Source organism: Stegodyphus dumicola, chromosome 4, assembly GCF_044657685.1.
Source record: "Stegodyphus dumicola isolate Sdum_Otavi_A_Nest chromosome 4, ASM4465768v1".
NCBI classification, from domain to species: domain Eukaryota; kingdom Metazoa; phylum Arthropoda; class Arachnida; order Araneae; family Eresidae; genus Stegodyphus; species Stegodyphus dumicola.
Window position 1 is genome coordinate 97,520,153 of NC_140771.1, and position 576,716 is coordinate 98,096,868.

At 32.7% G+C, this 576,716-nt stretch overlaps 5 protein-coding genes across 11 annotated transcripts in view; 2 read left to right on the top strand and 3 right to left on the bottom strand.

Annotated features, from left to right (window-relative positions):
• Positions 1 to 1,169: 1,169 nt before the first annotated feature.
• Positions 1,170 to 240,138, bottom strand: LOC118188135 (uncharacterized). 3 transcript variants are annotated; one of them, XM_085815247.1, is made up of 11 exons: positions 239,758 to 240,138; positions 229,724 to 229,823; positions 225,097 to 225,990; positions 215,248 to 215,327; positions 204,105 to 204,211; positions 202,200 to 202,468; positions 194,408 to 194,562; positions 170,866 to 179,320; positions 75,517 to 75,720; positions 2,131 to 2,195; positions 1,170 to 1,417 (listed from the first exon to the last, which is right to left on the bottom strand). In XM_085815247.1, exons 2-8 carry the CDS (start codon positions 229,815 to 229,817, stop codon positions 179,162 to 179,164), a joined length of 1,758 nt encoding a protein of 585 aa, XP_085671373.1. In that variant the 5' UTR covers positions 229,818 to 229,823; positions 239,758 to 240,138; the 3' UTR covers positions 1,170 to 1,417; positions 2,131 to 2,195; positions 75,517 to 75,720; positions 170,866 to 179,161. The 3 variants fall into 3 exon arrangements, with proteins under 3 accessions (XP_085671373.1, XP_085671371.1, XP_085671374.1); XM_085815245.1 differs by having other exon boundaries at positions 2,131 to 2,242; XM_085815248.1 differs by lacking the exon at positions 75,517 to 75,720.
• LOC146997618 (uncharacterized) lies at positions 35,348 to 87,398 on the top strand. Its single transcript, XM_085814361.1, has 4 exons — positions 35,348 to 35,612; positions 36,115 to 37,299; positions 37,361 to 38,357; positions 87,292 to 87,398. The coding sequence occupies exons 1-4, from the start codon at positions 35,460 to 35,462 to the stop codon at positions 87,396 to 87,398; spliced, it is 2,442 nt and encodes an 813-aa protein (XP_085670487.1). The 5' UTR covers positions 35,348 to 35,459.
• Positions 240,139 to 274,171: 34,033 nt separating the features above from the next.
• LOC118188136 (uncharacterized) lies at positions 274,172 to 380,203 on the bottom strand. The gene is made up of 9 exons (XM_035358493.2): positions 380,048 to 380,203; positions 354,695 to 354,998; positions 317,839 to 319,452; positions 304,371 to 306,845; positions 302,169 to 302,248; positions 300,016 to 300,116; positions 285,960 to 286,228; positions 283,532 to 283,686; positions 274,172 to 274,863 (listed from the first exon to the last, which is right to left on the bottom strand). The coding sequence occupies exons 2-9, from the start codon at positions 354,807 to 354,809 to the stop codon at positions 274,702 to 274,704; spliced, it is 4,971 nt and encodes a 1,656-aa protein (XP_035214384.2). The 5' UTR covers positions 354,810 to 354,998; positions 380,048 to 380,203; the 3' UTR covers positions 274,172 to 274,701.
• A 55,594-nt stretch (positions 380,204 to 435,797) lies between these two features.
• On the bottom strand, positions 435,798 to 559,051 carry LOC118203987 (serine proteinase stubble-like). Of its 4 annotated transcripts, none has more exons than XM_085815253.1 (8): positions 558,914 to 559,051; positions 462,955 to 463,052; positions 458,453 to 458,914; positions 454,715 to 454,794; positions 454,445 to 454,551; positions 439,282 to 439,550; positions 437,482 to 437,636; positions 435,798 to 436,588 (listed from the first exon to the last, which is right to left on the bottom strand). In XM_085815253.1, the coding sequence occupies exons 2-8, from the start codon at positions 463,031 to 463,033 to the stop codon at positions 436,430 to 436,432; spliced, it is 1,311 nt and encodes a 436-aa protein (XP_085671379.1). In that variant the 5' UTR covers positions 463,034 to 463,052; positions 558,914 to 559,051; the 3' UTR covers positions 435,798 to 436,429. The 4 variants fall into 4 exon arrangements, with proteins under 4 accessions (XP_085671379.1, XP_085671376.1, XP_085671378.1 ...); XM_085815250.1 differs by lacking the exon at positions 558,914 to 559,051 and adding an exon at positions 491,776 to 492,009; XM_085815252.1 differs by lacking the exon at positions 558,914 to 559,051 and adding an exon at positions 489,629 to 489,799.
• Positions 556,158 to 576,716, top strand: part of LOC118204536 (calpain-C-like) — a 95,296-nt gene continuing 74,737 nt past the window's right edge. The window contains exon 1 of one of the 2 annotated variants that reach the window (XM_085815249.1): positions 556,158 to 556,396. The gene's annotated coding sequence lies outside the window, so the exon portion shown is untranslated. Of the gene's footprint in view, positions 556,397 to 561,235; positions 561,584 to 576,716 lie in introns of those variants that run through there. The other variant, XM_035376847.2, reaches the window with a different exon arrangement.

Consider the following 576,716-nt stretch of genomic DNA (forward strand, 5'->3'; position numbering starts at 1 on the left):
CGTTTTCAATAGGCAAGAGTTTCTAAATTACTTTGCTTTTCTCTCTTAATTATTTTGACATTTAATTAATATTTTAATTCCTAGTCATTTAGTTGCTAAATTTCTCAAAATTATACTGTTTAAATTTAGTTTTGAGTATTCATAACTTTTGGGTTTACTTTTGGTTTTGAATTTTACTTTACCCTTGCCTGTAGGGATGACGAAACGCGAATTCAGTAATTGAAGAGTTACTTTTGTAGGCAGCTTTCCCTGGATAAGTCTGTCTATTGCCTGCTCAACACTTATTGACTTATGTAAATTAATTTGGTCTTAAAAATGTATTGCAAACATTTTTGAGATAAATATTTTGGAATATTATATTTTTTCATGGCTGTAGATATGTGAACTTAATTTACGTATGCTCTTAGAATTTAAATGATATTGTAAATTAGTTCCCGGCAATAATTAACCTTTTATTTTTGCAATTAAAATTTCTTAATTAAATTTTAAATTTATATTAGCTTTTTACGAATAGAGAATATTTGTTAAATTCAAATTTATATATATATATATACTATATATAATATAGTATATATATATAGTATATATATATATATATATATATATACTATATATTTTATATATATATAAATTTGATATATATATATACATACTATATAATGCAAATTTAAATCCATAACATTTTCAACCGGGATCAATTAAATGCAAAAGACAATTATTTTCACAAGCAAAAGGCACAATGAATAAATTAAAACAGCATTAAGACCCAGAGCAAACAAATAAAGGCGTAGGTTAGGTATTCGGAGTTATAAAGGAGAAAACTAGCATGATTAAGTATGATTTTAGAAAGGGGAAGAATCTCAACTTATGATGCTAAAAGTGAATTTTAGGTTTGTCAGATACGCACATACATATATATATAATTCAAGTTTTAATATTTCAGATTATTACTCCTTGAAAAGTCGGTCTGGAGCATGAAAATATGAATAATCTAAAATGCACTACAAAATTATTATTACAAATAAATATATAGATAGTACTGCAGATTTAGATATCTCTCATTACGTATTTCGATTATTAGTAAAGTTTAGTGTCTGAATTTTTAACTTGCCTTATTTATTTTTGCTTTCACAGAAAACTTCTGCAATCAGTTGCCTTATATCAAACGATTTTGAATTTTTTTTTTTTTTTTTTTTTTTTTGCAATAAAAGACTTTTTGAAGTGCAGCAGACTGAAGATGCAACGACTGGTAGCAAATAATTTCTCAGCAACAGTCATTCAACCATAGTTGCATCAGCTGTGGTGGGAATCTAATGGAAAGCTGGCTCTTGACACCGCTGGCAATCGATTTCAAGTACACGAAAGTTTTATCTATACTGTGAAGTTTGGAAGAAGAAATGGTGCAAAAGTAGTAGTTCTGTAAAAGAAATGAAACTATTAATGACATTGAAATGCATTTTTAAATATCTAATTTTGTTTGAAAGAAAATGTTTTCCTCTTTTTTTGTTTCTTATTTCTGTTTATTTCTTCAAACAACATGTCTATATTTATTAGAAGATTTCGCATTTAATTAAATCTATGAAATTTGTGGTATTGCTCGTTATAAAGCAGTATTTACTCAAACAGAATAATTTATACATGTTAGATAATGTATTTATTTTCTTAGCTATTGGTTGTTCTGCTCTTTATTCAGTTTCTTCATTTATAGTGAAGAAGTTTGTGAATATATTCTTTGAACTCTCTAAACGTAAATTTATTTATTTTATACTAGCCACCTAAATTAAAGTGTCATTTATTAAAGTTTCCATTATACGTCGTAAATTAAGAGCAAATAACAAAATATGCCTGTTTTTATGAGCAATATTCGTAGAAATATGTGTAACTAATAGTTTCATATGATCAGTTCCATTTTCAGTAACGTGGTATATTTTACGCGATGTACTATTCCAAATATCATATAATCGCAGCTATGAGCCAACAAATAAATTTAATTTTGTAGGGTTTTTTTTTTTTTTTTTTTTTTTTTTTTTTGTTTTGTTGTTGTTCAAAATTGTGTACACTAATTCTGAAGTAAACGTGCATACAGAAGTTCCCGATAGCAGTGCATTACAAGTTTCAAGAAGTGCTTACCTCTTCCTTGAAGAAAGCTGTAAATGGTAGGCTGCCTTGGGCCACACTGATGACAAGATCAGGACCTAAAAATGATCTCGAATTTATTCTGCAGATCTGGACTTTTAATTTTCTAGAAGAGAGAAAGTGTATCATTTTTTTACATGTGCCACTTATCGTACCTCTCAACACAATGCCATAGCGTAATTAATTAAGGTTACTGGGAAGTACTACTTCTGTAGCAGATATCCAGTATAAATGCACACGTATTAGTGTACCACTCAGTTCAGTTCAAATCTGTGAGCTTGTTCAAACTCGTTGGAATTGAATATTTTACTCATTGTTCAATCCTTTTACATTGGTCTGCGAGCGATTATGGATATCTGCGATATTTTTCTATTGTTAAGGTTATGCTCACCTTACTTCTTTTTTTGTTCTTCAAAAATTTACAGCTGTTTATCTTGCCTATAAAATGGTTTTTGAAAATCATATCCAAATTATCATTTTCTGTTTTTCGGTATAATTTTACATAGGCTATCAATTCCATCTACATGACTATTCTCCCCAAAACAATTTAGAATTAATACAGTTTCTTTTTTAAAATAACTTACGTATACTGTTCTCGGACACATAATGAAAGTGTCATTAACAAAAGAAACACATAACATGGCATGTAATAAACTTTGAAGGCTCCCACCCTATTTAATTTTTATATACGATTTTTATATATACGATTTTATTATATAATGCAGTGTGATTATTTTTTAATATAATGGAATATCATAGTGCAATTCACATAACCGCTTATGACAATTTAATACATGAGTCAGTTTAAAGTGGATTTTCCCAGGTAACTGGATGTGTACTAGAAGAAGGCTGCGGGGTCTTCCAGTTTGTGTAAAATAAGAAAGTTGTAAAATGTAATAATAAAAGTAAAAAACATAATTTTAATCATGCTATTACAAATGGATAAAATATTACTTATAAATGTGAAAATTAGTACAGTGTAAAATTTTAAGATTTATGATTATAATTATTGGTTGTATAAAATTTTAATAATTTTGATAATGTGTGCAAAAATTTTGGAAATCCTTCCCTGAAGTAAAGTATCGAATTATGATGTGAATGATCGAGAAACAAGAACTTTTTACAGATTTTTCAAATTTTAATAGGACTTTAAAATTCTGCAAATATTTTACAACAATATAATGCTTAAAATTATTTTTGAACTCAAAACTTTACGTATTATAATTTTATTTTTCAAAAGCTAATATTATGCTTTGTATGTTTCAAAATTATATACCTCATATTTTGCTGCTCTAATATAATATAATGCTTTTTCTCTCAAAAAGGCTTCTCTGTAGCTCCGCCTTTTCTTTTTGAAAGAAGGGAATGTGTCAGATATAAAATATGAAAGCGAACTTCTAAATTTAATTCATTATAACCTATTATTTTTATTTAATTAGGGGGACTTCCTCCCTATGTCTAAAATAGCGCCATGAATCTAAACTGCATCATTCCAATTAATCATGCGATTTTACGTAACCCTTAATGCAGATGCCTCTTAACCAATTACCAAATTGTTAACCAAAACTTAAAACCAGAACTAGACTTTCCCCTTCTTCCTCTGAAATACTGCGACTCTCTCTCTCTCTCTTCTGGCTTATGATTTCATCCTGTTAAGACGTTTTGCTGCAAATATCTATGCGCTGCAATGAACGCTTATATCACAATAGTATCTAAATTATTCTGTAAATAGGTACGTTTGGAATGCCAAGTGAATTGTGGCCACAAAATGTGAATTTAAATAAACGTGTAATTTGATTCGGTTCGACTGTTTCTTCATCAAAATGGATGGACGCTCTTTAAGCATCAAATATCTACGCCATCAGTATTTCTGCCCATCTATATTTCAGTGTTTTTACATTCAATGTTTCAAAAATTGTGTTAATATTACATTTATTATAAAGAGTATGTAAAAAGATTAAATTAGCAACGTAACTTTTCCTTCTCTATTCTAAAAATAGTAACCTCTTTCTGCACTGCATCATTTCTAGATTAATCCATGTCGTATGATTTTTACATAATTGTGGGGATGTAAATGGAACTAAAACTCACACAGCCAATTGTAATTTTATAGCAATATTAACCATCCAATCAGAATGGACTGAGAACCGAAACTAACTCAGTCTGAATTAAGATTTCACTCTGAACATAGCGCACTTGCTTTCTGTGCTTTGGCATACTGGACTGTAGTCTGTCTACTCCTCTTACTGCAAATCTATCAAAAATGTTAACTCTTTGTGATAGGCACATTTAATGTGCCAACTTATTTGTGCCCGCAACATGTTTGCTGATATAAAAAATTAATATTTAATCTGCCTTCGCCTCCAATTTCCTATTCATTATGGATCGAAAACTTCTACGCCATCAAAATTTTCTGCTCGTCATTACTTCTAAGTTTCTTTATATCATATATATATATATATATATAGCATCAAGAATATATATAGCATCAAGAACATATATATATATATATATATATATATATATGTATAGCATCAAGAAGCTGAACATAGCTCTTCATAGCATCAAGAATACTGGAAAAATTATATCATTAATTCATTAAATCTAAGAAATTGTATGATTGGTAAAATAGGAAACTCCTTTAAGCTAAGTAAATATAATAAATAACAGAAGAATAAAATCTCAGGTATGTCTGCTTTTGTTCCTTTTGCAACTTAATTCCCTTGAAATATTGTTGCTTGAACATATTTTATTTCATTTCTTAATTTTTTAATCTGTTATATTTCAAATTGAGATTAAAATTGTGTTTAAAACGTAAATCAAATTTAATTAAATTTTAATTGGTTTTTATTTCATAACTAATAAGTTAGTCAATCAGACAACGTTTTAGTAATGGAATGATACCAAGCATTCAAAACTTTCATAAGGTAACTGAAAATGAGAGCGTGCATCACAATGTGAAAAACTGTTCAACAAATACTTTTCCCATTCAAGTACTAGAACATAAATATTTGCTTTTGTATGAAGTAATGAAAAAAATATCTTCACAACTTTTGCTGAAATCGAAACCCTAGGATGCATTCGTTATTGGTTGATACTGTTTGAGCAATCTCAAATTTACATATCTAAATTAAATTTTACTTGCTTTTCAGTATTGACGTGACTAAAAGAAAACTCACTAGTAAGCAATTACATAAGACGAAATTAAAACTGAAGATTAGAAATGAATTCTCGATATCGTGCGTTTTCTTTCCATTGAGGTTCCAATTTATTCTAAGCCGCTGTGGTAGATAATGAGATTTTTACAGAGTAGGCGTAGAAACTTCTCATTTCCATTATTAGTAGTAAATTAACTTTTTAGTCTGGTTAATAATGAAATTCTTCATGAGAAAATGTTTTTAAAGCGTCGATCTGGACGATCAAAGAATGTTAATTTAGCTTTTCAAATTTAACCTTTGTATAATATATATGAGATATATTAATAAACAAGTAAATAATTTCTAAAAGCTAATGATGCGTACAAGCAATTAATTTTAAAGTCACCTCTCTAGATATGAACGAGCATTGATGTGAAAGTTCAGCAAAGTATCGTAATGGCTTCAATAAAAAGATGAAAAAAATGAGAAAGCTGCATCATATTTATTTCGAGTGACATATGAGTCCATTCATTACGGAATTCTATTATTACAAAATTCTAAAACTTTTATTTCGGTCATGATAACAATTTATTTATCACGGAATATTTTAAGATATTTTATATTTAAAAAAAAATGCTTACGAAGAACACCTTACAAAAATTTAAATAATACAAATATAAAAGCGTAATGTGAATATAAAATTAATATCACTTTGATTCCCATTGACATGATGATTTATTTATCACAGGATACATCCTTATTTCTATAACTTTATATAGACTGCGAAGGGCAACGAAAAAAATGTTTAATGAGACTTTCCGTGATTACGTCAATGATGCACATTCCACAGAACGCGTAATACAAAGTAGTATTCCACAAGGGTCAATCCTAGGACCAATTCTCTACTTATTTTATGCAGCATATTTCCCCAAGACTGTTAATAACAGTTCCATCCTGGCTTGTTATGCAGACGATACTGCCCTGGCTGTAAAGTCTGCAAATATCAATTTTGTCATTAAAAAAACTTCAGGAATTCATTCCTACCATCGAAAGATAGTGTGAAAATTGGAAAGTTAAAATTAACGCCAACAATTTACAGCTGCTTTTAATCTGTAGAAAGAAAAGAAACGCTCCTTTTAAAAGTAACCTGCTTCTCTTCAACTAATTAGTTTCTGTAGTACAACAGGCCAAGTACCTAGAAATTACGAGTATAATTATTAATCATCTCACTTGGACCCATCATATTAATTATGTTCCATCTCAAGGTCTAAAACTGATGAAGTGCTCACTTCCTGTCATAGAAAAATACTCCAACCTAACCAAGAAAAGGCTTAAATACAATCCGTCTGATTATGACTTACCCTCACCTGCCTGGGCAGCTGCTACAAAATCTGATGTCAACAAGCTACAAGTTGTTCAAAGTAAATTTCTGGGCATGATAACTAACGTACACTACTTCGTAAGAAACAAGACCCTTCACGATGACCTGAAAACAGAACCGATTGAAACCTATCTGCTCAAGACCAATGACCAACTTTTCACGAACGCACAGAACTGTGATTTTATGAATTTGTTTCATCTCTTTCTCTATTAAGTCACGGTAGCTGATCGTCACCTTCGACAATTTGCGGCTTTTATCATCAACGGAAACCGACATTTACCCACTTAATGTTATAAAGTGATTATTTTCCAACTGTTAGTAAACATCGTGACTGGATTATTTTCAAGCAGGGCTTCTTACTGCAACTAAAAATTCACAGCCAGTAGGACGGCTCCACACCTCCCGCGTGACGAAGTAGTCACACCTCTCCTCAACTGCAATCCTGTCCAGGGGTCCACATACTCTCGGAGCCCTAGGGCACACTAAGACAAGACAACCGGCAAATATCGTGGTATATTATTCAAGCTAAGCTCGGTATATAGAAGAAACTGGAACTGGAAAAAAATATTACTGAAATTTATAATGTACAAAATGATGAATATCTTAAAATGTAAGAAAAAATTTTCTTTATAATATAAGAACAAAAAGTTATTCTTAAGCAGATGAACTATGTTTGATGTCTTTGATGATCAACTGATGTATCACCTTTGGTGACCCGGACGTGATTATCAAGATTTCATAATATCGTTTTCAAGCAAAAAGTTGAATTTTTGTTTGGCAATTTTCTAATCTATTAGAATCAAACTGTATCGCTTTTGAATCAACTGGTTTGTCATTAGAAGTTATATGATGTTCAACATTGGGTTTGTTTTAGAAACTAGTAAAGTAGATTTTGTTATTTTCGGAAATTGTGCCAAACTATTAGAAATTTATTATTTTTTTTCAAGGTTGTTTTGCTTACATTTGATTCATCGGTTGACGATGCAATTCCGCCAGTTAGCTGCTCGGCAGCATTAATTAATTTCTTCTTTTTAGTGTCAATAAATAATTACCGTTGAAGTAAATCTCCACCCAAAATGTGGGTTTGGCTATGACAAATTGCCACTAAAAGTCACTGCGAACGCCCAAATTAAGAGTTAAAATTTTCTGTCCGGAGCACTGGATTTCAGTACCATTTGCAGCATAAAGTTTAAAGTCGCCTCTTATTTTGTCACTACACGTGACTGGAATTAGAATTCTATCCGCCCAATATCAACCAAAAATTTTATACTCGTCTTTTTTGTCAATTAAAAAGAGTCTATAACTGAAATCCACGGCAGTTCTTTAAATCTTCAACAGCAGAACCGGCTGCTCATTCTGATTCTGCTGCGCAGCCGAAGATTTCCTGATTTTTCTTGCTTTATAGTGGCTTATATTTACCCGGAGAGCACTTTATCCGAAAGTAAAATGGTAATAGCACAATTTATCATTTGAGCTGTATCGCCTCCGACTTCTGCTTCTGGACAGTGATTTTTGTGAAGTAACAACCTCTAATACATATATGCTCTATTCTTTTAAAAAATATATTAAAAGTGCACTAGAAACATTAAAAAATATAAGGTCTCCAAATGCTTTCCAGGCACAGCAATAGACTAGCGACAGTAGTTATAATATACTTGGTATTTCGCCAGAGGTTCCCTTCTTATTAGATCTCACAAGTGGCAGTGTGGCTAAGATTACTGTAAGGTGGTAGTTCTACCTGGGTTCAATCAAGGCGAACGGAGTGACCGCAGGTTTCATGACTTTCATCATGTGTAACGTAAATACAAACCAATGTTTGTTAGAAAGTCCTTCATGGAGGCATATCTAACCTTCAAACTCTTGTGTTCTTTGTAATATTCGAATAACCTTATAGACTTCTCGTGCTTGTCAAGATCAACTATCAATTGTGGCGTCGTAACTTAACGTAGACATCAAATTTAAAATTAAAACGTAAGCTAGTAGTTACATTTAAATAAACTTTAGTTGGCTCAGAACATCATCCGGTGTAACGATTTAAATGGTGGCAACTATAATACAAAGCCAAAACAATTTTAATATTACCAGAGTTGGCAAAGCCAAGTAACATGACCTAGAAAGGCAGAAACACTCTCTGTCTTATTCCAAACCCCTTGAGTTAAATAATATCTAAATCATTTAATTTTCTGATGACAAGTAATTTATGAAGAAGGAATGTTTTTCTTTAGAAACAAGAACTAACAAGAATGTTTTTCTTAACTGTCCATTAAAGGAAGAATGGGAAGGCTCTACATGATTCAGCCATAGAAAGGAATAAGAAAAGGAACTAATGTCACATTACAATTAGAATAAATGTACCTTTGTATTTGCCTACCAGTAAAATCTACTGTCTATTTACTAGTTAAGACATTTTTCATTAAATAAGAATGTTTCATTAAAAGAGGAAGGACAAAATTTTACAGGAAGATGTTTTATTATATAAATAGTGAATAAGATTTCAAGTTATTTATGAAGAAACCACGAGGACGAAAAGAAGATGAAATTAATGAAAAAGGAAGTGTTACGCCATCCATTGCTTGCCGAAAGAGCGCGCTCCTGCTATTCGTACAAAGCTAAACGTAATTTATTTCTACTTTTAAATGAATGAAGTTTTCTGTGATTGTGTTTGAGAAATGTGGCAACACGCGATTATTTTTATTGCAATTGTGTTCTAAAGATATAAGTGAGTTGTGTTTCCAGTTTGTACGTTGGAGCAAGAGTAAAATATTTATGATATGAATTGTGTAAACTTTGATTTCCAGCCCATTCCACAAAGAGGTGAACATAACATTTTTGGTGTCAGGAAGTGGAGTAAAGTGAAAATTTGGTAGTAATAATGTGTATCATCAAATTTTGTGGGAAAAAATAATGTTGTGATATGGGAATATGTGTTGCGAGGGAATCGACAGTGAAGATGATGGTTCCCTTGTGTAGATTATGGTGAGTAGTCATTTCGCTTTATTGTAATAATGTTTAGTATCAAATTCTGTTTATTAGTGTTGTGTATTAAGGTAACTTGATAATTTGAGGTTGTGTATTGAGGTAACTTGATAACTTGATAATTTGAGTTAATAGTGTCCGTGTTGAGTTTGTTGTATTCGTTTTTGTGCTTATTGTGTTCTAGTTGTTAATTCAGTGTTGTTGTATTTTTCTTTGAATTAAGATGAGTCTGAAGTCGCTTAAGTCATTAAAAAAAGACGAGTTGACGCTCGTCGCGGAGGAATTAGGATTAGTAATTCCGAGCGGGGCGAAAATTGTTACTTTGAAAACTTTAATAGAAAGTTCAGAAGTTTGTACAAATGATGCTGAATTTGTGCAAAATGTTATTGATAATATTAAGAAAATACAAATTGAGAAACAAAAATCGGAAAACGAAATTAGATTAGAGTTAGAGAAAATAAAACTTTCTCAGTTAGAGGCGGAATTAGCTTTAGCTAACACTAGAAAAGACTTGCTACAAAATCCAAATGTTGAGACAGACAACTCAAATCGAAATATGGAAAATTTAATTAAAAGTGTAAAAACATGAACAATTTCTGTACCTACTAAAGCAGAATCCTTTAATCTCTTTTTTCAATCAATTGAAAGGGCTTTTAGAACAAAATAAGTACCTGAAGATTTAAAAGCGGAGATCATATTAAATATTTTGGGAGAGAAGGTCACTAATTTAATGGTATATGTGAAGGAAGAAGATATTAATAATTACGATAAACTAAAGTCCATGATTTTAAAGGAATTCAACCAACCCCTCAAGAGTGCCGAGTTTCTCCCACCCATCTCGCCGACAATTAGCCTTTCGAGAGGACTTGTAGTGTGTGTTGAGAAATCCCTTGGTACTCAGACATCAAATTCTTACAAAAGTCCATGCCTTTTCCGAGTTTGGATATCGGGCTCATCGGTAGGGCAATCAGTAGTCACTAACCACTGAAGAGATTTGGATATGAAGTATATATATACAGTGGCTCCTCTCAGTTCTCAACCCAACTTGGGTTACAAATGTTCAATGTAATGGTCTTATTCATGAAAATAGCCCTCAGACATTTCACTACACTCTTCACAACATCGAAGACGTTTTAGCTCTAGTTCTTGTCACATAATGACAAATTAGTTCTTTCAGTACGGCAAATAATGTCTCCCAATTTCTACGCACATGTGACTTCAAGTAGACCCATTACTAAAAGTTACAAATTGTACGGTCTAGAGAACATGATGGCAAATTCATGGGGAAAATAGCGACTGTGGATACGAACATCGTGAGGAGTTGTTCTATCCTGTATGAATGTTATTTTATAGAATGCTTCCCATTACTGCTCGTAAGGAATGATGCTATCTCTTAAAAGGCCTGGATACTATCAGGTTCTGATAACTATTGTTCAAAACGTTCCAATGTGAATTTCTTCAAAGAAGAATGGAGCAATCAATAATGAATGATTCAGCACACCTGTATCACAGTATCATCTTTAGCTTATGCAATAGTGTGTAGGTTGTCTTTTCCTTAGATGCGGCAAATGTGTGCTTTTACATTTCCATTAAGCGAAATGCGAGGCTCAAAAATTAAACAGGATGTTGGAAAATCTGTCTAAATTTTTTACTATCTGTTAAGAAACTGAGTTTGTAAATTCATGAATTTTCTCTGAATCATTTGGTTCCGGTTTCTTTAAATGTTGGATTTTCTAAGGATGCATATCAAAGAGGATCTACGCACATTTCCGTATAAAATGGTGATTCCCCTGTGACGTCAGTTCTCCTGCTACAACACAAACTGTCAGTGGAGATGTAACTATTGGCTATAAAATATTCGTCTAAAAAATAAACAGGAACCTATCTTCCTCTGTGCATTTCTGTGAAAATTGCATTGTGTTATTATAATTGAACTTTTATTGTTTCGCACACTTTTGAATCTTTTTAAACAAAAGAAAGAAAGCAAAAGAAACCTTAATCAGCTAAAAAGGAGGAAAGAGAAGGAGACATGGAAAGGAAAAAATAATTTTGATTATAATTCTGGCAGTCATCAGGGAAGAACTGAACAAAATCATAACCAGTTGCTTTTATAATTTTTCATCAGAAAGTATTTTAATTTAATTTTTAAACGAGCAGATTTTACATATAGATACAAGGCAATAAGATACTTATTTAAACATTCATTACTTTCCTAAGCAATGACATTCTTAAATAATAAACATTCATTATCTGAAATGGAAGTTTGACGAAGCTTTGAACCTTAAGGCAACATGGGGGAAGCAGGTAAAAAAATGGCACATTTAACCTGTTACCAATTTCTTTAACAGCATTATTTTTATGGTAGCACAAAAATCTGAGTCACAGTATAAAGGTTTTGATATAATAGTTATTTAATATAATATTATAGAATTTTAAAATGCTCTGCAAACTGTTGATTAGGTTTGTTTTAAAATTTTTACTTTACGTTCATCTAAAACTTATTAAGTAGGTGTATACTGGTGCATAATTTGTAAGTATTACACCACTTTCTGGTACTTTGTTACTAAAAGCTTGTCCAAATTCTTATTCTAAGAACTTAAAATTTTTATAAGGTAAACACTGTAGGTCTTTTGAATCTTTTCTTTTTTTCTTGGGTTTTATTGATACCATTTATCATTAATTTTAACGGAAACTTAATTTTGAAATCTTTAGTAACCCCATCTGTATTGCTGTGAAGTTATGAATTTTTGGCCATGTAATGTTGCAGTGATTTATCTCACCTGCCTGACAGTAACATCAGAACAAGCCTGCGAAATTCATAGTGGCAAGGAGTACAACGCCTGTCGTTGGCAAGAGCCTTGTGCACCCTATAGATGACATGTACACATTTTCTAAAAGGTAATGAAATATTTACATCGTCTTACAGTTCGAAGCAGAAACTCAAAATTAAAATGCAAGCTGTTAGCGTGGAAGAATATTTGGCAGACTAGAACAAATATTTTAAGATTACTTGAACCTCTAACATTTTTTCTGAAAATTTTCAACGGCTAAATATTTAACTATTTAATATCCCATCAGCAAACATTACTCGATATTTTATGATATTTGATTTTTTCCAAATTTAAGCGTCTAAAGAGAAAAATTTATAAATTCTAAAGAAATAATTATTGAAATATTAATGTAGGTTTAATTCAAATATGTTTGATATTATTCTAAATAATTTTTGTAGTATTAAAAATTTTAATGCTATTAAACAATGGAACAGATAGCAAGTCTTACTTACAGCGATAACGTTTAACAAAAATTTAAAAAAAAATTCTATATAACAATGTGTTTCTGTAATGGCTTCAGCTATTGCCTAAAGCTTTGCATTTTTATTGTTATATTAAACTTTCAAATATGCATATCACCTGCAGTAAAAATTACCAATATTCAGTTAGCGTAACCAGCTTAAGTATTCCTAGAAATGTTGCAAATGTTCAGTTTGAACCTTTAATATTTGGTATTAAAAACGAAATATGTTGAATGATAAAGAGAATGAATATTAGAAAGATAAATTGTAAGAAGAGATATAACTTGGATTGTTCAGAATTTTGCATTACTGACTGTAAAGCAAGACGTTAAAGAGGAATACGTATTATAACTCAGGGTATAAAATTACAAAACAATCAATTTCATTAAAATTTTCTTATTAAAAAACCTGTTTTTCTACATAAAACTTTCAGATTTTCCATGTTATTTGAGTGTTAATTTAAAAGTATATTCTTATACCTTCTTATAAGTATGCTTTTCTATTGTTCATAATGATTAAAATAATGCAGACATACCTGATTATTAACATATTCTTTACTCTACTTTACTACTTTTATTAAAACTTACATTAATCATATTTCGATTAACGTAAGAACTCCAAATCTGAAAAAAGTAGCAGAACACGCTCTAACTTAACAATTCAAAACCTCACTATAAATACACGTACATTTATTTGCATTCTGTGGGGAAAACGGAAAGAGGGAAGTGATAATACAGATTTAAAACGTAAAATTACTGTTTCTTCAAATAGAATACGAAAGATTATTCGGACATAGGAAACTATATTGCTATTAGGAAAAATGTTAAACTTTAAATTACTAAATATAGTATAAAATTTTATTCGTTTCTGTGCAAGTTTGAATATTATTTCTATTAATATACGGTCAAATTTTAAATATGATTAAGTTAGATGTGTCATCATGCTCTATGCGCTTTCAAATATGCATATAATTTTACTTTTCCAAATAATATAAAAACTAGATTGTACATATTGTTACGAATTTGGTATTTAAAAAGCTAATGTTAGTTCAATTATAAATTAAAATGGTTTTATTTCTCACGCAGTGTAGCGCGTGACGAATATTAAAAGAAAGCTAAGCCGGAAAATTGAAATTACAAGAGCGCGCGCATTAAATAAATAAAGATCTCTTTTTGATTTCGAGTAAGTACTGGAAAATTCTAGCGCGTGATTTTAAAATCTTATAAAAGGAGGAAAACATCTCAGTTTGTAGTTAGTAGTTGCTTAGTTTGTTGTTGTTTAGAAAACTGCTCTTGTTGATTGTAGCGAATTCGCGGATTAGCGTTCTTTAGCTGTTTTTAATTGCGTTCTATTGGACATTTGAGTAGTTAAAAGATAACTACTGTGAGATATTGTAATACTGCATGATAATTTGAGAAAATTTAAGCATTTTTGTTGTGATAATAATAAATTTTTTTTTGTTCATTTTTCATCGGACTTGTGCATTCATTTCATAACGAACCCGTACGCACGCAACAATTTTTGGTGTCAGAAGTGGGATTTGAATGCCAATAACAAGAGCGATGGAAGAGCAATTAAGGCAGTTAATATCAGCCTTTGCCTCATTTAAAGAAGAAATTAAAGAGGAAGTGAAATTGGGCCAGGAATCCGTTAAGGACGAAATGAAAGCCGTTCAAGCTGGTCAAGAAGAAATGAAAAGAGAAATTACTTGCATAATAGAAAATAAATTTGAAGCTATGGAAGGCAGAATTGACGCAGTTGAAAATAAAGTTGGACATATTGAAGAAAAAGTTTCTTCCGTAAAAGATCGTATTGAAGAAAGAGTTTCTTCGGTGAAAGAAGAAATAGAAGAAAGAGTTTCTTCTGTAAAAGAACATATAGAAGGGAGAGTTTCTGCTGTGGAGGAACGAATTGAAGGAAGAGTTTGTGCCGTCCAACACCAAATCGAACAACAAATTGATGAGAGAGTTTCTGCAGTTGCCAAAGAAATGGATACTTTAAAGAAATTCGTAGCGTCGGCAGGGAGCAGGAGTGATGATTTTAAATTCTTACCAATGCCTGCTCGTCCATCTCTGAAGCTATCCACATATGATGGGAAGACATCCTGGCAAGTGTATAAAACACAATTTTCTATCGTTTCGGATGCGAATGGATGGGATTCCCAAGCTAAGGCCTGTCATCTCGCCGCTTCTCTGAGAGCAGACGCAGCGGATATCCTTCAGACTCTTCCCGAAAACAAAAGGTTAGATTTCGAAGCTCTGTCCGGCGCCTTGGAGTTGCGCTTTGGGGAGAAGTGTTTAAAAGACTACAGCAGGCTCCAATTAAAATCTCGTCAACAGAAGCCTACCGAAACACTTTAGGAGCTCGCCGCGGATGTTGAAAGGCTGTCCCATGTCGCCTTTTCGGAATGTCCGACAGAAACAAGGGAAATCCTGTCCTTGCAATACTTTATCGACGGCATCCGAGATACTGAAATACAGAAAGCACTGCGAATGGCAGATGTAAAGGACATAAAAAGCGCTCTGTTGTACGCCATGAAGTTCGAGGCAGCCCAGCAAGCAACTCTTAGGGATCGCTACCCAGTCAGAGCTGTGCGAGTCCACGACCCAGGGGACCAATTGATGGCTCGTTTAGATGATTTAGCCAAACAAGTCGATGCTTTGATACGGAGTAGCAGTGAGAACAAAGTGGCTGTAAGATGTTGGAGATGTGGTTCTGAAGGTCACCTACGACGGCATTGCAGAACACCCCAGGGCACGGATAATGAAACGGATGAGTTGACAAGACCAGTGAATGCTTTAAGACGGAATAGTGGTGAAACGAAACCGACCCTAAAGTGCTGGAATTGCGGTGTTGAAGGCCACCTACGAAGGAACTGCAGAACTCCCCAGAGCACGGAAAATAAGGCATACGATTTAAACAGACAATTAAATGCCACGGGAAGGAAAAGGACTGACAAGAAACCAAAGTGCTGGAACTATGGAGCTGAAGGCCACGTACGAAAGAATTGCAGAACACCCCAGGGTACGAAAATTGAGAAAATTTCTGAGCAACGACGCAGGAAACAAATTAATGACCATATCAAGGAACGGAGGTTGCCAGATAATGAAAAACCCTGTTTTAAAGCGCTTAAGATCTCTATAGTGAGTGGCAACAATAACGGACTGTCCGTCAATGGGAATATCGATGGAGTTCCTTGCAATATGATCATTGACACAGGAGCTAATGTTACCATCATTAGGAAAGATTTAGCTGAACAGTTTAAAGATAAACTTATTTGGACGCCATCCTGTGTTACCCTTCAGACTGCGTCTGGTGAAAAGATCGACATAGCTGGGAAGTTAAACGTGAAAATCACATTTGGAAGTGCCGCCTACCATCACACGGCATATGTGGCGGATATTACAGATCCATGCATACTCGGATTGGACTTTTTAAGGAAATACAATTTTTCTTTAGACTTGAAAAACAACAAACTGCTTTCAGGATCTGAAGACATGACTATCCATCCTAAGAAGGGATCGTCACCTGGAAATGCCGACGCTTTGTCCGAAAGAACCAGCTCGAGAAACAGCCGAAATCATGCTAGGGTCGAAAAGAAACACCAGACTACCAGCTATTCTCCATCTCAGATGCTCTTCGGTCGAGACCTTCGTCTGCCTTGTGACCGCCTGTTTCATCGCCGTACGGATGCGCCTTCATCGCCTGAGGAACACATCCAAGATGTCAAGGCCCGTATTGAAGTGATGCACCGTTCCGCACGAAAGCGAGTGAACTTGGCGATGGAGAAAGTAAAGACCAGATACAACGCGAGAGCTACTGGACATAGATTCAACAAAAGAGACAAGGTGTGGTTGTGGAACCCGATTCGGCGAAAAGGAGTCATGCCTGAATTACAGTCACCTTCGGATGGTCCATATACAGTCCTGAAGAGACTGAATGACGTCATGATCCGTAAGTGTTCGAACTCTAAAGTCGTTCATTACGACATGTTAGCTCACTACAATGGCCATAGTACATAATGTAAATAATTGTAAATAGTATGAGACCATGGTCCATTTTGTTTTTAAATGTGTATTTGATTTGATTTGTATTTAGTATTTGATTTGTATTTAGTATTTGATAGCATTTGATTTGTTTAAGTTAGTTATTGCATTTATTGTTCACGTTGTTTGATATTGTGATGTAATGTTTATGCCTCAGTTGCATTTATGCCACAGTTGTAAGTTTAGCTTCCTGTCCAGGGATTGTACTGCCCGGGACGTGCAGTCCTTGGAAAGGGGGCAATGTTACGAATTTGGTATTTAAAAAGCTAATGTTAGTTCAATTATAAATTAAAATGGTTTTATTTCTCACGCAGTGTAGCGCGTGACGAATATTAAAAGAAAGCTAAGCCGGAAAATTGAAATTACAAGAGCGCGCGCATTAAATAAATAAAGATCTCTTTTTGATTTCGAGTAAGTACTGGAAAATTCTAGCGCGTGATTTTAAAATCTTATAAAAGGAGGAAAACATCTCAGTTTGTAGTTAGTAGTTGCTTAGTTTGTTGTTGTTTAGAAAACTGCTCTTGTTGATTGTAGCGAATTCGCGGATTAGCGTTCTTTAGCTGTTTTTAATTGCGTTCTATTGGACATTTGAGTAGTTAAAAGATAACTACTGTGAGATATTGTAATACTGCATGATAATTTGAGAAAATTTAAGCATTTTTGTTGTGATAATAATAAATTTTTTTTTGTTCATTTTTCATCGGACTTGTGCATCCATTTCATAACGAACCCGTACGCACGCAACAATATTTTCTGTTTTATATACATATGTATTTTTACAATATGATAAACTAGAAACAAGCGGATATGATAAGCATCATATTGCATTCCAAGCAAATATAACATGAGTTGTCACCTCAGCAGGTAATATTTTAATAAGGTATTTTTTTTTATCAGGTTCAGTGTTCCTCCTTACTTGCTTGGGGAACATTAAATGACCTGACTCGGAACAGGGAGCTTACTAAAGCTATGTTCAATAAATGTGGGAAGTAGACAAAATACACAGGAAGGGTATACGAAACCCTTTATTTTTCTCTCTTTACAATGATTTCCGGACTTCGGAATACAGAGACCAACCACTTGTGGTCTGAACGTAAGAATATAAAAATATTAACTAAATTCTAACTAAACTAACTTTGGATTAATAAATAAGTGTCTACTTGAAGATTGGCGTATATTAACAGAAAGGCCTTATGTAGTACAGAGAACTGTTAACACTACGATACGTTTAAAATTATCAAGAGGATTAAACCTCTGGCCTTGAAGGCAACCAGCAACCGAGTAAAACTGCTATGGCAAGCGGCCTGCTCCTAATCACTCCTTCCTCTCTCTTGCTTGGCAAAAAGCCACAACTTAAGTACTTGGCGTTCGCAAGACAAATTTGCATAAATAAGTTAAAGCTTTTAATTCTGGCCGGAAGTAGAAAATAAGAAGTGATAGTAAAGATTTAAAATAAAATAAACGTTAGTAAAACTTAAGATCCTTACAATTTTACTTTAGTCAATTACATTTTAGAAATAAGAATTGTAATTTTTTCGCTCTTCTTTAGAATAGCTGCAATTTGTGTCAAAATTACTTTAACAATACGAGAGAAATATAAGTTACCCTTCAAAACAAAATTCTGCAAATTTTTCATTGTTACAAATATCTTACAACTATTACTCTAGTTTAAATTGAGAGGTCAAGAAAACACGTAAGAGAATTTCCATTTATTTTATGATTAGTAATGATTTTATTCAAAATCAGTTTTAAAACTACAACAAAAATTGCGAAAAGGTCCTACATTTTATCTTTCTATACAATATAAATTTCCAACAATGTACTAGTCTTGATAAAACCAAATTTTATTTTCCCATTTTCTTTCCTACATTTCCTAAACGTTTCGAATCAAAGTACATCAGAATCAATACCTTTTTCCCTATACAGAGTTCCAAAAATAGACAAATATCCCTCACTGATAATATATTCAATTTTGGGGGATGTGGTAGCATTATCAAAAGCTCCTCCTACTGCTTTCAGGCTTGTCATCCTCATTGATGTTAATTACAAGTCATTTTATATTTCTGCATGTATACTGTCGCTTCTGCTTTCCATTTTCCCACAAAAATGCAAATTTAGTTAGCGTGTATTTAAAGGAAGGTTCCCAGAGCTTAATTTAGTGCTTGTTCTGCCTCTCGTAGCCACGTTATTACGTTGCTATAGATAGTTGCTTAGATAAAAGTTCTTGCCTTTGGACTTGCAATATAAGTGCCTACAGCTGAATTCCACAACGGTTAAATTTTGAGCCAACTTCGTGTTAAATTTACTATGTGGTCTTCAGCAGCTGGTTTATTTGAAATTAAACTTTACATTTCACTTATTGTTAACTCATTTCCAAACAAGTGGCTGGCTGAATTGTAAGCATAAGGTAAGCCTTCTGTTCTTATCTAGATTCAATAAAGGGTCTTTTATATCGTTCTCAAGTTCCAATTGTTACTTTAGACTTGAAGATAATTTTCTCAGCATCTACCAAGAGTTTCAACACGTTTGATAATTGCTAAAAACAATAAACTGTACAGCTGTTTATGTAAACCTATTGGTATTTTAAGTCGCAACTTCTGTATGTTGAACTCTCCGTGAGGTACATCTGTAAAAAAAAAGCTTGATGTGGACACCACATGACTTCCTTGTATCGTCGTATCGTCTACTAAACATTTTGTTAGAACAACAATGAACTGATACTAAGTATTTTTAGATTTTTACTGCAATAAATTGATGTCAAATATTGTTAGATATTTGTTATAAGACTAACTATATATAGACTAACTATTGTCGAAACATTAGGTATTTTGAAGCAGGAGACATGAAAGATGAAAAATGAACAAAGCCCTCTCCGGGAACCGAACCACGGACCGTTGACCGAATACGCGTTGAGCGTGCTAACTACTACACTACGAAGCCATTCTAAGAAGGCTGCATAAATACCTTATATTATATACATAAACTCTCATTATATATGTTGTTAGATTTCGTTATTTGTAAATAATTAATTTTATTTTAAATTTGATACTATCGAAACATGAATATTTTCGTCATTTAAAGCACTTGTGTAATTGGAAGTATATGACTACGATTAACAATTGCGAAAATAAAGGCCGGGTAAGGCCTTGCTAAAAAAAAAAAAAAAAAAAAAAAAAAAAAAAAAAAAAAAAAAGTTCACTCTGGGCGTAAGTACAGATGTCATGCAAAAGAATTTTCCAAGCGGATTCAGAATGGAATTTTCCTATGAAATATGATACCCACAATTTTTTTGCGATTGCAATACTTTGTTTACTTCGTACAATGAAGTAAAAAAAATACTGGTACTACTTACTATCAAGCATCAGTGGTTCCCTTTCAGTAAAGGAGGGATTAGAATGCCTGGATAATGACAGTATAATTCTTTTCTGAAAAAGGTGACCGGACAACAAATTTCTTTGTTTTCCCGTAAGTAACATAAATGCGAAACAATTTTCCTCAGTCCTACACAAACATACACATACAGATAAACAGCTCCATTTTTACCATAATCAAATATCCGACCTTCCCGCTTATTTTTCATCTTTAGACATAAGACGTGAAGCAAATAGCCGTTATAATAAAATAACGTATGAGAGATGGGTTTTTTAATATCTCGAGACATTTAATACTTGAGTTTAAGAAATTCAAAGTAAAAACGTTTCGAGCATAGTACATTTGTTTTAGTTATTAAACACAACACATATTTTATATTTTACATCCCCTCTTTTGCAAAATCTGCCATCGAAATATTTACTTTAGTATCCTGCTTACGTATAATACTTTTATCGAATTATTTTCCTAACATTGCTTAGCAAATTGTTAATACATAAAGCAATCCTAAACCAACGAACAATAATATAATTCACTAGTACCACATTTGTCCTGCCAGCTTCCCCTGACATTATTATCTCCGAACAAAATGCTACCTTTCCGTTATGTTCACCTTTATCTCTTTCAATCACCCACAGTAAAGAAAATAAATCACAAGCCTAAAAATTTTCTTCCGGTATAAATTTACTCCCAATAAAAAATAAAAAGGAGTTGAACAGTTTATATTTAAATATAAAAGCACTGAATCTAAATACCTCGACTGATATTCAGAGAAATATGCAGGAAATGTTTTATGCATATTTTTGGGAGAAATAGAGAGGCACATTTTTTTAGTTTCCTTACAGACAATTTTTTGTATTTTGTATAGAGAAACGTACAGTAAAATATCTGATAACATTGATATTTGCTGTACCAGATGATGAAAAATACGCATAAATCATTTAGATATAGAAAATAAGATCTTTAAACGAAACATCTAAATAAATAATAAGAAACAAGTTTAATGTATAGTGTTTCGAGACAAGTTGTTTCCTGTGTTGAATGTCAACATTACTGATACTTCTGTCTCTCACAAACAACTATATCTTTAGATAATATCAACCAAAAAGGTTTTGTGGGAAGTGTGTGCTTCTGATTCCAGTCTTTTTTTATAAAACAGTGTTTTTCAGGCTTGTAATCCTCATGGCTGACTTGAATCTATAGTTAAACTACCGAGCCTTACTTAGATTATTATTATATAAAGAGTAAAATAAGGAATGTAACTTTCTTGATTTATTATTAATATAAACATAATGGACTAACACGAACAAATAAGGTAACAAAATGTATAGCATTTATTTCTATATTTATGTAACTTCTTGTAATTTAACATACAATGACATTCATGTTTTTCCAGAACATATTTTTTAAGATAGAATTTTGGAATGGTATATTTTAATCTACTTTTAAGTATTCTAACAGTTATTTGATTTTTTTAATATTAAAAAGAAGCTAGCTGCTTCACACAAACAAGACTTTCAAAATACGTTGAGGAGAAAGCTACTTTACACAAATGACATTGAAAATATAACGCACATTGACACAAATAAATGCGCTATAGCGTCACTGCAGGAAACCTCGTCAAAAATGCCCTAATTTAGAATTGCGAATTAAAATAGTCAGGATATTCCTTATTTTAGTAAATAAAATCCCTATAGAATTCTTTCTCGATATAATGATTTCAGTTCTATTTGCCGTAGAGCTACATATGAGAAGTAATAGTAGTGAGAAATAGTAGTATTTAGTAATTCCAGATTACAAATAGAGTAATCGCCGCTTATAGTGATCACGATTAATGTTATCATTCGGCTATTGTTATCGATTTGCTAAAGTTCCATCCTCTTTTATGCGAAAACATAGAAAAAAATCGCTTATCCTAATCAACAATTCGGTAAATATTGTCAAACTATTATAGAATACATTATTTTAAACTAAAGTCGCGAAATATGTTTGAAATGCATTATGAAAATTGCCAGGTTACAGAGGAATGTTCCGAAGCAAGGGATTAAGTCTCCAGTTAACTTGATTTCGAATTTGGTCAACAATTTAAAATTAGACAAAAAGGCAACCTTAGTGTAGAGCATAATTTCAACATCTCTACCTGTTTTGAGGAGGTCGGTCACAGGTTCCTTTTCTTCAAGACCAAACAAAAATCTGCAGAAATTGTTTTCTTGACAACATCTATGCCAAAATAAGTTTGCTGTTTTGCCTAATTTGAAATTTTACATTGTCGAGTTCTATTCCAATGAGGGATGCTCTCCGAATATTCAGACTGAAGAGATAGCAACAGTCAAATAATTTCCGGAAATGTTATGAGCGGTACGTAATTAAACTATAGTATTAATGACATTATGAAAAGTTCTTAAACACGCTTTTATATTTCCCTATTTAAGATACTATAAAAATACTACTTAATTATATGTTTATTGCTATTTTTATATCGGGCAAGTTAAATGCTATTGCTGTTTTGAAACTATTTTTTCTCATCGTTTAATGCTATCTTTCAGTTAATGTTATCAAAATAGCGGTGGACAAATATGATCACATTATGCGACGCCTATTGTAATCCTCATTTGAATGGCTTTTGTTTTATATTATTAATAGCATTAGTAATTGTTGTCTAGAAACTTTAGTAATTTAGGCAATTATGATGTCGATATCTTCTGTATATCGAAAATTCGGAATATAAAATAGTTTTCGGATTCATTTTTTACTCAAATGTGACAAATCGTTTTACATCTCTAGATAGACTGGGCTTCATCCGTACAAATATTTATGCAGGAATCCAAAGAAATGTTATTAGAATTAAAGTGATCTTTTTTGTTGTTGCGACAACAAATGACAAAATGACAAAATAATATCTCTTCTGTGTTTTTCCTCCTTTGTATAAAAATCTGTTGAATGAAAAAATATACAGATTATTGTTATGACCTAACCAAATGAGCTGAGAAGCTTGTTTGCTTCTTCGAAGTGACAAAATGTTTGAAATGTTTCTCCAGTAAAATCATTACCAGCTGAGAAATCGCATTATCTGAAAGTGGAATTCTTAAAATTCCCTATTGGTGTTTTTCTCCAAGCATGTTTTAACAGATGGAAAACAGACAGGTAAAATAACACCGTCTGCATTCACATATTATTTTATTTTCTTAGCTGAAGTTCTTAGAATTGCAAAAATCCCTTCTTGTGTTTAATTTGCACATTTCTTCAGCATTTTTGTGATTTAATGTCATTAACTGCAAGCACGCTTTTGCAGTATTCTACAGCTTCTCAGATGAATGATGATGCTTTCATTTACAAATGTTTTGCCACATATTAATGCAAGCAGGACCTAATAGATTCCCTTTGTCACATAAAAAAACTGAATGAAAACCACTGCAGTTATATAGATAACTAACTATTTTAAAATTAATTCCTGATGTTGCTAGATAAAGCAGCAGATAAAACACTGTCTTTAAATTTTTGTTTGCAACTCTGCTGTTAAACTTTGTTTTTACCTATCAAATGATTCCGCAAGCAGAGCTGTTATTACAGGTATACGCAAATCATTGCCCTAAAGTATTAAGTAAACTCAGATGCAGATTAAAGCTGAATAATACTTTATTTAAGCACTTCTGATTGGTTTACGGGGAGATTGGACAAAGCGGCAAGAGGTTTTGGGATGTTCTCCACGTGTAACATGTGAACAAACTAGTTTCCCTTTAATAGTCCTCCATTTAAGTTAGATAGCTGCCGTATACTTATCATAATCCAAATAACTGTAATAACCCCTCCCCCAAGTAGATTACAACTGAAGGAAAATTTACAAAGGAACTAAAAACACAAAATATTAAATTCTAAGTCTAGTAAAAACAAAAATTCTAGTAGATAATCTGTCAGTTATGTATATAAACTAATGCTGAAATTCGCTAAAGCAGTACGCGGATTAAATGGCCAAAAATTCTGTTAACCTATGTGCATTTTAAAAACAAATTCGTTCGCTGATTCCAAATTTCCTTATTAGTCTCAATTTTGATGCAGAACATACAAGTGTTATGTCGCGAATTTCAATTATTAATATGTGTTTTAAGTTATTATTATTCTAATATTTTTATTTGTATTCATGTGTATTTTAATCTGGAAAAAAAGTATTCTTAAGCTCTTCAGGTGTTGTTTAACTTGTTGTTCTTGAATAGGAATAGTAACAAAGGCGAGAGACGGTTGCGAGGACACACATCTGGTTTATGGCCTTTCCACTAACAATGTCGTCGTTTTAGCTAATGCGTGTGCAACGGAAGTTGTTTTCCTGTCGCTTTGTTTAAAGTTTGCAGTTTCTTACTTTAAGACCGTGGGAGGTGTACTAGGTTAGATAACTGGATGCTCCTAAAACCTGGTTTCGCTTGTTAGTTGGGGGGTCTATTTTTTTTCTCACGTTGTGAGTACAGATGTTTTTCGGATTGCATTGTCAGATTTTCTGGTGTTTGATTCGTCATGGGTGTGTCATTTTCTCAATTTAGATAACATAAAATTCCGGGATTGGTAAGATTTAATTTTATGATTTAAGATTCTTCAATCCACTAGGAAATGAGCTAAAACATTTTTTTTTCAAAACACTTTCGGAAGCGTCCATTGATTCAGGAACCGCCTTAAATATGTCCATTAAGTGAGACACAATTTCCGAAAGAAACGATCTTTGGTGTCCAATCTTTTTTCTGTCAAAACACTTTCAGAAGCGTCCATTGATCTCAGGAACAAGGGAAGCATGATACCTCCTTCTGGAACAAATCTGTATCTCATGACAAATTTCTTCAATTCGAATATCTCAAACATGACTATTCAAGTTCTCCAAAATACACGATGAAGCGGCGAAACTAAATTTTGGGTAGAGCACTTTTGGCACAATCTTCTTAGTTGTAACCAATCTCTCCTGTCTATGACGAACAATTCTAACTGGAAAACCTCTAACATGACAATTCAAAGATCACAAAATACACGATGAAACGGTATAATCAAATTGTGCGTAGAGCACTTTCTCCGTGAGAACAAATTCTCATCAGCGGGAAAGCGGCGAGAAACCTCGCCTCAGACCGAGTCGCAAGCCCCCCGCAGGAGGTAAAGCCGCACCGAACTTTTTCTTTTACTGCCTTACATCTTCGCAACTCAAATGTCTCCAAATCCGACGCGATAGCCGGCGCCCGCGACAGCAAGACCCGCAAGGGGTCAAGCCCCCACTCCTCTTCTTACTCTTAGCTTGAAAGAATCAGGAAACAGAATGATCTCTAGCCCGGTGCAAGCACCCAGGAAATCTCGGTTTCTCCGCCTCTGTGAGTTCATAGGCTTTCAAAAAAATCATAAAATTAAATCTTACCAATCCCGGAATTGTATATTATCTAAATTGTGAAAATGACACACCCATGACGAATCAAACACCAGAAAATCTGACAATGCAATCCGAAAAACATCTGTACTCACAACGTGAGAAAAAAATAGACCCCCCCCAACTAACAAGCGAAACTAGCTTTTACGAGCATCCAGTTATCTAACCTAGTACACCTCCCACTGTCTTGAAGTAAGAAAACTGCAAACTTTAAACAAAGCGACAGGAAAACAACTTCCGTTTCACACGCATTAGCTAAAAGGGCGACATTGTTAGTGAAAAGGCCATAAACCAGATGTGTGTCCTCGCAACCGTCTCTCGCCTTTGTTACGATTCCTACTCAAGAACAACAAGTTAAACAACACCTTAAGAGCCTAAGAATACTTTTTTTTTCAAATTAAAATACACATGAATGCAAATAAAAATATTAGAATAATAATAACTTAAAACAGATTAATAATTGAAATTCGCGACATAACACAAGAGGGATGGGTCAGAATTTCCGCTCCTCTTTCCCTACCAGCAAAACTCTCGAAAAGACTTTCAACTCGACAACATTTTATTTTTCTCTAAGCTACAAAGACACGATACATTTACAGCTATTAATGGGAAGCCTAAAACGAGCCTGAACGCAAGTCCAAGGCTATAGTAGTCGACACCCCGGCTACCGGCGACTGATTTAAATATATACCGGTGCTCATTAACAAATCTTCGTCAGATCTCGTCACGAGTATGTTGTTATGAATACGGTTGCCTAAAAAGAATAATTATGCACATGGTTACCAAAGTTTAGCACATTCTGAAACTTTGGCGAGATTTAATAAGGTTGGTTGAGATTATCACGTAAATAATCTTTCCCAATACTGCTGATTAAAATTTGTTGGTCTTTCTGAGTGTATTAGTCATAAGAAGACAAGTAAATGCCTCGTAACTCTGATTGAGAATTTTCACCGAAATGTTATTCAAAATGAACTGTGAACGAAACACTCATTATGCTTTTACTGATAAGAATAATTACTGCTTAATATCAGATGCAAAGCATTGTGCTTAGCCTCAGAATAGTTAAAAAGTGAAAAATAAATGAAAGCTTTTTATATTACTCCCAAAGAGGAGTGTTTTAACGTTTTGTGTTTTAGCTTTATTTATTAAATACCATGTTTTTCGACCTTAAACCTTAAAATTCAGTTCAAAAGCAATGTCACAAAATATTTAAAAGGGCATACCTTTAGAATTTCCGATATACAGACTCGCGCGATGGAGATAATTTTGTTGTTGTTGTTGTTTTGTTTTTTTACAGTGTTGCCATTGCTCGCTTTGAAATCATTGAGTTTCTTAATAAAAACCTCATAAATGCTTTACAAAATAGGAAATAGTTACTAAAACAAATTCCAGTTTTGGGCTTTCAGATGCCTATATTTAAGTAGAGACGTACGTTATTCAAAATTTGACCGCTCTAGGTAACGTTGTTTTATCACAAGTGGAGAAATATACATACATTTATGCAGATCTCTTATTATTAAATTTCTTTAAATATAAAAAATGTCTCTAATATTTGATAGCAACAATTAAAAAAGTCATTCGATGATTATACTGAATCAACCCGAAATGCCGAAACGGAATTAATAGTCCTTTCGGGCAAATTACCCCTTTGGAGCTAAAAATGCATAAACGTTGTCTTTATCCCAAAACCTTCAGCTAACTTTTAGTGAAATGAAATTTATGTAATTACTGAACAAAGGAAGCTTGTTAAAAATGCAAATAAAAACTAAAATACTTTTTATTGCTTTAGTTTTCTAGTTTTATTGATTTAGTAACAAATTATTTGAATCTTTTTGCTTTCAGCAAATTAATTAATGTAAGAGGATTTTTTTATTTTTATTTATAACTTTTAGAAACAATTAAGAAAATATTAATTAAGAGAAATTAATTTTTAATACCACTATCAAGAGCATGAAATAATATAAGTTTAAAAATCTCAAGGAAGTTCATTTGAATAACAGCTAAAAATAAATTTTTCCACAAAGACCATATTCATTGTTAATTAAATATTTATGCTTGTTATTTTGTCCCTGGAAAACTGTTGTTTAAAATACTTAATTTTGTGAATATTTTTTGAAGAAAAATAAAGCTAAAAATTCCAACGCAGAAAAATTTAAAAGACTTTGAAATTAATTTTATAGAACTTAATTCAGAAGTTGTAGTATTTTTTTGAGTGAATAAAAGGGTATTTTTATCCTTCTTTGGATTTATATTTTACAACTGTAAGAAGACCAGCAAATAGTCGATAGACACTTGACTAAAGTTTTAGTAGCCGAAGACACGAAAATTCATTAAAACCTTATGAACATATTAGAACAACTGCGAAACCACATAACTTGATCAACCAAATCACATTTACTAAACGAATCATTTAGTACACTGCGGGGGGGATGGGACAGTTCTATATCTTCCGTTCTACTGGGCCGATTGACGAAATTCAAATTGCGTTTTTCATGTCTCGAAAGCGCGACTTAGGATATGTATTAGATTTATATATAGCAAAGTTTTAATATAGGTATTTTTACAAAAAATCGGACTTTTTCTGAAATAGTATACCATTTTTTTTTCCATATTTCGATTGTACGACTCAAATTAAGCCAAACTACCAAGTTTTGTTAAAAATCGTGCGAGTATTTTTTAAAAAATTAGCTCTTAAAATTTTAGCTCCTCAATGTTAATTGAGTTTGATATATATTTATTAATATCTCTTTTTTATTAAACATATTTAATTCTTCCTTTCACATTTCAAAATTCAGGTTCATCCCAAATAAAATTCTCCCACTTTTTAAGATTTTTTTTTTAATTTGTATTTTCAAATAATTTTTCGAAAACAATTCGAATTATAATCTAGAAAGTTTTTACCATCATCTTAAAGTTGACGTATTTCTAAGCATACCTGCTGTTAGATAGAAAAAATTTTGTTTTTTATTACTTTTAACTTTAAATCATGGTGCCGGACAAAAATTAACAAAAAACAAATCTCATAATTCAAATTCAAAACTATTTCATAATATATCAAAAGATGAATCAAATAAACAATCGTATATCATATCTATCAATCAATCGTATAGTGGTAGTACTATTTAACGTTTAAGGTTTGCGTTCTGAGTAACCTATGTAAAAGGAAATATCAATAACTCCAAATTCAATTAAACTCCATGTTTCTTAAAAGCCTCCCGGCTCAAACAAATAGAGAGACATGACAGACCACAGTAAAATTATACGCTACATAAATACACAAATGCAATTAAATTTTAAACACACATTTATTAAATTCTTGAATATATTATATAATTAAATAATGGGTAACTAATCAGTATCCTACAACATATTTTTACTCTGAAAAGTAACACATAATGTCACACGCATTTACAGCTTACAAAAATTAATATACCTTAAGATGGAAAATAACACATATCTCATTCCAAAATAAACATACTCATATTAATTTGTAAGTTTACTATTTTTGACGTTCAATAGCTCACTAATTAAGCCGGTAAAACAAATCTTTAAACCTTCCTTTACAGACTTTAAATTAATTAGTCATTATTCAAAATATTCTAATCATTTAGCAGTTTACATATATAAAAAAATAATTTCCGTTTAAGTAATTTGAAAAGATAGGGAGGTAGACAAATTTAAAAATCACTCACAGATGGAAGACAGTTTTTCTGGATTGAAGAATCTTTAGTGTCCAATCCACTTCGAAATGAGCTAAAACAATTTTTTTTTTTCAAAACACTTTCAGAAGCGTCCATTGATTCAGGAACCGCCTTAAATATGTCCATTAAGTGAGAGACAATTTCCGAAAGAAAAGATCTTTAGTGTCCAATCTTTTTTCTGTCAAAACACTTTCAGAAGCGTCCATTGATCTCAGGAACAAGGGAAGCATGATACCTCCTTCTGGAACAAATCTGTATCTCATGACAAATTTCTTCAACTGGAATGTCTCAAACATGACTATTCAAGTTCTCCAAAATACACGATGAAGCGGCGAAACTAAATTTTGGGTAGAGCACTTTTGGCACAAATTCTTAGTTCTAACCAATCTCTCCTGTCTATGACGAACAATTCTAACTGGAAAGCCTCTAACATGACAATTCAAAGATCACAAAATACACGATGAAACGGTAAAATCAAATTGTGCGTAGAGCACTTTCTCCGTGCGAAAGAATCAGGAAACAGAATGATCTCTAACCCGGTGCAAGCACCCAGGAAATCTCGGTTTCTCCGCCTCTGTGAGTTCATAGGCTTTCAAAAAAATCATAAAATTAAATCTTACCAATCCCGGAATTTTATGTTATCTAAATATAGAAAATGACACACCCATGACGAATCAAACACCAGAAGATCTGACAATGCAATCTGAAAAACATCTGTACTCACAACGTGAGAAAAAAAATAGACCCCCCCAACTAACAAGCGAAACTAGCTTTTACGAGCATCCAGTTATCTAACCTAGTACACCTCCCACTGTCTTGAAGTAAGAAAACTGCAAACTTTAAACAAAGCGACAGGAAAACAACTTCCGTTTCACACGCATTAGCTAAAACGGCGACATTGTTAGTGGAAAGGCCATAAACCAGATGTGTGTCCTCGCAACCGTCTCTCGCCTTTGTTACTATTCCTACTCAAGAACAACAAGTTAAACAACACCTTAAGAGCCTAGGAATACTTTTTTTCCAGATTAAAATACACATGAATACAAATAAAAGTATTAGAATAATAATAACTTAAAACAATATTAATAATTGAAATTCGCGACATAACAATTTTAAGTAAAACATTATTGTATAAAACCGTTTTTAGTTACATTAAATTTTTAAGCCAAATATTGGACAACTTTGGAAATATGATGGTGTGTGTGTTATCCTACAGTGCCAATCAGATACATGCAGCTCAAAGTCTGTCCGACTATTGTCAGTCAAAGTCCAACTTGTCTGACAAAACTCTGTTTGGTAATATCGCATGTATTTTGTCAGAGCTTTCAAATCTGGTATGTGATGGTGGGAACAGTTTTAAGTTAAGATTCTGCGTCCTGATAAATCATTCCGTGGTATTCAAAAACGCATTTGACCATTATTTTTAAGTTATGTCATCTTCAAAGTGAAAGAACTGTAGGATTTTCAGGTTGTATGCTTATATTTTCAGGATTAAAATGATGAAGGTAGCACTCATCAGCAGTAATGATGAACTTTTAAGTATTTTCAGTTACTGTATTCTGAATTTTCTGACATACATCTATTCGGATTTGCTTCTGTTCAAAAATTAACAATCTCTTCACCTAACTCGCGCAAAAGATCACGGAGAAAGGTACTTCCGCCTATCATGAAAAATGCGTAGCATCTTCGCCCCTTCGCCTAATTGTTACACGGTTGCAGTTTAGCCACTGATTATATAGACTTCTTGTTCGAGGAGTTCCAGGAAAGCTCGATTTATATGTTTTAGGGAACAAAGGAATGCTTCTAAGATCTCTTCCATATAAACAGCGACTTTCTTTTTCCTTCTTTTTTAATACTTAGTGGAAAAGTTCCGATAATTCGTTTCCATTTTGTTTGCTTATGTGCCATATATTAATTAAGAAAAAAGGAAAGAGTACAGTAATATCATACAAAACCAACACATCGCAGCGAATATGACTACCCTTTTTTCGAAAATGATTTTTTTCCATGCGCTGAAGAATCGAGGGAATCTGCTAAACGCAGGCACATATTACCTTCTTGTCTTGAACAAGGAGAGCTGCTAAATTTATCAAAATTTCTTTCATTGCGCTAAACGCATTTTTCGGACAACTTTGCTCTGAATGCAGTTTAAACTAGCTAAAACCTGTTGATTGTGATACACCTTCACCATTGATTTGTTGTAGTATTCCATATATTCTTGAAAATTGAGGATGTGAGAATTAAACTGGGAAACTCCCTACTCCGTCTCCCGGGGTGTTCTCTATTAAAAGTGGTATGAAGCTTCTTTTTAGCCAAAAGGTGTTATCCCGAATGGACTATGAGTCTCGAAACAGGATTTAGCGGCATATCATTTTAAATGTGTGAATAACTTTTAAACTGTAGAATAACTTTTCAAACACGAGATATTATTGCCCTGTTTTATTTTTACAGAAATTAAATAATAACGAATCTGTGTGAATGTAAGTATCTTTCTCGCTCTGTGATTAAATGATAGTAAATAGGGCTATCAAAGTTTTAATAACGTAATCCACCACTCGAACATGTGCACCTGGAAGGAGGACTTTTGAACTTCGGATTTTATATTTCTAATTTCGCAGCAGCACGCGAGACTGTATATCGGAAATTCTAAACCTATGCTGTTTTAAAATATTTTGCGATTTTGCTATTCAACTGAATGGGGCATAAGTGCGATGAACATGATATTTAATTAATAAATTTAACACACAAAACGTTAATAATAAAAAGACAAAAAATTCTTTTAATCCATCTTGAAGAACTAAGGTTTCTTACTGAGAAACCTGAACATTGATATGATAAACTCAGAAAAGTCTGAAAAAAATCGAATAATGTTTACAAACGCTTAATACTTCATCGGGAATTCTAAACACATGCTGCTTTGCAAATTTTTTGTAGTTTTGCTGTTAAATTGTACGTTGCATAAGTGCGAAGAAAACTATGTTTAATAATAATCTAAAAAGAGAAAAAGGAATGGGTTAGCAGCAGTGAAAGCAGCAGCAGACTTGTAGACTGTTCAGCGAGAGCGTTAATAAACCTTAACAAAACCTCTTGGGCGACAGTTAAAATCAGAACATTTTCAGATTTTATTTCTTTGTTTATTTATTTTGCGTGTGTAATTCGTTGCTCACAGGGATACATCTAAGGCAACTTCTGAGTAATTAGACTACTAAATAACCGATCGGTTTAGCCCATTCCTTACGAATGACAACCTAACGCTTTGAAGAGATATACCATATGCTTCAGTAGTGCCTTCAGCTTATGGACACAAAATTTTAAAGTCCATACATACTGTTTATCACGAACATACAGGCAAAAGGAAATTGAAAGTTGTGATTTATTCCAACCAAATGTTCTTACAGTCTTCCCCGCCAGATATATGATCCCGAGCTATTTGTTTCGGTACTATATATTTCGGCGTGTTTAAGAACAAGTACTTTATAATTTATGTATTTATTTTCTTTTTCTCCTCTTCCTTCTTCTTCTATTTCTTTTTATCCTTGTCTTTCTTCTTCGCCTTATCCTCCTAATTCTTTTCCTCCTCCATCTCTTTCTCTTCCTCCTCGTTCTCCATGCTTAAATTGCGTATAAATACTATTTCACTAATAAACTTTCAAGAAATACAGTGGCCTTGTGACCACCTCGCGTAGTCAATCAATTCTGAAAGTAAGCAATGTCTTTGAGAATACAAATATACTCTGTTACCTAGCACTGTTGGTCCTAAAATCATATTTTGCATTTTCTTTAGCCGAAATTATTTAAAAACATCTTCGGTAGGTAAATTAGATTTTTTTGGACGCGTTTAACTTTGATCAAAATCTTTCCGCTCTAGTTAGCGATTCCTATTCCAATCCGTCTTTGTCGCCGGAATTTAAAACATTATTTCACGATTGTTTTTATTTTTCATCTATAAATGGCTCAGTACCCTGACTTCCTTCCTCTCATGCTTAACGCTTGAGCACAGGCTTCTCTTTCGTCATTTGCACTCCTGTAACTGAGAAAGAAGATTCTATATTTAAACCTTGGAAACTAGTCCCGCAGATTTATGAATATTACTCAGTTTCTTGCTGCTGGAATTCCTCCAATGATACAAATACATATTAGAATTAAAGAATATTTTTAAAGCGATTGAATCTGTAATAAAATACCAGTATCCTCTGCGCTTATCGAATACTGTCGACTTCAATAAATCTTATGATTTACAAACTCTTACCGTAAACGTAAAGTAGCGTTAAAACAGAGAGATGATAGCAGTCAACGAAGCTGATTTGTCTTATTTTATTTCTGCAGAAGCTCATACTTAACTTGAATTATAAACTGCAGTGGACGCAATCTGCGCATCTGCTTTCGAACATATTTGTGCCTTGTCTGCAGCGATATAAAGGTAGAGTATATATGAAAAAAGTGAACAATACCATATTTGCAAGATAGCTAGCAAGAACAGGAATATGAAGTGACTAAATTGAAAGTATGGTGCAGAATGAATCAATTTCAATTCACATTACTTAACAATGAAATTTGGTTGTCTAATTTAAAATAATTATTAGCTGAAATGTCATAAGCATTTGCGTCTTAAGCGTTATCCCAGAATCATAGGGTATGGATTAATTTTCAAATGATGCAGTTTAGAGAGATTTATTATAAGAAACTACTATTTTTAATAAGAAAAGAGGAAATAATCAAGTGAAAATTGAGAGCTAAGAGACTGATGAAAATTAAAGTTATGATTTTATTTTATTCATATTTTACCTTACATATATATTTGTTTCTTTTTAGAATAAAAATATGTTCCCTCTTATATTTTAGTGCTTGAAAAATATAAAATTATTTCATTTTGATTATGATTTTATTATACAATTTAATAGAAACTTCAAGATTGATCTTCTTTTTTATTACTTATTTATTTGTTTTTAACAATGTCAATATGTTTTCATCTTAGACATACCTGAAGTGAAGATTTTCAGCTACACTAAATAAAAACAATATAAAATTTAAAACAATTACAATCTGAATATTTCAGAGTATAGTGTAACACATCACATGATATATCACCATTTAAAATTTCAGAAGAATTAAATTAAATCTTTAAAATGTAAAATTCTAACATAAAAAGAAAATTCCAGTCTGATCATCGTTTTCAGATTCCACTTTAACGGTTAAAATACTTTAATTTAAACAGTTATCATCAGTTTAGTAGTTTATAAATTAATCTGCAAAACATTTTGTTAAAACAAGGTGTTGAAAATAACAACGTCCACTGCATTAGTAGAAAATGAAAAAAATATTATGATGTTATGTTATTCTAAAAAAAAAAATTACATGAATACTTGGGCACCTTTTTAAGACGAAAACTGCTTAATTATTCAGGCATAGCTATTTATTTTTTGTCGGATTGCTTGCGCTTGTGACTTTCAAAAATATTTCCACTAGTAAAGTTTCAAACATTTCTGCTTTGCCAGAACAAGGAATTCGAAATTGAGAAAAGAATAAATTTTTCTTCGAGATATTAAAAAATAGTAATTGGTATGCTCTTCATTCTGAAATATTGAGAATTTTTACTTGAACGAATTTAAAAAAAAAAACAATTTTTATTCTAAAAATTTCCATTAACTCTTTCGCATCGAGAGAGGGCAAAATCTCAATTCCCCAAACATCAAAAACGCCCGTATCTAAGAATTTCTCCTAGAATGCTTTCCTTCCCATATGACAAGTTGAATACTACAGCGCTAACAATAGCCTTACTTAAGTAAAGCGAGAACTTCTTTCTTCGACGCTTTGTTGAAGTTGGCCCTTGGGTGTCACCACCGGAAAAACAAGGCCTCCCTTCTGCTGCGAGTGACGTCAGTCAGCCAGGGACTAGTAGGCATAACAAACCGTCACCGCTCCTTTCAGTAGTAACGTCAACGTGCAAGCATGCTTGTAGTTTTAGCGGGAAATTTCTATATTTCATAAAACATTTAATAATATTTCATTTGTTAATAATCTGTTGAAGGATGGTTTATACTTGTTGTGTTCCTAACTGCAGAGGAAACTATCCAAACACTGAAAAAGTACAGATGTTTTCTATACCCAAATCGGATTCGTTGCGCAGAAAATGGCTCCGTGCAATTCACCGGCAGAATTTCATCCCATCAAATCATTCTAAGGTACGTACAATCAATTTTTTAAACTTATGATTTATTTCGCGATCAAAAATTAGGCCTTATTGTTGCTTTTTTTATACTAATTAAACTTCTATATATGATATTGTTGTTATAAACTTAATCTGAATTCTATAAAATCTGAAATTAATTATCCTGATACATAAATCAACAAATAATACAGTTCGTCATTAATTCTAAAGCATTTAAATCTGTAATGAAATTTAGTGAGATATTATTTAAAGTACAATATTTAAGTTAATATTAGGTAAGCAAAAACTTTCTAGAATATCAGCTGAATTTCAGTATACATACACATCATTCCAGTACATAATGTGTAAAGTATGTCTTGAAGTACTAGGTAGATGAATTTTAGCTAGTATTTTTCAGGTTCCAAAATTTATTTCTGAATGGAAATCTGTATTTTCATTTTACATTTAAATTATTTGTAAGATTTTTCTTATGAATCTAGAATGATACTCAATACTGAATTTTTCATTCTTTTTAGGTTTGTGAGAAACATTTTGTCGAATCAGATATTGAAAGAACAGTCGAACATTTTGATGAGAAAAAAGGAACTTCAATAAAAATTAATTTAATTCGTCCAAGGCTTCGAAAGGATGCTGTACCTTCACAGCTGCCTGGCTGTCCAAAATATTTATCAGGTAAATCTTCAACATCAAGAGAAAGTGCCGATGATAGAAGAGTTCGAATTGATAGAAACAATATACAGAGTGCTCTTGCTGCAAGCATAACCAGTAAAGAAATTTACGACAGAAAAAAATGTTTTTACTCGTTTTCTGAATTTTTATCGTGCATAAAGTCTGAGAATGTTCCTGATGCTTGGACAGTTATTTTCAAAGACGGTAAAGTTGTTTTTCTTATTATTGATACTGAGTCTGTACCGATTATTGAAGCTTCAGTAGTAGTGGCAGAAAATTTAATGTGTCATGTTTTTATCGGTAAATCAGAATTAAAAATAATAGATAACGAAGTGTTTCCTAAAGTAATAAATAATATAAATAGCTTGTTTGAAGTTTTAGACTTTGTATTGAATATGTCTAAACCACAAAATGAAAATTTATTTTCCAATGTTATAAAAACAGCTATTACTCTATTGAAAACTGTTAAGACTGATGATAGTGATAAACAACAAACTGTTGAATTCATTACAGAACAACTGTCCAATCTTATTTGTAAAAAGGAACGCATACGTTATTCATCACATATGTATGTTTTCTTCGTTATTTTATATTCCATTTCTCCCCATGCATATAAATTTTTTAGAAGTTCATGCAATATCATTATGCCACATCCAAGAACAATTTACAGAATATTTTCTGGATTTAATACTAATCCCATTAAAGAGCAGTCTGATGAAAACTTCTTATCTTTCATAAAACAAAAAGCAGATGGCTTGAATTCAGAAGACCTTATAATTACATTAATGTTGGATGAAATACACATAAAACCATACATAGACTATAAGGGAGGAAATGTTGTTGGTATGGCATATAACAGTAATAGTGTTGCAAATACAGCATATGTATTCATGATACAAAGTTTATTATCATCATTTAAAGAAGTTGTACATATACTGCCCATTAAAAGAATCCAAGCTGAAGACCTTTTTTCACTTTTAAAGAAAACAAATATTGGTTTACATAGTTTAGGGTTTAAAGTTGTGTGTGTTGTCAGTGATAATAATGCTATAAACAGAAAAGCAATGTCTTTTTTTTTCTTCCCCACCCCAGTTAAGTATTGTTTATCAACACCCATGTAATAAAAGTGATCCTTTGTTTTTTATCATCGATTCTGTTCATATCTTTAAAAGCATAAGAAATAACTGGTTGAATCAAAAAAATTGTGAACAAGCATTTTATTATCCTGATTTTGAGAAATTACCATTATCCACTGCCTCATTTAAATCACTAAAACAGCTTTATGAAATTGAGTCAAATTCTTTAGTAAAATATGCATATGGATTATCCTTAAAATCCCTCAACCCATCAAACTTGGAGAGACAAAATGTCAAACTTGTTAACAGTATTTTTAACAATTATGTTATTGTTGCTCTTTCTACCATTGGCAAGGAGAATAATAATATTTTAAATTATGCTAGTACTGCAAGTTTCATAGAACTAATTTATAACTGTTGGAATATTGTCAATGTTAAAACACCTTTGAAAGGTCAGAGGCTAAATGATCCATTGCAAATGCCAATATTGCCTAATAATTCTTTGAATGAAAAGTTTTTAAAAAGATTTCTGTTATGGTTAGATGTTTGGAAAGCTAATGCTCCCACAACTGGGACCTTTACAAAAGAAACGCATTTAGCTGTTTCTCACACCACACATGGGTTATTAGAATTATCTAAGTATTGTTTTCATGAGTTAGGATTTAAATATTTTCTTGCAGGAAAGATACAGACAGATGCATTAGAAGAGCGATTTAGTAAATATCGCATGCTTGCTGGATCTCAATACCTAATATCAGTAAGACAAATTTTTGAAAGTGAATCAAAATTAAGAATGCAAAACTTTCAACCTTTATCTCTGAGACCAGTAGCACGTGGGAACATTTTAATCGACTGTATTGGAGAAGACTGTGTTACAGATGATAACTCAAATGTTTTAGACTTATGCTCAGAGTTCAATATTAATATTTCTGAAAATGATTTTCAAAATGTGTTACCAGTCTTAACATATATATCCGGTTATTGCTCATATATGGCTGCAAAAACACTCAGATGTAATTCCTGCTTTAAATTAATTGTCCTTGACAAAAATCTAAAATTAAGTGCAAATTATAATTTTATACGAAATTTAGACAGAAATGAATTACTCTTCCTCTTAACAGATGTTGTTACTGCAGTAACGTATAATTATGTCGTAATACAAAAATTATTAAGCGAAGAAAATGAAAAAAAGTTTTTGAAGCAAAATAATCAAAGAAATATTGTTGTTGAATTATCGTCTACTATTATTGATGAATGTGATTTTTTCTTAGTCGATGAAACTTGTGATAATGGCCATTCCAATGACACTTTATTAAATATAATTTTAAGAACATCTACAAATTGTTTTCTAAAAAATTATTGTACTAAAAAAAATGATCACATGCCTGTAACAAAAAAGCGAAAACTGCAAACTGTGAAACTTAATGCTAATTAAATTTTCCATAAAAAACCATTTTCTTTGTTAATGGCTTTTTTTAAATGAGTATATATTATTGCAAATATCAGTTATGAATTCATTCTATATTACATGTACATAAAGTGCATTTATTATTCATTGCTCTGAGAAGCTGCAGTGCATTAAATAAAATATTATTAAAATTTTGTGTATTTTTTTTAACTTATTTTAATAATTAATACATTTATTAGCTTTTTCTCCATTCAATTTCTGTTCAGCTGGTTTCAAAATAATCAATTTTTTTTACTGCTTTCAGTAGAATCAGTTTTATATGCTATGTTCTGTACACATGAATAATGCACAAAATTTTACTCGCCCTTTTAAATTATTTTATGAAAAGCCTAATAATTCCTGTAAATGTTTATCAATGCTAAAAACAACAAAATTCTTAATAGATTTGTTAACAAATCTTTTATGACCAGTGTTAAAACTTATAAATTTAATGTGGAAACAGTTTGATAATAATTAAAATGCAAGGGACATTTTAAATACCCAAAATTTTCAAAGATCATAAACGCAAGGAAATTGAACATAATTTCTCCTAGTTGCATAACTTGAAAACTGACTTATAAATGCTTTTATATTGTAGTATATCATTACACCATCACTAGCTTTTTCTAGGTTCTCTTGTTTTTGCTCAATTGGTTTCAACAGAATTAATTTTATATGCTGTGTCAAATTCTGTAGACAAATGAAAGTGCATAAATGTCACTTGCCATTACATTTCATATACTGCTAACCTAATTTAACTTACATTTCATATGCTAGACAATAACTTATAAATGCTTTGACACTATTAGATTCTAATTATTAGTTCTTTCTGAATTCAATATAATTAATTTTATATGGTATGCTATGTAAATAAACAACACAAGATACATCACCTTCTATTATTATTTCAAATATTGTTTATCTCATGTAGCTTAAACTTATATGGTAGAGAATAATTTAAGCGTCCTCATGCATTATAATATACCACTACTTCATTTATTAGCTTTTGCTGAATTAAGTTTTTTGTTTAATTGGTTTCAAAAGTAATAAATGCCGTACACAAACATTATTTTTCACGTTACTGCCTAAAAACTTGTTACTTTAGTTATTCTATATAGCAGTGTCAATAAAATATTAAGTGTAAATAATATACATCAAAGCTTATATTTATTAAATTTTATACAGCTTCTAATTTTCATTACATCATTTTGAATATGTTTTAATATTTAAGAAAAATGTTGTAATTAAATCAATAAAATATATTTTTGCTATTCTGTATAATATTTCATGTAAGAAAATGATTAAATTTTAGTCAGAAAAAATATAGCTAATTAAATATCTGAGTTTTCCATATCATCACCACCATAATGTAAAACTTACATTAGATGATCTATTGCTTGCAGATTTTTCTTGTTATGATTATGTCTAAGGACATGAATTTGTTTCATCTATATGCATATTTTGATTTAGATTTAACCATAGATTTTAAACATACAGCAAGCAAACTTCGTTACGGCGCTAATATAAACAAAGTTGAAAGCAGATGTTCTTGTCATTCAAGGGAAAAATAATGTACATATTGTCGTTCTTACAGTAAAAACAAAATGAATTTGTTGGCTAACATGGTGGGAAAATGTATGGAAACCATTATGTGTCAGTCTTTTAAATGCCCTTTGAAATATTCATGCATACAGCGAAAATTCACCTGAACTTAAATTTTTTGAAGAATTTTATTTACTTACATTATTTTTTATTTTGGGGAATGAAAAATGAAATTTCTAATTTTTGAAGAAAATTCGCGCTGCCTAGAAGCTGCGAGCCCGTTTATTCCTTTACCCGCTACTAATGACGTCACGATCGCAGTGACGAGGCCTTGTTTTTCCGGTGGTGACGCCTTGGGACGGGATTGCAACTTCGGGCATCAAAAGCTAAACATTGACAGTAAACAAAGGAAAGGAAGGAAGGAAGGAAACAAGAAAGCTACTTAAGTAGCTTCAAAAGAATGATTGACATGTGATTTAACAACACCTGAAAGCAATGAGTAATGCAGTAACGTGATGGGGGAAAGCACTTAGTAGGAAATTATTCAGGCGTTTCGGGCGTCCAGCCGATGTCTGAATGCTCGGGCGGTTGGGGCGACTTCGATGCGAAAGTGTTAATATTTGCTATCGTTATTGATGAATAATAAATGCCATAACACGGAACGAATATTGAGAGCAATATTATATTATTTTCTATTCCTGGTTAATCTAAATACGCATAAAATAATAAATATATACGTAAATAAATGAAATATTAAATAAAACCGAAAGTTAAAAGGGTAAACCTGCTAGAACAAAATAGCATAGTCTTAATATTTACTGAATGTGATGCGTTGAAACACCTGAATATGCTTTGACACACAACTAAATTATTTTTAGATTGAAAATAAATAATAGATATACTGTCGTTTATTGATGTCGTTTATATATATATATATATATATACTACTGATATACTGTCGTTTATTGATGTCTTTATATATACTGTCGTTTATATATATATATATATATATATACTACTGATATACTGTCGTTTATTGATGTCGTTTATTGATAATAGATATACTGTCGTTTATTAAAATTCAACAAATATTGAATTTTATTATGTAATTCTCGTATGCTTAAAATTTGATATTCTGTGAATACGAACTGCGGAGTGTATTTCATGCGCGCTGCACATAAGAAGCAAATTTTAGGAATATGATGAAATATTTACTGGAAATATAAATTCCAGTATCCTTTTTAAAATTTATATTTGAAGACACATGTAAATAGCTGAATTACTTCACATATGGCAGATAGTAAAAGTTTAAAATAATATAATATATAAAACTTTAATTAATTAATAAATTCTATAAAAGGTTGAATTAATTGCTGTAAAAGGATCTAGATAGATATAGCTTTTTTGAATCACAATTACAGTGGGACCTCGCGATTCGAGTTTAATTTGTTTCAGTATTGAGCTCGTATAGCGAATTTTTCTTTTCTAGAAACAAACTTCCCCATTCAATATAATGGAAATGCATTTAATCGTTCCGCATCCTCAATTATCTCATTACCATTTCATTTCTATTCGACGTGCCTGGTGTGTTTGGGAGGTCCAAGTACAGATTCTTAGCCTTAGTGCAAATAATAGCTTCCGATATCAAATTGTCTTTTATCTGCTTCTTGTTAATCCACACCTAGAACAGCTTCTCAACATCTTCTAGGAGTTTTGGAAGGTGCTTGGCAATAACGGTAACTCCTTTGGACACAAGTTTCTTAATTTCTTCCTGCTTTGAATAATGCAGTTCGTCGATGTCGAACGACTGTTAAGTCTTTTCCATTCCTTCATTTTTACACTACGCTTATGTTTATCTAGTATGATTTCTTTCGTAATTTGAACGGTTCTTCGGAATTCCTGCGGTTTCTTTGCAGCACTATCTGAGGCAACGATCTTCTTGGGAGGTATCGTAGAATAATTATTTTCACGTTAAATGTAAAGAAAAATTAACTCACAAGCGCACAGACACGTAGATCAAAGAACACTGAGTGATTTGTCGAGGGATTGGACTCCACTCGGGAAACGCGCCATGCATACCAACAGCTTGACTTGTTACTCATTACTCGAGTCAGTGCTCGTATTTAGAGAAGAAGTTTTCCTCGAATTGCTCGTATATAGATGTGTACGTATCTCGAGGTTCCACTGCACATTATAATGCACTCCAAATAAAGCAAGATAAATGCGAGAGGTATTTTAAGTAAGATCCGTTTTGCAATAGCAACAAAACAAGTAAAAGTTTTCAAAAAACATATGTATATTTTTAAATTTATACGCAATTTTCCATTTCTTCAAAAATTTCTCTGTTGTTAAACATTTACCAAAATAACAGTGAGTTTTTGTATACTTTCCTCATGGAACCTATGATTATATCGTGTATTTTTTCTTTTCACAGTCATGTTTCTTTTGCTTCGGTGTTTTAATATTCCTTCAACAATCTCACCTATTTTCGTAACTTACTGTCATTCACTATATAACACCACACCGCACTATATCTGGTGATGAATATCTGCCAATTCCATGTCCTTATTATAAAGAACCTGCTGACTGACAGTATTTCATATTCAACGAGAGGCACGATTTTCATAAAGATTTTAACCTCGTATTACAAAACGTAGGGACTGACGTTGTAAATGCATATGGCGTCGGTTTCTGCACAAGGAATGCCAAGAGTCTGTGGGTGCATTCTTTTTTCTCCACACATGCGAAATTTCGAATAGTATCCCCAGACGTACCTTACTTCAAAAATAATCTATTTACTTTTGATCTGAAAAGTGTATGATATGATATAGTTACGGTTTTTGTATTTAGTTTGCTATTTTAGTAGAATAGTAGTTAAATTTTTTCATTAACCCGTGCATTGCTGTGCGCGATGAGTTTTAAGAGAAAGCTACGCCGAAAAGTAAAATATACAAGAGCACGCGCATTTAACATTTAATAAATAGATATCTCGTAATTGTGCTGTTTTGCTATCCAGAAAAATCGAGAAAATAGATTTTACCAGAAGGTTCTCGTGCCTGATTAAAAAACTTATAAACGTCGCACAGAAACATCTCAGCTCAGTTGTTTAGATAACTGTTGTTGTTTACTTAGTGCTGCTATTGATTGTAGCAAAATCGAGGTGAGATCGGGTTAGCTTTCTCTGTGTTTTTGAATTGAATTCTATTTAAGGTTTTAGTAGTTTAAAATATAACTTCTGTGAGATATTGCGATATTGTTCGAATATCTCTGAGAAAATGTCAACATTTTGTTTTATTTCTTGAGATAAGAATAAATTTTATTAACTTTTTATCGACTTATCCATTACGAACCCGTACGCGCGCAACAATATCAAGATATTATTGTTTTCGAAAGTTTCTAAAACCAAGCTTAATCAAGGGAAAAATAAATCGAAATATACTTTATAAAATTATAGCATAAGAGGTACAGGCAGAAATCACGCTAGCATGTCTGTAGTACCATAGGAGTTGGAGGTATTGCTGCATCTAACTAACTATAAGCTTCCGCTCTAATTTGAAATTCAGAGAGCGAACACGAGAAGGCGGCAGTAGTAGCGTCTCCCGCTTCTCTTCCTCTACCATCACGTCTCAAGAGGGTTTCGGTTGGTTGTGTATTTTGAGTGTCTCCTTGCCCGCACAGACACTATACAAGTACATGCATCCACACATTCTCCACAATTTAAACCCGGGGACTTTGGTATGCAGTCAGTGACACTAAACACTACCCTGTAAGGGCGAAAACCCATTTTAATGTCTTCTTCGGAACTCTGTTCGCTTATAAAAAGAGCGTGACGAATATTATAGGAAAGCTAAGCCGGAAAATTAAAAAAAAAAAAAGAGCACGTGCATTTAACATTTAATAAATAAATATCTCTTTTTGATTTCGAGAAAATTCCAGAAAATTCTCGCGCGCGATTTAAAATCTTATGAAAAGGAGGAAAACAACTCAATTCAGTAGTTGTTAGTCGGTTAGTTTGTTGTTGTTTTAAGGGTTTGTTTAGAAAACTGCTCTTGTTCATTGTAGCGAATTCTCGAATTAGCTTTCTTTAGCTGTTTTGAATTAAGTTCTCTTGAACGTTTGAGTAGTTAAAAGATAACTCCTGTGAGTTATTGTAATACTGCACGAATATCTGAGGAAATTTAAGAATTATGTTGTTGTGATAATAATAAATTTTGTTCATTTTTCATCGGACTTTTGCATTCAATTCATACCGAACCCGTACGCACGCAAATATTCATTTTTACTTCTTTGTACGAAGTAAAAAGAAAGTATTGTTATCGCGCAAAGCTTAGGGTATCATATTTCAACGAAAATATCAATTTTGACCGCTGTCGAATGCAATTTAACGATGTTTTTGCCTGACATCTGTACGTGAGGTCAGAATAAAGGACTCTTTTTATCCCAAAATTATAAAACTGATTTGAAAGGGATTCTGAAGAGAATTTCGTGGCGTCCGTGCGTACATACTTATCTCGCATAATTAAGAAACAAGTAGCCTCAGAACGTTGAAATTTTGTTGAAATTAGGACTGCTGTAACATGCAGATGTGCAACTCCCGTTTTGGATGCAATTGGTCGCACTAGAAGTATGTATATTCACTCTGTTACTCGTCTCAGTGAGCTCAGTTTCTTTATTCTTATACGTTTGTAAATTGGGCATTTTTTGCTTTAAAAATGATTATGTTGTTCTCGTTAAGATTTTTATGCCTTTAGTTGACCTGCATGCAAGAATTGTGAAATTATCAACAATTTAAAAGTTTTTAAAGTGTAGCTAAGTTTTGATTATCATGGCAGCCATGTTTGTTTACATTTGAATCTTAGCAAAATAGTGGATTTGTTGCCAATCTAGAGAAACTAAGCTTTGCAACAACAAAGTAACGTCTTCTTTTATTATTGCTGATTAAATTATGTTTAATTCATTCTGTAATTATCATTTTAGTTATTAGCTTGTTTTTGCGTAAAAAATGTACTTTTAGTCGTAATTTTTTTTAATTTTTTAACTGTACTTGTTGTTTTATCTTTTTCTATATCTTTCCAATTTTAATAAAAATATTTTGAATTGCCACGAAGTGAGAAGTAAATTAATTAGTAGCCCATGCGCATTAGATAAATGGCGCTGAATCGTCTGCGAAAAACTGTTTGTTATTTGTTTAATTTCTTTTATACATCGTTTTAGATTTATTATAGTATTTGAATGGAGCTTGTGGTAAATCTTCAAATGATATAATTTTTGTGCATTATGAGTTATAAAATGAGATGTACTGTTGCGAAGTGAACCTAGCGCCGAAGTGTCGCTATGGTAAATACATAAACATAGTGAACTTTAAAAAGTGCATTTATAGTATTGTGGATTATGCGCTATCCACAAAGTACATTTAATTCAAAACTCGTTAACTGTTAATTCAATACGTTTCAATAAAATGCAGGAAAATTGCGTATAAATTAATACTCCGTACAAGGAAGCCATGAGGTGTACACATCAGATTTTTTAATATGGCATTACTAGTGAGTTAAATGGCACAGAGCTGATGTTTTGCCATGCAAAATTAAAGATGAGAAGTCAAGATCTGAAAAAATGAAATACATCTGAAGACCCATCTGTAAAATGGGTGGTTATTTTATTTATATTGGTAATCATTTAAGTAAAGAAAAATACTCCTTATTTTAAAAAGGCATTTATGAAATAATTTTTAATAGTCCAAATGGGCAATTAGCCCAGAAGAACCATTAATTTGTTTTGACATTTTGCGTCCATTCACCTATAGCGTTGTTTCACTTTTCAAATAGTATTGCCCGAAATATTATCGCCCTGTATTATATTTAAAGAAATTAAGTAATGAAGAATCTGCATAAATGTATGTATGTTTCTCGCACTGTGATAAAATAACGCTACCTAGAGCCATCAAATTTTGAATAACGTAATCCTCCTGCGAATATGGGCATCTGGAAGGCCAAGTTTTAAATATTGAATTTGTTTTATTATCTATTTCATAATTTGTAAATCTTTAACTAATTTTTCATTAACAAACTCAACGATTTCAAACCGAGCAATGGCAATACTGTACAGAAAGAAATTATCTCCAGCACGCGAGATAGTGTATCGGAAATTCTAAAGATATGCTCATTTTAAAATTATTTTGCGATATTGTTCTTGAACTGAATTTTATAATTTACGTGCGAATAACTTGATATTTAATAAAAAGAGGTAGCACACAAAATATTAAAAAAACGCTGTTTTGGACGTAATTTAAAATCTATAAACTTTCAGATTTTTGTTTATGTTTTTATTTATTACTCTGTTTTTAAGTTTTAAACTCCTGCAGGGTTTAAGTTAGAAGTAAAGCAGTAATTATAAAATCTGCAATGTTTATTTAGACAATAATATCATGAAATATGTTAAATTCAAGAGAAGGAGGTTTACAGTATATATTATATAAAATGGAATAAGAAAATTAATAGCCGCTAAATATTTTACGTATAAGCAACAGAACCCAAACATATGAAAAATTCGATGTAATTTGTTAACTATGAATTCTACATTTTCTATTTGAACACTGGTATCATACAATACCTTAATATCAATAAGATAATGGTTACTATATAATAACCTTTGCATTTTTTATAAGAATTCTCCTAAGATGGCCTTGGTCCGCAGTGTGCTATCATGATGATGATGATGGTAACACTCTTACACTACTAATGAATATAAATACGAGCAACGTAATTGATGTTTACACTCAATGAAACAATAAGAATATTGATTTTCATAGTCAAAAATAAAGTAAATTGAGTCTTTTTAAATGAGTTTAAGTAAACGTTTCTTTAAGATTTTAGAAATTCTTAAAACCTAAGAAATCTTTATCTGTAGTATTAACGCATTTTCACGCCTAACGCGTTACGTTTATGCCATAAACAATGTATGTTTAAGAAGCAACATTTTATGCATTTTAAGAAATGGAATATATTTCAATATATGTCGGTTGATAGAGCATCTTTTTATTTAAAGAAAGATAACAAAAAGTAAACTGTTATGCTTAAATTCCTACGTCACTGCTGCTGAGGGTTGAAAAGATAAAAATAACTAACAAAAGAAAAAGAAAATGTTTACTTTTCCTTTCTGCTACTTCGTCAAATTTTAGAGTATATTTTAACTAAGAAAAACACTGCTTAAGCATTCACTAAAGAAATTTCCATCGGCTTTTATTATTTTTTACAACTTGTACCACAAATATGAATACTCGAAGTTTTAACAAGTCTGCATATTGATTAATATAATCAAAATTAAATATGTCAGTGTGAATAAGAGACTAGATTAAGTATTATGTAAAATAAATTGATTATGTATAATATCAAATATAAAATAAATATATTTAAATTTTATATTGCATATTGTATGGAATGTTATTGCTATGAAGCAAATCATGATTGAGGCATATTTATCTGAGGCTGAGTTAAAAACAACTGGCTCGTCTGAACTGACATATGAGGAAACATTACATAGTCTATGATTTGAAAAAATAATCCGTATAATTACTTGCGTAAAAGAAAGGTTAGAGGAAGGTAACCTACGAAAACGAGCATTTAACATTACATCGTCATCACTACAGGCAGACTAACAGCAAGTATTGTTAGAAATAATTAAAAGAGATTATGCTTTAGTTTCTCAAATTATTGGAAATAGAATACTTTTAATTAATGCCATATCTCGTCATTAGTTCCATAACAAGAGCCAACAGAAAAAAAAACCTCTCAGCTAAGGAAAACCACGCACGGACCCAAAGCAAAAATGTCCACACAAATTAAATTTCGTATGATGAAGAATATTTGCTTTTTTTAACTGAGAAATAAATGGAAACTATTTTCTGTACCCACATGTATAAACGTAAAGGCTTTTCTCTTTATGACTTGTTCCACGTTGGCTTTTGTTCCATATAGGCATCAATGTGGGTAAACATGATTACTGTTTTTTGCATATGGGAATGCATGTGTGTGAACTTGCGTACACTTGTGCACACGAACTTCATGTTTAGAATTTTGGAATGGACTTTTATCTCAACTCTTTTGTGTTAAGTAAATGAAACCTTCGTATGTCCTCATTAATAAGTGATTAAAATTATTTGAGTTTTCGTAAACTAAGAAATTAAACCTACATAAAGTTGTTAGAAATTAAAGCATTTTCTTTTCCCCGTGGGATCTGGTGGTGCAGCGGTTAAACCTAACTGGCCACCTGAAAGTTCAGTTCCGACGAAGTTCCCGTTTCACTATCTGACGAAGGCATGTTTCGACTATTCATGATTCTTGCTTTGTTAACAACATAATCTGTGCAAAGAAGTAGTCATATTTCTCTGTTACTTTAGGCAGAAGTTTAATGGGTTGAACATATGACAGAAAGTAACTTTACCAAACTGTATTGCAGTGATATTTTTTTATTGTAAATAAATGTTTTTATACTTCACTTTTTTACTAAAATCGTGTGTAGGAAACCTGCTATTTTAAAACAAAACAGGTGATCCAGTTAAATTAAAGTTTTAAGTTTCATTTATTCTTGCAATTTACAACGATATTTGATCTGTCTTAAAACCAGATTTTTCTTCTTGCAATCAGTTTCAATTATTCCTAGAGGAAAAAAGAATCTTCTTTTATTTCTAATCTTCAGTACATCAAAACTTTTTAATCTCAGTCTTTGACTTCTGTTCCAATTTAAAAGTAATCTCAGTTATTTTTTCAAGTTTTAGGTTCTTTAATCAGCCTGTTAAGGCATATCAGGAGGGGAGGTATGATTCTAAGTTTCTTTTTCCGTGGTGATCTTGTTATTTCTAGTCAGGTCCACAAAACTGATGGCTACTGATTTTTCCCCCGACTATTCTGTCATTTCAGAAAATGAAGAGCGTTTTTCTTAACTAGTTCTAATTTTTCGAATGCAAAGTAAGAAATGCAGTAAACTTAAAGGTTTTGAATATATGCGTTAAAATAAAATCCCGAATAACGATTATTGGAGGAGAAGAAAACGCAAATTTGGAATCGTTTTCTTTTCTCAGTGTAATATTCACAGTTCTTCTATACTTGAAATCCTTTTTCAAAATAGGAACTCCTGGAGTATATACAGAACTCGTTGCCAGTGTGGCTTAATTTACGTTAATCAAACTAAAAGAGTCTTCGCGTTAAGGAACATGAGGCATATGCTACGGAAAACGAAACATATGTATATATATCCTCTGTTTCAAAACACGATTAGTGAGAAAATCCAATTTTTCATTTTTCAGCAGCTAAAATTATCAAACATACTTCCATTCGCGAACTAGATTTTCTGGAAGAGTTTCATATTCATAAACATTTTCAGTTCTAGATAACGATCCCAGTTCCAATCCATTTTTATCCTCCGTTTTAAGGAAATTATTTCTTAATTATTTTAATTCCTCATCAATAGATAGCGCCAGTAACTTGACTGCCTCCCTCTCATTGTTATCATCTGAGCACAGGCTTCAATTTCGTCATTTTCTCTTCTGTAGCTGAAGTAAAAAATTCTGTGTTTAAATTTTCGGAAGTAGTCTTGAAAATTTACGAATATTTTGCTGAGTCCTGTTGCTTTAACACCTCCAAAAATGTTCAGTGCATTTTTATGAAATTTCAATTTCTAACTGCAGTAAATGAACATGTAATTAGCGCTATTTAGGTTATCATTTAAAAACTATTAACAGCAATATGTCATTACTATTTATATCCCTCAATTGCAAATTATGCCCTTTGAATAAAAGTACATAAAACAAGCAGAATCAAAGATTGGCTGATGGCAGCATTCGTGAAGTATATCAAGCTACCCTAGTAGAACTTATACACATGTAGATATATATATATATATATAGTATATTATTTATCTGCTCATGCGCTTCATAACATATGTAATCTCATTCAAATACATCAAATTTCATGAAATACGGTTTTAGGGTAAGATTTTTATTTAAATAATTAAATTATAAAGAAATTCTGGACGAAAGCAATTACCCTTTTGGTTTAATAGCTACACAGTGCCTTGTTAATACATTTACTGGGCTACGAATGTTACTGGACTGCATCACCGCAACTATTCAAAAACTGTCCGGATTAGTAAATCAGTCCTGTCATTGAAATTTTCGAACATCCGTTAAGGATTGTTAGCCCATAGGGGCGGTAACCCAGAAGGGCTATTAGTCTCGACAAGGCATTTTGTGGCCTTTCACTATAAACGGCGAATCACTTTTTAAATTGTTGCCAATAAATATTATCGTCTGGAATTACAGTTAAAGAAATTAAATAATGGTGAATTTGCATAAATGTATGTATGTTTCTCGCATTGTGATAAAGTGACGATACCTAGAGCCATCAAATTTTGAATAACGTAATTCTCCATACCAACATTGGCACCTGGAAGCCCAAATTTTGTTTTATTATCTATTTCAGATTCTGTAAAACTTGAATTTTTGAACTCAACGATTTCAAAGCGAGCAATGACAACACTCTACGGAGAAAAGGAAAAAAAATGTCTTCAAAGCGCGAGACTTTTTATCGGAAATTCTAAAGACAGGCTGTTTTTAAATAATTTTAGCCGAAAGAAATATCAGCGCAAATTCTCTCGAAACGTGCATGTGCATGTAAATGAAAAAAAAAACGCCCCCTTGGGCGTAATGTAAAATCTGAAATCTTTCAGTTCTTTTAGTAGTCTTAGATTAGGTTGTTTTGCTTGCAAATTTAAAACAAATGTATGTCTTAAAACATAAATAAAACTTACCTCCTTAATACATATGCTTTATTATTAGAGAATACGCTAACGTAAAGTGTAAAATTTGTAGAAAAGCAAAATTATATTCGAGTAGATTTTAGATAATACTCTATCAGCCTCGAGGGCAATTTGGCATATGCTCTTTTTTCCAGAGAGAAATGATTTGTGTACATATCTATAGATTTTACATAGCCAACTTTAAGACTGGATTTATACCCAAGTTTACAATTCATGCCTTTCTTAAAAAAGAAAATTATTTAAGGCGTTAATTTTGCAATGCAATTGAATAGCATTATGAACTTGATTTAAACAATATGTGAACAATTATTATTTGAGCATTAAAAATATTTTTCTCACTTGACACAAATAAGAATTCTTCTTGCAAATGAAAGATTTTTAAAGACGTTCGAAAGCTTTGTCTTCGCAAATTATATTATCTAAATTATGATTATAATCAAAATAAAATAATGATTACTGAGATTCTAACCTGAGAAACTTCCTTTGGAGTAACTGACAGAAAGAAAATTACAATGAAAGGAAAAAAATATCAATTGCTGTTTATTATCAAATGTTAGTAAGTCCCGATTCTCTTATGAATCGAATAAGCAAACACGTGAAATTCGCTGCTATTTGAAATATATGGGAATGAGAATAGCAGAATTAAAATGTAGAGAATAAATCCAACTTTTAAATTGTATGTACATTTTGAGATTAGGTCAAACAAACATTAAACGAAGTTAAATAATAAATTATATTAAATAAAGATTAAATAAAGGTGATTGAATTAAAATATAACTCAAACATTCTGAAACATTGAGCAACAAATTTAACAAAACAACTCAATGAAATTAGTTAAAATTTCACTGTGCACAGTGTTTCTGGTAAAAACATTTTCAAATATTATTAAACTTTCATGTACATAGAATACTTGTGTACAGTAATTTAAATATTAATTTCAAAGAAGGAAGCTTGCCTATTTTTAACTAAAACCTAATACTAAATTCGACACAGTCAGTGTTAATCAACGAACACTCGGTTTTTTCGGCGGATAGAGAAAAATTCTTCCATGCTTTCACTTTGTGGGATGAAAAGTGAGGAGAATCTCTTTAACCTTGTTTAGCTGACTACATCCACGGGACTCACATTCGACTTTTCTAACCGTAAAATGATCCGCAAGCACAAACTTGGGTTGATTTAATCGATTATGGCAAAGCACATTAGGGCTATCTGCCTAAGGGGCTGCCATCGTGGAGGACGTTCTAAGGGAAACTCACTTGTACACACGTTACACATGGGTAAACAGCAAAAACGCCCATGTAGCCAACCAGTTCGCCTGGAGGTTATTGCGAAAATTAGCTCATTCGCTACATGGCTTTTATTCTGTGGTCAATCAAATAATACCAAATACTTCTCTATAAATAAAATACTGCGCCCATGCGAATAAAACTTAAAATAAATCTTGTTTTTCTAATGGAAAATGATACCCTGAGAGCATATTGTCATGAAATGAAAAGTATATTATCAAGGCTCTTTTCTACACGTTACAAATATTCAGTGTGAGAGTCGTTGGAAACACGACACAAGCGGTTACGTGATTTGTAAGGATATGATGTGGCATGTTTTGTCATAGCCTGGACACCATTTTGATCCCTGCCATGTCGTAAACAGCGTTACATCGAGCACTTCTAACGTAATGAGGTAAGGAACTTTGTAACTAACTTTTAGCTTTATATCAATCGTGCACCATTATTTATGAGTGCATTATTATTTAACATGCACTATTATTATCACACAGTATTATTTAATACCACTCACTATATTGCATTAAGCAGTAAAATTCTTAACTGAAACTAGTTTAAATTCTCGTTTAACTGCTATTTATGTTAGTAAATGGAACTTAGTTTATTCCCGTGGATCATTTTAATTAAAATATTTAAAATAAGTACTAAACTGAACTTGTCTATAGTTAGATTCTTATAGTAGTCTTCAAAGTGCATGTGCATATCTCTGTCTGCGAACAAAAATATAACTGCTCATAGATGCATACATATATTGCTTACATGTATAATTCTCCAACAGTGGTCATGAAATATACATCAAGACTAAAAGATATTAAATAAACAAACCACGAAGAGTCATAAACGTAAAATCTATTACAGGGAAATGTGTTGCCATAGTTTAGTTTATTGTAAGTACTTCTGCTTTGAAACACATTTTGAAACCAACACAACTTGCTATAGGTTACATTCATCGGCCATATGAAAGTCAGTGGTCATTATAAGAAAGCGCGATTTAAAATGCGTCAGTATTTGATACGCTTCTGTGCCTGACGATGGGGATTCAAAACGAGGGTCAAGAACGCTTCTGATATGTGCTCGTTGAAATTTAAGTACGCAAAACCCATCGAAAGCAATGAACATTTAGAAACTGTTATTTCTAAAGCTTTTACAGGCTGCATCTTCTTCTCATTGATATCACATATGGATATTCAGAATATAAAATCGAATATACTTTGAGACAGATTTCAGTCTCCAGAAAATGACATAAATTATAACGGCGTTTCTCAAAACACTTTACTGTTCAAGCTTACCCTTGCCTATTTTAAACATGTAAGTTAGCTTCAATACCATTAAGGTACAGGCCTTGAAAGGAGGATAACATTTCTCTGAAAGAAGTTGGTTAGTGTGTTTTCATTCCTTTCGAGATATATTTTTATATTTATACTTTAAAGAATCCCATCCGCATATCGTAGAGCCTTAAAACTTAGTTCGGCACAAACCAGTATATATATTCCAAGCCGTATTTTAAAATAGAAATGATCTTGTAGTCTTTCCTTACTTCTCTTCAACCAAACTACACAAGTAGCACGTGGCATTACCATATACCATAATCCACACTAATGCATAAGCAGTCGTTATGCATGACGCATCTTCGGACAAGTTTAACGATTAAATATATTACGTATGCCTGTTTCTGATCATGCATACAATGTTCGGTCTTTTATAAAGAGCATGTCTATCCTGTTTTCGGGTTCCATTTTCCTGCGATGTGATAACATCCAGGTTTGGTTAGTAAACAAAATATACACTGAGAATAATATTCTTAAAATATCAAGCTTACAAACCTCGAATACAAATAGCTCTTTTCAAACATTTCTATAGTTTTATACCCGCATTTATACAGCTGCGTCACTTGATTATTTGATTTATTCCAAATCGTACACATGTTTGCATACTAGCTGTACTGAATTTTTCTGAAACTTTATTGTTTTGGAGCTTTCTTCTTTGCAAAATAAATGATGCACCATATGTGCATTATTTGTTACGAATAAAATAAAAATAAAAATTTCACATTTAGTATGTTACGAAAGTTTTCAAACTATTTTTCCTTATTCGAAAGAATGCAGAATGCGTTCTCTGAAAATTACTCAAATCTTCAATTTCAGTGCAACGTTTATTCTTTCTTGCCAGAGAAAATTGAAAATGTCGTAATATCTTGGAACATTTTTAACTATTTAACAAATTAAAAATTTCCCTCACCATGATTTGTTCAGAACTATAAACTTACGAACTGTGATCTCACAACTATAATCTGTTTAAACTTACCATAGAAAATTAATCATTTCTCAGCTTCCAATCTTTGCATCGCGCAAGTAAACACTGCTTATTTTTTACCACATTTCGGATTTTTTGAGATTCAGTGTTGACTGCAGAAAGAAAATGATATGTTTAAATCTTTTCTATTTCTAATCAAGTAAAAAGTTAGCACTTTATTTCATTTGAAACTTAGAAGTAATTAGGATTAGGGTAATGATTTTATCGTGGAGGAAATGGCAAAATTCTGGAGGCATTTGAAAGGGTAATGAAGAAACATTTGTGAAACATTTCTAGCCTAGATGTAATAAAAATATGGTGGTGAGCGCAATAAGCCAGATAAACGTGCAGGATGAAATGTGAGATCTGAAAGAAATATAAAATTAAAGTAACTTACCCCCAAAGGATGACACTTCAAATAATGTGAATTAAGCAATATTATTTATATCTTGACATCATAAAATTATGAATTAATACCAGCATAAATTAAGTAAATATCACCAGACAGAAGCTTAATAACCGTGGTCGAATAGCGGCTGAAAGAAATAGTCCTACCATTCTGAATCCTAACCTTTCGTACAAGAAACGCGTAATATTCCAATCAAAGTGAATCTCAGTACATCGTCATTAAACAATGTTTCATGACAAAAAAAAAACCAAATTTTATAACGGAGGAAATTTAGTTGACTGGTTATTCCAATATATTTTTGAAGAAACACAAGGCGAATATTCGTATCATCAGGAAAGTGTAACATGTGGACATGAAGTCCTTTCGAGGATATTTCAAGTCGTAGAACATCATTAATTTACTGCAGAAGTCAGCATCTAGATAAATTTAGTTGAATCTTCAGTACCAATTTCTATTTTCTACGCGAAATGCATTCTCTTCAAACTATATGAAGATGGCCGTCAGAAAGGAACGAAAAAGAACAAAAATTGCAGACCCGTGTCATCCGCGGTGAGAACGGCTCGAAGAACGTTCTACTCCTTCGGAGTCCAGCAGCAGAAGGAAGAAAAACCGGTTGTAGTCGTCCATCTCGCTCTGTCACTGAGCGGTCGCAGTGAACAGACTTGATGTTGAATAAATGTGGAGGCTTGCCTGCACACTAGATCAAATTCTAGTAAGCATGTAATAGTGGTGTTTGATCAAAATAACTCTATAAATGCCTATACAAATATCGTTTAGACATTAATTTCCAAAACCAATGGTTAATATTTTGATATTTATAATTGGTTTGGTTTATCTAATATTGACAAACCATAGAAGGACTCTTTGCCCAAGAGGAGGGATACTTTCGTGGGAGACTTTCTAAGGAAAACTAGATTGTATATACAAGGAGAAAACCACACAAATACATGCAACCAGCCTGTTCACCGGGACTGATACCGCAGCCGAACCATCTTTGTTCACATACTTTTTCGCTCGACTACTAGTGGGTGTGACATTTATGATTTCAGTTTTACTCACAGTTACTTTTATATTAATTTATTTCCTGCGTGTCTTGATTCGGCATGTTATACTATTTTGGTTACGCAAATTTTAATCTAAGTGGTGTAGCATCCAACAAGAATATTATGTTAACCGAGGGCTTAGTGAAATTCGCTTCGGCACACTGCGCCGTCTTGCTGAAGCAACTCGTTTGTATAATAGACATTTCGAACCATAAAACGGTTTCGTAAATGTCAGTAAATCTTAGAATGATAGGTAACTTTCATCCGACCCAAAAATATTGTAGATCTAAATAGGATGTTGCTGTAATCGCAATATAAATTTAGCTGATCAGCAAGTGACAGTTTTTCAGAGTCTATGTTTGTCTGCTCCTTCTAGCTTACTACAAATTTATCTAAAATGAAAACATTTTGCAATAGACACATTTAATGTGCCAACTTGTTTGTGGCCACAACATGTTTACTGAAATAAAGTTGAATTAACTATAGCTTGACTGCCAAATTTCTTATTCATTATGGATTGGCGTTTCACCATTCTACATCAAAATTCTAGCTGTTCATTAAGGATTTAACGGTCTGCATTATACTACAGAATCTATTACATATATATATATATATATATATATGCCAGCACTAAATAGGTAGTTTTAATTAATTTCGGAGCATACTGCGCGACTTAATGAAGGTATTTTAATGTAAAATTTCTCAGCTTTAGTTTATATACATATGTAATAAGGAAAATAAGTATATGTAAATTGTTAAGAACTCTTTTTATTTCTTTTAAATCGCTCAGAAACTTAAGCATGTGCATTTACAATTTAAATGATAAAAATTTTATATATACCGTCGAAAGATCAGATTATCAGGACAAGCTAGGATACGGATGTGCCAGGTTGCTTATCTTTCATATAACATTAAAAGCCAAGTGGGTTTGTTTCAAATGGCCGAATACTTGCAATTTAATACATTCAACTGCAATGACCAATAATCTTCTTAAGTGGCTGAGAACATTGACTAAGTTACACTACAGAAGGTCACCGATTTTTATGCCCGCGAGAATGGAGGAAGTTTTATCGGCCAAAGGTTTGAGGTCTGTAAGTAAACAAAGTCTGTGCATAAAATACTGACGATCTGAACATCCTCTCGAATGGTTTAATGGAAGATGCTTGGGAGATCGTTGAATCCTATATTTCTCCGTCTATTTATATTAGGATTCTATTTATAATAAGAATCCTTTATTTCTTATACATCTCAGTACCAGCGTTACAAACTTGTAGAACATATAGGCCATGCCCAGAAGACTCAGATTCTCATAATCAGATGGTAGATAACGTTAGACCTAGCATTCTTGCACGGAAGTTTCATTCCCCACACGAATGCAGAGGCAGTAGTATGGGTGATTATACAAACGTGGACATTTAAAAACATTGGTGTATGACATCGTCACTGACAACCCGAGAGACTGGTTGCACCCAAAATGGTAACCCCCAAAGAAATCTGGTACGTGCTCGGAATCTTTTTAGAGTATTTGGAATTCCATGCTTCTGAGATCTGAGTTACATCTTACAAGAAACAGTTTGACCACCTTATTTATTACTCTTTTTTACTTTATTATTAAAACGCGTATTTACTAACGTAGAGTTCTCTCTTTTCTGGTATTTTCTGTGTACACTACAGCAAGCACGGGTCATTTCCGACCTTACGCCGCTATGGAATTCTAAATCCTCATGATGCTTCTGCTACAAGTTTATGACCCTGGAAGCCTGATACTGAGATACCATTTATGACTATTTTCAAGGCTTTTTCACTTTTATTTAAATTAATATTATTTTGTATAATATAAGAATCACATAATTTTTAAAGTTAAATAAAAGAAACGGGTATCTACCTTTGCAGTAAGTACTAAATCATGAAAGCTTAATTATGTAAAAATCCATACTCAGCAAAATTGAATTCAATATAATTATGCATAATATCCACAAATTTTTCGAGAAATAAAGAAAAAACTTTCTCTTTTTTTTAGAACTACAAAGTCCTATTGTTCGTTGGGTGGAAACAAATGTCACTAGGAATAGATGTCTAGTTTGCAAAAATAAGGTTTATTTTGTATTCCGATCTGAACTTTAAAATAAATCTGCTTTTCTCTATTGATCGCCTTTCGGCTAGAATACAAATGAGCATTTACATGCTACTAAGTTTTTCTTATCTTGAAAACAAAGAAGGGTCTCAAAATACTCTAGTCAACGAATTCCAGGGCATCTGCAGTTCATTATTAACTTTTGCTAACAAGGCATCAATTCGTGTTTTCTTTTTTAAAGGCCGAATTCTCTGAAGAGAATGTTCAACAAAGAAATTTTAATTATTATAAAAATTTCGTACTACTATAATGCCTAAAACGAGTTTCAGCATGATCGCTGCATTTGCTGTTTATACGCATTGCGAATGTTTCAAATATATTAAATTTATTGCTTGTGGGACTAGCTACATGAATATTTGCGCGTTTCCCTATGTGTAACTTGAAGCTGGAATAGTTTCTGTCAGAAAGCTTTCCATGAAGGCAGATTTTTATAATGTTCTTTGCCGCTTTTAACTTTGTACTTCCTTGTACGAAGTAAAGTAAGTATTGTAGTTACGAAAAATTCCGGGTATCATATTTATACGAAAATATCCATTTGACCGCTATCGAATGCAAATTAACGATTTTGTGTGACATCTGTACTTAAGGACAGAATAAAGGACTTTTTCCTCAAACGAATTACAAAAATGATTTAAAATGGATTTAGAAGAGATGTTTTCGTAGCGTCTGTACGTGGGTACGTATATATGTATGTATGTATCTCTCATAGCTCAAAAACGAGTACCCTCAGAACGTTGAAATTTTGTATGTGAGAATGCTATAACATGTAGATGTGCACCTCTCGTTTTGGTTGCAATCGGCCGCACCAGATATATATATATACATCCACTCTGTCACTCGGCTCAGTGAGCTCAGTTTTTTTTTTGTTTTTTTTTTAATTCTTATATGTTGGTAAATTGTGCAATTTTAGCTTTAAACCTGGTTGAACTATGATGTTCCTGTCCTTCCGATTAAAGGTTTTTATGCCGTTAGTTAACTTGCATGCAACACTTGTAGAATTATCAACAATTTAAAATTTGTTTTAGTGCGGTTAAGCCTAATTTTTTTACCATAGCAACCATATTTATTTACATCTGAAACTTAGCAGAATACTGGATTTGCTGCCAATCTAGAGAAAATAAAATTCGCAACATCAAAGATAACGTCTTCTTTTATTACTGCGAATTAAATCATGCTTAATTAATTCTGGAATTATCATTTAAGTTATTAAATTATGCCATATATTGATAGCGTCCACAAAATATATATATATAGCTATATATATATATATATATATATATATATATAGCTATATATATATATAGATAGATAGATAGATAGATATAGCGTCCACAAAAAATTAGTCGGTCTCTACGCCTTCAGTGTCTTTTTGCGGAAAGGGATCCAAAGTGTTTTTCGGTGCATAAACTTTCAGTTTTGTGCACCGAAGATCTGCCTTCTTGCCGCGCTGGCCGAATTGCTTGTTTTTGTGTAGAAACTCTAATTTTAATTCTAAAAATTGTTCTTTAATTTATTTTTAACTGTGTTTATGTTTTATAGTTTTCAATTTTTAATTAAGATATTTTTTCCCTGCCGAGTAGTGAGGACTGAATTAGTTGAATGATATATCTTTAATGAAATTTGAGGAATGAATGGCAGGAAAAAATGAGTATAATTTAATATTCTGTTCAAGGACGTCATGTGGTGTGCACATCAGATTTATTTTTAGCCATGGCCGCCCTTCTCTTGTCCCGAAAAGCCTCACTTTACCAATTATATATAACAAAGTGTCTAGGACGAATGCTGATCATTTGCAGTTAAGTGGTAAATTTTAAAGAAAGGAAAACACGGTTTGCTAGAAACAGAAGGGTCTGTGGGTTCGGAGTTGTGCAAAAATGTAGGGGGCCGTTTAAACATCTAACTTCTGTGCATTAAGTTTTATAGACAGTAAAATACAGAAGAAGTGAATTTGTACTATGAAAATTAATTATTAAATGCTATCACTCAAATAAATTTTTTAAAGGCACAGGGGTAGAAAGACGCATATTCGTTACATTGATTAATATGATCGTAAATATTACTTTTTGTACATCGAATGTCACATTATATGAATACAACGTATCTGAATATCTGAGAAATAGTCTTAGAATGGTTCTTTAACTAGAATGGTTCTTTTATGTCCAAGGACCTTTTTTGAAATTACAAATATATTTCGGGTGCTGCTATGTTAATTTTCCAATACCATGTAAACATTTAATTATTTTTAATTCGGATCTTATGAATACATGTGTGTTATATGTATGCGTGTGTATATATGTACGCATGTACTTAGGATGAGAATTGTTGTTGAGAATAGATGCCGACAGTCCATGAGAATCTGGTAGTAAGTAAATTCTAATATTTATTTGAAGAAAAAATATTTAAGTATACTATTTTAATATATTTCCAAGTTCTATTGCATACATAAAAAATACTTATTCTCGTAATTACAGATACATATATGTTATTCCCTTCGTAATTTTCCATATATATATTTATATTTATAATTAATAAATCTTTTAAAAGGAGCTTCAAAGAGCCATAAAATTATATTTTAAAACTATTGTTTAGAAATGCGTTTATCATCTCTTTTATATTTACGAAAGACATTTCCCTCTTTACTCAGATTGACTGTGTTCAAGTCGATAAGACCAATGAATGGAATGATCAACTTGGTAATTTATTCCCAGTTTCAAACCGGGTGAATGGGCAGGCTGTGTAAGCTGCATTAATCTATGAAAATTTTAACAAAGGGCTCGTGCATTATCTTATGAAAACAAAGTATCAAAATCTAATTAAAAGTTTCACTTCTTAGAAAAGCAGAAAATATAAATATTTGGTAAGAAACAAGAAAATATCTTTAAAAAATAAAGTAAATTTTAATTTTAATTTACAAAAGTATCAGCATTGCAAAATATTGCAGAAATTAGATAGAATAGCGAATAAATTTATTGGTGTAAGCTCGCTAAATGTAAAATAGATCGTACAGTTAGAAAGCTCTCATTGTCACAGAAATATTGTTCATCGATGTTCAAACTAACATACGAAGTTCAGTGAGTAACATGTATTTTTCTTTGAATAAGTAAATTAAAAAAAAGAAAAAGGGGGAAAGGCTTTGAAATTATATTCAAATTTAACAAATGGATTGCACCAGCTCTCCTACAGCCTAGCACTATGTGTAAGCAGTTTCGTGGTTTTCCTTAAGTGTAATGTAAATATAAGCTTATTTTCCCTAGAAAATTTTCGATGAAAGCATGCCTTTGTCAGCCGCCAGCCTTAATATGCTTTTTGATATTCAATTAAATAACCACATAAATTCCCCTTTTTCTTGAGATGATTAAATAGAAAAACTAGGATACTTTTTACAAAAATTAATGCTGTTTAACTGGAAACGGATTTAATTATTTGCTTGTAACAGTGTTTCCCAAGCTCTTCAGTCTCCTAACTTACATGCATATATTTCTAAAAGGGAAAGAAATTTCTTAACGAAAATAATGTAATAATAAAATTTTAGTAAAGATATAATCAATAAACTCATCCGAGAACGATAATTTAATTCGCAGTAGGTAATATTTTATTAATAATCTAAAAAGTGCGTACTAATAATATTATTAAACTCTTTAGTAATATATAAAAAGAAAAGAGCACTTCAAAACTTTTCGAGTCCTATATAATATGTAATTTGTTTCTGGTACCATGTACATCCATATACATATATTGTTAACTATTGACTTCCACTAAATAACAGGAACTCTGTAACGCCATTCATCTTATTTTCCTGATATATTGATACTGAACGAGACCTAAAAACTTCTTTGTTTTATAATATATCTTCCCTTATTACCTCTAATAGACCCGTTTACTTTCCCCTTCGCAATTAACGTCATTCTCACCTTTTTGACCGCATTTGGGCCGACACCTCTAGGACGCACATGCTTAAAGCAGAGTCTTTGCAGAATACATATATAATACATCTCATCTGTCGAAAGTAGATTAGGAACCTAAATAAAATATTAGTACATTTCTAACAGGTAATGGTATAAAGCGGATTACCAAATACAACAGAAATAAACAAATAAATGCATTAATAAATAAAATAAATAAATATATAGATAAGTAAACAAAAAAGGTTATTATTGTATCTGACGTTGGGGAATGTCTCTAGCCGTGTCAAATAAGAAATCGCAAATGACGGTACGAAATTATTCTAGCAAATTCATTCTAAAGATTTACTCTTCAAAATATTTTGCGAAAAGCAACGGTTCTAACTACTTTGCTGAGAGAAACGTAAATGATGGGAACACAATTAGCGCACGGAGACTTTTTATCGATGAAAATGCATCATAACAGCAATGCATTGAAGCCAAGACATGTCTCAAGTCGAGAAATCTAAACTGGAACATATCACTTGTTGAGGTAGACGTTTTTATTGCTGCATTATGTGGTTGCGACACTTTGGTTGCCAAGGGTTTTCTGTTTTGAATTTATTATCAAACCCTGCGGCTTAAAATTCTTTAGTGGAACAATGCTTAGCGCAGATCCTTAGAAATCATCAAAAATCTGCATTTTTAATTGAAGTCAGCTAGGTCGCAAAGATTTCAAACTGATCAATTTGTTCTTGTTTCAGAGTGTGTTCCAAAGCATATTAATATATTATAGTTGATAAACTATGCTTCCTAGAAAGAAGACATGCCACTTTATTCAGTATATGTAGAAGAAAGTGTAAATTGAGCACAAAATATTGGCTTTTAGCTGATGTAAAAACAAAATGCTTTTTTAAAGCTATCCAAGTCTGGAAAAAGATGAAAATAGAATCGCTTTTGGAGCCATGTCGTTTATCGGTTGATGGAGCCTTTTTATAACACCAGTAGAAAGCTGCTAGGGGATAATTTTCTTACTTCTTTGAATTATTGAAAAATTAGTTATGCAATCAATCATGTCAAACATTTTCTGCAGCTCATAAAATTACTATTAATGATGTATGTGTTAAAGAGGAATTTTTGCTACACAACTCTACAAAATAAAAAAAAATAAATTAAAAGTATTTTTTATCAACTTTAACACTGTAACCAAAATTAATTTAATAAAAAAAATTACAGCATATTTTACTTAAAACAATTATTTAAGAATGTATGAAGATTCTCAACACTCTGACTGAGTCAATTGTCTTGCAGTGGATTCCTGCCTGTTGTGGCATCGAGGGAAATCGAAGGAGCCGATTTGTCGGCAAAGAAAGCAATTATTATACAAACCACTAATAACCATATTACTTTTAAATCTGAAAACACCAAATTAAATCAAAATTTAAGAGGTTTGCTTCTACCTACCAAATGAAGCTAAAGGACAGGCCTGGGAGTGTCTAACTAGGTCAAAGTCAGCTACTCCAGATTTTCTTCTCCATGCAGCAGTGACATTATTTTGTCTTTTGACTGGGCACGATTTTCTGAATGCCTCTTTTTAAAATTCGACTTAGAGTCTTTTATCTGTACTATTTGTAACTGTAGACTGTTCATAGACAAGACCACACTGACGAATGCACTGCGCTATAATGTTTTAATTCTATTGTTCTTAAGTACTGGGAAGCATGATCAAGGCTAATGGCTTAGTGGCCAAATGTCTGGCATTTGTATGAATGAAATAAATAAATTAAAACAAGCTTTCAAAATGCAAGATTTTTTTCCCTTAAACTAAGTTTGGTTTCGAAATGATCGTAAATCGTAGAGGTAAACAGAAAATTTCTTTAATTCTTCTGTTAAAATATAACCAACTGGCAATTTTTCTGAAAATTTGCATCATTATTGTAGATAATAAAAGACGTATCCAATGCTATATGTTACATGTGCTGCCCAAACGGGGTAGTGCATAATGACTTATTATGCTCTACCCATTACGCAATTAAGAAGGGCCCGTGTTTGAATCTTGGAGAAAGCATGGATGTTTCTAAATGTATAGTGTTTTACGGCATGGGGGGTCACACGAAATGTATGGGGGGGCTGAAAGTCCTCTCGTGTGGATTGGTGATAGGGAAAGAGGGGCGGTTTCCATCAAAATTGGGGTGTAACAGGGCAAAATTATACTGTCACCTATAGAGTGCCCAAAGCTCTTGCTAACGACAGGCCTAATCTTGTACTCCTTGCCGCAATAAAATTCGTGGACTTGTTCTGATTTCGGACAAGCAAGTTTAGCACAAAAACAAGTTTGATAATCCTGTTTGGAATTCCTAATTTTCGACGCTACTGTCTAGGACCTGTACTTAGGCAGTCTCAATCACGGAAGAATAAAATCAGTCCTCACAGAACTAGAACGCCTGGTTATTCGCGGAATGGTTCAGGTTCGGCATGGACCATATGGTGCTACCTTGTCTGTCCTACGTTTGTGGGGGAGCTATATGGTTAATATTTATGGTTCTCCAGAGGGAAACATTTCCGTTGGTGGAGTCGACGATTCTGACGGGCTTTAAAGATTGCTTGAGGTGGTCAGCGGGCGCCTGGTGCCTTAATACTGTATTGTTCATATCCTTCCTCACTGTAGCCCCCGGACGCCTGGATGTAATGTCGACTTCAGACTTCATTTGACAACCGGTTTGGTGGCTCGGTTTATCTGACTTGTGACTTTCTTCGCACTTCATTTTGCTGCCCGGGGTTGGGGCCCCCTCTTGAGAGCCTATTCTTCGCTATCCCATGGACAGGGATGTGGACTGCATAGTTAATGAGTGTACTTGTTAGCTTCGCTTTGCTACAGCTCGTCGGCTCGACCGATCGGTTAGCGGCTATTGGTACAACTTCGGCGAGGAGTGATAAATCGTGTAAATGGATTATAGATTTTTTTAGTACGTTTTTGGAATCACGCACTGTAGAGCCTACTGAAAAGACTAGCGAAATCTCGCTAGTACGCGGAAGAACAGATAACTGCAGAAGAATGTTTAAATAACGTTTTTACTTGAACTAAGCACCAACTATTCACGTACAAAGCTACTTCGAACACGCGCCATAAATCCGAAACTAACTCTCCTACTACAACTCTAAATATGTAGCTTAAATTCTGGTTCCGAATTCACTTAGATTTGCATACACGTCGTTAACATTTACATTCTGGCAGGAAATTGAAATCGGAAGGGAAAGGAAACTTTTAAACTTTTAAACTAAAAATAATTCGCTAGAATAAAAGAAATCTGTACAGGATAATCTGGGTCACATGCTTCTCTGCTAGTTGACTATATGATTAGCTTTTATTAAACCGCAAAATATTATTAGACTGGGCACGCTATCTATGTAAGGGATACTTTAAACGCGAAATTTAGTCTCCAGTTAGAAAATTTTTTAGGAGGTTAATTTTAATAAAAGAAACGCTCATTGCGTTTTCATGGATGTTGATACATAAGTTTATTCTTCGGAAATAAAAATTGTTTCATTAATGCGCATTTATTTGAAATTTATCAATGCATACATGGGACTCAGACGGAAAAATTAGATTGATTGATTATGTGTGTATGTAATTATGGCAAAGCCTTGTGGGCTATCTGCCTGAGGGGACGGATGCCTTCGGGGAGGACTTTCTAAGGGAAACTGGCTCGTATTCACGTTACAAATGGGGAAACCACGAAAACGCCCATGCAGCCAGCCCGTTCGCGGGATTCGAACCTCGGACCGAACTACCAGTATTCATCGACTTTACCGCTCGGCCGCTGGTGGGCTCCTTAAAAATTATAAATTACAACAACGCAGTTAGAAAGCTAAGGGAAAATCCTTGCTCGCATATATGAGACTTTTGGTTTGTAGAACATTATTTTCATTCAGCAAAAGCAACTATACATTTATTCTGTATGAGCGTGCTTTCCGAGTGAGTGCTTAAGAAGCTTTGATTTAGAAAAAGCAAGGCCCTTCTGTGCTCCCTAGTCTTGGTATATTTACTGTCATTTTAGTCAACAAATAATTTCTAGACCGCTTGGAACCTGGAGACTCTCACATTTCCACCATATGCAATCGCATAAACCTTTCGCTATACTTTCCCGAGTTGTAATTTTCAGCAAAATATTCACCTTTACATAGGTATCTACAGAAAATACACTTACATGAAATGCCCTCGTAGATATCTCCTTAGAAATTTAAGTCAGATGAACATGAATACTTGAAAGTATATTGAGATAAATATAAGATCATTGAACGAGATAACACAGTCTAAAGATGTACATACTTTAAGTATAAAATGCACAGGTAGGATAACATTATGTTTAACTCGAGAGGAATAATCTAGTTCATCAAAATCGTTCACAGAACAATATTCAAAACAGGTCAAAGAATAGAACACTAAAATATAATTAAGTGACTGACGACTGCTCACAAGTTCCTGTTGCTAGGAAGGCTCAAGAGGGATAATAAGATTACATGAGTAAATGAGTGCTTAGGAACCTATAAGTTCTACTATATTGCAACTATCTTAGTTTCTTATTAAACGGGAGGAGAGAGTTCGCAAAAGTGTTTCTTAAAAAACAAAAATTTGGCCCAATGGCTTCCTGCCCTCCGTACATTCTTGGGAAGACGGACTGTCTCAATTCATTAAGCAGATGATGAAGAATTTTACTCACCAGTTTGTCTAAATAAATATCTGTCGATGTATCCGCTTGAAGGGATGACGATTAGTAGCCATGTTTAGATCTCAGCCCACACAGCAAACAATCTTGGAGAATGTAAGCATTTTTGGAAGTTTTGAAAACAAATGTTGCTTGGGCATATTAAATGGGTTTCTGAGAATACCTCGAATTTGGTAGAAAATAAAAGTGCAAATTGAAATAAAATACAAAATAAATAAATATTAAAAAATCTGAAAGGTGTCAGATTTTAATTTACGTCCAAAATGACATTTTTTTAACATTTTGTGTGTTATCTTTATTTATTAAATATCATATTCTTAGCACTTAACCTTAAAATTCAGTTCAAGAGCAATATCGCAAAATAATTTTAAAATGAGTATATTTTATTTTTTATATTTATATATATATAATTTTAAAATGAGTATATTTTATTTTTTATATTTATATATATATAATTTTAAAATGAGTATAAATTAGAATTTCCGATACACAGTCTCACGCGCTGGAGATAAAAATGTTTTTTCTGTGCAACGTTGCCATTGCTCGCTTTGAAATCGTTGAGTTTGTTAATCAAAAATTCGTTAATGTTTTACAAAATATGAAATCGATAATAAAACAAATTTCAAATTTGGGCTTCCAGATGCCCATATTCGCAGGAGGTATATCTTATTCAAAATTGGATGGCTCTAGGTACCGTATATAATTTCTTTAAATATAATACAAGGCGATAATATTTGGTGGAACCAATTTGAAAAGTGAAGCAACGCTTGTAGTGAATCAACGCAAAATGCCGAAACGAAGTTAATAATCCTTCTGGGCAAAATGCCCCTTTGGATTAATAAACATGAAAATTAAATAAAATACAAAATAAATTACCATAGAGCGATGTGGTCAGCGATTTCATAAAGTTGGCTTATTCACCCGCCGTTCTAAACGTTGCATACCATTTACACCAGCCCATTTACAGCACTTTAGAGAACACAAAGACTGGGCATTTTATCAATGGAGTCACGTCTTCTTTACCGATGCGAGTCGTTTAAGTCGGACAAATTATTCTCGCTGACATTTGGTATGGAAAGAGAGAGGTACACGCTTTCATCCCACTAATATTAGGTAAAAAGACCGTTGGAGTAATCCTGGCTTTCTTGTATGAGAAAGCATTATGATGAACGGATATATGAAGCTCCTCATTTTCGCCAGATATTCACTTACAGATATTGTTATTTTGGTAAAGTTACTCTCCCCGCACGTGCGTCTTTTCCGAAGTGCCATTGTTTCCTACTTTGTTTTTATGTATGACAGCTATTTTAGCCTGAAGCTATGCAACTTTACTGGACGGGGAACCAACTAAACTTCCTTGGTCTCATATTAAGCGAACAACTTTGACAAGTCTGCTACAAAACTGGCAAAGTAGATGGACAGAGGCAGAGGCAGGACGAAGAACATTTCGCTTACTGCCAAAAGTTAACATGGAAATAAAGACCCACTATGCTAGCCTAACACAGGTATGACAGGTTATGGACCATTCCCAGTATACCTGAACAGATTTAGACTTAGGGATACTCCTTTCTGTGAATGCGGAGAGGAAGGCGACACTGACCATTATTATTTCCATTGTGTACATACAAGAACCTGGCACTTGAAGAAACCAGCGGACTGTGCCTGGGCAATGTGGACGTCTAGCACACTCAAAAACAGAATAGCCCTTGATAAAATAGAGACAATCTCAAGACACTGCCTAAGCAGAAACAACCGTGAATAATATTATGTTTCAAATGTTCAGAACTTAAAGCATATAACTAGAATAACGCTTAGAGCCTGCAGTTATCAATATGTAAAAACTGTTATTATTATGTAATATTCAACCTTGTTACTTTGGAGTCTTCCCCGCCGTAATGGTATATAATTTCGTTTGGTTCACGTCCGTGGTCGGAAGCCATCATAGCGGTGCTCTCACTCACTCACTCACTCACTGGACAGCGAATCATCTGCCCAAGCGTCCAGTGACCGGGAACTGGAGATTTCACATGGGGTCCAGAGTGAAAAAAAAAAAATAAATCTAATTTTCACACACACATAAAATTAAATAATTAAGCAAATAATAAATACTAAATCAAATAATATTAAATTAAAAATTTAAACAAAACAATAATAAAATCGGAAAGGTTTCATCTTTTGAAATACGCCCAAACAGCTGTTTTTCTTTTCTTTTTCTTTTTTTTATTTACAGACACATATGCGTTTCGAGAGCATTTGGGCTAACGCCACTTTGGGCTAAAATTATTTCAAATTAGTATATCTTTAGATTTTATAATCGACAGTCTCGCGCGCTGGATATAAAAATGCTTTCTTCCCTTCAGTGTAGCCACTGCTTGCTTTGAAAATTTTGAGTTTTTTATCCAAAATTCGTTAAAGGTTTACAGAGCATAAAATGGGCAATAAAACTAATTCCAAATTCGGGCTCCCATGTGATCATGGTCGAGAGTATGTTATTCAGAATTTGATGACTCTACCTTAGTTTTTCACAATGCGAAAAAAATACATACGTTCATGCAGATTCTTCATTATTTAGTTTTTTTTTAATATAATACAGAGCGATAATATTTGGTTGCAGCAATCTGAAAAGTGATACATCGCTTTTAAGTAATTCAACACTAAATGCCGTTTCGAGACTAATAGCCTTCCTGGGCTAACGCCCCCTTTGGGCTAAAAATCAAATGATCAAAGGTCATCCGAAAGGGATCTTTTAAATTTTATTATAACTTAGCAGTATAAAATACTAGTAGAGATGGTTCAGATGGAGAAGAGAAATATTTTATAGGATAATAGATGAATATTCATCTCGACTAAGATAAGAACGTTATAAGTCTTCTGTGTATATAAAAAAATTTAAAAACTACAGTTTCATTCTATAAAAATATTGATTTTTTTAAATTAGATATATATTATGAATTCAGTTCATTTAAACCACTCCATTTAAAACGTAAAAAATAACATGCTTACGAACTGCAACAATTGCTTTTAAACAGCATACGTTTTAATTAATAAGAGTCAGATTAAATTTGAAAAAAAAAAAATACATTTCAGATTCTGCCGACGAGAAACAGATTCGCAAAGTGACGCTCTTAGAGCGAATCAAAGCAGTTTTAAGTGTTTCGTTACTAACTCTCTTCTGTTTATTTCATTCATATAAATCTATATAAGTATATTCATATAATTTCATTTATATAAATAAACTTTCTCCTCAAAATGTATTTCAAAATTCAAGTTACAAATTTATTCAGAAATAGAATATTCACTAACAGAAATGCACTAGTAAGACATTTCTTTGTTCTACGTTATAAAGTCCCTTGTAGTTTTATTTACACTTTTTTTTTGTTGTTGTTGTTGTTTTGTTTTGTTTTTCAGCGCATTTTCGTAGACCTGTCCGGCAGCTCCAAACAAGGTGCTGAAAAATTTCTTTCGGGTTTTATTTCTGATACGCTAGTGCATTCTCATTTCTACCTATCCACACTCTAAAACTAAAGTTTTGTTTTGTTTTGTTTTTGTAATCTTGCACATGATATAGGAAAAAACTTCATGATTGTCTTTTCTTTTTGCTATATTTTTGCAGAAAGAGGAAAAGGCTACCTGCAAAACTAGTTATTTTTGAGTTTGCTTGCATTTCGGCGCTTTACTATGCGCCTTTTTTTTTTTTTTTTATTAGTCCGCTTGCTTGGGTTTCTGATAGGAATTTGCTCTTTCCTTTGCAGTAATCTGAATTCTTCTCCTAGATTTTATTTGTCCAAATTTCTGTAATGTTTTCCTTTCTTTCTCTGCTTCTTTTTCATATACACATCTCATATACACTTTATATATAAAGTGCAAATAATATGTATATATGAAGAGTGCGAGAAATTTATTTATATGTAATGAAGTAGAATTAGATGCAATGATGTAGAAGCATTTATAAAGTAGATTTAGAAGTATTGCGTTTGTCCATGTTGATCCGTATTGGAAAAGAAACGGGTAGCCAAAGTATTTTTATTTCGGTAAACATTTTGCGACCACAAGCAAATTGGCACAATACTCGTGCCTTTTCAAAAATATTTACATTTTGAAAAGCTTTGCAGTAAGAAAATGTACCAGTAAGTATTAAGCAGTAAAAAATGAAATGTACCAGTAAGCGTAAAGCAGTAAAAAATGAAGCAGCATGCAGCTGTCTATCAAGTCTGAGGTGCATAAAGGAAGTGTGTTGAGTTTAGGGTGAAAGCTTGATTCAGAATGAGTTAGTTTCGATTTTCAATGCCTCTGGATTGGATAATTAATAATGCTTTAAAATTATTATTGGCTGTTTCAGCTTTATTTACTGTGGTGATTCACGGTTTGAAAATGGATTCTGAATCAGTCGAGATTCGTGCACTAACCTAGTGCTTCGCATTACGAGTAGAAAGTAAAACACATCAATGTTACAAAAATATAGTTTTATTTACATAGCGAAAGCGCGCAGCAACATTCTTAATGAAAGCTCATTCTCCTAATAACATACTTTTTCCTACACTCAGGTTGCGCATGCACATCGACAATTACCAAAGGAGCTTGGCAGATACTGTCATCTATTGGATAAATTATTTGCTACATTTACTTCACCACCATTATATAAGAGACATATGACATGGAGTAATCTTGAAATGACGGAGTGAAAAAAATTTTAAAGCATAATTTATGAAAATGTGAATTTTTAAAATTAAATGTAATTTTTACAGTAGTGTTATTTTTTTCAGTATTTCAGTTCAAACGTTTTTCTGCTTTAGAGCCACATGATCATTATTCTTCAGGGAAGGTTTTTGTTCTCATAAAGCTTCACAAATAAAATCTTTTACATAGCCATTACTTATTTTAATTAACTGTAAAACATATAAAAATATACTGGATATATATACTATACTAAATATGGTAGGAGTAAATACGGTAGAAATAATAACCATAATTGCAGAAATTATGGTTAGAATAATTATGGTTATAATCCTGCAGAAATTATAGTTATAACACTGTTAGTGAAATATAATACTATTATTATATTTCACTTTCAGTTCCTTATTTTACTAAATTGTAAAGTTCCGCAGTACTTCTAAATAACCATTTCCATCAATAGGGTATAAGTCTATTGATGGAATAGCCATGTGAGATATTCATATGGGATAACTGGAGCGTTTTTCTGCACCAGTGGCTAAAAGAGGCTATGGAAATTACTTGAAAAGGCCTTCGTTCGTTGCATAAGGTAGCTGGCTAATTCATTGACTTTGTGAACTGAACTAATTTATTCTATAATAAAACATATAAAATAATAACAATATATACAAAAATTACACTCAGTCATAAAATAAGAGTCTTCAACGTTATCTCATAGGAGGAGGGCAAAAGGAACATTCTACGGAGGCAATGATAAGCTTCTTTTTCTGAACCTGTACTCTCTCAACATATTCTACACTTAACATACGATTATCCATAAAATTTAATATTCATTTACCATAATTTCAAATTTATTTCTTTATTAATTTCACTTTTTATTTCATTACACATTACTAATTTTATTAAATTTATTTCTAAATTATTGATATTTTTATATTCATTATAACAATATTCACTGCCAAATTATTAAATATTTTCTATATTCTACACAAGAACACTATTTCACATCCATTTTCCGTACTACTATTCAAAATTATTTCATTTAATTTTTATATTCACTTCATTCTCATAATAATTATAAAAGTCTTAATAATATTTCAAATATTCTTATAATAGCTCAAAAATAAAATGAATATTCAAATTACATTTTAATAATCATTCCCAAAAAAATGTTAAAATCCTTTTTTAATTAATTCAAAAATAGTTACTTACATTTGTATTTCTGATACGATAAAATATTTAATCTTTCATTTTCACGAAATAGTGTTATGCTTTTATTCTAATGTCAGAAGAAACTGTATTACGTGTTTAAAATCTCAAAATAATATTAATTAATTCATAAATTTTTAGTTAACAGTTATGAAAATTTTAAACATATTCTGTTAACAAAGAACATAAAAAAAAATGCACCAACATTATCAATAAACGCGAAATCATTAAGTGAAAATATCACAAATTTTTCCGTTTTCCTTCTTTGTACACTATGTGTTGTTTTTTCTGAAAATAATAAAATCAAGTTGAAGAATTAACTAAAGCATTTCATACAAAATTTAAAATTCATTGCACCAGCATCAAATTTATTCCACTGAAAAATGTAATTTAATATACTTGATAGAACTAAAATAATTATGTATAAACATCTATAAGGTTGTATATTAAAACGCAGGAATTAGTAACGCCCTGAAAAGCATTCTCCGCAGTTCAACGGTTGCGAAGAAAATGACATTAAAACTGATGACCTCTGTGAACTTTCGATACCAAAAGAGAAGTGTACAAATTATTCCACATATGGCAATTGAAAACACTTCTTCTAAATACAGTCTGGTGACAGGAATGCTGAATTATTTTGTACATGATTTAAAATACTCCTATTGATTTGAAGCTCTTGTTAACTGAAAAATGCTAATAATGTATATTCTGTAGTTTCGTCGCTACCGCGTTCCCTCGAACTCACTCTGATTGATTTCTGGTTTTGGGTTTACATGAAATATAAGGTACGCGCATGAAATCCACGAAATTTGTTAGAAAGTAAAGATGCCATAAAACATAAAGTGTTGAAGATTCCTCCTGCAGTGTTGCATACTTTGTTGTTGGCAACAATCTCTCGCATGCATATAAGCATTCTGTACCGCGCCACGCACATAGGGAAAAATCCTTCCTCCTGACTGGATATGGCTTCCGATGACATCATTTCCTTTAAGCTTAGGAACGCATTAACTTTGCTGAAGCTCAAGCTCTATACTATTTGTTTACATTTTGATAACAGTACCGAAAAGAATATTACGTGCGTTGTCTTTCTGTTGCTATGAGATTGCATTTCTTGCAACACTGTAGTGTGGGGAATTTCATATAAAGAAAGGTAGTGATTTTTTTTTCCTAGAGAGAAAAAGTATAATTTATCTTGTACTAACTCTGTAAATGTGTACAAAAATTTTTAATAAATGTATTCTTAATTTAAAACGGTTCATATTAAAGATGTTGGGATATTAAGATTATTAATCCATTATTTCATGCTCGTTATATATCTACTCTCTACTGATGCAATCTGCGAAAACATGAGACAAGTCATTTTTCGGAAAAAGCAAAAACGTCATTGCGAGCTAACATAGTATACAGTAAATTCACGATATGTATAATCAAAATAGTTTGGAAAAGTAAAATTTATTTTTGAAGTTTGACTAATATAGATTTGGAACAAAAAAATAGAGATACGTATTTTAAATTGAACAATATTACTTTATGAATATTGCCAATTTTTAATGCGTTACATCTTTTTGTACCTTTGCATAAAAATAGTGTTTGGCAGAGAAGGAAGTTTCTTTTCTTATACACGTGTATTAAATTTAGCGACAGTACTGAATGCACTTTTTTCTTTCATTTAAGGCAACAGAATATTAGAATAACTTGGACATTAAGATGGAAATAGCATAATACTATTTGCAAAGGAAATATTTTCTGCAATGTGAAAGAAACAAAGTGCAACAAAATTGCAATACCTTTACAGTTAAATCGAGATCGTTGTGTTTTGGTTTTTGTACTAAATTCATGAACTCAGCTATTTATATCATCTAAGCGCTAAGATTGCTACTGATATTAACAGCATGTTAGAAAGCTTTTATAATTTTATTATTCCATGAAACAGGAAGGTATCTGCAGAACGCTGCAGCTAAGCGTTTTCGTTTCAAAGAAAACAAACACTATTTTTCATGCTTCGGTGTCACTCATGCGCGTCATTCAGCGGAAACAAACGCGTAATAATCCCGCCTAAACGTCATTACGCGAAAGAAAAAGTAATGTCATCTGAAAGTATGTCTAGTCACAAGTACGGATTTTCCCAATGCGCGTGGCGCGGTTCAAAATGCTTATATGCCGCCCGCATGCAATGAGTTATCATCTGCGAGGGAGGCCACGTTCAAAACTTATAATTCCAGATACATTTTTTTTTCCCTTTCGTCTCTTGTGTTGTGATAGGTCCTTTGTAATGTTCTTGTTTGCAAATATTTTATGCGGGCAATTTTCGTCGTACGTATATCGTTCTCGCGCCATTTACGGTTTTCCATACGCTGATCAATTTACACAAGACAGGACTAAGTGTGGGAAGCACCAACACATCGCCATTGGCAGAACTGGTGTCGCTCCTTCACACTAACCGTCTTGAGAAGAACACCTCCACAGGGGCGTACTTACGCCACGCATCGGTGTTAATTGAAACGAATCAATTTACACAGGGTGGTGCCATTCGAAAATTTCTATTTATTTTTCTGTAACTGTAAATGGGAGAATTCTGTTGTTTAAAATTATCAAAATTTTAAGCGCATACTTTCAAATAACAATTTCTGAAATTCCATTTCGATTGTTTCAGTGGAAAGGTCGTTATGGGTACATACATCGGGGATCTTTTATCACCACTCTGTATAAAAACTCAACTTACTTAACTGATGCTCACCAGCGGCCGAGTAGTAAAATTGCTGAACACTGGTAGTTTACTCCGAGATTCGAATTCCACTAACGAGCTGGCTGCATGGGCGTTTTCGTAATTTTCCCCATGTGTAACGTGTATAGTAGCCAGTTTCCATTGGAAATTCCTCCACAAAGGCATCGCTTCCCGTAGCCAGATAGCCCTCGATTGCTTTGCCTAATCAAATAAACCAAACCAATCCTTAATTGATTCTTGTAGCCAAGTTTACCCTTAAAATTTTAGGTAAAAATGATCAGATATAAGGAATGTTGAAAACAGAGTAAATAAATGTTTAAAGAACTGATTACGATTAAAATGATGCCCTGGACAAATGAAAAATAACTTATGTTCTGATTTTAATAAATGAAATACCGCAAATTAAGTGTAAACTGAGACATAAATGATTAAAATTTTGAGTTAAAATGGCGTTTTTACATATATTTTTGCAGAATACCTACGTTTTGCTCTGCGTTGATTACTTCACATTTTCTCATATTTCATGTTTTTCGGCGTAATTTTAAATGGTGTATTTAAATCGAAACCAAGCTATTCGGTATCATTATTCACTTGGTGACATTTTGCTGTCACTTGGAAATTTTTATAGCGTAATTTGAGATTGTTTCGTAAAATTATGTTTTATTTTACAACTTTAGTTCACAAATTTTATTCTATATTCTTTGATCTTACTAATCAAATTTCTCATCTTGTTAAGACATGTATTTTCAATGTATTCGGATATAAACGGGCAGAATTTCTGCAAACCTCTAACAATATCCGAACGCAGAGTTAACAGTGATGACTTTAAGCGACACGTACTGTAAAGGTAATTCCACAGTAAACCTTAATCTGATTAATATAAGTTTTTCACAAAGGTCCTTAAACTGTAAACATTTCTTTAACCAACTCAAAAAAAAGTCTTAAAAAAATTTATTGCTGACTTCTGGATCTACTAGCATGTCTTCCTTGAATTTTTGCAATATTTCTTTCATTTTATTGTCCTTGTTCTTTTTCCTCCCTTTTTTTCCAATTTTCTTCCAATTTCTTTGCTTTTCATCACTTTGCATTCTCTTAACAATGATTTTATAAAATTCCATTTTAAATTATAAAAGCTTTTAAACAGTCCCTTTTTTCCTCTGAATTGCAAATGTAATAAAGTGATTTCAAATTTCATTCCAGAAAAACGTAAACATTTGACTTCAGTTTCCAGAAATATTTTAAAACATAAATTAGCTTTGCTTTCGACTGTCATATGGGAAACAAACCAAAAGTTTCCGAAAATTGAATTTTTGTATTCTATTCAGTTCAACGTTGAAGCTCTAGGACTGGCCATGATGAAATAAATGTCCTGGTTCAATTCCCACTGGTCTTATGACTGGCATAAAAGTATTCTTGCTTATAAATCTTAAAACGACTTTAAATCTTGTGATTTCGGTGAATCTGCAAATCTCTCCACTCTTAAATTATTTTTATTCATAGTTAGTGTGTTCAACTTTAGCTTAGGTGAAGTGCAAACGGAAGTACCCAAATACAATTTTAATTTTTCCCACTCTCATTTCGAAACTAGGCAATCTTAGTATTATTGGTCATATTATAAACGCTCTTAATTAGAAAATGTTTCTGGAAAGTAGAAAATTTTGGTAACATTTGATCAGTCGTTTAAATGCGAAATTTGGCACGCAAAGCTCTGTGTGAAAAATGCAGACTTTTTTAAAGAATTTTAACGCTCCTGATTTGTTTAAATGTACTTAGATATACAGATGATATTATAGCAATCGGGAACTGCAAAGAAACTATGAAACAGCAATTTTAACCCAATAAAAATAATGAACAAAAGACGACTTTTTAATTGTGAAACTATTAAACTGATCGAGTGGCATTCCAACTCTTCCAGAAATTTATAGCAGATTCAATTACAAATAAACAATAATGTTAGCAACATCTGTATATATAATTAAGCAATTCTAAATGATTTCAATTTATTGATTTATTCTTTCATAAATAATAAATTTCCTCAAAACTTTATCGTAAACAGTTAGCAAAATTGCCCTTACCAATTTAATTAACGTTAGATATAAATTATAGCTTACTCTTAAACCTTAACTGGAGATGTAAAGAATAATTTTATATCAATGTATTGAATATTTTTATTTAAAATTTATTACAATTTTATTGTTAATTTCTGAAATGCTATTTCAAAATTTCTTCTAATTCTATTGCTAGTTATTGGTCTAATTTCGTCCCAAATTTGGGATCGCACTGTACTGTGAATTCTATATGATAAAATTAAGTATACTTATTCCCATTTCTGTTGTTCCCCTTAAAATTAGAAGCATAATGCTTCGTAACCAGAAAATCCTACAATATCGGTACCTTTCTACCTTTCACGCCGCTAATATTATGAAATTATGCACGAAGCAGCTTCTTTATTTACTTTAATTACATGTATTTTGCAGTTTCTTTTGATTTAATAATGCCTTTATTTTAATAACTTAATTCAATGAAAACTTAAAATTAAAAAATTAAAACATTAAAAAATCGGGATATGCAGGTTTTTCCGAAATATTGCAAACCTAAGCTAGATAAAATTGATAAAATTTAGGTTTCCAATTTTCGACAATTTGATTTGCATCATTTAATTAATTTAATTTTCTTTGCCACTTGTATTAATTAATTATTTTATCAATTAAAATGTATCTTTCCTTCGAACTTCGTCCTCGCGAGCAGCCATTTTGTTTTCCATCTTTAGTTCTAGCAAAACAGCATTCCTAGTCGGGACTGATTCATTGCAATGAACAATTAAATTATTTCTTTTAATTATTTTGCTAATGTGATAATTATTTTTGGATTACTAAATTATTTTTTGAAAATTTCAGAAACATTGTTATCCTATTCCACTTCTCGAAGCATAAATCTAATGAGATGTTAAGAAAGGATAGAAAACTTCATTTATTTTTTCATGTTTTACTTTGATTCAATTTATTCCTCCCCTTCTTTGTTTTATTCTAATGTAGAGCCATTAGGTTATTTTGAAAGCAGTAGTGATGAAAAATGAGCAACGTCCTCGCCGGGAATCGAATCACGGACCTCTGGAATACGCGCCCAGAGTGCACACCACTACACTATGAAGGCATGCCATGAAGGCGGAAGAAATACCTTATATACTCCCCCTTTTAAAGGGCAACTGCGGCTTTTAGGGTCCCCAATTGCCAAATCTTGGGTGTGGAGAATCATCATCCACCACTCTTTTGACTCGGGTGCCACTGTAGAGTCATTAGGTTATTTTTAAAGCAAGAGTGATGAAAAATAAGCAACGCCCTCGCTGGAAATCGAACCACGGACCTCTGGAACACGCTCCCAACGTGCAGACCACTAGACTACGAAGGCACGCTAAGAAGACGTAAGAAATAGCTTGTACCAGAAGTTCCGGTGGTACGCAAAGAAGCTAAGTATATTTAACTCTTAAATTCAAAAATTAAAACTTCAACATCCCGAGTGAATTTTTTTTCTCTATCAATCGTAAATTTATGCGATCTGAGCTTTGTTCAAGAGTGGTGGTGGTAGTAGTACTTTGTAGTGGAGGTACGAAAGGTTTTCAATATTTGTTTAAATGGTACGCGTTAGTCAAAATGTTGAGAACTATACTATAATATTAAACGTTTATACTATAATATTAAATTCCCTCTCTTATCAGTATTTATACATCAGGATTTTTATATCGTTCTTCATTTTCACTCTTTAATTTGTCACGTAGACAGCATTTAACGATACGCGTTATTAATTGTGTATATCTGAATTTCATAAACTATATAAGCTTTAGGCTGTACATTTAGACACCCGATTGGTAAACTCTGATTGTGAGTCATGCGTTGGACTCCTCTATGCGATACCAGACACACAGGTACACAATATTTGCTATTAAAGAATTTGCTAAAAGTTATCCATCTCTTATTTTCTGTTTTACTTTTGTATACTTCATTTCTTCATTTTCGTCATATGTTTTACATTATGATAGTTATTAGTGTCTGCCTGCACTGGTATGTAGCCTTCAACACTAAAACCTGAAAACCTGAATTAATTTAACTTACTGATACTTTTATGCACCATTTTGATCTAAATTAAAGTTTATTTTTATGTTTCTGCTCATAGCTCATGCCATTTCCTTCAACTCCTACGTTTATTTCAATTTTCAGTTTAATTATTTTAATGCATATATTATACAGATATTTATCATTTAATTTCTTTTACATTTCATCCAGACATAATTTTGAAATATCGCTCTGATGATAATTCTTTTGGCTGCTCCTTGATAAAGACCAAAGAATTTTCAATTATAATGTGTAAATTGTGTTTTAGGTTATATTAATTTATTTTAATTCAGTTTTATTTTACAATTTTTTATGTATTATTTTATGTTTTTCTGTTGGTTAATACACCACTATAGAATTCTACAATTGTGTGTAATATATATGTTTCTTGATTTTATAAATACATATATTGTATAACAGAAAAAGCGACGCACTGAGAATAAGTTATCCTAATGGGACAAAATTCCGTATGCGCATAGCTTAAGATAGGATATGCAAATGATTCACATTTGTCTACCAACGGCTGACTAGCTGGAGCTCTAGCGCAATAAAACGGAACATACGGGTGATGTATAAAAAAACAGAAGGTATTCCAATTCTAAAGCATTACTTCCATGCGAATGTGGTTTTTATAACCCACGTAGACTACACTCAGAACGGTTTGCGAACAGTATGAGTAAATGTTATCATTCGAGAAAGGGCGTGCTATTAGACTAAAGGAAGCAGGATGGTCACATCGCAGGATTGCTAGATATTTGGGTTAGAACAATGGGCCATTGAAAGTATTAGCAGGAAAGGGTGAATCACTGCGGTACAGGAGCTTCAAGAAGGTGGTTATCGACTGAGAACGACGACAGAATGTGAGGACAGAGTGATCGATCGATAGGCGATCACAGCCTGTGATGCCTGTTTGTTAAGGTTTCGACCTGTAACTAGGACACCAAGGAATACAATCACGAATGATAGGAGACTCACCGATCGGAGGCTGAGATCACACGACTGCCTGTCACCACTGAACTTCGCCAACACGTTTGCAGTGGTGCCGATAACTTTCGGCACCACTGCGAACGTGTGCAAAACTTTTTTGATTACGATTTTTTTTGTGTTAAATGTATTAATTAAATATCGTGTTCTTCACACTTAACACTGCATAAAATTAAATTCAACAGCGATATCATAAAATATTCAAAAATAGCGTATCTTTAGAATTTCCGATAAACATTATCGGCCGCTTGAGATAAAAGTGTTTCATACCGTACAGTGTTGTCACTGCTGGCGTTAAATATTTGACTTTGAATACCAAAGTTGAGTTTTTTAATCAAAATTTATTACAGTTTTATAAAATATGAAATATAAAAAACGAAATTCAAAATTTGGGCTTCCAGTTACAAATATTCCGGTGGAGGACTACGTTATTCAAAACTTGATGAGTCTCGGTACCGTCGTTTTTTCACAGTGTGAGGAATATTCATACCTACATGCAGATTCTTCATTATTTATTTAATTTCTTTAAAAATAATAAAGAGCAATAATATTCGGTTGCAACAATTTGAAAAGTAGTACGCTGGCATTAATTAGAGCAAAATTCCTTTTCGAGACAAACAGTCTGTTTGAGTTAAAAAGAAGAAAAAAAAAAAGAAAAGAAAAGAAAACATGCACTTCACAATGGGGGCCAACCTGCATCCCACAATTTTGATGATGGCTCATTACATTTTTAACAAAAGCATCCAAGCAAGAGACGTCCTTCAGCCAGCAAGCACAGGCAGAGAAAGAGAGGTTAATAGGATTGCAACAATATTTATAATAAACTTTTTTTTTAATCTAATTGGCTAAAACTTATAGGCAATGCAGAAGTTTTCAAGATGGCATAATGCGTAATACGGTTTCAGATATGACGATGTTTAGAGAAAGTTATTACTAGAGAAAAAATACTCAAATTAGAAATGAGCAATTAAGAGGTATTTTAAATTATAATTTTGATTTGCATTTTTTTATCTTACACACACACACATATATATATATACATATACATATATATCAATTGTTCTTAAACGTTTTTGCTCCATTGAAATGTTGATAAATATCAAAACGTGAATAAAAGTAGTTTTTTTTTTGTATTCATAAAATAAAATAAAATTTTTAATAGATAAATAAAAGGCTGACCACATTTTTCCCTAAAACTATAAAATTCTCCTTAGACGAAATTTCCCTCCTGGTTGAGAACCCCTGATATATACATGTAAAGTGTGTAACATAATTGGTGACACAACTTTGATGGGTGATGGAACATAGCAATAGCAAAAATGTTTTAATGCATCTGTGCTATGGAATAAGAAATGTGAAGAAAGGCAGGAGACAGAAGACCATCAACAGAGCAGCTACACCATCATTTCGACTCTCAGTTTTTGTGCTCTATTGATGGAAATTATCTACCATGAAAACACGGATAGGCAGTAAGTATGAAGTTATCATCTGTAATACATTCACCACAACGGCAAAGAAGATTAATTTGGACTTTGGAAAAGCCATGCGCATCTGCAGCAGCGGTGCTAATTCTGATGGCAAGTCTCTGTTGTGATCAAGTCCTATCTTGTGAATGATCATCGTTGTAATGCATGTATCGTAATTGAGTTGCTGCTCGTTCATTTGAATAATTCTTGAAAGTATCAAACTCTATTTCTCCTATTATCCGCTTTTAAAACGCTTTAGATGTTCTTCATTCTCGCTGTGTTTCTGCATTCATAATTCCCATTCAACCACGAGCTGTATTGCAAACATTTTAACTTTTCCGTTGATCTCTCAATTAGAATTCTAATTATTGAATCTGTTGCACTCTGTATATATTTCAGAATTATGTTGCATGTTGGAAAACATGTACTTTAGCTGCTGTAAAAGAAAACATGATTTTGTTCACAAAAATTCCTTACAAATTAAAAAATATGTGTTGACTTAAACCAACTTAGTTAGATAAACATGAAAAAAACCCATGAGTTCAATGAATGTGATGAATCCTACAATCATATGCAGTTATGAAATCATTAATAATCTTGTGCAGAAAGTTAATAAGTCTGATTATTTGTTATTCTTGAATGTTTCCTAAAAAGGATTTATTAAATATCAAATTCTTTTGAAGATAAATCTGTCATAGTTTTGTTAATACCTTCTAACGCGTCAATGTGATAGCATACATCTGATGTGGGATGCATCTGTAGACCATAGTAAGAAGGACAGATCGTCAACTAACGAATAGAGCAAAATGTTAAAATCCCAAATGGTTTATGTTTAAATTAAATTCGCATATTGGTTTAAGAAATTAATTTTATAACTTAAATATAAAAGTCATTCACATAAAAACTTCAAAAGATTTTATTTGCATAAGATAATTAATAGAGTTTTATTAATAAATCAATAGCAATCTCTTTCTGATTTCAACTGCAACATATTTTTAAGCATATAATCAATGAAACATCAAAGGCCAATGCGAAAATGCTCTTACAATAGTTCAATTTACTTGTAAAAATGCTCAATTAATCAATCAATACATAAAATCGTAAATGCAGTTAACGCAGAAAAAAAACTTTTAGAACACACGTTGCTATTATTATCTATTTATATAAATTAAAATAATTACATAGGGTGATTACACATTTTCAGAATCATTTTGTTTCTGTTTAATTAATGTACAAAATGTCAAGAATACTTTTTCAATCTTTGATCAGATAGCAATTTTTCTAGATTATAAGTCATACTGATATATTATCATACCGATTTCTACGACAGAAGGGGTTTTCTTAAAATTTCCAGGCGTATAGACTTTCATTTCGCTTCCACTACTTCGCGAAGTAAATCAATCGTGGTGGATTTGCTCTCAGAAAGAGCTCTCTTCAAGAAACCAAAGGCACAATAGTTGATAGATGAAATGTCAGAGGACTTTGCAGGAATACGTTGAAAAAGTGTATATACATTACCTGAATCATTCTTCATTTTACCAAGGAGCGTTTAATTTTTTCCAGGTACTTTTCAAACTCTGACTTGTTGTTTTGTCTTGATAAAGTTTCACTCTTTGAAACTCATTGGAAAAAAGTTACTTGCAAATATCGGACTGAGAACTTTGTCTTGATAGTACGTTGAGTTTGTTAATACTCTTCTTATTTTTAATTTCAAATTGTAAGAGAATCACGGGAACATCTTAAACCCCTTATTTAAACGTTCTTTTGCATTGATGGATTCAGGTATGTACATTTTTTCCTTTTAATTTTCGATTGTAACTCTTTTTAGTGACAGTCATTTAGGTAAATCAGTGTTTCATCAAGGGTCACAATAAACTGTGGTTATAAATTTTTATTCCAAAATATTAAAACTGTTTCTTTATTAATTCTTTACTGAAGTTGTTCTAAAAATATGTAATTACCTTCTGTATTACGACAAAGTAATCTAGGGTTACCTGAATTTATCGAATGCTTTTTTTAATGATTACTCATCAAAAATTAACTTGCATTTAAGCACAATAATTAATGCATAATTGTTTTGTTTACGCCTCTTTATCATGTAAAATCAAATTGTTTCGCCCTTTAAGTACTTTTATGATAAAGATTAGCATCTTGTATTGAAGTATATTTTTTATGCTCTTGCCAAGTACAAAGCTTTCTGTAAAAAATTCCGGGATTTCTAATTTGTTGAAAAAGAATTTTCTTCAATTTTTTCCCATCAGCTTTGACCTCACAAATAAATGTCAGTTGTTATCCTAAAGCGAAATATTCTAACGCGAATTCCATTTCCAAATTCCGATGAACTTCCTTTATCTATATACTTCCATCGAATGGAAACACATAGAAAACATATCTCAATAAAGTCACATTCAAAGATATCTAAGGAGGCTTTCATTACTGTAGAGAGGACAAACTGTGGATGGCAGCGTAACGTTCAGATTCCATTCTTACAAGAATGAGATGTTGAAAGCAGACAAAAATTGCATCGTTACCACTTGCAACATTACAGGCGTTACCTCAGGTTGATTAGTATGGGTATCATTTAGACAATAAATGCTGCGTGATATGAGCACATATCCCACATTAGCTACTACATCATATTTCATTTCCTAACATACTACTATATATACTGTTATCAAATGAAGTACAATGCTAATAAGATATTATCCTCAACTTTCACAACACTCATCAGAGACAAGTACTCAGTCAGAGCTTATACCAAGCATGTGGGAATAACCGGGCAGTCATTTGTGATGGATCCAACTTTCTGCTATCGACTCTGCAAAGAACAGGTCTCTTAGCTTCTTTTAGAACCTGAATTACCAGAGCAAATGAAGATGTGCTGCTTTCACATACTGCATGTAACTCATGCAGGGTATGTACAGGGTGATCAGCGTATAAGCCCTGATTTCAAAATTAAATATATCTGCAACAAAAATCGGTAGAATTATGCGGTAAACTATACATTTATTAGCAAAACTGTAAAAATGGTGTACAAAAGTTTAAAAATTTAATTACAAAAATCGTTAACAGATGGCGCTTTGCACTGAAAACTCTTTCTCTGAAAGGAGTAAAAAAAAAATAATTAAAAAAATAAAGTGAAGCAGCCTTTGCAATCAAAATACAATTTTTTCAAAATGTTCATTGTTCGAACAATAAGGTGGCGTAAACAAACAATGAAATTTGACATCACCTCTCGCAATGTCTCGATGGAAATGGAATCACATGCAGAAAGAAGTCACAAGGACTCACGGGAGAATATGGAGGCCAAGCTATTCCTGTGTCAGTAAATTGAGGATAATATAATGCAATTACTTTATTCCCAAAGTATTCATGAAGAAAGTGAAAAACTTTATTTGTTCGATGTGGTCGAGCCCCATCTTGCATTAACCAGTCGATACCTGGTCGATCCTCCAACGCTATTTGAGTGCTCACAAATTGTTTCAAAATTATAACGTAACTTTCAGTAGTTATCGTTTCTCGTACGAAAAAAGGTCCATAATGCTTCTGGCGCATACCGCAGCCCATGCCATAACTTTAGGCGAATGCAGTGCTTTTTCTTCACACAAATGAGGATTTTCGGTACCCCCAAAATCTCCAGTTTTGTTTATTAATGATTCCCTTCAAATGAAAATGTGCCTCATCTGTGAACCAAATGCAGCTCACATCAAATCTGTCGTTGTCGGTTTGTTAGAATCTGATTCGCAAAGTCAACCCTTTGTTGCACAGCTTTCATGGGTTATGGCCTGATGACTTTGGATTTTGTATGGAAACTACCGTAGGCTATCGTTAAATATTTTTTGTGTGCTCGTGTACTTCAAACCTGTTTCTGATGCAATCCGTCGGATGCTTTTCCTAGGATTTTGCTGAACAAATCCAGAAACTTTGGCTGCATCTTCAGGAGTGACTATAGTTTGCTTAGGCCCAACATTTCCCTTTCGATCATCAGCCACGCTGCCAATCCATTCGAATTTCGCGAAGAGCATGCGAATGGTTTTCGCATCGGGTCCAACTGGAACATTGAATCGGTTTTGAAAACTGCGGCGTGTTGCCGTAGGACTGTGTTCTAATCGGTGAATATCCAGAACCAAAATGCACGTTGTTCAATGGAATGCATTATTTTACTTTCTATGCTAACCTCTTTACTAGCCAACAGTTGTACTGATCACTTTCGATTTCGAAGCGCATTTTAAAGGCTATTGATATGTTATTGCGATTAGAGCGCCATCTGTTAACGATTTTCATAACTAAATTTTATAACTTTTGTACACCATTTTTACAGTTTTGCTAATAAACGTACAGTTTACCGCATAATTCTATCGATCTTTGTTGTAGAGATATTTAATTTTGAAATCAGGGTTTATTCACTGATCACCCTGTATTTTATCCAAATATTTGATAACATCTGTTCAGACCGAAATTTTATTCATCCGGCTGTTCAAAAGATATAGTACGGCAGAGTACTGTAGTCCCTGTCATCCGAATCCCCAACACTTCTCGATTCTGTAAAAATATACGTCAATATGCAGTATAACACTGACTATATTGCTCGTGACTCCTTCATTTTGAACTAGTTTTACTCTAATGTTACGTCTACACACATTTATTTTTGTCATTCATTTCATCATATCGTGTTTTTCATGAAAGGTTTCGCATGATGCAATGCGAATGATGCAATGAAAGGTTTCGTATGATGCAATCTTTCATATTTTGTACCTCCAGAACTATATCTTTTTCGCTTTATGTCCATAGAAAAGATTTTGCTTTTTTAATAAATCTTACACTGTTCTAATACATAAATATACATTGCTCAGATTTTTTAAATTCCAACAACTTTTGAAATTTCATTTTTTTATTAATAAAATCAATGATATTCTCTTGCACTGCAAAAATAAAAGCTTTCTATAAGGTAAATATATATATATATATTAAAAATTATGTAAAGAGAGCAGAATTAAACCTATTTATCTTACTATAATCTTATAATTATTTCTAATGGCTTATATAAATGATGTCTTTATATAAAGCTCTTTCCCAAATGCATTTTAATTCATTTTTACTTACTAATAGCAACATATTTATTAGTTTTAAATATAATTTGATTCAATATTAAGAATTTACATATTAAAATATTATATTTCTATTATTACTAAAAACGTAATATTTTGTTTCAGATGGTGAAAATGATGATAACAGTGGTTACAGTGTTCAGCCTCTGTTGGTTGCCCTTGAATATCTTGATAGTTGTTGGAGATCAAAACGAACAGATCTGGCAGTATAAAAATATAGTTTACGTCTGGTTCGTCTGCCACTGGCTAGCGATGAGTCACGCATCTTATAATCCCATCATTTATTGTTGGATGAATTCAAAATTCCGCGACGGTTTCTTCCAAGTCTGTCGACAGATGTCCTGTGCTAAGGTTCGAAGCAGGTATATGGAGGAGAATGCATTGCATCGTTGTAACACGTATTCCACGTATACTAGTGTCAGAAACCTGAGTATGCATAGTTGTTCACCCAGGTCTCTCCACAGGAACGGGAATCTGAAAATGACCCCAAACGCTTCTCCATCGACAAAGCTCACGGTACAACATGTGTGTCGTTATGACAGCTGTATTACTGATGATGATCTCGTTAGTGACTCCCCTGTTTAAGCGCTACCCAAAAGTATAAAGTGAATGTTTAACTTGAGATCTATATGATTACAATCATCGTTTATATTGGGGAGTATTACGAGAAATCTCAAGCAAATGCCCAGTCATGTTTTTGTTTCTATATTTGAATTTATTAATTATTAAATTGTGTGCATTCATAAATCAAGAAAGTTCGCGCTGACATTGAAAGGAAATAAATTATACTAAAACTTAAACAAAGCCTTCTGTAATTAAGAAAGAAGCTCTCTGCTCCCTGCCCCCCAAAAAAAAAATCTAAAATTTCAGCTTTTCCTTCTTTTGAAAAGTCTTCCTCGGTGGTATCAAGAAAATGCTTTAACTGTCTTGCTACCTACTTTCAACTTCGAAATTCCATTTTCCTTAATGGTTGCCTATTGCCTAGGAAAGACGATAGCCTAAAAGCGCAGTGTCTTGGATGAGATGGAGAGGAAGTTCTCGGCTGAATTCTTTTAACTATTCCTATATTGCACTTGAGGCATATGCTCTGACATTATCTTCGTAGAAAGACTCCGTTTCTGCAAAACATTGTACGCTGCTTTTGAAACAGTATAACTGATATCTGCTGCATATCTTCTGCGCAGGCTTCAGAATCAATAGCCATTTCGCAGAAATCTAGAGACAAAAATCCGAGTGGTGATCAAATAAAAGAAAGCAATATGTTTATTCGGTGGACCCTGGGTTTTATCATCAAGATCCTTTACTTTCTTTACAACAACTAATGTCAAGAACACTAATGCAATATATACTTTAGAAAATATTTGATTCAATAGTTTGATAAGGATAAGTATAATGCAAGCAACCTCAGCTGGATTCTAAAATTTTGAACAACAAACACATTTGCTGAGCTCACGTACCTTTCCAAGTCAGTATATATGCATAAGGATGTTTTTATATCTCATATTAAATTAAACAAGTTTGCAGGTTTTTCAAAACTGTAATTAGGCTTAACTCGATGTGGTCTTCAAGCTGATCTTGTGTAGGCTCGATGGTTCATGTTGTTGCTTATGCTCACTTATCTTTGACGTAATCAGCCCAAGACGACAAAATTCCGTTGGCAACACCCTTGAGCATCATTTAGGTGAAAGTGCGATTTAGCTCAGTTCAGCCCTCACTTCTGATGGAAGGCAGCCCGGAAGACAGGTCCGAGAGTCTCCCACCTCTTTTACCTTCCACCAAACCACATGAGAGGACTTTCGACTCGCGGCATATTTAGAGTGCCGCCATGCCGCACCGACACTATACATTTACAAACATCCATGCCTTCTCCGGAATTCGAACACGAGCTCCTCGGCACGGCAGTCAACGACGCTAACGTCTATACCGGTTGGGTTGCTCGGTAGTTCATTGGAGCATTGAGTATCTTTTGTGAGTCTGGTCTACAAATGTTAGTCTAATTCATTTTAGGAGGCAAAATTTACTCATTGTATCATTTCCAAATGCAGAGAAAATTTTCTGTGCAACATATGAGGTCCTGGTGCCTAGTTTATATTCATAAGATAAACAATAATAATTCATATTGTTTCATTCATATTGAGGTCGCGGTCTGGAATCTTTCAATAATAAAATTTCCTTAAATATTTTTTAGTGCAAATGCCTTTGTTAAATAAGCTTCTATTTAAGGATAAATAATCATAGGCTTAAGTGAGCCAAGTGTAGTTTGAAAATGACAAGAAGATTAGAAACAGCTGTATATTACTTGTGATTATTCTTTAACCCCTTGACCTACGAGTAAAATGATGTACTTAAGAATTGTAGAAACAAAGCGCTATACATTAGTACGTAAACGCGTACTTTAAAAGGAGTCTAAAACTCCTTTTCAAGTGATCACAATTTGGTGATGTTCTGGGACGAGTCAGAACATGTTTTAATATTAATAATAAGTGACGCATTCCAGATGCTACTGTATGTCAAAGATTTAGGAATAAGGAATGTTTTGATACTTTGAAATAACGCAAATATTATTTCATAGCATTTTATACATAACTCTGTCTCTAAATTAAAGATCTTCTTTTAATTACATCAAAACGAATAATATCCTGATACATTTGTTTGATTCTATGCTCTACAGACACTATCTCTTCAAGTACATATTGTTATAAATGCCTTGAATGATGTGTTATGGATGTACATTGTGAAGAAGTCATTAGTTCTAGTTTCCTAGCATCACAAAAATGTTGTGAAGTTCTCAGACATCATAGATCTGTAATAATATCTTGTGAATCTCTGTGAATGAAATTATCATTTTCTCTCTGTATTAGGTGTACCACTTTCTCACGTTTTGCTAATGTTTTCAAATTGTGAAATTTAAAAAGAAAGTAAACTTAACATGAAATATAATAGTGTCATTTTATATTCTTCCTATTAATGATACAGTTATATTCAAGAACGGAACGAACGCACAGCAAAATCAGCCATGTGTGGGAAGTTATGTTGGTACTTTTCTACCACGCGTTTTCATACGACATATCAGTGTTTCGATAATCCATGTTTGAATCCATTTCTTCAATCCTCCCTGGTATATTAATTCAATTATCATAACAAGAAATTTGACTTGTCGATAATATTTTCTCGGCTGTTTAAGAATGAGGACGGAATTACGTAACTAAAAATTTTAATAGCATTTTTATTGCTGCTCCTTAGTTAAAATTTTCTAAAATATAATTAAAATAGTAATTTATGCATATTTTAAAGCTGCAGTTTACATATTTATTTTTAGGTAATTTTGTTTGTAACCCATTTAGGAAGTATTCTAAACAACAAAAAACAAAACAAAACAAAAACCTCCAATTAATTATTAAAGCTCAGGTATTAAAGGCAGCACACGCATATAAAGATATTTATAATTTTAATAAACTACTCTATATGTAACTAAATATAAGTTAATAGGAAATGCAGTGTCGTCAAATATTTCATTAAATGTAAATTCTCATCTTTGGATTTCTTTAATGAATATATCTGTTTATATATATCTCATCTAATTCTTTTTACAGTCTATTGAAGAACAAATGTACAAAATAAACTTTGTAAATCTATGAAGTGATAAATTAGTAATATAAATATAAAATAAAAATATATTTGATGAATTATATATGTAAAGTAAACTGATCTTCTTTAAGAAAGGAGTTCTAAAGAGCTCTAAAATACAAAAACTTTTGTAATTATGAATGTTGTGCTTGTGTATTATGTCCTTGTTGTTATTGTATACATTTTATTCATTTGTGTAATATAATATGTGAATGTTTACTGTAAATAATCTTCTTATGAACTCTCAGGCAGTAATAGACAAATTGTACTGTATTTTAATGCATTTAAATGAGTTGACGTTTGGAATATTGATCGAGACGAATATGTAAAATATATTCTAAAATAATTGCAATGTATAAAACAAAATGTTTTTGCATTTTGCTTAGTAATAGATCTAGGTAAAAGTTAGATTTTGAGCAACTTTAAAAACTTAAATTTTCTTTCTTCAAATCTATCGAAAAAATTGTAATATGTCTATATAGTTTTATTTTAATCTGACCTTTAACGACATCACTTCAACAGCACTAAATTATATACATTTTACCCATTATGAACACCTTTGTAATATTAGAATGCCACAACTAAATGTGAAATATTTTGTAAAATTAGTAAAAAAGGGAAAGAAATCTTCAAACGCATTTATATTATAAAAATCTTAAAATCATACATCGGATTATCAGCTCTATTTCCCTGCGGTCGGTCGAAAAATCTCGAAATTCACCAAACCTAGTAATTTGAAACTTTGCAGTCAAGCAAAACTGAAAATTTACAGGTTGAAAATTATTTGTTGTTGAAATATTCAATTTTCAACTGATAAGTTTCCAAAAAATCGGTACTTACCTAATATAACGGTACCCGTTTTTTAAACGCCAAGTTGGCGCCAGGGTTATGACCATGTTTATGTTTCCTTTTTGCATACACTTTTCGGTTGCCATATTTCTGCGATTTGTTTTAATGTGACATCATAAGCATTTTTACTACCTTGTACGAAGTAAAAAGGAAGTATTGTAATCGCGAAAAGTTTCAAGCAGCATATTTCAAAGAAAATATCCATTTTGACCGCTATTGAATGCAATTTAACGATGTTTTTTCGCGATATCTGTACGTAAGGACAGGATAAAAGACTCGTTTCCTCCAAAAAAATTATAAAACTGCTTTAAAATGAGTTCTGAAGAGAATTTTTAGTGGCTTCTGTACGAACGTATGTACGTACGTATCTCGCATAAGTCAAAAACGAGTAGCCTCAGAACGTTGAAATTTTGTATATAGGACTGATATAACATGTAGATGTGTACTTCGTATTTTGGTTGCAATCGGCCGCACCAAACGCATATAAATATATATTTATATATATATCCACTCTGTTACCCAGTTCAGTGATCTCAGTTTCTTTACTCTTATATGTTTGTAAATTGTACATTTTTTGCTTTAAGAATGATTGAATTATGTTGTTTTTATCTTCTGGTTAAGGTTTTTATGCCTTTAGTAAATCTGTATGCAATATTTTTAGAATTATCAACAATTTTAATTTTTAATTGCCGCTAAGCCTTTTTTTATGGCGGCCATTTATCGTTTACATTTGAAACAGCAGACTATGGATTTGTTTCCAATCTAGAGAAACTTAGCTTCGCAACAACAAAGATAACGCCTGCATTTATTATTGCCAATTAAATCATGCTTAATCCTTTCTGGAATTTTTTTGAGGAAATAAGTGTTTAAGATTTACTTCGTAATTTTTAATATAGATATTTTGAGTTTTTATGTATTTTTGCCTTGTTGCGAAGTGAGAACTGAATTAATTGAATGAGAAATACTTAATCGTCTGTGAAAAAGTTTTTTTTTTTTTTTTTTTTTTTTTTTTTTTCTGTTGTTTTGTTTGCTTAATTTCTTTTATACATCATTCTAGCTTTATTATAGTATTTGAATAGAACATGTGGCAACGATTAGATAATTCTATTCTTTAAATGATATAAATTTTGTGCATTATTAGTTATAATATGAACGAAATATAATACTGTTAAGTGAATCTAGCGCCAGAGTGTCGCTATGGTAAACAAATACCAGAGTGAATTTTAAAGAATGCATTTATTCTATTGTGATTTCTATCGTTGTCGGCGAAGTAGATTTAATTCAATCCAATAAGTTTAAATGAAATGCAAGAAAAAATGCGTATAATTTAATATTCCGTACAAGAAAGTCATGTGGTGTACACATTAGATTTTTTCTTAAGGTCTTTCGCCATATGTACTTTGCAAAGTAAGACTTACGATGATGGCGAATTAATTTCTATTTCATAATTTACCCAAGCGCCAAAGTCTATGAACTTTTTGTGTATGATCAGCTGTTGTTGAATAAACGAAAACTGCTTCACAGTAAAATATTTTTACCTTTTCCCAGTTCCTCTGTTTTATATGCTCGCCAAGCATCTGAGTAAATCATCGATTCCTCTTGCACGTAGTCAATGGTTTCTGCCATGAATGTAATTGCCTCTTGGAAAAAAGATATAGCATCTTCCTCATTTCTGTGCAAGTCAAATATTTGAAACAAATTTTTCCTTCCCTTTTTTTTTTTTTTTTTTCCATTGAAAGAAAATAAAATACGTTAACATCTTGAATACCTACAGCTGTTCCTGTGTGAACAGAGTTTTGAGTGATCATGAATTATTAACATTCACATGAAAATTTAAATACAATAACACATATTTTATTCTGACCTCATCTCGTTACAAACCAACTAGAATTGATCGTAATTAGAACATAGGTAATTTGAGGATAGTTTGGACCCACTAGCAACCACCACGGCAGAGTGATAAATTTGTTGAAGATTATAACTCGAGATGGTCCCTATTCCACGTAAACTGGGGACAATGGAGGTTTTCGCGGCTCTCTCCCATGTATAATGTGAATACGAGTTTCCTTTAGACAATCTTTCACGAAAGCATCCTTCTCCTTAGAGACATATAGACCTCGTGTGCTTTAACATAATCCAGTGTTTCTTAAACTGTGCTAAAATTTTTGGCGACGCCCAACGGGGATCGCCAAAAATTTTAGCACTTTTGATATTTTTTTAACCCTTTGTTGCATCATGTCCGCTCTACTGGACAACAGTTTAAATTTGTTAATTCTTCTGTAAATGCCTTAACAGATTCCATTCCTGTGTTTGTTCATTCTACGAGTTCATTCTCGTATATTATTAGAACTTTTAACTGTCGATCATAGATGGCTGTATAGAATCACTAAGTAAAGCATTGCTATTTGGAAAATGGCTGCTACTTCTGTTTCTAAGTTAGTACACTTTCTCATAGTAAACATTATATAATACTGGTGACATTTTCTTATACTGCGATTTTTTATTCATAATTAGTAATTTTAGACATTTTATTTTAAATGTCAGTTTGAGAAAATTGTGGAGTGGGTAGATAAAGATCTACCGAAAAGAGTGAATTGAAACCCAAATGTACTGCTTATCAAGTCAAAACACCACTGGAAATGTTTGTTTTGCAGAGAATTTCTAGAACATTTGACATTTAAATCCAATAGGTACAGGTTACAAAATCGTAGCAAAATATATTCAATCACAATCGACGAAATGAAGGTATTTTGAGGAATCTGTATGTACATGTCAGTTGTAGATTTACCATTTAAAAGATGGCAATGACCGTAAATCAAATGCAATGACCGTAAATCGTCGAGAAGAGATTTGTATGCATGTACGTATATGCATGCTGTCCACTGTGAACAAACTGTAACAATTATTTAAGACGAAATTTGAATAAAATTAATTTTTTATTATTACGAAAGTTATTTTAAGTGGAAAAAATACAAACATTTTAGTTTAACTTCTCCAGATTATTTGTATGCAACAAAGGGTTAACTTATTATAATAATTTTACAATTACCAAATATTTTTACACACTGATTCTGAAAATAGATAAAAATAAGGCAATACAGGCAAAGAAAAAAATGAAAAATTTCGATGCATTCTTTTTATAATATAAACGTTCATTTTCCTTGCTTTGCAAGTGACGCTGTCATTTCGTCTGTTACTTATTTAAAATTTCCATATTGTTCTGTGTCTTAAAATTATAAATTAAATTTAATGATCTAAAACTGCAATAATATATAACAGTACAAGTGACAAAATTGACAGTTTTACTCACGCGTGTGTTGGATTTCCGCAATAATTATGGGTCCCACAAAAGTTTTGTAAATATTATGGAGTCCTGGGGGTCGCGAAAAAAATCTCAGTGATAAAAAAGGTTCGTGGCTGGAATAAATTCAAGAAACCCTGCCACGGTCAAATAAGCCAAACCGAGCCATCTGTATTCATAAGTGGCCAAACTGTGAAATCGCTGAAACTATCTGCTTTCTTAATCACTTGCTCATTAATAGGCTATATAATGCTGTATTTAAGGGTGAAAAAGAATGATTCGTATAATGTTCACTCTCGTTTTATAAATAAATATATTGAAGGTGCATCCTATGTTTTATTCAAATATCTTACGTCATTTAAAACACAAACAAGAAAGAACACCTTTTATTTGTGTATTTGCATTTCGAAGCTACTTTTGTATCAAATGCTTTTATTATATTTTAATCTTTCGTTTATTTTTATCAATTGTTATACACGACACTTTGTTAAAATAACTTATTTATAAGTTATTTTAACAAACTTAAAGAAATAAAATCTTTAACAAACTTAAAGAAATAAAAATCTCTCAAAAGAGATTTTTATTTCTTTAAGTTCGGGTTTCGGTAATACTTTTTTTAGTTGCGATGGATTTAATTCCAGTTACTTCTATTTTTTAAGGTTTCCGTTTTTATCTTCTTTAATGTTTTATCTTTACTCTCTCTACAAAATGAACCTATCAGATTAAAACTAAATGCGACTTTTCTAATCGGAAAAATCTATAAAGTTACAGCCTGTAACTCTTCATTTCCAAAACTGGTAGAGTCAACTCTACTTTTTCTTTGACAAAATGAACTCTATTTTTCCTACACTAAGTACCTTAAATCAGTTTCATATTTTTTGGCAATAACAATGTCTTAGTACTTATAGTTTCCTCCGAAACAGAATTTTAATTTTGCAGTTTTTATAAATGAGTATATTTAATATTGCAGATTAATTTTAAAAAGAATATTTAATGACGTGTCCCATGTGATGCTGCCAGTACCAAAATGGAAATTCTAGGAACTTGAAAATCAAATGCAGTTTTAATTGCAAATAAAGGATTGTTTCATGTGCAAATAAAATGCAACTACTTTGCTATATCAGCGTGCAATATCTGCAGTAAAGCTACTTCCTCAACTGGAAACCTAATGAGGATTTTGAGGCTTGGACCTTTGACTGCTTAAATATTGACGATCTAGACTAAAATAAAGAATGATAGCAATGGGAACATTTTACGTTGATTATAAAGATAGTGAAATTATATGGAGGAACTCTGTGGAAAAAAATTGTTTACATTCATATGCAATAAATTTTTAACTTGAATAACTCATTAGGTCTTAAATGTAAATTCTTTTCAAAAGTTAAAAACCCATAATAGTTTATAAAAAAACGAATTACACAAAGGAGAGCGGTTATGATTTCGAATATAGATAATCAATTGACGCGGAACGTAACACAGGCTAAATCTGCCTTCATTCGCTTCAGTATAATGTGTATATTGATACAGTAAAAGTATGCTTCAAGTTTAAGATAATGCACTGATTTTGAGGTGCTTAATGACCGGCTTATGGGTGAAAAACAGAAGAACGAAGAATCCTGAACCATTTGTGTTATTCGTTTATTGATAATTCTACTAAAAGGATAGTGTGAGTGACACTATCTGTTCTAGAAACGTGTTGTTTGTAAACTCCGTCAAAAGCCAAGTGCTTAATTTCAACCGCTTACAGATTTACATGAGATAATAAGTGACACAAAAACTGCCCCCGAACATAGTGATTTATGGGCTTTATGAAGAACGAGTTTTAATTTAAATTGACTTTATAAATTCTGGAGAGAATTTGCTTTCGTATTGGAAACAATCCACATTTAGGAGGTAATTTCAAAATTAATAATAATAGCCAAAACTTGTCTTCCCTTTACACATACTATAGCTGATGCCTAAGAAACATCAACTGATAAGCGAGCTAGGTTGAAGCCATGACTCCCCGTCAAAAATTATTTTACATTTACACAGCACAGCTGACTTAGTACTTTAAGACTATAATATAATTTATACTTTAAGAAAAGTATAAAGTTTGAAAATGAAATTTGGTTACAGAATATGGTTTAATTTGTTAAACATTTTCTTCCAAAATATATTCTGAACAAATTTAGCTTGTTTTGTTTTACTTTAAGCTAATATGTGCATTAATGCAAGAGAAATGAGATATTTACCCTATATACTTGCGTGTTTTTACCGTTTTATTTTTACTAGTTTTATCGTATGAAAGTAGACAGGGAAAAATTTTGCGAATACTTTAATTTCCGGAGGACGCATACACAGTACGTCAATAACAAATGAAAAGAATTCATGGATAAACTATCCGTAATTATGGCAATACTATTTATTTAAAAGAACCTATATTTCAATTAGAACGCATAGTAATCCTAATATTGCAATATTTGCTAAGATATCTTCACTTCTTTCCTCTACCTTGAATCTTGTCCACTCATTTATTGTTGTCACAGCTATTCCACATCCTTCAAGCCAGTCATTACTGTTGGAATTGTAACATCTGCTACAGCCTGCATATTGCATTATCACCGTTGCCATTGTCACCGTTCAGTTTGTCTTTCCTCGTGCAGTGATTTTTAGAGCCACCAAGAGCATTAGATATCCGTTTTTTGTCTTCCTTCCGGAGGGTTGACCTAGATAACTCTGCGAAGCTACTGACTAGGATATGTACCTAGGCAGTCTCGGCCACGAGGGTATACAAATTATCAACCTAGTGGTTCTAGGAAGTTCCGAAAAGGTCACTTATTGGCCGGTACGGGTCTGTTATATCCTAGACCAGATGGCTCTAGTAACCCGGGGTGGCGTCCCGGGATTTCCGGGACGGCGTCCAGGGATTTCCCGGGACGGCGTCCAGGGAACACTGGGTAATGTCCCTCTGCGACGGGCAGCCCGAGCGACTGGCTTGTAGCAAATCATAGTCAACGACCGGTGTCGCAAAAGCGATGCGTCCTTTTTATCCAAGGTTCTGAGGGCATAGGTTGAACCTCTGAGCCTGGGACTAAGGGATGAGGGAGTTCACGCGGAGTGAGAAATGCCCATATCCTATTTCCCATTTTTCTTACAACTTTTCGCTATAAATGCTTAATCAATCAGCTCATATGCACCTAAAATCAACGGGCAAATCAGCTAAAACGACAATCACTACGTGGACGAATTTATTTTAAAATTGACTCAAGCTCGCTTTCGAACACTTGAATGAGGGAAGAATTACGTGTATATTTTAAAACTTTTCAGAACCCTAAAACGCTAGGGAAGCTAGAAAATGCAGTATTTAGATTTAATATATGGATTTTGCTGAACTCTAAGTAAATGTCATATGGATTAAAGATATTTTTGAATTATTGTTTTCCTTCCAGCTGTTATTTCTGTTAAATATTTAGGCTTCGGACGGCTAACTGGCTAATTGCTTCGTGATTAAATAGAGAAGTGATGGTTGATAGGTGTATTTTTCTCAACGACTGACAGGAATTGCTGCTTGATACTTTTGTAGTTTTCTTGAGATGCGACAAAAAAAGAGAATTTACGTTTTCAGAAATCTCTCCATAAAAACGTAATACTCCTAACAGTTAACCCCCCCCTTTTTGCCCAAATCTTGGGCAGACGTTAATTGGCTATTCGAACACTAGAGAAGTATTTTCATGTATCACTATAGCACAAAGGAATTATGGAGATTCTTTCTCTTTCCAAATAGTTATTTATTTTTATTCTATGAAAATTACCGCCTAGCAGTTTCAGAACAAACATTGCTGATTGCAGTCTCCTTATCCTTGTCTTGGTTTAATATATAAAGACAGTAACGCGAGAAACGATACAGTCCTGGGTTCAGTTGAGTGAAAAATAACAAACATTGAGTAATAAAATATTTCATTTTAGTTCATCTCCTATGTGTGAAAATATATTTTCAATTGTTATACCTGCAGGAACAAAAATAAATACTTTCGCAAACAGAATCAGCTTAGAGATTGCATTTGGATTATAAAACAATAAATCTATAAAATGACTGTATAGAAAGTCAGAATTCTTTATTAAAATTTTCTAGAAATAGATTTTTATAATTATCCACTTACCTATTTTGCGTATGCGCCGTATGAACACTGCTTTCCGAACTTTACCGATTTGCCCGTACGCTACACGTGTAACCTATTTCTATGTTGCTTTTACTGTTTTGTCCGTACAGTTTTCTATTTTCAGTATCAACTTAGTCGTATAGATGGCAGTAGAAGTTCACTAAGTGGCAGTCTGTAAAGTCTATTTTGTTTTATTTCAATTGGTTAAAAACGGTGCGCTTGTTGCACGTCTTCTTTAGCGAATTTTTATCGTTCCGTGATTAGCTCTTCGCGTGTATTTTACTATTGATTTGACAGTGTAATTAAAACTGTTTTTATCAAAAAATAATGGCTGCTTAAGAATGTATGCAGCTAAACGTTTACGATTCAGATTTTGATTCGGAAACAGAATCTGAAATGTCTATAAATAGTCTGAAAGTAGTGAAATTTCTCTAAGATGACTTCTTCTAAATATCTGTTTACGGGAGGCTTATGTGTTGCCTACAAAAACTGGCAGTAAATATTCAATTTTTTTTCGATTGGATTATATCGTTCGATTCATTAAAAGGTTTGCAGTAGCAAAAGGTAAAGCATGTTGGACCATGTCTATCACATTGTTTAAGATTATCTTACTCTAAATCAGTTATTTGCCCCCCCCCCAAAAAAATGATTTTCAGTATCAACTTAGTCGTATAGATGGCAGTAGAAGTTCACTAAGTGGCAGACTGTAAAGTCTATTTTGTTTTATTTCAATTGGTTAAAAACGGTGCGCTTGTTGCACGTCTTCTTTAGCGAATGTTTATCGTTCCGTGATTAGCTCTTCGCGTGTATTTTACTATTGATTTGACAGTGTAATTAAAACTGTTTTTATCAAAAAATAATAGCTGCTTAAGAATGTATGCAGCTAAACGTTTACGATTCAGATTTTTATTCGGAAACAGAATCTGAAATGTCTATAAATAGTCTGAAAGTAGTGAAATTTCTCTAAGATGACTTCTTCTAAATATCTGTTTACGGGAGGCTTATGTGTTGCCTACAAAAACTGGCAGTAAATATTCAATTTTTTTCGATTGGATTATATCGTTCGATTCATTAAAAGGTTTGCAGTAGCAGAAGGTAAAGCATGTTGGACCATGTCTATCACATTGTTTAAGATTATCTTACTCTAAATCAGATATTTGCCCCCCCCAAAAAAAAAGAATAAGTAAATGTAATTGTGGTCATTGTAATCGAAGATAGTTGTAAAGCAATTTAATTTTTATTTATACAATAGCAAATTTAATTTCTCTGTTAGCCACTGATATAGGAAGAATGTAGAACTTCCAGGAAAAATATTAATTATTATATATAGTATTTTCTAAATTTATTTGCTGTAAAAATTGTTCTAAATGCTCAACAATATCAAAATGTTAATTCTAATAACATTTTCCTATTCAGAAATGTAAAATAAACAAAAACGATGCGATAAATAATATGACAATTTTTGTATCGAATTCGAAAACTGGTTATTATTTTCTAAAGCTGTTATTTGTTTCTAAATCTAATCATTAAATATTTTACTAGATATTATTCAAATCGGACGAAAAAAATTTTGATAAAAACGAATTTATTGTGATATTGTGAAAATGTATGAAAATTACTGGTCCACAACTTATATGTAATTTGGGAAATTTGGTTTGGCGTGTAGCATGAACTGGTAGCGACTGAATTATCTTTTATATTCTTTACATAATATTTGTTTTTCCATACAAACCTTTTAATAATTCATATATTATCTTTTTATTAACAGAAAAGATTTCAAAATTTTCTGTTTTACCGCTTGCTTGAAATTCATCTATTTTATTTGGTCAAATCTTGTTGAGCTTTGGAGCAATTTTTGTGTTAGAAATAATATTTATTCTTTACAATTTATCCTGAATATCTAATAAAATAAAGTGAGCATTTTTATTACAATTTTTAGTTTCTCTTCGTAATATTAATGAGAAGTTTTCTTTAGTTATTTGGAATTTTATTTAAAATTTATGTGCGATCTAATTTTATTCCTGGCTGATAAAATTTCCACCTGTAATCTTTCAGATGCGATTGATTTAACGTTTGAAACATTTTTTTTTCTTTTTTCACATGATATTTTCTTACTACTACAGATTTTTTTAAACGGCAAAAATAAGCGAAAATCGACACGACAGTGATCAGAAAAATGTTAAATTTATAGAAAAATACGTAAGAGATATTAAAGCTTTGAAATGTTTTACAGTTTCAGTAAAACTGTTTTTCAGTAAACACTAACCAACCAATGCTACCAATTCTTACAATTTTTGCTGAAGACAGACACCACAGTTGGGAACATGGTTACAAGTATATCACAAATTTTTTCCTCATTTTTCGAGCGTACTGTTAGCTGCTTCTAAATTTTCATTAGATTTCTATAATAACTCATAACCGATTTCATATTGTATTTGTAAAAAATCAAACTATGATTCGAGGAATAAATGTCTGTTAATAGGAACGTTTTGTCACAATAAGAATTTAAGATGTTAATATAATCTGGTTAAGTTTTCAAAATATTGGTTTCTTTGAAAGTAAGAGTGCTTAATTCTCACTTCTCTTGAGTTTAGATGTATAAAAAGAATTTGAAATAAACGTCCTCTTTCAAACTTGAATTTAATACAGAACATTTTTCTTTAGCTCTTTCTCATATGGCATTAAAAATGCAGAGTCATAAGGTTTGTCAAAGCAAAAATGAGCTATGTCCTCTTCGGACCTCGAACTCCGTACTTTCCAAGTGCTATCGAAGCGTGCTTACAGTTACAGTGGCACACGGTAAGGAAGAAGAAATCATCTTACAATCTCCCATTTAACTTTGCGACGGTTGCGAGATTAAGCAATTTTTTCTTCCCAATACGCGCCTCATCTCTTAGTAGTAAATCTGCAATGCTAGTTGTCTTCGTTAGCTCTTATTTCAGTGTGTAACTAGAATGCGAGCTGAGCTCGTTGTAGACCATCAAAATATTAAAGGGCGGCTGGGGAAGAAGGGACCCAATCGTCAAGGTAAATTATCGTCCACTACGTTTTAATTCGGGCACCATTCTAGAGTTATTAGGTATTTATCGGAGCAGAAAGCATGGAAAATAAGGAATAATCTGGCAAAGACTGGAACTCCAGACATTCTGATTGCCAGAAGATTTGCTTATCAATTACACTACGAAGGCATGAGATAAGGAGAGAGAAAATACCAAAAAAGATAATAATGTGTCAAATGGCAAATGAACTTTTTTATGGAAGACTGCACAATGTGAAATTTAAAGAATAGTTAAAAATGTAGTTATAATACGATAAATAAATCACCAATGACGGAGATATCAAAATTGCAATAATGTTTACATTAAAACACATATTTGATGAAGTGTCATATTTTCAGAGTTAAAAATTTATTATTATTATAAAAAAAATCTTTCTTTTAACGTCAAGGCTGAGATTAAAGTTTAATGCTACATATCACTACTTATTTTACTCAAATACGCGTATCAGGTTTGATTTCAGCGAATCTTCAGTTGAAATACTATTCTAGTTAAAATACTAGTACATATATTCATTAATAATTTTAAAGTTAACGTTTACAAAAAATGTTAAGTACTTTGTAAAGAGCTCTCGCGTTCCTTTTAGCGTGATTAGAATAAGTAGTAAAAATTGATTGAAAGTAAAAATAGTAGAAGTTTTAATAGCGTTTAACAATGGTGTCGAAATTAATGTGGTATACGTTTATTTATCAGTATTTCGATCTCGAAAATTAGGCCTAGTACTTCTCTTAAGTCGCCTCTTAAATGGGTATAATGTAAGGAATTAAAGCATTCCATAAAATGTGATCTTTTAACACACTTTTTTACGCGCTAATTGAAGTGATAACACATTCAATTGGCGCGTAACAAAGGTCTGTGGTTCAAAACTCGGCAAGCGCTCAGTTGATTCTTTACATTTCCTACTTTCAAATGTCATCAGTTTTCCCAACTTGTTAGAATAAATGTAATAGATTCCATTCAGTTACGTTATTATTAGTTAATCAACCTCGTTCAAAGGGCGTTTTTTAAAATAATTATTATATTTCGTAATTTAGGATGATTTTTTATTGGATTGTACTCACACCTTAATATAATCATTAGGGGGGGAGTGATAACAAAAATTCATTATTTTGTGAAATTTATACAAAGAACTATACATTTTACATCGAAATTAACAAAACACTGACACACACAATCACACAGCACTAACTGAAACACAACCAATCATCACTGACAAGAAAATAATGATAAAAACACATTTTTGACTTTATTTTATGTTTATTAAACATAAGAATACATTGAAGTAGAATAACTGGAAAATATTGATTCACTAGTAATGTATAGCTAAATATGCTAGTCAGCATGCAAAAATTTTAAAAATGCATACACTATTGAAGGAAAAATTACAAAATTTAATTTCTATAAGGCCTTTTTTTAAATCTTATTCTGCATCATGCATAATAATATACTTTTTTCATGAACAACTCCAGTTCTGTTTCAATTATTATGACTTTTCGTGTTCTGCAAAGAGTGAAAGCTGTTATTTTCTTCCCTTGAACTTTCCTGTTTTAATCATTAATTTTCATGCTTTCACGTTTTAATACATTGCTATGTTCAAAACCTTCACGGAATATACTTGCACGAAAAACGTCTTTGATATGTAAAAAATTGTTAATTAGCAATCTTCAAAGAAACATTCATCGGAACACTTTTTGTTTCAACACTTCTGCTGTTCGTGTAAATATTTAAAGAAAATATAATTAGAAGAAAACGCAAATTTCGATCTGGGTAGGTTTTTGAATAAAATTCAATCCATTTTAAGGGCTATCAGATATAGACACTATAGTATATATTTTTGTTCCTAAAAAACAGAGACCAATATTTGATCACCCTTCTAAATTGAAATTTTTTTAATATGTGTTAAGTTTTTTTTTTCGGGGGGGGGCTTAATTTTAAACTTCAGATTGGCGTGTTTTTATTCCAGTTATATTACTTCTATTGGCATTTATCATAGTCTGACAGTTACGTTCTTTTATGTGGAGTGTATTATTTGTAAATATGGATCCCTGCAGAACTATCTTGCTAGGAGGTCGCAATAAGAAGGAAAGAAATCTGAAAGATGAAGTGACTGTATGACAGAAATCAGTTTTTGATCAAAGAAATAAAAGCATCTTTGCTTAAAATAGCTTTTATTTATAGTCGAAATAAGACCTTGAGTCAAATGGTCAAAAGATGATTTAATTCCATTTGTCCTACAGCATGAATCGCACTGTCTCGCATGATGTCACTTCAGGCACTTCTTTTATTAACATTATGCTAATGCCTTTTAATTTAGGTAAATTAAGTGACAGCAAGTTTTATGTGAGAGACATTTTCGTGAATGTCTTAAACAAAGGATTATATTTTATGCATTGTTAATTTTTTCACTATGTAAAACTTTGCTTTACGTTAGATTGCATAGAATAATATGCTTGTGTAATTTTCTAATTTAAATGCTTCAAGAATTTGAGATCTGAGTGACGAGACGAATATATGTTAAAAATATATATTTGCAACTACCTTAATTAATACAATTCTCTGCAGTAATAATTATTTTGGTGTGTAATAATGTTTCTGCTATTTGAAGCAAATGTCTCAAATTCCTATTTGAAGTAACTATCGTTTTTAAAAGATCATCATTTACGTATATTTATTGTTAACAGCTTAATTTAATCAGTGAAATTTTATTTAAATATATCTTTCAAACAGCGTACTGAATGTAAATACGAATAACTAAGAATCAAGTGGAAATTACTATTGTTACTGCTATTATTGAAATAGTTTTAGATATCATTAATTATATCAATCTAAAGTAATTTCTAAAGAATTTTAAGTATATAACATCATTTAAAACAGGAAGGAATAGAAATTTTATTGACTCTTTGTAAGAATTGTATAAAACGTATGTGTTGTTAGCTAGTTTTTAACAAAATTAGGTTTTTCTCTTACATGAGTATCATTTGTGTGAAATGTAAACGTTACTTTGTGTAAAATATTTTTCTGATCTGGGGCCAGGATTTGTATGTCTGATTAAATGTACAATACGTTGAGCTTAAGCTATATTATGCGGATATATTTATCTCCGTAACCTCACATTCTTTAAAGTTTTACAGTGTTAATGCATTTTCTGTAATAATTTGTATTTCGTCTACATGTAAAGTTATGTACAGATGTAAGATGTTGTGAAAATAAATGCTTGCAAAAGAAAAAATGCAATGAAGTTATTTTTTCCAGAATAAATACATATTTAAGAGACTTTTTTTAATAAGACAGTTTACGAGATAACATTAAAAAACGTGTATTTTGTTTGAAAACCCGCGTATTTATGACCAAAAACCTTATGGCATTCATATGAATGATTATGGATTTACAAGTGTGATGCGCTCCGCTCCTGAAACATTCCAAACGATAAATTCTACTGTTGAAAATGAATAAAATAATCAATAAAAGTATTGAGAACCCTATAATGTTTAAAATGAAATCGTGCATAATATTCTCAGTAAAAATTATACTTCAGCTACATAGAATAAAATATATGATTTAAAAAATTTTAGAAGACCTACAAAAGAAGTTTTGCGCGATAAATTTTTAAATAAGGAAAAGGAGAGAAGTAATATTTTGTGAGATATACATGCATTGCAACAGTTTCTATACTATCAGTGGAAACACTGTTTGTTAGCCAAAGCATTACACATTTTAAGCTACAATACTTGCTTTTACAAGAGTACTACTTTTATACTGTATTTTGCAGTTTATATTTCACGGGCTACTACTTCTTATAAGATAGTATTTTCATGCTCTTCATATAGCTTATTCTTATTCTTATAGGTTAATATCAAATATAATTATCCGATAGAGAAACATATTTTGAAAAATACTGCATAATAAAGTTAAACATAAAATTGCAATGGAAAATAAAGGGAAAAATTGAAATCCCAAAGTTCTCTCTGTTCTATAGTTCGAACATGCTCTCCTAAGTCTCCTTTGTCAACGCATTACATTCTTCCCATCAAAAAACTTATATTTGCAGATACAGATACAGTGAAAATAATTCTGTAGTTATTGAGTCTTGGAATAAAAAACTGAATGGAGTACAGTTGGAAAATATCATTTAGTATTTCTAACAAAAGATACAAGAAATATATTCATATCCAGTTATGAAGCGCAAAAGGAAGACCTAGTTCCTGTATAATACCACAAAATTATTTTTGGAAAATTGTTATCCTTTTTAAAGGAATTTAATAGTCTTCTGCGGTTTCATGTTTTTGGCTTCTTTTTTTTTCTGAATGCACTACTAATAAACGAATTTGATCTTTTTTGTTGAACATTCTAATGCGCATGTTTTTGTAATAAGATTAAATTTTTCGTAAGGCCTAGATAAATTTCTTCACTCAAATACCTGTACTACACAAATATAAAATGTTTGTGCGTAACCAGCCTTAAAAATTTCAATTCAGGAATTGTTTCAATGGAAATCTTCTCATTAATCTTACAAATAATATATCTTTTAAAATTCAAAGATACGATTACAATGCCATCTTTTTCATATTTCTTGGGGGTAATTGCATTTCATTCCTGATTCCGTAAAGTTTTTCGAACTCTAAAAAGACGGAGTCTTTTAGTGTTCGAAAAATTTTTAGTCTTTAGTATTTTATGTCTTTTAGTGTACGTTTCCGTTTTCTAGAAACCAGATTGCGAAAGGGAAAATTACTATTTCATTTTATTTTATTTTATTTTTTTAGATTCACGAACAGTTGGGAAGGTTAGGTAGAAGACATTTAGACAGGTACAGGTAGAAGCTAAGCGATCAGGTCTGTGGAACCGAAAGTGATTAAAGTTTGCTTAATTAGTGAATGTTAAACTTCCGCTCCGGATGGAAGTCCGAGAAAGAACATTATACACGGGGCAATCCAAAGATCTCCCACCCCATTTTCTCTTACCACCAACCTGGAGGATTTCTGTCTGCTATGTATTTTGAGTGCCTTTTTGCCGCACTGACACTATGCGCTTACTTTCTGAGATTCCTGGCCCTTCAGTACGGCAGTCAATGATACTAACCGCTATCCTTCTTGGCGACTAACACTTCTACAGCATTTTCCTAAGACTGTGTTGAGAAATAATGTTCAATTATTAAAAAATAAAAAAAATAAGAATTCTGCTTGAGCAAAACTTCTATTTTGCGCTGAAAAAAAAATGGTTTTCAGAGCTCAGTTTAAATGCTACCGGAATTTTAAGTATTATGTTTCAAGAATTATCAAGTATTATGTTTCAAGAATTATCAAGTATTATGTTACTTGCAGTAGTATACGGGTGTCATCTATTGAAACAATTTGCCATTAATGTTTCCACAATTTTTGGAAGATTCCTGTGCACGACTTTTGAATTACCCAGCTTCAATTGAGTGATAAGTTCTCTCAAAATAGTAAAAAATTTTGAGAAATATGCTAGACATACTACGTACTACTGAAAGAAAATTTAAATCATAAATAATACTCTGATGACCCAATCCAGTCATACAAGATTTTTTTTCAATGGACTCGGCTAGATGACGGTGAGAGCACGTGATTTATTAGGAATGGTATTTAACTGCTGCTGGAGAAGGTAAGATAATCTTTTATGCAAATACTTTTGCGAGTGATGGGAAAAGCTGCTGATCTAAGTGAATTTTGTAGCGGGCAGATTGTAATGGCGCAAAGACTCGGAATGAGTTTCTACGAAACTGCACGCTTGGTAGGTTATTTACGATCTACCACTGTTAGTATTAATGCAAAGTGGGTAATTAACGGTGAAACTAGCAGAAGACGCGATAGTATCGGACATCCACGAATCATCATAGAAAAAGGATGTGAGAGACTGTCCTACTTGGTATTGTGGTGTTGTGTGTAACAATCTATCTTAACTAGATACTTACAAGTATCAAATCAAAGTTACATGCGCCCAATATTTGCTGGCCTGACAAACGATATTACGTACATCGCGTTGTAACCCTAAAATAGAGAATATTAAAATTGCTTCACTTACCCAAAACACATGTATGAGATGTTCGGAGACAATTTTCCCTTTTCAAGCTCACTTTATTTAATCATTTAAGCATTATCTGGACTAAACACATCATATTAATATCAAATCACACAAAATATAAAAGAAACTGCTCGGCCCTGGGAAAACTAGAAAAACAAATCTAAATCAGCAAACATCGTTCATTTTCCTTATTGGAAATATTACTACGTTTCGTACACACAGTCCGGACGTTATTTTACACATGATTCGTAGATTATTTCTTTAAATAACTCATCTTCTATTTCAGCGGGATGATATGTGCGCTACTCACAAGTTCCTGCAATACACACGGCCTGAGCGTATGCACCATGAGGAGATCATCCGATGTTCAATGGCAGCAATATTTCAAGCAAAAACATATAGTACAACGTGACTTATAGCTAAATTTCCAGCATAATCGTCCAGATGTTTCGTGCAAATTTTGAGGCACCTTCGCTCCTTCGTTCTCATCAAAAAAAGACGACAACATTTTCTGGAGTGCGAGCGATGCAAGGGCCGCAACCCCGCATACTCCTGCGAGCCGTAGTCAGGAAAGAGAGGGAAAAAATCTGTTTGGTGATTATTTATATGCACGTGTAGTTCTTCGATTCCAATTAATGTTACAATAGTGTCCCTGCTGATGAACTGCTTGGTGTAAGAAATTTCCATTCTCACAGGTATATAAAAAGTACAATACAATGCAGACAGTCCAATACAATGCAAGTCCAAGTGTTTTGGAACACACAGTTCAGCGGACGCTGTTGGATATGGGACTGCGTAGCAGATTTTCCACTCGTGTGCCACTGTTGACCAACGATCATTCTCAACTACGCCTACAATGGGCCCGGGAACAACGAAACTGGACCTTGGATAAGTTACCTGGTTGTATGAATCACGATTTCTCATTAATTAGGTTGTTGGTTGTATCAGAGTACGTCTTCCAGGACAACATTTGCTCCCCCCCCCTGTAAAGCAGGTCATACACAGGCTGGTGAGGGCGATATTATGCTTTGGAGGATATTCTGATAGGCGGCTCTGGCAACATTATTTATGGTAGATCAGACCATGAAAGCTGCGGACTATCTAAACATAACTGTGGATCAGTTGCACCCTTACATGGCGTCTGTGTTCCCATCTGAAAATGGAATCTTCCAGCAGGACAATGCCCCATGCCACAAGGGTCGAAATGTGTCGGAGTGGTTCAAGGAGCATAAGGATGAATACCAATTAATGTCCTGGCCACCCAACGCACCGGATCGTAACCCACTAGAGCACATCTGGATGTCATGGTGCGGCTGCTTAGAGCTCAAACACCACCATATCGAAATACCTGGGGTTTCCCTGTCCGTTGACTCAGATACTTCCTACAACCTGTCTGCAGTCATTTACCAACATTTTGTGGCATCAACCCAAGGTGATTTACACATGTTTTGTAGGCCAAAGGTCGTTGAGTAGGTGGTCATAATGTTTTTGCTCTTCAGTATATAATATATCCAATTTCTGATTATTTCTTGCGACCTTTCTGTAAAAATAACCAAAAACATATAAAATTTAAATTAAGAATTTTTCTTAGCTTTGATGTATGCGCAGAATAATTATTTTATTTCTATTTTGTGTTCGAGTCAATCTACCAATAACAAATGATAACCTAGCTATGTATGCAGAATATCGCAAAGCTTACATGTAACACAACATTAATAAATATAATATATATATAATAAAACATTTATAAGTAATAATATATATATATATATATATATATAGCAAAATATTAAAAAATACAATATATATCTATATAATGAAACATTAATGAACATAATAATATTAATATTATCTATAACAAAACATTAATAAACTTAAATATCACAAAACATTAGCTTCAACTGGCCTCCAAATACAACTGACTCTAATAAGCTGTTAATGATACATTAAATATAGACTACATTATGATCTTGGATGTAATAGTTTAAAAAACGGAATGTGAATGATAAAAAAAAATTATTAGGGGATTTAAGCATTAGCATCTGGCATCTTACTGCAAAATCCTCACTAGCTACAACTGGCCTTGTTCATAAATGTCTGAAAAAACATTTGAATGTTCGATATCATGAAAATGTACTACTGAAGCAGAACTTAAAGACTAGTCGATTGTTTGCAGAGAGTGCCACTGTTATTGGTCTAGATTTTAAAAGACTGGGAGAATGTCACAACATAGTTACCGGAATGATTAATGCAAATTTCTGTAATTCAACGACGATTATTGTTTCTCTAAAACACTGACTAGTAATCATTGAGGGTGTCTTGAACTACATTGGCAACCACTTCGTTCCTTCTGAAATTCTTCACTATCACACAAATCATCGGTTTGGAACCTGTTTTTGTGTCATCAGCAATATCAGGTTATGTTACCTGCATAATGATTTCTAGATCGCGCCCTAATAGATGGTAGCGCCACATTAGTTAACGGCACGTCTATTGGTCAAGGTGTTACTGCCATCTATCCTGTTACAGTATGCAAATATTGTACATAAGTGCACTGAATTTTTTAGCGAATTGTATTAATTAAAGAAGCGATATTGATCTTTTTTATTAAAACACAATAAGACATACACAATAGACTAATAAAAAACAATAAGTTGTTAAACCAATGTTCTCGACAATTATTTTTTACAATGATTAGACCTGGAGCTAGCAAACAATCAATCTCGACCCCAAAAAGAGACAATCTGTCGACAACATTGGGGCTTCTTTCGAAATGCAAGGTCAGCTATTGTGGAGCAAATATAGATAAAAACAGCAGTATATTCTACATATCTTTTGACACAACATCTGTACTAATCTGAAGCACGCAGATATCCTTACAAACGGCACATTTTCTACCTGGTTCTGGATGATCCCTATATTACTTCTAGATAAGTAAGTGCCATACATTGCTGTCTATAAAGTGAAAGCATTTATGTGCCTTCGATATAAAGATGAGTTTTAGATCCTAAGAAATATCGCATGATCTGCAGATTCTCAGAATGAAATTCTAGCACGGACAGTCTCAAAGTCATGCCATGCTGCTAAACGTATCTTATTTATCTTGTATGTATATTTCATTATTATTATTATACTGATATTATGTTCACAATTTAAATAGCTAATTCCCGTGCTATTTGCACTTTTTCACTTTCATTTCATTTAGAGGATCCCTGCAAGCTATGGCATTTTCTATATTAACTGGCGCAATTTAAATATATTACGGAATAGTAAGCTTACAGTAGTAACTTTAGTTCAGAAAATAAAGGTAGGTAAATTAAGCTAATATCTCAAAGCTACTAAATACTACACGTATTATCATAAAGAAAAACGTATGAATAAATTTTTTTGCATTTTTCAAAACATGGACAAGTTTAAATATTGTTTTTAAGGGTTTCAAAACATATCTTATAGTGTTTTTTTTTTTTTGACAATATAAGATATCGATACCGTGGGAAAAATTTAAATGTAAACTAAACTTTTCGTACTATGTATTTTTAACGTGCATTTATGGATTAAAATTCTAATTTAACTATACCAGATCCAGAACTGTTTGAGTAAAGTAACCTGTATAAAAGCCTATCGCCAGTTGAGTGTCCGAATAAAAATTTTTAAATTGGTTAAATTAATTCCTTAAAAACTCTCAAATATAAATTTGAAAGTATGAATGAAATAAATGCTTTAGTCAAGATTGGAAAAAATATAAGTGAGTGCTAAATAGTACCAAAGAAAATCCTTCATAAGAATATACAATATCATCTATTAGTACTGAAAATTTGCAGAAGCCTTCATTGAAGAGACTGGTGCTAAACATTTGTTGGAATATAGAAGCAACTATTCGTCGTAAAATAGCTTTTTGAAAAATTAAATTATCGCTAAACAATTCAAAGGTTTGCGGTACAAATTGTTATCAATAAATGGAATGGAAGTATGCTGGCTTGTTGGTTAGTTGGTACAACTGGTTGAGGGTCAGGTAAGTCAAGGCTTAGGTGTTTCAGACATTATACGTGAAGCACTGTGGTTGTCCAGACGGGCAATTCGTTTACACACATTTAGGAAGAACGTTTTAGTGTACTGACGCTGTTATAGGCGAAATGGAGCAACCTGCAAACGCGAAATTCTGTTTCGAACTTAGAAAAACGCCAATAGTGTGTCACGACATGCCTTGCCAGATTTTCGTACATTGTCGACATTCAACGCAATGATAAGTGTCAATCGCATTCCACAGGCTGCCTTCGCCCAAAGTATCTATAAGCGTTCTCAGAATTGCATAACTATAGAAAGAAATTATTTTGAAGAACAATGAGCTGTATTCCTACGTACATGTACCGCCTTCCCTGCAAAAAAATAATGAAATCAAACATTCACCATATTTACTGACCACAAGTTGTTAATAGCTTACTCACGCGTATTCGTCTTTGTTAGGAGGAAAACAAGTGGCATTTTCGCATAATACAAACGTGTCGGACTAGTGTTTATTCATGTTTTTAATAATTTAATTAGTTCTTATTAAATATTTTAAATTTAGATGAGTTAATTTATCTGATGTTTTAATTAGTGAATAAGCAATACCCTGCACAGATAATTATTCTCATAAATTGGATATCCAACCCCACAGCAACAAAATTTGATAGCTCCAAAAGGAACTCAAAAAAGATGGCGTAATAATAATTTTTACCTTGATCATTCATTTTGCTGCTGAGTTTCCTAACCGGAATTATTCATTATATTTTCTTCATCTGTGTCACGAATAGCGTTTGCCATGTATTTAAAAATATGTTATATATTTCTAAAATTTGTTCTTTAATGCTGAATCGAAAGAGAAAATTGGCTAAATAAGCTGCATTTGAAGTTAGTTTGAAAGATTTATGAAAATTTATATCCTTAATTCCGAAACATAAATAGCCAAAGCGAAGCAAACTGGGATTGAGATATCTCTAAATAAGATTGATTCTTAAAAAGTTTTATAGCAACAACTCACACGACTGAAGTCAACTGTTTATTTACAGAGAACCACACATGAAATGATTAACATAATATTAAATTTAAAAAAAATAATTTATTATTTTTAAACATAGAAAACAACAAATAAAGTTCACTCACATTTTTTATCTTCATCTGTATTTAATTTAAGCTATCACCTTACAAAACAAAACTAATTTTTGATATTCTCTTATTTATATTTTCGTAATATTTATTTTGAAAGTATCGATATTATTAGTCACATAAGAGGTATGTGCATCTAACTAATGCTATGTTAAGTAACAATGCGCTTATGCGTTACAATTTATTTTAAACTTTGAAAGCAAAATTAAAATATCATATTTTTTAACGTATTATGTAAATAAACTTATTGAATCATCCCCACTAAGCTAGCAAATAAATCTCTTTATTTTAAGAAGGTGAATATAAAAATATTTCAAGAGTTTCGTAACTCCTTTCACAAAAACATAAAGCAAAGAAAATCCTTGGAGATGCTACCGATGCAAAGTAATATAGCAACACACTTTGGGAAAGTATTGGTCCAAACTGTCGAGCGCGTCTTTATTCTCGACATATATTTCTCCTCCTTTCACAAGTGTCATTATGTTTCGTGTAGTGATTAGACTCTGGTCCACTGGTTTTCAGGTGAAGTCAAAAGGAAAGCCAAGACTGCAGCAACATTGTATGAGAAAAATGTGGAAGTATTCTTAGAAAGTTTGAGACTTCAGAACGTCCAAACAATTCATTAACATCTCAACAGATGGCCCGCACACATCGGCTGAACTATGTCTATTCTGTAGCCAAAGTGGCTTGCAAATGCAGTATTTTCAACAGAAAAGGATCGCATGGAACAATATTTCTAGAATTTTTTATAATTCCTTCTATTGCATGTGTAAATGTAACTTAAGTAACCTTTCACACTTTTATTAATTTGTATTAACCATTTTGCCGTGATGGTATAACCATGATACCGATAATATGATATTATGCATTAGTTTTTTTTTTTTTTTAATGTAGAGAAAAGAAATGGCTCCAATTAACAAATCATGTGTCTTCTAATTTGTTAACCATCATATTACTGGTACTACAATTACCCATTTTCCCAATTTCTAATAAATTCGCGAATTATGATTTTATTGCAAATTAGTTACTGAAATTATAATACAGAAAAGTGGTCTCCAAAGTGAGGAATGTATACCCTCTGTGTAAGCGCAATGTTGATTTAAGGTATTCGAAAGAAATAGACGGACGATCACTTGTGAGTTTTGTATGATCGTGTATCATATGAGTACGAACACATGGCATTCGTCGACGTGTTGGTTTCATTCGGATGAGCTAGGTCATTTCTTTAAGTGACCCCTCGCCAAAGCTATCCTCGTAGGGGGGACTGGACAGGAAGTAGTCCAACATCACTGTGTTGCTAATTCAGAAGTCAAACAACTCGGCGTGTTATTGTGTCTTAATCACTATGTTGCATTAGTGGTGTCGTAGATGCGGTCAAAAAGAAGAGAATGACGTTAATTAGGAAGGGTGTATTAAACTGGTGTATTAAAAGTCATAATGCAGATATATTATAAAATAAAGTTGTTTTTAGGTCTCGCTCAATATCATTAAATCGGAAATGAAAGCAGCTACAGAGAGAGCTTTTATCTGTTTTTTACTGTAACTATTGTTACTGTCACTAGTCTATCGTGTTCATATAACCAGCTATTTAAGTGTTTTGGATCTTTGCTGTCACTTCTTTCCATTTCCAAGCCAAAATGCAAATTAGTTCGCGAGTATTTAAAAAAGATTTTTTTAGATTGTGCGACCGAAGTGTGTTCTGCCTCTCTGGGCCACGTTACTGGGTTGCTGCTAGATTAGATAAGATTTGTAGTCTCCGGCCTTGCATTATAATTACCAGTATTTGAATATTTACGCGGGTTAGGTTAATGAGCCAACTTGGCGTTAAATTGAATTCTGTAGCCTTTTACTTCTAGCTTATTTTAAATTTAAAGTTAATATTAGGTAAGTTATCTCAGCGTAAGTGCTGGCTGATTTGTAAGCACTATTTGTTCCTTCTGTTACTTAATTTTAATAAAAGGGTCTTTTAACACCTTTTCATGTTTCTGATGTTATTTTAGGCTTAGCGATAATTCGCTGTTAGTCTATCCCAAGTTTGTTTACAATTTACGATTGTTAAAAAGATTAAACTTATAAGTTATCGAAATCTGTACATGAATGTGTATAGTATCAAAAAGAAGACAAATTATATAGGCCACGAAGCGCTTTGAAGTGCTGTTTTTCTTGTACGTACTATTAAATAGTTTAGTAATATTAGTATGCACATGATTATTAGTAACATTTATCTACTTATAATTGTGAATTAAATGATAATTATCAAATGATTTTATTGATTAGAGATATTTGCTTAATAACATTTCATTATTACATTACTTTCGTCAAGAATTTCCTTTTTATTTTTCCTGAGTGGTATATACATGCAGTTCACAAAGCTGAAAAGCTTTAGAAACACTGCCGAACACAAATAATACGATCCAATTCCCCTGAACAACACTAGTTCATACCCTGTAAGTTTACGAAAAGTATCCTAGATTTGAAATGTTTCGTACCACCTAATATGAAATTATTTAATTACTTATCTTGAGAATAAAGGTATTTTCTATGTTTATTTAATATAGCAAATTATATTGATTCCGACTGAAAAAGGCAAACTTTCGTGAAAACTTTTCTAGGGAAAATAGGCTCATATTTGCATTACACTTAAAGAAAACCACGAAAATAATCAAACACAATAGTAAGGTGCAGGAGAGCTCATTCAATCCGTTTATTAAATTTGCATTTTTTTTGGGGGGGGCTAGTTCATTTATTCAAAGAAAAATACATGTTACTCCCTGAATTTCGCACATTTAGTGTAAACAACTTTTAAACTCGATTAACAATATTTCTTTAATACGAAGGGCTTTCTGAATAAAACTATTTAGATTTAGCAACAGTAGTCTTAAGTGGAGAAAAGTTAAGAAAATTTAACCCTAAACCTTAATATAAAAACTTTTTTTTTTTTTTAATTTATCCCTCAGCTTAGATCTTCCTAGAAGATTAACTGACCCGAAAGAAAAAAATAATGTGTGGCAGATGGTGCCATAAATTTTTTGCCGTTTTCTGTAATTCGTGCAACATTTTGTACTGCTCATAGTTTTCTAAATTTAATTTTTTAAGATATTTTCTTGTTTATTCTCGAATATTTGTATCTTCTGTTTTTCTATGAAGTGAAACATTTAATTATATTCTGATATATTGTTTCCAAATTAAGATAAAGTTAAAAGTTTCTTAGCTCACTGCAGCTTATACAAGCAGCCAATTCACGCGGTTTGAAATTGGAAATGAATTACCAGACTAATTGTACCATTCATTGGCATTATCAATTTGAATACAGTGAGCCTGAGTAAAGAGGGAAATATATTTCACAAATATAAAAGAGATGATAAACGTATTTCTAAATAAGAATTTTAAAATATAATTTTAAGGCTGCTGCAACATCATTTTAAAAGATTGTTTAATTATAAATATAAATATAATGTTGAAAATTATGAAGGGAATAATATATATGTATGTATAAGTATATATGCATTCAATAGGGCTTTGAAAAACATTTAAATGCTATGCTTAATTATTTTTTCTTCAAATAAATATTAAAACTTCCTGACTATCATAGTTTCTCATCTAATATCGCAATCCATTCTCTTCAGCAAATGATAAAATTCTGAGTTCATATCTTTTTCAGGTTCTTTAATGCAGTTAATGAAATGTTGTGTGAATTGTAAAGAATATTTGATAAATTTAGGATTAGTTTTTCATCTACTAAACTATTAAGTATTTCAAAATACCAGAATTGTATTATAGATACTGTCAAATTCACAGTGAGGGAAGAGGATAAATATCACTATAATTTAAGTCTCTGAGTAATTAGCCAAGTCTCTGTGACTTCAGAGATGTCACACACAGAGTTCGCATAACGATTAGTTTACAGAGAGAGTTTTATTGCATTACGTCTGACTGTTCATGGTGAAAAATTGCATTCATTCAAAGAATTCAATTTTCTATATCTTCTTCTTCATTTGGTAAAGCTAAATAATCCAAAATCACCAACAGATGTGAAGCGCATTATATCTGAATCAACGACAGTTGTGTCTGAATTATGCCCGAAACTGATGACAAAGTCGGGAGAAGGCTAAACTAACCTTTTTATTTAAACAATATTTAGAAAACAAACGCCATCTCTTCTGCCATAATACAAGTCCTAACTCTTGGTGATGGAAATAAAGAAAACAGTCAGATTTAAACAAACGTTGAACAGAAGTCAAAGACTACACAATTCAATATTATTGGACTTGGCTAACTATTGGAGCGTCAAAAATCAAACTGTTGGCAGCGATGTAAGCAAATAACAATAGCCAAATAATTACAATTATCGGAGCTGGTACCAAACTACCAAGTAGCGTGTACGGAATGCCAGAAACACGCTCTTTCGTAAAATCCCTAAACCTAAGTATAATACTGGCTACTGATTTGAATTCTGATGAATGCGGAAAAGAGAAGTTATAGTAAAGATTGAAGTCATACAATATGGTTAAATTAAATAATGCCCTTACACGTTATTCATACTATACTCCTTATAAGATTGTTTCTGCTCTAAATGTTATTTTAATAACAGCTCCACTTTTAGTTAATTTATTTGAATTGTTAATTATCGACAAAATTTTTACTTTGATTTCTGATGTGTAAACACTTGTTTTAGGACTAATAGATTTGGACAGGAATTGATTATAAACGATTTATACACACTTGTTTTGGACGAATAGCTTGTCCTTTATTATTCCAGCTGCATGCGGTAAGCGTTGGTCTGTTGAAGACAAAAATTGTACTGTAATTAATTATTAATTGTTTCAAATTTATAAAATTCGTGTCATTATCAAGTCAAAAGCAGGCTGATTCTGGTTGACTTGATTTGTATTATATTTCTTTAATCAATCGTTTTAGTAAAGATTTTACTTTTTGTATTGTACCGGATTATGTTTGTTAAGAATTAGGGCAAGCTGCCTTTGACATTCCAGCATGTAGGTGGTAGGGGATATACTGATGAAGACAAAAATTGTATACTAGTTAACTGAAGTTTTAACCTTAGTAACGTTTTGTCATTATACGTTCAAAAACAGTCTAATTAATTTACCTTTCAATAGAAGATGTAAAAGCTTCTTTCCTTGCATTTAATTTTTAATTTTACAATTGTTGTTTACTGCTTGAATTTTGAACTTATTTAGTAATTATTTTCACTTAAAATTTATTAAATTTATTAAAATTTTCACTTAAAAGTTTATTGCTTTTGCAGAACAATTTATTTAATTATTTCCTTTATTCCAAGTTGAATATGAATCAAATTAAAATTTTCATTACAATTTATAAACATAATATATATATATATACTAGCGGAAGTACCCGATGCCAAATAAGTTAAATTGAGAGTTACGTATCTAACAGAGATCGATACCGCTGCAATCCTTTTCTAATAACAATACAAAAAATACGATCCATAGTCATACACTTTTCATTCTGATGCGATGTAGAACATACATATAAAATTTCGATACAAAAATGAACTAATTATCTCTCATTACATCACGAAAAATGGCACTCAGTTTTTTAAAATTTTCGTTTTTCTAATCAAATGGCCGCAAAAGCTCAAGTTCCTTCCAATATTTCATCTATATTTAATTTTAGTCGATTAAATGTGGCAAACCATCAATCATAATTGGTCAGAAACCGATAACAAGAAAAAAAGGACACGCAAACAGGCATTCTTCTTTATATATAGAGAGAGGCATTTTGTAAAACTTAGCAAATTTTTATTAACAAACTCTACGAGCGAGCAGTAGCAACACTTTTCGAATTTAAGCATTTTTATCTCTCACTAGCAGCTTCGCTGCCAGCCTTCGTCTGGCTTTTAAATGTACCGGAAAAATGGCTGAAGGGAACACCAAACGTTAAATTTAAAAACTGCGTAGAATTTTACTCTGCAGAACAACTTCATAAAAAAAAGTTATTACGTATAACAAAATTACAATGAAATAAGCAATATTATTCCTTAATACAAATATTAATTATCCTAATAAATAAATTAACCAACTTCCTTTTGCAAAATCTTAAGAACTCAAATGGTATAAAGGAGGTTAAGAACTTTGTTTTCTATAAACATCACTCAAAACTTTTCAATATCTTAAAGACAGTGAAATGAGCAATAAATAACATAGAAGGGTACTATTCGGTTTCGAGGGCCGTAAAAAAATTGCAGAGAAAATGTACGCGTAAAAGCGCCAAAACTAGCAAACGCGTCCATTTAACAGCGCGTCAAATCTAGAGTACGCACTGATTTCAGATTGCGTAAGTTTATATAGTTCCATATTTCTTAAGACGCCATTGAAATACTAGTTTAATTTTTAAATCCTTTTTTTTTATTTTAAATCCTTTTTGGATATCCTATGGATTTAACAATTTGGGAATTGCCCATGACGAAAAGTCGGCAATAGAATTTTGGGTAAAGTGCGGAATCACCCACTGCTTGACGCGTTTTTAAGAATTGCACATACTCGGTATCCACGTGCACATCAACCTACTTTCGCTTAAAAAAATCTTAGAATTGCACAAAAATGGCACTGCGCACACCCTTGACTTTATATATGTACATATCGACCTATTTTCACTTAAAAAGTAAAAGACAATTGACAAAAATCCAATTGTTTTTACCCTTGTAAAAAGCGGCAAACAAATAAGTATTCTGCACTTTACCGAGAATATTTTCAAAGAAAAGGCATCATTCATTATAGAAAATTATGTTTGAATAACCAACGAGATGAAATTATTCTTTAGCGATAATTAGGTAGCGAAATAGCGATGCAGGCATCCATTCAGTTATGTTTATCAATTTTTACATAAATTATAATAATGATATGAAATAGTTATTTACTCTTCTGCTTTTGTCGCGTTTGCTTACTAGAACTTTACTTCCACGAACGCCCTAAGAGCTCTCACCCCAGCAATGTTTCTAACAGAAATTCCAGAGACTGGAGTTCCTGAATTAGATCTTTTGGATTCTAAATCCATCAGTAAAAAATACCTTTACAGAGCCAAATTGAGAAAAGATTTACGAAAACGATTTCGATCAGAATATTTAGGGCAACTAAAACAAAGCTCAAAATTCATCCGCGAACCATCTTCTGTGAAAGTTGGTGATCTTGTAATTGTGTCCAACAACGAAAAAAGGATAAACTGGCCCTTAGCTAGAATCGTGGAAATTTTTCCATCCCACGACGGATACATTAGATTAGTGAAAGTGAAAACTGCACAAGGGGAGATTATAAGATCTACTAAGAACCTCATACCTCTTGAACTCAACTTTACACCTGAGTCAGATATGCAAGTGAGGTACAGAACTCGACGTATGACGAAATCTCAAATGACTTGAACTACAGGTCAGTTGAGGTCCATCCTCTGTTGATACTGGACCTCAAGGTGGGAGTGTCGCGTTTGCTTACTAGAACTTTACTTCCACGAACGCCCTCTGGCGAAAGAGACTAAAAGTAATCACTTGAACGGCTGACGCGTCTAACAGATGTATAACGATAGACCGTCTCCGTATAAATTATGCTTGTAATCATTATAACTTGTAAATATTTTGTAGATATCTTTCATATGAATTAAAATTTCTTAAAAAGTTTATAGCTGTGTTTCGCAGTGAATCGAAGTTCAGCATAGAGACGGATACCAACAAGAAGGAAAGAAGGCAGTTCAGGGCAGCCCTATTTAGAAGGTAAGTGAACTTTCACTTATCTATTTAATGATCAAAAAATTTTAATAGTACAAAGTTGATAAAATTTTTTTAACATGGCGCCCGAACAGGGACTGCCAGTAACTGCTGTTTTACTAACTATTGAAACTGTCTAAATTGATATCAGTTACATAGATGATACATAAGCATAAATAATTAGTGATTGCTGATAGTTGTTCAATTATTGAATATTAAACAATGACGGAATTCATCGATACATTGAAAAGGAAACGCGGCCACATAAGGGCTGCCGTTACAAAATTAATTGGCCGAATCGAAACTGAATTACCAAAAACAGAAGTGAATGCAGAGGAACTAGAAATTTCCTTAGAACTCTTAAATGAAAAATCGAACGAGTTAAAACAAATAGATGCCGATATAGAAAAATTAATAGACATAAATTATCTTGACCAGGAGTTAAACGGTGTTGACGAATATCGTGAAAGAATAACTACATTTAAATACAAAGCTAACAAAAAATTGAAAGAAATTAATATAGAACAAGAAAAATTGAGTGTGTTAAGAAGCACTAAAGCACTAGTTAAGTGAAAGTATTAAAGAAAACCTTAAAATCGAAAGTCATAATGTGAAGCTTCCTAAACTTACAATTCCGAAGTTTTATGGCGAGAGCTGCGAATGGCTTACATTTTGGAACACTTTTTCATCAGCCATACACCAAAATAAAACGCTTGACGCTATAAGCAAATTTAATTATTTGAAATCCTTTTTGGGAGGTACTGCTTATAACACCATTGACGGTTTCGATTTAACCGAAGAAAATTACGAAACTTCAGTTAAACTCCTCACAGAAAGATTTGGAAATAAAGATGTACTGATAAACGCCCATATAGATAAATTACTGAAAATAAGACCTCTAAAGGATTCTAATGACATTCAAAATTTCCGTAAGTTATTCAATTATATACAGAAACATATTCTATGTCTTGAATCATTAAATATGACCTCAGAAACATATGGAGCTTTATTAACACATATTTTGCTTAAAACATTGCCCCCAGATTTGGTTTTGAAATATAATAAAACGGTTCGGAAATCAAATTACGATTTGAACAAATTCACCTAGTGGAATTTCTTTCTGAACAGTTAGTTGCGCGGGAACGTACATTCCAGACGGTCCAGCCAAAGGCGGCGCCGCAAAAGCATAACAAACTGAGTGAAACCAGACCTATTGCGAAACACACAGCTTCGGAGTTGACGAACGCAAGTTTGCGGGGGGAACAAACACCATGTGTTTTCTGCGACTCTTCTGATCACGAGTCTATAACGTGTAAACAAGCATCTTTATGGTCTACTGAGAAAAAAAGGGAGAAATGCAAAGCGAAAGGAATCTGTTATCGCTGTTTACACCCACGGCATCTTAGTTTTGATTGCACTTCTAGAATAAGATGTGAATTATGTAAATAACGACATGCCACTATAATGTGTTTTAAAACCAAAAACGGAGAAATTAAGGAAGAACAAATTGAAAATAAGGCCTTAACGAATAATTCATCCTATGAAAGTGTAATCTTGCAAACTTTAATTGTCAATCTTTACGGAGATGGTAAAAGCAATTTTATACGAATAATTCTGGATACCGGAAGTAGCAGATCATATATCAGCACATTTCTTGCGGAGAAATTAAAACTAAAATCTTTAGGTCAGGAAAGTGTGACTCATGGGCTTTTTGGAGGGACAGAAAAAAGGGAAAATCACAACAAGTATCTGATTAAGTTAAGTAATCCAGAAACAGGATTCATATGCGAAATGAAAGTTTTGAGCCAAAAAACCATATGCTCACATATTCCAAAATTGGAGGATAGGGAATGCTTAAAGAAACTTAGACGTTACAAAATTTTTCCCAGTGATGTAACTAATGAGAATTCTTGTTTATTTGAAAAACACCCTAATGAAATACACATGCTTGTAGGAGCAGATTATGCCGGAAAACTCTTTACAGGGGAAGTAACACACGTAACGGAAAGTTTAGTAGCGATGAATACACACCTTGGTTGGACAATATTAGGGAGAACAAGGGTAAAGGGAAAGAATTTTAATGAAGTTCTTTTATCACTACACATTAGTGACAGAAAAATTTGTGACTTGTGGTCTCTTGATTCTATCGGAATAACTGAACCAGCTCTTTCGCAAACAAAACAAGAAATAGAAAAGGCTACAGAAAATTATTTTATCCGTACTTTAGAAAGAGATGACGCTGGAAGACATCAGGTGTCACTTCCATGGCTTCAAATTCATCCTGAGTTGCCAGATAATAGAATCCTTGCAGAAAAGCGTCTGAAGTCTTGCGTGAAAACCCTTCAGACAAAGAATTCCTTAGAAGCCTACGAAACTGTTTTAAAGGATTGGGTAGAAGAGGGAATAATTGAACCTATCGATATTTCGGAGGCAGAAAAGATCAAAGGACATTATCTGCCACATAAACCCGTGTTTCGGAAAAATTCGACCAGTGTTCGACGCATCTGCAAAGGAGAAAAATTCAGTATCTCTGAACGACTGCCTGGAAAAGGGTCCTAATTATCTTGAATTGATCCCCAAAATTTTGACAAAATTTCGAGAGGGGAAGTATGGAGTAATTTCGGATATAAAAAGAGCATTTCTTCAGATAGGTGTGAATCCAGCGGATCGAGATTTTCTCCGGTTCCTATGGTGGGAGAAAGGACAGCCTGAAAAACTGACTATATATCGGCACCGAAGGGTTGTATTCGGCGTAAACGCCAGCCCCTTTTTACTCGCTGCCACGATTAACTACCATTTGGAAAATGTACCAAAACATCATCAGGAAATAGCTTCAAAGCTAAAGAAAGCCATGTATGTGGATAACTGCGTAGCGAGCGTGGAATCAATTGAAGAATTAAACTCATTTATCAAAGGATCTAGAGAAATAATGGCTACTGCAAAATTTGACCTAAGAGATTGGAAACATAATAGACTTAAAAATGAAACTTCAATTCTAAACCTTTCTGATAAAGATTATGAAGATGTTGTGTCAGTATCGGGATTGAAATGGGACTTGTTTGACTATACTTTGTCTTGTCACGTAAAATATGAAGAAAACCCTGTATTGAGCAAAAGATCTGTTCTTTCCGAATTAAGTAAAATCTTTGACCCAATTGGGTTTACTAGTCCAGTTACTCTCATGCCTAAATTGATTCTGCAAGAGTGCTGGAAACAGAAAATTAACTGGGATTCTAATCTGCCAAATGATCTAGCAAGGAAATGTTTCACCTGGTCATCTCAGTTAAAATATTTGAAAGACAACAAAATTCCTAGATTGCTTCCCAAAATAGACGAAAGTACCACTCTGCATGTATTTTCGGACGCAAGCAAGGACGCGTATGCGACCTGCATTTTCCTTAGACACAGCGGTGAGAGTGGAGTCACTTGTCAATTGATACAATCTAAAGCAAGAGTTGCTCCCCTAAAAGCACTCACCATACCTCGACTAGAGATACTCGCTTGCACTATTGGAGCCAGACTCTCTCATACAATAAGAGAAGACTTGAAACTAAAAAAGGTTCCAGTTTTTTACTGGACGGATTCCATAAATGCTCTCTTTTGGATAAAACAGAAAGAAAATTGGTCCACTTTTGTAGCCAATCGAGTAAATGAGATTCGAAAATTGAGTAACCCAGATCACTGGCATCACATTCCAGGAAAGTTTAATCCTTTGGATTTGCCATCACGCGGTTGCTCTGCAAAAGAATTGAGGAAATCCGAATGGTGGAAAGGACCAGATTGGATTTATCGACCTCCAGAAGAGTGGCCTATTGCAGATGGAGAACATCCTGACTTCGATATAGTAAATGGAGAGAGAAAACGAACTGTGGTTTCAGCCAGCAATAACACGAATACAGATAAATTTAAATTTTTTGACAATATTTCAAAATTCGAAAAGATCATAAAGGTCGTATCTTGGATCTTTAAATTCGTTAAAAATGCTACAACACCACCATCTGAAAGAATTCATGGGAGAATTTCAGTCGAAGAACTAAAAGGAGCTGAAACAGTGGTTTTCCGACTCATCCAACGAGAATCTTTTGAAGGATTGAAAGATAAAAGAATACGTGCTCTAGAACCTATCATGGACTCCAATGGCCTTATAAAAGCGAAGACACGTATCTTTCAGAGAGACGATGATGCTGACTTTCGTTACCCAGTTTTACTTCCCTCAGAACATCCATTAGTCTTAAAACTGATCAAATCTGAACATGAAAGGCTAAGTCACGCTGGAGTACAATTCGTTATGTGCGCTTTGCGTGAAAAATATTGGATCATAAAGAATAGGAAGACAGTACGCAAAGTTATAAAAAACTGTGTACGATGTCGGTTCGACTCTGATTCATATAAGACACCTCAAGCGCTACTACTTGAAGACAGAATAAGAGATGCTTTAATTTTTGAGATTATTGGTGTTGATCTGACTGGTCCCTTAATTTTAAAAAGAGGCAAAAAAACATGGATCGTCATTTTTACTTGCGCAATATATAGAGCAGTTCACTTAGAGCTAGTCTCATCTCTATCAACTGAAAGTTTCCTGCACGCGTTCAGGCGATTCATCGCTCGAAGGGGTAGACCTGTTACTGTGTACTCCGACAATGGAACCAATTTTGTTGGATCAAATAATTTGTTTAAGACCATAAATTGGAATTCTATCTCAGAAAATGCAACAGTTAAGAAAATTTAATGGAAATTTATTCCCCCTTCCTCGCCATGGTGGGTAGGGTGGTGGGAAAGATTAATTGGAGTACTAAAGAGAATTCTTCGAAAGGTACTAGGAAAATCTTCTCTGAACTACGAAGAATTGTTGACAATCATTTGTGATTGCGAGAGCATTATGAACAACCGTCCTCTCACGTATTTGTCAGAAGACGTAAAGGATTTAAGAGCTCTCACCCCAGCAATGTTTCTAACAGAAATTCCAGAGACTGGAGTTCCTGAATTAGATCTTTTGGATTCTAAATCCATCAGTAAAAGATACCTTTACAGAGCCAAATTGAGAAAAGATTTACGAAAACGATTTCGATCAGAATATTTAGGGCAACTAAAACAAAGCTCAAAATTCATCCGCGAACCATCTTCTGTGAAAGTTGGTGATCTTGTAATTGTGTCCAACAACGAAAAAAGGATAAACTGGCCCTTAGCTAGAATCGTGGAAATTTTTCCATCCCACGACGGATACATTAGATTAGTGAAAGTGAAAACTGCACAAGGGGAGATTATAAGACCTACTAAGAACCTCATACCTCTTGAACTCAACTTTACACCTGAGTCAGATATGCAAGTGAGGTACAGAACTCGACGTATGACGAAATCTCAAATGACTTGAACTACAGGTCAGTTGAGGTCCATCCTCTGTTGATACTGGACCTCAAGGTGGGAGTGTCGCGTTTGCTTACTAGAACTTTACTTCCACGAACGCCCTCTGGCGAAAGAGACTAAAAGTAATCAGTTGAACTGCTGACGCGTCTAACAGATGTATAACGATAGACCGTCTCCGTAGAAATTATGCTTGTAATCATTATAACTTGTAAATATTTTGTAGATATCTTTCATACGAATTAAAATTTCTTAAAAAGTTTATAGCTGTGTTTCGCAGTGAATCGAAGTTCATCATAGAGACGGATACCGACAAGAAGGAAAGAAGGCAGTTCAGGGCAGCCCTATTTAGAAGGTAAGTGAACTTTCACTTATCTATTTAATGATCAAAAAATTTTAATAGTACAAAGTTGATAAAATTTTTTTAACAGCTTTCATTCAGACATGTTTAGTCTTTTTCATATAAATTATAATAATAAAAATGTGTTATAGGAAATTAACCTTTCATCTAAATTAAAACATCAATCTTAAATAGTTATTTACTATTATACTTCCTTTCTTGCCACAATTATTAGGGTTGCCGCAATTGTTTTTGGCAGCATTCGCGTCAACAATAGTTTGGCGATTTTTTACATCCCTCGAAACCGAATAGTACCCGTAAAAAAATACAAAAAACAAAAAATTCTGAAAAGCAAAGTATAATTAATGATATTTTATCTTTATTTCAAGAGAAAAAAATTACAATGAAATAAGCTATATCCCTTAATACAAATATTAATTATCCTAATAAAAAAATTAACCAACTTTTCGTTGAAGAAAAAAAAATCTGGCAAAACTTTTCAATATCTTACAAATAGTGAAATAAATAAAAGATAACATGAAAGAAACTCAAAAAACAAAAAATTCCGGGCAGAATTTTACTCTGCAAAACAACTTTATCCAAAAAAAAAAAAAAAAAAAAAAAAAAAAAAAAAAAAAAAAGCCAATCTCTTAAAAACAGTGACATAAGAAATACGATGAAAAATTGTTGCCAGACCCATATTTCTAAAAGAATGAAACTATTCAAAATGATGCGATTTCATCAAAAATCTATCAACAACATTAAGAAAGAAAAATCGTTGCCAAAATCACATTTTTAAAGATGTGATATGTGAGAAGTGTACTCGAAATCTTCATTTAAAAAAAATTTTTTAAATACAAAATATTATTATTTTTCCAAAATTCTTTCTGTAAAAGCAGTCGCAAGGATGAAAGTTTAACGTGTCCAAAAATCAAAGAAAAATAAACTGTACATTTTAAAAAATAAACTTTTTTAGAAAAAATCCCGTGAAAAAGGTGTTAAGCTCCCTCTGTTAAATAAATTCGTATTCAATCGATTTATTGAAACACGAAATTTATTTTAAGTTCGTAAAATAGCTAAGTGCCTACGTTTCATGGCGATGTGAAAATGGAGTGTGTAGAGTAAAACCTCGCTTTCTTATAGCCCATTATGTCTCAAAATGACGCGATTTCGTCACAAAACATAAAATAAAAAAATTCGAATTCGAATTTCGAAAAAATCGCTTCGAGGTGCATTGGCTCTTGTCTAGATGCACGTATGTACCAAATTTCGTAGCCGTGGGTCTATTAGCTTACGCGCAACTCGAACGAAAGTCTCACACACACACACAGACAGACTCTTCTTTTATTATATGTAGAGATGTCCGAAACTGTTGCCACTCGAAAAAATGAGGGCGAAAATTAGCATGTTCAGAGTTTTTAATTAATATGCGAAACATGCGGAAGTGAAAACGAATCAAACGAATTTACAAACAGTATGGAATGAAGAAGATTTTCACAAGATTCGCCTTGTTCTAAAGTATTGGGGTACATATGGAATAAATCAAATGATACATTTTTGATAGAAATTGAAGATTTGATAAAAGATGCCCAAAGGATACCCACTAAAAGAAAAATTTTGAGATTTGTAGGACGTTTCTTTGATCCACTGGGGTTTTTAAATCCATACACCATTCGAGCTAGGATTTTATTGCAAGATTTATGGGGACAAAAGATAGCATAGGACACTGAAGTACCAGAAACTCTCAGAAAGAATTGGCAAAGATGGTGTGATGAATTAAATTATATTTGTAGTTTGGAAATACCAAGACATCAGTTTGCAGGTGCTGCGAAAAGCGATATAAAGGATGGTTTACAGTTACACTGTTTCGCAGATGCGAATCAGAAGGCTATGGGGCTGTTCTGTATTTTCGTTATTCGAAAAATGGAGTCATTCATACAAGCTCCATTACATCAAAATCACGAGTAGCACCTTTGGAAAAATTATCACTTCCCAGATTGGAATGGATGGGTGCTTTGACAGGCTCCCGCTTGTCAAAATACATCCAAAAGAAACTCAAGGACATTGATTTAATTGTATATATGTGGACCGAGTCTAGTATAACGTTACATTGGATTCGAAGTGATGTGAAAAGGTGGAAGCCATTCGTTCAGAACAGAGTGAAGGAAATACAGAAGAATTCAGTTGTCTTGAACTGGAGATACACGCCTGCTAAAAATAATCCAGCTGATTTGCTAACTAGAGCTGAAAATGTCAAACATCTGAAGCAGAATAGCATATGGTGGGAAGGGCCTATGTGGTTAAAAGAAGAAATGTAACACTGGCCAAAACCGAATTTATGTTCCACAAAGAACATTGAAGATTCCAACAAGGAACTGAGAAAAACATCGAAGGAAATTTTTGTAAATTCATGCGTTACTGAACCTTCCGAAGATTTATTTAAAGCCCAAAATTACAGCAATTTACACCGAATTTACCGAATTACTGCGTGGTACTTAAGGTTCATCAACAATATCAAAAATACATAGAAAATATCAGGATGTTTGCAGGTTACCGAATTGGAAGTGGCAGAAACTTATTTGATCAAACGTGCTCAGAAGCACAGAATTTCACAAATGAAATACGGGCATTGAAAAACAAAGAGGAATTAAGTTCAGAATCAAAACTGAATTTGTAGACCATTTGTAGACCATCCATTTGTAGACCAAATCCATTTGTAGACCAAAGTGGTGTAATTCGTGTTGGTGAACGATTAGAAAATTCAAATTTGGATTACAAACAAGCACATCCAATCGTGTTGCCTGTCATTTGACTGATCTAATTATTCTTCACAGTCATCAGGTGGTAGGGCACGGAGAAATAGCAGATACTTTAATTCAAATAAGAGATAAGTTTTGGTTGCTGAAGACTCGTAGGAAAATTAAAAGTGTTACGTACTATTGCAATGCCTGCAAAATATTTCGAACGACATTACATTTAAACAGTTCATAGCGAGAAGAGGTTTGTGCCGAATAGTGTATACCGATAACGCCAAAACCTTTAAAAGAGCGAAAAAGAATTAGAGATATTGAACAAGCTGATGAAAAACAATAAAGTTCAAGATGAGTTCTCTAAGCAAGGAATCAAATGTAAATTTATAGTTGAGAAGGCGGCATGGTGGGGAGGCTTTTGGGAGCGTATGGTTCAGTTTCTGAAAGCTCTTCTGAAGAGAATCCTAGGCAAATCATCCTTGACATTCAGGGAATTAGAGACAGTCGTAACAGAAGTGGAAGCTATTTTGAACTCCAGACCTTTAACATTTACAGACTCTGATCTAGGAGAGCCAGAATCTTTGACAATTGGTCATTTCTTAATAGGAAGACGGTTACTATCATTGCCGTAAGGAAGCTCTAAATTGACTTCAACAAAGTAGAGTCTTACACGTCGATTTAGACATCCACAAATACTGGCAGAAAGAATCCGTAGAAAATGGAGACAGGATTATTTGTTGAATTTAAAATCTGCTCATCATTCCAAACTAGCGTAAACAAAAACCTGTTTGAAGAAAGGAAATATTGTATTAGTGCATGAAGGTAAAATTCCAAGGCTGATGTGGAAAATGGGCATCATAATGGAAATTTTTCCTGGAAGAGATGGCAAGGTGAGAGTCTGTGCTGTCCGCTTGTCCAATGGCCATATGATTAAAAGAACAGTGCAACTACTATATCCAGTGGAGCTGGAATGTAATAAGGAGAATTACAGCAATTGTCCTTCTGGGGTGGAGGATGTTGCAACTCAACTCTTCCAGAGATCTGATGGCTGAGTGACGTCATCGCGAACTATGAACTCTCGCTTTGTGATCGCACGAGAACTCGGAACGGAGAAGTCGCATGCTGCGTCGTGCCAAAATTAAAACCCTTTTCATTATGTAAATATTCTGTAACCCATTTGCGTCTTCATTAAATATGTTTTTGTAAAGAATGTATTTATTATTTATGGTTTATTCCCTTCAAGATTTTGCAGATAGAGATGCACAAAGGAGATCAATTCAACCAGTGGCTCCGGCAGAACCATTGGGACAAGGTAAGCAGTTTTGTTTTATCTTGGATTAATTAGTTAGAAGTGTAACTAACGATAGCGTTAAGAGAAATAAACAATAATAGATGCTATGGCATGTGAGATCATTGCAAATCGAAATTGTTTAGTTAATGTCAGCATTTTAAATAAATAGCTAATTTTAAATAAATAGCATTTTAAATAAATAGCAACTTTTTAGTTTCGGTTTAGGATAATTGATACGATATGTTATTAGTCCAAAGGGGCTTTGTCCCTGAAGGACTATTGTTTTCGTTTTGCGTTGAATCACTACAAATGTCCGTTTCACTTTTCAAACTGTTGCCACCAAATGTTAGAGTCCTGCATTATATTTGAAGATATTAAATAATAAAAAATCTTTATAAATGTATGTCTATTTCTCGCATTGTGATAAAACAACGGTACATAGAGCCATCGAATTTTGAATGACGTAATCCTTCTACGAATATGGGCATGTGGAAGACCAAGTTTGAAATTTGGAATTTATTTTATTATCGATTTCACATTTTGTAAAACTTTAACGAAATTTTGATTAACAAACTCAAGGATTTCAAAGCGAGCAATAGCAACACTCTACGGGGGGGGGGGGTAACCTTTTTATTTCCAGCGCGCGGTACTGTGTACCGGAAATTCTAAAGATAAGCTCATTTTAAAATTATTTTGCGACATTGATATTGAACTGAATTTTATGGTTTAAATGCAAAGAACATGATATTTAATAAATAAAGGTAACACACCAAACATTAAAAAAACGCCCCTTTCGACGTAATTTAAAATCTGAAACCTTAAAGATTTTTTTCCGCCACTTTAACTCTTTTATTGATACTGAGATAAAGTTTTTATATTACATTAAATTTAAATCATGACGTCATACGTATTAAACAGGACACAAAAATATATATTTAAGAATTCGATGTTGCTTTTCATTTTACTGAAAGGTTTTTTAGACACTTTCTATTCAGATGCACATAAAATATATCAGTTTTACTTTGGCTGCAACCCGCTCATCTGGCAGGCTTGCTCGCTAGTTTTAAAAATTAAATTTAGAGTTTTGTTCAAAAACAAGGAATTCGACCAGCGGCCAGGAAGACAGATTTTTTGGTGGCAAAAATTGAAAATTTACTTTTGGTGCCACTGAACAAAAAGGCACAGAAGTTAACGTGGAAACTTTATTAATTATTCACTTAGAGTTTCAAATGCAAACAAATGGTGGCCCCAGTAGTATTAACTGCACTTAAACAATTTTAAAATTAATAATAGTTCTATAACTCCAGATTACCAAAGGCATAAAAAACCTTAACCGGAACATAATGTTACGAAACATCCAGGCGCGGTGAGATAGCTTCTCCACAAAAGCAGTTTTAGGGTTGCCATAAAATAAGGCAGGGTTGCCACATTTGACGAGAAATCGCCCGTTTGGCGACAAAATTGGCGATATGCCATGGACGGATGGAGAATCTTCTGGAACGAATTCTTACCGGTTTAGCCCAGAATGCTCTCGAACACAAGCCGAAAGCTACATAAACCCTGCTGGTCCACAGTCAGTTAGTGTGTGCTTCGTCTAGCGAGCTGATAGTCAGTCATTGAGCAAGTGTCTCGAAGTCTAGTGCCGAGTTGGTGTCTCGTCCAGCGAGTCAGTCTGTGCGGAATCGATCGAGTTGACAGCCCGGCAGCGAGTGCCGAGTGGGTCGTCGAGTGCATCGAAAGAGTCTCTTCGTATATCGCGGTTAGTGCATCGTCGAGAGAGCGTGTTGAGCTCCGGGAACGACTGAACCGAGGAGTCGGGAGCTGTGCTCTGTGTGTCGTCGAGTGCATCGCGAGGTGTAGCGTTGAGAGTCTCGAGAGTACGTCGAGTTACTAGAACGACCAAACAGAGTCGGAAGCTGTACTCTGGTGCTTTGCAGTGAAGCTGTCTCCACCGTGATAGTCTGATAACCTGAAGGCTGTGTCGCTGATTGTTCCAGCGAGTGTACAGTAGGTCTTCGACGACTATAAAAAGTGTTTTGGAACTGTCTGATTAATACTGGTAAATAAAGTATGTTTCGATACTTCATCAAGTGTCGTCGTTATTCACTCCAAATCTACAAACCCCGTACGAACGGGAAGGAAGAAAATAACGCAACAACTGGTGTCAGAAAAAAACGTACATTTGGTGTCAGAAGTAGGATTTAGGAGTGAATGCCAGTGACCCGCCTGCAGAGGAAAGCCATGGCGGAAGAAACGAAGACTTTGATGGACCTTTTAGCCGAGTTGAAAGCCGGACAGGAAGAGATAAAGGCTGATATCAAAGCCTGATTGAAAGAGATGAAAGCCAGACTGGAAGAGAAGAAAGCCCGACGAGAAGAAATAAATGTCGGCCAAGAAAGGGTCCGAGAGCAACTCCAACAGGTAAAAGTTGAGCTCCCAGAAGAAACTGGAGCCATAAAAGACGGTGTGAAAATGAGAGAAGTGGTATCTGAAGAATCAAAGGATGAGCAATTGAAGGAAGTAGCTAATGAACTGTCTGAGAAAGATCAAGAAATAATGGATGAAACATCTAACGGGATTAAAGAAAAAGAACGAAAACATGAAGAAATAAAAGACGGGAAAGAAGATTTTGATTCTCAAGTGTCTGAAGTAAAAGAAAGTGAAAATGCAACTGTTAAGTTCGTCGAAACTGATAGTGAAGTTACGTTGTCGCAGGCAGCAAGTGTTGAAGCATCTGAAAGTGCATGTGATGCAGAGATGGGAGAAGCCTGTGTGCAGCTTAAGGAGTGCGCACCAGTCAATACTGGAAACTTCACTCACTTCGCAAACTATCATAGTGTAGGTTGTGCAGACAAGGACCTGATTCTAAACTTGGATATATGTGTTTCTGAAGAATTGGGCTCCGTTCATGACTCTGATGCAGAATTTGAAGCTGGTTCCCAGGAAACCGTGGAAAATGTGCATGTACCAGCTGCTGAAAATACCGATGTCAACTGTACACATGATCAGAACAAACTTCAAAGTTGTGTTTCAGATCTTTCTGTGTATGGAAAGTTTCAAAGAACTGAATCTTCAGACTGTGATATGCAAAACAGAAATACATCTGCGAACTGCAGTGGAAAAGTATTTGACCCGGGTATATCTTAATGAAAAGACTGAGACTGAAATTCATTCAAAAATTTAATTTGTGTAATTTGAAATTGTTATGTGTTTAATTTGTGTACATAACTTGTACATAGTGTAAATGTTGGTTTCTTTAGTTATGTTATTTGTTTGTTTTATTACGTTTTGTATGGAATTTGACTTCTGACCAAGGGTTGTACTGGCCGGGACGTGCAGTCCTTGGGACGGGGCAGTGTTATGAAATGTCCAGGCGCGGTGAGATAGCTTCCCCGCAAACAGTTTTAGGGTTGCAATAAAATGGCAAAATAAGACAAGGTTGCCACATTTGGCGGGAAATCACCCATTTGGTGACAAAATTGGTGACATACCATGGACGGATGGAGAACCTTCTGGAACGAATTCTTACCGGTTTGGCCCAGAATGTTCTCGAACACAAGCCGAAAGCTATATAAACCCTGCTGGTCCGCAGCCAGTTAGTGTGTGCCTCGACTAGCGAGCTGAAAGTCAGTCATTGAGCAAGTGTCTCGAAGTCTAGCGCCGAGTTCGTATAGAGTTAGTGTCTCGTCTAGCGAGTTTTTCCGTGCGAAATCGATCGAGTTGACAGCCCACCAGCGAGTGCCGAGTGGGTCGTCAAGTGCATCGAAACAGTCTCTCGTATATCGCAGTTAGTGCATCGTCGAGAGAGCGTGTTGAGCTCCGGGAACGACTGAACCGAAGAGTCGGGAGCTGTGCTCTGTGTGTCGTCGAGTGCATCGCGAGGTGTAGCGTGGAGTGTCTCGAGATTACGTGGAGTTCCTAGAATGACCAAGCAGATTCGGGAGCTGTACTCTGGTGCTTTGCAGTGAAGCTGTCTCCACCGTGATAGTCTGATAACCTGAAGGCTGTGTCGCTGATTGTTCCAGCGAGTGTACAGTAGGTCTTCGACGACTATAAAAAGTGTTTTGGAACTGTCTGATTAATACTGGTAAATAAAGTATGTTTCGATACTTCATCAAGTGTCGTCGTTATTCACTCCAAATCTACAAACCCCGTACGAACGGGAAGGAAGAAAATAACGCAACAACTGGTGTCAGAAGAAAAACGCAACAATAAGAAGAACATAATTCAGTCACATTTAAAGCAAAAAATGCAAAATTTACTAACATATGGAATAAAAAACTGATTAGTGGAGCCAGATGAGAGATTGGGTCTATATGAACACTGTGGGAAAAAAAAAATTGTTTTATATCTCTCGTTCTAATGGGCCGATTGATGAAATTCAGATTGCGTTTTTCATGTATCGAACGCGCGACTAAAGATATTGTTACGAATTTGGTATTTAAAAAGCTAATGTTAGTTCAATTATAAATTAAATGGTTTTATTTCTCGCGCAGTGCAGCGCGTGACGAATATTAAAAGAAAGCTAAGCCGGAAAAATTAAAAATACAAGAGCGCGTGCGTTAAATAAATAAATTATTATTTGATTTCGAGAAAGTACTGGAAAATTCTAGCGCGTGATTTTAAAATCTTATAAAAGGAGGAAAACATCTCAGTTTGTAGGAGTTGCTTAGTTTGTTGTTGTTTAGAAAACTACTGTTGTTGATGGTAGCGAATTCGCGGATTAGCGTTCTTTAGCTGTTTTGAATTACCTTCTGTTGGACATTTGAGTAGTTAAAAGATAACTACTGTGAGATATTGTAATTCTGCATGATAATTTGAGAAAATTTAAGCATTTTTGTTGTGATAATAATAAATTTTTGTTCATTTTTCATCGGACTTGTGCATTCATTTCGTAACGAACCCGTACGCACGCAACAATTTTTGGTGTCAGGAGTGGGGTTTGAATGCCAATAACAAGAGCGATGGAAGAACAATTCAGGCAAATGATGACTGCATTTGCTGCTTTCCAAGAAAAGATGGAAGGGGCCGTCAAATCCGTTAAGGAAGAAATGAAATTGGGCCAGGAATCCGTTAAGGAAGAAATGAAATTGGGCCAGGAATCCGTTAAGGACGAAATGAAAGCCGTTCAAGCTGGTCAAGAAAAGATTGAAGCATGTCAAGAAGAAATGAAAAGAGAAATTACCTGCATAATAGAAAATAAATTTGAAGCTATGGAAGGCAGAATTGACACAGTTGAAAATAAAGTTGGACAAATTGAAGAAAAAGTTTCTTTCGTAAAAGATCAAATTGAAGAAAGAGTTTCTTCGGTGAAAGAAGAAATAGAAAAAAAAGTTTCTTCTGTAAAAGAACATATAGAAGGGAGAGTTTCGGCTGTGGAGGAACGAATTGAAGGAAGAGTTTGTGCCGTCCAACACCAAGTCGAACAACAAATTGATGAGAGAGTTTCTGCAGTTGCCAAAGAAATGGAAACGTTAAAGAAATTCGTAGCGACGGCAGGGAGCAAGAATGATGATTTTAAATTCTTACCGATGCCTGCTCGTCCATTTCTGAAGCTATCCACATATGATGGGAAGACATCCTGGCAAGTGTACAAGACCCAGTTTTCTATCGTTGCGGATGCGAATGGATGGGATTCCCAAGCTAAGACCTGTCATCTCGCCGCTTCTTTAAGAGCCGACGCAGCGGATATCCTTCAGACTCTTCCCGAAAACAAAAGGTTAGATTTCGAAGCTCTGTCCGGCGCTTTGGAGCTCCGCTTTGGCGAGAAATGTTTAAAAGACTACAGCAGGCTTCAATTAAAATCCCGTCAACAGAAGCCCACCGAATCACTCCAGGAGCTCGCCACGGATGTTGAAAGGCTGTCCCACCTCGCCTTTTCGGAGTGCTCGACAGAAACAAGAGAAATCCTGTCGCTGCAATATTTCATCGACGGCATCCGGGATCCTGAAATACAGAAAGCTCTTCGAATGGCAGATGTAAAGGACATAAAAAGCGCTCTGTTGTACGCCATGAAGTTCGAGGCAGCCCAGCAAGCAACTCTTAGAGATCGCTACCCAGTCAGAGCTGTGCGAGTCCACGACCCAGGGGACCAATTGATGGCTCGTTTAGATGATTTATCCAGACAAGTCGATGCTTTGATACGGAGTAGCAGTGAGAACAAAGTGGCTGTAAGATGCTGGAGATGTGGTTCTGAAGGTCACCTACGACGGCATTGCAGAACACCCCAGGGCACGGATAATAAAACGGATGAGTTGACAAGACCAGTGAATGCTTTAAGACGGAATAGTGGTGAAACGAAACCGACCCTAAAGTGCTGGAATTGCGGTGTTGAAGGCCACCTACGAAGGAACTGCAGAACTCCCCAGAGCACGGAAAATAAAGCATACGATTTAAACAGACAATTAAATGCCACGGGAAGGAAAAGGACTGACAAGAAACCAAAGTGCTGGAACTGTGGAGCTGAAGGCCACGTACGAAAGAATTGCAGAACACCCCAGGGTACGAAAATTGAGACAATTTCTGAGCAACGACGCAGGAAACAAATTAATGACCATATCAAGGAACGGAGGTTGCCAGATAATGAGAAACCCTGTTTTAAAGCGCTTAAGATCTCTATAGTGAGTGGCAACAATAACGGACTGTCCATCAATGGGATTATCGATGGAGTTCCTTGCAATATGATCATTGACACAGGAGCTAATGTTACCATCATTAGGAAAGATTTAGCTGAACAGTTTAAAGATAAACTTATTTGGACGCCATCCTATGTTACCCTTCAGACTGCGTCTGGTGATAAGATCGACATAGCTGGGAAGTTAAACCTGAAAATCACGTTTGGAAGTGCCGCCTACCATCACACGGCATATGTGGCGGATATTACAGATCCATGCATACTGGGATTGGACTTTTTAAGGAAATACAATTTTTCCTTAAATTTCAAAAACAATAAGCTGCTTTCAGCATCTGATGGCATGACTATCCATCCTCAAAAGGGATCCTCGCCTGGAAATGTCGACGCCTTGTCCGAAAGATCGAGCTCGGGAAGCTGCCGAAATCATATCAGGGTCGAAAAGAAACGCAAGACTATCAGCTATTCTCCATCTCAGAAGTTCTTCGGTCAAGACCTTCGTCTGCCTTGTGACCGCCTGTTTAGTCTCCCTACGGATGCGCCTTCATCGCCTGAGGAACACATCCAAGATGCCCAGGCCCGGTTTGAGGGGATGCACCGTTCTGCACGAAAGCGAGTCAACTTGGCGACGGAGAAAACGAAGACCAGATGCGACACAAGAGCTACTAGACATAGATCCAACAAAGGAGACAAGGTGTGGTTGTGGAACCCGATTCAACGAAAAGGACTGTCACCTAAATTACAGTCACCTTCGGATGGTCCATATACAGTGCTGAACACGAATGACGTCGTGGTTCGGATCCGTGAGTCTTCGAACTCTTACGACAGGTTAGCTCATTACTATGGCCATAGTACATAATGTAAATAATTGTAAATAGTATCAGACCATGGTCCTTTTTGTTTTTAAATGTGTATTTGATTTGATTTGTATTTAGTATTTGATTTGTATTTAGTATTTGATAGCATTTGATTTGTTTAAGTTAGTTATTGCATTTATTGTTCATGTTGTTTGATATTGTGATGTAATGTTTATGCCTCAGTTGCATTTATGCCACAGTTGTAAGTTTAGCTTCCTGTCCAGGGATTGTACTGCCCGGAACGTGCAGTCCTTGGGAAGGGGGCAGTGTTACGAATTTGGTATTTAAAAAGCTAATGTTAGTTCAATTATAAATTAAATGGTTTTATTTCTCGCGCAGTGCAGCGCGTGACGAATATTAAAAGAAAGCTAAGCCGGAAAAATTAAAAATACAAGAGCGCGTGCGTTAAATAAATAAATTATTATTTGATTTCGAGAAAGTACTGGAAAATTCTAGCGCGTGATTTTAAAATCTTATAAAAGGAGGAAAACATCTCAGTTTGTAGGAGTTGCTTAGTTTGTTGTTGTTTAGAAAACTACTGTTGTTGATTGTAGCGAATTCGCGGATTAGCGTTCTTTAGCTGTTTTGAATTACGTTCTATTGGACATTTGAGTAGTTAAAAGATAACTACTGTGAGATATTGTAATTCTGCATGATAATTTGAGAAAATTTAAGCATTTTTGTTGTGATAATAATAAATTTTTGTTCATTTTTCATCGGACTTGTGCATTCATTTCGTAACGAACCCGTACGCACGCAACAATATATATATTTATATATAGCATTATTTTAACATAGGTATTTTGAAACAAAATCGGACTTTTTTCTGAAATAACATACCAAATTTTTACATACTTCGATTCTACGACTCAAATTATGCCTAAATATTAAATTTTGTAAAATTTGGTGGGAAATTTAAGGAGAAATTCAAAAATTTATGTTGGCACTTTTTTTTTGAATTTGCGCCAAGAATGGTTCACCTGGCGAACTTCTTAATATATAGCAATCTATTTTCCTTTCCCTTTTTAGATTGCGTAAGAGGGAAAAAAGTCACTTCGTTCCATCTTTCAATTAATATTCTTTATACTATATTTTTAATTATAAATTTTATTATTAAATCTAATTTTTATTCTTTTTCGAACTTCATTTTAATTGTTTAAGTTGCGAGGTTTCTTTCAAATAACTGTTTTAAAAATTTTGTCTTTACTCATTCGAACTGCTTAGTTTAAATAAAAGGTACATCCTCAATTTTTTTTTCAAATAGTCTTTTATACTATATTTTTTAGTTTTAGTTATTATTTTAGGTAATTTTTAAATTTTTAGACTTTTTTTTAATTGTTTGTGTTGCATTGTCTCTTCACATAGTTGTTTTAAAATTTTCTATTCATTCATTCGAACTGCGCATTTTAAATATATTTATTCATACAAATTTTCCAGTACTTGATTTTATTTATTTCAATTGCGTTTCTTTCGGAATAATACTTTGTGACCCAGACTACGATGCATTTGAAAACTGCATATATTAAAAGAGAAAATACAGTAAAAGACAATTAACACGCTTTCAATGTTCTGTTCAAAAAAGATATATAAATAAGAGAGATGTATATTCGACATTTTAACTTAGGATGACTTGCATACATCAATTTAAACAGTTTTATTATTGTGCCTATTGCTTTACCCAATTTTATCAAACTACATTTAATTTCTTAAAATGTTATTCATACTTTAATCAAATATTTTGTTATCAAAATCCTAAGAATCAAATATCATAAAATTAAAAATTTTTTAACTTAAAAAAATACTAAATTGTATGCAAAAATGAATTTTTCTTCTTAATGGCTTGTTCTTTTTCTTCAGGCATTTTACAAGTATATTAAAAAGCATTCAACTTTTCGAAACATCTTGATATTTCTGACAATCATTTTAAATAAAGTTTTCATCTTCCATTTCAAAAAGACCCCAAAACGGCCGAGCGGTAAAGTTGCTGAACACTGGCAGTTCGCTGCGGGGTTGGAATCCCGGCGAATGGGCTAATTGCATGGGCGGTTTTCGTGGTTTCTCTCATGTGTAACGTGTATACGAGCTGTTTCCCTTATAAAGTTTTTCACAAAGGCATCTTTCCTTTTAGGCTTTTCCGTAGCTTAATAATCCACTTCAATTCATTTCAGCAGTATTTCGTCAGTGCCTTTATCAGTCTTTAGAGGCTACGCATTTTGAAGGCATAAGATGAAAGGAAAGATTAGTTTCATCAAGAGGGAAAACGTCTTTAGATGATAGCCATATACTTCACTGGATAAATTCCTGAATCTTCAAATAACTCGGCTGAGAAATTATGGGAGGCTCCATTTATGATACGGGGCCCACCAGTGGCCGAGCGGTAAAGTCGCTGAACACTGGTAGTTCGGTCCGAGGTTCGAATCCCGCGAACGGGCTGGCTGCATGCGCGCTTTCGTGGTTTTCCCCATGTGTAACGTGTATACGAGCCAGTTTCCCTTAGAAAGTCCTCCACGAAAGCATCCCTCCCCTTAGGCAGATACACCTCGAGGCGTTCCCATAATTACACAAACCAAACCAAACCATTTATGTTAGGATATGATGTTCTATGACGAAATTTAAATTTATACAACCATATATATAGTCGAAAACCAGTCGCAATCTGCAATCTCTTTAATCTGCAATGATATCGTTTTTGTTATTTCGCTTAGTACAAACTCAAATGCTGCTCCTTGTTGGTGTACACACGTGTTTTCTCTTTGAACACAGAACGCCCTTGAAGTAGATTCAACTTTAAATTTTTGCTTTCCCCCCCTAATTTCTTATTTTCCTTCTACATTTGTTTTCAGTGCTGACACAAGAAAATTTAGATTTTTCGATTGTTACACTTCCGTAAATTTTGCATTCTTGTCAATTTTTTTTAAAATATCAATTGCATCAAATGCGTTTCAGATGAAGACGGCTCTTTATTTTCTAGACATTTTAACTATAAATAAAGTTTAAAGCAAAGTCCAAAGGATAAATATTTGAAGTAAAAAAATTTTGTGAAATAAGGAAGATATAAACCACTCTAGTAGCGCTTATCCTATAACACCGAGTGACCAGATTCTTACATATATCGGGTGGAAACAATCTAATTCATATTATTTAGATTTTTTAAGCTTAATAATTTCTATATTAAAGAACATGTTTTTTATATAATCTACAGCACGAGTGAAAATTACTACTTAAAACGTTCATTCTAAGAGTACTAATGCCAAAATTTATATTTATATATATATTTTAAAGCTGGGACATGACCCAAACTCTCAACTTTCTGTCTGCTTAAAAACATTGCGAAAATAAAAACAAACCAACTTTCTCAGTTTTAGACAATTCAGTTCAAATGAAGTTAAAGTAAAGTAGCAGGTGATAACGCAGCGAAGGTAAAAATTTACTCTTACAAATATTTAAAAAATAACGAAGAAAGAAAAAAAAGTTAAGTTAAAAATCTGAATATCATCTATATTTTTAAAAAATAGTTTTTCATATAGTATTAATAAATATTTATTACGCATCATTGAGCGAAAAAAATTCATTAAATTAATTCTCTTTAAAACTTTATTTGAAATGTAAGGTTAAAAATAGCTATGGCAATTCACTCTAACAAAAGTCCATAAACCAAATTTGGCGTTACTATCATTGAAAAAAAAAAGATGCCAAATTTCAAAACGCAAAAAAATGTAAATTCGTGTGTATCTAAGAAAAGTTTGAATAAAAAAGTCTAATTTTTTTCAGGTATGCTTAGAAATACACATACTTTGTGACTATGGTAAAACTTTTATACGATATAATTCAAATTTTTTTCGAAAAATTAAAAAAAATTATTTAAAAATACAAATTTTTAAAATAAATCATAAAAAATGGGTGAATTTTATTTGGAATGAACCTAAATTTCGAAATGGGAAAGGAAGAACCAAAAAAGTTTAATAAAAAATGAGATATTAATAAATATACACCAAATTCAATTAACATTAAGGAGCTAAAATTTTGAGAGATAATTTTTTAAAAATCTACTCGTGCGATTTTTACAAAACTTGGTAGTCTGGCATAATCTGAGTTATAGAATTGAAATATGGAAAAAAAATGGCATGTCATTTCAGAAAAAGTCCAATTTTGTGCCAAAATACCTATCTTATAATGATGCTATATATAAATCTAATATATGTCCTAAGTCGTGCTTTCGAGACATAAAAAACGCAGTTTGAATTTCATTAATCAGCCCAGTAGAATGAGAGATATAGAACTGCCCCATTTTTTTATGAAGTGTACATATATTCTATATACATGTTTGGTGCAGCCGATTGCAACCAAAATTAAAATGCACAACTAAGTGTTATAGCAGTTCCATATACAAAATTTCAAATTGTGAGTCAACTGTGTTTTAAGTTACATACATACATACGTGCATATGCACGTATGTATGTCGCATAACGTCACGAAAAAGATCTCTGAATCCACTTTAAATCCATTCTACAATCTGCTTTGGAAAACCGAGTCCCCTATTCTGTACGTACAGAATGTCAGTCAAAAGTATCGTTCAAATAGATTCAACAGCGGTCAAATGGATATTTTCTTTAACATACGACACCCAAAATAGTAAAAAGATATCTCTCGGGAAACTTTAAATGTATTTTGAATATTTGCGCCTTAATTAATCACATAAACAGCATATATTTAATAGAAATTTAATGTTTTCCAGGTTGTAATATTTGCTTATGGCCATCAGGTTTCATTACACATTTTATAAATTGAAACTATTCGTTTTATGATCGAAATATGTCTGTGATCCTTCCAAAGTGTATCAAAAGTTTACATCGGGCCCACCAACGGTCGAGCGGTAAAGTCGCTGAACACTGGTAGTTCGGTCCGAAGTTCCAATCCCACGAACGGGCTGGCTGCATGGGTGTTTTCATGGTTTTCCCATGTGTAACGTGTATACGAGCCAGTTTCCCTTAGAAAGTCCTCCACCAAGGCATCCCTCCCCTTAGACAGATAGCCCTAGTGTGCTTTGCCATAATTAAATACACCACCACACCACACCAAAAGTTTACATCATTACTTAGGAAGAATCAAATGTTTAAAGTGATTCTTTTATGCTTAAAATATAGTTATTTTCTATAAATGTTTTTTTTATACATTTTAATAAAACTGGAAAAATGTACATACTTCCGCAAAATTAAATTAATTCATTGGTAATTTACAAATATAAACAGCATACGTTTTGTTTCATTCTTTTAAAGCACGATTTATGTCCAATATACAATATACACTTCTATTTTAAAATTTTACTAGTCAAATATCTGCAGATGCCGTCAATATGTCTCGATTTCTATTCGTTGTGAGATAATGAATTCGTCAAAAGGACCAACATTTCCTCCTGTCTTCCCGAATCGATTTGTCTAACTTTTAGTGCTCTTTCATTTCCTCTCATTATCAGAAGACTCTTCTTAATTTCCTGTGACAAAGAATGATACTCATTTTGCTCCATTTGCTCATCCTATCGATTTAAAGAAACTCCTAAATGAATCAAGAAAGAAACAGTTCTCTTAATCTCTTAAGAAGGTATTACCAATAAAGAATATGTTAAGAATAATTCAGGTACTTTTGATTACTGGTCAGCTTTTGTAACTTTTGTTGAAAAATAACTATTCATTGGAGAAAAAATATGTATGTTAAAGCAAATAAAGAAATACGGTTAGTTTTTCTTTGCTTGAAAAATAGATAAAACTATTATTTCAGGGTAAATAAAAGTCTTCCATTATTCTTGAAGGTTATTTGTTACATATAAATATCGCTGGATTATTTTTAATAGAAGTAGATTTTTTTTTAAACTAGAAAATTGATATCGTATAAAATAATGTAACAGTACAACCGTTAAATTTTTACCGGTATAATTTTTGGGGAAACATGGCGGGCTAACAAATGGTTGATTCTAATGTAGAGAAGCAGTTTTAATGCACTAATGTTAATTTTTCTCAGCTGATTCCAATTTTTGTGATTCACAATGACATTCAAGTGTTGATAACAAATACAAATAAAAAATTAAATACGTGATTTATTTGACTGTTAACTCTTACTCTATATAACAAAGACATGTAATAAAATACTATTAATAACAGTAAATTAATTTGAAATAATGTCAAAATTGTGAAAACCTTTGAATCCATTTTAATAAATGAATAAATTATCATACTTCTAATACTAATATTTATATAAGCTCGCTCGAGTTTTATTAAATTTGCTTTATGATTATATTGATCAGATAAAATTATTGTTTATTAACATGTTGGATGTATAGTATATACATGCTGGTTTATTTTATGTATTAACGAAAAAAAATATTTTAAGTTTCTACTTCAGCTACATCTACAAACAATTCCGTAGTATTTCTATTCATGATATCTTAGAATGCGATGCCATAATATGGTTATATATATTGCAAAGAAAATAACAAATTCAAGGGAACAAATACAACTCAGATCAAGCAACATACGATGCTCTCAACTTCTCCTACAAATGTGCTATAGACCAAGTTCAAGATCAGAACATACTGCCAGTTAGTTCTCTTAATGTATTGCGTCTAATCAACACGACATTATGTTTGCTTAAGAGCCATATTATGTAAATGACGTAATCATTCTCTTCCTTTTTATTCGAGAATCTTTAGTGCTTTTCACGGTCAAAAGGTACCCAAAAGCAATTATAATTCATACAACTACAGTGATAAGGTTATATCCTCTTATTGTGACTCACTATATCAATAAATGCATTGCAAAAGAAATCCTTTATATCATCTGTTTGGGCAATGCAGATATATAACTGCACTTCAGAAGACTTAATAAAATGATCACAACATTTTGGAACTCTTCACATATGCAGATAATTTAATTCCCATACTCAGTTGCGGGGCAGCAATAGTACGCATTCTAGATGTGAAATGATAAAAGGTTTTAAAATTACAAACATTCAGTCTTGAATTAGAGTCAGATTGGAGGCCTTATGTTCGAACCACTCTGCGCAAAAGTTTTCCTGGCCTTATCCACATCACCTGTCATCTTATCAACGCGATTTCTAACAGTAAAAGCTTAGATTATAATTCTATTTTAGATCATAAATATATATCATTCAACAAAGAGCAACATATTATCTCCACAACTTACTTATATCTGAAACCATGAAGAGTGTGAATAATCAGTTCTGCAATTAGCTGAAACCAATAATCTCCAAAAAACTGAATAATCTTAATTCACGCAACAAGCAAATTCACTGAATGTCATTAAAAAAGATCTCACTATGATAAACCAATATACAACTGAAACACAAATAGAATTACAGATAAATCAATAGAAGTCACTTGTTAGAGAGCGAATTACATAAGGAAAAAAATAAACCAAAAGCCCTCTGACGTAAGACGAATTTAGCATGGGATAACAGCAGAGCGCAACTCTTGTTAAAACGTAAAGAGCAAGGAAAAAATACAAGAATACATCACAGAAACTAAAAGAGTATTTTGGCATCACAGAACAAAATTAACAGTTGGTTCACAATATGAATGATTGCAGGAAAAGTCTGAAAACTTAATACCTCATGCTTTCGTACCAAGAAAAGAACAAATGAGTGTATCATTAAAATGCAATAATATCTACCCTGTAAAAGATCTCATATATAATATTTGTCCAAAGCTCTCTCTCCAAGTTAATAACAAAATTCAGGCAGAGATTAAATGTAACATCCTTCCTTCTTCGATAAGGAATGATGTCACATTCGGTGTAATAGATATCTCAAGTATAACACATTTCTTTTTAGTAATAAAACTTCATTATCAGATGGTATATCTTGCAACGTACAAAATTTATTTAAGAAATTAACATTTTCACATTTATTTTAAAATTAAATAAATTTCTGACGCGTCATATATTAGCAAAATTCTTCAACGTTTTACAAACACTCAATTCCTGCGAATGAAATGGAGATTTAGGAGGTTTCCATTCCTTCCATCCACTCAGAAGCTGCCATTTAGAAAATGCTGGAGAAAGCAAGTGACTAAGACATTTAATCGAATACAATCAATTCGTGGAAATGCTACAGATGGGTCTTAAAATTTTCTTTAATCCCTGTGACTGCCAATTTTTCTTCACTTATCATGTCGCATACTACTGATGGGAATATATGTGAATAATTAAAGCTTTACAAAGCAACTATACAGCTAACACTAAATAAATATTTTGTATAGATGTAACAAACGAAATAAGGGACTTTATACGAAAAGATTTTTAATGTATTCTTGTTGTATTATCTGTCAGACCGCTCTATCCGAATCATTCGCCGTTCAGTAGTACGTATTGCTAAAGGTGACTGATGTTTTGCTAAGTGTTCATATCCTATACCTGTTCAGTTGTAGACACGCGATTGTATACGTGAAGGAAAAAGTCGGTATGCGATGTGCATCTAGGTTGTGGACATTATAGGATCATATAATTTACGTGCTCTTACCAGGTGTGTGCCGAAGAAAAGGTAAGATTTCAACTTCTATAGTTTCCTTGATATGCGGGTTGTTGTTGAGAGTACCCGCATTTCATAACATTTCAAATCGTTTACGAAAACCAGTGGGGTTCAACTTAATAGCATTTGTTCAGTATCATTCTTTAAATTGTATGCTTGAATATATAATGCATCGCATATAGTTGAAAGCACATTCGGCCATTATTTTATTCCTGCTTAAAGCATTACTGGCCCGAAAATTTGATCTGTTTTCAGACTTCTCTTATTATCTGTGCTTACGCGCCCGTTGTTGCAGGATTTATCGACAGTTTATTGATAAAGGAATTCTTCTCAAAGGAATGTTTGCATGCATTTCTTTCCGCAGCAGGTTATATCCAAAGAAGGAAGAAGTCAGTGCTATACAAATAGCAGTGCACTATTCTATGAAACATTCTAATAATCAGTATCTATATCGCTCATGGTGCCGTCACATTTCTATGTAATTTGAACTTTACTCTTTGGTTCACTGCCTCCACATTTGTGTTACTGTCATAGCTTTACTTCTCGTTATTGTCATAGTAATATAGTGGTGTGAAAATTACCTTACTAGTAGAAAAATAATTCATTTTTATTGAACGGCTTTCTCATTGAGAATGATACACAATTGCTCAGACGAAGCTCAGTCTATCGCAGTTTTACATTAAGCATAAGACTCATTATATTGTACTAATTTCTTTCTTGTCTTCAAAGTTTCATAATACTGAACAGATAGTCACCCTTATGACGAACTGCCTCTCCGAAAATAAAGGCCCACCAGCGGCCGAGCGGTAAAGACGCTGAACGCTGGTAGTTCGGTCCGAGGTTCGAATCCCGCGAACGGGCTGGCTGCATGGGCGTTTTCGTGGTTTTCCCCATGTGTAACGTGTATACGAGCCAGTTTCCCTTATAAAGTTCTCCACGAAGGCATCCCTCCCTTTAGGCAGATAGCCCTCGTGTGCTTTGCCATAATTAAATAATCCAAATCCAAATCCGAAAATAAAGCATGAGCATTAATAGCAATGAAATTATAGAAATAGCTCGAACAGGATTTCTTCCCAATTAGATCATGCCTCAATTCCTATTTGTATAACATCACATTCAGCTCATGATTATTTCATTAGTATTTCTAGACTTATATTGCAGCAAAAACCATAAAAAGTAAATAGAAAAATCCTGTACAGCAAAAATAATAAAAACAAAAGTAAGCATCTTAAGCACTGAAAAAGTAGTTATTGTCGTTAACTGACTTTAGTCCTTTGGCAAACAAGGCACAACAAAACATTGGTGCCGTTTTGACATAGTAAAAATATTGGTGCTGTGACCAGGAGTTTGTCCTGCACGAATGAAGATTGAGGATTTTATTTTTATTTTGTCCGGCACCGTAAGTTATTATTGTGTCAATTAAGGCCCAATAAAACAGTAAATTAAAAGCTTCCGAAGTTTTGTTGATTCGAGTAAGTCTCTATATACTTTGCAATATTTGTATTTCAGGTTAGAAAACAGAAATCACCTTACAAATACTGTAACTAAGTAATTTTATTTCCTTTGCTTATTTAGCTACAAAAACCATATCATCTCTGCTATTTATTCTATTTCAGACATAAAGCAAGATGCATCACAATTAATTAAAATACTACTTACAAAAAAGCAATATATACAGCCATCCTTTAAAATAAATGGAGAAGCGATTACATAAGAAGTAGGCCTTTCAATGTATCGCTGAACTTTAATTTAAAAGTGATAGCACTTAAAGACTTCATGGTGGAATACTCAAAAGAACATAATTCTTTCTATTCATAATTAAATATCTTGTAGGCTTTATCAAATCGAAGGAAAAGGTCTTCTATGGATTTTCCTAAGATATGCGAGCTGTTACCTTGTTGAAGAATTCTCCTCAAATTCTTGAAGTAAACGAATAATTGCTTTTTTATAGATAAGATTATTCATTTTCAATTTACTCGTATATAGGTACATCTGAAAATAGCTTATGCAATGTAGTAAAGAAATCTCATACTTTTATTATATTTTTGCTTTCCAAAAGGCCTCAATTTGACGCCCAGTCCTCTTAAATATTATGCAGATCTACAATAAAACAATGAAAAAGACTGTGTATTATCAAGTCGGCATACAACACATGCATATACGAGTATAAGGAAGGAAGGCACGAAAATGCACAGATTCTACCACTTGAGCAACTAACAGCATACCATGGCACAATATATCGCCATGAGACTAAAAATATTCAAACGTTTTATACGCATAACATTCAACTGAAAAATTTAATCTGATGATAAAAGATTACATAGCCAAAGTGTCAAGATATATAGTAATTTATAAGAAGGTCAGAAAATTACGACAAAGTGTTAATGCTAGTGCAGTGGTGTTTTGGAAATTGAAGTAACAGTTATAAAGTTTGAAATGAATTAAGTCTTTGAAAAAAAGCATATAAAATCGCACTTAGTTTTAACAGCCAAATAGCTACACAGGATTTATTTTCAAAGTCAATTGCTTGTGCTCAGCGGTGCAGAAATACTTGATCTTTTCTGGTTCTGACAGAAATTTTAAATCAACATCCATTTGGTAATTAATGCTGCCTCTCTGGTAAGCAACGTAAATGCCCGTTAAAATAATTTTCCTTTTTTCCAACAAGAACTTAATATTGTTTTAAGCAATTCAGAATTATTTCAAAGAAAATCAAAAACCTCTTATACACAAATATGAATTTGAAAAGAAGTAAATGCGATATTCATATGTTTACCCTTTAATACAATTAACTGTTTCTGTATACTGAGTTTTAGAAAACTCAAAGCATAAAAATGAGCTCTTCAGCTATAGGGTAGCCAGAAAATGGTACTTTCTGGGTGGCACGCTTATATAGGCTGCATTTTCACTTGAATTTTATAGGTATTAATCATATAAATCATTATAAAGCTACTTTATTATGATCAGGGATGTAAATTATGTGTTACTTTATTGCTATACTTTTTCTTGTATTTTGAAACGGTTGTTCGGCGGCTGCAGAATATCATTTGTGACTGCACTCCTGTTCATTTACAGCTTGTCGAGATAGTTAAGAAATATGATGAATGAGGAAAATAACAGCTAGATATGCCGACAAAGCAGTAATAGGTTTTAACAATCACCTGCGTTAAACTGCAAGTTTGTACTCATAGAGTTCTGAGCAGAGTTTCCGGTAAAATCGGAGAAGCAAAAAATAAAAATCGATGAGACCTCTTTACGAAGCGCAAAATCGAAACAGGTTGAATGCATTGAAAGTAGTGGCTTTTTGGTGGATTGAAGAACGTATGATTGTTGAAGATAGAAACACAGCTCCGAATTTCGCAAGAACAATTTTGCGGCATCTCAGCACTTTCATAATATTTGATAGTAGTTAATTTTTACAGTGGACAAGAAAATACCTAAAACGTACATCTAGTTATTAATAATGTAAATAATTCCCCTTTTAATGAATTAAAAAACCAAAGAAATAATGGAAAAAAACATTTATTTATTTAATTACTTCTAAAATTTGTGATTCTTGTTATTTTTTTTCACGTTCAAACTCTGTAGACAATAATTCAGCTTATAACTTCATCTGTCTGTCTTAGGCTTAGACTTATATCTCTTTTCTTCAAAGGAAACCTCAGTGTCCAGTAATCAAGAATTTAGACGTATCATCTAGATATAAGTGCGGGAGAGTAACATTAAATCAAATAATGAAGTTGTTCAGTCGTAAATATGATTGAAACAGCCGAAAAAGTGTATCCGAAGGCGAAAAGAGGAAAAAGGAAGTCAAATAAACATTATTCGAAAGAGAAATGGCTTTGTTAAGTAAAGAAAATATGCTCTTTACAATACATTACACAAATAAATCGTTATCAGGGAGGAAAACAATCAGAACTGGATTATTTTTATTTTTTAAATGTTTCACTATTATGTTATATACGAAAAAGGCAAGAAGCATATAATTAAATACGAAGTACATTATTAAATATTATACACACAAAAAATAGATTTTCTTGTATAATGCAACGTTAAATAAAATAATTCTTTTACCTTTTCAATTAATCTGGATACAGCTAACCATTCTGTTAGTCTGATATCAGAAAGTCATGGAGATTATCACATTACAGAATTATTCTGTTTTAAAACAGTCATTCGTGTACACTTTATATCTGTTAATCGAGAATTAAAAAATGAAGAAACTCATAAAGTATAATTTCTCCCACTTTTCCGCATCCCTTAGTGGTGCAGCTGGAACCATACACGACGCGCATTCGAGAGGTCCCGTGTTGAAGTCCCAGCGAGGACAATGCACATTTTTCCCGTCTTCTGTTTCAAAATAGGCTAATGACACTACAAGTGGCACCCAAACTAAAAGGTACTGGATAATAATTTTTCACCACTAGGATTTGGCGACTGAACCCCCTAATCATCAATCCCCAGTAGCCCATTAAAAGAGAGAGCATATAAGGTATTTTCTTCCTTTTTTCCGAATGCCTTCGGCGTGTAATTGGAAGTATACTCAATGTGCATTCGAGACATCCAGACAGCGAGTTCCAGCGAACACATTTTCCACATTTCCTGCTTCAAAATATCCTGATGACTCTGCAAACTATATACAAAGCTTTTTCAATATTAGTTGATGTATCTAATGAAAAGTAAATAGCATAATCATTCCCTTTGGAATTTGAAGTTACCTAAGAATAACTAAGATTTCCTATCCTCAGATGTATAAGTATATTAAAATTCGTCATTTTGGAATAATTTTAAATTTAGTTACTAAATACTTCAATGGCTAACTTTAATGAATATCGAGATGCAATGTCCTATTATCCGACGTGTGCTGTTACTTTTGTGCTAGTGAAATTTTGCAAAAATACTCCTACGGTTAACAGAAAGAAATTAAATTCAACTTCAGCTACTTGTGAGTAGGGGCACACCTTTCTCCATTTTTCAAACAATAATAATATATAGAAAGAACAGTCATTAAAGAAGCGGAAGAGAGAATAGCAGTTTCCTTTCAGAGAAAATTTTTTTTTCCTACGTCAAATTCTTGGAAGTTTAGTAGAAATGCATTAAAGAGCTTCGAAAGTCAGTAAAAATGTTATAAGATAAAAGCGAAAATTAATCACAGTAATAAAAACATGCAGTAACATTGCCTGGAATATATTTTTCGCAAATTGTGAGTTACATTGAATGGCCGCTTAAGGATATATTAAAATAAACTCTCACATTTAATATTACTCCATTCAACAGACAGTGTTTTTGTTTCATGAATATGCTAAGCAGCATATTTCAGTTTTTTACAAAGTGCCTATTTCCTTCATTTTCCTTTTTCTTCTTCTCTCCTTTTCTCTTTAATTTAAAAGTTTACGTGTACTGAATCAAAAATTACCATCTGATATTAAAATATTTCTTTAATGTTTAATTTTATTTCTAACTCTTATATCAAAAACATTTAAAGAATGCCATTAATTGCACTTTGTTTTCATAAAATATTATAATATATTGGCATTTTGACAATGCTTCTTATTTTATAAATACATGTAGAAAAATTTATTGAATAAATTAAAATAAAGGACGTAACCTAAGGTACTTCCTCTAAGGAACTACCTCTTTTCATTTTGTTTCCGTATTTTTCTAAATATTATACGGAAAGGAAACTTAATGAATTTTATAAGTAAATGTTTTTTCATTTGTCTTTATACATGATCTAATGCTTATCTAATATTTTAAAAATATCTTTAACAAATTTATGTAATTTACTCTTTTATTGCTAAGTATATTATTATATAGAAATTTTATATAAAATTTTAGACTTAATAATTTTTGAGAGACCTAGTTAAGCAAGAGCCGGCAGATAAGCGAGCGGCTCCCTTAACTGCCGATGTCTCGTAGCAACATTTCTTAGTGAGAGTTAATAATATTGCATAACTACTGCCAGGTGTCGTTGCGAGCCTTTTGCGATGGTCGCGTCCATGGTATAAAGCAGGGATAAGTGTATAAAGATTACGATGTTGGTTGCCGACAATTCATGGCGCCACTTCTGAATAACGCTGGGTAGTGCTGCTCACTGGCATATTCACAAAGCCTACAGACCGTTACTTCCACTGTTTGCTCTGATTGGTTGAAACAGAAAACGTAGAGTTATAGAATCTTGTGCTTGGCGACTTTTGCTTCATCGCCTTTACTATTTTCATATGAGCGTGATGTACCGAAAAGTGTGCGAAAGCTACCGAAGAAACCGCAGCTTAGAGGTAACAAGCACGGAAAAAGTTGTTGAACTTTTAGATCGCCGGTTCTATCCTCTCTAATGACTTTTACAAACTCTGCCCTGCACGAATTTATTTTTATACTAACTTTATTGAATGACTTTGTCGTTATTTGTCTTTTCGCCTTCGGGTGCGGTGTTAAAAATTTAACACCTTTATTTTCTCTATTTTTGTTAATGCTAATTTTTCTTATTTTTATTTACTGGTTTGTACTCTTTGTAAAAGTTACCAGTAGCAAGATTACGATCCAAGATCCCGAAAAGCGTTTTAATAGAAATGGCGCATAATTTCAGTTATACTTACTCATAATTTAGGTAAAAAGAATAGGTATATCCGACGCCCTTAAATATTTACAGAATGTTTTCATTTGGTTTATTTTTTAATATTCCTTTATTTGTATAAATTAATGAGCTATGGAAATACACAACAAGCTCTTTTTAACAGAAATTACGAAAAAGTGCATATGCCATTTCCATGTAAACACTTTTTCTTGCAAAACAATTATCGTACTTTTAATAGTTTAAATTCAAATACAAATAAACTACTAATAAGATAAGTAGGTTATTTAAAATATATATTTCACACAATTCTCCTTAACTTTCATTCAAAAAATTAAAAATATCGAATGAAATAAACGCTGTTTTTCCTCACTTTACTGAAAGCTCACAAGGTTTGTTTGGCGTTAATTACCCCATCTACAGAGCGATAACTCGCCATTTCAAATATAACCGCCAAGCAGATGTTTCATCCAATGAGAGAAGACCATAGGAGATATCCATAGGAGATATGGTCTGTAGGCTTTGTGAATATGCTGCTCACTGCTACCTTCGTGTGCTAGAAAGTGATGATTTCGGCAGGGGTAGAACATTGTAGGCAAAAGTAAAAAGGCATTTCTGCCTGAGCTGCTGAAATTTCTATACAAAGACCGATGACTTTTAATCATTGTTATATTGCTTTCTAAAGAGAAGAGCTTTTTAGAGATTACAAATTAGCGTGAACTATATTTTTAGACAGTATGCTTAAGTTCCACCTTGTAGAGGATAGACGTGAAAGGCGAACATCAATGTACTTCTTGAGAATGAATACACCTTGAGGTCATATTGTGAAGAGCTACTGAATAACCAAATTGTTACAGAAAAAGCATTCTTGCTTTCTATGTAATACTGGATGGTTTTCTTATTATTAAATTACGTTGACATGAATAATAGTGTTTGAAATATTGAATTGACAAGAATAATAGTGGAAAGTCTTATTATATACTGCTTTTAATTTTGCTTGAATGTTTGCGTTTTTATGTGATTTGCAACATCAAATGCCTGAGCTATCAATTTTTATCTAATTCTTTAAAATCTTGTGCATAATTGTTCCATAATACGTTTTCATATGTCATGTGCTGCATGATTCCAGAAATGACGAATTCTAAAGAACGTTTAAATATTACTTTATTCAACACTACGGTTTAAAGGTGACTATTTGAATGTGTTCTAAAACATCAGATAAGTCATCAGCCGCGACACTACAGAAGTTTCTTTAAAATTTTAGCTTATTTGCATTATTTATTTTTTAAATTTTTTGAAGCTGCTTTCTGTTAATAACTGTTGCAGTGCAACGTGAAATCTAGTGCTCTGAACATGTGATGTATCCCAGTCATTAGTAACTGCCATAAAATTCCTAGGAGGTAGCAATAATTCCGTGTAGCTTATCTATTATAAGGCCAGAAGCCTTCTCATTTGTGAAGTTAAAAGATATATTCTTATCTCCTTGTGGCATATTTATAACATGCTTCCAGTTATCTCACTTTGAGCAGGCTTAGAAACATCTCCGAAAACTTCCCCAGGTTTTAAGTGATTCTTCAAATCTGGATCTAACTTAGAGGCAAAATTTATTAATACTATGAATAGTCCTGGATGTAGTGAATTGTCATAAAAGAAAATAGCGTCTGTTATTATGGATAACATTTCACGATTATTTTTATTCCTCATGTCGACTGAAAGTCTGCATGCCTCACTTCAAGGTCAAGTTTCTTCTTAACATTTACATTTCCTAAAAGTAACAGTAAAATCAAATTTTCTTTGACATTTTACGTTTTCAATTTTTCTTTCATTTTGTCTACATTTCTAAAATCGTCGTTTGTTTATGTTATATGACCTTCAAACAGCTAACACGAGAATCAATAGGATACATTTTTACTTCACAGCCGCAAAGTCCACATTTCTGTAGGTATCATTCGAAATTAAAACTACGAATATACTAATTGTTGTCGCTTATTCCTGGTTGAGATATTTAAATGTTTGGTATTCAATGTCCTACTTTCTTTACTGCAAATTTCATGAAGAGAAAATAAAAAATCTTAATTTGTTGAAGCTAATTTAGAGTCACTTATTTTTTGAGATCCCAGCAGGCCGTGGTTAATTTATTGATTTTTTTTTCTAAAATATTATAACATTAAAAAGAACTATGAATTAACTAAGAATTAACTAAGAATAAATGGAAACAGGACAATTAGGTAATGCTACACTTTATCATATTCAAGAATATGGTACGTAGCTTATAGAACAACATACGCTGAGTGAAAAAGAAATATTATTGCACAACAGGGTCGGCATTTTATGAGTTGCAGTGACATCTCTACATCTTACCTAGTACAGTTTCTTAACTCGTATATGCGCATAACAGACGAAAATTCTATTATTGGAACTTCTAGTCTCAAAGTTTCGTTCATGAAATTTTTAATATTGTGTCACGAATTAGGGGCTGGGTATTGATATTAAGGTAAAGGGATGTGTGATGTATAAAGAAAGAACTGAAAGAGAAAAGAGATAGTTATGTGAGTATTAGTGATTATAATCGAGTGGAAATACGAAATTCTACAGTTCAACACACAACTCGTGAACCTGTTTCCTGAAGTGACAATATTCGCTGAGTAGCCAGCTCCACAACGTTGGCACATGGAAAAATAATTCTCCGTAGCGGTGTATCATTTTAGCATGCGAAAGAATATTTTTGAAATCTTAGGACAACAATAAGTCTCATCGAAAAACTGATTCTAGCTATGAAGTTAGAGAAGTTAGATAGAAGAGCTAAATATTCTAGCTCTTGCTATCGATGAAGTTTATCGATCTAGTCAGAATTACAATTACTTATATCAGTATGATTTTCTCAAATGTAACTAAATACGAGCTACTTTCCTTCGGAAAGGCTTCAACGAAGACATTCCTTCCATTAAGCAGACTGTCTTTGTACACTTAAGAAAGGAAATTGGGGAATAGAAAGATCTATATTCACCTTATGAGATCACCTTATGAGAAGACCGTATGACATTTGCCCAACTACATCGCATTTTGATACAGAACGCACCGAGATAGGCGGATCCTTGCACTCATCTTCCTTTATCAGGAATCCCATGAGGACACTTCTGTGCCAGTGAATTTTCAGTGGCAAATACATTTTCAATCAAGACTAGTAAACATATAGAATATTCTTTTCTAAAATCTTATACGTTTTTTCAAATTGAAACCAGAGTTTCTCTTTCGGCTAAGAAGTATTCTAGTAATGAGCTGTGGAAGCCAAAAACTATCAATTAATACCCTAGTATCTTGACTTACACAGCCTCGGTTAACATCTACCTCACTTACATTTCCAGCGTAAACTGCAAAGAAAGGAATTTTCCGGCAGTCTAGACATACAGATAAAGCATTTTTTGAATGCTTTAAGAAATAGAACTAACGCTTGACAATTTCTGGAATTTCTGACTCAAAAGTGTTCTTGAAGAATTCAGTAAAGTGATCCTAATCTTGCAAAGAGAAAAACCAGCTCTATAAAATTTTTAGAGTTATTCGAAAGATTAAGTGTGCTGTAAAATAACAGCAATGGAGAAGCACTTCTAATAATACATGCCAATGAAAATCTCGCAGATGTAATTAATTCTATAAAAGGAAAAAATATGAGAACAAGCATTGTTCTTGCTTGTGTCGTAGGAGTGAAACCTGTTATCAAGGATTATGAGCCTATTAATCAATAATTATGTTGCAAAATTAAATATTATATAATGTATCACATTTATTGCGGACCTTATTCGGAATCAATAATTATGTTGCAAAATTAAATATTATATAATGCATCACATTTATTGCGGACCTTATTCGGATCCCAATTGCTATTTCAATGGAAATCTGTATTGAGTTTATTATAACAGGAAATAATACAGAAATCGTTTGTGACATATTATTCAGCAAACAAAACAGTGAATCTATTGCTCTTCTGAACCTAATCCAAAATGCAAATTCACTAGATATTGACTAGATAACTTGCTCCAAAATTATTCTTATAGGAGACTGGGCTTGCACTTTATGTTTTCATATGGAGATAGCCTAAAGGAGAAACTGGCAATATCTTCATATATAATTCTGCAGCATGTTATTTTGTAGTAATTGATTATAAAAAGAAAATGAGTTCTATATTGGTTCAGATTTCCCTACGAGATTCCTTCTACTTTTCAAAAATTCTTCTTAATGAAACAAACCGTTTGATTTATAAATTGTGCTATCGAATAGAGACTTTGGAAATGTTAATACGTTTTTTCATAACTGGCAATTATCATAAATTTTAACTTTACTCATACTAAATTTTTCATTTAGTTAAAATTTAATTTCTTTGAAAGTTAATTGTTTAGTTGTAAGATAGATGTTGAACATTAGATCAATGGAAATACAAATCTCTACGTCTCGATCACCTATTAGCCAAGGAACGAGTTAAACTTATTTCGAAGTTGTTGCTGTATTTTAAGGTGAAGTAATTGTTGTGCGAACTTCACGGGTCAGCATATGTGATCTGAGAGAGTTCTACTTCTCTTATACTTACGCACTTAGTAAGTGAATGTTCTTAAAATAGGGCAGATTTGGAATTTCCTTCTCTATTTACAAAATTCTCCTTTATATTCATATATCGCGTTTTACCGAACACAAAGAATAACTTGATGTCCCTTCTCAGTTAGTATAGTGGAGCTGTAAAAGCAAGTAGCTATTGATATAGTAAATACACAAGAAACACTCACCTGTTATTCATATAATCGTTGTTTTGTTAACCCTCTAATGCTTTTTCTAAAAAAGCTTTTCTATAGCTAAGCCTTTTTCTTTTTGAAGGGAAGGATATGCAAAATATAAAAATCAAAATTACTAACTTTAACTTAGTTAGATCCTCTTTCAGAAATCTAAATACGTCATCTATGAAAACTAATCTGCATTATGTCATCTGATCCCGCTGAACTGTGGTAGGCTCTCATCCAGTCGCAGAGCTCAAAATTTAAATAAAGAAGTCTTCAGATACCACTGTTATTATTGCGCAGTCACATTTTTTCTACTCCACTCATTACCTAGGTCTCCATTGTCTGAGAATGTAAGCTTTCAAAATTTATGATTTGTGAGCCTGTTTAACAATAAAATAAAAAACTGTTTTAAATCAAGTCGAAACGTTTCACAGAAAACTAGTTGGTCTAAGTTAAATGCCAAAAGATGATAGTTAGTTAACGATAGTTACTCCTGTATATGAATCTTTTATGTGTCGGAGCACAGAAATCCTATGCAGCTTATTGGCCTTAGGAAAAGGAAATCTTTGTTGAGAAATTTCTAAGGCAAGTTGGCTTACATTCACTCTAGATACATAGAAAACCCTAAAATCGCCTATGCATCCCAGCTTGACTGCCAAGATTTGAACTCAATGAAACTATCGGTATTCAGTTGTCATATTCGTTTGGTAGCTGTCCAATTTTTTTCGTTGTAGGTGCTACTATAGTGATATTCTAAACACTTGTACGAGTGTTTCTGTGGAAAATTCCAGAACTTTGAAGTGTTTATGTTGATACAATAAATTTAATTATGTTATCATCGGATTTGAGTGCAATGACAATCATTTACGAACTATTATCAATCTATTACAAACCCTTACGCACTCAACAATATTATAATTAATTAATGTAGTATTAAAATTGTTTTGAACGTGTTTTACAAAACAAAAGCAGGTAAAGAAAAATTCTGCTTGCGTTTTATGAGTTTTTGCAATTTTTCTGGTCACATAAGGTTTTAAAAAATGTTTGTAATTTATATTTATGTTTAGCAATTGAATAAATAGCACTAGGTTTGATTTATATACATATGTGTGTATTGAAATTCAGTAATAAAATTTTAAAGATTTGAAATGATAAAATGTCTATTTAGACAGTTTGTATTCTTTAAACTGCAAATGCAAACTGAGAAACCTTTTGCACTTTTCCTAAACATATACAGGTATGGACTAAATTTTTTATTATTTTTACAGCTTATATACAATTATATACTTTATAGAAACAACGATGGGTTTTGCAAAATACTGAAAGGAAAAAATTATTTGAAATGAAAATGTGACTGAGATCATATTTGTTTTAAAGATTTTAGATAAAAATGTATTTTTTATCTCAGAAACTAGTTCATTAATTGCAAAATCATTCCTTGAAGTTATTAAAAACACTCTAATAAATACAATAAAAAAACTGGGGGGAAACATTGAAAATTGTAGAAGAAGAAAGACATTTTAATTGTAAAATTTTTCTTCAAAAATTTAAATTAAAAAAAATACTAGCAAAGACCTTTTTTCGGCTTAAAATTATTTTGTCTCTCAAAACTATTTAATAATATCCATAAAAAGTAGATGAAAATCCTTAATTTTTTTTTTTTTTTTTTTTTTAAATCATTCAAAAGGTACCGAGTCCCTTTTCGCGTTGAAGCCGATATGCACTTGTCTTAACTTAAGTTTTAATTTGAACGGAATACCTAGCATCAGATAACATTGTCTGTATTTGTCTATAATTTCAGTATCTTGTACACTTCTATCTAATTTTTAGGGGGATGCTATCACATTCCCAGACATCTATCAGCGCGATTGTTTCGCTGACAGTCCAGCGAGCAGTAACTAAAATTAAGTGAACCGCGCAGTAAAGTACGGGAAATCTCCCCATTTGCCCTGCTCCCGAGAGGTAAGGAACATTCAACCCAGTTCTATCTCCAATTCGGCAAGGCAGTTAACGCTTGTCCCATGTGAACGGGACACGTTGGAAGAACCGGTTTTCGCTACCGGTCGAATCTGCTCTTGTGAACGGGGCTTATTAGTTCCATAAAGTTAATTCCACTGGGAACATAGCTCTTCGGGGATTCTGACAGTTGTTCTGGAAGCATGAGGTCGGAAAATGGGATAAAGAAAAAAAGATCTTAATCTCTATCAGCTCGTACGAGCCTTGTAATATCGACACAATTGACACTCAAGCGGAAAGACTGAGAGGGAAAAATAATTTCAAAGCTTTTAGAGCGCGCCATATTTGGTGACATTGTACCTTTAGGTGAGATGATTGACAATTTATGTTCACAACGGAGCAATTCACAGATCTGACTCCAATTATACTTTTTAAGAAATTTAATCCATTTGTGTAAGACGTAATGGTTAAACTAATTTTAATATAACAACTTATTATTTAAATGGTTAATTTTTGCACCTTATAACATTTTTAATATTTAAATCGCAGAATTACATAGGGTTTATAATTTTCGTTTAATGAAACATATAACATTTCGTTTAATGAAATATACATATATCTTGTATAAAATGAGAACAAACTGTAATTTTCCGTTAACAAAATGGGTTGTGGAAGAGTGAATACATTCTGGTTACCGCGGAGCCACTTAGCGCAGCAAATTTGAAACAGGTGGAATTTTAAGTGTAGCGCATAAAAGCCCTTTTGCAAGAGTGATAGAGGATTCGTCTCACATGTCACTGACTCAAGTTTTGTCCATCAAGAACAACTCGGCCTCTCGCACAGCACTTTTGATTCAACTCATAGACGTCGCTGCGAGTAAACCTCCGCTAAAACACCGAATGTGTCGCACACCAGAAAGTTCTAAATCAAATTTGCTCCACGAACTTCTACAGTGGTGACTCGGACATGATGGGAACACTGATCTACTGCATCCGTCCACCTGGGAAAAACTGACGAACTGGGCACTCGGGCCACCCACGGTGCTTCGCTCCACAATTGTTCAATGAGCCAAACGAACGGAAATGAAGACAGATCTCCAATACAAGGATCAACCACATCAACGCAATGGTCTCAAAAGAAGGCAACAAGGCGTCCCTCCTCTTTAGCATACAGATACTAGAGAATACGAGGCGTCCGCAGAGTCTCTCAAAGTTTGCAAATTTTAAAGTCTCGGAATTATTCAATCTAGGGGATAGGAGCTCTTTTGCGCTAATGTTAGAAGATTCATCTTGCATGTTTACGGACTCAAATTCCATCGTCTAAGGCCAACTCGGCCTCTCGCACCGCACTTCTGATTCGACTCATAGGTATCGCAACGAGCAAAGCCTCCACTAAAACACCGAAATCGTCGCACACCAGCGAACCATGAATCAGCCTCGCTTTTCCGACATCCACAACATTATCAGTTCTAAAATACAGATCATTAGTCCTATAATATTTGGTTTAGGCTGTTTCGTGGTATTATTGACAAAAATATAAAATTAATTTAACATTGATTACCAGCAAAATAAAAAACATGCTTTCGTAAGTCAAATGAAATTGTAGACAATCATGTAACTGTGAAAAACTTTAAACAGTGCAATTAATATCAATTAATTAACAAATAACATTATTTTTTCTGAAGAAAATGTTTATGATGTCAATAACCTTTTAAGTTCAGTTTTATTAATTTTTAAAAATAACTATCAACCACATCCCTTGAAGACTTGCTGAACTATCATCTGTTACTCTATTTTAAAACTTTGCAGCTCACCCATCATCTGTTCTTTTCTTTTAAAACATTGTACCTCTTCTGAGAAATTAAAAAATAGCACCATTTTGAAGAGCTTTCTCGGGCAAAACAAATTAACATTTTAAACAAGAAAGCGTTAAAATTAAAGCTCCAAAAATCTTTAAAATTTTTACTTCATAGCCCATCTAATATCGTAATTATTTTGTGTAAGAACACCTGATATTTACTTCATTTAAAGCCTTACGTTATTCCAATGCTTAAGAACTCTGAATTCTAATTTTTTCTTTTATTAGATGATAGCAATACAATGTTGTTTTCCTTAGAATGTCCGCCTCGTGGGTATGTCTTTTATAATGCAGATGGCCTTCTTGTTCATTGCATAATCATAATTTATTTAAAATCCTCTATTCTGAGTAAAAGCTGAAATACTCAGAGTGACTTAATACAGAGCACAGATAGCATAATAGACAACACCTGGGGAAATATCAACTTTAAAATTTCTGTTGTAGCTCCTTTCAAAACAATATACATAACGCTGCATAAATTTAGTAAACATACAGAAGAGTCACGTATATACTATATATAAATATATATATATATATGTATTTTCTTACATTTATTGATTTACTAACTGGGTTCCTGATTTAAGACCAGAAACGTGATAAAAGTTCTAGGCTGACATGGAACTACGTCTCTCAAGTTTATTTTTATCTTTGATATTTTGCATAAGTAAGAATTAATGCTGGTATTTCAAAATACTCATCTATCAAATTTGCATGTCTTTGAAGACTATATATTTTCGAGTATCCTAAAATATAAGTCTTACTGTACATGTACTTAATATGCATGTACTTCTGAATAATTTAATGCTGAAAATTCTTTTCCACTATACCACAAGCATGCACGAAATTGAATAAAAATGAAAAGGCAGTTTGCTGAAGTAAAATTTTGCGATTTGTGCATCTTCGATCGCTATAAGCGTATTTTGAGACTCTTATATTTCAAGAGAGATGGAACTTTTGGTTTGGAAGAGTTACTATCTTACATTCTTTGAATAAAAGATATAAAATCCTTTCCGAGGTTGTGTTCTCTTCATGTGATAACATGTATCTAAGAATAAATCTGACATAGCATATACTATTAAGCCTCTTTATTTTCTCCTCTTTTTCGAAACTACAGATATAAAACAGCTATATATTGGCATAATAACCCGCAGTACTATAAAATCCAAAAATTATTCTTTACTATTGAAACATTTTGAATGTAGAGATATAAAGTAGGCAGTTTCAGATCTCTGCCTTTGATTTAGAAGCTAAAAAATAAATTGGTGTATGAATATATCCGAAAAATAATTTTTCATGCGTGGGTTTTTTTTTTCTTATATATATTCTTTTGGATCTTCTCCTTCCGAAATTCCTTACTTAAATTACAAAGTACCATTGAAAATATTAAGTATCTTATTACAATACTTCTCTGTCCTAAACATTTTTTTTTCTTAATTTTGTATTCCTGTTTATATGCTGAGACATATTAACTCAAACGTATGTATAAAATGTGTAGTATGAGTATAATATTAAGAATTTATTTCTAACACAACTTTCAATAAAGTGACCTAAAACACTTGTATGTTAATAATTAGCTATAATTAAATATCTTATGTATAGTAGATTAGATTATTTGAATACTGCAAGGCACACAAGGGCTGTCTACTTAAGGCAAGGGTTTCCTTAGTGGAAGACCTTTTGAACGCAATCGGGTTCGTATTTACTTTAACCGGATATCACAGCCACCAAAAATCCTCAGTAGGGCATTAAATAAACATTTCAAGGAATTTTAGTTTTCGGCATATCTGATTGATTGACATACAAGCAAACGCGTTTTTATGAAAAAATTTGTGATGGTCAAAGCTTCAAGTTGAACATTTCCATGTCAAATGTAAACGTCTCGAGTAGTTAGATTTTGAATCGGTTAAAAAGTTTGTAAGTTATTCAAGTTGGAGATAATTGAGATGGAATTCTGTTTTACTCTCGACGTACGTCTACGTTTACTTAAGTGTATCTACGTTTAAACTTAAAAAAGAAAGAATTCTTTTAAAACAAAAGTACAAATTCCTGATGTTTCTTAAGAAGGTGCTCTAATTCTGCAAATTAGTTAAAACAATTAATTCGCAATTCAGGAAAAATAAGCTTGTAGATTTAGTTTATGAAGTTCAAAACAATTTAGAAAGGAGAAAGAGTAAAATATAAAACTGATATAGGTAGAATTCTATTAAATGAATATTATGATAAATTTTTCGGAAATTACAAAACCAAACTTAAAAAAATAATGTTTCTGAAACATTTCTTTTCCCCATATTTCATCTGTTTTCCCTAATATATCATTACTAAATATTTCACTGACATTATTTCGAAAATTTTATTTTTAAAATGTTACCTAATTTTTTTTTGTTAATTTTTTTGTTATTGTATTTAACCTTAAATTTTAAATATAACGATAACAATAAATCAGTGTTTCTTAGTTTTACGCCAGTGCTTTTTCTTACAGACACCAGCAGCCTTCCTTGAATAACTAATGCAATGCATAAATTTTCACTACCAATAGGCATCTTCCGAACTACGAACACAATCACAGAAGACAAATTCATTTGGAAGAGTGCATGAGTGCCTTAGAAAGAGTTCACTATAATTTATTTACAAAGCAATCATTAGAAACAAAGCAAGTACAAAGAAAAATATAACACATACCGTATTTCTTCTCGTATTTCCCCCTCCCTTTTTTAACTAATTTTATCGTTCAAAAATCCAGAGGGAAAATTTAGCGAATAATTCAGTTTCCAAAATACGCGGTTACAGTAAAAGCATAACAAATGAAAAGTAGTTATGGATAAACTACTTGAACTATCACAATATTATTTCTTAAAAAACCTTTATTCCAATAGGAATACATAATATCAGAATTAAAATATCTGAAGGTAATTGGCGTCCGGGTCAATTACATTGTAAAGACCAAGATTCACCTCATATGAATGAATCTTGACAGCAGTTCCTGACAGAGGCATCGGAGGAACGAAGGAAAAGGGAATGAGCATGAAACTCAGAACTTAAAAGATCGAACACATCAGCAATATATAAGACTACAATAAACTAGAACGTAAATAATAGAAGTGAGGTGAAATCACATAATTCATAAGTTTGTTAGGTTTGAGAACACCTTTATGTGCTGGTAGCTTAACGAATAATCTGCCCAAAATACGGCTCAGATAATAAATGCAAGTGAAAATCAAATGGATGAAATGCTAATACAAAAACGCCAATAAAAATTGAATACACTAAAAATAATAATAATACTAATCAAGGAATACAAATTCCCAATAAATTAGCCATCGAAATTAAAAACTATATAAAACAGAAGTAGGGAAAATATTATGGAAATGTTTTTAAAATTTTCAGTACTAGGGGTTCAATTCTAATGGGAAAATACGAGGAAATACGGTAATTACTTAAATTGGAGGAGAAACATGTCAGTGTAAAACTTAAAATTACGCAAAAAAGCAACCTAAGTTTAGTAAGCTATATATTAGAATATTCAAATTCCGGCTAAAATAGCATTTAAAATCTATGCCAAGGAAAATATTTTTTTTTTTTTTAATGTGTGTACATTTACATAACAGTTTATCCTATCAAGATAAAAACATATTCACGAGACAGAGGTTAAAAAATTCCGAGCACAACTATATTAATATCAGTACCAGAGCTCTAGGAAAAATTAAAGATTTTTTTAATTAATCAAAGTACGATTAATATGTTTCTTTCTTTATAATAAGTTTATAAATAAATCTGAAAGCATGAAAAAGAACATCACTTCAGTTTAAAAATTTGAGGAATACGTTATCATATGGACATTGCCCCAGTTCGGCTTAGGTTAATGCGATTTTATTTTACTTTTCATAGTCGGTTTAATTCAGAGCTTCTTAGCTAATTTTTTCAGAGCAAGAGCTGAGAAAATTTTCATTTGTGATAAGAAACTTCATCCTTGGATTTAAAAAAAGTGCCATTTTTCTCGCTATTTCTTGCAAACGACAGTGAATTTTTCATAATCTACATTCCATCCTATTAAAAAAATTCGTAGATATTTATTTAAAGGTGCTTTGTGAAAAACGTAGTCTCCTTTCCCAGTGCGCAGTATTATACATTTGCTAAGCATACAGATGCCTCATATTTCTCATTAAAAATGAACAAACTTATTTTCGACATAATGAATTCATAATACTTCATCATTTGGAACTGTTGATATCTTTGCCAAATATTTTATATTTTTCCTCCCAAAATATTTCAGCAAAATAGTTAATTTTTATTTGCTACAAAACATTGAAGCTTTTAATATTCATAAACGTTTTTCATTTTAGTAAAGCATTCAAATTTCAGCATTTGTTGCTATCCTGTCCTTACAAACTTATGAATTTCTTCTCAAAGCATGTAGAGATATTTGCAAATTGGAATAAAATGAATTCATTAGTGAAAACAGTTGTTTACTAAGGTTTCTTTTTTCATTTTTGTGTAATAGAAGTGTAAATAATAGCTGAAATTAACGTAACAAATAAATAATTAAATTACATAGTACGTACAGTAAATATCCTATCTGATTTAATTTGTAAGTATTTGCAACAGATAAATTAAAATTATCATTACTAATTTTTAAAGATTCTATTTCCTGTATAATTTCGCCATAAGGCTACCTGCTTCTCTACGGCAGCCTAAAACTTTAATAACTGGTTCCTGAACCATAACAGAACTCTCTGAATTACTTCGTAAATCATTCGTTTTTCTCCGAAGAGGCTAATTCAAAGGACCAAAAGTTTGAAAGGTCATTGAGTGACGTCAGTGCTTTAAGAGGATGTGGACGTCAGCACTGTGTACTTTCAAATGCAACTGGGCAACAACTGTCACAGTTCTGTGCAAATCTCAGTTCTTGTCGGTAGTGAATTTGATCAACAATCGGTTACTTTGGCAGAAACCTTAATTTAACTTGAGATATTTCCCGGCAACAGTATCCTCCGGTAATACTCTCCGGGTTAAGTTCCTGGCAACAATATCCTCCGGTCCGGCTATTTCCTGGTAACAATATCCTCTGGTAATATCCTTCGATGATACCCTCCGGACTCTTTCATTCAAAATTACTTTATTTACATTCTACTTAAAACTTCCACGAAAGAGTTTATGCCTTTCAAAAATCTGAGGATACTATCATCTATTTATTTAACATACATGATAGCTAAAGATAAATTTCAATACCAGAAGTTTTATGGTCATAAGCTCTTCCTGTTATGGATTTAAATCATTCTACACTATCTTGAATAACACATCTTGACTAAAGCAAACTTTATAATTAACAGATGACCTTTGTTGTCAGTCATAAAAGCAGCGACTGAAATATCCACTCTAAAAAATCTCAACGAATTTACCTTAAAAGCTGACTCCCAAGCATCTGTTTCAAAGATTTCGCACATTTGTACTCAATCCTTCATTAAATTAATATACAAAAGGACGCCAACCCTTCCGCACATATTTCTACGCAAGAAATATGACAAACTTCGAAATCTGTTTATGTGGGGAACTTTCGATGATTACACTTTCTCATGACCCTAAACTGAGAATAATCACATAGAATCTCCACAAACTGATCTGCTGGCATTCCAAGGGTTTCTAAATTAAGAAAAAACATCAGTACTCGAAGTTTAAAAAAACATCAAACTCTCTTCCTACTGTCTAGATCTTTGTGAAGCTAAGCTCCTCATGTTGTATACATTGAATAAACTTTTACATCCTGTAAATATGTTCAAAAGGATTCAACTTATGAATTTTATAAACTGTAGTAACATATATTCCAATATACCATTTTAAGTATACCTTTTTAAATGGTATGATGGTTTCCTGTCACAATTATTTTCTGTATTCGTAACTTTTGCATTCTGAAAACCCTGGTCTCCCAGATTCTTACTCAGTGGTTTTTTGATGCTATTACCAATCGATGTGACCCTGTGGACACCATTTTAGTATTATTAGTACCATTCATTATAACATTGTGTTCCCGGTAATTATTATATTTATTTCATTATGTTATCTATTACTTATGTTTATCTGTTATTTTTGTTACATCAAAGCATGTATTCTCAATTTAATTTGTGAATTTCAAATTGCATTGTATTTTTAATAAATATTTAATGCAAGTGTACGATGGGACTGCACGATGTATATCATAATAGGTACTCTAGATCCTTTGGAAAGCTTCAGCAGCTGATTTCCTTAACCTTTTCCTTGTAAACCATTATAAAGTTTGTAGTTTCTTTAGGGTTAGTTAATATGGGAAGGCATTGGCAGTTGACCCATGGTACATCACTCATGTCCCCCACACTTGTACATATATCTGTAGTTCACTGCACTTTTATGTAAGAGTTACAGAGAAAACAATTTGAATATTTACTGTAGTCCTGTCATAAAGAGATACGTCAACGCATTCAGGAAATTAGAAATTAGATTATTAACTCCGAGTATTACGTAATCGTATGAAATATATGAAATTTGCATGAGAGCAGATAATCCGCCTTACAAACTGATTGATATTAAACATCATTGTAACCCAAAGTTATTAATATCTTAGCGAAAATCTTGTATTTGATGCTAACATATTCATAAACGAATCATGATGGCATTTAGCCTGTACTTCATAGATTGTAAAGTTGTAATAGCCATTAATACAAGATGTTCCAAAAATTGCAAGAATAAATTGTCCTTGACCACATTATCTAACACACATTATTAAAAAATTAATCAGATAAAACAAACATACAGAGAATTTTCGCTTTGACGATATATTTTATAAAAATAAACGAAACGTTAATTTTGTTCCTGCCTTCTACAGAGAACACGCCAACTATAAAGTTGGTGATGATTTTATTCGTGATATTTCTTAAGAAAAATCCTATTATTAAGCATGCAATATTAGTCCTGAAAATTCTCATAATTATACGATATATAATTATTTTCCAGATATGATTTTAAGAAGTATTTGAAAAATGTATTTTATCAGATACAAAATTTCATAATTCAACGCTTCTACAAAAGGAAATGTCCTTTAGCAGTAATTTTACATAACGCCTAAACGTTTTAATGAATAATAACGTAATAACGTATGTAATTTTTATCGTGTGAGACCATTTTTTTACCAATTTAACTTCCAAAGGCATGCATTTCCCTTTCTTCAAATCTCATGTAATAATTTAATTTTTTTTTTTTAACTGAATGGATGTTTGTTATCAAATGATTTATGAAAAAACTATCACAATCTGATGATGCTCAGTCGTGCAAACGCTTTTGAAACATCCTTCAATAATAACAGCAGTACTTTGAACTGTCATAGAAAGTGCTTGCTGTGTTTCATTTAAAAGATAATTTAGTAGTGCAGAAAACATTATTGAGCCTTACTGTTCCAGCTCTCACCTCTAAGGTCCCAAAGAAAATAAGCTTCGTTCACAATAGCTCTGCACTAAACCCTCCTTCTATTCCACTCTTATTTCCTGCTTTTCTCAAAGAAGAGGGAACAAGAAATGCAAAGATAAAGACAAATAGAAGATGCAAGATTCAGGAAGAAATTTCCTTCCTTCCGTTTTTTTTTTTTTTTTTTTTTTTCTGTAATCTCCGTAAACGAAAAAGTCTGCAAAAGTATCAGCAGCTCGGTTAAGCCCCATCTGTTTACTGGATTAAGCGGGCATACGTTCCCTTCAAGTATACAGCCAACAGTCAATTGATATATTCAACAAATAGAGCATACTTATATTCTGCATACAGGACAAAGAAAATGAAAGTAAAAGACTTTCATTTTCTTTCCTTTAACCAGCGTTTTTGGTATATATTTCATCCTTTTTATTGCGACTAATATGAGCGTGTATTGAACTCAGTGTTGGTGCTCGTCGCTATGTTAAGAAGTGTGCCATCGATATTTTAAACAACTTCCTAATAAGCTAACCATTAAAATCTTTTGCATACATTGTTGAAAATGACAATGCAAAGTGGTGAAGCTTTTTCCAAATTTCAATTTAGATATTTTTCAAGTTTAATGTTGAAACGATTTTTCCCACAAATCTGCCCTTATCGAACAAACTGAAATTCTCGGAAATTTACTGCTTGCAGAATCAGAAAGATCCAAACCAAAACTCTTTTCAATGCAATTTGCATAAAATTTTTAATATAATTTCTGATTGTTTTGACGAATTTCTAAAAATCACTCAATTTTTCTGAACATTATTCGACGTCCATGATATTAAAAACTCATCAATTCATTTACAGTTCGTAAAATAATTAAATCTTTTATTTCAAGCTCATAAAATAACTAATGGCAAGTCATTTAAAATTTTTAAAATCAAAAAATATTTTATTTCTCATAAAATAACACTCATAAAATCAACTCATTCCACTCATAAAATAACACTTCATTTAAAATTCATAAAATAATTAATGAACTAGAGGAGATAAAAATATCACATAGTTTAATGAGAGCAGGAGATTAAATATCTCCTATTTAATTAAAATCGCTTCATAAAATTCATGTACAATTTTATATCATGAATGAAAAAAACTTGGGCGCTTAAGTAATGGAACCTAATAATCAAATTGCATTGTCAAACACATTAGCCATTAGTTTTATGCATCCATATACAGGGAACAACTCAATTCACGAACAATTAGATTTACGAATAAATCACCTAAACAAAACGCCTCGAATCACAAACTACTTCTCGATTTACGTACACTCAATTTGGCAACAGAGGTAATTGGTGAAATAAAGATTTTTCAAAGGTGTTTTGAACTAGCATATTCCACATAATTAACTCTTAGGAATTTCAAGAAACATGATTTTAATATTTTCGATTGCTTACCTGTCATTAACAAAGGCCTGACAGCAAGTGACTTACAATGCCATGAATTTAGCCTTGAGTAAAATATGGCCAGATTGTGTTGTATGCAGAGACTTGGAGATAATTAACTCGATACTTTTTGGTTATTTTGACTCTTTTTGGTTATCCATGATACTAGGGTTCTAGGCAAAACTATAGCATAAGAAGTTATTTATAAAAGTTATTTATAAAAACATGGAGTAATTACTAGATGACTACTAAAGGGATTTCAACAAAAGAGAACTACAACAACTTCAGAAGCAGCAACAAAAGACGATTGTGGAAAAGGTTTTCAGAAGAAGAGGAAGAAAGAAAAATTGCTTTCATTCTCTAATCAGAAACACTAGGTCAAACAGGTAGGATAGAAAGTTCTCGCGTAACTATATCACTCTGATAAAGCGTTTTTTATCTCATAAGCACGAGAATTTTTGTATATGTCTCACTCTAGATACATTTTAAAAGTAGACAACAACAAATCACAGTGAATGAATTTTGAGTGAAGTGGAGGTCCAAAAGTCTCAAAAAGAGTCGAATGCAAATTAAAGACAAAAACAAAGAAAAAGGATAATGCCTCCTAAAGATTACCTGATTAGTGTAGGTGATAAGGCAACAAGAATCAGTGTGATATTCTAAATTGTTGCCTTAGTATCTCCAATAATCTTAATTCGGTGTACTGCATTAACTCAGATACTAGCGTGATTTTTTATGGAATGCGACAACTTATTCATATGATATAATTTTCCTCATCATTTTTAATTATAGCTATCTACTTTTCTTCCTCTGATTCAGAAAAAATAGTTTAATTTTTCATCCATTTTCTCTATTAATTCTTATATTTTTGTTGTTCATTGGGTTTGAACTTGCACAAAGTTCACTGTTGTAAAATTAAAATAAGCAATCACCTCTCATCCAGGGATGAATTAATATCTTTTGTTTTAATTTTTATAGGGAAAACTATTTCGGTTGACAAACAGCTTTCAGGAAGGAATTAAACTGATGAATCGGGGTTTCATTGTGCATATTAAGCCAGTTGTTAATGATGACATTTGACGCATTATGAATTTAATTCAATCGTATCAAATTGAACATCTTTTATTTTCAGTAAAACATTTTGAATGGAGATACAGTTATCTCGGTTCACAAAGGGCGCGTTTTCCTTCAAATGATTTTGCATTTGTGTTGCAATAAGTAAAAAAAGCAACTACGACAACTCAGCTACAGAAAGAACCAGAGGGAGAATGCAAGGTATCCAAGAAGAAAGTTGCGTTAGAATAATTTAGTTTTACGTCAACTTTGTCTTTACTAACTAGTTTTAAGTTTTGATTCCCAAGTCTGAAATTTATCGTTAGTGTGTTACATAAGAATAACGTTTCAGCCAATAAATTTTAAAATCGTCATGAGTCTTAAAATGATTCCGTAAAAACCATGAGAGGAATATTAATTCAGAGATGACGTAAGTTTGAGAGGTTTATTATAAGCTGTTATTATTTTTAACATGGAAATTTAGTATAACCACATTAAAATTTAAAGTTAAGGCGCTACTACAAATTTATATTAGAATTTTTATTTATATAATTTTCATCTGTTTTTTTATATATGTAATTTATTATTAGAAAAGATTTATATATATATATATATATATATATTCTCCAAGAAAACATAAATTTAATTAAAGGGATGAATTATTGCAATAAATTTGAGTTATTTAGATTTCTGTGAAGTAAAAATAGTTTAATGAACTGTATATAATAACCAAATTAAGTGATAGTGTTTCGTCTTTTTCTAAGTAAGTATCAAATTAGTTATTTGTTAGGGCTAAATCATAAGCTACGAACAAATCTCAATTAGTTTGCTTAAACCAAAGTACTTGCTATAAACAAAACCGAAAATAAAAATAAGCAAGATTTTCTTTCTTTTCTTTTCTTTACTTACAAAGAGTTGAATTGAGATCCTCAATTAAAAAAAATTCCCCGACACTCTCACAGTAGTGAAAATAATAAAAAAACTATTGAGACCTGCACAAATTAATGCAAAATAATTAAAATATGTACAAAAGAAGATATTTGAAAACAACAGAAATCTGTATAAATTAATAAATTCTTTTAGATTTAAACGCAAAATCAAAAGTAGGTATTTAAATACAAATCTAGGTACAAATCGATGTCAGAAAGGAAATTAAAATTAACGTACTTGTTTGCAAAATTTGAAATGAAATGGTTGTATCTGTAAATGTAGTCAGTGATGGAAGGTAATGCGGTTGTCGTATTTAGTGGGAGAAGGTGGTGTTTGGTGACTTGTACTCTATTTAAGACACTGAAGCTATAAAGTTGGTGAGATAAAATTATTGTTTAGTTAAAGTTATCGTTAGAGACTAGTTTCTTAATAAACAGTTTTTAACAAACAGAAGAAATTAATTTATTTGTGGTTAATAGTCTAAAAAGCATAAAGAAGAAGGTATCTTCACTGGTAAAGGGTTATTTAGCAGACTGAGAATTATGAAATAAGTCCATTCATTAGTAAGAGAATAAAATGCCAGAAAAAACGTGTAATTTACATTAGATATAAACAATAATTACAAAATTTTCAAATATTTAACTAACAGACATCCAATTTATTCCGCCTTTTGCTGGTTTAGGAATAAATTATCATAACCCTATTAATCAACAGATTTAAATTGAGTATTTAACGCCTGCCTTTCTAAGACAGAAATTAATAGATTTATCTGGTACCAAATCGTTCTTAAGAACTTATATAAGTAATCTCGTTTTGAATATCTAGTGTTATCGGTACAAATATTTTTGATTCGTTGTATTTGACTAATGACAGTGATTACTTTTCTGGAAATGTTTGAAGTTCAGTTAATTAATTTATTAGTTGCAAATTTGAAGTTTCTGGTTTTGTCATAGCGTTTAATTTGTGTGCAGTTAACTATTTGAAGATCTAAAAATTCGATACCGTTTTGTGAGGAATTAGTTTTATTAAGAACAAGGCTTTTGGAATTTTCTACTTTGTTAAAATTATTAAAAGTGATGAGATAATCAGTGTATCTGAAAGTACATTGCAGAACAAATTATATTATTTGGGTGTATTATTGAAAAGTTTTGATTGGAAAGTTTGATGTAATAAAAAAGCGGATAGGTGTATATGTATCACAGTTTGACTATAGAAAATACTATTAAGCTTCTGGGAATATCACAGTAACTTAGCAAGTTGTGGAAACATGCACAAAGTAATCACCGAATGAGATTAACAAAGGAGTTTTAATCAGGGGTGCAAGTGGCGCCTCCGCTTCCTTGCCATTCTGGGAGGAGTAAATCTATGCAAAGCCTGTGAAATCGACATTAAAACAGCAAAAATTAGACCTCAAAGAACACAAATATTACCATCTTAGGAAGCTGCCTACTCAAACTTAAGTACATTAGTGATTTTAACTGAAGTTAAAAATAATAAGTTATTCTTTCTTATTAGCGAACTGAAAACATCAGCGCTTGAAAATACAAACAAAAATTTCAACTACTTAGTAGCATCAAAACAGTAGCACTGAAACATCCCGAAAGGACATTTCGTCTTTTCTATACGGCGTCCAAATAAACAAAGTAAAGGGAAGTTTATTCCGCAACATCAACGTTGGCGGTTTTATGGCAACCGAACGTTCCATAGCACTCTGGCTTCCTTATTTCTTAAACTTTAAAAAACATTTTGTCAGCTTTTATGTCGCTGAGCGTTTATAAGCCTCCGCCCAAAGAACCGCATGTTACTTGACATTTTCTTACTCTGTGCAAGATTCTTGCGTTGTGTGGGTGTTAAAACCCATGCTATTTACGTGCTTCAATAAGCCAAATAGTGTTTGCTACACATGCGGAAAATTACATTTAAGTCTAAAAAACATGCCATTACTCCTGAAAAAAGAAAAGCCTCCTTCTTGTATTTTGGATACAAATTTGGAAGCTAAGAATAATAAAAGTAATCACTTATGCCGAAACCTCGAAAACGAGGGAAACTTATTACTTATGTATGTTAAAATGCACATAAATTTCGCTGTAATTTCTAAACAAGAATCCATATTCTGAAAGTGAAATTTATTAAGAAAAATAATATTTCATCTCTGTAACAAAAAAAAGTGAACATTTGTAGAACAGAATAATTAAATATGATGAAAACATATTGTACGTATAATAACTTTTCCCCTTCATATTTCATTATTCTAACTCGGCCTTTATTGATTATTTCACATATTTTAAAGATCATACTTCACAGTAATCGAATTAAATTGACTTGCATTTAATCGTATTTTCTGCGCAAGAGTATAATTAGCAGTTTTCTATTTTATTATTTTCTTCCACAAAAATACTTCAATATATTTCATTCAGTTTTCATCTTATTCAATGCCTAATTGTAATTTTATAATTATATACCATCATACTACAGTACTCTTAGGATAACTGTTAGTGTTTATTACTTGCGTCAATCTATATTTGTTGTAGACCCACCAACGGCAGAGGTGTAAAGTCGTTGAACACTGTTCGATGTAGTTTCCATTCCAGGTGAATGGGCCTACCGAATTGATTTCTCGCGGATTTACCCATGTATAACGTGGATGCAACCCAAATGTTTTTAAACCATCTTCCAAGAAGACGTTTCTCCACTTTAAGCCAAAACCAATTCATTCTTTCATTTACACTGCTTATTAGTGTGTCCCGTATTTACATCCCACCTGGTTCTGAACACGAATATTGCGAGATGAAAGACTAAAAAGGAAAAGGTAATTCAGTCAATGGTTAATTTTAATTTATTGCAACAAAACATAGGAAAGCTGAATCTGGATTGAAAGGTTTGTATTCTATAGGGAGACAATGAGTGTTTAAAGAAAGAGTTAACAAAAAATACTCTCGCCTTATTTTCTGCGTATTGGTTTAAAGTACTAATGTTTAATAATATTTTTCTGTTAGCTTATAATTCTAGAATGAATATCAAGTACAGGTTTAGAGAGGTCTTTAAAGAGGCACTGATGCATAATAGGTTAACAGAATGAAAAACATTTAAATTGTTAATCTTGAAAGAGTTTCCATTATGAAACTTTGTAAAAGCAATGAATATATTTCTAAATTACAACTTTACAAGTGGTTTTTAAGTGGTTAATTATTGGCAGGTAATTTGTGATAATTGCTAAATTAACTGAGATTAGTTGCGTAGATTAGAATATTTCTATAAAAATGAATATGCATCACATCAAATCTTTCTTAGTTCTTTAATCGAAATCAAAGCGTAGTATTTCACCTGTTTCATTCATTATCTTTGAAATGTGTTGTAGGCTTACTGTTGTTTGCAAATATTATTATGTGACAGCATTTTCAATAATACCATAAACAAATCTGGAAACATAATAAGTTCCCATTATGAAACGTTAAGTCAGAAAGCTTGGGTACTACGAAAATTTACCAGTAGTGAAAACCACTTTAAAAATTAAAACAATAAAAATATTTAAAAGTATTTTTGCTACTACTACGTTTTTGTAGCATCTAAGCTTTCTGATCAATGTTAGCTTAATGAGTAATGTACCAATGTTTAAAGTACTCAAGTTTTCTGAGTAATGCTACTTACATCCTTATAAGTAATATACAAGTTTCTTAAAAGCAAATTTAGCAAAATTTCCTACTAGCAAGTAAAATTTCTAAGATGCAAGATGTTAGGAAGAATTGAGGAACTAAACATTATTTTTATAATATTTAATTTCTGAAATCTAAATATTTCTAACGAAAAAACTTACTGAATTACGACTTTAAAGGATAATGGCTCAATGAATCTTCTGTAGCAAATAATGAGAGCCACAAGTGTAAACGTAATTTAGACATCCTTCCATGAAATCGTAGGGGCTCATCTATCTGAGTTAGCCCTCCAATGCTACAGAAGGAAAAGACAGTTTTATTTAACCTTAAGCGAACATTTGCTTAAAACATTTTTGTAAAACACCTAGCAAAGCATCGCAGCCTTATGAAAATGCAGTGAAAACAAGCAGTATCACATAAACTTTAGCAGAAGTATTTCCGTCTTTTTTGATGAAAAGAAAAAAAAACAAGAGCTAGCAGCGAAGATCTCTCCTTGAACAACTTTCGATGAATCGAGCATGGCCTTTACCAACGTCTAAGCAGCATTAAACTCAGACATTTCGAATGATCTTTCAGTAAGAGACACTGGATATCCGGAAATTGCATCACAAAAAGGGCGTCAAAAGTGCAGGAAAAAATTCTCTAAGCATACTAGGAGAATCGGAATGTCTCTGTAATCGCTCCAACCCCGAAGAAAGTACAAAACTAACGCCAAGTCGAAAAATAGCATAAGCATAAAATTCTGAATCTACTGAAAGTAAACAGAATCACAGATTTCAATGTAATGAACATTTAAATAACTAGTGAATGTTTTTGACTCTATTTAAACAAGTTTTAATATACAAAATTTTAACTAACATTATTTGTTCTGTTCAGAATACCTATTTCATATATTTAAAATGTTATTTACATAGAGTATTTTATAAATTTTTATAAAGTAATATCTGTTAGGTACTTATTTATTTATTTAATATTTCTGATAAAATATTCCCTACCTATATTTGTGCTCAATTCATAAGTTTCTTAACATACAGGTATTAGCAAATTTGTAACACGTACTTACGCTTCAGTACTTTTACTGCCATCTTTAGAACTCTAAAGTCTTGAACAGGATAAATCCATTACACAATAATAGTATCACTGATTGCCGCTTTTCTTACACAAACACCCCAGCAGAAAATCAAAATTGTCTGGAATGTCTAAATAGTAGGTAATTATCTTAGGGAGGATTTACTCTAAAGATAAAAAATTGCAAAGTAAAAAAAGAAAAATATTTGTAAAGCTGAGAAAGCAAATATGTAAGCAGTTAAATGACAATATGTAAAATAGCCGAAATTTTGCGCAAGAGACTGGTGAAGGTGAAATTAAACATGGAGAGGAAATAAGTGCTAAATCAAGATGTATATTGATTTAAAATCACTAAGCTATACGGTGCTGATGGTGAAATTAGAAAACATGGAGAGACTGCTAAGGGTTAATTTAGAAACCATGGAGACAAAAGTACGAAATCAACACATATATTAATTTAAAAGCACTAAACTATACGGTACGTAATGCGCATATAAACTAAGGACATAAATGATGTACTGATGTTAATATGCAGTATGAGAAAATGTATGGATTACTTACTAAAATTAAGAAACGCTTGGTATATTCTGGACGTAGACAAAAACTGAAAAGCACAAAGAAGAGAAAGTATTATTTGCCATTAGAAGCCATTAGAAGGCTTCTAGCCATTAGAAGGCTTAGAAGAGAAAACGTTAATGTAGTATTGGTTTCAATACAGAAAGTAATGACATAAATCAGAAGAATGTGCAAGAAAACTAACAATTTCCTTGAGTCACATTTACGTACAAGAAAAATTCAAGATAATGAGATGATGGCAGCAAAGAAATCGGACACTAAGGCAGAAAAAACTTCAGTATTTGAAAGCCGAAAGAAGGAACTTGATATGTATAGCAATAGAGATACATTTTTTCCCAAAATATATGAACTTATTATCTAGTGCAATGGTTTTCGACCTGATTTTGTCCCGTGCACAACTTTCATTAGTGCAAAAAAATCATTCTTCCACGCTCATTTATTTAGATTAAGATTATTTTTAAAGTGTTTTATAAATTAAACAACAAAAATTATAGAAAATGTTGACAAATACCAAACTTGAATAAAAATAGGTTTTTGTAACCAAAAATTAAATACTTAACAGCTGAATAAAAGACAGACAGCATTCCCCCACCCCACCAGAAACTATACAGTAAACATGGCAAAGTAAGTTTGCAGTTTACTCCTGGGAGGGAATTTCTCCCTGGTTGAAAACTCCTTAAGTAAAGATTTTCTAAAATAATAATAATTATAATAATTTGCTGAGAAGTATTTTCTACAAACAACTACATCAGATTTAATACATTTATTTCTCTTCCCACGAAATGAATAATTATTATATGAAACTGAGTGTGAAAGAATACTTTTTCCGTTCAATAGATAAAAAATATCTTGAAATAATATAACCAACAATTCAGAAGTTTCTTTTACATCTTCAACCAACATTTTTTTTTTCTTTTCCTTTACTCAAAACTCTATATGCACAGATTTTTTAGCATATCTGGTTGAATTTTCACATGAAGAAATGAAATTAAATTAGTAGATGCGTTCTTCTTCAGTTTTAGGATTTCTTATTTAACTATCTTATCAATCCAAGATCTGTAGGCAGATATTCTCATGTAGACGCCTGGAAGGTTGGGGTCTGCACATCGAATACCATGCGAAACGGTTCCAGCTAATACCCATTGACCATTTTCTCTCTCGACCATAAGTGGACCTCCAGAATCACCCTGAAAAATAATTTTAAATAAAATTTTAATTTATTTTGCCTGTTTTATGAATATTCTATCATATTTTTAAACTGTACATTAATATACAAAATATGTGCCATAGCTCTAACAAATATTAAAAGATGTGTTACTATTTATCGGAAATCTTCTTTCCCTATTTCAAATAGTTAAATCTGTATACATTAAAAATGTAACTTCGAAATATCGCATGTTACAAAAGCTTACAAACTGGAGCCTCTCAAACAGAATTTAATATTTAAAAATCATATTTAGATCGTAAATACAGAATAATTGCTAACATGCAAAGACTTTAACACACATCTTCTGAATTAACATTTGACAATATGTTTGATCATTGAAAGTAAAGATAAATAGAACAGAAATAGACAAATTAATTTTCATAGAACTGTCTAAGATCATCTAGAATTTCAAAAGCCGAAATAACCGTTAAGACTGTGCTTTCAAATGCTCTGTAGCCAAGCGCGTAACATCTCAAAGCACTAAATTAGCCTCATCCGATATCTTGCCTTTAATATCTGATACTCCCCCCCCTTGTGTTCGAGGGTAAATCTACACAGCTCCTTCTGGCGACTCATTGTCGCAGGGAATGATTCAGTGAGGGTTTGAACAGCGACTAGATAACTGTACGATTACCGTAGGTGTGGGCACTCATTAAAATACATGCCAGAGCTGCACGATATCCTACAGACGTGCACCTTTGGCGTTTATGGATGGCATTATATATATATATATATATATATATATATATATTAAATACTATAAGACTTATTACTGAGCAAATATAATTTGTAAACAAAAAGTGCCTCTTCGGATTGCTACCTTTATCAGATCGGCAGAAAGAGCAGAAATCCGTCACGTTGCTCATAGGGTAAAAGGCAGCTGCTTTAAGTTTTAATTCACATCACATATTTTCTCTCTCTCTCTCTGTATAATGTAGATATAAAGCAGCTTTCCTGAAAATATTTTTAAAGAAAGCCATAATCAATTATCCAAACGGAAATTGATCTAAATGACCTAAGAATATTTATGCTTACTGTTTTGTTGTTTTTGCTGGTTTATCTCGATAAGGCAAAGCATATTAAGGCTACTCTTTGAAGGCAGGGATGTCTTAAGGATTTCCTGAGGGAAAACGGCTTGTATCCACGTTACAAGTGGAGAAAACACGAAAACGCCCAAGCAGCCAGCTCACTCGCCTGAAATTAAACACAAGTCGAACTACCTGTGTTCAGCGACTTTTACGCTCAGATGGTGCTGGGCTACGGTCTTTAAAACTGTAAGAAATATCAGGAGTATCTGAGTTGAGCTTTGTCATATTAAGCCTTTTCCTCACTTTACCTGTGTTTTGCAATTTATTAATCGTTCATGACTTGAATTTTAACGCTTTAGCGGTTACTTGCTACACTAATCGAAAGTATGAAATTTAGACCTAGATTTATTTCTAATTCACTTACCAACTTTCTCGACCCGAAAGGAAAACTGAGCGCTAGACGAGATATCAGTATCTAGTGAGTTGAGACGCTCTGCCGCGGCTAATTTAAACTGAATCTTATATAACACAGATGGTTTTTTTTTAATGATTACTTCTTGCTTTTATTCTAAGCCTTTAGCTTAAAAGATGTCTTTTCTGCTTGTTATCAGAGCTTTAAAACCAAGTATTAAATACAGCAATAACGGGAGTTTTATTTTAAAAATTAGCCAGATGATTTTCTGTTGTTTTGTGTTTTACTCAGTTCGGGATATTAACAGTTCCCATTTAAGTTGCGTATCACATGATTTAACTTTATTTACGCAACTGTCAAGTCGTATGATATAATAATAAAAGTTATTACATTAGCATACGATTTAGTAATATATTAGCATAAGATTTAGTAATGCATTAGCATGATATTTACTAATAATATAGCATAATATTTACTATGCAATATAACGTAATATTTACTATTACTAATTATATAACATAATAATGGAATAATATTTAGTAAAACATAATTATTATAGCATATTTCTAATTATAAAAAATTCGATTTAATAATGCATTTTTCTCAATAACATTTTTAAAAGCTAATCAGTCACTGAGCTTGGATCTAAATTTCGGATTATAATTTCATGTACTCGAAAGATAACTGATATTCAAGAGCTGAGAGAAAAGCAGATTTTCTGAATGCAGAAGTAAAAAAAAATAATAATAAACCTTAAATGCAATGATGTGACATAAGAGTCGCAGAAATATACTTTCTTACAAAAATATGAATTTGCCTTCAAAATGTTTCGAATATCAATAACATTGCTACACTACTAAAAATGTTTTAATTATACATTTATAGTTAAAGCAAGCATTTCTTAAGGGTGTATTAGTTCTCAGAAGCAAGAAAGGTTATAAAGCAACGATACTATCACCGGAATTTGGAACCTGAAAAATGTGCAGTGCCTTGACCGGGATTCAAACCTGGACTTCTCGAATATACGCCAAGTGTACTTGTTACACCACAAAGGCGTGCTGGGGGGAGGGAGAAAATACCTTATATCGTTACAGAACCAAGTTACTTATAAAGCCTTTCTGAAGCAATAATAAATTTACAAATTTGTTACGAATTATAAAAAAAAATAATTTATCTGTTTCAGAACAATTATCGAAAAAAATTTATGCACTGAAACTATTCAGCCACATTATATGAATACTTCATTCATAGTCAACTAAAATAACTGTATTTAAAGTACCATAGAGCAGTTTTAGTTTTATTAAATTGTTTTTTCTCCCGCATCTCATTCGTACAAGATTCCGTCTTTTATTCTCTTATCTCTTCTAGATGGTCCTTGGAATTTACATCTGAATTCAATGTACTTTTCAAAATCAGAATTGCCCTACTTTGAATCTAACGCTCTAATTGCATCCCCGCAAAGGTGTTTTCTATTTACTAAAGAAAATGTTTCGCGAGGACTCGCAGACTAAAAGAAGTAAATAAACAAAGAAAAGAAAAGAAAGCAGAAAAAGATAATTGCTTTGGAAAAGATTCACTTTTATAAAGAAGAAAGATAATGCAAAATATTCTACAAATGCATAGAATACAACATTAAATTCCTTTTTTAAAAAGAATACACCTGGAATATTGATGAAGTGCAATTTTTATACCACATTAAACGATTAGTTCTAAAGTATTTCAGTAAATGGAATTTTTCATCATTTATTCAAAATCGACAATTCACTGTGTTTTGAAAACGTTTTAAAAAATCTGTTTTTAAACTTTTAGAATAAAATGTTGTTTATCTGTTCATAAATCCCTTAAATGTCATGTTGTACCATCATTTATCGTATATTTCCGCAGATAAGACGACGGATGAATCGTAAAAAAAGGCAACAAAATCCGGGACTGTCTTAAAATATTTTTAAAAATTAAATTGAAATTTATATAAATTAAAACCATTACAAAACAAATCACTCACCAATGCATTTAAAATCCTGACATTCGTCATCTAAGAGAAATAGCTCCTCAATTGTATCCTCACTTTCATTGTTGTGAATTCGTTATAGAAGTGCTATTCTGTACCTAGCAAATCGTTTTCCGCTTCGTCATCAGTATTCCATAACCAATCGTCCCCAGTATCATCCACAGGATTAGAAATACAACACATTTTGAAGGCTTCAGTCACTGTTTCCACTTTCGCTTTTCCCATGGTTTGATTACGAAATCACACAGCACATCAAGTGACGCAGCCCGCATAGCTCTCGCCTTTAGCGTACGATTTTCGGCGTTCAACACCCAGTTACTTCATTGCTCACGCATGTAATGTTTCAATGGTTTAGTCAAAGAGTCGTCTAAAGTTAAATCATTTGGTGTGTAGTAATATTAGTATTGTTTCATGCTAAGCGAATTTAATGTTCTCAGTTATGTGGTTACGAAACATGTGCCACACCAACAATCTGTGTGATTTCGTAGAGTACCTGGCCACCCCTACCACATCTTTTCCTTCCACAATTTTACACTGTTCTCGTTCAAGCAACCCTTTTCATTAAAATATATGAAAATTTCTCGCGAGAATTTTATTTTAGAAGTAATTTTTCTCTTAAATGTCACCATGGATTTTTAACTTTGTTCCTTCTGCCATGTATGTTAATACTTCTGTACATTTAGTGTTTTTATGGCCTATACTTATGACTTGAACAGTTTTATGCCTTTCGTTTCCACAACTCTATTGCTTACAAGTCGACGTTCATCTGCGTTTCATCTATATTTCCAATATTAGCGAATACAAAATGTATTTCTGCTTCATACCAATAACAAATTTGTATAAACTCGTGATTTTATGGTCAAGCTCCTGTGGTAATTTCTGCGGAATCTTTATTTCTGTCGTATTGCCAGATTTTTTTTTTCTGTTCGTGAAACAATTTCACCAATCTACTGTTGCTTTAAACTTTGTGCCTTGTTCTGGACTGGCCAGTGCCGTCTTCAATGCATAAACTCCAGCAGAACAATTCTGCCTTTGTTTTTAAAACCTATTCTACAACGCCATATTCTAAATCTGCTATTCCTCTCCTTATAGAAACCTTTTTCATTGGCAATTTTTAATAGCATCTTCATTCTTTCGTCAAGCTTTTACCATTTTCTCTGTTGGATTGAGAGCTCTTGCTGCAGCACAGTTCTTTAAGTCTTTAGCGTGTTATAGCATGACTTTTAACTTGAAGCTTGCTTCATATTTCTTCTCTTCATTGTAAAATATTTCTTCTCTTCATTGTCATTAACGTCATATTTGTAAAATGTGGCCGATTAGGGCCACATTTTACAAATATGACACTAATTAGTGCAAATTGTTTGAACACACGACACAACCTATAATGAAACTTGTTAGAGGTACCTTAGAGGTCATGACTGGGCAGGTACTTCAAAAGATAGTGTTCGTAGACGGAGAAAAAATTTTTGTTTAGAGTTACATTTGAGTTCGCGATTCGGTTCTTGTTCCTATAGCTAATGTTACCAGATACATGAAGGTAAAATTTGTTCCAGATGATGATCATTGATCTAAACTAAATTCATAAGCAGCTGATAGTTTGGAGGTCGTCTTATAGAAGAGATGCATTTTGAAACTATAATACTTTGATGAAAATTTATACCTCGTCTTATCTGTGGAAGTATGTGGTAGTAAGAAATTCTCAAGATGAAAAATTTATATATTGATACCCAATTTTGCAGATTTCGCTGTTTTAAAATAGTTCAATCCTTATGATGAAAAAATAATGACGACGACGTACTTTGAATTTTTTGGTATTTCTGCTCTTAGGCAATAAATATGTTAGTTTAGGATTTATAAATTATTAACATTTTAAAATATCGCGATTCATGTTAAAATGTTCTATTAAAATTTCAACAAAACCCAAATACTGAAGTACGTAATAGATGATGTTAGAAATAAAACATTTCTTCTCAGTTATAAACATTTTGCAGGTTTGAAAAGATTATTATCTCCAAAATGTGTTACAAATTGCAGCAGCTACATGTACTATAAATTATATCAATTATTATTAGAAATAAAATGTATTAAATACAGTTTACAATTTGAATTGCATTAAAAGTTATATCGATGAAATATTATAAATGTAACAAAAAGGAACAAAAGTTATATGGATCAAAAGTTATATCAATGCATTAAAAATTATACCAATTTAATTTTATAAATCATATCAATTAAATGTACCATTATAAACATAAATTTTTAAGACGCGGGTTACTCATTTAAAGCCATTCAGTTTTTTAAGCACTGGCAGCTAAAATTTGAGAAACAAATGATAAATTTCATGCCATATTGAATGGCAAAACTATCATATCCAATGCATCCGGCATTCGCCAGGTGACGATGGAGCAGAAAATATACCATATAAGATTGCAGTACTTGTCAGGTGACGTGGGTGATATACACTCTGGCAGCTTAGCGTAACGCATTCCAAAAGTCTCTTAAATTGAAAAGGTATCGCTACCGATATTTCTAACATTAAAATGTACTCGAATCTCATATGATTTAATTCAAAGTATTATTTTTGAACTCGAGTAAAATTTATTAATTATCCATTTTTTTTAATTTTAAAATTAATATTTAAATTTAAGATAACTGAAATTTACTCCACATTCTAGTTATCACCAAGTTGAAATGAAACTTGAAATATAATAAAAATGTTATTAGCCTATTTTATCACCAATAAAATTTTTACTTAAGATATGTCTTGCTGTTAATTGTTTTTTGCTTTAATTATTACGTTCCATTTGTCTGAATAGTTGCATAAAATGTTCAGTTTATTAACTTTATTAGTAGAGTTTTTACATCTTTAATTTCACAAGAAGGACATCTACGAAATTTTCGATAATGATTTGAAAGACGATAAGCCTTTTCGAAACTCAGCATGTATCCTTCGAAGCGATACGCAGATGATTGGAAAACAAGAAAAGTTTTAAGAAATGCTGAGAAGCTTGGAAAGACTACATTTGCCTTTCCAGCTTGGCTTGATACTTTTTAGTTATGAAAAGTTTGAACACCTGGATTGCTTTGAAAAGATATTGAATCTTTGTAAACATTTTTCAAAATATTGTGCAATATATTGACAAGTAGTATTTTGTTGATAAATGGCATCTTGAGGGCTTAAATGTATAGACATTGCAATCAATTACGGAATATTGTCATCGTATATGCCAGTCGTTAAACTATCTTGCAATACAACTTAAGGAGATTCGCTGTCAAATGAAATGGCTTCTAGACTATCAAATGTTATGCTATGCAACATTAAATAACAAACACGTAAAAGAAATTGATTAGCGTCTCTGACTGCCATGCTGCAGGGCCCTTTATTTGAATCCCTGAGAAAGTGTGGATGTTTGTAAATGTACAGTATCCGTGAGGCATGGAGGCACTCTAAATATGCAGCGAGCCCGAAGTTCTTTCGAGAGGTTGTTGGTAGGGGAAGAAAGGCGGGGGACCCTCTAAACTGTCCCCCGGCGCGCTCTCCATCAAAATTGGGGGTGAAACTGAGTTAAATCTTAATGCACCTATAAGCTGCTCAAGGGTGTTGCTAACTGCAGGCGTAAAATTGCGTTCCTTGCCGCGAGGAATTTCGTGGGCTTGAGCTGACTATAGGTCAGACAAGTGAGCATCAGTAACAAAAACAACAGAAATTGATTACTCCTCCACACACATACACATGCAGCGATTATTAACACTGAGAAAGAGGCTAAATATAGCATCGCTGAAGATGACACGAATTCAGTGATTCACGATTCAGAGTTCGGCACCAATTCAGACGTTTCTTTCTCTGTTGGGTTCAATGGCACCCTGCTTAACATACATCAAGACTTAATCCCAACTTCGTTTATTCATCTTGAAATATATGGCTCAATACCAAAGGATCCATGGAGGACAACAAATCACTTCAGATCATGTGGCACAACTGACTGAGAAATAGCTGATCGCTTGAACGCATCATCTCAAGCATCGTTGTATAATTAGATTCATTATGAACCACTCAGTTGATTTCGAATGCTTTCTGTAACCAATGCTGTTACTACCTCGGCGCCATACCCAAAGTGGTTAAAGCGACGACCAATGCATAATTGGTCTTCAATAACATCCAGATCTTCATTGCATTATACATAAATAAATCAAGTGTAAATAGTTAGTATTAATTTAGATTTGAAATTTTTAGTATTGTAGACAGTTTATGGATAATTTCGATTTAATGAGAAATTAATAAATTTAACCAACCCATTTTATTATAATTCTCTCTGCAATTAATTTAACTCTTATTTATTCTCACGTAATTATAGCATCTATCTATCTTCTTGCATCTATTAAACAATAGATGCAAAAAGGCCAGATTTCATAGTTTATGGAGTATACTTAGTTATGGGGAGATTATAATCTGATCCTTTATTAAATATGCTATATTTTAGGTAGCGTTGTTTGACGTTCATACTGAAATCAAGGAACTTAAGTCTTTGCAGTTATTATGAAGATTAGTATTTTTTTAATTTTAATTTCTTAATAAAATAAAAGCAAAAGCAAATAGGAAACAAGGACTCCAAGCTAAAACTCAAGCCACTGCATAGAAAATGCGTATATAATCTATTCGCATAGTACCAAAATTTTAATTTATTCCAGATATTGCATTTTGACTCATCTATGAATAAATAAATATTAGCTAACTCCAAGGAAGTCTTTCCAATTTTAATTTGTATTGGAAAAATCCCAAAGCATTCGATATAGTTTTTTATTAACATGACTAATATAGTACTTTTTATAATTATTAAATTTTGAAATTTCTTTAATATTTCAATTGTGATATATTTCAGTCATTATATTCATAATGTCGTTGATATCTATAGAGTTAAACAAGTCTTGAAATTAAAACAAAACTGAATACATTTCTCACTCTTTTACACTGCCATTGACATTTTTTATACTTAAAATGTATAAAACTTTGCTTTAAAAGAAACTATCATAAATGAAATGATTTTATAAGGCTTTTCAATAATAGTAACATATATGTTATACCCACAAGTTAATATTCTAAAAATCTCTACGATATTTGTAAAATTTTGGAATAACTATGAAAAGAATTAACTGTAATATTACCTGATTAATAATTTAATAGTTTATATAAAGCCCTTATTCTGTTTTCATTTCTTCAGAACAATATGCTTAATTTTTATTAGCAACGTTTCCTGCCTTATCAGAGTAAGTTAATTACAAAATGATCTTAAAGCCTAGCAATTTCATTTTTTGAACGCCTACTATTTATTTACTATGTATTTTGTATTTTTTATAATGGGAGAATGAATTATTTAATGGAGCATTTCCATTACCGCGATATAGTAATTGCTGTGCCAAACTTGATGTTTACGTAAATGTTTTTATTTACGAACTGGTTAAAATTATCTTGACAGCAAAAGCATTATGTTTTCAATTCTTTCAAGATTCATTTCATTTGTTTAATTAAAAATTTCATTTGTTTAATTAAAAATTTCATTTGCCTGTTATATTTGAAAGTCTCCTGAATTTTACATATGGGATTGGCCAATACGCTTTATTGTTATTTTGTTTTGAAGATTAGAAGTAAAATATTTTAGTCCCATAAGTTAAAACACAGTATATTAAGAGTTAAAAGCACTTCAGAGAACAGATTACCCCTAGGAAACTGCTTGAGTTTAATAATAAATACGTTGTTAAAATTTAGTTCAAAGATAAACAGAGAAGGTTCTTTAGATTCTTAAGGATGAAGAAAAATTCTCAAGACTGAAAATAATTAACAGTGCCTTCTGAAAATGAAAAAAAAAAATCCCAATTTATTTTTTGGTCTCTACTTAGTAGTTTTGGAACAAACATATATTTTTCACCAAGGCCAGGTCTCAGCTCATTACTCAGTTTAAAATTATTTACATTTTCTTCCAAAGGTATCATTAATTTGATTTCAAAAATATATTCATGTTTACATATCCAATACATTTTAGGAAGAAAAAAAAACACTTTTGGGTTTTAGAAACATGTCCTATTTACCTTAAGGAATCGAGAAAAATCAATATTGAAAGGCGGTAATATTTAATTTCCTATTAATTTTGATAATTTATTTGCGAAAAAGGTGGTTTTTTTCAGTTTTAAAGTTAACGTTCTTAGACGACACACGTTAAGGATTTCTTGATTTTAGCCTCTCTGAAATAAGAAAAGACTTCTCCTTCTGCTTGGCTAGTACATGTGTGTTTAGTCTTTGTATGTACATCTTTAGACAATTATGTCTTAAATAATGCAAGAAAATTTTATTTAGAATAAGAAAGAACTCCATCTTATTAAAGCAAAAGATCTTTCAAACATGTTAAAATATCTCACCAATGAGGTTTGCACTTTAATACGGTAAATGCATGTTTAACTGCAACGCTTCAAAAGACACCGTTAAGTTTCATAATAAAATGTCTCTGACAGGCAACAGTGCTGATTTTTGCGTTTCTTGCGTTCTCACATGTGTTATTTAACGCCAAAATCACTAGTTGGAAGACATGTTTCATTTCCGTGACCCGCGGATATGTTGAAAAAATTTATTATTAGAGGCTAAGCTTTCTAATCTGTATATATTTTCATATTTACACTCATGTTATGTGGAGATGATGGGTTTTCTGGCGCAAACCCTGAAAGATTATGTTGCGTCAAACACAAGTTAAACGTGTTTTGCCTCCAGTATTTCTCTAAGTATTTGACCCTGAACCCCTCCAATTCCCCAAAATGTCCTGAATAATGTTATTTTCTTTTTTATAACTAAAAAATGAACCTATCACTTTGTATCTTGACTAGTATTTTCCTCTAGTGTAGATTCAAAACGAAACCGGATCATTCAGGAGATGGCAAAAATTTTCCTGTGTAAGGAATTAGAAAGCCAGCCTTCTATGCAAAATTTTATGTGCATTAATTACACTTGAAGGGGGCAAAAGCAAACATATACAATCAAATAAAAAATTAATCATATTAGAACCACCTTCGTGTAAAGATTATTTGAAATTAATACCACAAAAGCTTGAAATAACCAATTTTTTATATATTTCGAAATGTCTGCTGACATGAGATCATGATGTGTGGGGTTAAACGGGTGATAAAAGGCACCTGACTGATGCTGCTCTCGAGTATAAATAGTGTATTAACTCTTTAGAGAAAAAAGCGCTAATACACTAATGCGAAGGGCATCTGTTGTGCCCTTCGCATTAGTTTATTAACTAATGCGTTAAATGCGAAGGGCATCTGTGGAACAAACATTTAACGTTGATGAATCACACTCCTTCTGAGCGTTTTATGCCTGAGCGTAATTACGTTCAACAAGAGTACAAGTTAACGACAGCATCCAGTCATTGTAACATCTCGTAACTCTGTATTTTAGCAGAAATACTTCTTAATTAAATTAAAGCGTAATGTTCATTCAGAGAATTTAGGGGCAAGAAAAATGTAAGTAAGCACATACTACTCGTTTCATATCGCCATTACAATTAAGCAGAATGGCATTTGTCCCATTTGAAAACTTAATTATTAAGATTAATATAAAATTAAGCATTATTTAAAAGAATAAGCTTTATTCTGAATTTCAAAGAAAACTGTAATGAACAATCTTCTGGTCATAATTTCCAAACCTGAACAAACAAATTTTCTCAAAAATATATATGACTCCACTCATTTAGAAATGCATAAGGGTAAAAAAATATTAACTTTTAAGATTCTGTAGACAAACCCAAAAAATATTAAAAGTGAAGATTTTGATCGCGAATAACGAAATCTCTGAAGAATTTTATTTCCAAATTTCGGACCAAATTTTAAAATTTCGCTAAATTTCCAAAGCACTGTTGCATCGCCTAAATAAAGTTAGATTCGAGCATTTTCAATTTCCTCATATCAAAAACATCCACTCGTGAAATACAGCACACATTCCGATGAAATGATAATTCGCCTTCATGCAATTCCCAATAATTCTTCAATAAAACGATTTTTATTGAAGGATTATTGGAAATTCCAGCCATTCTGATTGGTGTAGTGGTTAGCGATGCTAGCAGCTGTATCGCTGAACCCGCCTTCGAATTCCGGAGGAGGCACATATGTTTGAAAGTATATAGCGTCTGTGTGACACGATGGGGGGGGGGGCACGTAAAGTACTTGTGAACCGAAAGCCCTCTCAAATGTTTTAATGGCAGACGAAGAGGGGGTAGGAGATTTATGGATCATTCCCTTGTGTGATAACTGTAATGGCTGTTTTCCATCACACCTGGGGCGAAGACTAACATGATCGATGATGAAATTTTGTTGCATAGCCCACTTCTATCTGTACTTGCTCAAACTGCTTTTGAATCTGCTGTTGGATTTGTTTCAAAGGCTTGCAAATGCATTTATATCTGGGTAGCAAAAGGATTCCAAAATAATCCATACAAAAATTTGACGACAGCTTTTGATCTAGCTTTTGATCTTATTGTTTATAAAGGTATCAGCAGTATCTTGTAATTAAACAATTTTATTTAACGATGGACTTTCAAATCTGCATTAAGGATCGAAACGAGTGTTCTCATTATAGCTATGCGAAATAATGATCGAATTCATTTGAATCGACTTGTTATTTCAGTAGTAACCGAAAAGGATGAATGAAGTAGAAATACTTAGAAAGAAAGTAGATATCATTTAAATTTAGTAGATATAGTTAGAAAATGTAGGGTATTAAGCTCCATAATATATCGGAATTATCCCAAATCGCCATTTATAGGATGAGTTAAGAAATAAGTTAAGAAACATTTATATCAATATATTTTGCTGTAAGAAAAAGGAAATTCTGATGATCGGATAATAATAAATTAGCAATTAGCTCTAGTTTTAGCCACTTTTATTCTGTTATAAGCTGATATACCAATAGCTGTAAAATTACAGGAAAAGACGCATTTTACTATTTTTTTAAATATTATTCAAACACTGCAAGTTTCTGTTCAATATTTAATTACATTATAATTTTGCTAGGAAATCAGCCGCGTGTATATGCATTGTTTTTCATCCTTTCAGAGTGTGAAATTAAACATGATGACCCTCAGGTTCTAGAGAACAGAAATGATACTTTTTGTTACGATCAATTACTTAGCATGCTGCTGAATATTTCATAAGCATCTTCATTTGCATAGAAGGACATTTTCCGAAAGAAATATTGCTTTCAAGAGAAATTTTTGCGACCTTGTTCAAGAATTTAAAACTGAAAGCACAATACTTTATATCATGCTGTTGCAAATAGACGACCATCTCCAGCCGAGACTTATATTAAAATCATTGCAGTCCAAAAAACATGAAAAGGAAACGACAATATCTGCTCAAAGCTTACAATACAAAGTAGATCAACTGTGTGTCTTTCAACTTGTCTTTCAATTCTCTCAGTCGTACAATATACAGTTTCTGAGAGTGACCTCGAATAGTGATCGAATTCAACGGCCCTTGTGCAGTATGTAAATGCCTTCTACTGCATACAGGATGTGCGCTCCTTCTGTATTATTTCACAAATGTTTTTAAGAATACCATATTACCTCGCGAATATTTGCCGTACTTTTTAGGGACAGATTTTGAAAAATTTTAAAAATATTCGCGCAATTTTCTCCTTCCTCAGTGCGATTAGAGAGCAAGTTCCCCTTAATTTTAGAATGTATTCGTCCACGTACTGATTGTTTTCGGTCTTTCTAACAAACACGAGCCTTAACACACTACTTGCCAAGGTCATGCCAAACCTTTTTCTTCTAACTGTTGAACTATATGCCAGCCTAATACAAGAAGCAACCAATCATACCGAAGCAAATATGAACCGACATTTAGTTCGTGATCTCGCTGATCCAGGTGTGCCTTCACATTCTCTAATTAATTATGAATGATTTGAGGCTTAAGGAGTACAAGAGACATTAATAAGAACCGACAAGATTCAAGCTACAAAACCGTGAAAGAGAAGATACCCTATTAGATACTGTAATGTTAATATGACTATGTAATCTTAATGGAAAATAGGTTTACTTTAAGTAAATAATATTGTGAGGGTTACCTGCAGTTTATTTTATTGAATACTTTTCATTTCTTGGGTTCTTAGTTTGCAACTTTCGGAAATTAAATTATTCGCACTGTTTTTCCCTCTCGATTTTCCGATGCTGAAATTGGTTGTGCAAATGGCACAACCAATTCCAGCATCGTAAATTGCTGAAATAGGTTTTGCAAATGGCAAAATATATTTATTCTTAATATTTCTATTGAGAAATTGAAAAAAAATCATTGTAAAATATAGAGGTGGTTACTTAAGTTTTTCAGTTTTTATTTAGATGGTACGCGTTAGTGGAAAGGTTGAGAAGCGCTGTTCTAGAGGAATTTTCGTATCTACTTGAGAGAATAAATTTCTTCATTATCAGTATAAAGTCCAATGATCTTAGCAAGATTAGAATAGTCACAGTTCGCAAACGCTTGGTTCTGTCGCTCTAATCTGGGAATTCATCCATGCAAAAATCTTTCCGATAATATGTTTAATGGAAGATATCGAACCTGGTATATTTATGCGAACCTTTGTAAGAATTCGGGGAGAAAACCGAATAAATTTCAAAATGACTTACTATACAGGTGATTGACTAAAGCATGTACAAATTTCTGAGCAGGTTAAGTTACTCAAAGAATGAAGTGTGATCATTATTTAAAAAAAAAAAATATTAAAAAAAAAAACGCGGACGGAAGGGTAAATATGAGAGAAAACAAAGCACTTCCAGTTTTTTGGGTACCCCTACGAAAACAAGTATTTACATTTTTAAGAATTATAGTTAGTTATCCGCCGTAAAAATCTATGTTATGAATCATTAAAATTTATAAATAAGCAATACTGTGTATTTATATTTATTTTAATTAATAATTTAAATTTCAGTTTAGACTTTCCTATAAGCCTTCATTCCCCTAATTGTCAGTGCCAGAACAGTTAAATTTGGTAGCGCGCGTGAAAGAATGCAAATTCAACTTTGAGGAGGAAAGTTTAATACCGAGGTTTTAGAAGGGAAGTTAGGGAGTTGGGCTCTAGCTGCTGTCTCTGCCGTTGGTACGTTTGCTGATTGCTGGTTCAAGCGGCTTAAAATTGCATTTATCTGCTGCCCCTAGTTTTAGAAGGGGGTTGAAGTTCGAGATCTCGCTGAGCCCCGTAGGTTTGTTTAGAACTTGTTAAACATTTCAACTTTTGATTTTCAATTACCTACTTTTCAGTTACCACCGCCCAAGTAGAGGCGAAGTTTGTGAGCGTCGGGTTGAGACAGTTTAAATTTTAAAGAATTAATAAAGAGTTTGAACCCTTCTTCTGTGTAGTTTCCTGCTACTCCTATATCCATTTAGAAGTTAACCCACCTGGACACTACAAGTTATTTACAACATGGATGTCACAAATTGCTATTAGATATTACATCTTAAGCACAATTATTTTGGTACCAGTCATTAACAATTAAAAATTTCTTCTTCAATGCTTTCAAAAGGAAAGCATATAATACATGTGTAACTTTGTTTTATAACATAAATATATGTGGCACTCACTTCGCAAGAATCCTTTCCGCCTGCCTTGTATCCAGCACATAAAAATGAATCTTTGATGAGTTTCGTGTGCCCGGCTTCCCTGAACATATCTACGCACATGGCATTGCTCATAATAGGCACTTGAACTTCTTGTAGGAGATTTGGGATTGCTCCGCCTTTTAAAAATTAAAATATACTATTTTATAAACCAGATTAACGGCTTAAATAAATAATATTTCTGATTACAATTTATATGGAACGCATTTTATAAATTTCTACGAACATTAGCAAAGTGAATAAAAATGCAAAGCAATAAATAAAATTTTAGATAAAAAGCACTATCAAAATATGCATTTTACGTTTTAGAAGTCTGCATACCTAATATTTAAAATGATCTTCTTCGATATTAATAACCTGGTTAGACTTTGCACTGTAGGCACAGCGTAATTTCTTTTAAAACGATTTACAACCATGAATCACATGTATCAAATGCCTAAACAACTGGAAAAAACTTAGAAACAATTTTACAGAGCTTTATACAATTGCTTTGGTTATTTTACACTAATGTTCATTTAAAATTTTAATGTATATTTATCAATACCAGGTATACCACTCGCTCGAAACCTCAGGTGTCACGAAATTATTTCTATACTGTTCCGCAAAATATCACCGTAAGGTAATCGTTCGATCAGATTTATTTGATATTATTTGGTATTGTAATGTACAGCAAAAAATAAAATATGCGTCGCAAAGAAGGGAGTTTATTGTGTGAAATCGCAATCATCCTCTTTTTCCTCGACTGCGCTCGGCCGTCGCTAGTAACTTTAATTTAGAAAATATGATTGTTACGTTATTAACTACACCTACGCAACACAGCCTTCTAGAGCACTGAATATGTACTTACATGCTTGAGAATAGATTTGAGAATTACTGCATAACTATGTGTAATATTTATCAGAATTACTAGCAGTAGCACTGAATTAGTATTGTAACGTATAATAATTGTATAATTGGTAATGTAATTAGTATTGTAATGTATAATAATTGTATAATTGGTAATGTAATTAGTATTGTAATGTATAATAATTGTATAATTGGTAATGTAATTAGTATTGTAATGTATAATAATTGTATAATTGGTAATGTTTCTATTATTCATCGTAACATACACTGTAAAGTTTATGTGTGTACTGCATAATTAGTATTATAATGTATTGAAATTGCATAATTAGTACTCTAATGTATAATTGGTAATGTATGAATTGTATAAATCATTATCGTAATATATAGTGCATGCTGCAAAATTAGTTTTTAAATGTATTATAATTGAATCATTAGTATCGTAACGTATTGTAAAAATAGCATGTTAAAAAAGCCCCTGTATGGCCATGTACTTATATTTTTCTCAGATATCAACAAACACTGGGACCCGGGCAGTTGGACGGCAGCGAACCCCATTGGCGGCTCTGGATAATGGCGGACGTGGTGCTGTACTGATTAACCATTAAGGTAAAGGGACAGTGCCCACGTCCTCCGTCACTTATCACTTATCAACCAGTGTACGCGTACCACTGGTGTACGCAAGAGGAAAATACGTGGTACGCTAGAGAAAAATACTAGGTTGTAAGCAAAGAAAAAGTATTTTTAACTAGTAAATTCAAAAATCTTGTGAAGAAAAAGAAAAATTGATAGAAGTTTCTTGTGATCGAACTCGAAAATAATACACTTGTGTACGACACTGTGGACTAAACCGAAAAATAACTTAAAACGCATTTCAAGTAAAGTTATTAAATTTTTATTTCCTTTCTGCACAATCTATTTGTGTGAAGAAGGATTTTCTTCCATGTTATATTTAAAATTTAAATACAGAACAAAATTTAAAGTGGATCATAATTTGCGGCTAAAACTAAGTGAAATAAGACCAGACAAAGAAATTTGTCTCTCTTAAACAAGCGCAAATTTCGCACTAACTTTTAAAATTAAAGTAGTATAACTTAAATTTTGATAATAAAAATGGTAATCCATTTTTTATGTACGCATATTTAATACAAGTAGCCAATAGGTTGTGCAAATGGCAAAATATATTTACTCTTAATATTTCTATTGAGAAATCGAAAACAAAAAAATCATTGTAAAATATAGCGGTGGTTACTTAAGTTTTTCAGTTTTTATTTAGATGGTACGCGTTAGTGGAAAGGTTGAGAAGCGCTGTTCTAGAGGAATTTTCGTATCTACTTGAGAGAATAAATTCCTTCATTATCAGTATAAAGTCAAATAATCTTAGCAAGATTAGAATAGTCACAGTTCGCAAACGCTTGGTTCTGTCGCTCTAATCTGGGAATCAATCCATGCAAAATCTTTCCGATAATATGCTTAGGAAGAAATATCGAACCTGGTATATTTATGCGAACCTTTGTAAGAATTCGGGGAGAAAACCGAACAAATTTCAAAATGAATTACTAAACAGGTGATTGACTAGAGCATGTACAAATTTCTGGCCAGGTTAAGTTAGTCAAAGAATGAAGTGTGATCATTATCATTATAAGGGCACAATAACAATCCTCCTATTATAAGGGCGATCCGGCTGTATGATCAAAGATTCGGACTGCCTAGAAAAAAACAAATACAAGAAAAAACATAAAAAGTCCAAAATCTTAGTGCTGAATTCCAATTCTGTTTTGTTTCTATTTATAATCTTATCCATTACTGTCTCTGCAAAACTTTTCAAATTTGATTAGTTCCTTTTAACATTTTCCTTAAAAATTCCTTCTATATTTCTATCTTGCACTCCGGGTAACTGCACATTCATCGACGAAGTGCCTAGCGTCCCCAAACGTATCACATATTCAGTATTTATGATTATTCTGCAGATGGAACCGATTAAAATAAGCCGGGAAACGCCCATGATTAGTCAGTACCTGATTTATATCAACATTATTTATAATAGTCATTTTCTTGTTTAACTTCATATTTTTCATTAGCTCTTTTTCTTAGTAGACGACTCCCAGAAAAAATTATATTCTGTATAAATCCAGTTTTCCATTTCAGCAATGCTTTTTTTTTTTTTTTTTTTTTTTCTAATTTTTTTATTTTGTATGTCAAAACTATCGGTCCCATCATCAAGTGCCGCTATTTTAGCAAGGATGTTCCGCACTTTCATTTTCGACAATTCCACTGCCTTCAGTGTAATTTAACAATATGTTTTCTTTCAGACTTTTTAAACAACTCTTTTATTTCATTAATCAGTCAATTTTCATGATCTGGTTGGGCGAGTGCCTGAGGCGCAGACAGGGCTTCAGTATAAATATTTATAAAAATCGAACTGTTATTGTTTTATTAATCCAATTCAAAGCTTCTGTCAGTGCGTATAGTTCTGCTTGATAAACTGAATTCATTGGTTTAGGTTTTATTCTCACATTGTCTATCTCCACTCCATGAAAATAAATTACGACAGCGCTACCCACTCGCCATCAGTTCCAAAATCATCTGTAAAAGCGTCTACACTCAAGAGACAAAACATTATGACCACCTGTCAATAACGAGTTGGGCCACCTTTGGCGTGCAACACAGCTTCAACCCGCCTTGGCATGAATGCCACAAGTGCTTGATAGATGGCCGGAGACAGATTGTACCAGATATTGTAGCAACGGTCACGCAAATCCGAGATATTGCGAATTGGTGGTCTTTGACCTCTTAGCTGCCGTCCCATGACATCCCAAATGTGTTCTATCCGATTGAGATCCGGTGAGTTAGGCGGCCAGGACATTAACTGGAAATCAGCATCATGTGCCTGAAACCACTCCAACACAATTGTAGCCTTGTGACACGGGGCGTTGTCCTGTTGGAACATTCCATTTCCAGCTGGAAAATCAGAGGCCATGTAAGGGTGCAACTGGTCCGCAATGATGTTCAGATACCCTGTAGCATTCATGGTCTGCTGTACTGCAACGACGGGTCCCAGAGACGCCCAAGAGAACGTCCCCCAGAGCATAATACCGCCACCACCGGCCTGTGTATGACCTACTGTTCATTCAGGGAGCAACTTTTCGCTTGGAAGACGGCGTATCCTGACACGACCATCGGCGTGATGAATGACAAACCGTGATTCATCTGACCAGGCAACTCTCTCCCACTGATCTATGGACCAGCCGTGATGTTCCCGGGCCCAGTGCAGGCGCAGTTGGCGATGACGCTTGGTCAGCAAAGACACACGAGTGGGACGTTTGCTGTGTAGCCCCATATCCAACAGTGTCCGCTGAACAGTGTGCTCCGATACTTTTCTACTTGGCCCTACATTGTATTCGGCTATCAACTGAGCCACTGTCTGGCTCCGGTTTTGCTTCACCATGCGAGACAGTCTCCGACGACCTTTAGCGTGTGGACGTCCAACACCATGTCGTCTAATGCTGGTTCACTGTCATTCATCCACTTTTCATACGTACTAACAACTGTAGATCGCGAACAACCCACGAGTCGTGCAGTTTCGGAAATACTTGTTCCGAGCCTTCGAGCCATTACAATCTGCCCTCTATCAAAGTCGCTTAGATCCGCAGCCTTTGCCATCACACACAGAAGTAAGTGAAGAATGCTTGCTTAAACTCTCTAGCAGCAGTTAAATACCACTTCCACCTGATCACGTGTCTTCCACGTCATCCAGGCGCGTTCATCGCAAAATGTAGGGCTGGTCATAATGTTTTGGCTCTTGAGTATATTTCGCCATCAGAAGGGAAATCATGATCATAAAATAATCGAAATCGTGTCACTGGGTGAATAATATCCTCATTCTCTTGCTGAAAGGCCTTCCTCGTGAGTACTTTTTGTCCAATTTCCGCATCTATAATAATTTTATTAGCTAATAGAAACTTTTTGTAGTATAATTTGTATAAACTCGAGATTGGTGGAACACCCGCAAGGACGCAGGCAACTTCAGTCGAAACGGTTTTGAACGCTCTTGTAATGGCAAGCATCCAGCCTCTCTGCAGGGTGTCCAATTTCATTCTAATTCTAATTTCCTCCTCTGTTCGGCAGCCCCAAGCTCCGACTCCATATGATATTTTAGGAATGACCACATTTCTAAATATCTCTCTCAGGGTGGAACTCTTTCTATTCAAAGTATCGACATTAAAATTATACTTATAAGATTTTAAAATGTTTTCTATGATTCTATGTATATGCTTAAAATGTTCCGCAAAATTTAATTTGCTGTCGATAATAATTCCTAGATATTTCATTTGATAGGATTACCCTTTAAATTTCAATTGTGGGGGTCTGGTCTTTCTCCCACCCCGAGGGAAAAAGTCCACAAGTTATTTTCATCATTAAAATACATTTTCTTTCTGTCACTCCTTTCTTTCAAATCATTTTCCACTTTTTTAAATACTTGCTCCATTTTTTCAAGAGAGTCTCCCTCCACCATAATCAATAAATCATCGGCATAACAGATAATCTCACAATTCGAAATATTGATTTTCTGCAGTAAATCATTAAAAATGAGGCTCCCAGAACAGAGAAGAGCTGCAAGAGGCTTGGGGGCATCCTTTGTAAATGTCAAATACCAGGTTCAAATTATCAGATGGACCATCTTTCGCCTGTTAAAGTAACTTTTGTAAAGTGTGATCATATCGTAATACAGGGTCTGAAATGCAATCATAATGCGATACGAAAAGGGTGAAAAGGCTGCACAGGAAACCGTCGTTATAAAACTACCCGCAGAGGTAGTAAGATGGAAGGTCTCACAAAACCGGAGACAAGCAGATATGCATCTAGCACACCGAACTGTTGATTGCAGTAGGTGAACAGTTGCACGTATGGGTACCGATAGCGCTGCTTGATGAGATGTTTTCCCGGCTGCCAGATGTCTGCATTAAAGAGTATATAAAAAACAGTTCCTTGACAGACGTGTCATGAATCGGGGACGAATGGCATGGACCCCTAAAAACGAAGATATGGTGTTTCGTCATGACGAAGACATTCCACTTGCCAGTACACAAGCAATCACTATTCGCTTTGGTCAACCATCTGGAAGATCCTGAATTCTAACCAATTACACCCTATTATTAGCAGCACGTACAGTTACTGCAGTCTGATGATCAATTACAAAGATTGGTTTTGTTTGATGTTGTCAGAAAAACCCTATTTTTTTGCGATTCCTTATTAGTCACATATGAAGTTTCTTTACCGAGGAAGGTTGTTACAATGTAAAAAAAAATATTATTATATTTTTGTTTATGTTCAAATGTCGAAAAATGAAAAAAAGGAAATAATAACGGAAAAAATATACTCATTTCAGAAATTTTACCAACAATTTTGAAAGATTTTACTAAATAAGAATGAAAAATTATATCCACGAATGTATAATATTAAGCATATGACCCTAAGGTGCACTTTTAAGTTTCCGGGTCTTGGCCACCAAAATGCTTAATCACAACCGCCTACCAACATATCGCTAGAAGAAAGTCTAAAAAAAACTGTCTGGGGTGTTTTAATACATTTTTATCCTATTCATAACTTTAAAATATTTTTTGAGTTTATTCGACTGAAATGTTTAAATTTTCTTTCTTACGTGATAATTATATTTAGACGGCTGCTTTAAGCTTGTTAACTTTCGTGCAATCAATCCAGAGTATTTTCAGGATTTTGCCGCCCTGTAAACTCTTTAGAGCAACTTACGAACTGCCTAAACTTCGAAAGGGCAACTTCACGAATCTATGAATCTCGTTCATGAAAATCATGAACTGCATATGATATGTTGTGTCTGTGTCGAGAATGGTTTGTGGGTGTAAAACATGCCCTCCGCAGGTCACGGTTTTAATTCCTCTTTATTCTCTCTGACAATTACCGTAACTTTTTTTTTCAGGGGCAGATAAATTATTGCTCACCTCGAAGAGGTCACACGTCAAAAACGTTTGTGACCTTATTAGCAGTCTCATTAAGAACACGTCTTGTGTGAACATTTCGATAAATATTTTAATAACCACTTTCTTGAAATATTCTGTGCATAAAATTTAAGTTATTATCAGCAACATATCGTTCACTAACCTGTAATTCTTCAAATATTACCCCTAACTATTACTAACCCACCTGCGGCAGAGCAGTAAAGTCGCTTAATACTGACCTTGTAAGAATTGTAAGGATTGGAGGCTCCTTTCAGCCCACCTGGACACGAGTGTTCCCATAGCTCAGAAGAAGGGACCCCGTATCAATGCTGACCTGGTATATGTATAGGTGTTTTTGTGGGTTTCTTCATGTATAACGTGAATATGAGTTGGTTTCTCCTTAAAAGTCCTCCACGAAGGCATACCGCCCCTTAGGCAGATAGCCCTTATAAGTTTTGACATAATCAAAACTAACCAGGGCCGGATTTAGACTTGATGAGTCCCTAAGCTATTTCAGACTCTTTATAAATCTGTTATACTATATTTATACTATATTTTAAATTTTGGGGGGATCCTCAAGAAAGTGGGAGCCCTAAGCTATAGCTTGTATAATTTATACTTAAATTCTGCACTGAGCCTGTTATTCAAAATGTACTGAATGCAGCGATAATTAATTAGCATTGAAAGAGTAACTGATAAAGATGTATTTTCCGGAGAGCATTAATTATAAATGATTGGTGAATTCTCAGAGACAAAAATATAGTGCTATAATATCTTTTAGCTTCGTTAATTTCAGAAACGAATCTTTTGTGTTTATTGCAAATTTACATTAAAACCCAAGTGGCTCTAAGGTTAATGCAATGCGTCTTCAAATCATAATCAGATTCGTTTGTTTCCAATTTTAGTTACTCAATTGATCAACAGATAGCAGCACTTACCGTGAGCTGTTTTTCCCCAGCCAGTGACGTATGCCATTTTTCCCGTAAAGTCTTCATCCGCCGCTGGAAGGCAAATAGGTGCTATATGAGGACGAAATGTCACAGGAGGATCCAGTTCGAGTAATGCGATATCGTTATCGAAATTTTGAGGATTATAATGCCGATGAACAATCATCCTCTTTACTCGGCGCATTTCTGGTTTCAGTCTTTCATAATCTGTTAGCAAATCGTGTTCTCCAAGAATTACCATTAATGATGAAAGGAATCTCCTTCAAGGACAGAAGAAAACAAACTTTAGATTATTACGTACTTATATTTACATAAATTTAGGAAAACGTACAATGCATTGTAACTAATATATTCGGGAAAAAGTATACCGCATTATAATAAATTCGTAACAGTGTATTACTTCATCAAAAAAGTAAAGTAAATCATTATCATAATTAAAAAAATGAACCCTACCCCCCAACAGTAGATTTTTTTTTCCCCCGTCTTCATTTACCTGAATTTGAAATTATAGTCTCAAAACAAGAGGAAGGCTCCAATAAGTACTTGAAACTGCGATGAGATGTACCCCAAAATAAAACTGATGTTATCTTGGCTAAAGTGCACAATTGTCCACTTCTTTATTTGGCGTTCGTTTGGCGCTTTTTACAAGAGTAAGAAGCATTGGATTTTTGTCAATTTTCTTTGACTTTTTAAGTGAAAATAGGTCGATGTGTACATGGATAAAGTCAAGGGAGTGCGCAATGCCTTTTTTTGTCTAATTCTGGAATTTCTTTTAAGTGAACATAGGTCGATGTATACATGGATACCGAGTTAATGCAATTCTTAAAAACGCGCCAAGCAGTGGGCGATTCTGCACTTTCCCCGTTATCATTATAAAAAAAGTGCATTATTTTGCTTTGAAGTAAAAAATAGTATTAAAAAGATGAAAATGCTGATTCCTTTAACTATATATACACAACAGAGATACATATCTTGTTACGCAAGCAAGTATTAACGCAACGACCTTGGCGCTATTTGGCGATTTTTTACAGACGAAAAGGTAAAAGATATTTTCGGGTGCAAGCTAGTGGTTTTGGCAAAATTGTTAAAAAATTTTCCCGATTTATTTATTGAACACATAAAATGAACATCCTTTAGTAATTTAAAATAGAGATTTTAATTGTTAAATAAAAATTACATTAAACATTAAACATAAACATTAAAAAACAAAACATTTAATCGCTTCTTTGTCGTATTTTTATGACATTCTTCTCCTCAAACACACAGCAACCTTTCCGAAATGGCAGAGATTCGGTATCGAGCAAATCTCCGCCACACTGGCTATCTAACCAAACGTATCTCCTTGTTTCCTTTAGAGAGATTCTGCGACAAAATTCTGAATTCCTGCTGATATTTTACCGCAGTTTCTTCCACTGTTGGCAAATACCACAAGCGCATATTTTGAAATTAATTTTAAGTCAAAAAATATCACGATTTCTTTATAAAAACCGTTTGAACTTATAATACAACAAAAAATACGCATATTAAAATGTTGTTTTAACTGAAGGATTGTTATGAGTATAGTTGCCGGAAGAATTGTTGTGATAATGTTTGCTAGAGTTTGTCGAATTCTGGAAATTTAGCGAATTCTGCTAAGGTGGTTGCGGTAATACTTAAGTACCTGTATTTGATAAGTATGCAAAAAATGTTCCTTATCATCATGATTTTGGATTGCTGGTTTTTGTTTATCTTACAAAGATTCTATCCCACAGAAATGAGTCAGTCAAGAGATTATTGCATACCAGAAATTTACGCCTCATTTCGCATCCCAAAGATTCATTGTACTTTGCTGTGCAGGAAAGTAATACGTTACTATATCTGAACAATAAAAACAATTAAAATTATTCCATAGCTTACCCTGGTTGGCAATGTCCGGCAGTTATAGCATATTTCGATGAAATCAGAACACCACCGCATTTATTCTTCTGATATAAACCGAGCCAAGCTGCTTCCTTTACAAGGACCTTTAAAAATAAATCAGCAGTGGTATAAAATGCACATTAGCAGAAGTATATTATAAGTCTGATACTTGCAGAGAAAATAATTCTGTATAAATGAAAGATTTTATCCTAATATTTCGGAAGACAAAACAACAAAATAAGCTAAAACAGAAAAAAAAATTCCACTATTTGCAAATCAATACTAAATTGCAAAAACTCAAAACCAATACATGAGCTGTGACATTTTTCAGAGATAAGGAAATTTCAGTTTATGTTCCATGCCCACCAACGACCGAGCGGTAAAGTCGCTGAACACTAATAGTTCGGTCCGAGGTTCGACGGGCTGGCTGCATAGTCGTTTTCGTGGTTTTCAACATGTATAACGTGTATACGAGCCATTTTCCCTTAGAACGTTCTCCACGAAGGCAGATAGATAGTCCTCGACATTGACGTAATCACATAAACCAAACCAAATCAATTTCTCGAATGAATTAGATATTTAATGTTGGTTATGGGAAAGCATTGGAGGACTATTTGCGTAAGGGAAAGTTTGCTTTCATGCAAAAGGGTTTAATGAAACTGGCCGGTAAACGTTAAACATAGGGAGGAAAAACGAAAACTCCTATGCAGACTTCCCTTTGAGCGGGGTCAAACTACCTGCATTTAGCTGTTTTTACTACAGGACCACTGATATGTACCAGGCATTTCTCGAACCCCTACGGGCACTTAAAAATTTCAATTAAAAATTTAAATTTCTTAAAATTTGGCTTTGAAAATTACTTGAAATCTCTCAAATTAAAATTTTAAATTATGAACAAAACTACTTTTGAGGTTTATAAACCAATTTATGTTATTATATTTTTGTTTAACAAATCTTACTAAAAAATTTTCCTTTATATATAGGGACCTGAGTTTTCAATGCTGAGATTTTTTCCCCTATCGTGTGTTCTAGCATTCTAATAACCAGGCAAACTTTCAATTGATAGAGACCAGAAGCAATCAAAAATGAATATCCTAGGTAATTATGAACATAGTAGTTCATCCAAACAGTTTGCTTATTAACCAAAAAAGGGCTATTAATATCGAAAAATAGGATTTCTCGTTGGCTTCCTAAAAACGGCGTATTACTTTTCAAATTGTTGCTACCAAATATTATTATAACATTAAAATTATAAATAACCACAATAGCCCTGTATTATTTCAAAATAAATTAAATAAGTAACAATACGTATACTCCTAGCATTGTGAATAAACGATGGTACTTACAGGCATCCGATTTTGATTAATGTATTCTTCCACCCGAACATGTGCATCTGAAAGGCCGAATTTTGAATTTCCAATTTTATATTTCATATTTTGCAATTTTTTGTTAATAAACTGAACTATCAAAAAGTCAGCAGTCAGAACATTGTACAGAATAAATCATTTTTTATCTCCAGCGCAACTGTCTATCGTAAATTACATCTTACTATGAAAACTAATCATTGATATGATAAACTAAAAAGATTCAAAAAATTAGAAAAATATATGTCAACATTTAAAACTGCTTCGAAAATTCTATATGAATTATATACGAAAATGCTGCCTTTTGTAATTTTGGGGTTGAAATGTATATGACGTAAGTGCGGAATAAACGATGCTTAATGACAAAGTTAAAAAGACAAAAAGAAATAGCTTAACAGTGAGAGTAATAGCAGACCGGAAGACTGCGAGAGCGTAAAAAAAAAAAAAAAAAAAAAAAAAAAAACTTAACAAACCCTTTTGGGCGAACTTTAAATCTCAAACCTTTCAGATTTTTTTTCAATGTCCCTTCCAACTATTTCCTACTGACTTTAACTATTTACTACGTTAATTATCACTCACTTCAAGCACCTCATGTTATGTGGAAAGCGAAAATTTCTCTCTAAGTAACATTGCATTTACTTAATATATTTCTTTTAAAACTGTGACTAAACATTTCTCCACAAAGCAGCTGTACCAGAAGAATCCTTGTGTTTAACCCTCGTCAAGAATAAAAATGTACTCTTTCCATATTTTTGTTTATCTGCCAGATAGGACACAGACGAGATTGTTTCTTTCACCTACTGTTTACAAGATTGATTTTGTCGTTGTTGTTTTCTAATATTTTACATCTGCATTATTTGCACAATATTCAAGAACTATCTTTCTTTCCAGTTTAGGGTTAAATCTTAATTTTTGATATGTAACAACAAATTTTGAGTAGTTTTCTTTTTCTTCAATTTTTTCCGCTGAGATATTAGCTCAAACCTCAAGTTTTTCAGAAATGTTGTTGTTGCTAACGCTTAACCTATCTCCTTGCAAAAACGGTAAGGTTAGAGATTAGATAATTGTCTTTAGCATAGGTTAGAAGAATGTTGTTGCTTTTAGTGACCTCTCTTTATGTACCTCTACTTCAGTAAGAATTCAAATTATAAATGAAGCCCCAGTTTTGTTCTTTTTATCTCTTTCTTTTATGTCTTAAATGCGTTTGGGCACCAAAACCTTGAAACACATTATTAATGCTATCATTTTTTAGTTAGCCAGAATGTTCAAGTACGAGATTTAACATTTTTAGAAAAAGAATTTTAGAGCACTCTGCAAAAAGGATTTAGATTAAGTTAAGAATTTTAGATGACATTAAGGAACGAAGACTAGAAATGTTTTGTAATCCTAGATAACAAAGAAAAAGTGAGTTTGAAGTTTTCAAAATCTTTTTAAAGAGTTAAATAAAAGCATGGAAATATAGAAATTAGTAAAAACAAAATTATTTCTTCCCATCTTAAATTAATGAAACGAACATGAAGTGCAGACTGAAATACATGAAAAAAAATTAATTAGTTCGAAATATAACTTTGAGACTTAACTCGACAATGATAACTTTTCAAAATATGTTGTGATGCAGGTCGGACCTTTTTATTTAAAGCAGACTTTTTTTAATATATCAAAAATTAAATTAATTACATAATTAAAAGCATACTTCCTTAAATGCACAAATATCCAGCGTTTGGGCTTATTCAGTATTTTTTAATTTGAATTAAATTTGCAATGTGGTAACAGGTGTTTAATACGAAAATATACGTATTAATTGAAACAATACAGAAAAGAATGTCTCGGGGAAAACGTTAAGCAGTATTTCTCTAAACGCTGCCTTAAACCAAGGGGCAGTGGCTTGCCATGAGCACAAAAAGCATTCTACTCTCTTTTCACCCACGCTTTTCATGCCGAATGTAAATGAGATAGCAAGAGTTTACTCAGATTAAGTAGAATGAAAAGGTATTTATGCAAGAGTTTCGGGAAGTTAGTTTCCAGAGCATGTCTGCCTATACTAGGACACTTTGCGCTGTGATTATTCACGATTTGCGTTAGCGACGTTGATGTGTTCTTGTCTCGACGATTACTTTAGGCCAGAGGAATTCCTGCCCGTTCAAGTATCCTGTGAAGGTATCCTGTTAAACGTTAAAATATCCCTACACACCTTGAAATTTATATATGTTACGTATTTCTGTTAAGCCAGAAGTGTTGGCTCCTTATAACCGAAGTTTGGTCATTTGGTAATTTTATGATTAAATAAAGGTTCTTATACACCCTTCATCTGATCTCTGTTTAGTTTCACAAATCTAGAGAAGCTAATTCTTCAGACCTTAAAAGTTTATGTTCCTAAAGAGGCACAAACCTTTATAAAGACATGCAACTATTTAAAGTTGGCGTTTTTACCTAGTTTCAAATGGAGTTCTGTATATATATATATACTGGTAAGTTGTTCGCTCCTGAAGAAGAAGCACTATCTGCGTGTCTCATCACCCTATAAAATCGATAAATGTTTGTTCAAAATTTACACCAGGAATCTTTTGTTGTGTTGCGAGTTTTCAATTGTACTTATTTACTAATTGAACCAGTAAATATTTAGGTACTTTATTTAAATTGAAATTGTAAAGAGTGTAGTAGCTATATATTTTAAAGTTAAAATATTTAGCTCTATATATTTTTCAATGGTTCAATTTTTTCTCCTATCATAGGTAGGGAACGTTTCTTTTCCGAACATCTGGATGAAAACGACATCTTTGTGAACTCTACGATAACCGAGATGTCTTTCGCGCTGCTGGGGTTTTGTTTGCTGGGTGATAAAAGGAAAATTTAATTTGCGTCCTGGTTCTCTTTTCTTTGTGAATGCTGCAAGTGTTGAGTAAATGAGTTTCTTTTGGGCGGATGAGCGTCCGTAGATTTCATTTTAAGGGCAGAATAATTTTTATTTTAATAATTTTTATTTTTTCTCTCTCCTTTGAGGTTACTCAAATATAACCAGCTCAGGTCTTTGTACAACATCTCTATTTCTATTTACCGAAGGGACTGTTAATTCTATCAACGAATAAAAAGAGAAATTCTCGGGTTCGTCAAGTTTAATTTTATATGTAATTTTTCTGCCTATAGTTTTTCGTGGGTGGAGAAATCGAGTTTTCTTTGGATCCTGTAAGGGTGTTTAAAGGTGACAGTTTTCAGTTTTGAGAATGTGAAACGCATGTAAAGAGATCGTGGGAGGTTTGCCCGGCTGCAAGCTGCTTGCGTAAGCGGGCTTGGGTTGCGTTATCTTTGCTAATATAGAGCTTTTTTCTTCAGCTGATGATTAAAACTTTAAAGCGCACTTTACTCAGAACATTAAGAGATTTTTCATCTTCACTGGAATTTCTAGAAAATCTCTTCCTAACTAGAAAAATGAACATTCCCGAAGTGACTATTCTTGGAAAATAGACATTTTCCTTGCCGAGGCTCCTCTTAATTGAAGGCCCGCTTTACTACCAGCGTTCCGCTCGTGGGACAACGAAGTCATCCTTGTGTCGTCGCTCGTGCAGTTCTCGTCGTACCTGTGTTCACCTAAATCACCTGTGTGACACCGTGTTCATTTATGTTTCTCCATTACTTCAGAATTATTGATTTCTGGGCTTCTCCATTTATGTTTTCTGCACAAGATGTCATTTTTCTTGAACTCATGTTTGGGCTGCTTGGTGATAAGACTAATTCAGGAGCTCTATAACTTGATCTTCTGAAGTCGGCGATATGCAGCAGCTTCTTGTGATGATATATTCAGGAAGTCCATCTGCGAGTTATCTTCTATTTATATTCATACCATTGTAGATATTTATAAAGTGGGAGTCATTTAAATTCATCTTGCCTAACTGGTAGAAGTGCATTTCTAATCTGATAATAGTACAAATGATTTGGACCGTAAACAGACCAGCCTTAAGGCTTTTAAGAAACATGGAGACTTAACTTGGGGTATTGTTAATATTTTTTAAGTATTAGGGTTTCATAACTCTCCCTTTAAGTAAATGTGCTAGCCACATATTTATAATTATTTTGAATGAGCTTGTGCTTTGACTTATATAGGCTTTACCCTTCCCGAGTGTTTTAAAGTGTTCTGTGTTACATTTGAATAAAAAAATGTTTGTGGCTATCTCTAGAGTTGTACTGAAATTTATGTGTTTTCAGGAAAGATAGTGCATTTAGTTTTATTTTAGTGAGATAACAGCATTTTGATGAATTTGATAATGAAATGCATTTTCACATTTTTGTATTTCGTTTTGAAAAATAATCTTTTGATTTTTGTTACTCCAAAACTGCAGGGAGAATACTTCTTTGCAGTATTGACTAAAGGAGTTTGAGCGTTGAACTGATATAATTTATTTTACTATGTTGATAATTTAGGTCATTTAGTCAAACTTTGAAATCTTAGTTTTACAATCACCAGTCTCTAGAGATTCAGATATTTTATGAGTTTTTGCTTGTTTGACTTTTCTTTTTGTCCGACACCAAAGAAAGAAGTTAAGCAAATCAGTTTGACAGTAGTTTAAAATAATTAATACTAAAAATTTTCTACACGTAACGTTTTTCATGTAAAGATATTTATTTTATCATGTGGCAATGATTTTAGAAAAGCATTTTTAATCATTAAATATTTGGAAACGTTAGAACACTATGTAACAAAATATATAAAAGTATTATATGTTTTATAATATCTGGTATGTAACGTTTCATAATCAGCGAAAATATAGTATTGTTTATAAAAATAGCAAGTTGCTAACTATATGAAGATATAAATAAAATTTTCAAAGACTAATTATTAAATTAACTAACACATAATCAAAATTTTTACTAAACATTAACTGCCATAATATTATTCTTGATAAATATTTACAGATAGAACTAAGATTAAAATTTCTTAGATAAATCTAAAATAACCTAAAATTACACATATATCGGCTAAATTAGTTTCTGATAATCATTCAATTATTTACATTTCAGTATATTTGGCATCATAATATATCAGCCTTTGTAGTATTAAATGTCGGCATTTTCTTGTACTAAAAAAAGTAAGCTTTTCATTGCACAGAAAGGGAAAATACAGAAATTAAAATTTAACATTGAAAAGATTTTTGGTGAAAGAATGGAGCTAATTTCAAAAACTCAAAATACAATGAAACCTCTTTATCAGGTCACCCATATAATATATGAGTATGCTAACTAGGTCAAAATTTTCTGGTCAGGCAAATTCATATTTTAACAGCCTGCAACATATACTATATGTAAATTCACTTCTGAGGTACTCACTGTAGTTATCAGTTCATATTCAAAACAAATTACACATTTTTGTTCAAAAATTCTCAAAAGCAAAATTCCTACCCTCTTAAAAATCCTCTAAATCAGTCAGTATCACGTCGGCTGCGAAACTATCTCCGAGCAGCATGATTCAGTTATGAATAAGCTTGACGCAATAGCATACAACATCTGCGCTTTCGTTTGATGTTACTGTGATACTCAATAAGCCACTTTTTGTTTTTATAAGCACATAAACTAATTGTAACTGTTGTATTTTTTTTCTTTGAATTTTGAGATGCAGGAGTTCGAGGCATGCAGAATCACATTTGCGACTGCACTCCGAATCATTTACAGCTGGTCGAGAGAATTAAAATCCGTTGAATGGGTAAAAACTGACAAAAGATTAATAGATCAGAATAATCACCTGCGGAAACTTATTACTTACATTTACTGTCAACAGTCTGCGTACAAGCGACCTATCTTCCATCTTCATGCAACGATCATTAAGTACGTGAGTGGAGTCTTTCGGAATTAGTACAAATTTATTGGTTCCTCCAGAATCTTACATTCAAATGGTAAAAGCAACAGTGTCCTGATTGTTACATAAAATAATACATTCATAACTTAAAAATGACACAAATAGTGTGTGCCAAAAATCTGTGTACACTAGCAAAACCGTTTACCATAATTGATTACCATAACTAATAATTAACATTATGTAAGGTTTCCTATTCGTTTTATAACTTTTCGCATGCAAGATTGTCTCTTATAAGGTTATTTTGTTTCACTCTTCTACCATGACAGATCTGAGCACTTCTTTGGATGTTATTTCATGCTCTGCAGTTCTGCATTCGAGTAAATCCCGCAAATGCTCTATTTGGTTTAGATCTGGGGGCTGGGATTGCGCATGGAGTTGGTTTAGCACATGGTAGAACAGCCATAACCTTGTGCTTAAGGTCATTGTTCTGCTAAAAAAGATATGTACATTCACCCCGAACATTTCGGCAGTTGATCTTTAGTTTTCGTTCTCAGTATGTTTAGCTAATCAATTTTATTCATTGTTCAATCAATAAACTCCAAATTATCAAATTCAAACGCTTTCCATGCGTCCCAAAACTATAATGCGTTGTACAGGGTTTTCTCCAGACATATTTTCGTCCTTTGATGCCAAAAATACATATTTTACTTTCATCCAAAAATAGCATCTTTTTCAACAATCATGTATCTTGCTTGGCTGTTCTTTGACAAGACCATTCTCTTAGCTCTGCCTATTATAAAGATAAATAAGTTTATCTGTGAACCACGGCCATGAAAGTCATGCTTTTTCCATTCTCTTCGATTTGCGGTTAAACTCGCATTTCATGGAATCTCTCGGCACACTTCACATTACTCTTTTGAAGCTGACAGGTTCCCGAGGTGGCCAGACCTTGGTTTAGAAGTTAAAAGTCTAGTTGATTTGTAGTTCGTGATCACTTTTTGAAACGACGAACATCTCTTGTTAACATTTTCAGCAATTGTCCTAAGAGATTTCTCCCTTTTCCAAAGATCAACGATGATGTTTCTTTCAGAAATATTGATCTCTTTTTTTTTTTTTTTTTTTTTTTTTTTTTTTTTAACCTGCCATAGAATCACAAAAGCCTTCAAAATCTCAAATTTAATTTAAATCGTAGAAGAAGCTTACAATTACTTAAAAAGACATGTCTCGGTGTAATTATCTCGCAAAAAAACTTTTGTTTTTGGCGGAGGGTAATTCGACAATTATAAGGCTTATAAGACGGTAGTTCTTGTTTTAATTGATTTTTTAATATTTTTCGTCGTTTGATTTTCAGGTAAGCTTGAAGAAGCACTGAAAGCTGTGTTGATTTTCTCAAGTGAGATTTCAATAGTGATCTTAGCATAAGCACGAAAGATGAATGCCTGTATGCAGACTTTCGGTGGCAAGTGCATAGCTCTAAACAGAGCTTCGGTAAAATCGGTGGACCTAATAAAATATTTAAAAAAATCTATGAAAACATTTTTACGATGCTCAAACATAAAGCGTGTCAAATGCTTCGGCAGCACTGGCTATTTGGTTATTTGTGCAGAGAGACTGGCCAATGTTTTATGACAAGATCTGCAGATAGAGGTGTGATTCAGAATTCCGCAGTAATGACTGACGTAACTTTGATGGGATCTTCACCAATTTTTATGTTTTGATGATAGCCAACTTTCACAATCGACGAGTTAACAAGTAAGTATCGTATTTGTTAATCTAGAAGAAAAGTAAGCTACACATTACCCTAACGTAGTAGGATCTTATCTTTTCGAAGCTCCATTACAGCCCATATTGTGACGCCATCGTTTGGCCACTAAAGGCCATATTACAAGTTTGGAATCATAACTGTTCCTATTTTCCTGCTTTCTCTCATCAGTAAAAACGACCAGTTACCATGAATAATTATAAATGCAAAGAAATTGAACAGGGAACAGGGTTGAACAGGGAAAGAAGTTGTTCCTACTGTCAAGGTCTTAGAACCTTGGATTCATAATTTTTTTCTGAAATATATATATATATACCAATCTAGACATCTAAAAATACATAAAAGTAAAAATAATTAGTTGCTAATATTCTGTAGATAGGCATTAAAACAAGTGCAAAAAATAACGAAATTTGGCGACATAGCGCTGTTTGACGAATTTCAAAATTTTTAAAATGCAGGTTTCAAAATTTGGAACGTCTTCAAGCTAATCGATTCATGCGTGTGTGTGTGATTATGGCAAAGCCTCGAGGGCTATCTGCCTAAAGGGAGGGATGCCTTCGTGGAGGACTTTCTAAGGGAAACTGGCTCGTATACACGTTACACATGGGGAAAACCACGAAAACGCCCATGCAGCCAGCCCGTTCGCGGGATTCGAACCTCGGACCGAACTACCAGTGTTCAGCGACTTTACCGCTCGGCCGCTGGTGGGCCCCTAATCGATTCATGCAAATAAACTTTTTAAATAAAAGGTTTAACAGACATGAGGGGAAATTTAATCTTTGAATAATTAGGTCAGAATACAAACAATATAGAAATAATTTGACCCTGGAAACATCTGCCATATTTTAGCCGCTGAGCGCATTACAAACACTACTGCTTTACGTAATGATAAATATGCTGATTACGATTTGAATATACCAAAACAGATGAAGAGTAGTAAAAGAATGATCAAAGTAAAAATAAGTCTAATTTTCTCATCTTGCGACCACGGATCCCTTTCTGCCATATTAACACAATTTTCTTTAAAAGAGATTTTATGGCATTCTTGAATAATTTAAATTCTCGAGAAATACTATTCGGTGGGACTGACGGTCTAAAAAGGATTTCTTTTCTTTCTTAAGAGACCCCATTTAAATAACAATAGTGTAGTATTTCCAATGATATCTAGTTATAGTCATTAATGCGATTTAATTTATAATATATCTACTTCATAATTTTAGGAATATTGGCAACTTTTTTGCTGTTATTAAAAGTTAATTCTAACATGTGTAACTAATACAGAAACGTTTTGATTGTTATGACGCTTAACAATTTATTTATTTTCTTTAATTTTGTAATATTTTTAATGGAAAACTCTTTTTTGTAGCATTAAACTATAGCATTTTGTTTCCCGTTTAGAAGATATTTTCTCTTCAGTTTATTTATAGATCCTCAAAGTTGTCATTGTCTGATAAATCCTGTAGTAAAAATTTAAAAATAATCAATCGGTACAATTTTATTTAATAAGCATAAAAATCACTTTTAAAAGAACACAGACTTTCGGATTAAAAGAACAACTTCTATAAGAAAGTTATTGTTGGAACTATTCATAAATTAAGTTGGAACTACTATTACAATTTTTAGAGCTCCTACCATTTTATCCACAGTTAAACTATATATTCTTCTATGAAATCTACAATAATTAATTTTCTTTTTATCTGTATTTTTAATTTAATATGTACTTTTAAGTTTTTAATATGAATTACATTAAAATTTAAAATTCCTACTAAGCATTTTTCTATAGTTTTATCTCGATCGTATGAAGAACTAACTTTTAATAAAATTTTATAATACTTCTTTTATCTTCAATTTCCTAGAAGATAATCGAAAACAAAGTTAATGTTTAAATTTTAATTTATAGTCTTAGTAGCGGTGGCATATAGTTTTTATCTTAAACTTATGCCTTTTAATTTCTTTACTTTAGGATTTATATATATTACTTTTCTAACATGCATTTACCTACAATACTGTATAATATTTTGTATTGAAATGTTTAAAATCATCATATTATATAATACACACCAGGGCCGGATTTACGTACAAGCTATAGCTGAGGGCCCCCCACTTCTTGAGGGCCCCCAAAAATTAAAATATAGTATAAATAGTAATAAAATATATTATATCAGATAGCTTGCGGCCTTATCAAGTCTAAATCTGGCTCTGATACTCACATTCTAGTTTCTATCTTACCTGCCAAGGCCAACGTCCAAAGTAAGCGCTCTGGCCACCGACGATTCTTCCTCTAGGGCCAATTGTACGAACGCCACAGTCTAAAGAATAAGTAAAATAGCTAAATATAGAATATTAATTTAAATTAACATCAATGTTTTCTCCCTTAATAATGAAAAATTATTTAACTTCTGCCAACGAATGTGATGCAGAAAGTACACAGTTCTCTCAAAGCATTTAAATACACCACGATGTTCAATTATTTAAAGTAGTGTTAGCGTTATTTTGAAATATGTTGAATGTGTTTATTAATTTATAATATTACCTACTTTTGCAGAATTTCAAATAAAATGTTAGAAATGTTTAACGCAGAAGATAATTCGAATTTTTTTATATATTTCCAAGAAAATAAATACCAAAATATAAATTTTATGAACAAAAATATTAATTAAGAATACATCCGTAATAATACACTCACTGCTAAAAATATTATACAAAGAAATACATTGAAAACAAAACTCTATACTGCAAGAAAAAATTTGGATATAAATTATAAATACTCAAATTTATTTCCTTGACATGCAACATACTATTTATACATCAAACGAATCACAGTCAATAGTATGAAAAAGGAATAAGAATAATAACATTTACTAAAATATAAATACTAAAAATAAAGAGTTACATTCGAACTTTTTAATGGAAAGTCCGGTTTAACGGACGCTTTGTGATCCATGGACATTTGAATAACGGCATCAGTATACGATAACAGATAGTAGAAAATGTCAATAACGTTTCTAAGAAGCTTGATATTTATAGATTCATGAGAGAAGAAAATGATGAATAAAAGAAACGAATCGTTCGAAGAAAGATTTATTTCAAAGAAAAAGTAAGAAATGCAGGACTTCAATATACCTAAAAAATTTCAAAAGAAAAAACAGACTTTAGTTTGCATAAATCATGTTGCCACAATGAACAAAAAAAAAAAAGCTTATGTACACTGCTGGGGATTAAAATTTCTGTGCCTTGCTGAAAAGCAATGTTTAGAACAATATTTGTTTTCTAAACAAAGTACATTATAATGGAAGGATTAAATTATTCGAATTTCAGATAATTCTAAACTGCAAATTATGAAAAATGATTGATACTAACATCAGCGTTTGATAAAAATAGCAGCTCAATTATTTAAAATGTACGGTTGGTCATGGTTTGGATGTCTCACTGACTTGGATGCCAGTTACGGATACTTCAGTCCATACAGCTTCTGTTCTAAGCTAAAGTTCGTCTACTGTACCTGGTGATGGGTGTTATCGCGCCAGTCTTTCTGCAACCATTGATCAAATGTTCACAACTGGTGAGGATCAGTCGCCTGTGTAATTGGAGAGACACAGGACAGTGTAGCAATATGCGGTCTCTCACGTTCTCATTGAAAGGTGGTTCGATGAATGTCCTAAGATATGGCGCAAACCATGGGCATTAAAAACTTGCCAAATATGAGAAATGGAAATGAACGGTATATGTACTCAATAACATCCAGTCCCATCAATCCATGTCGATGTGAAGATGAAGAATTCAAGTGCTCAAAGTTCCCCTCAGTACCTTCACACACGAGTATTGTTATCATGATACTGTATACAAAAGTTGAATTCATCAAAAAAAGACGACTTACGCGACTTTTGCATCCATGTGTTGGTTGAACGCAACATTACAAGAGCTGTTTTCCTGGGATGTACTGTCAATGGGAACTGAAGCTATGGTCGATTGGCTTATGTTCTTGTAGCATTATAGATGTCATCGTACTATATATGCAGGTATTTGTTGCTACTCTACACACCCACTTTCTTGACAGATTTTTATGTGATATGTACGATCCCTAGAAACGATGCATACAAAATGCCTACCATCTCGTGATTTGTAAGCGAAGGCTGTTTAGATTTCCCAAGTCATTTTGTCTGGTCATCCTAGAACTTTCCATTGCAAATGCTATTACAGTAATTGGATCTTGTTCAACATGAGAGGTAGTTGCACGCTGAGATAATCCCCAGCCTCGGTAGACTACGATCGTTCCGCGATCTAACTGTTAGATTTCTTGATTGGTACGCATAATAAGAAAGCAATTAATAAACCCTATTTTATAATGAAACATCGGCATTTACCTGTAAATTGTGTTGGTCATCATTTTACCTAGAAATGCTAATCATTCGTAAACCCCATGATTTTCTACTTTTCATGCATATTTTAGATTTGTTGTGCTCTTTCTTAATGGTATAAAATGGTAAAAATTTCAATAACAAGTGTATTATGTACATGCAGACAAATCTGCGTTAAAAGTCACCCCCGTTCAGTGCCGGATTTCTGCGTAGGCCTACAATGCCCCGGCCTAGGGGCCCCGGTGGCGGGATCATTACATAACATCAAAAGCTTGGCTTGCATTATCAAAACGCTTTTTCGAAAATAATATTATAATAAATATTTTTACTACATTTCGCCAAAACAGGGCGCCCATCTTATAACTTACAGCCCTGCGCACAATAAAGCTAGAATTAGGACTCTTAGTTTTCCCTCTCTCTTGTAAGCTGTGTTCTTCGCCAAAATAGCTTCGAGATGGTGGGGGAGCGCACAATTGTCAAGTGCTTAAGGGACCAGGGTCTTAAGTACGGGCCTTCCCACGCTCAACGGATACTTCTCGTTAATGAGTAAAACAGGTGAAACGAATACAATTTAACCTACAATTTACTGTACACTCACATAATGGCCAGCAAAAAGGGTTGACAAACAACTGTTCTTACAGATAGAACCTAGGACAAAATAAGAAAAGGAAGAAATTGAACAGAGAATCTTTGATCAATTTATTTTCAAAAGAAATTATGTAATTCAAAGATATAAAAGTAGCAATTATAAGGCATTAATATAACCTAAGGTCTTACAAAATAGAAATGGTACACTAATACAAGAATGCATTTGCGGAAACACAAAATTGAATTCTCAGAATTTTCTTGAGTTCCATAAAAAGCAATGTACGTTAGGAAAATAGCTCTTAGTTCAGGGATCATATCATTTTGCATTATTTCATTGAAACAGTTTGTCTTAGAACATGTCACTAAATACAGAGTTTCATTCACAGTTTTGATTGACTGTTCATTCCGGCATCAAAAATCAAAATATCAAGATTGAAAGAAAAACAACCAAAGCAATTTTTACAAGTGTGTATGTATGTCAAAGCCTCGAGGGCTATCTGCCTAAGGGAAGGGATGTCTTCGTGGAGGACTTTCAAAGGGAAACTGGCTCGTATACACGTTACACATGTGGAAAACCACGAAAACGCCCATGCAGCCAGCCCGTTCGCGGGATTCGAACCTCGGACCGAACGCAATTTTTACAAAATGTTCAACTTTTTTTAATCGGAATGACTCAAGCTGGAAAATTTAAAAATAATTGAAAGAAGAAATAGGACAATTTTAGATAATAGGGGCAAGAAAAATGAAAAACCAAGAAGAGTGATATGACAAGTACACATTTATTAAATTGTTCCCGATTATCCTTTGCCTCTGCAATGGAAAATTTATTTCTGTATGTCGAAATCTACAAATCATTCTAAGATATTGACTTCAAAAACAGCGGAATGGCTAGTTCAAAACATTTCAAGATAAAAATAACATGTCATATAGATCAATATTCAGTGAAACTATATTTAACAGGCACTCGGTCGTTAAGAGAATAAGTTTAAAATATTTAAAGGTTATATGCTGTAAGCTTATTAATTATGTTGCTTATTAACTCCAAATGGATTCGGAAATGTGTATTCTAAATCCGTTTGCAATCTGAACTATATATATATATATTAACTATACAGGGTGATTCTAAATTGTTTTTACAAATTAAAAGGGTGATACTACTCATCCAGATGAGCAATAATTAGCGTAGAACATAGGGCCGCATTCAACTCCACGACTAAACGAGACTAAAAGTTAGTTTAGTGAAAAACTCACAGAGAGTGCACAAAACGGATAAAACCGAAGACTTGGCGTTCAAGTTTTAATTCGAGCTCAGACTTTGATGGCAAACACTGAAATGCACATCTTTGGTTCACAAGGTCTCAACCTCGCAAAAGATTGCAACAAGTTAATTATCTAATCAAGGGCTGAATATTATCAACTAAATTCAACTCAGGAGGTAGGTTTTATACTACCCAAGGTAGCAGTTTTTTCCTCTTCGCCATCTTCTATCTTCTCCTCCTGCACTTACTGTACTGCGCTCATTCTACTTGAAATGCCCTTCTATGGGATACGAAAATCTGACAACCGGAACACAGCATGAACTTTTCATTCTAATCTCGGCATACAGCGAAAGTTGTAGTTAACTGATAATATTCAGCCCTCGATTAGATAATTAACTTGTTGCAATCGCTTACAAGGCTGAGACTTTGAGAAATAGATGTGTGAGAAGATGTGCGTTTGAGTGACTGCCATCAAAGTCTGAGCTTGAATTAACACCCGAACGCCAAGTTTTCGGTTTTATCTGTTTTGTGCACTCACTGAGTTTTCCGCTAAACTGATTGCGAAACTTTTGGTCTCATTCATTCGTTCTCCTAACACTGTTGAAAATTCAGGTTGTAATTCTAATATTCCTCTTTTCTGCCTCTCAGAGTGGAATGCGACCCTGCGTTTTATGGTAATTATTGTTTATCTGGGTGAGTACTATCACCCCTCTTAATCTGTAAAAGCAATTTAGAATCACCCTATATATAAATATAGTTTTGTGTATTGTTCTGCTATGGAGATCGTATTCAGAAATGTATGAACGTGTCTGTGTATGTATGCGCATATATGTGTATATGTATACTTATATATAAGCATACATACATTTCTGAGTCCTATCCTGATAACAGAACAGTACCCAATTTTGCAAAAGAATATTATGTGTTTAAATAACTAAATAATGCCTTAACGACTTCAAACGAAGATTGACAAGATGTTATGCTGAAATATAAATGCGATCTTAGAAAGCCGAATCTGATATACTAGGTAAAAACACCAAATATTTTTTTAAGTATAGAGGTTATAGTAAACTTGGTTTACAGTGGCAAGTCAAGAAGCTGTACGTGCGTGGTATACCAAATTAAAGCAAAAGACTTTGACCGAATTTGACTCAAAAACATCAAAGTTTTAAGTTTAGGTTTATTTGATTACGACAAAGCACTCGATGGCTATCTGTTTCAGAGTGGGACTTTATAAAGGGAACTGTTCACTAAACTTTATAAAGGGAAGTTTTACTGTTCATTGACAGCACTGTATCATATGAGGATACAATTCACACGAAGCATGCACAAATATTTATTAAACTCTGCATCGAGTGTCGTTGCATTAGATCAAGAAAAAATTTGAGCTTCCGAGATTCTAACATTCAGCTTTATGTTATCAGAAACTTTTTGCATATGCAAAAAGCCAGGAATCAACAAAGCCCGTAATCTTTCTGACACCAATCTCTCTAAACGCCTAAACAAATGCAAGTTTTTAAAATATCTTCCTATTCAGGTATTTTATAGAGTTATGCTATGTGATCTTCATTTTTCTGAGTGGTTGACCTATACGGTACAATATCGTATGGAATATTTTTCGCCATCTTCCTAAAATACTATGGCTAGAAACCTGCCGTCAAACTAATTCTGTGGGAAAACGTTTCAAGAAAAGTTTGCCTATTTCATTCCAACTTCTTGAATAAGATACCGAATCAGTTGCTTATGTAATAGCTTAGAATTAGCTTAGACTAAACGTAAAAATCAGTTTAAGGAAAATCAGTGATAACGATAATAAATAATCAAATTAAGGAAACTTTTAATGGGGAAATTAAATTGGCTGAATGCATCGCAGTTGATGAATAGTCGTGGACAGAAAATGAATTAAAAAACAGCGGATTTCATAAAGAAAAAATAATATAAGAAAGAAGATGTTGAAGGAAGCTAAGAAAATAGGAGACAAGTAATATTCTACATTAACAATGATGGACTGAAGTATGTTAAGGTACTTAATAATTATTTATTGAATCACAAGGACTCTTTTTCGGTCCATTAGAATCAACAAATTGAAAATACATCACAAAATGAGAGTAGCAACAAAACCTTACGAGCAAAATCAAATTATTTTGAGAATATTTTATTAATTTATGCAGCAATCTCGATGTCTGCACAATCAATACCTCATTTGTCTCTCTGCAGTTCCTGTTAAAGTCAAAAAGTAATTTTAGCACTTTTATTTTATTTATTCATTTTTCAAATTTGTTCTCTGAAAGTTATTTAGTTATAAAATCATTACTTTTATTTAACTTTTCTTGTTGTATTTGGTTGTGCTAAAATCTACATGTGCGACAAATTCATTTCAGACATTGCATTCCTCTTTGGCAAGACAGTCCATAAAAACTGACAGTTGTCTCCGTCTTGTGAGAGCCCAGTGGCGAGGAGTTGCATAAAGAAACGTGCAGTTATGTAGCCCTTTTAATTCCTTTTTATTCTTGTCAACAAACCTTTTATATGTCAATGCAGATAAAATGACGTAGGATGCGCCAGTTCTTAAAAGTAACAAAAAAAGCCAATTAAAGTTTTAAAACATAGTTCAAGAAAGGTGCAACAGCAGGACGTAAATGAAAGAAAAATTGCTGCATGTCTAAGAGGGAAGTTTAAAAAAGTCTGGATTTTACTTCCTTTTAGTTTGTTGTTTTTGTGCTTTAATTTCAGCGCCTGTGTAATTATCGTTATGGTTTGGTTTGGTTTATTTAATTATGGCAAAGCACACTAGGGCTATCTGTCTAAGGGGAGGGATGCCTTCGTGGAGGACTTTCTAAGGGAAACTGGTTCGTATGCAAGTTACACATGGGAAAAACCATGAAAACGCGCATGCAGCCAGCCCATTCGTGGGATTCGAACCTCGGACCGAGCTATCAGTGTTCAGAGACTTTAGCGCTCGGCCGCTAGTGGGCCAATTATCGTTATGTAAAAAATCGTTTAACGTGGATTAAGTTAGAAATGGCCAGTTTAGAGAGATTTGTTATAAGCAGTTACAGTTAAGATGGAAAGAGGAAATAGTCAAATTAAAATGAAACGTTAAGGAATTATTATAAATTAATATTAGTTAACTAAATTACTTTACATACTTTTTATCTTACATATATATCCATACATAAATTTACAACAAACACAATATAAAGATGTACTTTTTGGTAGGTCGAGGAATAGATCAAGCACTCAAGATCATTGCAAAAGCTCACTATTGCAACTCACATTATAAGTATTGGGACGGAAAAATTAGCTACCTTAATAGGAAAGAATCAGTGAAACTGGTAAACGGTTAAGATGCATTTCGTTGGACGTAAACGTTGTTAAAGGTTTTCATATCAAGATATCCTCAAGAATTTCAAGATGCCAGATTTTATTAAATTAATGTAACAGATTTCAGTGATGGATATAAGCAGAATAAAATTCTATGCTGCTGCTGATGTGCAATTTATAAATCACGCCGTTTTCACACATCTAAAACTATCAGTGAGCAAAACAAAGATATAAAAGGATTTCATGATTTTATTAATTTTGATCAGATTTTGTTTTTGTTTTATGTGATTACGGCACAAGCCTCGAGGACTATCTGCCTAAGGGGAGGGATACCTTGGTGGAGGACTTTCTAAGAGAAATTGGCTCGTATACACGTTACACATGGGAAAAACCACGAAAATGCCCATGCAGCCAGCCCTTTCGCTTGATTCGGACCTCGGACCGAACTACCAGTGTTCAGCGACTTTAACGCTCGGCCGCTGGTGGGCCTAATTTTGATCAGAATTCATAATTATATATTTATGTTCAAATTACATATTGCATTTAAACGAAATATTCCATTCTTAAGCTTTCAGGAAATATTTTAAAGCTCTTTATGTAACTATAAATATTAAATCCAAATGTGTAAAAATTCTCTGAAAATTAAGACCCCGATATAGTTTCTTTTTTTCAGTTTTATTTGATTTCGCAAAACACATGAGAGCTATCTCCCTAAGTGGAGAGATGGCGTACCAGTGGCCGAGTGATAAAATCGCTAAACATTGGTACTTTCTACCTGGGTTCATTTTCAAGCAAACGGGCTGGCTGCATGTGTGTTTTCGTAGTTTTTTCCCGAGTGTAACGTATGTAAGAGCCAGGTTTCCTTAGAAAATCCTCCGCGAAGCCATCCGTCCCCTTAAGATAGAACTAGTGTGCTTTGCCATAATGCGCCAAATTCTAAGAGGAAAGCTGCTTTCGCGGAAGATTTTCTATAAAGAATCTGGGACATATTCACGTTAAATTTGGGAAGACCGTGTGAACGGCCTTGCAGCCAACCTCTTCCTTGAGATTAAAATCTGGATCGAGCTATTAACGAATTTGAGGAAAAAAAACATAAGTGAACAAACATAGTATAAAGAATTCCTTCGTTTAGCATTCAATTTCGAAAGAAATGATCCAATAAGAAATCATTCGATCTTAAGCTGAGTTTTATAATCAATATTAACTTCAGCTTTCTGCAGTATGGCATATTAAATTAGAATGGCTGTTTTTAATTAATATTAGTAAGTCTCAGAATATTTTCAATTTTTTTGTATCTTGAAGTATCTAACTCAAAATACCGTAAATAAAGTACTTCCGTTTTCATTAACTATTAAATTAAGCATGACCCTTCATAAAAACATTTAAATCTCAATTCCTAAAAATGATGTTTTAAGCTATAAAATTGTAATATAGAATAAGTTGTTCTTAAGAGCTATTTTATTTTTGTATACAGGTAAATAAGAGTATTTTTAACATTCACACATTTTGTAATAAAGACGCTTTTATGATTATTTCTGATAACACGTGAGCACCTGTATCTTTCTTTATTACAGTTCTACATACCTTAAAATTAAAAACTGAGGAAAATATTCAAATCCTTGTAGTTACGAGAAAACTTACAGAATCGTGCATAGAGCATTTGAGTAACCTGGAGGTAACAACAACCTTCTCAAGTTGTAGTTTGAAACAATGTATAACTATAAACAAGAATGGTGGAAATTGAGTATAGTTAGTGTAAGAGTTTCCTTTACTTTACAAAGAATGCAAATATTTTTTACATCAAACTTACTTTTTTTAACTATAAATTTGGCTGCTTTTATTGCATGTTGAAAATGCAGCGTATAGCTTAGTTTGTCAAATATGCATATGGAAATACACATAAACTACACGTGACTAGCCTTAAAAACCTACCATTAGAGCTTATTTAAACTGATATACTGCCAAAAGGCATCGTCTATGCATGAAAACATTATTTCAAAGTAATCTTTAAGAATATCACACATTTTACAGAGTATAATTTGCCTGACAACTCCTCATACTGACGTAACAGTAATCGAATTTTAGATAAGCATTCGTCATGGTGACTTAAGTCAATATTTATTTCTTAATTTAGACAACAAAAATATGAAACACTGATTAATTTCAATTGGTGTAGACATTTATAAGCATATGAAAAGTTTTACCGAAGATAATTTCTTAGATTCCTAACATTTTATTAAATAATAGCAACTTTAGTAAAGTATTGATGCATTAAAGATATACCAAATATCTATCATTGTATTCCCATGAAAGTTTAAACGTAAACATAAGAAAAAGCTTTAAGCTTACATTTAAAGCTTACTGTTACATTACACTTGCATTACCTAAGAACACTTACCAGAATGGAACAGACAATGGGTAATGTTTTCACTGTGGATCTATTTTACATGTGTGAAACTTTATGACTTCTAGATAATAGGCAATTTTTTTATTACGCACTATAATTTTTCTGTTTTATAATGACTAGTAGTATGTAAAATCATATTTACCTTTACGATAATCCAAAGGAGGGTTCCTGATAGGCTTTTGCGTAGTGCTTGTAGTTTGTCCAATAGTAGATAAATTTCCCTGTGAATATAATGATGCTACTGTTGTTATTCCAGGTGTTTCGGACGTTTTACTAACTGATGTAATTAGTGGTCTCAAGCTTGTAGGCCTAGCCGACGATGTAGTTGACCATTGGGGTATTGGTACAGATATAGTAGTCATTTCATCTTTAGTCGATGAAGGTGTAACATTAGAATCGCTTAAAATGGTAAATGATGTCGTTCCAGGATGGAGAACGATTTGATTTGCAACATTGCTTTGAGCACTTTGAATCAAAATTGGTGGGCGGAAAGGCGAAAGCGGTCTGTTCATTTGGAAAGGATCAACTGGAAATGCAACACCCATCGGCCAGGCTCCTTGCGAAGAAGGGAAATTCGTGCCGGGACGAAATGGAAATGGAGAAAGTATGATAGGTCGCTGAGGTACAGGACGCCTAGTAGGACCAATAGAAGTCCAAGTCACTAGCTGACCACTTAGAGTACTAGCTGAAGTGGACGTTGGGGGCTTCCTTGTGGTAATAAACGGTCGCCTTGTTGTAAATGCTGGACGACTAGCTGCAGTTGGCACTGTTGTCGTAGTCGTCGTTTTCTTTGTTGTTTCCAGTCTCTCATCATCTCTGATGTTGTTGGAATCATCAAAAATGAAAGGATTATTTTGGAAATCATCGTGTAGCAAGGGATCGTAGTCGTACTGGCAGCATGTACCAAATATGAAGCCATCAACGCAAGTACCCATGAGTGTACCATTGTGGTTGATGCAATCCCATTTGAAGGTACAAATTCCTTTTCTTCCATTTGGATCAGTGCAGGATTTTTTTGAAATTTTAAGAGCTTTACCTATAATGTAATATAGCCAAGCATAAGTAGGTATAAAGTGAGATTCATAAGAAAAATATTTGCTTACCTAGGACTTCGAACAAAGCACTTTAATATAAAATCTACGTTACTGATGATTATGCCCGATTATTAATGCATTAATACTGAGATCCATAAAATCATTTTACAACAATGTTAGAACCTATATACTTGCAATAAATTTCGCATTCTTCATGTGGGTTTTATTGCAAAGCGATTAAAAAAGATTAGCAAATCTTCTTTGAAATTTGTAAACCTGTCTTGCTGAATTTTATTGCTTCTTATAATACTCAATTAATTTATTGACATCCTCATCTGGTATTTACTATTGTTGAAATTTGGGGGAAAAGAAAAAAAAATTATGTTTTTTCTAGCCAAGAGAAAAGCTTAGTTTGAACACTTCAGTAACAAACGTACGTAAGCTAACAGACTTCAGCGGATCAGTCAAAAGTCATGCGCAGGACTGCTTGACTGTGACTTCTGTTTCCTTTGTCAACAGAAAATACATGAAAACGCACATGAAATTTTTATGGAAACTAGTATTTTTTATTGTTTATTCCAACGTAGTGGACTTGTACTATTGCATCATTCGTTCAAACTAAGGACATAATGAGTGAATGGAAGAACTGCTAAATACTGGTACACAGCTTCTTAAAATGACTTTATATCGTAATACTGAAATATATTTAAATACTCTATCGTATGCATTTTAATATGAAATAATAATCGTGATTCCATAATAATGTATAGTGCAAAATATATTATGATTTTTTTTAAATTAATAAGTAATAATTATTTGATATTCAGTTGTTATTCAGATCTGTATTATAATTTAATTTAATTTTCTTTCAAACAATATATAAAAAACATCCATTAATTGTAAGTATACAATTTTATTACAGCAAAGTTAATAGTTAATATGGGTATGTGCATCGGCATGAATAACTAATTAAATAAACAAAGTGCCAACAATGCTATTTACATTTGCGACGCAATGCTTTTGTGAAGGAATTTTGTGAAAGAAATTGACTCATATTTACTTACATAACTAACGTGAAAGATATGGAAAATATCCATGCAGTCGCCCTATTACAATAACTGAGATTCGACCACGAGATAAAAGTTCGTTATTTGGATTTGGTCAGACAGTAATTAGGAAACCAGCATTGTCTCTTCTTGGAAGGTTTTTCTAAGTGAAACTGCCTTATATCTAAAAAATCGATACATCCACAAATTAAAAATAGTCATTAGCAAAACTTGCTAAATACGTAATACGGGGAAAACTACCGGTAATTAGTAACCATATCTTCTTAGCAACTGCAAGTTCGAAGAAACTCGTTCTGACTATTTTTTGCTTACAATTTTTGAAATTAGGTTTCATTACTTGAATTGCAAAGCATACGAGGATTATCTGCCTAAAATGAGTGATATCTGTGGAAACTGGCTCGTATTTAACTTACACATGGGAAAAATCATGGAACCCAACCAATCAATCCGCTCATCTGGTATCAAATTATTTTCAAACTTTCCAGTGTTCGGCGGTTTTAATCCCTCTGCCATTTAAAATGCATTTGGAATAGCATTTAAATCCAATCCGAGAATGGCATTGACTTATAAATCAAGAATTCAGTACCGAAAATGCTTGTATGTACCGAAAATGCTTCAGTACCGAAAATGAAAGATTCTAAGAAGTAATTTGTGGTACCACTATCTTCGCGAACAATAAGAGATAACCAGAATCAGTGTCACCATTGTTGTTCTTGCAGTATGTAAACTGTTTAACATGTTAAACATGAGAATAAAGTTATAAAAATGAGGAAATATCAATGTAATTTGCTTTGATTTCCTAATTACTCAAATTATGACCCATTTCAAACATTGTAGTACTTTTCCTACTACTGCAAGATTGTTGAGTACTCCTCTAAAAACGGTTTTTCAAACATTTTATTCATATATCTTTAGATAATATCATAACTTTGATTTTGTCGTTTTCTAGATACAGCTTTAGCGTTGGAAACATGATAGCCAAGCCAAATTCCGTAAAATTCAGTGAAGGTATGATTTCACGACTGGCTTTGATGGCAAGAATTGAAGAATTATTGTAGTTAAATGAGCCCGCATATTATTTCGCTTGAGAAAAATTTCATAAGTGCTAAACAAGGCTAGAAGAATAAATTGAGTACATTAGATGAAATTCAAAATACATTTATGACATTCTGCACTGCTGTCAGACCTTTCTGCATGAACTCTTTTCTTACTACATTTTGGTTATCAAAATCTTCAATCAAATTGTTTTCATTCGTGTTTTTTTTAAAATATCAACCAAACTTATTTCGGCAGTCAACAGCCCCTGAAAAACTTTCGAACGACTTCCGGGGATTAATCTGCATTGAAACAAGATATTAATGTGATATAATGTTCCTTATATCTCCTTCACATTTTTTGCAAAGTGCGATTTGTTACTATTTTTCAATGATAACAACTGAAAGCACACTAAAACTTTTGGGTGCGTATTTCGATACTTGCTTTCTGGAAGTTTTAGGAACACTACTGCAAAACGCTGAGTAATAAATCTTTTATACATAGCCTTATATAAATCATCTTCAGAGAGACACTCAAAATCAATGAACATTAAATTGGAGCTGCAATTCATGACAGAATATCTAATGTTTGTTTGAACTAACTCAAAATAAAAAACTAATGTGTACCGAAATGGGTTCAAATAAAGATTATCGATTTTCAGTTTGAGTTTGAACCTTTACTGAGTTGGTAAAACACCAGTTACGAGTGATTACAACCGCTGAATACTGGAAGTACAATCTAGTTCCGATCCCAGGCGAACAATCTGTTTGAATGTCGTAGGTTTGATCTTGTTGGATGTTTCTCCATGCATAACGTGAATACAAGTGTTTTTCCTTAGAAAGTCCTCCATGAAAGCATACCTATTTTTAGGCAAATAGTCTTCGTGTGCTTTGCCATGTATAAGAAACTAACAACTGAATATAATTAATTTTGGTTTCAGTTTTCGACTGATAATGCCGGTTTAAATATTATGTAAGTATTATAACTAATTATATTTATTTCAGATACTTAATCTTAACATATGCCTGCGCATTTCGTAATATCATTATGAACTTTCCCTGTGGCTGAGTGGTTACGACCACTGAAATATTGGGCGTTGGACCTGAGTTCAGTCTCACGCTAGCGGTCTGGCTGTATGATTGGTTTTCCTCTATATGTAAACACGAATACGAGCCAGTTTTCCTCAGAAAGTCCTTAATGAAGGCGTCTCTTCCCTTAGTCAGGTAGCTCTTGTGCCATATTCAAATAATCTAGCTAGCATTATTATACAAGAATGTTCTCCATCATTGAAAAATATGAAGGTTTTACCGACGCCAATTTAAGTTTATTTCCTCTTCGGAAACCGTGTTAACAAATCTATTGACTTCCATGTAGCAGTTATAAAATAGGATTTTAGAAAGTCATAACATCTTTCCCGAGTTAAATGAAGATTTCGTGCGAAAGAAATATCAATGTTTGTATGTGAAGTCTTTTTTTTTCCATACGTTCTCAAAGAATAAGAAAAATGTTAAAAAGCTCTATATTAATAACTATGCGGTAACTGAAAAAAAATGAATAAGCATGTAGAACATTTATTTCAACAAAATAAAATGCAAATTGTAATTATTCAAAGAAAAAATATCGGAAAATTTACCTCTTCTTTCGGAATACCTGATAGTTGAATTTCGCTCTTCTGCAGAAACTATTAGGATTATGACTAGGTAGAAGTAACTGCACCATAGACCCATCTGATCCTAAGAAAGAATAAACTTTAGTTTATGATTAAATTCCTTTTTCGATCTACTGGTACAGTAAATTAGGCTGATTTCAAAATTGGATTACACCAAATATCTCGGTCAAGCATTTCGTGCAAATAGCGTTTCACTTTCAGATTTGATCGTGGAATGACAAGTAGTACCAATGGAATAGATTCTAAAACATTATTTTGCATTATGAGGTCAAATGTCACACGCAAGCATGTTCCCATAGGAGTAATAATTTGGGAATAACATAGATATAAATTTTACTAAGAATGTTTTGTCTCTATTAAATTGCTGAAAGAAAAACTATAAAAATATCTTTCACATAAATACAACACTTCCAATCACAGAACAAAGATATTTGAAGAATCAACGCTATTATGTTTGAAATAAATAACTGTAGTTGCTATGATGATTTACCGAGGCACGAAATTAAGAATATAAAAGCGTACTATAAACTGTACTTATTTTTTTCTAAGCAAACAGTAAAATCCATAACCATGCATACAAAAAAGCATTTAATCCTTCGTATTTCTGCAGCTAGAATATGTGTGAAAAGACATAAAAATACAGATTTCTTTATATAAGTGTTATTGCTACCATTTTAGTAGATATCACCAGATTTTTCAGAATTGGCCAAACTCTGGCAACTATGCTCATAACAACCCTTCAATCAAGGAATGACGCCTTTCTCGTGTGCTTCACTTTTTTTTTTTTTTTTTTTGTTTGTGTGTGTGTGTGTATTCCAACGAGTTTTATAAACAAATCGTGATATTTTATGCCTCAATGTTGAAATCTGCACTTGTGGAAGAAACTGAGCTAAAATTTCTTCAGGAACACTGAATTTTGTCGCAAAACATCTACCGGGAACAAACGAGGAGATGAGTTCGGTAGACAGCCGCTGCTTGCCGAGGTTTGAGCAATGATTTTAAGCGAAAACAGATCGCTGTGTACTCGAAAAGAATATCGGAAAAAATACAGAATAATTTCAAAAAGAAAGTAAGTGTTTTATTTCGGCTAAAGTGCAGAATCGCGCACTCATTTGTTTTGAGTTTTTTACAAGAGTAAGAAGAATTGGATTTTTGTCAATTTTCTTTGACTTTTTAAGTGAAAATAGGTCGATGTGTACATGGATAAAGTCAAGGGAGTGCACAATGCCATTTTTGTGCAATTGTGGGATATTTGTTTAAGTGAAAATAGGCCGATGTGTACATGGATACTGAGTATATGCAATTCTTAAAAACGCGCCAAGCAGTGGGCGATTCTGCACTTTCCCCTTTTCTTTAGTATATCAAGTAATGCTTATTAAACATTAAAATTGTTCTTTTAAATTACTAAAAGTATGTTGACTTTTCACATATTGCTAATTACAATAATTATTGACACTTCAGCAATCTTTTTGAAAGTGGCCAAAACAATCAGCTTGCACCAGGTACTATGTTTATCCAATGGCCGTCACTTGCCCTTTCAGCACTGGCCACTCCTAAGGTCAGAAGGCGGCCATTTTATTGTGGGAGACACTTAATAGGCTGCAACCGTTGCCTACCATAAAGAGAAGAACAGTTAAAAACCATCCCTTTTCCAGGATTCGAACCCGTGACCTTAGGTACTGCCGTAGGCTTCCTAACCGCTATAGCATCTGGACGACTCAATAAGTAACTTTTATATCTTTTCATACGTAAAAAAAAATGTCAAACTGCGCCAAGGCGGTTTCGTTGCTGAATAAGTACCCATTTTATTTTATACATTGCATTACATCAGTCTCTCTGTATTTAAATCTGCAGTGAGAGTATTCTGCAAAATACACTTAGTGTTTTGAAAATATCTGTATTTCTCTAAGTAAAAATTATTTAAGAGAAGTAATATTATATTTGAAAATTGTTAATGAAACAACATAATTTGGTATTACGTAAAATTGTAAAAAATGGTAAAACTGTCTACTATCAAATCATCAAAGTTGGCGGATATCCCGCCATAGTGGCTCCACTAGTTCCCGTAGATTTCTAAAGGTACAGCATATTTATTGTAGTAGTAGTGCCTCTTTAGTGCCCCTTTATTTAATAAACCATCAGTATTTCATCCGCTTTGTTTTTCGCGTTGTAAAAGTACTTTTCGTCGATTTCTACTAGTTTGTTAAGCTGTCTGATTTTACCCTAAGCTCTATTTAGAACGCTATTAGTGAACATTCTGCAAGTAATTGTGTTTCGTAGACCTTTTCCAGCTGACTATATCGTGTTCATTAATAGACGTAATCTGATTACTTTGAAAATAAGCCACTACTTGTTGTTCTGTAGAAGGCACTTTCCATATTTTAATCCAATTCTCTCAAAATGGAAAATCAAAATACTGTAGTAATAGTTGATTTACAGTGGGTACAAAAAGTATTTGCACACATACATTTTTCTTCACAATTCATAAGAAAATGAATTAAGAAATACAAAAATTGGCATTTAAAACATAGAATAAGCTTATTCATTTAAATTAATTACAAAAAATATAATAATATTAATAAAAAATATTTTTGCAACAATATTAAAATATCTTATGTCAAAAACGTATTTGCACACTCAACTCAACTTTAGCAAATTTGAGTTTTTATGCTATAATTTGACAGTCATCCCGCAGTAAATAACATACGTAAGGCGACTATAAAAGGAGGTGTTGTAGAAACGTTATCAGTTGATTGTCGATTTCAAATTCTAATGGCAACTACGAAAACTGAATTGCCGATTTCGTTGCGAGAAAAAATTCTTTCTCTGCGTGAAAATGGCCTAAGTTATCGAAAAATAGGTAAAAAAAAAGTACATGTTTGCTTCTCTACTGTTCGGTATGTTATAAAACGTCATAAAGAAAGAGGATCTACATCAAATAATTTGCGTTCTGGATACTAAAAGAAACTTTCACTGCGAATGAAGTGAAAACTCATAAGAGAAGCATCGAAAAATCCATTTATTAGTGCAATTACTTTAGCCAATGATGTCACTTCAACATCTGGAGTTCAAAATCTGTGTCCAAAGTTTTCGAAATGTCCTGCACGATGCACACATTTATGGGAGATCTCCAAAGAAAAAACCTCTCATAACTAAACGAAATAGATTGAAGAGACTTGAATTCGCTAAGGACTATATCAATAAGCCAGTTGATTTCTGGAAAAATGTCATATTCACCGACGAGAGTAAATTCAATATCTTTAAATCAGATGGCAGAAAATTAGTTTGGAGAAAACCTTGTACTGCTTTTCATACCAAAAATATGTTACCTACAGTTAAACATGGAGGAGGTTCTGTTATTATTTGGGGGTGTATGGCTAGCAAAGGAGTTGGTACTTTGTGTTTCATTGATGGGAATATGACAGCTCGAACCTATATTGATGTGTTGCGAGATAACTTGCCACAAAGTGCAATAAAATTGGGTATCAGTAATTCGTACTATTTTCAGCAAGACTATGATCCCAAGCACACTGCCGGTATAACACGTATGTGGTTGCTTTATAATGTACCCAGAAAACATGTCACTCCACCACAATCACCAGACTTAAATCCTTTGGAATATTTATGAAATTCTTTGGATTTAAAAATGAGAAAAAGGAAGATTTCAAGCAAATCTGCCCTTATTGAAGAGTGATAGAATACTGACCCTTCTGTTACAGAAAATTTAATTAAATCAATGCCAGCAAGATTACAAGCAGTAATAGAATCTAAAGGAATGCATACTAAATATTATTTATTTGAAATTTGCTTATATATTTTATTTCTTTTGTATTCATGCAGGTGTGCAAATACTTTTTTGATACGAGATATTTTAATTTTTGTTACAAAAAAGCATTGTTATTTATATTATTGTAATTTTTCAGTTTGTTTTGGATGATTAAACTTATTCTGATTTGGCAATAACAATTTATTTATTTCTTAATGCTTCTTTTTATGAATTGCAAACAAAAATGTAGGTGTGCAAATACTTTTTCTACCCACTCTATATATCTTTGTATATAAAAGCAAAAGGTGGCTTTCGAAGACCATCTGGCGTTACATCATATGAAGGCGTAGATATTATGAGTGTATTGTAACGTCACTCTTATTCATAACTAGTGCTAATTTGCGCTGTTTGGGAAGAGTTCCACGGTCGATGGGATAATATGTATGTCGGTATCCAAAATTTCAAAGAACGCATTTTTCGTAACATTTACAATTCGAAACCTCATAAACATTTTAGAAGCTTCTGGCATCTTGTAATGAACATGGAAAGCGGAACACAACACTAAGTATTATTTGAGTTTTGAAATTATACGCAAATAATATTACACATATAAAAATAAACATCTTTCTGCACCTACAGAATATTTAAAAATTAAATTCAAATTCTACTGGATAATAACATTAGATTTAGGTGTTATGGATTATGTTACGTGATTTCCGGATTAAAGTTTTATTCCTTTGCTACTAACTTCATGCTGTTAAAGAACGGATCACAACCGCTGAACCCTGTAGGTTCTTTCCCGGTATGGGTAACTGCAAAAGTCTTGTTTGCATGAGTGTTTCCGCGGATTCTCTATGCATATCGTAACTATAAAATATATTTTTTAGAAAGAACGAACTTTTTGTCGGGGGGGGGAGAGGAATTGTGCGATAAGAAATTGCTTTTTTTTGTGTGGAATATGCGAAAAACTAAAACATTCATCTTCTTCATCAGAAATAAAATTAACTGCGTACAAATAGAAAATTTGGTAGTGCGTGAGGCATTAAATATACTGCTATGGTACTATATTTATCTTTTATGTGATTCTTAACAAAAATATTTCAAAATTTACGCTGATGTACAGCTATTAGGAATATGTAGAAATACACTGTATGCAAATACGCTGTTCTTCGTAAAAAAGGTTCCAGCGCCCAAGCAGTAAATATCGTTAAGAACTAGTAGCTCGAGCCAGCGAACTTGCTGGACTGCATGAGATGTTTCATGACTTCTGTCATATGTAAAGAGAATCCTAGTCAGTTTCCCTTAAAATCCTATGAATACGAGTTAGTTTCCCTTAAAATGTTCTCCAAAATGTCACTCCTTACCTTGGGCAGATAGCCATCGTGCACTTTGCCATTTTGAATAACCTAAGCTCAGAAAATCCTCCACGAAGGCAACTCTCCCCTTCAACAGATAAGCATCCCTTGAGTGATTTGCTCCTTAAGCATTTCGCAACTGCTTTACCATAATCATGATCTTTCAATCCATTCCCTAGCTCAAAAAAGCAAATTTATTTATTTATTTATTTACCAGGAAATGTTTGAGAAAATTTTAGACGAAGTCAATATAAAGATATATTTAATTTTTGGTTTTGCAAGTCCTAGTGTAGTTTAATATGCCCAGAAATAAGAGGCTTTTGGCGTTCATTTGGGATGCCTTAGAATCATAGCTGATAAAAATAATAAATCTGGTGATCAGGTATAACGAATCAATTTATTCAGTTTGATGAATATATTCCATACTTTGCAAAATAATTATATTTATTAATAACACCGCTCATATGATAAAAATGTGAGAAATCGTGCTAATAATCGTACTTCACCAGAACTTACCAATATACCAGGATTTATGAAATTTACCTTTATGAATAATCGCTAATGAAATTTAAGAGTTATGCCTAATTCTCAGTAAAAGAGAGACGTTCTGGAAATTTTGTTCATATTTATTATATTTACTTGGAAATTATGCGAAAATCGTAAGTAAGAAATTTAGTGAAATTTATTAAAGTTGCCAAGATGCTTGGGGGTTGCGCGTAATAACTGAAGATTTATATATATCACCGGATTAATCACTTGTACCGTAACATACGTACAGTGATGGACATATGCGAAGATACAGTATTTTCTCAGCAAATAAGGGAAAATGTTGTAAAATACATTATTTCTATTAAAATATAAATTAGTTATATAATCTTTAGAATACTGTAAGCATTAGTACAAAATGCTAAATCAAAATTCGGATAAATAAAGTGACAAAATTATGGTAGAACGTTTTAGCCGATCAAAATGAAGAACAAAAAGGGAAAGCACAGTGTTGAGTTTCATGGAAATTAAGTTATATTTCGTTATTCTTTACGTAGTAGTCAGTTTAGTATAAGACAAGTAATAGTTTTATTTGTCTGAGGTTAGGTTATTCAATTACGGCAAAGCCTCGAGCACTATCTGCCTAGGTTAGGAATGCCTTCGTGGAGGACTTTCCAAGGGAAACTGGCTCGTATACACGTTACCATATTGTAAAGATCAACCCACGTTACACATGGGGAAAACCACGAAAACACCCATGCAGCCAGCCCGTTCGCGGGACTCGAACCTCGGACCGAACTACCAGTGTTCAGCGCCTTTACCGCTCGGCCGCTGGTGGGCTTCCTTATTTGTCTGAAGTAGCGCTGAAAGTTTCAAAAGTTTCACTGTTTCTGCTTAAGTTCGTCAAAATTTTGAAATGGTTAATAAGTGTGTGTAAATAACGATTGAAAGAGAAAATAATCATCCATTTATATAATCAAAATAAATTTTTGAAAGAAATTTGTGAAATAATACGAGTCAATACACAATAAGAACTATGATAAAATTTTCAAATCGTCTAGTACTGTGGTAAATACACTAAAGAAGCAGCCGTCCAAAACAGCTGGCTCGTAGAGAAGAGAGAAAAGTTATGAATGTTGTTAAAATGAAACCACAAATTTCTTCAATTGCTGTTGCAACAGCATTCAAGGTAGCCTTTTAATAAAATAGTTCACCTGAAAACTATCTGCAGAATTCTTCTTCAGGCTATTTACAAATCTTGATTTATCAGAAGAAAAACATTATACGAGCAAAACTAATCGAATAGGTTGAATTGTTCTATTTGTTTCTGCAAGCACATTAATTTAGTTATCTTCATAGTATTCTAAGGATTTTAAAATTAATGTATATTTTGATATTGATTTCTGAAAGTTCTTTCCCCATTGTTTAAGAAAATGCAGTCACTTATGTCCATCACCGTATACGTGAAAAGCAACCTCAGCTATCTTTTATATTAAGCCTCTAAATGTATTCTCACTGAAAATTTTAAGACATCTTATTTTGGAAAAGCTCAAAATAATAACACATGTCAATATTCTGAAAAATATTTTAAGCTATATTTTTTAAATGCGAAGATGTTTAAGTGGAAATTTAAAGTGAAAATTATTTTATGCTTGACAGAATGACGGTTATTTGATTGGATAAAAAATCATTTTCCAAAGCCTCAGAAGCCTCAAATGAAGGTAATTTAGTTAGCTTCTTGTGCGGAATAATTCACAGTACACTTGTACCTCAAATTTGTGCACATAAATTCCGTGGTTTAAACTCGGAAGAAGACCGACTTTTGAAAGAATTCAGGCATTAGAACTGCTTAAAATGCGACTCTCGTACTTAGTTAATACTCGATTAAAAGCAGTTTATTCTTAATCATTACCTTCATTTCTCAAATTTAACATTTACTAATTGTTTCCGTTTATCTTAAATCATGGTAAAATACAGCATTTCGAAGCATTTTGGAAATATATATGTCAGTTTTAATTATGCATTTATTTCGAAAAGCAGTCAATCTAATTTATGTACAGGCGGGTGTTGTTTTGTTATAAAGTGTACGGAAGTAGCTTTAAGAATAGATGGAAAAGAATTCTCTTTAGAAAATTTCTGGCAAATTTATTCCTGCAGAAAGTTTACTGCTACTTCCTCCATTTCAAACAAAATAACCCAAGTGTATACTACAAAATTGAATTTAAGATAAAAAATAGCACGATTTGGGTATAAAAATTACAAAAATCTTTGAATACAACAAACAGAACGTATACAAATATTGCAATATTTTTTGTTGAAACTGAAGAATTACCATGCTCAATGTGGCTGTAACTAGAGTTTACACAGTGCTCAAACTTTTGGCTGCTTCTACAATGTGTTTGCTCTAATACGTAAGTTACTTATTTTCGTGAAACTTCTGGGCCAAACGTATTTCAGCAAATACCAATAGCTGGCATGCAAGTGAAATTGTGGGCTAGTCAGTGGCCGAAAATATAAGACGCTGAACATTAGTTGTTTACCAGGTCTTTTATTCGCGATAAACAAATTTCGCTATGTATAACGAAAATACAAGAAACTTTTGTGAAAATCCATCAAACAAGCTTTCTTCCTTTCAGACAGGTAACCTTAGTGTTCTTTGTCATAATCAAATAAATAAAAAATAATTCTCAGGGCTTGAGAATTTTTTAAATGATCTTGGACGAGATGAGATTTCACCTGAAGATGATATACCATTCTATAAAACACTTAACTAAATTGCCAAACTTAATCAAAGAATTATTTATCTATATCTTACGGAATTTGTAGAACTTTCAGCAGCAGTTACAGAATTGTTTTATATAACTGGTAATATGTAAAAAAAATCATGCTTTCCGATGCAAAATGTTTCAGTTAAAAGCGTTTGCATATCTTTGAAAATTTTATTTGAGCAAGATTTTCGTTGCCATAAAAATGACAGAGCGCTTGCTAATCTTGTTTGTTGCCCATAAAATGGTGAAATTTAAAGAGCTCAAGAAGCCGTATACTAAAGTTTTTCTTTGCTGATCTTAGTAACTTGGTTACTTTCAATGAACATAAAACGTAATTACATAAAATTATAAATCATTTCTATGAATAATCAATTACCTTACCTTAAAATGTTATGAAATAATAATTTTATTTACGTGTTTTTAAAGCATGATCTTATTTATTATTTCTAAAATTTCCATCATACCCGTTAACGTTTACACAAAAAAAATTAAATAAGTTATATGCGCATTTTATGATATTATATAAAACGATGCTTAATTTCAGAGTTATTAATGCTAAATATTTCAAGACAATTTTCAGTTCGATGCTTATGTATGGTATAAATATTTCTACAAAAATTACACTTCATGAATGGTAGTCTTTCAGTCTCAAAATAAGATACCGTAAATTTGTAAAAATGCTATTCCTTTCTATACAGAAAATACCTCATACTTGAAACTATTTGTTTAATAAATGTACGATAGGATATATAGGAAACAAATTACGCTAACCAAAATAGTAAACTAAAATAGTTGTTAATGTCTCTTACCCAGGAACTAAGGTGGTATAATCAAGCAATGTATTCAACAATTCCGCGGATTCGAAATGATAAAAAAATTACTACGTAACATATTTCAAAATCTTGTTATGCTATTATATTCATAGAAAATTTGAAACTTTTAAGCATTTTGTAATCAGAATCTTACATTGATCTTATTTTATCAGTACACTGGAAAATGCTTAAGTGGCATTTCTGTTTTAGTATGAAATTATTTACAAAAATTTCATTTGGAGACTATTTATTTATAAATATTTCTATTTACTATTTATTTATAAATTTATTTGCATTTATCTTAAAAAATTTCATTTTGCATTCATTATTCAAAACATCGATTCTAACAACGTGAATGAGGTTTATTTGTTCAGGAGTGTCTCCGTTGAGATATAACGCGATATCTAAAAAAACCTGTGCATTTAAATATTTCCTTGGATATTACATTAAGTTTTAATATTTGAATACTCATCAAAATATTTATCTAATTGTTTATTTATCATAAAGCTGACCTATGTCTGATGATGTTTTCTTATGCTAAAAATATATTATTATTTCTCATTCTTCAAACTTCTAATATTTCGATGCTTTGTTTGGAAAATTTAGTAATCTTTTACATATATGGCAGTTCTAAAATAACTTCATAAATTTGAAGCCTCTTACAAACATATTTATTCTGGAACAAGGATATGATAAAACAACTGTTACCAAAACTAGCTTTCTCAAACCTTATAAATAGTGCCTGTTAGTTTCATTAAGAAGTAATACATATTATAAATCAGAAATTCATAATATGTATTGAAATTCGTACCTTGAGAAGTGTGAGTTTTATCCATATGTACCCAAGTCTTCCATCTATCCTCAAACCAAATTTTTCAAGTTGTTTTCGCAGATGTTACACATGATAGAAAAATTCCTTGCACCTTCCATTGTAAAAATAAAGATTACATCAAATGCCATGAAAGATCCGATGGAATTCCTGGAGACATTTAGGACATACCAGTTCCACGACTAGTTCTTACTTCTTGAAAAGCAAAACATTTAAAGGTGGTTCTTCAAAATTGGCTATTTCAATTTGACCCAAGTAGCCTCCGATGTGGAACACCTCTTTGACGTCACGCTTTCTGAAGATTTTGCTGGATCCTTGGGTGTGTCGCGGATGTAGATGCTCCGCTGGACAAAGGGTCGAAAACGTAAAAGCTGTTTGTAGCAGAATGTGTTCGTGACATCGTTTTGCTTTCTTTTGTAGTTTCAAGAGAAGCCTTGTTCCGTGAGGAAAATTTCATTCACTTTGCAACGTGACATTACTGATGATACTTCTGTCATGTTGGCATTTTATCCCCATTTGGTGTATCAAAACTTAAAAGTCATTTGTGAAGAAATCTCGTTATTTTGTTTATCAAATTCTATTTTACGATGCAGTGCAAGCTTACATAAATAGTTCAATACATTGAAGTGCTGAGAACGAAGCGTTAATGTTTATGAAATATTTCATGTATAATTATTTTTTGCATGAGTTTCTTTTACATAAAATGGCTATGGTAAAAATTAACAGAAAGTTTATACTGAAAACCTATACAAAAGTTTAAATATTCTAAAATATTTTTTGTATTTAATTATTATTCCAACTATTTTCAGTTCTCTGATTCCTTAAATGAAAACAGATAGATCACTTTACATGGGAGAACAAAGCTTTTGTTCCATGCCTTCTCTTGGTTATTAAACATTTACTATTTTCATAAAAGTTTATGTATGATTAGGATTGCCGCCGTTCAGTTGTATTTTGCGCCAATGTTTACATTTCGCGCGAAGTGTCGCCACATCAGCAGAAAAATACCTTAAAATCACAGCGCAGAATTTAAAAACCATGTTGCAGTATATAAAAAGTCAAAAACTGTTTAGTCGAAATAACGACACTGCAAATTTTTTATCCCAAAGTATAAAATATTATTTCATTTGCTCAAGCAGTCAATAATCAACCGCTTTAAAATTATTAAAATCGTATAAATATGTGATTAAAATCATAAGGCTGAATATAAAAATCTAGAAAATCAAAATGACGATTTTGCACAACCATTTTCGTAAAATAAATGAGCAATATTGTTTAACTTAGACAAATCACTTGAAGATTCAGGTTTGCTTAGTATTTGAATAATACTACGTTTACTAGAACCAATATCTTAAGTATTCCTGTCTCAAGCGAAAGTTAATTTACTGCTTATAAAACGCATTTTGTTATCCACTAGATAGGTTGATATGGTCACTTAAAAAGTCAATCAACAAGATAAGTCTCAGCAGATTTGGCAATCACCTAACGGTTTTTATTAAAATATTTAAATATGAGAACCTTCTACGAAAACAATTCATCTAATTTTTATTAATAATACTTGGGCTAATTTGATTGTGGAAGTTTTTCCACCTCTGAGTTTTTAAACACTTTCGATATGTTCGAACGTTCTTTATTCTATGTTCGTTCGAACTTCTTTCGATATGTTCGCCAGCGACCGAGCGGTAGTCTCTAAACGATGGTAGCTTTTGAAACGAGTTCAAAGTCCCGCAGACTGGTTGCATCCAAGAGCATTTTCCTGGTTTTCCACATGTGTAACGTAGGTACGAGCCAGTTTCCCTTAGAAAGTACTCAGCGAAGGCATCCCTCCTCTCCTTAGGCAGACACACTCGAGTTGCTTTGCTTTACTTGATTAACCTAATCAACTAAACTAAATCCTTCGAGATATTGATAGGTTTTTAATGAACAGATTTAATATACCGACAAAATAACAAATGAGGTTTGTGAGGGAATGTTCGTTGCAAGCCTTGTGAGCAAATAATTAATAAATACAAATTTAAAACCATGCCTTGAATATTTAAGATTTTTGTTTATTAAATAAAAGACAAAGTTTAAACTTGGCAGTAATTTATGATAAAAAACAGCAAATTTTCCATTATGATTGATTATGCATTGTTAATTTTAATAGCTTTTAGAAATAAACGATTTTATGTTCTAAAAATAAAACTTTAAAAGGATTAATTTTTAATTTAGTATGAAAATCGTAATTTGGTAGCTTAAAATTGATTGAACCGAACGGCTCAACATTGACTGAGTGGTTAAGACCGCTGAGTACTTGTAGTTCGACCTTGCGTGGGTTGAAACCCAGATGAAGAAGTGGCTGCATGTTTGTTTTGGGGGTTTACTCATGTTTAACGTCAATTACAGTAAGTTTCTTTATATAAAATTCTTTACAAAGGTATCCCTCCTTTTAGGTAGATAGCCCACGGGGCTTTGTCATATTCAAATAGCCTAACTGAATACGAACATTAGATTACTGTATTTTATTAATCTTGTAATTTTTATATTTTAAAATATTTTGTTAGCTTTTTGTAACTTAAGTTTTCTTTCGTTTACATGATTCATTTTTTAAACTGAAACCTGGCTCTATGGCCAATCTTTTACTAGATATTTAATCCTGCTATTTTTTAAGCTTAATTCTAATAATTATAATTTTAAGCTATAATTCTTTATAATGACCGTAATTAGATATGATTCTGTACCTTTTCCTCAATACCTTTTCCTCTTTCTTTGAGTTACCTCAGTCTGATGTCTTTTCTTACACTCCTTAATATTTGAGTGTCTCAGAGTTCAAGTAAAGACTTTTAATTTTATCCATTTTTTCATTACGTTGCTTAACTTTTGATCTTGGGTTCAACAGCAGAAGTTGTAGAGTTATGGAAACAATTCTTTCTGTTGTTTCAGTTGTTTTGCGTTCCAGAGAACGCAAAATTTCTGTACTGCCAAAATAGGAAGTATCCCATATGAACACCAAAGCAACAATAGACAATTAGATAATACTTATTTTAAAGTGAGTAAACTTCCGTAATAATGTAAAAAATTAAGCCTAATTGAATGAAAATGATGCTTCAACTTGTGCTATCCACGGCCGCCAGTGGTTTATATATACCTCAATGAAAATGATGTCACAATTTCATAGTACATAGTTTCGGAGACCGTTGACATAAACTGCAGCAAACTAAAATTTTATTATGTGCTATCAAGAAACTTTTATTATCTTCAATCAATCTAATTATGGTCATATTTTTATTACTAAATTAATCTGTAAAATACTATTAAAATATTGATGCTAGTATTAATTCCGAATCGTTGAAGTCATCTTTACTATGAAGTTTCTGGGAAATAGAAAATCTTGAAATGAAATTGCGTTTTGCGATGTTAAGAATTTCGTTCTCGAGATGAAGCACACTAGTTATATTGTATTTTTTTTTCATTATGGTATTAATAAATAAAAAGCTGTTTCTCTTAGGAGTATTTCATGACGTCATTCGTTCAACAAAACTGAAAAAATAAATATTGCATGCAATGTCATCGCGATAGAGCTGCTTTCAGATTTACTCTTTTATTTTCAAGTATTATTTTTATTAGTCCTTCGTCAGAATCTGTTTACTTCGTTGTTTAATAACTCAGTATGACAAATCTGTAACTGGAAATGTAAGCATTGATTAATAACTCAGAAATGACTGATTTACCCAGAATGAGTCAAAATATCATAAAATATTTTTTTTTACATTTTTAAAACTAATAAATATTTTTAATGTTAGTTCCTTACATATGTATGACAGTTATATTTTGTTAGCTTTATTCAAGTGATATGATAATGATTAAATATTTTTTTGTTTCATTTAACATTTTGTTCAACAGCAGCCTAGCGGATAAAGTCGCTGAATACAGGTTATTTGACCAAGATTTTTAAAATGTCAGCTAACGGGCTGGCCGTTTGAGTGTCTCCGTTGCTTTTCCTATGTGTGAAATAAAAGTGGCTAGTTTTTTGTAGAAAGTGTACAAGAAGTTGGATAGCTCCAGTATATTTTGCAGTAATTCATGTAATCTAATCCAGTCATTTAATGCTTCAACAATTAATAAAGTAGAATATTATACAAATTGAGTACATTATGTAAAATTAAATAATGATACTTTTATAAAAATTCTCAGCAGAAATGTTTAATGTACTTAAAATAATTTCTGCCGTAATATTAATCGGGTAATAAAACGATAATTTTATCGGTTTTTTATGAGCAAAATTTTAATTTTCCACATAATACATCATTATCATTATACTTTTAGTATTTATATTCTTAAGAGTAGACAGGCGGCTTCCTATTTAATTAATTATTTAAGAACTCACTTTTACATTTACTACTAAAAGCAACTGGATTATAAGTAATTACATTTTCTTGATGTTTCAATTTGAACCCTTTCCTAGAAGGAAATTATTAATGAAAATCTAAAGCAGAAAAAAGTCGCCAAAAGAGAGCAAGCACGAAAACTGGAGGTACATTTTTTTTCTTCTTTTCTTTTTCTTAAACAGCCAATGCTTTTTATAAAAATATTCTTTAGAAATAATTTTTAACGTTACACTCGAGGTGCTTATTAAAGAAATTATTCAGAAATATGGAATTTTTTGTCTGCTTCGTAAGGCGAGACGACCAAGCGCGAGAAGAAAGTCCATCTGAAGAATGTGTTCAAAAGCGTTCAGTCTCGTTCTTTAGATAAAGCCGAGTTCAATTAAACTGGCTTCTTTCTTCGAAATTAAGATATCATTCTCAGAAAAAGACCATTCAACGAATCTTTTTAAACATGAAATTTACTTACCCCGTATTGAAAAATGAAATTACTACGATATAATTTGTTTACTTATTTAAAACTCCATCTAAGCAGCTGCCATTTTTTTTTTTTTTAATCCATGTTTCACAAAATTTTCAAAATAAGTGTAGAACATATTTTCTCTCCATAACATATTAATATTGTAAGCGCAAATTGCTATCCTTACATTAATTATTATAATAATAAAAAAATATAAAATATTATCACTTCTCTTATCTCTTTCTTTACATTGGCAAAATTTCGGCATAATAAAACAAATAACGAAAAAACACAAAATAGAATGATTTATATATCAGTACTTGGACTGCTTATAGTAGCTACAATGAATGACAATTTTTGTGAGTTTGTCCTGAAATTTTGTCATTAACAAAGACTTGGGGCCCAGCAGCGGCCGATAATGCGGCTTGAACACTTAGTAGCTCAACCTGGCTTGGAACTTACACGAACAAGCTGAGTGCTCCGCTCTTTCTTTTTTTTTTTTTTTTTTTTTTTTTCTTACCATGTAACGTGAATAAATGTAATGAATTTTCTTTCGAAATTCGTACGGTAATTCATCTTTTCTTTAAGAATGTACCTTTCATATACTCTGCATAGTCAAAGGAATTTTAAAAAAATGCTTTGTGATTAAAATTTCCTACAATTAGTTATTGTAAGTAGTATTTCGTTTCAAAGCACATTTTAGTTAACGTCTCAAAACTTCAGAGTTGTATATTACACTGAGATTTCAAGGTTTCAGGTTCCGCTGGTCGCCGCGATTAACATACTAAATGCATTCGTTTTCCAGCTGTCTTGATGTGCTTGTCTGAGTGGGCGCCTGAAGTAGAGTGGTTACTTGGTCAATGAGTCCAGGAGGACAGCTAGGATGGATGGAGGGTGAGTAATTGGTGCACAAAAACAGTCTTATAACAGTCCCTAATCGCTATGAGACTCCAAGGTCGCCGTCAGTACTTTTGAAATATCTTTATCTGCTCCATTCGTATGCATTAAGTATCCCCAGAAGGTTTAAATTTTGTTGCGGCTTTATTTATTATCTTAAGAAACACAACGATGCGCAAAATGTGAAGTGTTCAGTTATACTTTTCTCAAGGGTGAGAGTATAAATATAAACGTAATTCTAAAAAATTAATTATTTTAAATATAAATTTAATTTCTTACCAGATAACCCTTAATGACAAATTTATTCACATTTCTTTAAAAGGAAGCTAGGTTTTACTCTCTGAACGATTATGGAAAATATTTTTGACAATACAAATCTTCAGTCTTCTTCAATCATATTCGTGATAATTTAGTTCAAAAGCCGAAGGTTCCTGGGAACAGACATCAGAGTTCTGAGAAACGACTTGGGGAATGTTGACCTCACCTAATTTTTTTTCATAAAATCCAATAATGTTTCCAGGCCTGAAAGAATATTCTTTAGATGTTAGAAATAAGGTGCTACAAAAATATGCTTCCTGAAATATTTTATCGTGGTCTAAATTAATGTAAATGATAGGTTAATGTATAAGTTGATTGACATTAAGCACATGAGGATTATTTTCTGTAGTCACGTATTAGCCCTTCGACCGTGGAAAATGGCGGAAATCCACCCAAAATTGCGCTAATCATTCCTGCGGAATTCTGAAGGAACTGACACCTGTTTATTTAACATATAATAAGTATTCGATTCCTTTGTTTTTCGCTTTTCGTAAAAATACTTTTTTCGATTTCTATTATTTTGTTAGGCCCTCTGATTTACGAGAAGCTCTAACAGAAGCAGATAGTGTACAAACTTGCCGCAGGTAATTTTTCCAGTGTGTTATTGTTTTGTCAACAATATTTAGCTGACCATATCTTAACCGTACATACTCTTTTTATGATAGAATCACATAACTTTGAAAATGATCCACTACTTGCTGTTTGGTAGAAGGCAGGTCCTAAGTTTTAATCATATTGATTTTAAATGCAACAAATGTACAATAATAATAGTTATTTTATATCCTTTTTCATAAACACAAAATGTGGCTTACCGAGAACCAGTTGGGGTTACATCAAACGAAAGAGCGGGATATTATGAGTTTGTTGTTATTTCATGCTTATCTATAACTGGCCTACATCAGGTTACTTGATAATAGTGGACGGGGTAATATGTAAGTATCTTATTTTCTTTAAAAATTCTAAAGAATGCTTCCGCAAACTGCTTCAGAAATATTTGGTAAGAGACAATAAATATTTACTTCAGAAATTTCAAACATTTTCAGCAACAGAAGTCAGATTCTAGTAAAGGTTTGAGTGGTAGTTTTTGAATAAATGCGCCTTTTAAGTAAGGGCTCTGTTTAGAAAGCCGTATTTTAAAATATACTATTTAATATGTTAATTATTTTGTATATTTTTGTATAATTTTATTTTTTAATCACCGAATAATTATTATTGCATTTCTTCGACCTTAAAATCCAGATAAATTGGTGGCATGAGTAAATAGATTAAAAGTCAAAGATGTTTTATGTTATCAATAGAAGTTTCTTTCTTACTGTTTTTCCCCTTTTGAAATGAGAACACTAAAATACATTTGAGTATTAGTATTTAGTAACTGAATTTTGCAAAAACTTGTGTAGGAAGTTGGCCTAAAAATTCCAAGCAAAAGCAATGTTTATTTTATAGCTTCTGAACATTAACGTAGTGTACGATATACAATGGGTAAAAAAAGTATTTGCACACCTACATTTTTGTTTGCAATTCATAAAAAGAAGCATTAAGAAATCAAAAAATTGGTATTGCCAAATCAGAATAAGTTTAATCATCCAAAACAAACAGAAAAATTACAATAATATAAATAACAATGCTTTTTTGTAACAAAATTAAAATATCTCGTATCAAAAAAGTATTTGCACACATGCATGAATACAAAAGAAATAAAATATATAAGCAAATTTCAAATAAATAATATTTAGTATGCATGCCTTTAGCATCTATTACTGCTTGTAATCTTGTTGGCATTGATTTAATAAAATTTTCTGTAACAGTAGGCTCAGTATTCGGTCACCCTTCAATAAGGGCTTGTTTAAGGGCAGATTTGCTTGAAATCTTCCTTTTTCTTATTTTTAAATCCAAAGAATTCCACAGATTTTCCAAAGGATTTAAGTCTGGTGATTGTGGTGGAGCGGTAAGTTTTCTGGGTACATTATAAAGCAACCACATACGTGTTATACCGGCAGTGTGCTTGGGATCATAGTCTTGCTGAAAATAGTACGAATTACTGATACCCAATTTTATTGCACTTTGTGGCAAGTTATCTCGCAACACATCAATATAGGTTCGAGCTGTCATATTCCCATCAATGAAACACAAAGTACCAACTCCTTTGCTAGCCATACACCCCCAAATAATAACAGAACCTCCTCCATGTTTAACTGTAGGTAACATATTTTTGGTATGAAAAGCAGTACAAGGTTTTCTCCAAACTAATTTTCTGCCATCTGATTTAAAGATATTGAATTTACTCTCGTCGGTGAATATGACATTTTTCCAGAAATCAACTGGCTTATTGATATAGTCCTTAGCGAATTCAAGTCTCTTCAATCTATTTCGTTTAGTTATGAGAGGTTTTTTCTTTGGAGATCTCCCATAAATGTGTGCATCGTGCAGGACATTTCGAATACTTTGGGCACAGATTTGAACTCCAGATGTTGAAGCGACATCATTGGCTAAAGTAATTGCACTAACAAATGGATTTTTTATGCTTCTCTTATGATTTTTCGCTTCATTCGCCGTGAAAGTTTCTTTGGGCGTCCACAGCGCAAGTTATTTGATGTAGATCCTCTTTCTTTATAACATACCAAATAGTAGAGAAGCAAACATTTACTTTTTTTACCTATTTCTTGATAACTTAGGCCATTTTCACGTAGAGAAAAAAATTTTTCTCGCAATGAAATCGGCAATCAACTGATAACGTTTCGACAACACCTCCTTTTATAGTCGTCTTACATATGTTATTTACTGCGGGATGACTGTCAAATAATAGCATAAAATGCAAATTTGCTAGAGTTGAGTTGAGTGTGCAAATACGTTTTTTGACATAAGCTATTTTAATATTGTCGAAAAAAAATTTTTTATTAATATTATTGTAGTTTTTGTAATTAATTTAAACGAATAAGCTTATTATATTTTTTAAATGCCAATTTTTGTATTTCTTAATGCATTTTCTTATAAATTGTGAACAAAAATGTATGTGTGCAAATACTTTTTGTACCCACTGTACGTATACGATTGTGATTTCTTTTATTGCACAGCCATGCCTTTCCTTCCTTGTATGAAGAAAAGGAAGTATTGTAAACACGAAAAATTCTGGAGTGTCGTATTTCAAAGAAAATACCAATTTTGACCGCTATCGAATACAATTTAACGATGTTTTTGCGTGACATCTGTACATAAGAACAGAATAAAGGCCTGTTTTCCCCAAACGAATTATAAAACTGATTTAAATTGGATTCAGAAGAGTCTTCTTTGACGTCTCTACATACGTACGTACGTATCTCGTACGTTCGTATGTAACTCAAAAACGAGTAGCCTCAAAGCATTGAAATGTTGTATACAGGACTACTGTAATATGCAGTTGTGAACCTCCCTGTTTGGTTGCAATTGGCCGCACCAAATATATATATGTATAAAGAAACATAATAATAGGCTAAAGATTTAAAACAAAATTTTTAACTCGCCATGCGCTATAGTTGCAGGATTATATATGTCCAATATGTTACTCGGATCCGTGAGCTCATTTTTTTTTATTCTTATGTATTGGTAAGTTGCGCATTTTTTGCTTTAAAATGATTGAATTATGTAGGTCTTATCTTCCGGTTAAGGTTTTTATGCGTTTAGTTAATATGCATGAGGTAGTAGTAGAATTATTAACGATTTGAAAGTTGTTTAAAGGCGACTAAGCCTAATTTTTGTTTACCATGGCAGCCTTATTTATTTACAGTTGAAACTTGGCAGTATAGTGAATTCAGTTTCTGCATCTTCAGTGTCTTTTTGCCGAATGGGACCAAAATTACTATCATATTTGTGCATTGAAAACTCTGCCTTGTTTCCTTCTGGCCGAATTGCTTGTTTTTGAGTAGGAACTCTTAATTTTAGTTGCAATTATTTTTTATTATTTTAACTATATTTGGTGTTTTATTTTTTTCCATATTTTCCAAATTTTAATGAAGATATTTTGAGGTTTTATGTACTTTTGCCTTTTCGCGAACTGATAACAGAATTAATTGAATGAGAAATATATCTCTAATGAAATTCGAGGAAATAAGTGCTTCGTATTACCAGCAAATAATGTCGCCAGTCTGTCTTGAACAAAGGCAGAATGTTTACGAGTAGCGCATGCGCATTAGGTATGAGGTTCTGAGTCGTCTGTGTATAATTTTTTTTTTTTTTTTTTTTTTTTGTTTAATATCTTTTATACATCATTTTACATTTATTATAGTTTTTGTATAGAGCATGTGACAACGATTAGATAATTCTTCGGATAACATAATTTTTGTGCACTCTGAGTTATAAACTGAATGAGATATAACGCTGTTAAGTGAACCTAGCGCCAGTGTGGCTATGGTAAATAAATCTAGGGAATTTTAAAGAGTATATTTATTCTGTTGTAGTTTATGCACTTTAATTCAATTCAATAAGTTTAAATGAAATGCAGGAAAAATTGCGTATAGTTCGATATTCCGTACAAGGAAGTCATGTGGTGTACACATCAGATTTTTTTGCAAGATCACCAAAAAATTTTCTACAAGTGTGTAGAAATCTGACAGCGAAATCTATGCTATTAAACTATCTAAACTATCTTTGCGTTTTAATGTATACAATTTTAGAACAAGTAATGCAAAAATCACTGCACATTAAGCGCTGAAGAAAATCCAAATTCAAACCTGCATGAATGCAAATGTGGGTCAGCTTATGAAATAAATACATCATCAGATAAAGAGAACTGTCAATCATTCTACTCATCTAATCTTGAAAGGATAGTGGTCATTAAGGCTGCAATACGTGTTACAAGGTGAGAAGTGACCCGTGACTGTTGTATTACTGCCTTTCTTTCCTTCGTATCCCTGATTAGAAATAAATCGGGCCATTTCCAGAATACTATAAAAGAACACGTGCACGAGAGATGGATAGGATACTTTGTTCACAGAAGAAAATACAGAATAATAATTAAAAACTAGCAACTCATGCGGAAGTCCTTCTGTAACTTCTGAAAGTGTTAATGGAATGTCCTCGCTCTGAGATATCGTTATTTTTATGCGCGAGAAACTTGAAAGAAATGAAGAAATCACTTATAACGCAAACATTAAAATAAACAGATTATATAATTTTGAGAACGTAATAGTCTCCAGAATAATAAACCTGAGAATATTCGTGTATAACTTAAGCATTGTTTTACAAACTGAAATTGAAGAAAAAAGGTAGTAAGATATATATTTTACTACCGCACTCGTATATTAATATACCCTGACTAATACTGACTGATATGTATTTGACTGGCATCAATTTTAAAACACTTTCTCAAAATACTGGGTAGTTTACTTTTTAAAGAAACTGATCGCTCTATAGTGTAGTAGAAAATTAATTGTAAAACAAGTTGTATAACTAAATTTTAGATAAAATGAGTAATATTGGGATGCCAAAAAATTTAATTTCAGTTTTTTTGGTGTGAAATACGACTCAAATTTCCTAATGAAACTCAACCAAGTGCAATTTCAGGTAATTGTTCTTACTGAAATTTTTATCATTTAAGAAGTTTTATAAATTTTTAAATAACTAGTAATATGGCGGTGAAAGGTCAGGTCTAGATGAGGGATGCGATATAATTTTTCAACCAAGCTCCTGTAATTTCGTACGTTTTGCTAAACATGTGTGTGACCTCGCATTGTCGTGGTGGAATACGATTCTTTTGCGATTTGCCGATTTAGGGGTTTTCTCTTTCATCGCTTCCATTTTTTTCATAAGTTGTTGGCAGTAAACATTTTAGTACGATTCCTTGGAAGCAGCTCAAAATATTCACCACCTCTATAATCCCACTAAATTGACAGCATGTGCTTTTTCTGATACAGTTTAGCTTTCGATATTATTTGCGCTAATTCATCATCTTTGACCATGCTCTTTTTCGATTAATGTTATTAACATTGTAGACTGTCAGGTTTTCATCACCAATAATAATTCGTTTCAAAAATGCTTTGGATTACGTTTGAAATGTGTATCGCAAATACTGATTGATTATGTTAAATGAATTTCTTTCTATTCATTCTGAACCCAAATATCGAGCTTCTTAACGAGTCCAAAATATCTTATGCAATTTTTACTCGTTGCATGTGATACTTTTAACCTTTTTTTGTAATCTATCGCGCAGTTATGTGAGGATTCAATTTAATTTTGTCATCATCAACTTCAGAAGGTCGGCCAGAATACTGGTCATCTTCAAGTGAAAATTATTCCAGAAGGAAAATTTTTAAATCAACTATGATCATGCGTTCTATTAGTCAATCAACATCATAAATTTCACGTATGTCTTTGTGAGCCTCAACCGCATTCTTGCCTTTATGAAAATAAAAGAGTAAAATATGCCGGAAATGTTTACTTTTGCATCCCATGTTAAAACTGATAGAAAAGCGTATAGTGGTAAACAAAAATACTCGAAATTATTTTCTATAGCAGCCTAAAAGTATCAGTTGCTAAATCTCAAAAGGAAAAAAATATACAAGATCCTAAAAGTATCAGTTGCTAAATCTGAAAAGGAAAAAATATATATATAAGATTGAAAGAAGAGTTAACGAAACAAACATAACACTCCCTAATTGTGCGAACCAAAATTACTTTTTTGCGAATCCAATGTTAATAAATCTTTAGATTTTCTAACCACCATGTATTAAATATTTCGATAAAACGAATTGCATCTACTTTCTCTTTTTATTAAGTAACATAGTTTCTATTGCAATATCAACTATAGATCTGAGATAATTTTAATTTGGTGAAAGAGATTTGGAAAAAAAATTGGATTTGAAATTGCGATAAATAAATGTAATCTCAACATTCCTTCTTTTGAGATGTTGATTATTTATGTATTTTTAAATGAATACACAGTATTTGCTAGTGAATAATTCTTCTTTGGCGAACTTTTACAATGAAATCCAATGAATTAGAATTATAACATTATACCAGTATCCTGTTATGCTGCCTAATTTCTGCGCATGTGAGTATGCTGCTTTATGATGTTTATAGTTGTAAATGTTGAATTCTTTAAGACTCATGTCACAGATCTCAGTTAGTTACTACTTAGTTAGAAGAATATTCCATTGAGTTCTTCCTGCTGAAATAACCATAAAGAAGCTCGCATATAAATTCCATTGAATACCTGAATGCAATTCAGAGACTCTAGAAATGTATGTGTAATTATGTCATCCACCACAGCGTCCTTACGAGAGAAAGGGAAATTCTAGAATATGAATGGCAGGCCATACGTCTGGAATACTTCCGTAGACCGACTGAATCCATGCTTCGTCGTATGACAGCGCTTATCAAGAACAAAAGATCAGAAACTAATTATTAATCAGATAGCCCAATTTCAATTTCACGTTAAAGAAGAAAGAATTTCCATGAACACTAGAAGAACCAAATGAGAATTTTGCACAGTTTTATATCTGTCAGTATGTGCGATTCACTGATATCATTTTCAAGATCAACTGCATTTCCCAAACTGATGTTTGAATTAAGATGCCCCAAACAATTTTTTAATTTCGTAATTAATAGTTGCAAAATATCAGTATTACACCTTTAAGTATTAAGCAGACAAAGTGTCTTGTGCTTGATTCCTCTTCTTACGAAATGATTTTTAAATGTTCCGACTTCTATTTTCCGCTTTTAACATTGTATATCATTTGCGTTATGGAAGTTTGTATGCAGCCTATTATTATATCTGACTTAGAAAACTTAGCGACTGAAAGCATCCGAAATTCTGTTGGTGAGTTGTTATTGCTTTTTGTGATGTTCTGTAATTTGAGGAATGAGCATTGTACCGAAATAATTTTATGGAATTTGTAAGAATATTCATTGGATGATGGTTCGATGGCTGACAAATGTGTAACTTTGGATCAAGTTTTGAAAAAAAATGAGAAACCCCGCTCCCCACAAAAGTATCAGATATCGAGAGTTTGTCATTTGAAGAACAATTAAGTTATCTTTACGGAAGATTTCCCTGTCCTGCTGATATAACATGAATGAAGATAACAGGAGCAAATTTTAAGAGTAGAACTCGCACTCCAAATTTGTTCAAGGAAAAATTTCGCTCATTACTGTATTCAGCACTGAGAGTTGAAGAAATAATTCTATTTAGCATTAACGAACACTGTGAAAATCCTTTCAGAAATACATTGAAATTCCAAGAAAACCCCAGATTCCGAACTTCAGCATTGATCTTGATAACTAGAAAAGTATTTTGTGCCTTCCAATTAGTTGTGATTTTTAGCTATAAAAATTCATCAGGGAAGCAGTTAGAGAACCAGGATTGAAGTTCAATCAGGAATGAGGTTTAGCTCTAAACGAAGAGCAGAAAAAAATTCGAAATCATTTATGAAAGATGTGAAATTTGATAACTCACAGCGCAGGCAAAGGAAAGAGACAGACAACGTTTGCATAATATTCGAAACAGAGTGAGTTTATAATAAATTTCCAAAAAGGATTCATTCCAAAATTTGATCTAAAAATAGATTAACACATGCATTTTTCAAGACCTTTTAATCACTGCCCAAACAGAATCATATAAAATTAAATGTAGAATAAGCTATGGACATTATTCTGAATCAAAATTTATAGCTGCATATACATTGAGGAGTCAAAACTTTATGACCAACCCCGCAATTTTCAACGAACTCATCTGGATGCCGTGAAGGGCACGTAATTAAGTGAAAATGGTATTTAATTGCTGCTGGAGAAAATAAGGTATCATTCTTGCACTTACTTTTTTGAGTGATGGCAAAGGCTTGCTGATGTAGCAAATTTATTACTAGCGAAGATTACTCAGAAGCAGATGTCCACACGTGTGTTTCTGTTGATCAAGCGTCATTTTCAACTACGCCTACATTGGTCCAGGAACATCGAGACTGGACCATGTATAACTGGAAAACAGTTTCTTTGTCAGAAGAAGCACGATTTTTTCATCACGTAGATGGTCGTGTCAGAGTAACCCGTTTTTCAGGCGAACAGTTGCTGCCGCTCTGTACAGCAGGTCATACGCTGATTCAAAATATTCTAAGATCTATAAATCGACATCAATCACTTTTTAAATGTAACTTTTAATATGTACACCATTTACAGATCATAGATCAAAACATGGTGGTTCAGTTGACAAATAAATCTATATGCTTTCATAATCGAAAATCGAAATCAAAATAGGAACCGAAGTGTTCCTAATCAAATAGTGTGCGAAGTATCAACATCCATCTATCGAACTGCCGATGGAGAGTCTATGGAAATTCAGAAGGCACGTCGCGTCTCGTTAACACGCAACGCTAGCGCCATCTATCAATTAATCAAAATAATTTCCACACACTCCCCACCTGAACTCTGTCAAGAGTTCACATCAATCTAACAAGAATCAAATTTATAGCAATAAGTATTTTAACATATAATTATAAAACAATTGATAAGTATATTAAATGAATAGAAAATATATTCAAACTATAATCACTAAATTCTAAAAAAGGTATGTTATCATCAAATATAATTTGACACTCGGTAAATTTAAACGATTCTTAATCTAATCATATGAAACTAAATTATCAAAATAAACAATTGCATAAAACATATTCAAACATATTCATATTATTAAACAATAAAAAAAATTTTTAAAGTTCTAAAGGGTATAATAATTGAACTGGTCGTTTTAATATTGTTCCATCAGCAGTTTTTAGTTCACAAGAACGAACTTTGTTGTTACGACCACGAAAAACGTTTATCACTCTACCATAATTCCACAAAAGTTTGCACTTATTGTTGCCTTCAATTAATACAAGATCATCAACTTTTAGATCATCGTAAACGTTAGGATTTTTTAATTGATGAGCAGTCCGAAGATCCATCAAATATTGTTTTTTCCATTTAGTCCACAATTGCCTAACCAATAAATCTTGATAAATCTTTCTTTTGGTCAGAGAGGACTTGGTAGAGCCATCTTTAACAATGGAATTAAAGTTGATAGGTAATGTAGAATCTTTGTTTCCAAAAATCAAAAAATTGACTGGCTTTAGTGGCAACGGTTCCTTGTGGTCATTGTACACATATGTCAAAGGACGAGAATTCAAAACAGCTTCCACTTGTGCTAAAACTGTTGACAATTCTTCAAACGTTAGTAAAGCTTTACCGAGAATTTTTCGTAAGCACTCTTTCACTGATTTTACTAATCTCTCGTAGAAGCCTCCCCACCAAGCCCCTCGTTCTATTATAAACTTCCAACTGGTTCTTTCATTAGACAGAAAATCTTGGAATTTCTCATTCGACAATAGTTCAGAGAAATGTTCGAGTTCTTTTTTTCCCTTTTTAAAAGTTTTCGCGTTGTCCGAATAAATTACTCGACAATTGCCTCTCCTAGATGTGAATCTTTTGAATGCCATCAAGAAAGAATCTGTAGACAGATTCGGTACAAGTTCCAGATGTATGGCTCTAGTGATAGCGCATGTAAATAATGTTACATAGGCTTTTTGACTTCCTTCGATGTTTTTTACGTAAATCGGTCCAGCAAAATCTATGCCAGATACGTAGAATGGTGGTGTCTCATTGATTCTGTCTTCTGGAAGTTGAGAAGTGGTCTGGTCAGCAGACTTCAATGAATATCTTTTACAAATAAGACACTTGTTTATTATTTTCTTGATAAATTGACGTCCTTTTGGGATCCAAAAGCGACTTCGAATTTCAGCTAAGGTCGTTGCTACTCCTCCATGCATCATTTTAACATGTGCACTTTCTACTATCAAATTTGTTAGCCAGGAGTCTCTTGAAAGAATTGCCGGATGTTTTTTATCATGTGACAAACTAGAATGTTCTAATCTTCCACCTGCTCTCAGTATCCCGTTCTGGTCTAAAAATGGGTTAAAAAGATATAAAGCTGATTTCTTTTCGACTTTATTCGCTTTCTTCAGAGACTCAACTTCTTCGGGATAAAAACGTTCTTGTTCAGATCGAATCCAATAATTTTCGGCATCTACTATTTCTTCAGTCGTTAATGGACCTGTCAAATGGTTTGTTTTCCTAATTTTACCAATGAATCGTTTCATCCAACCAGTTATTCTCAACAATTTTCTTAAATTACTATATTTTGAGATGTCTATTACCCTTTCTTCAACTGCCGTGCATACAAATTCATAAATATCATTAATATTTTTGCGGTATTCTAATTCTTCTTCAGTGACAGGTTTCTCTTCATTCTGTCGAGGCCACAACTCAGACGACATTCTAAGCCATTCTGGTCCTTGAAACCAGATAGGATTGTTTTTCAAATCTGGAAGTTTAGCTCCTCTCGAAGCCAAATCAGCGGGATTACATTTACCGGGACAATAATGCCAATTTTCTGGGGATGTCAAATTTTGTATTTCCTGAATACGATTTTTAACGAAAAGCTTAAATTTCTTTGCACAGTCTTTTATCCAGAAAAGTGTGATTTTCGAATCAGTCCAGAAAAAACAAGAAGGTTGTAACTTCAAAACTTTATTGATGCTAGTGCCTAATTTGGCTGACAAAAGAGCTCCCATTAGTTCCAACCTATGTAAGGTGAGCGGTTTTAAAGGCGCTACTCTAGTCTTTGAAGCAACAAAAACCGTAAATATTTGTTCATTGCTAGAAATTATACGTAGATACGCTACTGTACCATATGCCCTTTTGCTAGCGTCAGAAAAACAATGCAGTTCAATTCTTTCCACATCACTATTACCGATTGCAGAAAAATAATATCGTGGAATACCGATTTCGTCCAAATTGGAAACTTCTTTGCACCATGTTTTCCAAACAGAACATAAATTTTCTGGTAGTTCATCATCCCAATCTAAAGCAAGTGTCCAAATTTGCTGCAATATGATTTTGACTCTAAGTACAAACGGTGATAATAGACCTACATGATCAAAAATTCGTCCTATTGCTTGTAGGACGAAACGTTTAGTATTAACTTGTTTTGAGAGAAATGTTATCAAATTTTTTACATCAAAGTAAATTATGTCACCTTGGTTGTCCCAAGCGACTCCTAACACTTTCAATGGAGGATTTCCAGCTTCCGAAACATGACTAAATTCCTCGGATTCAATACCTTCTTTAATCCATAATTCGCGCAGTTCTTGAGAATTGGTGTGCCATTTATGTAGAATCATACTAGCATCTCTAAAAATGCTGACGCATTCTAAACTGGTATTGAAAGCAAGTTCAACGTTTTGGTGTCCTCCAATGATGTCATCTACATCAATGTGATCATTTAGAAATTCGAAAGTGGCAGGGTAGGTTTTCTCATATTGTTTCAAATGGTGTTTAATGGTTGCAGCCAGTAAAAATGGACTGCTGTTTACACCAAATAACACACGTGTGAACCGATAAGTTATAAAATTTTGTGGATCATCGAATGGGTTTTTAGTAAACAGAAAACGCGTTACATCTCTGTCCTTCTCATCTACTTCTATCTGAAGAAAAGCCTGCTTTATGTCACTTGTAAATGCTACAGGATGAAGCCTGAAGGCCAACAGAAGTTCAAGAATGTCAGGATACAAATTTGGACCAATATGCAAGCAGTCATTTAACGAGATTTCACCAGGTCCATGTGAAGACGCGTCGAATACGATACGTATTTTACTAGTAGTTCGATCACTACGAACGATTTCTCTGTGAGGCAAATAAAATGTGATTTGAGATTCACTATCAACAGTGTCTGGAACTGGTTCAATGATGTTTTGTTGTAAATAATCTTGTAGAACTGTTTGATACGAATAAAAGAGTTCAGGGTTATTCTGAAATCGCTTTACAAGTTTCTCAAATCGTTTCAGCGCAATCGCTTTATTGTCATGTAACTCATATTTTCTATCAGACTTCCATGGCAGCCTAACCTTGTAACGAGAATTTTTGTATAAAATTTCCGATTCGAATTTTTCCATTATGGTATTGTCTAATGGGTCAGATAATTCATTTTCAGGTTTTATACCTAAACTTTCAAGCTCCCAAAATTTCTTTATCTGATCAGATATTATATCTTCCTCAACTATGATATTAAAGGCTGTGGACCTGTGTGTTGTACCTTTAGTGTAACCTTGTTGTGTAATTTGAAGAAAAAGGCTAGAGGGCGCTGTTGCTCGCTTAGTAAGAGAATAAAGTTTGTTCATGTTGAAGGCGGCGGCCTAAGAATACGCTCTGTATATAGTAATTAAAATATTGTTAAAAATGAAAAAGTGTTAAAATTAGTAAACTCACTGAACCACCATTATCTGACTTGGAGATGCACATAATTATTAGATGGTGCATCGGCGTAAGGAATTAAGGCTTTGTGAAGATTTTAGGTGTTCGATCCAAGTGTTTCGACTTCAATGGATATTTCATATTCAAGTGACAATGGAATTCCAAATAAAGGTAGGGAAATCTTAAATTAATTATTTAGTGATTATTTGTAGTACATTAGTAAGTATTTATTATTGCTGTCGTGGGTGTATTTAAATTAAATAAAATGAAAGAGAAGTTAGATATATTGAAACGTAAACGTTCCACATTGAGATCGTCTGTTACTAGGTTAATTAAAGTGATTGAAGATAAATTAAAAATTGAAGGAGAGGAAAATTCGATTAAAGAATTACGAGAATTCTTTGAATTATTAACCGAAAAGAAAAATAATTTGAGAACGCTTGATGATGAAATACTAGAGTTAATTGATGTTAACTTAATTGAAGAAGATTGTAGTATAAGCGAAGAATACAATGACAAATGTATAATTGCTTGTAGTCAAATTAAGCAGTTTCTAGGTGCGGTTACCGCAGTACCGCCAGCGAGGAATCCCCTAAGTTCTGATTTAAACCAGTCTAGTGGTAATGGAATTTTGCATGTAAGTTCCAGTTCTAGTGGGAATAGTACGCTGAAATTACCAAAATTAATGATTGATAAATTTTGGGGAGACCCCAAACAATGGAATGAATTTTGGAATAGTTTCGAAAATTCGATACATAAAAACGAAACGCTTTCAAAAATACAAAAATTTGTATACTTAAAAACATTCTTAACGGGACAAGCTTCGAATGTTGTGTCAGGCTTTGAGTTAACAGAAAGTAATTATGATAGTTGTGTAGCATTACTAAAGGACAGATATGGTCGAAAAGACCTCATCATTAATTCATTCATGAATAAAATTCTCAATTTGGAAGCCGTTAAAAATTCTGCTAACGTAAAGGCTTTACGTAAATTATATGACGAATTAGAAGTTTCGATTCGTAATTTGGAAACTTTAGAAGTAACTTCTGGCTCATATAGACATTTATTAATTCCAATATTATTAAAATTAATTCCGGACGATTTAGTTTTGGAATTTAATCGGCAAAGAGGATCGAAAGATAAAGTTGAAGTTTCGGAATTAACACAATTTATTAAAACGGAAATAGAATGCAGGGAAGTTTCAAATCTAGTATTAAGCGAAAGGAAAAATCCTGTGCCTCCGCGAGTCTATCAATCAAAATATGAAACTAGAAAATATATAAAAAATACACCCACGGCTGCATTTCATACTGCAGTTAACCGAAAATGCATCTTTTGTGATAATTTGCACGAGTCATTTAAATGCGAAGTGAATGTTTCTGATAAATTAAAGAAACTAAGATCCGAAAACCGCTGCTTTTCTTGTTTTAAAAAATTCCATACATCAAAAAGGTGCAGAAATAAAACTAAATGTAATAAATGTGGCGGTATGTATCACAATGAATCGATTTGTACTAATAAATCCCTTGTAAACAAAAAGTTGGAACAAGGTTATTCCAAAAATGAAACTGAATCTCTGACTTTGAATTCTGAGGAAAGAAATAAAGTTCAAAACTTAAAATTGATTGCTTCTGTTCCTCAAGGTGATAATAATAATGACTGTAATGCCAGGGAAATATTATTACAAACTTGTACAGTTTATGCTTGTTCTAAGTATAAATCAAAATTAACTAGATTAATTCTTGATCAAGGCAGTCACAGATCCTTTATAACGAAAAAATTGGCCGACCATTTAAAACTTACTCCAATCCGTTATGAAAGACTTTCTGTTTATTCATTTGGTGCGACGAAGGCAATGAATCATTCCTATCCGGTCGTTGAAATCGAAATTCAGAATTGGAAACAAAATAATAAAATAAAAATTGAATGTTTGATCTCGGATATTATTTCCTCAGCGTCCATCAGTGTGCCTAGTAAACAAATTGCAGACTTCATGGAGCATATGGGGTTGCAGATCGCCGATTGCGCAAGAAAAAATAACATAGATGTTGAGATATTAATTGGAGGGGATGAATTCTGGAATGTAGTTTATTCTGAAAGAATTAAAATATCTGAAGGGTTGTACGTAGTCAGTTCTGTGTTTGGTTGGGTTGCCGCAGGAATCGAGAAAAATAAAACAAACAAAAATTGTTCTGAAAATTTAGCGGTAATGACAAACACTGTTGTGTTGAAAGATTTAAGAGGTTTGGGGGAATTAGAACATATGGGAATTAATGATTTTGACGATTATTCCGATATTGACTGCGAAATAGTAGACCAGTTTGAAAGAAATTTGCAGTTTAAAAACGGAAGATATGAGGCAAATTTAATCTGGAAATACAGTCCAAATAATTTAGGAAATAATTTTGAGGTAGCTAAGAAACGATTCGCAAACTTTCACAATAAACTGAGTAAAACTCCGGAGATTTTTCAGGAATATAAAAATATAATTGAGAACCAGATATTAGAAGGAATTGTGGAGGAATGTCCGAATAATGATACAAATTTGGGATATTTTATGCCTCACCGAGCAGTGATACGACCTAGTGAAACTACTAAGGTAAGAATTGTGTACGATGCTAGCTCAAGGACAGAGGACACGAATTCGTTAAATGACTGCCTTGAATCGGGACCTAATCTAAATCCAAATATACTAGACATTATGTTAAATTTTCGTAAGTTTAAGATAGCGTTTTGTGGAGACGTTGAAAAAGCCTTTTTGATGATAGGGATTGCTGAAGGTGATAGAAAATTTCTAAAATTTCTTTGGTTTAATGAAAATAATGACTCCTTTAAGATTATGCAAATGTGTCGCGTAGCTTTCGGTTTGACTATATCTTCTTTCATTTTGGCCGCCACTATAAAATATCACATTCGAAAATATAAAGATAAAATGCCGGACAGTTTCCAAATGTTAAATTCTTCTGTCTATGTCGATGACCTATATTTTGGAGCAGGAACGGTTGAAGATGCATATCGGTTATCTGTAGATGCGGTTAATATATTTAAGGATGCTGGGATGAATTTCAGAAAATTAAGAACTAATTCTAAAGCATTAAAGGATTTATGGGTCTTAAATGGGATTAAGGAATCAGATAACAAATTAACTAGTGAATCGAATTTCTTAGGCATGATTTGGAATTCCATTGAAGACGATATAAAGTTAAATTTAAAAAATTTAATTGACTTTTCTACTGGAAACGATTTTGCTACAAAAAGGAAACTTTTGCAAAGCATCGCCCAAATATACGATCCATTTGGATTTATTGCACCCTTTGTTATTCGGGCAAAAATTATTATGCAAGAAATCTGGTGTTCCGGTTCTGACTGGGATGAGGTCCTTCCTGCAGAGATTAAGGACAAATTCAACATTTGGCGGGAGGAACTTAATGATTTAACTGAAATATCGATACAGCGAAATTTCTTTGATAATGATCCAATGAATATAAGCCTTCACCTATTTTCGGACGCTAGTCCTAAAGCATATGGGGCCATCGCATATTTCAGATATTGTACGAGTGATTCTAAAATTAAAACTTCCTTTATCATGTCGAAATGCACAGTTGCACCTTTAAGAGCAATCACGCTTCCTCGTTTAGAGTTAATGGGAGCACTCGTGGCTGCTCGAATGTATAAATATTTGAAAAAATTGTTTGGTGATTTAATTGAGGATGTTTATTTTTGGAGTGATTCCGAAATCGCCATTACTTGGATTAAAGGTTCGCCAAATAATTGGAAACCATTTATCGCCAATCGTGTTACAGAAATACAGAGTATATGCAACAACAAATTGTGGAACCACTGCGAAGGAAAACAAAATCCTTCCGATTTACTGACTCGAGGAATTAGTGCTCAGTCACTAATTAAGAATGATTTGTGGTGGCATGGGCCACACTGGTTACGTTTTCCTATTGAAAACTTTCCAAAACAAAAGAAATTAAAACCAAATTCAGAATCGTTGGAGTTAAGAAAAAGTATTATTTTGACTGCACCTGTAATTAACAATGAATCCCCAATTTTGCATATAGAAAAATTCAGTTCTTTAGGAAAATTACTTCGAATTACTGCCTATGTATTTAGATTTATTGGGAGGCTTCGGAAAAGGTCTACAGGGAATGGACCTTTAAGTGCTTTTGAGATTAAAGCAGCTGAACATTATTGGGTAAAAATTACGCAACGAGAATCCTATCAAGCGGAAATAATTAAGTTATCAAATAAAAAATCAATTCTCGATTCTTCCATCTACTCCCTTAATCCAAGGCTTGATGAAGAGGGAATTCTTCGGTTGAAAGGTCGCATTCAATTTGCAGACTGTCACGAGAATTTAAAACATCCTATTCTATTACCCTCAAAATGCAAGTTTACCGAGTTGATCATCATGGACTCGCATGAAAGGGTATTCCATGCTGGAGTTAATTCAACACTAACTCAGATCAGAGACAAATATTGGATCATTAAGGGAAGACAGCGTGTTAAGACTATCATCAGCAAATGTGTGATATGCAAACGATATAGTGCACGTCCTGGGGTACAGGATATCGCTCCACTTCCTCCAGACAGAATCCAAGAGTCGCCTCCATTTGCTGTGACCGGGTTGGACTTCGCCGGTCCATTTTTTACGAAAGACAGGCAAGGTAAAGTTTACATGCTGTTGTTAACGTGTGCGGTCACTCGTGCCTTACATATAGAGATAGCAACTGATCTCAGCACTGAAAGTTTTTTGCTAGCTTTCCGAAGATTTTTAGCTCGCCGAGGACTGTGTACCACCGTGTATTCCGATAATGCCAAGACTTTTAAAAGAGCTGATAAAGAACTAAAACATATTTTTAAAACTTTGAGTGATTCATCTGTGAAAGAATTATTTTCTGCTAGAGGCATAAACTGGAAATTTATTATTGAGAGGGGTCCATGGTGGGGAGGGTTTTGGGAGCGTATGGTACGAACCATAAAATCCAGCTTGCGAAAAATTATTGGTCGATCATCCCTTACTGTGAAAGAGCTTGAAACAGTGCTCATTGAAATCGAGGCAATGATTAATTGTAGACCAATTACCTACGTGTTTACCGATCCCAATGAACCTTCTCCACTAACACCCTCTCATTTTCTGGTTGGTAGACGATTGCTATCTCTGCCTGCTAATAAAATAACATCGAATAATTTGATTGGGTCAAGAAATTCAATTATTAAACGATATAAATACCATCAAGATATTTTAAATCATTTTTGGAAGCGTTGGAGATCAGAGTATCTTTTTAATCTGAGATCTGCCAATATTTGTCCTCCACACTCTAACGCATCTCAGTTTAAAATCAACGATATTGTCTCGATTCATGACGACAAACATCCCAGAAATCTTTGGACAATAGGTAAAATTTTGGAATTAATGCCAGGCAGAGATGGTAAAATAAGATCTTGCATAATTAAAACACCTACTGGTACCTTAAAAAGGCCTATACAATTGTTATATAATATGGAACTTAACTAATGTTTGTATTTTGTATTTTTAAGTTTGATTCTCCTGACCTTGCTGATAGGTATCGTTTAATGTTTTGTAAAATTTTATGTGCTTATAATTATGTATGCATGTTTGTTATATTTAACCATTTCTCCAGGATTTATTGTCGAAATATTAATTGAATATTCTAGAATATATTATTGAAAGATGAACTCTCCACCGAGTTCAGGTGGGGAGTGTTGTGTAATTTGAAGAAAAAGGCTAGAGGGCGCTGTTGCTCGCTTAGTAAGAGAATAGTTTGTTCATGTTGAATGCGGCGGCCTAAGAATACGCTCTGTATATAGTAATTAAAATATTGTTAAAAATGAAAAAGTGTTAAAATTAGTAAACCCACTGAACCACCATTATCTGACTTGGAGATGCACAAAATTATTAGAAACCTAGCAGAGACCAACCGAATAACGTTTCAGCAGCTACTAAATGTTTGTCTAAACGCTTAAGTTTCCCAGTTATTACATCATAATAATGATCAGCTCCTATCAAAAGAGTAATTTTTTCTTTGCAATCCCAAGAATCTGCGAGTTGTAAACCTTCTAACTGTTTGCCTAAAATGTGTCTATCCAGATTAGGAGGTGGTAAATCAGAACTTGAAATTTGTTCAGTCACGAGAGCTTCAATTTCGATTTTCAAATTCGGTGTTTCCTTGTTCTGTAATTTTATCTTAACAACGTCAAATGTTTTTCTAATGGGTGTTTTATTTCCAAACGCAAATACCGAAAGAGTCTCTGTTCGAATAACAGGAAGCTTCAATTAATCCTCGATTTCTTTTCTTAGGAAGGAACGCATACTACCTGAATCCAGTAGAGCTCTAATTAAAACCGACTGCGTAGTTGTTCGAAGTGTTACGCAACAAGTTTGAAGTGAAATAGTTTTAATTTTGCTGCGTGAGAATGCTGAAAGAACATGCGAATCTTCTATACTTTTATTTTTTTCATTTCGTTCTTTCTCAGCGCGAAAGCATATTGAACGGTTATGTCGACCTTTGCACTTTGGAGCAGACGAGATTGCTTCGACACTGCTTTAGGCCAGGACTCTATTTATCCCTGGCTTTAGGCGGTGGTTTAATTTCAGGCAAAGGTAACATCGGGAATGTTTACGTAATAAATTTCTCTTCTCATCAACTGTCAGTGATTCACAGTCTTCAGTAACATGTTTGGATGTATTACAAAACAGACAGCAATTAGTAGTTTTGTTTTCTTTAACCGGCGCCAGCAGCTGCTGATTGGAATGGACGATACTCCCCTTCCCACCCTTCTCTTTATAAACACAGGAAGTGCTTTCTGATTTATGAGTGGAGAACAAAAGATGGCTTCTCTCGCGACTTTCCAATTCTAAACGAACAAAGTGCAATAATTCGTCAACATTAAAGAAGGATGACGAATCCGTTTTACGATTGAATTCTAAGGTTATATCAGACGGCAGAGTTTTCATCATGGCTGGAATCAACATATAACTGTATTTATCCGGTGTGACTTCTAATGATTTCAAGCTGCGTATTTGAGTTTCGATAGTGTCACAAAGTTTGCGAAGTTTTAGAGTGTCACTGGATTTGGTTACTGGGGTAAGATTCAGGAGTTTTTGCATGTGTGAGTTTATAATTATATCTTTTTCTGCCAAACCTGTTTTTAAGTATTTCGACAACTTCATCGTAATTTGGTTCCGAAATGCAAAAGCCTTCTATCGCGTTTGCGGCGTTGCCGCATAAGTACGATTTTAAATAATTAAATTTTTCGATCTTTGTTAAAGATTCATTATCGTGGATTGCTACCTTGAAAGAGTTCCAAAAACTTGTCCACTGGGTGTAATCTCCATAGAATTTAGCGATGGTTAATTTTGGCTTCGATTTTATTGCTTTCGATTTTAGAATTAGTTTCGTTAAGAGAGTTTTCATTATCCGAATTTGTTACTTTATTCAATTCTTTCAATTTTTTATTTGCTCTGAATTGCCATAACTGAATTTTCTCTTCGTATTCGATACAAGATAGAATTTCTGTTTCAAACTCTTCTGCCTCTGATTTCAAGTCACGCTCTATCTGAGCATCTAACTCACTCAGAGCTTTTAATTTCATGATTAATTGATCTAAATTTTCTTCTAATGTACTTGTATCAATTTTTTCTTTATTCAACTCCGATTCGATTTTTCTTTAGAATCTTGGACACGGTGGTCCTGATAACATTGCGTTTCGATTTTAATTTAACAACAGACTCTTCCGCCATAGTTACTCTACAAATTAGAAAGTTTAGCCTTACCTTTTTTGCCGACTTCGCACACTTGCAACGTGCTAAATCCAATTCTTGACGGCCTAATGCACCAGCTGATTCAAAATATTCTAAGATCTATAAATCGACATCAATCACTTTTTAAATGTAACTTTTAATATGTACAATATTTACAGATCATAGATCAAAACATGGTGGTTCAGTTGACAAATAAATCTATATGCTTTCATAATCGAAAATCGAAATCAAAATAGGAACCGATGTGTTCCTAATCAAATAGTGTACGAAGTATCAACATCCATCTATCGAACTGGGCCCACCAGCGGCCGAGCGGTAAAGTCGCTGAACACTGGTAGTTCGGTCTGAGGTTCGAATCCCGCGAACGGGCTGGCTGCATGGGTGTTTTCGTGGTTTTCCCCATGTGTAACGTGTATACGAGCCAGTTTCCCTTAGAAAGTCCTCCACGAAGGCATCCCTCCCCTTAGGCAGATAGCCCTAGTGTGCTTTGCCGTAATTAAATACACACCACCATACACACACCACCATCTATCGAACTGCCGGTGGAGAGTCTATGGAAATTCAGAAGGCACGTCGCGTCTCGTTAACACGCAACGTTAGCGCCATCTATCAATTAATCAAAATAATTTCCACATACACAGGCTGGTGGTAGCTGTATTTTGCTTTGAAGGCAGTTCTCTGAGCAGCTCTGGCACTCGTAGCGGTAAAACATACCGTGAAAGCTGCCGACTGTATGCACTTTCGGCAGGATAACGCTTAATGTCACAAGGCTCGAATTTCGTTGGAGTGGTTTCGATGAGCATAAAGAGGAATTCCAATTAATGTCTTGGCAACCTACCCCGCCAGATCTTAACCTGATAGAACACATTTAAGATGTCATGGAACGGTAGCTCAGACACCACGATGTCAAAATATCTCGACTTTACGTGACCACTGCTTAGATATTTGGCATAATCTGCCTCTAGTCATCTGCCAAGAACTTGTGGTACCCATGCCAAGGCGAGTTACTGCTGTTTTGCAGGCTGTATGTCGCGCAACGCGTTATTCAATAGGTGGTCGTAATATTTTGGCCCTTCGGTGTAAGTGCATATGTTGTAACAATTTTTAAATCTATTGAAATAATGTTGCTTTTGGTACCAAACAAAAGTGGAAGAAATATAACCTTTTTAACTATCGTATCAGAAAACTTACGAAAAATAAAGTATTTCACAAAAATATCACTGTTCTTTCATCTCAGATGTTATTATTTTTATGCTATTTTATTTTTCTTCATTGAAACTTAACGATAAAATGTACCAAATTATTACCGAGGGATTTATTTATTTCAATAGCAACTGGCAAGATAACATAATACTTAAAGGAAAACTTTCAGCAACAGAGAATGACTGCTTAATCTTTCTAGATGGATTAGGCGGTGTTTCTAGTATTAAGATTACTATACTATTTGCATGGTCCCCCAAAACAACATGTAAATTACAACTGAAAAAAATTTTCTCTGATAGCAATTGTATGAAACAATGTGAACAACATAAATTACAAGAAATTAATAAATACAAATGGAGCAGATGAAATACAACTATGCTTCTGAACCACCAGGGCACGAGTGGTAAATTTGCTAAATACTGGTAGCTTAACCTGGGTTCGAATTTTAGACGAGCTTCATTACTGCAAGGGCGTTGTCGTTTTCCCCATATATGACGAGAGAATTTCCCTAAGTAAGTCCTTCTTGAATACCACATTCCCTCTCAACAAATAGTCTTCGTGTGCTTCGCTGTAATCAAATAAAGCAAACCATGTTTAGCAAAAGTGTTATTTGTTCAAACTACTGTTGCGAGTCAAAATTCAAGTGATTCACCCTGCAGGTACATTTTGTTGTTGTTCCGACGTTTTCATATAAGCTTTATACATGTAACTCATGTTACCTTTATATTTAGTGAAGGCAAAACAATATATAAGCATTTTTTAATCTGCGCTGAATTTTCTCGTCTGTATTAAGAATCATAAACTTTCGAGTTTTTTATTAATATGGAACATTTCGGTTTCCTACGAAAATCTTATTATTTCTTATTTTTCTTCAGGTTAGTTAATTGTTTTCAAAAAAGCAGGCAAAGTCAATTTATCCAAGGCGAGATGCCTTCCTTCAAGGCTTTTCTAAACACAGGTGGGCATTATTTACATTAAATACTGAGAAGTCAAACTTCTGTGCACAAACTATGTGTTGCCATTCAAGAGCGAACTTCAATGAAATCTAAACTTGTAAGATAAACAGTATTTTAATTTATGTAATTCCACCCTATATGAATAATAATATTATTCTGATTCATTATCTTCAATATTATTAATATAAAATATCAAAATCTGCTGTGCAAAGAAATTCTTAAAAGTGTGTGTGAAGTTGTTTCGTTGACACTTACTATTTTCATTTTAAACTCTTCATAATATACTTCTGGATCATCTGCTTTCATATTTGATTTTCACTGTGTATCACCTTCCCAAATAAATTCATTTAATTTTGTTGAACACTTTTTAAGAATTTAGTATTTTTCTGCATATAAAGCTAATTTTGGACTCTAGTCTGGAAATCTTCTTAAGATGTTCTTTCTGAAGTTCATATCTGTTCTTAAATTCTATTCTAATAAAATAGGATTTGCTGCTCTGATAAAATAAAATTTACGTGATTTTGCCCAGCAAGAAATTATTCGTTTCAGTTAAGGTGAAAATACTTCAGTTTCAAATTAACATATTAATTTTAAAACTGACATTCTTTGAAATAACATTTATCAGCTGCTTTTGGGTTTAATAGATACATTTTTGGTCTATTGAAGCAGCCATATTTTCTAAGAAACAACCAGCCATTTTTTCATCAATACAAACCGTAAATAAGTACCATGGAAAGCCACATGTGGGCCGTGGTGTGGACCTTTAAAGGGTAAGTATGTTTGAATATTATGATTCATAGGGTAAGCGATTCATTTAAACCATTTTCGATTTTTAACAGTTTTCATTGGAATCGTTTTGAAGAAATATATAAACAGCGTTAATTTATCTGCGATATTTTTAACATTATATTTATCATTCAAAGCAGCGGTTTCCAAACTGTTGTATGCTTATTCCTGGGATTACGCGGAAAAATAATCAGTAATGGCGGAAAATAACAGAATGGTTATATAAATGCTAATAAAAAGTAAAATGTTTAGAAAGTTTAAATTTGTGAATAGGGAAAGGAGTTGTAAAATACTCTTCGAAATGTTATATAAAAGCTGTGTTATTAAATCCAGTCACTCCTTTTACCTCTTTATGCGCCACACTTAGTCATTTCGTGCCTTCGTGAGAAGCTCGTCATCTAGCAGTCAGAAGGTCCGGAGCTTGAACACTCTCGAGAGCATTGGAGATTTTTATCTTTCATAAAAAACTAAGAGCTCTTCAACTGCCTCCAAGAACCTTAGCTTTCAGAGGTGACCAATGTCATGTCATTATAAGAAAGTCCCAAACGCTAAGGTGCTTCAAACATGTAAAAATTCTGCTATTAGAATATAAAGCAAATAAAAAGCACAGTTGACTACGGACAGTTTTATAGAATGGCTCAAGAAAATAGATAAAATCTCAAAATTTTACTTTTTATGTATCCGTTTACCGTCCATCCTCAAACTACAGATTTCTTACAAGATGTCAAAGTTTTTTTTCGTCCTGGTAAATTGCGCTAGTGTTGTACAACCTTTATATCTGGGTGTTATTAAGAATTTTAAAATGTTTTGCCGGCAGAGGTCGGTTCAAATGTCTCTCAAAATATATAACTACAGGAATTAAACAACTCTTAAGGCTATGAGTATGATTTCATTGTCTAAAGTCAAGTAAGAGCACAAACAATTAAAAATTGCTTCTTTAAAGAAGGTTTATTTTTTTTAAGCTAGAGTCAAGTAAAGTGTTGACGATGAACATTGTGATGAAACTGTGATTATGTATGAAGAAAATTGTAAACTACTGGTATGAGACATTACAGTGGGAGAAATAGGTGAGCTGTGATATCAGTGTAATGATATCGGATCTAGACACAGTTGAAGAATTCAATTAAAAATTTTTCCCAGATGAATCCATTAGTAGCGGAGATGAAAAGAATATAAAGAAATAATCCTACTTTCTTTTCAAAATGTTTTCTGTATTGACATCCACAGAAGTTTCTTTGTGTGTAATAAACACAAGTGAAAAAACAGTTCAAGAAATTTATTCTATTCATAGTGCAATGCTTAAGATTCAGAATCAAAAGATGTGTCAGGTGACAATTTAAGAGAGAACTTAAGAGATTTTCTGTAAAAAACGTTTAAATTTCTTTTAATCCTCTAACCAGCAAAGCCGTATATATATATATATATATATGGCCTGGAAAATGTTTTGTGGTATCTATTAAAACTTATATATACGTGCATATTAAAATATGTCAAAGAAATTAAGCCAATATATTAAAAGAACACAAAAATACCAGGAGAATTTTTACATTAAAATAAAAAAAATATATAATGTTTTCTCATAGTAGTTTTTGGAAAATTTGTGCTTTTTCAGCGAAACCCCTGGTCGGTCGATGTTTTGGGGAAAATATGTTACTTATTCAAGATAGTAATTCAAATAGAGCTATGACTTTTTTCTTTTCAATTTTACATAACTACGTGCAGAAATTTTCATTCTTATGATTTTAAACTATTAAATTTGTATTAAAATCATTTTTTAAATATTAATTCTAAAAGTTGTTTAAAATATTAATATTAATAAAATGTTTATTTAAAAGTGTTAATTTTAAATTTGTTAACATTTTAAACAAATTGAAAGCACGACAGTAAAATTGCCTAATACCGGTAGTAGATTAGTAGTATCAAAATTGTTTTCATTTGTACATCGTTTGTAAAATTTTACTATCGATGTCTAATGATTCAGTTTTGTACTAAAGATGTACCTTATATGATTTTATTTATACTAATTTTTACATTTAGCTGTAATAGGTACTTATGTACATATTATTATGTTAGTGTTTGTCTTACCAAGAATCAATGTGCCATAAATATATATATATATATATATATATATATAAATGCATGTTCCGTAAGTTTTAAAAGTTGTATTCCTTTCTCCACAGTGCCGTAAGTTAAAAAAAATGTCAACTCATTTTATTTCTCAGCTTATTAGCTTCAGCATTCATTTAATATATTTATAGTTACTAGAGCATAGTATGGATATATGAGTCTGCAGTTTTGTCAGTATAACTTGCCATTTGTGTTTGCATAATGCATTCATAGCATGTACCATATACAGTTTTATTAATCTAATTTGTAACATGGCTGCTTCATGACTTGTAATGTATACACATTTGCACTAATTTCATATTTACATCTGTACCTGTATATACATTGTGCCCTTGTTATATTTGCATGCCCAACATATACTGTAAGAGTGAAAAGTGCCTAAAATAAATATTGAATTAGTAGAATTACGTAACATATTGCAAATTTTCAAAGCTCTTGGTAATATATTATCTACAGCGTTCTTTTTTACTTTCTTGTACGAAGTAAAAAGGAAGTATTATAATCGCGAAAAGTTTCAGGCAGCATATTTCAACGAAAATATCCATTTTGACCGCTATCGAATGCAATTTAACGATGTTTTTGCGTGATATCTGTACGTAAGGACAAAATAAAATACTCTTTTCCTTCAAAAAAATTATAAAACTGCTTTAAAATTAATTCTGAAGAGAATTTTTCGTGGCGTCTGTAAGAATGTATGGTGTACGTATCTTGTATAACTCAAAAACGAGTAGCCTCAGAACGCTGAAATTTTGTATATAGGACTGCTATAACATGTAGATGTGCACCTCGTATTTTGGTTGCAATCGGCCGCACCAAACGTATATAAATATATTTATATATATATCCACTCTGTTACCTGGCTCAGTAATCTCAGTTTCTTTACTCTTACATGTTTGTAAATTGTACATTTTTTGCTTTAAAAATGATTGAATTATGTTGTTTTTATCTTCCGGTTAAGGATTTTATGTCTTTAGTAAATCTATGTGCAATATTTTTAGAATTATCAGCAATTTTAAATTTGTTTAATTGCCGCTAAGCCTGTTTTTAATGGCGGCCATTGATGTTTACATTTGAAACAGGAGACTAGTGGATTTGTTGCCAATCTAGAGAAACTTAGCTTCGCAACAACAAAGATAACGCATTCATTTATTATTGCCAATTAAATCATGCTTAATTCTTTCTGGAATTTTTTCGAGGAAATAAGTGTTTGAGATTTACTTCGTAATTTTTAATATAGATATTTTGAGTTTTTAGGTATTTTTGCTTTCTCGCGAAGTGAGAACTGAATTATTTAAATGAGAAATACTCAATCGTCTGTGAAAAACTGTTTCTTTTTTGTTTTCTTTGCTTAATTTCTTTTATACATCATTCTAGCTTTATTATAGTATTTGAATAGAACATGTGGCAACGATTAGATAATTCTATTCTTTAAATGATATAAATTTTGTGCATTATGAGTTATAATATGAACGAAATATATAAGTTAACTGTTATATAATTATTGGATTATACAGCAGTTAACTTAGTTTCAGTTATATAATTATTATAAAGTTAACTGTTATATAATTATTAATACCGTTAAGTGAATCTAGCGCCAGAGTGTCGCTATATGGTTATATAATTATTAATATTGTTAAGTGAATCTAGCGCCAGAGTGTCACTTCGCCGACAGCGCATAAACCACAGTGGAATAAATGAATATTCCATTGTGGTTTATGCGCTGTCGGCGAAGTAGATTTAATTCAATCCAATAAAGCATAGTATGGATCTTTTCTTGCATTTCATTTAATTTAATATTCCAATACAAGGAAGTCATGTGGTGTACACATCAGATTTTTTAATTTACTCAATATAATTTAGTTCGCATTACAGCTGTTAGCACATTGTACTTTACGATGTCATAGTGCCTCCTTGCAAGTGGTAGCAACTTTCTAGTACCCCACATAAGCGGTTATCAGCATTTTTTCCTTAGTCTCAATAGCATTTTCCCTATGCTCCGTCCCTTGTTTCAATATTCCTCACTATACATAGTCAAATCCCGGAGGACGTAGCACCAAGTTATTTTTTATTTCCTAATTTGCTATCTGTTTTAATGCACCATCTGACCAGTGTTGGTATATATATATATAATTTCTCGTTATCTTGTTTACGACTGGTATTTCTGAATATAATGACTATAATTTAGAATGCATGCATGTATGTGTCAAAAGCATATACATTTTTAGGTAAAACATGTAAGACTACATTGAAAAACAACATAATTTATTACGAATATAAAAAAATTCAAAAATTGCAGCTTATATCACGTATCATCATACAAGCTTTCTAAACAAAAATAAAAATAAATATTCAAGCACGTTTAAGTACTTAAGAGCATCTGATGTTCATAAATAGGATGAAAATGGCGTTAGTAATAAATATGATGAGCATATATATGTCAAAACATTTTCTTTCTGAATGAAGAAATAAAAGGGCTGTATAGCATCTATGCAGATGCCATAAACCTCTTTCTCATGATTTGTAAGTTTAGAAAATGGAAAACATTCTGAGAACTGATAAAAAGAATTGGCAATTAGTAGAGTCCTTTAAAAAATTCACATCTTTCTTCGTGGAATTCAAAAGCTGTCAAACTCATCCTTTAAACTTCTTCGCATAAAAATTTACAAGTCTTAATATTATTTGAAACGTTTGGAACATGCTGAATTGCACCAAATATATCAAAATATGACTGTAAATGTATCAATATTGGCATGATGTGCATTAATTTCAAAACCTCTAAAATATAATTATTTGATTGATCCATTCTGAGAATTTGGTAATCCTCGTGTAAACACCCGGCTGATTGGGCAATGCACATCCAATGCCCCATGAAATGACACCAGCGAGCACCCATCTTCCGTCATCTTCTTGAATGACCATGGGACCTCCAGAATCCCCCTATGAATAAATAAAAGATGCTATATACATTGCATTCAGAGACATATTGTCAGTTAGTTTACATACGGCCATGTAAAACTCATGTAAAAATATGCATTATAAAACGTATCTTCTCAATAAATAATTTCCACTGGATGGGCTTTTTCCGTTAGGTATCGCCTTATAGGTCGGAAGCCCTCTCACTGGTGCAAAGTGCATATAGCGCAACTTTGATTGCATTAGTACAAATCATAATCAGAAAGTTAAATGCTACTTAAATCTGTACTACCATTTCAGGGCAAAAAATTATGAAAAACAGTTTAAATAATTAAGTGAAATTTTAATCTTGTTTGATTTAATTTTATGTAAAAGAAACGGCATCACGAGGGAAACTACTCAGATATTTTTTGATCGGAGTTAATATTCTGCGCAAAGGTACGAACTTAAAATGCTAACATGAAAACAGTGATAATTGCATGCATAATAATTCAGAACAATTTTCAAAATATTTTAAAAATCAAATTAGAATTAAAATATGCTAAAACTGAACTAAATTAAACAATAGCTGAAGAATATGAACGGCAGGTTTACTAGAAATTCAATTTAGAGCAAACACGTCTCGCATAATTTTTCTCTGAGAAAATTTTAAAGAATGATCGAGGAGCGAACAAACCTTAATAATTTAAAGTGTTTTGTCATTTTTTTTTAATCTGGCGTCATGTTTCGGAAAAACATTAGTAGTTTTTGCTTTGAAATGCGAAATTACAGAACACTCTCGGTTTAGTCAAGAATCAAATCGAAGTATCGTGGGATATTATAAAGTTTCATGAATTCATCTTATTTCGGACCGATGATTCTTAACATTTATTGTTCCATTCTGAGATAGAAAAATTACCTTTCCCTCTTTAGGGAAGAAATTTTCCAGAAGATTTGATCATTTGTAATAGAATTCCAAATTGTGAGTTAGGAATTTTTATTAATAGAAAATAACTTATCTTGGAAATTCTATCTTAGAGGAACTCGGCAACGTTGCAATTTATAAATCATGGAAATATCACAGCAAAAAGATTATTGTTCCTATTTTACACACGAAAATTTCGCCAGTTAGAATAAGAAGAAAATGTTTCTACTTCGACGATAAACTGTAAATAACAAACTGTGAACTGCAGAGGAAGATTGCGAACAATAGCGGGAAATAAGCTTCATAAGTCGCAATAAAATGACACAGTTTTGGTAGAATTTGGCGTAAGAATGACGGCAAATAGAAAAAAGGACTGAGATAATTTGCAGATTTGATATTAAATTTAATGTGTATGATAAAATATTAAATTAACTAAGAGAATTCATATATCCCATGAAAATGGCGAACGGAATAAATACCGTTCTAAGTTGATAAAACATTTAATTATTAGCCCGAAAGGGTGTTAGCTATTAGTCTTGAAACGTGATTTGGCGGCTTATCACTTTAAATGTCTGAATTACTTTTCAAATTGTCATCACAAAATATTACCGCCTTATATTACTTTTAAAGAAATAAAATAATGAAGAATCTGCAGGGATGTAAGTGTGTTTCTCGCATTGTGAAAAAACGACAGTATTAAGGGCCATAAAATTTTCAATAAAGATTGTCCTCCACCAAAATGTGCACTTGAATTTTGAACTTCGAATGTTATATTTCATATTTTGTAAAACTTTAATGGTTTTTTAAAACAAATTAACGATTTGAAAGCAAGAAGTAAGGTCCCAATCACATTATGTTTCGGCTACGCGGGACTTGACGTCGAAAGGGACAATTCTTAGAACCCGCACAATTCCAGGAAACACACGTAGCTAGGTTACCATTCTCACTTACTACAAAGACTTGAACGTCAAACAGTAATCGATTATCGCTAAAATCGGGATCACGTGATCCTTCAGAAGCAGAACTTAATTAATTGTCTCTACCCGGGACCCGAGACATTTTCGATGAGGTTTGAAAAAATCCCGCGTAGCCACGACATTGCTTCCGTAGCTAGACGGGACTTCGCTTCTGGCGGGGCTCTTTTTTCTACGAATCCCTCGGTTTAAATCAGTGCTAACAGAATCTCGTCTCATCTCAGAAAAGTCCCGTCTAGCCGGGGCTGTAGCCATGTGTGGATAACCTCTTAATGTGACTGGGACCTTAGAAAGGGATGTACTTTGACATAAATCACCCAAGAGTTTGGAAATTGATAAAAGTGTTGTTTCACGAACCTGGAAAGCCTTCCAGATGGCAGGTGCAGTTGTACGAAAGGTTTATAGTGATAGGCCAAGTAAACCAACAGTGACTGATGACCAATATATCACAGAGATCGAAACTAGATAGCAGGCAACATTGTTCAGTAGTTGCGCACGGCAACCGACCGACCAGTGTCCCTGTTTACTACAGCCAAACGACTTCACAAAGGCAATTTTTCGCCCATCATCGTAAACACTTCCTACGTGTTTATAGCAGCTCTCCGCCAGTATCCTTTACAAGTATGCAGAGAACACAGAGACTACACACTTCATCTATGGAGATCACGTTCTTTTTACTGATGAGAGTCCTTTCAATCTGGCAAACGATTATCGACGCCATTTGATATGAAGAGAGGTAAGGACACTCTTTCATCCCGCTAACAACAGGGAAAAGCGACTGAAGGGGTGATCGTAGCGGGCTTAACAATATGCAAACACACATCAAACTAATCTGGGTGAAAGGACATGATGGCATAGAGGGTAACGAGATGGCAGACCAGTTAGCAAACGAGGCGGCATTCAACAACGACGCGCAAGAGGTGACAACTCCAATCCCGACTTCGTATTTAAAGCGAAAGCTAAGAGAACTAAGCAAAGAACAGTGGCAACAGGAGTGGGATAACTGTGATACAGGAAGAAGGACACATGGATTCTACCCAATAGTAGACAACGAACGTCTCCAGGCCATTGCACCCTTGACATACTATATCACGGGGCACGGTCCATTTCCATCCTATTTTCAAAGACATGCAATTTCGATGACAGATATATGCGTCTGCGGGGCTACTGGCTCCCCCGACCACTACATATTTGAATGCAGCCTTACATCCAACTTACACCTACCACTCCCAGCCACAAATATAGAATCATATAAACGATTCATCATTAAGCACCCACCAGCGGTCAAAAAGATCTGCCAAATAATTAGGCAGGTCAACGACCTAGGGCAAGATATCTGCCAACCAAACTAGCGTCAATTAAGGCGTCTCATAAAGCAACCACAGTCAGCTTTCACTACCAAATCATCAACAGAATTCTGACAGTCTCTTATACTGACAATCAGCTGAATGCAACTCACAATATGTTTAAATTATGTGCTGCGCTTATAACATAACTGCATTGCAACATAACTGCAGACATAGCTGCTTACTGCGTACAGTACTCACTTACGGCGTATAGAGCAAACTACTGACTATGAACAGACTGTTACCTGCATTGTGTCTCTGTAGTAGTTACAACGACTGAAATATCTATAGAAGTATTTCCTGGAATAACCAGTGTTATTACAACAACTGCAAGTTATATATCAGTGTATAAGGTACTGTGCGCAGAGTAATTGGAACGCCCTGACAAATCGTGTACAGAACTTATCAACAGTGTACAGAGCTCAACACTGACTAATCACAGGTTACTACTTGCATGTCCATGCTAGTCCATGCTTAACTGAACAGTGTAAAACAAATGTGTATCCGACTTTGCATTGTGTAACCATTCTGTAAGCATTGTGTATATAACAAGCATCATGTATCTATTACAATACTAATATGCACTGTGTATTCTACAACATAGTGTTTCTCCTACAGTCATTGCCAGTACTGTATTACACAAACGCGTTATACAAACTATCTGCAATAAATATGCACCTCATTCTGCACTGAATTTGTCAAATTCTGCACAGTATCTGCTGTATATAAAGCATATAATTACTATGCAACTATCTACATTGCGTGTGCATTACCTGCAATAACTTACAACCTGTTGTGTATCTGACTTTGCACTGTGCATTTGTTCTGTGAGCAATGTGTATATAAAAAGTACTGTGTACCTACTTTAATCCAATAAACACTGTGCATCTAATATAATATAAAATAAGCTCAGCGCATTCTATAACATAGTGTCTCCACTACAGTTATTGCTTGCACATCATATCTGTATTACTCAAACTATCTGTAATATATCTGCACTGTATCTGACATATGCATAATGTATAATTCATCTATATCTATCAATATTGTATCTGCATTACCTGTATAATCTCAAAGCTTCGCATAGAAATATATAGCTTGGCAACATAGCATGCATGGTGCTGCGTACTATAATTGTGTGTATACAATAATATAGATTTTTTTTTTAATGTGTAAGTATAATTGTGTTTATATAATTGTGCACAATTGTGTTATATACCGTAGTATAGTGTTTTATTCTGCGTTTTAATACGTTAGTATAATTGTGTTTGCATAATTGTACACCATAACTGTGTTGTATATAGTAGTATAGGGTCTTATTTCGTTTGTACAATTGTGTGCAGTATAAATTCTAATATCTAATGCTTTACAAGCATAGTGTATCTGTTTTTACATTGTGTATCAATTCTGTAAGCATTATGTATATAAAAAGCGCTGCATATCTGTTCAAATTAAATAAGTATAGTGTACCTGATATAATGTATTGCATAATGTATTCTCCAGAGTAAAGTTTCATCTGTAATTACTATATCATCTAATAACAAAATTTAATATTCTACAGTGTGCCTGCATGCTTTATGTATGTTTATTTGCGCATTTTACATGTGATATGTGATCTAAATGTGTCTAAATGATCTAAATGTGTCTTTAGTGTAAGTGTATACTATATATTAGCTTAAATATGTTTCATTATAAGTATGTGTTTTACTTGTATAAGTGTGTGCAAACTAGTATCTAATTTCTATTTTTATATAATGTGCTTACATGTTTTATATGTGTTATATATGTGCTTTTATATGCGTTTTACAAGTGTTTTGTATGTATCTTTATATGTGCAATTGTATGTACTTGTATGTGTATGTATATGCTGTAATTAGTGTCTAACAGTGTCTAAAAACCAAGATGTAACAAATCATCCGCCTATCGATCAAAACTAATGTATTCCTAAGACGCCTCTGTATGGCCATGTACAATTACGTAAAATTCTTCAATAAACTCCCAAGGTGGCCTCATGAGGCTCCTGGGAGTTGCTGCCACTAGATAGGGGAGGGCGCGGGACATATGCCTGTTTACCTCTGTTAAACATCAGGCGTCCCCGTCCTCCGTCACCTGTCACCTGTATAGAGAGGCATTATGGCGAACAAAAGGACGGAGCTTCGCATTTTTGGCAGAGGTTCACTTACTGGACTCGTTAAGTGGAATGAAGTTATCCTCCATCACGTGCATCTTTTAAGGGGTCCCATTGGACCCAACTTTGTTTTTACTAGATAACAATGCACGTCCACACAGAGCTTATGCTGTCAAGAAGCTTCTAGAAAGTGAAGGTATTTAACAGAATGGATTGGCCAGAGGATCCCTTGATTTTAAAAGCCCATTGAACATATAAGGAATGCTTTAGGGAGATGCCTGGCGGCGCGATCTTACCCTTCGGACACCACCAGATACGTTTTTGAAAAATGGAGCGGTTATCCCCAAAACTTTTAGGAATCTGGTGTTAAGTATCGACAGACGGTGCAACACAACTCTTCCAACTAACTAGCTAGCGGATGTCATATCCCTACCAAGACTCTTTGGTTTATAGTTCTGTCTCTTGAGGAGACAGTTTTATGTACAGACACCCCTCTGTCAAAAGCCTTTTCCTGTTTATTCTGGTCTGTAGATGTCCTATTCATTTTTTTTGTTACTTTACTATCATTCTTTAAGTACTGTGCCTCTATAGTATAAATTTCCTGTTTCCCAGTTGATCTTTTGCCGATTTACGGCCATAGTTTTTGCATAGTGTATGTATCTGTTGTTCTTTTTCCGCTCTATGAGTGCAACTGTAATTGATGATTCTTTCCTAAAAATAAACTAGTCAAAAATAGTAAAGTATTTCCTATGCTCTCTGCACGAAGGAAAAAAACTATGAAACGCAAAAAAATATCATTCTTTAATTTTGTTTGAAACTGTATTTTTTATTCTCTTTCAAGGTAATTAAATGGATTTTTAACTGTATAATCTTTGCTGACTGGAATTAAGAGGAAGATAAAATGTCCTTACTCGCATTACAATAAATACGTATTTTGTCATCTAGAGTAAGAAAACATAATCTTCCGAACAATAAAAAAATCTGGATGACTTAGCCCTTTTTTTTTTTTTTTTTTTTTCCCTCAGATTTTTGAAACATCTGTATGAGTTGTGATACAAGTTATTTCTGTTTTTCTTTAACGAAAAAATATGTTTTGTTTTAGAGGATGACTTTCCCATTTGGTACACATGAAACTTTTTGGATGAAAGAAAGGGCATCAAGGTACAAAGTGAAAGGAGCATTTTGAAATTATAATCATAAAAAAGCACCTTTTCATAGTAATAAGGAAAACTTTGAAATTTCAGGTCCAAAAACATGTAGATCGGAGGGTCAAAATAGAAACAAGAAATTAAATTACTAGTCAAAATTTTTAAAAAAAATGATATATTCATTTAAATATTTTCATGTTAATTTTTACTTTTTTGTACGAAGTAAAGGAAGTATTGCAATCACGAAAAATTCCGGGTATCATATTTCAATGAAAATATCCATTTTGACGGCTATCAAATGCAATTTAAAGATGTTTTTGCGTGACATCTGTACGTAAGGACACAATAAAGGACTCTTTTTCCCCAAACGACTTATAAAACTGATTTAAAATGGATTGAGAAGGCAATTTTTTTTCGTGGCATCGGTACGTACGTATGTATGTATGTATGTATGTATTTCGCATAACTCAAAAACGAGTAGCCTCAGAACGTTGGAATTTTGTACATAGGACTGCTATAACATGTAGTTGTGCATCTCCCTTTTTGGTCGCAAACGTATATAAAGTATTGCACCAAAAGTATATATATCCATATCTCTCTCTCTCTATATATATATATATATCACTCTGTTAGTCGGCTCCGTGAGCTCAGTTTTTTTGGTACTTCCGTTTTGCCGGCCCAAATTTAGCCAAGTAGACTTTGTTGGCGACAGCTTGCAGTATACACAGAAAAAATGTTAACAAATGTTAGTTCTAAGAATTTTTTATTTTGAAGACGAACATTTTAATATGGTTTAAAATTTTGTAAAAAGCCAATAAATAAAGACAATTTGTAAAAAGACATTATGAATTTACTATACTTTCATGGTTCAACAGCCTGATTCGCCGTTTCGTATCACGTGACCGAAAGTTATCTCATCTCACGTAAACTACACTACAAAAATCTAATTCTCTCAGTAATTATCTACATTAATTTCAAGTTAAATCTTAATTTGAAATTCAAGTTTAAATGCAAGAATTATTTCAATTTGTACGAATAGCTTACTCAGAAATTATGTGAAATCGCAGTGTTTTACTTCGCTAGTACATTCTCATTAGAATTGATGAATTTAACCCTTGACTTTGCCTTTTCTATATTTTTTACTTCGGGTGAGCGGTGCGATTGCATCCTAATTGACGCAATTACCGCGAATGCTCTTAGGGCATAAAATTTAACTATCTTGTAAAAATTCTATGTAATTGTATGCCAGTATTGAAAGAAACAATCTGATAAGAAATGGCTGCGACTTGTTTTTAAAATGAAGCGTAAAAGGTTACCAGCGAATATATTCCGTTTGGCATCCGTTGTACCATTATTGGCGACTTTATCGTTTGCGCCGGCAAAACGGAAAAGTGCCTTTCTTTATTCTTATATGTGGGTAAATTGCTCATTTTTTGCTTTAAAAATGATTGAATTATTTTTTTTTAACTTTCGGTTAAGATTTTTATGCCTTTAGATACTCTGCATGCGATAGTTGTAGGAATCAAAGTTATGGATAGTTATGGAATCAAAAGAAAACTTTTAGTTTTGTGCACCGAAAAATTTGCCTTCTTGCCTGTTGGCCGTATTGCTTGTATTGTCCAGGAACTCTTAATTAAATTTTTTTTAAAATTATTTTAACTGTATTTGGTGTTTTATGTTTTTCTATATCTTTAAATTTTTAATGAAGCTATATTGAGTTTTTATTATTTTTGCCTTGCCGCGAAGGGAGAACTGAATTAATTGAATTAAAAATATATCTCTAATAAAATTCGAGGAAATAAATGCCAGTAACAACTTTATTCTTTTAAATCGGCTAATTCTCGAGCGCCTACCTTCAAATTACGATATTTGAAATTTCATTTTGAGTGGTTGAGTAAATAGGCCGCTATGGATTCAAACTATACTCGGGAAATTTTTATGACTTCCCTGTAGATTTTTTACTAAATCTTAGTGAATATCACAATTTTAAAACTACAAACAACAGGAAAGAAATGTTACTGATGAAAACATATTATATTAAAATTTAAACATCGTATTTAATACGAATAACAAAGAAGCTGAATTTACAGTCTGATAATATCATTGTTAATAAATGTAATTTTATTTGAGCTTAAAAAGATATCGCTGCACATATAACAAAAGCCGATTAGCAAGGTATTTTATTTGCTTACTTCACAAGAATCCTTTCCACCATCAGCATAGCCTGCACATATGAATATGTCGGGAATATCCTCTACAAAACCAGCATCCTGATACATACTTTCACATAGTTTGTTCGTAATAACTGGCAGTGAAACTTCTTGAATAACATCAGGAAGTGGACCCTCTAGAATAATAGGAAAAAATACACATGCTAAGAATTTAAATTATTGTTTAAAGAAAATTATTTCTGAATCTTAAAAGGAACGACATAATGTTTTTCATCTAGAAATATTTAAAAGCAAATATATTCTATATATTTTGTTTAAAAGATAAAAAAAATGTATTCAATAAGTAAAATTTTATTTTATTTACGGTTTTATTATTCTAGCTATCTCATCAAAATTCGTATATAAATTAGTTAAAATTATACAGCTAGGCAAAAATATATTACATGTTATAAATACCTATATTCCCATAAATGAAACAGAAATATATTGTGATCCATTTCCTCCTAGTCACTGCTTAACTTAGCGGCATGAAAAAAAGTAAGAATGCAGAATACCACTTTGGTCAGAAAATAAATCAATTTCTATTTTTTTTATTTTCCTTTAACATGTATCCTTTGAAAGGTATGTTACTATTCTAAGCACAATCAAATATTTAAAATCTACGTTGGGATATTTTATCACTTTAACATAGTTTAAGCTTAGAGAAATATATACACTGTGCCCAATAAAAATAGGACAATATATCTTCCGTTTTACTCAGCCGATTGACGAAATTCAATTTGCGTTTTTCATGTCTCAGAATCCCGACTCGGGATACATATTTGATTTATATATAGCGTTTGTTCTAGCAAATGTATTTTGACACAAAATCGGACTTTTCCTGAAATACGTGCTATTCGCAAAAATTTGGTGCGAAATTTAAGCAATAATTCAGAAATTTACCTTTACAAGTAAAAAAAGTGCGCCAAGGTAAATTTTTGAATTACTCCTTAAATTTCACACTAAAATTTTACAAAATTTGGTCTTTAGCAAAATTTGTGTCGCATAATCGAAATATGGATAAAAAAGAATTGGCATGTAAGACCAACCGGCTTCTTTGAGATCAACTACATGACCGCTCTCAAATTCTTACATCTGCGCATATCGCTCGCACACCTGTATGTGAGGCATAGTTACTGTCTACCAGAAATTCGTGAAGAATTTATGACCTGGAATCGTAATTTCTTCTCTTAAATATCCCGCCAGTTGCGTAGATCAGATGCGTTGTAGCGACAACGGTTCATTCATTGGCAGCCAAAGCCAAAGTGTAAAATTTTGCATTTTCCGTCGAAACCTGTATGCATATCAGTCTGCGTCCAATTTGCTTTATATCTTCTAGGTGCGTCGTGGCGCGTCGGTTTTTTTTTTTTTTTTTTTTTTTTTTTTTTTTTTTTTTTTAGTCCAAAGGGATTTGAATCCCGAAGGACTCTTAGTTTCGTTTTGGCATTTTACGTCGGACGGATAAATGTCGGTTCACTTTTCAAACTGTTGCCATAAAATGTTAGAGTCCTGCATTATATTTGAAGAAATTAAATAATGAAAATCTGCGTAAATGTATGTATATTTCTCACATTGTCATAAAATAACGGTACATAGAGTCATCGAATTTTGAATAACGTAATCCTCCAACGAATATGAGCATGTGGAAGACCAAATTTTAAATTTGAAATTTGTTTTATGATCGATTTCCTATTTTTTAAAACTTTGACGAATTTTTGATTAACAAACTCAAGGATTTCAAAGCGAGCAATGGCAACGTTGTGCAGAAAAAACATTTTTATCTCCAGCGCGTGAGTCTCTGTATCGGAAATTCTAAAGATATGCTCGTTTTAAAACTATTTTGCGATATTGCTGTTGCACTGGATCTTATGGTTTAAGTGCGAGGAACATGATATTTAATAAAGAAAGGTAACACACAAAATGTTAAAAAACGCCACTACTGAAATACACTATAATTAAAAATTTTGCACTTATTAATTTTTAAACATCAATAACAGTTAAAGAATAACTTTAAAACCTTATACTATTGGATTAAATAATAAAATTCTGAAAAGTATCTTATTGGCAGGTTTTACTACAGTATTTACAGTGAATGCAATTTTCCAGACATCCCTTTTCCTATAAAAACACACAACTGAAAAAACTAAAATATTAAATGTTTTAAAGACTTGTTTACATACTATGTGACTCTTAGATTTGCACTGGATTAAAATTAAATTAAAACACAACATATTCCTGCAACATGCACAAGTCTTGGAGAAGATATTAAAAAAACAGAGTTTTAAATATTATAAGGAAGAACTAGCAATAGTTTTAGATGTAACATGTTATATATTCTTTCTTTTCGTAACTCCTAATTAGCAATAAATCCATATTCTTAACAAATATCTATTAATTAAAATTTTCTTACCTTCGCGTAGCCTTCCCCATCCTGTAACAGTAGCGTACTTTCCTACGTAAGAATTGTTACCACTCGGTACACAAATAGGTAATATATTCTTTTGGAATGTTACTGGCTCGTAGAATCTCAGAAGAGCAAGATCATATTCAAAAGTCCTTCGGTCAAACTGCGGATGAGAAGCAACAATTTGTACTCTTCTTTCCACAAACGGTAAAGGTTCATTCTCATGGCTGATATCGTATTCTCCCAGTCGAAGTAAAATATCTGTCAATGGGACACTGAAACAGAAGAAAAGTTGTAAGAGGAAATAAAATGGGAGGATTACATTAAGAGCCAGCATGGATGGCTATGCTAATGAAAATCTTCTTGAGTTTATTCCGACGTACGGTAAAATGTAGCGATCTACTGAATACTTATGTTCATACGAGTAGAATACATAAAAATTATTTACTTGCTGACAGTATTTCATGCATCTCTATCACTGTTCCACGAAAATGTTACAGATAATACCTGAATCAAATATCGCGCTTTTAAAAATAAATAAATGTTACATAATTTTAGTATTAAGGTGAAAGTTACTTAAAATATTTAATCAAATAGCGTAAAATTTGGTTTACCGCAGTTTCTTCCATTGCTGGCGAATTCCACAAGATCATACTTTAAAAACTAAGTTTAAGGAAAAAAAAAATCACGATTTGTTTATAAGGCTGTTAGAACTTGTAATACAACAAAAAAGAATGCATACGAAAATGCTTGACTGAATGACAGCTATGAACATGGTCGCCGGAAGAATGGTAACGCGCATATTTGCCAGTTTGGCAATAATTTGAAAAATTTGGCTACTTTTATAAAGGTGGTTGAGTTAATACTACGTACCTAAAATTTACATAATATCAGTCGTACGTAATACAGAATTACAAATTTAGATTGAGTTTCATGTTAACCGGAATATCAGGCGATTTTTTTACCTCAAGAAGCCATAGTAAACTTACATGCTTAGATTAATATTTAAAACGTATAAGAGAATGCATTCTCTAAACTTCACAATGAAAGGAAATAAGCTTATTTAGTTTTATCTAGGAGCATGGATTTAAACTATTTAACTGCTTTCTAGCAGAATGCATTGGTATTTCTTGTTTATCTACGTTAAATCGTCTTTTATACGCGAGCACATTTTCCTCTAAAAATATATTCTAACATGCTTAGAGGGAAATTGTTTTATACGCTCAAAACATATTTTGCTATGTTTAAGAGGGTATCATGCAATGAAACGGAATTTGTTATTCACAGAAATTATTTATTTAATCAAAACATTGAAAACGTATTACGGAATAAAAATGAAAAGTACATATTTTTAGGTCTTCAGATTAACTTTTTATGCATATAAAATGAGCTATATATATTATATCAACTGCATTATACATATATAAATAATCCGTATAGATACATCAATTGTGTGATCAAACCAGAAAGGCTAAATCCTTAATTTGTTACGCTTATTGCTATTTTTCTCAGACTTATTCATTCGAAAGGCAGATTTCTAATAAATTATAACATACGACATAATTAATAACATACGACTTAAAAAACATACAAATGGTCCTATAGTCCATTATGCTGGGTTCTTTGGCACTGCCAATTAATGGAGTGTAGTATATGTATTACGCGGAAAACGCAATTTTCTAAATATTAATTAATATGAATAGTTCAAATTATAGAGCTTTTCTACATATGCATTTAGTAAATATAAATGTAACAAAAAGGTATGCTTTTTCTTAATTAATTTATCGTTTGAAATATATTGCATTGCCTGAAGCTTTCAAGTTCCAATATCTATTTTATTCGTGAACGAAGTTTTTTTCAAAAAATGAATATCATTTCAGAGATATTAACATTTATTACTTCTCTGGCGACTAAGAATAGTTTCTTTCCAGGAATATATATCAACGCTTCAGACGAGCTTACATGAATTAATATTAAATGAAAAATCTTCCTCATCATATTTAATTTCTTCTGCTACGAGTGCCAGACCATAGAATAGACAAAAAAGAAAAATGTCTAGGGCTCGTTCAAAACATCCATTTTGGAAAAAAATACCTTTTATCAAAATCTACAGATTTTTACAGGTATTTCGAGAAATAGCAAACAAAATTAATAATTTAGACTTCATTTCATTTATAGTTATTTGGAATGAACTTCTTTCCAGCAGTGGTTCCTAAACTTTTTAAGACCGCGACCCATTTTAGGTTCTCGGGCTATATTCCGACCCCAACTTCTCAGAAATCTGTATTTTATGATATGTTTTGCCCACTGTTATAAGTTTTTCAGCAGACATGAGAACACACACACACACACACACACAAAAGAAAAAAAAAAAAATTTGGTCATCCCTATTTTGTAGACCATTGCAAGCAAATGCAAGTAGTAGATGTTTACTAAATCCTGCTTTTTGCCAAGGTTACAGCAGAAACCGTTGCGGAGAAAATAACGCAAGGCGAAAACGTCGTGATGCAAAACATCGTGGGAGAAAACATCGCAAAGAGAAAAATCGCAGTTCTAAAACATCGTGATACAAAATATCGTCGTCCAAAATAAAGCGGTTCAAAAATTTCGCAGTTAAAAAACATCGTCGTCGAAAATATCGTGGTAAAAAATAAAGTATCTACAAATCATTGCATGACCATAACATCGCAGACATGCTCTTTTCAGGCCTTTTAATAATTGTAAATGGATATTTCCATAATGATTTGTGAGCGCAAGATGGAAAGAAGGATAATTTTTACTTTCATATTTTTTATTAACTAATAAATTTTTGCTGAAAAAGTAAGAAGGAAATTTAAGCATAGAAAATTAAGGCAACTTATAGCGCTTAATAGAATTTTAAACTGACATATTTAACTAACAAAGGTCATTAATAAATCATTTTTATAAAGTTTTTACTGGTAATTTTTCATTAAAAGTATAATCTAAATAAATTTATAAAAAGGAAGCTATGTAACTGCATGACCTTATGTATAAAAATTGCTAATTATGGGATTATTTTCTTCACTTTTGTCAATCTAATACTCTTATAATGAAAATTATTTCTTGTTCTGCTCCAGTTTATTCTTAAGTTTTCTTCTTACTTTTTCAGCAAAAATTTATTAGTTAATAAAAATATGAAAGTAAAAATCATCTTTCTTTCCATCTCGCTCACAAATCATTATGAGATATCCATTTACAATTAATAAAGCAGGTCTGCAATGTTATCGTCCTGCGATGATTTATCCATACTTTATTTTTTACCGCGATATTTTCGACGATGTTTTTAAACTGCGAAGTTTTTGAACCGCTTTATTTTCGACGTCGATATTTTGTACCACGACGTTTTAGAACTGCGATGTTTTCTCTTTGCGATGTTTTCTCCCAAAATGTTTTGTAGCACGACGTTTTCGCCTTGCGTTGTTTTCTCCGCGACGTTTTCGCCCGCGATGATTTTGCCGCGATGTTATCGGCGGACACCTTTTGCCAATCCCCTTTGCAGAAAATATTTTTGACAATTTATTTAAATACGATAACAAGTGAAGAAATTTATTTTCAGAAATAGAAACGGAGGCATTAAATGTGTCTAAAATAAAAGCTTATTCTATTTTAGAAAAAGATCTCTGAAAAAGGAAAGAATTTTTTATGATCTTCATCATGATGAAGATGTGGGTTCGGTTCATGTGGTCAGGATTAAGAAACCTGCATGTCTAGGACACATGCGCAAACATTTATATTTTATTTATGATAAAAATATTTTCAATTAAAACTTCGTTCCAAAAGTTACAAAGACACAGATGAGAGTTTCAAAATGTTTTATACCGACTTAGCTGAAAACGTATCAATTAGATCTGAACAAACCAAAATGCTAATAATAATGTCCAGTGTTGCCTCCTACGCGGCAATATAAGTTATGTACAGCGCATTGTTTCTGCGCAACTTCAAAGTTATGTACAGCGCATTGTTTCTGCTCAATTTTAGTTAGTTAAGATTCGAACTCCTAGCGTAGCATACATGTTTTTGATCCCATATGGTCGGGAATTTATCATTTTCGATTTAGATTTTTTAGTTATGATACAGTCTACGAAATAAAGTTGTTGTTGTAAAGTTATCTTTAGTATAGAGTCTAACCAGCGACCTCAAAACATTGGTCAACTTCGAGCCCGAGATAAATAGAATAGAAAATGGCTAATGAAAACATAACTACGTTGAACAGAAAACGTGGTGGAATTAGAACACAAATAACGAAATTAAAGTCGTCTGTCAGTGGAAAAAGTGATGATTTTGGTTTTGAACAAATAGAAGTATTGCAAGAAAAAGTTCACAAGTTAAATAAACAAATTGATGAACTTCGCTTGGATTATTACAAAGTGTGCAAAGATGAAGAAATATCAGACATCGAAGCTACTTTTGAAGAAATCGAGATGGATATTACCGATGTTCAGGTAAGCCTGAAATGTCTTTATACTTCATTATGTAATAAGAATGCAAATGATGAGTATGCAAATAATAGTTTACCAGAGACAAGAAGTAATTCATTGAATTATAAATTGCGTGAAATAACATTACCTAAATTTTCTGCCAATTTTGAAAACTGGAATTCATTTAAAAACCAATTTGTAGCTTTAATTTCATCTAATAGACAATTAACAGATTCTCAGAAATTGTTTTATTTACAATCTTGTTTAATTGGTGATGCAAAGCAGATACAAACAATAGATGATACATTTTCTTCCTTATTTAAGGCACTTGAAGAAAGATATGATAATAAGAGATTGGTTGTAAATTCTCATATCAATGAATTACTTTCTATTGAAAAAATAGTTCATGAAAATCCTAAAGATTTACGCTCATTAATTGATAAAGTTCAGAAACATTTAAGAGCATTAAAAGTTATGAAATTAAATATGGATAAATTAAGCGAAGCTTTGCTGATTAATATTATTCTCAATAAAATAGATAAAGAATCGTGTAAGCAATTTGAAATGTCATTAAATAGTAATGATTTATGTGAATGGGATTCTTTCATGACATCTCTTCAAAAGCGATGCCAGATGTTAGAAAATATGCAAAACAAAACATTCCTCCAAATAAAGTTCGATCGTTAGTGTCAAAAACTAATTATAATAATAAATTTATGTGTCCCGGTTTGCAAAGATAATCACGCAATTTTTAAATGTGAAACATTTCTAGCATTAAATTTAATGGAACGATACGAAATGGTTAAAAAGCTTTCTTTGTGCATTAATTGTTTACATTCAAATCACAAAGTAACTTCCTGTCAGTCTAGACACTTTTGCTCGGTTTGCAAATTAAAACGTAATTCACTTCTTCATCGGAATGACGGATCCATGTCGTCTGCAACAAGTGGGGGAAAGCAAAGTGAAACTACGCCCTCCCCAGAGAGCCGCAAAAATGAGGCTGTTTTGAATAGCAATAAATCAACAGAAAAAGCCTTATCGGCGTGTCTTTTTTTCGAAAAATAAAACTATTCTTTCAACTGCGATTGTTTGGGTTAGAAATATTTATGGCCAATTCGTTAAAGCAAGAACAGTCATTCACTCAGGCTCGATGTCAAATTTTGTTACAAATGAATTCTGTGAGCGTGCAAATTTAAAAAAGGAAAGAATAAATATTCCCGTTTCTAGTTTAAATGGGCAAATTTCAAACATTAAATCTTGTACTTTTGCTTCTATTTTTAATGGAAATAATTCGTTCTCTGCTTCATTAAATTTTTAGTTGTAAATAAAATCACAGATTTAGTACCTTCTACAAAATTAAATATTGAAAATATAAATATTCCTAATACATCAAGTTTGGCTGATCCAGAATTTGCAACTCCATCTAGTATAGATCTGCTTTTAGGAGCAGAAATATTTTATGACATTTTTATTAATGGCCAAGTTAAATCTTCTACGAAATCACTCGTTTTTAGAAATTCTGTGTTTGGTTATATAGCTACTGGTTCTTTGAAAACATCCCTTGAAAACTGTCAGAATTATTGTGGAATTGTCGGTAATGTTGATAATATTGATAGATTAGTAGAAAAAGTTTGGTTAGTGGAAAATATTGGTGAAGAAAAGCCAATTCTTAGCCAAGAAGAAGAATTCTGTGAACAACATTTCAAAGACACTTACAGACGAAATGAAGATGGCAGATTTATCGTAAAAATGCCTATGAAAGACGAGCAATTAGGAGATCCAAAGCATTTAGCCAACATAAGGCTCAATCAATTAGTTAAACGTCTTAGTAAAAACGCTACATTGCAACATTTATATCAAGATTTCATAACAGAATATGAAAATTTTGACCATATGGAAAGGGTCGATGATAATTCAAAACCGGAACTTGAATATTACCTCCCCCATTGTGTAGTGTATAGACCATAGAAGTCAAGTACAAAATTAAGAGTTGTGTTTAATGCTAGTGCCCCAAGCTCAAATGGATTAAGTTTGAATGATTTACTTTTAGCGGGAGCAGTCCAAGAAAATACTTTTGATATTCTTGTGAGATTTAGAAAACATCAAGTTGCAGTTATTGCGGATATACAAAAAATGTACCGGCAAATTTTTGTTGATAAATCCCAAAGAGACTTACTTCGAATCTTATGGAAGAGAGACCTTAGCGACTCACCTGTGACATATCGACTCAAAACGGTGACTTATGGTACTAAAAGTGCTCCATTTTTAGCCATTAGATGCATAAAGCAAGTTGCATATGACGAAATACATAAAAATATCCTGAAGCTGCCAAAGCTGTCTTGTCAGACTGTTATGTTGATGATGTCATCTCTGGTTCATCAAACTTAGCAAGGGAATTGAAATAGCAGCTTTTTCGTAGTTGGGGAATGACTTTGCACAAATGGAACTCTAATTCTCCTGAACTGTTGGATAGCCCTTCAACAAGCTCTGAGCTTTCATTCTCCTCCAAAAGTGATAATGTGGTTAAAGCTTTAGGTATTACATGGAATTCTCAGAAGGATGAATTCAACTTTAAAATCTCAATCAAGGAGAAATCATCATATACTAAAAGAGACATTTTATCGACAGTTGCCAGACTTCATGATCCATTAGGACTGATTGGTCCGGTAATCACCAAAGCCAAGATATTTTTACAGAAATTATGGGTTCAAAAACTGATTTGGGATAAACCACTTTTCGCAACTATTGCTCACGAATGGCAACATATAGTTTCAAATTTAAAGGCTGTTGAGAACATAAAAATTAATCTTTGCATCCTCTCCAATCATACAAGCAAGATTTCACTCATTGGATGTGCAGATGCTTCGGAAGCCGCTTATGGTGCAGTTGTCTATTTGATTTGTGTCGATGAAGATCACGGCTCGTCATCTCATCTACTAGCCAGCAAATCTCGTGTGGCTCCATTGAAAACTTTATCTATTCCAAGATTGGAACTTTGTGCATGTTTGTTATTGGCTCATCTGGAACTTTGTGCATGTTTGTTATTGGCTCATCTGATATCGAAAGTTAGCAACTCATTGAAGATGCATTTAGATGACATCATTCTGTGCACTGATTCAACGATAGCTCTGTCATGGTTGAAGACTTCTCCTCATCTTTTGAAGACCTTTGTTGCAAATAGAGTCTCCAAAATCCAAAGACTAGTAGAGCCGCGACATTGGAAGCACGTATCATCAGCAAATAATCCGGCAGATCTGATTTCTCGTGGTGCTTATCCTCATGAACTTGTGACATCTTCCTTGTGGTGGAATGGTCCTGAACAGAACGAACTTAGTGATGCTTCTTTATTTGAACTTGACAAGACTCTCATAGATTCTCCTGCTTATCAGGATGAACTTAAAAAACCTTTAGACGTTAATTTGAAATGCAATTTAAACTTGTTTTGGAATACCTCTTTTGAATAAACAAATAATTATGTTAAACTAATTAGAATTTTAAGTCTTATTTTCAGGTTTCTGTCCAATCTGAAAGGTCCAGTGAAGAAAACAGGCCCCATTAGTAGCACGGAATATCAAGATGCGGAAATGCACTTGATAAAAATGGTTCAGGTAATAGAATTTGCAGAGGAGATTAAATCACTTCAAGATGAGAGAGTAATCAAAAGTCAGGTAAAAACTTTAAATCCATTTTTAGATGGAAAAGATATATTACGTGTGGGCGGTCGCTTAACTCATGCCACAATTAATTATGATTCTAAACATCAAATTTTATTGCCAAAAATCATAAGCTTACCAAGCTAATATTTATTCATTATCATTTGAAAAATTTTCATGCTGGTCCTCAAGCATTGTTACATTTTGTTAGGGAAAGGTTTTAGCCCATTGGTGGCAAGGACTTAGCTAAAAAAACAGTTCACGACTGCTTAATTTGTTTTCGTCATAAACCTATCATTTCAGACCAATTAATGGCCGATTTACCTCCCGAACGTGTAAATCCAAATCTAACCTTTCATAACACAGGGATAGATTTTGCAGGCCCTTTTCTAATCTAATATAGAAATCAAAAGAAAGGTAGTTTACATAAAGTTTATATAGCAATATTTGTTTGCTTAGTTACAAAAGCGGTTCATTTAGAAATAGTATTTGACTTAACATTTGAAGCCTTTATTGCATGTTTAAAACGATTTTTCTCGCGTAGAGTTAAAAGCTCATGTCTGTTTAGTGACAATGCAACTAATTTTGTAGGAGCTCACAAAGAGTTAAAGAAACTTGCTTCTTTAGTTACTGTCCCTGATGAAGTTTTGGGTAAGTATTTGGCATCTGAAAATATCTCTTGGAAATTTATTCCTCCTCGTGCCCCCCCCCCCCATTTTGGTGGAATTTGGGAGGCGGGAATCAAATCTTTTAAATTTCATCTTAAAAGAACTATTTCAGATGCAAAACTAACATATGAAGAATTTTTAACCGTAATTGATCAAATTGAAGGAATACTAAATTCGAGACCTCTTTCTCCTTTATCGTCTGAACCTTCAGATTACGAACCCTTGACGCCAGGTCACTTTTTAATAGGTAGACCCATAAACTCAATTGTAGAACCTCAAATCTTAAACTTGTCAGAAAGTAGATTGTCAAGATGGCAAAAATTAACTAAAATGATACAGATTATATGGAAACGATGGATAACTGACTATCTTAATCACTTGCAACAACGAAAGAAATGGTATTTTTCAAAGGACAATATAAAGAAAAATACAATGTTTTTTATTAAAGATGATCAGTTACCTCCATTTAAATGGTTACTGGGAAGAATTGATCAGACAATTCCTGGTAAAGATGGTAAGATACAAGTAGCAGTCATTAACACAAAGTTTGGTCCAATTAAAAGGCCAATATCAAAAATTTCTTTATTGCCTATTGAGGATAACTTCAAGGATTAATTTCTATTGTTAATAAAATATACATTGTTCTTTATTATACTTACATTTTGGTAATTTTGATAAAAATGGTCAGTATTTTTTACTGTTTGAAATGTTGATATACTTACCATAATTATTGAAAAAATTTGCAAATGTTCAAACTTTATGGAATTTTCTGAATTGTTTATTTCATTCTGTAAATGATTTATTAACTTCAAGTCTTTTGTTAATGCTTAAAAAAGTGAATAGCTGGATTGTTAGCATTTGATATTGAATTGCATGCTTAGATTTAGTTTGCATATCATAGATATTGCAACGTGGGGCGGTATGTTGCTTCCTACGCGGCACTGCGCAATTTTAGTTAGTTAAGATTCGAACTCCTAGCGTAGCATACATGTTTTTGATCCCGTATGGTCGGGAATTTATCATTTTCGATTTAGATTTTTAGTTATGATACAGTCCACGAAATAAAGTTGTTGTTGTTGTTGTAAAGTTGTCTTTAGTATAGAGTCTAACCAGCGACCTCAAAACATCCAGTTTTTTAATATTAGTGTACGATGAAAAAAACTAATATTAAAAAACTGGACGAAGGATCTCTTGCAGTGTTATGTTAATTTGTAAAAGACAAAATTTAACGATGCCCCAAAAACCCCAAAAATTGTATCCACATTTCCAAATATAGAAATTTTACTGCGCATATATTTAACTTTGCCTGTAAGAAATGAATCTGATGAAAGTTAATTTTCATTACTAAAAACGTCTAAAATTTTTTTACGAAACTCATTAAGCAAGTCAAAATTAATATCTTTAGTTATATTGTACATCGAACAAAATGCTCTGAAAAATATCTATTATGAAAAAAACAACTCAAAGTTTTGCAAAACTCAAAACGAAAGAAAAAAAAAGGATTTTTTAAATTAATTTCCACCTTTTGGACACCAGTTTTGACATTGAACAGAATTAATTTTGTGTCTTAATTTATGAGATGCGTTTAAACATTCAAAATTTTAATTTTCGTGGAAGTATTTTTTGTCCGGTCTTTTTCTTGTAAGGGACCTGGCGAAATATATCTTAAGTACCAGACAGATTAAATTCGTCTTTGCTGCTATTTTTGCATTTTTCTGCTTGAAATTCCTCAGGTTAAGTTTATTTAACAATTCCCATGGCTAGTTTATTAGCCCATAGAATACGTACATTCAGCTAGGAGTTAACTGCTGATTAGAGGGACTTGCATGCTTTCTCCTTCTTTACTGTAATACTGTTTCGTAACCTTTAGCGCTCTCACGAAGCAATTACCGAGCACTTCTGAATATGGCAAATAACAGTTCTGTAGCGTCTTCATACGGTTCGCATGCTAGAAGCACGCGAACCAGATTATCAACTGTGACGAACCACTGGATGCTGAAATATAGAATTTCTGTACCTCAAAATAAAATTTCAAAGTTAATAAGAGCTTTGGAGCGATTTACAAGAGCTTTGTATTTAATTATAGTCTGTTGTAAGCAAAGTTCGCCTTCAGCAAATTATTGAATAGGTTAGCATTAGTATGCAGATGGGAATGTTTACAAAAAGAAAAAAGCCCAACTCTCTCTAAATCACGGAATTTACCCTGCGTCTTAACTTCCTTAAATTCAAGGTCTAACGATAAACAACAATTCAAGATCACGCGATAGTTTTAAGCGTGATAACCTGTTGCAAAATATTTCCTCTGGGAATTCCACGGAGGTAAATTTAGAAAAAACAAGATACATATAAAAATTCGGATCTGAACCGTTTAAGCGTAAACAGTGTAAATATAAAAATATTTTCACAGGTATTTCTCTCTCTTCAAAAATATTCAAAAGTAAAAAATTATTAGGATGGGAAAATGTAAAAAACATAATACTGTTAGCCGCTCCTCAGACTTTATAAATTCTTTATAAAAATTCAGATTTCTCTGTGTTTTTATAGCTCATTAATTAATCTTTTTTTTTTTTTTCAAGTTAGCGAGCAATATCTGTAGCAATTATTATTGAATATTTCATTGGGAATATTCTAGATTAACTCATACGCTGGAAATCTATCTCATTAATGTCAATAAACTTATCACAGATTGACAGCTATTGCTTTTAATAATAGTGCGAAACGATAGTGAAATAGCAAACCCTTGATATAAGCCTCATTATAAACATGCCGTTCTTTTATGTACTTAGGTCACTGTTCCAGAAAAACTCATAAAAATGCTGTCACCTTTGTACCGAGATACTATTGTGTAAGTTAGTTTAGGCATAAAGGTTGTAATAAGTTTGCCTCGGCATAAAGGTGTTCGCCTTTTCATGGAAATTGCTTTTTAAAAATTTGAAACTTATAAAGATGTGAGCACTATTACCGAGACACTTTCAGAAAGGTTTCCCTCTTTTCGAGCATATTATTTATTCATTAAAGCACCATTTGGTACTACTCGCAAAGGGAAAAATAAGTATCATCGAGAAGGGAAACTGCTTGTATCCACTTTACAAACGGGAAAATCTACGAAAAGGCCATGAAGCCAGCCCGTTCGCCGGGACTTCGCTGAAACGAACTACCAGTGTTCAGTGTCTTTTACCATTCGGCCGCTGGTAGGCCCTTTTCGAATATCAAAGTGTGTTTTCCAACGTAAACATTTTGCGATTGTAATAAAGGGGGTGGCATCTTTATGACGAGGCATCGTAATGAAGCTCTCTTCTGAAATTGCTTTAAAGCGGGGGGTTTATGCTTTACATAAAATGGTTTTATGCACGAAGTCCAACTGCTTTTGGATTCTTCTTTTACATAGATCGCAGCTTACTATCAGTGTAGATTGTAATGGATGCAACATTTCGTTAAAGAAAGCAATTACCTGCTCATAAATAAACCTAAGTTCGCTAGTTGTTAGATACAACTAGAAAGTTTCCTTAAAACAACGACAACAGCAGATGATGCAGTGTCGTGCTTGAGACAGGAATCGAATGTTCGGTAATGTCCTGCCTAGTTGAACCTCCCGCTTGCAAGACATCGAGAAAATGAAAAGTATTATAGGCTGTATAAATCTTTAGATACCAGCTCTAATGAACATCTAGAAAAAGTGTTCCACCTCCTCTGCTTTCTTTGAAACCTTCAATTGAAACTAAAAATGCTGAGAAGCATGATTTTTATTTTCAGCTGAGCTGAGATGACTTTAATACAGTGATTACCTGCTCATATATGAATGTTCAGTAGTGACTGCATATAAAATACTTCTGTGTTAATTATTCATGTAAAGTAAATCTTATTAATGCTTTCTAAAACATTTCTCTATAATAAAATATCTCTTCACCGTTTTGCCAGAAATATATCACGTAAAAGCAATACGAAATGTATGAAATCATTTTATCGCTTTCGTCAGTGCCAAAATAAACGCGTTTACTTTCATTTTTCAGACTTTGTAAGTTACATGTTTTTGTTTAACTTTTGTAGGACTAATAATTAGTTTAATATAAAATGACTGGTTTGAATATAAATGGAATCCTGGTTCAATATAAATGATCAGTTATATAGAATATATATGGAACTGATTATAAATCCAGAGATTTATCAAAGCTTTGAAGTTGTGTTATTTCTGCTGAAAGCACTCCTAGTAGCTACAGCTGAATTATTTATAATTTGAAAGTCAATTGTGAGCTAACTCCTTGAGTTACAAAAACCTTGCAAGTATAGGTGGTTAATATTTGTTCATTTTCAGTTGTACCTAAAGAAATAGTTTTAAATTTAAAAAAAATTAGATTTATATTTTTCTGTGGTACTACAGTTTAATTCAATTTTTTTTAGCTTGATAAGACGCTAATTCAAGATGTTGTCGGAACAAGATGAGTTAACCAAGTACGAATCAAATATCTAATTATGCTTATCCTAACATTAGTCACCAACGTTTTCAGATTAGTATTTTAGCAATAGCTGGCTCCAACGTGATTTCGGTCAAAAGCTATTCCTGCAAATCCGATGATTGAATCTGGTATGCTACTAAGTTACATGGGACTGACTAATAAACTCGTGGTTATTTCTGATTTAATGTTCGGGGTTACGTTCAGGCTCTCGAAAGTCATTTCTTACCACACCCAGTATCCAACTAGCGCACACGTTGAAATGGCACAAATGTATTGGTGAGAGATGGACGTAATTTGTCGGAAACACATAATTTTGATATTTAAGACATAGTTAGTTAGGATATTTACGCCACTTACAGATAGGGATTATCGGTAATTTGAATCCCGGTAAGAGAAAGTTAATTTTTCATCTTTACTATTTTGAAAATACTAATAATTTGTAAAATGAAATATTTGGCGAGACTTATATTTTACTGAAGCGAGAAAGTATAAATATTGCTTTGATGGAAATGGATATGTCTGTTTCAAAAAATATACATGTAATAATTTACTTTAAGAATTTGATTCTATAAGGACTTAACATAACATCTTGATGCTGACACTGCAATAATGCTATACTACATGTATATTTCATGAGAGGAAAAAGGTTAATCTTGTATACCAAACAAAATGTACAATACCTTCGGAAATTTACCAATGAAATGTGAAAATTTTAAATATACAGAAAATATATCAATACTCTCGTTTTCCTTCTAAAATAAATTTAATATGTCGCTGAAATGAATAATTTTGATACAGGATCTCATCATCTGATTCTGACTTTTTATATCTACTAAAGTATATCTTACTTTTCGACGCAGTGTGCAGCAGTTATTGCCCAGAATTCATTCAACAATGCAGCCCCACATTTATGAAGGAAAGTATTTTTCTTCCACTGCCTTAAAGAAACCTGAAATTTAAACAAGTATTTGTGATATTTGCAAATAGTATTGGAGTTTATGGAATGAAATTATAATAGAAGGAAAACATAAGCATAAAAACAAAAAAGGAATTCAAAATAATCATAAAATTTGAGCAGAAAATACAAATACAAAATTTAAATATTTCGTGTACAAATGTAACTCAACGTGTAATCACACAAATGTACGTCTAAAAAAATATTTCGCTTCCTGTTTAATGTTTATAAACTACATGCAAAAAACTCATATTTCAATAAAAATGAAACTAAATTATGCATATAAAAATATAACAAATCATAAATCTAATAAACGAGTGCAAGAAGTTTCTGGTGCAAATTTTAATGCTTACTAGTTTAATGATGTCATAATCCTTGTGCGGTAGATATATGGATATTCAAAAACAGTTACTGTTTCTAATAAATACTTAATGAATATCGAAAGCTATGGCTATCAATCTTTACATCTATACTTGTGTAAAAATGTTTTTGCTTTGATATTTATCTAAACGAGAACTTTTTTAAAAAAGGCATCGAACGACAGTATGTAAAAAACGTTCTGAAAGCTTTCAGATTTTATATTAGGCCCAAAAAGGCGTTTTTTAACGTTTTTGTGTTACCACTATTTATTAAATATCAAATTCTTCGCACTTAAATCGCATAAAATTCAATTCAACAGCATTATCACAAAATATTTAAAAACAGCATATCTTTAGAGTTTCTGATAGACAGCCTCGCTCGCTGGAGATAAAAATGTGTGTATTTTGTACAGTGTTGTCATTGCACGCGTTGAAATCATTGAGTTTGTTAATCAAACATTCGCTAACGTTTTATAAAATATGAAATAGGTAATAAAAAAAATTCAAAATTCGTGCTTAGAGGTGCCTATGTTCGGATGGAAGATTACTTAATTCAAAATTTGATGGCTCTAGGTACCGTCGTTTTTTCACAGTGCGAGAAACATACATACATTCATGCAGATTCTTCATTATTTAATTTCTTTAAACATAATACAGGGCGATAAAATTTGGTAGCAATAATTCAAAAAACTGATACGCCGTTTATAGAGAACCGACGCAAAATGCTGTTTCAAGACAATAGCCCTTCTGGGCTAAACCTCCTTTGGGATAATTATAATTATTTTACAATTTTTTATGCGTTAGTAAATCAAAAAAAAATTAAGTTAAGCAGATGCATGATTAACATTTCTGTTTCAGCAAGAAAATAAAAAAGCAATTTTGTTTTTACAGTTATAAACTGAGGAACACGAAGTTATTCTACTTTCATTAATCTATTTCAAAAATTACCTTTTTTGTGCTATTTATTCTTATCTAGGAATTGTCAGCTTATGTCAGTACGTCAAATGATGTCACTCATAAGAGTCAAAATTCTCAGTTTCAATTTCAAAGGCTCCAACAGTCTATGAATATTATATTTTTTTAACTACAATTGAAAAAAAAGTCTGAAATTGTTAAAATCACAGTTTAAATAATTCAACAAATAACAGATTCGATGGTATCAGAAGTAAAAAATTTCTTTTTTTTACTTCTACTGGAAACAATACTGTGCTTAACTAAGCTATTTCATACAATAATACTCAGTTTTGAATTAAGTGCTAATGTTTCTATCTATGTCTACGCAATTTATCAAAAGTAAGATTTAATATGTTGTAGAACCTTCGATTCTACCAATAAACACAAAGCACTTAAAAGGCGTCTAAGTATTTTAACTGAGATAAAAGCAACTAAAAACTTGCAATGAATGAATAGAATATGGTTGTAATAAGCTTCATATAAAATCGAAAATGTTTTCTAAAAGCTTCATAGAAAAATCAAAACTGTTTGTAAAAAGCATCTGAAGTTTATAGCTGTATGCTTCATTTGCCTTAAAAATTACAAAATGTCTTTTCAAAACTCAGCTTTATAAAATTAAAAGTTCGAAACTTTTATATTTTGTACATACAAAATTCTATAACTTTTCATGTTGCCTACATTCAGCTTCCGTTCAGTAAATACGTTGTTGCTTCAGAAAAACTGGAATACTTACCACCCACGGCCACTCTCCAAAATAAGAATTTCCACCTCCCACAATTCGGCCCACGGGTCCAGGCATAGGTCGTCCACATACTATGTGATAAAAAAGAAATTAACTATGAATAAAAATAAATATACAACTTGCCACAACCAGGTCAGTAAAATACTGTTGAAAAGATTTGGCTGGGAAAACAATTTTGTTGAACAATTGTAAATCTAAATATAAAGATATAAAAAAGTAAGAGTTAGTAAACTAATTTTTACTCTCTATATTTGAATGACATTTTAAAAATTACACATAACATTCCCCAAGAAAACAAAAATAAGAATTGTTTTTAAATTCTTTTTAAATGTCTCTGCTAAAAATTAATTTCTTGAAAGCATAAAAATTACACCAGCTGTGCTAACAGATAATAAGACGTCATAAATATAAGATGCTTAGGGGAATATACTTAGCAGTTAAGAAACCAATAATAAGTATTAAATTTATGTGTATGGGTATTTAATGTAGAAGACAATAAACATGTTTAAACTCGAATTTAAGATTACTGTTTTTCCCTTTACTAAAAATTTTTAAACATAAGAATATATTTTTAATTTTATATACGTAAATTATCTTAAGTAATCCTTATCTTGGTAACAAGATAGTTGGTTTGTCCCATCTAAAACGTGTATTCTTGCTAGTTTTAATTAGAAACCCCCTTTCCTCCAGAAAGGCATTTATTTCCTCAAGTATTGTGCTTTGCCATATATAACATAATAAATCTAAATCGAAGTTAATGCTGAAGTCTGCAGAGTTTCCATCTTCTTTCGTAAAACTCTCCATTTACAACCCACTTTAATTTTTTTATTTTTCCTAGCGTTTTAGCCATCTTCTGTATTGTATATAAAAGGGCTATGTAAAATGAAACGATACTTTCGTATTGCCGTCGAACGTGAAAGCTGGTTACCATCGAACTATGAAAGGTGACGGAAATTCCGCCAAACATTCACGCCGAATTCTGAACCGCACTTCTACGTGCAACTCTTAAAATAAAACACTGCCAATCTCCTCAAAATCCACCAAATAGCACTGATGTTGAAGCATTCCACCCCCTTCGTTTTTGCTTTTTGTAAGTAGGCTTTCGCTGACTACTATTATTTAGTTCGTTACACCGATTATACCGAAAGCTATGTTTAAAATACTATAAGTACAAACATCCCGTAGGTGATTGATCCAATATATTATAGTTTCGCCATTCATAACGGGTTCTTTTCACCCCCCTTTCAACAAATGTTAGCTATTTCAACCAGCTGTAAACAAACCGGAGTACGGTCAGAGATATGATCCTACAGCCCTCGAACTAATTATTTTAAATGCAAGGGAAAATGCTGGAACAAAAGTTAAATTATAATCTTGTTCATGAAAACGAGAGCTGGCCTATTGAGAATAAATCGGGGTTACATCAAACGAAAACACAGATGGTATAAGGATGTTGTTACGTTACACTTATCCATAATTGGCAGTAAATTGCTCTGCATGACGACATTTTCACAGTTGACGAGATAATACATAAGTACCAAGAAGAACATAAATGATTCATGCAACCTAAAATTGCATAAACAATGTACGTGTTTATGACTATAAGCAATATAACTTTACCATAAATATAAGATTAATTCTGCTTTTGAACCTATTTACATGGAAACGCAGATATTCAAATTTCCATTTTTCTTTGACATGGATATCATATTTGTTCTTTCTTCATTTGGTAAAAGATGAAACCTGCTTATAAATGCAATTAGAATATAAATAAGCGTCTTCTCTCCTTCCCTTATAAAGGTGAAACACTTTGCGCTACTTTTCACTTTATAAGCAAAATAAAACACGCCGCTTTAAAAATAGTTCAAAGGTATATTTTATTTTATGTTTTAATTTTTTTAAATTAAAACAGGTAATGAAGATGGATTATACATAAAAAAGAGTGATGCCTCATTAGAAACAGTATTTTGTATTGTGTAATAATATATATAGGAAAAATATTACGGAATGGCAAATTTAACGCACATGCATGTTGAGTTACTAAACCGTAATTTTAACTAACATCATGCAGATAATTCTGTGTAAAATGATTTTTATGTGCTTACTCTTGACAATTCTAAATTGTTTATTCAGAAAAATCAAACTGTTGAAAACACGTCATATTTCTTCTTAGTATTACAGAGAATCTCTTACCTTCTCTAAAATCAGCAGAAGAAAGATCTATTTCTGTTGTAGTTGGTACTGCAGTAGTAGGTAACCCTGATGTAGTCGACTCGGGCGTTGTTTCTTCTTGTGTAAATGTATCTGCATTTGTACTTGTGACTACTGTCGTAGTAACAGGCTGCGTAAACGTTTTTGTTACTGTTGTGTCTTTGAAAACTTCTGCTGCATCATTTTTTGTTGAAATTTCTGATGGCGCAGTGGTTTCAAAGTGTTCATCAGAGGATAATGTTGTTTCCGCATTTACCGTATTATAATTTGTTACGACTGGTAAGTTAGTGCTCCAGCTATCAGCAGTGGGTGTATCACTGAATTTTTGAGTTTCGCCTTCAGTGCTTTTCGTGTAATCAATTTCGTTTTCCGAAGCTTCAGTTTCTAATGCATCGAAAGCAGTAGGTGTAATATCATCCATGGTAAAATTCTGGTGTACGTCCACTTTTGTAATATCACTTATTTGTTCGAAACCTACCTTGTTATCAGTCTCAGTAGGAATGGAATACGTTTGTGATGCATGTTGCATTGTTACAGCTTTGTCTGGGAAAGTTGAAGAATAATCTTCCTTTGTAACTGATGAATACAGCTCATTGTCATCAAGTGTAGATTCGAAATCTTTTTCTGGTTCAGTGGTCATGGGCCTTCTAGTCGTGTGTGCCATATGTATTGTTGGAAATGGATATATTATAGTTTGACGCTTAGTGAAAGTTGACAGTCTAGAAGTATCCTCAGTAGTTGCTTCAGTTTGCTCTGGTTCTTTGTAAATTTCCTCAGTCTCATCTGGCAATGTTTGAAATTTGTTCAAGAACGTTGTAAGTAAATTTATTGTTGAAAATGACTGTGGGCTTGTTCTTGTCTCTGCATATTCTTCGAAGTCATTAACTGTACTTTTTCCTTCAGCATTAGTTTGAAATAAAGGCATATCAGGTTTAAAAAATTCGTTTTGAATAGTTGAAATTGGTGGCCTGTGATTATCAATTGTTACTACTGTGGTTTTTGTTTCTGTACCCAACTTGTTAAGATCTAAAATATGTGCATCATCATCTAGTTCATCATCTAGAGTGATAGTAGTAGTTTTAAGGTGAACGTTACTTTCATTTGCTACAGTAGAAAAATAGGATTCATTAATTTCATCATCTATGGAATTATTTTTATTTTCGAAGTTCCATTCATATGGAATTGTTGGAAAATACGGTTTATGAGAATATTTTGTTGTGGGTTTTGAGGTTGTAGTATTGTAAATTAATTTCCCTTCATTAGGAACGGTTGGAAAAATTGTTTTTAGATTATTACTGTCCACGTTCTCTGTGGTTTCAAAACTAGAATCATGCATAACTGTATATTTGTCTTGCACATCTTTTTGATCAAATATATCAGAATGCTGTTGAACCAATGCATCAAATGTACCTAGTGGCGGTATCGTAGTATGGTGTTCATTCGTTGTCATTTGATGATAGAGTTCTGAATCGTTTTTAGTGGTCACCTTTTCTTCTGGTTTAAATTCGTTTTCATCAAATATGTCTTCGTAATAATCATAGATGTCATATATGTCATCATCAGAGAAAATTTCTGGAAGTTGAGGAGATTTTGATGATACTTTCTGGCTTGCAGTTATTGCACCCTGTGAAACATTTGATTCTGTATTAAAATTTGATAAATAAGTATTAGAGTCTGAAGATGGTGCAGCCGGTTTGTGATTGTCTATGAAGCCTAATTCGTAACTTTCTGCCGTGGTTACAGCATGAACTTGTTCATCATTTTGTGCTGAATTTGTGAGCTTCATCGTAACTGCATTATCTTCTAATGTGTATCCGTCTTTAACTGTGAATACTGCGTTAGAAAAAGGATCTGTATTTGTGGTAAATTTCAACACCCAGTCCAGTTTACTTGCATCTTCATCACTGGTAAATGCAGTCTCACTTTGATTATTTCTTACGGTCTGGTTGTTCATAATCGTTCCCAAATCTTCACTGTAAGTTGTACTAAATGTTTGCTTTTCAGTACTTGTTAAAGTTACAAGATGTCCACTTTCTGGTAATTCTGGCGTAGTTATGTCAGCTGATGCTATCACTTTATTTGATTGTGTTGTTTCCATCGTACTATCTTCTTGAACATTCTCCGTTGTTTTCATTGATTCCCATTGCTCAACAGTCATGGGCTGAGTAGTGTCTTCTAAATGATCACCTTCAGTTATTGTTGCCTCATCCGTTTGCACACTTGGGATAATTTCATTCCCATATGCATCGTATAATATTTGGACTGGTCGGTATACTACGGAGGTTTTGTCGAATAAGTCAGTTTTAGTGTTAGTCATAGTAAACCTTTGTTCAGTCGTGTCTTCTCCCAGTGTTGTTATAGCAATATTGGGATTAAGGGTCGTAGAGTTTAACTCGTCACTTGAGTCACTGGCCGATAAAATATCCTCCGTAGTTGGGTTTTGAGCAGCAGCAGTTTCTGTTAATGCAGGGAAAGAAATAAAAATGGTAGAATTAGTGCATAAGTTTTTATCCGGTTTGCCATTCGAGCCCTCATGGAGTAGACACTGTATAAACGCGTATCTCAACATTGACGCTAATGGTTACTAGAATAAATCAGGAAGCTATTCTTCCATGCAAACAAAACTTACTTAGGGAAAAATAGCAATATGAGATGCTATTAGCAGGAAATGTGTTTTGGTGTAATGAGAAATTTCTTTTAAATAACGTATTTATTAGGCAAAAAGGGAAATAGTTACGGTGTAAATATTATCGATTATTTATATCAAAATGTTTTAACAACATTTTATTTATACCATATTATTTATACCCTTCTGTACACATAATGTTTATTTATACCAAATCGATTATTTATTCCAAAATAATAATCATTTACTTAAAATCATAATTATTTAAATTTTACCTTAAAGGTTAAATTTATGAGAGATTCTAGAAAATTCTAGTAAAGTTTTACGAATAAAGAGCTGTACTAAAATCATAAATTTTAATGAGAAAAACAAATTTGTGGAGAATAAGCTTGTAATGAATACAGCTTAAATCCAAGGATATGATTTACTTTTTATACTAAAATTAATTTTAAATGGGATTACCTTCAAAAAGAAATTAGTATCGAACATAATGCGAAATTACTGCAACATTACTGTATTACTGTATATAGATTAAATTATAGACAAAAATTTGAGTTTCATCTTAAATATTTAAGCCATATCATATATTATTGAAAACTTATAACAATTTACGTAACGCGAGAAATGCTAAAAATACCTATGCAACCAATATATTAAAGCAGAAAAATTAAAGTTTCTTTCATAAATGTTATTACATTGTTACTCAGTTTTTTTTTAAATTGTATAAATTGGTTAGTGAGCTGCAAAGCTGCGATCATATCATTCTTTTCAAAATGACAGTTTCATACTTCATCTAGGGCTCGAATGCAAGCATTAATGCAATAATTTAGAAAGCAATAAGCAAAAGCAAGCACATAAAAGCAAATGTGGTTAAGAATTTTGCTACAGCACACATTAAAATTCACTTATTAAATGAAAGGCTGAGAAAAACATGACTGAATCTCAGAGGTTTACTATAACTTCAAATAATTTAACAGATGCAAAATATGTAAACGTAATTGGAAAATGTAGCATTTATTTGGTGATAATTTAAAAAATTTCACCTATTTCGTCATACAGTGCCAAACAAAAGTTTGATTTTACTACCAATTAGTGGAACTTCCGTACTTTGATACTTGAATTTACCCCCCTCTTGAAATACTTTAAATGATGTTTTCTAACACACCTAATTTTTAAACTGAGAAGTGCAAAATAACAATTATAATATTAAAAAAATCTGAAAATAAATGACAAAAGTATTTTAAAACTGACTATACAGTAGCCTTCAGAAATAATTATCGTCACACCATTTAAAATATTGACTGCCTAATACAAACATATCTACTCTGCAAGTTTCTTTTAACGACTTACTTTCGAACAATTTTTCCTTTTAGTTAACTTGAAGGAAATTAATATTCCACAAATAAACTGTATTCTTTATTCACATTGAAAGCAATATATTAATAATTAATTCCAATCTGAAAATTTGGAATTACATTCATGTCCCTTTGTTTAAAGTTTCACAAACAATTGTTAAAAAAATAAAGTGCTAGATTTAAAAGAAATTGAAATCTGATCTTTGTGTGAAGATTTCAGTTTAACACTTGAAACAATTATAAGTGAAGCAGATACAATACGCCTACTAATTTAAGAATTACTCCACAAGAAGTAAAAATGTACAGAATATAAACGTTACACTTCAAATGAGCTGTTCAATCTCGCAAAGCCGAATGGTAGAAAACACTTGCTGGAGTAATATTTCACGAGAAAATATTCCGCGTATAGACTTGTGCAGTTATTTAATAAAGAAAGTATTCAATTGTCAAACATGTCTTGTAGCATTTATTTTACTGTATTGCATGGACATGAATACAGTAAAATAAATGCTACAAGACATGTTTTCAGAAAGTACTTTTCTCAAGCGCCAATATTTTTTATTTTATCAGCCTAACGAATCCTCTAACATAAACAATACGTACACTGCGTAATCAAGAGCAATATCGCAAAATAATTTTAAAATGAGCATATCTTTAGAATTTCCGATACACAGTCTCACGCACTGGAGATAAAAATGTTTTTTTTTCTGTTGCCATTGCCCGCTTTGAAATCCTTGAGTTTGTTAATAAAAAATTCGTTAAAGTTTTACAAAGTATGAAATCGATGATAAAACAAATTCCACATTTCAAATTTGGGCTTCCAGATGCCCATATTCGCAGGAGAATTACGTTATTCCAAATTTGATGGCTCTAGGTACCGTTATTTTATCACAATGCGAGAAACATACTATTACATTTTATGGCAACCCTAAAATTCTTTGTGGGTAAGCCATCTTACCACGCCTGTATATTTCGTAACAATACATTTATGCAGATTCTTCATTATTTAATTTCTTTAAATACACTGACTACCAATAAGTATTTGGACACCAGTGATAGAAAAGAAAAACTAACTACAGTAAGACCCCGCTTAACGCTGTTTCGTTTAGCGCTGTTTCAGTTTAGCGCTCTTTTATTTCAACCCGGGGATTCCATGAAATCGCTCGCAGCATACGGGAATTCCCCGAAATATTATGCAGCGATAGGTTTCAAATACATATCCGAAAGAGTGTACTTGTATTTCTTGTTTGGTGCGGTATTGTACAGACATATTTTGAAGGGGTAAATGTGGAAGATGTCGAAGAAATAATTCAAGAAGCAGCGGCTAGTCTTTCTAATGATGAGCTCAAGGAATTAACTGAACAAGAAGAAAGAAAAATGTTGACAGCAGTGATTCAGAAGAAGAGCAAAAAGAACTTTCGATGGCGTTTGTAAAAAAGAGTTTGTCCCCCATAACTGAAATAATGGATCAATTCATTGAAAATGATCCGAATTTTGACAGGAGCTCAAAAGTAAGGCGTGGTGTTAGAGATGCTCTATCCGTTTATGAAGAACTTTTAAGAGAACAAAGCAAAAGAAGAAGGCAAACAACATTAAATGCTTTTGTCACAAAAAGGCAGAACACTGAAAACGCGGAAGGCTAACTAAATATGACTGACTGAGAATTTTATTTGTTTTTTTTTTAAGAATATTCGTTTTGTTATTTATACTTTGTTTTTATTTTTGCAAGAAATAATAATGTGGTATTAATTTGGGCTTTAAGAAATAAATGTTTGGTTTTATTTTTATTAAAAAAAACATACTTTTTAAATTCAATACCTAACCAATTTCCTAGCCATCTTCCCCTAACCCCAATATTTACATGTAAAGATAGCCTCGTTTAGCGCTGTTTCGCATTACGCTCTACTTTGATGGAACGTATCCCCCGCGTTAAGCGGGGTCTTACTGTATATTCAAAATCAATAGTTGGTAGAGCCTCCAAGAGAGGTAATTACAGCGTGGACCCTCCGGGGCATACTTCCCACAAGTCTTTGTATGACAGCTAGTGGTATTTTCTTCCACTCGGCTTGGAGAAGACATAGAAGTTCTTTCACCGATTTTGCACGGGTAGTGCACCCCTGAATTCGGCGATGCAACTCGTCCCAGAGGTTCTCGATAGGGTTCCAGTCCATTCAATGAACTCCATTGGCACAATACCGAGCGTTGGTTAACGTCCAAACATGACAATTGGCATTGTCGTCCTGAAAGTAACATGGGTCCAACCCGTAAAACTGCCACAACGTAGGAAGCATATTGCCATCTAAACTAGTGCAGTAGGCATCGGAGTTGAGCTCACCATGAATGGGACCAAGGGTCCCAGCCCATACCAGAGAAACACCCCCAGACCATAATTCCACCTCCACCGAACTGGACTGTTGGCACAATACTTTCTGGTAGGAGAAGTTCTCCAGATAGACGCCAGACCCTGCCATCCGAACGGTAAAGGGTGAACCTTGATTCGTCACTCCAAAGAACCCGTTTCCACTGATCTACGGTAAAATTTCGCTTTGCACCACATTAACCGAGCAGCGCGGTTGGACTTTGTGATCAAAGGCTTATGGGCAGCAGCACGACCACGAAAACCAAGCAGATGTGCTTCCTTACGAATGGTATTCATTGAAACAATACTCCCGGATGCCTGTTGAAACTCCTCGCGGATGAGGGCCATCGGTTGGGTGCGGTTCTTCCGAATTTCTCTGGACAGCACTCGTCGGTCTCTATCTCTCAGTTTCGTTTGTCTGCCGACTCGAGGCACATTCCGACAATCACCGCTCACCTTCCACTTCTTAATCACATAGGCCACTGTCGATTTTGGGTACTTCAGATCGCTAGATATGTTCCTTAAGGATCGGCCACATTTGTGATACCCGATAATTATACCTTTCTCGAAATCAGAGAGCTCCGAACTGCGAGGCATCTTGCATGCGACTAAAGCCTATGCTGTTTCCTACACGATATATAACGGCGGAGTCCGTTACGCACTTTAGGACCGCAGATATCGTCATTTGCATAGGTGTCCAAATACTTATTGGTAGTCAGTGTATAATACCCGGCGATAATATTTGGTGTCAACATTTTGAAAAGTGAAACAATGCTTGTAGTGTAATCGACGCGAAATTGCAAAACGAAATTAATAGTCCTTCTGGGCAAATTGCCCCTTTGGACTACAAAAATGGATAGTTATTTTGGACTATATCTGCCTCTCTACTGGGCCGATTGACGAAATTCAAATTGCGTTTTCCATGTCTCGAAAGCAAGGCTTAGGATATATATTAGATTCATATATCGCATTGTTCTAATATAGGTATTTTGACACAAAAGTATGACTTTTTCTGAAATTACATGTCAATTTTTTCCATATTTCGATTTTACTACTCAAATTACGCCAAACTGAAAAATGTAAAGATCGCACGAGAAGTTTTTAAAAAAATTAGCTCTCAAACTTTTAGCTCTTCAATGTTAATTAAATTTGATATATATTTATAATATCTCTTTTTTTACTTCCTTGTACGAAGTAAAAAGGAAGTATTGTAATCGCGAAAAGTTTCAGGCAGCATATTTCAACGAAAATATCTCATTTTGACCTCTTTCAAATGCAATTTAACGATGTACTTCCGTGATATATGTACGTAAGGACAGAATAAAACACTCTTTTCCTCCAAAAAAATTATAAAACTGCTTTAAAATGAATTCTGAAGAGAATTTTTCGTGGCGTCTGTACGAACGTATGTACGTGCGTACGTACGTATCTCGCATAACTGAAAAACGAGTAGCCTCAGAACGTTGAAAGTTTGTATATAGGACTGCTATAACATGTAGATGTGTACCTCGTATTTTGGTTGCAATCGGCCGCACCAAACGTATAAATATATATTTATATATATAATCACTCTGTTACCCGGCTCAGTGATCTCAGTTTCTTTACTCTTATATGTTTTAAATTGTGCATTTTTTGCTTTAAAAATGATTGAAGTATGTTGTTCTTATCTTGCAGTTAAGGTTTTTATGCCTTTAGTAATCTGTATGCAATATTTTTAGAATTATCAACAATTTTAAAGTTGTTTAAGTGCCGCTAAGTCTAATAATGTTTTTGATGGCAGCCATTGTTCTTGTTTACATTTGAAACAGCAGGATAGCGGATTTGTTGCCAATCTAGAGAAGCTTAGCTTTGCGACAACAAAGATAACGCCTTCATTTATTATTTAAATCATGCTTAATCCTTTCTGGAATTTTTTCGAGGAAATAAGCGTTTAAGATTTACTTCGTAATTTTTAATACAGATATTTTCAGTTTTTATCTATTTTTGCCTTGTCGTGAAGTGAAAACTGAATTAATTGAATGATAAATACACAATCTTCTGTGAAAAACTGTTTCTTTTCTGATGACACCTATGGTACGTCACAATGACGAGAGTGAAAGAGAATGAAATACAGGCAAAGAAGTAAAATTGCAGACTGAAAAAGTGGATTTATGAAACTGTAATGCGACTCATTCTCACGTATGCTTCCCCACCCTGGGCAAACTACAAAGCAAACGAAATTAGCAAACTCCAAGTGCTTCAAAATAAGGTGCTAAGAATCATCACAAAAGCTCCTTACTATGTTTGGAATAGGACCCTCCACTCCGACTTGAAAATAGATACCAATCAGGACTGCCTCAGCAGAATTAACAACTTTTTTAATAATATGATCAATGTGAATCCCGCTAATTTCACGGACATTCTTATCTACAAAATCCTGGCTGAAGACAAAAAACCTCCGCCCATTTGCCGCCCACCTCTTGAGTTCAGAATTCTAAGTTCCAGTTTTCTGGTTTTCAAACAGCATCGATCGGGGTCAGTTTCTGGGAGATTGACCTCCCACGTGACTGGCTCCGACGAATGAACAGTTAGTATTCGGGCTATCCTGCACAGGTCATCCGAAGTTTTTTTCTCCGGCCCCTGCTTGGCGGATTCCATCCAAGATGTAGCAGTACTGGAGCAAAGTGCTTCTTTTTCTCTTTCTCTCTCTCCAGCACACTTCTACCTCCATGAGAGAAAATTTCTTTCAGGTTTCTACTCTGTCAGTCCCCACATGGAATCACATTAGGAACTGGCAAGAGCAGGACTTTAATTTCCTGCTGAAAGCCAGTATAACCGCAAAGTTCCAAAGTTCCAGTTCGCAGGCGCTTTATAAGTATTTCAGTGCAATAACCGAATAGTTATCACACAAAGGTCGCATTTGGATGATTTTTACGTGGTAGAATTATCGGCCGTCTGGAATGCAGGTGTACCCAACTGGAAGTATCGGACGAACTTGGAATTGCCCAGAGTGTCATTTCCAGGCTTTGACAACGATTCCAAGATGATGATGAGTAGACGTTACAGCACACGTCGCCCCAGAGTTACAACGCCGAATGAGGACCGGTATTTGGCAGTTACTGCCAAAAGAAAGAGGCGGAGCACAGCCTCAGACCTGTCTCGTCAGCTCTCTTCAGCCATTGGTACGACAGTTTCAAGGCAGACCGTGTACAGACGCTTAGGGCAGATTGGTCTATATGCTCGTAGACTGTCAGATGCGTTCCACTTACTGCAACTCACTGTCGCCTGCGGTTAGCCTGGAGTAGAGAGCTTGCATTGTGGACACCGCAACAGTGGGCTTGTGTGATGTTTTCCGACGACTCCAGGTTTAGCTTGCAGTCTGATTCTCGCCGATCTTTCATATGGAGAGCTCCAGTTACCCGTTACCACCAAGAAAACATCATTGAACGACACCGTTACGGTGTTGCAGGCGTGCTCGTTTGGGGGTGGAATTATTCTGGGTTCCAGAACTGACATGCATGTTCAAATTGGAACCATGACAAACCAAATCTATCGGGACGTCATTCTGGAACAACATGTACGTTTGCTTCGGGGCGCCATGGGCGCACAATTTGTGTTTATGGATGACAAGGCCCGTCCTCACCGTGCAAACATCGTAAGCGAATGCTTTCAATCGGAAGATATCACCTGTATGGGCTGGCCAGCATTCTCACCGGACTTGAATCTAGTAGAGTACGTGTGGGACATGCTTGGCCGACGAGTTGCAGCCCGTCAACCTCCTCCTACATGTCTACCGTAACTTCGGAGAGCATTGCTTTTTCAGTGGTGTAATATCCTCCAAGATTAGATCGATAATTTGATACTCAGCATGCCTAGGCGTTGTACGGACTGAATTGCATCGTCTGGGAGACATACAATGTATTAAGAATCATACCAACCATGTAATATTGCTTTTTTTTGTAATTTTTTTTTGTTGTTATTTGCTCCAGGGAGAAAAAAATCGCTAATTTTTTAATAATATCAAACATATAGCATCTTTTTTTTTTTTCCTCTTTACTTTTGTTTCATAAATAAGTTTTACAAATAAATCAAATTTGTTTTGCTTCTAGCTCTTCCTTTGCCTGATTTTGCATTATCCTTAATTTATGGACATGAGTGTATATTTCTACTTAGAACACAATCGGCGGTAATTCGGCATGAGCAATCATGAACTATTTTCGCAGACTTTTCGCCATTGACATAACGACTGGTCCATTGTGTTAAGTGCTCTTCAGCCAGTTGGATGCCGTCGATAGAATATTTAAAAAAAAGAGGGGGGAAGATAACTAGAGCTAACTATTGTGTCTTCCAGGAATTGACTTCGTAAAGTAAGGAAGGAATAGTGAATGAAGAACCAGAAAGGGCCATGTTGGGGCCATGGAACGTAAATACCATAAACTTGCAATTCTGTCAAAAACTCAACGTTTCAAGCAGATACTTGTATCCCAATAGTGAAAGAAATATAAACTTCTAGTTCCAGTTGCCGCATCTAGCTTGCCAAGTATGCATGCTGTATACCGGCTATCGTAACGTATGTGCTTCAAGGAGCGATGCAAGTACAAAAATGCTTGAGTGGGTTCAGAGAGCAGGATGAATGTTGCTGACTCCTTTGCCACGTGAGGGATGTGAAAAACACATTTTACAGAATTAAACAGTACAGTTTCTCTAGAAAATATACCACTTTTTACGTAATATTTAAAAGTATATGCCATGCTAAAATAGCAGAAAGTCCTAGAAAAATTAGGAAAATTAAATTCAAATCACTTTTTAAATACTATAACAGTTTGCCTCTTACCGTAAATCTATGAATTCGTTGGCGAGAGGAGTGATGTCTTCTATAACAGTATTTTACAAAACAACAACAACAAAAAAAAAACAAAAAAAAAAAATCGGATATTACGTTCTTAGTTATTAAAACCTTTTAGAAACAAATCAAATAAGGAGTAATGGCATTCGCAACATCAATGTTGTGCTTGCAATGTAATTACAGAAAATGTAATGTAGAATTCTTAGCTTCAAATAGAAATCTTGTTTTCCACTATGAATTATATATGTATTTTTTTATTGTTACAGTTCTTGATTGCATGCAGTGATATAAGTCTGCATTACAGAGTAGAATTAAATTATACTTTGGAAGAACAGATCACAATTAGAACGTGGATTCGAGAAAAATTTCACACCAGAAATTCTCATAGAGGCACTCAAAATAGTTTTACTATGTGATGTATGTGATCACTATGTGTCAACCTGCTCTCACTTTAACCAACAGTTTTGCCATAGATAAGGAAGCTTTATGAAGCAGAGTTAACTTTAAGAAGATCCCCCTTCAAAAAGAACGTCAACAAAACAAGCGAATTTTATCTTTTTCAAAAAGATCATCAACAAGACAAGCAACTTTTACTGAGGTTGTTGCATGAATAGTTACTTAAGAAGTCTCTGTATATGCTAGAAAAGAGGCAAAGAGCTTTACTCGCAATAATAAGAAAACATGACTAAACAATTAGATTTTTAAACTTCCGTTCAGAGTTGAACTTAGTGACATATGTTTAGAAAAAGGATATAAAACTTGTGGGATGCATATAGCTATCCTGAAATAATTATGTCCTGTTAAATTATTTCATTTTGCTTATACTTCATTCACGCATTATTAAAAATTAAAAATGACAGTCATTAAGCAAGTCACAAATTGGCATGATATATTTGAAAACAGCAAAGAGTGTTTTGCATGTGTGTTATTAGATGGCAGAACCGTCCTAATTCAGGATATCATTTCGTCAATTTCGAAGTACTAGTTGCACGTGCGTAATTCAGTTTGAAAACTCCGATGCAACTCGATTACTGCACAGAAGAGAGTTGGGGAGCAAAAAGATTTTGTGCGAATGATATACATAAAGGAATGTTTTCTGTTTATGGAAAGAAATGTTTGTTGCATAAAGCTCAACATAAATGAATCGAGAAATTTTTCTCAAGCTCGTTCCAAAGTTTTATGAAAACTAAAGCGCACATCTTGTTTAGATTGACACAAACTCATCAGCGCAAATGGTGGAGGTATTGATTCGAGAAATGTATTGTACACTAATAAGAATAACAATAACAGTATACCTTTTGGTCCATTATAAATTATCTTTAGAGGCAAGCGCTCTGCAGATGATAATGATATTCAAGATGAATTCCTAATTTAGTTGAAACAACTGCCCAAAGAACGTTTTCAGTTTTACTGTAGTATTGATATTGGGATGGGGAAAATGTAAAAATATTTATCAAGATTATGTTGAGAAATAAAACTAGTTTTCAGGTAAGTATTTCGTTAGGCTATTTTGTAATTGCCTTTTGCGACTTACTTATTGACTTCCTTTCATAATTTACATGAGTTAAACAGTCCACAATAGGGTTAATAAAAGAATTCGGATCATCCTACAGTGTGCCTCGGCAAGAGAGGAACTTCCGTTATATGTAAATCAGTTTTTTTAACCTGTTGAATAGCAAAAATTATGGTTTATGATCTGGAATTTAGGATATCACGAGATATGTTACCCATTCATATATTTATTTAAATTACGTATATATTGTTTTATTTCAAATGTTCATTTTAAACCAGTCCGTACTCATAATATTGTTTGCTTAAAGAATCTGCTATAATATTTTGGAAATATTTCTCACTTGAATGTTTAACGATGGATGATCATTTATGGATTATACATTTTATTTTTATGTTCAGGGATTGTGTAACAGGCATCTTCATAAATGGGATATAGAATACAGATTTAGAAAATTTATAATTTATAATTTTCTATCTGCCTTAACCATTTCTTCAAAATATTATTTTTTTACTAAATTGATGATCCTCTGCAACCTCAACATTTTCTCTCTCTCTCTCTCTCTTTCTTTCTCTATGTTTGAATCAGTTAGAGGTAACTGCCAAATTTTGCTTCTAAGGATATTTAAGTCTCTCTCTTCTGTACAAAAATGATCACCCAGTCATACTAACACCTACTTTTAAATATCTAAAGGCCTCGCTGAAAGTTTCCAGTCTAAAAAAAAGTAAGCTAAATGAAGCTGTTAAAAATTACAGCATTTAAAGTAAATGCTTACCTTTAGTATAGTCCTGGAGAGAAGTTGGTTTTTCTGTTGTTGAAGGGAATACTGATGTTGGTGACTCTGTAGTGCTCGTAATTGATGATGTGGTCTTCTGCATTGTAGTTTGAGGCTTTACTGTTGAAATTCTGTGGACACTTGGAGTTGTACTAAAAAGGGATATTCTCTCTGTTGTTTTGCTAGTCATTCCTGGAAAAGGTGGGAAAGTGATTATTTCGCTAGCAGTTTCCTTGTTTAGTTCTGGCTGATAGTCTTCGGCAGGCGTTGTGCTTCGAGAAGGCCATGAATCTGTAGTTTGAGCTGATGAGTAGTATTGTGTTGAAATCGCCGTCGAAGAATAATGTGGCCGTATTGCTGGCCTTAAAGTGGTTGATGGTGTCACCGGCGAATAAGTAGGTCGCCTTTCTGGTATAGGCGTTCTACTTGACTGTGGCATTGGTCTTCGACTTGTTGTTTGTACTGTTGGTATCTCAGTTATTGGTCTACGAATGGTTGAGTATGTAATGGGTAATCGAGATGTAGTTCTGCGAGTGGTCGATTGTGTTATAGGTAGTCGACTTGTTGGTCTGCGGGTTGTTGATTGTGTTATGGGTACTCGAGTTGTTGGCTGTGTTACAGGTAGTCGAGTGGTTGGTCTACGCGTTGGTGACTGCGTTACAGGCAGTCGAGTTGTTGGTCTTCGAGTTACAACTGGTGGACGAGTAGCTCCGGGCAATCGCTTTGTTGTTGATAAAGTTGGAGTTCGAGTAGATTTCGTTGTGACACGACTAAATACTGGTGTAGTTAGTCGCGTCGCTAAAACTGTAAGTGGGCGCGTTGTTTGATCTAGAATGTTAGACCAAGTTCCAATGCGAACAGTAGTACTTTCTGTCGTTGGTTTTGATGTTGGTCTATGATATGGTCGAGTAGGTTTAGTTTTTCGTTGAGTGATATCAGAGAAAGTGCTGTTTGTGGTAGCGTAGGGTCTAGTTGGTCTTGTTTTTCTTTTACCACTTGTAACACCATATGGTCTCGTCGGCCTAGTTTTCCTTCGAGTTGAGGACGTTACAGCTGATGTTGACAGAAGGGTCGTCCTTCTGCTTGTTTGTATGGTTGGTTTTGGCCTGACAATTGGTTTTGACTTTGTAGTAGAACTTGCAAATAAAGGTTTGTTGGAGAAAAATTTTGTGGGTTTGACTTTCACTGGACCTCTGGTACTCACAGTTTCTTCCAATGGCCGCCAAGTCACCAAGCCAGGAGGAAATTCTGTGTGAGGAACTTTCGTTGGTCTGGAAGGTCTTGGGCGAGTTGAAATAGTTGAAACTCGTTTCTCCTCTAATTCATCAGAAGAAAATTCATACTTTGTTGTTGGTTTTTCAGTTGTAGTTCGCCGCGTACTTGGCCGCGGTTTGTGTTTTTGAGGGACTGTTACTTCATTGGATAAAACTGATGGCGGCGTAGCTATGTATACACCAGGCGGAAGTTTGCAACAGCTTCCAAAATAAAACCTGTCCATGCAATATGTTAGATGTGTCCCGTTAGACCGTTGACAGTTCCAAGAAAACATACAAACACCCTCTTCCTTTGTTGCAGGATCTTGGCAAGAATACGGTTGAATAACTCTGCTACCATCTAGAAAAAGACAAAGAAATTACAAAATGATGAGATTTAAGCAAGCAAACTGGAAGCTAATATATATGTAGTTATAACAAATTCAACCGTAATAATGTCTAGTTTGTACTACGTATTATTGAAATCTAGGTTACATATATATAAGGTAAAAATTTTTAAAAGAAAATTGTAACTTTCAATTGCAATAGTCTTTTAAATGCTCTATTTAATGGGATCATTTCCCTTTCTACTCTAAACATATTATGCGCTTATAATAAATCTCTTTAAATTGTGGCACTTCAATATTCGTCGGTGTGATATGATTCTAACATTTCGTTTTAGTCAATTATATTATTAAAATTTACATACTGAAACCTAAATTAACCAATAGGAATAAATTAGTGTGATAATAAGTGAAATAATAACTTAATATTTCTTCTCTTCCTCATCAACTTGCTATCACCTCTTCGTTAATGAACAGGCGAACTTAGTTTCAGTTTGGTTTTATATTTGCATCAATTCAATGGCAACAATAAAAGAAAATATTTAACCATTTATGACAGCTTCATTCCTTAACTCTCCATTTTAATTTGCCTATTTCACCCTTCTGTCCTAAAGAGAGTATTTGCTTATTATAAATCTTTCAAAATTGCATCATATCAAAATTTGTAGTTGTCATATAATTCTCACGTAGTGTTGCAGATAATTTACACAAGTCTTCAACCAATAATTTAGAAACTTAAATTTTAACCAATCAAGATAACGTAAACATAACCTAACACGAATCAAATTTGAACTCAACTTTCGTCTTGGACGTATTCCTGCTTTTGATTGCTGTTCCCCCTATGAACATACAATGGTGTATGTATCTTTTTTGTCCATCATAATATCGTAAGATCTAAACGTAGATGGGCGCCATCACGTAAGTCCGTAATAATATATACATAAACCGTAATTAAGACGGGCGCAAACTGTTCCCATTACAATGTATAATTCATATTAAGAATATGTTTCTCAGCAATAAAGAAAATGTGCTTAATCGGCCGTTAAGTCTAATATTTGACTACAGTTTCGTATTTATGCCTCTACACGACATCAACGACTATATCATCATACACACAAACAAACACACTTACACACATATATATAGATAAACAGACACTGTTGAAATGAAATGAGTTCGAAGGGAACTATGAAATAAATAACATACTAAAAGCTACAGTCAGTTTAATAGGAATCATACAAAATAGCTCTTTCTTCCCCTTTCATTAAATTTTTCTTGGATCTACCAGAACTCGATACACTAAAGTGTTAGAGAAAAAAAAATAAAAAAAATAATTTAATATATATATATATATATACGCATTTTCACATATCGATAAGTGAAATACGCATACTCAATGAAAATTTATTTCAAGTTACGGTTCTTACCTGTTGTAAGAAACAGAACTAATTTTTTAAAATAGCAAAATAACGTATCGTATAATTGAGCTGAATCACCTTGATAACGATCGCAAACTTCTAAAGAGAAAGAAGTTTAGGTACTTATGTATTATCGCTACTAACTTTGTAAAAAATCCCCAAACCTTCAGTATGCATCAAACTCTGATAACCACGCGCATAGCAATTATTCAGCCAATCATGCGCTTGACAAATATTCAATTTCCAAAGTCGACTTTTTCGTACGCGTTTTTCTCGTCTTCTAAGTTCCAACGGCTTTCATAGAAAAATTATAATTAATTTTTGTCTTAAACTCAATTTAAAAATTTTTAATTATTGGAGTTTCCTACAATAGTAGAAAAAGACATGAAACTTCTGCATGAATACATTATTTTGCCGCAAAATCGCTAAAAGAACAATGCTTCTAATTCTTTCTCGTTACGAATCGTTACGAAATTTCCACCACAACAAAGACAAAAAACCGTTTGTAACTAGGTTTATTGATTGTCTTTTGGTATAAATATATAGTTGAAATGTAGAATATGCATGTAATATATAATTTTTTAAATAAAAGCATGCTTTCTTTTCCCGTAAAATTCGCCAAACTATATCAATGTGGTTGAGATAATACGCAAGTACAGAATGTTATAACGAATGCTCACTATTACGAATAAGCATTTAATATACTGTTGTTAGCTCAGGACGTTTTCAAGCAGTCGTTCTAAGGAAATGGACGCTATAATGAGAAGTCGTTATAAAGAGCATCAATAATGTAAATTAATCAATTTATGTAAATTATGTGTAATGTAAATTATTCAGTTCAATAATGTAAACATTGTAATTAATTTTATGTGTTTGTGTTACATAAATCTTATTTAAATTTTGGGCTACCATGGCGAAAATTGAAATAATTTTTTCAGGCAACATTAAAGTTTTTTATCATATAATGTTAAGTAATTTGACCTGAATTTATGGATTTGAGTTACTAAAATTTCGTTATTAAAATTTTGAGACTGTCTATTCCTCAGTAGTACTAGCAGAGCTATTACTAATTAATTTTGAATAAATGATAAGAAAAGGGTATCCCAATGCTCAAGACTGCAGAAAGTTCCGCTAAAATTTGTTCGAAAAATTTCCTCATTATTACATAATCAGCTGTTACAGTCTCCTTCAATACTACAAAATAGCTCTTAAATTACATAGTCAATACCAGGTACTGTCGTATTTAATTTTGCATGCATTCTATATAATGTTAACTTATAACTTTTTAATTTTTTATGCCATAACTTGATAGCATAAGTGGAAGAAATGGAACTATTACTTGGTACTAACGCATTATCTCAACCACCGTAATAGAAATAGCCAAAGCTTCAGAATGCAGCAAACTCTGGTAATTAGGCGCATAACTCAATAAATAATCATGCGCATGGCAAATATTCAGGCAATCATGCGCAGGCAATAATGCGCATGTCAAATATTCAATTTCCAACGTCGCCATTTTCGTATGCGTACCTTTTGTCCCTCCAGCGGCATTGTAGAAAAATTATAAATATTTTTTGTTGTTGTTGTCTTAAGTTGATTTTAAAATTTGTGCTTGTAGGAATTTCCTATAACAGAAGAAAGGTGAAATTTCTGCAGGAATATATTATTTTATCGTTAAATCGCTAAAGAAGCAACACTTCGAATTCTTTCTCAAAGCAATCACTACGAAATTTCCACCACAATAAAAACAAAAACCTGTTTGTAACTAGGCTTATTGATTGTCTTCTAGAATAAATATATATTTGAAACACAAAACAATATTTATATACGTAATATATAATTTTTTACAATGAAAGTAATTGCTCTTTTTCTTTGGTAAAATTCGCCCAACTGCGCCATGGTGGTTACGATAATATAGGTAAGTATATTTTACTTTTTGTTTAGATAAACATGATAGCGGATACGTTCATGTGGTATTTTTCATTGGGGTTGATACATTAACCGATAGAGGAAGAGATGAATTTCTTAGACTGTTTCTGTTTTTTCTTTCATCTTGAAACAGACCTATACAGTGCGTTAGTAGATAATGAAAAGATAATTTTTATTAAATTAGTACCTCAGTTCCATTCATTATATAGTTCGCCTTGGGTTCGATTCCAGGCGAACGGACGGGCTACATGGGGATTTCTCCTCTCCCCCCCCCCGTGTAACGTAGGGTGCCAGCCAGTTTCCCTTAGAAAATCCTCCATGAAGACACGCCTCCTCTTAAACAGATAGCACTAGAGTGGTTTGCTATAATCATATATACCGAATCAAATCTTGCTGCCCAGAAAATGTGTAACGTGGATACAAGCCATTGCGCTTGGAAAGTGCTCCCCGAAGCCATCCCTCCTCATATGTAGATAGCGTGCTTTGCCAAAATCAACTACATCAAACTGAAGCATATTTACAAAATAATTTAAATACTTTGGAAGAACGAAAATTTTCTTAGATCTTAAATATTAAATTTTCGAATACGTTGTAAAGAAAATGCTTTGAATTTTTTTCATTGCGATATTGTTTTATCATTTCTTCGAACGTTGCTAAAATTAAATAAGCTTTTCAGTAAATTAGATATTTTCTTTGGGAATCAGAAATCAGTTTATCGCCAAAGCATTGTGAATTAAAATATATGAATAATTATGGCTTATTCCTTATGTTTTTAATTAATTTAAAAACATAAGGTAAAACTTATGTTTTTAATAATTTAATTATGTTTTAATTAAAAACTTAAATTAAAAACTTATGTTTAATTTAAGTTTAAATTAAGAAGTTATGTTTAATTAAGTTTAAATTAAAAACTTATGTTTTTAATAATTTAATTATGTTTTTATTTTTGCAACTGTCCTCTCAGAGAAGTCACTTGAAGCTGCAGAGGCAAACACTTCAAAAATAAAAAATAAATAAACAGAGTTTTGAAGAACATCCCGTTTATCAAATACATTTTGAAAGACGCTCTGCATGTGATTTTCATACTAACCTCTTTAAATCCGAATTAAGAAGGAAGTAGATTCATGCAGAGAGATGATTTAAAAGAATTTACATTTCAAATCATGAATCATTACGACGATAAATTCATTTTGATTCCGGGACACAAGAATACATAATTTGCACATCATTTCTCAGAAGCGACTCTTCAGATATTTTTCTCATTAGAATTAGAATGCAATCTTCAAACATTTTATCGCTGGCAAGTGTTGTGTTCAAATTCTTTGCCGGTAATGCACCACACGCGCAACCTAATTTCCACCGATGCAAACAGCCATTTGTCGATCGTTGCGTGTTTAGATACGATTTAGCCGTCAGCAGCACGCGGTTAACAAAGCGGTCGGTATTGCGCAATGAGATGAATGACACAAAAACTCGCTCTATCAGTGTAGACAGTAAAAACCCGAGAAAAAGTATGCGGAAACGTACTTCCGCTGCAGTGAGGCACACCTGACCTCTAAAAACGGTGGCCGTGATGCATAGGTCATTCACCTGAATTGCTTGTTACGGCGTTGCACGATTGCCATTTTGCTTTGTTTCTCTCTTTTTCACAGAGCTATAAAGCGCGCCAAAATACTTTTACCGTTAATACACCAAATTTTGCCGCCAGTCATAAATTACAAGGATTTTGTACATTTATGCTTGAAATAAAACTGGTATTGAATACGTCGTTTTAATTATAATCGCTGATTCGTATTTTTTAAAGGCATATAATAGTAACCCCCTCCTCTTATTAGTACTCATATCATTCTTTGCAGTAGTTTTAAATCGGTGGTTCTCAATCTGTTTTGCCTCATGGAGCCTTTTGACCATTGCTTAAAGACCATCCCCCCACTTCCTTTTCCCAAACTAAAAAAATACATATGCATTTATTTAGATTTAGATTACTTTTAACATATTTTTAAAAATTAAACAGCAGAAGTAAAGAAAATATTAATAAATACCAAAACTTGTTATAAATGTCATTTTTCATCTTCAGAAACTAAAACTAAAAATATAACAGCTAAGTAAGTGGTTGATTGCATTCCCCTCTCTGAAACTATGAAAATTTTAAAGGGGGTCAGTGATGATCAAAAAGTTGAAAGCCGAATATACACATGGCAGTTGACCGGCATAATGAAGATCCCATTGATTATAATATATATATATATATATCGTAAAAATGATAATTAATTGTTTACTGATATAAAGCTACATCATGTACTAAGAAAGAAATCATATAAAATAAATATAACTGGGTTTGGTTTATTTAATTACGGCAAATCACGCTAGGGCTGTCTGCCTAACGGGAGGGATGCCTTCGTGGGGGATTTTCTAAGGGAACTGGCTCGTATATACGTTACACATGGGGAAAACCACGAAAACGCCTCGCGAACGCCAGCCCGTTCGCGAGATGCGAACCTCGAACCGAACTACCAGTGTGCTATATCAATGTGCTATATCAAAATGTAAAAACTCAAGAACGCTAAGAAATTTAACCAAAAATGTAGGTAAAACACAAAATTTTGTCTGAAAATCTATCATTAAACACACAAGCCTCTTGCAAAATTTAGTGTGTGATTAGGGCTATCTGCCTAAGGGGAGAGATGCCTTCGTGGATAACTTTCTAAGGGAAACTGGCTCGTATGCACGTTACACATGGGGAAAACCACGAAAACGCCCATGCAGCCAGGCCCGTTCGCGGGATTCGAATTTCGCACCGAACTACCGGTGTTCAGCAACTTTACCGCTCGGCCGCTGGTGGGTTCCTTGCAAAAATATAGAAGATTTTTATGTTCGCTTCCAAAACGCTGAAAATTTGAATGTGCGATCATGGCTCATAGAACCGCTGCACTACGGCTTGATCTTGATAGTATGATGCAAAATCAGTTGATTACATTAGAGGAGGAAATTCATGCACAAGTCTAATTAAAAAGACATGTGTACGCTAAGGTTTGGAATTTAAAAGTTATCTGCGAGAAATAATCCGAAATAAAAAACTTGTTACCCAACATCATTATTGCCTTTGCACGTTTCTTTACCTAGCAGAAGCAGGCTTCAGTCAAATCAAAAATTCACTACTGGAAAACCATTTAAGTGTTTTTAAACAGAGAGATTTAATTTTGTCAATTTTATGCCAAATATTAAAAATAATGCTACAGAAGATCAAGGGCAGCGATCACGTTAATTAAATTCCAGTTTTTGAGCAATTATAATTTGTTATTTTGAAAATATGTATATATTTGTTAAATTAAAAATAGCTATAATACAAAAAAAAAAATAAATAAATAAATAAAACATAAATTTAATAAACTTTTTTTCGAATTCTTTGTTATTCTTTGTTAATCTGTTTAGTCGAATTGTTATCTTTATGTTATTTATGCTCAATTATTTCCATCATTATTATGCTGTGTACTTTATATTATAAAGAAAAGAAAAATGTAAGGGGGTCGATAAAGAAAACCATTCTCTTAAAAGCGGTCGGTGTAGTTAAAGAATTGGGATTCAATTCACTAACTGAAAAGAAAACAAAAAATCTTTTTCAAGAAGTCTTTTGATAATTTCTAGATTGATTTCTTTCTCAAATTTTTACTGAGACATCAATAAAAATTTGATTTGATTTCATCATTCTTACAGCACAAGAAAACAAAGCTATTATTATTATTATTATTTAATTCTGTGGTCCTAAAACCTTTTAAAATTTAAAATTTAGTTAGTTTTGATTTAAAACATTATTATTATTGTTTAAATTAATAAAAATATATAATTAAATATTTTATCCTATTAGACTGATTTTAAGATTGAAATTTATTTTAATAGTTTTTTTATTCTTTAATTTTAACGCTTAATTTAAAACATTTAATTATGCTTATTTTAAATCTAATTTAAAAAAATTTAAATTGATTATTTTTAGTTATTTTTTTTTTAATGTACCAGTTTGGAATTTATTATAATTTGATATTTCTTGATATAACTTGAAATATCTTATATTGCTAAACACTCGCTGAATATTTTATTTTAAAGCAATTTCATGTTTTATACAAAATTTCCCTTTAGATCTAGTTGCAGTTAGAATACATTTTTAATGTTGATTTTCTTTTTTTGACTGAATCATTATTGAGGCCCGCTTTAAGATGAACTAAGACGTATATGGGTTGTTGCATAAGTTCTGGGTTTTCAACATTGCATTTTGAAGCCTCTGTTTTTCGTTGTTCAATTGTTTCTCTTCAGTTTGGAGTTTGATTGTTACGAACAGGAGCTTGTATGTTGTTAACAGTTCGTTTTGGCTATTTTCAGAACTAATCAGCATGGAGTGTCAAGCAGAGAAAAATTAACACTTCAGATACATTTATCGGCTCTCCTGATTACCATCTTTTCCGGTCTCTCTGTAATAGCTTTCAGGGAGAAGAGTTTCATGAAGCAACTTCTCTTAGGAACAGGCTAACAGATTTCTTCAACTCGAACTATAGCAAATCTACAGAAAAGGCATTTAAAACTCCTTCTTGAACGCTGGCAGGCGGTCATTGACAAAGATGTTGCTTACATTCCTGAGTTAATGAATGAGTGATTGTTGATTTCTGACATAGCATATGATTTCGTTATTGTGTATTATGTTGTTTTGTAGTGCATTTCATACTAATAAAATCATAGCATGATAAAAACGGCATCCTAAAACCTAATGGAGTTACGTACACGGAGTTACGTACCAACGCAATGGCACGGAGTTACGTACCAACGCAATATTAAAAATATTATTTCTTCACAGGGTATTTGACCTATGGTGTCTTTTAGAATTACCGACTGAATTCAGAGGTCATCGCATAAATAAAATTACAAATAGTCCTATAATTACAGCTAAAAATGTTTTGAGCTGGTTGGCCATTTATGTAGAACGACCTGGATGGTATTTCAGTTGAAAGCAGTGTTTAGTCAACTGTTTCTCTCCAAATGTTAAATGTTCGATGAATGTTAAGTGTTCAGATGAAGCTTCCTGTGGGAACATTTCAGTCTGGGAATAATATTGTTTTGAAATAAATCAATACAGTACTAATCTGTACCAGTGGTAGCTGATCGCCGCCATAAATTTAGGATTACAAGGTAAGCAAGCATATTTTAATACATATAAATGTAAGAAACAAACATTACAGGCTATAATTCGTTAAATCTCCTCAATTGCATTCATTTCTGCGTTAACTGCATTTCCATAACACTAAATTCATTAAAATCCAAAGTTATTAAATTTTTGCTAGCTTCTAGATTTCCTTGTATATTGTTACGTTATTTTCTTCCTTCACGTTCGTACGGGGTTCGTAGATTTGGAGTGAATAACGTCGACACTTGATGAAGTATCGAAACACACTTTATTTACCAATATTCTCAGGACAGCTCCAAAATCACTTTCACAGTCGTCGAACTGTTATAAACACGCTGACACGTTCAGCGACACAGCCTTCACACTGTCAGGCAATAACGGTGGAAACAGCTTCACTGCAAAGCACCCGAGTACAGCTCCCAACTCTGCTTGGTCGTTCTCGGAACTCCACGTACTCTCGAGACTCTCCACGCGATGCAATCGACGATACACAAGAGCTCTCGATTCAGCACAGTCTAGGACAAAACTCGACGACGCACTAATTCGCGATGCACTAAAAGACTCGATCAATGCACTCGACGACCAACTCGGCGCTAGACTTCGAGACACTCGTTCAATGACTGACTATCACCTTGCTAGACGAGGCACACGCACTCGCCCTCTCGATGAAGCACACTCTCGATACTAACTGACTGCGGACCAGCAGGGTTTATATAGCTTTCGGCTTGTGTTCGAGAACATTCTGGGCTAAACCGGTAAGAATTCGTTCCAGAAGGTTCTCCATCAGTCCATGGCATATCGCCAATTTTGTCGCCAAATGGACGATTTCTCGCCAAATGTGACAATTTTGCATTCTCTTGCCATTTATGGCAACTCTAAAACTGCTTTGCGGGGAAGCCATCTCACCGCGCCTTGACATTTCGTAACAATATTATTAACGACAATTTCGAAAATTTCAAATTATTTTGTCAATAACGTTATGGGTCACAGAAATATATCCTTAATACAGATGAAACTCATACAAATGTTTTAACATGTATTCTAATCATGCAGTATATGAAATTTCAAGGATTCCTTTTTCTGATGCCGTATAAACAATATAATAAGACCATATTAAATATAAAATCAAGAATGTTAATAGAACTGGAAGTTAAATGTTAATAAAACTGGAAGTTTACTGCCATTTTAATATCAGTCTTTTGAAACTAATATTTGTAACACTTTATAGAATAAATTTTATAAAATCAATAATCTGTGTTAAAGTTTATAATTTCCTAAATATTCCTTTCACAAATAAAGTTTGTTATATACCCTAATTAAAAACGTTAAATTAAAACTAGGCATTTTTTTTTTTGCTTTAAAAGTGACTGGGGTATTTTCTTATATTCCGGTGAAGTTTGTATGCCTTTACGTAATATGCATGCAATAGTTGTAGATTTATGAATAACGTAAAAGTGTCGCTAAGTCTACTGCAGCGCGCATTTGTTCACATTTGCAGATCTTAGTTGTGTAGTGAATTAAGTCGGTTGGAGCAACAACATCATTGTCTCTCTGCATACTGAGACCAAAAGTTAACTTTAAATTTAGGTGCACCGAAAATTTTGTCTTTCCGTTGGTTGGATTGCTTGTGTTTGCGTAAAATTTAAAAAAAAAAAACTGTTTTTAACTGTATGTTGTGTTTTAGTTTTTTTTTTTTAAATTTTATTTTACAATATTTAAGATATTTTAAGTTTTTCTGTATTTCTGCCTTGCCGTGGAGTGAGAAGTGAATTGATTGACTGAGAAATATATCTCTAATGAAATTTGAGTAAATAAGTTTAAATGAAATGCAGCGAAAAGCGTGCGTAATTTAATTGGCCATACAGAGAAGTCATGTTGCGCCCACATCAGATTTTTTTAACATTGAACCCCTGAATCTTACCTACGACTATTAAATAATTCAATATTTGTTTATAATTAGATAAAAATGAAGCTTTCTGAAGGGCTCAAGTATATATGAAACTAATTATATCGTTCACATTTTTGTCTGCAGTACGTTTTCACTGAAGAATATAATCGTCAAATTTCTTTTAGTATTATACCCATTTTTGTTTCTAGTTCTTTTTCACTGGTAGAGTTGTGTGTTCTGAATTCCGAAATTAGCCGAGACTCATCACTTTCATAAATATATGTAGATGCATTTGCGTTTGTTATTTGTTGCAAATGTTGACTATACGAGTAATATTACGAATCTACTCAGCTCATCCGTGATTTTGACATAAAACACCCAGAAATTCAAGGAACTCGCAGCTATCATTCCCAGCTGCCATCAAGCTCTGGACCAGACTGTAGAGTTTTTCTTAACTTCTTGCAAACACTACAGTTACAAATGTCATGCCTAACTAGGCTCAAATTTTGCCTGTTGTTGTGGAAATAGCTCCCGCTGATCCGTCAATTTTGCCAAAACCCGAAAAATCATACTGGATGAATTTTTCTTTTGGCGAGAAAGTGCCTAGGGATTTTGACTGCCGTACAGTGTCTGGGTTGCCGAAGGGGCTAGGTTCGAATCCCGGAGAAGGCTTAGATGTAAATTGTCTGCCCCTTTATAGGAGGTGAAGACAATTCACATCCAAGCCTTCTGTAGCCTTACATCATCTTCTATAGCCTTACAATCATCTTCTATAGCCTTACATCAAGCCTTTATATATATAACCTTTACATCTATAGAATTTACATCCAAGCCCTTTATAGAAGGCAATTGTGGCCTACCTGTTAGGTGCCTCCATAATAAAGCGCTCATCACTTCCATCCTTTGTAGTGGTCAACGGCCAGTGCCCGCCATTAGAAATAAAAAAAAAAGTTCTGGAATTTTACATCTTTGATGATTATAAGAAATTTTAAAGAGTATTAAAGAAATGGTTATAAGTAAATCTAATTTTGGAGCATAGTGATTAATAACTGTTTTTAATTAATGTTCACTAAAGCTGTCTTAATAATAATAATTTTTCATACATAAAATTTATTTTTTATACTCCTGTTGAAAATGCAGAGAATAAATAATACGTGCTTCAGTAAAGTAATGAAAATTACTCTTATTATTAATATTAACTTTATTGTCAGCTCAAAGGGCGTTGCCTGGAAGGGCTATTAATTTCGTTTTAGCATTTTGCGCCGAAAACTTTAAATGTCACTTTTAAATTGTTGCCACCAAATATTATCGCCCTGTATTATATTTAAAGAAATTAAATAATGAAGAATCTGCATTAACGTATGGTTGTTTCTCGCATTGTGCTAAAACAATGGTACCTATAGCCAACCAATTTTGAATAACGTAATCCTCCACCGAATATGGGCATCTGGAAACCCAAATTTGGAACTTAAAATTTCTTTTATTATCGATTTCATAATCTGTAAAGAATTTATGAGTTTTTGATTAACAAACTCAACGATTTCGAAGCGGGCAGTGACAACACTATAAGGGTTTAAAAAAATTATCTTCGGCGCGCGAGACTGTGTATCGGAAATTCTAAAGATAGGCTCATTTAAAAATTATTTTGCGGTATTTCGAGTTACTAGAAGTTCACATTTTGTGATATTACTGCTGAACTGAATTTTATGGTTATTTTATGGAAGTGCAAAAAACATGATACTATTTAATAAATAAAGTAACACATAAAACGTTAAAAAACGCCTCTTTGGGCGTAATATAAAATCTGAAAGCTTTGAGACTTTTAAAAATATTTTAATTACTTTCTTTACTAAAGAATAAAATTAATATGCAGTTTTAAACGACAAAATCCATGAAATAAAGTGCCAACTCACCTATTCCTCGATTTATAAAATTTCATTTATCTTAATCTAGTACAATTGGGTTTAATCTACGCAAGATTTCTTGCATAATAAAAAATGATAACAATGCAGTATTTTAAAGTTCATCTGTGTTCACCCGTGTTCGTCAACCAAATTAAGAAACCAATTCTGTTAGTTCTCGGAAAAAAGGATTCGGACGATAAAATGTTTTCTAGGAAAGCCACTTACTTCAAATGACGCGTATATGATTATGAGAGAAAAAAAAAAAAAAAGAAGAAGAATCTGCCTTAACCTATTGTCAAAAACGTTTTATTTTTGAACTTTTGGCTGTGCTTGAACAAATGAGAAATCCCATCCCACAGTGTATTTCAGGATCGAAGATATAATATGTTTGAGAAAATGCGTCGTTTAATTTATCTTTAACAATAAAAACATTTAGATTAGTTATTACATTTCCGTAAAATTATTTTTAGTTCTCGCTAAATCCAAAATTTTGACTACGGCTGTTGTATAGTGATTATTATAGGAATTATATGATGAATAACTGTTGAATATACTACATGCGTTAAATTCGAAAATGAGTAAATAAAATAAAAGGTTTGATAATTATTCTGCTACAAAAATATAAACGAAATATCTAATTTTAGTAAATTAAATAATAAATAATAATATTTTTATAAAACGAAATACCTAGTTAGAAATCTTATCATTCAGACAGTTAAATTACTAGAACATTTTTAAATGTTAATGTTACTAAAGTATAGAGATAAAAAAAATATAATCAACCAGCGGCCGAGCGTAAAATCGCCGAACATTGGTAGTTCGAGCTTGGATCAAATCTCGGCCGAACGGGCTAGTGCATGGTTAGTTTTCATGGTTTTTCCCAAGTGTAACGTTTTTACGAGCCAGTTTCGCTTAAAATGTCATCCAGAAAGGCATCCCTTCCCATAGATAGATAGCCTTTGAGCCCTTGAGTCAATTAACCCCCTTTTAACTTAGGTGAACAAATAGTAGTTAGAAGCTTTGAATAAGATCACTTAATCAGGCTAACTAAGAATTAATCTATATTTATGCAGATTATAGCATTTTTTGAAGAGTTAAATATATGAACATTATCATTTCAAGAAAGATTTTAAGGTGGTCCTTTAATAATTGTATTTAGAAATCTGCGAACACTTATTTGAAGAAATATTAATAATACAGTTATTTGAAAATACACGGATGGGTTAGAATCTAGAGGAAATCGTGGCAGATCTATATTTTAGAATCATTTCCTCCGAGCTTACTACCTGTAAATACATTCCTGTTAAAAAATAAGCAACAAAGGCAAAACACGGAGTAAAACAAAAACTATTTAATGGATATGCTTGAAACTGATCCAAGAAGTTGATGTGGTATTACCAGACCACCAAACAGTAAAGCAAAGACATGCACATCTATTACGACCATCGCATCGAAAAAGACCAAATGGGTCAGAAGAATGTTCAATGGAAACATCGCGCTAATAATGGGTGTGACATCCTGTGAAATGTAATTTCAGTTACATCATTAAAATAAAAATGATTTAAATGAATAAAAAGCACATTTATTTACTCTGAATAATTTTTTTAACTCGGCAGTTGTTTAAGGTATATAGTTAAAATTATAAAAAAAATTAAAGATCTTATATTACATCAAAAGTCAGCATCTAGAAGCCGGTTATTTGTCAGGCAGCGAGGTGAAAGGCAATATTTATCAAATCGCGTGAAATGATAAATGAGTGGTAGCGTAGTAACATGGTGCGTAGCCTGGTGCTTTCAACATACTGTAGAAACTCCGTTAAAGAAGATGTTTCTAAGCATATACCAGATTTATTTATTTTTTATTTTACAAATGCCAAACATTAGCGCCTAAGCCACTAGTTCAGGGGCTCTCTAGTACTTTTTAACAATGTCTCAAACATACACCAGAAGATAAAAGAAAGTATATGCAGTATAATACTTCAACAAATTTAATTTTATTATATTCAAACACATTCTTTTATCATAGATAAGTAATTTTTACTTAAAACTATTATAGTAAACATGCTATCTAATTTGAATGGGTGAAAAACAATTGTCTAAAGTAAACAAACAAAGCAGCAATGTCATTCATCTCGACAGACTTCTTAATCGAGCGTGACAAAGAATTATCTAACCGAACCGTAATACACTACTTTATTTGGCGAGAAAATGAAACCCGATTGGCGATATATATTGCTACCTAGTAAGATGTGCGAGTCGGTGGCAATTAGGATTTTTTTTTTCTTTTTTCTACAACACAGTTTTCTAGATGCGTTCTTTCTTTCTTCCCCCTCCTGGAAACAGAGCTCTTCACAAAATGATATACTGTCTACGAGCGTTTACCTGATTCGATAAGTTCATGTTTTCTTGTTCTAGTGTTTTTGTTCCTATTTCATTGAGCAAAACGAAAACAATGTTATCACATTACACAATGGGGAAATATTTTGCGTTCAATTTTGAATGCTTTTTGTGTTTTTCCTTGAGGTGAAAAATTCGGCAGACTTCTCAAAAATAAAATTTTACTCTAGAAGTTTATTTTTAAACAGCTCTGTTTAAAAAGTATGTTTTAAAACTCCATTTGTGACACCATTTAAAGCGAAGTATATGTAAATTTGTCCTTTTGAACTTTTATTTTCTTTCTTTTTGACGAAATTCTTTGCTCTTTCTATTGTGTTGCGTATTATCTACATTTTATTGATTCGTATACATAGATTTAAAAATAGGTCACGTAAAAACATCTTTTTGCTTCAGTTTTCCTTCACGAGAATAAGATTGTACAATTGTACTTATTGTTGCCAATCCTCAGGCAGCAATAAGTACAATTGTTGCAAAATCTACGCTACAGCACACATAGTTGTAAGTTAAAAATGTTCAAAGGAACACTTCCTCTTCAAGCTGGCACTGTGAGAAAATATTTCCTAAGTGACGCGAGCATCATGAATAATCACACTGAATAATCTCGTGAGGGCCACCTCCCAAAGATGATCATTTGTGAAAGCGATCTCTCTGAGAACATATTGGTAATGACGACTATCTCTCTCTAGGAGAACAAAAGTCATCTGAGTGGTTGTCTTACAGAGGGTTCATTGTATATTGATTATTAATAGTTCAATAATTTTATTCAAACGTTTTCGAGTATTTTCGAAAATTTTAGGTTATTTATTAAAGTTTCACAAATATTAAATTTTTGAGCGAATTTTAAGTTTTATAGCTATTAATTTGTAAATTTTTAAATATGTGATAATTTTCCATAAATAGTTTCAATATGTATAGCAAAATTAAATTAAAAATATATGTAAAGAAATCCTGGCTCAAAATTCATATTAGAACTTTGAACATTTAATCCGTTGAAGAAATTGCTTTCCGTTTATAAAGTAATTAACAATTTCCTTCCACGAAATCATCTCTCCTTTGGCAGATCATTCTCCTGTTCATTGCCTTAGTTAAGATTAGCAAACAAACAAATTTAACACTCCTGTTTCCCTTTGCACTATTGGCCTATTGGTTAGGATAGCTGAATACTGAATAGTTCAACTTGGGTTCAAATTCCAGCAAACGGGCTGAATGCATGTATGCTTTTCCACTATGCGGAATGCGAATAGGAGTAAGTTTGCCTTAGGTTGTCCTTCATGAAGGCATCCCTCAGGCAGATAGGTAGTATTCGTGCGCTTCGCCTTAATCTATTAATCTAACATGACCTAATCCTCAGGATTGAAGGTCAGGTCCAAATCTTGCGATAGTTTGCTTCTAGAATTTGAAAGAAATAATTCTTTGAAACAATATAAAATCATTAGCCATATATAACATAATATATTAAAACGTTATTTACTTAAATAAAAATATTGAGATTAATGTTTAGTACGATGTCTATGCGAGTGCGTACACATTATTTGGATTACTACTTCATATCAAAAAAATGCTTATTAAAAATATTAGCTTTGTAAAATCGTTAAATTAAATCCTAGACCACAAAATATCCCGATTTTCCCCCGACTGCCTCCAAATTTTGCCTTTTTAACCCATGATAATATTAATGTTCCACTTTAAAAAACAAGCTTGAATTCCGTGAAACGAGTTAATGGTAAGACTTATTTTTTTTTTCATTTATATACGCAAAATATTAATGCAGTCTCTTAAGAATGATAATCCAGGAATGCTGTAAATAGTGTTTAATTGCTGATGTAGCTTAATCAAAGAAATTAATAATTCTATTGAAAACTAAATAAACTTTTTAACTAATGCTGTGACATTTTTTATAGCTCTGAAAAAAGATTAACATGACTAGTATAAATTCACCAATTCCTTATTTTAAATTTAAATAATGACATATTATATTACATATTAAGTAAAATAAAATAGTAAATTATTTTGTTTTAAAAATATTTTCCCAGCATTTGTGAAACGAATTTTATTTTGCTAAATAATTCCAAATTTACATGTATGAATGTACATAAATTTATGAATATAGTACTTTCTAATAGTATTTTTTAAAATATTTTGTAGATTTTTTAATAAGAGTATAATAAGAGTCAATATGCTTGAAACGACAAGTTATGTGACAGCATCTAAGTATTCAATAGGACAGTTACATTTCTGTCAGTGCAATTTCAAAAATGTAAAAAAGAGAACAGTTCAAAGCAAATAATTAGCAAAGTCTGTCTGCATTCGTATACTATTCAGTCTGTATTAGTCTACTTTGCCGTATTTATAATGAAATCAAATTAATATTAAACGGATTTTACGCATGCAAATACTCTCGTATTACTTTTTATGCACTTATTTTTCTGTTTATGAACTTAATATATCCATATTTAAACTCTTTATCTGCTGTGGAGGGGACGTAATATTCTGCATTATAAAAACTTTATCCAGGATACTGGAATATCTCACAGGAAGCAATTTTCAAACTATGAGACACATTTAATATCCTGACAAATTTAATCTCCTGTTCATTGTAACTGAAAACGGTACTTACAACAAGAACCAAACCCTGCAAATGGGTTTAGCTAGGTGAGTATTTTCCCGATTTTCCCCATGTGTAACGTGAATAAAAGCCGAGTTCTCTTAGGAAGCCCTCCCTAAATCAGGAAACATGATAAACTAAAACTGACTGTCGAGACTAGAGATGCGGACTTTCCGAATGCTAGCGGAACGTCCTTCCAGTTACAACCCAAAGGCATTTATTTGGTAAGGAAGAAGAAAATACCTTGCAAATTTATCTTAAGGACCAAGCGACAGCGATGCAGCTTTGCATTCCGCATTTCAGAGCCATTTTTGGCTGCAGTGTCGGGCTGTCTCACCGTGCAAGAAGGCTAGCGGAAAGGCTGGACTCCATTATTGGCGTCCATGGCGACGTCTACTAATAAATCCTGGACGACATCAAACGCTTATTCTAGCCACACTGCCGTGAAGTTAAGAGCATAATGTCTGATTGGGAGCAGAGTCTTCTGTTATTAGGACCGGATTCAGAAGTGTGTGTGTGTACATGTGTACGTATGTATGATCGTATATATGTGTGTATACACGCTGTCATACATACGTAAGTATATATTTACATGCAAACATGAACACATACATCCATAAATTTCTGGACCCAGTCCCGATAATAGAACAGTAGTTTCCCGTGACTCGGATGATTAAGTTAGGTTAGGTTTGACAAGACAACGAGAGCTGCTTGCCTATGGGAAGCGGTGCCTTCGTGGAGGATGTTTCTAAGAGAAACTACCTCGTATTCACGTTACACATAGGTAAAACAACAAAATCAGCCATCCCATTCACTTGGAATTAATCATGGATCGTAGTACTTTGCTCTCGTATTCCTTTGCTACAGCCCAAATAATCCAATCCATTTCTTCTGCACATAGAATTTGGGGGTTCGACAGTATTCAGATAATCTAATCTAACACGAATCTATGTTTACTTTGTAAAATTATTCAGTTTAATCACTTCTACTACTTTAATCTTTCTAGTCAAGTTTTGGTCTGATGAAGCAATTTTTTAAATGTGTAGAACTCATAACCAGCTGTAGTGATCTCAGATTCATAATATTTGTTATAAGATTCTACCATTAGAATCCTTCATTGGTTCTTTTTTGGTACATATATATTAGCAGTAGCTACAGAATTTGAAGAGAAACTAATCAGATCGTGAATAATTTTTAAACAGCATAAGGACAACAATTAAGAATTTGCAGAAACGTTGGGAAAAGCAATTCCAGAAATGGAGCATTATAAAGGTGGATGCCATTTCTTTTTCAAAATCTATTTAATGCAAAAATAGAAACTCTTGGTGTAATGTAAAATGAAATAGTCTGAAAACCTTGAAATTCAGGATTGAATCATTAAGTAGGTAAACAGGGCAATTAGTCTCAGACGGTGTGTGGATAAGCAAGAATGAATTTTAAATTCATCAGTACGAAAAAAATATTAAATTTAAGATACCTTAACGCTTACTGAAGCAGACGGAGAAGGTCATAGAGATTGTAGATTTCTTTCCTGTTAAAAAAATATTAATTCCTTGAAAGTAGAAAAGCAACAAAGGGAATCGATTCTTCGAGAAAAAAGGACTAAAATAAAAATATTTAATACCACGGTAGTACCATTCTTGATGTAAATATTAAAAATAAAAGAAAAATTCTCCGATGGTATATAGTTTCTTCAAGCATGGATAACTGAAATAGAGTTAATGATTCAAATTTATATTTATTGAATAATCAGATAACATACACAGCTTATTCCAAACATAATGAGAATGGCTTCAAAATTCTTTTATTGGACGCATAGAAGTTACGATTGATCACCTTTGAAATATATGATTTCTATTCCAATACAGAAATTTCAGCATTGTTGTCAGTCTTAGCAATAGTGAAAGAAAGAGCAACTGGGATATAGTTCAAAACTCTTGTCACAGATGTTCAGTTCAGAGGTTTTCATTAGTCCCACACTGATACCTGTAGAAGTGGCCCGTAGTTAGAGTTAGAAAATTAAAAAAAAAAAAGTCACATGGCGTCAAATCAGAACTATCACTAAATGGGTAAGTTCTGTGATAGTTTTTAGCCGTAAATGCCTCCACAATCAGTGATATATGGCTTGGCACATTGTTGTGGTGAAGACATCATGTGTTTGCACTTTCAAGACAGCCGAGCACAATTCTTTTCCTCAAATAGTAAAGCATGTTTAGATAACTATATCTGTGACAATTGAGCCCACCAGCGGGCGAGCGGTAAAGACGCTGAACACTGGTAGTTCGGTCTGAGGTTCGAATCCCGCGAACGGGCTGGCTGCATGGGCGTTTTCGTGGTTTTCCCCATGTGTAACGTGTATACGAGCCAGTTTCCCTTAGAAAGTCCTCCACGAAAGGCATCCCTCCCTTTAGGCAGATAGCCCTCGTGTGCTTTGCCATAATTAAATACACCACCACACACCTGTGACAATGTCCTCGGTTCTCTAAATTAAAAAATTCTGTGATTAGTTCTCAGCCCTTCTCTGTTCTTTAATGAATGACTTGCATCACAAAAGACGTGCTAAAAACGTAATTGCATCTCCTTAGCTGTCCTCGGTAATTGTAATTTCTTCAAAATCAGATTTTAAAAGTTTCAACCAAAATTTTATTATGTGACACTGCTCTAGACGCCTATGTAGTTTCGATAATGACAAAACCCAAATACTACTGCGCTCTTCGCTGAATACAAACTGCTACAAAAATGTAGACTCAACATATGAAGGTAAAACCGTTTTTATTTGGATTCGCCTTACACCTAGTTTCCTTTCCTGGAATTTTTCTGTGTCGAAATAAATCCTTCTGATCACTTAGGGCAAACCGTATATGCAATAAACGTCTGCGTAAACAAACTTTTGCTTAGATGCGTTAAAGAAAATAAATGTTGGTTTTAACGGAGTTGGAATCATTTCTAATATTCTTCCATTATTTTAGTTTTTAAAGTTTAGAGCTTATTTTAAAATGAAAATAAGTGATCTTAGTACATCGAAACCAACAGATATTTCAATAAATTATGAAAAATTCTGCATTCCTAAATTAATATTGCCGTTTCGAAAGACAATTTATGTTGGTAACTGTTGATGTTAACAGTATTCTAGAAGATAGTTTCTGAATCTGGAAACTGAGTTTTAATATAGAAATAAGAGCTTTTATAATTTTCGATAACCAACAATTTTTATAATTACAAACTTACTGTAGTCAAGCAGTTTTTTTTTTTTTTTTTTTTTTTTTTTTTTTACTTCTCAGCTCGGTTCATAAGAATCTAGTTAAAGGTAATAACTGCTATCAGAATAAAGAGTTAGCATTTTGTCTTGTACAAATAAAACATTATTTTCTTAATATCTGCTATTGTTAACAATATTATATGTGCAAAGTTAAATTATACGGATTCGCATGTTATTCTTTTAAGATTCTTTAAAGCTAAATTTGCTGTTAATTTATTTTTCTGGTTTTAATATTTTTATTCATTTAAAAATTCTTAAAATAATAATAATAATAATAATATTTTTTTAAATGTTTATATCTTATAATTTAGTCCATAATATTATTACGAATTTCGTACATATGTATGTAATTTTAGTGAAATTATACGTAAAACTGTAGTATTTGTTTATATATAACGTAACATGAAAATGCAAACATGAAGCAAAGCGGAAAAGTAAAAATGCAGGGGCAAGTCTTTTTAGCATTAAGTAAATGGCTGTCTCGCTAAATTGGCGAGATATCCCCAAGCTAGCGATGGTTATAACGACTAATTTGGCGAAAATCGCCAAAAGTCACCGAACTTGGCGATTTTTTGCTCTATTTCTGTATAACTGTAACGAGTATTGTAACTGAATAACTGTAGCTGATCCTGTATGCAATTGTAACCGTATCCTGCTCTTAGACGTTACGTTAACTGTATACGCCTTCGAGCAATTTCGAGAAATGGAATTTACTAGAGATTTCTCGGTGGCAGGATAAAAACTATATGAGACCGGATAGAGCATCTATTCTTAGTAGCTGTTGTTAGCTCAGATCTGAATTCAGAGTAAGAGATGTCCTTGTAACCTTCGTTCTTTAGATTCGCGTTGCATTGCGTTGTGTTTAATCTTCTTAGTAGCTTGAAGTGTAACTACTGATTGTATTCTGTCGTACTATGGAAAGCTGTACGAGCATTTTGTTGAAAATCACAGCACTGTAAAGTATCTCTTTTGGTAAAGTAAAATTTATCAAGCTATTGTTGGCTGTGCTTGCATTGAATCTGTTACGAACCCGTACGCACGCAACAATATTATTGACCGAAATCCCAAAATACTGTTACCATTCAATATGAACATAACAGCTTAATTTATCACGCTGTTGTCATTGCATTGTAATAAAATGTGAAAACATGTTATGATAAAATGTCCAATCAGAAAGCGTTAATAATTTCTCTGTCATTAACCTTCAAAGTAAGTAAACATTATTTTGGAACATTCTGTATATCATGTTGGTATTTGCTGTAATAAAAAATACGGTCAATTCCTGAAAATGTTTTATCTCCAATCACTAACTTAAAAAAAGATCAACGGAAAATAATATATAGAAAAGAAAAGAAAATTTTATGGCTTTAACAGCAACGATAGCACATGATAATATAGTATATGAGATTGATTGCTTACCCATATCAATACTAATAAAAATATTCGAAATCCGGAAGACAAACATTGTTAAGTTATAGTTAAAACTGCTCACTCTCCCTCTGAGCGGCCAGGGTTTTCGCTAAGAAAGCACAAATTTGCCAAAACTACTATGAGAACAAATTAATTTTGATTTTAATGTAAAAATTCTCCTGGAATTTCATACCTGGATTTGTGTACTTTTGATATATTCCCTTAATTTCTTTGACATATTTTAATATGCACGTATATATACGTTCTTAAACATATGATAAAAAATATTCTAGGCCATATATATACGGCTTTGCCGCTTAGAGGGTCAAGTGTGCAGCATTGCATTGCTTCTAGTCGGAATTATAAACAAAACAAAATACCGTGTGCATCGTGACATGAGGAAGAAATATACGGAAAAGAATAAAAATTTATTCTGTAGCAAAAAAGACAAAGGATGAGCGAACGCATTTGGGAGAGAGGTAGATCTTTAAATATCCATGATTTAGTCTGCATAACCAAATAAACTTATTCTCTCGGTTAACTTTCTTGAAAATACAGGCAAATTGTTAATTGTATTTTTCTGTTAATTTTAATACGAGTTACTCTTTTTTCTTGCTTTTTTAATGTTCAACGAATTAAACATTGACGTCGTGCCAAGCATTACTCCGGTTACAAGGGAGTTGTTTTCAATTTCAGTAGGTATGTCATATTCAATTCATTCATTTCGGTAATGTGTCATCACATTTCGTTTCCAATATGCCACCAGTTGTCATTTGGAAAATACTTAATTCATAAATATTATAATTTAAAATAACTATATAATTTTCAGGTTTGTTTCTTGCATACTCTGGAAAACATTGCTTAGTAGTAACATGTTTTCTTTACCAGATAAATACTCGGACTATTGTGCTAGTGTTATTTCTGCCTGAGAATCCTTTTGGTCTTAAAATATTCAACGTAAACTACAGTTAGTTACTTTCTGTTATCTTTTTCGTGTACCGCTTGACTCTAGCCTTAACGCGCTTTTACGCAGATTTTTTTTTTTTTTTTCCTTCAACGTTTAAGGAAAGCGTTACCTTTTATGAGTAAAAAGCACAATAATTTGCTTAATGTATGCCATAAAACGCAAGCGCATTGTTATGATTATCGAGGGCAAGCTTAATTTCGTGAAGAGAATGAAAAAAAATAGAAACCGAAACTAATTTGCAGTCAAGTGCAGAATTCAAACTTCATAATCTAAGTATGCCATAAAGATAAATTTATAAGGTCCAATATATGCTAATGTTTAAAAAAATGTATTGCTTTGTTTACAATAAGTAAAATATAAAGATTTATCTATATAATATGCAGTTTATTAGTTTATGATGTTTTCTCCCTTCTTTCTGCGTGCCTTCGTGGTGTAACCGGTAGCACGCTCAATTTGTAATTAGAAGGTCCGGAGTTTGAGTTCTAAGGAGAGCACTGGGCATTTTTTCACGTTCTTGTATCCATATAACCTAATGGCTTTACAAGATGTACTGAAATTTCAAATTACTCTTAATTTTTCAAAGGAAGGATAAACGAATACCGAAGTGTAAATAGTGTATTCAAGCCAGAAAATGAAAGAATTTATATTAACTTAGAATGAAGAAATCCCCAGTCAAAGATAATAGATTTATGAACTCCATGCAGTAATAACAATTCATAAATAATGCTCTTTGTTGAAGAGGTATATAATGCATCTGTAAAAACGTGAGATCTTTTAAACTACTACAGTGCTTCATTCCTGATAGTAACAAAAATATTCGAACTATTGTTAACAATCCAAGAAATTGTGTTCTTTGTTGCTATTACTTAGATTTTTGAGTTTAAAATAAACTATGCAAAAAGCTAAAAATTCATGAACAACGTCAAAAAATTAAAACTTATTTTCCTCTTCGTTCCAGCATGCCTTCGTCGTGTAACGGTAGCACACTCGGGGCGTGTTCGATAGGTCCTAGGTTCGAGTCCCGGCGAAGGCAGTGCTCATGTTTCATGTCTCCTGCTTCAAAATAACCTAATGACTCTATAATATTACTGCACTATTAAAGACTACGACAACCATTAAATTTGCTCTGAACTGGTGCAACAGAATGTAGATATACAGACTGCTACTCGAAAAACCTTTCTGTTTAAATAAGCTCAGCTAATTTTAATAAAATAAAAACCTTCCAAGTGAAAACCTATTTATGGCAGAAATGAACAATAATGAACAGAATTCTATGTTATTCGTTTGAGGAACTGTATTAATTAGAAATGTTTAAGAAAAAGTGTTCTTTAATCACATAGATCAGTTAATTTAGTCTTATCCAACAAAATAAAAAAAAATGTAGTTTTCATGGTGAAGTTACTTTCCTTTGCAACTGTAATCGCTAAAACAAATTGAAAGAGGATTCGTCTGCCAACATGTCAGCATTTACTTGATGCAATATTGACCTCCACACTGCAATTGCTGCTGTTGTTTTTGTTAGACTTAATCATTCAACAAAAAAATGTTTGATCTTGTTGTTTTGCTTCGTAAAATATGCATTTCACGCCACTCATGCAAATACCTGCAACTAATGCAATTACTTCTAAACTCTTTAGTTCCTGATTGATATCACCGATGCTCTCTGCAACCTTGACATTCAACTGATAACCTGAGGCGACATCAGGCCAGTGATAAAAATTATTTTTCAAGTACAAGCATAATGCTTCCAGTTTTTTATCTTACCATTTTTTTTCCCTCATCAGCTTGTATTGAGCAAATGCAGACTTTTTTTACCGAACTTTCTTTCCGTAGAGAATACTAACTACTCGATTTATGACTTTCTTGTTCGAGTGCATTATATAGTTTCATTCCAGAGTGAGTTCCAACTAATTACACTTGTTCCTGTTCTTTCATTTTATAATGGTTAGACTGACCCATCATTGCCAAAAGGCTCAATCAAGAATTGGTAACGAAAAAAAAGGGGGGGGGGAACAAAAAGTTCAGTAAAGACGTGAAAAAAACCTTTTTAATGATCATATAATACTTTATGATGTTCTTTTGCCTTTTACTTCGGATTAGACTGCTATTAAGTGTGATGACTAATGATATCTCAAGGCCAGAAGAAAGGTTTTAGCAATAGTCTCCATGAACTTCTCTCATTTTTTTCAAACATTCACTACATGAGGTTAAACTTAGGTCTAAATGTGTTGTACAGGTTATATAGTATATGTATATGATAATTTAGCAGTCGTGGTGAAGCTTGGCATCAATGTTCAGGCATGGCTTTTTGCAGAGTGGTAAGGAGGATATTCAAAGACGACACAAACTGATTTAGCTTTTAATCGCACATTTTTATTTAATCCAATTAGCAGATCATTTTCATTTTAGATGAAAACTCTCTAAATTACATATCCATAGCGATTTTAACTAAGTAGGATTGAATTTAAACTTTCTGCGTCATAACTAATTCTAACAAAGGAAAGAAGGATGGACAGAGCAGCACGAAGTCTTGTAGCAGCGATATTAGGAAGCAGTCTCACTGAAAAATGGCGCGTGCTCAGTATTTATAGTAGCGGTTACATAATAGACTAGCAAATTCTATAAGGTACCGGTCTAAGGGGAAGATCCTGAATTTCAGAAAGTTAATTAAAGGTTGCGTGTTCGCGTAGAGCAAAGCCATCGTATATTTTTATATTTTACATATATATATTCATAAAACGTAAAGTACAACCTAATTCTTTTTCAGATCATTTTATGAAATAAACTTAGATGCTGTTAGTGAGAAAATAATCTTGTTATTGAACTTTATAAAGTCACCTATATAAATTTCTCGGTGGCTATGAAAATACTTGCTGTGTGCTTTAACATGCTTTGCAACGATTTCAGTGTTCACATGTTATTATAAGAAGGAACATTAAAAAAATCTGAATACTGTACGCAAAATGTTTCTTTCTAAACTCAATATTGCAGCAAATAAGAAAGTGATATTTCATATATTTAACAGTATGCGAAATGTCACTTTTATGAAATGATATTTTATATTTCTTTTCAACTAATTTTTTCGCTTCTCAGTTTTCCTAAATTATAACATAAGTGAAATAGGCATTAAAACTGCTCGACTGGGTACTAAAAATTATTTTAAAATTGTAGTAAGATTCTGATAAACTGCAAGGAGTTTTAAAACCAAATAAACTTAAGGATCAAGAATTTATACCTAGAAGTAACGTTTTCTGTTTGGAACAAATAGCACAGAGGAGTTGATGTAATGAACAAAAGAGTTGGGGGTGCTTTATTCTAAAAATGTGCTATTCTTTAAACATTGATTTCATTTTAGAACTGAAGTTTAGAAATTAATTCAGAACTCCTTAATTCCCAATTCACATCAGAATGCGAGTTAAAATTTTATTCAAATATTTTGTTACCATAGCATGCCATTAAAACAATGACTGAAATGGAATTTTATTCATTAAAAAAATTGTAAAGCAAAGCAAAATTACTGATGCAATGATCTAAACTTCCTACTACGATTTCACACTACATACAGGGCTGTCATAAAAAAACTTCCCGATAGATGAACACTTATCGGCTTATCCGTTCAACCAATCGAAATAAAATTTCAGATATTATTCACAGGTAGGTATGCGCTCGAGATTGTGACGATTTAAAACAATAAGATTTTCACAGTTATTGTTACAGTGAAAACATTTAGAAATTTTTGAATGGCAACACACATATTTTTCCTGCACAAATTGATCGACGCATTGAAAAACTATCTAAATGGCATTGGAACGATACATGTATGACCAAAATTGCTAGCATAAACATTTGCAAAAATGAGCATTCTAAAGGACCAATGATAACACAGGACAGGGGGGAAAAGTGATTGGAATTACAAGTTTTGAACGTGCTCACCTTTTCAGATGATAACGGACTGCAAGCGAGAGATTATTGACAACAATGAAGAACGTAACATCGCAGGAGTAATCTATATAACTTCACCTTTTATGGTATCTTTCAATTATTAGAAATCTTGTGGGTTTGATGTGTACACCCTAGATTTCAGATAACCCCAGAGCCAGAAGTCCGCCGGACTAAGTTTGAGGGATGGCAGTATCGACGAAACTGGCAAAGTTACGGAAGGTGACTCTATCTTGAAACGTTGTACACTCTGAAAACTTATAATTTCAGTAAACGTTTTCCCCCTCTCTTTTTCCCCCTCTCTTCGCTTGTGTTATAATTAGTCCTTTACAATGATCTTCTTTGCAAATGTTTTACGCCGGAAATTTTTGATATGCTTGTAACATTTCAACGCCATTTATAGTTTTTCAGTGTACTGATCAATTTACGCAGAAAAAACGTAGGTACTGCCGTTCGAAAATTTCGTAATGTTTCACTGGAACTGTAAACGTGAGGACTCTATTCTTTTAAATCATCACAATCCTGAATGCATACCTTCAATTAACAATATCTGAAGTTTTATTTAGACTGGTTGAGCGAATAGGGGCTCATATATCGGGAAAGGTTTTCTTTTATAACAACCCTGTATTTACTGAAATTTTAACTCAGTATTCTCTTAACCAGCTAATAGCGAAGGACATGCATAAAACATTTCTTATGATTATTGAATGATTATTATATATACCAATACCCCTAATGATGGTAATGTAAAAGCATGTAACTTAAACTAATCTGAATGAAATAAAAAAGAATTCACACCCTTATTTTTTTTTTGTATATTCCTTTATAGAATGAGAATATAGGATTCTAATACAACATTTTTTTTTTCAGTTGAGCTATTTCAGATATCACAAAAATAAGCACAAACAATATAGCGGCGTCGACAGGAATGTCGGCATGACGGTCAAAATCTAAATATAATAACGCTACACAGACATCCGTCGTAAAAAATTAGGGTGTTTAAATTTACATCTTCATATGTGTTGTTAAATGAAGCATAAAAGTGTATGTTAATTCTTCCCTCCTTAAGGCGTTCTATCGCTGTGTGTTTGGAAACGCCCGACTAGTAATCGGTTTGGTTGAAGTTAGAGGTGAAGGCAATGCACATTTCTCACGTCTTCAGCTGTGAAATAAAATGCCTAAATGTCTCTACAAAGGAACTCTCACATTATCATGGTAACTTTCAAGTTAAGAAGTTATTGTAAATTAATGATATGGAGAAGCTAACACAATACAATGTCTGATATTGGGCCATTGGCTTTTCCAGATTTCGGGATTTTCTGGATTTTAGATCATCAGTTTAAATCTAGTAAGATGACATGTAGAGATTGTAAAATTAAAAGTTTAAAATAGTTCTTATGAAAACTTGTAGCGTATATATGTTATTAACAAATAAGTTATTTTCAATACGAACAGCACTAAATGAAATCTTATGGCCTATGAATTTGATGAGCAAAATCTGTTGTATATGGAAAGAAATTTCTATTAAATTTATCCTCGTTAACACACTCAGCGCTTCGCAGCGCAGTTGGCTGAAGCCTGTAATCGTCGCCAAGCGTAATGTCAGTATAAAAAGGTTATCGTACTGTTTTGTATTCAGTTACTAATATTTAAAAAACGTATTTTGCACATCTTTGCGTGAGTCGTTTCTCAAGCTGCCATGAAATGACAGTCACGTGGGAATGAAAACAAAAAATAATAAAAAATGACTACCAAGTTGGCGTCAGAGACATAAGTTATTCAGTAGATGTAAAATCAGAGACGAACTTCGGTAAACTTTTCGGTTTCAAATGTACGCGTATTAGAAAGACGGCTTACAGAGTCAACAAATTTTTGTTTGTATAAATTTAAGCTACTAGATGATTGTGCTTCTTCAACACAGAGATGTTTTTCCTAGTGCCGAACTAAAATCAAGAACCAGGACATTTCAAGTATTATGAAATATCATTTCAGATACCAGACGCTCGTGGTTTTGACTGTTATTGTATTATTTCAATATGACTGGTGATTTTGATGTTTTGATTTAAATACTATTACATAAAGTTAATTTTCACTTTATAGTATCATACCAGAACACATGTTATTTGGGTAATGCATGAAAATGGTTAATTAAGGAATGATTAAGACATAAATCATAAAGGAAAAATCTTTTAATTAAAAGATAGATTTTTGAATCTATCAAAATTCAGACTTTTATCTTATTTATATGTACATACACTAGTATAAATAATTAAAGTTCATATTCCAAAAGGTTCTTCGTGAGACACTTTTTTAGTTAAAATGGCTTCATTGTGTATTAGAATACGCTTCCAATAGTGACATTTTATTTGGCATGCACTAAAAAAATATTTCTAAAACTAACAGCTATGACAACAAGTGGTCATTTCTGATAATAGATTATATCAAAACATCATTTACTGTTATGCAACGAATATTCGATATAGTGCCGTCCGTTTTCTGTTCTGTAGTAAGTTTTTAATATAAAATTCACAGCATGAATATTCGGAATTCATTTTCGAGTTTAAAATTCATTTATTGTTGGCACTTATAATCCACCTTTTTCTGGAATCCATATGTTGTTCATAGTTGAAAACAAATATTTTCTTCTTACGCTGATGCATTTAGCGGATAAACTGATGAAATAGAAGGGGTATCATTCTCATGTAAAATTCTCGAACTCAGCTCCGAATATAGTTATAAGTCTCGGACTGTCCAGAATAATCCCAGATGTCTTGTAAAACCTATGCATAATTTTGTTTTTAGATCTACCTATTACACCATGTGTTCAATAGACGCGACATTCTTTAGCTTTCCCCTCCTAAAGTTCTTGAAATTTAGAAATAATGCTAATCTGCAGTGATGCAAGCCGGTGCTCTAATGTTTTCTGCATATATTCTATCGGATTTAAATCTGGAGAAAATAATTCTTGTCACGCCATCGGATTCATTCGTCCTCAAGACAATTGGACACTACAGCAGCGCCATGTGGAAAAGCATTAATGAGTATTGATGTGGAAAAGCATTAATGAGTCTTCAGCATTAATGAGCCGAGTTCTCTTTAATTAGACTCATCATTAAAGAGAACTCAGCTCCAGGCCGTGCTGCTCCAGTAACGATGATCTTTGCAGAACTACAAACGTGTACATTTCGCAGCTTAAATCAACAGGACATAAATCATGGGTTCCTTTGCATACAGCGCTCTTACGCATCCATCACTCACGATATACCTAGATAGTCACGTCTCTATAAATCTAGCGAACTCCCTTGTATTCTGGCCTACCAACGGCCTAGCGGTAAAGTCGCAGAATACTGATAGTTCGGTTCGGAGTGCGAATCCCGGAGAACGGGCTGGCTTCATGGGCGTTTTCGTGGTTTTCCCTATGTGTAGCCTGGATACGAGCTACTTACCTTTGAAAGTCCACCAAGAAGGCATCCCTCCTCTTATGCAGGCAGCCCTCGAGCGCTTTGACGTAAATAAATAAACCAAACCAAACCCTTGCATTCTGGGCTGACGTTAGTAGTGTAATTTTTCTAGCAGTCGTTGCCAAATAACTATCCTAAAAATCTCTTACAGCACGTTTTCAACATAAAAGCTTAAGCTACATATATTATTACCTTTCAGATAGAACGATTTAGGCTACTTTTTTTATCTTTATACACCTATGTGAGTATTTGAGCTGCATCCATTCTTCCAGTCGCAAGTCATTTCCCACAATCAATTAAGTACTTTCTTGATGAAACGTTCTACCTTCCGCTCGCGAAACGTTTATCCACCTATTCGTATAATCCTTGAAATTAGAATTCGAAACACCCCTTTTCCTTCTTCTTAACGCGGCTGAAAGAGAGGGAGCTAATTGTTTCATATTTCTACGCACCGAAAGTGAATCCCATTTATAACGTTGACCTTGACTTCATAACTTTGATCTTGATCTACCGACTAGCTATCTTTCACAGGACTAAGCTTAATAGAATTAACATAATCCACCTTTTATAGTACTTTAATTTTTCTCGCCAGTGTGTATAAGATGACATTTTTATTTAGAAATACATAACGATTTTGTTAAATCTCGTAAGTTTCTTGTTCCTGTCTTTAAACTAGCTCATAATTATACTTCATCGTTTGTTCCCTGGCATTCTGCCGATTAATTCCATCTGGTATAATTTCAAAAACATATGATTCTAAAGTTATGTTCGATTAAATTTTAAAATATCAGATGCTATCCAATAACAAGCAAAACGTTTAAGAGCGATAAGTAATAATACGATAAATAATTTTCCACTTCATAGCTATCAAGGAAACGCAATTTCTCCTTTGCTCTTTCTCTAACTGCATATAGAAAGAGGCAGATATGTGGGTTCTAAATTTTTAAGGTTGATGCTGAATTTTTAAGACTGACTTGCAACCTTTTCCACTAGAGTTCATGTAATGCTTTTATGTAATTAACTATGTATTTACTTAATACCTGAATAGTATATATTAGGGGTTTTCAACCGGTGGTATGCAAGAGAAAACCAGGTGGTACCCAAAGAAGCAAAGTATTTTTAACTATTAAATTCAAAAATTAAAACCCCGACATCCTTATTGAAGTTTTTCTCTAATACTCGTAAATGTATGCGGTCTGAAAAAGCTTTATTCAATAGTGGTGGTGGTAGTAGTACTTTGTAGTGGTGATACAAAAGGTTTTCAGTTTTTGTTTAGATGGTACGCGTTAGTCAAAAGGCTGAGAACCGCTGCTATTATAAGAAGTACTATTTTTGCCCTTAATATTATGTGGAAACCTGTAGCCTACAACATCATGTGTAACATAAAGTTCTAACCTTAATCTACAATGTCATTTTTTTAATTTGGTTAGTTCCACTTTCTCTCCTAGAATAGGGGTATGCATATAATAATTATTTCCAAGTGCGTCACTTCAAAATTAACCTATGCCCTATGATTCTTAAATAACGCTGACGACACATCTACTTACGTAACAGCAAACTGAAAGTAAAATCTTCTATGCAATTAGAATTAAATCGAAACTTTACCAGCAGCATTAAAGCGATAATATCACTCAGTTGCAAAATTCATGTCTTGCCTGCCATAATTCCAGTTTTGGGGATTTTCCCTGCGTGCCTTTAATTGGGAAGGTCATGCTTATTTACAACTGATATATTGCAATACAAAACCCTTACCGGAATTTAATTTCATTTTGGTAGTTTTAACAGATTTTTATCCTGGATAAGTAATAATGGGCAATTAATTTTATATGTTTGCAATGTCTTACGTCTTAGGAAAGGAAGCACGATGTTAAAAAAAAGTTAAGAATCATTGCAATAAATGCATTGTTGTACTCCATAAATACATGGTACAACGGTTCAAAAAACAGTTCGTAAATGCCATGTTCCCCAAACGGGGACTTCTAAAGAAATACATAACTAATAACAATTAATTTGTTTGGTAAATATACCCAATCATACCTTTATAATGCAAGAAAAAAAAACCTGTTTTTAAAACAAAATTTGACTAAAATATTTTCCAGCAATGCATTAACGAACTGAACCATTCTTAAGCTAATACCAATAGTATAATCTTCGTACGTCTCATGCTTGTCTTTATGCAGATAACATTGTGTCCGCCACTTCTCTTCATAATTTGTTGTACTGCTGTGGACGTATGAAAATACACTTCTAATTAGGGAATACCACGTATGTCGCTTGCATAAGTTTAACATGGCTGCTTTCAAAAATGTAATGTTAAGAGTAAAGAAAGTATATCAATGGACCATGATTTACATTATCCTTGTAATCATACTGCTACCACCATATAGGGTTGATTCAATATCTCATCGCATATAAAGGGTCCGTCAAAATGTGTATGCACATTTTAATGAATGTTAATTCTTTTCTGTGTGTTAGTACTGAATTTCATTATAGATATATACAATTATACATATCATACTTTAGGTTAGGCTTAATTTAATCTCCCTGCACATATACCTCTACAAATATTTAGAGTGCTAAAAGTGTCAAAATGTTATCTATAGCAGGCAGTATGTCGCTCTTAGTGGCCAGGCGCATAGTACAACAGCGAGCGGGTGCTTGAACAACGCTGGTCAATGTGTCCACAGGGATTGCTGCACATGCCGCAGTAATTTCTAGACAAAAAATCTCCAGCATAATCGATATCCTGCGCTAAACGTCCTTAAAGGTTTCCCAAGGCTACTACTTGAATTCATTAGCAAATGTCTTGCGTCACAAATTACAGTCATGAGAGTACCGATAATCAAACACTATACTGCATATATAATGATGATTCAGTTCAACTTTGAAACCAATACACATATACCATATGTTAAAAAACTGTATATACATTTTTCTTATGAATCCGGCACATAATGGCATTAAACTTCAGTCATTTTATTAAGGTGCTTTAAATATTTTTATTTAGGGAAATGCTTCACATTTCTTATGCCAGACTTCACTGCATTTCTATCTCTATGTAATGCGGTCATTCCCAAATAACTGCATAATTTGTTGCTTCTAATACACGTCTAGGAAACCATAAAGTAAAGCACTTTAGATTAAAAAAATATCTTTCTGTTATTTGGATCTATTTGTATTTGTATTTGTATTTGTACTTGTCTGTATCTTTCTTATATTTTGACATTTGTCACATGCTAGTCTAATTTATACGGTATATAAGTTGTAAAACATATATAAGGAAAGATATACAATAGGAAAAGATTAAGTAATATATATAAGAAAAGATTAAGTTGTAAAACTTCTCCTCAATCAATATTTAAAGGCTTAACTTTAAAGGCCAGTAATATTGATGTTATTAGATTATTAGATGCATATCTCAGGCCTCAAGATTAAGGGAAATCTTCCCCAATATTCAATAACCATATTCCCATTTTTGATATTTAGCCATTTTAGATACGTAGATACTGGGGCATCCAGCCGCTGCAGGAAGACGCATTTGCATGTTACGGTACTGAAAGTAATCTCAAATAGAAGCCTGAAATGTTAAGTTCCTGGACTTTAGCTTCTCTGCAGAATCGAAATTAATTAAGATGGAATTGTGTTCTCCTATAAAGCCATTATTTTGTCCAAATATTTTATACTGATTATTTAAAAATATTTCGCTTGATGATGGATAATGGGATCTTAAGCAGGAATACGCATGAGCATTTTTGACCCATTCATTCGCGAAATAGGGTGAACTCGACTGACTGTTCCATTTCGTTTATCTTAAACATGCTGAGTACGAGTAAAAGAATGCGAAATGTTCATTCTAAAAACTGGGAAATGAGAATACAGACATTATTTATACAACCAATTTTTCTAAGGAAACCTTTTTATTCCTACATTATCCTCAACCCTGCTGAATGGTACAATGTGTTTTTAGCAAAGGAATAATCAAAATTGCGTTATCTAAGGTCACACAATATGTGAAATATAGTGAAAATGTAGTACTTAACATCTTGTCTGTTTGATTTCTTTCTTTATGACAGAAAAGAAGGTGTTGAAGCGACAGATCGATTTTAACAGATCAATATGTTTTAAAAATTTCTTTGTCTCGTTTTGAGTTCAGAAACAAAGCAGCGAAGCAGGTGTAGACTATTAGTAAACCATTTTGTATTTTAAAAAATTATCTCTATGATAAGCTTAAGAAATGAGTTTAATTTTATAGGTGCTTCCTTTCCCTCAAAAAGAACTGTTTAAAGGAATAAATGTTTAGTTGAAGTTCCAATAACAATTTCTTAGTTTTGAATTCAGAGGAAGAAATTAGTTTAAAAGAAGAAAGTTATCTGTTAATAAGGATGCTTAGCGTGGATTATGATTAGTCAAAAGTAGCATTCATTTCTATATTTTCTTTCAACACAGACAAATTTTGAATAATTTTGCATATTTATCATATAATGTAAGCATAATTTAATTAAGGTATATCGATCGGTAAGAACAAAATACATAATTTTACCACTATAGCGATCAAGAATAAATAAAATTTAAAATTAACTCAAATATTTCAAAAATATTCCGAAGAACCATAAAAATACGTAAGTAATATTCACAAAATTTTTAACTTAAATAAAACAGCAATAAAATTTTTTAAAAACTAGAAAATTTTATATTTCTCTCTAAAAACCTAATCCATATTTTTACTAAAGTTACTATTATTACTTTTTCATAGCATTTAAATAATTGAATATGTATAATATAATTTATATTTTAGACATTTTTTCCTGAACACAATTAAAAGAAATAATTAAACAGTATTCTTAACACTAATTGAATGCCTTAGTAAATATTTAAGCATTTGGAATTAATTGTTTTATGAAGTTTTCACTTACTTGGTCGAACGTGATAGATGTCTGGATAACTGTAACTACAAGTGAAAACAGCAAAGAAAAAACCCAGCAGCAGATGCGCCCCTGTAATACTAGTTTGGGAAGTCCGCTCAACCATATCTTAGAAATGAGCCGTTCCTGAGTTAGTAAAAAGTGGCTTTGGCGTTAATATGATCAGAGAAGATACGGATGAGTCGTCGCATTCGTTAATATTACGTTACCGAGTAAATAGTTCAAGTAGTATTGGCTGTAAAGTCCGCTCCATGCACGGCTTGCTTTTCCTTGTCTTCTTTGTCAGTACATATTCCTAAAAGGAAATGATATAATGTTTAAATTATAAAACAACAAAATGTTAATTCTCTATTAAATACAAAAAAAAAAAAAAAAAATTGCAGACTTTACCATTTTACGAAACTTCACTTTACTTCTCAAGAAGTGAATTTTTTTTTCGGAATTGAAGAAATTTTGGAGCTTCATTTATTTGGGGCCACCCAACCGGGATTGTTGTTAGTGACTCTGGCTGCCCTATCGAAGGGCCCGATTTCGAATCCTTCAGAAAGCATGGATGTTTGTGAATGTATAGTTTCTTTGCCGCACGGGGCACCCTAAACATGCGGCGAGCCGAAAGTCCTTTCGAAAGATTAGTGCTAGGGAAAGGGGGAAACCCTCGGACCCATCTGCTCGGGCTGCTGCCGTTCGAAATTGCGCAGCGGAACTGAGCAAAGTCGTACTCTTTCTTGTATGGTGGCCAACGCTCTTGCTGACGACAGATAAAAACAAAGAGAGAAAAAAAAAAAAAAACAGAAAGAAAGAAAATGTGAAAGGTTTCAGATTTTAAATTACGTCCGAAGGACCTTTTTTTAACATTTTGTGTGTTACCTTTTTTTTTATTAAATATCATGTTCTTCGCACATAAACCATAAAATTCACTTCAAGAGCAATATCGCAAAATAATTTTAAATTGAACATATCTTTAGAATTTCCGATACAAAGTCTCAAGCGCTGGAGATAAAAATGTTTTTTCTGTTCAACGTTACCATTGCTCGCTTTGAAATCCTTGATTTTGGTAATCCAAAATTCGTTAGTCTTACAAAATATCAAATCGATAATAAAACAAATTTCAAATTTGGACTTCCAGATGCCCATATTCGCAGCAGGATTAGGCCATTCAAAATTCGATGGCCCTAGGTACCATTGTTTTATCACAATGCGAGAAACATACATTTATGCAGATTCTTCATTATTTAATTTCCTCAACTATAATACAGGGTGATAATATTTCATGGCGACAGTTTGAAAAGTGAAACGAACATTCAGACTGATTCGACGCAAAATCGCAAAAAGAAAACAGTAGTCTCTCAGAGACAAACCCCTTTTGGACTAATAATTCTTTCAATTTTGTGTTCAATGAAAAGATATAATTTTATTGATTTGATATTGAATTTTTCCTTTGCGTCGAGGAGGACTTAAACATTTTCGGATGAACTGTTATTTTTTACAAACTTTAGAATGGTTCATCAGTTTGTTTTAAATACAGAAACGCAAAGGTTTTCGTGGGAAGGCCATTATAATTGGGTCTGATGTTTCCTCCTCTTGATAACGTTACATCAGATCTAATTTAATTCCTCTCTTTTCTTTATTTTTTTTCTGGTATTGGTATATGTTTTAATTTCACATTTATTTAATTCTCAATTTGTATTTACTGGATATTTTGAAAATAATTAGTATTGTATTTCACTCTTTTTGGGTCTTTGCGTTGAGCAGGTTCTAAATTTCTTACTTTTCTATATATATTATATGTATATTAATGGAAAGATGTGTTTTAGGAAATCGCTAAAAGCATATTGGAGTAACAAAATTTAGTTTGCACCTAAAGACTAATTACAGTGGCAGATTTTTTTGGCCAATAAAATTTACTTCATTTGAACATTTACCGGCAGATTTTCCTTTACAGTTAGCTTTTAGCTTTTAGCTTTAAGAACACAATAAATGTGCGGTTTTAAAATCCTTTAAAACCTGATGTTTACCTGATAACTAACCGATGAACTACTACATTTTAATAATATTCTAACAAGCTTGTAAGATTTTTTAATGTTAATTAACCGATTATTATAATTTTTTGACAACATCTCTTTTCGTAGTTTTTATTATAATCCAAATTAAATGTATTTAAATAAAAAATTTCGAAAGTTCTAGAGATAAAGCTTTTGCAAGGTGTGCTCGCAGCTTTAATTTCTGCCTCCCAGCTCTACTGTTTATATTCCGGCTTTAGCCATTTAAAGTTCTTAGGCGACTTAAGTAGTTTAGTTTTTGTAGATTTCGACTACAATACTTTTAATGTGGAATCTCAGTTTTGTTATTTAAAATACGTACCAGTGGCGGAGTTTATTGCTTGTACGCAGAAGCATTCTGCTTATTACAAGAGTTAACGAAAAGATTATTTAAAACCTTTTTAAGACTTTGTTATAATATTTCAGACAGAGCGATAATTCGCTTATCAGACTAATAGGATTTAAATTACTTTGAGTTAGTTCTACACAATTAGGGTTCTATAAAATTGAGAGGTTTCATATCCCTTATTTTCTTATTATGCTGTTGTAATACTCTACGTACTGACAGCTCTACGTACTGATGAAAATTAGAAATAAAATTTATTCTTATGCCAAAAAATATTCACCTGTGAATTAATTCTTTATGTGCATTCGTCATTCTGATATGCTAGTTTGTTGTGATTTTCATATCGAAATTATTAATTAAAATATTAAGCAATTTACCATCATGTGAAAAAATTGAAATCTTTCATAAACGCAGATATTTGTAGACCTTATAATGTTGCTCGGTACTTATCTAAGTAGAGGAACCTAATGAACTGGGTAGCGACTTATCACTGAGTTCGAGTATTTAACGACAGAATTCAGAGAAGGGTTAAAATACCCTTTATTCACTTAAAAAATTATCACGGATGGCCCCCTTCTCGGGCTTACAGGAAAGCTTCCACCCGGGCTTTTAACTCAAGATAAGAAACTAAGAAACTAACCTAATACTAAGCTAAACAGATTTAGCCGAAGTTAGACACAAAATACCTAACGTAGTTGGCCCTTAATTTAACCTAGCCGTCGGCTATCAACAGGTACGTACAATACGTCTGAGCTTAGTTAGATTTAAAATTGCAGTAGCCTGACTGCAAACTGCAAACACGTACTACTGAGGACTCCTAAGCTCTCGTGAAAAAGAAACTTCAGTCTGAAATTTAGCATCTAAAAAATTAATTAAGCAGATAAGATATGACTCTTTCTAGTTTAAGAATGTCCCAGAAATTAAAAATTGTAGAACATAAAATTTTATAGTTAAAAATTAAGTATGAAAATAGTGGAGTAAAATGCTATAATATAATTTCATCCTAAATCAGCATCACGTAAAGATTGGTGCACTCATTCAATAAAGAAAAAAATAGTCAAGTCTAGGCGTGAATGTCTTTTGTTCTCATGCTCTTCAAACTTGTAACAAATATTTCGGTGGAAAGAGAGCGCTTTATATTTTGCGAGGATACTGAATACGTTAACTTGAAATAAAAAAAGCATCTGCGGGATATTTGGTGACGAATTTAACAATGCCGGTTTTTATTTTAAACGTCACATATTTCCTTTTTTTAAAACGTAAGCATAAAATAATTGTTTAACATAAATACTTTTATAATTAAAGTAATAATGAGTTAAAAGATGATACATATAAATCGTTTCGTTGGCATCATTAATATACCTACGGAAATCAGTCTATCAATAACCATCAGTACTAAAAGATTAGCAATAATTAATCAGTAATTAATAATGACTATCAATTATTGATAGATAATCAATTAGTGATCAATGATTTCAATGGTTCATCTATGAAAATGATTCAGTCAATCAATATAAATCACTTATATCAATGATTCTTCCTAAAATTCCATCTGTAAATGATTTTTCTAAATAAAAATTCTTGCACTTTGAAACAGTTATCCCCCCCCCCAAATGGCAAGCCCAAGCCGTCTACAGATATTGGCTGCAACTAGGGCCGAAAGCGGTGGTCACTTTATTATAAAGGCGCATAATGACGCTCAAATACATTAGTGCCATCTATTGGATTCGAACCCGGACCCTTCGGTAAGGCAGTCAGAGTCACTAACCACTTTCCCATCTGGGCGGAACAATGAAAACAAGTTAAGATATTTCAAACAGTTTAGAGTAAAGTCCAAGTTTAAGCAGTAGAGTCAGATCCGCCTTGCATAAAAATAATGGTGATAAAAAGTGCTCATCCGAAGACTACACAATCAGCCTAATAACGGAAAGGTCGTTCAAATGCCATTAAAGAGTATTTCATTACATTTACCCCTCATTTACTTGGCAACTATTAAAAACATCACAACCAGATTGATTCAAAATAATCCACCATTTCTTGACCTTGGAGCAACTTTCAAGCGTCGCGTCTCATGTCCAGTAAAAAGAAAAGACACCGATATGATAGTACACCCTTTTATAGAAACATTTTTGTCTGTTGAGAAATAAAAAATTTAGTTACACTAGATGAAGCATGGATTTATTCCTCAAGATGTACCAGAAAAAGAGCGTATTTTTACTAACCAAGAGGAGGTTAAAAATGTTTTAAATGCTTCTTTACTTTCACGCTTAGAAAGTTTCTCAAGAGGATTTAATGTCATAACTAGCTTTTTTGTACATAGGCAAACTTCATCTCGGAGCAAATCAACAAATAAAAATTAATTATGCTTAATATGAAAATTATCTGAGTAAATATTTATTTATGATATCATTGCCTTGTATAGAGATGACGATAAAAAAATAGGCTGGCTTATTCATGAAAACGCGTTTAACCTATATATCATGATAACTGTTATGAAACAAGAAATAAATCGTCAACAAGAAATAAATTAAATAAATCCATGTAATAGCATTCCTGTTAAATACATGAATGCCCTAGCAGTAACTGTTGCGTGTTTGGCCTACTGAAAGGGACATGAGAAGATGGCGACCTATAACTTTAGAGGATTTGTGAAAAACAATTTTTTTAATGAAGTCTAAATATGACTTATTTAATATGGTTTTTTTAAATATGATATTTTTAAGGAAAAAAGAAATTCTTATAATGCAAAACGCGATTGAGAGATATTTAAGAATCAGGACTAATTGAACATATTTAAAATGGAAATATAGCCTTAACCCTAAAAAATAAATCGAAGTTTTGATTTTAAAGCATTGATAATTGTCTGCATTAAAGTTATTCGAAAAAAATTGTTATAGGCTTTATTTGCTCAAGTGTTTATAAAAGTTATGTGGCTCCAGTTTCAGTGTTTTGTAAATTAAGGTGCAGAAATCTATGAAACTACACTGCTGACCATTAAAATTGCAGCACCATGACGGAAAGCAAATATAAAAAAGATAATTATTGTGCGTAAACAGTATGGCATGAAGACAAAATGATTAAATTTGTAAGCAGCTTGGGGGTTTACAGAGGAGCGAAATTAGTAGAAACAACCCTTACCCGGTTAGGCATGGAGTCGAACCGGGCATGAATGACAGAAACGGTCAACCCATTCCATGCTACTTCAAGTCTATGCCACATTTCATCAACCGTATTAGCTGGAGAGGGGTAACGGGCCAGCCTTTCAGCAACCATGACCAGATGTTTTCAATGAGTAACATATCTGGAGACCGTGGAGGCCAGGACAGCAACTGAATACCCTGTGTATCGAGGAAGGTTAGACCACGACGTCCAACACGTGGTCTTGCATTATATTGTTGGAAGACGGCGTTTGGCAAGCCTCGAAGATAGGGCACAACCACTGGACGTAAGATGTCAGAAATATATCGATCTGCGTTCAAATTATCATCGATCCGAACTAGAGATATGCCTGTCGTGTACCCCATGGCTGCCCAAACCATTACACCAGGTGCAAAGGTCTTTTGCCGCAATCGAATGCAAGCAAGCGACGTGCAGTCTCCTCGAGCCTCCAGCCCCGTATACGGCCAATAGAATACTGCACGTAGAACCGGGACTCGTCTGAAAAGACGACATTGTGCCACTCCTGTATCCAGCTTTCACGTTCGATCGCTGTCTCTCTCTATGTTGCATTGTCAAGGGAAGCCGAAGTATTGATCGCCGTGCTGATAATCTACGCTGCTGCTAAAGGCCAGTTTACATCTGTCAAAGCAGCTCGTAGCGAGCCGCTCTTCCGGGCGTTTCGAACCGAGTGAACGGACCTGTACTCTGATAGATTGTTTACACCAATCAGAGTGGACTGACAACTCGCCTCCGTTTGTTTACGAAATGGATACCGACGTCGCAGCTGCAGGAAAGAATATGCATTGAACATACATAGATGTTCTTAAGCTGCAGTGCTTGAAGTCTGCGAAGCAGTTTCAAACGAATTAATTTCTGCTCTTAGGAAGAAAAAAAAAAAAAAAAAAAAAGAAAAAAAGAAAAGAAAATTGGTACGTGATTGGGTAGCTTGCCGCGATGAATTAGAAGTATCAAATGAACTATTAAATGAATTTCGGACCAGAATGTCCAAAGTTACTAAAACGTTATTGCATATCAGATACAAGATTTTAAAAGAAACTCAGTTTGAGAGAAATTATTTAGTCAACTGTGGTTACTGAAATTCAAATTAACAAAGTTTTTGTACTATATACAACTGTTTATTTACACCTAATTAATCATTTACAAAATAATGTAAAAGTAATAATGTGTTTTATTATTTATTAATAGAAAGAATATATTTATTCATCCAGAATCCACAGAATCAGTAGCTCTATGTGCATGAATTAGTTATGCAGAGTTCTGACTGGAACTGTGTTATTTCTAGAGAAGAATGCAAAATTAACACATGGAATATTTATTAAAAGCTACCATTAACACGACAGAAGTAAACTGTATAATGTCTACCTAATTATTCAGAAAATCTTAAATAAATAAGAAGTAGCAAAAAACTTGGGAGCATTACATATATTACCACAGGTAAAAGAATATATATATTATGACATAGTTCCAACAGGAAGATATTTATCGCAAATTGTTACTTTTGGATCCTACTGAAATTGTGTTTCTGGACAACACACAAGGTGATATCAACAAAATTAATAATGGTTAAATATAGTGATTATACTTTACTTTTAAAATGCTCAAACGGATAGTTTAAGAAGATTAGAATTCATCTAGCATAATTTGTATAAACCTTAATGCACCTTCAGTACTTGCACTCACACATCCAAGCTGAATTGTAACGAATTATAGCCCAGAATGTTTTTATACAAAGCAAGAAATTTAAGTATCCCCAATGAAACAGATCTACATATCTTTTTCATATTTTTTTTTTTATTTTTATAGTATATAATATCATATATTTATTGCATCCTTATGTAGGGATGCTTGTAGAAAAATGAAGATAAGCTCACATAATTATAGAAGTAAAACACTTCATAAGATGCGTATGCATTAAAAAATGCCATGGTTTGGCTATCGTTTAATTTCGGCATTATAGAACTCACTGTAACGACGTCCCTGCGAACGCTGCTCGGAGTAACTGCCCGAAGAGATTTTTCAACAGGTTCAAAGTAGAAAAGGAAGCGCTGACTCATCTCCCCTACGTTTCTACACCGTCGAAGTGAGCGTTTACATTGTCAAAGTAATCGTAAGGAGCGACTCGCTCCGAGCCGCTCTGACAGGTGTAAACTGATCTTAAGATCGACGCACCGTACGAGCGGATCGTGGGCGTGTTACAAACATGCCCATTTCCTGACTAATGGTCCATAATGTGGCTGTCCGTTTTCTCAGGGCTAACCTCACAAAATGTCTGTTCTCTCTGGCGTTAGTCATGGGAGGGCGTTGAAACCCTGCACGACATTCAGTATGACCGCTAGCAACCCATTGATTTCATATTTGCATGACAGTGTTTGGATATCGACCAGTGCAACGGGCGATATCACGGACGATATTCTACACTCTCGACAAGCAACGATCCTGCCACTCTCGAATTTTAACATTTGCTGCCAAGCATTTCTTCTTATTATTCAAGGCATAATACGATATTCTGGGTAAACTGCGACTTTACAAAGCGCTTTTCAAATGGGAAATCTATTATTCTTTTATACAGTATTTCAGATGTCATTTCTCTCTCTGTCGTCTAAATGCGCTGAAATACTAATCATTTGCAAATCCTAAATTATTCTTCCTTTCAAGTTATTTTGACGTTCGTCAGGTTATTCCTTCCTGGTGTTATAATTTTAATGACCATCAGTGTAGTTTACACCACTGTTAAACTAAAGTTTTGCTCTTTATTGGTGTGAAACATGGCTCTTTCGTGTTAAATAAGAAATATCTCAAACTCTGAATTCAGAACCTACAGCTACAATTACAATAGTATGACCAACAATTTTAAATCCCAGGACTGGGATGGAAAAGTAATGTATTACATGTTATCTTTGAAAGTATTACACATTTTTGAGTTATATTTACATTAATATAGTATTTCTATTTGTATTTATTATATCTTTCGTGTAAATATGTTATTTCTTATTGGCGTTGAGTCATTAGCATTTATCTTATGAATTATGCACCAGCTCAGCAGCTTTCGTCTTCCGCTTCTCTCAGTTTTCGTATTATAAATTGAATTTAAAAAATTATTAATATTTAATCATTATTTAAGATAATTGATCTAAGTTATTGGCAGAATTTAATTCGTAATATTCACTTTAGTTCGATTAGGGGTAGGGTATCGCACTCAGTACCCCTGGTGTTTGACACCGTTAAATTTGGAAGGTTCTAAATAAAAATTCGAGTCAGTAAACTCTTCGACATGCTGTGCATAATGAGTTGAACACAGCATATCCCATACGTCTTACATGCTAAATTCTCAGAAATAAAAGTAATTAATACTCTATTCTCTAGTACACATTCTCTATTTTCTAACTAATTTTATCCTCCGAAAATTGAGAGAGAAAAATGACGCAAGTAATTTAATTTGCGAAGAACACGTATACAGTAAGAACATATTAAATGGAAAGTAGTAGTGTATAAACTATTGGTAACCATCACTGATTCCATTACTTTGTAAAGCCGCAGCGGCACCTCACATAAATGAGTCTTGACCGCTGTTTCCAAGAGGGATATCAGACGAACGAAGGGGAAAGGGGCAACAAACAAATGGATTTCGAAGCATCGAACATACCAGCAGTAGACAAGTAGTAAAACAGTAGATACGATAGTATAGTGACTAAAATTTTTCGATGTCGGAAAACTGAAGAAATCAGCATTTCAGTCGCAGATTCGAACTCCGGACCTCTCAATTACGCATCGAGCATGCTTCCAATTACACCACGAAGGCATGAGGAAATGAGAGAGAGAAAAGCCTTAAAAGAGTAAGGTGAAATCACTCGTTTTGAAGTTTTTTTAGATGTGAGATCACCTGGCATGGCTGTGTAGCTTAACATAGAATCTACATAAAATACGTTTCAAATAATAAGTGCAAAGGAAGGTAAAATGAACTTAAATGGTAGTACAAAAATAGAAATACAAATGAACTGGATAAAAATACAAATATTTTGTACCAATAAACATTGTAATTGTTTATTGGTACACTGCAATCTCAGAGGAATATTGTTTATTGGTACACTGTAGATAATGTTCCCCTGAGGGAAACATTAGCTACAATAGGGAAAGCTGAAAATTATGCGAATAGTTTCAAACTTTTCAGAACCTGTCGCTGCAAAGCTAAGGGGAAAATATGCGAGAGGGAAAAATAACCTTCAAAATACGGTAGTCTCCTTAGTACCAGCTATAAATTTTATATCGAATGCTTCCTTTGCCCAATACTGTGATATTAAACACAGAAAAAAAGCAATTTTCTTTTTCCGTTATACTTAGTTTAAAAATATTGAATTCTAATAGGTAACAGGCATTACAAATTTATTTAACTTGAATTCATTCTCCAAGAGTTGCACGATTCTTGCATATCAAAATATGAAAATTTTCCTCTTTTATAAAACATATTAGATATTGTATTAACTGAGAGTTTTGCAGTACGAGGATAAGCAATACTTGAGATTTTTATATTGATAAAATTCTTCCAGCGGTGATCAATCTTTTCTGAACATTATGAGTAATTCTAGTAACAATAGCCATCAGTTTCGAGCATTTCAGATAAATTAATGAATCAAGCTGAATTTTGCCATTTATGTTCTCGAAAATAAAAACCTAAAATTGGCAAATATAACTGGGTTTCCTTGTGACATATCTATTATTAAGTTATAACGTTCATGAACATATCGTTTAAAAATTTGAAACTCATGTGCATATTTATTTGCATTTACTTCCTAATACTGGAAACGAATATTGACTTAACATAACATCAAGTCAGAATCAATTATCAACACAATATAAAGCTTAATTTAGCTAGCATGAAAATCATTCTGTTAAACCAAAAACATCTTTCATAATTATTTTAAAACCCGAAAGAAATTAATCGTGCAATAGGTACCTCTAATGCATTATTTTAATTCGAGGATATAATTACAGAAAAAAAAAATGTGTGCCTCTTTTGTCATCATTAGCGAATTAGGGATCCTTAAAAAAGAGAAAAATACATCAACAGATATTTATAAAATGAAACTAAAACTAAATTCCCCAATGTTTGAAAAAGAGAGTCGTTTATCTAAACTATAATGTTTTCTAACAGGCTCGGTTGTGATAAAATCTGCATTAAAAATCCATTTATAATTTCAATTTAAATTCAAACCTATACATTATTTGTCATTTTGGGGGAAGAGATTAAGATACGTTAAATATATTTTATATGAATTTATTTAAATTCATGTCCATACGATTCATACATGCTCCATACGATTATGTTCATTTATAAATTCATATAAAATCCCCATAAAATTATACTCAGTTATAAATTCATATAAATGGTCCATACAATTAGGCTCAATCCATATAAATGCCCAATACTGTTATATTCAGTTATGTGAATTCATATAAATTCCCCATACAATTATGTTCAGTTATGAATTCATATAAATGCCGTATACAATCCTTCATGCATCGAATCCTCCTTACGATTAGCTTTGCTTTTTCTTTGTAAAGAAATTGTTTTTAGCTGAAAGGTAACATTACATTTATAAAACCTTTAACATTACATTTTAAAAATTACAAATATATTTAAGAACATATTATTGTAACGAGAATTGGAGTAGCAATTATATTTAAATATTATTATTAAAATAAATTGAAACTAAGTAAACAATTATTGAAAATAGAAAAGTAGACTAATAGCAATTGTGAATATTTTGTGGTATATATAGAATTTGTTTGCTTATTCCAGTTAAGTGGTATTTTTAAATTAATGGATTACTTATATTGGTTATTGATCTCTTTTCTTTGCGCTTGAGTGGAAAGCAAACACTCTTTAACAAGAATCGAACCGCGAAATCGAATTTGTCCTCATACGGAAAAAAAGTGAGGGAGGACCATGACAGTAGTAAAATGTGATGTCACATTCGATTACGAAACTTTCTTCGCGCATGAGAGACTTTATATTTAATCTCAAATCTATTTTGCACAACAGAAAACTCAAGAAATTAATCTTAATAAAGACAAACGGAGATAGGAAAAATTCACTTGGCGCACGCGCTAATCTTTAAATCGGGCTCTAAAGACAAATGGTGTTTGGTGTATTTAATTATGGCAAAGCACACTAGGGCTATCTGCCTAAGAGGAGGGATGCCTTCGTGGAGGACTTTCTAAGGGAAACTGGCTCGTATACACGTTACACATGGGGAAAGCCACGAAAACGCCCATGCAGCCAGCCCGTTCGCGGGATTCGAACCTCTGACCGAACTACCAGTGTTCAGCGACTTTACCGCTCGGCCGCTGGTGGGCCTCTAAAGACAAATGAATTTCAGATGAGCTAAGATTATAAAGTTCTCATTTCAACGTTTCCTTTTCCTGTAAAATTACAGCAAATCCTTGCTGAACACGAAGGTTAGGTCTTTAACACATTGAGCATATGGAAAACTCGCTGTCCACAAAGTTAAATTTCTGTAGTAAAAAAAACAGTTAGATGTAGTTCAGATTAAGAAAGTATGCATAAAATATACAAATTTAATATTATTGTAATTAAAAGGGACAAACGAAGCAAATGTTAACTTCAAGAATTTCAATTACTGCTTTATAAATAGATATACATGGTGCAATTATTTTTAGTATCTAGTGATTTTTGCTTGGGACAACGCTGATGGAACGAGACGGCCTCCGTCCTAATGCGACCTTAATAGGGCGCCTATCGGAATTAAGTGCCGCCCCGCCCTTGATCAATCCACAATGTTGCGACCCCACAGAGCAAGGGCAGACAAGGCAGCACAAGTACAGTCCCTGCCGAGCCTTACTCTGTCCTGAGAGCCCTCAGGCCTTCTGTGAAGTCTATTATTATGTCCTCGTGGTTGAAACTGCCTAGGTACAGATCCTAACCAGTACTTTCCAGGCGTTCGCCTGAGTCAACCTCCGGGGGGGGGGATTTTGCTTGGGACAATGAGACGTAAGCTTTGCATGGGATGCAACCCATTAAACATCTTGCGGTAAGGAGTGAAAAGTTTTCCAATGTCTCTCATAAAGTGCCTTGCTCGTCCTTCATTTTGGTCAGTCATCATTACAAATTCAGGCAGTTCCTGTGCGTTTTTTTAAAAGTTCGTTTAACTTCTTCTATGTTATCTTTATCCATTGGTTGGATTAGAAGTGGTATTCGGTGGAAGGGAAAAAACCTCCACATTTGGATACAATATCATGAGGGTCTCAGCACTGTGTTCTAGAGCATTATTGACAATTAGGAGATTTTTGCTGTTCTAAGTGATATTTAACTTCTTAATGAATGAATTTCCAAACCAGACATTAAAATATACAGCAACAATGTTGAGTATAATTAAAATTATCGCGTTCCACAAATTGCATAGAAACAAGATAACGCATATAAGCAAAATCGCGTTCTCCATGCTACATAACAGCTTAAACCCTGTTTTCTGACGTATTTTCCACCACCCCAGCCCTGAAAAGGTAAAAACTATCTGTGTAATTTTCCCTTTTCTCAGTACGTGTAGAGAACGAATTTGCTTGTATTTTAAAATGCCCGTGTTTTCGTGTTACTGAAAAAAGACTACCCTCGCAAACTACTTGCGAACGCCACACCGAACCTTTCCCTTCCAATTATTGCATTTTATGCCAGTCGACTACAAGAACCGGTCCATTACAGCGAAGCAAACGCAAACTGACATTCAGTGTATTGTTTCGCCGAACCAGCTGCGCATTGACCTTCTATAACTGATTACGTGTAATTTGAGATCTAAGAAATAACCGAGACAATAATAAGAACGAGCGAGATTCAAGTTACAGGGAATTTAAAATGTAGATATCTTATTAGATAGTGTAACGTTAATATTACTATGTATTCTTATTAAAAGGTAGATTTGTCTTAAAAAATAATATTCGGAAAATTTTTCTGTAGTTTGTCCATGACTATTTTTCATTTGTGTATCCTTACTACAACCGCGTCCTTCGGAAATTAAATTTTTCTCTTAATTTCTCTTTCTCGATTTTCGATATATAAAATTAGTGCAAAAATTGGAGGAAAATAAGCTTGGAAATATGGTAGTTATAGAAACATATTTGGAAGAAATGATATAATATTAATAATACACTCTTTTTAGAGATTCTTTCATGTTTCGGCGCATCATTGACGAAATGAATAAACATTAGTAATTCATCCTGAGTTCAAACCACAGCGAATGGAATGGTGGCTCAAACAATCTCATGGTTTGACAATCAGTAAATTCCACCTAATTTCCGTAAGAAATTCCTCCACGAAGACATCTCTTTCTATAAAGCAAATAATCACTTCCGCGCTTTGAATTCATCAATTAATCACCTTTCACATATTTCTTCCTAAATTCATTCCAGTTTATGAAACATCACTCTCAGATTCCAATTTAAGCATCTGTAGTAGAAAATTGTAGTTTAATTAATAAAAAATATATTAAGAATTATTCTATAACAGAACTTACTTTGTTGCATATTAAACAGAATCCACCATATAATAGGACCATCAGAGTAATAAGAAGAGCAGTTGTAACATAGTTTGCATTAAAGCTTAGGTTAGCTTTTCATAATTATTAAAATCCAAGAAGATGAAGTCGTATTTCCTGCTCAAGATATCTCCCTTCTCTGCTTAGAATTCAGTTTCGCATATCACCCAAGGCTTTGAAATTAAATAACAGCTATATATATAAATGTCGAAAATCTGCGCCCGTAGCCGTCTTTAAATATGAGCTTCCTATTAGAAGGGTTACTGTGTTTCACACATGTATCATAAACGACACAGGGGTCCTATGACCTAGTGACCGTGTTGAGCTGTTTTTAATGTTAAATGTCATACTGTGACCTCACGAAATAGGTAATAAAACAAGAAGGGGCTTTTATAGGGAGTAAACTTTGAAATGACCTGAACTTTTTTTTATCTGTAGACTGTCATTCAGTTTTAGAGGAAGAGATGAGAAAGAACTTGAAATTGTACAGACACGTCGTAGATCGCCAGGTTAAACTGGTTTTAGCGTACATTAGATTAAGCAGGTGATTATAGTTTAAGTTGAAAAGATAGGTAACTGAATAGAGAAGCTTTAGACATTGAAACACTTGAAGCTTAGAAAGAAAACGTTTATACGATAGAAGTAATAAACTCATATCCTTTCAAACTTTTTTGTATCTTAGCAGGCTCTACTACTTTTTAATTCAGCACATCTTTAACGCTGAGCTGTTTATCGAATTAAATATTGGGCAAAGGTTTTAAATTTCCATGAATCTAATCCCAAACCCTTTCAAATACGATTGTAAATCAACAGATAAATTTCTGTTAAAATACATTTTATTAAAACGTATTTTAAATTACTCCATAAAGCATTTAGCAAAGAAATATTTTAAATTACAAACTTATATTAAGGTTTTAGATTGAGTGCACTAAGTTGTCTTTAGCACGATATTATTTCGAGGTTAACGCATCACTAAATTAATAAAAATATCAAGGTTTCTGCTTCATGTTGCTTCTTGATTTGATAACGTATGGCAAGTTGATAATTTTGATTTTCTAAATATAGTGTATCGGATAGTATTTGAGGTAATTTTATTCATTAAGTTTTTTATTTAAATTTTGGAAATGAAAATGCAGTGTAAATTATTGTAAACTCGATCATTTTAACTATATTAGTGCAAGTTCATTCGCCTTTGTCATTTTAAACAGCTCATTTCTCATCTTGACTTTTTAGGAAGGAAGCACTAAAGCACTAATTTTTAAATAGCAGCCCATGCTTAGTTTAAAATTACTTCTGACGTTAAACTGAAATTCTCAAATAAAAATCAGACTGCAGTTCTTTTTAAATCTCATTTTTTTTTTTTTTTTTTCAAATCTTTAGTGGTAAATGTTTCAAAGTGCAGAAATGTAATTTGAAGTGTTCAGAGGGCAATTTCATTTATTGTTTATTATTTTAAGATATATAAAAGATATTTGATAAGCCTGTATTTGGTCTCTCAGTGGCCAAATAGATTAATTTGCTGAACAAATCTCGGTTCGATAAAAAGGCTTGCTGCGTAGGTTTTTATGCCATTCGTAATGCGAATATGAGCACATAATAACAACTATATTATATTACAAATATATATATATATCTTAGTCCTTCACAGAGCATATGTCCTAAAGTATATAAATATATTGCATGCTTTGCCAATATTAATTAGGCAACGAACCACCACAGATCAACTCAATAAACTTTATGTAGATGCCCTCCTGCGTTAATTGGCTTGCTTGCATGTGTCATTCATTTCAGTCGATGGAAAATATCATCATTAGGCTATAGGTTTCGTATGAAATATTAATTTCATACATAATTTAGAAAAACGTTTAAGATGTTGCTTGAATTTAGAGGGAAGTGCATCAGTTACGGAGACAAAAATGAAAGACAGGACAACCTTTCGTGACAATTAAAATGAATTATTATGCTTTTGAAAATACTGAACATCATGATAAACGGTAAATTAATTGAAGGTGAAATTTTCTAGAAAATCAGACCGAAATTTCCTCGACAACAAAAGCTTCTGATAGCGAATGAAGTGAGAATTGTTAAGAATAAAATTTGGATTTCCTTGCGATAAAATTTATAAATAGAGTTGCATTTAAATGGTAAGATCATATTCAGTTCAAAAGATGAAATGTGGAATATGTTTCATTGCGAATGTTAAAACGAAATTATTCACAAACCTTTTATTGATATTCGGTTTTTATTCAAAGTTTCTATCCTGAAACTGAATATCTCAAAATTAATATAGTATTTAGTCATTTAATTAAATTAATACTTAAATAAATAACGTAACTTGAAAACTAAGAGGATTTTTCAATACGTTAAAAATAGAAAACTTTTGTCCTTAATGGAAGAATACGAATGAAAGAAGGTATGACAAAAAAATGCAAGTTTTTCATAGCGATCTTAAAACAAATGCCCAACTAAGCAATTAATTAACCAGTCTAAGAACCAGTTTAATATATGAAAATATAGACTTTCGCGTTACATGCAGTCAGAGGCGTATCTAGGGTTTTCAGCCCCCGGGGGGGGGCAGCTGAAGATTTCGCGCCACCTCCTGTTTGCCAAAAAGCAATGAAAAACATCAGCTTGGCGCTCTCTGGATGCTGCGCCCGTGGATATATGCTCCTTCCCCCCCCCCAACTGTGCCACTGCATACAGTAAGAAAAGATCTATTAATGAAATTAATGTAGAAAATTATAAATGAAAAGTTATCATTCCATCATAATTCAAACAGACAGTTTCTGTTATCACAGAGGAGTAAAGCAAATTACTGTAGGATCTTAATTAAAACCATAACGTATAGCAATTCAATTGAAATGTAAATAAAAATAACAAAGAAAAGTCATTTGATGCTATATTGTTGTCCGTTCAAAAATAAATACTGCGAACAAAATTATGAAAGTAGCATTTTGATCAAAATAAATACAACCAAAACTGATTCTAAATAATGCAACGTTACATGTGTTATGAAATTCCGCATTTTTACAAATAAATCCCTTGAATGAAATATGACAATGCAATTTTGGAAAGGCTGTGGCCATAGCTTTCATTCATCATGGATTTTTACACCCCAGATTGCGGAGAACCGCACAACGTGATAACAGGTTATATTTTAGGTACTTTTCGGACATAATCCTTCTCATATATATATATACTATTACTATAATAAGAAATCTTTCCATACACCATCTCCAAGGAACACAAATTAAATTTAAAATCATTAAAGAAAAAATTTTTAGAATGAAAAAGCATTTTAAATAGTAATTTCAACTCATGTTTATAAAAAGGCTAAGAAAAGTCTTTAATCGCAAAAATCCAAAACCAAAAGTAAATTGAGTCTTTTTGATTTACTTTTAATTACTTTATTTTGAATATATATGACCACTAATATTATTTCTGACTTAAAAACATACCCTGTCAAAGCTATCAATAAATATTCCATGATTCCATGATTCTTCAGAATTATTCAAAATGTTCGCCAAACTAAAATTGATGTTTTTCTGTCTATGTTTAAATGGTTGACTAAAATCGAAAACAAGCTGGTGAAACAAGTTGGCGACTTAATATCTTTCTTGTTGATAGTTTCCTGACAATTGCGAATTTTTAATCTGTTTTGATTTTATTTGGCGACTTCTTTCAGTTAAGAATTATTTTATAATACTTTGATAATATTAAACGAATTATTCAGAATTATCACAAACGAAGCATTTTACATGTTTTAGCATAGAAACCGGGGAGATTCGGACAAATCGATAACGATATCCGAAAGATAACATTCAGCGATCCCACTGAGTGGCGCCTACTGTACCAACATATATGAAATTATATGTTGAAAATACAATTTTCAATTCTTTCGTTTGAATATAATAGCATCATAAATTTACAGCAGTTTTAAAAATTATAAGCATATTTTTGGTCGTGGCATTGAATGAAAACGCCCAATTAAATTTTCAAACCCCGATATACCTCAGTTTAAAAGAAACTTATCTAACTGACATTTTTATCATAGTTGATTGTGAAATAATAATAATGCAAGGATACTAATTCAGAAGTGAAACAACAAAAATCAGCGTTATATTTACAAAATTTTCACAGGACTAGTTTCGATGGTTTTACCGAACCACTATCCTCAGCTGCAAAACATTTGCGGTTTTGCAGCTAAGGATGGTGGTTCGGTAAAACCATCGAAACTAGTCCTTTGAAAAGTTTGTAAATATAACGCTGATTTTTGTTGTTTCACTTCTGAATTAGTATTTATTCGGCGTGTTATTGTGTCTTAATGCAAGGATACTTATTCCTTGTTGCATCTTTTAACTGCTTTCCACTCTAAATGAATTAACTCACGAAACTATAGGCTATAGGCTGCTATCATTTATGTGAGAAAGAAACAGATAATCTAGGAATTGGTTTAAGAAAATAAAATTATTTTAAGAAATATATAATCATACTTCTGATAACAGAGATTTTTCAAAATGTTGTTCATTTATGCGTTACTTAAAGCTTTTCATTAGATACCAAATATAATACGTTATAACAAAGTTAATGATCACAAATGCAGAACTTGCCTCTGGAACATCATCGTCATTCTTAGATTTCTTATCGAATTCCAAAGGGAAAAGACTGCTTAAAAACTTGTTTTTCTCTTTTTTTTTTTTTTTTTTTTGTAAGAAAAAAAAGAGGAGGAAGCAAAGCAGGGAAGCACATGTCCAATAATGCTTTTATCACTCTTCTTTAGAAAAGCATTCTCTGGAGATAGACTTTAAAGTGCCGTTTAAAGTTAAAAAAGGGAATTCGAAGCATTTAGAACGCTTGAGCTGTTGAGCAAAGAAAGCTCTTTAACTTCAGTATCTCCGAAGCCAAACACTCAAGTTCCTCGACAGGACTGATAATGTAGTTATAAATGTATTTGTATTCCCGATACCTCTGGAGTAAAGAATAATGTACTCCTGGCAAGGATTGCTAAACGCGATTCTTCAGAACATTGAACAAGAACAGGAATAGCATTAAGGAGTGACAGGTCCTTGGGATGATGCTGAAGACACTACTGGTATAAACTGATAATCCCTGTAATTACAGTGTAATTAACTACGAAAATACGTGCTTAGAGATATATGTTTTCTTCAAAGAATGAACTGGGGGATAATGTATTACTCATTGTTATAAATATTTTAGATAATCGGCTCTAATTTCAGGTGATTCCTGAAACGATTATGCACAATAGCTATTAATATTATCATGAAGTTTCGCATTTAGTACTATTTTTATGTGAATACTTATGTACTGCTATTATCACTAATTAAAAAAAAACTAAGGCCTTAAAACTGCAGCTAAAATATAGTACACCAAACGCAAAAACAAGATAAACTAGACAAGACGCTATTTGGCCAAGAAAGAATAAGACTAATTAACCTCTAGAAAATAAAATATAATGCTTTGGAATTCCCAGAATGCTAAATTACACTTTAGAAACATTGTGAATGATAAATATTTTACTCCTATATATATAATAATTAAATCACAATCTAAATCAAGGTAGAGGTAGCAATCTAACCGGCAATATTCAGACAAAAACTGAAGCAAACACAATTCAATAAAGTAACAAAAATTTAAAAAATAAAAAAATAAATATAATTTGCATAACATAGTAAAAATAATGTTAAAAATATTGTCGAATTCAAAAGAAATAATTAAAAGAAAAAGTCTATACAACAATGTTTAATTCAAATTTATTAAAATCCTTTAAAAGTGCAATAAAGTAGTTTTATAAGTAATTTCAATTACTCATCAAGGTATAAACTGCTCCGATGTATATATGTCGTGTTTACACACATATTTTTCCCTCTCGCACAATTTTTTCCTAGTTTTTCAGCATATTATTTAATTCCTAATTTATAGTAACAATGTAAATATATAAGTATTTTGTTAGTTAAAAAGAATATTATCGAAACTGATAAATCCTTTAAAATGCATAATATAATAATAATATTAGCATATCATTATGTGTGCTTTTTAATGTGTTATGTTTATCATCTAAGCTATGTCTTAAGAAATAGCGTATATGGTGTATTTTCCCCATTCTGTTTTTCAAACGGTAAAATTAATAAGAAAAGGACGGAAAATATGGTGAACACTGAAAAGAGTAACTATGGTATATTAATAGCCTCAATAGTTATTAATATTTGTATGCAATACAATTTTTGTAATTAGTGTTAATAGAAGAGATTTTATGTATCGGATAGCGTTACCAACTGTTAAAATTTTGCAAGATCTGAAAAAGAGTCAGGATTCTAGAAAATAATGCAAAATGGAAGAGTATCAGGGCAAAATAGAAGGATAAAGGACCAGAACTCGAGAAACTAAAATAAACTATAAGTTTGGTTTTGTTTATTTGATTATGGCAAAGCCCTCGAGAGCTATCTGCTTAAGGGGAAGAGATGCCTTTGTGGAGGACTTTCTAAGGGAAACTAACTTGTATGCAAGTTACACACGGGGAAAAACACGAAAGCGCCTATGCAGCCAGCTCGTTCGCGGGATTTGAATCTCGAACTGTTACAAGGGAAAATTAGATACTCAGACAGAGGAAAGGATGCTAACATTTCTTAGTCAGAATCGAACGAATTTGTAGAAAAATGTTAATTCTTTTCAAACAAAAGATCCAAATACATTCTCTATCTTCGCAGCTTCGTAGTTTTGTGCAGGCATAAATTTGCAAAGGGATCTTCAGAGCTATCTAATGGAAGAGTATATTCTATCTCAATATATTGAAGAAAACTGGTGATTTAAAATTTAAAATCTTCTTATTCTGACGCGCATGTGTCTCGCGAGGTAACAACAGAAAGAATTTCCTTTTTTTTCCTTCTCTCTCTTTATTAGCTAATGGCAAAGAGGTTTGTGTATTTTGAATTATGTCATACACAAAACACAATTTTGATTGGTTATTGCTTTCTGATGATAGTTTCATTCTTTTAAAAATGTGGTTTTGGCAACAGTTTTTCATTCATTACTTCGGATACTGGACTGTTGACTGTTTTATCTTGAAAATAGGAGAATTAATGCTTATTTCATTGTAATTTTTTATATTATGTTTTAATTATACAGAATTGTAATTATATAAAAAGTTTTGCATGATTGTTTTAAGAAACAATGTTCTTAACTTCCTTTATACCATTTGAATTCTTAAACTTTTGCAACAGGAAGTCGGTTAATTTATTTATTAGGATAATTAATATTTGTATTAAGGAATTTGCTTATTTCATTGTAATTTTGTTACATGTAATACTTTTTTTTTAAGTTTATGTTTTTTTTTATAAAGTTGTTCTACAGAGTAAAATTCTGCGCAGTATTTAAATTTAACGTTTGGTTCCCTTTAGGCATTTTTCCGGTACATTTAAAAGCCAGACGAAGGCTGGCCGCGTAGTTGCTATTATTTCAATATAAATGTTGGATTTGTCAACCATCACAACTGAGCGCTATTGAAGGTATCTTAAACAGTATTTCTTCGTGAGTATTTGATATCACTGACTTAAAACTCGCGATATCTTTGACCGTCAATAAAACTCACGAGGTTTCAGGTCTAGATAATCATTTATGTTTGCTGAAAATGATAATTTTAGCATTGGAATCTATCCAAACACTGAGAGGAAGAAACACTTACAGGAGAAGCAAAATATTGATTGATGTTTCATCCTGCATGAATGTAACAAAATCCAGTGCATGTCTTTATTCCAAGTTATGAGAAATGCTACATTGTAGTATTTTAGCATAATAGTGCCCTGTGACAGTGAGTGATGAAAATGCGACCCATAATTCCAAGCTATCTAGTGAATAAAGTCCAATGTGCCATCTAGTGAATAAAATTGTAATATACTTTTAACACAACATTCTCATAAAAAAGCCGGAATTTAGCGCAATTTTTGTAGCAATTTCTTTATCGGAAGGAATAAATTATTACTTATTTTTGAAACAACCTAAATTAAAAAGTGTATGTGTTGCTGTTCTTATTATTACTAGAGTATGACACATTTAGAGATAGTTTCATGAAATTTGATACTTTTAGAGCGAATCAAAAACTCAGGTTTCTGTTCTTTAAATTAGGAAATTGAGTTTTTAGGATTACTTTAAAGATCAAAAATTTGCTTCTTATTGAATATACTGTCGGATTTCGATATAACGAAGTTTAAGGGACTGGGAGTTTGGTTCGCTATATCCAGTTCAATAAGAAAAGCAGATTATTTCTCAAAAATATAAAAGCAGTTTTTTATATGTATGAAAACGAATAAAGAAAAATTTTGAGAATTTAACTTGTTCTTAAGGTATGTATGGTTGCAAAGGAAATATAGCTTTTCTAAAGAATATCCTATGTCTTTCAAATGAACTAAAAGGATGAAAAACCCTCATTCGGAGGATTGAACTTGAATAGTACTTAAAATTTAAAAAATAAGAAATAAAAGTTAAGAATATAAAAAATTGATTGCCTAACTGCCTAATTGGTTACTGTTCCGAATCAGCTGTACAATCCAAACTCATAAGTTCCGCTACCTCCTTTTTCCTTGAATACCGAAAATTAAAAAAATTTGCTTCATAGTTTCAGCCTGCCTGACAACTCAGTCGAAGGTAATCAAAGAATACACCGACGTTATTTGGTTTAATGGTTACATAAGGTATTTCTCCCACTTCCCTAGCGTGCCTTCGTGGTGTAGGGGTCAGCACACTGAGTTGGTATTCCAGAGTTCCGTGGTTCGATTCCCGGCGAAGGCGGTTGCATATTTTTCATCTTTTCTGCTTCCAATTAACCTAATGACTCTACAGTGGCGCCCGAACTAAGAAGGTTGTGGATGATGATTCTCCGCACCCAGGATTTGGCTACTAGGTCCCCTAAAACCCTAGTCGCCCTTTAAAAAGGGAAGTATATAAGGTATTTCTCCCACTTCCCTAACGTGCCTCCGTGATGTAGTGGTCAGCACACTGAGCCGGTATTCCAGAGGTCGGTGGTTCGATTCCCGGCGAAGGCAGTTGCATATTTTTCATCTTTTCTGCTTCCAATTAACCTAATGACTCTACAACATATACTATATTAAAAAGCACCATCTGGTATCCTAAGATTTGCTAATTGTATTCTACTTCTCCTAGATTGGGTATCACACTGTTTCGCATAATGTTTGTTTAGAGCACACAGAAAAGTGAGGTTTAACGTAAAAGAAAAGCAATGTAAAGGTGTTTTCTTTAAATAATGAATGTAGATCCCAATATCCTACACATGGACGATTTTAAGGGTTGGTAATTGTTTGTTACAAATTTCAGAAATCCACATAGTTTGCTATATACGGTTTGTATACCTTTGGAAATTCGCTATAACAGTATAGATTAACATTAAATGTACATGAAACTGGAAAGGACCGAAAGGTTCATTCTTTCTAAGCGAAATCGTTATAGCAGATTTCGACTCTGCATATAATTTTAAAAAGTTATCTTCTGAAAAAAATTAAAGATTTATCAATGTAAATAACACCAAATAAAATATATAAAATAAATATTTTGTAATATAACAGAAATTTGAAGACGTCAGTTATCCAAAATGTATGGAGTCAAAAAATCTATTGGGTTTTCTTTATTAATTTTATTTTACTTTTTTCTTTTATTTATTTTTTAAGTATTTTTTTTTCTCATTTGCGGTGCTATTGTACCGCAAATGAGTTGTTTATTTAAATTCTTAGCGGTATAATTTACTTGTGAAAGCCTCGCTTGTGAAACACAAAGAGTTAAAATTAATCTCCCGAAAAAAATATCATTCCTTTTGAAAGTTATAAGATGTCTAGAATAGCATACATGGAAATTTTAGGAGATATTTTGCAGTTCATTTACCTACAGAATTTTCCGGTTTCTTCTTCGCTTCCATTTAACACTTAAATATTTTTAATTTAAGCTGTATTACATGCATTTCAGTGTTACGTTGCATGTTAGAGGATTCACAGGCAACCTTATCATTTACTTCATTGTTTTCGCAAGCAAGGTATAAATATGTTTCTTTGTTTATGAAATAAAATTCTAAATCTGCCATCTTTTTAACAAGTAGTGAATTCAATTAAGTTTAAGTAAATTTTCCGTGTCTAATTTTATATAAGGTATAACAAATTTGTTTAAAATGCCATGGATCAGAATTTGATTCGAACAGCAGTTTAGTTAAATCCTCAAATGGCGTAAAACAACATAATTTTCCATTTATGGACATGTGAGGTTAGGAAAGAATTAAAATATGTTATTTTTGCAAAAAATATATATTCTATCAACACAATTAATATACGTTTAACAAATAAACATTTAAAGCATATTATTTGTTAAAATTCAAAATTCCGTATTTTGGATTTAATTGAAATGTCCAGTGCATTTCAACAGACAAGCAAACTCTCAGTTTCAGAAGCAGGTGGACCGATTAATTTATCCATCCACAAGCAAATTATTTAACAGAAAAATGCACAATGTGATTTTTTCGATGCCTATTTAATTATTAGAAACATATTTTGATATTTAAACAAATTAAAACTACAAGTTTAAAATTTAGCAATATTATGCAGTTCTTGAAATTCTATTTACAGTTTCAGTCCCAAGATTCAAAATCAAATTTGTATTCAGGAAATTAAAATATTATAGACAGAAGATATAACTAAAGATTTATTTTGCCAACTTCATTTCTAATTTTGTAATAAATTGTGTTATGATTCAACATTACATAATTTAAGCTGTTTACATAAACTCTCGAATGTTTTCCTGCTTTGATCTTGATTAGCAAATAAAGAAAATCATCAATAATTATTTAATTAGTCATTAGTGCATGCTTCCTTGTTGGACGCAGTGAAACTGTTCATATTGATCATTTTGCAAACAATGCAATGCAATTTATGCATGACTTAATCAATGAACATTTTTAATGTATTTATATTCCGCATAAAATTATAAAATAATAATCGAAAATTTTCGAGTATATTATATCGATACAATCAAGTTTAACTATCAAGTCCCTACCAAAAGAAAATTTTGTTATTCCAAGTTTTCTGTTTAGCAGAATTTTTACTAAATTTCTAACAATTCGCAAGCATTCTAACAAAACAAGACGAAATAATGAGAATCTGGTCAGTAAGTCTTAAATCCAAGCATATGTTTACTAAGACTTCCAATAAGAATGCATACTCACATTGTGTTCCGTGTTTGGAAGAGAAGCCGGTATTCACCCTGCACTAAAATCTTTACCGTTGTGTTGCGTACCTTTTTCTGGCTTTGGAAGAAGACTGACTGCTATTTTGCTAGAGACATGCTTCGCTATCGGGAAAGTTTCCGCATGGTTAGAGCCTGCTTGTCTCTATCTTTCCTGACCCGAAAGCCTGTTCGTAAGGACTCCAATTTTGTTTCAGTTTTGATGTTCTTTCTTTCTTATTTTTCGTTTCTTGCCTTTAGGCTGTGAAGGTCACGACTGAGTTTTGAGGAACAGTGGGTTAAGTCATGCGGCAAATCTAATAGTGATCTATTAAGTTTCAAATTTTCTCTTTTGCCTTAGTTTCTTGGAATGCTTCATGGACTGCTTGTAACTTGGAGTACTTGGAAGACCACTTACTATCTTTCAGTACATATTGAGATATCAGTACCTTTGGCAGATATGTACTTCCTTATAGCAATGTTGATTTCATCCAAACATAATTGTGGTTTAGTGGTTAGAACATCCTAGTCGGTTTAAAATTGACAGTTCCTATATAGTTTTCTAGATATCTTTAATCAGTTTAAATATGGTTTTTTAAATATCTTTAATGTTTCAATTAATTTAAAAGTTGGTTTGAATGTTTTAAAAGCAAGAAATTTCAGAAAGTTAGCAAATGTAATGTGATTTCTTAAATAGCAAATATAAGGAATAAGGATCCAAACATATATAACGGTAGCAAGAATAAGGATCCAAACATGTATAACGAATTTCATAAAATATAATAGAGACCCAACTCCCCGAAATGCTGTCCGACTTGAGGTTGTATTTGAAATCATTCAGACGGTTCTTTTCGCAAAAGAAATACTACACGGGCATACAAGACTATAATAATTTTTTACATTTCTTATCACATGTTGCTCTTTTAGTTCTCGAGCGATGCATCATTTGAGCAAAATTTTAACATATATACTCATAATAATTTGTACATTGATATTTAACACATAATTTATTCATAATTTTGACTTACATACATATGATACGTACTTTGATATTTAACATATAACGCATTTAAAAGAATGTTGGGTCAGCAGGATACAAACTGAATCGTTCCTACCGTTTTATGATGTGCTACTTCCGGAAATGTTAGCTGTGTTTTAACTGCAACTGATTTTTGTCATACTTTCCTGAGAGCTGATTTGTTGCGAATTAACATCTCACATCCAATCCGCCTCACACGGCCCTACATTGAAACAACCAGAACCGCTCGAGATTGTAATCTTGTTTTCTTTCCTCCCCCTATGGTATGCAGTAGCAGGTGCAGTTTCCTCAAATGCATTGTATAGTTTATTGCAGACAGCTTGTCTTAAGAGGTTTCTTATCTTTTAGTTGATCGTGACATTTCGTTGTCGATTCTTTTGTGGTACACTGTGCTTTTAAGCTTTAAACAGCAATAAAAGAGCAGTTTAAAAATTTAAGGATTATATTTATTTTTAAACAATTTATTCCTTCCTATAAAAATAACGGAAATAAACAAAATCTCAGTCGTGATCATAACAAGGCCGGAAAGGCTTGTTGGTCTGACGTTCAGAATAGTTTTATAAAGAACGGGGTCAAAGGCTAACGGAATCTTCGTTAGAAAGTACAAAGGATGTCATTGGAAATCTTCAGATTTATTTTCCGCGTTAATGGACGAGGAGGGGAGGAAATTGCTGTGAAACTGGAAAACTATTTCGGACGGTCCGGTATTATGAGGATACAGGTTAGCGAAGGGTCTGGATTACAAAGAGTTAAATTAATTGTCCAACCCGGCCAATTTTGTGAGGCTAATTTCTTAAGACGAATCTCGATTAGATTGTTGGCATATCATAGAGCTTGAATGATCATATATTAGATACCGAAAATCTCAAAAATAAAAAGGCTTAAACAGTGCTCAATAAACAATTTCATCTCATACTTTCTCTGTCTGTCTGTATGGTTTGCTGCTGCTTTTCTATTATACATAAAAAATTAGCCTTTATGTCGATGATAACAGGCTGATTCAGAAAGATGAAAAGGTGAAATAAAAGATGATAAAACTTTTCTGAAACGTTAAAATCCTGTGTTTTTTTCATTGTTCACTGTTTACTCGTAGTTGATAAAAATTGCAGTTGTCATAGCAAAACATTTAATAATTCTGTATTTGCACAAAATTTAATCTATAAAGGTTAGGTAAGAACTTTTCTTAATTTCCTTCAGTAAAAAATGCACAAGTATTATTGAAATTAAAGTGGAGGGTAACATTACGATCAAAAGTGTTTTTTTTTTTTTTCCTTTACTAAGACTTGTCGATTTACAATCTTGTGCGCCATTTACAACCCTGTGGGCATAGAATTGAACTCTTCAGGTCTTAATGCCTTCAAACAGTTCTAATACTTGTGCTCTAATGTTACGGTGTTATTACATATCAAGAGTGAAATTAATAGTTCATGTTAATAGATATATGCAGGCTATGAAAAGGCACAGGTACCCAACCTTTTCTGCAGAAAAAGGAATCCTGACAGAAACTACTACTAAAAAAAATTCCAGACTTAAAAAACAAAAAAGAAACAACCGAACTCAAGCCTAACCTTAACTATTTTTATATTGTTAATATGCTCAACTTGTGCAAAATTAAGTGGGTACTGAAATTAAATCGAATTCACTTATTAACTCACCAGGAACTAATTCATAACTATAAACATAAAATCGTTATTATATATTTGATTTATGTTGATACATATATTTGAATTATATGTATATAGTTTATTTTTGATTTACATGCATAATTCGTGTCGGGGAAGTTTTCTGTAGGCAAGAGTTTCTAAATTACTTTGGTTTTCTAAAACTTTTGGTTTTCTATTCTTAATTGACTTTAATTAATTTTAATTCTAGTCATTTACTTGCTAATTTCTCAAAATTTCACTTGTTTAAATTTCTTTTTAGTAATTGACAACATTTGATTTTACTTTTGGTTTCGAATTTACTTTTACCCTTGCCTACATGAATGACGAAACACGAATTAAGTAATTGAAGAGTTAGGTTTGGAATCAACTTCCCCTTGATAAGTCTGTCTCCTCCCTGCTGAACAATTATTCACGTATGCATTTTTTTAATTTTTTAGGATTAAAAATGTTTTTGGAATATTATATTTATTCATGGATTTTTGATGCCTGCACTTATTTACATATGCTCTCGGAATTTAAATGATATTGTAGATTAGTTCGCAGCAATAATTAATTACATGTTTGTTTACAATTAAAATTTCATAATTTAAATTTAATTTTTAATTCTCTTTAAATTTGTTTTTACGAATAAAGAATGCTTGTTAAATTCAAATTATTATTTAAAGTTGATGTTTTTTCTTTACTTGCAGTTTTTAAACCTCGTGTACTCTGTGACATACAAGGAATTTTTTCTTTTAATTCAAAAAAAAAAAAAAAAAAAAAAAAAAGAAACATAAAAGGATGTTAGCAAGAACAAAATGCTATGTTGTAATATAATTGCAAATTTCACTAGAAATGTAATAAAATAAAACATTCTTAATGCTGTCTGCTTTTGTTTGTTTTATTCCATTTCGCTCACCTCAAAATATGATGGGGAAACTTACTGTAGTCCTTGCTTGTAGAAATCAAATGTACCCCAAACAAATCTGCCAAAATCTTACCTTTTGAACAGTAATTATGTTTCTGAAAAGGAAAGGATTTAGAAGAATCGTTTTGTTAAAATGAAGCATTACTTCAATAACTCTTAAAGTAAACATTAATTTTTATAAAGAATATCAGGAATGTATCACTCATGACAGTTTTTATTGAGATCTGCGATAACACTCGGGAGCTATTTTTCAAGCACACGAAAATCTAGTTCGTTGCATTGTATAGTTATTATGAATTATGATTTAAATATATACTAATTATTATAAATTTTGATTTCTATTCCCCACCAGTAATGCTCATTGTCAAAAATGTTGCTTTTGTTAAGCATTTCGAACATATTAATCATAATTAGTTGCACAAATTGCCCTATTATGTTCATTTCATTAAGCATCATTATTACATTATTTGTTAAAATAAAGCTCTCGACGGTCTTAGAAGAGAGTTTTCATGAGGATTTTCCAAGCGCATTTGATCCAGCAATGGTCCAATGGATACTAATGGTTTGATCTGTTTCAAATCTTGACGAAGAGGCTGACTGACATGGACACGAACCAGTTTGCCTTGGGACTCCTTCATGAAGCATACCTTTCATAGTCAGATAGCGCTAGTGTGCTTCTCCATAATCAAATAATTTTTAAAAAATCCAGGTGCAGTTGGTTCTTGTTTTCCTTCAGTAGTTGAACGTGAACACATACTACATTAACAGCATTTCTTAGGCTAGCCTATTCGGCCTATTTTTGCCCTTGATGTTTAACTGCTGATAATTTGTTTCCGCTACGCAAAGTTCCGGTCCTGAGGAAATAAATATTATTCTTAATATAACATTTTTAACATCCTACATATCTTGAATTTTGGGGCATTAATTCTTAAACTAAGCTTTTTCAATTTTTTTTTTTTTTTTAACTTTATCTATTTACTTTTAGCTGAAAACAGATCTGCAATATTTGTATGCTTTCTATCAGATTATCAGTATGATTGTTTGGTTAAATATTACTCTCTGTGAAGTTTATGCTAGATTATTTTGTAACATTAAGTAGTACCTTTTGAATATTTAAAACAATGCATTTTATTTGCTCCATTGTTCTTAGTCTTTAACTTGTATTATTTTTTCTTAATTTTACTAATTTCTTTGTTATAGCAGTATTATTCTTGATAATACAAGTATTATGAATGTTATCCTTGTACTGTATTTTATATATTACAATTATTATCCTATGTTTCTAGGTATGTATGTGTGTTGTGATGCGCTGATGGAAAGCATACTGAATAAAAAGCAGTGCATTTTGATATTAAAAGTTTTTCTAAATTTCATAAATAGTTCATTTAGAGGCCTACGAACACGAATTTCCCATCAATCGTGATTTAAAAACACACTCAGAACTTTTTACATTCGAAAAATATATGACTTGAGATACTAAACTTGTGAACTACACACTATTTGCATTTATATATGAATGTAGTTTGTAATTCTATGAATTTTGATATCGCAAACTCTTTCTACAAAAGCAAAGTGCAAACGTCAGAGCATTTCATTGATAATTGTTTTTCTGTTTTAGCGTTATTTATCCATTATCTAACCTGCTGTATGAAAATTTTCAGTGAGAGGTGAAGAAATACAAAAGAACAAGACATTAATTATTATGTTAATATACGCAATGAAAGCACAATCTTTACTATAATCACATTCATCATTGTACTTTTGAAACGTAAAAAGAAGTAACAAATTCTGTGAAGATAATAAAATTATTTTGGATGCTTAAGCGGTTGGATATCTGTAAGTAAATCTTTTATTTGATAATATTACATACGTATATAATAAAAAACTACCTTCTTTATTAAATTACTTCTATTCCTTTTCAGTAGGAAAACTGTAAGCAAAACCGATGAAATCATCGAATCTGTTTCATTCCTACTGCCTACAGCATATAATAAGAAATCTACTTTGGTTAATAATAAAAAATAATAACAGTTAATAAGATAATCCAAAATTTTCTCAACAGTTTTGGAACTTCATTTCATAAAGGTTCAGTTATATCTCTTAACAATAGAAACTCATTTCATAAAGGTTCAGTTATATCTCTTTAACAATAGAAACTCATTTCATAAAGGTTCAGTTATATCTCTTAACAATAGAAACTTATTTCATAAAGGTTCAGTTATATCTCTTAACAATAGAAACTTATTTCATAAAGGTTCAGTTATATCTCTTAACAATAGAAACTCATTTCATAAAGGTTCAGTTATATCTCTTAACAATAGAAACTCATTTCATAAAGGTTCAGTTATGTCTCTTAACAATAGAAACTCTTGATAGTTCAAATAGTTTTGCAAATTCTTAGGAAATCTATTTAACAAGAATGCTCGATATATTTATTTTTTATGCCGTTCATACGGGATAGTGGTTAGTGATGTTTACTGTCCCATTGATGGACATGGGTACGGATCTCGAAGAAAGTGTAGATGTTTGTAAACGCAGAGTGGTAAGGATGCACTCAAAATGAATGGCGATCCGTTATTCTCTTGAAAGGTTAGTTTTTACTTTGTACCAATCAGCCATGTCCTATTATCTTTCGGCCTTTTTATAAGACGGGCTGGCATTTCTTTCTGGCAGGCTTATTTTAAAAACTTATTTCAATTAACTTGTGTACCACTTATTTAAAAATTTTTTCCTCTAAACAAGGATTTTTATGGTTTCTCATACATTTCACAATCCACCATTTGCTTAAGACTAGTTCAGCATGTATGCTTGTCTCCGTTTTACGGTTTTCGATCTATTTTGATTGCAGTTTCTAACTTTTGTCATTTTTGATGAATTAGATACTCCTAACTGCATTTACATATCGTAAACAAAGCTGTGGCCTCGTGCAGCGGTCATTACTGGACATATATTTTTTGCTCTTTGATCTGGTTTTATTTTAGGTATACATTTTTATAATTTAACTGTTTCTTTTGATTATCCTTTTTGCCGCCCGGAAGGGATAGTAGCTAGTGACGCTAACTGGCATACCGAAAGGCCCGGGTTCAAATCCTGGAGAAGACGTGGATGTTTATAAGCGCATAGTGTCATTTAAAATCCACGATAAGCCGAAATTTTCTCGAAAAGTTGCTGGTAGGGGAGCAGGACCCTCAGACTACCTTTGAGGTGTTATTTCTCGGAATTTCATTCGGGGCAGAAAGCTTAATAGTTAGCTGGTTCCGACGACCGTAATATGCATAAATGGATGCACAGGTGCTGGCCTTGCTTCGACCTGTACCTGCATATTCTTTACGCTCAAAAGAAAATGCAGTATTTTTCTTAATTTTTATATTTAAATTATTCAATGAGAGCGTTTGCTAAAAAGTGTATTTAGCTTATTTATGAAACTATATTAAATGCTTCGCATTCGAGAAATTCTTTGATAGAACTAGATGTTTGTGAGCGAATGTGTTTCTAAGTTCACAAAAAATTTTTTTAAGGAAACTTTTTTCAATATTTGAAGCAATTAAGCTAAAAGTAATTTGAAATTTGGAAATGTAGTGTTACATCTCCGGTTTGCCTTTCCTATGTATGTACAGTAGGCGCCGCTTAATTATGATCACGTTTGTACACGGCTGCTTTGATACTATAGATCTGAAGTTCAGCACCGGTTAAATAATTTCCAGAAATGTTATGGATAGTTCATAAATGGACTTTTGCATTAAGGACATTGTGAACATTCACGGTCAAATTTTTACCTTTTTTTGATAAAAATGCTATGAAGGTGCCTATTTATATTTCTGACGGAAACTGCCAAAATAGCTTAGGACAAAATAGCTCATGCCAAAATAATCCATGACAAAAATAGCCCAAATATATAAGTATCTTAATTCTAGTTTTAATTCTAAACCCTTTTTATGCGAATATCGACTTTTTATTTCATTCAACAAAATTAACATCCAGATTTAGTATCTGAAAATAAATAAAAGTATTCTGAACCGGAGAAAACAAAAATCAGTGTTTATTGACACTCGTATTTCCAGAGTATAAGAAATGCCTCGAAGAAACATATTCCATATTTTCATAATTCTCCACCACATTTTCATAAGTGGTTTCATGCATCGATTCGTTTGTACATATTTAACATTGCTTGCGTTTAAATTACGCACACTCGCCTCTCGTTGACTCACGTGAATTTCTGTCATTTCCTGTTCTTTACAAAAATAGTCAATGAGTTTACATACGGAAGGAATGATAATGTTCTGTTACAACCCAAAAGGCTCCAATCATATCTTTTAAAAGTCCTTTACAGGAAGGCACAGAGCACTTGCATGAGATACTTCCATCTTTGTTGTTTCTTGCTTTACGATAGTGATTTTTATACAAGCTAATAATTCTTTACCTAATACCTTTCGGAAAGTCTCTAATTTTTTCTAATTAGTTTGGTAAGTTTAGGGTTCAAATTAATCTAAACCAAATTTGCTTGGTTAATTTATTTCCTGAAAAGTAACCTTAGCTTTCAAAATTTAATAAATTACATATTAATTAATCTGTATAATATTGTAGTAATATTTTATACGCCTGAATGTCTTTTTGCGCCAAAAATTTAAATATTATGCAAATCATATAACAATTAGAATTTAGAATATAGGCCAGAGAGTATCAAGAGTTTTGTACGTGGAAATGATTATCCCCGAACACTAAATGGTTACCGTACGTAAAATACATACCGGCAAGCTCCGCGTTTGAGTAGCTATACATACCGCTTGAACTCCGAATAGGGAACTAAGATTTACGCTATCAGAACACTTTTACTTACCGTTCAACAGCGCATCATACCACCCCAATGAATCACATCTGCACACATATTCCATTAGAATTCATCATATTTTAGTCCTCCTTTACATTTTATTTTTGCCTGATAATTTCGTATATCCTGATTTCTCTGTATACTAGTGTGAAAGGTATGTATATATATATATATATTCGTCAGAAAAGGTATGTGTATATATATATATATATACCATATACGGTGTGTAAAGAGAGAGATAAATAAATAAATAAAAATTACCAGTTTAGTAAATTTTAATAAGAAACAAGAGAAACATTTATATATTCTGTTGCTTTTAATATTAGAAGGTAATGTAAAAAAGGAGCTTATTTTACACATTTCATTGCAGAAACTTGCATCGTGCTGTGCTGTTTCTCAAAATGCATTTTACACATTCATTAGTTACTTCCATACGTGGTATCCGTTAGTATATTACAAATGATGCCATTCATTTATATCTCTCTTAAACCAGGTTCTAGTTAGATATAACAGAGTTTTAAAAGATGACTTGTAATTATTATAATGTTACAATCGGCATATTTTTTATGTATTACATTAGTTTACTTTTATGTCTGGGTTTTTATGAGTAACATATTTAAATTGGGTAAAAATAAACCAATTTGTTAATTCAGAGATTTAGTTAGAGAAAATTATTTCTTAATTTATGTTATTTGAATATGACAAAGTACACAGGGGCTATCTGCCTAAGAGAGGGATGTCTTGTCGCTGAGTTTTTAAGGGAAACAGACTTGTGTTCACGTTACACGTTAGAAAACCACGAAAAAGAGCCATGCAAAAGTATTTGAGAGATTAATTGATTATGGTTTAGTTGATTTATGGCAAAGCACACTACAGCTATCTGCCTAAGGGAAGGGATGTCTCCGTGGAGAAATTTTTAAGGTACACTGGTTCATATATACGTTACACATGGAGAAAACCACGAAAATGCCCATGCAGCCACCCCGTTCGCCTGGAATCGAACCCATATTAGAACTACCAAGTTCAACAGTTTTACTGCTCACATGCTGATGGGCCTTGAAAGATTATGGACATATAATTATGGTATGAATACATAATTATTTAGGCGATAACAATATAAAAATAGTAATAAGAAAATACCTTTATTCGATATTTATTTACGAAGAACGTTAAAATCTCACCTGTGACAAAAATTAATTAATTCGAATTAATATTAATTAATTTTTGTCAATTAATTTTTGGATATGAATTAATATTAATTCGTGTCCAAAAGTACAACATACTTTTTTTATAAAGAATTTGAATTTGAAACTATATTTTAACAGAATTAAACCTTTTCTAGAAAACTGTATAAATGTAATGAAAGCTGCTATAAATTGAAACTTATATTTAAGCCACGCCGAAAACCTTTATCCGAAATTAACATTTTATAAAGGAATTTATTTCACATCTACAAACAAGATATTTTAACTTTTTTTAGAAATTTAAAAATCACATCTGACAATTAGTTTTGCTTTGATGCATCGTTTTCAGAAATGGGTACTGAGCAGATATTAATTTCTGTAATCGAAGAAAATTAAGAAAGCAATATTTCGTGAAGGAATTTAAACACTGTGATTTGTCACTTTGCATATTATAAAATATTGATTCATTAAAGGGAAGTCTTTGTCACATTCCCGCAAGAGACCAGCTGATTTTAAGATAGCTGATAACTTCAAGGCATCTTTTCTATTGGGATCCTTCTTATGTTCTTTTCCGTATTCAAATAAACAATAAAAAAATATTTTTTGTTGAAATTTGTTTGTAATGCAAAGCCACTTCCTGGAAACCCCGTGTTAAACTCCATAAAATTGCACTGTCTTTAACTATAAGGCAAACTGTTATTTTCTTTAATGTAATCGAAAGAATTTTATTTTTTCGTTACACATTTTTCATTTGATCAAAAATTTGAAATTTGGAAATGTAGTGTTACATCTCCGGTTTGCCTTTCCTATGTATGTACAGTAGGCGCCGCTTAATTATGATCACGTTTGTACACGGCTGCTTTGATACTATAGATCTGAAGTTCAGCACCGGTTAAATAATTTCCAGAAATGTTATGGATAGTTCATAAATGGACTTTTGCATTAAGGACATTGTGAACATTCACGGTCAAATTTTTACCTTTTTTTGATAAAAATGCTATGAAGGTGCCTATTTATATTTCTGACGGAAACTGCCAAAATAGCTTAGGACAAAATAGCTCATGCCAAAATAATCCATGACAAAAATAGCCCAAATATATAAGTATCTTAATTCTAGTTTTAATTCTAAACCCTTTTTATGCGAATATCGACTTTTTATTTCATTCAACAAAATTAACATCCAGATTTAGTATCTGAAAATAAATAAAAGTATTCTGAACCGGAGAAAACAAAAATCAGTGTTTATTGACACTCGTATTTCCAGAGTATAAGAAATGCCTCGAAGAAACATATTCCATATTTTCATAATTCTCCACCACATTTTCATAAGTGGTTTCATGCATCGATTCGTTTGTACATATTTAACATTGCTTGCGTTTAAATTACGCACACTCGCCTCTCGTTGACTCACGTGAATTTCTGTCATTTCCTGTTCTTTACAAAAATAGTCAATGAGTTTACATACGGAAGGAATGATAATGTTCTGTTACAACCCAAAAGGCTCCAATCATATCTTTTAAAAGTCCTTTACAGGAAGGCACAGAGCACTTGCATGAGATACTTCCATCTTTGTTGTTTCTTGCTTTACGATAGTGATTTTTATACAAGCTAATAATTCTTTACCTAATACCTTTCGGAAAGTCTCTAATTTTTTCTAATTAGTTTGGTAAGTTTAGGGTTCAAATTAATCTAAACCAAATTTGCTTGGTTAATTTATTTCCTGAAAAGTAACCTTAGCTTTCAAAATTTAATAAATTACATATTAATTAATCTGTATAATATTGTAGTAATATTTTATACGCCTGAATGTCTTTTTGCGCCAAAAATTTAAATATTATGCAAATCATATAACAATTAGAATTTAGAATATAGGCCAGAGAGTATCAAGAGTTTTGTACGTGGAAATGATTATCCCCGAACACTAAATGGTTGTGAAATACGAGTATTTTTAGTAAGATATGCTTATCACTCATATCTAATCACGTCTACAACATCAAATACAAATGTGTATATATTTTATAATTTTTTTGCGTGCAAGATGTATATGCTGATTTGCACATACTCCGCCGCATTCTTTTATATCGCCTGTATATATTTAAATACCAAAAATTTAAACCTATTCGTGGGATTTAGTTCAGAATCCTTTAATTTAGACTACTTTGTCATGGACTATTTTATCATGGGCTATTTTGTTGTGAGCTATTTCTTCGAAGCTATTTTGCCTGGGTACCGATTTTGACTATATTTCTATTAAATTAGATAAATTCTTTGATATTTCGAAGGGCATTATTTTCTTATCGTTTAATATTACTTTTTTTCGGAAGCAAGGAAAAGCGAGAAAAAGTTCTTCGGAATTTTTTTTTATCTTGTGAAGAAGAGAGACCTGTATCCGGCAATAGAATTATTCAAACTCTGTGCAAACTTTTTGCTTAGTTTTACATGGTTGATTAAAATCGATGACATGCTGTTTTTGACTTAATTCCGTACTTGCTTATAATTATTTATGTCTTACAATTTTTTAAATATATTTTGACCTTATTTCGCAACTTTACTTAAAAAAATTTCATAATATTTTGATATTTTGTTCATATTAACCTAACTCTCGATCAAATAAGCGAAGTGTTTTCCATATTTTCGAAGAAGAGAGACCTGTATCCGGCAATAGAATTATTCAAACTCTGTGCAAACTTTTTGCTTAGTTTTACATGGTTGATTAAAATCGATGACATGCTGTTTTTGACTTAATTCCGTACTTGCTTATAATTATTTATGTCTTACAATTTTTTAAATATATTTTGACCTTATTTCGCAACTTTAAAAAATTTCAAAATATTTTGATATTTTGTTCATATTAACCTAACTCTCGATCAAATAAGCGAAGTGTTTTCCATATTTTCGTACACAAATTGGCGGAACTTCTGCAGTTCGATAAAAATAACCAATATAACAATAATATTGATAACATTAATCTCGATCACATTAAAGACTGTCTATTTTACTTAAGTCTAGTTAGTAATCACATGAGGGTATTTTCGTGAGATTTGTTAACATTTCGATGTTTTCTTATATATTTCACTATAACTAATAAAATTCATTAAAAAGGTATAGCAATAAAAAATTTATCGATGCAAAGTCGGAAATTTTATTTGCGAATGTTTATTACAAATCTTCATTTTGTAATTAATTTATCTGTTCAACTGCGTCAAATTGAAGTTATTTTTGACGAAGAATTTCCTTTCATTGAACTTTAAATTTATATTTGCGAGGTACACCTGTATCATAAAAAACGGTCCTTCAGATAACAAAATCTGCCACTTCAGGTAATTACTAACAGTCTACTTAAGGAGGAAACCAAAGCGTCTTCGACTTACACCACTTCTACACCAGAAGCAAAAATTTGTTGTTCCTCCCACCTGTCGTTTAAATACTCATTTTCTTCTTTTGCTTTTTCCTCGTGGGTAATCTTCCCAATTTTGACCCAGAATTATTATTTTTAACGTTTTCTTTTCGAGAAATGTAGGAGCTTCCCTTCTTCTGTCTTCAGTAGTTGAGTCGGTTTGGGTTAGAAAGGCTGATAGCCATCGCTTCAGACCGGGTTACCCCATACTTATGTAACAGATCATTGCTTCGTTCTAGTCATCTTTCCATTACCATAATGCATTCACTTTAAAACGTGTGCTCGCAACTGGTTCGTAAAATATGTGTTTTGATTATATTATGCTGAATGATATATGCAAGCGCAAATTCGATTTGAACTTTAATTTCAGCTAACAAAATGTGCGTTCTACCTCATTTAACAAATGGCTTTAGGTGGATGTGTGGTAGAGAAGAACTGAGCTCTAAACGCGAAGCAGTTAGACTTACAGAAATGATTAATTGTCTAATATACTGAAATGAATGCAAATTCATTTCCTGTTCATTTAATATATTCCGATGTTTAACATTTAAAATGAGTATACAAGAAGAAAACACTAATTACATGAAACAATGTTAATTAATTCTTAATTCGTATTATATGCGATGATTAGGTAAAGGCTATTAAACACTGAGTATCTTTTGATTAAATCAAATTATACATTCTCGAAATTGATTTCCTTTAGGTAAAGCAACAATAAGATAGAGCAGACAGTTTTAATGACAAATTAAATTAGGTGATACAATTGTGCTTTCAAATTTTAACACGGTGAGCAATCGCTGATGGAAATCTAAGCCTTTTTCACACTAAAATTTAATATGATGTCTCTTTTTTTCTTTCGCTTGATTATCTTTTGACAGAATTTACATCTTACCATTTCTATTATATACATAAAATAGAGTCTCACTTTCATACCATAGTAATTTTATTTGTTTATTAAAATTCTAACTAAATTAAACATTTTAGAAATGGCTACTTTACGTATATCTTTGTTTTTTATTTCTGTTTAACCTACATATATCCTTGTTTATTTATTAATAAAGAGATAACAATTAAATCAAAAAGTAATTCAATAAAATAATATAGCAAACTGTTGAAAACTCCTTTGTCTTTTTCAAGGAGCAGCCGAAGAACGTTTCAACAATGCCATGTTCCTAAATTATACGTATCTAAATGATTATAAAGCCTTGAAAGTGCCAGATAAAAAATTGATTTAATTGAAATTATTAATTAATGACTGTTAAAAATGAAAGAAATAAAAATTTTAATTAATAATCTAGACGGAATCTGCTTCTACGTGACCCTAAAACAAAAATTACTGCAAAAATAAAAGAATTCTCGAAATAAGAAACCAGAAATACCATTTGGTTAATATGAGTAATGTGCTAAATAATTACTTAAGTCAAAGAAATGCAAAATTGATAAAATACTTTGCGAATCAAAAGTAGCTATTGAAAATGAAAAGTAAATATATTTCAAGCCGATTAATAATGTCGTAATAATGATAATTAATTTACGGGAAATGTACTCGCGTGGGCCACATCAAATTGCTTCGGGGCTCCGTGTGTGGCCTGCCAGTTTGAGATTACTAATCTACTGGATATTATACCTATACTGGCAAATTATTTAAAAAATCCTGCTGAGAACTGGATGATTTATTTCCTTTTTCTGAAAAGGAAGAAAAAAAAATATTTCTTTCTTCTTTTGTCTGTTATTAACAAACTAGTCATAGAAGGAAGTGTACGTCATTAGAACTATGCGGTTAACCCATCTGCTGGTAGCCTAGAAAATTAGAGGTTAGAACCCCTCACATGCAATCTCACGATGACTAATGTTTGCTCTGCATTCGATCTCCTTAAGGAAGTAGGGGAGTTTCAGGGATTTCGACCCACTAACTGGACATCCCAGATTCAGTACTTGGAAAAATTTGGTAAGCTGGAAGTACTTTCGGGTTTCTTTTCAGAAGGAAATGGACGTTAGCTTATAATTCAAGGCTTCACGACATTTTGTTTCTTCAACAGTATAAAGTACTTATTACATTTACAGAGTCTATATTAAAGTTTAAAAATAATAATTGACACTGTAAACAGATACATCTGAAAATTCTCAAAACAAATGAAAATGCATAAAATACGCTTACACATAATTTTCATATAAGGTAATGATTTGTCTAGCTTTTAATTACAGCTTTGAAACCTTTCATTATAAAATAATAATAATACAGTAAAAAATAATAACACAGTAAGGCAATATTTTCATTAAAAAAAGACCACTAAAAGAATTAGTAGTTAAATACATATCTTGAGGATTTTGGAAAGTAAAGTTGAATTAACGTACACATATTCAAGTTGTGACCAACAGCAATAAAAAAACTATTCCGAAGCAAAAAAAAAATGAAGATAATGATTAATTGTGGCTGTTAAATTAAATTTGAAATAATTAATCCACAAATGTTATATTTTTATTGTAAGATAATTAAAAACACCTACATACGCTGCGGCACTCTTTTACATATATGTAGATCTTTAAAGTCTTCAAGTGCCTGTTTAAAATTCCATGTGTTTAACTTTAATTAAGATTATTCTGAACTTCTTTTTTTATCTTTCATCAACTTTACTCTCGCTCACGGGAATCTCCATTTCTTTTTTTATTTGCTCCCTGTTATCCTTTCTTATTGATTCTAATATTCACTAACCACCACGATCTTGCTCCTTCCCATCGGCTATGAAAAGCATTCTTCAGATGAACTATCTAAGAGAGAGTAGAAGTGTTATGATAGTGATAGTAATAATATTTCTTTCATTACGTCCTTTCTATAACCTTTAACAGGTCTTCAAAAATAAACAAAAGCTGATTGCTTGCCTCAACCATAAAAATCGATCTTAATATGTGCCAGAAGTGTTAAAAAGAATAATGTACCGTTTACGTTAAGAAAGTTCCCAAGAAGAAAAAGAGTAATTTAAATCAGCAGTTTGAAACTGGTGGTCTGTGGGTCTCATGCAGCCCGCAAGCAGTTTTACGTAGACCGTAAATACATTTATCGTAAAGTAATTAGCATTATTATGATAGTATTTATTACAACAAGAATATCAAGAACGATAAAAGATTTTAACCATACTGAGTTCAGTTTTACATTATTTTATTGGCATTAAAAATAAACGTGAGTAACACCCTAAAAAATTACAAATGGAGCTCATTAATGTATACTGTGATATAAATCCCGTACAAAAGTTTGAAGTTACATATTCGGTTAACCTTATTTTGTACTTGTCAAAAGATAAATACTTTCATTTACGAAGTCTTGCAAAGATAATGATCACTCTGTTTGAAATACATTTATATGTGAATATTTTTTCTTCAGTTAAAAAAGAACCAAGCTGATCAAAAATCGTTTATAGCACTTCATAAAGATCGTTTCCAGTAATTTTTCTTCTATTCTCATTTTTATCGAATTCGAAACGCCATGAGATATTGTAGCTAAAAGCTGTAGTAAAAAAAGAAGAATTTTAGAATTATTTACATGCAAGTACATGTATTTTTTAGCCCTAAGAGCGGTAGCCCAAAATTACTATTAGTACATTACATATTTAATAAATAAAGGTAACACACAAGACGTTAAAAAAAGGCCCCTTTGGGTGTAATATAAAAAACGAAAGCTTGTCATTAACAATTCTTAATTCTTTTTCCAGTTTGAAAGCTTTCGTAATTTGTTTATTTTTAGTTTGGTTAAAAGTAAATTACTTATTTTTAAATTCAAAATTTTAAAATTATTGGAAATTATTTATTAGATTTTCATTAAAATTTAGTAATTAGCTATCAATACGCTTGAATTACAAAATGTAATCAACAAAATTTTAGACTTCATAAATATAAACTGGATTTTTTCCCTTTGAATCATAATTATAACTGTTTATGTATGTTTTGATAAGCAGTATTTAGAAAATATTTTTTTTTTATTTAGTTAAAAAAATTGTTTCATTAAAAAGAAAATCGGACTGTCAGCTGTTTTTAGGTTTTAGCCAAGCATTCATGCCGTTTCAGCCCACGTGCTGTTTGAGTTTGAGACAACTGATTTAATTATTTCATAAGTGCGAGCTGAATGCAAACAAATGTTTTCGAAAGTATACATCTAGAACTTGCACTAAAATATAAATTTATTAGGTACTCCCTACATGATTTTTTTCAAATTGTGCATCCAAAATAATTTTTAAAATCCTATAAATTAAGAACTGTAGACAGAAAAATAATAGTTTATTCAAAGTGGCCGTCTAAAATTAATCTTTTGCAATAAAAGAAATTTTTTTTTCCTTTCGTATAAAAAAGTCAAAATTCTATCTCTGCATTTGCAAATCCATTTCTCTCAACGGCTGTTTATTTTTTTTTACTCTACAGAATAAGTAATTCATATAATTAATTTGTTAAACAAAGAGACCGACATGCTGTGCATGCTGTGAATTTTTAACGTTGAAGTTACTGAAATGGATTCTGTAGAATTGTAGCATAGCGAAAAGAGATAAAAATCATGTCCCCTTTTCCAAATAAATTAGTTACAAAAAGCTGCACGCAGCAAGTATTTGGAACAGAAATATGGTAAATTTAAAACTAAGAGGAATATTATCTCTCGGAACAGATACAAATGTATAACAGAAAATTCTAATTATTTTAAAATAATTATTATTAGTATTTTTATACATATTTTAGATTATTTCATTTATTTTTCAAATTCTTTTTTATTAAGAGAAGTTTAATGAATGGGAAAAATTATACTCAGATTATGCCAGTCTGAAACGGTAAAAGCCTGCCTTACACTCTTTTATACAGATAGGACTTGTCCGATTCCTCCAATGTATACACATTTTATCCATATCATTTTAACTTCTAGTGTGGAATGCAATTTGATATCGATATGGTGAAGTGAGGTGGATAGCCATTGTTTAGCCGTTGGCAATATGGGTGTTGCCAACATTTCTATAAAATATATTTCCCGTTTTAGTCCATTAATAATAATATTAGTTTTATTAAAATAATAGTGATATAAAGCATTACCATATTCCATCGTGTGTGCTGTCGTGTGCAAGTGGTACCATGTCCATTTAGTAATTGGAAGATCTGTGGCTCAAATCCTGTTAAGAACACATTATATTTCTCATGATTCCTATCTACAAGAATTCTACTGTTCTCTAGAGGAAAAAAATCGAAATTGAGATGCTTCTTAATTCCATTTACGTGCCTCAAAGCTGTCAAAAATCATTTGAAACTTAGTAAGGAAAGTTAATGCTATCAAACTTCGAAACAAAATTGGATTATTAATTTAATTAAAAATAAAGGTCCGCATAGTGTTATCGGTTTATAAAACAGTCACTGAATTTTAAGAAGATGAGTGGAAATTGTATTCACTGTATGTTATAAACATTATAGCGATTTTTCTACTTGTCAATTAGGATTCGAAAAGAAAGAAGTCTGAGACTTTTTGCTATTTCTGTCAATTTATTTCTTGGGTAAATATTTAAAATATCAAAACACCACAGAAAGTTTCAAACATGAAATACGTTTCTGGTTTTTCAAGTTCGTTTTTCTCACAGAATTAATTTTAAAAAAATTCTATCCCCATTTATCTTTAATAATGTCAACTGCTTTCATGATGTTTTCAGATTTGTTTTTCATCTCTTAAAGATTAATTTTATAAAGCATAATATGAAACATAATAATGAAACATTATTCAAATGTCGACAATTTTCATTTAATTTTGACTGACAAAAGTTTCTGTGCAATTCCGAGTTTTCCTTATCTGCATCACAAGTATTTCTTTATCATAACAAAAACCATAGTAATTATCGTTTTTTGTTTTTAAGATAAATTTAAATATATAAATGAGCTTAATGTCCAAAGGAACATATGTGACCGCATACTTTGCATGCCCCTATTAACGCTAAATAATTGTACTATCAGTATATGCTCGACAAACTGGAAATTGCTGTGCAACAAACAGTGTCTGCTGAAGCACGAAGCATTTACTTCTAAAGAGTCATCATAATAAAGGACTTCGCTTCAATAGTCTTTAATCTTGTTTTAGTTTAATGTGTATCTTGCTTTTATATTTCTTGGGCATTTATGAATAAATTAGAGCATTTTTACTTGTTCAAAGAATAATTTTCAGTTATTTTATCGCTTTGATATTTTGAATTTTAGGTGCAAAATAAATGTTTAATCTTCGAGATATTTGACTAAACTAATGAGCATTACAAAATTATACAAAATTTAAAATTAAATAAGCGTATTGTAACATGTATCTAGCTAAATAAATCTGGAAGAAAGCTGTGAAGTACCATATTTCCCTTGCGTATTTTTTCGCCTTCCTCATCCCCCCTAGCTTTTTATGGCTAGGTTCTGGAAATTTTTTAAATATTCGCATAATTAGGCCCCTCCCCTCTTGCACATAGGTTTTTTTTCTCTTAGGACTAGTTTACTAATAAATCGCATTTCCTTGATTATTTTTACTTTTATTTAGTATATTGAATTTGTACTTGTATTTCTGTATTAGAATTTTATCCATTTTATTTTCCGTTACATTTATTATTTGAGACATATTTTGTACAGATTCTTCATCAAGCCACGCGGAGACCAGGTGTTCTCTCACTTAAAAACTTTTCAAAACATATTGTTTCACCTTACTTCTGTCATTTACATTCCAACTCATTGTAACGTTATTGTGCTGATATGTTCGTTTTTTCGAAATCCGAGTCTCTTGTTCGCCTACTTCTCGTTTGTTCCTCCGATATCCGATTTGGAGGGCTTTTGGTCAAGACTGATTCATGTGAGATGCCCCTGGCTCTTTGTAAGATAATTGAACCGGACACGTCGAGGAGGCTCAGTTATAAGGTATTTTCTCCCTACTTTCTGCACGCCTTCGTGGTGTAACAGTTGCACACTCGGTGCGTATTCGAGAGGTCCAAGTTCGAGTACCGGAGAGGTCATTGCACATTTTTCACGTCTTCAACACCCAAAACACCTAATGACTCTAAAGTGGCGCCCGAATTAAAAGTTGGCGGATGGTGATTCTTTATCACCAGGATTTGGTAACCCCAGTCGAACGTTTAAAGGAGAAGTAGACAAGGTATTTTCTCCCTCCTTTCTGCATGCCTTTGTGATGTAACAGTAGGGCATTCGAGAGGTGCAGATTCGAGTTCCAGCGAGGACATTGCTTATTTTTCAGGTCTCCAGCACCACATAACCCTAATGACTCTACACAATTATTCTTAGATATCAGCTCAATATGCGTCAGATTTTATAGTGTTACTATTACAATGTATTCTTATTAGAAAATAAGTCAACGATCGCTCACTTATTTATTGGAAAATAAATTTACCACACTTATTTATTTGAAAATACGTCATATGTTTAAAAGAACTCCACTAGTGAGCATTATAAACTGCACTAGAATACCATTTTTAGTCCACAGGACGTTAGCCTAGAAGAGCTATTAATTTCGTTTTCGCATTTTGCATTGATTCACTATAAACGGCGAATCCCTTTTTAAATTGTTGCCACCAAATATTAGAACCCTATATTATATTTAAAGAAATTAAATAATGAAGAATCTGCATAAATGTGTATATGTTTTTCGCATTGGGATAAAGCAAAAGTACATAGAGCCATCAAATTTTGAATAACGTATGCCTCCACCCGAATAAGGGCATCTACAAGCCCAAATTCGGAATTTGAAATTTGTTTTATTACAAACTTTACAAAATATGAGATAAATATTTCATATTTTTAAAGCATTTATGAGTTTTGGATTAAGAAACTCAACGATTTCAAAGCGAAGAATGGCAACACTGTACGGAAAAAAAAAAAAAAAAAAAAAAAAAAAAAACCATTTTTATCTCCAGAGCGCGTGACTGTGTTTCGGAACCTCTAAAGATATGTTGTTCTAAATATTTTGTGATAGTAGAGTTGAAATGAATTTTATGGTTTAAGTGCGAAGAATATGGTTTAAGTACGGGATAATTAATAAATAAAAGTAACACACAAAACATTTAAAAAATTCCTTTTTGAGCGTAATTTAAAATTTGAAAGATTTCAGATTTTCTTTTTTTCTGGAAACTATGTTGGTTTCTTGTCAAAACTTTTTTCTGTACTTCCAATATTTGCATTCATAAATCCCTGAACTCTCAGACTGTTACTTGCAGTGTTTTTGATATTATCCTCAAACGATTTGACCTCGTGAACATATTAGTATTATCAGTATATCTATAACAGTGTGTTCCCAGTACTTATTATATTTATCTTATTATGTTTATCTGTTACTTATTATATTTATCTGTTCTGTTACATCAAAATAAATGTTCTCAACTCAATGTGTGAATTTCAAGTTGTACTGAAATTATATTATAATCTCTTTATGTACTAAATCATTATTTTTAATAAATACTCTATGCAGGGTGTACAGTGGGATTGAACGATGTACCGTAGTAGGAAATTCTATAACTTTTCAAAAGCTTCAATTGCTCCATCTCCTGAGCCTTCCTTTGTAAACTCTTATAAAGCTCGCATTATTTTTAAGGTTAGTTAGTATGGGAAGTCATTACCTATGGTACATCTCTGGTACCCCGCATACTTTTACCTATACTGTACTTACTTCATATTCTACCTATTGGAAAATAAGTTTCTTTTAAAGAAATATTGTGATGGTTTCCAGCTAAACTTTATCAGTGAGTTCATTTGTTATGTTCTTGCTGAAACTACGTTCTTCGAAAATTAAATTACTCGCATAAATTTCCTCCCTCGTTTTTCAGATTATAAAATTAGTTTTAAAAAAGGGAAAAGTACGCGATGAAGTACGGTAAATAAAAAACATATACTTAGTCCTAAAATCTTTCCCTCCAGCTGCTCCGTGTCATAAGTCCAAAAATAACTGCAAGGCTTGAATAAAAAAATTTAAAAAATAGAAAAAATAACTATAAAGAAAGCAACAAACGGTCAAACAAGGAACTTTTAAAACATTCATATTACAATCGCTCTGTAAAAAGAATGACCCTGCACGAAGATGTAATTTTATTATAACAATAGAACTATCTCTGATAAGGAAAGGATAAATGGGGATTAAGTTCTCATCACGACTGCTACAGAATGCCGCTGTGTGACCTTGAGATTTAAAAAATGTCACCAGGATGACAACAGAGAAAAAAATGAGTAAAAAAGAGACAGACCATAATGCGCTCCAAACGAATTTGTACTTTGTATGCATTGGGTGCCCGTATTGTATTTGAGTTTAATTACTGTGGGGCAAAGATGGCCCCAAAAAACAAGAAGGTTAATAAAGAAAGATATAAAGCCGCGGTAAGTGCTTTGAGAACATAAATTGTGTTACGCTCGAAAGATCCGGAGAGGGTTTTAAGCAGTAGATTTCCCGTTAATCCTTGAAAGAAAATGTAATTTGATTAGATTAATATGGCAATCCTTCTCCGTGAAACGTATTGTTCACGGTAAACTTCTCCGTGAAAGGCACTGGTATTGTTTGTTGCCCAAATCATGACATGTATATTGCAGTTTTATAATATTATTTAAATAATCTAATGTTCTAATGTAATGCATTCATCCAATAAATTGAAATGTGTTCAAGTAACATGAAACAAGACAAAACAATGTAGCTTTTTTTGTTGCCTCTGATGTGTAAATATTTATAATCGCTATATTCATTTAAATATAACTGTGTAAAATAATATTGATGTCACATGTATGTAAATCTTGCATTAAGTATATATATATAATACAAGATTTACGTCCATATGACATCAATATTACTATATATAATAAAGTAATAGAGAATATAAATGAAAATGATTTCCTAGGAAATAAAATTGAAACAAATGTGCGTGTTTTTTTTTTTTTTTTTTTGTAAATTGGAAATTTTAAATACGTACTCTGGATTGCCAATTAAAATTAAAAGAAAAGAATAAAACAAGAGAATTGTTGCTCATTCCATAGAGAGATCCTGACTTATCAAGGGGAATTAGAACCTCTCCATATAATCATCAACAATTCATGATCAATACGTTTCGCCATCTGGCATACCGGAATACATTACTTTTCAATTTTATAATATCCGAATTACATGTAAAGAATTCAGATAAGTGAGATAATTCCCCGACGCGCTTATAAACTATTAATTACGACTATGTCGGGGTTTTTCTATGGAATCATAAATAATTCTCTTGTTTTGCTTTTTATTTTACTTTTAATTCCAGCGTATTTATTTACAATTTTCTATTGATAATTACCATAATAACACCATGCATTTGTACTTAACTTCGCATTTCCTAGGAGATAGTATTCTTTTATATTTTTATAACTTTATTAAATTAAATATTGTCTTTGCAGCATTAGGAATTTGCTTTTTAGTCTTATTAAATAATTTTTTAAATTCACTAATACTAAAGGTTTTCATTGCTAGCTACATATACACTCACATACCACACATACATATATAGCCATCTGCTTCTAACAAAAATGTACCCACGACTGCAGTACTTGAACATCTTCAGTTACATCATTTTGACCAAATTAAAAATCTCAACTCTGGATATCACTCACAACCTAAAAGAAAGACTTTTTAAAGAATCTGTCTACATATTACAACATAAATCTCTTTATCCATATGCGCTCAACAACTACATACAAGGTACAACTGGTAAAAATTGGTAAAAAGACACCACTACTTACAGTCATTTTAAAATATAAAGTAAGACATTTTAAGCGGAATGTTATGAAATATATTTTTTTTAATTTGAAACTTTTATTATCTTTCTTTAAAAATAAATCTCTTACTTTTTTACTATTCCGCAACGCCCAATACTAAAATTATGGACTTCATTGTTTAACCTACCAGTGTAGGAAAAATATATGATTAAAGATCATAAAAAATAAACAGAAAGAAAGAAAGAAATAGACAGAAGAATTGACTGTTATGAAAAAACAGCTTTAAATGTCATAAAACAAAAATGTTATGTATGATGTCGCAAAAACTTTGGATACTAATATCCGGCTAAGATTTGGAAATATAGAATAATATGATTCAATAATATAACCGAATAAAATAAGCAGTTAATAAATTTTCTTAATAAAGTTGTCTTGAACGCTTGAAACAAAGAACTGCTTTAGAAAGTTTAAATAGAATCTTTTCGGATGATTGATGATTTAAATGTGTAAATATATAAAGTTTCAAAGTACAAAAGAATTTATATCAGGAAGTGGGAAGAGAATAATGTTTTAAAAAACAAGTAATCTAAATTTTGCAACGTTTCTTGCGCTTTCAACGTTCATATATGTATATGCATCAGTTACTTTCCTATTCCGAAGTCGAATTTTATTTTTTAGAAGTACGAATACTCTGAACTGTTGTACCATAAAATATTCCCTTTAAGATAAATTCCATATACTTTTTTCATTTTTATTTTACTTATTTTTTACATTTTACATTTCCTGTGTAATGTTGCATTCTTATATTGAAAGAGTTCTAAAAACGGTAACTTTTAGCTGCTGTATCTTTAAATATAGGTTTATTGGAAAACAAATGCACTTCATTTTTCCGGTGATCTTACATTATCATAGAAAACGGGAGTTTCAGCAGGAACTACTTTGAACATTTTCTATTAATTAAAGAATTCTAAAAAAATTTAATTGAAAAGAAAACATGCAAATATTATATTAAAAATTAGTCAAAAAACGATTTTTAGACTGCCAATCCCAAATGACTTTTTTGCCTTGATTTTAAGTTAATAAAGCATTTGAGAAAATATATCAAGATAATATTTCTCAAATCTACGTTTACCAAATATACGTTTGGTATATTCTAATATTAAGATGGTTATATTAATAAAAATAAAGACTTTTATACGTAAGGTTGTTGTATTTTGTTTACAATAATCATGATTAAAATTTGGTTACAAGCAATAATTTTGCCACCGACTGAAAAGACAAGCCTTATTTTTTAATCGGAAGGTACAGTCTCCAGGGTACCTGTGCAGGATTACTTTTTTTTAATCACTTCAGAAATGAATCATGTCATTCTTTTAAATCATATCCATTATCGTAAGTTCTTGAGTCCAAAAAAAGTTAGAAATTTCACAGGGTTTATATTTTAATAGGCTTGAAATAAATAAAAAACATTCATTTATTGATAGTACTGTTAATTTTAGTTACCTGATACCGTTTCAAAAACAATTTATTAGCGCAAAGGGCGTTAGCCCAGAAGGGGCTATTAATTTCGTTTTGGCATTTTGTTTCGAAAACGTTAAATATCCGTTTCACTTTTCAAATTGTTGCCACCAAATATTATCTTCCTGTAATATATTTAAAGAAATTAAATATGAAGAATCTGCATAAATGTATGCATGTTTCTCGCAATGCGATAAAACAACGGTAACTAGAGCCTCAAAATTTGAATAATATAATCTTCCACCGTATATGGGCATCTGGAAGCCATAATTTGGAATTTGTCTTATTATCGATTCCATATTTTGTAACACTTTAACGAATGTTTGATTAAGAAACGCAACAGTTTCAAAGTGAGCAGTGGCAACACTATGCGGGGGAAAAAACATTTTTATCTCCAGGGCGGGAGACTGTGTACCAGAAATTATAAAGATATGTTCATTTTAAAATTATTTTGCGATATTGCTGCTGAATTCAATTTTATGCTTTAAGAGCGAAGAACATGATATTTAATAAATAAATGTAACACACTAAACGTTAAAAAAACGCCCCTTTGGGCATAATTTAAAATCTGAAACCTTTCAGATTTTTTTAAAATTATTTTATAACTCATAGAAAACGATAACGCCGACTAAAATAAAACATTTTATTGCTCCATTGCTTCATTTATCACTGAAGTATGAATTCTTTTGCCCTAAATTAAGAAATTATTTCATTTAATTAGAAAAGATATGGAATAAAATTTTAAAAAAATTTAGTTTAATAACGGTTAAGAAATTAAGAAACTCTGATTTTATTCATTCTCCTTCATTTCTTTTTATTAATTTAAGGATACTAATTCTTAATTATAGCGATCTTTAAAAATGATCAATACTAATTTATCTGACGTAGCGTACAGCGGTAAAATAATAGCTGCTATTAATAACCCATTTGACCAGAGGATGAAGGAAATTGTAATTTAAAAGTTTCGACAGGCCAAGGTCAACTTCCTTACCCTTCAAATTACACCCAATATTTCTTTTTCTTAGTGAATTAACTGCTCGTTTCCTATCCTCGGGCTATTCGTGAACATTGTTACAAAGGTAACCCATATTTCCCCCTATAATCACGAGTTCACACAAACAACAGAGTTAAAAATAGGCCTTTAGAATTACTCTTTTCTTGGCCCTTTATTTTTTGTTCCTCTAATATGCGTCTCCATTGCGCCTAGAACTTCGTTTTAGTTTATTGGAATATTAAAATATTAAATGTGTTACGTATTATGTGAGACTTTCCAGGGCATATTTGTTATGTATGTATACAGGATAATTTGAAAACAACCGGTAAAACTGCAAAATCTGAGAAAGGGGATCCAAATGAGCAGGAATTTGTAATGGAATGTGTGCGCAGAAATGGCACGTTGAGGTAATATACGGCGATATTGAGCAGTAGGTAAAAGTTTTCTGCTGGCGTAAATCATTACTTTCTGCGCGAATTTCGAGCGTGATACATTAATGAGTGCAGAATTCACGGATAAGCTATTTATACATGCGGCTGTGGATAATATGGAGCAGCTACTGAAAAAAGGTACAAATGACGAATCCCCAGTGCCTCCTTTGAACAGCTGCTCTATTTCCAATCCCCACCTCCGTACGTAAAATACATACCGGCAAGCTCCGCGTTTGAGTAGCTATACATACCGCTTGAACTCCGAATAGGGAACTAAGATTTACGCTATCAGAACACTTTTACTTACCGTTCAACAGCGCATCATACCACCCCAATGAATCACATCTGCACACATATTCCATTAGAATTCATCATATTTTAGTCCTCCTTTACATTTTATTTTTGCCTGATAATTTCGTATATCCTGATTTCTCTGTATACTAGTGTGAAAGGTATGTATATATATATATATATTCGTCAGAAAAGGTATGTGTATATATATATATATATACCATATACGGTGTGTAAAGAGAGAGATAAATAAATAAATAAAAATTACCAGTTTAGTAAATTTTAATAAGAAACAAGAGAAACATTTATATATTCTGTTGCTTTTAATATTAGAAGGTAATGTAAAAAAGGAGCTTATTTTACACATTTCATTGCAGAAACTTGCATCGTGCTGTGCTGTTTCTCAAAATGCATTTTACACATTCATTAGTTACTTCCATACGTGGTATCCGTTAGTATATTACAAATGATGCCATTCATTTATATCTCTCTTAAACCAGGTTCTAGTTAGATATAACAGAGTTTTAAAAGATGACTTGTAATTATTATAATGTTACAATCGGCATATTTTTTATGTATTACATTAGTTTACTTTTATGTCTGGGTTTTTATGAGTAACATATTTAAATTGGGTAAAAATAAACCAATTTGTTAATTCAGAGATTTAGTTAGAGAAAATTATTTCTTAATTTATGTTATTTGAATATGACAAAGTACACAGGGGCTATCTGCCTAAGAGAGGGATGTCTTGTCGCTGAGTTTTTAAGGGAAACAGACTTGTGTTCACGTTACACGTTAGAAAACCACGAAAAAGAGCCATGCAAAAGTATTTGAGAGATTAATTGATTATGGTTTAGTTGATTTATGGCAAAGCACACTACAGCTATCTGCCTAAGGGAAGGGATGTCTCCGTGGAGAAATTTTTAAGGTACACTGGTTCATATATACGTTACACATGGAGAAAACCACGAAAATGCCCATGCAGCCACCCCGTTCGCCTGGAATCGAACCCATATTAGAACTACCAAGTTCAACAGTTTTACTGCTCACATGCTGATGGGCCTTGAAAGATTATGGACATATAATTATGGTATGAATACATAATTATTTAGGCGATAACAATATAAAAATAGTAATAAGAAAATACCTTTATTCGATATTTATTTACGAAGAACGTTAAAATCTCACCTGTGACAAAAATTAATTAATTCGAATTAATATTAATTAATTTTTGTCAATTAATTTTTGGATATGAATTAATATTAATTCGTGTCCAAAAGTACAACATACTTTTTTTATAAAGAATTTGAATTTGAAACTATATTTTAACAGAATTAAACCTTTTCTAGAAAACTGTATAAATGTAATGAAAGCTGCTATAAATTGAAACTTATATTTAAGCCACGCCGAAAACCTTTATCCGAAATTAACATTTTATAAAGGAATTTATTTCACATCTACAAACAAGATATTTTAACTTTTTTTAGAAATTTAAAAATCACATCTGACAATTAGTTTTGCTTTGATGCATCGTTTTCAGAAATGGGTACTGAGCAGATATTAATTTCTGTAATCGAAGAAAATTAAGAAAGCAATATTTCGTGAAGGAATTTAAACACTGTGATTTGTCACTTTGCATATTATAAAATATTGATTCATTAAAGGGAAGTCTTTGTCACATTCCCGCAAGAGACAAACTGATTTTAAGATAGCTGATAACTTCAAGGCATCTTTTCTATTGGAATCCTTCTTATGTTCTTTTCCGTATTCAAATAAACAATAAAAAAATATTTTTTGTTGAAATTTGTTTGTAATGCAAAGCCACTTCCTGGAAACCCCGTGTTAAACTCCATAAAATTGCACTGTCTTTAACTATAAGGCAAACTGTTATTTTCTTTAATGTAATCGAAAGAATTTTATTTTTTCGTTACACATTTTTCATTTGATCAAAAATTGCATATTTATATCGTTGAAAAATAAAATCCTCCCCCCCCATAAAATATTACAAAATATGCCTTTTTTTCAGCGATATTAAGTAGCGGAATGCGGAATTACATTTACTTTCATAAGTACAACCCATTTTTATTTGAATTAAAATAAATAAATGGAATTAAGTTTTAATTGCATAGAATCTTAAATAAAAGACATAATCTTTTTTCTAAATTTACTTTACTAAAAGTAAATAAAAAACTATTTTTATGGGAAACGTGACATTTAATATGTTTCTCTTCAGCTAAAATTAAACTAAAATAAACTTGGTAATATAAAAAAATATGTTATATGTGATTAAGATTTAGTATTTTAATTTATATGCATCAAAATAGCTCCTTTTTCTCTAGTTTTATAATCTTATGCATTTCGCATCCTTATTTTTTTTTTTCTAAAATTTCTTCAGTAACCGCTTTTTGCGTGAAGAATGTAAGGACGAATATTTCATACATGGCGCTAAGAATTAACGTTTATATAGGATCATTTATTTTTCATCCATTTTTTAAAAACGTAAATTGCCTTTTTACGGTGCTGATGAATAACTAAAAGAATGCAAACGTTGCGGTTTTTTATAATGTTTATAACTTCATCAAAATGATACGTTCTCTTATCCGTTACGTTTACTTGTTCTGCAAAATGAAGAACAAATCTTATAGTCTGTGTAAAAATTATATTTTATTGCCGAAAAAGTAAAAGAGTAGTTTATCCTTTTTCACTATTTAAATTATTTACGATACTGTTCATTAAAGTTATAAGGTATTTTCTTCCTCTTTTCCGTATGCCTTCGTGGTTAACTAGAAGCACGCTCGATGCGTCTTCGGGAGGCCAGGAGTTCGATTCCCGGAGAAGGCATAGATGATTTCTTCATTTTTATGACATCACAAAAATCCATTAAGACACTATACCTGACGCCGAAATAAAAGGTAGTGGATGATAATTCATTACCATTAAGATTTGGCGATTGGGTTTTCTAATCTTCAGTCGCTCTTTAAAAGAGAGAGTATATAAGGCATCTTCTACCTTCTTTCCGCATGCCATCGTGGTGTAAGTAGAAACACACTCGACTTGTATTCGGGAGATACGGAGTTCGAATCCCGGCGAGGACACTGCGGGTTTCTTCAGTTTTCTGATATCGAAAAATTCTAAAAGAATCCAGAGTTAAAAGTTGCAATTAAAGTTACAAGATAACATTTACAAACGATCTATGTAATATGATGTAAAGTGAAACCACGTGATTTAAAAATTACAAGATGTTATTGAGGAAAGTCATTTTTTTTACCAATTAAGAAATAAATGATTTTCAGTGCAAAAACATTTGCTTCCTCTAGCCACGGTAGAATAGATATGAATTATACAGAAATTTTTCCAATTACGCGCGCAGTTGCTTATTATAGTTCTTCAAGTTAATATACTGGTATGGTTTAACATTTTGTTACCAAGGGATCTTCATATGACATAATAAAATTTGCATAGATGGGTGAGGAGAATGGGTGGGATACATAAAATACTGAAAAGCTGAAATGATTTTTGAGTAGTTTATTTTGGATACGTATATATCTATCTGTATATATACGTACCATAACCAAAGCATCATCTCACTACAAATCTGCAACAAAAATCAATAGCATCATGTAGGCAGAAAAGAAATGTGATAAAAAAAAGGCAGCGCAATTTGGTGTTGGTGTGTTGGTGTATTTAATTATGGCAAAGCACACGAGGGCTATCTGCCTAAAGGGAGGGATGCCTTTCGTGGAGGACTTTCTAAGGGAAACTGGCTCGTATACACGTTACACATGGGGAAAACCACGAAAACGCCCATGCAGCCAGCCCGTTCGCGGGATTCGAACCTCAGACCGAACTACCAGTGTTCAGCGTCTTTACCGCTCGGCCGCTGGTGGGCCGCAGCGCAATTTGATAATACACAAAGGGTTAGCATGTTTTAGAAGAATTATTATAAATAGTTAAATAGTGTCAACATTGTAAAATAAATTTTTTTACAACAGCATATAATTTGAAACGATTAATATTGTTTCATATCTTGAATTCTATTCTTTCAAAATGTCGCATGTTAACAAGCTGCGGATCGAAAAATATGACTTAGCTTTTTCTAACAAATATGTTCTTATTATGCAGTTCGAAAACGTTGTGAAAGATAGATGGTAACATTTCTTGGTGCAAAATTATAATATTATTAACAGAAAGGGAAAATCCGTAACTAATTACTTTTCCCAAAAAGAAGAATCCGAACGAATACCCGAAAAACGTATATACTGCTTCTAATGTTTCTAAAGTGAAGATTCTGATAGCAACCAAACATTCGAAGCCGAAATTAGTTGCAAAGTTTTGAACAGCGCACATCTATAGCGGACTAAAGAAAATTACAATAAATACATAATAAAGAAAATTACAAACAAAGATTTATAGTTTAAAAGAGCTAAAACGCAGAATATATACCTGTTTTTGCTAAGGCATGTGGCTCTATACATATAGGGGCTTGCATGAGCGTTATTTAGCAGAAGATTAATGGAATGACAGTGTGATTCTTTATAACACATTTGACTGTCTAACTGACTCAACTAGTAAAAAGGTCTGTATTTGGTTTGTAGGAAATATCCTATTTTAATATCCCAATGGCTTTCAGACAGCCGTACTGCAGCAAGAGAAAGCCATAAATCAGGCTTCGAAAACTACCATTGCATTCCTTGAAAACTGAACACTGATACAAGTCCCCTGGTGTTTCCTCTGCGGGTATTTGTGCTTTTGGTCTGCGGTGTGGTGTGGTGTATTTAATTATGGCAAAGCACACTAGGGCTAACTGCCTAAGAGGGAGGGATGCCTTTCGTGGAGGACTTTCTAAGGGAAACTGGCTCGTATACACGTTACACGTGGGGAAAACCATGAAAATACCCATGCAGCCAGCCCGTTCGCGGGATTCGAACCTCGGACCGAACTACCAGTGTTCAGCGACTTTACCGCTCGGCCGCTGGTGGGCTTTTTTGGTCTGCTAAAAGAATTATTTTTTAAGCCCAAACTTATCCGTTTTGATGAACTCTAAAACATATAAAGGGTATGGTACATATAAAAAAGTATGGAAATCAATACTTAAGGAAATTTTACAAAATTTTCTTCGGTTATGAAACTTATGAGGCAGACTTTCAGTATAGTAAAGAGCCCATCAGATCAGATGCTGAAATAATATTCCTTTACGTTTCAAAGATTAATTAAAGAGCCCTCCAAAATCATTCTAAAACCGTGTTGAATCCATCTATATTACTAAAATTCACATTTTAAAATGTATTACTAAACCTCACATACCAACGAAGTAATGACCGCCAGACAAATAAAATGTATTCTTCAGGCCTTGGGCCATTTCCTGACTAATATTGCTCAATAATCTTTTCCCTGATTAATAAGAGGATACCTCATTCTTTTTCAATAACAAGTGATCTGTTTATTGTCGGGAAGACATGTGTTGCAAATAAGTTTAAAGCATATGGCTTTCAGCATAAAAGAGAAAAATCACAGAAGAAAAGTTATCAGAATTAATATGGTAAGAAATATAGGCACAGTTTATGTCGCACAGTTTATGTCAAATATGGTCATCCGGATATAGAATTTCATCACGCCTGTTTTTCCATTTGTCTCATCGGTAAGTCGCTAGCTTCTATTTTACAAGTTACTTCTACATTCCAGATAAATAATAAACAGGGTAACTTTCCATAAGTAGTGTGTTGGCATAAATACGAAGGTAACACATACGTAACGTATTCTTTCTTACGAACTTGCTAAAGCGGTAATGCTTAATAATAATTGCTCCATGAAATCATTCCATACACAGAGCATAGCAGTTATCCGTTATCCCTACGATAAAGAATTGATGCTCTTATCTATTCTCGAAACTCAACAATATATAGTGGTATTTTGAGATATTAGTACCCAATACAGTAGTTTTTTAAAATACAAGCAGTCACTAAGTCCAGTTTTGACTCAGTTACGGTTCAAAATTTGAGATACGAGCTAGCATCAGTGACAGCACAGCAGCTGGCGCACGCAAGACTCCTAATTCTGAAACACCAAACAAATTTGCGAGTCTTGCGCTCGCAAGGTAGCTGTGATGTCATTACCACTCAGATTCACCCACCATTTAAATTCACCTGGGCCGCAGAAGCATTTTTATCGTGGTGTTTTAATTTTATGTCTTTTATTGGCACAGACAGTTATTTAACAAATTTGTTTGCCATATAACTATAAGTTTCAGGAAGATGAATGTAAAGAATAGTAAAAGTGTGATATTTATGGAATTAAAGCATGAGATAACAGACAAAGATGAGAAGGCGTAAGACTATAAAACTTGGCAATGCAGTACGATGTACAACTTCTACGATGTGCGCTATTCTGAAGCAGAACTCGCTAAAGGCTTTATCTCCAACTAAGGGCGTTAAAATTACGTCAAGTCTTTGCAACTCTGTCCGTGAAAAGAAGAAGAATCTGTTGTTATTGTGGTTGAAAGAGAAGCAGCTCGCTGGCGACACTTTGAAGGAGACTATAATCTGTAAGGCATTAATAAGGCACGAGTCGTTTGTACAGATTTGCTATAGCAAAGCTAAGGTACTTCAGCACAGGCAGCTTCACAGGAGCAGTTCAAAGCCAGTCGAGGTTAGTTTGGAAATTTCTAAAAACGATTGGCATTCACTCCGTTATCAGACATGGTGAGACAACGAGCTGTGATTGTAAGGCAGCTGAGGATTTTCTAAAAACCTTCCTTGAATTGGTAGAAGCCAAGGATGCATCGCTCCCTAGAAAACTCTTCTAGAAGAAGATGCCAAGCAAAATTTACATAACGGCAGAAGAAAAGAAGAAGTAAGGTCACAAACCAATGAAAGATAGGTTGACTCTCGCACTGTGTGCAAATGCTATTGTCGACTGTAAGACCAAGCCGCTGCTCGTATACCACTCAGAAATCCCCAGAGCTTTCAAAATGCATAACGTCTTAAAACAGAAGCTACAGGTTATGTGGAGGGCACACTCAAACGCATGGTTTACGCAAACGTTTTTTGTAGAGTAGTTCAACTTGATATTCTGTCCTGCCATTAAGAAATACCTCAAGGTCAATGATATACCCATACGAACCATACGAACCCTTCTTCGCCCTTATAACCAAACCTTCTTCGCCCAAACCTTGAGGAGACATCCTCAAGAAGTTCAGCTTTATAAAGTTTCTCTATCTTCCACCTAACACCACCCCTATTTTACAGCCCATGTATTAACAGACGATCTCCAATTTCAGGAAACATTTTACCAAACACATGCATCATCACTGCTTTGATATTATGGAGAACACAAGCCTCACCCTTCGAGAGTTCTGGAAAGACCACTATAACATTGCCATATGCCTTAAAATTATTGATATGATCTGACAGTGTGTTACAAAAAGGATCTTGACCTCTGGATGAAAAAGCTGTGGCCTCACTTTGTGACCGAAAGGAAATTTGACGGCTTTAGATCTGAGCAGGAAGTGCTGGAGGTGACTGTGTATCTTGGAAATTCCATGGAAGTGGATAAGGGAGATATTAAAGAGCTCGTCATCGCACAATCAAAAGAACTGACGACGGAGAAGTTGATGGAACTACAGACGCAACAACAAATGGAATTCCTGCAGAAGATTGCAGAGCAGCCAGATTGGGAGTAGGCTATTTCTTCAAGTGAGATAAAGAATGTGTTGGCAATTTGGAAAAAAAGTTTTGGATTTTGTTGAAAAGAAACACTGAAAGGTTGCAACTGGTCGTGCAGTGATGCTATTTAATGACACTTGCTTAGCTCATTGCATAAATATTCTAAAAGGGAGAAAGAAACAGATGTCTCTTTGGACAGGTGTCTATTGAACACCCTTTACATGAAATGACGAAAGCATGGCAAAAAAGAAATGAACTACTGAAGAAGAAAGTAAAGTTAAGCAAAAATGAGGGGGAAAATTTAATACTTATGTCATACCAATCTAATATGAATGTATCTGTTTATTTCTTTAAATTATATTTTATTAGGTTTTATTAAAAATTAAATTATTAGGTTTTATTTTATTTGCATACAATATTTGCTCATTATAAATATATTTTTCTCAAGTTGAAAACATTTAGCAAAAATATTTTGGTTGGTGCTGGCACGAATTAATGACATTTCAGTTAATTTAGAGGGAGAAAACTGATCGGAGATAAAAGAATTATAACTTACGAGCTCGGTCACTAAACTAATTAAACTCGTATATTAAAGTACCACTGCAGCCAAAATCAAATCTCAACCTTGTAGCAGAAAGGCTTAATTAGAAAGAGCTTACAGAAATTGAGAAGGTTTAAAATTATTTTTTTTAAAAGAAAGTGATAGAACAAAAAGGAAAAACAAATCTATATAGGCTATGCATATTATGCTAGGAGGCGTTATTAATTCTGCAAACCTTCTCTTTGTCTCTTGTCCTTCGTCTAAACAACGAGAAAGATTTCGCAGTCGTTATTTTTTGCTATCCAACTGCAGTATACGCAACAAGTTTTCTGAAATTGAAAGTTTGCATTTGGTATACTCAAATGTTAGTAAACATGCACAGATGTCAGCATATGAAATTATGTTACTGATTCGTTATTTCTCATGATATTACTAAACATTAAATCTTTGTTAAAAGTTACCTGCTCTCAAATTTGGCTGATAGCATTTAAAAGATTATATCTAAAACATAAGTCATATCTAATTTTGAATTAAACTAAACAATCATTTCATTTACAATTTAAGTTTCGTTTCGAATTTGAAGTCTTTCATAATTAATCCACTATTATTTTATGATTGTCTTTAAATTCGTTATTGCTTTAAAACAGTTATTTTAACAAATTACCTCTAAAAATGAACTATTCAACTACAGTTTTATTTCGGATAAAAGTAGAAACATTTTTGTTGAATATCAATTAAAGTACATTAAAATTTCCAGATTACATTTCTAGAAAAATTCGACAGTATATAAAATAATCTTTCTACAAATATATCTGTTAAATTTTAAATACAATAACATCTCTCACAACTGGCACCTAATTTATGGGTAAAAGCAAAATATGACACTTTTGAAATTCTAGATTTAGATTTGAAAATTAAATTTATAAGATAAAAAAATACTTAATGGAATAACAATTTGATGCCTTTAATGTAGAAAACGCTTGTATTACTGCCACCAACGCAGTAAGCCTTATCCATCCAATAGTACAAGGAATTATTTAGAATACAATACGAACTATGAATTTTTTTTATGCGTCGAGGTGTGTGGTAGTGTCTATGAATTGCAGGAAAATTCATATTGAAAGACGTCAAATTGACTTTGCTTTTTTTCTTTGAAGGATGTAAATAACATCATTTTACTTTGCTATTGATGTAAATTGTAGCTTATAATCATTTTCGTATGTGACGAGTTGCTCGACGAAGATTCTCTTGCTTTTAAAACACATCCGGCCCGCCTGCAGTAAATATCTTGTGTTTACTTACATGTTCGGATAAGATTAGTATTAGTGAAGAGGAAGTTCAGGTTCAATGGATGCAATTAATTCTGCTTCTGTGATATTGTCTCAAGATTGCGACGAAATAATCTGACATGTACTGGGAAAGGAGAAAGCTGAGGAGGATGATATGGGAAGAATGAAAATGAAAACTACACGCAGTGCGAGAATGTTACGTGGAAGGAAGTTAACTACGTGTTGCTTATTTCCTAAGACTTATTGAGAATTATGTCAGTACGCTATGTATTGTGTCTATTGTGTCCACAGTGAATTTTTAAAACTACTGCGACGACCATGTAATCAAGCAGAAATTCAAAGAGATTTACAGCTATCCATCGCAATAAGAGATTTCCAGCTTTCATGTGATAATATATATGCTAATACTAAAATGTGGTTTAATTTTGCTTCTGAAATATAAAATCATGTTATGTGTTTTAGTTTCAAGTAATCTGTACGATTTTAGATATTATTTGTTTAATTGTGAACAATTAATCAAAAATCACGACTAACAGGCTTCGCTCGCGGCAATTTCCACAGAAGGTATCGCAAAAAATGAACACGCTAGTTCTAGAAATATGAATTCATATATGCAGAAAAACCTTTTTTTTTTTTTTTTCCAGAATTGGTGAGCCAGTTAAAAGACATTTCTACCGGTTAAAAGACATTATTGTACTCCGATGCGATTTACATTTTTAAAAACAACCCATAGATGAATTTTACTTATCAAGAGTTTTCTAATCTCCAGAAACAATGATACATTGTTCCTTATCCCATTATGCTGATTATTTGAATGTCTCACGTCCATCTATAAGATAGCCTTAAATATGTTCATATAAATATTTTTCAGTGATACTAGATATCAAATATAGCAAAATCTGTTCTGTCCAGAGAGCTCATGAGCTCTGACTTGAACTCATGAACTATGACAAAGTTTGAACTCATTATGACAAAGTTCGGGGAATTCAATATATCCACAGCTTGCTTTGGAAACCTCTGAAAGCATTATTTGTGTATGACATCAAACAATATTGATAATTTAAAATCACAGAAAGAACAAAATTAATACCAAAAGTATCTGTTCACTGCAGAATTATTTCGCAATCACAGTCAAAGCTTCACGATGTATACACAATGGTATTTTTAAATCAAATTTGACCAATCTGCTGGAGTAACATTACTGTTTTAAAAATACTGATAAATTCAAAATAATGTAATCGTTTTGAGTAAGAATTTGTATTTTTTATTCAAGTCATTAAAATAGATAATTAAAACGTTTCATTTATAGATATGGTTTCACGTCAATTATATTAATAAAGCAGCCAGAGTATCTTGTTTTAAAACTGCATTTTAAGTATTTATAATGAAATTTTACTTAACGATATTTCGCTCATGTTAATTGCCTAAAAATAAACCATAAAGTCATAATAAGTGACCTGTAAATTGTGATATGTCCATGGAGTTAAAATCATGCGCGTTTTATGCCCACAGAGTTAAATATTTTTATAAAAGGCATTATTCAAAAAGGTATTATTAAATATTAATCTTTCAATTTCTCTGATTTTAGGCATAAAAAGTCATTATTAAATATTAATATTTCAATTGCTCTGATTTTAGATAAGACCTAATAGTAGATTTGAATTATAATATCGCTTTGTGTTAAGGATACAGGTATTATCCAAAAAAATAAATCATACCAGCTAGTTCTTAAGCAAATTCCTGCCAATAAATTATCTTAAAATAATTCCAAATAGTTCAGGGAAAAAAACATTATTTTAATCTAGAACATCTGAATGTTAGTCATCTGCAGAGTTAAGAAGTCATATAATAATAATATATATATATATATATATATATATATATATATATTATTATTATTATTATAAGCAAAGTTGTAAGAACAATACAAAAAAGTCCAATTTTGGTCAAACTTTTTTGCGCAATGTGCTACAAAATCAAGGAAATGAGAAAGAAATTGTAGTTAGCTCGCCAAAAAGTTGCCAAAAGCTGTGGCTCCAAGAAAAATTAAACATATGCATATTCAGTAGTTTTTACAAGTTCGAATAAAAAACTATATGTTAAATATTTTCGGAAATTTTAACACAGTTTTAAAAACCAATTAAATTGAATGAGGTGATATATTAGGCTACATGCGAAATAAAATGTAAATTATAAAACACAGTAAAATACTAATCGATGGAACAAGTTCAAGGCAAAGAATAATAAAACACAGTAAAAAACCAATCGATTGAACAAGTTAAAAAATATATATTAAAAATTAAAAAGCGGAAAATAGTAAATTAGCTCAATTCGAGGTGCACTCTTCCTTTTCAAGGTATATATATATATGTATATATATATTCATATACCCCTTGGAAATAACATCTAGCAATATCAAAAGTGAGTAGCAGTGTTATCATCTGGAAAAATGGAGAGGTTACCCCTGACAATTCAATCTGAAAGATCACTGAAAGATACAGGAACGGTTTCGGCACGCTTTGGCGACCACGACATTACTCCTTTTTCGAAAAATGATTCTTACCGAGCCGTCACCCGACATTTTACATGCGACAAATTGGAACGAACAAAAGGTAACATGTATATAACTTATCCGAACACACCAAGCAGCATTTGAGTAATTGATTTTTAAAACTCTTAACTTTGGGAAAGGAAGAAAGTTGAATATAATTGATACGCTAGCTATTTATGGATCAACGATTCCATGTCATGGGGTTCAGTAGGAGGGAGAGGTGCCTCAGGTGTTGACACAAGTGAGGTTGAAACTTATTCCTGGGGCAATCTAATTGTCTAAACTTTAGGTTCTAAAGGAAGAATTTATTTTAATATTCTCCTAAATTTTCCTCACTACATAAGCAAAGGCATCATCTTTAAAGGCCCGTACTTGTGAATCTTAAGAAAACTTTTGGTTTAAACCGACTCTTGTAGTTGTACATTAGACTTTAAACATTTCAGATACTGTACACGATAATCATTATTTCTAAATTCAGCTTTCGAAATGTTTGCTTACTGATATCTCTAGATTCAAGTGTAAGAGAGGAAAAATTATAATATGACTTAAACTATATGCGGTACGACTTAGAATACTGATTGTCTTGTAAGGATCTTAAGTTTTACTAACGTTTATTTTATTTTAAATCTGTACTATCTACTATTTTTTCTTATTTTTCCACTTTCTGCCAGAATTAAATGCGTTAACTTGTCTATGCAAATTGTACTTGCTAACGCCCAAGTATTTAAGTTGTGGCTTTTTGCCAAGAGTTAGAGAGAGAGGGGAAGTGAGCCACCTTGCCACTGCATTCTTACGAGTTTTCAATCAGTTGCTGCTTGACTTTAACCCTTTGCGGCACGTAAAATTTTCCTTCTGTACGCAGAGAGAAATTCAATGAAAAAGGGTTTATAGGTTATTATAGGCTACTCTGAACCTTGTTTATTTATAGTATATGGCAGCTCAACACAAACTAGTCCATATATTTTAGCCATGTTTAGTTTTTTAAGATCCTCATTTTCCAAAGAAATCTTCCAGATTCCTTTTAGGGTATAAAAGGAATTGTTTGAAAAGAAATTTCTATGTTATTTTTTGGCTGTGTGCTAATCTCCTTATTCTAGATTAGTTTTATATTTTTACCTTGAAATCTTGCCTAAAATCAAACGGTGAACCCTAGATTGTACCCAGACCGGGCTCACCGATAATATAGGACAACTGAGAGTCTGTATTCTTTGTTTCTCCGCATCTCGTCGGTCAGTTCATTGACAACAGTGCTCGTTTCAGCACTCTTTTCGAAGCTGTATTCAATTAGTGTGCCCACTTTGAACACCTACAGAATTAAAAGATAAGTGCTATCTTCACAAAATTTTACTTGTGTACTCCTCTAGGCCTAATTAGACTGTCTACCTTTTTTTTTTTTTTTTTTTTTTATCAAAACTCCAATTTTAAAAGGTTAGCTTTCCGGCACGCTATCTTTAAAGTCAGCTACCTTTTAAAGTCAGCCAGAGGTTTAGTCCTCTTGATATTGAAAACGTATTGTAGTTTCAGCAGTTTGCGTACTACCTACGTAACCTTTTAAAAAGGCCAGTCTTAGTGTTAGGCATTTGTAAACTAATTCAAAGTTAGCTTTTAGTTAGAATTTTAGTTAGTAGTTTTATATTTTTACGTTCAGACCACAAGTGGTTGGTCTCTGTATCCCGAAGTACGGGAGCACCTGTAATCTTCTAGAGAATAAAGGGTTCAGTACACACTTCCTGCTGGTGTTATCTATTCCACACATACTTGAACATAGCTCCCTGTTACTATTCAGGACATAGCATATTTCCAAAGCAAGTCAAAAGACATACAAGCCCTGACAGTCTAAGCTGTATTTACTTAGTGTTAAAAAATTTTATTAATTTTATCCAAGAGAGTAGACTGTATGTAATTTATTATAATAAATGTTAGCAGCCACAGCACAAGATATTATTACTACACATAATTTTATTTTTTCTTAGGGTCTTAAAGAATTACACAGTCTTAGTCTGCATGTGTAAATTTTTTGGCAATGTTTCTTGCTTGACATTAGGTGCATTTTAGTCTTATTTGAACGACCTGGTATGCTGTTTATTCAGACAGCTTGATTTAAGTAGTCATTTATGAATACCCAGATTTAACTGATAAGGTCAGTTTCAACGTTGTTCTGTTTTGCGTACGTTATTTATTTTGGGTTAATATTTGGTGCATTTTAATTCATACAGTGACATGCAAGTATAGATCATAAATTTTAATCCTTTTTTGTTTTATGCTTGTACTTTTTCTACGAATAAATAACAGAAGAACATAGGCATCAGTTACTGTTATGATAAAAAAATACAATAAAATTTTCTGTAGAGTAAAAACTAAGAAAAAGTATGGTAGAGTTTCTCTGTACTTTGGTTATTACATGATATGCATGCACACCATATATTTACAGCAATTTATGGTTATCATTTTCCTGTGTATTAAAAATTATCGTAGCTAAAATTTCATTTAGCGATGAATTATTCTATCTTTTCTCGTTTTATAACTCAAAACATCCGGTAAGGTGTTATTAAGGTTCACACGCGAGATCGCAGTGGGAACGAATATGTTATTTTTAATGTCTACTGGTAGAAATTTTAATTTTAAATACAGTCTCTCATTTAAAAGTGTTATTTTCGATGACCGGCAACTATTAGAAAAGGGCTATTCGTGACAATACAAGTGAACATGTGTAATATTTACAGTAGTGGACAAATTTGCTCATTGAACCTCTAGCTTTCCAATACTTGTTCCAGACATATCACGCTATTAATGCAGGTTAGTGTCTAATGCGAGTCTCATTTATAAATTTCGAAGATTTTCACACCACCACAATAAAAGTTGTTGGCCGAGCAGTTGAGGCCAATGTCTAATTTAAATCAAGCAAACGATATTTCGTCTTTGTCCTGGGCCCACCAGCGGCCGAGCGGTAAAGTCGTTGAATACTGGTAGTTCGATCCCGTGGTTTGAATCCTCTCGAACGGGTTAGCTGCAGGGTCGCTTTCGTGGTTTTCTCTATGTGTAACGTGTGTATGAGCTAGTTTCTCATAAAAAGTTCTTCCACGAAAGCATACCTATAAGCAGATAGCCCTCGAGTGCTTAGCCATCATCAAATAAACCAAACCAAATCACTCGTTCCTCCCCATCCCACCTGCACACTGAGTTGTTCAATCCAGGTTCTTCTTTAATACTGTAGAGTTATAGTTACTTTACTTGTTATTAAAAATTTAATTTATACATTTTTTTTAAACTAGACAAAAAGAGCAAGACACAGAATATTCTTTTGTATATCGCCTAGCAGCGAAACTTTGAAATAGGCTTGAAAATATCGTTACATACATTTTATTGTTGTTGAAAATTTAAGGTAATATCTGCACTGTTAACATATCATCTAATTATCTGTCAGGAGAAAAGAATTAAGAAAATAAATTTAAAAGTTTTTTGCATTAATTCGGTACTCTTAATTCACAAGCTCTGGTCATTATTTCTGTAAAACGTTTCCGGACTTCATCATCAATCATAATGAATTATATATATATATATATATATATATACCATGCTTGGAAAAAAGTATGAATGCAAAGCAGTCAATTTCTATGCTTTCCATTCAAATACGATACTTAGTTTTTTAACGCCTGAATTTTCCTCTCGAAAAGCATAAAAAGACATGTCTAGCAACTTGTCCAAATTTGAAGTGTTTTTCATCATACGCATGTCAGATAATGCATTATAACGAATTATATCTGTACAATCCCCAATTCTTATGTTAATTCTGTAGATGAATCTCTATTACTGCTGCATTACTTTTTTTCGCATAATTATTATTCCTCTTTTTTCTATACAGCAGAACTCCAATTATTCCAGCTGATGATATCTGGAATTACTGTTACCCGATTATCTTGTTTTTCTTCCTAGGCAATATAAAACTGTATATTCTCAAATTTTTGTTGAATTAAATATTGGAGAACGACTACAGAAAGCTTTTTAATTAACTTAGGCGAATCTGACAACACGACATGTACATTATCCTTTGATGTGCGCAGCTGTACAGTCTATAAACAATAATTGGAAAGAAATTATGCATTCCTTGTAGTCCTACTTTGCTTTGTTTACCTAATGAGTCTGCATACCATGAATATAGCCAAAGTAAAAATTTCTTTCCAAATTTAGACTAAATAAATACTATAACATTAATTCAATTCCTACATATTAGGAATTATAATCTTGCAATCAGCACTTAAAAAAATTCCTCCTATGTTTAATCTTAAACAATAAAAATACGTAGATGGTCATTTAGTTTAACGGAATTGTAAATAAGAGTTTATTTCGTAACTTTGTTAGAAATGTAATACGAAATTTGGTACAGTGTAATAATCTGGTAGAAATTAAAATAAGCTGCACAATTTGGCAAGTAAAACATAATTACGCTATTTCAGTTTGTCTAAAAATGAGTATTTTTTAATTTATTTTTTGGAAATAAAAATTTGTGTTTTCAACAATATAATTATACTTTCAAAACCAAATTAACTTCACATTTGGTTCATTTTTATCATTTTCTATCCATTCAATAATTTAATATTCTAAAAGCATTACTAATGAATTGTTTGATGGAAATCATTCAAACATTTTCAATATCGGAATTTGATTGGACATTGGATAATCAATATTATCGCTTTCTTCTTCTGAATTTTGCTTCATAGCTTTTAGCCACAATTTATAAAGATTTGAAATTGTTCTAAATACAAATAAAGAAAGCAAATCTATATATCCCAAAAATTTAAAGAAAGAATTAACTGAAATTGGTAAAAAGACATGAAACCATAGCCAAGCATATCTGAATATTACCGAATGCATGCTATAGTAAGGCATTTCGTAAGTAGTGGCATCATACGGCAAACATCTCCATGAAAAAGGATGCTGGATTATCCGTTGTGCCGAACTACTGAATGCGTATTATTGTACCTTTACTGTTAAATGTTTAACTTCAATTATACAACTTTTTCTAACTTCTAACACTTAATTTCTTTCTTCTAACACTTGGCCGCGTCAAGTAATTCTTTTTTAGAAAAGATAAAGTAAGTTTCATAAAACGAAGACATGGAATTCTTTTTTTAATAAACTTATCGTTACTTTTGTCTTGGAATGTACTCCCCATATCTTTGATTTCGTAACTGGATGAAGCGTGTAGCGTGCAAAAAGTATCCTCATTAAGAATATAATTGCAGGAAAATTTCATAAATTTTAAGTCACATGAAATTTAACTTCCTTATTTTGAACCTGTAATAAATGTTCTTAATAGTCAAAAGATTCACTTTTTCTTCTTAATATATGTGACAGTTTGAAAGGTTATGTATTTCTTTTAAATGGACTCTTTAATGTGTTGTATTGTACGATGCTGTTGAGAAAAGAAATTTGAAATTAGTTATTTATTAGAATTAATTAACAGAAAAACGTTGCATATCTTTCTTGTATTAAACAGACATACTATCAGATCTGTTAAACGAGCAAAACAACTTGTTCCTATGTTTCTTAGACATAGATTACGCATCTTTCACAAAGGAAATTTATAAGATAATAATTTACCATCAAAGACTAATGTAAGTAGCTGCTTTTATATAATATCAATTAAGTTGAATATCAAATAATCTTTTTCATCATATACTAAAATAAACAGTTGCTTTTTTTATAATCTGTAAAATCAGAATATTATTATAATGAGGATCTTTTGTTTCTACGGCTATTATAGTTGAAATCTGCTACCGTGTTCTGCACAGTAGTAGAAGCCTACATGTTATAGTAATGAACTCGAATTCAAATCCCGAAAAAGACATGGATATAAGCATATGTCAAGCACTCTTTTGACAGTATAAAATTGATTGCTCCCTGTGGTGCACCCTGGACAGCGTTTTGTACGATGAGAGGACAAAGGGACAGATCGCATAGAACAATGGTCTCAAATTCAAACTGCATACTGCATGCGGACGATCTCTCAGCAGCTGACGAATGATATATATATATATATATATTATGTGTGTATTCGTATTTACCACTTACCCCTGAAGTATGGATACCATGTCACGCGATGTGCATGTATATAGTGTGGTAGGTTTGAGTTTTATGATATGTTTGGAAATTTTACTTTCTTAATTTAACTTGCCTTGAACATGGCTTAATTGAAAATTTATTTTATTAATGTTCAATTATAATTTTTACAATGTTTTCGTAGACTCTTACTTAAGACACTTTCGTAGATTTATTTCTCAAATCTATAGTTTTCTCCTTTCCCTGGCTAAAATTCTGAAACACTTCTCTTCAGTAAAATTTCTTTTGTGTTTCTTTACGTGCCTAATATCTTACCAAATATTAATCAAAGCCTACATAAGCAATAATAATAATAATAATTATGCAAAGGATATATGCAAGAAATTTTTGTTAGTTATGTTTCGTAATTCAAACATATTGACAGCTAAATATTTAATTTTTATTCTGACATTTATTTCAAATTATTTTAACATGCTGAATTAACCACTGAAATCTTACTTAAATTATAAATAAGCAAATTATGAAAACCTTCTAAGATTTATGAGGAAAACTTTCCAAGCGAGACAAAACTTCAGAATAAATAATGACAACTTATTCTCTTTGACTGACTATTTACAATTTTCTTCGACACAAACATAAGAAATAAAGTGTTTGCATGTAAATATTTATAAACCTCTTTATTTGTTATTACTTTTTGACACTTTATGGCGTTTCGGTTCTAATATAGCCTTAGAGAAAAATTACTTAAAACTGTCTTCATCATGAATTTCAGAGACCCATTGGTCAATCGAATTCTAATCTTGGATTTATGAATTTTTAGCTACGAAATAAATATTCCTATGATCTTCTAAACGCCAAATGTTTGAATTATTCGGGAGCTAAAGAAAACGATTGTTCTTATTGCAAAAAATGGCGACCAACGATATTTATCGTTTGACAAGTATGAATAAAAGTTAATCACATTTACATCTTTAAATCTTTTAATACAATTTACATCACATGGTAAATTAATTAGCTCAATTTTTAAATTTTATAGCAAGTTTTCTCCTTACAGTAAGTTATTCTATTAAGCTACTTTTTAATAGCTACTAAAATAATATAAAATCGGACTCCAAATCATTGAAATCTTTAAGTCCTTCTTCAACTTGTCGTAATAATGCTGTTTTTTGCATATTCTTGAAATTTTTCATTTAAAATAATAGGGCAAGTTTTAAAGGTGTAGGAAATGTACGAGACATTTTTCATTTCAGTTATAAAGGATGGCCCAGAAGTCACTTTACATTTTGAAAATTAAATAACTTTTTCTTAAATGACTGTATTTAATTAATTCTTTTTTATTTTTTGCTTATTCACATGTCCATTCAAATGGAAATGAGCTTCATCTCCCATGATCAACTTGTGAATAAACTCATTGTCATTTCTTGCAGTTCTCTGAAACCTGACAGCATAATTTACTCGTTTCTGAAAGTCTGCTGGTTTTAAAGATTGCACTAATTGAACCTTGAAAACGCGTCACTAAGTTCCTTATTGCAGGCCTACTAGGGGGATGTCGAACATTAAAATGGCGCATATCTTTGCGTTGCAACAATTGACCGTCCATTTTCAAAGTAAAATTCAATTATCTTCACTCGTTGTTCTGTTGTAAACTTATCCATGCCAAAAATTTCCAGGGATTATATTTTTTAATTCTGAAAAGAGAAAAAGAAATATATTAATAGAAAAAAAAGTTATTTAATTTTCAAAATGTAAAGTGACTTCTGGGCCACCCTTTATTTCCCATAACTGTGATTAACTTTAAAAGCTCTGATATAAGCAAACATATCAATGATAAGTTTATTTTTTCGTTGCAGTACTTTATTGAGAATATTTAAAACTTTGGTTTTAAGTTATAAAGAAATGCTAAATTTTTTTATTAATATTCAATTATGTAGCTCGTCGATTTTAACTTATTTGTTTGTTTTATGTGTCTAACATGCAATTTTTAATTTCATTTATTGAATTAAAAAAAACCTTTTACTGCAGCTTCTTGATTTGACCACCACACCTTTTCATAATAAAATGTTTCTGAGTACTTATTTTCAGTTTCTTCAGATAAAACAATAAATTCTCGAAAACTCAGAATTCCGTGGATAAAATTTTTTGTTTCTATAAAATTATCTGTCAGCTAACGTTTGGCGAAAAGGGCTCCTTCATAAATAATGCAATGCAAAAGAATTCCGAATTTCTTTTCTCTCAATGTATTTCGTAACTGCTACCTGCTACCTGCTACTCCATTTTTTATCATCCACAGCAGTTGCACCATCACTTGAAAAATCCATCCTTTTATTTCAATATAATTATATTTATCAATTACAATTTTCATTAAAGAAAAAAAATCCTCTGCACCAGATTTCTCTTTGCTATGAATTGTACTATATAATAATTGCATATTACTTCAAATCATCTGTAACACCCCATACAAAAACAGCAAGTTATGTTCTATCTAAGATAGCATATAATAGCAAACTCGACATTAAAATATTTTGAAAATTCAGTTCACCCTCATGCACAGGCATATGCTGAAGATTTCATTTTTATCGTTCGTAGACGCAGAATTCCTGAAGATAATGGCAACCAAAATTTGGATTTTTTTTTACATTGAGCCAAAAGAGTTAGCCGTTGCTCCCAACAAAACCCAAGTTCTATTTATATCTTTTTCAAGCCCAAAATTTTGCCAATCATTAATGTATTCAAATAGCCCAAGAATATAAGTAGCTAAAACAATTGAAATATCTTAAAGTTGTTTGGATCAAAATCTTACTTAGGATCAAATATTTTAAAGAAAAATTCTCTCTTTATAACTAACCAGGTAAGAAAAAAAAAAAAAAAAAAAAAAAAACATTCTCAATTTAAGGTTGTCTCAGCATCAGTACGTGGATTAGACTGGAATTCTCAAGCACGAAGACAACTTATCACAAAGTCTTTCTTTTTCCTTTGGTCAGAGGCTATAGAACCATTGCTACAATATCTCTTCATGTATTAAAAGGAATTCCCATCCCTTTTCCTTACATTAAAGGATAGAAGTTGCCCCTACTTGAGATAAAATACATCTCTGTAGATCTGTAGCATCATCTATGTATCCCGTAGCACCTTTTGTGTCCCATAAAATCTAGTTACAATAAGAATAGTAAAAACGTTCACGAACAGAAAATATACTAGCTCTAACCTAGCTAGTGTTATTAGTTCAAACTATAAAATTCCCCAAACAACTTCTAAGAGGTTGTAATATTTTAAAAGATGACGGTTCAGCTTTAAAGTTATATGGGCCAGTACTCATGCACTTTTGGTATAACAAATTATATCTAAGCTACAAAACTTTTCAGATTTTCAAATTCCAACTCAGTTTTGGATTCCAACACATGCACATATCTCATGCAAGCAGAGTGTACATTCTATGGAAAAACTTGCAGTTTTCGGATGCATACTATCTTCCAAGTCTTGTTTCCTTCTTTAAGAAGAAGTAACAAAAAAGCAGTGAGAACAGTGGGAGAATTTTGAACAGTGGAACAGTGATGAGCAATCTTTGAAACAGTTGTACCAATATTGAATTCACACTGAAACTAGTACAGCATTTTCACTTTTTTCCACAGGTTTCAAGGGATATGATTAGTCAATCGAGAGCAGTTACTCTTTTTTGCTACAGGCCATGCACCGTTTGACTTGGTCTTACATATGTTGTTTACGGACATTTTGTAACACCTGAACACTATATTTTTAATGCGAACACCCACGCACGCTCTACGTTAAAAGCCAGTCACCAATCTATTTGAAATCTTGACTGCGCCAAATTCTGGATAACAAACTCCTTAGCTTCAAACTGCGTAATTTAACAAACTTTTTTTCATTAAAACTGAAACGCTTGAGGAATTGTCTTTAAACTTATAAAAGGAGTTCTCTCTATACATTCATTTTACTGATAAGTCGCATTTTTTCCCGTACCGTAATAGGTTTCTGATTCGCGCTGGATTAATGACTGAACATCAGATGCATTCTGTTCAATGCTTTTCTTTCCTATCATTATTAGTGTTAATAATTTTATTCATTATTATATGATACTTCTTTATTAATGGGTGAGAAATCGTTTTGTAATAGTAATAGTAATACGGTTTTGTATTTATTTTACGTCAAATAATGTGTTTAATTCTAATGTTGGGCTGTTGTAAATGTTCTAAGGAGACTAATATGGAGCAGTTATCATTTGTTGTTCTCTTGCAATGTACCTGGACCAACAGCATTCATTTGTTTCTGAATTTTAGCATATTCTTGTAACAAAGTACAGTAAAAGTACGTAAGTTTAATAAGTGGCAGTGCTTACTTACTCGACCTGCATTTTTATTTTAATATGTCTTTTTCAGTACTTTAACTTTTTAATACGAATCGCATTATATTTTAAAACTTCATTAAGTATGTTTTCATACTTTTCTCAGTCTTCTAGAGAACGATTTAACAATAGTTCCCGCTCTTCATTTCCCAGGGCAGCGTTTCTTAAACTGTGGGTCGCGACCCCCCTGCAGCAGGGGATCGCCAAAAATTTTAGCAGTTTTGATATTTCTTTAACTTATTATAATAATTTTACAATTACCAAATATTTTTACGCAAAGTATCTGAAAATAGATAAAGATAAGACAATGCAGACAGAAAAAAACAACGTTTCGACGCATTCTTTTTACGTATAATATAAACGGTCATATTCTTTGCTTTGAACGTGACGCTGTCATTTCGTCTGTTACTTATTTAAAATTTTCACATTGTTCTATGTTTTAAAATAAGAAATTAAAGTTAATGACTTGAAACTGCAATACTATATTACAGTACAAGTGAAAAACTTAACAGTTTCACTTACGCGTGTGTCGGATTTGCGCAATACTTATGGGGTCTCACAAAATTTTTGTAAATATTATGGGGTCCTGGGGGCTGCGAAAAACTCTCAGTGAAAAAAGAGGGTCGCGACTGAAAAATGTTTAAGAAACCTAGGGGATAATCGAAAATAAAAAAATTATAATTAAATTTATATATATGCATATAAAAGCTCAATTTATATCTCAATGTCTCTAAAATTATAAGCACCGTAAAACAAATACATAACTGAAATAAATTTGCGAGCCGTTTATAATTGCTTTGGAAACCAAAACGGCCTGCGGGCTTCCAGTTTGAGTAGTAGTAGAAAAGTATGTAAAAGATTCTGCGTTTTCGTGCATTGGTACCTGTCGCCAAGTCTTGTGGATGACGAATGACATCATAGTGTAATTTAACAAAATATAATATGTAACAAAATTTTAAAATAAAAAGTATCACCCAAAAAACAAACACCATTTAAATTTCTTTCTATAAAGAGATGAGTTAAAAAATAAAAAAGAGGAGGATAGGGGAACAGACATGTTACTTACTAATCATTGAGACTTATCTGATAGGTCGACAAGAATGAATTGAAAAAAATTCTATCTTAAAATCTAGGAGATGAATTCTGTATACATTAATTAATGAACTCACTCTCATTGACAGCGTAATTATTACCGCTTGAAAACTTGCTTCGCGTATCAAAAATCGGTCTCCAAGATCCCGCACACAGTCGTGCTGCCATCTGGTGTGGATAGTAAGAACTTTATGCTTGGGATAGCCAGTTAGGATTCAAGATAAAAAAAATCGTTAGATATTACAACAAATCTTTCTGTTTAAAATGCAAACAAAATAATGGGTATTTAATAGATAGATATACTTTTATTTTTCTTCACTTGTTTTCTGTATATGAATTATAACTCATTTTTCATCTCTGCTGCTTTCAGAAAATACCTAATGTCTCAATATAGTTCTCTATTTTTCCTTCTACAGTAATAGTTTTTCATTTGTGGCACTGTAAATAAATGGTATAATATCGGTCAGCCCTTGCACCGAACGGGATTTTCTTCCGTGGATTGCCGAGAGGCTCGCTGGTTATACGAACCACGAAATTTCCAGGACGATGGATTGGTCGAGGAGTCCCATAGCTTGGCCCCCAAGATCACCGTATCTGTTGTGTTTGGACGTTTAGCTACGGGGCCATATGAAAAGCCTAATCTACGAGTGCCCCATTGAAGCCAATATGGGTCTAGTTGCCGGTGATATTCAGGAAATGACTGGTGTCTTTGCAATTGTGCGTCATTCCGTATCCCGCAAGTTTGAAGTCTGTATTACAGCTGCCAGAAGGTCTTTTCAGCAATTTCTACGAGCGTTTTCTGTTACTAAAATATTTTCTGAAGCATCTCCTCTCATTCTTGTGTTAATTCTTTAAATGTGACAGAGGAAAACCACCCTTTAACTTCTCAGCGCTTGCGTTCCGACCATACATTTTATGACGAATGTTGCTCATGCAGCTGCCTTCTATAAAGCTCTAAATTTTTGCCAACTTGTTCAGATTCACCCTGGATTTTATCTCACATTATGCAGTTAAAGCATTTCTCACGGTTAAGCCATTCTGTATTTACTGATTCAATGTATTATCCAGCTACACTTAGGAATATGTGACCTGTCTTTGTATCCTGATCATACAGGATCTAAAGGTACATGCTCGCTGCCAAAAAAATGCAGCATTATAATTCCAAGAGAATTCTGCTTTCGCCACTTAGAAGGTTTCTCTCTGCTTTGGAGTTGTTTAATGGCAAACCGTAATTTTATATTAGCGGTATGTATTGAAGGACCTTCTCATTTGGTGTTAATGTCTTTGCAAAGTGTAGCAGAATTGCTTGTCATTTGCCATTTAAATTCCTGTGTCAAAATATAAGCCTACTTGCTGATATATTGTACTTCTGATGATCCTTCAATCTGAATGGTTACCCCTAACAATAGCTTTGTAACCGACATATTCTTTTATAATACTTTTAATAGCTTTGCGCATAAAAAACCCGAAATGGACCTGACAACTTTCTAGAAATATATATAATAAGTCAAATTATGTTACTGTTGAAAAGTTGTGAATGACGAGTTAGCTTTGGTTCATTAGCTTTCATAACTCAACTTTCGAAAAGTCAGTCAGAATAAGTTTGTTTTGATTTACTTAATTATGGCAAAGCATGCGCAGGCTATCTGCTTAAGGAAAGTGTGATGTATGGGTGACGCCAACCAGCAAGATGTGTAGAGGGCGCAAACTCTCAGTCTGGAGAGGCGCCAAAGTTGAGTTTCTAAGAGGGAGACCGACAGAGAGGTCATAGGGAAGGCTCGTGGGAGCCATTAATAAAAATCGAAATTCACTTTTATTACTTTATATATTTCAGTTATTAGTATTGTAGTTTAGTATTAGTTTTGTGTTTGTGAAATAAATGTTAAAAATACAAAGGGGTGGAGTTATTTCTATATGAGGCGGTGGATGAAGAAAGGGATGATATCACAGGAAGGGATGCTTTCGTAGATGACTTTCTAAGCGAAACTAGCTCCCATACAAGTTACACATAAAAAAAAACTAGGAAAATGCCCATGCAGCCAAACTGAGTTCATTTGGAATCGAACTCAGTTTCGAAGAACTTGTGTTCAGCGACTTAACCACTCGACCGATGGTGGGCTTAGTCAGAATTAAATGGCATTTTTTTAGGACTATATGCCTAGAACAGGGAGAGCGTTATATTTTTCATTATTAACGATTAATTTTAATCACGCATTTTTGTATAACGTGACAAATCAACAAACCTGAACATATTTAATCTTTTCCTGTATTAGAATTGTATGATTATTGAAGATTAAAACTATAATTTACTACTATTTTTTATATATTAAAATGCCTGAAGTTTTTTATGTATTAAAATAGTTTAATAAATAATTAAGTATTACCGATTAACATACAATTTTAATTAATTAGTTTTTAGCCATTTCAATCTGTTTTTGTACAGATAGAGAAAATATTTTTTTCTTGGCAAAGAACCAGCTTAATTGTCTATATATTTTCTTACTGCCATTAATAGAACAGTTCAAAACAATGGCAGAGGCAGCGGGTTTTGCTCCCTAGACAGTCCTTCCATTTTCCGCTCTTCTTAGTTCTCAGTAAGAATAGTAGGAAATTTAAAAATAATGTGCAAGGAAACAAATTAAAAAACAATGTTTATTTCCATTAAAATTTAAATTTTTTGTTCCAAGATGCTATTTTTCTTGCCTTTATCAAAAGCGTCGGTGATATTATTGAATTATGTTTCAATTGTTGTTCGTTATGCTAAAATCTCATAAACTCTCGAAATTTCCTTTGTGGACCGTATGCACTTTTTTTAAATTTTACTTAGAAAATGCCTTTCACGACTAATAATACTTGCAGAAACAATGAGCATAATTCGCAACTGTGCTATAATTTTTTAAACTGAGTTCTAGAGACTATCTTAAGTCTCTTTTGCCCTCCATAACAACACAAGGAATAAAATTCTGAATTTCTTTTCTCAATAAGAAAGTCCTCCTTGTTAAAAGTCATCGTGACCGTAATTTAGGCGATATTCGTATTAAATCATTCAAAGGACTTGTTTTTTTAAGAAAAACATTGCAAGAACAAATAGATATTGAAACTTCGTGGTGACATTTTGGAATCTGCTGTCAACAGAAAAAAAAATATTCTTTCTTCAGCTCAGTTCTCTATACAAAAATAACGTCTTCTGATTCTTCAGGTGTCATCGCTTTCAATTTTCTGCCCGGAATTCCACAACTATTTCCATATCATTATGACATTTCTTTTATGTAGTGTTACTGAAATATTGACAAATAACTAATAACTGAAATTTTTAAGCCTCTAGATCTGTGTGATATATTGTGTAATTAATTAATCTTCTAGTTTTAAAGGCAAAACTGATAATCGATTGAGTTCTTACAGGTTAAAAAGGCTTAAGAAGGAATACACAATAACAATATGACAAGAATTTGATTTTCTTCTCCAATTTAATATTCCATAGAATTTTCAATATTTTCCATAAATATTTCTTCGGCACTCGACCGTATTTCGCAGCGCATTTTATTTTAATTTTTACTTCATTCTAGATAATTTCACTTGTGACTGAAATCAGGAAGTTCCAGTAATAGATGAAAGAAAAGAAAACGTGAACAAACAATCCACTTTACAAAAAGCTATCGTATCGTAATTCCTGACAACGGGGAACTGTACGTATACCCGCAATTTCAGGGAGTGCTTTATATACGCAGTAAACTCAGTTTATTAAATACTTTGCAATTAATATATCTGATGCGTCTCTAAATGCAAATAAATGAGCTGTCCATTAGAGCAGCATTATCTTATACTTGTAGTCTAAATATAGAGCACTGCCCGATTGTTTATTAATTTCTTCAAATTCATAGCTGCACATTCTTGGCGGTTTTATTTTTCGATGAAACCAACGATTTATTTCACAAACGTCACTTTATTTCCATTTATGAATGATGTAGTATGAATTTTAAGACATAGCAGAAGTGCTGCCGAATATCACAGAAAAATACATTTCTTTCAGGTTTGAAAACATTTCTTCTTACACCGCGCCGCAGGTTTTACATATTTCTTCTGAATATTGGACGCGGAAGCAAAAGATATAAGAAACCCGAAATTTAAACATGCCAAATATCTGAAAACAGGTTCGATTTATTGCAAAAAAAAAAATTTAACTTTTAATGAGCTAATTTTCAACTTTCATTGTAATGAAAAACATTTCGTTTCTTTATATAGTAATAACTAAAAATTAAGTTCAAAATACGGTAAACATATTCCAAATATTTATTTTTGCTCCATCAATCTGCAACTATTTGGAGATCACAAGTTTCTTTCGTGCAATATTGCGGACATATTAACTCATTCTTCGATATTTTTAAGTTAAAAATGCTCTCGTAGCTTCGAGATCTGTGGGACATTTGTGTGTATTTAACTCCCCCGTCTGAAGGCAAAAGTGCTGATCTTTAATTCTAGAACTTATAACCTGCTATAAGTTAAAAATTCATAAGCAAGAAAGCACATAAAGTCATAATATGGGACTCGTGGCGGCTGACATGATCGAAAACATGCTTTTAATAGCATGATTCTAATTTAAACACGCATATACAACGTAATAAACATTTTTAGATGGTTTAGATAACGATTCATAGGGTATAATGAAATGCACAGCAGATTAAATGCATGCAGATTAGAAAAGATATGAAATGCATGGCAGTCTGAAACACTAAGAATTAATTAAGCATTTTAATGGGGGAAAACCAATACATTTCTGCAGTATGAACTGATTGTAGAATGTAGTTTGGAGATGTAGTGTTCACAGTATAAACAATAAAGCGAGTCACCTATTTGTGCGTTTCTTGTTTAAGAATTTTAAATATAATACATAGAAAAAGTAATGATTTTATTCAATTATATTTTTAATTCCTTTCTTTGTAAGTAAAAGCTAGTTTTAGAGTAAGTAAAAAATATATTATTATATGCCTTGTAAACTGTTTAAAGATAAAACTATCTCAGGTTAAAATTGCCGCCTGGGTGAACCATCCTCTCCAACTCCCCCCCTCTAACTACACTACCTTATCTAACTATCTCGTCTAACTACACTACTTCGCTATCGATCCTAAATTTTAAAAAAAGTTACAAAACGTTTTCGAGGAATAAACTCGCCTCCGCTTTGTATGCTAAGTTTGTGTATTTTCATATAGTGGCAGAAAGTAGAATAGATCTAAATTATTAGGATATTTATTTAACATTACAAATACTATAGTCAAAACATTACATTTACAGAATTAATATCCATGGTTCATGTATATCACAAATATAAAAAAGTGCATTAATATGCACTTCTAAAAAATATATTTTAATGTAAAAATTACGTAGACATTTCAAAAGAGTTCATTGCAGTAAAAATCAATAGGTTTCATAAACGAAGGCAGGAATTTTTCACCAGTAACTTGTTTTAAGTATACTGTAGAGTATGATGAAAGATGAAAAATATACAGTATTGCTGATGAAAGATAAATGTTCTGTTTGAAGTCTGCAGGAAAATTTTATTTGAATCCGTTACTCGCTCTGCAAGCTTAAGTTCTCATGCGATCCCCAGTCAAAAGCTCTGCTTTTGGTTCGTTCCACATTCACTGTTCTAAAGCAATTAACAAGGCCAGTTTTTTAAAGCATATTTCCATTATATCCATCAGAGGCAGAAGCTACTCAGGGTAATGGAATAAAGTTCTCTTTTTCTTTGCACTTCAGTTTAATTCTGAAGATGAAATTTTATTTCTGATATCTTCAGTTAAACTGGCCTCTAAACTCGACCGGCGAGAGAGTTTTAAATTAAGATTGCTTCTTTCATTTGACTTCAACTAATATTCTGCAAAATCCAATCTGTGAATTTGGATATCCTTGTGCAAACACCAGGCATATTGGGCTCCGCACATCCAATGCCCCAAGAAATTATACCAGCCAGAAACCATCGACCATTCTCATCTTTGGCTTGCAGAGGACCACCGGAATCCCCCTGTTGAAAGAAACAAAGACTATATTAAAGAAAAACAAATAAAGCTTCCTGAAATTAATGAATTCTTTTTATTAAATTAAAGGGGCTAGTATTATCAGTTGACTCTTATAGTGTACTGTGTGTAACATCTCTGAATAATCTCTCTTATCGATAGACAGTTTCATTATTCCCTGATCGTGAAGAGAAGACCAAACACAAAATGTTATCCTTCCTTAATATGAATGCTATAGTAAAAAAAAAAATCAATGATCATTTAGAATGGCTTATTTAGACTTTCAATCAACAGAATTACATTCAATGACATCCATTTGGAATCAGATGCCCTTTAGTACCCACTCAGTGTTGAACTAGAATTACCTTTTGATCAATCCTGGGCTTTTGTATCTAGAGCAAGACTTTTCTTGAAGATTACAGTGATTATCTTTATACGTAATCTGATCTGTTACAGATAATATACTTCATGACTTTGCTGTTATGATTTGGGGTGTAAAGAACACGAAATTTTAGCGTCTAATAGTTTAGTCTCTCAATATCGTTTTTTTCTTACCAAAGCTTTAAAATGGACAAAACCACGATTTAAATTTTTAGAACAAACTTTAGCCTTTTGTAAGTTTAGACCTGAACAAATGGAATTTTACACGTTACATTTGCTGCTTTTCATTTTATGCCTGAAAATAATTTTGTAATATTTCTATGATTCACTAGTTCCTGAAAAGCTATCATTAGGTTCTGTTGTATTCTGTTTACAATGATAAAATAAATGTAATTAATTTCTAAAATTGCATCTATCTAAATTTTGTCAACATTAACATGAAAATTATACAAATTTCGTATTCTAGTCTTTAAATTAGAATATATCCCTAAAATAATGATTTATATATATAAGGGTTTACCTGACAGGAATCTCTACCACCAGCTTCATAGCCAGCACAAAGGAATATATCCGGAATACTTTCCTGACGCCCAGCATTTTTGAACATTTTCTGGCACTTATCATTGCTTATAATTGGTACTTGCACTTGCTGTAGTTTAGATGGTAGAGAACCGCCTAAAAATGAATGTCATCATAACAATAAAAAAGAAAATTCGCAAATTGGCAATTATATTATTTATTATAGAGATCAAAATGAAAAAAAATTAAGATGACAAAATTTCATTTCTACACTTTGTTTAATCTTTGCTAATTAATGCATTATTATACAAATAGAAAAACGAGATTAATTCAAAGCATGACCTTATAAAATTTCAATTAACGCTTGGCTACCGTAAAAATGAAAGCTTTAGAGACTTTAAATGAATGATCAACAATGTATTTTTAATAGGTTCATAGGAAATTAGTATTTTATTTTTTGCACGCAGTTTTTGTTAATTTGAATATATAATCATTAATTCTTGTGTAAAAGTTCTACCATATTCAGTTTTATTTTAGACATTATTGACATTCTTCAAAAACTTAAAAATGCCAAGACATTTTTATATGACTAGCAATTTCCCAAAGCTATCATCTCATTTTTTTCAGTCTTATTTTCACACACATGGTCTAAGAACATACACATTCTAATGTCCCACCATAGCCATGCTTGAGATTTACCACTCATCATCTTCATCCTTCTCCAACTCTTCTATTGGTTCTTAGAGTAACTGAATAATAAATGCACTTAGTATAATATAAAATCCCGTGGCTTTGAACGTTTTAGTGCTACATTATTCACTTTTCTGTGCTTTCTTTATTTGCATGCTCAAATACCTGAACGCTAGAAAGAATTCCAAAGATACTCTACGCTGTTTGTTCTTGGCCACGAAATCTTCCTGTTTTACAATGTCAGGAATTAATATTCGAAACTTTTGGAGCTAATTTTCCAATTTTTAGCCTCTAACTGCATTACAGAATACGATTAGTAACAAAAGCTTCACCCAGCTTTAAAAACCGTGATTTTCATCCAAAGCATCAGATTTTCTTCCATTCTTAAAGCGCTAGTCCGAAAACACTTTGCGATAACCAAGCATTTAATATTAAATTAGCTATCATAAAAAGCTGATAATTATATTTTAAATTATAATTAATTTTTGCTTCACATTTACCTAATTTTAACTACCTTCTGTGTTTCTTCAATTGTGTTTATATACGATAGTATTAATAATGATGGGTCTAATCTTTACGCATGAGAAATGATTCGTCAAGCACCTAAAGCATAACTACGTACCTATTTCTTTGTTACTTTTTTCACACGCAGAGCAACTACTTTCTCTAGAAAATACATCAGTTTCATAATATTTCACCTAATGTATCGTAAAACGCCAACGTAACAATCTACAAAATTTTAACTACCCACTACCAGTTCTTACGTTTGGAGGCTCAAAACGTTTCACACTTCGTGCGTAATTATGTTTTTTAAGGTATATGTTCATGCATCTGTATAAATCACTGATTTTTTTTATGAAAAAACACTTTGTTGCTAATTCTCTCTATTTTTTTATAAATATTTTAGTAAAAAGGACTATAGCAAGAATAATTTTTCTTTCCGGAAAAACATCATGAGTTCATTCTGTTGAATAGCAGACTCTGGAAATTAATTAGGCTGGCAAATAAACTGGAAACAAAATGTAAAATGTTAGTATGACATTTAATTTGAAAAGATTTTTGGGTCAGTAGAGAATGTACCCTTAAAAATCCAAAATTAATTCAAACAAACCTTCACTAAGTCTTCCCCATCCTGTGACAGTAGCATTCAGTCCCACAAAAGTTTCATCTTTGGTTGGTAAGCAGATGGGCTTGACGTGTGGCTGAAGTACAAGAGGCGAATCCACCTTTACCAAAGCCAAATCGTATTCGTAAGTAAAAAAGTTGTATCGCGGGTGAACAACTTTCCTTTCCACGCCGCGCTCCTGAAAAGGAGCGGGTTCTTGGACTGTAGAGAAGTCGTATTCACCCACTCGGATACGAATTTGAGACTTAAGCAGGCTGTAATTAAGAAAGCGGTTTCGTAAGAAAATTAAACACAAGAATATATTTGTTACTTACAATTAAACTTTATAAAATATAATAAATGGGAAGAATGATTTGAAACTATATCCATTCCCACGAATGAATGCAAACATTTTAATACACGAATAAAAGAAACATGAAATAATATTTATCTATTAAAACCAACCAGCTAAATATTAAGCGATTTTGCATTATAAAGCACCCTTTGCCCTACAAAACGGAACTATTTGACACACTGTATTATAAAAGCAATTGTTATTCCATTCATTTTATGCACAATATATTCTCTAGAACTTCGAAAAATTATTAAATAAATTAATCTCATGAGTGTTCCAGGATTCGATAAAATACTTCGTTTCATTTAATTATTACAATAAATGTATTTTTTTTATTATGTAAAGAAACTATTTTGGGAAATCCTTAAGATACCCCCTATCAAGGATATCAGGTTTTAGAAATTTTTTCCTTTTATTTCGACCTGCAGTCTAATATTCAACTACGTAAAATTTTTCCTACTCATTATTTTCAAGTTTTCTGATTTTTCTAAGCCTAAATATTGCGTAATTAATATCAGAGATGTAAGTAGTAAGCGCGGGTAACCGTGCGGCGGAAGTGACGTCACAGAAAAGGGGCGTGACCTCCGCCATTTTGAATTTCTCCGGAAGTGACGACACCAGCGCCATCTTGTATCAATCACGTGATGGAATGACATCATCAAACTTTTGTTTTGATTCTGTGGCAACGATTTTATGTTTTCAAAGTTTTTATTTTTTGTGGCAACGACACTATTTTTATGTTTAAGGCAATGAGCTCTTAACCACGTGTTTGGCAGGACACCAATTTTAATTTATTGTTTTTAATTATTTAATACGTGATTAATTATTTAATACGTCATTACTTTTAATTATTTACTCATTTTTATAGATTTATTTTAATTATTTAATCCGTCATCATTTTTAACTAGTTTTAATTGATTCCATTATATTTTAATCCATTTTAATGAATTTTAAAATAAACTCCACCGCCGGGATTCGAACTCGCTATCTCTGGGATGGGAGTCTAGCGCTTTACCGCTCGGCTACCCGGTCCTTTTATCAGACTTGTTATTTGAAACTCTATTTGGCCCTTTGACTTTTTGCACCATTGATGACATAAGGCTGAAAGTCTGCGCATGCGCTTTGACATGAAAACCGCGTCACACATTTGCTTTTACACGACGGCTAGGATTTCTTTTGGCTTCTTAATCATTACTTTATTCATTGCTGTTTTAAATGTAAGATTTTCCCACGGTTTAATTTTTTTATTATTAAGATATTTTTAATTGTTTTCAATTTTCATCTCATTCTTACTATTTTTTAAGTTATTAGTTAATTTATTAATTTTTATTTCATTTTTTTCCCTTTCCCAAACATAAATTTTATTTTTAACTTCAACAAAAGTGAATTTAAATTTTCTTTTTACTTTTTATCTTGCAAAGTTTATTTTTTTTATATTTAATTTTCTTTTTGGTTTTACAAAAGTAATATTTATTTTTACGAACTGAATTTTTCCTTTTCACTTTTTTTATTTTGCAAAAGTTTTTTTTTTTTTCCCAAATTTTTTTTCCTTTTCGTATTTTTACTTTACTTTATTTTAATTTTTTGTTTAACTTTCTTTTTTTGGTTTTACAAAAGTAATATTTTTATTTACGAATTGAATTTTTCCTTTTCACTTTTTTATTTTGCAAAAGATTTTTTTTTTCCAAAATTTATTCCTTTTCGTATTTTTACTTTATTTTATTTTACCTTTTTGTTTAAACTTTTTTTCCACATTGTAACGTATTATTTTAAATTTGAATTATAGTCACATTTGTGAAGGAGAATTTAAAGAATACACATGGAATTAATATTCAGTCATGGCAATGAAACTTTATCGATTTTTTCTCAACTTGGAATATAAAAATTTGTTAACTTGGAATATTTTTAACGTATTCATTGTAAATCAACTGAAAAATACCCATATTTCACATTGTCGATAATTTATTTAGCACTGAACTCTTACAGCCTTTTGAGAACGAAATTTATCATACCTGACAAATGATTCCTTCATAGTAATGATACATTACACGAAATATTGAGTAGAGTTCCAAATAATGATCTAACATAGTAATTAACATGAAAGACCTAACACAAATAATTTTAAGATAGAAATTTCAAACTGACATTGCTTAACTCTTACAGCTTTATTTGATATTTAACTTCTCATAGATAGTAAATAAACCTACACACAAATAATTATACATAACAGGTAATAATGACAGAAACTCCATATAATCTACTATAATTACCAACTTTAAAAATTTTACCAACTTTAAAAATTTACCAACTTTAAAAATTTTAACGCTTTTTAATATGTCACAAGAAAGACCACACTTTCAAAAAAGCATTATTTTAATTAAACATTGGAGTCATACAATCCTGCCCACATGTTTTTATTTATCATGAGCATGACACATAATAAGTAAATAAAATATATTTCACAAACTACGAAAAGCATTTCTCTTTTAACCGACTGTAATCTTAAGAAAAGATGCAGTATGGAATGCTTAGAACACTCAGTGCCACAGTTCCTCATTTCCCCACGCATTAACCAAAATATACATGTACTTTAAAATCAGTTAAACAAATTCAAATGTTAGTATTCAAACATGAATACTTCACAAATTAGATGAAAGAGAGGTACACAATGAACTTGAGTGATAAATACAGAAAAGCATGTAAAGACCGAAAAAAAGATGTATTCGTGGAGAACTTTTTAAGATAAAAACTTGCTCTATTTTTGCACATGGGTTACATATTGCATTTCAGATTAAGGAAGCATTCAAGATAATTCCTGTATAAATGTATAACTAGGGATTTTATTCACACTTGTTAGTAATGTAATTTATTAGAACAGTCGCAGATATATAGGACAAGAATGCCATTTCCAAGGAAAACAATTTTCCAAGACAGACGCTAATAGTGAAATATAAAATGGAATAAGAAAATACCATATTTCCAACAAAATTAGTATCTGAGTATGCAAAAACATGAACAAGAAACGAATATTTTTTCTGAAAATGCTCAGAATGGTTTAAGTCAGGATTAGTTTCATGAACAGAGCATGAAAATTAATGATGAATTTTTAATTTTATTTTGTCTGTAGTACATTTACTAATGCTAAAATCTTCCATTTGGTTGACTGTACTTTACATTGAGACGCAAGTTGATAAATCAGAGTGATTTTGTGTTTTAAAGCTTCAAATTCAGAAATAATACAACTCAAAAGCAAAAAGATTAAAACGACAAGAGAATATACTGCAAGCAAGCGAGCGTGATAAATGACTTTTTGGGCTGATTTTCATGAATTCATAGATCGGGTGAAAAAATTTTAATGCACTGTATATGAACTATTTTTCAAATGTATTACGATCACTGTTTTCCAACTTTACATAGACTTTAAATATGTAATGTTGCGCGCTTCCAACCTGCACGCAACAATAGTGGTGACTGCTAAGAACTGGAAAGTAGACAAAGTCTTGAGAAGGGTTTAAATCCCTTTTTATTCAACTTTAGAAATTACAAATGCGTGCTCTTGACGCTCAGAAACTACGCCGACCCGGCGGTAAAATAAAAATAAGAAACTAAAAAAAAGAATACTAACAAGTGACTAACTACGAGGCTCTCTAAACGTAACTAACCTCACCGCGTTCTAAGATACCGCTGATAATTCAGCAAACTTCTGAATATTGCGTTGAAAGATTAACAATCTGCCGAGGCAAGCACACAGGCCGAAACGCGTGGTTCTTCAATTTCTAACTAGCCACCTCCACGCTCGTAAAGCAAGAAAAGCACACTTTCGAAATCGTTTCCCTTCTATTTAACTCAGATTACTTCCGCTGACAATTTGAATTCTTGCGCGTTCTACTAAAATTTACATACTCTAGCATTGGCAATTCCAGGGGAAAGTAAGGCTTGACAGGAAAGATATTTTAAACTTAAAATAAATGTTAGTTAAAATAAATATAAACCCTACAATTAAACATTTCATGTTAATTTACCATTTTTTCCTGAGATTTATCTACGTATTTACTAAATTTTTCCATTTCGTTTATAAATATAATACCAAAAAGACATAAGAGAACATTTGTTTCTTGAAAATTTGCATAATTTTAGCCAACTGTTATTTCTTTCATAGCTTTGAAGTAACCTTTTAAACACATAGTTATCTTGTATTGACCAGACAGCCGTTGGTCTTGCCAATGTCTGAGGGAAGTCACAAAGCTAGAGAATTTAAGTAATATTTTACCAGTACAGAGAACTTCTTACGGCGTTTTTGATGAAAATTGACCGAATTTAGTAGTTCATTACTAACCTAGGAGCCTTTAACTATTTTTTTATTCGAAAAAAACACACCAGAAATTATCATCAAGATTTTCCATTCAGATATATTGTACTACTTTTCATGCCATTACATTTCAAATGAAATTTGATTCATTGTCAGATAGTTAAATGTTTGTTATTTTTTCGCATACGAATGCATTTTCGTGTCTCACATACGCTCATTACATATGATTTAACAAAATTACGAACAAGTTAGAAGTTAAATGAATATTTCCTGAAATACTGTACATTTCATTCCGGAAAGTTTACATGAGTACCTGCATTTCGAAACCCCTAATGTTTCTTTTCCTGAATTCAAAGTAAATTTTGAGTGTAGAATTTTCAGTTTTGACAGAAGTTATTTGTGGGTGGCTGTGATGTGTTCGTGTTTTCATAAACCGTTTTTGTGAAACACCCTATTGGTAACCTTTAGAACAGTTTGAATATTACCATTTTTTACCTTACTGCCACTGCAAATCATTGAATTTTCAAATATTTTCCTTTTTTATCGTTTAGTGTGCCTCGTAAAGTCTTGAGAACAAATTTTTACTAAATAGTTATATCATTCGATTTAATAATTTTGTTACACGTTTGGAAGATTTAACTTTACTATCACGCTAAACCAGAAGTTAAGAAAAGAAATGTAATTTTTATCTTAGTATTCTATGGGAATAGATTAATTTTCTCTGACATTGACGTATTCGTATGTAGATAATAGAGACTTTTAACCCAACTCATACAGATTTGGAATATTTTCTCTAAGTCACCACGATGACAGACTTGCATTGTCATAGACGTTTTTCTCGTGAAATATATTTCTTTCTTAAAAGTTTATATACTAATTTCTATAGAAACATGTCTAAGAAAATACCTCATCTTCATAAGAAACATCAGATTTGATTTAAATTAATAATAAAATAAGAATCATTATTTTGTAAATATGACTCTATTTTGTAAAAATAAACTCTTTGACTCAAAAGTTTCTTCTTTATCATATTCGAAATGAACAATTAATTGTTCATAACTAATATATTGTATTGATGAAGCAGAGTTATATTTTATACTGCATTATATTTCAAATTGAATGTGTTTTATTGCATCTTTTAATAAAATCTTAAAAGCTTAAATGAGTGTTTCATTACAAAATTTGTACTTTCTAACTTCATTCTACTGAAACGAAAACATTCATAACTTATTACGAAGAAAAAGTTTTACATATTATACTTTTTGATTAATTTTCATACCACAGTATTATCTTTGAAAATTTGTTTCCTAATCCACTGCTAATATATTACTAATTTTCGCTCTTTCAATACACTTCGTACGTGATAAAAAACTCAGTTTAGAAACATTTTTTCCTTAACGCCTTGTATTGCATTGCTGAACCAGGGCCATGCTTTCATTTTTATTACATATCATGCGAATATTTTTAAAAAAGCATATTTTTTCCTTCTGTTAGCACAATTTTAACCAGCATTTGACCATTACAGAGACTTCTTCAGTAAAATTTCAAGGGTTAAATTGATCGTTTCATTATTAATTTTGAAGATTCTGGATATATCCTATTTAAAAGTTCATAACCGATTAGCAAAATAATTTATATATGTACTTTATTGTCCTTTTAATATTTAAAGCGTTTTTTAACTATAACACTTGATTTCTAAAGAAGTATCGAAATGATTATTTACTTTCCACTTTTTCCAAAGAATTTCGTAGACACATATGTTCAGTACATAATATTTTCCTAACTTAAAAATATTATTACCAAAATAGAAAAATATGCAAAATTTTCCGAAAAATTTATATATTTGTTTTTTAAAAACATGTACACGAATACCCACATTTAATTACTTAATGTGTATTTTCCTATATCAGAACTAAAATTTGGAACGAAAGTTTTTTAAATAATGTCATATTCCATAAAATTTATGTCTTTGTGATGTCATCGTCTTTTCTCAAACGTTTTGAGAGTAGACGTTTAGATATTTCGAAACTGTTTTCTCTTTGCTATTGGAAACTATTTTATCTTTGCTGTTGGTATATGCCAATGAATTCTCGATACTTTTTTCTCCTGGTTTATCTTCAGCTTATGAGTTATTTAAATACTTAAAAATATATTTTTAGATCTTTTATGTTGACACTTGTGGTAGACTTTTTTTTGGATGTTTTTGGAAAATGTATTTAGAATATAAAATGTAAATTTAATAAAAAGAGATATAATGAAGATCAAGTATTCTGCAAAATCTGGATGGTAATTATACAAAATTAGTTATAGAGCAGGTTTTCGTAAAAAGCGGTTCCAACGAAGGAGACATGCCGGCAGTCTTCTGAAGCTCTAAGTGGGCACCTGATCTTTGCTCTTACAAAAGCTAAGTAGAATTGTAAATTTTACGTAAGAGCGAATATCAAATGCCCACTTAGAGTTTCAGGAGACAGCTGGCATGTCTCCTTCGTTGGAACCGCTTTTTACGAAAACCTGCTCTATAACTAATTTTGTATAATTACCATCCAGATTTTGCAGAATACTTGATCTTCATTATATCTCTTTTTATTAAATTTACATTTTATATTCTATGTAATTCAAAAAATAAGCTTCGAATAGGATGAATATTTGCACATTCTACTGAATTGTTTAGATCTGGAGAATGTCTTTTACTTCCAGATTTTTTATCTTATGTCTGCATAACCTGCATTTATTCCATTCGTCTTCCTATTACTGGTAGAAAAATTACATTTTGCGTGAGGGATTTGGAATACCGAAGTTCATATGAATGTTGAATAAAGAGAACAAATCCGGCATTCTATCGTAATTGACTAACACTCTGAATAATAAAATTTTAAGAAAACATCAGTTTCATTCACGTAAATGAAATACATTTTCCAAAAACGTCCAAAAACAATCTATCACAAGTGTCAACATAAAAGATCTACAAATATATTTTTAAGTATTTAAATAACTCATAAGCTGAAGATAAACCAGGAGAAAAAAGTATCGAGAATTCATTGGCATATACCAACAGCAAAGATAAAATAGTTTCCAATAGCAAAGAGAAAACAGTTTCGAAATGTCTAAACGTCTACTCTCAAAACGTTTGAGAAAAGACGATGACATCACAAAGACATAAATTTTATGGAATATGACATTATTTAAAAAACTTTCGTTCCAAATTTTAGTTCTGATATAGGAAAATACACATTAAGTAATTAAATGTGGGTATTCGTGTACATGTTTTTAAAAAACAAATATATAAATTTTTCGGAAAATTTTGCATATTTTTCTATTTTGGTAATAATATTTTTAAGTTAGGAAAATATTATGTACTGAACATATGTGTCTACGAAATTCTTTGGAAAAAGTGGAAAGTAAATAATCATTTCGATACTTCTTTAGAAATCAAGTGTTATAGTTAAAAAACGCTTTAAATATTAAAAGGACAATAAAGTACATATATAAATTATTTTGCTAATCGGTTATGAACTTTTAAATAGGATATATCCAGAATCTTCAAAATTAATAATGAAACGATCAATTTAACCCTTGAAATTTTACTGAAGAAGTCTCTGTAATAGTCAAATGCTGGTTAAAATTGTGCTAACAGAAGGAAAAAATATGCTTTTTTAAAAATATTCGCATGATATGTAATAAAAATGAAAGCATGGCCCTGGTTCAGCAATGCAATACAAGGCGTTAAGGAAAAAATGTTTCTAAACTGAGTTTTTTATCACGTACGAAGTGTATTGAAAGAGCGAAAATTAGTAATATATTAGCAGTGGATTAGGAAACAAATTTTCAAAGATAATACTGTGGTATGAAAATTAATCAAAAAGTATAATATGTAAAACTTTTTCTTCGTAATAAGTTATGAATGTTTTCGTTTCAGTAGAATGAAGTTAGAAAGTACAAATTTTGTAATGAAACACTCATTTAAGCTTTTAAGATTTTATTAAAAGATGCAATAAAACACATTCAATTTGAAATATAATGCAGTATAAAATATAACTCTGCTTCATCAATACAATATATTAGTTATGAACAATTAATTGTTCATTTCGAATATGATAAAGAAGAAACTTTTGAGTCAAAGAGTTTATTTTTACAAAATAGAGTCATATTTACAAAATAATGATTCTTATTTTATTATTAATTTAAATCAAATCTGATGTTTCTTATGAAGATGAGGTATTTTCTTAGACATGTTTCTATAGAAATTAGTATATAAACTTTTAAGAAAGAAATATATTTCACGAGAAAAACGTCTATGACAATGCAAGTCTGTCATCGTGGTGACTTAGAGAAAATATTCCAAATCTGTATGAGCTGGGTTAAAAGTCTCTATTATCTACATACGAATACGTCAATGTCAGAGAAAATTAATCTATTCCCATAGAATACTAAGATAAAAATTACATTTCTTTTCTTAACTTCTGGTTTAGCGTGATAGTAAAGTTAAATCTTCCAAACGTGTAACAAAATTATTAAATCGAATGATATAACTATTTAGTAAAAATTTGTTCTCAAGACTTTACGAGGCACACTAAACGATAAAAAAGGAAAATATTTGAAAATTCAATGATTTGCAGTGGCAGTAAGGTAAAAAATGGTAATATTCAAACTGTTTTAAAGGTTACCAATAGGGTGTTTCACAAAAACGGTTTATGAAAACACGAACACATCACAGCCACCCACAAATAACTTCTGTCAAAACTGAAAATTCTACACTCAAAATTTACTTTGAATTCAGGAAAAGAAACATTAGGGGTTTCGAAATGCAGGTACTCATGTAAACTTTCCGGAATGAAATGTACAGTATTTCAGGAAATATTCATTTAACTTCTAACTTGTTCGTAATTTTGTTAAATCATATGTAATGAGCGTATGTGAGACACGAAAATGCATTCGTATGCGAAAAAATAACAAACATTTAACTATCTGACAATGAATCAAATTTCATTTGAAATGTAATGGCATGAAAAGTAGTACAATATATCTGAATGGAAAATCTTGATGATAATTTCTGGTGTGTTTTTTTCGAATAAAAAAATAGTTAAAGGCTCCTAGGTTAGTAATGAACTACTAAATTCGGTCAATTTTCATCAAAAACGCCGTAAGAAGTTCTCTGTACTGGTAAAATATTACTTAAATTCTCTAGCTTTGTGACTTCCCTCAGACATTGGCAAGACCAACGGCTGTCTGGTCAATACAAGATAACTATGTGTTTAAAAGGTTACTTCAAAGCTATGAAAGAAATAACAGTTGGCTAAAATTATGGAAATTTTCAAGAAACAAATGTTCTCTTATGTCTTTTTGGTATTATATTTATAAACGAAATGGAAAAATTTAGTAAATACGTAGATAAATCTCAGGAAAAAATGGTAAATTAACATGAAATGTTTAATTGTAGGGTTTATATTTATTTTAACTAACATTTATTTTAAGTTTAAAATATCTTTCCTGTCAAGCCTTACTTTCCCCTGGAATTGCCAATGCTAGAGTATGTAAATTTTAGTAGAACGCGCAAGAATTCAAATTGTCAGCGGAAGTAATCTGAGTTAAATAGAAGGGAAACGATTTCGAAAGTGTGCTTTTCTTGCTTTACGAGCGTGGAGGTGGCTAGTTAGAAATTGAAGAACCACGCGTTTCGGCCTGTGTGCTTGCCTCGGCAGATTGTTAATCTTTCAACGCAATATTCAGAAGTTTGCTGAATTATCAGCGGTATCTTAGAACGCGGTGAGGTTAGTTACGTTTAGAGAGCCTCGTAGTTAGTCACTTGTTAGTATTCTTTTTTTTAGTTTCTTATTTTTATTTTACCGCCGGGTCGGCGTAGTTTCTGAGCGTCAAGAGCACGCATTTGTAATTTCTAAAGTTGAATAAAAAGGGATTTAAACCCTTCTCAAGACTTTGTCTACTTTCCAGTTCTTAGCAGTCACCACTATTGTTGCGTGCAGGTTGGAAGCGCGCAACATTACATATTTAAAGTCTATGTAAAGTTGGAAAACAGTGATCGTAATACATTTGAAAAATAGTTCATATACAGTGCATTAAAATTTTTTCACCCGATCTATGAATTCATGAAAATCAGCCCAAAAAGTCATTTATCACGCTCGCTTGCTTGCAGTATATTCTCTTGTCGTTTTAATCTTTTTGCTTTTGAGTTGTATTATTTCTGAATTTGAAGCTTTAAAACACAAAATCACTCTGATTTATCAACTTGCGTCTCAATGTAAAGTACAGTCAACCAAATGGAAGATTTTAGCATTAGTAAATGTACTACAGACAAAATAAAATTAAAAATTCATCATTAATTTTCATGCTCTGTTCATGAAACTAATCCTGACTTAAACCATTCTGAGCATTTTCAGAAAAAATATTCGTTTCTTGTTCATGTTTTTGCATACTCAGATACTAATTTTGTTGGAAATATGGTATTTTCTTATTCCATTTTATATTTCACTATTAGCGTCTGTCTTGGAAAATTGTTTTCCTTGGAAATGGCATTCTTGTCCTATATATCTGCGACTGTTCTAATAAATTACATTACTAACAAGTGTGAATAAAATCCCTAGTTATACATTTATACAGGAATTATCTTGAATGCTTCCTTAATCTGAAATGCAATATGTAACCCATGTGCAAAAATAGAGCAAGTTTTTATCTTAAAAAGTTCTCCACGAATACATCTTTTTTTCGGTCTTTACATGCTTTTCTGTATTTATCACTCAAGTTCATTGTGTACCTCTCTTTCATCTAATTTGTGAAGTATTCATGTTTGAATACTAACATTTGAATTTGTTTAACTGATTTTAAAGTACATGTATATTTTGGTTAATGCGTGGGGAAATGAGGAACTGTGGCACTGAGTGTTCTAAGCATTCCATACTGCATCTTTTCTTAAGATTACAGTCGGTTAAAAGAGAAATGCTTTTCGTAGTTTGTGAAATATATTTTATTTACTTATTATGTGTCATGCTCATGATAAATAAAAACATGTGGGCAGGATTGTATGACTCCAATGTTTAATTAAAATAATGCTTTTTTGAAAGTGTGGTCTTTCTTGTGACATATTAAAAAGCGTTAAAATTTTTAAAGTTGGTAATTATAGTAGATTATATGGAGTTTCTGTCATTATTACCTGTTATGTATAATTATTTGTGTAGGTTTATTTACTATCTATGAGAAGTTAAATATCAAATAAAGCTGTAAGAGTTAAGCAATGTCAGTTTGAAATTTCTATCTTAAAATTATTTGTGTTAGGTCTTTTATATTAATTACTATGTTAGATCATTATTTGGAACTCTACTCAATATTTCGTGTAATGTATCATTACTATGTAGGAATCATTTGTCAGGTATGATAAATTAAATTTCGTTCTCAATAGGCTGTAAGAGTTCAGTGCTAAATAAATTATTGACAATGTGAAATATGGGTATTTTTCAGTTGATTTACAATGAATACGTTAAAAATATTCCAAGTTAACAAATTTTTATATTCCAAGTTGAGAAAAAATCGATAAAGTTTCATTGCCATGACTGAATAATAATTCCATGTGTATTCTTTAAATTCTCCTTCACAAATGTGACTATAATTCAAATTTAAAATAATACGTTACAATGTGGATATTCTTGTCTGTAGTTAAAATATAATTCAATCTTCTGTTCCTTGTTAAGAGAGTAAGGCTGTGTAAGTTCAAATAGAGTAGTGTTTATAAAGTTCTGCGGTAAATGGGGGAATGATATTAAGAATCCGAGTGACGTTTTCACATGAAGGAAAAATCAAGGTTCAGTGTATGTTTGGTGATTTAAGAAGGATGTGTGCAAGAAAATATAAGATATTTTTTGTAAAATATTTCAAAGAGTTAGCAAAATTTGTGTTAGTAGTATAAATGAATCTTACTGAATAAAAAGGAGTGTTCTGAATAGATATGTATAAATGTCTGTAGAGTAAAATAAGAAGAAATGAAGTACTATTGGTATGTATCTAAACTTAACTGGGTAGAAATGTTCCATGCATTGGTTTGAGTGGCTTCATACCATGAAAATTTATTGCTCCTTAGAAGATTTATTTAAAGTCAGTAGGTCTTACAATAAAGAAACATGTGTAAGACTGTATTTATTATGGGGAAAAGGAATCAGAAATACAGCATGAATATGTTTTATAAGTTAAATATAAGGGTAAATGTGTAAATGGAAAGTGTAAAAATTACATTTGTCAGACATAGTTTGGTGAATCCTTTGAATAAAAGTAAGACGTGTAAAAGGGAATCAACAAAGTTTTGTATAGTTGGCCAAAAAGTTAATACAGTCATTAATAGTTAGTACAATGCATTAGAAGGAAAAGTTCTGAGTATCTCCAACTTAGTAGTAAAAAAGTAAGAAATGTAGTATTCCAGTTAAACTATATAGAAAGAGCATTGTGTATATTGGCTTAATGTTACAGAAAATATTATCTGGTGAAGTTATATGAATGTAAATTCCAGCTTAAAATTTCAAAGACACAGAAATGTAGGTAAGTTTACTTTTGGAGAGAAATGAAAATGTAACATCGTATTGTATTTAAAACAAGGGAAAAAAGTTAAGGGTAAAATAAAAATGTAACAAAAAAAAAAAAAAAAAAAAAACACATTTGTGTAAACAAAAAACTCAAAAAAATTAAAATTATGAAACTAAATATTACTTTTGTAAAAAAAATTAAGTTAAAAATGTAGTAACACCTTTTTTTAAAATAAAAAGCGGAAAGGAAAATTAAATTTGGAAAAATAAATATATCTTTTGTAAAACCAAAAAAAAAAAAAAAAAAAGTTTAAACAAAAAGGTAAAATATAGTAAAGTAAAAATACGAAAAGGAATAAATTTTGGAAAAAAAAAACTTTTGCAAAATAAAAAAGTGAAAAGGAAAAATTCAATTCGTAAATAAAAATATTACTTTTGTAAAACCAAAAAAAGAAAGTTAAACAAAAAATTAAAATAAAGTAAAGTAAAAATACGAAAAAGAAAAAAATTTTGGGAAAAAAAAAAAAACTTTTGCAAAATAAAAAAATGAAAAGGAAAAATTCAATTCGTAAAAATAAATATTACTTTTGTAAAACCAAAAAGAAAATTAAATATAAAAAAAATAAACTTTGCAAGATAAAAAGTAAAAAGAAAATTTAAATTCACTTTTGTTGAAGTTAAAAATAAAACTTATGTTTGGGAAAGGGAAAAAAATGAAATAAAAATTAATAAATTAACTAATAACTTAAAAAATAGTAAGAATGAGATGAAAATTGAAAACAATTAAAAATATCTTAATAATAAAAAAATTAAACCGTGGGAAAATCTTACATTTAAAACAGCAATGAATAAAGTAATGATTAAGAAGCCAAAAGAAATCCTAGCCGTCGTGTAAAAGCAAATGTGTGACGCGGTTTTCATGTCAAAGCGCATGCGCAGACTTTCAGCCTTATGTCATCAATGGTGCAAAAAGTCAAAGGGCCAAATAGAGTTTCAAATAACAAGTCTGATAAAAGGACCGGGTAGCCGAGCGGTAAAGCGCTAGACTCCCATCCCAGAGATAGCGAGTTCGAATCCCGGCGGTGGAGTTTATTTTAAAATTCATTAAAATGGATTAAAATATAATGGAATCAATTAAAACTAGTTAAAAATGATGACGGATTAAATAATTAAAATGAATCTATAAAAATGAGTAAATAATTAAAAGTAATGACGTATTAAATAATTAATCACGTATTAAATAATTAAAAACAATAAATTAAAATTGGTGTCCTGCCAAACACGTGGTTAAGAGCTCATTGCCTTAAACATAAAAATAGTGTCGTTGCCACAAAAAATAAAAACTTTGAAAACATAAAATCGTTGCCACAGAATCAAAACGAAAGTTTGATGATGTCATTCCATCACGTGATTGATACAAGATGGCGCTGGTGTCGTCACTTCCGGAGAAATTCAAAATGGCGGAGGCCACGCCCCTTTTCTGTGACGTCACTTCCGCCGCACGGTTACCCGCGCTTACTACGGATGTAAAACTTAGAAAGTTAAAAAAAAATCATTAAATATTTCTTAAGGTCTAATGGAAAAACTTTAAAACAGTACAGAAAAGAAATAATCAGTATAATTTCGTGAATGATAAGCAGCTGTTATACTATAATGATTAAAATTAAGTATATTTTAAAGAAATAGAAAAGCCATTTTATGTTTTCATTTTTTATACATTTTCTTGTGATCCCTTTCAACCTTCTTTAGGATATATTTTTTCCTATTAAAAAGGTGGTTTTAATTTTATTAATACCACTACAATTTTAGGAATCAAATGTTATTACCATAAAATACCATAAAATATTATAAATTTTCTTTTATTTTTCTCTTTCACGCTGGGATACGCATTAGTTCCTTTCAATAATCCTTTAGTGCAGATTACTATCAACAGACAACTACCTTTCCTCAAAGATTAATTATGAACATTTTAAATACGCTTACTCATCCACGCAATGACCAGCAGTTGCAATCCAGTTCGCGTTTAGAATTGCTCCACCACAACGGTGCGTACTAGCGAATCCAAAGAATGAAGATCTTCTCACAGACACCTTGAAAAATACAGGATTTTAGTTAAGCATCATAAAAGAAACCATCTAATCTAATTAAAAGCTCGCATTTTAAGCGATGTAATGTATTTTTAGCTGATGGTGTAAACCGAAAGGTGAAAATAGAGATTATATTAAGAATTAGAATTTTTATAAGTGTCATTACCTGCCACGGCCATTCTCCAAATGAAGAATGTGTTCCACCAACTACTTTCATCTTCGGATGGGGAGATGGGATGCCACATGCTGTAAAGTATTAGGTACAAAAATCAAACAGAGGATTTCGTATGCGATATCTATTAACAAAGCGTATGAAGACTATAATTAAACATAAACATTTGACCAAGATGTGCTGCTTCATTTCACTTATTTAATAAGAAACATTTTCTCATATGAAATCTACACTGGTGTGTAAAAATTAAGGACGAGACGGTTTTTTCAATATAACTTTGTACAAAAGCTTTCCAAATCAACACATTTAATACCGTAAGATCCCCAATACGTAAGGACATGAGTAACGTAAGCAACACTTACTAAAAGAGAAATCAGACGGATAAAAAGAAGCTTTATTGAAAAAGTAGCATGGAGCGCAATGAGACTGAAGGACGAAACATCCCTGTGATGGGTGTCCAGCAAGAAACATCCGGTCTTTAATAGGGGATATGATCTCCCCTGACTGCTAGGCAGGTTTCACAGCGTCTGCCCATGCTGAGAATGAGGGTGTCAATGAGTTGCTGAGGCATTGCTGCCCATTCGTCTTGCAGCGCCAATCGAAGCTCCGGAATCGTTACTGGTGGTAAGGTACGAGCTGCCAAGCGTCTGCCTAGAAACTCCCATACATGCTCGATGGGATTGAGATCCGAAGATCGTGCCGGCCAATCCATACGTTCAATATCCTCACTCTCTAAGAGCTGTTCGGCAGCTACTGTGCGATGACATGGTGCATTGTCGTCCATGAAAAGGAACTGCGGACCCATAGCGCCTCTAAAAAGACGCACATATGGAAGAAGAATCTCGTTACAATAACGGGTCCCGTTGACTGAACCTGCGTCGAAGATGTGAAGGTCTGTACGACTACCAAGCATGATGCCTCCCCAAACGAGAACATCGCCACCTCCATACCTGTCCCTTTCAATGATGTTCGAGAGATGATTGCGGCTTCCCCGCTCTCTCCAGATGAGTATGCGATGAGAATCGCTACTCAGACTGAATCTGCTCTCATCTGTAAAGAGTACTCGTCCCCATTCATTGTCTCTCCAATTCCGGTGTTCCCGGCACCACAGAGAACGCCTTCTCTTATGGGCAGGCGTTAGAGGTACACACCGTACAGGGCGTCGTGCCAACAGACCACCACCGTGCAGTCTTCTGGCCACGGTAAAACGCGATATCGGTTGTCCAGTCGCCTGTGTCGTGTGTCTAGCGATTTCTCTCGCTGTCCGCCGCCTGTTTCTTCTGGCCTGTAAGGCAACAAACCGGTCATCTGCGGGTGTGGTTCCTCGTGGACGACCGCTACTAAACCCCCGGATAGCTGTTCCTGTAGTTTGAAATTGTCTCCAAAGTCGTGAAACGATGCTGTGAGCAATTCCGAACTCTGCAGCCATACTTGTCACACTGCGGCCTTCCTCGAACTTCCCAATGATTCGACCTCGGGTAAAAGCATCCCGATGTCGTCTAACAGATTGATTATTCGCCATTTCTCGCTGAGGCAAAAACTCGGTGTGATTTTAACTGCTATACGGCGTGCAATCTCTTTGCCAGAAATACTGATCTTACACCGACAACATGCTTTATACTACTCAGACACTCCCCCATTACGTCTACTTGCATATCTGCGGATATGCTACCGTACATCACCTTACTTAATCTCCTGATTGGTCTTTCTGTCCGCTCTGCCTCTTCGTTCAGCTGATATACTAATATTTCGACTTCGTCCTTAATTTTTGCACACCAGTGTATTTTCAAACGGCAGTACTTCACTAATCCATCAAAAAGCTAAATGACTTATCAGAAATCTGGTCTGTATCTCATATTTTATTTTTAAAAGAGTGTAAAAAAATCGATTTGGAAAGTAGCAGCTTTGAATTACTTGTAAGTATTTTGCGCATTTAGTTAAGATTCCAGCGCTTCATAAAAATTTATTGAAAGTTTGAGTTAGTTCCCTTGCTCAAATACGATTTTATCTGTTATTTTGTTGAAACCTTTTAGTCTTTTTATTGATTTTGATACTTAACGTGTTATTACAAACTCCTTAGAAAAAGTAGCCAAACTTTGGCAACCATTCCCACAAACAGTCTTCAGACAACCATGCTCATAACAATCCTTCAGTCAAGCAACATCGTTATTTTCGTAAACATTCCCTGTTCTGTATTCCAAGTTCCAACGGTTTTTATAAACAAGCCGTGATATTTTTTGCCTTAAATTTAAAATATATTATTGGACAATTTGTTAACAATAAAAAAAACTGCGGTAAAGTTTCTGCAGGAATTCAGAATTTTGCAACAAAATCTCTAAAGGGAACAGAGAAGATGTCGAGTCTTTGCGATTTTTTAAGCGATCTCACGTTTTTTAAACAAAAACAGATAGCTGTGTACTTGGGGAGAAGAATAGCGGAAAACATAATTACAAAAAGTTTTGGTGTTGAATGTAAATGTTTTATTTTTTCAAGTATATCACGTGATACTTACTTAAAATTTTTTATTTTAAATTGTTAAAGTATATTTATTTTTCAAATGTGGATAATATCTGCCGACTTACGAAAAATATTGATAAATTGGGAATCTTTCAGAAAGTTTGCAAAACTATCAATTGGAACCCGATAAGTAACTTTTCTTTTTCATCTGTAAAAAATCATCAAATTGCACCAAGGTGGTTGCTTTCATACGTAAGTACTTTTATTCGTGCTTTGTTACTTAAAAAGAGATTTAACTAAGAGTATATTCGTGTATACAACATCACACCATCATACAATATTAACAGTTAAAGGAAGATTTTTCTACTGCTTTAGAACATTCTGAAATAAAATGCACAATATTTTTATTTCAAATGCGTATATTTTGCATATTTCACGTGTTTCATATATTCATAATTATTTGAAAAATTGCCTGAAAGTAATATTTTTTTTCATAATATAAAATATTTTATTTCTGAAAGTTCGTTAAAACTATTGGCATTATTCCTATGTCTTTACTATATTTATAAGGTATCTAAAATTTACAGTCTAGGAAATGGTAACTAATTTTTATACTTCTTGTTTATTTAATTTCGTGTGAAGCTGCAGGCGTGTAAAAATTCCAAATGCAGAAGCAGCGCTTTCATTGCCCAGAGCCTTCAAAACACAATACATTATTTAAATGAAGAATAAATGTTGAATCCCTCTATTACTAGAGATATACAGAGAGACTTTTTTCTTTCAAACTAAACTGTTACTTTTAATCGTTATTCCCACAGTCTTAGCAAATAGTACATAGCAATATTTATCTTACATTTTTATTTATATTTACCTAATGCGCTTTCGCGTTAAACTATTAAAAATTTCCTCTTCCTACAAACATATTGGTCTATACCTGCCTTTCTAAGAATGAAATATTTAGCAAGTTTGAAAGTTATCCGAAAGCGAAATTAGAAATTTCCCTCTTCTGGTGATATACGTGGTTCTGTTTCATAAAATATTTCCTATTAAAATTTTTTATGCTAATAGATTAGCTTAAATATGAATTAAGTAATTTACTAAAACTGAATAATTTTATTGTCTATGATTTTGTAACTGGATTTTCTTAATAAAGACTGGTCTGATGTTTATATACGAGATTCCTTGCTAAGCAACTAAATGTATCGGAAGATTACGAACACCAGAATTAAATATTATCATACAAAATAATCGGGAAACCTTCCATTTATTACTTACCCGAGAAATCGCCAACCGTTGGTGGTTTTGTTGTAAGACTTGAATGAGCTGTAGTATCTTGAGCAATTAGTGATGACGCAATAGGTTGAACTAGAGAAGAAGGCACTGTTCCAACGGTAATTGATCCAGTACCAACCGCCAAAGGAGCAGAAGTCATGACCATCGGTGGTTTAGTTACAGTCATTTGCACACTAGAAGCTGCAGGCTTTACTTTGGTGAATGTATCCCCTTTGGTAGGAGAAAATGGAGGTAATGTAGATGAATTGGATGATGATCCAGAAGAACCAGGGACTAAGTTGTCTTCTTCCTTTGGTAGAGAACAACATGTTCCAACAAGGAACCGATCAACGCAAGGTCCAAGCTGAATCCCGTCCTGCTTAATGCATTGCCAAACAAACATGCAGGTACCTTTTTCTCCCATTGCATTGGTACATGATTCTGGACGAATTTTGATTGTCGATGCTATAATTCAAAAGTGTGTTGCTATTATTTTGAAAAATAAGAATTGGAGTTATAATCATCATGAAAGTTACAATATTATTAAAGCTTCAATTTGATAATAACACATTCATAACATAAACAATTTTATTTTAGGTATGAAAAAAACCATTCTTCAATTTGATGAATTAACTCAGTCAACTGTCATGAAGTATGCTGGTTATTAAATTATGCATTAAATCTTCCTTCTTAAGATGAGAAGAAATTTCAAAATAAAAAGATGTTACATAAACTTTATTTCTTGCTCTATTTTACGTTGTTTAATTCAGGAATGTATAAAGCTCTATTTAAATTTTTCAAAAGGATGCATACTGTAAATTTTTAAAAACTTTGCTAAATTATAAATATTTACTTTTCTGTTAAATTCTAGTTGATAAAAATCTCATTCTTATGCAGTATTTTTATTTGTCATAACAATCCTTCAGTCAAGCAACATCGTTATTTTTATTCACTCATAATTTTGTTACATATTTTAAAAATACGTCACAAACAATACCAGATTTTTATTGTACTGAAAAAAATCGAAATCTTCACCTTTTATAACATATTTCCCAAATGCTCAGTGTGTCCACCTTGGCTGATGCGCGAGATATCTTGGCGATAATCTTCATTGTTCATGTGTGTGCTACTGTATAACAATCGACCAAAGCCTATCTTTGCTGATATGGTTATAAAGGTTCCTGAGGCATGTTGCTTGGGAGGCACAAAGACCCCGTAAAAAGTCTCATTGGATTAATATAAAGACTGGGGGAACCGCATATTAATCCATTATCCCCTTAATCCTGCTAGCCCTGTCCGCATTAACAAAAAATTCTAAGATATTCCAGCAAACAATTTTGTCAATGATCTCTGTGGTAGTACTCGTAAGAAGAAAACTATCATGTTGAAAGAGATAAGCTTTCCAGAATGTCCATACAAATGATGCACACATGTCTGCCTCGCAAATTCATTTTGAAGTACGAAAAGAAACTAAATTTATGTATGCCTAAATAGGTAAATGTAATAAAATTTTGAGTGTTTGCATAATTTTGTTTGTTGTACGTTTTTAACGTTTTTTGGGCAAACACCTCCAGATGAAAATTGTTTCAAAAGTACCTCATGACATTTATGATTGTTTAAAAGATCGAATTTTTGACTAAAGGCTTATTTTTCGATAGAAATATTAAAGTAATACATATATTTGACAAAAGCGCATTACAAATAAATGCCAAAGAATGCAACTGTAATCTCTTGATAAGAAGGACGCATGGACGAAGCATGCAAATACATTGGAGACCAACCTGAAAAGTGGACGAAATTCATGGCTAAATTCGTAAGGAATTTAAACATAGTTCTATGGATTTTCTGAGGTTATCGGACTCGGGATCCTTTTTCCTCTCATAATAAAAGAATGTCCAGTTTAGAGAAGCGAAATAAGCTCTAAAAAACGGAAAATGAAATTTTGTTTTTATGATACTTCGATTTAAGCCGGAAGAAGGAGGAGAGACAAAAAGCTATATCGTCAATGGTTTTAAGGTGCTCTCTTTGAGAGGAGGAAGCTAATACGATGGAAATGTTTCTAGTCTTTCTTCCAGAAAATACAAATTGAGTTTCATTTCTTTATAAAATTACGCGTAATGGTATTTTCAGTAGTGTTGTTGATAGTACATAAGGTTTTTATTTCCATCTATTTGTTCCAAACCAACTGAAATTATTTTATTGAAAGGTATATAATTTCTCCCCTCTGACTGAAAATTATCTTACCATAAAGAACGAACATGCCTTTTTATGAAATCATTAATTTAAGAGAATATGTAGGCATTGCAAATTGTTATAAAAAGTCACCAAGTATGTATTTATTAACTAGTACACATAACTGAAAAGATACTGACGTGTAAACAATTATGGGCTATGAAACTTAAAAAAGGGCTCCCACTTATCACATAAAAAGCAAATATTAGAACCACACTTAAAGCGAAACATTTTAAAATAAATCTTTAAATCAAAGCATTTTTTTAAAAAAATACATAAAATAACGAGTTAATCTATTATATTGCACATTTTACGCCAGGAGCTGCGAGATACTTTCTTTCCTTCTTTCATGTAAGGATAATAAGGCGGAGGATTAATGAAATGAAATATGAAATTATAAAAGGATAAACTGAACCCTCATACCAAAAACGTAGAAACCCATCTCTATATTGACTGTTTGTGGTAATGCGTTTAGAGTTTTCACAAGGGATGTCAACTTCAATGACACGCTGATGCTAACAATCATTATCGTAAAAAGCAAGTTTTTTTTTATAATACAGTTTTTAATTTTTTAAATCAAAGAAAGTTATACTAGATACAGAAATCTACGAAAATATTGAAGTTACTGTTATTTATAACGTTTAGTTTTCTTCTCTTATCTTAGGTATATCTGTGGACTTTAGAGAGGGTTAACAAATCATAAATTAAATTAACCTGATCCCAGAATCATTTTTTAATTCAATCAACAAATTGCGGCAGGAAATTGTTACTATTTTATATTTTTTATAGATATATTGTCGGCGACGGCTTGTCGATATTTGACGTAATGTCGCCAATAATTTATGAAACAGAAGACTAATGTCATATCGTTCCGGAAGTGACATCTTTATATAAATATTGGCCAGTAGTAAAATATTCATATTTACCAAAATACCTCATCTATTCAAGAATTTACGATTTTGAAGTGATGTCAGAGAACACTTTTTTCAGTATGGTATCATTGATTATTAGAGAAGTTAAACAACAAGAATCTGCGTAATGCTTGTAAAGGTTTCAGGGCTAGTTTCGATGCTTTAAATACAGAACTATCTTCTTCAGCTGCCTAAGTAAAAATGAAGCATCATTCATTTGCAGTTAGGCAGCTTAAGAAGTTAATTCTGTATTTAAACCATAAAAAATAGTCCTGTCAATTTTACAAACATTACGTTGGTTCTTGTTGTTTAACTTTTCCAATAATCTTTATTTGGGTTGTTATTTTAACCTAAATTATGGTATCAATGAGTTGAGCTGAGCAAAGGCAGCAAATACTATCATAGAAAGTATATCTTTTTAGAGAAAATTCTTTAGCACATGTTGTTCAATCTCAGAAAAAACATCAAGCAATTCGAATGACTATATTTTTATATTTTACTCTTCTGAAATATTAAAAGATAGATTATTACTGCAATTAAATTACATAATATTTACATATTAAAACTGCAAAAGCATCAACTGTGAAAAAGCTAAAGAGGACGCTGTTCAGAAAATGCAAGACATAACGCATAAAATAAATTTTCGTCCATGAGAATATTTTCCCTATATATTTTTTTTTTCTCTGATCTGATTAAATCGTATTTTTTCCCCCAGGAAGGAGGGAGGAGAATCTGTTGCTAGTATGAATTAAAAAAATAAAGTCTTCAATATTTAAAGCTCTGACTATACTCAAATCATATTCTTTTTCATTTTAAAAGTTCAAAACTGAGATAAACTTAAATGAGATGAAGATACGCAGTGCTGTAAACAGGTTTTCATTTGCTTCCCAATTACCATCTAGGTAGGTAAAATAAGCATTGCAGAAGCATAGCTATCTTAAAACAGAAAAAGGTAACTTTTTTTTTTTTTTTGCTGGAATCGACTTTCTACATAAAAAAATAATCATTAGTCATATTTGAAATTCTCGAGACTTAGCACGTTCAAGTTTACTGAGATAACTGTTGATAGGGGCTGGGTAAAGAAGTAAAATGTAAAACAATAATAAACCATATTAATAATAAAAATCTATTTATGCACTTGGTGATGTGTATATGTGCTGATCTATTAAACATTAGGACTAAAATCTAAAAAATTGCTCGCAATTTACCTACTAAGCACTGTTCTAAAATAATACTTCTCATACCCAAAACTTGAATTCAATAGCACTTTATGAAAACATAGTAAACAAAAATGTCGATAGGTGGCAGCACCTGTTAAACATTAAAAATTATGCTGAATTTCATGAACAGCTGAAATCTTACCATTTTTTCCAAATGTTAGAATAACTATAAAGATGTAATATATCAAAGTGCATGCTGCCAGACTTTTCTGATAATTCATTGTAAGAATACGGGCTGATCTGAAAGTAAAGAAAATATACGTTATTTAAAGTTATATTTTAATAATAATAATCAATCAAAATTAAACTGATGTATCTCGGTATTTTAAATCAAATTCTAAAATGTATATAGTTAAGCGTGCGTAATTTACATATATATTACTTAAATAGTAACTGATACATTGTAGAATGTACCAAATAGGCATAGTTAATTGAAAATTTGAAGAAAATGAGTGCTGGTAATTTTCTTCCCCCCTCCCCGCCCAAAAAAGTAAGTCCTTTTTTTTTTTTTCCTTATTTATTTAGTTTGCCGTATAATTTAATCTCCAAACAATTTGCCTTGTCAGCTAATTAATTATCATTTAATAACAATCATGATAATATTTCAACAAAAAATGCAGCTAAAGATCAATTTCCCTTTTGAACACTTTGACACATTTTAGATTTATAAACAATTTTATATTAATATAAAAAATGTTATTTTATACTTCATTTTGGGTAAATGCTGGTAAAAATACAATGCTTAAGAAAATAATCTAAAAAATCAATTCAATAGTGTTAATACTGAAATGATGTCTCCCTTGCCTCAACTCCATATTCAAGAATTAACCAAGTTCTTCATATTGTTTGTTTTATTATATAACCACAACAATGATAAAAATCAATGCATAGTTATTTAGCTTTATTTACTATTTAAAATCTTTTACCTTAATAGATACGCTTACATTTTATTTGAAATAATGAATTGCTATGGATGGAAATGCTGTTTAATTTCAACCAAAAAACTATTACAATCATTTTTAAATCTAGTATTCACTATTATTTAATATTACCTAAGGACGAATCTCTCATTTTCTGATAATCATTTGTTGGACATTATCAAAGAACGATAAAAACAATTTAAAAAAAAAAAAAAAAAAAGGAGCTGTAAAAGACATAGATTAAATATGCTTTCAAAGTTGGCCAACAGAAGGCGACACTGCTCTACAATTACTCTCACATTGCTAGGTGGCAGCACCTGGTTTCTTCGAAATTAAATTTTACAAAAATAAATGCCTATAAATTTAAATATCTTACTTTTTTGGGTCTTCTCTGATCCTAGTTTCTATGAAAGCTTAACAATTTCTTTCTCTGTGTTTATTTTCTTATATGAAATGTCTTTTAAATCAATTATTTTACTCCTGATAAGGTGATTGCACGCCTTCCTCCGCGGATACGACTTGGAAGTGGTCTTTGGAGCCAGGCCTGAATACAGACATAGAACGACAATGAGAACCACCTGGGGCGCCGATTTATGGAGAGCGGAAGCCAAATTCTTCTCACGTTTGGTGCGATGTAATGATATAATATGAATAAGGTAGTCATTACTAGCGTTATTTATTTCCCTTAAAGATGAAATATAAGAAGCTTCCCATCTTCATAATTTTATCAATTGAAGTTCAGCTTTTGATTAGACTTGTTATTACTTCGTGTAGGACAATTTTTTTTTTCATCTTCAGTTTTTTCATTGGAAGATCATAAATAAATGTCTTAAAAATTATTAAATTTTAAGAAATGATTTTCTTCATTGAAAGATGATAAATGTCTTAATGTTACTTTGCGTCTGCTGCTACACATATTTGACTTTTGTAATGTATTCAGAGCACCATTCGAATTTGCACTTCGAATCGATCTTGAAAGAATTATACACGAGCTCAACAATCCTTCAACAGAAACGATAACTCAGTATTTAGTAAGCAGCCATCAGTCTGACACTGATGCCGAAAAGATGTCTAGCGAGGACAATTAATTGCGTAACTTCTACGATTTGATTGGAAGAAAAAAAAAAAACACAAGTATTTTTCCCTACATGCAGATGTACGCTTTAAAAGATACTCATTCTAAAGCAAAATACGCCATACGAATTGTTTTGATAATATTAATATTAGTAACTTAGAGTAAAGGCTGTTTCTAATGTGAAATTGATAATAGCTTCTATCATAGCAAATCAAAAAAGTTCGATTTGTCTTGCACTCCTTCTGTAGAAAGAAAATTATTTTTTCCAAAATTTTCATTAGTATGACATCATAATTTTTCTCTCCCCTTAATAAAAGCAAATAAGTTTGATTTATAACAGATTGGAAATGTTGCTTTTTAATAAGCTAAATAAAGCATATTTCAGTTTGGAGTAATTGTAGTTTCTATTTACACGGACGCCAAGTTTTGGAGGCTATTATTAAGGTAGGAAGAAGATGAGCATGAGATTAGAGGATTAGTTGCTACGAAAAAGCCACCTTTTATAGACCGACAGCTACTTTTTTGGTCGAAATACCCTTGAGCGAGATTTGAATCTCTAAACCAAATTGACATGAAAATACATATGCGCAAACATATATAAACAACATTTTAACCAGTTCATACTACTACAGGATACTAAACCTGAGATGAAACTATTTAGAACTTATTGGTCTTATTCATTCAATCTCTAATAGAAAAGGTGAATATGGGTTTCAATTTTTATGACAATTGTCGACTTATGAATTTAAGTTCGCAATGTTGCCTCAAAGCAAAGACTTTTTTCTAATTATTAGCAATTTTTACTAAATAGTACTCTACAGATGGGAGGGGGGGGCGTGTAAAGCAGGGATAGTCAACCTGGTCCCTACCGCCCACTAGTGGGCGATTTAATCTTTTATAGTGGGCGGTAGAGATTTTTGCCCCATAATAGTCAAGGAAGATTTTATTCCTTGTAACGGCAGTTATACTCGTACTTGTTTTCTCTATTAGTATTAAACTGTAAATATACGTATTAGAACAAAAATTTCTCCAGTCGAAAAATAAAATGAGCACATTACCCTGTGTTTTTAGCTACCAGTATACCTACCTATAGGTAATGTATCAGATGGTGTAAATGAAAAATATTTAACGGTAGCTCTCTTATTCGCTCTTCATTTGAACAATTTATCGGTATAAGAGCATTTGCAGTATAACCTAACCACCATAACATTTTCTCAAAGTATTTTACAAAGTGTAAAAACTATTTACTTTTAAATGCATGTAATTGTGGGTAATCAAGATTCTTTAATGCAATCCTCAGAAAAATGTAAATTTTGGTAAACTTGATGCAAATATACCATTTTTAAAAAAATTACTAGCATTTTTAATATAAATATAAAATACATCCCTCTGATGCCTGTAAAGGCATTTTCCTCACTTATAACAGCCAAGTAACCGTGAGACTTTTAGAACATTTAAAAATTAGGTTAAATATTTTCTCCTGACATGTACTAACATTTCGCGATACGTATACTTAAGGGGTTATAAACTGAAAACAAAATAGCTAAGAAATATATATATATATGTATTTAAATATTAGCCAAGCAACAGATAAATAAAGCTTTATCAGTTTGATTAATGTGTCAGACTTGACAGCTGTTGTCAAGATAAAGTTGTTCACTCTTCAAGCGACCGTTAAAACAAAACTATTCCTTTTAGTATATTTATCTGGTTTCTTTCCATATTTGTAAAATATTGGACTAGAATTTTTCCTACTTTTTTTTACATTACAGAATGATGCTGACAGAAAAAGGAAACTTCGATATTATTTAGAAGACGGAAAGCATAATGTCCCAACAATTTATATACTGAAGCAGAGGCAGATAAACGCCGCTGTCTCAAGCAGTGACCGTGTGGTTAAAACCGTTGAATACTGGTAATCCGACTGAAGATCGAATCCAGGTCTAGCTGCATAGGTGTTAATCGTGGTTTTCTCTACGTTTCTTAAGAAAATCACCCACGAAGGCAATTAGCTGTCTGTATTTTAATGTATTCTGATAATCTATAACCCTCTGCCTCGGAAACAGAGAAATGCATTTGGAAACTTCGTAAAAATTTTAAAGCTAAATTGTTCACTATTGCTTTTGTTCATAACACGAAAATCAAATCATTCGTCATCACAAACAGCAAGAAGGAGCTGCATACATTTAAGCTTATATCGTTATTTCTGAATGAAATACTCAGAACATGCATCAGAAATAAACAATTTGATTCAGCAAATGGCTATAAATCAGTTCACTGATTTTCTGTAGGAAAGTTCAAATAACGAGGAAATACTGAATGCGTTTTCAAGGCCATGCTCCGAATACAATTTTCCGTTCAACCTCCAAATGGAGTTTCACTGAAAACCATAGTTTCATTCTGCAATCTTATTTGAAATGAGCCATTAACCTTTTCGCTCCCAGTGTCTAACACTGAAACCACCTATTCAAAATTCTACAGAATGCAAGCCGATGGATTTCTTGCGTAACTACATGCATAAATAGGTGCAATAGGATGGCGTATTGGAAATTTCGGGTTAAAATGCAGCAATGGATTAAGAGCGATATATATATATATATTTTTTGGTTCTTTTTGTGCATTTTGTGTAACAAAGTTTCAATATCACTCGTGCAATGGCTGGTAAATTATTTTTCCAATGTTAGTGGCTTTTATTTAGGCAACAGTCACAAATTTGTACATCTGCGCAACCGGTAAAGTGGTTAGCGACGCTGACTGCCGTACCAAAGGGCCCGAGTTCGAATCCCGGAGAAGGCAGGGATGTTCGCAAATGTATAATGTTTGTGATGCATGGGGGCACTCTAAATATGCGGTCAGCCAAAAGATCTCTTGAGAGGTTGGTACTGGGGGAAGAAGGGTGGGAGATCTTTGGACCCGTTCCTTTGGCTGCTCTCCGTCAAAATTGGGGGCAGAACTGATTAAAGTCGTAATGTCACCTGCATGATGTTCAAGGCTCTTGTCAACGACAAGCGCCATCTTGCACTGCTCGCCGCGATGAATTTTGTGGGCTTGTTCTGATGTTACTGTCAGACAAGTCAGCTAAGTCACAGCAACAACACACCTTGTTTTTTATGAGGAGTGAAGGTTGCAATTGAAAGACTTTCGAATCTCTGTAGCGATAGGTATGACAGTACTGAGAAAACAAAGAAGCGGGCGAAAATAGGAAGACATCAAAACATGAGCCACAGAATACTAATGTTTTCTTCCAAAATGTTCTCGCGCATGATTAAAAAGCTTATAAAAGCAGGAAGAAAACATCTCAATTCAGTAGTTTACTTAGTTCTTATTATTGATTGTAGCGAATTCGCGGCGATATCGGATTAGCTTTCTCTGCTTTTAACTCAGTTCTAGGTAAAAGCGCAGAACAGGCTGCATCAAAAAAGTTGAGAAGGCGGAGCTGTGTGACGTCCATAATTCGGTGCGACTAAGCTTGTGACATCAGAATGTATTCTCGCATTTACACTACGCATACTTTATTTTCTCATTAAAATAACAATAATGAATTGTTTATTATTTATTATTGTAAAATTAATATGAAATTCTTTACTTTAAATTTACATTTATAACATTTAAGCTTAGCCGTTACTGAAAATAAGTATTAAAAAAATTCTGAAAGGTTTCAGATTTTAAATTATGTCCAAAGGGGCTTTTTTTTAACGTTTTGTGTGTTACTTTTATTTATTAAATATCATGTTCTTTGCACTCAAACCATAAAATTCAGTTCAATAGCAATGTCGCAAAATAATTTTAAAATGAGCATATCTTTAGAATTTCCAATCCACGGTTCCGCACGCTGGAGATAAAAAGGTCTCCCTACCTTAGAGTGTTGCCATTGCTCGCTTTGAAATACTTGAGTTTGTTAATCAAAAATTCCTTAAAGTTTTACAAAATATAAAATCGATAATAAAACAAATTTCAAATTTGGTCTTAAACATGTCCATATTCGTAAGACGATTACGTCATTCAAAATTCGATGGCTATATGTACCGTTGTTTTATAACAATGCGAGAAATATACATACATTTATGCAGATTTTTCATTATTTAATTTCTTTAAATATAACACAGGGCGATAATACTTTGTGGCAACAGTTTGAAATGTAATTCGGCGTTTGTAGTGAATCGACGCAAAACGAAAACAATAGTCTTTCAGGGACAAAAGCCCCTTTGGACTAATAAATTGTTTCTATTTAAAATTACCATGATACAGTGAGCGAATTCTACCAATTATCAAAACGATAAACAACGTTGTAGTCTCTAATAATACTTGAGTTTCAATCAAAAAGAAGCAACGCATGTGCTTCATTTTATGGGGTATCTTTGCAATGTGGTTCATGCAGTACAAAAGCTGAACTCCATCGCACAAAATGGCAGTGCATATTTTACAATGTTGGACTCTGTGTGAAGGATAAGAACTACTTTTCTAATGTATCATCAAAAAATATCAAGACATTCTAGTGGTATTGTAGAGTAACCACCATATTTTCTATAATAATTTTAAAAATTAAATAAAAATTTTGTTGTTTATATTAATAATTACCATTATATGAACCTTGTAAGAAGCAAATAAATCTTTTTAAAATAATAAACTTTTTTTGAGAGATAAAGTGTTAAAATATTTTACATTCATTACTTCCAGCGTTGAGTAGAAGGATTGGATTGGATTATTCAGTTATGGCAAAGCACACGAGGGCTATCTGCCTAAAGGGAGGGATGCCTTCGTGGAGGACATTCTAAGGAAAACTGGCTCGTATACACGTTACACATAGGGAAAACCACGAAAACGCCCATACAGCCAGCCCACTCGCGGAATTCGAATCTCGGACTGAACTACTGTGTTCAACGTCCTGAGTAGAAGGACCAGGATTATCATCCAGCAAAAATATTTCATATTTAAAATCTAGATCTGAAGAGAAAACTGTAAATTATTTTTGCTTTTTTTTTCCTCCGCTTTCATTCATTTGAAAATATTACTGTCCCCTTGACAAAGCAGAGCTCACCGTAAAAGCGCTAAACGTCACTGTAATTAACTATGCGGCTTTTATTTTCAGCAGTATACTTTAAAAGATGTATACAAGAATAGGAAATATTCTTTCAGGTACTGCTTTTAAATAAGGAAGGCCAAAGACAGCTATAGTTAAATATTCTTAAATTAGAAAACTTTTATTCTACCACATTTTTCATTGCAAACATTTTATTAAAAAAAGTGAATTACTTTTTTACACTTTTCTCTAGTTCCTAATAACTGAATTTTAATTTTTATCAAATATACGTAATCTTTGAATTTTCTAATCTTTGAAACTGAATTCTAAATCTATGAAGCTTTCTAATCTTTGAGATCCAATATCTGTAATTTTTTATCAAGATCTACATAGTCAACTACTTAAATGACATTCTGGAAATTTAAGATTGTGAGATACAAATGACGTCATTTATGAAAGAGTAATGTGTCAATTAGATGTAGCTGTTCTCAGATGAACATACAATACATATTCTGCAGAAATGCTTCTATATTAACTGCTGTATTTTCCTCTGATTTACTGGTAGTGAAGTACAGTAGACACAGCTTAATGTAATCGCGGTTTATGTTATCATTTCGATATCGTTTTTCAGTTGCCGAAGTCCTGCCCTTTTTTGTACATAAAAACATGGAGTATGTTTTGCTTATTGTGATACGGTCAAAATATTAAAGAATAAATTAGCAAAGTCACCAAAATAAATAAAAATTTTTAAGTGAAGAAGACTGTCGTCAAGTAAAGGATTAAGTCACCAAACACCGTGGTTCTAATTTTAATCAACCATTTAAAATTAAGTAAAAAAAAAAACTCATTTTGGCGTACATTTTGAATTACTCTATTTTGAGGCGATTAGACGCAGATCCCTTTTCTTCAAAGAGCAAAAAGCAATTTTTGTAGTTTTATTTCTTTTCCTTATTCCCAAGGAAACAAATTTCCTGAACTAAGGTTGTCTTTTTTTTACCCAATTTTTAATTTTACATTAGCATGGTCTCTTTTAATGCGGGATGCCCTCTAAAAATAGGGATACAGCAATGGTCAAGTGACTTCCAGAAACGTTATAAAAACTCGTAAATGAACTTTTGCTTTAAAGATATTATGAACAATTCATAAAATTTTTTGCCTTGCCCTAATTAAAGTGCGATGAAAGTATCTTGTTTATATGTTTCTGGTTATATTTATATTAAATTAGTTGAGCTCCATTGATGTTCTCAAGGACGTTTTCTTTATAGATGAATGTTATGAATACTGGTACTTCCAATTTAAAAAAATAAACTAATTAAAAGTTATTGGAGGTGTTAAGGTAAGAAGAATCGGCGTAATATTTGTGAATTTGCAGGTTTAGTTTCGAAAGTTTAAACACAGAACTTCTTTCTCAGTTGCAGAAGTGAAAATGTGAAAACTTTCAATGTCATTTGCAAAGCTGAAGAAGAAGGTTCTGCGTTTAAATCTTCGAAAGTAGTCTTGCAAGTTTACGAATATTATGCCGTTTCTTGCTGCCTTAACACCTCAAATAATCGTAATTCGCCGTGTTATTTTAAACTCAGATTTAATTAGAAGTTTTTCAGAAATTTTATCATATGGTAAGAAGAAATTACAATCTCTTAAACCTTCCTAAAAATAGTCTAAAATTTTATGTTTTTATTACATTTTAGAGTGAAACAAAATTTATATCTTGCCTTACTGGAAGTGAAAATTATTTTTGCTATAAATTATGAAGCAATTATTGTTTTTTTTTTCTCTTACCTCCTACTATTGTTAAAGACATGGCATCAAAACTCTATTCTAATTTTTCCCACTATAATTTTAAAAAAAAGCCATCAGAACTTCGAAATTTATTAGAACACAAACACGATCCAAACATAATAGCATTCATCAAAAGGAATAACTTTTTATGGAACCACAGGACAATGAGTTATATTGCAACATATTAAACCGGAGGACCTCTAAAAATATAAACTTTAGTTACCAAATTCTGTTTTTATTTTCCACGAACGTCGAGTGTGCTAGAATTTTGGCCATGATTCCAATTTCCCTAATTCACGGTACAGCTGTTTTAAAAAAGAGTGCTGTGGCTATCACTGCATGCAAAAGTGAAGTTTTTCAAGCGATTCCGTATCTACATAATTATGAATGAGTCCACAGCTCAGCTGGCCTCTTTTCTTTCGCACGGAGCGGCTACTTCATTCAAAAGAGAAAAATGCACTCATACTTTTAATTTTCATGGATGAGAAATGCAAAGATTTCTTCCTTTCAAAAGAAACAGTTATGAAAATAATAGTCAAAACTGGGACAGATATTTTCGTTGTAAAGCCACATTCATATACCCAAACAATGTTGGAAGATAAACTGTAGACTGTTTTCTGTAAAGAGAACTCCCTTTCGTTTTTAAAAAGCATGGTAGAATCTTTGACGCTTATGCAAAATATTAAAACTATCAGCTTTTGTCGATTTGTGTGTTTGGGTACAGATAGACTCGTTGCAGCGCAGTTATAAAGTTTAACTCAGGAACATGCTGAATCTGGGAAATTATATTTAATTTCTCCAACTGGAGAAACTGTATTAATACATCCTAATGCTATATTTTTTTAAAAATTTATATGTGTTTATAAGCATTATTTGTAGCATAAGGACAAAATTACGGTTTTAGTTATCTATTTATTATCAACGTTAACGCAGCCATTTAAGTTTTTCTATAAGATAATCAGAATTTCTGTAAAAACAATCTTTTACAATTAGATGTTACATAGGTTTAATTAGAACAACTTATCGATTATAGCATACAGCAGAATTTAAGAATTTTAACTCGCTTGATTCTATTTTAGTGGATTTTGCTTTTTTAATTGCTTAAAAGCACGATTTAAATAAAAATGTGTTGCGCATTTATTTAATCTCGTAAAATATTAAAACAAACGTGTTTTAAAAGTGTTACACAATTTTATTTCACAACAGTGTATTTCTTCCGTCTTTATTATATTCATCAAGATAAATTACATAGGTTGCTATTAGAATAAAGTTAGTTACGCTTTACTTCTGAACTATTAATGTTTTGTTAACCATTTATTTGTTAAACCACTATGCTGCTTCCTAGAACTGGGAATTAATGTTTTTAATCTTTTTATTAAAATTCTTTCATTACTTCTATAACTGCGTATTCTATTACAACAAAACCCAAATAAATGCCTTAAATTCGTCAACATTTCAATTTTTATAATAATATTTAATTCTTAATCTTATTTATGCATACCCTTGATGACTCACTGCCACGAAATTTTGCCGTATGTTACTCATATCATCCTAAAACAATTCTGTTTTTTTTTTTTTTTTTTTTAGTCCAAAGGGGCTTTGTCCCTGAAAGGACTATTGTTTTCGTTTTGCGATTTTGCGTCGGACTCATAAACGTCGGTTCACTTTTCAAACTGTTGCCACAAAATGTTAGAGTCCTGCATTATATTTGAAGAAATTAAATAATGAAGAATCTGCATAAATGATTGTCTATTTCTCGCATTGTGATAAAACAATGGTACATAGAGCCATCGAATTTTCAATGACGAAATCCTACTGCGAATATGGGCATCTGAAATCTCAAATATGGAATTTGTTTTATTATAGATTTTATATTTTGTAAAACTTTAACGAATTTTTGATTTACAAACTCAATGCTTTAAAAGCGAGAAATAGCAACGTTATATATAAAAAAAAAATACTTTTATCTCCAGCTCGCGAGACTGTGTATATCGGAAATTCTAAAGATATGCTTAATTTAACATTATTTTGCGATATTGCTCTTGAACTGAATTTTATGGTTTAAGTGCAAAGAACATGATATTTAATAAATAAAGGTAACACTCAAAACTATTTTGCGATATTCCTGTTGAATTGAATTTTATGGTTTAAGTACGAAGAACATGATGTTTAACAAGTAAAGATAAAGCACAAAACGTTAAAAAAACGTAATTTAATTTGGACGTAATTTAAAATCTAAAACATTTCAGATTTTTTTTTTTTTTTTTTTTTTTTTTTTTTTGCTGAGAAGTTACCAATATTAATGCGATCATTTTGCTCAGTTAACGAATCAAAGTTTTCATGGTTGGGTGATTGGTTTGTTAATTAATATCAGCAAAGCATGCAAGCCTATTTCGAGGCACTCGGGAGCAACAGAGCTCAGAGACAAATAAAATAAGCAAAATATGATTACGCATTTTTTCCTTCAGGAATTTAACCGAATAGTCAAATCTGATCTCAGATTCTAGTAACCATATTATTTTATAAGCAACGCAAGGTTTCCTACCAGAATGAATACCGAACTTTTCGAAAATAGATTTTTTTTTTAAATTTCTATTTCCATTTTGAATTATTGCCATTCATATATTTCTTGATCTTTTATTAATATCTTTCTCTGAATCACGAAAATTCATATTTTCCCATTTATCACGAGTGAACGAAAAATTAAAGCTGGTGAATATTACTAGTTCGATACGGGTTCGAATTAAAGTAAGAGATGGCTGAAAGGATATTTTCGTGGTTTTCACCTACACAATGTAAATACGAACCAGTTTCCCTTATGAAATCCTTTACGGAGGCATCCCTTCTTTCAGACCTTTGCATATTCATTTCTACAAACGCTTTCACCGACATCACGGTTTGTTCATTAACAACCAATAGACTTATTTTTCCTCTACATCATTAACCCTTTGGCCTATAACCACGAATCTCACTCGTGGCAAAGAATGTGTGCCATAAACAAAAGCCACGAGTATGATTCGTGGTAAAGAATTTGTGTCATTAAGAAAAGCCACGAGTCTGACTCGTGGTGAGGAATTTGTGCATAAAATGCCGCGAATATTAGAGCAAGCGATTGGAGTTATTCTACATCGAATATTTTTCCTTTGATTGTAACGTCAGTATTTTTTTTTTCAGTTGTTTCTGACAAAACTGGATGATCTGTTACTTTAGTTCCCCGTAAGGCTTCGTTACGTTCAGACGTTTCAAGTATAATTTCGTATAAATAATTAAAAACTATTATACCCAACATGCAATTATTTTTGTCAACTTATCAATTGATTATGATTACACCCTAGACGTCTTAAAATTTCTATTTGTACCTAAACATTGTTTATTATTTCACAATTCCTTTCGTTACACTGAAATATATATGTCATGAAAAGTATTTATTTTGCGCCAGTTCGGGTACACGGCTGAACAGTTGAATGGCACGGCGCGCGACCGACTTTCTTGTTTAGTATAGCTCGCGCAGATATCGTGTAGGCCAAGGGGTTAAAAAGATAATAAAATATTGCTAACAATAAGAGTAGTTACGCAAACTGAGAAAAGCTTTTACATAATTGGAGGCTCTCATTGTTTGTTTTTATATTTTTTATAAAATATGCTTATATTATGTAAAGCTAAATATCAAAGAAATTGCCTGATTATTAAGATGGTAGTGATCAGCTGGCGAATCTTCAGTTGAAGATCATTCTATGCTACCCACCGACTACAGACCCTTCTGATGATTCTTTTCTGACTCTTTTGAATTAATGACTGTAACTGTATGTCACTTTGTTATGAATCATACTGTTTAGCTGAAAGATAATGATAAAGACTTGTGCGTATTCCATTCAATCTTTATGCAGGACAGATCAGTTTTGATGGGCAAGACAACATGTCACATATAGGAAACAAAGAGCTGCATTGTGTCTTCAGTTGATTGGCTTGGTTTATTTGATAATGGAAAAACACGCGAGGGCTAGCTATCTGCCTAAGCGGAGGGATGTTTTCGTGGAGGACTTTCTGAGAGAAACTGGCTCGTATACATGTTACACAAAGGGAAAACCATTCAGCCAGCCCGTTAACCTTGTTTCAAACCTCGGATCAAACTACCAGTATTCAACGACTTTACCCCTCAGCAGCTGGTGGGCTGTTTTCAGTTGAATCCAAATGTTTTTTACATTGGGACTCATGCAGCGTAAACACGATATGCGTAAGAGCACCTTAGATCCATTCCAACATTTTCGAAAGCGGCGCTTTCATAAGGGTTTTGAGGATGACTGCCTGGATCGCTAGGGTTTAAGGCACTAAATGTAACATTAATTTAAACAAGTTTCTTTACGTTCTATTAATAAAAGAGGACATGTTCTGTCCATGACAAGAAAACATCCTTCGATATCTCAGATAGCCCGGCAGGGTCAAAGCTATTGGAAAGAAGTCCTTGGATCTGAGACTATTTGTTCTTGATCAGCATCGGAAACTGTACTGTCGTTAATATATGTGCTTTAATGTATGGTAAACCACGAATGTATAAAACAGTTTTAGTCAAGTGATGGCTTAAAGATCACGGAATTCAGAGTATCAGTTGGTCAAATTAACACAACATAGTTCGACTGAACATTCATGAGACCACCTGTATAAAGAGTAACTAAACCTCCTCCCCAAGATCGCTCAATGAATTGCAACATTATTTATGGCATAACAAAGGAACTGCCATCAAGAAGAAATGCTCGAAAGCGGACAAAACTTGGACTCAGCCAAGCAATCCAAAAAATGGTTTAATTTTCATATACAATGGCTTCAGAAACTACAATGATCTCAAACACAACATGATCAATAAGCAGTTGGACCTCGAGTTTGTGCTATACATTTCTGAACTGCATGTGGCAATGATTCGATAAGCAACCGAATGATGGCTTGGGTATTGTGGACCATATGTTGATTCGAGTTCCTAGTTTATCTTCTATTTGTGGGGGCAGCCGAATTCAACAGATTCTCAAGTAGTGAGAGATCAGGTACGGGATTGCCAAGGAAGTATCTGTACACCTTGAAAAGCATTTAAGTTGACTTGAGTTGCCTGAGGCTGGGCGTTATTCTGTTAGAAATCTGCATTAAGTAAGCCCTGAATATATAGTAGAGTACAAGCTACAGCATCCTGTCACCATGGCGGTGTCAAGTTAATACGTACGTAATGAAACGTGACGTGAATAGCTGCTGACGCTGATAGCACCCCAAATCACGACTTCAGACTAACGGATTGTGAAGCTCTCCAAAATGGCAGAAAAATCCGCCAGATGGTAACATCACCTCTAGACTCTTACGCAGATATCGCTATTCTACCGGAAAAAAAAATTTCGTCGTTCACACGACACTATTCTATTCTGCACCTCACGAAGCTCTGGTGCAACACCATTCTAAGCGATAAGCACTGCGACATTTAAATCATATGATTAAACAGGCTTTCGGAGCAGACGACTGGATAAGATGTCTCTACAACCAACAGGTGCAATGATGTTCCTTGTGATATTAGAGCTTCCAAAACACTACCTATACAAGCATATTACAGCATGACATCTGATAGGACAATCTGTGCGCTGTCACCTGTCTTTATTAAAACGGTGTGAGACCACTGTTCTTAAATGTGATTACAAATAGCGGAATCTACTGTTCTTCCATCGTATACGGCGAAAGAACCAGCTGATGGTACGAATTTTTTCGAATGTGAACGAACTTTCTTTTGACCTTTCGCGAATCTTTTCCGACAAAATGACGTGCAATGACGTCTTAAAGGCATTAAAAGCCCTTGCTTCTTTCCTGCACGCAGCAAGGGCAAAAACGCACTTCTTGCAGCTGTAACATGTCTTGAGTAATGATTTCATGTGCCATTATCTGTTTATAACAAGTGCACAGTTCCTGTGACTGGTTAGAAATGTTAATCAGTTGCACAACTTGCACACATGCGAGCAGTATGTAATTTACATAATACTTCGTTCACATCTTTATCGAGTGGATTTTGTCTGTCAGGTTGAGTATTTCGTAGTGATTTAATGTTATTTAACCAATTTCATTTTTTGAGGCCAATACCTGCAGAAATGCTAGATATCTCAATTTTATTACCTTAAAGCAGTGATTCTAACTTTTTAATAATTTTGTAATTTTGCTAAATCAGAATTTCTGTGTAAGGGGAGATCGTTTTGTAAGTAGAAAATATAATATCAAACTATACAATGGGAATAAAGACATTATATTAAATTCTGTATTCACAAACTACTTTTATCTAAAAATAAAAAAAGCCATTAAGAAACCTCACAAAATTACATCCTTTTATTATCAAATCTCAGAGTGTCAAACTTCATTTCCAGATCTTAATTGGTAGCGATATTTTCAGTTTAGTAACTTTCATTTTAAATCTAGCAGCATTTGAACTCTCATATCACTACATATACACTCCAAATGTTGCTAACCTACACGGTACTAGCCTCCTACACTACTCCTACACGTTACTAACCTCTGTTATGAATAATAGAGTTTGAAAATCACTATCTCTTCAATACCACCATACTACAATACAACATTATATTACGCAGATGGATACTTATTTCGGCTGATATCTAGATAGCCTCATTCTTCTTCTAGGTTCTCGAGATACCATTCTTCATTCCTTGTGGTTGGTTATAGAATCAAACTGGCCCATTTTTTTGCAGTAAGGCAACAGAAAAACATGTTCCGTATTCTCTCTGATTCACGTGTTATTCCACTGCTGAAGCTTTCTGCCCAAGCCAGAGGCATACGCTTGATTGATCAGTAGTGTTGTGTTACCCTAACATTTATCTAAGCTCGTGCATAAATTTTATCTGATCCACTTCCAAATCCTATCCTAAATGTGACTAGTTTTGAAGGGTCGATAATGCCATCAATGAACAATGTGAATTAATAATTTGTGTCACATTCTCATTCAGTATACTCATAATTTACGTGTTAATACAACTCGACATTTCACAAATCTAGCAAAACCATACAAAGAAAACCAGTCTTCAAAATTAACGAAACAATGATAAGGATTGTAAAAACTTGGAATTACAGCAGATGGAAAACTCAACTGGATAAAGCACCTTCAAGATATTAGAGTTAAATATTCAAAAAATAACCATCTCCATGAGAAGAATGAGAGGATGATTTGAGGCCTTTTATCCTCATATCTAGGAGGCACTGTTCATACCGTGATAGAAAAAATTAATTATGGAGCGGCAATCTCCATAATGGAAATGAAGAAACAACAGCTTCGTAACATTAAACGACCATTTCTCCTCAACATTATGAAATTCTTCCTCACCAATTCTAACGGTGCACTCCGGAATACCTCTTATATCTTCCATAGGAGCTAGAAGCATTTAAAATCAAAATATTACAGCTTACGAATCAAGCTTTCTTATGTGTACTAATTAGCGATCCGAATAACTTCCCAAACTCTCCTTAGTCTCCGTGATTTGCAAATTCACCTAACAAAAAAATTTACTTTAATGAGGCTATAAAATAACAGTATTTACCCAACGTCATTTACAGATGGATCTAAAATAGATGAAAAAGTAGGATCAGCCTGTATTTTTCATAAAGCCGAAAATCTAAAAACACCTTGGAAAGGTGTGTGTGCGATTATGGCAAAGCCTCGAGGGCTATCTGCCTAAAGAAGGGATGCCTTCGTGGAGGACTTTCTAAGGGAATCTGGCTCGTATACACGTTACACATGGGGAAAACCACGATAATGCCCATGCAGCCAGCCCGTTCGCGAGATTCGAAACTCAGACCGAACTACCGGTGTTCACCGACTTTACCGTTCGGCCGCTGGTGGGCCATCTTGGAAAGGATACCTGTGCACAGAAAATAGTTTCTTCAAGCGGACGTTTTAGCAATTAAAAAGACAAGCAGTCAGCTTACAATTCAATAAGATTCTCTCACTTCCCTGTATACATTAGAGATATTCAAATATCTTTCTCCAATAGCACAAGAAATCTTTGATCTCCTCCTAGAAAGTAGCTAAATTAAAATTTTAATGGACTGGGTGAAAGCATGCACAGGGAATGAAGGAAACGAAGACGCCTAATTTCTTGCTAAAGTTGCAGCTACTACTCTCGATTCCGAAGATATGAAATTAAATTTGCTGCCAATTTAATTTCATATCTTCAGAATACCTAAAAAAAGAAGCGCACAAGAAAATAAACCATAGCTGGCAGAACGAATTGTTCTCCAAAGCAGGAGAACACACGAATTCATCAAAGTAATAAACGGGAAAAGATGTCTCAATAACCTCCGTTGAAATCATTTCATATCTGGATATAGGCTCTTTCTCATTTATTATCAAGACAGAAATATCTCTTCGTCAGACAACTGTGTTTGTGGCGAAAGAGAATTACTGGAACGCTACATCTTCTCATGCTCATTAACATAAGCACACAGCTACACACGAATTCGAGTTTCGAAGATATATAATAAATAATCCAAAAATTCATCATAAATCAACAATATTGTAAAATAGCTTTCGGAACAAGATCAAGGTATTTCTGAGCAATACCTGTTTTCAAAAGTCTTTACATTAGTAGATAAATTATTCTTCTAAATAATAACTGCATGAAAATGTTTTGGAAGTTTGCACAGAGTTTCTGTAGAATGCTTTACTGTATCAGTACCTTTAAGGGACAGTATCTGCATTACCATACTGTAAAATTATGGTGCTTCGTGTGCTTTTTCCTGCCCTATGCTGAACTCAGACTTGAAACCATACAGCAGGCAACCGCCAACAATAGATTTCACTCAAAAGCGTACCAAAGATCATACTTGAATGATGTTTGTTTTCTTTACCGCAAAGGGTATGAGAGCAGCTCTTCTGAAAGGATAAGTAAATGTGTATCTCCTTTGTCCCATACCATCTCTTTATGCTCTCCTACAGTATAGTTTCGAGAGCTTTGCGGTGAAGAGATGTTTTGACAAGTTTTGAGAAGGCTAGATTTTTTCCAGCAACCTTCTTAAAAATTTTAATCAAAATCATTGACTAAATTCATAGAGACTTAACTGCATTTCAACGAAATAACAAAAACTAAAAGTGAAGTCATAGTACTTTCTTTCATGAAATTAAAGTATGAAATTCGTACTTCTCTTAACTTCCGACACAGTTTTCATGAAATTTATATCCTTTTTTAGTGTAGAATATTTTTAGTTTATACAATTTACTACGGGTTTTTAAATTGGCTTCGTTAAAAATTTTCCCTCTTAATTACGATAGCAAGTAATGCTATATCATTTTTCTTTAATAATTTCTTCATATAAAGAATTTCATTTGAATTTCTTCATATAAAGAAATTCTATTTTACATTTGCTAGAAAACGATGTTCAGAAACAAAAATCTTAAGTTTTAAATTATTTAGATTAAATTTTAATAATAAAGCTAAAGACATTCATGCTGAAGGTTTCAAGATTTAATATACATAAATCTTGGCTAAAATTAAAAGATTTCTGTATAAACTAATTTATTATCAACAGTTTTTAATTTCTGTTCAATTATTACATTTTATGAATCAGCTATGAAAAACGTATGTCCCTTTTCAATATCTAGCTATCTGCAGATATGATTATAGAATGAACAGACAAAAAAAGACAAGCAAAAATGAAACAGTTAAATTGAAAAATATTGGGTTCGCAGGAAAATAATTTCGGCTTGCACAAATCGATAACGCTTCGTTACTCTTCTGTCAATCTTGTAATTTATTTTCCTTTTGAGATTAGCAGCTGACACTTTTAAGTTACTATATATTCAAATTCCGTGTATTTTTTTAAATTTTATTTTAGGGTCAGTTTTAACATGGGTTGCAAAAATAAACATTTTCGACATATTTTACTTTTCTTGCTTTCATGAAGGCAGGAAAGCGGCTGAGGCTCACAAAGAGATATGCGAAGTGTTGAGTGCTTAACAGAACGTATGTGTCAGAATTGGTTTAAAAAGTTTCTTTTTGGAGAATTTTCACTTGAAGTTGACCAGTGTGCTGGCCGACCTTCTGAAGCTGCTGATGACAAAATTAAAGCCACAATTAAATCGAACTCTCATATAACTGTGTGAGAGATTTTAAAAAGGTTAAGTGTATCACACACAATAACTGAAAATCACCTAAGATATCTTAGACATGTTAAGAAGCTCGACTTCGGGTTCCGCAAGAATTTAAAAACATTCACATAACATAACGAATTAATATTTGCTATACTCGTTTCAGACGTAATGCATTTGACCTTTGTTTTTTAAACGAATTAACACTGGTGATGAAAAATGGATATTCTACAATAACATTAATCAAAAACGATCATGGTCCAAGCATGATGAATCAGGACAAATCATATCGAAAGATAAATTGCACCAGATAAAGATCGTACTGTCAATTTAGTGAAATTTCAAAGGTGTTTTGTAATCTGAGCTGTTCCCGAGCAGCCAAACGATCAACTCAGAGAAAAGACCAAAATTGGCAAATTATAAAGGAATTGGGTTCCATCACGACAATGCCAGGTCTCAAACATCTTTAGCAACACGTACGAAATTATTGGCGTTTGGTTGGAATATCAAATCACATCCCCCGTACAGCTTCGACCTCGCATCATCGGATTATCGTTTATTTCGAAATTTACAAAACTTCTTAAATGACAAAAAATTCCTTAATACAAATAATCTCAAATCGTACTTGGTTAAATTGTTTGCTGAGAAAGACCTGAAGTTCTGTGAGCGCGGAATCATGAAGTTACCAGAAAGACGGCAAAAAGTTATCGAACAGAATGAAAGATATTTGGCTGATTAAAGTTAGTTTTTGCGCAGACAAAATTAAGTTTTATTTCACACTAAAAACCGAATGTTGTTTCTTGTCAACTCGATATATAATGTTATAAGCTTTAAACTTTTTTAGTTGATTTTTATCTCAAAGTAATAAAATAAAATAGAGTTGTATGCAAATGCGTGGAGTATAGAAGTGCAGAGTAAAATTTACTGTTCCTCCACAAAGAATCAAACCATAGATCTTCATTTGTTGGCTGCATGTGATAACCATTTTATAACACAACGGCGCGCATGAGAGGAATGCCTTTATTAATTATACACTTTTTAAAGTTCTAGAAATCTGGGTAGTAAACGACAGACTCATCAAGTAAAAAATATTTTTTAAAACTCTGAATGGAAAAAAATGAAACTGTGTAGATGTAGATGGAAATTACATCTGAAAGGTATGAAATACAGGATACGATTCCTTATTGTTTTGGGAAACAGTGAAGGGTTTCTTTGGGAAATCTTTCAGATTTCAGTTATAGATAGATGGAGCAGGATAAGTGAATTTGCTTTGCACGCATTAATCAAACCTGTATTTAATGTAAATTTCTAATGCAGCACATAAAGCTGAAAATGTTAGATCCTACCATTCGGTATAAAGATTGCGAAAGATTTAAAAAGAAAAATGTAGGTTAAAAAATTTTCTAAAAGTAACTGGTAATAATTTAAATACTAATATGGATTAAAATACGGTTACGAGAACCAACTACTGAGGGTTACACTTCTAAGATCATAGAATTTGTGCCACTTCTATGACTTATGGTCCTGAGAGCGACCGAGTTCTTTTGTGAGTAAACCAGGCATGAAAGACAGCTCGTAAAAGCGCCAAATACCAATCTTTTCACAGCATGATATTTATCACCTTATGGTGTTTGTGATTATATTCACAAAGCGGTTGACACCAACCGCGAGGCTGAACATTTTCATCTAGGCAGAAGAAAATTATACGGCTTCGGCTTTTAACACAAAAGCCGAAGCCGTATAATTTTCTGAATCTATTACTTTGCGTCTCCTTAGGAAAAAGACTTCGGCAATTTTAAACAGCAAAAACTGAAGTTAGCATGTTTTTTTTTTTTTTTTTTTTTTTTTTTTTTTTTTTTTGTTGCATATTTTCTTTGAAAAATAAAGGGATACAGTATATATATACTTAACTTTTGTTCCTGTTGTACTTAAAACATTAAAATCAAATAAATTTGCAGATATATTTTAAACGAAAGAGATCTACATTATGACAGCATATAGGATTTTGACCAGTAGACAGTTCTATGTCATTTTTTATTTATTTTTTAATATATATATATTTAGAAGGAAGGCGGCTAAAACACGAAGTTAATGTTTGGGTTATGTGTCCGTTATCGTTTAGTTTCCGTTATATTTTATTTGGTATAATACGGATCCTAAAACCTGATTATCATTTAATGATTTTCTGTGTACATCGCTATTCCTCAGTGCTTCTTTATGCCTTCCCCATTTTCAGAAAAACACCGAGCACATTTTAATTAAAAATATTATTAATCATCTATATCAGCGGTTTCCAACCTGTGGTATTGTTACCCCTTATGGTACGCGAAATCTTAGCCAGAGAGACGAAAATAAGTAAAATAAAATTAAATATTTTAAAAAATTAGCATTATTCGTGGAAAACAACGAATATAAAAGTGAAAATAATTTCGAGGGATTCCACAGTGACCGTCATCAATCAATATGTGTACGAAAACAATATTAGGTACTTTTCCGTTTTGCCGGCGCAGGCGATAAAGTCGCCAATAATGGTACAACTGATGCCAAACGGAATATCCTCACTGGTAGCCTTTTACGCCTCATTTTCAAAACAAGTCGCAGCCATTTCTTATCAGATTCATTGTTTCTTTCGCACACCAGCGGCCGAGCGGTAAAGACGTTGAACACTGGTAGTTCGGTCCGAGGTTCGAATCCCGCGAACGGGCTGGCTGCATGGGCGTTTTCGTGGTTTTCCCCATGTGTAACGTGTATACGAGCCAGTTTCCCTTAGAAAGTCCTCCACGAAGGCATCCCTCCCTTCAGGCAGATAGCCCTCGTGTGCTTTGCCATAATTAAATAATCCAATCCAATCCATTGTTTCTTTCAATACTGGCATACAATTACATAGAATTTTTAACAGATAGTCCAGTTTTATGCCCTAAGGTCAATCTAATGAGAATGCACTAGCAAAATAAAGCACTCCGGTTTTACATAATTTCTGAGTAAGCTATTCGTATGAACTGAAATAATTCTTGCATTTAAACTTGTATTCCAAATTAAGATTTAACTTGAAATTAATGTAGATAATTACTGAGAGAATTAGATTTTTTAGTGTAGTTTACGTGAGATGAGATCATTTGGGGTCACGTGAATCAGGATGTTGTACCATGAAAGCATAGTAAATTCTTAAATTAATGACGTTTTACAAATTTATTGTCTTTATTTATTGGCTTTTTATAAAATTTAAACGATATTAAAATGCTTATGCCCTCAAAATAAAAAAATCTTAGAACCAACATTTGATATGTGTATGCTCTGTGTTGTCGCCAATAAAGTCTGCTTGTCGAGATTTGCGCCGGCGAAACGGAAAAGTACCCAATATTAATTACCTTCCCCCCACACACAATTCATATTGCTAGGTATAGGCAATGCAGTCGTATTACGCAGGTTTCTGGACTTAGTCCTGTCTTGTGTGGAACAAGGCTGTGATGGACAGTAGCATTTTCTGCGGTTGGCATGGGATGGAGCATGAAGTAAAAAAAATTCCCCTTGTAGAGAAAACCATAGAGCCTAAGCTGGTCAATATAGGTAAAACATGCTGAAATTTAGGTGCGATTCCTTGTCCATCATATGCAGACACTCTCTTTCCCACTTTACCATAGCGAAACGTATAAAGCGTACTATAGAGGTGTTGGCCTACTCTAAGTGTACACAGAGATCTGCTTGTGCTTACAAAAACAGCACTGCGAACACTAAATATTGTGAGTGTTGTGTTCTACTGTTCTTGACGCTATATAAGCATCTCATTTAACGTTTTGGCGTATGTTTGGCGACTGGAGTTTCGTTAACGGAAACGTACCGATGTAACTTAATCATCAATAAGCCCATGCAGTTAAACAGCTCAAGAGTAAAACTATACTAAAATTTGAAACTAACATGTTCAATTATTATCCTCCATCATGAAGAAAGCTGTAGAAAGGGAGGTCTGTATTAAGTAGAAAACGAACGTAAGCTTTTCATAATTAAATAAAAATTTACTTTCAGCGTTTAAATTTTTTTTTCTAGAAACCTATTTATAAATAAAAAGAAAATACAGAAATTGTAGTATCTTTAAATCCTTAGATGATTTTTGGGAAACCTGTACATAAAAGATTTATAAAGCACGTATTTCAAAGTACGATGCTAACTCTATTTACGAATATATGTTTGCACTAACAGCTCATTTCTTGTGCTTTATTTACGTCGCCATTTTCCCTAAACGCATATATACGCTTTTAAGCATAAAGCTTAATTATTCAAAATAGTAATTATTATTAACACTTAAAATGATAAGGGAAGTATCAAGGAGAAATCTCATTTAGTCAGGATTAAAGTAGGGAAGCTCTTGAAAAAAGTTAATTAGTAAAGTATTAAACTGGCATGGAAAAAATTAATTGAACAAGGAAGCATTAAGAGCAGGCTGATTAAATGTTTAAGAAACGTTCCATCTTCCCAACAAATTAGTTATTAATTAGTGTTTTAATCAAACATTAAAAGGAAACTTCTGGAATGACCGTAGTACGAAAAGTAAGATGTTCATTTAGGAAAAGTATGTAAATTTTATTTTATTTTATTCAGTTCGAAAGGAATTAAATTTTATTACCCCCCTTTTTTTAAACTAATTTTATCATCCGAAATCTGAGAGGGAAAATTACGCGAGTAATTTAATTTTCGAAAAACGCGATTACAGTATGAACAGTACAGAACACGTGCCCATGGGGTTTTAAAAGGTGAATGAGCCGAACATGTCGACGTCGGCTACTGCTCATTTACCGTCAAACATTGAACCAAAATTTGATGAATCAACACAAAATGCCAAAACGAGATTAATAACCCTTCTGTGCTAACGCCCTTTAGGCTAATGAGAAAACAATATGTTCATTTCCCCACAAGAGCCCTTTGCCAAAAATTTCTGTAATAACCTTTGATTTAATGGTGACTTATAATTAATAACTCAGATTTGAGGGTATTTGATACTTTTTATGATTACATCTCTAAAATATTGTTGACCAGCAACGGCCAAGCGATAAAATCCCTGAACACTGGTAGTTTGGTCCGAGGTTTGAATCCCTGGACGGCTGCATGGGCATTTTTGTGGTTTTTCCCGTGTGTTACGTGTATACTAAAAAGGTTTTCCTTAGAAAATCCACCACGAAGTCATCCCTACCCTTAGATCGATAGCCTCGAGTATGCTATGCCATAACCAATTAAATTAAGCAATTACAAACTTTGCAACAAATGCCGCATCTTAAAAGTATTTTATGAGAAGAAATCGAAACAGACATTTATAATTAATAAACGTATTTAATTGGTGAGTTAATTAAGATTAGGAGACTATACTTCCTGGACTTCCCAAGTCCAGAAAAATAAATAATCGGGAAACTTCCCCTAACAAACGCTCACCAGTGGATAAGATATCCACTTAAATATGATTCGGTTTTCCTCAGGAAGTCATCTACAAAGCAATCCCTCCCACTTTTTTTGCCACGGAAAATGCACTTTGCCATAGTTAATAAATCCATTCAAAATCCTGTAATGTATTACACTGGAAAGTTAAATTTTAATTCTATGTAATATCAGATCTGTAAGAAAATTTTAAAAGCTGACACATTTCTCAGGGGAATATATATTAGAATAACTAGAAGTCTTAGTTGTTGTTTAAGAAGAAATAATAGTTTTCCTTTCAGATGCTGAATAAATAATTCTTTAAATAGTGCAGGGAATTCTGTTTTAAGAAATAATCCTGATGCACTGACATACAGTAAGCAATAACTATCCGAGAATATGAATAGTTGTAATTGAAAAGTTATATTTTTAACTGCGTTCTTTCCTATTTAGATATTTTTCTACCTTATAAAATAAGTTATAGATAGGTTAGGTTCATTTAATTATGGAAAAGAACTCGAGGACTATGTGCCTAAGGAGAGAAATTCCTTCGTGGAGGACTTTCTAAGGGAAGCTGGCTCGTATACGCATTACACATGCGGAAAATCACAAAAACGCCCATGCAGCCAGCCTGTTTGTAACAGTTAATAACAGTACTTTTGATACAAAACAAAGAACTCGTAAATATAACTTGCATATGATATACATTTTAAATGATAAAACCAATAAACTATTGAATGGTTTATAAAGTACAATGCTTTTTTTATGACAGAAAAAAGTAGTTGATGTGAACAGCAATCGTCGAAAACATTTATGCGATGACATAACAGAAAAATTTAGCAAACATTTAATACTTCATTAAAATATTTTGTGTAAGGTATTGCTATCATTTACCGTTAAAATATATATAATATCCGTGATGCTAAAGCGAATTTATTTATTAAAATTCAAAGGAACACTAGTATACTTTTTGGTGAAAATAAAAGACGCAAATCAAATGTTAACATAACCTTCAAACATCTTCCCTTACACTGTAACATCCGTTATCAGTTTCCAAAAAATTAAACAAAAATCTTCGGAAACGGAAAAGATTTCAATAAACATTGAAATATACAACTCAAGCTAACATTTGCAGAGCAAGATAACGTCAACGCTTGACTAACCATACTTAAAACAATTATCTTTGTCAAGTCATGCCTTCACAACTGTAGAATATGCGAGAAAAATAGCATCGACAACGTCATGTCCAATCTAGTATGTACAGACTGAAGAAAACGCTACAGGCCATGGGAAACCAGCTCGCGAAACGAATGCAAGCATAAACTTTCTCAAAGAAAATCTCGGGTGATAACCTTTGAAAATCAAATTTAAAAACAATATAACTGATTTTGTTTAGATTACGAAACACATGAATGAATTAGTTTTAAATTAATTTTATTTTTATCGATAACTTGTCACTTTTTTTTATTCAACGCAAAACAAATCACATATTATAACGCAAATTTAACTCAATTATTATGTATCATATAAGTCTATCAGTTTTTAACAGGAACTTTGACAGCATTTGTGGCTATGTTCCGGAATGGGAACATTTACAAAAAGTATATGCAACAATTTTAAAATTTTAAATAATAATTCATTTTATTTAAAGGTGATATGACTAAAGAAACGGTAACTTAAATAAAAGAAATTTAAAACAACTTAATTTTATTTAAAGTTGATATGACGATTTCGGAATTATAGTAATATTATACAGTGAAACTGCTCTAAGACGACTTCATACGTTTCCATACGATTTGGATATTTTGCATAGAAAGATGATATTCAAAGCTGATGCTTATTTCTCTTCTTAGAAGTAAAGATTTCTTCTAGAAGTGGTCATCTTTGGGAAAGTAACGCACTAAAGTGTTTACAGTATTACAGTGTTTTGTTGTAAACAGATTTTTATTGGCGATCAATTTCTTGGCAAGGAGAATAAAACTGAAATGAATTCAAAATAAAATTATCGGTTATTACTTTAACGATGTTCTGGAATTTATATTAAGGTATTTACGTGTTACGCAACTACCTTGGCGAAGTTTGACGGTTTTTTACAGATGAAGAGGTAAACATTACTTATCGAATTCAAGCTGGTGAATTTTGAATTTTTTTAATAGTTTTTTATAAATATATTCTCAAACTATAGATATTTATGGCAAGTCAGCAAGCATTGTCATCATATCAAAAAAGAAAACAATTCAAAAATTCAAAAAAAAATTAATTATTCAATAAGAATTATATGTTACAGTAAAAAAGTTAAACACATTTGCCGCGAAATACTTGCCTTACTTTTTACCTCTGTTCACCTCATATACACAGCTATCTCTTTTTCGCTTTAAAAAAAAAAAAAAAAAAAAAAAAAGAAGAAAGAAAGAATTGCTCAAACTTGGCACTGCTCTCCAGTTGTCTACCAGATGCATCTCATCATTATTCCCTTTAGAAAGTTTGCTGCGAAATACTGCATACCTGAAGAACTTTTCCCTCAGTTTCTCGCCTTGTGGGCAAATTCCACAAACGATATTTTGAAATTGAGTTGAAGGCAGGAAATATAACAATTATCTCTAAAAATCTCTTGGAACATAACAACAAAAGGAACGCATACGAAAATGGCATGCTGCTTGACTGAAGATTGTTAGGAGCCTGATTGCCTGAAGAATGTTTGTGTGCATGGTTGCCAGATTTTGGCACACTCTGAAAATTTCACGACTTCTGCTAAGGAGGTTGAGATAATTACGAGGCACCTGCAAATGTAACTTTTAAATGAAAAGTTATAGATAAGAATTGATTGAATTGAAAGTTAAAATGGTATAAATTAGTGCTATGGATGTTCAGAATGGATTTCAGACATGTCTTGGAAGCAATGATCAATTACAATTTGTCATTCAAATTTATAAATTATAGCAACAGTTCAGTACGCTTTAAAGCTTCCGAAATTTGATGCATTTGTTATTAGATATAAAGCGAGTTTACTTCCAGAATTTCAGATTTTATGAATTGAGAATATTTTTATTAATGAAATTGTATAACACAGTACATGTGGTATACACATTCCTAATTATTTTACTGTGCAGCTAAACAGAGAGTAAGCTTTCTGTAAACATGTATTTAAATCTGCTTTATGAACATTCATAGATTCGTATTAACTAACTTTAGAAACCCATCAACTGCTATAATATTATAAAACTAAGAGTTTTGAAATTTCTTGTGTAACATTATTCTTTACAGTTTAATAGTTACTATTTTTAGGGGCATACTTGGGAGGGGGGTAACTTAAAATCTGTATGAATTTACTGTAGAGAAACTTGCTTTTCCTTCTTTGATTAAAAAATTTCAATATAAAAGTTTAAAGATTCTTTTTTCCTCTTGTTTTGGTAAAGGAATAAAATTCAAACTCACTACTGTTTAGGTAGATTATGATTTAATTCTTGTCAGTACTTTTTAACTATTTATCTGACAAATTTAGTTAGTTAGATTTTTAATAACTTAAATTATCTATTTTATTATCATCTAGACGAGCGAGAGACGATATAGTATTATGAGAGATATAGATTGTTATTATTTTTTGGGGGGTGGGACATCCCGTCTTTTCCATGGGTCAAACATAGTCTTTCACCAATGAACACAACTGTACTTCACTTGCGTTTATATGTATGTACAAAAAGAGTTGTGTTTATTAAGGGTTTTATGGAATTATAAACAATTCATTATAAGTTTGAAAAATACATTTTCGATATAATTTAATTCGAAAAAACTATCATAATTAAATTATACTTTTGTTGCTAAAAATGTATTAAATACTTAGAAGCTATATTTTTTTAAAAATATTCCATGTATTATGTATATTTATTCACATAACTGCAGCTGATCTTAAGACCTCTTTCCTCGTCTTACATATGTGCATTCGTTAAATAAATACACAAATAAAAAAATTTAATTACTCCATTTTGAAACAAAGCTCACATTTTGAAGCTGGCCATAAATCAAAACATGAAAATCGTTCTTATATATGTATATCCGCTATTTGAGTTCAGTATATTTAATTAAAATAAAACATTTTGGATACTTAAGATGTGAGCAGAATTTATTTGTTTTTTCATTTACGGGAATTGAACATGATAGACTTATAAATGTAAAAAATATGCTTAGATGATTATGCGTAATACTGAGTAGAAATTTTATTAACCTAAGTGTTCTAAAAAGCCAGTGCAGGCGTCTGAAACTGCTTGGGATCAAAATTTGTAGCTTCGATCCCGAGAAAAAGAACTCGTGTTTTTTTTTTTTTTTTTTTTTTTTCCATATCGGAAATTTTAATACAGTTTCTTTGAATGATTTAGAAGTAAATATTATTAGTTATAATAGACCAGTCAAACTCATAGCTAAATAATAAAAAATAAAATTGCATATGATTGCTTGATGTTAGACAAGTGCAATATTCTCTTTAACTCAATTGGATAGCTAAGACCATAATGAGAGTCTTATTGGACAATAGATATATTTTCATGGGCCAACTCAAGAAAGAAAAAAAAAATAATTAAGATTTTATTTTTGCAAAATGAGTGTGCATGGAAATATTCATACAGGAAATTAAATATTTGTAAAGTATTTGTACTCACGTGGCCCGCTTTCTACAGAAGTTCTTCAGATGCACCTACACAAAGAACCCTACACTTTCGCATAATCCCTAAGTAACGAGATCATCCATATTCCAAGTCGGAAACGGAAACAACGTGATCACCACTCTTCCGCTACGAAACTTCAAGAGCCGAGTAATCCCCAATTAATCCCGACTGGATCCTCATCGGCCGAATTCTTTGAGACTTGTGAAGAGTCTGTCTCCGAACCCACGCATGAGGTGCGAGTCGAAAGAAGGCGGGGTCTAGAACATTTATTCTAGGCTGACCCGCTCCAATTCTGAACCTCGCGCGAATGTAGAAGTCGACGGCCATCTTGTGATGGCCGAATAAGCACTGATGGCTGTAACAACTAACCTACTTCGGGTGGGATGTGGTTATGCGGAAAGGGGCTAGATTTTTTTTATTATTATTTTCTTTTGCAAACACTGGGGGTTTATTCGAAGGAAGATCTTATGCAAAAAGAAAAAGTAATCAGGTGTGAAACAAGTTTGCAGGGTTTTTCCGAGGCGGTTTAGTGACCAGAACAAATGTTGAGGTAGACCCCTTGAATATAAGCACACAGTTTCATTTCGTCCCTTGTTTCCTACGCGTAACGAATGCCAAAAGCCTAGTTCTTATATTCATAATCTTTACGCTAATATCGCATTTATATCGTTGTAAAGTGATTTAAACAATTCATTATAAATATTATATATTTTATTATTCGCATAAACTGCTGCGTTGATAGTTCTTTTAATTAGAGGAACACTGAATTTTCTATCCTATTTACCACTGATTTTTCTACAATATTATCCAGTATAGTATTAGTTGATTTTCTAAAATACAAAATCTAGTACATTTTTAAGCGTATTTGTGGCGAAAAAGGATTTTTGCTTGTCGTAGTATGTACCCACATTAAGAAAAATAGCCCCTTAAAAATTCTTAGTCATAACCTAAATTATTAGGCATTTATTTAAAAATAAGATTATATACATCACAATTTTGAGCATGAAGAGATATGAAGTGAAAATGTGTTTACATAAATTAATTAAAGTTTAAAATCATTTTTATGTAATTTACTTTATTCTTCACTTCTTTAAAAGTTTAATAGAAACTGTAGACATCTTTGAAAAAACATATGGAACCTCTTTCAAAATGTATGCATTTCTAAATATATATCGTGAACCAAAAGCAATTGCAAGGTAGAAAATGTTTTACATTTAAATCGGTATAGATACAGAACAATATTTAAATAATTATTCTGAATAATCTGATATCTGCTAAAATTTCAAAATCAACAGGAAAATTTCCCCCAGTGGGTAGGCTCTAACCGTTTATAAGCGTTTGACACTTTAAAGGCCGAAAGCAGTGGTCTTCTCATTACGGAAGAACCTGATAAGTGGGCCACCGTTGCGTCCTGTAAGTGGACGGAAAAATTATATCCCTGCCTTCTCCGAGATTCGAACCCGAGCCCTTCGGCACGGCAGTTAAATTTACTAACAACTTTCCCTTCTGGGCGGCATAGGTAATAAATTAAATCATACTTTTACATACGAAATAAGAAATTATTGATAATTAAGTAAAGCTGCTTTAAATGAATTATGCGCTGTCAAATGTTTTCAGTCCAGTTTCCGATCATTTGAAATAACGTAATTTATAAAATCTTGAAATAACTTTTAAGTAAATTATGTGCATGTAAAAGAATCTAATCTGCTCTTTGTTTCTCACTGCATAAATTAACAAAAATACCTGAGGAAATTACTTAATTTACATAAAAAAGAATGACGAAGACGAATACAAACAATACAACAACGCTCATTAGGAAAGTCTGTTAAAGCAATCTTAAAATACTTCCGGCGTATAACGCAAAAAATTATTTTAAATATATGGAACACATTTACGACTGTTTCTTTTGCTAAAAATGAAACCAAAATTATTTTTTAATGGCGTGCTAATATAAAGACGAAATATTTCGGTATAAAATGTGCATATCATCACTGCAGTTTAAAATTAAAATAATCGAAAACGCTCCTTTACAAAGCTTCTGTATTTTAAAAATTCACTTTACCTTTGCTTACCAAAATCAAGAAATGCGGTTAATATTCACTGCAGGCTGCTATAAAATAAGTTTCAAAATAAAGGGGGATTAAGTAAAAAAGTTAACAATATCTACTTAGCCTTAAGAGAGCTACTTTCACTGACGGATTTTGATTATTTAATTTAGACAAAGCATGCAGTAGCTGCCTGCTTATGTTCTGTCTCGGTCTTGACCAGTGATACTCTTCTTCCTTCAAAAAATAGCCCTCCTGCAAGTGACAACAATAACACTCCCATAGAAAAAATATACACAAGAAGTAGGGATAGAAAAAGAGGCTTGAGTTATAGAAAAATAAAGCTGAATGGGGTAATCAAAATACTTGAAAGGTTTGTTTTATTTGATTACGGCAAAACGCGATAGGGAAGGAACACCTTCGTGAAGCGCTTTCTAATGGAAGCTGGCTCGCATTTATGTTACACATAGGCACTTGAAAGGAATGTATATATTGCTTATAGTTGCAGCAACATGCTCGAAGAACTTAAGAAAGACATACTTGCAGAGATATTTCGAATCAAAAATACAAGAATAAAAATTATAAATGATAGGGCAGTAGTGATATATTAATATAGTTACTAGATAAGTGAAATATGCAAAATGTGTTCACCTCTATTATATGCAGTATACTGATGCATTAGATTTCCGTTGTCCTCTTTTTCAGCTTTAATCTGCCAAGAACTCTAGGTTTTGAACACCTTCATGCCCCAAAGACTTTATAATCACAAAATCCGTCCAATACCTTAATCCAGATTTTAACCCTGATTCCCACAAAGGTGTGAAAATTCGTCATCCTGAGCTGACCTATACCATCACCATGGCTATTTGGCGCTGTTTTTCGAGAATCACTGTGAGAAAATTCGCCGATATTTTTCATATCGGGAAATCGATCGGGCCTTTTCACCTGGATTGTGCTGCGAAAGAAATTTACGAAATTTCCATCTCTAGCAATTCTTAATCAAGGACTTTTGAAGAGAATTGAATTTTATCACTGCGCGTCAAAAAAAAAAAAAAAAAAAAAAAAAAAAAAAAAAAAAGTAAACTATCATCTGAAGAAGTTATAAAACGGTAGTTATAATACTATTTACAATCACATCATATTTATTATTACGCATCTAAACGCATTTTAGACAGAGTTAGATAATTCTGACCCGATAATGGAAGCAAAATAACTTCTGATTCAGAAGTCAAACAACAAAAATCAGCGTTAATTCACAAAATTTTCACAGGACTAGTTTCGATGGTTTTACCGAACCATCATCTTCAGCTGCAAAACCGCAAATGAACAAGATAGGAAATAATGTTTAGATAAGATAAGAAAGCCTGGACAAGAATTAGCAAGTGGCGCCATCTGTTGGCGAAACCAGAACTAAAACATAATTTCTCTAAAAGCCGAAGGCAAATTTGGATTGGAATTAGGATCGTTAACTAGAACAGAAAGATTTTTATGAATGTGAAATGCCTCTAGAAAATCCAGTTCTCCAATGGAAGATGTTTTTTGAATAATTTTGGCAGCAGAAAAATTGAAAGTGTGATTTTCGGACCAACAATGTTGGGCAACAGAAGACTTCTGTGTTTCCTTTTTTCTAACATATGCCTCATGTTCTTTGACGCGAAATTTTTTTTAAGGCTCTCTTAGTTTGGCCAATGTAAATTAAACCGCACTGGCAAGGAATCCTATAAATACCCCAGGAATTCATATCCGGAATGGGGTCCTTGAGTATAGAAGTTGGAATTTTATTGATGGGAGAGTAAACAACCCGAAAGTTAAATTTCTGCAAAATATGTGCAACTTTATAGCTAATTGATGGAAAGAAGGGAATGACAACAGAATTTTTATAATCTCCTAAAATAAGAGTGTGGCTTTTAGTGTGTTGAGATGAGAATTTTTTAACTGCTTGATTAATAATGTTGGGTGAAAAGCCCCTGTCAATAGCTATTGCTTTCAAATAATTTAGTTCTTCATCAAGGGCTAGTTTGGAGGAGCAAACTTGAAGAGCACGGAAAACATAGGAATAAAATGAAGCTAACTTTTGTTTAGTCGGATGACATGATTTAAAGTGTGGTGGAAGACAAACCGATGAAGGTTTACGGTAAACTGTAGTACTGAAGTTGGATGTGTTACGTGTGACCAGAATGTCGAGAAACGGAAGAGAATTGCAAGTCTCAAGTTCAAAAGTGAACTGAATAGCAGGATCAATAGAATTCATTGTTGAAAGAACTCTATTTAAATCATCTTTATTACCTTCAAACAGGGTAAAAGTATCGTCTACGTAGCCATGCCGGGAAGTTTAAAGTTTCAAACAATTTTGATTCATAATAATGCATGTAGATATCAGCCAGGATGGGACTGAGGGGGCTTCCCATGGCTAATCCCTCAGTTTGCTTGTAATATTTATTTTGGAAAACAAAATGTGTTTGTTTCAAACAGAGTTGAGTGAGAGAAATTAGCTCATCAATTTCGATGCAAGAGAAATGAAATTCGCGAAGTCTGGTTTCTAGACATCTTAATGCACCCTCCACTGGGACATTGGTGAATAATGATTTTACATCAAAAGAAACCATGAGTAAATTACGAGGAGAAATGTTTTTAACCTTTTTTACAAAGTCTATTGAATTTTTTATGGTGTAAATGTTATTGTCTAATAGAGTGGAAAATCTAGAAACTAAATATTTAGCTAATGGATACGAGGCAGTACCTAAATTTGATACAATAGGGCGGAAAGGAATACCACTTTTATGAATTTTGGGAAGAGCATATAATCTGGCACAATTCGCACAACAGATGGGATAAGATTGTGCCAGATTATATGCTCTTCCCAAAATTCATAAAAGTGGTATTCCTTTCCGCCCTATTGTATCAAATTTAGGTACTGCCTCGTATCCATTAGCTAAATATTTGTTGCGAATTTGTTGCGAATTGTGCCAGATTATATGCTCTTCCCAAAATTCATAAAAGTGGTATTCCTTTCCGCCCTATTGTATCAAATTTAGGTACTGCCTCGTATCCATTAGCTAAATATTTAGTTTCTAGATTTTCCACTCTATTAGACAATAACATTTACACCATAAAAAATTCAATAGACTTTGTAAAAAAGGTTAAAAACATTTCTCCTCGTAATTTACTCATGGTTTCTTTTGATGTAAAATCATTATTCACCAATGTCCCAGTGGAGGGTGCATTAAGATGTCTAGAAACCAGACTTCGCGAATTTCATTTCTCTTGCATCGAAATTGATGAGCTAATTTCTCTCACTCAACTCTGTTTGAAACAAACACATTTTGTTTTCCAAAATAAATATTACAAGCAAACTGAGGGATTAGCCATGGGAAGCCCCCTCAGTCCCATCCTGGCTGATATCTACATGCATTATTATGAATCAAAATTGTTTGAAACTTTAAACTTCCCGGCATGGCTACGTAGACGATACTTTTACCCTGTTTGAAGGTAATAAAGATGATTTAAATAGAGTTCTTTCAACAATGAATTCTATTGATCCTGCTATTCAGTTCACTTTTGAACTTGAGACTTGCAATTCTCTTCCGTTTCTCGACATTCTGGTCACACGTAACACATCCAACTTCAGTACTACAGTTTACCGTAAACCTTCATCGGTTTGTCTTCCACCACACTTTAAATCATGTCATCCGACTAAACAAAAGTTAGCTTCATTTTATTCCTATGTTTTCCGTGCTCTTCAAGTTTGCTCCTCCAAACTAGCCCTTGATGAAGAACTAAATTATTTGAAAGCAATAGCTATTGACAGGGGCTTTTCACCCAACATTATTAATCAAGCAGTTAAAAAATTCTCATCTCAACACACTAAAAGCCACACTCTTATTTTAGGAGATTATAAAAATTCTGTTGTCATTCCCTTCTTTCCATCAATTAGCTATAAAGTTGCACATATTTTGCAGAAATTTAACTTTCGGGTTGTTTACTCTCCCATCAATAAAATTCCAACTTCTATACTCAAGGACCCCATTCCGGATATGAATTCCTGGGGTATTTATAGGATTCCTTGCCAGTGCGGTTTAATTTACATTGGCCAAACTAAGAGAGCCTTAAAAAAAATTTCGCGTCAAAGAACATGAGGCATATGTTAGAAAAAAGGAAACACAGAAGTCTTCTGTTGCCCAACATTGTTGGTCCGAAAATCACACTTTCAATTTTTCTGCTGCCAAAATTATTCAAAAAACATCTTCCATTGGAGAACTGGATTTTCTAGAGGCATTTCACATTCATAAAAATCTTTCTGTTCTAGTTAACGATCCTAATTCCAATCCAAATTTGCCTTCGGCTTTTAGAGAAATTATGTTTTAGTTCTGGTTTCGCCAACAGATGGCGCCACTTGCTAATTCTTGTCCAGGCTTTCTTATCTTATCTAAACATTATTTCCTATCTTGTTCATTTGCGGTTTTGCAGCTGAAGATGATGGTTCGGTAAAACCATCGAAACTAGTCCTGTGAAAATTTTGTGAATTAACGCTGATTTTTGTTGTTTGACTTCTGAATCAGTATTTATTCGGCGTGTTATTGTGTCTTAATTTCAAAATAACTTTTTTGAGAAGAATAAAATTTCATTGCTAATTGAATATTTCAGTATCTTCTATTTCTTGCATGTAATATATCAAGAAATTAATGCCAACATTATTTTTTAATCTGTGAAAAAGAATCAAGGGGAATCAGAAACTCTATGTAACAGGGATTTTAAATTTATGATTTGGATATAATTTTTTTCTTAAATACATAATAAAGGAAGAGATAAAAAGCATCTCATAGACGAAATAGTTTTTGAAATTTGACGGAAATGTAAAACGCAGTGTAAGAAGAAAGCAAATTAATAAAACGTAGTTAACAATGTTTAGTTTTTTGCTCTGTAAAAGAAAGAAATTCAGTAAGAAAAATGCATGTAAAAAAACAAATCTCATAAACTGAAGATTTTCTTTTGTAATGGGAAGTCGCATGAATGTTATATACCGTGACATAATAGATTTCCACTTACAAATATTGCGAAAAAGTTATTTCGTATTTACATTACTTATTTATCTTAAACCCTGTACGGTATTTCTTTATATTATGCACTTGTTATAATCATACAATCCAAACCATTTCCAGTGTCTCTTTTACTAGAAACCACTGATCAAGATTAATCTGCTTATGGGTAAATGCCAAGAAAGAGAATTTACTTTTTAACAGCATTTCGTTTTAGAATGATTACAGACTTGCATAATAACTTGAATAATAAATTTAAACTCGTTAGGTAGTATATGTCCAAACTAGACCTGACCTAAAGATTTCATAAAAAGTAAAGTAAGAAATCATTTTCAGTTTTAGAGATCTGAAATAACAGCTTGCTTTGGCAGTCATAATAAGTCATAATATCTAGTTACAAATTTTATTGAAAAGCTTAATGCTTTTATCGAAAAATACTCAATACTTTTTGCGAACAGCTCTGTCAATATATTATCGAACTAAATGGGTATTTATCTCCATCGCAGCATAATTTGTAGACTATTCTTTTGAACTTTATATACACATTGGACACCGCTCAAATTGGACTTTATCTGGGGTGTTAGCCATGTGTTCAGATGGCTACTCTTCGGAAGATATTAAGAGTTATGAACCACTATTCAACTGACGACATATAGCATGGAAAACTTCCTAAATTAAAAGAAAGCTAATACTGTTAGTCAAGATATAGATAAATATACTCTACATTAAAATTTTATTTACTGTAATTTACTTCTTAGCTTGTGGTGTGGTGGTGTATTTAATTATGGCAAAAGCACGCTAGCTTCTTAGCTTGACGTGGTTTATTTGATTACAGCAAAATATGCAAGGGCTGTCTACCAAAATGGGTGGGATGGCTTCACGGAAAACGTTTCAAGGAAACCTGTTCATATCCACATCACACAGATTACGAAAATAACAACAGATAAAACTATGAAAACAACAATTCAGCCAATCCGTTTGTCGGATCTGAACTCGGGTCGAACTGCCAGTGTTTAGCCATTTTAGCCACTTTTGCTTTATGTGATGTTAATATCAGATATAAATATTAACTGCCGAATGTAGTAACAGCATATTAAAAAGACATTTCATTTTTTTTTTTTTTTTTGTTGTTGTTGTTAAAGTAATTTTCATAATGGTACTCTCGATCATCAGTGCACAGCAGCGCCCACGAAAGAGCTTGCAGCTTTTACACACACGTGTGTAAAAGCCGGAGATTTATATGCATATAAAATATATTTGCATATAAGTACATAAATACAGTTATATAAAAATCGGATTCATCTAACAGTGAAGAAGTCTAGGCAATAACTGAAGTTGTATGCCGAAAGAGTGAAAATGTAAAATTGTTTGAATATGTGAATCGGTAAACATCGTGGAATGGTTCGATGGCGATTCGACTGAGTCGGTCCTGTTGAATGATGCGAATATCGTTTGAAATACTATAAGAACAGAAGAAGCAGAGAGTGACACTGAAATGACAATTTATTATTCCCGTGACACCAATGATTTCCATTGAAACTCAACTCAATTTCGTCGACCAAAAGGGATTCGAAAACAACGATAAAATAACACCTCGAAAAACATGCAGGGAAATTCAATAAGTATTTAAACATTCTCAAAAATAAAATAAAATTACTGATTTTTTTAAGTAATCAATACCTACATTATGTACGAAAATTGATAATTTGGATTATTCGCGTTTGTCAATTATCCGGAACCTGCTTCCCCGGCAAAACTCTCTTATGTGAGTTTTCTTATTCGTAAAGAAAAAGTTATTCATTGTATTTTATATTACGGAACTAGTCCTTTATGCTTTCGTTTTTGACAGTTTATTCACCTTCAGAGAAATCAGAGTGCAGCTCAAATTTTAAGTCGCATAATCAGTCACAAGACTAGTTGAAGGTTAATTCGAAGATAAAAATTTTCAAGCCGTCTTCCTTTGAATACAAATAATACTAATATTTATCATTTATTCAATTGAATACATTTAGCGAAACCCCATTTATGTTGTCTTTTTTTTCTATCCATGTTAATTATAAAACGTTTTATTTATAAGGCGTGTAATCTTATCTGTATGCAGTATTTTCCTTAAGATCGATTTTTTTTTTCTTTTTTCTCCGTAGGTCAAACATTTCTCCAATTTCTTTTTCTTTTCATCCTTTCCTTTTTCTTCATTCTTTTTCTTTTTTCCCCCTTTTCTTTACATGTGGGTAGCATTTTAAAATTATATATTAAGATGCGAGAAAGAGAAAGGAAAATGATGGGTATCTGAAACTGAACAAATGCTTAGAAACAGACAACAGAGTTAGCTAGCAGGACAGGTTGACTACTGAGAGGCGCTTTGTGCTGTGTCATTTGCAAAACATGCTTTAACTGGACTGTTGGCATCCATTTGCGCTTTTAGTAATTTGCCTGAAGTTGAAATGAAGCGGCACATAAAATGACCTTAGTTAAAATCTCTATCTATGCTAAAATCTTAATGAATTAAAACGATTATTTATTGATCATGAACAATTAAAATAAAAGTTCAGTAGTTTTCATTTTTGTATTAAACATTAAATAGTTTGAAATCTAATGACTTAAAAAAGACTTTTTTTTTAGTTTTTTAAAAACTCAGATAGTATTTTAAAAAATTAACAGCTGGTTGATAATATTTAATTTGTATATAAGCAGCATTAAAATCCATTGAAAGGTCTTCGCATTACATTGTTCAACTGAAATTTCGCTTATATGTCTTGTAAGGATCTTAAGTTTTACTAACGTTTATTTTATTTTAAATCTTTACTATCACTTCTTATTTTCCCCTTCCGGCCAGAATTAAAAGCTTTAACTTATTTATGCAAATTTGTCTGGCGAACGCCAAGTACTTAAGTTGTGGTTTTTTGCGAAGCTACAGAGAGGAAGGAGTTAGTAGAAGCAGGCCGCTTACCTTAGAAGTTAGGCAGTTGCTTGTTGCCTTCCAGGCCAGAGGTTTAATCCTCTTAATAATTTTAAATGTATTGTAGTGTTAACAGTTCTCTGTACTACATACGGCTTCCTGTTAATATACGGCCAATCTTCCACGTAGGCCCTTGTTTATTATTCCAAAGTTAAGTTAGAGTTTAGTTAATATTTTTATATTCTTACGTTCAGACCACAAGTGGTTGGTCTCTGTATTCCGAAGTCCGGAAATTATTGTATAGAGTGAAAAATAAAGGGTTTCGTATACCCTTCCTATGTATCTTTCATACTTCCCACATTTATTGAACATAGCTTTAGTAAGCTCCCTGTTCCGAGTCAGGTTCTTGAATGTTCCCAAAGAAAGTAAGGCGGAACACAGAACCTGATAGTGGCGCCCAACGAAGAAGAATAACCATGGCCGAGTTTCAAGAAGAACCTGTGCTGCCTGCAGAAGCGGCTCAGAATCCAGAAATGCCAGCTGCCGCCCTGGAAGGATTTGGTTACATCGTCCAGACCATGCGCGCTTCGATGAAACCAGAAGCAACATTTAATGGAAACTCACCGGTAACCAGTTTTTTGGAAAAACTAGATGACCACTTCATGATGTATCCCGTGCACGAGTTCCAGAAAGTTACCTTAGCTACCAGCGCTTTGAGGGGCCAAGCGCTTAATTGGTTCAAATGTATAGGCAGAAGTCTCTTGGGTCAAGCAGGAAGTCCCACCTATACTTACGAAAATTTCAAGACTGCCCTAGTAAAAGCCTTCCCTGTCGTAAGGGATCGTGCGAAATTAGAAGCGGAACTTTTCAGCATATACCAGAAACCAATTGAAAATCTCTCAAGCTTTATTTTAAGAAAAATTCACGTCTTCAAACTCTTGTATGGAAACCGTCCGGATCCTGAGATAATTCAAGTGATTTTGCCGAGGTTACTTCCCCAAGTGCAAGACTTTATTGAATTAAGGAATCCGACTACACTGGAAAGGTTATTTGAGCTAGCAATCCAGTTTGAAAGTAGAAGAACGGCGGACATTGAAAGAAGACGCCAATATCAACAACGAAACTAATTTGGTGAGCCAAGACCACAGCAAAGTCAAGCACACGGCTACGGAAGCAAAGCGAATCAGTGGGCAAGGAAACCCGAGCATCCAAAAACAGCCGGCGAACGTCGACAGTTCAATAGCAATCCAGGAAAAAAGTCTCAAGGCCAGTGGAAAAAGAAGGAAAGCATGGAAAGAAAAAAAAGATTTAACTAAAACGGATTTCTGCTGACGGGAGGGTGCGGAAATCCGAAGGCCAAGAAAACCCCTCTTCCTTCATGTTAAATATAGTAATGGTGAAAAATTTGACTCTTCCGAAGATTGAAGTGTTGGTGAATAACATCCCAGCCACCGCACTCCTGGATACAGGCTACAGGCGCGCAGTGTTCCTGAGTGGCAGAAGATTTTTTTAGGAAGTATTTTCGGAAATACCGCATATATAATTCGGATAATACGACAGTGTTAGCTGCGCAAGGAGAAAGATGTAAGTGCATAGGTAAATTACCGCTATACGTTCGTATCAAGGACGAACAAGTTAAGGTTATGTTTTTTATAGTAAAGAATCTGCAAGCACATATCATCTTAGGAATAGATTTTCTTTCAGAGGCAGAAGCAACGCTGGATTTTAATGAAGCGTCCCTTAAGCTGACGATGAAACCAGTTCGAGAAGAAAAAACGGAACCGCCAATGTTAAACCTTGACCACCTGCCTAACGAAGAGCAACAAAGAATCCAACAAGTGGTAAGTGAATTTGCTTCGTTATTTAGTGATATTCCAGGATTTACTCAAGTTACTAACCATAGTCTCGACACCGGAGATTCAATGCCAGTTCGCCACAAAGCATACCGGTATGATAAGAATAAAGAAAAATTATAGAATGGCACATTAGAGATATGCTACGGAAAAAGATCATAACGCCCATCTCAAGTAGTTATGCTAGCCCGGTGGTTTTATGTAAGAAAAACAATGACTATCCATTAACACATCCAAAAAGGTGGCGTTTCGCGATTGACTATCGTAAATTAAACTCCATAACTAAATATCCGGTATATCCGTTACCTATTATTGAAGAAATTCTAAGGAACATAACGTCTACCAAATACATGTCGACTTTAGACTTAACGACTGGTTATTTTCAAATAGGGGTTAGACCGGAGGACGTGCCTAAGACTGCTTTTATAACCAAGTCTGGCACTTATGCATTCCTGCGTATGCCGTTTGGCCTTTCAGGGGCACCGGCAACATTTCAGCGATGTATGGACATTGTGTTAAGGCCTGTTCTTGGAAAGTCCACATTTATCTATTTAGACGATATCATTATTACTAGTGATAATCTGGACCAACATGTACAGGATTTAAGACAGGTGTTTTCTTTATTAAATGAGGCCGGTCTAAAAGTTAATGTCGAAAAGTGCAAATTTGCAGCCCCTGAATTAAAATATTTAGGTTACAAAATATCTCAGAAAGGAAGCGAGACAGACGAATCAAAAATAATCGCTGTGCAAAAGTATCCGCCGCCAAATACGGCTAAGAAGCTCTCTTCTTTTCTAGGACTTTGTTCATATTATAGGTCCTTTATAAAAGATTTTGCAGCTATTGCTGAACCATTGTTAAAATTAAAAAGGAAAAAGGCAAGATTCTCGTGGACGGCCGAAGCCAATAGTGCTTTCGAAAATTTAAAGCAAGCATTAACGCAAGCCCCTGTTTTGAAATTTCCTGAAAAGGATGAGAATTTAGAAATTTCAGCGGATGCTTCGGATTATGCGGTAGGAGCGGTACTTTCGCAAAATCAGCAGCCCGTGGCATTTTTTAGTCGAACTTTAAATCAAACACAAAGAAATTATTCCGCGACCGCGAGAGAGGCACTTGCAGTTTTGTTAGCAGTGCAAAAGTTCCGAGTCTATTTTGGAAGGGCGCCAATAACAGTGTATTCTGATCATGCGGCGGTAACTAGATTGTACTCAGGGAAAAAATTATCCCCAAGGTTAATAAGATGGGCACTCAAGCTACAAGAATATAATCTGGTAATCAAGCATAGTCCCGGAAAGGAAAATATCGTAGCAGATGCCCTATCCAGAATAAAAATAGATGAAGAAGGTAATACTGTAAAGGTGGCAATGCTCACAGCATGTACAATAAATTCCCGAGAAACTGTAATAACCGAACTGGGTAAGGATCCTGAGTTTGGAAACATTTATGAGTATTTAAATGATCCTGAAAATTTTAGCCACCAAGATATTGTGGCGATAAGAAATAGGGCGGCCCATTACGAACTAATAGATGGTCTATTATTTTATACAAAAACTACAAATTCCAACAATGAATTTCGACCTGTTATCCCAGCTAGTCTTAGATTAAATATCCTGCAGGAGCTCCATGACAGCCCTTTAGCTTCTCATGCTGGTATTCGAAAAACTATCCAACGCGTACGCGAGGCAGTCTATTTTCCTGAACTGCAAAAGTTAACAAGGGCGTATGTCCAGTCCTGCCCAACATGTCAAGCAGTTAATTATATTAATTTCCGCCCGACCGGGTTTCTAAATAGTATTAAATCCGAATTTCCAAATGAAATAATTGGCATCGATTTATTGGGCCCTTTCCCAAAAAGTCAGTTAAATAAAAGTCGGTATCTCCTTGTTATGGTTGATCATTTTAGTAAGTGGACCGAAATTGTTCCCTTAAAACGAGCCTCCGCGAAATTAGTTACTGATTCTATTTTAAATAAATATATTTTAAAATACGGGGCGCCCTAAAAGTTATATCGGATAATGGTCCTCAATTTGTAAGTAATATATTTGAAGACATGTGCCAAAAACTGGGCATACGTCATTTAAAAATGGTCCCGTATTGGCCGCAATCAAATATAGCGGAACGGGTTAATAGAAATATAGTGAAAATTATCCGTAGTTATGTTAAAAATTTTCATAAAAGCTGGGATAACTATGTCAATGAATTAGCTTTCGCCCTTAGGACCGCAAAACATGATACAACGGGCAAAACTCCTGCTGAGTTATTTTTAGGCAGAAAGATTATAACGCCGTTAGGTAAATTATTTTATGTTCAACAAAGAGCCCCAGAATTTAAAATGGGTGATAGAGAAAAATTAATAAAGGAAGCAAAAAAGAACACTGAAGTAGCACAAAGAAAACAGAAGCTCTATTATGATTTGAAACGACGGGGAGTAACTCGTATAAAGTCGGAGATGAAGTATTAAAAATTAAGCATTCACTTTCTTCAGCACCAGAAGATAAAACCGCCAAATTTTTTCCACGATTTGAAGGACCATATGTCATAGAAAAAATAACTCACGCTGTAGTGGTGTTAAAAGCCAGGAATGGTGAAACATGCTCCGCAAACATTGGCCAAATAAAACCATACTATGACCGTAATAAAATGCAAATATTTAAAGATCTTTTGCAGGATCCGGCACGGCAGGCACTGCAGGCACAAGCTCCAGAGGTGGAACAACGACAAGCACAAGGACAAGCCATTAGGAGGCAGGAGCAATTGAAAAGAAAGTTTCCCCGTCGGAAAATTGAAGGTAACAAGAAAAAGAAACCGTTCCACCGACCACAAAAGAGAGCGCACGACCACCGCCAGAATGAAGAAGGAGAAGTACGACGAATGCAAAGAGAGCCAGGAGAAATAACGGCAACTATAACCCGGCTCCCAAACGGAAGATCTACTCATCGGACAGGACTCTACGTAGCAAATGTCGCCGAATTGCGGAAGGACCACCACTGGCGGAGGAAAAGATACAAGGAAAATTTGAACGGCCAGCAACGAGGTCCAAGCAGGAACGAGAGAGAAGTGTCCCGGTTCCGCCAAGACCAGCTGCCGTCAGACGGCCAAGACCACAGGCAGAGGCGAAAAAGAAGGTATTCAAGGGTGACCGACCTGGAGGGAAAAGAAAGCTCCTAGAGGAAGGCACTGAAGGGCGAGCCCGCACAAGAAGGAGGATAAATCAAACGCGAATCTTCGCTACCTTTCAGGACTGGGCAGAGAAAAGAATGTCCGAATATCACGAAGATAAGTAAAATTTTATGTTACTTTGCAAACTTAAGTTAATCTTTCATTCTTACTGCAAGTGGCAGATTTCAAGACGTTTTACCTCATGTGAGGTCTACCTTTATCGCCAAAAAGGCGAGAAATGAGTTGTTACCTATTTTGGTATTATGTTTTTCAATTACTCGCGAGTAAAACTAAAGTTGAGGTATAATAGGGATGTGTAAATACTTGAATATTGTAAAAGTTATTGTATAAATTTTATTTAAAACATTCTGGCAAGAAAGAAGTTTTAGTCTGAAAGACTTTTGAAATGTAGTATTTCAGTATAGAAGAATTGGTACTTGCTTTGAAAAGAATAGAAGTTAACAATGTACTACTAATGTATGTTTTAAAATGCGTAAAATTAACGGCATGTTAATATGTTCTTATATACAATGTGAACTGTTATTTTAAATGTTAAGAAATACTGTGATATGGTAAAAGTGAAAGTAATGCCAAAAATTTTAAACTTATTTGTGTGACTGTAAAAAGGCCAAATTATTGTGAATATGTGTTAAAGGTTGAATGAATGTAGTTAGGCTCTCTGACTCTACACTTCAGAGTTAGCCACTTTCAGAATAGTACCTCAGGGTTTAGAGTGGAAGATAGGGTGTGTTACGAGGTCTTGTTATGTTGAATTTTAACACGTTAGTGTTTTGATTGTAGGCGGCAGTGTTGAACACTTATACATAAATACATTCGTGTTTGGTGTTTCCTTTTACAACACATGTCAGAGAGCATGGGGAGAGAATTAAATAAAGTCATGAATGAAATAAGAACGTTACGAAAAATATAAATATTCATGTTACTTGCCATTGAATTGTGTAACATTTCATTAAACTAGTTTTCCTTCCAGATCTCTGGAAGGAACCAGATTTCAACTAAAAGCTCCTGTTTAGATGCAGTACAGATGAAAAGTAATTGTCCATGGAGCTAATAATGTAAAAACAATTTTTTTTTTTAAATTTCTAGTTTCTAGTGAGAAATGTTTGTAAAAGATTGGCCTTGCGTTAGATTCTAGAGCTAAAAGTTTTCAACAAGTTCGTTTTAGACCTCAGTTTCAAACTAATTAACTCTGGCGGGAAGTATGTAAGGATCTTAAGTTTTACTAACGTTTATTTTATTTTAAATCTTTACTATCACTTCTTATTTTCTACTTCCGGCCAGAATTAAAAGCTTTAACTTATTTATGCAAATTTGTCTGGCGAACGTCAAGTACTTAAGTTGTGGCTTTTTGCCAAGTTAGTAGAAGCAGGCCGCTTGCCTTAGCAGTTTTACTCGGTTGCTGGTTGCCTTCCAGGCCAGACGTTTAATCCTCTTAATAATTTTAAACGTATTGTAGTGTTAACAGTTCTCTGTACTACATACGGCTCCCTGTTAATATACGGCCAATCTTCCACGCCCTTGTTTATTATTCCAAAGTTAAGTTAGAGTTTAGTTAATATTTTTATATTCTTACTTTCAGACCACAAGTGGTTGGTCTCTGTATTCCGAAGTCCGGAAATTATTGTAAAGAGTGAAAAATAAAGGGTTTCGTATACCCTTCCTGTGTATCTTGTCTACTTCCCACATTTATTGAACATAGCTTTAATAAGCTCCCTGTTCCGAGTCAGGTTCTTGAATGTTCCCAAAGAAAGTAAGGCGGAACACAGAACCTGATAGTCTTCCTCGCTTATATTTTTAGTGGTCACTTGAAAAACACATAAATGTCGCTTTAGTGTATTTACTTTCGGAAAAAGTACGAAATTTTATAAATTATTAAAAAGGGAAACAAATTTTAGTCTGTTTAATTCATTTCGCTTAAGAAACATATGCTATATTTGAGTTTAGCATATTTATGTATATTCCACATATTGACTAGTATTTTACAAATATATTTGTTAAAAAATACGCAATTGCAGTTTTTCCCATATGTAACACGGTGCAAGCAAGTGACGCTTAGAAATTTCTGTATTAAAGTCTACTCGTTACACGTACGCTCCCATAGTTTTCTTAATTGACCAGCTTATTTTTATTACATATTTTTAAGAGGCTTAATAACTTACAACTTAAAAGTTATATTTACAAAATGATTCAAATTTGGTAAAAAGTATCAATCACCTTATTTCCTCCCTTATACCCCCCAGCTTTTTATCGGTAGATTCTAAAAATTTTAAAAACCTTTGCATAGTTTTCTCCCTCTTGTATTGTACACAGAGTTTTCCTTTGAAGGCTGGTTGGTAAATTATATTCCCTATATTGTTTTTATTCGGTGTATTCAATTTGTATTTGCATTTTTGTATTATCATTTGATCCATTTTCTTTTCTCTTGCATTTATTGTTTGAAACACCATTTTTGCACATTCTTCATTAAGCTACCAGGACGTAGCAGGTGTTTCCACACTTAAGAAACTTTCAAAACCTGTAATTTCACCTTACTTCTATTATTTACGTTTCATTTCATTGTAGCCTTAGCTAATATTAATGAGTTCATCTTTCGAAATCCCCGTCTTTTGTTCGCTCTCGTACTTCTTAGTTCTTCTGTATTCCTTTTCGGAAATATGCACTCAAGACTTATTCATGTGAGGTGCTTCTAAGGCCTTTACAAGTAAAGAGCCGTATATGTCGCTCAGGCTCAGTTCCGTCAGATATTGGGTTCAATATCACTCAGATATTGTAATGTTAATATTACTATGCAATTTTATTGGAATGTAGGTTTTTTTAAACTAATAATAGTGTAATAGTTATAAGAACTTTATCCGCGACTACTTATTTTTTATGTTCTTAATATAGCTGCGAACTTGGGAAATTGAGTTGCTCATATAATTTTCCTCCCTTTATTTTCGGACGATAAAATTAATTAAAAAATCTGATGTGTACACCACATAACTTCCTTGTACGGAATATTAAATTATACGCATTTTTTTTCTTGAATTTCATTTAAATTGATTGGATTGAATTAAATCTACTTCGTCGACAGCACATAAACCACAATAGAATAAATGCATTCTTTAAAGTTCACTATATTTGTTTACTATAACGACACTCTGAATGCACAAAATTTATATCATTTGAAGAATTATCGTTGCCACATGTTCTATTCAAATACTATAATAAAGCTAAAACGATGTATGAAAGAAATTAAGCAAACAAAACAGAAAGAAGCAGTTTTTCACGGACGATTTATTATTACTTATTCAATTAATTCAGTTCTCACATCGCGACAAGGCAAAAATACATAAAAACTCAAAATATCTGCATTAAAAATTACGAAGTAAATCTTAAACACTTATTTCCTCGAAAAAATTCCAGAAAGGATTAAGCATGATTTAATTCGCAATAATAAATGAAGGCGTTATTTTTGTGTTGCGAAGCTTAGTCTCTCTAGATTGGCAACAAATCCACAATTCTGTTGTTTCAAATGTAAACAAATATGTCCGCCGTGTTATTTAAAATTTAACCGCACTTAAACAGCTTTTAAAGTGTTGATAATTGTACAAATATTGCTTCCAGAATTACGAAAGGCATAAAAACCTTAACCGGAAAATAAAAACAACATAATTCAATCATTTTTAAAGCAAAAAATATACAATTTACAAACATATAAGAGTAAAGAAACTGAGATCACCGAGCCGGGTAAGAGAGTGGTTATATTTAAAAATATATTTATATACGTTTGGTGCTGCCGATTGCATACAAAATACGAGGTGCACATCTACATGTTATAGCCGTCCCTATATACAAAATTTCAACGTTCTGAGGCTACTCGTTTTTGAGTTATGCGAAATACGTACGTACATACGTTCGTACAGATGCCACGAAAAATTCTCTTCAGAATTCATTTTAAAGCAGTTTTTTAGTTTTTTTGGAGGAAAAGAGTCTTTTATTCTGTCCTTACGTACAGATATCACGCAAAAACATCGTTAAATTGCATTCGAAAGTGGTCAAAGTGGATATTTTCGTTGAAATATGCTGCCTGAAGCTTTTCGCGATTACAATACTTCCTTTTTACTTCGTACAAGGAAGTAAAAAGGAGAGCGATGTATTTCGATAAAAAGGGAATAAAACTATGCTATATATACACTAATTTGTTTCTAACATTTTCCTAACATATTGATCAAAAGTATATAATTTGTGTCTTTCAATCCCGATCTTTTAACATTTAAGTGTAAAAAGAGTTTAAATGCTTACTCATAAAATATAGTTTATATCTCCCATTTCATAAATTCGAGAAATATGCCTGAATTTCTTTAACATGTTCACAGACGCAAAGGTTCAGATCACCTAAACTGCCTTTGTTGAAAGCAGCTTAGAAAGTCTGATCATATATTTTATTATTTCCAATACAATTGATTCAGTAAGTGCCAAGAGTTGGACGATCTGCACCGGAATTCATTCAAAGAAGCGATTCACATTAGTGAGTGAATTTTCTCCGATTATAGAAAGCAGAGTTGTAGCTATTTCATAGTTCAAGGACAGCTATTGCGTACCAGGAAAAGAGATCTCTTATTCGTTCACGAACGAATACATTTTATTGAGCAGCGAACGCCTGAATGGGAAAAAAAGAAAAAAATTCTGTAGGTAGTTGGAAGCATGCCAACTTCCGATTTTAGTGGAGAAAAGAATCCCTTCCCATCTTAAAAGTGAGTTTAATTTTTTATAATTTCCAATCTTTTTGAAAATTTTTATTCTAGAATTTTATTGTTAGTTCTTCACAGAAAGGAGGTTTTAGGGAATCTCAGAATTACAGTTGAAAGAAATCAATTCAGAGAGCGTTGAGTCAATTTTATCGATCCAACGGTTCGCTCTATTCTTCTCGCTCTTTTCTTAAGCCTAACTCTTCCCATCCCACTGTTTATTTGATTCTTTCTGCTCCGTCCTCACTAAACACTCTTGATTCACCCGTCGCTCTGTGTCTTTTCTCTCGAAGTTATTGTTAATGATCGGTAAGTCGTAAAAAAGAACGGCTTTAGTTCAGAGAGCGAACGGTTTCGATCCAATCCCATAAAGAGCTGTTTTGTCCATCCCTATAACAGAGTATTAAAAAATAATTCTGAAAACCGATTAAAATTAGAAAGTTTGCTCCAACCTTTTTTTATTAAATTTAACGTTATGAACTCATTATTTTAGTACAGAAATTTGCAAACATTCTCTTTGAGATTTAGCTACCCATGTATATTATAAAAAGAATATTTAATAGTTCGCAATTACATTCATTGGTTTAAATTTACAGTTAGTTAAAAATTTTCTATAAGGATTTAAAAAAATTAAAGTTACATGATATTTTTCTACAACTACTAGAACTTTTAGAAGATGCAAAAGTAGCATATTAGCATGGAAATAAATAATTTGCGGAATTCTTTCTGTGTTTGATAACAGATTTCTGTGTTAATAACAGAAACCTGAAGAATTTTAATTTTCAAGGGGACAATGGTTTGGCCTCAAAACTCTGAACTTTCCTTGAAGGCGATTGGTAAATTGCATTTCTTTGATTATAATTCCAAAATGACCCTCTTAATTTGATTCTTTCTTTCAATATTTACAGTACATACACGGCTCGGCCGCTTCGAAGATTAACTGGCAGAAAAGTGGACTTGGATTTTCAAGAACAAGTAATTGTGGCATAGTTATCAAAATCGTATACGAAATGTAAATATTTCTATATAAATGTAATTATTATATTATTATAATTTATTGTAATTATTATATATTAAATTAAATGTAATTATTATATTATATATTTCTATATAAATGTAATTATTATATTATTAATATATAAATGTAATTATTATTTTGTTTACTGAAAAGCTTTTTACATATATAAAAGCTAAGCAAAGATAACATTTTGCCTATTAATACCGCTTAAAAACTTTGCAGTGTTTTTTCAAGAGATATTAATCACGTAAGTATATTTTCAGCATGCATACATTTTTGTTTCCTTGATTTGGAAGACTAAAGATTCTTCTAAATGGGCTGGTTTAACTGAATCGTAGTTTTCAATTACCTACACTAATTTTAAAATTAAACTTTAAAATATTTCTAAATTTGCGTTGGAAAGACAAAATGAACTCCAAGCGTATTCTTAAATACTTATTTATAAATCTAATTCATTAAAATGTATATAATCACTATTGTATCAATAAAATTTTATAAAATAGTTAATAATTTTTTATACACTGAATAACGACTAAGAATTAAAAACGCAGAGAAATTTTCAGAAGCGCTAAATGATATAAAGCAGAAATTTCTTCGAGCACAGTAAATATTCTGAAAGAAATACTGAAAAGAAGAAAAGCCCACCGGCGACCGAACGGTAAAGTCGCTGAGCACTGTAGTTCGGTCAGAGTTTCGAATCCCGCTGACGGGCTGGCTGCATAGGCGCCTTCGTGGTTTTCCCCATGTGTAGCATGTAAACGAGCCAGTTCCCTTAAAACGTCCTCCACGAAGGCATCCCTCCCTTTAGGCAGGTAGCCTTCGAGTGCTCTGCCATAATCAAACCAAACCAAACGAAGAAAATGCGATGAAACACTGACGGTAAAACGTAACATTTTCCCAAAATTTGCTAGTACGAAATGATGTAATGAATTTAAAATATGCATTAAAATCCAACAAAATGACCAACGTATAAAAGAAACAGAAATTTTCAGGGGATGAGTTCATTTTAGATAACAGTTTTACCGTCACTGTGTTAAGAGCTAATTGCTGGATGCTTGTTTTTCTTCTCGGAAATTCAAGTTAATTGCGCAAGTTGTAGAAATGGACAGATCATTAGGAGAAATTAATCAAATGAATGTTTACAAATTTCGTACCAGACTGCATCTGTTTTTCAAACTTATTTAACAGAATAATAAATATAAATTTTTGTTTAGTAAATAACAAAGTTAATAATGCATCCCCGCACAGACAATTTCAGTCTTGAAATTCTCTTCGGTAGGGGTTCTTTGTGTTGCTAGACTACTGTCGTACTATAATTTCACTAAACTAAAACACAGTTAAGCTTACGCGCATGCGTTTATCTCTTTCTTTCACTTCTTCAAACTACTGTGGCATTATGCGCTTCAAATTTAGGTATCTGAAGTGCACAGTTCACTTCGTACTTTATGCGGAATACAGGGTGCTGAAAGAAGGTTGTTACAAGCTGGATTTTAAATAATAATCTTAGACGTATACTTACCCCCTTATAAAATTTCTCAAAATTAAATAGAGAACTGAAATAAAAGAAAGGGGGAAAAACTACTCACCGAGAGTGCAAAAACTTGAAAAATACAACATTGGATTTTTTTACATGGTCCCTGTAGAGCAAGATGATCAAGTGAAGAAGTTCATTATAAGCAATTAGTTTAATTAAAAATTTCATAAAGAGAAGCCAGTTTCCCTTCGAAAGTCCTTCACGATTTCTTGGTTTTCCCTTAGGCAGGTAGCTCTTGTGCGCTTTGCCATATGTTATGAAGATCAGCGTCTAAACCAAAATAGGTCTATACTGTAATTTTTTCTGGAATTATTCTGTCATAATTCCCATTATTAACTTTGTCCGAGGTTCTTCCTTCCGTACATCTCTAGTGTACTACCTACGTACGTCAGAAACGTGTTACATAGCGCACTGAAATTGCTATTATCAATTTTGTCGTAATTTTTTTCCCTTTTAATTCGTATTTATGTATATATGTGCACATGTTGGATTTCTTTCATTTTGGTTACTTTTTTCCTGCATTTAGCTTAGTCTGAATAAAATCTGAGAACCCCAGTTAGCAGTGTCAGAGTTTTCTCGCAGAAGATGAGTCTCAAAGGACACATTGTTCTAGAATTTTTATTTGTTTTGTTGGTTTAGTAGTCTTTTAAGGTCTCAACATACTTGATGATACAGTTTAATGGTTTAGGTTGTTTTATTCGAACTTAAAACACGGTTTCGTCCTTTTAAATGCAAAATTCAATGCAACACTCAGCATTAATACTTTCGCAGGACCAGGTACAAGCTGGGTTTGGATTATCTGGATTGCGGCAATGCTCACGAAGGCTGTCTGTCTAAGATAAGAGGAACTTTCGTGGAAGAATTTAAAAACGCAATTGGCTCATATTTGCTTTAAAGATAATAAAAACTACGAATATGCACGCAGTCAGCCAGCTTGCGTAAACAGATTGCCGGTCAAACTACCAGTGTTCTGCAATTCCAGAAGCTGGCTGGCCAGCTACGAAATTGGTAATCAGTTGATCAAAATGTTTGCAACTGTTTTATCAAACACAGTTTATTTAATGGCTAAAACAAACAACTACGTTTGCTTTATAGTTCATTAAATCTTATTGGAAATTTAGAATACACTTAATTTCAGGTGAAATATGCATAGGAAAAGATTTGTTTCATGCTAAGAGTGCAAATTTTCTAGATAAAGTTGTGTCTGTGAAAACGTCACTTAATTATGGATAGGATATGGTTTAGTTTATTTTGATTATAGCAAAGAACTCGAAGGCCTGCCTAAGCGACGGGATGATTTCGTAAAAGGCTTTCCAAAGAAACATGCCAGTATCCACGTTTACACATTGCGAAATCCAAGAAAACGCTCATGCAGCTAGACCGATTGCCTGGAATCCAACCTAAGTCGAATTTTCAGTGTTCAGCAACTTAACGCTCGGCCACTGTTGACGATATCGATATGAACTGAGAAGCATAAAAAAAGGGAAAGTATAACGTATTTATTAGAATATACTCAAAGTAAATACTCAAAGACTGTTTCCTAAAGTGAGGGATAATAATCCACACGGTTCCCGCAAAGCCAGAGCCCGTTTGCCGAAATTCTAGCTAATATATGTTCAGTGATATTTTGCAGCTGGCTACTAAAGAGCTAAGGTGAAAGAAATTCAAATATTTTCTTCAGCTACATGTCTAAATTGTCATTTAGTAATTTACTGAAACTAGTAATATCCTTTACAAATTAAAATAAACATGTAATTTTTAAATGTAAAAACGGATTTAAGATAGATTTTTTTCGTGACGTCTGTAGGTAAGTACGTACCTATGTATGTATATCTTTCGCATAGATCAAAAACGATTAGCCGTAGAATGTGGAAATTTTGTATGTGGGACTACTACAGCATCTAGTTGTGCACCTTCCTTTTTTAATTGCAATCTCCAATGCTAAATGTGTGTTTATATATATATGTGTGTATATGTATATAATCACCCCCTTACTCGGCTTAAAAGTCCTCACCCGGCCTTTATTTTTGCAGTCGTTGGTCGTAATTACGTACTGCCAGTTACAGAAGTGTGTTAAGTGACGAAAATATTTGTGTTTAAGGGATGCCATATTTAAAAAAAATTATTTTCGACTAACAACAAAATCTAATTTTTAATGCCGTCTCCCTTGTCCTATACTTAATATTTTGGAAATTTTCATAACCTTTATGAAAAATAAAATTGCAAGAAGTTTGACTCCCGTACGACGGAAACTGACAGGAATATTTAATTTCAAAATTTACAGTTTTGATGTCATTTTCATCTTGCCTTAAGGGATCCGTTAATTAAGTCAGAATAATTCCAAGATACAGGTTTAAATGACTTAGATTAGCCTTAAAAGCATGCGCAAGAAATAGACATAACTAAACTAATACAATTTAGGCTTAATTCAGTACGCGATAGAAGCAAGACAAAATTTAGCAGAACAACTTGTCTTTCGCCTCCACTCTTATGATACATAGGCAATAATGTATAGCGGACGCTATTAAGGTCGGCTAAAATTATCTTCACTGATTCTAAGAAATATCAGTTACTGTAGCAGGCTGCGCTGCTCCTTAATCTTTTATTCTGATCCAGCTTTTCATTTTTTGCAGATTGTAATTATTACAGCAACTTTATAAAAAATTAAAACTTAAACTTTCGATTATGTCGAAAAGAGTTTCTAATTCTGGAGCTGCAAAAGGATCTACAAAGCGAAAGCATTTTTTGATATCCATTAAACAAAAAGTGGAACTGCTGTAAAAAATGTATAAAGGTATATCCGTCTCAAAATTATGCGAGGAGTAGGGCACTGGAAAGTCAACTGTGCATGACATCAGAAAAATGAAAAAGAAGCTGTTTGAATTTTTTGTGGATTCCTACACCCCACTCGCAATGAATAACAGAAAAATTGTTCGTTGTGCTAAAAGTGACGATCATGACAAAGCTGTGATTGAATGAGTCAGACAGCGTTGCAGCGAGGACGTGCCATTGACGAGTCCAATGCTAATTGGTTCAAGCCAAAATATTTCACGAAGAAATTAACTTAAAAACTGAGTGCACATATTCGACAGGTTAGTTAAACAAATTTAAAAATCGCCATGGTATAATACAATCAAAATTTCAGGTGAAAAAGCTTCAGCTGATACTGAAGCTGCTGAACTATTTGCAGATGAATTCATTGAACTAATTACTAGTGAAAAATTATCTCCAGAAGAAATTTACAATGCTGATGAAACTGGTCTTTTCTGGCAATATGTACTGCGAAATACCTTGCCAACGTCTACAGAAAAGGCTCCAACTAGTTTCAAAGATTCCAAAGCGAGACTAACCATTTCAGCGTGCGCAAATGCTGCAGGAACGCACAAGTGCAAACGTTTAATAATCGGAAAACATACACGACCTCGAGCATTTACAGAAGTAACAATTTTCCCCGTTATATATCGCGAAAATAAAACAGCATGGATGACACAAGCGTTAATGAATGATTGATTTGAAAATCATTTTATACTTGAAGCTCGGAAACATTTGAATTCGATTGGGTTACCTGATGACGCAAAAATAGTCCTGATTGTAGACAAGTGTTCGGCTTATACTTCGCTTAATGTTTCAGTGAAAAATAATGTATCCTTATTATTCTTTTCTACAAATTTTACGTCCGTCATTCAGCGTATTGATATCGGAATAGAGCTCGCGCTGAAATGCAAATATAAAGTAGCATTTTTAAAATCCATTTTAAGTTTCTTTCACAATTGGAAGACTATTCTTTAAATATTCTAGCATAACATCTGCTGTGTGGAGCATCGCAAGCTCGTGGGAGGATGTGTCTCCAGATACTTTTAAAAATGCTTGGCATAATATAATGGCCAGATTCCATATTTCATGGTGAGGATGATGAAGATGATAGCTGCGAATTTGGAGGTTTCGGATATCGCAAACCAAAGGTGAAATTTTCCAGTTAATGGATTTTGTAAAGAAGTGTGGAGAGAGGGTAATAAGTAAAGATTGTATTAATGCTGTAGAAAATCAATTAATCAATTAGGAGAGAATTTTAAATGACGTTTTATTAACACCTAACAACAACATACGGGAAAACGATAAAATTTTAAAATGGAATAACGTAAAATAGTTTTTAAAAGCTCAGAGTGTGAGTTCAAACAATCACATCTCACTTCTGCGGCTCGCGTGCGTTGAATTGAGTATTTTCTCTATATCGTCGGTAGAGCGCATTGCCGACGATATTCATTTATTACAAGATGATATAACAGAAGTTTTTCGTTGCGATGACAATGCACCAATCATCAATTAATTAACGGAGGGCGATATCTGTAGTATAGTTCTAGATCCAGAAAATGCTGCTACCGACAGTGAAGAAACTGACAGAGAGGTTACTGAAAACTAAAACATTTCGATTGACAAGTTAGTCGGAGTTCTCGATGCAGTAATTACAGGACTTGAAACTTTGTAACTCAACAAGAAATTATGCCTGTTCATAGAATTAAAGAGAAAGTATTAGCACAGAAAAACGAAACAACTTAAACAACTTACATTGAAAGAAATGTTTAGTAAAGTTAAACAAATAAATATTAAGCTTTTTTGCGTAAATTTTGATACCATTTATATCATAAATGATCTTAATTTCATAAATCACGATTTCATATTTTTAATTGTATAATTTCTGCATTCAGTCTTACTAGATTTAAATTGATGATCTAATATCTGGAAAAATCCCAAATCCGGAATCGCTGAAGTCCCGACGAGTCCGGATCCCTGACTTTGTACTGTATTACATAGTGTTGATTTACTTAATCTATTGTACTAAAGCTCGTGAAGGTTCAGTGCTTACAGGAGAGGACGCCTTTTTAAGATTTCCTAAGGCAAACTGGCATATTTTATGTTAGATATGACAGTATAGTTTTAGAAGTTCCATTTAATTTATAAAATAAGCATCTTTCAAAATTTAAGCGTCAAATAAATCTTTCATTTTCTTTATTCAGTTTGAATAGGTTACTTAAGCATTAGGTAATATTTTACTTTCAATTTAAAACATTAGCAATGTTTGAGAGCAAGTGATGTATAAGTTTTAAGACAATAATTTACAAATCCCCAAACGGCTGAAATACTTTAATCAAAGTGTTTTTTATATATCTCATTTAAGCATTTTTAGCGAAAATTGAATTCTATTCAAAATTTATTTATTCGTGTTACCTAAGATTTGAAAAAATAATTTCATCTCAAAACGATATTTACAGATCGATCGTCGACTTCATATTACTGTTATTTTGTACTATTTCCAAACTTTTCAGTTTCTTATTTTATTCAATATTAACGGTTCGAAAGATTAAACCTCTTCGCATTCTAAATAAGAGACAAATTTATAAAATATGCCACTTACAGAATGTAAACAGTGCATCAAATTTATTCTTCTCAGGTTTCTGTCTAAAATAAGTTTAATGTATAATTGTTTCCTGTATTGCTTGTTTTAATAGCTCGCATATGGCAAAACAAGCAGATAAGGCAAAACAAATATACTTCACAGAAAAGTCGATATGGCACATGATTAGTGTCACTAGCACAAATTGTTATCTGATGTTTCATCTATGCAGTTTTGTGTTCGAATTTAATAACAAGCTGACGTTGCAAATTTTGCTCAGATAATGAAACTAAGGTCTTTACAAGATATATTGCAGCCTATTAATTGCAGGTCATCTAATAATAAGCCCAATTTTAATACTGAATAGGGACAAATAACCTTGATTCATATTATTAATAAATGTTATAATTTCCAGCGTTACATTTTTCAGTATATAATCAGGTCTGTAGAAAAAGATTAAAAGTGCGTATTTTTAACTGCTGACCTGCTGCTCCTATAAAGTGGCAGATTTAAACGAAGATATGTCTTAAATCAAGAGATGGCCTTATTTAGATGAAAATTTTGGACTCATTTGGATTAAAGTTGACAAATGTTTCAGCGATTAATATTTTTTCCTATCATATAATCTAGCATTACTATATTTAATTTCTTATTAATGAAATTTATAAAATTTAATTTGTTTAATTCCTTTGTTTTACTCTACTCATAGATTGGTGATTAAACGTTGATTTACTGTTCCAATATATCCGATTACTAATCACATTTAAGTGCCCCTAGAAGGAGGGAAATTCGTAACGAAGATTTAATAGCGCATTACAGTTAAAATATCGCATTACTGTTGTATGTGTTTGTGACTAATGTCGTTTGTCTTACTTAATCAGAATAAAGTGATGAATTTTATCGTGGCAAGGAATGCAAGACTGCATCTGTCGTTGGCACGAGCCTCAGCGCTATATAGGTGAGAGTACGACTTTGCTCAATTCAGGTCAAATTTAAAGCACAGCCACCGGGTATGGGTCTCCCACCCTTTTTCTTCTATCAGACTACTCGAAAGAGGACTTTAGCCTCGCCATATATTTTGAGAGTCCCCATACCGCTCAGACATTATGCGCTTACAAACATCCAAGATTTCTCGGGATTCGAACGTGCGCCCTTCGGTATTTGTAAAAATAGTGGTAGTCAACATTACTAACCACTGCTCCATCAGGGCGGCAGCTGTAGAATAAGTATGTATCTCTGGTATAGCATAAATATATAATATACGGTTTAAAGTACCAGTGGGCGCATTGCTTGTCAGCTAACGAGATACGTAACGTTAGCGAACAACAGCCAAGTTTGCAGCTAACTTGAAAGCAGGCATTGAAGAAGAAAGAATTCTAAGTACTATTTATCAAATTTTAAGGTCGGGAGAACTTTCTACTTGTAGCCTTCTTAACAATACTTTTAATACTTACCTTTTTCCTTATAAGGCAACATGTGCTAAATAATTTTGCGCAGAAAGATATATGCGCTAACATTAAATTAAATGTTTTTTCGTATGTCTTATAATTATGTTTTTGATTCTAAGATAATATCTATATAATTAAAGAAGAGTGCCCACGTGTCTGTCTTTCATAAAAACCTACAGTTTTTCACACAATTTTGATAAAGTTTGACATACTTCACCCTCAAACTCGGAAAAACCCAGTGTATTTATTTGTCTTCCCAATTCCATAAATAAACCGAGCGATTTAACAGAGTAATTTGCAATTTTCCGAGTTAAAATAATTATATCCATTTGGCAGTGCGCTGTCGTTCAGTGTAAAATATTTCATTTTCTTTCAAATTTATTCTGTTATTAATTAACTAAGAGATTTAACAAAGAATAAATGCAGATTCATTTCAACTGTTAATAAGTACTAGCTAAATTAATTAAAATCATCTATCTCTTCATATAGTATAAATAAATATATAGAGAGAGCATATGTATATATAGTGAGAGAGAACAGTGTCTGTTTGTATATGTAATTCATAAAATTTATGATTTTATTTGGAGCTTGATGAAATGTTGCACACTTGACCTTTGAAACAAGAGTAAGGTTACTGTGTACGTAAGACTTCGAAAAATCATCCCATACTCAAAGAGTAAATATTAGAACTTTGCGCTCACGAGACTCATCTTAGGTTCACGTCTCCGTTTTTTTGTTCTCGTTATCAGCAGAAATCTGCAAGTTAAGCAAGGAATTCATAATTTTCTTTAGTAAGAATAAACATTAGTATTCCTAAACAAAAATTAATATTACTTTTTACTAATACTTCAATTTATGAATATTATATCATTCTTGTTGCTGTAAGTCCGCTAGTAATTCCTACACAGTTCCAATTTTGAAATCACGTCACTCATCTTATGCTCACGTGAGAATAATTGCGTTCCCGTTATCGGCTCTCACTGAAACATTAGACGACGCCGTTTTCATTTATTCTTTAGTATAGTGCAGAATTTTTTAGAATAATGCAGGAGTTTTTAAGGCAGAATTTAAGTGCTCTCTGTCAGTTTTTCGCGAATATTTCGAAAACGGTGAAGAAATTAGGCAAAGTTGTTGGTGATTTTCTGAAAGCTCATTTCTGTAAAAAGGCTTAACTGATAACAAAGAAAATATTCATTCTTACTAAAGTCGTTGCAGGGTGCATCTTGAACCAAAATTGTGTACCTGAGATTTTCCAAAAAAAAAAAAAAAAAAAAAAAAACTACCCGCATCCCACTAAATGAAGAATGTTTTCTTGCTGGAAGTATCAAGTTTGTGTACGTTACAGACAGGGCCTCATGCTGCTTTTGTTTCATTTTCCTGCGACTTTCCGTTTATTTCGAGAAAATAAATATATAATTTATTCCTGAAAATTAGAGTTCTACCGAATATCGAGGCCTCGAGGATACAACATCGGGCGCTAAAAATATTCTTGAGACATTCTCTTTATAAGAATACTTTCTCAGACAACGAAGAACTACACTGGTGTGCATAAATTAAGGACGAAGTCGAAAAATTAGCATATCAGCTGAACGAAGAGGCAGAGCGGACAGAAAGACCAATCAGGAGATTAAGTAAGGTGATGTACGGTAGCACATGCGCAGATATGCAGGTAGACGTAATGGGGGAGTGTCTGAGTAGTATAAAGCATGTTGTTGGTGTAAGATCAGTATTTCTGGCAAAGAGATTGCACGCCGTATAGCAGTTAAAATCACACCGAGTTGCTGCCTCAGCGAGAAATGGCGAAAAATGAATCTGTTAGACGACATCTGGATGCTTTTACCCGAGGTCGAATCATTGGGAAGTTGGAGGAAGGCCGCAGTGTGACAAGTATGGCTGCAGAGTTCGGAATTGCTCACAGCATCGTTTCACGACTTTGGAGACAATTTCAAACTACAGGAACAGCTATCCGGGGGTTTAGTAGTGGTCGTCCACGAGGAACCACACCCGCAGATGACCGGTTTGTTGCCCTACAGGCCAGAAGAAACAGGCGGCAGACAGCGAGGGAAATCGCTAGACACACGACACAGGCGACTGGACAACCGATATCGCGTTTTACCGTGGCCAGAAGACTGCACGGTGGTGGTCTGTTTGCACGACGCCCTGTAGGGTTCAATAAATTTTTATAAAGCGCTGGAATCTAAACTAAATGCGCAAAATACTTGCAAGTAATTCAAAGCTACTACTTTCCAAATCGATTTTTTTACACTTTTAAAAATAAAATATGAGATACAGACCAGATTTCTGATAAGTCATTTAGCTTTTTGATGGATTAGTGAAGTACTGCCGTTTGAAAATACACTGGTGTGCAAAAATTAAGGGCGAAGTCGAAATATTAGCATATCAGCTGAACGAAGAGGCAGAACGGACAGAAAGACCAACCAGGAGATTAAGTAAGGTGATGTACGGTAGCACATGCGCAGATATGCAGGAACGCCTGCCCATTGGAGAAGGCGTTCTCTGTAGTGCCGGGAACACCGGACTTGGAGAGACAATGAATGGGGACGAGTACTCTTTACAGATGAGAGCAGATTCAGTCTGAGTAGCGATTCTCATCGCATACTCATCTGGAGAGAGCGGGGAAGCCGCAATCATCCCTCGAACATCATTGAAAGGGACAGGTATGGAGGTGGCGGTGTTCTCGTTTGGGGAGGCATCATGCTTGGTAGTCGTACAGACCTTCACATCTTCGACGCAGGTTCAGTCAACGGGACCCGTTATTGTAACGAGATTCTTCTTCCATATGTGCGTCTTTTTAGAGGCGCTATGGGTCCGCAGTTCCTTTTCATGGACGACAATGCACCATGTCATCGCACAGTAGCTGCCGAACACTTCTTAGAGAGTGAGAATATTGAACGTATGGATTGGCCGGCACGATCTCCGGATCTCAATCCCATCGAGCATGTATGGGGATTTTCTAGGCAGACGGTTGGCAGCTCGTACCTTACCACCAGTAACGATTCCGGAGCTTCGATTGGCGCTGCAAGACGAATGGGCAGCAATGCCTCAACAACTCATTGACACCCTCATTCTCAGCATGGGCAGACGCTGTGAAACCTGCCTAGCAGTCAAGGGAGATCATATCCCCTATTAAAGACCGGTTGTTTCTTGCTGGACACCCATCACATGGATGTTTCGGCTTTCAGTCTCATTGCGCTCCATGCTACTTTTTCAATAAAGCTTCTTTTTATCCGTCTGATTTCTCTTTTAGTAAGTGTTGCTTACATTACTCATGTCCTTACATATTGGGGATCTTACGGTATTAAATGTGTTGATTTGGAAAGCTTTTGTACAAAGTTATATTGAAAAAACCGTCTCGTCCTTAATTTTTGCACACCAGTGTATAATAAGGGTAAGGAAATACCAGTCTATTTACGGAAGGAATTAATAGAAATTCAATGAGATGGTCCTCTTCAATTTTATAAATTCCTGACGCACGACTACCAGAAACCCGAAAATTTGCGTCGTGCGTGATTTCCATGTTCAGCAAGTACGTACCTGGGTCAAAAACTCTTTTCTCACGTTATATGAAAAATTTTCTCACGTTTATATGAAAAATGTTTTCACGTTCTATGAAAAATTTTCTCACGTTTATATGAAAAATGTTTTCACGTTATATGAAAAATTTTCTCACGTTTATATGAAAAATGTTTTCACGTTATATGAAAAATTTTCTCGCGTTATATGAAAAATTTTCTCACGTTATAAAAATATATTTCTCACGTTTGGAAAGGAACTTGTTACTAGACTGACTTCTGTTCTTAAAATTGCTAGTAGAAGCAGCACGTCTTGATTTTTAGCTCGATTGAAAGCGTTTAATCTTCCCATGCCGTCTGCATATAAAACGTTCATCAAGTTAAATAAACTCTCTTTGATTTTCAAAATTTGATCAAGAAATATTTTGAACTGTTATATTCGTGTTTGCGTAACAAAATTTTGGGAAAAAAAGAAAAGGAAAAGAGAGAGAACTTCCTTACTTTCATTCCGGATACCATTTGCCTGTTTTCCAGATAATTTAATAGCATACTCTTCATGTAAATGTTTTTGTACGTATTATTCATCTTTACTCGGGAAAAAAATTGTCGAGATCTTTTGGAAGTTTCTAAAACATAATTGCACTTTTCAGAAAGCAAAAGGAACAAAGAGGAGGGACACATAAATGTAGAACAGGTGAAGTGAACCCTTTGTCTATGGCAGGAGAGGACGAAATGCTACTAATTGCGTCAAGCTGTCAGGCTGAAAACGCTATGAAATTCAATACATGAAACTAAGATAGTTAAAATCCTTTAACAAAGAATATTTAAAGAGTTACTCATCACCATAAAGGTTTACAAGTAGCCATAACTCTCGGAAAACGCTTAGGTTCCTGTCCTTGTAGGAGAAGAATGCAGGAGCAGTTACCCTATTTTGGAAGTATGCTGAAGGTAAAGAGGGGAAACAGCAGATGTTCACAGGCGGATGAAGAAGTAGAGACCTAAGCAGATCTATGAGCAGGGCCGGATTTAGACTTGATAAGCTATTTGAGCTATTGGGCTCTTTATACTCCAGCTATTATATGTCAGTGAAAATATGATTTTCGGATATCTAGGTGGTATTTTGGGGCTCTAAGCTACAGCTTGTGTAGCTTACACGTAAACCATGCACTGTTTATGAGCACAGAAGGCTACCGCGGACAAGAAAGCAATGAGATAAAGAAGCAAGCACATGAAGTTCATATGTTTTTATGAACTTCATGTGCTTGCTTCTTTATTCTTTTACTGTTTTGTAAAAGGGATAGTTTTATTCTTGCAAAATATTAACGTGATTGAAACTCTGACACACCTGTATTGAATGTGATAGGAAATGGGCAAAAAATTATAAAGTGTTTTCAGTATCATTTGTGCATATCAAATCATGAAAAATATTAGGTTTATTTCTTTTAATGCTTCGCCCTGTATTTCTTTTTGTTGCAAGTTTCTGACTGATAACGGCATTTAAATTTCTATACTAATAAGTAAGAAATTTAAAGTAACAAAATACGTAAGTATGATGTAAACTGGGAGCTTAAATTTACATTAAGCGTCTTAATAAGATTAAGCTTATTCAGAAGACAACCAACAAAAATCAGCGTTATATTTACAAAATTTTCACAGGACTAGTTTCGATGGTTTTATCGAACCACCATCCTCAGCTGCAAAACCGCAAATAAACAAGATAGGAAAAAATGATTAGATAAGATAAGAAAGCCTGGACAAGAATAAGCAAGTGGCGCCATCTGTTGGTGAAACCAGAACTAAAACATAATTTCTTTAAAGGCCGAAGGCAAATTTGGATTGGAATTAGGATCGTTAACTAGAACAGAAAGATTTTTATGAATGTGAAATGCCTCTAGAAAATCCAGTTCTCCAATGGAAGATGTTTTTTGAATAATTTTGGAAGCAGAAAATTTGAAAGTGTGATTTTCGGACCAGCAATGTTGGGTAACAGAAGACTTCTGTGTTTCCTTTTTTGTAACATATGCCTCATGTTCCTTGATGCGAAATTTTAAGGCTCTCTTAGTTTGGCCAATGTAAATTAAACCACACTGACAAGGAATCCTATAAATACCCCATGAATTCATATCCGGAATGGGGTCCTTGAGTATGGAACTCGGAATTTTATTGATGGGAGAATAAACAACTCGAAAGTTAAATTTCTGCAAAATATGTGCAAATTTATAGCTAATTGATGGAAAGAAGGGAATGACAACAGAATTTTTATAATCTCCTAAAACAAGAGTGTGCCTTTTAGTATGTTGAGATGAGAATTTTTTAACTGCTTGATTAATAATGTTGGGTGGAAAGCCCCTTTCAATAGCTATTGCTTTTAAATAATTTAGTTCTTCATCAAGGGCTAGTTTGGAGGAGCCAACTTGAAGAGCACGGAAAACCTGTGGTTTAATTTACATTGGCCAAACTAAGAGAGCCTTAAAATTTCGCGTCAAGGAACATGAGGCATGTGTTAGAAAAAAGGAAACACAGAAGTCTTCTGTTGCTCAACATTGTTTGTCCGAAAACCACACTTTCAATTTTTCTGCTGCCAAAATTATTCAAGAAACATCTTCCATTGGAGAACTGGATTTTCTAGAGGCATTTCACATTCATTAAAATCTTTCTGTTCTAGTTAACGATCCTAATTCCAATCCAAAATTGCCTTCGGCCTTTAAAGAAATTATGTTTTAGTTCTGGTTTCACCAACAGATGGCGCCACTTGCTTATTCTTGTCCAGGCTTTCTTATCTAATCATTTTTTCCTATCTTGTTTATTTGCGGTTTTGCAGCTGAGGATGGTGGTTCGGTAAAACCATCGAAACTAGTCCTGTGAAAATTTTGTAAATATAACGCTGATTTTAGATGGTTGTCTTCTGAATTAGTATTTATTCGGCGTGTTATTGTGTCTTAAGTTTAAGCTTATTTATCATAAAATTAAAAATATCTTATTCATTGAAACATTCAAAAAATTACAATTGGTAAAATTGGTCAACCGCCTCCCCCCAAAAAGGGCGCCGTATCATTTTTTATACATCAAAATTTATCAACTTTAGCGACAATGTTACACTTTTCTCAATATTTAAATCGCGTATAATATTTCATTTAAATACTTCATTTTGCTTATAAATTTTATCACTTTTTCAATTAAATTTAAAATTTAATAACTCTGTTCTATACGTGGTCATGCTAATTCACATATCGCACTTACACATTTATCTGAATTTACTATTACCCAAAAATTAAATGCAGTTGCCAAAATAAAAACATCAAATAATAGATTTAATGAAACTGGAGTTTTTATTAAATCTATCGATCATTACATACACATTCTAAATTTGTATTTATCTTAGGAGGGCATTTATCAAACTAAGGCAGTTTTAATCACGTTCATGATTATAAAGTTGGTGTTGGTGTATTTAATTATGGCAAAGCACACGAGGGCTATCTGCCTAAGGGGAGGGATGCCTTTCGTGGAGGACTTTCTAAGGGAAACTGGCTCGTATACACGTTACACATGGGGAAAACCACGAAAACGCCCATGCAGCCAGCCCGTTCGCGGGATTCGAACCTCGGACCGAACTACCAGTGTTCAGCGACTTAACCGCTCGGCCGCTGGTGGGCTTTCATGATTATAAAGAGCGAAGTTAGTTAGAAAGAAGTTATTATTTTAATATTTTAAACAATTTTAACTTCTATATTACGAAATTTTGGGGACAAATGTACAGGAAACGCAATTACTTTGTTTCCTCCTAGAATATAAGGAAATCAACTGTACAGCTGTGCATGTTCCTAGACAAAAACATTAATGGATTCAAACATTACAAGAAGACATTTCTTTCTATATTGAACAAATTTTACTCACAAGGTACGAATATATCATAGAAGAAAATTTTAGATTTATTTACGTAAAAGGATTCCTTGAATGTTTTCACATTTAAACAAAATCTTTGGGAAAGAGTTATATATGGTATTAACATATATTATGTTATATGTCACATTTATATATATTATGCTATATAATATACATATTAATGTTTTTGCTCATACATATTAATATAATTTATATACATATTGTATTATATAAGATAAGACAAAGATAAGGAAGTAAATCTCAAAAGAAATCGCCACGAAGTTAACAAATGCTTAGATCAAACGCTTATACAGAGAATCAAAGATCTAAGTAAAGAAGGTAGTTATTAGTAATTAAAACAGCCAAATACCTGCGCTAAAGCTGCTTAGTCATAAAATAAGAGCTTATATATGAGAAGAGTTTTATATATATATATCTCCTAGGAAAATAAATTTGAGGAAACTTAAAAAAAGCTAATTAGAATTCTATTGTAGTATAATTAAAAGCCAGAAATAAAATTTCTTTTATAAATTAAGAAATTGACAAAAATGGTAAAACTATAGTGCAGATAAAAACGAAGCAACCGTTGTTATTAAACGGAAACTGAGTTATCAAAGGGAACAAACCAATTTCCGATGAATTTGCAATGCCGAAATGGTTATAAATGTTGCTGGCGTACAGATAGAATGCATAATAGACGTTTGGAGACCAAAAGTAGTTGTACACCCACACATAATTTTATTTGTTGATGAATAATTTTCAGGAGACATATTCTCTTTTACAGATCTCTATGGGGGCGCTAACGGGGCAACTGGAAGACAAGTTAGTACGTGCGTGTTCAGCAGCTGAAGTATGAGTTGAAATCTTTGTTTAAATTTTAGACTGCGATTGAACAAATGTTTACAGCATTGCAGATTACATAATGCGGATTAATTTTCAAGTGAAGCAAATGAGATTTCAGGAAAAGGGCAAGCCAAAGTGAAATCAAGAATTTAAAGGGTATATTAAAATCAGTAGTTTTCTTTTATACTTTGTATCTAATTACAAAATATAAAAGGATAAAATTAATCGGAGAAATTTTATTCTTATATACAAAATATTAAGAAAAAATTAATTGGAGATTTTCTTCTATATAAGAAGTTATAAAATATTTTCGCATGCTGTTAGATAAAAAAAATCAATGGATTAAACATAACAAGTAGACAGTTATTTGTACATTTAAGAAATCTATCTCGCAGAGTGTATCGTAGAAGAAAATCTCCGATTTATTGAGGCAAACAGGGCTTCTTAAAAGTTTTTACGTATATTTGTATGGTACATATATTTATATGGTATTACAAAACATAAGACAAAGATAAGAAAGTAAGTATGAAAAAGAAATCATCTCAAAATTAAAAAAAAACTCTACTAACATCAAACTGTGTATAAAGATAACTGTATATACGTGACAATCTGCATGCTAACGCATGTTGTATGTTATACATATGTAATAAAAAGGGCTCTTCAATATTGATGCTGTAGAACGTAGACGGTTGAATCCGTAATGAACAGCGAGAATTTCGATGTGGTAGAATGCTGAAATGCCGATCCACAATGAATATGAATAGGAAACTTGGTAGTCGGGGCAAATGAAATTTGTATTTTATTTCAATAGACATGTTGCGGCCACAAACAATTTGGCTCATTATTTGTGCATATTTCTAGGGTTTACAGTTTTGATAACTTTGCAGTATGAAGGAAGCAACAGACAGCAGTCCAGCTAGGCCGAAGAGTAGACTGCGAGTGTGTTATATTCAGGATAAAATCTTAATTTGGACTGAGTTATTTGGACTGAGTTTCCATACATTTTGATTGGATAATTAATACTTTAGTTCCACTTAGATCATTAGAATTATGTAAGAGTCATATGACATGGATTAGTATCGAAATGACGCAGTGCAGAGAGAGATTATTATTTTTAGAATAGAGAAAGAAAATTAATTTACGCTGATAATTTAAATTATAAGTTATGTTTTACATAATCTTTATTTTTTTATGTATTGTGATGTTAAAATATAATTGATCAATATGAAAATTAGTGTCATCAATTTTTATGTGTTTCAGTTAATTAGAATAAGTAATGGTTATGTAGAAGTTTTTGATAATCTGTGATAACGAAAACTTTCCCTGAAGAATTACTATTATGTTAACTCTAAAACGAAAACACTTTTGGATTGAAATGCTGAAAAACTTAATAGAACTCAAAAAGTTAAATTTATTTAAAAAAACTGATATCCAAAAATTACACTTTACAATTAAAATTTTATGATTTACACTTCGCTTCATTTCCTGAGGCGTTAACATCTTTCTTTAAAAAGGTTTCTCTGTCACTACGATTTTTTCTCCCTGAAGGGAGGAATATGCAAGAAAAATAATGATTATGTAAAAGATAAATTATAATTAGCAGCTTAAATTAACTTCCTTTCTCTATTCTAAAAATAACAATATCTCTTTGCACTGCATCATTTCGAGATTAATCCATGTCATATGACTCTTACATAATTCTGAAGATGTACGTGGAATTAAAACTCAACAGATTTAAGAAACAGATTTAAGATTTCATCCTAAACATAACACACAATCCACTCTTCGGTCTAGCTGGATTGCTGTCTCCTGCTTCCTTCTTTCTACAAAGTTATAAAAAGTGTAAACCTCTTAAACATGCGCAAATAATGTGCCAAATCGTTTGTGGCCGCAACTGTTTACTGAAACAAAATAAAGATTTAATCTGCCCCGACTACCAAGTTTTCTATTCATTGTGGATCGGCATTTCAGCATTCTACGACATTGAAAATCGTTCATTACGGACTCGGTCGTTTACGTTCTACACCATGAATATTGCAAAGCCCCTTTTTTCTTAAACACACACATATATATTTAAAATAAACTAATGACACACTTTTGACGGACTTTTGAAACTGACAATAATGAGTTCATACGCGAATGAAACTTTTTATTTCAAGATCTTATTATAATTCAGTTTGATTTATATTAAGATTAAAAGATTAACCTTCAGACTACATATCTATATTAGAAGTAATGATTAATGGTCCTAAATATATGATTACTGAAACCAGTTAAGTTGTTATATTTTACTAGTAATACGAACTGCCAAAATATGATTCAAAAGTTCCGACTTCACAAACATACGCTTAAATAATTAACTAATAAAAATACTGTAATTGGTATAACTGGAGGTAAAAAAAAGCAAAATTACTCGAAAGATTCTGTATTTCTTAATTTTTACATTATGAGAATTACAAATTAGAAAAATTTTCCTCGGTCGCTAGACACAAATTTCTAAATAATAATGCTCTAAAAGTGTAGTAACATAATTCTAAAAATATACAAAAAGGATGAATTCTTAACAATTTTATGAAACGTTTTCATCTATCAATAAGCATTTTTGCTAAATGTCTTAATTCTAGAAAACATTTCCAATACGAAATTTCGCAGTTTGTTTTAATGTTCTTTCCTGGTATGCAAAAATTATTTTCTTTGAAAGTCATAAAATAATATTTATGAGATAGAGTAGACAGCATAATACATATGTATTATAATTCTGCAATTGGGTTATATATCAAAAATGCATCTTTTTAAAAAACTAAAAAAAATTATCTATTAGGTTTTGTAAGACATTTTCTCCCTCGTTTCCGCATGGCTTCGTGGTATAACTGGAAGGTCATTTAACGCGTATTTGTTAGGTCTAGAGCTCGAATCCCTGCATGGACTTTAGGATTTTTTCGATTTCCTTTACTCGAAAAATTCTAAAAGACCCTACAAGTGGCTCCCAAATTTCAAAAGAAAAATGTTGGACGATAATTCTTCATCACAAGGATTTGTTGATTTGGTCCATTAATCACTAGTCGCCGTTTAAAATGGTGTGTATAAGGTATTTCCCCCCTCCTTTTCGCATGCCTTCGAGTTGTAACTGAAAGCACACTCGACGCATATTCGGATGATTTGGAGTTCGAATCCAGAATTCTAGAGCACTGCACATTTTTCACATCACTGCATCGATATAACCGAATGACTCTGCAGTTTTAGACACGCACGCTTATATTAGCTCCTCGCTTTTCTCTAGCACATGAGCTTTGATTAGATTCTAGGTACTACTATTGTCTAATGAGAAGAGCTATAATTTTTAAGTAAGCATTATTTGTCATACGATTTTCTGCAGAAACAATGCCAATATAGGTAGATACCTTCATAAATGATTCACGTAACATGTACATCATAATAGCCTATAAATTCCTAATATTTCATTTACGTATTTCATCACCATCGGCCCACCAGGTGGTTGAGTTTTAAAAAATCACAGAATATTAGTAGTTCTTTCGGATATGGTTCCGTGTGAACAGACTGGCTGCATGAGATTTCGTCGATTTCACCATGTGCCACGTAAATACGAGCAACTTTCCAACAAAATCCTCCGCGACGGCTTGTCTCATTGTAGATAACCTTTTCTGCGTTTTGCCATGAGCACAGTTCTTAAATGTCAAAAACTATATAATGTCAAGAAAATATGTGCGGAAAAGATGAATAAGAAATTTTATTGTAAATCATACATTACGGGCTTATTAAACATATTATTTAATGAAAAAGAAAAGATTGCAGAAAAGAAAAGCCAACAAAATGCATTTGCAAGAAACGAAAGAAATGTACTAAACATAACAGACCTTGCAAATATAAAGATATCAAATACAAAATTTTCTCCTCCGAGGTAAATTTTGCGTAGATGTAATGTAAATAAATATTTATCTAAAAAAGGATGTATTGCTTATTTTCTATTTGTTATTTTGAACGGGAAATCGAGTTATTTTACGTAAAGTAATTGATGCATGAAAGATAAATAATTTTTATAAATAACGAACACACACAAATGATTAACTGCATAGTAAGACGCATTCAACTCTTTTTACTTGATGATTTGATACTCCTCTTTTTCCACCCCAAGGTTAAACCAGATAATTGGAGCACAGCAAAAAAGACTATTTGCCTAAGGAAAGATATAGTTTTACTGGAGCACTTTCTAACGGAAACTGGTGATACTAATGTTACTCATAGGGAAAGCGGCAAAAACCACCAGTACTGCTGACCCGTTCAACCTGGGTTTGAAAAATCGAGTTGATCTACCAAGTATTTAACAATCTTAACTCGGGTACTAATGTGACTGTATGTTTTCCTAAAATATGACAATTTATATTTCCAGTAAGAACTTTTGTATCGATAATCAAATTCATCAAATTTTAAGATGTTGCATGCGTTGTACAGGGTGTTCCAACAAAAGCGCAGGATTTAATATGACACAAAAAATACTTTTCTTATAGAAAATGAAAAATATTTTTAAATACTTGCAGTCACTATTATTAAATACTTGCAATCACTGCCAGTTCATTTCGCAGATTCGTTGCAGCTTAGTAGACATGGAGGGCTATACAAAGGTGCAGCGAGTTATACGGGTTTGACAACAGACACGAAATATCGACGCTCTCGATTCGGGAAGTTTGTTAAAAATATCACTATTGTGCATGACAGTGTAATGCCTAGTCTCAAAGAATCCGAACTGAAAGGGAAACAACAAAAGAGTTTGAACAGGAAATTGGACTTGTCATTAACTATGTCCATAGACAGATATGAGAAAAAGTTGTTACGAATTTCGTCTAAAGAATATCGATGTGCAGAGTAAGTCACAAAAGATCAAACATCTTTTTTTCGTTCATAAATAGGAACATTTACCTGTTGTAAGTACGTAAAAATATTCTGTATTTTCGAAAAATAAATTCTTTTATCGGGCATATTCAATCCGGCGTTTTTTTTTTTTTTTTTTTTTTTTTTTTTTTGAGACATCCTTTATATTTAGAACAAGATTCATGCGATTAGCACAGAATCGGATGCATGGAATTATATATATTGGCCTACTAGCGACCGAGCGCTCACCGGTGCTTCGGACCAGGGTTCGAATTTTGGCGAACGGGCTGGCTTGCATGGGCGTTTTCGTGGTTTTCCCCACGTATTTCCACACGTATATTCCTCACTCCAGTTTCCATTAGAAAGTCCCCACGAAGGAATCCCTTCCCTTAGCCCTCGAGTGTTTAGCTAAAGTGCTTAGCTCGAGTGCTTATCTCCCTTAGGCAGATAGCCCTCGAGTGCTTTGCTAAAATGAATTAAATCAAACCAAATTACATAATATTTATTTTCAGGAGCTTAATAGAAGTTAAGGACAAAATAATTTCAGTCTGACTTGGTTTAGAAAACTGTTTAAAATTTTAAAGATTTTTAGGCTATCTTTCAAAAAGCATTGATTGAGTAAGAGAGCATTTTCAGTCTAATTTACAGGAAGAATAGCTAAAAATTTCAATTTTTAGTAGTAGATTCTATTTCACATTTCTCCGTTCTTCATGTTCAAAATTTTCATATTTGCAGAATCAAATAATATCGAAAAATTCATAATCATCATTTGAATCCACCCTTTATGCTAAACTGAAAAAAATCTATTTTAAATTATAAATAAAAGATATAGTGAATATGATACCATCTTTAATCAGTGAAAAGAAAAAAGTTGAAATTATCTAAATGATTTTGGTAAACTTAGGTAATGAATGAATTAATTATTACAAAATAAATTGCCAAAGGAAAAACCTCTTTTGCTTTCGTTATTTCCTGAAGAGGAGGGGAGGGCGAGGAGCATATAATAGTGATACCACACTACAGCCAGTTGATTTAGATTTATTAGATTATGGCAAAGCACACCTCGGCTATTTTTCTAAGTAAGTGGTGCCTTTGTGGAGAACTTCAAGAAAAATTGCCTAATATTTACATTGCACATAAGTATAATGATTTAATTCGAAAGTTAATAAAATAATTATGAGAGTTTTGTTTGTTTTAATTACGGCACGCTAGGTCTATCTGCCTGAAAGGAGGGATGCCTTAGTGGAGGATTTTCTAAGGAAAACAAGTTCGTATCCACGTTAAATATGCGGCAAACCATGAAAATGCCGATTTAGCCAGCTCGTTCTGTAGGGTTTGAATCCGGTAGAATTATGAGGGAAAAAATATTAGCTATTTTTAGATGCAGTTACTTTTCAGGATATCTCGCTATGCTTTGAATTTACTTTTACAAGAAACATTACTGCAAAAAAAAAAAAGATGTAATCAATATGTGTATTCTTATAATATTCTGAATTTGCATTTTCTTTGAAAAATACTACAGCCTTTTTTTACCTTAGAGCTGAAATGTAGACATTACGGCAATTTTTTTTTCCTGTATTTATTATCTTGAAAAGGATGACTCAAAATTTACTACTTAGGTATCAAATGGCCTAATAAAGATATATGGTAATAGCAATCGGGAAAGAATCCGCCAATAAGAAGAGGATACGAGATGTCACACTAGGGTACTTGACCCGGAATCCACAGAAAAAATTTCCCTGTTGTCAACACCCAGAGGTCATAAAAATTGCCGACTCCCTCCGTAACAAACCAAACACTGGGTGGAGACCCACAAAAGGATGACCCACATTTAGGATAGGGTGTGGGTTCTCACATGTACTTTGGCTTTTAACCTTGGCCAAGTGTGCTGATAACTTGCAAATTCCTAGAACATTCAATATTTAAACTCCCTATAAATATTCTAGAAAAGAATAGCGTATTCTCCGAAAGCTTCAAATAGTAAGATTTTGGAGGCTAAATGGATTACAACTAGGGCAATAATCTTATCGCGGGGAAAGGTAAGATTTGCAGGGCGGTCACTGAATAAGCAGTGAAAAATTAGCGAAACTTCTGCGGTCTGGTTTGCACACTAATACGTTCGCAGTTGAGAATTAATGTTAACATATACGCGGGAGAGGATGTTTACTAGAAAAGAAGAAGCGACAATGCAAATAACTAATCTATAGTTAAAAAAACATATTATAGTTTTGAATTTTTAATTTACAAATTATAAGCGTTGTAAACATAATCATAATCATAATTTAGGCAGATAGCCCTTGTGCTTGCCCTATCCTGCTTCAACACAAGCAAAGCCGTTATTTTTAGAAGAATATTTGCTTGTACTATGCTTTTATAGTACTATGCTTTTATAGTACTTACTCATATAGAACTAATAATAAATTAATAACAAGTTAGGAAACACTGTGAATTTGGGGTAATTATTCAATATTCGCCGGAAACGCCCATATTCTCAAATTCTTAGAAGCCTTTTAAAATATCGCATAAATAAACAAGAAAAATTTGGACCACGATCAAATCACAGCCTTATAAAGTTATCACCAACTTCCAAGGCGAGTTTTTGAAACTACCTCAAAATATTGCAAATTTTCCTTTTTGAATTTAAAAGCATTTATTAGAAGATATTCATTGAAATAGTGTCCTGAATATGATGTAAATATAACCCAAGAGAAAACTGATTTAAGAACTATCAAAGAGTTACCATATAACTATATAAAAAATTAAGATACGATTCTGAGCCGTGGACAGAACAACGGTTTAATTTTCAACGTTTAAAAATGTATTTTGGAATCAAAAACATGGGTTATTTCAGGGCAGCAGTAATAAATAATTCGAACTTTTTCTTTGTTAGCAATGAAATGAACACGTTACCGGGATCAAATGCAAAATTACAGACATTAAAAATTTTAAATGCTATTTTGAAAATATAAATTCACTAAAATATTAAATGTGTTAAATTTCCTTAAGAAGTTCTACATGTTTATAGCAAAGCACACTAGGACTATCAGCTGAAAACAGATAGCCTAGATGCTGTGGAGGATTCTCTAAGAGAAATTGATTCGTATCCATGTTAGACATGGAAACTTATTAATCACCCATGTGCTCAGCTCATTCGCCGGAAATTGTTAATTATTGTTAATAATTGTTAATTAATTATACATCCATACATAAACATATACATCCATACATTTCTCGATCCGGTCCCGATAACAGAACAGTAGAGCAAACGAAAGGGGATTTCTTTAGGAAGAATGCCTTCATCTAAGACTTTCCAAGAGTTGGTTAAATCATTATAGAAATGCATTTGAGAAATACATGATTTAGGCCTTTTCAAGCGAAATTTACTCATATTGACGTTACACATGTATGAAGCCATACATTTCCCTAGTAGCTAACCACCTTCTAAATAATCAAACTCAGTGATGAGCCTTCACGATAATGTTAAATGAGGCAATGCTTCGGTTTTGTTTATTTAATTACGGTAAAATACTCGAGGGCTATCTGCGTAAGAGGAGGGATGATTTCGTGGAGAACGTTCTAAGGGAAACTGGCTGGTACACACTTCACACATGGGGGAAAAACCACGAAAATGCCCATGCAGACAACCTGTTCGCCGGGATTCGAAGCCCGGGCCGAACTGCCAGTGTTCAGCGACATTACCGTTTGGTCACGGTTGAGCTTTAAGTCAATGTATAGAATACAAAAATGCGACTATTTTCGAGATAATTGCTGCTCTCATTAAAATGCCATGTAGTCATATGAATAGTAGTTTAGACACAAATCTTTGATTAAAAATTTTTGTTTTTTTCGTAATAATTGTGCATGTTTATCTTAGCAGAGATGTTTTTGGCTATTAAACTGATCTTGAAGGAAAATGGCCATGAATAACTCCCATTCACCCAATTTAACATCGTAATTTAATATTATTACTAGTAACTATCCCGATTGCATAACGAATCGAATGAGTGAAAGTATAAATTGCATGGGAATGAAAATGGAAGATTTAAAAGGTAAAGAATAAATCCAACTTTAAGTTTTATACACATCCTGAGGCTAGAAGATATGATTAAACAAAATTAAATTAAAAAATGTTTAATACAAATTATGAAATAAATTTTTATGGTTTGATATTAATAAATTATTTTATGGTTTTATTTTGTAATATTATGTCTCACTGCTGCGCGAAGTTTGAGTTAAGTTAAAATAAATCATATGAAATTAATCAAAAACTTCACTTTACACAAGGTTTCTGCTAAAAACATTATTAAACGTTAATAAACTTTGATCAGCTGAGTGTATCCAATTCTCACACATTTTTTCTCTTTGTCTTTTCTAATGTAATATTATTATCGCATGGAATTTCATTAAGATGTACGTTAGTGATGAAATTAAGAGAATAACGTCTCAGCTTCTAAAAATGGGTTTCAGGAAACTGACCGTTTTCAACTCTCTAGAGACACTGTGGCCAGCATGCGATGATCGATAAATATACAATGCACAAATTTTGATTTCGATTTGAAATAAATATGATATCATGTCTTAAATTCATTTTAATAAATCCCCATTATGTTTGAAAACAGACACTGAATTCGGACACATTTTATATATCAGTAAAAACATTAGCAATGTTATTAAGCACTAAAATACTTATTTTAAATAAATTTTTTTGGAATAAATAGACAAAGGAGGTGAAGTAATTTACGTCTTTTGAATACCGAATCTGCTATTTTGATGCTGAGTATTGGATTTATTGAGCTACAACAAAGGTCTACTACGTAAGGAAAAGAAAAATGATTGTATTCACTTCCAACATGAGGAAGACCGCAGAAACCAAACTTTCCACCAAATGTGGACACAAATCGAATTACCAGTTTTCAGCGGTTTTATCCTCTCGGCCACTATTGACTGTGAAGTGAGATAATGTTGCAAGAAGTCTAATGACTCACTGCCTTTAGATAATTAATGTCATTATTTCCTGACATGAATTTTTAGCAATTCGCAAAAATATAAATTTAAAAAAAAAAATGTTATTCTTTCCTCATATCAGATAAGGTAATGATAAATATTTTACCATAACTTTAAGAATAACATGCCAGAAATACAGGCAGGGGAGGAATTCTTATCATGGTCATGATGGTCAGTTCGTCAAACGATATGATTCCTCTAAAATTTATTACATCAGAACTTTTCTTAGAATTTCTGAAATTTATTCTAATTTAAAGGGTTATACTGGCACTTTAAATTAGGAAATAAATTATTAACAAATTTATTAAATTAGCAAATAAAATTTATTTGTCAATTTATCCTAAATTAACAAATAAATGTTAGAATACTATTCAAGTATTACAAAAATACATTTCAGTAATTGGTGTCATTTCAAATATTGTTTGACTGATTTTGGAAGTACACGTCCTCACTAATGAGACCTGACATACTATTAGAATATGCTAGAACGAAATAAATACATCATATTACATGTAGGTGTTGGTGTATTTAATTATGGCAAAGCACACTAGCGCTATCTGCCTAAGGAAGAGGGTTGCCTTCGTGGAGGACTTTCTAAGGGAAACTGACTGGTATACACGTTACGCATGGGGAAAACCACGAAAACGCCCATGCAGCCAGCCCGTTCGCGGGATTCGAACCTCGGACCGAACTAACAGTGTTCAATGACTTTACCGCTCAGCCGCTGGTGGGCCATATTACATGTAGAGGAAAGGCAAAGTGAAATTTAAAATTAAGCAAAAATGCACTTTGAGATGTAATTTTAAACAAACCCTTATCGTTTGGCCTGGAAATCTATGCCAAATTGAGGTTGTTTTTGGCTTAATTTTATAAAATACACCATAACGAAATTACAGCTCACCAGCGGCCGAGAAGTAAAATCGCTGAACAGTGGTAGGTCAATCCGGGGTTCGAATCCCGGCGAAAAGGCTGGCTGTATGTGCGTTTTCGTTGTTTTCCCATGTAATAAATGTATACGAACCAGCTTCTCTTAGAGTATCATTCACGAAGGCATAATTCCCCTTAGGCAGATAAGCCCTTGAGTGCTTTGCCAGAATAAAATAAACTAAATCAGTTAATATTATAATTTTATTTTTTAAAAGGTTTCAATAAGAAATCAATGATTTTCTCTCTCGAAAGATACAAGCTTTTATTTATTACTGAAATTCGAAATTTATACTCGATGAATGAAATACTGGGAAAGAAAGACAAATTTTTAACATCCGATGAAAGAATAAGTAGCTAGTAGCTGGTAGGAACGCTGTTTAGCACCAAACATAAGTATTGACGCAAAATCGAACTAGATTGAGTCAACCCGAACGAAACGTAAAATTTCATGGAAAACATGACTGTTTTACTAAATTCGGAATAAATAATACCTACCTCAAAAAAAAAAAAAAATTTACGAAATGAATGTCTGATTGCACAGGAGGAATAAAATTCCTGAAAACATTTGAGTCTTTTAATGCAAGCCCTAGCACACCAGTTCGATGAAGTAAGAATATATGAGGTGGCGGGCACCGATGCTATGCCTATGTTTATTTCGCTGTTTTATACACGGTATCCCTTATCAGGATGTGTTTCAATTAACATTTGCTCATTATTAATTAGCTGCAAAGTCATCCGCTTAACAAACTGAAAATCTACGATGGAAAATTCCTAGACTGGTGCTTACTCTTCCCTCTTCTTTGCAACTACTCTTTATTCAGTTATTTACCATACCATATAAAACAAGCTATCATATTTGCAAGAAAGCATCAAAGAAAATATGCATATGATCAAATGAATTGAAGACCAGTGATAAAGCACTAATAATCTGCAATGTATTTCCGAAAATTTACAGACATAGCGATTTAGTTATTGTCGTCAAATCGACACTCATCTCTTGTCTTATCTCTCAGGACAACACAAAAGGCTACGAAAGTGCATTCGCTTTAGTCAACTTACTAACTTACAATGCTATCTTTTTTAAGTGTAGTGTATGATCCTCAGCTAACAAATTCACACAGGCTACGAAAATAACAGAAACGTGGTCTACAACTATATTTAAAACAATCGTTTTGTAATTTAGATAATTTAAGGATATTTTGGACACTTTTCTAGCCAATACAATTTTCCCCACGGCCCTAGAAGTCGAAATTCAACTATTTTCAGATCATTTACCGGTCATGGTAAAGACTGTGATAAACAAGCCAGGCGTACTTATACCTAAGAGCCAACACTAAATGGTTTTTGTTTTACAGTATAATTAACATAATCAAGCTCACAAGGAAGACATTACAGTTAACGAATATTGCTTCTCTATCCGTAAACTCCTGGGGCAAAATAGAGACTTCATGTATCATAGAAATCAGCTCAGAAAGCAGTATCAAATTATCTGAGAATCTGAAATTTAAAACGTGTATTAATAAAATCGGTAAAGAAATAAAATTTTGGTTTACGGAACACATGAAAGAGATTTGGGAAAGGAAAATTGGTAGCCTCGATTTACAAAATGGTTCCATATAGAATTTCGCAAAACCCTCAAACGAAAGACAACATGAACAAGCATTTGCATTCTGATGATAAAGAGGTCGAAATTTTTGTTTGGGAGTCAATCTATCTGAATACTGAGCAAACTGATTTTGTATTTATCAACCGTGTGAACAACTCAATCTATGAATGGCTCAATTTGCCTATGACTAATAATATATAAGCGCCAGGTTATGGTGGGATTACAAATAACATGCTACGAAAATTCCTTAGGAATGACAGGAATTATTAACCCCTGCCATCCTCAACCGTGGAAAACGGTGTGTAGTTTCATACTTCCAAAGCCCGGAAAATGTAACACGAAGCCAAATTCCGATCGAATGATGAACAAATCTGGCTTTTAAAGAAGAGGTTAACACTACAGGAATGGGCGAATTCATAATGAGAGACACATTGTGCTCCTTATGTTGGACGTGGCGAAAGCTTTGAACCGCGTCTGGCTAAGTGAAAGTAAATTTTCTAAATCAGAAAAGTAATTTTGATGATCAAGTCCTTTGAGGATCATATCTTCGTTGTAAAACTAGGTACGTTCTGCAAGGTTGCTGCTTACCTCAGGTACTCCATTTTATATTGCAGACTATCCTAAACTGGAGAATGACTATACCTAGCATGTTATGCGCCGCCCAACCTGTATAGTGGTTAGCGTCGCTGGCTGCCGTGCCGGGGAGCCCAGGTTCGAATCCCGGAGAAGAAAATGAATGTTTGTAAATACACTGCCCCCAAAAGTTAAGAAACAGCATGTTTTTCAAAGGTCACCACCAGAAAAGTATCAGTAACGTTTAAATTCATAGTACATATGCATGACAGTAACAAAGCTTAAGAAAATATAGGCGAAAACAATAACTACTCCTTTTATTTTAAAGAACTGAATACTTACATAGGAGTTGGAGAAAAAAGACAAAAATTGTAGTTTTTGTTCATGAGTGTTTCAGTTGTTATTACAGTTTCGTGTACAATAGCCATGGGAATCTATGTCCAGAAGAAGTCGTTTGCCCAATTCGTAGAGGTGGCGGGGTATCGGATGGATGGAAATGGGGATGTCACAAGCTGATGCTGCTAGACGTCTCAATGTCTCTCGTAATGTGGTCCACCGATTACAGTATCAGTTTAAATCTGGGGATTCTGTGTCTAGAAAACATGTTCAAGGCAGACCTAGAGTTACAACACCTACTGGAGACTGTTATTCAGCTCTTTCGGCCCGAAGGAGGAGTAACATTATTGTGCCTCAGCTCATGGCAGATAATTTAGCGGCAATAGTAACAAGAATCTCAGTTACTATAGTGCGCAGACGGCTTCACAATACAAGTCTGTATGCAAGACGACCAGTTGTTTGTGTCTCCTTGACCCGAGGACACACAGGTGCCCATTTATGTTGGGCAAGAAAACACGTCTTCTGAACCAGTCAGCAATGTGCATCTGTGCTCTTCACAGATGAGTCCAGGTTCACATTATAAAGTGATTCAGGTCGTCAGCTGATCTGGAGGAAACAACGCACCAGATACAACCAATCCCACGTTGTGGAAAGGCACAGTTACAGAGGTGGTGGAATAATGGTTTGGGCTGGGATCTCTTTCGGTGGTCACACTGACTTGCATGTGTTCCATGACGAAACTTTGACCGGTGGGAGATATAGAGACGAGATCCTTGATCCATATGGTCCACACATATGCCGCTGCTATTGGCTCTGGATTTCTTCTGATGGACAACAATGCGCGACCCCACCGAGCTCGGAATTCTGGAGAATATCTTGAGGATCACAGTATGGAGCGGATGGAATGGATGGTATGGAGCGGATCACAGTATGGAGCAGATGGTCTTAATCCCAGACCTGAATCCGATAGAGCATAGTTGCGTTTTCGCAATTTGACACCTGAATTCTTTTTCAGAGCTAGAGTTGCATCGAGACATTGGTTCTCTAGCTCTCTTTTTCTTCTTCTGGGCTCCAGTTTGAAGCATTCATTATATTGATTCTGAAAGCCATGGGTATATTTAGATTTTATTTCACTGAGCGAGTTGCGGCCCATTTGAGTCATAGCTTCCTAGGTAGTAGTGCATTATTATTAGTATTTCCGAAATTTTTCATTATGCCTTCTAACACTAGCATTCTGAAATCTTAAAATTGCTATCTAACACTTGAAGAGCTATATAAATAAAGTAATACTTGTTTTTGTTAACTAATGAAGATAAAACTTTACAATTAAATCTTAAAGTAAAAATGATGATAAATTTTAAAAGTTCCAATCTTTAATATTGTATTCTTTCTTGAATGTAAAACGAAGTGAATAAGATATTTTAAAATGTGAAAAGTATGTTTAAAAAGTAACACCGTTTCATAAAAAATAAAAATACATTAATCATATAATTTCAATCTATGCGTTATTACAAAATTATATCACAGCCATTAGCATGCTGGCTGTTGAATATTAAGCACAAGACATGTTTCATGATTTTTAGAAAAATAGGTATTTTTCATCTCTCTAATAGTATAATAAAACACTTGTTGTAAAATGATGTTAAGAAGTCCAGATAAATTGCGATTTTGTTATCCACTTTTTATTTACTTATGAGCAGAGAAATTTTATAATAACAAAGATAAATGAAAAATATTAAGTCACTGTGATTGATAAAAACTGCCGACTCCGAAATTAGTAAAAAACTTCTACGAAAGATCTAAACAAGTATTTCATGTCTAAATATTTCTGTTATTTTTAAATTGTAACAAAGCATACGAAAACCATCTGCTTATTTTCTTGGAATGAAACCAGCGCCTTCAGGGAATCAAGTGAAACCGATGGTCAGTGTTTGTGCTGGCCTTTCTTATATTCATTTTGCTTTATAAGAACACTAGATGTACTTTTAGGAGAAATAATAAACTCAGTCTGAGCGACGTTTTAATAAAAAAAAACGTATTTACAATTTACTACAGTTCAAGAATATTTTAAGTTTGTTAGATAGTATTCTAAAAGCAGCAAATGATGGTCAATGATGAACTTATCGGAACGTGTTTTACTTTGTTATTATTTGTTACGACCTTTAATGTACATTATTTTCAGAACACAGCAGCAGAAATTATCTGAAAATAATAAAGAACTCAGCAGTCTGAGAAAAGAGTTTACTTTCCGCAGTTCGCAACGGGGGAAAACGTTTTTTCTTAATTTACGTTTTAAAAGTCATTATCATTGATCTTCTAGCTTAAGTTTCCGTATCCTTCGAATTTTTATCTTTTTTTATTATTTTATTCCACATACCTTAAAGCTAATCAACAAAGACAAAGCTGGAGACAACTGGCCTCTGTATATCTAGAGTAGTCCTCCAAAACAGATGCATATAATCGTATGCATAAGTTTTCTTTTTGCTGTATGTAATTAAATTGGAAAAAATTAGCAAAGAGCATTTTATTTCAAATATAAACATTTTGGAAATTATCGGCTATGCTGGTTCACATATTCTTGCCCATAACGTTTTTGGCGACATTTACTTTAAATGAATACCATCCTGTACAAAAGAAAAAGTACACAAAAAATAACGCTCGTAAAACTTGCATTTTTACTCCTACACGTACTTACACAGAACGGAAAAAACATGCTGCAAAAGTTATTTACCCCAGCAAGGTATTGTCAACGCCATTTGTCGCTGAACAAGTGAGTGTTTTTTTAAAAAGAGTTGAAAACAGAAGTACAGAAACTTTAATGCTAATAATTAAAGTTAATAATGTTATAGGCTAAACTAAATAATGTTATGTTAAATAACATTATTTATACAACTAAATTATGTTATGGGCTGTTGAAAAGAAAATTCGTTGCAAACAGTATATAAGGAATATCAAAATATCACTGAAGATTAAAAATCTCTAAAACTTATAGCTAGAAATATATGATTCATATAACGAATAAGTACCAGAAAGTTTAGAAGGTTGAAAAAAAAACTAAGAAAAGAAAAAGGATTAGCCAAACGCTTTTTTTATCAATGATATTTGCCGTATTAGCAAGAATGTAAGATAACTGAAGAATAATCATACACTTCTTTCCTGTGGCCTTGAATGGTTTCTAGACATTCAATAGATAAATATATGCGTTTAACCCTCTAACCGCCCAGGGCTTTCGATAAAAACGTCCAAATTTCCCAAACTACAGTGAGAAAGAATTATTTTCTTGATTTTATTATTAAAATGCCCCTGGAATTTTATACCTAGATTTATGTACTTTTAATGTATTGCTTTATTTTCTTGGACATATTTTAAAATGCACGTATCGTATACGTATATACATTCTTACAAACATCATAAACAATATTCTAATCTATATATATATATATATATATATATATATATATACACCGCCTTGCCGGTCAATTACTCCAATGCAATTACATATAGCTATATACTTACACATGTAATTTACACATATAGCTGCATACTACTGTTGCATACATCTTCTGAGCACAATCTTCATAAAAGTTAGGTATACCTTCTAAGGGAAACTGGCTCGTATTCACGTAACGTATGAGAAAGACCAAAGTGAAGCTAGCCTGGAATCTAGCCCTTGTCGCGGCATTCAGCTGTCTTAACTACTCAGCAGTTAGTTGGGCGTTAGACACGACAAAATCTACAAGATCGCTTGTAGTGATGCAGCCACCCGCTCCTCAGAAGACGAAAACAGAATGGTTTCGTTTTCAAAGTTTGTCTGATTATAGCAAATCACACTAGGGCTAGCTATTTAAAGGGATGGATGTCTTCGCGGAGGATTTTTTAAGGAGAAGCTGTCTTGTATACCAGTTACATATGGAGAAAACTATGGAAGCGCCCATGCAACCAGCCCGTTCGCCTGCAGTTGAAGACAAGTGAGAACTACCAGCGTTCAGCGATTTTACTGCTCGGCCGCTGGTGGGCCCCAAAACGCCGAAGAACAGCCAATGTTTAGCTGTCGTTTCCCACTTCAGTCAGTAACAAGCTTTAACACGTTGAGCGCTGTGGCTGACACTAGACTTTCCGTTTAGGCCACGTCGACCGCCGCTGGCTGACAGCGTGTAACATGATATATAACTATAAAATTTACACTGTTTTATGGAATTACAGAAAATTAATTTACAATTTACCTAATTTTGATTCATTACAGGACTAATGGATTTCATTGAAACACGGTAAACATAAAAACGTAACGTGTGGAATAAATGCCTGTAGGAATCACATTCCAAGCGTAAACTATTTTCTACTGTGATAAGAATCACTGGCCCTACAATACCAGCGCTTTTAAGCAGCGCGCGTGGCCTGAACGGGATTGCCTAAAAAATACGCGTGGCGCTCAACGTGTTATTCTTGAAATAATCAGGTGTAAATAACCTTCTGTTTTTATTTATGTGAATAATTTCAATTCTGGAGATCTAACAATTTTAAAGCAGACTTTCTATTTCAGTAATCTTAATTTAGGCGTTTGTAACAGAAAAGTATTAATTTTGTAACTGAAAGTAGCTCATAATGAAAAAACATGAGTAAAGTTCGGAAAAATATATGTTTAGAATGAAAATTGAAGCATAACATGAAATTCATTTAAAAATTTTTAGTCTTGAGGATTTTTTTCCTGGTCAGATCGATTTTACCCAAAATTAAAGAAACGGTAAGATATAGTTTTGTAAATTTTAGTTAGTTATAAATTTTTAAACCGAACGGCAAATGCATTTAAAAAAATATATTTATTACGTAAAATGTATGTCTGTTAGAAATTGCCATTGCAAATTTTCATGACTGTTTTAACTTCTGAAAAAATAAATCCATGGTAATAAAAAATATGAATATAAATATCCACAGAACCAATGAACAACCTTAATTCTTGCGTTTTATTAAAGACACATTTATTTTTTATACCAGATTTTTGGCCTATTTCTTTGTTAAAAAAACAAAAACGTTATTATGAATTATTAGCTGAAGAAATATAAGCGATTAATATAAAATAATTTTTTACCAAATAAGTTATAATTTATTTAAGGAAGTTGTGCCGGTATTCTAACCAAGAACTATTCTTCCGAAAGTCCGGTTTTTTACAATCTGAAAATGAAGGGGAGAGAAAAAGGTCTTATTTTAAATTCCAAATTAAATTGAATCCGTTGTGACCTAGATAGTTGCCATTCTGTCTTTACACAATTTTTCTATCTGCAGTAAACACGCACAATAAGACCCGTCTTAAAGAGAAGGCAATGAATAAAAGCAGATCTGCACAGCCTGAGATACACCTCATCTCAGCGCCGAAGCGGAACGAACAAGCATCCCGGATTTGATAACAATCCGCGGGAAATAAAAACGTTTTGAAAGCAGAAGAATTAAAAATGTGATTTTTAAAATATTATTCGCTCCTTTGACCATATAGGTTGTATACAGGAAAGAAAATTTATTGCTGCAGTTGCAAAACACTTTTTTTTCCACGCATCTAATATATTTGAACGCGAAAGAGCAAAAATTCAAAATTTTTTTATAGAGATTAAAACGCTAATCGGCTTTAATATTATTTACAGCTGCAAATCTGTTTTGGTTAAGGTCTGAATCTGTTGTTTATTTAATCTTTCAGATACATATTATTCAATAACTATTACATATTCGTTTATAAGCATTCAGATTCCAATTTAAAGATGTCATTGATTTAACGACCGTATGCAATTTAACACTGGTATGGCCCGAAACATATAAAACAAATGCTAATGTATTAAAGAAAACATATTAAAGCATATGAAACCTATTAAAACTGTTCTCAAGATGTAATTTTTTTCTCAGAATGTGTTTTAAACACAAAAGAACAAGATTAACTAACTGATTTGATTTGAATTATTTAGTTATAGTAAAACCTTAAGCAGAAGGATATCTTTGTGGAGGATCTTTAAGGAAAACTTGCTTTAACTACTTTCTAAATTGAACTGATAAAAATCTTAATTTATAGATAATTTTGTATTTATGTAGATAATTTTGCAAAAGTTCTTTGACAATCATTAAATCAAAATTTTATTTACTTTAGCTTCAGAAATTTAAATAACTTTAAAATAGTGTTTACTGATTTATGTTATTTTCATTTTGACTTGACTTCAAATGTTTTTCAATATAGTTGCCAAACTTATTTTAAAATTATACGCGAAATTTTGAGGTTGAATCGTTTAGTTTATTTGATTATGCCAAAAAACATGAGGACTATTTGCGTAGAGGGAGGCGTCCTTTCGTGGAGAGCTTTCTAAAAAAAATCTCTCAATGTAGATAGTTCTATCGCTATGTTTTACAAACGAAATGTGAAATTTTAGATTTCAGTTCAATGGTGGGGTTTTCCTGCCTAAATGTTTCATTCGAATAACAGAAGTTAAATGCATATTTGTCGACATATAGTAAATTTTGTCAAAACTACATGTTTTACGAATTTCTATTTATTTTGCCTGTGTGTGTGTGCCTGTGTGTTTTTGTTATTTGGTAGGCGAGAGTATAAATTTTAATGATGATTTACCTGTAGCTACTTGACAATTAGAATTCATCTTTATTAAGAGCATTATTGATTGAGAATCTTACACGAATCTAAATATTTTTCAGCCTCTAATGTAATCTTGGGTTAACCATTGATGGATTATTTTTAATTTTTGTAAAATGGCATCTTTAGAGATTATAACTTTATTCCATGGTTTATTAGATCAATTAAATAATATTTCTTCACTTTCACATTGCTATAGTGCCTTTAATCGGAAATCATCCTTATGCTCCTCGAACCTTTTTAGTACAGTTCGAGCGGTACTTTTCCGTTTCGCCTGCGCAAATCTCGCCAAGCAGACTTTATAGGCGACAACATACAGTATACACATAACAAATGTTAGTTCTAAGAATTTTTTATTTTGAAGGCATAAACATTTTAGAATCGTTTAAAATTTTGTAAAAAGCCAATAAATAAAGACACTAAATTTGTAAAAAGACAATTTTTTAAGAATTTACGATGCTCTCATGGTTCAGCATCCTGATTCTTCGGTTCATATTACGTGACCCCCAGTGATCTCATCTCACATAAACTACGCTACAAAAGTCTAATTCTCTCAGTAATTATCTACATTAATTTCAAGTTAAATCCTGATTTGGAATACAAGTTTCAATTCGTACGACTAACTTACTGAGCGGTATGATTGCATCCTAATTGACTTAATTACCGCGAATGGCCTTAGGGCATAAAATTGAACTATCTGGTAAAATTTCTATGTAATTGTATATGCTAGTATTGAAAGAAACAATCAATCTGATAAGAAATGGCTGCGACTTGTTTTGAAAATAAGGCATAAAAGGTTACCAGCGAGGATATTCCGTTTGGCATCAGTTGCATCATTACTGACGACTTTATCGCACTGCGCCGGCAAAACGAAAAAGTACCTTTCGAGCCATGTGATATGGAGCGTTGTCCTGCTAGAAGATTCCATTTCCATTTGGGAATACAGACGCTATGTAAGGCTGCAACTGATCCGCTGTTATGTTCAGATAGTCTGCAGCTTTCATGGTCTAGTCTACCGTAACTAAGAGTACCAGAGCCGCCCATCAGAACGTTCTCCAAAGCACAACACCGCCACCTTCAGCCTGGGTATGACCTGTTGTACAGAGGGAGCAACTGTTCGCCTGGAAAACGGCATACCCTGGCACGACCATTGACGTGATGAATGAAAAATCGCGATTCATCTGATCAGGTAACTGTGTTCCACTTATCCATAGTCCAGTCTCGATGTTCTCGGGCTCACTGTAGGTGTAGTTGACAATGATATTTGGTCAACAGAGGCACATGAATGGGACGTCTCCTGCGCAGTCCCATAGCCAACACTGTCCACTGAGCTGTGTGTTCCGAAACACTAGCACTTGAACCTGCATTTCATTGGACTGTCGGCTAAGCCACTGTCTGGCGCCGATATTACTGTATAAGCAGGACAATTTCCGACACTTTTGTCGTTCGATGACGCTTGGACGTCCAACATTGTATTGAGCTGTCAGCTGAGCCACTATATGGTGCCGATTTAGCTATACCAAGCGGGATAGTCTCCGACGTCCTTTTTCTTTGATGACTCGTGGACGTCCAACACCTTGGCGTCTACTGCTGGTTTCACTGTCATTTATCCACTTAGCATAAATACTAACAATGGCAGATCGTGAATAACCTACCTCTCGTGCAATTTCGGAAATACTCGTTCCGAGTTTTCGGGCTATTACAATCTGCCCTCTATCAAATTCGCTTAGATCAGCAGCCTTTTCCATCACTCGCAAAAGTAAGTGCAAGAATGATTCTTTACCGCATCCGCACCAGTACGGCCGAGTATCACGCAGAGCGCGACATGTCCGCTTCTTGAAACAAAGCCCCGTGGGCACTTGACATTAGGAGATTCTCGACGAAGTGAAGTTCGAAGATGGGTCGATGATTCCTTACCTTCTCCAGCAGCAGGAAAATACCATTCTTGCTTAATAACGTGCCCTCCACGTCATCCAGACGAGTTCATTGTAAAATGTTGGGATGGTCATAATGTTTTGGCTCGTCAGTGTATATTAATGATTAATTTAATCGATTTTACAACATAATAGCGGAAAATAAATATTTTCTCTCTTCCTTCAGGTAAATAACTTCATCGATATCTACATCCAAAAAGGAGAAAACTTAAATACATAAAATACCGATTCGTGATGAGTTAACGAAAATGAAAACAATTCCTTGCAACTTTAAAGAACATTTATTTTTAGTTAGCGAAAGAACTAAAAGAGACTATATTACACTTAGGAACAGCAATTTTTTTTCTTAGATGGCACTTATTACCTTTTGGCCTCTGAATCCAAACATAAGCTCATTTTTTGTCTATCACGTCAACGTTTTAAGCTACAGGATAACCCCCTTTTTGTCTCAAATGTTATATAAAATATGCACACGGGGAAAGCCACGAAAACGTCCATGCAGCCAGCTCGTTCGTCAGCATTCGAACCCTGGACCGAACTACCAGTGATTAGCAAATTTTACCGCTCGCCCGCTGAAGGCCGTTCTTCCTCATCTGTAACGCAAAATAATCTGTGAAGTCATTCTTAAGAATAGCCCTCGTATGTTTTATCTTATTCAAATAAACAAATGGAGCTTACGTTTGGATACTCCATTGATAATAACAAAGCATGCAACAATTATGTGTCTCACGAGGAGACGTTTTCTAAGGGATACTAGCTAGTGTTACACATTGGTGAACCCACGCAACCCTTATCCAAACAGTCAGATTCAAACCGAATCAAACTACCAACTTTCAGTGGCCTGATATGGTTACTAAGGGTAATTTGAGGACATCGACCTAGCAGTCCTTCAAATAAAGTTTATATATATGTCTTGAGAATTCTTATAAAATAGAATAATTCAATCATAAAAATTCGCAATTTTATTTTAAGATAATTTAAATGAAAACTAATTAAAAAAATTATAAAGATTTGCAGTTATCCTGAATATTTTAGCCCTTAAAAAACACACTTTAAGAATGAAACGGTTATTTATACAAGTATATTATAAAATTAGATATAAAAATTGTAAAGATCGGGTCGCTTTATATTGCACAGAATTAAACTGGCTTTATATTATGAGAAGTTATTTTCTCTTGAATTTATTATAGCACTTGAACTATTTATTTTGGATAAAAGTAGGTCAAATGTCAGTTAACGTAAAGTACAATAAACATTTAAATCTTAAATAGAAATAAGTCTGATCCTGACATTTACAATACTGACATATCTTCAATACAATAGCCAAGTATTCCTTAACGAAAACCAGTAAATCAACGTGTCACAGTTAATAATTACTATTTTTAGATATTCACTAGAAGTCTTGTGATATAAATTGATCTAAATCAAAGATCTGGACACCAATTCTAACTGAATTCATCCTTAGTTAGGAGATCGCAATCTTCTGTTGTGATAACTTAATAGGATTTAATTAATATTGAGAACGAAGTTTTGGATTGAAAAAGAATAGCTTGTACTTATTATAACAAGTTATATGATAGACTGTGATTGATCGCATATTTATATGCATAAATTAAACTGCATAATTTATCTTGCATTATAAATATATGAATCAGCGTGTATAATGAATCTTACATAAATCATGCATAATTCATAATGCTTGCACTGATTATAAAATTATATTCTGTATCTAAATTTTATGCAGGTTGTATCCATCCATGATACATAATTTTATTATCTGGAAGGTTTTACAATACTTTATAATCAAAATTGTTATTAACTATTTATATACCTCATGAAACTCTAGTTAATGTTTCAATAAAGAAATACGTACAATAATATTTTTGAAATTAATAAATAGAACTGTACAATAAATAGAATAAATAGAACTGTACAGTGAAACAGAAATGTGGCAAGTAATTTTTGATTTAAAAAAATTGATAATAACTCTGAAATATTTCAACTGAGCGTAAGAATTGAAAGGAAAATATTACGAACTTCATATTTTTAAAAATATTAATCAGGCCAATATTCTTATCTCTCTTAAATACGGTAATAATGCTCGTAAAATTAGTTACTAGCTTACGGGGTGTTTGAAAGTAGTTCTAAGAGGAAATTAATTAAAGGAAATTCATTCTGCAATGTAGTTGCTAGTAATATATGAACTGTAATATCAAGGAAACTAGCACATACCTTCTCTGATGGAACAAAGTAATTCACTTATTAAACTGTCTGTAGAGAGCACAGATAAATGTTTCCGGCACAAAATTCATATCCCTTGTAGCGAAATTTTGAATGCTGCATAACTAAATAGATATATGTTAAAATACACTGATAAAGAATTTATAAATTCGATAAAAAAATAAAATCTCATAGAATATTTCATATTCCTTTGCTTTACTTCTAACTATGTAAATGTGCTCGCTCAGTATCTTTGGGATAATATTTCAGCTTTTGTACATAAATATTTAAAAGGAAAAATATCTATTTAAGGAAAATTTATTATTATATACCAAGGTTTCGAAAAATATCTTTTGTTCAGGATAGTGCAAATGCTCATAAATTATTAGCTGTTGGGTGTATTATAAATCATACGATTCAAATGTGCACAGTTAAAGACATTAATGCGAAATATATACATCAATAAAAAGTAATGCACATTTCTTGAAAATGCGCAGTTAGTAATGTAGTGTATTATTTTAATTTTAAAAATAAAGACGTCATGACATATCTAATGTCAATACCTTTAGAAAAGGACAGTTTAAGATGAAATTTAGATGGTAAATGCCCTGATAATGTAACATAACGTAACGATCAGGAAACATAGGATTAAATTATAGATATCTATGTCAAAATTCCAGAATTTCGAGTCATTGAAAAAGTCCTATCAATGCCAGTCTTTTGATTCTGTGGCTTTGCTTACGAAAGATTCTCTTAGAGATATGTATTCGTTAAAATCAGCATTCTGAGAGACTTTTCGCCTCACGAGTGACCGAGTAGTTAAGGTTGCTGAATACTGGGAATTCAAACCCGAGTGATTCCATGTGGTCGGTGGCCTTCAGGGTTAATTTTAATGGATGTTCCCATTATGCAACATGAGTATGAATCAGCTCTCCTTAAAAAGTCCTCCACGAAGACATTCTTCTCCTTAAGCAGTTAGCATTTCTATGCTTTGCCGTATTCAAATAACCTAATCCACCCGAATGATTGTAAAGGAAATAGGAGTACATTTCTATTATTGATGATGACCATTTCGCAAATTGTGATGCAAGAGTTTTGGGATTTTATTTTTTTTTTTTCATGATGAATTATTTGCTGTTTAGACATATCAATTAGAATCTATGTACCTCCCTTCTCAAAACAACTGCTTTCAACAATTGAACGACTGACTTTCAGATTTGACTAGGGATCTTCGGACCTGTCTTCGGTCTTTGCAACTCGCCAATGTCAGTCTCAAGTTAGATTGTTATAAAATGAAAACTGATAGTAAAATGAAAGTATTTTTTATTACGGTCACTCAATTTTACGAATTGCTTTAAAAGAAAGATATATGATACAGAAACATCTTGATAGATAATTTTTTTAATTTACAAATTTTGCTATGCTATGCATTATGTGCATTATTACGATCTAAAAAGCAACTTAAAATAATTAAAAGCATTTCTAAGAAATTCCGAAAAGATAGGATTATTTGGATTGTGGCCAAGCTCGCAACTGCTATCAGCTCAAACGGAAGGTTACAGTTATTCAGGTCTTTTTAAAGGAACATGCCTAGTATTTACGTTACATAAACAGAAATCCCGGAACCCTCATGCAACCAGTCCGTTGCCTGCGATTTGAATTCGGCTAAAAGTACCAGTGCTCGGCGGTTTCACCGTTCGATCACTAGCAGGCTGGGCATTCCAAATAATTTGGATGCGCTTGCTCAGCTCTGTGAGCCATTGTGAGTCTTATCGATAAGGAATAAAATAGATTCTCTGAAGCAGTGCAGTGCTGAATTCTATCATCAAATATTTTAAAGCCTTTATGCACATATATTTGTGTAGTTTATTTCACATCTTGCTTCTGAGTAATCCGTCTTTAAGGTATAAGCTATACTGTGGTGTCGGAAATTATGGATACAATTTTATCGGATTAAAAACTAAAGTTAAACAGTATTGGACAATTTGAACAATCTAAATATAATAATTATTTTTTTATAAATTCACATGTTTAGGTAGGTTGGGAGAAAATCAATTTTATCGTTGTGGCTCTTTTTATGTTCCTAATAGCAATAAAACACAACATTGGAAAAATTTTCTAGTATTTAAATAATTTAAAGTAATTTAAATAGTACTTATCACAGTATTCACCCAGCAAAAGATATAAACTGTCAGAAATCTGAAAATCTGCTATGTTTTAAATAAAACGTGAATGATGACTATAACTGCAATAATGATTTTGTAAGATTTGATATAAAATACAAGCAACATAAATTCAGTAAAAAGCTAAGATAGCACTAAACATTTTTGATAAATATGCTTAGTACGCGGAAAATATTAAATTTTGCAGTCATTTGATAACGGTGGTTTATAAGCTAACAAAGAATTCTGGAATAATAAAAAAAAACATTTTTACCATATTTTTATTGTGAATTTAATAACCGCTTCTATGTATTATAGTCTATGTGTTATATTTTTGATTGATAATTTAAAAATTAATATATAAAAAATGAAATATCTTAAATATTTTTTAATCAAAGAAATGGAAGTTATGAATTTTTCCATCCTCAGAAGCACCCAAGCGAAACTCGAAGGAATTTGGATGAAAAAGGGGAACTAAAAATTCTCACCATAAATAGAAATTATGCGGTTGCAAAAATACTTAAAAAATTTGTGCAATTAGTAATCGTATAGGATATTTTAATTTAGTTATATTAATTTATTTCATAGGCTATTGAAAGTTAACAATTTTTTGGTTGATCTTTACAATACGGTAACTGGTAGTTTGGCGACATTTTGGAGGCGATAAAGGTTACTACCTGGGACTTTGGTAATAATGTGAGCAGTACTCAATTCCGATTACGCATTATTTTGTGTGAGGGAAATGAGAGATCATGGGATATGTCATGTGATATTAATGGACGAATTACGGTTCTTGAATCGGAAAAGGGGGGAAATCGGGAACAAATCTAGAAATTTTGTATTTGGTTTATTCTGTGTTGTGTGAAACAGTGTTCGTGAATTTTTGGATCCCATGGCCGTAACTCAAGAAAAGTTTATCGGACACGTAATCAAGATTCTGAAGAAGATTAGGTAAGTTAGTATTTTTAATTATTTGAGGATATTATTTTTATGCATTGTTCTAAATGTAAGGTGGAAAGGAATTTTGTATTATTGGAAAAATTGTTATTAGCAATGATTTAGTTTAAAGTAATTAGGATTGTAAGGTAATTTTTATTAATTTAATGTATGTGCTCATTTATATTTTAAGTAGTGTTTTTGAATTTAATTATATTTTAATGAAATGATAGTTATTTTGTGAATTTTATGTTTGTAGGAATTTGGTATACGTTTAAGTTGAAATAAACGTGCATGGAAATAATTTAAATATTTGATATTAAGTATTTGTAATGCTTGCGGTATGAATTCGTTGGTGACGTGTATAATGTAATAGATGATTTAGAGGTAAAAGGTTTTGGATATTTTATTTATTTTATATGTGGAAATGTTCATATTTGTAAAGGCTTGCGTTTGAGAACATTCTAGGCTAAACCGGTAAGAATTCGTTCCAGAAGGTTCTCCATCCGTCCATGGTAAATCGCAAATTTTGTCGCCAAATGGGCGATTTCGCGCCAAATATGGCAACCCCTGCGTTCCTTTGCCATTTTATAGCAACCCTGAAACTGCTTTTTACCGCACCTGGACATTTCGTAACAATATTATTTTATGGATTAAACATTTTAAGGAAGATTTCCTTTTCCAACAAATTTCAAATTTCCTATCTGCTACTTAGAATTTATTTAAAAAAAAAATCTAAATTTTGTCATTTTAGAGATTCAGAAACTTAAGTTCCTCAATTCCGATTATCAGTGCTTTTTTAGAAATTAGTATTTTGTTTTCAACAGAATATTAAAAATGGTTAATATCAAAGTGAAACGTGAAATGCAATTTGGAACAACGACTGAGTACAGCAGGGCAGCACCCAGAAATACCCTTACAATGGAAATGGAATGACTGCTCTGATATTAAAAAACAGATATGTTAATTAAATTTCGAAATTTATTTACTATATATTTATTAAAACATACATAAATAGTGCTATTAATGATATAAAGGAAAAAAAAATCACATAGATATTTATTTTAGATATTTCACATAGATATATATGTTCTTTTTACCGGGTTTAAAGATTGAGAAAACTGTCATGTATTTTCGTGAAATTTTTCTAATATATGAGAAAAAAGCAGTGTACATGGATATAGTGAAGAGTGTGCGCAATGCCATTTTTGTGCAATTCTGGGATGTTTTTTTAAGTAAAAATAAGTCGCCGTGTACATGGTTTATGTGTATGTGTTATTTTGAAAAACGCGTAAGGAGTATGGTATTGTGCACTTTTTCCCAATTTTGCAGTGAATATTTGTCATGATTAAGCAGTTTTGTTTGATAAAATTTCTAGCATAAGTGTAATTCGGCTACTAGATTGTTGGAAGAAGTGTTCAGTAGATAAAAAGAAAAGAAACATGTCTTTACTTCGTGAAGACAAAATGGCGGCGGGGAAAAAAATAGAGGGTTGCTGTAGGAGAGTTGGTCGCCAAATTTTCGCCAAAAAAACGCCAAGTTACCATAATGTAAAGATCAACCAATTTTTTTTATTTATAGAAACACAGTATAATTGAACTTTTCTTTTCATTAAGTAAAATTTAAATCGCACTTAACTCTTTAACTTTAGTTTTCAGGACAACCATCATCTTCAGAAAATAAGTCTACAACTCCAAATTTATGCCACACATAATTCATTCTACTTCAAATAGTAAGTCTGTATATTTTGCTGTTAATGCACTTCAACTTCCAAATTAATCAAAACTGTAAGATAACAGGTGGCTGTCGGAAAAGTAACCCTTAATCAATACCGGTACTACGTTGTATGGAGAAGATCATAGCCCCTTCTACTGTCCGGCGATTTATTTATCCGAATACAGCAGTGTTATAGCTTTATTTTGCCTTACTAATCATTCTTTTTGTACACATTGCGTCAGAAAGATGATATCTATCTCCTCATAGTATAGCTGGAGGCGGGAAACTACTTAGCGGGTCACTCTGTGCTCTGCTAAATTATATATTTTTATGATGCAAATATTTTAATTTACAAACAAATTTTTATGTACAATAATTCATTTGAATGTTTGAACTGCAAACGAAACTTAATACATAACCGTGAAACCACAAGAAAATTATCTATTACGAATAACAAATTTAAAGCATTTGAATTTTTCGCGTTCGAGAATATTACATGATATATTCGCATGAATCATACCAAAGTTGTGAATAATCGATCAATTAATAGCAAAACGAAATTATGTCGGCATTATATCTATATTCTTAGACTTTCTGAAAGTTTATAGTCATGTATTATTAAAGAAATATTCAAGTTTTTTTTATTTATGCACTCACACACAAATTTTAATCGTGCTAATATCGGCAATAAATAGATCTTTAATAACTTATAATAATATATATATAGTTCTAAAAAAGATCTACATATTTGAGCATTTTTCGATTATTTTAAGTATTACAAAAAATCATATTTTGTAATTAAGATACAAAACTTACCAATATCAGGCACTATACCAACGAATTCCAAGCTAGCGATAACGAGCGTGAAATTTTACACGACTGAGCAGTTCTGTGATGATCCTTCAGTGCGCTCTAGCCGAGAATTATCAGATCTCATGCGGCAGTTTTTGGACAGAAAAGAATTATTTCTAAGCAATAAACAATACAAATATATCATTTTACATTTACACTCGCAGCATCTACTGGGTATATCTATGCTCCAGGTCAAACATGCTGAACTCATTTTTAGGAAGACAGTAAGTTGATAAATCCATGGCGAGTAAATTTGATACAAGGGCGACATCTACAATAAATTTTTATTCTATATTTTCTTCCAGTTGATTTTCAATGCATTATATATATATACATTAAAAATCATTATTTTTTGTATACTTTTAAGATACCGAACATATATCGCTTTTGAAATTTAAACCTGTACTTCCTAAAAATGAAAATGCACAAATCTTTCTCTGTATTGTATAGGATTAGTACTTTGGAAGTTTAGTAATACTATAATTAACTAGTAATTTGGTAGGAAACATTGAGTAAAATATTGCTAGCACCCGGCATGGTTATTCGAATACTTTTAAGCAGACCTGCAGTTTATAAATTGCAACTATATATTTGATATAACTTCATTTGATCGTAGCAAGTATTTCTCAGTTAGTAGTTCTAAGGTATATTTTTTAAATTATAATTACTTAAGTTATCCAGTGAAGGAGAGTTCCAAAACACACGAATTACATTTCGTTATCGAACCTACATTTTAATGTACTTCTGTTGCTGGATTTAGGTAACTATTTTTATAAAAATATTCATTTATGTTATCATGATAAGTTTCATCCAGTAAATTCAAATCAATTTTTTTAAAGATCTAGGAGATATTTGTAATCCGCTAAGATAATTTCAGTAGTATCATTATTTAACTGCTTTATATTATACAGAAGTTTCTTAAATTTAATTTATACCTTTCCTTAATTATTACTATAGAGGTTAATTTCATCATTAGAGTTTAAAATATTCGCTCGCAACAGAAGAATTTTTTTTTGTTGTTGTTAAAAAGAAAAAAAAACCTATTTTATTTATAAAATAAAGCAGATTTAACACAGCAGTATCAAACAAGGAAAAAGGGAAATTCTTCATTAATTTACGCTTTTACACACTATTTAGATGAGTTTGGCTTAATTTGATCATATCAAAGCACTCAAGGGCTATTTCCTTTTAAAGGGAGGAGACTTTCTAACAGAAACTGGCTCGTATACACGTTACACATGGGAAAGCCACAAAAGCGCCGCTGCAGCCAGCCCGTTAGTGAGGCTCGAACCAAACTACCATTGTTTAACGACTTTACCGCTCGGCCACTGGTGGCCTTACATACTAATCTATTAATATAATTAATCTGTTTTTTAAGTATATTTGTACCATTCGTAAAAATAAATACAACTAACAGTCTCCTAAGTACTGGCAGATTCATGAAAATTATTTCTAACTTATAGTGTTACTTAACGAAAGTATTTTTTATTGAAATATATAAATTATTTTCAAATTATTAGTCGTGATTAAATCTTCATATAACTTAATCTTACTTTTATAAAAAAAACTATTAATCGCATGATTATTTACATAAATCTCTAGTTTAACGTAAATAAAAATCCCCTCTTTATTTGTTTTTTAAATTTTCCTACCGCTCATAGTCAGATAGGAAGACTAAATAAGAAACATAAAATTGTAATTAAGGACTACCCTTGTAATGTAAAGTTGCTTTGCAGAAATTCAACATAAGATACCCGTAAATTTCAAATAAAATACCATAGTTTTCAAAGGATGTTTGCAACCAAACTTTAGTTTTTAAGTTGTTCGCTAAAGACCTATTTTCAGTAAACTCAAAATATTTATCTCTAAATGGGTTGGCTTGACATGTCATGCCTCTGAACTTTACCATTATATTAGAATTACCAAGGATATAATTACTATTTAATTAACTCTAGATTATGACTTTGGTGAGTTTCAAACAAATCGCAAAAAATAAGGCACGTTTTTGTTATAGCACTCACATAATGAGGGCAATAAATCGCATGTTCTAATTACCTCTACAACAATAAAAGCTCTCAGATTCTCATAGTATTGAAACTGAAACTAGACGTTTTGCTCTTTTAAAAGCAAAGGTCACGGAAGAATTAGTTTGCAAAAAAAATAAATAAATAAATATTAAATTAAAGTATACATTCTTGTCTTCATTTTTTTTCTCTCCAAAGTTCACTTTTTGCCCGAAAGGTAGATACTGCTCTGCTCTGCTCAGGCCAGGCCAGACTGGACCGGTTTCTTACTTTGAGGTGAAGATCGTCGAATCTTAGTTCCAACCGGAGTAAAAAGGCTGCGACCTCATCGAGATTTTAATATCTATTTTTCCCCTCTTTCTCTTACTCTTCTTTCTTTTTTTTTTTTTAAAAAAAGAAAGAAAAAGGGAAAAAAAGTGTCCAATGCACTTTTTCCCAAGCTTCCGCGTTTAGCAACTTCGGTTTCTTCCGGAAACGTCTTATTTTCTTTTTTTCTTTTCTGTTCCCGGAGTAAGAGCCACGGTGTAAAATGGTAGTGTTTATTTTCACTTGGTATTTGTGAAAGAAGATTGGATAATATCGTGCAACGACAACACGAGTTTATACAAAGGTAAGAAATATTTTATTTATACGAGTTTTCACACCGTTGCTTGTGCATATTTACAGAAGTACTATAATTATGCTGTTTGCATTATCATATTGAGAATTTTTTCGAAATTCAAAAGCCATTTTCTTATCAAAACACTTTGAAAATAACTGCTAGACTTACATCTCTTGGCAAAGCTCTGTAAACAAACGCAATCTTAAAAATGATATTATATTTAAACTAAAGAAAAATTGCTCGAGATATTCAGATGCTTCCAAATGTTTTTCTCACTTGTTTACCATTTTCTCCCTTTTTGAGTTAGTTCAGTTGTTTCGAGGTTTCATGCGGTAGATCGCGTTATCGTTTTCTTTTTCTTTGACAGTTGTTTTTCCATCACATAGCCTTTGCCGAACACTCAACTTTCCGTGTCCTAGCTAGAAACGCATGTTTAATAATTTTGTAGCGATCTACTGCCATCTGCCTGAAAATATGCAATAATTTTCGTTTGCTTGTTTTTGTTTCGCGTTTTTTTTTTTTTTTTTTTTTTTTTTTTTTTTTTTTTTTTCATGTGTTGTTTTCAAACATTTTGATTCGTAAGAATATAAAAGTTACAAACATATTCAGAAAACAATTAGAGCATGTAGTATTAAATATAGTAAAATATGCCAGTTATTATCATAAACATGTACAAAATAAACATAAAATTTTTGCTATATTTAAACATAAAATATATTTAAAAATAAAAATGATGTTTAAGTCTAAAAATAATAAATTATCTATTACTGTTGTTGCAGAGTAAATCTATTATCTATTTAATCTTTGTAAATCTTAATATTTATGTTAAATAAGATCGTACCGAATGTACCATCTTATTTTACATATACTATGCTGCAAATAATTCTGCAACCATTTGTTGCAGAGTTATTTACAGTACAGAATATGTAAAATAAGATCGTATGTTTGAAGTAATTTGCTTTGGGTACTTAGAATAAAATGTTTTCTACCTTCATTATATTTTGAACTAAATCTTCAAACTTAAGAAAATGAGGGAAAAGCTTGAATTTGCTTTTTACAAAAACTTAATTCAGATATATTTGATGAATTGAAAGGATAATTATTGCATTTTTCTTTCAATTTATAAGTACTTTAAATAGAATCCTAGATTTTTCTTACTGCTCTGTAAATATTATTAACATTTAAATTCATGTTATCATATTATGAAAAATATATTACCTGAATATAAGACTTGTCAAATTCAATGCATAAGAGAGAATATTCTATTAAATGGAAGAATTTTTATTTTATTTAATGAACATCCTTTTACTTTGACATATTTAAAATAAGGAGTCAAACGCAATACATATAACTGTTTAAATCGTGAAGAGAAATTTTACGAAAAATTAAAATGAGCTTTTGTTCGCTTTCCGTTCATCTCATTAATTTTCTTTGTTATCCAGTTTTTATTTAACACTGAGTAAATTTTGTAAACACTGAGTAAATGATATATACTCATTCAAAATTTTTCAAGGACATTTACAGTTTTAATAATATGTTTACTTCAGTAATGTAAGAATTGCGATATCAAATCACAGTATTATAAAATTGATTTCCAGCTGTGAGATTTTCATTGCCAAACAATTGCAAGAATTGAAACTACTTTTTTACTTAGCTAATATGTGTTTCGTTAATGTCTTGAAACTTTGTGGAAATTAATTTTTTCTGTTTTGCCCAAGCTTACATTTCTATGATATTAATTGTCTGCAAGATCTTTTTCTGAAATTTAACAATGCAAAACTTATTTTTCTGCCACCCACATCAGCCAAATCTCTTTTTTTTAAAAAAATGAATAAAACCAGTAAAATTGGAATCTTAATGATATTTATGAATCGAAAAATTAGAAATTTTAAAGCTATTTATGAAGCGAAAAATGAGAAATTGTAAAGCTTTTTATTAAAAGAAAACAATAAGAATAACATTACGCAGAATAAAATAAAAAAACACTAAAATTGGGTCTTTAATGAAAAGTTTAGAGCTATTGTAAATTGTCTATAATATGGTTTTAGCTATGATGATACAAGAAACATCAAATTTTAGAAACTCATAAACGGTTATAGGTATGTAAAGAGAAAAACGACAGCAACCATTCCATTACATAACTCAGTTAATGCTAAGTCATTCTATGTTAGTACCTGAACTGAAGCTATAATTAATGCATTGAATATTAATGACTGAAGAGCCACTGAACGCATCTTGCCTATCTATATGTTGAAAAACCTTTTGGTTATCGATTTTGAATTTTTTACGCAATCAGCCGGCTTTTGTCATCTTTTATGATATTTAAGAACTGTTTCTGCAGAAGTATGAATTTATTATCTATAATTACACTTAAATACCTGATTTTTAATATTTCAATATTCATAGCGGAAACTGCCAAAAAATTTTCTATATTTAATAATTTCTTTGTCCAATCTGATTTTAGCCAATAAATGAACTGTTCAGAAAATTTATTGTTTTCACTAAAATCATTAAGTAATGATAGTAATATGCGTCCGAACGAAAGTAAAAAATACACTATTTGACAAGGAAAATGGATCACATCGAAGATTTTGCCTTAGCATTATGAAAATTGCAAGAAACACCTGTCTACACTGTCTAATAATAAAATTTCAATTTGATGACCTGGTTAATGAGCGCCATTAAAGGAGAAAAAAGTCAGATAAGTATACTTTTTTCGTTTTCTTCAGACTTTGGAAACTTATTCTGGACTTTTCTCATTCCCAATTAAACAATAAATTGAAGTAATTTAATGTTTAATTGTAAAGAAATTTCTTGATTAAGGTAACTGTGGGTAAAGAAATTTTAAGGTAGTAAAGAAATCTCCTCATGTAACAAGATGTTTCATTTTAGGCTACGTATTGCTAGATATTCTACTAACGTGTGGCACATGAAATACATCAATATTCATCAAATGTGTACAGGCCTTGGAGATAATGATTTGAAGAAGGAAATGTAAATGCTTATAAGGGTACTCGTGCATCTAGACGAAAGTCACAGTGCATACATAGCATGATGCATCTTGAAATAAGTGGTGGCAGCCCTACAGCTCACTATTTTCGACTTTCCTCAGACTGTGTAGGCAACTTTGGATACTCCAGTATCAGCAAGAAAATTTTCCGAAGGTTGGGATCGAAAGTGACTTGCAGTCGAGCTGTTCTTTCTGTTACCTTTAACTACAGCCTGCCGCCATGAAAATGTTGCAAACGTGTCGAGTCCGAGCCTCCTAAAAACTAACTAAAATTTGTAAAGTGTAATAAGTGACACAATATAGATCAATGGATCTTGTTTCAGGTCTTTCATTCATAACCATCGAGTATTGATTTGGTTTGATTTAGTTTATTATAGCCAAGGACACTAGGGATATCTGCCTAAGCGGAGGGATGTCTTCTTGGAGGACTTTCTAAAGGACACAATCACCAAGTGAAATCTGGAGACAAATAAAAATCTTGCTTCCGTTGTTCAACACCATCTGCTCTTCAACATAACATCATGATTTGGAAGGCCATCAACATCAACAACCTTTCACTCAAAATGCTGCTTTTCGGCAAAACAACGTTCGGTTACAGTTGATTGTCTAGCCGCAGTCTCAAATAGAGAATAACTTTGGACAATGTTAAAAAACAATACAATCATTATACTCAAGACATTCCTCAAGACATTCTGCGAACGCTGTTTGAATCTGCGGCAGAAAGAGTTGTTTTTGCTTGTATCGCCCAAAACGTAGTTCTACTTCCTATTGATTACCCTTTATATTAATCTGTAGTACAACATCATAGTCTTCAGTTTAAAGTCATTCAGAAATGGTTTCTTTATCTATGCCTCTATTTTCATTACAATCTTTCTGTTGCCTCACTGTGTTACTTTTTTTTTTTTTTTTTTTTTTTGTCAGGCAGTGTAAGTAACCAGAAATGGTTGCATTTCAGTAAGTCGAAGAATGTGCTCAAAATACATATATACATTATTAAAGACGTTATTTTTCGGCATTTAACAAGATAAAAGTTGTTAGCTAAACTTTTGTAAATATACTGAATAATAAACTGAAGTAATATTTATTTAAAATGTTCTATCTTCTTGTAGATCATAGCCAAATAATGCTTAGTTACTTAGATTAGAAGAGCTTTTTAATTATAAAATGGTTATAGGCTATAATAAACTAAATCAAACCAAATCAATACTCGATGGTTATGAATGAAAGACCTGAAACAAGATCCATTGATCTATATTGTGTCACTTATTACACTTTACAAATTTTAGTTAGTTTTTAGGAGGCTCGGACTCGACACGTTTGCAACATTTTCATGGCGGCAGGCTGTAGTTAAAGGTAACAGAAAGAACAGCTCGACTGCAAGTCACTTTCGATCCCAACCTTCGGAAAATTTTCTTGCTGATACTGGAGTATCCAAAGTTGCCTACACAGTCTGAGGAAAGTCTCACTGTGTTACTTTTTTTTTTGTCAGGCAGTGTAAGTAACCAGAAATGGTTGCATTTCAGTAAGTCGAAGAATGTGCTCAAAATACATATATACATTATTAAAGACGTTATTTTTCGGCATTTAACAAGATAAAAGTTGTTAACTAAACTTTTGTAAATATACTGAATAATAAACTGAAGTAATATTTATTTAAAATGATCTACCTTCTTGTAGATCATAGCCAAATAATGCTTAGTTACTTAGAATAGAAGAGCTTTTTACTTATAAAATGTTTATAGGAAGAAAACGAAACATCAGTCAAAGGAAAGTTTCTTTTGAGCACCTTATTCACCAATGTTAGCAAGGTGAAAATACACAGAAAGTCATCATCAGCTGTCAACGATATTTCAGTGAAATATTTTAAAACTCTGCAAAAGAAAGATATAATGAAAATTTTGCACATTGAAATCATCTGAGGAAAGAGACGTCAATCTTCATTGCAGATATCAGTCATTACACTCAGAGAAAACAAAAATGTGTATACAACTGCAGTCATCATGCCATTTTTTCTGGTTAAAAGGATAAGATTCATAATCACGTTAAAATATTTCCAAGATACACATTAGACTATCGAAGAGAAAGATTTTAACAAATATTACATAACTCTTTCATACTTTATAGTTAAAATTTATCGCCGATATACAGAAGGTGTTTACACACTTTTAGAATGATTTCGATAACGAATTTTAAAAAAAATGTTTTAGGAAAAACGTTTACTGCACCAACTTATTATTTGAAACGAAATCTGCTGCTTTTAAATTATTTTTTTAAATGTTGTATGTAAACAAGTTGTGAATTGAAGTGTATATTTCTGTGCTTTCCGATTAGAAATAATCATATTCAATGATTAAAAAATATTGTGAAATGCATGGTGTTAAAATCTCTAAGTGCATAATAAACAACATTATTAACCGGAAAGGAAAAATCCGTCATCATTGCTTCTACACAGAAAAGAGACTCAAACGAATACCCTAAATAGGTACATACACTGTTTTTAATGTTTCTAAAGTTAAATCGTTAGTAACGAAAGAAAATACGCAGAAGCAGAAATTAATTGCAAAGTGTTTAATTACATCTGTAGTAACAGTAAATAAAATGATAAACCAAGGTTTGCAGCTTGAAATAGCTCAAAAACATGATCTTCGCTATCTTTTGGCGAGACACGTGGCTCAACACAAAATAATTTGTAACATCCTATATGAAAACTATTTATCAGGAAATAAATATAAATGCATTGTGACCTTTGATGAAGCATGGGTTTTCTAAAATAACTGCAACAAAAGATGGTCTATTTATTATCGAAAACGAAGAGAAACAAATTGTACAAATCTGATTCCGTCAATGCGTCAAATTCGTCCTCTTTCTAAAGTTTTTTTTAAGGGTTTTTGACTATCGCAGGATTTTCTTACAGTGGGAAATTAAAAATAAGGAGAGCGAGAAAAAAATGTTTAAATTAACTCTACTATCAAAAGAAAGTTTTATGTCCTTTCTTTATCCCAATGTCTTTCAAAGAGTAAATCAGTGAAACAAAGAGAAAAAAAGAACACATTTAAAAAAATACCTCTGCATTCCTTGAAAAAAGGAAACTGATGCAGGTATTGCATACATAATACCTTTTTAACGTATTCCTGTGGACTATTGTGCCTTTAGTCTTTTTGAATAGCCTCTTTCTAAATGTTCACCATGACTGATGGACTACTTTCCCTCACCACGACTGTTAAAGAAGAGAAAGTCCTACTGTCATAGAGATCATGTTGCAAACTTATTGTCGAGAAAAAGGCTGTCGTATCAAACATTTTAAAAAGTACTTTTTATAAACCTTAATTAAACGATCTGAAATGTGTACATACCCTCTGTTGTATAAGGAGTTTAGAAACAACAGTGGCATCCCATTTAAGCGATATGACTATGCAATGCTGTTATCGAATTCTTCAAGCATATATTTTAAACATTGTTATGCTATGTGTCTGAACTTCATGTACATAAACTTTATGTTATAAATAAAATCCAAATTTGATGTTATACGACATACCCTCATTTATGCTACTTTCGTTTAAAATCATTATAATGGTTTAGATTTTTATGACTTCCTTTTACTTAGAAATCATTTCCTATTAATACGTTAGTATATATTTAAGTAATTAGAGTCATGTGTCGTATTTCTAAAATAAATTTTTACATATTTATTTTTGTGCATAAATGTAGTTTTGTGGCATGTATTTCTATTCCACAGAAACATTAATTAAATTAAAAATAATTAAAAGTACAGAGAATTAAAAAACAAGCGTTTTCCTTTTTCATGAAGGACTTGAGTGTAATAAGTTTAAATAAGGATCTCTTAAAATATAGAGCAAATTAACATACTTATTTTCGCAATTATTGTGTTAAAATACTTAGGTAAAAAGTGACAATGGTATGTTATACATCCGTTCTCTTTTTGGCATTGAGAGATTGTGCGCTGAAATTTAAAGAACATGCTCATATTTATTATGGTTAGGTTAGGCTATTTAATTACGGCAAAGCCTCGAGGGCTATCTGCCTAAAGGGAGGGATGCCTTCGTAGAGGACTTTCTAAGAGAAACTGGCTCGTATACCCGTTACACATGGGGAAAACCACGAAAACAACCATACAGCCAGCCCGTTCGCGGGATTCGAACCTCGGACCGAACTACCAGTGTTCAGCGACTTTACCGCTCGGCCGCTGGTGGGCTATATTTATTATGAATGCAAGAAGTTGAACTCTTAAAACGTCTGCCAAACACTGAACATAGACTACTAGCGATAAAATTCCTACTTTTATTGAAAGGCGCCTGCCAAAACCAGCACAGTTTCTGACCGATACGTGTGTGCTGAAACCATAAGAACATATATCAGCTAAAATAACTTGCTAACTTTCGGATACAACTACAAATAACAGGTCTACCATTTTGCTTTAAGAATTTTAAACTGAAAGCTGTAACTTATATTTTATATAATTTTTCGAATACCTTCAAATGGGAATAAATTCAAATTGTAGTTAGTTAAAAATCTTTTATACTGCGTCTTAAACAAAAGAGAGCACTATGAAAAAATACTTTAAATAGAAGAAGTGTACTCTGAAGAAAAAAAAAAAAAAACCACTTTAATTTAAAACCATAATAGCTAATCATCGCCTTAACTGAGTGATTAGTAAAAAGTGCATCCATCATTCTTAAAGTATTCTTCATTTAGTTAAGTAATAAATCCTTAACTAAGTACTGCACTGATTCAAAAAGTGTGCTCTTGAAGGACTAAATACACTAGAGACACCGACGTTCTCAAATTATTGCCACTGCAGGGGAGTTGGGAAGTATTCATTCGATGAAATATTATGTCCCACAGATTCTCGATTGGCCAGCTGGGTGTTGTGTTGCCCAAGAAATCATCTCGACACTTTGCAACAAATGTTTGTTGATGTTAGCTGTGTGTTACCGTATATTATCCTTCTGAGAATTTGTTTGGCACAACAGGAACATGCAGCTTTCTGCACCACATCACTACTACCACATTAGTTAACCATCACTCTACAGTTACGCATATAATAAAAATTATTGGCTATTGAAATCGATAGCATACCGAATTGTGAAGACAAGTAGCAAAGAAACGATCATATTCAGACTCTCAATCAATAAACACTACCCTTGAAATACAATCAATGAGAAAACCCTACCATGAATCAGCTTAGTTGGTTCTGCTGTAGCATCACTACAAGTATTTACCAAAACAGTTCAATGTAAGTGGCAACCTGTATAAAGAACAACTAGACTGCAAACCTGATATTGAACCTGGTTCGCTTTCTACCTGATTGGCTTGATTGTCAATCGACGAATTTGTCTTTATCAATAATGAAACATCTGATCTCTCTATGTTCCGTACAGAATGTTGCCATTCATATTATTTGCCATTAACACTTGAATCATAGCGTCTGATAAACTTGTTTTTGGGCATTTGCGGTTTACAAAAGATCTACAGATCTTAAAATTTCTAGAAGTATTGAGCAAACAGCAATAGGGCTTTTGACCCAATTTATAAGTTTCAAATGCAATTAATGATATCGTCAAGTATATGCATGCAAACTAAACTTCGAATATGTCTCTTTGCCTGCTGTGTTCGCATTTAAAGAATGCCTTCGACTTCTGTTGACCTGCATTGCAAACGTTCTCTTAAATTACAAATGCCCGAAAAGTATATTTCAAATACTTAAAAGTTATTTTCTTAGTCTAAAAGGTATTATTATGTACAATAACAAAATATAAAACTAAAATAAATAAAATTCATAGGCCTCGTGCCTGAGATCTGACTTATAGACAGAATATTTAAGATTCTATCGCACAAATAAGATCATTCGGAAATTCATGATTTTGCTGATAATGCTGTATGTATCATGGAAGGCAATATTGAAAAGGAAGTGAAAAGAAACGCCCTTATCCAAAACCCTGCGATTTACAAAGCTTCCGTAGCGAACAAATTCATACAGAAGCTTAGGTTAAGTTTAATATTCAAATTAGACGAAAAGAAAATCAAAATGATTATTCAAGAAAAATTTCTGTACCTGATAATCGACATCAAATTAAACTATTACTACATCTATTCAATATAAACAACAAATCATCAGAAATTGAAAAAATCTTCAATTAATTAAAAAGATTTTATTTGACAATAAATACACACATTTAGAAATGTGATCTTCACTTTGAGCAGAATCTATGACAACAACGAAGCTAAAAATATGACAGGTTATTTAAACGATAATTTTTTGGTTGAGGATAAATGCAATCATTAAAGCTCTTCGATTTTACTTAGCAATTATGAAATTCCCCATATCTGATTTTTCATCCCACTTGCACCTTGAAATTTTAAGCATTATCATCTAAATCTCAAAGGTAGTTCAGAAGGAAATACGATCCCCAATATCTGCACAAACAGGTCCAAAATAATCATGGTTGGAAGTGCGCTATTACTAAACAAATTAAAATTGAAAACACAATAATGGAAACATCATATGCGAAATGAAAATAGCATTTTTCGTGCTAAGCCTTAATACAGTTTTAAAAGGTCATTAACCATGATAAATGCTATTGTTAAATATATTTTTGGATAGTTTTCCCGTTTTTTAATCGAAAGCTGGCCCGAAATACGACAAGCCTTCTTAACAAAGAGCACATTTGATATGGCTGCCATGAATCCGAAAACTGATTCGAATATTTAGGGATAATATCGTCCATCGGTAATGGAATTGGAAAGTGTCGAAAGGTTGTCCAAAAACAGAGTTCTCAAACAAATTTTGGATTACGTAAGAACACAGTGGTCAAAGTCCCACATAGAAATGAGTTGTAGAGACGGAAGCAGGCAAGATGAAAAATTAGCAATGCCTTCGCCAGGAATCGAACGTCGGAGGCACGCTAGGAAGGCGGAAGAAATACCTTATATACTCCCCCTTTTAAAAGGTGACAGGGGTTTTTTTAGGGAACCCAATCGCCAAATCCTGGATGGGGAGAATCACCATGCACCACCATTTTTTTAGTTCGGGCGCCACTGTAGAGACATTAGGTATTTTTTGAAGGCAGGCAAGATGAAAAATTAGCAATGTCTTCGCCAGGAATCGAACAACGGACTTCTGGAATACCGGCCCAGCGTGCAGACCACCACACCATGAAGGCGGGAGAAATACCTTATAGAGTTAAAATTAAAAACAAAGGAAGAAATCCAAGTAAAAGTGCTGGAAAAAAATATTGGAGGTACGCCAAGCAGAACAGGCATTTTTTTTTTCTAAATCCGCATATCGGTGAACTTCAATTAATGGCTACCCTTTCTGAAGTTATTTCTTAACGGGTCATATGTAGTTCCTTCTACTTCAAGTTTGTGCTGGCAGTCTCACATTCTTGCATTTGCAGGAAAAGGAGCATTCCTGCACGTTATTTTTTCCGTTGCATATTGATGGGACTTGAAACGGAGTGACTGTCTGATTATTTTGACCTACTTAAAAAGTCTATTCGTATCTAAAAAATATCATTTATAATAAATATCTCCAGCAGCTGTTGATAAAAGATGCAAAATATGTAAAGCCAAAGAGATTAGATCTAGGCTTTAATCTTTTGATGGTCATCAAAGAGCACAACTAGCATTCCAGTTATACACCACAGTGGAGCGAATGAACACAGATCACCCCGCAGTGGTGCAAACGAACACAAATCGCATTACAAATTTACAACTGACAAGTATCGCGTGTATTTAGAAGTAAAGAATTGCTTGATGTCGCAGCCGAGAAAAGATGCAAAATATGTAAAGCCAAAGAAAGGTCGCAGATTTAAACTATTGATGGTCATCAAAGAACTCAACTTGCATTCCAGTTATACACCGCAGTGGTGCAAACGAACACAGATCGCATTACAAATTTGCGATTGAAAATATCGGGTATATTTAGAAATAAAAAACTGCTTAATCTCGCAGCCGCTAAAAAGTTAGTGTAAAATGATAAACAGAAAATTTGTAAGTCAGAAAGTTCCAACATAACGATTAGAAAATGTTAACTAATTAATTGATCTTTACTACAAACAGTCTCAGTAAGAAATCTACATGAACATTGCAGAAAGCAAATTCATGTAATCAAAACAAAAAACTTATTGAGGAGATTTATATAAACCATGTAATTAAAATATTACCATTAGCAATATTATAATTTCTCTCTAGAGAAAACGATCACGTACATTGTTGTTGTCTTGTCCATATTACACGGAACAATGGTTGCCAGAGCTCCTCTGAACAGAGGTTGGACTTCCAGTTTCTGTCCCCAATTTTGAGGAAGAGCACCCCGGGGTTCTTCCACACCTCTCCTCACCCACCAATTCACACGAGAGGACTTCCGGCTCGCCGCATATTTAGAGTGCGTCACCGACGCTGTACATTTACAAACATTCATGTCTTACCCGGGATTCGAACCCGTGCCCTTCGGGACCGACAATCACGTTTGGGCGACAAATCACGTACATTTTAATATAAAAAAGGCATTATTATAAAAAAACTAGTCTGTTGAACTAGTCTCTGTGACAAAATGACAGTACACTCTGTAACACGTATTAAAAGGAAAATAACTCCAAGATATAATAAAAAATGTGTGTTTTGACCACTATATTAATAACTATTATAATAAAAATAATGTAATAATGATTGTATATTTAAAAAAATGTACATGAAATATGAAAATGTATGACAAACGCCAATGTAGCTTGTATAGAGTTCTGAGCTCATTTCTGATTAAGTCTCAACAGCCCTCATGAGTTTTGTAGTTCAAGAACCACACAGGGACTACCTTCCACAAAAACTGTTACTTTTTGGAGCAGAAAACATAGCAAGTCAACAGTTCTCCAGCTGTTATTTGAACCGCAGATCTTCAAGTTACTAGCTTAACGTGCTAACTATTTACACCATGTGAGCATGTAATGCGATAATTTCTTATATTATCCAAACCCTTACGGAGATTGTAGAAAGGTACGAGGCCTAATCAACCTAAGTAGTGATGAGTTGTCACCCACTACAGTTTGTTCGGTAGCCACTGAAGAGACAGGTTTTTCAGAGCAAGAAACAGAAGCATCAACTCGGGCCTCGGCGGAATTCGGACCACGGTTCTTCCAATTAATAGCTAAATGTGGTAACTACTTACACCATGATAGCACGTAAAGCAATAATTTATTATATACTCTAAACCTTACAGAGACTATAGTGAAGTACGAAACCTAATCAACCTAATCTAAGTAGCGATAAGTTGTCATCCAGCACAGTTTAGTTCGAGAGACATTAAAAATACCCTTAGATTTTTCAGAGCAGGAAACAGGAGCACCAAATGATTCCTCGCCGGGATTCGGAGCACAGATCTTCCAATTGTTAAATTAATATGTTGACTACTCCTACCACGAGAGTACGCAAGGCGAAAATCATTAATTCCTTATACAATTCAGGTGTCCTTTTTCCCTTCCTTGTCTTGAATATTGTTTGTCTAACACAAGAACAGTTCTCGATATAACATTTAGTTGCCTTAGGAATGACCGTTAACCCATTTTTCTTAGGGGTCTCTCTAAAAAAATATATATATACGTTTGCTATCTTAATGCTCTTGATGACAAACTGGTCTACGCTTTTGGATTTTTCCTTTAAAATACTAATTAGAACATTACTTTTTTTTTTATGACTAGCATCGGTTAAAAGAAATTAACAACAATAAAAATTTTATCTGACTCACTCCTACTCGAAATGGCCCACCACGACCGAGCGGTAAAGTCGCTGAACACTGGTAGATCGGTTCGAGGTTCGAATCCTGCGAACGGGCTGGCTGCATGGGTGTTTTCGTGGCTTTCCCCATGTGTAAAGTGTATACGAGCCAGTTTCCCTTATAAAGTCCTCCACGAAGGCATCCCTCCACTTAGGCAGATAGCCCTAGTGTGCTTTGCCATAATTAAATACACCACACCACCACCTACTCGAAATGTGTACAGCCTGTTATTCTAGTAACACTTCTGGCTTAGACATATTGGCTAACGTGATTTTTGTGATAGATAACCAGTACTGTGGGGCAGCTACTTTCAAATATCAGATGCATCTATCTGTGCTTTGCAAAATTCGTTTTGCTATATCTAATGCTGTCATGTTCTCTTCAAAATAACAAATCGTATTTATTTTTCCGAACCGTTTTCTCTAACTTTAGTCTAGGGTTGTCTTCTTAAAAGTATGACTTACTACAAGATGAATTCACCGTACTTTGGTCTATGATTAAACCTCTGCTAAACAGATCTATTAAAAAAAAGCAGAGTTCATAATGATGTGATTGAAATCTGCTTTTAGGGACCTCATTTTTTATCCCTTAATTAATATCCCGATATTTTGTGACTTGTGTCTGACAAATTTCCAGAACATTAACTAAGAGATTATTTTCCGCTTTTATTACAATCACCGATCACATAATTAAGACGAAACCACACTATTTTGTGCAATTTATTGGCTTAAATTCTCCCCAAAAAATCCGTTTATACTGCCACAAAACTTCCATTGTGGCGCACTTTCTCTTAATATGACTTCTGTTTTTACTTCCTTGTACGAAGTAAAAAGGAAGTATTGTAATCGCGAAAAGTTTCAGGCAACATATTTCAACGAAAATATCCATTTTGACCGCTATCGAATGCAATTTAGCGATGTTTTTGATTGATATCTGTGCGTAAGGAGAGAATAAAAGAAACCTTTCCTCCAAAAAAATTATAAAAACTGCTTTAAAATTAATTCTGAAGAGAATTTTTCGTGGCTTCTGTACGAACGTATGTACGTACGTATCTCGCATCTCAAAAACGAGTAGCCTCAGAACGTTGAAATTTTGTATATAGCACTGCTATAACATGTAGATGTGCACCTCGTATTTTGGTTGCAATCGGCCGCACCAAACGTATTTAAATATATTTATATATATATATCCACTCTGTTACCCAGCTCAGTGATCTCAGTATCTTTACTCTTATATGTTTGTAAATTGTACATTTTTTGCTTTAAAAATGATTGAGTTATGTTGTTCTTATCTTCCGGTTAAGGTTTTTATGCCTTTCGTAATTCTCGAAGCAATATTTGTACAATTATCAACAATTTAAAAGCTGTTTAAGTGCGGTTAAGTTTTAAATAACATGGCGGACATATTTGTTTACACTTGAAACAGCAGAATTGTAGATTTGTTGCCAATCTAGAGAGACTAAGCTTCGCAACACAAAAATAACGCTTTCATTTATTATTGCGAATTAAATTATGCTTAATCCTTTCTGGAATTTTTTCGAGGAAATAAGTATTTAAGATTTACTTCGTAATTTTTAATGCAGATATTTTGAATTTTTACATATTTTTGCCTTGTCGCGAAGTGAGAGCTGAATTAATTGAATGAGAAATACTAAATCGTCTGTGAAAAACTGTTTCTTTTTTGTTTTGTTTGCTTAATTTCTTTCATACATCGTTTTAGCTTTATTATAGTATTTGAATAGAACGTGTGGCAACGATAATTCTTCAAATCTTCAAATGATATAAATTTTGTGCATTCAGAGTGTCCTTATAGTAAACAAATATAGTGAATTTTAGAGTGCATTTATTCTATTGTGGTTTATGCGCTGTCGACGAAGTAGATTTAATTCAATCCAATCAATTTAAATGAAATTCAAGAAAAAATGCGTATAATTTAATATTCCGTACAAGGAAGTTATGTGGTGTACACATTAAAATTTTTTAATTAATGAAGGAATGAAGAATTAACTTTGTTTTCAAAATATAAGAAAATGAGTACATATCTATAAGAGCAAGTATCCAAAAGTAAGTAAGAGGAAAAAAAAAATCAATAGTTTTTTTCCTGATACGTTACATTTAAATACTGTATTTCCCAAATCACATCATATTACTTTCCAAAAATACTCATATAAGAGTCTTTTTTTTTTTTTTTTTTTTACATTTACACATTTCTAAAAAAGAGAGAATAAGAGATTATTTTGTGTGTAGGAAATGATTGAAAATAAATAGTACGTTTGCCCAAAGTAAAAGGTGAAGTTTTCAAAAACTGTGCTAAAACTACATGAAAAAAATGTCTCCATTTCTAAA

Coding starts and splice junctions, on each gene's coding strand:
- LOC146997618 (XM_085814361.1), top strand. CDS start 35,460: ATGGTTTATACTTGTTGTGTTCCTAACTGCAGAGGAAACTATCCAAAC. Junction 35,613..36,114: donor TCCCATCAAATCATTCTAAG/GTACGTACAATC, acceptor CATTCTTTTTAG/GTTTGTGAGAAACATTTTGT. Junction 38,358..87,291: donor GGCTGCAAAAACACTCAGAT/GTAATTCCTGCT, acceptor ATTTTGTTTCAG/ATGGTGAAAATGATGATAAC.
- LOC118188135 (XM_085815248.1), bottom strand. CDS start 229,817: ATGGGTCTATGGTGCAGTTACTTCTACCTAGTCATAATCCTAATAGTT. Junction 204,212..215,247: donor TTGGACGTTGGCCTTGGCAG/GTAAGATAGAAA, acceptor TTATTTTTAAAG/GTCCTTGTAAAGGAAGCAGC. Junction 179,321..194,407: donor GCGGAAAGGATTCTTGCGAA/GTGAGTGCCACA, acceptor ATTATTTTTCAG/GGTGATTCTGGAGGTCCACT.
- LOC118188136 (XM_035358493.2), bottom strand. CDS start 354,809: ATGGTTGAGCGGACTTCCCAAACTAGTATTACAGGGGCGCATCTGCTG. Junction 283,687..285,959: donor ATGGGGAAGGCTACGCGAAG/GTAAGAAAATTT, acceptor CTATTATTCTAG/AGGGTCCACTTCCTGATGTT. Junction 274,864..283,531: donor GTGGAAAGGATTCTTGTGAA/GTAAGCAAATAA, acceptor ATTTATTCATAG/GGGGATTCTGGAGGTCCCAT.
- LOC118203987 (XM_085815253.1), bottom strand. CDS start 463,033: ATGAATTATCAGAAAAGTCTGGCAGCATGCACTTTGATATATTACATC. Junction 439,551..454,444: donor GCTGGTCATTGCGTGGATGA/GTAAGCGTATTT, acceptor TCTTAATTACAG/CCTGCTTAAGTCTCAAATTC. Junction 437,637..439,281: donor ATGGGGAAGACTTAGTGAAG/GTTTGTTTGAAT, acceptor ATTCATTTTTAG/GCGGTTCTCTACCATCTAAA.